The sequence below is a fragment of the Falco biarmicus genome, chromosome 3, assembly GCF_023638135.1.
Source record: "Falco biarmicus isolate bFalBia1 chromosome 3, bFalBia1.pri, whole genome shotgun sequence".
NCBI lineage: Eukaryota > Metazoa > Chordata > Aves > Falconiformes > Falconidae > Falco > Falco biarmicus.
Genome location: NC_079290.1, coordinates 106,358,401 through 106,884,058, shown reverse-complemented (window position 1 = coordinate 106,884,058; position 525,658 = coordinate 106,358,401). Strand labels below are relative to the sequence as shown.

Genomic DNA, 525,658 nt, shown 5'->3' with positions numbered 1-525,658 from the left:
GCTGCAGCCCCTCGCGTCGCGCTGGCGGGCCGCGCTGCGCTGGGCTGGCTTGGCGCTTCCCAGCTCGCGGTGGTCGTGAGGGAACGGCGCTGGCGGCGAGGGCGAGGGCCGGGGAAGAGACTGTTACCTCAGGAAAAGTCAGCCAGGTCCCTTGACCCCTTGGTGGGACTAAGGTAAAGCGAGTTAGTCAGCCAAAGCAACAACAAACTGTCTTTGGTGCAGCCTACTTGTTTAACCTTGTTTTTTTAATAATAAAACCTGGTTTTAGCTGTAAACAGTGATGTTTGTCGGAGTGTTCAGAGGGATGATGTTCCTTTAAGCCACGGTCACTTCTGAAGTCGGGCTTTTTCCTTATCCATATTCTTTGACATTCACAAGAGAAAAAAAACCCTGTGATGAATAGTGATTTTTTGACATTAAGAGTTTGCCCATTACTTTGATTTGATTACTTTCACTTTAATTACCCTAATTAGCCATCAAGATATAATTTAGCATTGCTGTCACATTAGGCCACAGGTGATATTACCAAGAAAGACTGGAGGGGATAAAAAGAAACAGTTCTGAAATAGAAATCACATTAAAAGGAGCCGGGTTGATCAAACGTGTGTACCTCTTTGCCCCTCCGCTGAGGTTCACGCGGCTTGTGGGAATAAAACCGAGACTGGTGCCTTCAACGGATTGTGGTCCAGGCTGCAAAAATCATTACCCATCATTTGACTTTGCTGCATGACTGAGTGGTGTGAAAGTTGCTTCCAGCTACATTTTGCCTTGTAGATACAAAGAACATGGAGGATGCCAGTATCCTCTATTCATCATTTCTAGCATAAAGAGTCCTGGTTTAGTTAAGAATCCGGTGTGCTCACTGCTGTAAATGGATGGTTTAGAAGATGTTGTTACAACCTGTATGGTTGGCCAGAAAGGCAGGAGCAATGTGAAGAAATTATTTTGTTGGTTTAGGGTTTTATAGCAGGTGGTATGAATATAGCCAATTTTAAGTTGTAAATCAAACTTAAGCTTATATTAATGTATATTTATGTACATTTTATATATACACACATGTATATATATAATATATATTATATATATTATACATATACATATACAAAGTAATAACTTTGGTCTTAAAGGAATAAGAGGAACAGTGTCTAATCAATGCTGATGGAAAATTAAAATATTTTTCTGATGGAAAAGACTGTGGCCTGGTATGATACTTGAGGTATATGACTACAGCCCAGTGCGAAACCCTATTGTTACAAGTGGCGGAGTCAGCAGTGTAACTTGGAGGCTCCTAATACTTTTCTCAAGCCACCAGCCTATTTGCTGTGTGTCCTGTGGGGTAGATACGGCAAGTCCTGTTTCTAGGATCATAAAAACTCAAGGGGTGTGTGTGGGAAGTGTGGAGGTGTGTAACATTTAATATTAAGTATGCTACACACTCATTAAATATTAAGTATACTACAATAGCTCCTCATGATGTCTCTGATTACTGATAAATTTTTAAAGGGAGGTGGGTGGGGAGGGAAGTAAACACATTGCAACAAGTAGAGGGCTTTGCAAAGCAGGAGATGCACTGACGTCTGTAATAACCCTTTTCAAAGAGGCATGGCTGGGAAATCTTGGACCTAATTCTTTTGAAAGCTCTCAGTGCCTGCAGTTCATGTAACAAGTGTCCAGCCCCCACCCCCTGCCCGCGGGGCTTTTAAATGCTAGGTGTAGCTACGACTGAGGGTGGAAAACCAGTCGTGTTCATTTAATACAGGAAAACTTTTTTTTTAAAAAAAAAAGACTTTTATGTGATAGAAAAGAGTGTAATGGGGTGGGGTGTTAATAACTTAAATATATTTTTGATTTATTTGACTAAAATTCTTTGCTCTGAGCTGTACCTGAGTTGGAGAGCAGACACCAAATTCTGCTCTCACTTAGGCTGGTGTCAGCATGGGGGCTAGGGAACGAAGATGGCTTGTACTAAATTATACAGGCTGGGTGACTGAATGCCCACAACACTGAAGTCGAGAAGCTCTGGTGATGTGCTAAGCCACATGATGAAATTTCATCCCTAGGCATATTTAGTTCCCCGCCCACAGTCTGCCAGGAGAGTTAGGCTGCTGGTAACTCTGTTGTCAAACTGAGTTAGGATATTCTTCTCCTGTGAAGGAAATTTACACCCCTGGCGCTGTATCCCCGTGACCACAGCTGCTGCTATTTCTTTGGGTTAGAACAGCAGATTTCAAATGGAGACCTCTAAGCTTTGTTATTGACAGATCTACTTCCTAACGTTGTCTGGTTACTTGTCTGGTTGGAAAGCACACAGGAAACATTTGTTTTCATAATGTTCAAATTCTCAGCCTTTTATGTGCTGTTCTTTATACAATATGATAGACTGCTGTTGGGTCAAACACATCCTAGGAAAAGTATAAGATGATTAAGTCAGTGTTTGTAAAGAGCTCTGAAATGTGTGGGTGAAAAGTGGCATAGGCCAGAGAAGAAGTTGTAGCCTTGTCATTTTATAGTCCAACCCAATTACTCTGGATCTGGTTGAGTATTACAAAATGTATCCCTTTGCTCAAGCTTCTCAGTAAAGCCTTGAGTGCCAATCTTAACTTTTTACTTGGCTTTGCCGGTCTTGAAAATAAATGTGTTAATACATTAAACATCCTAGTACTCTCTGAGTACATAAAGGTATAAAGGCACAGAAAGCCAAAGTGTTCTCTTTATGCACTGGACTATTTTCATCTATGTTCACCCCAGTGAGAATGATAATGCAAAGAATTGCAGGGATCCTTGATAAAGAGTGGGATTAATATGCACTTGAGCAAGATTACAAGAAAAACATTGTTGCTCCATTAGAGAAAGAAATAATTCCTTTGTTTATATTACAGAGATTAAAGCAGCAACAGCAGAAAACACCCAGAGGTCACCACACTCATACTTTGCTGTCTCAGTTACTGTCTATGATTTAACTTTGGGATTCAGCAGCGCAGTTGCATAATTTAATCAGTTGTCCTTGTGCTGGGAGTCCTGAAGCAGCTCTCTGAATGAGGTAGTAAAGTGGATCTGCTTACGCTGCAGACAGATGGGTGTGTTTGATTTTGAACAAAAGGTCTGTGGTGTGAATGAAGTGTTTCCAAGTAACTTTAAAGTAATGGCCTTTCCTAGCTGCTGAAACTGCATGTAGCTCTTGAATATCTATGAGGGGTTCAGCCTTCTGCGAGGTTTCTGTTTTCCTTGTTTACTCCCATAGGTATGATGTGTATGACCCTCAGCAGTAACTACCTTTTAATAAGCTTGTGTTCTGTTGAAAAACAGTTGTCTTAACTGAAGAGTACAAACCAAACATTGCATTGTTTGAGACCTAAGAAAGAAAAATTCCCTTAAAGCAGTTCAACTGTGCCCAGTGGTCTGCTTCCAAACTGCGTTTACCAAGTGTACACCTTAACAAAATACCATCCGTGTTTCTCTGACATTCATGAGTCAATACCTGTCTTCCCCTCTGATGCCACATCCTCTGATACAGAGGCTCAAAGGTAGAAATTTCAGGTAGAAATTTCTGCTTTGAGTTACTTCACTAGTATTTCGTAGCCTAGTTTTGCAAGTATAAGATTTTCTATGTGGAGACTGCTGAAATCAATAGCAGTTGTGCCACATATAATCGGGGAGCAAGACTAGCCTCTGAATAGCAAAACATTTCAACATTCTAGATTTCACATATCTTGCACCCTGATAGTTAGCGAGCCAGGATGATTTTTCAACTAGTTCAGCACCTTTGTGTCCAGTGAGGAAGTCAATGGAACAGGCTTGCTTGAACAAAATCCTCAATATGACAAGCAAGTGGCAGTCCAATGTGCTGCTTCCATTCTTCCCTGTGCAAGATGGCCATTATCAATTTTCTTCTTTCTGATATGTTATTTGCCATGTCTGTTTAGGATGTAAGGTTTTGAGGCCGAGGATAGTGCTGGGTATGGTGAACACAATGGGCTGAATCTCAGAAGGGATCTCCTAGCACTGCTGTAACATGAAGAACAACAAACCATGAGGTATAAAAAAGGAAAGTGTTACATCATCTCAGCAGATTCACTGCCAACTCAAATTAAACAGACAGTGTTAACCAGCCCACTTTATTCCTCTTGTTAATATTAAAACTTATTGCTTTTATTTCCTCTCATTCCTTCCTTACTTTACAAACAAACAAGGATAAGGTAATGTTGTTGATAACTTATTTGGTTACACTGATTCCAACTCATATTGGTTTGAACTAAGTTTAGCAACCAGCCATGGAAACATTAATCACCCAGAAAAATAGCACACAGTGAAATGACTTTTCAAAATGTTGTTGGTGTAATTATCATCTTGGCCATTACATTAAATGCCACCATTTATAACTGTTATGTTTAAGTATGCAAACAGTAATTAACTTGGTAATGAACTGAGGACCCCTGTGCCTCTCTTCCCTCAGCTAATTTGCATGTTAATTATCATTAGCAACCAGGGAAACAAGTTATAAACAGCTTAATTAGCAGCTTAATCATTTTTACAAGAAAACGTGCTGCACTTTGATACATGAGCAAGAGTTAGATTAATGAAGTCAGATGAGCGTGTTTTTTCAGCACTATTCCCTGCTGCAGCACTGTGCTTGTACTCGGGCAGTGCGGATACCAGAGGTGTGCACACACACACGCATACACCCATGCTTCAGGTGGTTGTGCTTCATTTTACAAGCAGGCATTGTTTCTGCAGAAGGCTCTGTCAGTGTTCTGAGAGGAACTGCCCTTCTTTTCTGTGTCTGGTACCGGATAGTTATGTTAAATTGACACTAGGAAAGCCAAAATTCCAGCATCATCAACCAAAACTCCATGAGGCTAGTTTTGATAACAACCCTCATTTAATCCTGGTGTTTCTAGGCCCTTTTTGCTGTGATTCGATTCCACTTGTCCCTGCCATGTCAGCCAGTCCCTGCTTCAAGCGAAGCTGTGTTGGCACTATTTCAAACACCAGGGTTACCCTGATTACAGTGCCCCCCTCGCCTGGGCTCTGTGGATGTCACCGCTGTGGCCTTAGTGGACAGTGCTGCTTCAACTACACGTGTGTGTGTTCAAGAACAAGCATTCAGGCTCACTGATGGTGCTGTTACTCCACTTAGGGCTTTTGCATTTTAGACTAGGCTCACAGTCGAGGGCTGAGCTTGTCTTTCAGAATAGCATTAATTGTAAATGTCTTGAACACTTCTGAAATTTATAAGAAAGAATAATTTGCTCCCCCCCCCCCCCTTTTTCTTTTTGTTTCCTTTTTGACAGAAACTTTCAGATGATTGAATGGAAAATTTTAGGTACAATTTGAGGCGGGGGTTTTTTCGTGGGGTTTTTTTGGCAGGGTATTCCATGGCGTGACATACATTACAGTAAATAATAGGTAGTGCACATGCATTTTGAAGGTGTTTGGCGGTGTTTTGTTTTTTTAAGACTTTTTTATTGCTTTCAGAAGTTAAATGGAGAGCTGGAATCTCATCTTATTACTACAAAGAACATAACAATTAAAGGAAGGAAAATCTTAATAAGGAGAAATGCAAACTGTGGTTTATAGCTGGTATTGCCCAGTATGTCTGATGGCAGGCATGCAGTGTGAACAGGCACTGATCTGTGTGGGGTTTGGATTTCTGTGCATGTACTGAGATCCTTGATGGGTAAGCTATCCAGATGAGGGTCACCCTGTTGCTTATACAATGGATAAAATATCAGTCTGGGAATTATTCCACATTAGTTTGCCAAGAGCACTTCTCATTTGATCAAGAATCAATCATTTGATGAAAGGCAATAGGAATTTTGTCATAACATGAGAACGCATTGTCGGAGGAGGTTGTGGAATGTCTGTCACCAGAGATTTTAGGAATGGGTTAGATAAACATCTGTAAGGGATGGTTTGGGTATTGTTGATCCTGCTCCAGGATAGCAGGGTAGACCTAAAGTCTGAAACCAGACAGTTTTCTGTGATGTGGCTGCAGAACATCCGTGGTGCTTGATTGGGAGATTTGGAATCTGACAAAACTCATTTCACTGCGGGTTTGATCCAAATTCAGGCTGGCTTCCTTATTCCACAGGAATCTAGGGATTATCTCCATCATAGTAAAGATGCTTTTTGTTATCATGTGTAAAGAAATATATGCTTGCACAAAATTAAACTTAAAAGGTGTCACAACCTTAGTGCAACTCTCATCATCGGTAATACAATTCCCATCCTTCTGCCATGACAAACAATTACCAGTAGAGGGTACCAGTGCACTGTTTGTAAGGATAGAAATTGTCATTGGAATTTTTAAAATTTTTTTTTAAATTTATTTTTATTTTGTATGATTAACTGGGGCTAACAAAAGCAGGAAGCTGCTACCTTGTGTATGCGAGTTCAGCATACAGAATTTGCCCCAAGTGGCTGCCTGCAAAGTCCTGATGGTTACAACTGTTCTATAACAGTTCTGACTGTTACAGAACAAAGGAGTTGATGGTGAGGGGCTCAAACGTCTTTTTTTCTTTTTCTCCCACCACCAGACAGAAAGATTGTGATTTTGGACTTTTGAATTTATCTGCTGACACATCACTGTCCCTTATTAATTCAAGATAGTTTATAAAGATGGGTGAAAATCTGAAAGTTCCCAGCACAGGCAGGCTTTGAGTTACCATGTTGGAAAGTTAGGAAGTTCGGTGAACTATGTGGAGCTAAGGAAAGTTGTGTTTCTGGCTCTGGATGATAGTTGAGGGAGATCTTACACTGCGGGAGCAGCTTCCTTTCAAACTAGGACTAGGAAGTCAGCCAAACATTTTTTCTTCTTCAGAGCCTGTGTAATTTATAATAATGGATAATGTCTCTGAGAAATGCCCTCCAGAATGCTTCAGGCTTTGTGTCTTCAACTGTCCTACCTCCTAAAAATGAAGCTGAGCCCTGAAACTGAGCTGAACACTGTATTCCAACCCTGTTCAAGTCAGTTTGACCACTAACTATGGTATAACCATCTTTTTGGTTCCGAAAGTTTGTTTGTCTAGCTTTGCACCCAGCCAAAGTGAGCTCTGCCTAGCAAGTGGTAGTCCCAGCACTAACCACAGTCTACTGTGGCCATGCCTTAATAAGTCACGGTGTTCAGTTCCTGGATGAATGGCAGTCCAAAGACACTGTTCACCTTGTGAAGTAGTTGCCTGATAAACTAAAAAGATAATCCAAGTCTCACTTTGTCAGTCCTGTTGCATCTTTCAGTCTGCAAAAGCCCAGAGCTGAGTGCATTTGGAGACTGAGCTAGCGGCTTACCACTAGAAGTAGTCCATACAGTTCAGTGTTCACCTGAAAAGGGGGGAAGCTTCCATTAAGTGTGTGTTGATTTATCTAATAGACAGATGAGATCAGATGCTGGCAATTTGTCCCTTTTCTTCAGATACCTTGAGAAGACTTGTCACATACTTTATGAATGCACACACAGGACATCTGTTCAGGTAGTTTACCAGCTGAGATGATGATGGTAGTAGAAAGGTACAGCTGAGAAACTACAGTCCTTGTAGGTTATTGTGTAATTTTACCAAAGAAAAGGCAGTAAATCCGAAAGAGGATTGAATTGTTGCATGAATCAAGAGTGGCAGACAAGTCTAGGGTGCTCCAGCCAGCTCCACAGCCCAGCATGGCTCAAGCAATGGCCCAGTCAGTGAAACATGGCTGATTTACACCAGCTGAGGATCCAGCCTAGTGTGTTTTATCTCCTCTGCCACTGGCCCCCATCATTTCCTTGCAAGGGGCACTGCCCTGCGGAATGGCAGCCAGTAAAGAGAAAGCTTCCTGTGCTACGTTCCATAAATTCTTTATCAGCTCCTGTAATCAGATAGCATGGCTGGATGTTGATTTTGTTACGGTACCTGGAGCGAATCTCTATATGTTAATTGAAAGCCATAAAACTACAGCTTAGGGTTTCGGCATCCTAATTGAAACTTCCTCTTCTCGGAGGCATTCATGCTACAGCAGAATAATAATCATCATAAAAAAGCAAGATGCAGATAAAATGAAAGTACATTGTTTCAAGTAACCCAAAAATGCCAGGAAAACTCTGACACCTAGTGCCAAGCATGTAGCTGTGCTGAAGGATCTCCACTGGACTTTCTCCTTGCTTTTGCTAGCAGTCCAGTAGCAGCTCCATAAGAAGATCTGTCATTGTCAGAAATGTGGTGTTTCGTCTCCTTTGCCAGAGAGTGTCCTCATTTGAACTGTCACTGTGCGAAGAGTACACAGTGCTTGGCACAATGAGGCGATCGTTTCTGGTCAATGCTATTTAATGGCCCCTTTTTCATTCTGCTCTTCTGCTATGGAGATACTGCTGATGTCAACATAAAAACTGAAGAGCAGGATAACTATTGTCAAACTGTTAAGTCTGGATCCTGAAAACACTCACTGTCAAGGCAGTCACAACTGCCGATCATGTCCTTAGCCTCCTGTATACTAGCCAAGAATAGGATAGGAGAGCATCACGTGGAGCTAAAGGAAGGAGACAGAGGGTGGGATGCTTAGGGCCAGAGGTGAAATGGATAGGAATTGGTAGAGTCTGTCAATGATTTCCCTGAGGTGAACTGGCCCTTCACTGGGACCTGTCTGAACACAGACATTAACCTGCTTGCACTGGCGGTGGTGTCTGAGACAAGTGGCTGGAGCCACATACGCTGAGCAGCCTTTGCTTCTGCAGGCAGGCCGGGCCTCAAGCTCGGCACTGACAGCCTTGACCTGGGGTCCGGGGTTGCTAGTTGGCTCCTTCTGTTGATCTGCTGCTTCCCATAGCTCAAAGCGTAAGCTCTGCTCTACTACACCCACCGGCCTCAGGGCCTCGTCTCCAAAAAGACCATTAATGCTTTAGGCAGGGATATAGGACCTTGTACTTAGAAGCGAATCAGAAAGGGTAAGACAGCACCAGCCTGCTGAGTAGACTGTGAACCAAATGCTGTAACAGATCAAAGGGAAAACTAAATTATGGATTGATAGATGCCTTTAGTTTATAAGTTATTAAGCACCAGGTAACAGGTTAGATTAATATTGTGCCTGGAGGTTTCTCTTTGCTTCTTTTTTTCTCTCTCTCCTTTTTTAAAAATTGGAGAAAACAAAATATTTTTCTAATTAAGTAAATCTACAGTGCTTGCTAATGGGGCCCGTCTGTGTGCTTGTCACAGGGCACAGGGAGAACTGGAATAATGATTTTATTTTTTCATTAAATAGAATTATAGGCAGTTACTCAAAGCAACTGTGAGTCTAATTGAAAGAAAACCATTTCTTCTTAATTTACTTTCACGGTTCTGGATGATAAAAGAGTGTGTTCGCTGGAAAATTAAATAAAAAACACAACATGAGGAAGCTTGAAATAATGTTGCTCAGGCACAGGTGGGCAGAAAGAGCACAGTAGTTTTCCTGCTAGTTATTAGTGAGTTCAGATACTAGTGCTTCCTTTTACTCCCCAAAAGGTGCATTTCTTCTCTCTTGGGGCCCTTCCCAAGCTTTCATTTCAGCTTCCTCCCTTCCACTTCAAGGGCATACCTTTGTTTTCCCGGTTTTGTCATCCACCACATTAACCATGTAAGCGTGACTTCCTGCAGGGTTAGACTTCCCCTCTCCCTCCATGGATGACAGCAGTCAGATATCAGTGCTCACCTGTATCCCAAATGATTCCTGGCTAGTTCAGGTATTTGGATTACCAGGATCAGCAGGAACAGGTGGGAGGCGAGCAGGTTGCATGGAGAACTGACTGGAGCACTAACCCTGCCTAGGACGATGCTAGAGTCTGTTGCCAAAGTCCAGAAGTCACTGTATGTGAGTTTGAGAGAAGCCAGATATAAAACTCAACTTGGAGGCGTACATGTAGAGCTACTCCAGGAATTATTCTTGATGCAGTGTGGGAGTTAAAGTATGTCTAAGGACATGTACCCAGACAGAGGGTGTGAAGTCACAGTCAGAGTAGGGGCCAGGGACTCTGGGCTCCAGCTGGTGCTTTGCAAATCTGTTGCTCTGGTGAAAAGTGCCGGCCAGGGCAGTGAGCTCTCCTTTTGCTGTCATTATGAAGCCCTTCAGTTCTACATGCAAGCCTTAAGTGCATGGCTGCACTTTTCTGGGCCCAGGCTCCAAGGGCACCTTACAGAGTTGCAAACATCTCATGGGCTGGTTGGATTTCTACTTCCTTACTAGGGATGCAGCACATAAGTAAGGTTTGCTGTGTCTCTCATCCCTGAATGGCTCCAGAAACCTTTAGGCCCTGCACAGTCCCCCTGTGCAGGCACACGAGGGGTTAAGAAAATGGGAACTGATTAATTCCATGGCGAGGGTGCTTATCTGGCCCTGGTGCTGGACACATCTGGTAGGGTCACAGCATCAAGGAATGGCTGCAGCACTGAGGCAAGGGTCTGTTTCCACTAACCATTTCTGCTACTTCTTACACTAAGTACTTCCTAAAAAAGGCACGGGATAATGTTTCACTGTGGCTGCCGTTAGATTTACGGGGATACCATTTGCTCCAACTCTTGGATTCACTCAGTCCGGGACAAGATTAAAACCAACCCTTCAATTTCCTTTTTTTCTTTAGGAAATTAACTGTGGCTTTTCTGCTAATGAAAGTCCAGAGACACTAGCTTATTCAGGCTCTCTGCTGGCTCTATGTTTGATATGTCTTCAATGTGCACCTGAAGGAAACAAGAAGTTAAGGCAGCAAGGCAGCTATTGGCAATTAACACTAAACATTATTTTCTGCCTTTTATAAGTGCCTGTGTATATAAGAAAGCCAGAGGAGGGCTTGGACTTGTCACTTCACGAAATGCTTAGTCTTTTCATTTGAAAACAGAGTAAAGAAAAAGGCAGTGAAAACTTTCCATGAAACAAAACCTATTCTGAGTCCATCTGTACATGTCTGTCTTTGGTGATCCTGTTAACTAAAAATCTGTTTCATTCCAGTTTCATCTTTATTTTTTCACACTGTGTAATAAAAAAACTAAAGAAGTAATTTCAAAAGAAAATTGGAATCTTCTCTTCTGCTTCTATTGAAATGTTTCTCAGAAATGTTTCTGTAACTAACTTTACTTGAAAAGAGCTGCTTCTTACAAATTGTTCTGCTGCTGATGCCATGAGGCATTCAAGGGAAAGAACTTCCCTGTAAGACTCCTTGATCAGCTGTGTCTTGGGTCAGGACAGGGCAGTCAGTCAAGATGATTCAGAGCAATGGGACAAGATATTTATATTTTTCCCATCAGTAGACTTAGTTGGGAGTTTTCTGACAAAAAGGGTTTTCACTGGAAAGTGCTGGTTCAGCCAAAATTATTTTTCTTCCATCTCATTCCCACAAAACACTAGCGTCTTTGTTTCCTTCTGCTGCTGGAGAATCTGGGCCTCTGGGATCAATAGTTCCAATGCTGTCCCAGCGCAACCATTTTCCTCCCTTTGGAAAATATGAAGCCTTCCAGGTAGTCTGGAGGAGAACTGGACACCATAAAAATCCCCATTGAGGCAAGTGAGCTGTAACTCTGGGATCCAGTTGAACCCTGGCTTGTGTTGGGTTTGAAAAGGGTTTCCCAAAAGAATGTTGCTGGGATATTTTTTTTTTTTTGGCTTGTTTGTTCATTTTTCTTCAGTATCTGAATCGATGGGTTTAGTTAAAGAGAATCCCTAGTCAACAGATTTGCTGTACTTTACTGATAGTTAATACACTGGGAGGACTGGATGACCGGGCCCTTTAAATTAGGTGCCTTTTTAGGTTTGGAAACATACTTCCAGTCCATATTGTTGAGGTGAACAAAAGTGAAGAGGGGATGTTGCCGAATCTCCTATTCCTGTTAATGGGGAGGCAACCTCTATCCTAAACATCCTGCTGAAGGGCTATGAAGAATAAACCGTGTCCTAGGAACTATTTGATAAATGCTTCTTTCAAAATAAAGATTTTTTTTCCCAAACTCTTTAATACCTTCCTAATCTGAAGTACAATTTTTCTCCTCTATAATCACTATATTAAAATTTAATACCAAGTATTAATATAACATACTTAATGGCAGCCTGCATATTATTCTGAACGTAGCTGCCCTGCAGAAGAGCTCTGTGAGCTTGAACAGGAGAGTATTTAACTCTTCCCAGACACTCAGTGGGTAGTAAAGGCATTTGGTGTTAATTGCTACCACATAGAGCAAACTTCATTTTTGTTGTGTTGGCAGGTTGCAAGCAAGGAATAGGCTGTCTTCCTTTGTCTGCTGGGATCACTTCTGTTTTAGAAAACGTTTCTTCTGAACCCATTCTAGTGGGGAAATTTAGACCAGCAAGGTGGAGCGGGTGAAACCATTATGAAGGGAAGCCTGTTACTTAGGTGTATGTGTTTAAATCAGGGCAGGGTGGAGGATGAACGAGTGAAGAAGGTTAGACCATTCCAAAAAAGAAATAAGTGGAGAAACAGGAAAGAAAGTTTGTTTTCTTGGCCCATGCAGGAGCATGGTTGTTAATGGTCTTTTTAGCCTGACTGCCACCTGGGTTGTGTCTCTGCATATGTGGGAGCGTGGATGCTCTATGCAGGACTCTGTGAAGTACAGAAAAGCACTTTGCCAGCTTTCTTGTGTGCTGCATCTCCCTGCCCTTCTCCAGAGAGTATATATTCATGGTCTTGTGCTTTGTTCTTCCTGGAGACTGTACAGCCCCTAGCACAGAAAGTGCCTGCCCTCAGCTGTGTTCAACACAAGGGCCAGAGCGTTTCCTTCACTGGGCTGGTTCCTGACTGACTTTTCCCCTTTCTGTCCTAAGCCTTTAAAGCAGGAACTGACCCATCGAGTTTCACTCACTGTGTCTAGGAAATATGGGTATCTGGCTTTTAAAGTTTAGTATTCTGTTCTATTGGAGTGTCAAACATTAGTATAATTACCCAGAAGGAGCCTTACAAATGATGAGGTTGGCCTAAAACCACAAGAATATTGTAGAAAGTAATTGTTTTAAATTTTGGATTTTGAAGCTTTATAATTCTGGTGTTCGAGCTGTGGTCCATAACATGAGAGGTAGAAACCTGCTGTAAAGGAAAACTCAATTAACATGTAAACACAGGCATGCAAAAGCTCCAGCTTACTGCAGAATGCTGAAACTCATGAAAAAATCTGTGTGGCTGACAAAGCCATAAAACCTCAGATCCACTTAGAGGAAAGAACACAGGAAACAAATATTTCCGTGCAGGTTTGATTCTGCGGGTGCCCCAGCCTTTTTGCTTGACTGGTTTACGTGAGTGTGTTCTCAGGAGCTAAAAGCACTGAAAGTTAGTTCTTTTATAATGTTTTTTAATCGAATCACTGAGTAAAATATTCTCACCTGGAAAGAAGTCTGTGCTGAGATGGAGGGAGGGGAAAGAAATTAGAAAAAGAAAATAAAGAAACAGGCAGTGGGTGGCAAAAGGGAGAGAGGTCCACAGTGGTGAGTGTGAAGGATGACTTGGAAAGTAGAGGGATGCTATTGAGGAACAGCAGTAGGAAGGAAAAGGGGGGCTGAGGGGAAAAGCAGGAGACATGGTAAGTTAAGTAAATTCACATTTATTTCTGCAAGAATTTGCTTCAAACGCTCTTCCTGCCCTCACTGAACATTTGCTGTTTGGACGCCCTCCACTACAGGGAGGAACAAAACCGCTCTGTTAAAGCACCAGTGGTGGAGGTGAATACCAGGTCACTGGCAGGCTGCTGTGTTCAGTGTCTGTGTGCTCCACCTGAGGCACACTGTGCGTGCCGAGGGGCGAGCCAGCAACCCATGGAACTCTTGCAAAGGCTCCCTTGGGTCCTGCCTGTGCCCATGGTCTGGTACAGGAAACCAAATTCCACTGCTAATTATTGGTCATCTCCAAAAACTCTGTGGCTTTCAGAGGAGCTAGTTCTGGTCCCTCGGGAGCAGTGGTCATGGTAAGGTTTGTTAGCATCGTCTTGACAGTGTTTAAATGCATAATGGACAAGCTAGACCATGCAGCTGAAATTCTATCCTGCACTGCCAGTCAGATGTGTTCAGAAAGAGATGGTCCCTGTTTAAATTAGGGCCTTGAATATCAGTACAAATGAAAGGGTTTTCAGCACCAAGGAGGACAGAATTATTTTTACCCTTAGCTAACCTCCCTGTAGCTAGCACACCAGATAGCAGATATGTTCCAGCTTATTGGGACTACAACCAACCTATTGTTTTGGTCCAGTGTGAGCTGCAGTGAACAATGGGAGACATTGTTGGGGATCTGTTGCTGAAGGCTTTTAAATGCATGTTATGCTGTGAAGGCATAGGGCATCTGCAGTGTAACTGTCTGGAGACATTACTGTACAGTCCTGCGGAGTCTCCTTTACACACAAATTGCTCTGTTTTAATGAGGACTTGCCATTTCCTATAAGTCCTACATGATTTTAGCTTTAGGGGCTTCACTAGATAAAAGCTGTAACACTTTAATGATCATAATCTGTTATACTTTACCTACTGTGTACTCCAACCATGGATATGTAGCATGGCAATTGCTGTTCACCTATCCCATAGGCAAGCAGTAACAGCACAGTAGGACAGCTATGCTTTTAGAAAACAGACTTCTTACTAAAACTGGCAAAGTTGTTCTGGGCTGGTCTAGTTAATCTTTTATAAGATCTTCCTTGTTTCCTAAGTACATTGCATAATGGTCTTTTAGAAAAGAGCTGATCCACTTTCTATGTCCATTAAAATATACATTTCACTGCTGTATACAATTTAGTCCTGTATGCATGAGATCTGTAATTTTAAAGAAATTTTAAAGATTTCATTTGAAATCCCCTGCAAAATCTCATTGGCTTCACCTGCAGGGAAAGGCTCCTACAGATACATACTGAATTGCTTTCTGAGATGGGAAATACCTTCCCCACCACGTGAGCTGGGAGAGAATGTTTTAGGTAGACCAGCATGACTAGCTAATCGTCTGACAACAGAGAAAACGTAATATTTCATCCACTGCAAATTTGGTTCCTGTAATGGGTATCTTACATACTCCTTCCAATAGGTAACTTCTCTCTTTTAAATGTAGGATCTGCTAGCTTTTTGAACCAGATGTTATTACCCTCTATCCCTCACATTTGCAGTAGTGCCAATGCCAGGAGTATGACAGTTTGCTTGTAGAGATCAGTCCCTCTATGAGAGCACTAGAAACAGGGAGAATATTTTAGAACGTGATGCAGGGGGGGGTTTGGGGGTTTGCTTTATTTTTGTTTAGAGGGTGGCTGATTTAGCCAAGTTCCCCACTGACAAACAGGCTCCTCTAGCCAATGTGCTCTAAATGACTACTAGGAAACCAGAACTTGATACTGCAGTTTCACTGATTAATTATCATTCACTAAAGGTGGAGGAGGTTGAAACAAGGGGTACTTCTTACGCTGTTCATCTGTAAAGTTGCTGGTGAGCCCTGAAGCCCTGATAAGTAATACATAGCCGATCAGGACAAAATGCAGCTTACAGCTGGATGACATTTTACACACGTTTAGAGTGTCTCGCAAGATGTTCTCCAATTAGTCATCATCACTCACAATATGTTTTACATATTACTACACAGTTTACAGTCAGTCAGACTAATACAATTGCAGTGCAGCTGCTCACAGCAAGACACAAAGGTTATGGCACTGTGTACATAAGCAAGCTGTGAAAGTTACAGCCATCCAGCTCCTTTACCCTCTTGTGCTTTTAAAAGCCAACAGAAGCAGAAACAAATAGTGAGTGCGCCTCTCATTTCAGCCCTGGAAAAACATTTGAAAGCATGGAGTGAAAGGAGGGATTTTGTTTTTATAATTTGATTCCCATTGCTGCAGCTGCAGCCAAAACGTTTGGATTCTGGAAAAAGTTCAGAAAGTACTGCTTTTTGGAAGAGGTCGTGTTTATTGGAAAATTACATCTTGCCCAGTAAAAGCTGACAGTATAAGTACTCTAGTCTATTAAAAGCTACAGAAGACACCGTTAAGAGTTTATTTAATGATTGCTACAGATGGGGTTTGGGAACTTGGAGCCTTGCATTGGTATATTTGGTTTGCGATTGTGTTCTGGGAACACAGAAACCATCATTGTTTTATTGGTGACCCCTGTCATCCACCTACATGCTTAAACTAGAACTAGCTGCCACAACTAGGCTCTGCCTAGTAAGTAGGCTTATTTTCCTAACAAAATAGGTATTGGAGGTCCATGCAGCAGCTTAGTGAGAACAGCTGAGACACTGTGACTAAGGAAGCCCAGAGCTGGCAGAGTTAGGATCCTAGCCTGAAAGTAGACTCTGGCTCAGACCAGGGCTTGACCCTGCGAAGCTTCCTGGATCTCTGTATTATGGAACAAAAATACATTGTGGAAAGAGAGGACCACTGCTTCGGAGATGTTAGACCTGATCTAAACTCCATCAGAATGTCATGAGCTATCAACAGTCTTTGAACTGAGCCCTTAAAGTATAAACTCCTTGCCTTTGCGTCAGCTCTCTATGGAGAGAGGAAGTAAACATCATAACTTGGAGCACTGGGAAAGACAAGGGTCTCTTTCTCATAGCTTTCCTGCCAGTGAGGAAGGGAGCAGCCTTCCCCTTTGGTTGAGGAAGCCTCCCATTCCTTTTCCACCAGCTGTCCAGTCTCTGCAGATCATCAGAAAACCCAGGTACAGCAGAATGTGTCAGGTGGCTTCTGCCACGGGTGCCATAGTACAGCAATCAGGCATCACTCTGTAGAATTTCAAGTAGGTAGGGCACTGCTCTGCTCTGCTCTGTGGGCTTATCTGCTTGTCTCCCTGGAATCTGGGGGCTTTCTTGTAGTCCATTTAGGAAGCAGCAATAACATCTTTCAGGTGTTTGTAATTTATTTTTTTTTCTAGGAAAGAAAATGTATGAAATAGTGTTATGATTTTGGAACTGTTTTGTTAGGTATATACACATATTGCTCTATATTTTAATTGAAGAAAACAGGATAAAACAGTGATATTGGTATGTATAGCAAAAAGTGGTGAGCATTATGAGGTCTTTACTTTTTGGAGGACAGGCATAGCCATGCACACATCTTTTCCTCTTCTGTGGCTATTTTGTTTGTCCTAATTATATAAATTACTATTTTTATATATATATATATATATAAAGTAACTATGTAAAAAGTCTTTTGTGTTGTTAGAAACACCTGAGCATCCATACAAGAGATGCCTCAGGAGGAAGTTCACTACCAGTCAGTAAATCCAGAATTGTCTGTATAATTTTGTCCCTGGTGCACTGCGGTGATACCATTGCAGAAGGGTGCAATGCAAACATTTCTGCATTGTCTTGCATCTTGCAAACATTTTGCACCTGCCTTTTGCCATTCTGCTCAGTAACACTTCATTAGGAAAATGTGTAAGCCTCTAGCAAGTGGATGCCTCTCCAGTGGTACCAATGTTTGAGTCTAGCCCAACCCTGCTGATTTCCTCTTTAAATTCCAACTACTGTATGTGCTTCAGTGGTGCCCACTGTCTTTGGGCTTTGCACCCTCAGACAGACTTATTGCCTAGAATTTGTCAGGTGCTCTAAGCCTGTGGGCCGTTGGCCGTTAGTACTAAGTTTTTGTGTCAGGGGAATGGAGGTGTTAGGAAACTCAATGTTATGTTTTGGTTCTGGGGCCTGGGGGTCTGTTGGCCAGAGTCTGAATGAGATTCCAGGGACCCATGTAGGTTCTACTCCCTGTCTCTGTGATTGACCTGGTATTGGATCATCTATGGCGATCTGGAAGCCAGACTCTCCTATGAATTCTCTCTTCTCGCTTACTTCACTGGCTCCTGGGGCCTGGATAGAGTGGATAGAGATTTCCTGTGCTTTTGAGGGGAGCTGCCTTTCCCCTGAGCATCAATTGCAGTTTTACTATAGCCAGCAGAGTAAGTGTGTGTGTGTGCCTGTGTGTGTAAAATCCTAACGTCACAGCTGTTTAGAACAAATTCAATGTAATTCGGTTTTACAAGCACTGTTAGGGTAAATTCAAATCAACATTGCTTTCAGCAAAATACAGTTATAATTCTTTTGGCCTGCTAACAAAGTGTGTGTTGCCATATTTGTCTTTTGGAAGCAAAATAAAATATGACATGTACTGACAGCCTGCTTCGAAAGTGGAACGGCCTGATCTCGCTTACATGCTGAGACTCTGGAGGCAATCCATTATTGCTCCTGATTCCGTGGGTAGTGTTGCCATCAGAATGTAACCCACTGCAAAGAGGAAAACTCATCTAACAGGAGGGGCTGTAGTCTCTTGTAGGTAGATGACTTGTTCTGCTGGACTGTGTTTCTTTCAGGAGTGATGTTTTCAGCAGTTAGCTCATATGATGGAGTGAATTTTGAAACTTCTCTGTGAGACTCTGGTAGCTGGCACTGAGGTCAGTGAGGGTGTTAGCACTTAGCTCAAAGCTAGCAAAGGGGCAGAAATGCTGTGGATTTTTATCTTCTGTGCTGAGCTCAAGCTACACTACCAACCTGCAAATTCTTGAAGGCAGCTGTAATTCTGATAGTTTTACAACTGAAAACTGGAGAATTCAAAGTCAGTGGTATGAAGACGGTTGCATGGCTCCTAGGACATCCTCAGACCCAGAGTACTCCCTATTCACTCAGCATCACTGTTTTTGTTTTCTGAAAGTTCTTACAGCTCTGGACAACCTCTCTAGGGTCTTGTTTACTCAGCCATTGGAGGGGTTCATTCTCCATTGGAAACAGCTTCGTTAGCCTACATACTTAGATATCATCTTGTAGATCTATTTACCTCCCCATCATTAAGCCTGGAAAAAAAAACCAGAGGGAAAAACAGATGTGTATGTGCACACAATTATATTCTCTGTCGCTCCTTCCCTTGGAGATATTCCCCTTGCATGCATACCTCTTTGAACTCTGGACTTTCTCCTACCCAGCCGCACACTACCCCATAATACTTCCCCTCTGAGCGTCTGCTCAGAAGCAGATACCCTCCTTTGCTAGTCCCACTTTAGCTATATGGTGTATGGGCAAGTTAACAGCCAAGACAATGTTGGCTGCTCTCCTAGCATTATTCTGTACCTCTTCAAATCTTGTTACGTTACTTTGGTGATAAATAGTCATAATAAATTCTTTAATAGTGTGAAGATAGGTCATTACTCATCACAGCCAGCCTGTGAGAAGATCATAAATCTGGAATAAAAGCCATTCATTTGGTTGGAGAATCCAAAGCTTCACTGTTTAGAAGGATTCATTTCCACCATCCCCTTCAGTTAATCATTCTCTAAGTCCTCATAAATATCACAGGCAAAGGAAAAGAATGACCTATTCTTGCTGTGCCATAAAATGTATGATGTTGTGCTATGAGTTTTTACTTCTCAGCTCACATGTGAAAAATTCAGCAGCAAACCAGAGGTTGCAATGTGAAGTTTCTTGCTGACTATGCTTTCTAGGCCAAAAAGGAGGTGGACATAAATGATATTCAAAGACCATATAATCTCCTAGGAGAAAGTAGAGAGACAGCAAGGATCACATGCATGCAGACATATGTAAGTGTGTATTGATATATTTTCTCTTTATAAAATCTCTATTAGTAGTAAAAACTTTAAAAATACCACACCAGACTTTTCTACCTCAGCACTTCTAGCAGCTAGACTGAAAACAAGCTCAATTATTTCATTATTTTATCAATTTATCATTCTAAACTTGGACAGGGGGAGGGATTTTCAAGCCTGACTCTGAACTGTAGAAGGAAGAAACATTTTTGTTAATGAAGGGTGAGATTTTTAGGCATTTATTGAAATGTCTTGTGAAAGACACTGAAGTAATGACAAATGAGTCATGAAGATTTCCATGAAAAAAACACTGGAGAAAAGCACATATTGTACTTTCATTACAAAGAAAGATTAGGAGCACTTAAAGCCAAAGTGTGAGCAGAATTCACGCAAGAGTAACTGAAATAGCTATAGTGTCTACTCTGTGGCTGATTCCTTGAGGATCGAACTATGAGTCTGCTACAGTTCTACAGGTGGAATTGCTGCTAACTAGACCACAGTGCATGAGTTAGTGTTGGCCAGGAATTCGTTATCCAGATGTGCTAGTTATTATTTCTTCCTAAAAATGCCAGTTTTCCTTGTGGGAAAAGTTTCCAACAAATTCTTGACTTGGATTGTTATGCAAAAAATGCTTTGAGTTTGTCAAAATATGTTATTTTGACATTTTAAAAAATGCAATTGTCATCTTTCTGATTTAAATGTCTTTTTGCTTTCAAACTTCAGTGAACTGAAGTAAAGATACTTTTAAAAATGTTCAAAATGTTCGAAAATGAAATGCCTTGAAATATAGAAAAGGCGTTTTGTTTGACAGAAGAGTAGGGATTTTTCAACTGTTTACTTCAGGAATTTCTAGATTTCTGGTTTTTAGCACAGTTAGTTGGATCAGTGTTTTCCGTGTTTTTATATTTTCTTGCCAGGGGATTGGGGAGCTAAAATCTAGAAAGCTTGCAGCATTCACCCTTTCCAGGACCATATAAAGTACTTTGTAATTTATGTGCCCTAACTCAGATGGCTGAGATCAAGGAAAAGGACTTTTTCTTTTCTGTGAGCTGTAGAAGAATCCCAGGGGGATGTATGGGCTAAAACAGGTGAGCTGCGTACCTAAAGCTGTGGTATAGCCTTCCCGTGAAGAGATGTCATTTGCATCTGCCACATGTGATTCTTCCCCTTGCTTTTTCTTCCTCTCTAAAGGGAAAGGAAACATTTTGAGAAAATACTAATTTATTTAGGCAACTGAATTATCTGAGATGCAGTGCTGCGTTCTTCCGCTACAGAAAGGTGAGACTTCAACTGCCATCCACATTGAATGAGAAATGGGCAGGTTTGTGGTTCCAGAGTTGAGCTATGTTTTGGTGATGTATCTTCTCCAGCTTCTGATTACTGGCAGCAGTTGGTTGTTTTGGTTGCTTATAGCCTAAATTGTAGAACCACTGATGATTATTAAGACCATAGCTACTGTTTAATGTGATCACACCTGTCTTCCCTTCATTTGCCAGTCATGAGCTAGCTCAGTACTGATGCCATCTGCACCGCCAGTGCAGTGGAGGAAGACTTTTGTGCTGCTGTGCTGCTTAAAAAGGAAAATGAAGTTGGGAGTGTCACTCTGGGATGCGTGTGCTAGTGCTCAAAGAAATCCAGAGCGAGCTTTGGGGATGGAAAGGAGGGAGGTCACTGTGGTGGTGCTGAGCAGCCATTCTCAGAGCTACAGCAGAGGAGTTCAAATGAATGTATTCAGGGGAGCAACCACCGTGATTGATTTATGCACCAAGCTTTGAACCAGAAACTGTATAAGCAAGCAATAAATCATGGCACTGGAAGAACACAGAAGCTATTGCCTGGGACTCAGCAAGTTATGAGAAGGAAGTATAAAAAAAATAAAAGAGGAAGAAAAAGAAAATTGTCTATTTTTAATAAATTGTTTGAGCTTCAGTATTAGTGGGCTAGGCTTTGACTTGGGATTAGGAGCCAGCTTGGGAACCAGCGAGTGCTATCTTTGCCTTCATATAACCTCATTAACTCTGTAATGTTAAACACATTCTTCAGCTGGGCTCCTTGGTTGTGTCTCTGTGGCCTGCTTTCCTCCCAGGGTAGCAGCCCATCTCATAAGCATCTCTGTGAAACCCTTGTAGTAAATGTTAGCGATCCTTTCTTAGCTGTTATTGTCTCTGCCTCCAGATAACTAAGCAGGTATACACTTAAGTCCAAGATAAACACTTCCTTGGCCTCTCATTTATTGCAGATATAAACTCCTATAAAGCTCGCCACTGTGCTAGCTATCATGCCCTCTATCGCCTTTTTGCAAAATGTAATCCATAAAATGCTTTCATGGTAACCTTATACATCGGCAACCAGTGATAACATCTCTAGGCCCCCGTGACAGACAGGAACTCGCAAGCATGGAGTTAATAATGCAAACTTTCAAAAAATGAAACTGGCAGAAGGAGACGAGGAGGGGAATAAAAGGGGCCGGTGTGGCTGTAATTGGGACCATGTGAGCTTCCTTAGAGAGGGATTAAGGGAAAGAGACAGGCCTCGCCCGCGAAGATTAGTTTCAATTAGACGGGCTGGAGGCGAAAGTCAGGACTTGGTGAAAGATTAAAACAAGAAGGGAGAAAGTTTCCATTGCTTTTGCTCCAGGCCTACACAAGAGGGTTCAGTGAGATCATGCTAATTGAAGGCAAAGCTTGCATGGAAGTTAGGAAGAACTCGCATTAATTGATTCGATGCTGCGATTTTTTTCTTTATCCGCAGTGTTCTTTTGGGTTGTTCTTTTTTTCAGTCTTCCCCTCACTCCCCCCCACTTTCGAAACTGAAGAGGGAGAAATCATCCACAATTTTTGCTGTGGTTAAAATGAAGCAGAAGGGAGAGCAGAAGATGGTCACCTGGTGCCATGTAGTCAGTGCTATGTTCCATCTCTGTGATCGCCTTCCAGTTTAGTATCAACTATTAGAAACAAATTGATGGTGTCATTGTTACTGCTGTACAGCTGAGCTCCTTGTTTCACAAATTAAAAGGTCTGTTCTCTTGACAGATTTGTTTTTCCCACAAGAAGATCCAATTTAGAGCATTATTTAAAAGTACTTTCTGAAATGTACAGTATGAGAATCAACCAGGCTTGCATTTTCCAGTTCTGAGGTTAAGTAGAGAAAACACATGGTTTCCTTATGGCTACCATAAAAAGGTGTTCTTCAGGAAACGGCAAATGGTATTTTAGTCCATCTCTGGCTGAATACAGCATTAGTATAATTGTGATCCTAGTGAGGAAATTCTGTTGCTTTTCTCCTCCCGCCTCTCTCTCCCCTGCTTCCAGTCCCAGTAAAAAAGGAAATAATGGAATCATAGAAATTAGAATTTGGGAAGGTGGGCTCATGTCGTAAGCCAGTGCAGAGTTCCTCTCTGTGGTATAGTCTTCAGTGCTTTGTCTGGTTTTCAGTGTAGTTAGTGCTGAAATTACAATTACACCATTTCCTTTAAGAGGAAACTATTCCAAATATGAACAGGCTTCCATGTTAAGAATTTTCTCCCCTGCCCCCTTGATAATACTGAAAGCTATAGGAAAATGTATATCCAATCTTTCTATATTAGATCAATATTTTTATTCCATTAAACCTGTCTCCAAGGGGCAAGATACATCATCTTTTGCCAGATTTCTGTATCAGATTGTCACTCTGTGGATTTTTGTTTCATAAAACTTTGGAATTACAATGCCTAGTCAATTATGGTTAAATGCATTTTCACAGCCGGCCAGAAAAACATTAGCACTAATCAAAAACATCGCACCAACAGGGATTCCCAAAGAGGGTTTTTTTGTTTTGTTTTGTTTTATGAAAATGTTCTCTCAGCTAGAAACATCAAAAGACAACCATGAACATGATCCGCTAAAATATGATAAAAAGAATTTCTGCTGTAGCTGCATTGAGATCTGTCTTTCTTGCAGATGGCAGTTGACGCAAAGTTTTTGCATTTAAGCTAATATCAATACTCAGCAGGGGAGGTCACTCATGACAGCTCTAATGCTCTAATAATGGCTTGCTACCATCCTCTGTCTTTGGCTTCACATATGCACGTTGTTTCATTTCGATTTCTTGGTTCCTGCTACATTTTTCAAATTCACAATGAAATTAGATACCGGGGGCTAATTGCTCAGTACCTTTCCATTTTTCATGCTAGAAAATGGAAACTCTCCACTGTAGGATCTCCTCCAGCCCCTAGATGACTATGCAATGTTTCAGGCACTAGCCAGAACAACCTAAAAAGCTTGAACTCAGACTGTGTAGAACACGGTGTTTGCAGTGGTGACTGTTTTCTTTCATAAACATCCCTTGTTTACTATGTGTCTCAACATGGCATGGCATACCTTTCTCAGAAGGGCACTGCTTAGCACAGAACCTGCAATGCTGCAGCTGTGGCTTGGAGGTGTCTCTGGGGGTCCTGGGCTGTGCTGTGCCCCAGCTGCCACAGGACCAGCCCTTGGTGTCTGCCAGGTTTTTCCAGCTATTGAAAGGATGCTGTGGACACTTTTTAAGTGAATACGAATGTATCTGGGGTGTGGGAGGCTGCAGTTGACTGAATGTAAAATCTTAAAAGTTCTGTCTAAGACTGGACTATTGTTCAGATATAAAACCGCTGAGCAGAACAAATTGACATCATCTGCTACCTCTGAATGGCACCTAGACACAAACATTACTTTGTAATTACGATGTTTCTTTTAAATGGAAACATTGACAACATTCCAGTTTTGCCCTGTTAAAACCTAGTATCCCTGATTTCCTCTCCCCACTTACCTCCCTTCGGCTTTTTTTTCTTTTTTTTTTTTTTTTTTTTTTGGCCTGGAGTTACTACATGGAAGCCTGATAAATGGATGCTATGAATGAATGTTTTCCAAACATTGTAGGAACTATTAAGAAAGTGGTTTTCCTTCTTCCCCTTTTTCCTTCCCACACTCCTCCTGCTCCCACCCCACAACTAATAGCACACAAATAGCACTTCATGTAATTTTGGCTGCTCTCCACTATTCCAGGCAGACTTCAGGAAATGTCTTGATTTATAGTTGGGGCATCCAAAGGCAGCATGCTGCCTGCTTCCTTAAGGGATGCCTATTGGTGACTTTTAGTAAGTTTGAGGTGCAGTATTTCAAATAGGCAATATCCATATTTTAGTCGGATAACTTTATGTTTATACTTACAAATTGATTTAGTAATGAAATAAGCTCCTTTCATGATGCCTGCTGGCTTTAGGGTCTTTGTTATGGTATACTCAGACTGTTCGTGAAGTTTAGTTTACCAAAGTAGAGCCAAAGTTTTCTGTCCATATTCCCATAAGCAGTCCAATTGAATTCAATAGGGCTATTCACTTTAATAGGTAAAGCAGCATTTGGGACTCTGTTCAGAAAAACCATCAAGTATGCACTAAGGTCTACTGTCCTTTTGGTTCCCCACTGCTGCTCTTGGCTACTTTAGGAATATCAATTCTTGAAATGCTTTATTAGGTTGTTAGTTAGTGGAGTCGCCTATCTGGTCTCCTGCAGATGGGATGCTTGGAAAGGGTCCTCAGGCCAAATTTAAGGCTGCAGCTGAGTGACTTGCCCTTGTATTTAGTTTTTGTCTTCCTCTATGGACTGGTGATACCTCATTTCTAACAGTCATCCCACGAATTCCCTGCTATTTGTAGGGTTTGCAGATGTTAGCAGTCTACTTGTGTTTTCCTGCTCTCTCTTCTAGTACTAGTCCTTCTAAAGGAAGTTTTTGGACACTGGGGACTGCTCTGTGGCTTGTGGCATAGAAAAAGACTTGGGATTGCTATTATTTGACTTGCATGAGCTTAATGTATGTTATGTAGGTTTTATTTCAGTGAGGGATATTATTGTCTTAGTTGGTTCTCTCACATCCTGGTTAGATTTTGTTTTCAATATTGAAATACAGTCCAGAAAAACTGTCTGAGACAGCATTGTGGTAGATGCTCAAAGGTCTGTAGTGGAGAAATATCTATGCCTCAACTAAGACAGAATGAAAGAAAAGCAATGTTACTATCCAGTAAGGCAGCTCTTCACCTCTTGCTCCTATTGCCATCCTTCAAGGTCCAGGATTCTGACCGGGTTTCCAAGTGGGATATTTGTATGAAAACACTTTGGCTATCTTACAGTATTAAATAGTCCTTGGATCATATCAAAATCATGCAGGTATTAAAATATCTTCTCTCTCTCTGGCTTTCTTGGATATTAGGAATCTGAGACCCTTAATGCACTGCTAACAGAAATACAATCTAACTATGTAAGACTTACAGAACATGCCTAATCCTTGAATAAATCTACTGATGTCTCTGACATGAAAGTTATTTGGAGAGGGAAAGAAATGTACAAGTTAATTGTTTGCTCTGCAGAAAGGATTCCTCTTTCACTGTGCACAATCATCACTTCAGATCACTCAGAATCATAGGAGGATGAGTAACTTATGTTTCATTGTAGTTATTTAGGCATCTGTCTTTAAAAGCTTTGCGTTCACCTTGTGATACATTCAGGAGAAGTAAGGAGTAACTTAAATATATTTAAAGGACCAATAGCCCATCTTGTGCCAGAATGGGAAATCTGTCAGACCTTGCTGTTTTCTTCAAATGAACTGGGAGAGAAAGCCTTTAATATTTTTAGGTGCTTCCTACTATTTTTTAAGAATGGTTTTTCTTTTGCATTTCAGTTATTAGGACAAAAATGATCAGAGGCCTTCAAAGAAGTCTTGAAAGCATCCTTCTTGAAACTTTCAAATTCCTTTTTTTTTTGGTTGGGTGTGGTTTTGTGTTGGGGTTTTTTTTTGGTAAAATCTTACATTTATTTTCTATGGGGAAAATGTTCTCATGTAAAAAAAAAAAGTGTTCCTGAAATTTTCTATTTTCTTCATTTTTTAATTGTGCTCTTAAGAAATTGAAAACATGTTTCAAGACGCTGGATTTTGAATTCTGTTTTTTAGTTCTGGGTTTGAAAATTAGAGTGAAGCTCAGTATTTGCAGTGTTCCCTTCTGACATGGTACATATGCTTTTAGTTCAGCTGATGTTTTACCTCCTTCTACCTCTTTTGCTTTAGCCAAACTACTTACCATATTCTGCCCAGGCCCCTGCATTTGGATACTGTTTCTCAGGATTCAAAAAGGTACCTTTCCACCTTGAAAGCTCTGATTTTGACCCTGATCCTTGCAAGTGTTTCTGTCCTAACAGCATTCATGGCCGCTAAGGCTGGCATTGAACCAAGACTGTCCTTCAAAACTTCCAGGTACTCAAAGTAGACACCAGTGCGTGGGCATTCTGTAAAGTTTAGGTGACTCACTCTGATCCTATGCAATTTCTGTCCCCTAGTCCTGAATTAAATTACAGGTGGCATCTACTGCTTTGTGGACCTAAGTGCTACCTAAGGAGCACCAGGTAAAATATGTTGACAGTTGCTGCTTTATAATTTCCAATGTTGTGTCGCTAGGTTCATATGTTAGAAGCATTTCAGAAAATGACCTTGCTGATATACCATGATGGAACATGGCAGAGATTTACCAGTTTAGCACTGTACTTAATTCAAGCTCACTTTCACTGGGGACCTGTAAAATCTTTCCATAGGAAATGCTAGAATAAGTAAAACGTCAGTTTGGACTTTCCTTCGTGTAAGACAGGACTGTCATTGTTGTGTTTGGAAGGAGTTTCTCATGACATCTACTTTTGAGCTGGCCTAGTTCTGGCTGTATGAGAAACGTGTTTGCAGAAGGCAGACAGATTGTTTATGGCAAGGAGAGGTGTCATTAAAAGCAAAAAGACCTGTTTCTTAGACTTTCCTATCCAGCTTCTCACAATGAATGAAATGTTAATTGAAAGGTGCAGCTGGATCTCACCTGGATTCCTGCAGTCCCAAGCTTGGGCAATGGCTTATGACCTGGGATCAGCATGAGCCAGTCTCGCTTGTAGTAAATTTATTTACTCTGTTTGGTGCTGTTGTTCCAGTTTTAGTCCATTTTACAGGTTGGAGAAATGACCTGTGATATTCACTTATTCCAGAGATGTTCTAGTTTTCTCTCAGAGGAAACACCTATCTCTGTGAAGTGCCTGATGACAAGTGCTGCACAGCCTTGGTTCTGCTGAGTGCTTTTTAGAAGGTTCTCAACTTGGATAAAATAAAGCTTTATGCTGTGAAAGGATTATTATGTATTAGGCCAAACTGTGGCATCCTTCGACAATTCTGGGACATCAGCTCCACTGGGAGCAGCAGGGATTTACCTGGTTCAAGAAGTATTTGGAATTCTGCCCAGAGTTAAGAACATTTTTATTAGTTTAGACTTGTTTTTGAAGGGGGAAAGTGTAACTGCACTCACAGGTATCTAAAAGCTCTTTTGGGGATGTAGCTTCAGTTTCCCCACCAATTTGAAAGGTATACTTATCAATAGGTAATATTTCTCTTTCTCCTATTGTATTATATTTCTCCTTATGTTCTTTCTTTTCTCCTTTATCATTCATTCTTTATCGTAAATGGAAAAAAAATCCCACATGAACTCTGAAAGAAATTATTTAATCTTTTTCCACAACATTGATATTTTGTATATCTGCTTTACTTCCTGGCTTATGACGACAGCTTCTCCCAAGAATAAAATAAACCATGCTTACAAAGTTACAGAAATCAGAAAGTTTTTAAATTAAATCCTGCAGTCCTGAAGTGGGCAAAAGTCCCTGACAATTGTGCTCCCAAAAATATGATGTTGAAGATATCACGTTAAAATTTTTAGAGAAGTTTGAAGAGGAAAATTCAATGAAAAACTAGAATGCAGGACAAGCTCCACAGTCTGTTTCTGCAGGCTCTTTGCAGAGCTGTGTGGGACCGGGGCCTTTGTCTATTGAAAAAATGGACCAAATAGCCCCTTCTCCTATCCCACTCCTCCCACGGCTTCAGTTAAATTCTCGGATCGTGAGGGCATGTACGGAACAGCTGCTTATGATCTCTTCGCAAGTGCTGGGTCATTGGTAAACAACCATCCCTCCACCCTCTCAGAGAAAAAAAATTATACAAAAAATGTATTCATTTTCGTGATGATGAAGAGTAATGAAGAGCACGTGCATGCCGCACTAAGAGAGAGAGAAAAAAATGACAAATTAAATCATGTCTCGTTTGACAACCCTTTAAGTGTAACAGATCTGCACTTGTGCTGTCTGACAGGCATGATTGATACCACGGAGCACTCGTCAATTTTTAAACACACAGACCGAACAAAGAGTCACTTCATCCTGGTTCTTGTAGTTTACAGGCAGCCCAGTGCTACACAGGGTAAGCACCCCTTCATGCAGTGGTGTTTTACTTGGCAATACACTGCATCTCACTGTTTGGACAACTATATTTATTTTTATGATCCTTAAAATATTGTAACCCAGTCAACTCAACAGTCATTTAAGGTAATTTCTGGTCTGAACAGCATCTATTTTCTAGACAACTTTACAATAATATATGTTTGCTATGGGCCAAATTCTTTGTGTAGGTACCTCTGTTTCTGTGCTGTATTCATAGCTGTTAACTGGTAGAGAGTCACAGTATCCAGTAATTTCTAATAACTTGAAATCTAAACCTCCTAGATGTTTTTGACCATGCTATTTATAGATGATATTTAGCATGGAAAAACAATATGCTTTTCTTTACATTTTATTTGCGTACAAACAAACCAACCCACAGATGAGCTATTTTAGATTATTTTGGGGGAGGGAAAACTGGGTCTGAGACAGACTTTGAAAATTTCAGTCTGAACAGCTCAAGGTGGTAAATGTAAAAAAGGGCACTACTGTAAAAAGAATCGGAGCCTTTAGTTATCAATGTTTTGCTATTATGGCACAATAACACAGTTACTATGGGTCTTTTAAATGTACCAGTAGGAGTTGGAGGATAATGCTCTTGAATTCTACATTTCCTTCCAAAAAGCTGTAAACATCTATACTTACATATCTGTCTTCCTGAAATGACTATGCAACATCATGAGAAAGTTTTATTATACAGGAGGACTTATCCATCACTGACATTCATACGCCTCCATGGCAGCGCTGCTCTGCTATACGATACCAAAACTGGATGAGAAGTTCACAGCAGCCAGTGAAGAATTCGTTATGGCACAGAAGTGGAAGGGAGAGCCTGCGCAAGAGCACTGTAAATACACTAGAATGTAGGTAATCCTGTGGAAGGAGATAGAGTAGTGTAATAGCTTTGATTTTTAAGGACTTAAATTAACTGATCCAAAAAGCACCGTTTGCGGAGCAACATCCCATCTTACCTTGGGCCAGGAGCTCTAAAATTACAGGAAGAGGTGATGGTCTTCCTGATCTCTAGATGGCCTTGACTCATGTTTTTATGTTTCTGTGAAATTATTTATTAGCAGGGAAAAAGAATCAGCACAGCTTTTAGTGAGTATTGTGAACTAAATCCACGGTCCGTGTAATCCAAGATCCTCTTTACACTGGAGTTTAGGAGATGCTTACATACATATCAGCTGTGTCTGTGCAGGGATGAATCCTGTCATCTAGGCTTTCATTTTGTGTATCTTTACTACTTGTCCTGGGCCCTTAACTCCATTAAGGGTAGATGCACAACTCTGTTTATTTAGGCCTTTTTAATCTGACAGTTCCAATCAAGCTAATTCGTCCGAGAGAGACCAACCATCCTTTTATTTATTTTAACCTATTTCACCAAGGTAACCCAATCCAGACCATCTCCATATCTTGTTTACAAAAGCGGCATTGGTGACAACATCTGTCCTGTGTAAAATGTCAAAAAAAAAAAAAAGAAAAAAAAAAGAAGAGAACCTAGCAAAAATCATAGAGGTATCAGAATTGTTATTCAGACATGTATGCCAAAATGAGCCTCCACCATCATTGTGCTATTCAGAGAAGAAAAAAGGTCAGAAGAAGGTATCAGAGCCGTGGTGTGAGAGCCCATGTCGCTGGGAGGCAGGCCACAGGGTGTTGGGTGGAATTTGTTAAATGCTGTGAGTAGCGGTTGTTTATACCCCGTAATCTGCGGCAGGAAGTGGTGACTGACGGTGAGATGTGGAGTTGCTGAGCATAGTGCAGCAGGCTGTCTCTTTGGTCTTTCTCTGATGTTTCTTTGTAGGTTTAGTGTACATTTTTAAAAGTAATAAAAGTATCATTGATCTGTCTTCTACACAATGTGGGCCTCTTTAACAGGTAACTCCAAAATCAATACTATGCACAGGTAGAAGGAACCTGTGGAAGAAACGGTTGTTTCCTGCTCATAAAAGGGAACTGTTTGTGAGGCCATAGGAGACAGTCTTTTCCTGATGTAACCGATCAGATACATCAGCAAGAGAAGGTTAAAAGGAAGTTAAAATGTTGCAAAAATCAGTCTTTGGGCCCTCTAATATATGAATGGTCAGAAAGGAGTTTGTGCCGTACTTGTGATTATTTGCATATTAAGCTATTCATAGATTCTGAGCTGCACTAAGGGGGTTTTATGCCTTGCTAGTGAAAACTACTTATTTTAATGAACCATATGAAGCAGCTTTTGCCATCTGATAAATGAGGGAAAGTCTGATATAGTTCCACAATAAGAAGTTAACTTATGCTAAAATGACAATTGCCGCAGGACATTTGAAAATACAGCAGCAGTTTAAATGAGAACTGGCTGTAAGGGTGACGACACTTTGTGGTCCACAGAAGTGGAGGAAAGCTGAGCAGCTCCCATTGCTGAGATGCCTTGGCAGCGCTCGATGGCTCGTCTTGATCCTTGCTGATCCCTGAAAGCTCTTGTATTTCAGGAAGAGGTGGAAGCCTGTGGAATTTATTTGTCACTTGAGCTAGTGATGACCATCAGGAATGAAACCTGCATAGTCCATTATTACTTGCCATTGTGTCATGGGTTCTTGTGTAAATTCACTGATGCACGGTGTGTGGTTTGAATTGAACTTTGTGCTGGTGGAATACTCATTATTATTATTGTCACGCTGCAGAATAACATTTTGTGCATGTGCGCAGAACAGGTAGTGCAGTGTGGATGGCAGTTGCACATGCTGCCCTGGTGCCTTCCTTGGCTCAGATCTGACCTGGCGGGGTCATCTCTGCTGTACCTGAGAAGAGGACAGACCCTGTGGGTAGAGCTGGCAGAAATGTTGTCTTCCTATATTTTGGGGAATTCAGCACATCCCCAAGCCAAGCAAAAATGAAATAATTGTTTTGAAAATCGAAATTAAAAAACCTGTTTTGGTCAAAAAGTCATTTCTTGCAGAAAAAATATGTTTTCACGTGGCTGTTGAATACCTGACAGATATCCCTTTGCTACTAAAACTGCAAAAAAGGATGTTAAATTAGAGAGGAAAAATTGCCCCACTGATCCTTCAAATTTCAGCCAAACCTGCCAGAAAAAAGTCTAATGAAAAACACTGTGTGCATGTTACAGAAGCCAAACAAACATACCTGAGAAAGCTCTTTTAAATGTATTATGACTGAGACTTGCTATACACATAAATAAGCCACATCTGCTCTTGGTATTGCACTTGCATCCATGTGAAAGAAAAGATTAAAACAAGATACCAACATAAAAGTAGATTGATACAGAAGAAGTGAGTGGGAGCTCCTGGAAGGAGATTGTTAGATAGTGACTGCTTGGAATTAGTCCAAACCCAATTGCAGCACAGAGAAATTTGCCTTCTGTTGTACCATGTTTTCGGTAATGCAAACCAGTGTGTGTGTGGGGGTGGGTGGTGGTATGTGATTGTCATTATGAAAAGCTTTTGCCAGCACAGTAGCTCAGACACCAGGGGATAATGCATTACACACTGATGCTTTCCAGGATGTTGCTTCTAATACAGTTGTGGTGGGTTGTTTCTATCAGAGGATGTGAGGTTTCTGAACCACAGCTTCCCAGAGCGTGTTATCTTGGCAGTACAAGGTTAAGATCCAGTCTTACTTCAGAGAAATGCCTCCACCTTCCTGTAGTCTTCAGGTTTCACCTAGCACTGCTGCACTTTGAGGTTAGAGGCAGGGGATTTGTATTTCAGACAACGGACAGAACAATTGGGAAAGCAACCCCCTCTTTCTGTTACAGCATAATCCCACCTGGGAGAAAGACTCCCTTGTTACTTCAAAGCCCTTGCATGTTAGAACACCCTGCTGAGAATAAAGCACCTCACAGAGGAGATGTGCCACCTGTCAATCTCTGCTGGGGTCCTACACTGCTTCACAGGGGTCTGGCCAGGGTTTGGCAAGGAAAACACTGCTCAGGTGCCAGATAAATGGGGCTGATGATCCCGAGATGAGAGAGCATACCCGGAGCTGCATTATAACCTGTGTCATTTTGGGGATCCAGTGTAAACATAAGGGTCTTGATCATTCGTGGCCATTAAGGAAATTCTGGAACATTGGCTTTGGGCGGGGTAGTGGTAAGATCAACAACTGAGCTGAAAATGAGTAGTTGTGTTGCTAAACCCTTACCTTCTTCAGTTTCAAAGAAATGCAATAAATTTTGCTTCCTGTCCTCAACTAGTTTGCTATATGCTGCTAGACACTGCCACATTCCCCTTCAGAGGTAGCAGGTGCTGATTGTTGGGAAACCTGATCCATATATCAATTGTAACGCATCTTAAAATATTTAACTTACAAAACTATAAAAGAGAGTCTGCAGAATGAGGTTTTCTTCCTTCAGACTTGGAAAACCTGGTGGTGTCTGTGGTTTTGTAAAACCTCTCCTACTTTATTTATTTTTATTCCTCTGCTAGCCCTTGGGTACAGATTACTTTCAAACAAGCTGGTTTACTGTTTGCATAACACAGGCTTAAATTCAGTTAGAAATAGATCATTTTTCAAGTAAAATTCCCCAGAAAATAATTACAAGTATTTGGGGTGTTGGGGAAAACATCAGAAAACTTTCTTGTTAAGGTCTGGTGACACCTGGCAATTAAAAATAAAAATCCATTTCTTGATCCAGACCTTCCTCCCTCTCCTTGGGGACAAATTAAACTGAACTGCAGAAGTTTCAAATATACTTCTAAATCCAGCATCATTTGCTTCTGGGTAGATTCTACGTTCTACAAATTATTTCTTCCTGGGAAAGTGTCTCAGATTCATATTAATGAGGATTCCATGTCTGTGGTTAGGAGAAATTTAGTCTTGTGGCTTGAGCAGCCTCAGGACTCTCATTAAGTGCAAGAGGTTAATAATCTAAACTAGCAGTTAACTAGCTATGGTCAGCAGAGCCTTATTGCTTTTGGCTCGTGCTAGCTAAGCTGGTCCCTTGTCCCTTTGCAGGGCTGGAGATGCGGGTGAAAACAAGGAGACCAAACAAGGCTGGCTGCAGATGAGCCATTTCTCATTTGAGCCCTGGGGGAGATGTTAGGAAATGCTACGAGTGGAAGTAAGATACTGATGGAAAAACTAGTCTGCACATGTACAGCTGCGAGAGGAGGCGGGTGGACTCTTTAAGAGTAGGTGAGCTCTTCATTCAGGTGTAGTTTGTGCTCCGGTAGTGTGAGATCCTTGTCCAGCCAAGAGCAGTGGACAGACAGCTCAGTCAAAACCCTCTTTCTTTGCGGGAACAAATTGTTGCTTCTCTGCAGCATGAGGAAAATATGGAGAGCTCCCAGCTGTAACTCGTAATGCTATGTGAGGAGTCATTTCTTGCAGCATGTGTCCAGCACATCAGACGTTCTCTTGTCTGGACAGCCACTGAAAGAAATTATAGAATCATAGAACACTGGTTGGAATGGATCTCCAGAGGTAGACATTCCAACTTGCTGTTCAAGGCAGGTCTAGTTAGGTGAGGTTGCTCAGGGCCGTAGGGAGTTAAGTCTTGAACACCTCCAAGGACAGAGATTCCAGAACCTCTCTGAGCAACCTGTTCTAGTATTTGACTAACCTCATGGTAAAGAAAGGTTTTCTTATATATATATTTGGAAATTTCCATTTTTCAACTTGTGTTTATTACCCCCATCTTATTTCCATGTAGCTCCAAGGAGAGCTTGGGCCTATTTTTATGGCCTCTGACTGTAGAGAAATTGTAGAGGAATGAAGGCAGGTTAAATAACATTGATAATATACAGCTGTGGGCTGGCTTCAGGGGCGGTGGGTTGGCTGATGTGGATAAGGTGCAGCTGTGGCTGGTTCCTGCTAAATAGTTAAATAGCTCTGAGGGGCATAGAAGAGGAGTTCTGGATGGAGAGAGGCCTAGAGGAAGCAGAGGGAGGGGAGAGAGAGAGAGTCCTGGATGTAGGAGAGACAAGGAGAAGGATGCAACAGAGGCAAGAAACAGGGTGGACTGGCCTGAAGAGGATGAAGAAACAGCACAAATGGTAGATGGACTGTTGAAACCTTGTGGGGGATCAGTGGCTGTGCCAGAGCAGGGTGTGCTAACTACTTATCGAAGTTAACTTGGGATATGATGGTAAAAGCCTTGTTGCAGCCTACTAGTTTGCCAGTGCTGTGACACTCTGACCAGGCAGTTGTAATCAGCAGTGAGGTCTCCCCTTTGCTTTTTCTTTATGCTGAACAGACTCTCCTCTCTCAGGTTCTCCCTGTAAGTCATGGGCTCCCACCCCTATGATTTTGGTGGCTTGTGGCTGGCCTTGCTCCAGGCTGTCAAGTGTGTTTCTTAAACTGGTGAGCCTTAAAACTGGTCACAGTGCTCCAGAGCAGTAGGAGTAGAGGGAAAGGATTGTTTTCCTGGACCTGCTGACTGCATTTTTACTAGTACAGCCTTGGGATATAGTGCACCTAACTACCAGCAGGATTAAGTTGCTTTGTGGGTCAAGAGCTTGAAAGAAACAGTGCAGGTATTCCTGACATTGAAGAATTGCTGCAGAAATTGGAGGGCAGTCACAAATTAGCTCTATCCTTCTATAGCAGGTGGAAACTTTAGTTTTAATTGCACAGACCCCAAGCAAATTAAAAAGAAGCAACCAAATCAGTTATCAGGCTGGCTTCCTATGGTGTCCTGACAGGTCCCAGGGGCCTCTGCAGAGACAAGATTTAGCTGGTTTCTGCCACGTCCTCTCTGCCTAAGTTTAAAAAGGTAAACCACATTCTAATCTGTAAGCAATCTTTGTGTGGTTATGCAGTAGACACTGTTCCCAGTGGAAAAAATAGAACATGATCAGATGTCTTCAAATTGTGTCCCCCTTTCTTTCCAATGTGCTTTATTTCAAAGATATGGTTTATTTTAGCAGATGTCTTCTGTTGGAGCATCCACTGGTTTATCTTCTGGCATTTTGAAAAAGAGATTCCAAAACATCCTGAAAAATAAATTTCATCTAGTTTCACTAAACTTTTGGCTGAGAATAAGTATCCAAGATGTTTTCTTGAAACCCAAAACATTATTCTGAAGAATCACAGAAGCATGGTCTGCCTGAATAGATGTATCTGAAAGAACAGATCTCTTTTTCATCAAAACAGCATCGTGTGCTGTCCGTCCTATGCCAACATCAGCTTAAACCACTCTGAAATGGTTTTGCAGCATGCTCTGAAGTTGCTTACAGGGTGGGTGCCTGGTGTGAAAGAGGCAAGAGGTTCATTACCTATTATTTTTGTAAGAGAGCAATGCTTTTGCTGTTTGCAGTTTGTCTGGGATGTGGTCACTAGGATGACAGGGCTCCTCCCTGCTTTATCAACAGGCAGCTAAAGTTTGGTTGGAGCGGGGGAAGCTTCAGCTGTTGGTCACAGAAAGTAGAAGTGCTCTAGATGGATGGCAGCCCCCAAGTTAATGCAGTTTGGGTCTGTTTCTGAAGCCTCTCATGTCAGGAAAGCAGTCTCTGCACTAGCAGTTCCCCTTGGGAAGAAGTGCCTGGGACTCTAGCCTAGCCATACATCTCTGTCAAAATCTCTATGAATAAATTAACCTTTCTAAAGATTAGTGCACCCTAATACCTCAGGGTTTTTTTCTTGTTTTTTAACAGAACAAATGCTAAAAATGCCTTGACAGACCTTGCTAGGTTTTGTGCTGTGGATCATCTACAAAGGATTATGCTGCTAGTGGTGTTAAAGGCATAGCCATGTGATTCTGGAGGGTACCGACTTGCCTCCTCCTTTGGAGAAGGGCTTTAGTGTATGGCAAAACATACGATTGAGTAGGAAATCCTCATAGGGCAAATATTTAAAAAGCTAATGAAAACTCTTGTGCTTTTCCTTTTAAGACACCTCCCAATGCTTCACAACTGTTAGTTCACCAGAGCAAAGACATTATCTGACTCAACAACTTTGAAGATTTTGGTTGCTGTGCTTAACGCTCAGATAGCTAAAACACTGGTTGTCAAATGTATCTGTGAAACAATGGACTCAGTGTCAGCAGCCCAATGGACCCTTGTCCCGAAGGCTTTTGCCTGTTTCGCTTCTTGACTCAAGCCCTTATTTTGGTAGGACAGACTGTGGGGAGGTCAGGTATCTGTCACTCTGTTCTCTTGCCATTCAATTGCTGGAATTGATCTGATTCTTTCCAGGCGGTTGGGGGCGGAGGGGGCCATTCCAAAGATGGTAGGGAGTGTTTTGATTTTTGATCCTTTTGAGATGAATTATGGGGAGGAAGCTGTCTGCTATCAGAGGACTTAGTCAAATTCCTTGTCAGATGTGCGATCCCATTAAAAATGCATTATCTGTTTTCAAAGCTTAAGTATGGGTGTTGGTTGAGAGTCTTTAAAATATTATTGTAAACTTTCACTGAGAAAAAGTATTCCTGAGTCTTTCATGAAGGCTAATCCCACTTCAACTACCGTAAACCATCAACTTCTGGGGTGGCCTTCTTGAGCAATACTAGGCAAGAGCATGCAATTATTCTGGGAAAATCCCCCTGGAAGATGCATAGATTTGTTTTACGATGTTGTTAGCAGTTCTCAGCATTCAACTGATTTGTTCTGATAATGATTCTGTGTCTGCATGCCTCCTCAAATTCTCCCTTTACTTTTCTGTCTGGCATCTAGAGTTCAAATAGCTGTCTGAATCCAGGTCTGAATTTGTCCTGAGGTACCTAACTCTGGTTCCTGCAAGGAGTAAATTCAGAACCCTTAAAAGTATATGCTCGTAACCTGAATACCTTCAAAGTGGATGGAAGGAGTCTCAATCAAAGCTTTGAAGTATGTATCTGTGGAGGGAAGATACAGTTTTTTCTGTGAAGGATTAACAGGGTATCTTGGAGCTTGCAGTATCACTCATTCTTTGAAACCCATTCCCTGGAATTTTTCTAGTATAGTGGTAGCGTGTAAACTTCTCTTTTTAAAGTAGCTGTTGCAGAATCACACACTTTTCCTAATTTCTCTTATTTTTGATATGTAAATAGGATTTCCAGGAAAATCTCATAGATTTCTGATGTCTTTCACTAGCATTCACAGCCATTAAATTACTCAAACTGGATTTGCAGTAGCCATGGCAGATCATAAATGGTGTTCGCTGGCCAGCTGAACACTCTTCCATAGGTTATTTGTGTAGATCTTTGGTCATTTGAATTGCTAGGTGGAATGGTATTTCCACCATTTCTACTTGCAGTCCAACCTCAAACTTTCTTACATTAAGCAGTTTAACTCAAAAGCTTAATGTCAGAGCAAGATGGGATCATTTATGATAGCCAATCTACTGTGCTTGGCGATGTATTACAAATGTCAGGAGAAAATGGTCTCATTCTGTATGGTCCTTTAATACCTTTGTCCCTGCATCATCTGAGCAGAACTGGAATAACTAATCTGCTAATCAGTCTATATAATAGAGCTATGTGTTTTAATGATAACAAATAAGGTGGTCACCTTTTTTAAAGGAAAGAGCCTTGGCTGGCAAGGGATTCATGCTAGGACTGTGCCAGCACGGAGGGACATGTTTCCTGCTACTTTGTTTTTCTGTTCGATGAGAGGATTTGGCAGAAAATAGGCAAATTCCTCAGGTCTGGCTGGATGCTCTGGCACCATGCGGTAACCATGTTTCCTGCCTGGTTCTCTGGCAAGTGTGTTAGTTTCTGTAACAGCTCCAGTGCTCTGCGTCACTGCAGGCAAATGAAATGCAGCTTGGTGCTTATCTCTCAAAATATCAATAAAGTTATGGGTTCAAATCGCTGTTTGACATCAATTGCCAATCCACCTGTTAAAATATTTTGCAGACAACAAAGTATGAAAGGAGTACATGCACATCATAAATATTTGGGATAATGTGTTATGTTTGAAGGCTTTTCGAGTGCTTTAATTTTATTTTGGTGGTGGCTGAACTCCCAAGAGATCATATTAGGACCTGCAAACAAATGCTGCAGAATGAAAGAAGTTGTGCGTGAAGGTGAAAACCAGCTTCGCTTTTTGTTCAACCAATCCATACTAAAAAAAAATCAGCCCAAAGTTTTGTGACTGAGGGTTTCCCTCTCTCTTCTGCTTAGTTATTGAAGGAGCACCAGCAAATATTCTCACGCACCCTTTAAGGTTTGGTAAGCAGTGAATTTTGAGAACCTACGAGGTCTTTACCTTGTAAAATTTTCACTCTTTGCAGTCTTGGATTGGCAGAGTTCACATTGCCACAGATGTCAGAGGCAGAACCCTGGCCTGACACTGTCTAGACAGCTTTGTAACCAGATAAAGGGAAGAGGGGGGAAAAAAAAAAGTTCTTGTATTTTAACTGAACTATGTACTCATAAAGCAAAGATAATCAAACTGGCAGTAGCACTTCAAATCTTTTCCTTACCATTTTCATCAAAGCAGCAAATGTGGTCCTCGGTCTTCAACAGCCCTGTGCATTTAACTATGTACTGTGCAAGGCAGCTGCAATGCAACTTTTTAATGCTATAAAGCAGAGGTGGTAGCACTTTAACATTTCCTTTGCTAGAATAGGTTTATCTCAAAATTTTATGTTATTTCAACAAAGTGGAGTGTTTACCATAAATAGCAGGGCCTGCAGAAAGTCTGTTGCAACGCCCTTCCTACTGTGAAGCAGCAGTACCTCAAGCCTGAACCAATTTAGGAAGGCATTGGCCATATGATTTTAATATTAACAAGTGGAGCAAATTTGTGAGTGGGTTGTTGGCCAGTTTCATAGTGAGGGGCACCTGCAATCGATCAACACTGCTCGTACAACAAGGTGTCAATGCACAGGCAGAATAATAACAAGAATTTGGTGTGTACAGGGATCACTCAGCTGGTGGGGAGGTGTTAACATGTGGGAGAAAAGAAAACATTATGGTGAAACATTGTTATTTGTTGGTTAGTTAGCAATTGCATAATTCTTAGATGTGAGAGAAGCAGAGCCAGAAATTAAACGTGGCAAGGTGGGTAAGTTATGGTACACCTACGGCTCCTGCTGCTACTTGGAGAGCTGAGAGGTGCATAGCATGGGTGCGGTGTAAAGTTGGTGGTGGCAGAAAGTGGCCGTGACCTCCTTTAGTGAAACAGGAGAGGGCTGCCATTGCACATAGGTTACCCAGGTTTAAATGCAAGTGCTCTTTAAAAGGGTGTTACAATTGCAAGACCCGACCCAAGGTGGGTGAGAGGACTGGAGTCCCAGGCTCCTTCTCCTTGAAAAGCTTGGGGGGACTGCTGCCCAGCCTGCAGGAACATCCCACGGCTGGCTAATAGCGTTCCATGGACTCTGCTTTGAACATGAGGGTGCTTTGCTGTGCCAGAGCAGAGCTAGGAAGCAGAAGCTTCCCTTCCAAGTGCATTCCCTTGCGGAGGCTTTCCCTGGGAACTAAGCCTGCCTCTCCCATACCGACCAGGGGTGGGCAATGCCTAATGCCCAGCTTTTCACCCCTATGCCCAAATTCCCCTGCCAGAGCCAACACGTGGCTGCCATGGGAGGTGTGCCAGGGACCCTGGCTCCTCTGGGACATGGTGTTTTGCTGAGTACAAATAATGTTGCAAGCAAATGCTGGAGAACAGATCCATTCTATGGACACTAGCTTGGCTTTCACAGGACATGACAGAGGAGGAGATGTGAATGGGCATAATGGGCATGTCTGCTTGCCAAAGGACAGAAGGACAAGGAATAGTCGCCTCTGGAAAAAGCTTTGAAAATGTGAGAGAAGTAGATACTCTTAGCACTGTGCAAAATGGAGTGGACTCTCTAGAAGTCACTCTAAACTTACGCTTCTTAGGAGGGATCCTTCCCAGCTGTGGCCTGAGCTATTACTTATATTTTTTTGCAGGGATGTAAATTCTTGCCCTGTTTCATATATTTCTCCCTTCTCGCAACATCCCAAGGGGTGATATCAGCATGTTGTTATGTTCTTTCTGTTGCACACCAGCTTCAAGTATGTATTTTCATTTATCTGATGAATAAGCATAGAACTACAGTGACACAATCCAGGATTAGAAAAATATGGACTGTCACAAAAAAAGTAGGCCTCTGTTTGAAGGAACACAGGTCACCTCCTGATCTCACCTTACCCTCTGACAAATGTCTGGAGCTGCTGTGTCCTGCTTCTGTTACTTTGTCTCTGTTTTCCTTTACCTCTGCTGCTTTATTTTCTGTATTGCTTAGGTAGTCTTGACTTAGCAGGATATGTATACCCTCATTCAGGTGGTTCATACATGCTGTTGGCAACCAGTGCTAGCTTTATTGTATTAATGGCACATGTTTCTGCACATCTGAAATAACATCAACCTTCTTTCTTCCTCCAAGTGAAAAAAAACCCTGAGCCCACGTTCTGTTTTGCCAGTCGCTGTTTCCTGTCACTTGCAGTGGCCTCTTCCCAGGAGGTAAGAAAATAACCTTGCGTACTTTTTACCAATGGTAATCTGTTGTTTTGGCATTCTGTGAATGACTGGTTTCAGGCGATTCTGTCAACGGACCTTGCCAGCAACCAGGTTTTGGATGTTTGCTTTGGGAACATTTTGTGGTTGAATGGCTGTGTTCCATTCCACATGTAAACATGGGCAAAAACTCATATTTAACAGTTCTAAACAGTTGGACACTGGTCAAAGAGGCTACTCCCCTTCTATTTAATACATTGAAATTTTGCATAAAGTACAGAACAATTTAGTAGCAGGAATGCCCAGGTTTTGCCAAACGTATGATTTTGTTTTATTTTATTTTTAAAAATGCCTAGCACAAAGACTGAGCCTTTATTTGGAAGGAGATGTCAGGAAAGCAAAATTTAATTGAATCTCAGACTGTACAATTGGAGTCATGTCTAAAAGGAAAGCTGTCTTTTCCCTCAGCATGCACTTGTACTGGAGGCCAGTTTCCACTCTCATTTGCATGAGTTTAAACCACAGCAACTCCAGATGTGACTCTGCCAGTATGGCTTGAGATTAGAATTGGGTCTTCAGCTATTTCAAGCTTTGTTTTTACTTTCTTAGTCATCTGATTGATTATAGTGATGCCAATCAGGTTACTTGCTGTAGCCACGCGGAAGAATCTGGCTGCAGTGCAACGGGATCTGGTGCGTGCTCAGCACTTCTCAAAATCCAGATCTGTGTTACTGAATGTTGCATACTGTGCTGTGGTGGGAATGGGAGATATATACATCCTTAAAAAAAACAGTAAGTGCCGCAGTGCAAGAAGCTTGTGACAACTCTTGGCTATGGGTAACTTGATGTGTCAGGGGTTTTCTAATCATCTAGTAGAGGTATCTGCCTCAGTTCCTCAGATAATGAAGCTGTATCTTCCATACAGAGGCAGTGGGGAATCGCTTCTCCCATGTCACAGGGCTGAAGCCTGCCTGCTGTACCAGGGAGCACTCTCGGCTGTCATCCCCTTTCTTCCTGGGACAGGTTCCCAATCTGTCCATCAAGCTTTCATTACTTACACTAAGCATCACTGCAGAGTGCTGTGTTAGTTCTTGGGGGAGATGTTGGCTGTACAGAAAGCATGAAAAGCATTTGGAAAGGGAGATCTCACTAGGTCTGACAACATAGTCCTGTGCATGCTCAGAGGAATAGTTGAATGGAGGTGGAGGATAAAAAGGCCTTTGTCCAGAATCAGACTCAGCCCCAGTCAAAATGGAGAAGCAAGCGGATCTGTTCCTGCTTCATTTGGATATGTGGCAGAAGATTAATGTGTTGGCTCCTGTGTGTTTGGGCTACTTAATTTTATACCTTAGACCGTTTGTACAGGACCAGCCCCTTAAGCATCTAACTCGCACTCCTTTTACACACTCACTAGTCGCCACAGGAATGCAAGCTGTACTACTTATGTCCTTACACGTATTTATGATAAGCTGACATCCACCGTGTAATAAAAAACACCATTTCCATACCTATTTTAGCTCTAAACATGTCCTTGAGGTCTGTGAAAGTAGGGCCCTTTTCTAGCAAGGGATCCAGGAATAGCATAGCTCAGCCTTCCAGGCATTTGCTGTTTAAGGGCACCTTCTGGCTTGTTGAATGTCCCTGGCGTATTCTATCGTGAGTTTTCATGCGTAGTCTATAGAGTACTGATGATCGCTGGTAGCACTTGTTGGTGCTCCACAGATTGTCTGATCACATGATGCTGGCATACTGCCTTATTTCCAGCTGCTAAATTGCATTCAAAGGCCATTTAAAATACTTTCCTAATAAAACTTGCCTATAAAAATAGTTACTATAGCTGCTGCAAGGATGTTCTAGGAGCTGGTCCAAAAGACAGTCCCTACTGAGATGAGATCCACCCTACTAAAAAAAGCTGAGAAATTTCAGCCTTAGTAGAAATTCAGACGAAATTAACAGCGGCAGAAAAGTGGCAGCTGAAGTGTTAATCAAATCGTGTGCTTTCTTAGTTAATGCACAGTCACTACTGCAGCTGATGAATAAGATAGGGAGCATGGCTTGTTAGGTAGAGTTTCTAAGCTGTTTAAATATGTTACAGCTTTGCTTTTAAAGTGGAAGAGCTTGGATTAATTGAGTAAGTGGCACTTAAGAGATTGCAGGTTAGGAGGATGCAGAGTGTAGCTAAATACAGCTTGGGTGTTCGAGGGCGGGTTTTTTTTCCTCTTTAAATCTGTGGTTACACTTTCCCTGTAGCTGTGGGGTTAGGACAAAGCTGATCAACTGTAGGTTTTATTGCCAGTGAGCTGAGACATGCAGCTGTTTCAATTCTTTGATCACAGAAGATAGCAGAACAAGCAAACCCAATGCTGATGCAAACTTCTTTTTTGCTCAAAAAAACCCCTCTGTATAAGCTCGGTACAGCTGCTTGGACTCCCAGAAGGTGGCAGGGATAGGGGGCAAGGGCCAGGGGAGGGCTGGAAAGCCACACATACAGTATCCCTGTGGCAGCTGGTACCCTCTGAGTTCTTTCTGGCCAGTTCCTCTGGCGTTTTGTGCCAGTGCCCAAGTGTGCTAGAAATGCAACTTTAAAAAAGGTTATTTTCTCCATGTGCAGAAGAAGCTCTTGGAAGTTAAAATGCTTCGCTCTGAGTTTCCATGCCTTGTTTCTTTTCTCATAGATGGGAAGCGTATGTCTACCTCAGCCTTATCTAAACAGCTAGCTTGATGCTTTAACTTACCCTTCTGTTATCATGCGTTCATCAAGAAAAATCCTTCCAGGGCTTTAACTCGCATCCTGGAAACTTTTTTTTTAATACTTTTGCCCGGGATAGGGAGTTTTTTTTCGCCTTCATATTTGGACATGCCTGGTGCATATGCCAGATACCACAAATAGCCCAGTCTCTCTTCTCCATTATGCAGCATCTGGCCTTTTTGCTTCTGTGTCATTACAGTGGTAGACTTTGACCGGGATTCTCTGCTGTGTAAGGGTTAAGAGCAAAGGAACAAACTGTCAGGGAGCTGGTCCTGCTTCATAGCTTGTTACAGAACGGGATACCTTCTGTGTTTTGCAGTGGGGATTTAAGGGCAAACATTACAGAAACTTTTTCAAGGCTTAAGCCCATAGCAAGGATGTCAGTGGTAGAGGAGGTGGTATTTTTCAGGAGAGCAGATTTTTCCCCCTAACAGCAGATTCCCATATTGGACCAGCACAGTTCCTCCCCAAGGGCTTACATTTCTGAATAGATTCACGTCAGACATGCCTCCACCTCCAGTTGCTTCTGTCGCCAGGACGTTTCTTCAGGGCATTGTCACTCCATTGTTGCAAATTGTATTGGTCTCTGCACAGATCTGTGCACATCTCCAAGGATGCCTGTAGCTCTTAAAAGCTTTCTGCTGTGCTGTGCTCAAAAAAAAAATGGAATAGTCCGATTAGTCCAGTGGCTGCTGGAGAGTCAGTGTGCTTTTCCTGAAGCTGTGGGGCCCTTTGGAAATGGGCTGAAAGTTTTTCTGTAGCACCCTCTTCTTGCTGTCTCCTCAGTCTTTGCCTGTGATTCCCGGAGAGAACATGTTGCAGCTCTTTGTTCTGCGGTCAGTTCAAACCTGGGACATTGAGGCTAATAAAATAGCAGTGATGGAGCAGTGCGAAGTGTAGGCTTTCTGTCTTCGGAATGGTCTCTGTTGTTCTGGCTGCAAGTGGAAAGTATCTCATTTGGGAATATTAAAGCATTGTTTTCCAGTGCTAGATAATTGCTTTCTGTGAATGTCGTCTTTTTTTTGAACTTACCTGACTTTGAAACATGTTCAAATTCAGATTTTTATATTGCTAATTGGATTATTTTAACAAGACCTAAGATTGCATAAATGGTCTCTGAGATGGGTTTCTTAATTTATTTTTTTTTTTTAATGGGAAAGCTGTAACCCAGGAAGTCATAGGGTGCTTTTTAGTGAATTCTGAGTGAAATACAAGAACTCTTCCTTTCAAAGTTGTCAAATTTGGGTGTGGGCATTTAGAATGATAGTCTTCCATCCTGTCTAATTTTAACTGTCTTAATTTTTCATCTGCCATAAGTGGCATGACATGAAGGATATCACTTATTTCATCATTGTGCCTTACTAGAATAAGATACTTCAAACTTTTGGGATCATTAACTAAAAAAGAGCTGCATAAGGCTGATTTGACCTGCATTTTCAAAATTAGGACCCAATATACACTTTATAAAAGCCGAAATTTCCTGAAGTACCATATGTGTTGGAAACCCAGGTTTGCTCTTAAGTGATATTTGTGCTTTTCCTTGTGCCTGTCAGTGCATCTGACATTTAGGATACTTAAGGATATGTTTTTATAAGTGCCAAGCACTGAGGTGCCCATATTGGCTTCGGTGATATTCAGCCTGTATGGAAATCAGAGTACATGTTTAGGAACTTCAGTGTAGGCATGTAGTTTCTAGTCAAGGAATGAACTGTGTGTGTTCTTGTGTTGACATTACTATAACAGTCTTTGCCAGTAGGTGGGGTTCCAATCCTGTTAAAAAAAAAACAACTGGGAAACCTTGTCTATAAATGCGCACTCCTCTTACACTTACATACACAAGCTGGCCACATCTGGAAATGTTTGATTTGATATAGTGTCGTTTTACATTGCAGAAATGAGCGTAAGCGGTTTTTTAACCCACCAAGTGAGAAATGTGATCTGGGTTTTACTACCGACCCTTTAAATAAAAAACAGATCGCTTATTAAACCATTATCTATCAAGGATATGGAGAGAGTTAGAAATATCCCAGGATCAGAATCAAAATTGAAATGGACACATTTCTGTCTACTGTCCGATCCTGACAGCGTGGTCCAGTCATGCAGAAGTGCAGAGCTGAAATGCCTCACGAGGGGAAAAACAAATGCAGAGAGACAGGATAAAGAAAGAAGCTGATATCCTAGCCCAATGTCTGTGTTTGCTTTGAGTATTTTTATTCAAGTACAGGGCATTGCTTGGAGGAAATCACTGAAATGTATTATCACATGTTGCTTGTTATCAAGATTTGGATAGAATCATCTCTTAGGAGCTTCTTGAACATCAATAGTTGAGCGAATGACAATGGGGTTCCTTGCAAAAGCCATTGTATTCACAACTGCCGCCTCAATGTAGGCAAAAGACAGTGACAGGAGCAAACTGTCGGCTCATGGAGTAGAATTCAGAAATACTGTACCCATTTGCGCTAGTTTTGAATGTGCCAGTTTCTAACCCTGTGTGAATTGCAGCTAATCTATAGCTCTTTGGGTTCCAGTTTAAAGGATGTGTACGAGCTAATGCAACTGATTTATTCACATGCTCTCAACCCCTGTTTGGTCGAATGCTGCTTCCTCGCTGATATGGGTACATCCCACTGGCTTTGATAGACCTGCTCACGTGAGCAAAACCAGAAGGATTTGACTCTCTGTGAATTATGACAGTTGGCATCTGAAATGAAACAAAGATCAGATCTGAGATGGATTTTTGCCATCATGTTGCATTTAAAAGCTCGTATTACTTTGGTTGTATTACATTGCATCACACTCGACCGAGTCAATGTGTCATAAAGCTGCCTAATGTAATTGTATGCTGCATAAATGCAACAGAATGCCTCCGAAAAGGGATATTTCATGCTTGCTAGCTAACGCCTCGGCAAAGATTAAATCCACGAAAAGTAGGTATGTCCAATTGTTTGTATGGATCAGCAAATAATTCATCACCCACATTATCTTTTTTAGAAATGTCACTCTGTGTTGTAAATCACTAAGGTCCTGCTTCAAATGCCAACACAGGGATTTTTTTAAAGAGCAAATTAAATTTTAGGGCCAATTCGCAGAGTAGTTTTCGCCTTGTAGCAGAGCTGCCCATCTCCAGAGGCAAAATGCCTAGTTAGAGCATTTCCCTCTCTTTGTAAGTAGTGATTCTCGATGGGCGCAGCTTATTCATCTTGGAGACTCCCTCTCAGGCATCATCTCTCCACGAGAGCTTTCAGAAGAGAAACCCTGAGCCAGCTGTTTTCCTGAGAGGAAGAAACGGGATGTTGGGAATGCGATCTCGGGAGCCCACTCTCTGCACTCTTTTTGAACTACCTTAGGGGAAAGGATCGTTCTCCTCTCTTTGTGCTTCAGTTTGCCTGTCTACAAAAGCTCAGGAGATCGAGTGCTGTCTTAGCAATGGGAAGTCTGGCGTTCCTAACTAATTCCTGTAAGCTGTGGTGGAGGTACAAAGCTGGGTTAAGGATGACAAGCTGGGGAGGAGGAGAGGTAACCTAAGTATCTGGAGTTCCAGTAGTTGCCTTCCTAAGAAGAAGGGGAGGTGACTTGAATTGCCCAGGTGGGAGCTGCACATAGCTGCTGCCATGCACTGGGAGGGAAAGGCAGGTCCTTTCCACTGAGGTGGAAACGGAGGCTCAAAAAAAGTGTGAAAGGGGAAGAGAAAATCTTTGATTTTGTGTGGCAGTTCAAATTCCTTCAAGGGCATGGGGAATGGGAGAGGCTGGGGGCAGCTGGGGCCAGGCAGCGCCCTTCTCTCTGGGTAGAGCTCACTGGAGGCAGTGGGGTGAGAACCAGTGTGCTGAGAAGACTTGATGTTCTGTCAGGTTCAAATCTGACAGACAGGTGAGCAAACAAGAGCATGACCCTTTGAGGCACAGTGGCTATTTTCACAGTGCACAGCAAGCCACTGGCATGGTATAAATCCCTGGCAATTGCAGTGGTGTTAGACGAGAGTGAAAGCACGTGTTTGTGCGTTACGGAGGATTGCTCTGTGCAGCACATGGCAAACCATTATCTTTCAGCAGTGGTCACTTCCAAGCTCAGGTTATGTCACGATTTTGACGGTGTACTAGGGGTTATCTCAAGGAATGAGTTTCTCGCACACTGCTGAAACCGGGGGGAAAAGCATAATCCAGGTTACACCTTATGCTTGAAAAGCTTTATCCAGCCCTGAGTGCCTCTTTCTCTCATGGGAACTTGACCTCAGCTGGCCTTGTTGCCAGCCTCGTGCCATAGCCACAGCTCGTCGGTGTGTGCCCCTGGGCAGGGTCCAGGTGTGCCCATGCCGAGCTGATGGGAGCCGCTGCAGCCAGGCTCGGGAGGCTGCCAGCTCACACACCCCAGGGCAGGGGGTGACGAGGGGGTCCAGTGTGCAGCTGCTCCTAAACCATCCAGCAGGACCACACGCAGGGGCCGCTGCACAAAGAACGATGCCCATTTTAAGATTTCCCAATAAATCCATAGGATTTCAGTACCTGTGAGGCTGGCAGGGAGGAAATCCATCCCGCAGCATGTGTTCGCTGTGATGCACGACCTTTCAAAGCGCAAATTGACCTTTCTCAGTAGTGATAACCAGAATAACCGTTCACCATATTGTAAAATTAGAGACACTTCAGCAACTACTACAAGTGTTGTGAGTTTCCCCCTTATCAAGTGGAAGGGCTGATCCCGACCTCCCCTGTGCCGAGCCCTCGATTGGCTGTCACCCTTCCTGACATGCCCTGATGCCTGCAGTGGATTGGCCAGGGGCAGATTTATATCCCCCTGTCACAGCCAATAGAAATAGAGTGTTTTCCGAGTCACTGTTTAGTTACAGTGACAGACCCCTGATTGGGTGAAGCCTGGTGATTTATGGGTTTTTGCTGAAGAGTAACTGAGTTTTATCAGGACATAATGATGTGGTACTAATGCCCATTGCGAGGCAGCATGGCTGACCAGCTTGGAAAGGTCAGCTTTTGACCTTGCCTGTGTTTTAAGTAGATCTTGTTGTATTGCACGCTGCCGGGGTTACCTCCTGGCAGCAAACAAACCCCCTGATCACATCTTTCTTTGCCGTGACCGACTTCACCCCTGCCCCCGTCCCATGGAATTAGGCTTAAAGGTTGGGGTGGGGGGGGAGCTGTTCAGGTCTGTGACTGCACTGCAGCTCTTGCTGCCTCCACGTGATCCATTTCTGAGACGAGGGTGCCTTCGCTTTCCAGGAAGAGTGGCAGCTTCCATTCCTGAGTTTAGAAAAGGTAGGAGCGAGAAAACAGGAGATGTTGAAGAAAACGGTGGAATCCGGGACATCCAGCAGAGGAAGCGCCACAATTTGAGCATCAGGCAAAGACCAGCTATTGGGCGTGTAATTAATCTCAGGATGTGCTTTTCAAAATGCCTCTAGGGATTAGGTTAATTCAGAAAGGAAGATGTAGACAGGTAGTTTTTACCATTTAATTGCTGCTTTTAATAATGAGCCTTCTGCCTGTAGAAAGTGACCATCTATGTGCTGGCCTTGTTGTTATGGCATCATTCAAACTTAGAGTTTGTTGTTGTCAGGAATGTCAAGGAGTTAACATTTGTTGCAAATAAAGCAGGATTTATTTTCTGCATTAGTTAATAGTACTTCCTTTCCTCAGTCAGCATTCAGACTTGAGGGTACAAATCTCAAATAGAGCAGCAAAACTCCTAGTAACACTTTAACAGGATTTATTAAGTTTGTTTGCCTGAATAAACATCAGGATCCTCAAGCACTTTCTTTTTTGAAGATTAACAAGCTACCTGATTGCTTGACTCTGCGATTTCAGCATGTGGTGGGTGTCCTACTCCTCAAGTTCCTTTACAGATCCCAACCTGTATCTTTTCTTAGGTAGCACAAGGGACATCGACCCTGAAGTGTACACCTGTATTAGTGAGTTACTAAGCTCAGGAGTTGCAATATTTCTACAGCTGGTTTGTAAGCCATTTGCGGTCAAGTAGGTTCAAAAGATTCTATATGCACATAAATCTCAGTGTCACCAATATACACTAGTACAAATTTGCAAGATAGTTACACAACACAAATACTGTTACATACTAATTTTAGGAGTCATTTTTACATCACAGAGAAAGGAAAACATCACACACCTTTACCATGAGCATCAGTTTGGGAGAAATAATATTGTAATTCATGTACATTCATAAAATTTTATAGCTATTATTTAATGCTTATTACACCTCAATTCCTATCTGTGCATGGAATTTCTTTGCCCTTTATGTTTCTCCTTGTACTTTACATTTGGTTTCTGACATCTCTCTCCTGCTATTTGCTTTACCCAGGTAATGAGCTGTTTCACATTTGGTGCCAATTAGGAGACATTCCAGGCTACTGATACAGTTACAAATGTTGATTCTCAGAAATGTGTGAAATGTGTGGACCAGATTCTGCTCCATTCATTCCAAAGGAGAGCAACGCCCGTAACTTCAGCTGAGTCGCTCCTGATTTATAGATTTGATTTATACACAATGAAAGAGCCTGGCCCTATTTCCCTGTTAGTTTTGTTTGCTTTGGAGGACTAATTATACTGTAGGCTGCTGCTTGCATAGGGTTGACTGTGAGCTCATGAAATGAGCATCATTGCATTTGATGATGAGCATCATCAAATGCAGAGTTGAATATGCTCTAGTAGTTATGAGGAAGCCCCTTTGGATTGGGTTTGGAGCTTGGGATTCATAGGTTACATTTGATCTTGGAGTGATCATAGGCAAGCTGCTAAACCTCTTCTGCTCTATGCCTGTCTATTCCATTTATACAGTAGATATGTGTTTTTACAAAACCCATAGGTACTGCTCAAGAATTCTGATTTTTTGTAACTTTCTCATTCTGAGCAATATTTTTATGCCTATATTGAAAATATTGACAGACTGTGGGGAAAAAAAAAGGAAGTTTCCATCTCCATATGGAAAATGACTGAAGGGTATGTATAAAATTAAGACCTGCCTGTTGAAACATTAACAGATTTGTCGCACTGTTAGCTAATCCATGCAAAGTTGAGAAGAAAGCAATTTGGTGTGGATTTGGGTGTGAAGGGCTGTTCAGAATGCTGAGCAGGGATGTTCCTGATGCCTTCTAACTGTTTGAGATGTTTACTTGCAGCTCAAAAGTCACCTGTTAGGGAAATTTGCTGCATCTACACAAGACAACTGTTGTAGAGCATGTACTCTAACTTCTACATGTAACCTCTGAGAGGTATCTGGCCTTTAAGTTTGTTTCTCTTCAACCCATCACAGATAAATGGAGTACCAGAACGTGCCACTGGTGCCAGGATCCCCAGGAAAAGATGTGCAAAGAACTCTTAATGGATCTGGAAACCTGAGAAAGTTTAAATAATACACATGCACTTGGGTATTTACTCCTGGTGCCCTGCCCTTCCTACCATCTGAATGGTCATATTCAAACAAGTTTTGATGACATAATTAGACTGAAACATTGTCCAAATTCCAGTGTGTCTTTGTCACAACTGAATATGAGGGAACCCCCAAAACAATGCAAGTTTGATCTGCTGTGGGCAAATATGCAAGAGACCCAGTGCTTTGTAGTATGTTGGTCCACAGTGTTCAACCTGAAAAATAGAGTGGTAATCATGAAAGAGTAGTTCTTCTGCCCTGACTTAGACTGGCTCCAATATTGTATCAAAACAAGCCTCTGTTTGAATCGGAGTAGGAGAAGATGCAAAGAAATATCATGCACAAATATATTCAATTTCCCTATTCATATGCTGGTGCTGGAATTGTGAAAACTGCCTCATGCTGTCTAGAATTGGCTGTATCCTTGTGCCATGGGCTCCACCTCTGCTTTGCAGTTCTCTTTAATTGCATTCAAGTAAGCAAAGAGAGCTACCAGGGTCAAATCTGCTCAATAGATACCCCTAGCTGTCTGCATCACCTGCAGAAGGTACAAGCTTTGCCGTGATAACTGTGGTAGGCAATCCAGCAAAATAAGTAGCACTGTATGATGAGATTAGTGTAACCTCAGAGAGAGAAGCCTCGGAAACTGGTGCGTTTTGCTGTATTTCCCACTGCATGTGCACAATTAAAGATAGCAACTGTACTCCATGCTGAAGCTGTACTTTGATCTCAGGGTATTCTGTTTTAATTTCTGTTTTGTTAGCTTTTATCCCCAAATCTTTCTGCCTGGAAACTGGGGGTTTACATACACACAGTAGTTTATATATGGAGCATGGGTCAAAAGAGACAAAGGCTGAAATGTACAGGCTGCAGGAGGCTATCATTTTCCTTTTGTTTTGTAGTTTTGGGGTTTGGTTTGGTTTTGTTGTTGTTGCATTCCAGTTCTGATCCTATCTGCTAATATCATAGCTTGGCTTCGCTCTGTCATAGTTTGATGTCCCAACTTTTCCTTGTTAGCACCAGGAAATCATAAGCTTATAGTGAGTGATAGCCAGTAGGTCTGGGATTGATTATAGACAAAAGTCCTAGATAAGATCATAAATTTAACCCATCCCTGTGATGTGATCGTATCAGGATTCAAGTACGTCTAAAAGTTGTTTCCGATTTTCAGCCGCTTCATCTGGTTTCCATACATCCCAGCTGGGAGTGAAGTACTCTTGTGGTGGACTCTAATCCATGCCAGCCTGGCTTGGAAGAAGCCCTCATTTCTGTTGTTATTGTATTATAAAAATGGATAGAAATGCTTTAGACAAGATGGATGTTTCAAGGAGGATCAGCTCAAACACTGCTGAGATAAAACTGACTTGATAATAATAAAGCAGGGCTGCTTCCTCACCCTGCTGCCATCCCTCCCATTCCTTTCCTGAAGCTTAGCTGCATTTAAACAAATTCAAAATAATGTTTTAACATCCTGGAAGTCAGTGGAGAAACACTAGACATAAACCCAGTACTTGATAATTTGGTTAAAAGCAGCAACGGAACCACGGTCAGACATGAACAGACATGGTCAGCCTGAGCAAAACCAAATGCTATGATGTTTAATGCCTGCTTCTCCATTTCAGGAAAAGATATTTGTGCTCAGCTTGCCATCCTTCTGGAACTACTGTTTATCTGGTTTTATATGCGTCTTACATCTGAGCTGCCTGTTTTCCCTGCTGTAAATGACCTCTGGGATCCAGTCCCTTTGCCTGAAAGCATATTGAGCTTTACACCTTCTGCAGTGCCGAAGCCGATGCGCTCCCATCCATCCCCTCACCCCGTGGTACCAGGTGATTTAATGTTACTGTTGCTTTAACAGCCTCATCGCTGCTCTGGCTACACAGTAGTTGTCTCCTGTGTGACTGTGCCTGGGAAAATCTATTACTGGAGTGCCATTAATCTGAGGCTGCCGCCTCTGGCACTTTCTGACTCTTCTATTTAATGGGCCTCTGCTTCCGGAGCTCTGGAGACATGCTGTTTTCCTCTCTTGATCAGCTTTGTTTAATTATCAAAATATTTGATGCAGAAAATTGACATTAGTTGTGAAGGTTTCTGCCTTCCTCCTCCTTGCAGCCTCCCTCCCTGCTTTGTAGTGACATTGAGATCTTCCGCATGTACCACCTTCACCTTAAAATAGAAAATAGCTTGAACAATCATTTGCTTGTCTGGGCACAAGCTGCATTAGTGAGCTACAGGTAGGGCCCCTGTGAGCTCTGCCGCTGCCCCTGGCCCAGGCATGGAAAGCCCACTGCACGGGCAGGACAGCCGGACCTTTGTCTCCTTCGTGCAGACGTAGCAGTGCAGCCAGCCAGCATTTCTGAAAAGCTCAGAAGAAGGGAGCCCCACCTGTACCTGTCCTCAGGGTGAGCTCTTCAGTAAGCAAACAAGATTCAAAACCATGGAAGTCCCTCAGGAGCTGAGATTTCCACTCTGGCTTCCTGCTCGGAAGCTTTAGGTGCTGCAGGCTCAGTTGCACTAGTGCATTTTGCTTGCTTAGTGACCTCATTCCTCATTCCAGGATTTGGGATGGGCTCATATAAACCCATCTTTATCACTAAAATGGAGATCCAGCAGCGGTACAGTTACCATGTATCTCTATCTTCACTGGTAGAGAAGACAAAGGCCTGAAGAGGCCTTCACATTAGCAGAAAACAAGATCACTGCTAAGATCGATTCAGGTAATGTAAATTGTTTTTATCACTGGAAGTCCTTAGCTGCTGGAACAGCAATCGAATGCAGAGTGGTAGGTTTTCTGTGCCTGAAACCTTCAAATGGAGACTGGATGCCACTGTAGAAAATACTTTTTTTTTTTTCCAAGTGTAACTTACTAGGTTTAGTGCAGGGTAAGAGGAGGAAAGTGTCTGGCCTCTGTTATTCTGGTCAAGCCAGAGGAGCTGGCATTTCTTTTTGGTATTTGAGTCTCTCTTCTGCCACACTTCTCAGCACTGCCTTGTTACAGAGGAAAGGGAACTTACAAGAGGGTTCGGAATTAGTGTCCCTCTTTTCCACAAGCCATGTTTCGTATTTCTGCTGCCTCTCTGTAAAATGCGATGAACAATGAAATGCGAATTACTGAGATTTGGGGCTACTGGGAGACAAAGCAGGGGAGCTATTTATATAACGCTGAAACACGAGTACTCTCATTATATTCTTTCTTCATACGTGTGCCTATCTGCTCCACTGGACTTCATTCCTTACTAGTAATATTACTGCTCTCTCTTTCTCCATTACACATGCTGTACTTTCTTCACAAGACACAGACAGGCTGTAAGGAAGGTGAGTAAAGTACAGATGGGGCCCATAAATATTATCCAGCTCACCATTACAGTGACTTTCAACAAGTAAATCACATTCCTGCAATAATTACTCTCTTTTACCAGCAAAACCTTACATGCTGTTGTCACCCTCAAACTGGGATTAATTGCTATTTGCTGTTTATACCTAGTTAGACCCAGATAAACTATATATAAATGTTTTCAATTCCCCTTATTAATTCATATTAAAGGAAATATATTTACTAATTAATTCATATTAGAAGGCTGTCAGAGAAGCTCGAGTGTTTGAACATTTTACAGTAAAAAAAAATTACAATAAATTGAAGCCAGAACATTTTTGCAGAGGGACATGGATTTTGAGGAGCAAGCTTCTCTGCATCAGTGTATTCAACAGGCAAAGACCAAGGGAGACACTGAAAGCTCCAGAACAGATGACCTGACACAACCGAATTTTGCAGCTATTCAGATAGTTTTGTTTTCACCCCATCCAAATAGAAACAAAGTCCAAGATCTCGAAACCTGCAATGCTGTGTCACAGTATTGGTTTCCAGATGTTCTTGTGCTCAGATGACCCCTGCCAAAAGAAGGAACGTGTCTGGGCTGCATTCTTACCTACCTTACAGTTTAATTAGCAAATACAATTGATTCTGCATAACTTATTTCCACTGTGGACAGTTGTCTTTCCTTTGTTATATAACAAACACATTCAGGAATGATGAGATGTGCAGACAAAGATGCTTTTCAGAAATGTCTCTCTGCTGTGTACATATACCTGCCAAATGAGCTGGTTGCCTGTCCAGCATTTGCTTTTGACTATGTCTTTCCTGCTTAGTCCCCATGGATGATAGGAAGTCAGGGCCAATGGAGCAAAGGTGCATGGGAAGCTGAGAGCAAAGCAGAGAGGGAATATCCAAAGAAATGCATGTCGGGGTTTTTTTCACCAGCAGATCTGCACCCAAAGCTTTGTGTCTCCTCCTTTTGGTTTGGGTTGCAAAGATGCAAGATGAGAGAGGAAGGATGCACCCAGACTCCCAGCCTGATATTGCATAGCAGACAACCAAAATGTTACACTTTGGGCTCAGGTTTGTTAGCAAACTTTTCATTAGAGCTCACATACTTCCTTAAATAAAAGGGCAAACTGATGATTCATAAAAAGCCTGACCAGTTAGCTAGCTAGCTAGTCCATGGCTGTATAATGAAAAAAAAAGGAAAAAAAAGCAACCAGGATTACGGTTTCTTTTTTTTGGTGTTGTTACCCCCCCCCACACCCCCCCGTACACCCTCATGTGCAAGGTTTAATCTTGTGTGGTTTACATCCTTCAACCTTTTACCTCTCTTTTGCACTGCTTTTGTACTAGGAATATTTCTGAAGTCAGAAAGTCAGAGGAGTCACCTGTGTGTAATTCTGGATTAATCCATTGAAGGCAGCTATGGACCACTTAGATAAATGAGTGTACTGCAAGAGATAATCAAATTCAGGCTTTCCTTGTGAATATCCACTGTTAAAAGATCAGTTATAAGCCTCCATGCTGTTTGGGACTCAGAAGTGCAAAGCTAGTCTAGTAATAGGTGTTCCTTGCATCACAAATTTGGGCATAAGGAAAAGGAATACCTTTAGCTTCATTTGTACTGCAAATGAAAATAATCATAAAGATACAAGCCACCAAGGTGCAAAATGAGTTTTCCAATTCATAAGCACAAGGCACCACGAGTTAAAACCTCTTGGTTTCTTCCCATAGTGCCCCAGGCAATAGTTTTCATATATATTTCTCCATGGTCAGAAGTCAGAGCAGACCACTGCTATCTAAGACCTTGACTTTTTTTCCCTGACAGTTACAATTATTACAGCCCGGGGGACTCATTTTCTCAGTCTGGCCACCCGCTGACCTAGCCTGCAACCAGAATATACTTTAAAACAAACAAACAACAGCTAGGCTCCCCTCTCCTCACTCCTCCTCCCCCAGCTCTGGAATATTTTTACACCGCGCCCCTTGCAAAAGGATATTAGCCACTATTGCTGAAGGCACAATCACATTATCAGCACCATTCTCTCTCCCTTTCTCCCTCTCCTCCCCCCAAAGATAAATTTTTTATGTTGCTATTTTCTTCTCTTTTGTATTTGGCATTCGATATTTACGTGATAAACTGCAGTGCTGCTGCTAAATGGGCCCTGATACAACTTAATAAATACATAACAACATCCAGACTGCACTGTATTACTTTGCTGTGTCCTGGGCTGCTAAGGAACCTCGGAGATAATGCCTGCTAAATAAAAGTTATGCCTTAGTATAGGGAAAATAGATAGTTATTTATTCTGGAATAATTACTTGTGCATTAAATGACTGCTGTTGCTGCTGCTGAAATGAGCTGGGTGATAATCCTGTCTCTCCCTGTTTGTCTTCCTGCAGTGCATACATGTTCTGCCTTTCTCTGTCATGCCCAGACCCTTGCTGTGTTGAAGCACCTATACTTCTCTGGATGAATGTGTAAGTAATACACATCTGATAATTTTTCTACTAGGAGGTTGTCTACTGTTCTAGCCGGGAAATGTCCACAAGCAAAACCTTGATATTTGTAAGCTAAACTTTTAGAAGGAAGTCTGTGTTTAGGTGCCCTGCTGATCTGAGGCGTGATTCAGTAAGTGAGCACAGCAAGATGCAAGTACAGGGGCTGGGCCTCGCTAAAGAAAGATGAAGGGCTATGTAGTGAAAAGTTACAGGCAGAACCTGCAGCAAAGGTAACTCGCTTTCGTCTAAAGTGCACTACATTTTCTCTGTTCTCATTGTCATAGTTCAACTCTTCTGAAGGGTTTTTTTGCCAATTTTTTAGCATCTTTAATTATTTTTTGTGTGTGTGTACAGAAGGCTATTTAAACCAGGTAATTGCTAATCACACAATGTACAAAATATCCCTGCCACATGCACCAAGCATTGACCAACTTTCAGTGAGATTTCCTAGCTGTGCTTGAGTGATAGGCACCAGCGTCCTGGAGACGTGCCTCAGAGATTCCATTTGGACCCAGATTTAGAAGCTGTTTTACAAAGCGCTGTTTCATTTCATTAGCTTTAGCCAATGCTGGGATGCCTATTTGTGGAAGTAACATTTCCTTGTTTATTCCTGATGATAAGAGTAGTCAGAGTCTGAAAAATTAAGGTGGAGATATAACCCATGGAAATTGTACATCAATGACTCACATGAGGTGACATTAAGTTCCTACATTACATACACCGGTGTTTTGTTATCTTCCCAGGAACAAAAGAGAAGTTATTCCAGAGTTTGTATCGACCACAGAACATTAAACAAAATACTTCAGCAGTCTCTAAATCTATGTTTTTGAGATGAGCTGTTTTGCCTGTGGTAACATAGATGCAGAGGATGTATGCATGCATAAACATACATGCACACATGGACACATACGAAGGTACATTCAGGAATCATTCCTCTAATCTTCGCTCTACTTTCCTTTTCCAAAATGGCTGTTTTTTCTTTACCAGAGTCTTTTCCAACTGTGTTCTAATTGGTGAAACCATCAGCATAAAGTACCATCAACCAAAATGAAGTGAGGCAGACTCGCACAAGCTGCAAAACTTTGCAACACAAAGCCACTTTACAAAAAGTTTAGCTCTATAGAAACCACAGTGAATGCTAGGAGGAATCCCAGAAAACTTTGCATGATGCTTCAAAACACCACAGGGATCCCGTGCTTGTTACCTCCTGACACCATCTTTCTGTAAAGGAAAAAGCATACAGCGCTCTGTGGAGCGATTACCCTGGGGTCCTCTGCATTCAGCACTAATATTGGAAAGTTTCAGATCTCACAAAGAAGACAACAAGGACCTTTGATTGCCCCTGTTGAAGCTCCTGGTAAGAAGCAGGTCACTTCCCTCCAACCCCTCTGAGCCTAGATGTGTGGATATTTTCTTGCCCACTTGACAGGTGACTATTTTACCAGACGGGGTTGTCAGTGCTGCTGGGGGTTATCTGGATTTAGCTGTAGGCAGGAACTGAACCACAATGAGCATTAAAAAAGCTCACTGTTCTTCGTTTGTTTAGAGACAAGCCATCTCAAACTTGTTTGAAGCCTTTTTTTATTGAATTCACACTCTTGTGCCAAGCACTGAAAGATTTACTTTGGCTATTGCTGTAAGATGGAAAGCATATGAATGCATGGCTGGCTGCCAGCTATGGGTGAGCAGTGAAAGGTCTGGTACAATGGACGGTTACATGGAACAAATGTGAATGCAGTGGGCAGACGTGACTGAAGAAAGGCTCTGGCATTCAAAGAGCTGCTTGAGGTTTAATCCAGTGACTGAAGTAGGGTCAAGAGATAACATGTCTAACCTGCAAAGCTTTTAACTGGGCAGCAGCTGAAAAGTAGTAAGCTACAGGTATACGCACATGTCGTCTGAAGTAACAGCTGTTTGCCTCCCCTTGCAGGCTCTAGCTCTTCTACGGGCTCCATCTGCAAAAGCGAAGACCCAGTTGGACTTACCCAGTTCAAGGTACCCCAACTGCTGTTGTATATTTCTTGCAGATGTTGCCATAATTTTGTTGTGGTACAATTTGACGTACGACTCCCTGCTGCATCCGAAAGGGGCACATTATCTCAATTAATGTTTCACAGCAAACATGGCACTGATAGTATTCATGGGACTAAAGACTATTACCATTTGCATGGTGACTAGCACAAGAATTATGACTATGTGTGTTTTCTGCAGCAAAATTTGCCCTCAGGCTCCCTTCTTTTTTTTTTTTTCTTTTTGGCTTGTGACAATGTTCCCTTTTTCTTCCTCCTTCTGTTTTGATTTCTACTTAAAGTTTTATGGCTCTGTCCCCTCCAGGGTGCTATTATCTTGTATGCTAATAGGGCTATGCATATTCTATTAGCGTTGTCAGTGTGAGATAAGAGGCACATTCTGTAAGGAGCACTCAGGGGGTAATAATCACAGCAAGGGGTCTCAATGTTAGTACATTATCAGTCATCTTCACATTTCAGTGGAGCCTGTTTATGCACCTCTTCAGCTACGCAACTCAGACACTGAAAATTGCTGAATGTTTACGGAAACTGTTGTAGAGGAACATAATGGGATTTGAGATTGACTTGATAAAGGAGCCTTCTCCCTTGTTGCTTCCAGATACAAGATGTTTGTAACTGTATGCAGTAAGTACGATAATATGTTATATGGCAGTTAGCAGCTAAAAGCAGACTCAGGTCTGTATTTCAAGCAATAGAGCAGCTATCTAGGAAAAGATTTCAGAAGGGTGCACACCATCAGTGTTTCTTCAGAGATTTCCTTTCTCACTTCTTACATGGTAACACACAAATGCATGCACCTGGTTAACATCAATAGGAAGGCTGACAATTTTTACACCCTTTAGTCTTGAACTTGAATGATTCTAAGTAGGCCTGTGGAAAGAAAATTGGTGACAGCATGCGAAGGGCAAATCAGTAACTATTTGCAATGCTCTTTGTTAGTTAAATAACGTTCCTTGGTTGCAGCAATGGGCAATGGCATGTGAAATAGGTGTCATGCGCATGTTTTCTTCAACTGTTGATGATGCCATGGGCTGTTGAGGCAGAGGGGTTTCTGTTGTTGGACATAAGTGTTGTTTCTCCCAGTTCACTTCTGTTCCCACTAAGATTTACAGGGGTGGTGACACTGCAGCCTACCTTCATAGCCATCCTGTGGCAGGATCAGTAGGGTATCAGTGGGAGGGCATCAGTACACCCAACCGGCAAGAGTTCATCTGCTAGGGTAAGGTTCTGTTCTGTTCCCACCCTTGACAGTGGCATTTCTTGAAATGGTAACCAGCAAGTTTGTAATTTACAAAAAAATTGGAGAAATTTGGTCTTTTTTTCTACTTTTCTGGCATCACAGTTTTGAGGGAACATTTCACAGTGTTAGATTTTTCAGTGGAACTTGTAGGAGAAAAGGTAAAGCACAGTGCTAGTTCTTTGTATGTTATGTTAGAAATATATGTCCACAAATGAGATCTTAACAGGGTTTCTGTATATTTCTCATTAGTTACTTCTGTTCCACAGTAGTAGCATATTTGTATGCTGTCTCACACCTGGACTAGAATGGGACTCAAAGTTATCTTTAATTGAGCTAAGGATAGAAAGAAAAGAGGATTTTGTGCATTTCTTAAGAAGGTGGAATCTGCAATTAAGTATAAAATCAGGGGCATTGTAATAAATTCAGTACCTGATTTTGCAGACCACAGTAAAATAAGTTATTGGGGAATGACAAAAAATACAGGAACTAATCTCATCTTTAGAATGAAAGGATAAACAATTTTTGGAGACAGGTAGGGAACTTTTAGTGTTCCTACAGTAAAACTTTTCCTTTCTGCAAATAGAAAACTAAACACTGCCATGGGAAAGCCTTTAGGAGAGCCTTAAAATGTCACTCAGTATAAATATGCAAATTTTTAAATGTGTAGATGCCTACTTAGATGGTCTAAACTTCATTCCTGGGAAGTAGCTGTGTGCTTGATACAGCCAAACAATTGTAACAAGGAGAAAAGGCCTATGTTTTGGATCACTTCTGTAGTACTTCAGATTACACATGGATATGAACAGTCCTTACTTTAAAAGTATTTGTCCTTGACATTTCCAGACACATGGCTCACACCAAATGTATGCAGCTCCATCTCCTGAGGGTCTTGAGATTAAAACCCTGCTTTCTCACCTTGTGATCTGGCATTAATAGCTGATAGAAAAATCACATACATGACTGACATCTTCCTAGAAATGTGAGACTGTGGAATTAATGAATGCCATGCAGGAAAGCAGGGGTCAGTTTGGAAATAGGATTTCTGTTGCCAGCCATCCAGTCATGAACTGGACAATCTGCCGTTCATTTTTTTGCCTGAGCATTGAGGGAAATTGGTCTGGAGAATAAAGCAGTCAGGAAATAAGCAGCTATGTTTTCTTGGCCGCTGGAGGTTGATGGACTTTTATAACTTGTGGAAATAGGGCTGACTTCTGTTTTACAGAAGAGCTGTTAGCGCATTCTTTGCAACTGCTAAGTTCTTTATCCTGCCGTTATCTGCAGGATAAATCTGCAAATCTGCTGATAGAGGCGTAGGTGGCTCAGACCAGATTGATGGTCAGACACTGCGTGACGGTTTGGTCAGTGATAGTGGGGCAGCGGTGTTAGAGAGCTGAGCTACCAGCCTCAGGATGCTTAGTGAAACATTGGGGGGAAGGGTCTCTCTGCCCTCTTTGTGGGAGGGGGGAAGCTCCAGCCCAAAAGTTCATCAGCTGGTTGAGACAGCTGGAGGGAATGGGCCATGGAAAACTGTTCTGTATGATTTAAAATTACTTTCAGCAGGGCAGGAGATGTACCTTATCTTGGCTTGATGTTTGGGGAACTCCTATCGTCAAGCAGCAGGGCTAATATTTTTGTTGCCTCTGTTCTACTACCTCTGCTGCATCTGTCTCCAGTTTTGTCAACACTGATCTTGTCAGTGTGGCCACGGTGAAATTATATTAACATGCTAAAATTTTATTCATAAATGAAACTGCTCAACCACTGTACAACCATTTTCACTAGCATGGATTTAAATTGCTAGCAGTTCTGTGAAACTAGTGGTGATCTCAATGAAAAGAATGCACTTTTCTGGAAACTACAATATTTCATCAAAGAAACAATGTCTTTCTGTGTATTTTTAGCATGAGATAAAAACTTGGAAGCATTTGCTTTGGGAAAGATGGATTTCCTTTTCCCTTTTATATCTTTCCATTTTTCTGTTCCCTGTCTCTTTTCAAGAGCAAATAAAAAAAGAGGGAAAAAAGGAGGATGACTACAAAGGGAGCTGGAAGAGAAAGAATTGGAGACGAAAACCTTTTACACTTTTTTCTTGGTAAAGAACAGGAATATTTGAACAAAAATACATAAATTCTGCAAACATTTCATTTGAGAGTGACACTCTGTTTCTCATTGTTCTGTCAAGGTAGTTCCTGCTACCTCTTGGTTCTGCTGCAATCATTATCGTTGCTTCTGGGTTCACACTGGTCATTTTGGCTTCCACAGTGAAATGCAGAATTCCTGAGTTTGTCAGGTAAGCCAGGAAACAAATGCAAAAAGGGGAAGAATGGTGTATCTTCTTTTGCTGCTCTTTCTAAATCTCATGAGAAAAAACCGTGCCCTGGTCCGTTTCTGCATCCACATTATACATATGCACTGAACGGCATGAATCTGGGCTCCCTCTAACTGAATTCCTCACTCTAGGTGTGTTTGAAGGAAGGTTTAATTTAATCAAAAGTAGGCTGTGTTTGGCTAAAGCTAAATCATTGTAAACAGATTTTCTTTTTAGAGAGTCATAATAACTGCATTTGAAAGAACTGAAGGGATAAAAACTAGTAAAAGACCTGAAGACACATCTATCTAACATTTTCTGCGAGTTCGTTATTGTTTCAAAGCAACTTCTGGAAAAATAAATCCCAAGGCATCCTGTTTACTGCAGGCTGTGGGATCTATAGGTGATCTAGGAGAAAAACACTGTGCTACCAGCATCCTGCAGACAGCCCTTGTCTGTCTGATCTGTCAGGCTCCTCACAGAAACTGGACAGGTAACAGCCAGGGGTCCAAATCCATCGGCCTCTGAGCTGTGTGGGAGTCACGATGCTGGAAGACAAGACGGGACCCATGTTCACTTACATGTCTGAGAGCCATCCCATTTTCATCAGCGAGCACATGAACATTGCACGGGGAGAAATGTGGAAGCAATTACTTTAAGAGCCGTCTTTTGGGCAATTCCCAAAGAGACATCAGACCCTGTATTTATGAAGCCTATTGCATCGGGCCCTAATGAAGCAATTAAGCAAAGGGTCCTCTGTGTTTGATCTAAATGTGGTAATTTTTACAAAAACATCGCCGAGTGATAGATACCCATAACTCAGAGTCCTTAATTGTACTTAATTTGTTTGGAATACGAATGTGCATTTAATTAAGCCAGGGCTTTGCCCACATGTTTAAAGAAGGGCTGTCAAGGAAAATTAAGACCCAGTTTGTTTTCAAAGTTACTGGTTTTTATCAGGCCAGGACAGCGATCTTCGAACAGAAGGTTACAGATAATTAGGCAGAGACCTCAAGCCAAAAAAAAAATAAAAAATCAGAGACACTGTACAGCTGAGAAAGCAGGAAGAAAAACTCCTTGATGAAGAAACATAAGAATCTGCTGTTCACATAGTAAAGTCATGCATGGCTAGGATTTGGTAAATGTGACCTGTTGGTTAAAATGTGTTTTGTGTTCTTAAACTCCAGCAATGAGGATGGAGACTGTCTGTGTTTAACAGCAGAAGCAGCTGGCTCCAGGAACAGAATTCATGCTGCACTCAAGGACCACTGAATACAGAGAACTGATGGCATCTCTGTCAAATGGCAATAAAATGGAAAGGGCAAAAAATATTTTTTTTGCTCACTCAGATATACTGAATCTAAAGCATTGGCTGTGAAAACCGGTTTTAAAAGTGTCTCTTTCCCAAGCACAGTAATACAGTAGATGCTTGTCGTCCTCTGAGGAAGAATATTAGTCTGATGTGTGGAAAGGGAGTTCATTCCTCCATGAGTAGGGCTTTTGACTTGCTGATACTGTTAGGGAAAGCAGAACACTGCGCTTTTTTTCATGCACAGAAATATTTCAATAGGAGTGATGTATAGGGAGGAAAGCCTGTGAACAAAAATGTTGAGACAACTGTGGATTTAATTCTGTATTTTGTTCTTCCTTGTTTAGTGAAAAATAGAGCATGCAGTTAAAAATTAATAATGCTTCAACACACATGAAGAAAAGGCAGGTTTTGATATGGAAAAATTAATTTCTCAGCACAATAGCAAACAAAGTCCATGTGTGGACACTGTAACCTCCGCTTTCTGTGACTCTTCAAGAATCACATGCTGGTTATCAGTTTCTCAACACTGTCATTTTTTATGTCATGGTGAGGCATTTATGTCAAGGGATTCTTATTGTGGAAAATAGCTGCCATGTTGTTACCTGGCAGTCTAACTAGGTTACGTGGCCGGCAAAGCAAGCTGTGCCCACCTTGCTGGCGAGTGGTGAGCTAAGGCACAGACAGAGTGACTGTCTACAGAAAGGTGGTGCATCTGTAACAGAGCTGAAAATTGAACCCATATACCCTACACTGAGGGAACGTAGGGTCTGAGTGGTGAGAATCATATTTTCTGGAGTGTTTTGATGGGCTACTGTGCTGATGACAGCAGCAGCTTTTAATTATGGATCGCAAAACGTGTGGAGAATCAGTAGATTATTTTTTTTTTAAACAAAAAAATACCTCTACATAGTATTATCTCCTGTTTCTGGATCTGCCTTTAACTGATTTGCAGCTAAATGAAGCTGGCATCTCACTGTGAGATGGTACCTGGCCTTCTCTTCTTGGGTGGCTCAATTTAAAAGTTGGCAAAATACCCAGAACAGCATCAGACCTAATTTAGTATAAAATTAGTCGACTTAAAATAAACAGAATAAAATAAAATAAATCCTATGGTATTAGAGTTCTCTTGGCTGGATTGCTGCATGCCTAGCAAAGATTTATGGCATGCTGTTGCTGGAACGTTGGAAGGAATGTACAGCACCGAAGTACCCTGCGAGCCCTTTACCTGGGTCCTCCCGGCTCACGACGTTATGGGCACGTGAAAGTTTGGAGACTGCAAACCAAGGTGCTGAAGGGGAAGAATGGGGTGGGAGAGCAAGAGGGTGCTAGGTGGTAAGGGTGAGGCAAACAAAGGCAGGTAGACGCTGAACTGCAGCTGATCCCAGGGTACCATCACACATTCCAAAACCCCGCTGAGGAGGTCTCTCTTTTTTTGGTGTATCTGCTAAGCACATTGAACCAGTTTGCAAAGGCAGGCCCAGAACACAATTCTTCTAGTGGTAAATGAGTATGTCAGCTGTTTCACCCTCTTACTGGTGTTTAAAATTTTTGCAGCAATAACGGAGAATTTGAAAGGACATCAGAGGTGGATTTACGGGACTCCTGGGAAATCAACTGTTTCCTGTTTCAACAGCTTCTTCATCATAACTTGCTTTCTCAGTCAGTGAATGATGTTCTATTAATCTTGGTGTGCAGTGATTACTGTTAAATGCAGAGCTGGGTTGAACCTCAATTTGTGAAATAACCTTTTTTGTCTCTTCAGCGAGTCCAACATAGTAAACTTTGGGCAGAGGTCTACTGACCAAGTAGATAATTGTGTTCCAATGCATCCTGTGAATAATGCAGATAAAAAAAAAACCTTGAGTGAATAATTCATTTTGCCTCCACTCATTTTGAATTAGCCTATTCATGTATGTATCCTTTCCAGTCTGCCTGTCTCTGTGCATGCATGTATTTACATAGCAATGTTGTAATTCGCAGGTACTTAAATATCAAAGCAATATAGCTACTACTCCCTGCGTATGTTCCTGACTGTTCTGTGTGACTGCATATGTATAAGTAAGCATTGTATACTGTACCATAAAATTCAGGATTTGATTTTAAGATGAAACATGACTCATTGTATTTGCTGCTGTGGTGGCTATTTAGGATTAATATTAAAAAAACTTGCAAATAAGGGCAAATCATTTTGGCCTGGCTATAAATTACAGAACAAGTGTTTTGGGTTATTTGTTGTTCAGATGTGAGTTTTCTGCGATGACCTATCTTGCCAGAGATCAGATTACTTACAATTTTACCTTACCTTTACCTTGGCAGTGACTTCTGGATCCTAGGTCAAGCAAAGCCTGCAAGCAGGAGGAGGCACTTGCCTTCAGAGATGGCATTCCATGAGGGTTATGGACAGCAATGAAGTTGCCTGAGCATCATTGATAAGATGCCTGCAGCTCAGGAACGCTTGAACAGGTTCATCTGAAAAGGATGGGAAGGAGCCTATTTCCCGATCGGATCAGATTTGTCAGGGAAGTTCTGAGCAGGATCTGAAATTTGTATGGACATTTAAACTGCACATAGGTCTGGACTGGCTCTGGAATATGGATCATTCACATCTAAAAACCTCTCATGTTGGTGGATTTGTTGGCCAGGCAGCTTGATGTATAGCTCTGGAGGACAAGGTACCGCAACAGCCCGTGGTATGGACTGAATGGCCAAGGGTTTATGGAAATTCCAGTGGGAATCAGTTTGCTGCGTGTTCTTCTGCCTCAAACAACCAACAAGTAGCGAGCATGCAGCTGCTAATCCATGCTGGCAGGGCAGGAGGGTTATCTTTGACTGCCTGAGAGCCCCCGCGTTGCAGGGAGAGGCAGATGCTCGTTTTGACTCCTTGTCGTGGGCTTTTCAGTTTCCAGCCCATTACAAGTGACACAGCCAATACAGAGCCTGTCTGTCAGCCTTGTCCCTGGAGGGGCGAATCTTCATCCCTCCTAGTACTTGTACCAGAACACTCTGCTCATGCTTTTTCAGATCATGCTTGGCAGCAGGTGAGGAGGAACTATGCTGGGCACTGGATCACAGCTTCCCAGCCCTGTCCCACATACCCTTCCTAGCACTTCACTGGCAACAGCAGCTCTAGAACAAACCTCTTCGCAAGCGGGGGTGTCGGTGCTTAAAATAAATCACTGCCTATCATTTTCTCAGTGGGTCAGAAGAAGACTTGTAAACCTTGGTTGTGAACAGCTCTAACCCACTGCTTGGGAAAGAAATGCCACAGCAGACAGCATTGCTCTGCATCCATCGCCCATGAAAGAAAAATGGAAGCAAAAATCTGACGGTTGTGGCCAGTCGTGAACTATTTTATGCAGATGCATATTGGACATAGATAGCTCTTTCCGTTTACAGAACGTGCACGTCTCTAAGCCGATCAAGGTCATCCAGCACTTCTCTGTGGGAATTGCTATTCCCGTATTGCAGCAGAGAAAGACAAGGATAGATCTGCACAGACTTTTTCTGCATTCAGCGAGGACCTTGAAGGCTAATCCAAGGGGATCTGGGTGGCTCAGTCTGTTCCACCAGTGACTTGTCTGTGGCCAGCAGGGATACCGCAGCAGAGCGGAGATAGAGTATGGGGGCTTGCATCCCGGAGTGCTGATCGGAACAACTATAGCTGAAATAACGTATCTAGATTTCATGGATCATGAATAAGTATGCTGTTCACTGGTCTGAGCCTCTCCTTTTCTCTTTCTAATTTGTGCTGACTTTCTATATCTTTGGCAGAGTTCAAGTGTTATTTTCCAATGTTTGTTCATGAGGAATAAAGACAAGACAAGCATATATATACACGTGTGTGTGTATATATATATTTGAGTATTGTCCCATCTCACACTGAAGTAAGCTTCATTTTCTCTGGCTCCGTAATACCCTCTTTTTTCCTTATTATATCAATTGTACCTCAGTTTATTACAGTTTTGTGTCTGATATTCCAAAAATTATTTTTCTAGGGTTAATCCCTAACCCCCAGCAATACCATTGGGAAAGCTGTGTGGCAGAGTTGAAATAGTTACTACTTAGAGCAAGCAGCCTTTTCAAGTCACAGAGATCTTTTATTTGTAATTCACGGATTGGAGAAACTAGAGCGACAATTTCTACAGTATAATGCATTGCTCTGCTATAGTTTTGTCTGACCGACCTGTGCTAATTACTCTGTGTGGTTTTGATATACAGCCAGGAATGGGTTGTAGAAAAATGTGTATCGCTAAAACTTAGGTCCCCAAAGTCAAAAGTAAAACAAACAGTGAGAGATCATTATCTGAAGCAGACCCTTACTAGCTGTGTACAGAGAAAAGTCATTCCCATGTTTTGTGTTTCTTTCTTTCCTTTAGATCCAAGTAATATTTCTGTCTGTATTTGGGAATATCTTGAGTTTGTACAGTTAGGGCAGACAGTGCATTTATTCTGCTCTATCCCCTTTTTCTTCTTCTGGAATGGCTGTAGCTGGCTCTGGCGTGGACTCTGTGTGGCCTTCAGCAAGTCACTTAACCTTCCTGTGCATCAGTTTACTCATTTGTAAAAGGAGTATTATAATAATAGACACCCCTCAGGGGCCCTTCCAGATTTAAATAATTAATGTTGGTAAAGCAGTTTGTGAGCCTCAGATTAAAGGTGCTAAATAAAGGCAATATATTAATATTTTTTAATCCAGCTCCTTACAGAATGAGCAAAGCAATAGCCTGATGAGTGCTGGATTTAAAGTTGGGTGTTGACATTACAGTACTCAGAGTATATTTTAATTTCTGTTGTCCCAATTCAGCAGAGCTCTTAAAGCCATGCTTAGAAAGACCCATTGTTTTCCACAGGTAAGGGTCCCAAAAGCTTTTTGAATCGGGCCCCTTAAGAGCATTGATAAGGATCAACTTGCCTGTATGTATCTATGTGTGTTTATCCTTTTGCATTTATGACTTTAGCAAGAAATATCGTTGTCACAAGAATATGATCAGGAAGTCTCGTAAGGTGTGCAAAAATCATCCGGGATGCAAATCAATAAATGTAACAGGAGAGAAACTACAAGCTGTGCATTTCCATGGAGGCTGAGATTTTGTGGGATGGATAGACGCTGCTGAGCATGACCTAATGCCGCAGGAAAAAAAAAGCAACTACAGAGCTCAGCATCTGAACAGTATGAATATTGAACCAGAGGTCCTTGAGTAATTGTCCTTTCTTCACTCTAGGGGTGAAAAGGGTACATTAGACATTCACTAGCAGCAAATGGCACCTGACATCTCTTTAAGTGAAAGTCAGCTTGGAATTTTTTTAATGGCCAAGCATAAATCTTTTAAATTATAAATCAATAAATAGTTAATTCAATAATAGGAATCTTTTAAATATTTAATGAGTCATATGCAGAATGGCTCTATAACTGGATGTTGATGGAACTGTGTCAAAGGAATTTGAATCAAACTTTTCTAAACTCCCCATATTAAAATAGTTATTGATTCAAACATAAACTATGAAGACTGTTGCGGAACTAAGGGGGGTTGGAGGGGTTTGGCATAGGTTTTCTCATCCAAGAAACTGTGAAACTAGCAGCTTATTTTTAATGATGTATTCTTGAGCTTTTCAGGTTGTATTAATGTTCCTACTACAAAAAATGAGTAAGAACCTATGCAGACAAGATTTTGTGCGTGCATATTCATTAAGATCCTGTTTAAATGGCAGCTGTGCTCTTAAATAAAATTCTGGCAGCCTGACTCTCATTAATGAATTCTGCTAACCAGCACTGACTTTGATATCCTGAACTATCTCCGTCTGAAACTGCCCAGAAGTTTAAATTTATTTAGCAGAGTTTTCAAGTGACAGACACCAAGAGTCATATCTATGTGCCCTAGAACTGAATTTGTTCCTTTATCATTTTCTCTGAGATCTGTAGTCAGTGTTCACTCTTACTAACTATGTGCTGCTGTAAGTCAACAGTCTTCTTAATTACCCTAAATTGGAGGCATTTTGTGCTTAATCCTCAGACCACATTCAGTACACTTATTCTGTAGCAGATGTGGCATCTTCAAATTTTGTACAGTCTAGCCTTTACTTTCAAAATAATAACCTAGCTCGGTGTTGATCACTTTTCAGACAAAATGGTGGAAAGGATGGTGCTGAGAAGAGGATGTAGGAGTTACTTCAGCAGGGGAAATACAGACAATCCAGCCAGAAAGGCACAAAGAAGTAGAAGAAAGGAAGAGACCATCTGGCAGATGATCCGAGATTGTATTTTGCAATTTTGCTGAACAACTGGTAAGTTTGCTCTGGTTATGTTTTATGTGCGTTCAGCGCCACATATTTCAGAAACAGGGCCTGGTATCTGAGGAACAAAAAAGACTTTAATGCAAGGCTGGTTCACTATTTCAAGAGCTTCCTGCCTTGAAGCCACTCAGCAAAAATTATTGGTGTCTCTACACTCCTTTACCAAAGGTAGCAATGAAGATACTTGGCGTTGCCTCCTGAAATAATGAAACATGGTGTCACAAATCCCTTATCGTAATGCCTTACTCTACACATTATACAGATTGTTAAACGTGTTTGTATTCTGAGGAGGCAAAGCATGACTGCACAGAATTCATCTTCCTGCCTTTGAGGGGTGGTCAAAACTAGCCCAAACCCAGCCTCAGCATTGCCTGAAGCAGGACCCATTGTTTGCTCTACACGTGCATCTGTAATCAATTGTAGTTGGTTCAATATTTGTAGCAGATTAGAGTTTCATTTGTATTCTGCACACCTCTGCTTTCCTCTCTCTCTGTATATATATATATCCGGAAAAACTGTCAGCATATCCTTGTGGGTTTTTTTTTTCCCCAGGATGACAGATACTGTAACAATGACAGTAGATTAATATCTCCTTAATCAGCCAAATGAACATGACATACAAGGGTGACAGTTCAATTTGCTGCTAACAGATTGTGCCTATCAGAGCCCTTCCATTCCCACTGATGTTTATTTCTGGAAGAGATCATACAGTTCTAGGAGGACCCCAGCTTCCCACCAGCTCATAGACACCCATTAAATACATCAAGTACCACATAGGTGTTACTCACCCGCCTGTCAGGACACTAGCTGCTTGGGAAATTAAATGAGCCTTGACACATGCAATGGAGAAAGACTGTCACTTAGCTGGGGGAAGCAGCAGCATGTATTATTGACTACATGCTGCTGCAGGTCCCTCTCTTGATTGCGTGTTATATTTTGTTTGCTCGCAGACTGTTCGCTGTTGAAACATGGATCAGACACCGAGTCCATCTCCTGGGGAGATGCATAAAGAAATGTAATGGGGAGGAAGCGCAGGAGGGACAGTGGGTTAGGTAGAAGCCGTACGTTAAATCTTAGTCCCTGAACTGGCTGTGCTTAGGGTTTGTTTGCAGGTGGGATTTCAGGAGGCTCTAGTTTCTAATTCTGAAATTCAATCTGCATGGTCTAATTCAAATCTTTCTTTTCCTGCTTCCTGCAGTATTTCAAATGAAGTAACCCCAGATAATGTACAAAGGGAAAGGCGAGTCCTTCTGAGGGGCAGTCCCCGCTCCTCTCTCGTGCAGGCTTGAACCACAATGCCCTAAGCCTAGGTGGGTACCACCACCAAGAAACTGAAACAAAGCTGGGAGTGTGGCCAGCTGCGTTGCTGCAAACAGGGGGTGGGTGTTTGAGCCCCAGCTCCAGCAGCCCGCCCGCAGTGCCGACAGCTAACGCTTGCACTGGGGGACCAAGATAGCATTGGCGGACCGAAGGCCTGACTTTGTTGCTGATGTGTAAATCTGTCTTCAGCACTTAAAGGTCTGATCCTGCAGCCCCTGCTGCTCCCCATGGGACTGTAATTGAACAGGAGAGTTTTCATTTGCTGGATGAACCCCCATTATTTATTTTCATAGTGACTTATATCAGCCATCTGCCTGCTTTTGTTTAGACACCCTTATAGTGTCCTTCCCGCATATATGAAACTGCTTCATTTTGCAGTCCCACCCAAACATATAAATCACATTTGTAGACCGCTGCAGACCCCACCCACAGGCAGGGATTGCTCCAAAACCCACTGGCAGACTCATTTCATCACTCTCTGGTTTTCTTATGGAACTTTTTTTGTGCAACTCCCAGAAGTTTGCTTCACAGAAGACAAAAGACATGTTTATTTTTGAAAGATAAAATGCAAGTAGTTTCAGTGGAAAAGCTTCCAAGACAAAATTGACGATACATTAGTGAAACAATGGCATTAAAAGATATCTGTATGATTGTACTTACGAAGCTAAATCCTTCCGAAGGAGGGTTCTGTCATTCCCTATACTTGTTACAATTGCTGTCATATAATTGTGTTCATTATTTTTATCATTTTTTTCCTTCTTATTACAGGTTTTGTCATAAGAATAACTCATCAAGGTTTTATGACTAATAAATTCTCTAAATTACAGTCCAAGGATGCATTACTTTAATTTTTTCCTCCATATTCTGTTTTTAATTGCCATGCTATTTCCCACTTGCCTTTTTTAATGACTTGTTAGGCTTAAGGGGAAAGAATAGAATTTAGTCCACCTAAGATCTTGCATCAAGTTTTGGACACCTCAGAAGGGAAGTGATACATTACAGGAAGGAAAAATGTGACTTGCATGTCTCAAGAGAAGACTTCAGATTTCAAGTATTAAGGATATTCAAAGCAAAACAAAATAAAAATTTGTAAGAAAGCCCCAGAGCAGGCATTGTGTATTAAAATTGTTTGAACAATTATTTCTAATAAGAAACACATTCAAGATGTACACAATTTTTGTAAGATACAGATATGCGCATAACCTTTACTGTGTAAATAGGTCTACTGGGATAATTTCAGAATTCTGAAGATTTAATTTAGACATGTCCCTAAAAACCTTGTGAAACGAAGACCAAAGAGAACAAGAGGTGACATTTTTGGTTGCAGATTTTTTTGTGAGCTTCAGGCATTGCTGTCTGGTGCCTGCAAAAGCGAGGTGTTGACTGAGTGCATGTGAGGGTAGGCAGGCAGCCACCTCACAGGGCACCTGCTGGGTCTGTGGTCTGGGATGAAAGGCAACACTTGCCATTTTGAGTGTGCTAAATCCACTGCCCATCCCAGCACTGCCACATGCTATCAGAAACGGGCTCCAAGATACCGGTGTAAGCAAACGAGGCCCATAAAAATGCCTTTTCAGATGTAACTGCAGGATTGGTTTTCCATTCTGAATGTGTAAATGCCTACGTCTGGCACACAGGGGTACATCCTTGCCTTTATTTTAGCTGCTGGAGAGATGCGAGCCCCGAGTAAAGTACTAGCCACACATTCAAGCTGTATAAAGCAGTTTCTTCTAGGTGCTCCTAGAAATCTTTTCTTCTACATGTATTGTGTCTGCCATGGTGCTTTTCCTGGCTTGCAGCGTGTGGCCAATTCACCCTCCTGCATGCACCCCCACAACACCCATATACCAAATCATTGCACAAGCTTCTGCTTAAATCTTGGCAGGGTGTTGACCTGGGAATTTTTTTCTCTGGCTTTAGTTTGACAGAGTTCTTAAATTGGTCACAGATTTCTATGGGCCATCATTGACATATTTTTGTTTTTTTTTTTTTTTTTTTTTAGGGCATTTCAGTTTTGGCACAAAGTTGTTGACAAGCCTGTGGCAGGCAGAGCGAAGCCCTCGTCCTGCGGGCTCAGCAAGCCTCTCCACCGTGTTTACTGAGTTGGCACGGCTGTGCTGTCAAAGCAAGAAGAGGGTTTAGGAAGTTGGGACGAGCCCCTTTCCAATTGCCTCATCGTCCTCCTCGGCTTGTTTATGGCCAGGGCTTTGCCAAGCCTCAGCCCAGCCTGCGGAATACTTCTTGTTATTGTTTGTCTTGGATGATTCCGAGGGGAGATGTCTGACTTTCACGTTTTCCCCGTGTAACAGTGCTGCCACAGGCTTTCCCATTGAAAACTTTTTCAGCGTTGCAGGAGGGCCTTGCAGGGAATTTGATTCTTCATTCCACTGTCCAACTTGGAAAGGATTTTTGCACTTATATTAATGTTCAAGCTATTCACGTGGTTCCTCAGCAGTGGGGAGGGACAGCTCATCCGTTGGTCCTGGTCATCCCACTGAGCACAAGGTGACGTGGGTGTGGGGTGATGGAGGAACAGCATGTTTCAGGTGGCAAAGCAATGAATAGCAAAACCTGAGAAAAACAAGAATATAGTGCTGAAGAGCAAAATATATTTAAGAGAGTGGGATGTCTCATAACAGGCAGCCCTGGAGTTAAAATCCTTAATATTAACCAGACAATCATTATTCGTTTCAGGTTTGCAACAGGGACTTGGCGGTGCTGGGCCCTCTGTGAGCACACAAAGTCTGTCCATGGTGCCGTGAGAAGAGGCTCTTCTCATGACCTGTGTGGGTAGGTGGCACTGAACGAGATGGCAGAGCTCCGCTGCCGCATTAGCAGCCCCGTTAGTGGTGGTGGCTCAGAAATATTTTAGGAAGACCTAAAAAGGAAGTTAAAAGCATTGACTACGTGCTAACAAAAGCAGAAAGCGAAGTTTTACACTCGTGAATACCGGGCAAATCTCTCTAGAGGGAGGCAGAGAGCTATTCCTGTAGGAAGATTCGATAGTTTATGTGTAGAGCACAATCAGCAGCAACAAAAAAGCACTCTTTGTCAAGTATGTTTCAGGTGGCAGCACAGGTTATGCTAGTGGCAAAGTCCTTAAATATTCACCTCCATCACTGGCTCAGCGGGATTTTGCTCTGGCAAAAGCCGCATAGCACTTTTCCTGCAATTGCAGATCTCCGATTGTAGCCCTTCTAGTGCAGAACCAGAGGGTGCTTTGAGGAAACCAGCTCTGAATTGGGTTCTGTCTCATCAAGTCATAACAAAGTAGTCCAGTACTCCCATCTGTGCTTCCAGGATGGTGGCTAATTATTTCACAAATGTGAGTATTATTTAAATGCACTTCCCAATATTTTCCCTTCCTCTGCTGACCACGAGCAGTTGGCTACGAATGTCTCCTCATGTGTATTCAGTGATTCCACCGGGTGCTTCCTTGGGCTTCATTCACAAAATCACAAATTTTGAAAATTGCACCGTGTACTCAATGTGAGAGAAAATCCTGCTTCGCTGAAGCTGATGAAGAACGGCTTGTTAGCTTCAGCCCAGGCGTTCAGAAAATCTCTTCTGCTGGAAGTTTTGGGGCTTTTGCTTTTCAAATCCTAGACTGGCACAACCACCTGGTCGCTAAATAGATTTTACTTAGCATCCAGATTTTTGACAGCACAATGTATTTGCGTACCTATTGAGGCCTGTGCTTTTTTGAAAATGGGACAATTTTCAAAAGTAAAGGACACTACTTGCTGCAACGCAGCCATTTCATGTATCTTATGCCTCGGAAACCCAGCCTCACTCGCTGGGCACTGGAGCGGGTGGAACTGGTCTGGCACTCGTGCTTCTCAAATTGATTAGAGCATCACGAAGTCCTGTGTGTGAAAGCAAGTCTGAAATGCAGCTCACTGCAATGCACACAGTGTAGGAGTCTGCAACTTGTTAGCTGGGAAAAATCCATCCTGGTAAATCGTGGGTCACAAAAAAAGTTTGCAGAAGCATTGCCACAAAGGGATCTGAATGCAGTCTCAATTAGAGGGCTGAAACATCGGCATGTATGTTTGCAGGCCATGTTTTCTCTTCGGTAACTCAAGTCCTGATGTGCATTAACTGTTTAAAACCAATTTTGTTGCAGTTAAAATTGAATATGACTGTTAGTCTAGAAAATATGGCCTATTTCCTTTTACTAGTTAGCTTTTAAAGGTGTTTTACAATTCAAATGAGCCATGCAATTAAAGGTGACATTGCCAAAACTGGACAGACTAAAATTAGACATTCCTGCTGTGTGTTAGAGCTTGGCCCACATTTAGATCATGCTGTCTTTGGGCTGTACCTGTCTGCTCCAATCTTACAAGTCAACAGGATACTGAAATGTTCCAGAATCCTGTTCTTTGTGTTTTTCTATTCTTTCTGTCTTCCACTATTACCCTAGCCTTCTTTCCCTTGGTAGTATTTAATGCTCAAAGCACACTCACGTGCACACACTCGTGCACACCCAGGCACGCACAGAACAGCATTTCAGCACTTTTTGCAGTGAGAACTAGGAAGCACTTAGTTATCCTTACACTTACTGACTTGACCACTGCAAATTCATGATTAGAAAACAACCCCTGCCTCCCAGTCCCTGACTTTATGGTCCAAATAGCAGGCAGCAGGGTGGCAGGCTTATCTGTGCTGCTTCACTGATAACCCTTGGGCTGAAGGGAAGCTTCTAGATGAGGGCCACAGTCACTTACACGTGCTTTGATCTGTGCAGCTTCAGTGTAATACTTCAGTTCCAAGGTTGCTGGAAGAAGCGTCATCTTTCCACCCGGAGCTGGGAGCGTGGAGGAGCAGGAATGGTGTCCGGCTCCCTGAAGGACACACCGGAGGTCGCTGGTGGCAGCGGCAACAGTGCCCAGAGCTCCTGACATCCCACCTTCCCAATAACCCTATGCATCAATTCAATGTATAATTATAGGTCGTCAGTGACATGGTTACCATTAACATTTAACAGTGTAAAGCATTCTGCCACTCTTTGGGAATAATGTGTTAGTGTGAAGGCTCCTGAAAATTTCTCTAGCCAATAGCTCAAGGTAAATTAGAAAGTCAGAAGTGAGGAATATCTCCCTGAAAATGCCTGCTGTTCTTTGAACACAGGACATGGTCGTAAGAAAAATTCTCCCTCATTTCAGGCTCAGCTCGATGGATTTAATAATGGCATTCCTCAAGTCAGTCAAGTCCTGATTTGGCCCACTGTAAGCTTAGGGAGGTTGAGTCAGATCGGTCCCATATCATTACAACTGACATGACAATATTCCCTTATTTCAGGAAGGTGAGTGAAAATAATTTGCTTCTTTCTGGGAGAGTAGGCAGGGTTTTAGTATTTTCAGTCGCCAGCTACATGTGCACACACCTCGAAGTCGGGCACAGAAAGGGTATTCAAATCCTGTGGATGGTGCAAAAACCCTGGAATAAAATGACATAAAGTCTAATTTAAGTTACCCAGTCCAGCTTCCTGGCAAGACAAGTTTGTATTCTACAAATACCTAATAATGTGGCTGCATAGCACGTATGAGGTACTAGGTGCTTTACAATGTGCTGTTTAACTTCTGTGCTATAAAATAGCATATAAATACTTGAAAAACTAGCTGGGTTGCCTATCTCTTTCCGAAATGCCTCTCACTATGTATCATTGGAGTACTAAAGCTTGTCACATGGAACATGCATGCAACCATCTGATGCCAGGAGCAATGAACTTTTTTTAAAAAAAAATCTAGTCCCTTTTTTATGGCTCCAGTTACAAGACCCAGCTCGTTTCATACTGGGCCAGTCGTTTGAATCCAGACCAGGTTGGTAGTTCTGTCTGTGGAGTGACCTGTACGAACAGAGCCCTTGGTTTCAGTCCAGTTCCTGCTGGAAAGGTGCCCCGGACCGCCTGGCCGTTAGCCACCGGGCAAGCTGTCAGCGTGCCATGAGCCCATGCCGCACTCCCACGGGTGGGCTTCTCAGGTCCAGGCTAGTGACGGTAGTGCCAGGTGGCCTGCGTGGCTTTGTCTGCCAGCCACATACGTGCCAAATGCCTTCGGCAGCGCTGCAGTGCCGCTGCTCCGGCTTGGAGTGCCGGGGGGTGGCGGGGTTGCTGCTGGAGAGCGGACACTGGAAAAGGTGAAGTCCACCGTTGGGTGCTGGGTTCTGCTCCAACCCCGCGGGGCTCTTCTGCCCAAGGAATTCCTGGAGTGAGGGTGGGATTTGTGGAGGGTTGCGGCAGTGCAAAACCAACAGTCTCGGGTGTGCCTGTCTGAGGGTGGAGGGAATTTAGCAGTGGGCTGCTGTCCTGAGGGACGTGCTGAGCTCTCCATCTCTTGCAGACTTTGCATCAAGATGGATGGCTCCTGCCACAACCCGAGCAGCTGTGAAGGGTTTGATGGAGAAATTACTGCGTGACGTCCCTTGGTTTGAGAGGTCGTCCTGAGTCATCTTTGTGAGCTGCCCTCGAAACCTATGGATCAGGTGACTCTTGTGGAAGGATTGACATGTGGCAATACTCGCTCCAGAGATTTTATTGTCAGCAGGAAAATGTCTCTTTATCCTTCCGTAGCTGTAGGCTTCGTGCCTGAACTTGGAGTTCTGTTGAAGTCTCGGGTTAGTATGTGTTCGTGCTCTTAGCTGGATTCTCGAGCACCTGGAGCAGCCAGGCTAGCATGTCTTGAGCTTCCTAGGGGCATGCCGGCCCCTCGCACGACAAGCCACAAGCTCCCACCTCACCCCCACCTCTGCCATCACATCGGCAGGTACAAACATATTCCCTGACAGAAAGACATATAAATCCCAACTGTCAAGAAACAAAGCAGTTTTTAAACTTTAACGAGCGGAGTAATGGAAGTAAAATACAAAGGAAATGGAAAAAAAAAATGACTAAAATGTTTTTTATTTTGGTATTCTGCAGGAAAGAGTGTTTACGCTAAATAATAAATAAGCCGTGCAATGTTTTTACAGCTTCTTTCGTATGCGTGAATATTTAAAACATGCAAAAATGTGGAATAGGCATTTATTGAGGACAAAAGAAGAGAACTGATTTTACGTACAGAAAGCAAGATGGGGAAAAGAGAGAGATGCATGTTTAATGGGTCGCCGTTCACAGAAGGGAGGTATTTCCAAGTGTGAACATATTTGTAGACAAACCAATCTGACAAGTTAGCTGGGGGATGATGTATTACAACAGAATTGGCCTGGGAAGCAGAATTGTGTTGTGAGGGTGTTCGCTGGTGTAAACAATGCCTGCTGCTCTTTGGCAGCCGGACTGCCCAGTCTGCCAGCTACTGTGGCACTGCTCAGACCGGGGGCTGGGTACCTGAGGGCGCCTCGTTGTGTGCAGCCAGAGAAAGAGGACGCGGCTGCTTTTCGTACCTTTATTCTAGTTGGAGCCAGAAGGGACCAGGAACTGTGAGTCCTTAAACTGGCTTTGAGAGGAGAGCGCCTTGGGCAGCAGGCATTCATGCCCGCAGCAGCCCGTAGAGGCAAAGCCCTTCCTCCAGCATCCCCCCAGCTGCCGTGCTGCAGCGCCCGCTTCACTGGGCTCCCAAACCTGGTGGCAGGACCAGAGGCGATGGGCAGCCCCAACGGACTCACCCAGGCTCCGTGGTGGATATCAGAGCTCTGCCTTCGCCTTCGGGCGGGTGGCAGCCGTGGTGCCCTGTCCCCACTCCCGGGAGCGGCTGGAGCCTCGGAACATGGTCCCGTTTGCCAAGAGCCGTTCCTTGGGTGGGTGTTCGCTGTGCCGGCTGCGGAGAAGCCTTGATGTGGGCTGGCGACCTTCCGATGGGCACGGGGGGGATGCCTGTGCTGACAGCTGCGGGAAGAAAAGAGTATTTTCACAGGCATAAGGAGGGTGACAGCCCAGGGAAGTGTGGCGTGTGAGTTTATCGGGACTTTCTCCGCGGCTAGCTTGGCTCCTACCTTTGTGTTTGGAAGTAGCTGAAACCAGAGAAAGAAAGGCCTGTTGCCATGACTGGCAGGGGCTCATTATTCACTATTCCATAGCTTATGGTTTAATGCTTGTTTAACTGGATTCTTTTTTTTCCTCCTGACTTTTGATTTCTTTTTGCCAACTTTATATTTTAATGCATGTTTTTATGGAAATATTTATAGTGCACATGTTGCATATAAAACACCATCATAAAGCTTTTTTGCTTCAGCCCTGTTGAAATAAATGATGTTATTATTATAATAATTTCATAGGGTTATATCTGTTCTGTAATGAAAAAGAACTGTGGCTGCTTGAACCATCAACCCAGGCAGTTTTTACAGCTTTCTGTAGCTACAGTGACCTCATGGAGCTGCTGAAACTTTTAAAATACTCCATTTCCCAGCAGAGGTGGGCACACAAAGCAGAATGAGCAGATAGAAGAAATAGGACATCTGCAGGCTGCTGTACAGCCTGTCTGATCCCTGACCAAGAAGCCAGTATTGGCTTCGTATCGCACACAATGGTCATGTTATATTTTATGGTACTTACTATTACACCGCCAGAAATGATGCTAGCCACTTTACTGATGAGGTGCCAGGGAAACCGGCCCGGCGAGATAAATGGGTGCACTGCGCTTGTGCCCATCAGCGTGGGCATTGCCAACTTTCCTCTTTCGGCACGCCACACACTCGTGTCTGTGTGGGATGACCCAGAGATGTGTAAGAGCGTTCATCCAGTGATGATGATGATGATAATGATGAAGGAGGGACCTCTGGACTTGTAAAGCACCACTTCTTCCATTGACCGTGAGCTCAGTGCTTAAATTATGGAGACTTCTTGTCCACCCTCAGCTTAGCAGACCTGCAGTTGTCTTTCTCAACAAGGGCAGATCTAAACATCTGTTGGAAGGCTGACACACTATGCCTGGGGACCAAGAATCAGAATACAAAGATAAGGACTAAATATGTAAGCATCTATTTGTGTAAGTTTTTGTGTGTGTGTGTGTGTATATATATATGCGTGTGCACGCACACTCGCAAGCTTTAATGATAAATTTGAAAGCGGCTAGGCAAACAACTTTGAAGTACTCTGGAGTTATAGGAGATTTTAAAAATTAATACTCAAACATGAAAATGCTTTATACAAGAAAGAAACCTTTTAGGAACTTCTCGAACCTAGGAAAAAAAAAAAAAAGTATAATGAATAATTCAACTATGCACCAAGGAAACTGATTTGCTGAACAAGTGTAAAATAAATCTGAGGGTGAACTACCCCAGATCACCTAAATTAAGAATTGGTTTGGGACTGATGAGAGTAAAGCTAGGTATAGCAGGAGAGTCTCTAATGCTGTGATTGGTAGTGTTCTGTGTTATCATTAATCTTACTCCACAGAGTAGTGCCAAAGAACCCTGAGTATGTTGCTATTGTGAGTGGTCCTGTAGAAACCCAGCGGAGGAAAGCACTAGCCGTGGGGTTGGTGAGGTTTAAACGCTAGGTTTAAATTGGCTTCCAGTGCAAGAAAAAGAAACATTGAGCAAAAGTCACTAGAACAGCACATGAATTCAGCAACATTTGTGACTCTGTGTAACTTGTCCATACTATTAGCCTGAAGAGTTTACCGTGGGATCGCTTAGTGCGTATAGACACCATAGAAAGGTGGTCTTCAAGAAGGTCGATGGCATCCTCTTATTTTTGTCACAGTTCACGGTTTTAAATACTGGGTGCCTACATGCAACCTTCCTCAGCAAAGTCAAGCATAAGCTGAAGTCCCATGAAAATGGTGAGATTAAATCACATGCTAGGCGAGCTTTGCTAGTTAGAGCTCGTTTGCCTCCAAAATAACACCAAAGTTTGTCCTCTTAAGAAATAAATGCCTCGGTTATCCCAGAATAACCCTGAGACGTAAGCAGTAATGGGTCTCTAATAGAGTGTACAAATAATACTATGGATTTTAAAAGAATCTCAGAGTCAATTGGTGGCATTTGAGAAGCAGCTGCATCTGCAGAAACACCTGCTGTGTCCTGTTCGTTCTGTCTTCAGAAGAGCGGGGTGGTTCAGTGCCCAGAGCAAAGCTGGTACCCAAACGGGACAGCAGGGAGGGCAGCCTGATCTCCCCAACTGATGAAGGTCATCCTCGGAAGGTGCTAGAAGGGGCCACGGCAGGTGGGTTTCAGGTAGCACAAGGAGGAGGTACAGACAGTACAGCAGAAGGTGAAACCCCAGATGAAGTGTGTAGGGGATGGATGGAGAGAGAATGTGGAAACTGTTTTGATTTGGTCTGAGCCTCCACATAAAATGTTTATATGTTCACAGTATTGAGCCTGATTTACATACTAATTTTCATAAATATCACACTCTGGACATTTATTATTGCTCTTTCTATGCTCAGGTGTGCAACTTGCCAGGAGCCTCATTCTGCCTTCGAGGAGGGGATCAGGCCCTTCACTCCTGGTGATGCTCGGGACCTTTCTTCTCAGCTGCGGGTGAATCAGATCAGAGCACAGTCGCTGCAGGTGAAGACCTTTGTCTTTGTCTCTGGCAAAGGCTGCTTGAGGCTGCCCATGATTTTCTGGAATCGCCATGCCCCGGTGGTGCTCACTGCACCAGCTCCAGGCTTTACCCAGCACCTTCTCTTTGACCTCTGTGGTGTAACTGCGCGTAGGTGGGGCAAGGAGGAATTTCTAGTAGAAAGGACCAGTGTTTTCTGACTTGTCAATTTACTGCAGACACAAATTCATTTGCTGCCCTTGAAGCAACCCGGTCAAGGCTGTGTGGTCCATTTGGAAGCCCGATCCCGTTTCTGATTCATACGAGGCGCTCCGCATAGACTGAGCCCTTTTTCTGCCATGCTATAAAAGAGCTGGGTTTTGCGTACTGTGCTTTGGAATGAGCCCCTCGGAGGAACAGGCTCCATAAAGTTTTTATAACCCATATTTTATAAGGTATAGTGAGTTGGACGAAAGGAGTTTTTTCATGTGTATGTGAGCGCAGATGAATCAGAGCTAATACACAAGTCATTCAGCCTGGCGGAGGAGGCTGCACCACAGTCCCAAATTCTGCCCAAGTTGACCCCTTGGATGTGGATGAAAGTCTATGGGGAATACTACAGCAATGGGTAGAGAGACATCATAAACCCCCTGTCGTTTTCAGGGAACTCTCCCTGTCACACCCACCGTGTCCCCGAGTGATGCAGTAGGGTTTTGCTGGCGAAGGACCAGCCTTCTCCAGGTCACATTCTGTGGGTTTGAAGAATTTCTTGTAAGAAATAACTCAGAAAGACTGTTCCTTATGTACCAGGCTTTTAAACCTTACTGTAATGATGAAGTATGGTGTAGGTATATCGATGTGCCCCTGCTGGGGAGGTATGAAAGAGAACAGCGGAGGGTTTGCTTCTCTTTTTTTCCTCCAAATGAACATTTTCTGCAGTACAAACTCAGAGCTTTTGCAACTTGGCGTGTCTCTGAATGTTGAAGTCCCTGTATTGAATGCTGAGTGCACAGAACATTTAAGCATCATTTTATCTCATGTGCTCCACAATGTGTAATTTGGATGGTTAACTTTTTTTTTTTTAATCAAATATGCAGATTAGAAATGCCTGCAAACTGCAAGTAGAGAAACGAACCTTGAATTTACTGTTCAGAGCAGCCCACCTGGTACTTGTGGTGCTGATTTAAAGCATGGGCAGGGATGCAATTCTCTTGTTTTAATTGCTTTTGGCCTCTGAGACCTGGGCATTAGTTCCAGCCGCAAGGCACACATGAGGGCAAAGCTCAGGAACTCCCGAGTGGGAGGCTGAGGGTGCACGTCACCCTGCCTGGTTCATGGCACCTAGCTCGGGAGTTGAATCCTCCTCTGTGGGCAGTAAGGGAGGGAAATTCCTCCAGAGCGCAGCAGGCTGTGCAGTTAGAAGTTATATCTGGGGACAAGAGACTGAACCACGTGATGCTGGTAGCACAATCTGAGCTTGAGCAAAGCTCTGCAGAAACTCATCAGTCTGTGCACACATTCTCAGCTCCCCACTCCATGGTTCAGGTTCTTGTATAAAATACACATTTTTTTTGTAGGACAAATGCGTGCTGGGAACCACTGGGAAGAACCACCATCTGATTCCCATTGATGCCCTCAGCTTAGTGTAGGTGAATGCAAGCATGAAGTAATCCTGAATCAGGCTCTGTAAAACCGTGACATTTCAAACATAGCCATTTAAAAGTTTTGGAATTTGAATTTTAAGGAGTCATACAGTCAGCCACAGAGGCTGGAAATGTCTCTGTCCTCCTCCATCCTTTCTGCTGCAAAGGTGACCACAAGCCTCTTGTGACCATGTGACTCCAGCAGCACCCGGCAGAGCATGAGCTGTTGACCCACCGCAATGCACTTTGTTCTTCGATGTGTACGAAAGGTGGGAAAAGCTCCTTCCAGCTCCGTGTGGAGCTCTGCTATAGAAGGACCTCAAAGTCATCTCCAGCCATACGAGCTGCAAGACAGGAGAGAACGTACTCCCAATATTTTGTAGTTAAAAAAACAAAAAGATCCCCCCACCCCCCCCAAAAAAATAATCATTGTGCAACAGTAATTCTGACATGGTCAAGATTTTAGTAGTTGTAAGGAATATTACCTGCCATAAAGTTTGAATGGTGTTGAATTTACAAAAAATTCCTGATGTAAAATCATACTGTCAGGAACAATTAGCCACGGTGCATAAAAAACCTCTTACAGAGATTACACTTCCCAGATTGTTTTACAGAAAAACTTTGTGTTAATGTTATGCTTTGAATGCCTTTTGCCATGAAACATTTAAGAAACAACAGTTTATAGTCTCTGATCTTTATGGTTTGGAAGAATGAACGCTCTCCTCATGTTGGGCCAAATTGATGTTTTAAATTCAGGAGAAACCCCATCATGTTATAAAAAGGAGAGAATGTCCTAAGACGAAAGTGGTCAAATCATTCCAAGATGTTATGGGTTTAAGGGTTTTTTTCAGCTTTTTTTCCTACGGAAAAATTTTCATGATCCTGGGCATATGGTCAAAAAACACAGGAGTGAGATATTTTTAGACAAGCACATTTGGTATAAAATTACCCACTCCAGCGTGCGCAGGGACAACCTGGCCTGTCGGCAGCGTGGTGGGACAGCGATGCAGAGGGGGTCCCCTGGCTGGGCTCAGGGCTGCCATGCTTTTTCTGCTAGAGCACAGCGGGCGGGCTGGCAGAGGTGGGGAACCTGCTGTCCCCTCGCACCCAGGGGTGCTGCCGCCTCAGGCCCCCTCAGCTCACCCCGGGGTGCCGGCATCGCCCACCCTGTGCCTCCCGGCCCACGGCGCTGGGCATAGCAGGGGCCCGGCCCTGCAGCTCACACTCGTTCGGCCGATTCAGGCTCCAACTTTCTAAGATCTGCTGGTAGGTTTTTTCCAGCCCTGTCAGCACTGCAGAGCCAAGGCATCCCTGGCAGCTCTTGCTGGATTCTGTTTGGCCTCACGCATCATCACCAGTCTTGCCAGTTCATTCAGGCAGCGGGTGATGATGTGTGAGGCAGAAAAAGCCCAGCCTGGCCTTCAGGTGCTGGGCACAGTCCCCACAAAGGCGGTCAGGAAAACGCTGTTTCCATCTGTAGACTTGAGCGAGTGTGACCTGGGAATCCTGGTGGCTGGAGCAGACCCCGGCCCCTGGCGGGCTTTGCTGCACGGCTGTAGGTGCCTTTGCACCACGGAGAAGCTGCCAGGGGAGGGGGTTCGTGTCCCCACAGGCTGTGCTGACCCCACGGTGGCACTTCAAGCCCAGGTGAGAATCCTGAGCAAAGAGAGGTGACGTTTTCCAGCCTGGTAAAACGGCGCTGGGTCTCTGACAGCACTTGGGAGGTTTGCCAGCATACCCAGGGTCACCCCCCAACCCCCAGCTCAGCAGAGGGGCTTCCTTGATGCCATTAAGCCGAGATATCGGCATTGACCAGGCTTCTGCTCTGTGGTCCACTGCCCCGGCACATGCTGCTTCCCTTGGTGGGGAGGGCGCCAGGGCCAGGACAGGTTTCCCGCAGCAGACCCCCGCTGGAGGATGGCTTTCCTCTGGCCATGCCTTTCCACAGCAAGGACAAGCAAAAGGGTTCTCAAAAGGGTCAGCAGCCGTCCCCTAAGCCTCTCCCATGCCCCCCACACCCCCGGGTACATGCAGCCCTGCAACAGCTCCTGGGCATGCAGGAGGCTTTGCTTCTGCTGCCCGTGGGACGCTGGCATCGCTGCAGGCAGGGACCCACATATTTTATTTGTGGGTGCCAGCAGGTGCGTGTATGTGTGCACATGCCTGTGGGAAGGTGCCTACGTGGAATGTTTTGCTTCGGGTTTTTTCTGTTTAAGGGGTGCCCTAGTTGCAATGGGCATATGGCCAGTTTTAGGAGTGGCCAGCAGCACCCTGGCATTAGATTAACAAATGCATAGCAAGATGAACTCCGTGTAGTATTTCCAGTTCTTACTACCCCATATTAGGAGACATGGAACCAAAGTAACTGCAAAAGCCTATGGCCATGCAAAGAACACAATATAAAACGCAGACCAGGAAACAGACCGAGGCATGATCATCAATAATGCTTAAAAGTCATAATTCACACAGTTTCTGGCAGGAATGGAAAAGCAAACCACACAAGATTCTGGAATATGTGTGCAGGTATGCACTGAGTTTGGTCTGGCGCAAACCAGACCGTGGCCCTAATAAAAAGTCCACGTCTGACATCACGTGCTGTTCTTTTGAACTGACATAGAAAAGGTTCTACCAGGACGGTGACCAAACCCCGTTAGGCTTTGGATCCGTAGCTGAGCCAGGCATTGGTCTGTATACGTCAGATTTGCAGCAGTTGATCACGTTGATCACGTTGCAATCGCAGCCCTGCAAACACTCAGGTGTATGTAACAAGACCAGTGTGAGTAAAACCAGTGAGCTGGCTACCTTGTGAGTCCAGTCATCCTCCTGGGTCTAGGCTCAGGTTTGCATCCAGCAGAAAGAAAAGGGTGAGGAGGAAGGCATAATATCCATGGGGAGGGGGAGAGTGTAGAGAGAACTCTTCTTCACGTGTGTGTTCAGAGTGGCTGATGCTGCTCAGGAAGACCAGGACTTGATCCAAGGCCGGCCGGTGCCACTAGCAGCCCTTCCACTCACCTTGGAGAGAAGCTGGGTCTCCCCCACTGGTACTGCCCCCCCCGTGATGCGCTGGGTGTTCAGGTGCCTCATCCCCACCGAAAATCAGCCCGGAGCTCTAGAAATGCTTGAATGGTGGAAAATGCTACTGTTTGCTCCCTTTCTTGTTCGTGTATTTATAGAACCTAAAGTCTCAAAAGGCTTTGCAAGACAGATGGTGGTGCTCTAAAACCCAACACGCCTCAGCTGCACTTGTTTGTTAAAACAGTTACAAAAGAAGAAGTGGGATGTAAAGGCACCATCCCTTTATGATGGGATTCCTCCTGAGTAAAGCTGGAGTGCCAGGAATACTTCTTTCAACTTCAGATTATGTGATATATTAGTTTGGTCTCAGAATCCACAGTGCTTCCTTATTTATGTAGCTTTGATCTAAAAAGCTGTTTATTTATGTTTTATTGAACTATAAAACATCCAGTAAACATGCCTTATGCTTTTTTTTTATGTTCTACATGAATTCTGTCATGAAAATGTCAAGGAAAAATAATGAAGATCTTTATTGTGTTGCTGCTGGTGTCTTCCTTTGGAAGTTCTTATGCTTTGTGTTTCTGTTCCTATGACTGTAAAATTCATAAGGCTTGCAGATGTCTTGCCTGCTCAGCATCTGGAGGAGAAGGAAGCTTTTCCTTATGAAATCCCAATGGATACCTGCCAAGGGCACTATGAGGAAACAATGATTCAACGTTTCTCTTTGGATGCCACTTGGTAGGGTCTCCATCATAATTCTCTGGAGGTATTAATTAGGGTGATGGGGATTAATTTCTGTGCTGGGCTACCTGTGAGATGTTCTGGCTCTATAGGGAACACCCTTATGTGCAGCATCTCACAGCAGCCAACAAACTACCGGGAAGAGCTAATTAAAACCCAGGGCACAGGCTCTCAGCCCTAATTGCACAGAAGCCCTGAAGTGTGCTTGGCTAAGAGGCCCCAGGTTTTTGGAGTATCAGTAATATCCCAAATTAAATAACGACGCTTCCTTCCCAGTTAGGGTATTACCAATGTTGTTTTAATAGAGCTGAGAAAGGGATCTGTTGGTTTAACATGAGCCTTGCTGTTCTGCACTATGCATTGTTATTTAAGCTAGCAGATGAAGAATTAAGCTTCTCTACTAATTAAGCAGGAGGAGGCCCAGGTGAGCTGCAGGTTGTTTGCTGGCTGGGGAGGCAGCTGTGGGGGAGCAGTGTGCTGTAAGACCTACGAAAGCTGCCCGTGCTTCCACTGCTGCTGCTGTTGCACTGGGATGGCTGGGCTCTGCCCCTGAGAACCCAGCGACCTTCTGGGACTTGGCTCCCTGTCGTCGTCCCCCGTAGCAAGAGGTATTGCCAGAGATTTGCTTCTGTGTCTGGTGGTTTGTGTGGGGAGGAACCTTTGTGAGCTGGAGCCGCGGGTTGGGCTGGGAAGCGGACACCTCGGCTTTGCGATGCAATGGGCTCTCGGCCCTTTGCACAGGGAGTCACGGGAAGGTGGGAGAAGCGGTGCCTGTGTGAAGTGTGAAGCAGCTGTAGGAAAGGAGAGGGAACCTTGGGCTGTGCCCTTCTAGACTGGGTGCAAGAGCCCTGTGAAACACAGCGTGTGAGGAGCTAGCACCCTGCCTGTCTCGCAGACCGACGCTGGTGTTGCTGCGCCGTCTCACCGCTATTTCAGTAGCATAGCTGCTGTTGCTCTTCCCAAGCCCTTAGCCCAGCTATTTCAAGAAGAAAGCTTGAAAATGAGATGGTTCTTATGCTGGGAAATGGGCGCTTCTGGGGCACAGGCTTCTCTCCAGAAGCGGGTGGCAACTAACCCTTCTGGCCAGGTACATGGGAGCAAATCCCCACAGTGTCAAGAGGGTATGGGTTAAGCAAAGAGTACCCTGGCTGCTGGGTAACAATAATGATAATTCTATTCTGTTGTGTTCTTCAAGCCCCCTTTTATGAAATCACAGGACCATCACAGGTCTGTATGAGCTGGTGGTGCTGGAATGCAGGCTCTGGGCGCGAGCTTGTTTTAGCAACTGCAATGGGTATGAGTAAAGATTTGTCTTCCTGGAGCGTGGGTGGGGAGAACGCGGGGCTAGAGAGTGCCCAAGGAAGGACAGAAAGTTGAATTCCCTTTCCAACACCCCTTCTCGCCACCTCTGTTTCCTATGGTAATTTTTTTTAATTTTTTAAATTTTTTTTCTAATTTAAAGGGGTCCCATCTGCCTGCCACACAGAAGACCAAAGTACTGTCAGAGGAGCTTGCACCCGCATTAGCCGAGCAGGTTAGTCATGTACCTGTGGGAGGAGAAGCGGGTTACTAAAGTTGGGGATCAGCAGTGAGAGGGTGGGGCAATCTGGACTCCTTCAAACCTAAATTGTCATGGCTTGGTATTTCAAAAGTGCAACTTCATGCCACTCAGGGTCTGGGTGTCACATTTAGCTTGTTCTCTGCAAAATGTGCTCTTTGAGCTTCCCGGAGACCAGTGTGCACAAGCCCCTTTTGGGGTTCTGAAGCAGGAGTGCTTCAGAAATGTGAAAGTTTGCTTCCTTTCCATTTGAACAGAGAGCAAAAGGCTAATTCCATTTTACAGTCATCTTTGTACCAATATAGTTTGTATGTTGCATTTGACCTCCTGTAACAAGGTTAAACCACAAGGATCCCCTGGAGAAGTTGCTATTCATCTTTTATATGTGAAGATTTTCAAGTATAGAAAGGGGATAAACCTAATACGGTGTTTAATGGAAAAAAATTATGACACCAATAACACATCTGTGTCTGTAATTTCACAGGTTTTCTTTCTGTATATATATATATGTATATATGTATAATTTAATATCAGCCTCAGGGTTGTGGTCTCACATGTCATCAGCTTGCAGGAAACTGGATCCTTGGACTAAGTATCAGATGAGTTGCTAATGTTTGGAAAAAAAGCAAAAAACCATGCTTTAGGTCTCTGTTTTATGGCTGTTATTGAAGTAAGAATTTGTGATTGTAACCTGACGCTTGCCTCACCAACATGTTTTCATTATTGTCTGGATAATTGAAAGTCCAGGCAAATTTGGACGTTAGGAGATATTACACATGAAGGTCTTGGTGCTCAGCATGGCTGAACGTTGAGGTGGTTCAGATTAAGGATGAATATGTTTCACCATTTTATGCAGGCTTAACGACTGTTGTACCCCCCCTCCCCCACCCAGGAGTGGGCTGATTAACACGTGCTCGCTTTATTTCCAGGTCTGGTTATCCGGCAAAGCCAGGCTGTCAGAGCCAGGCACCTGCCCTCCGCTGTCTCACCGACAGCAGGATGACTTCTCAGGCTTGGCTTAGCAATGCCTCAGAGCAAACTATTAACACAATCACTTATTATTCCCTTATTGTGGAAGGACACCTTGTGCCAAGGGAAGGGGGCTTCCCTTCGTGGCAGGGCTTGTCTTGGGATGGGCTGTGAGCAAGGACCTTCCTCTTCCATTGGAGGAAGAAGCTGCCAAGATCCTCACCGGCCTGCAAAGAGAAGCTTAAACATCTCTGCTTGTGTCCGCCAGGCTCTTGTAGAGTTCCTGCTTGGTTTTGTTTATGCAGAGTGGGTGGTCCTGGTCCACTTTGTGGGTGCCAGGACTCAAGGAAAAGCACCCCAGTGCCTTGGTTTGTTGGCAGGAATTGACATTTATTGAAAACCTTCAGAGTTGGGAGGAGATGATGGGGCGCTGACCCAAAACGTGGTCCTCGGTGTCAGGGCGAGACATGATGACAGGGGCACCTCTCTGCCACAGTCCAGGCCCGTTCCTGATCCATGGGTAACCACGTGATTTAAATCCACAGGATTTATGGATCTAGCAGTTTCCCCACTATGTTAACTCAAGAGCTGACATACATAGAAAAAGGTAAATGAAGTTTGTAAGTTAATCCCTATTAACTGGGCATAACTGGAAAATTAAACCAAACAAAAACTTTGGGCGGCTTTGAAAAACACCACGGGACTTTTCTGCCAGATTTCTGAATCCTTTAATTAGATGCACGTGTCCCTGCTGACAAAAAACCAGGACTTGATCATTCATTAATCTTCACACACAGGAGGCAACTAGTTCAGTGCGGTGCTGAGCCACGGAACAGGCAGGCACCGGGCGATGCGAGAGCAGACCTGCTTATTGCTAACCCACTATTTGGGGGGAAAGCCTTTGAACAATTGGAAAAATCTAAGTCTGTATTGGAGTTCTGCAAGGAACTAATTACTTGCCTGGACTCTACCCACATACCTACTTCTACCCCCATAAATCCAGGGAACAGCAGGCATCCATGAAAGTCCTCCACACTCCTTTTTCTGAATCAGGTTCTTTATGTGTATCTCGACTTGCTGGTGGAAGATTCATGGCCCAAGCTGCCTTAAGTATTTTTGTTATGAATAGGAACCCTTAAACATTTCCTTCTCATTTAATTTATCATTTTTTTTCAGGCTTTCAACACTGGGTACAAGTTAGAAATAATGGGAGGCAACGTTTGTCCCTGAGAAAAGAGCCTTAAAATAATAAAGTATACACTGGGAAGGAGAGGAACAAGCAAAATAAATTAGCCGTTTACAAGGCGGGAGGATTTTTATGTTGTGCGGCTGCTACGTGGCATCCTGGTGTCCCTAAGTCTTGCCGTCATTCCATGTTGAGGTATGCTGTTAGGCACGAGTAGGGAAAGCAGTGGAAGAACAGCAACAGTTGTAGCCGCTGTGCCCGCGCTCGCTGCCAGTGCTGGGATGCGGGGGTGTGCCGAGAGCTCCTTACTCACTACTGAAATGTCTCACAAGGATGACCGTAGCCAGATATATAGATATAGATACAGATATACATGCAGCTCAGGAGTTCCACTTCTCCAAAGTTGTTGTGCATAATTAATTATTAAATACTGGTGATTTACTTACACCAGTGGGTTTGGGGGGGTTTTGCCATGTGGGCTAGGGAGGTTAAAGCTGCGTTTTGAATTAGGGGTTCAAACCAACCTGCTCGGCTCAGAGGGAAACAGAGGTGAAAACACTGACTTCTGCCCAGTCAGGTACCGCAACAACAAACCTGTTGGGATTTCACTTGGAAATGGATTACGGATTTCCTAATACTTTTAGTAAGTCACATTGTACAGCTTGGTATGTCGTTTGAGTTCATAACAGAGCACAAAGCCTAATGCTAAGAATATTTTTAAGGCTTAAAGCAGAGCCTTGTTTGCAGTAAACGTTTTGTTTACGGCAGCTTGAATGGAATAAGAAATTGCAAAGTTTGAGAAAATGCAGATGATGTATAAAATAGGCTGTTCTGAGCTATACATAAATCCCTTGGATTATAGAGTGAGGAAGACCTGCATACTCATAATGATGTCTATCAAACAAGTGCAAAATGCAAGTCAAGAAAAAAAAAAAAAGGATACAATTGCTTCGTGTGCTGTTTGGCTCACAAGTGAAATAGCAGGCTGCTTTTCCCAGGTGCTGAAAGCACACTTTTTCAGGGGCAATTTGGTTCTTTGCCCTTTCAAAGGGAAACTTTATCCATCTTATTTTTTACTGTGCTCTGTATACATGTGACGTATGGACTTACAAATGTGCAAGTCATCACCAGAGCAAGAACGACCCTTACTATTAGCAAATGGTGTGTGCAGCGTCATTTTTCAAGAGTTTCTTGTTTAGGCACATCATGGGTCTTGTACAGTCAGTGACGAGTCTCCAGTTGTCTCCACGGGGAGCTGGTCTCCTCTCATGGGGGAGCTTGGTGCCTACTTGGCGTCCGCTGGTCCATGCCTCAGCTTCTTGGATGCTCCAGCATTTCTGTGGGGCTGGGTGTTGGAAATGAGGTGCCTGGCTGAAATGTGGTTGCCTTCCCAGAAGTCCAGGTTTATCACCTCCGGGGCTGCTCCGCTTTCCGCTGCCTCAGAAGGAGAACATTTTTCACTGACTGTTCCAAACCAGCCAGCGGGGTTGAAGACAGCCTCTGTAGTTTCATCTAATCTGATGCTGGAACTCAGAAAGCATTGCATGGGTTCGCTGTGATTCAGAATGTTAACCGCTAAATCAGTTAGAGGAATTTATAATTCATTTCAGCTATTGCAGGATTTAGTACAATAAGATCATTATTGCCTTGAGATATCCTGCAGGCCATTAATTTCAATTAGAAATGCCTTCAAACAGGATATCATGCACAGCTCCTTCCATAGGTTTATAAAGCTTAGATAAGCTCAAGAAATACTTCCTGCCAGATATTATTTCTGCAAATGTGAATCACTGCTTCCAAGCAGTGGGATACCTGACTGTTTACAGTCGTCAGAGGTAGCACTGCAGTAAGCGGCAGATGCATTCTTAATCATGCTAACGATTATTGCTGGTCTTACAGCATAACCGAGGTGGTCTTCAGTGTTCTTCAGTGGTTTTGCACTGCAGAGGGGCAGGGGGTTGCTTGTGTAATTCCATTCGGACTAACAACGATGGTGACGTCAATGAGGTGGATGATGTCTACTAGGGAAAGCAACACATACAGCAGCAGTGCAGGGCTGGGTGGGGGGCGGCTGGGAGGGGACCTTGGGCAGCAGGGGACAGCTGTGTGAGGTGGCAAGGGACTAAGGCTGAGGGAAGGGCTGGGGTGAACTAGACGTGCTGGGTGGGACTGTGGATGAAGATGACAAAGTGCCTGGAGCACCCAAGGCTGCAGCAGGTGTTCCAGTGCAGGTCGGGGCTGGTGGGAGGGCAGCCTGTGAGTCGGGGGTCTGGCTTGCGCTGGGGATGGAAACGTTAGCAGGAAGAGTGTCAGTAGAAATCACCTGGCAAAACGAGCTGATACGGCACCAGGCACCTTGAAAGGCCGTCGGCAATGTATGCGCTCTGAATGGAGAGGGCTTCAGAAACAGGAGGGTGGTTTTCCCCACATGGTGATCTAGAGATCTGTCACCTGCAGCTCAAACCGCTCTTCTCTAGTGTGGCACAACCCTCTCTCACTGGGCTTCAGGTGGACTTGGTGGAGATCAGCTGGTGTCACCCAGATGCAGACCTGTGCTGCCAGGCTCACGCCGCTCTGGGGGGGCGCAGAGCACTCGCTGCTGCTTTTCCAGTTTCTCTTCCCCTGCCGGCAGGCTGAGGGGACGAGTGACAAACTGTGGTGGGGACAGCAGGGCTGTGTCACGGGGTGTCACACGTGCTGCCGTGCCCGTGCCGGGCTCCTTCCTGAAGCCCCCGGTATGGGGAGGGCAGGGGGTGCTGCACAAAGGAAAGAACCAGCCTGGGTACTTACACACTTGTAATAAATGGAACCCGTAGCTTGTTATCCAGCCTCTCTGAGACCAAATTGTTTTAATTAAAAATGTGCTCTCCAAAGTGTTTTTTTTCTCCCCACAAGAATATCTCGGGGGGTGGCCGTGGACGCGCAGGGAACGGGGCTGGGTGCCCTTTGCAGCCCGCTCCTTCCACGCTGCTCGGCACCAAGTAATGCAATTTCAAAACGCTGCCCCAAACCTGGTACAAAACCACGCTGCAGGGTCAGCAGGGAAGGTTCCGCAGATTTCAATTAACAGTTTGTTGTTGGGTATAAATTTCAGTTTCTTAGTTGTTTCAGACAACTCTTTCAGACTTCGACTTTTATTTTGGTTTTGTTTGTTTTGGTTTTTTTTTTATTCCCTCCCCGCATTTCCCCACATAGAGTTAGGATGACCTCACGTTCATGCTTTTTTCGCTGGCTTTTGAGCAAAGGACCGCATCGAGCTGTCGGTCCTAGAGGCATGGGGAGAAATCCAGCGTTTGGGTCCGGACATCCCATCTGATGATTGCAAACGTACCTGCAGGAGTGTTTGCAGTGAGTGTTCGGTGATCACAGAGCAACCGCAGACTCGGGCAGCCCTCGCAGGGCTGGGCTGGGAGCCCTTCCTTCCAGGGAAGCAATTGCTCCTGCATTTGTGCTCTTGTTGGAGCGTTTGATATTTTTGAGGGGACAAGTTACTAAGAGGTGGAAGAGAGGTGTCGGCTGCCTGGCACGGTGCAGCTCCTTGCTTGGAAAGCAGCAAAGCTGGGGTGGGTGGCTGCAGATACACCCAGCTGGGTTTCACACACACCCCCCCCCCAGCTCTAACCACCTCTGCACACCCGAGCTGCCCCACTCCTCCCTGTTGTCTTCCCGTTGCTTGGTGAAATGGGGGAGAAGGAAAGCTCCTTGGCAGCTTGCCATGCCGAAACCCCCCACCCCTGATTTATTATCACCGAAACCAGCTGCAGATGTTGGCTGGGCCGGTGCTCTGCTGCCAATTAGGGAGTCTCATGCAGTGATTACGGTTCCGTTTGCCTGGCATTCGGGGAAGAACGTGGCTGAAGGGGGGCCAGGGGTGGGGTGTCTGTGCAATAAACGTGAATTTTAGAAAGATGAAAAATAGGTTTCACCTGGGCAGGTAGCGGCCAGAGCAGCGTTTGATGGTAAAGGGTTTGATGGGCCAGATTTCATGTGAGTTGCCATTTGTCAGGTCCTCCACCGTGCTAATGAACCCTAAAATTCCACGCTGAAACGCACCCAGCCCGTGTGTGCCTGTGTGGTTTGGGGGCTTGAAATTCATCTTGGGTTCACTGAAAGTCTGTCTGAACCCTCACTGTATTTAAAAGAAACTTCCAGTCCAGCTGGCCTGAGCTTTCAACAGCTAAGCAAACCTCACCTCCACCTGGCGGCGGGGGAGCGGCCCCGAGGGCTGGGGTCTTCGCTTCGAAAGCCGTTCTGCTGTGCTACCTGCTCTGCATGGTAATGGTGAGAGAACACGGGTCTCGGGGAGCCCTCCCATGCAAATAGCATCACTTACCACTATGAGAAACAGGAGAAAAGGAAGAGATGTGATACCGAAAATACTTGTCGTGTACCTTAAGTCTCAAGATAGATATTTTCTTCTGCTGTTAATCCGTTGTTTAAATCAGACTGGTCACAGTTCTAGATCATCTAATTCAAAATTAGTCTGATATAAACCATGATCCCTTTTAATCCCTTTATTCTACTTCTATTACATTTTTGGCCTGTGATCTATTGTGGCGATTTCAATTATAATTCCGTAATACTACATTCCCGGTGCCATAACGTATTGCTGCATGACCCGCTGTATCAAAAAGCTGTTTTATATATATATATGCACATGATGAATATTGCAGACTTGTATTTTCAATGCTGTGTGCAGCATTGCAATTGCAGTTTGACAAAGTTAAATACAGGTGAGAACCACGAGAAGCAAATTGGGAAAAAAAAATATCTGAATGTAGAGAGCAACAAATGCATGAAAAAATTGTGGAAGAGTAAAGCGTGGGACGGGTTTCTTCACCAATATCATTAGCACCTGAGGTGGTAGGATGCTCCTCTGGATAAAAGCAATTGTGTTCCATGCAGCCCAAGCAAGAAACCTAAATAATCTGTTTTTCCCTAATGCAGTCGTTTTTAATCTTGTCTAAAACTTGGCAATTCAGCAAAACAAAATCTGAAAGGTATTCTGCTACTGGCTTTCTCTCACAGACCTTCTTAACGTAGGGCTAATACTTACACTGTGTTCTGACACTTCCTAAAAACAAATCAATAAATACAAATTCCAGAAGAACTCAAGCATGCCTTTTTGCATGCATTTACCCCTTATACTGAGTCCTTGTCCATCTGTTTGTATGCTTGCTATCACTATTAAACTCACCAGGAAATAAACAGGAAAAATATTAGAGGATGCGTTTATAACTTGTATTTTCAGCTTTGGAGATTTGATTTTAAAAGTAGCTTGTACAGACCTACTCAGGTATCAAATGCTGAGTGCTCCAAATGAAATGCAAAGGCTAATCTCACCACTTGGCCCAATGGAATGAATTCCTTACGTATACAAGCAAGATCAGAGCCCATTAGCAACCAATATTAGATTAAATGAGACTAAACATTACACAGTGTGATTTCAGTTCTCGAAGTAGTTTATTATTGCTATAATGCAAAGCACTTCTTCGCTGCGGCGTGGCTCAAGTGTTTAGTCTCTCCCAGGGAGCTCCCTTCGTGCCGTGCACGGGGTGCATGCCGGGGATCCCGCAGCCCCAGTGACTTATCTGCAGAGCAATCTGATGCAGCGGCCCCAGAAGAACAGAGGGATGAAATCTGATAACCAGGCTTTACTCAGACTTAATAGCAACATAAAAGACTTTATTTTCTCTTTTAAGGTTTGACATGTATTTCACTATGAAAATGCGGTGTTACGTTACCATAATGCACAGAAGGATTTTGCAGGCAAAGCCTTCCATCAAGTTTCACAGCTACTGTATCCTATGGACAGTAGGGGCTGGCAAAGTGGGATGCTCACAAACAGCTAAAAACATACATCTACAGTTAAACCAGGAAAATAAATTGGAATTCTGCTAGAGGTTCCCTGACAATGACACTTGAGAGAGCTAGCTAGCTCTTTCCAGGCCAGCCCGGAGAAGCATCCTCACCATGGGTGTAACGCTGCTGTTTTCAGGGTGTGGGTGGTGCAGCAGAAAAACGGTTATCCCTTCTTTGTTTGTTTGTGAAGCTGCAGATGGATTCCTTCTGGTAGGAACAGCTCTTTGCCAGCAGGAGAGGTTCCGTGCGTTTGAAACGTGGCTGTTTGGCGGAGCAAACCGGTGTGCTTGCGGCAGAACTGATGGAATGCTGGGTGGCTTTTGTCATTTTCCCTTTCTCTCAAGTGAGGTGATGTAAAAATTGTCTGTTGGATCTCACGAGGGAATTAAGTGATGCTAGGCCAGGTGAGCGTTACCAATTTTTCAGGAAGCCATGAGGAAACATAACAAAAAAGATTGGCACAAACCATCTCCTGTTCTTTTTTGTCCATATTCCTGGGAGAAAAACCCAAAGCCACCCGAGCCACTCCTTTAGGCTCTGAAGGCTTCTTCAGCGTTGAACTTCCAGGGAACCAGTGGGAACTTCCAATCACTGGTGAAAGCTGAGCAAAGCAAACCCCAAGTTCTGCTGGGATTTTTGCAAACAAGATGTGATGCTTTGGTGCTAGACAGAAATGTTGCCAAAACCACATTACAGCCAAATGCTTCATAAAGCTGAGTCAAATTTTCCTGAATTTTTGTTTCAGAAGGAAAATGTAAGTAAAAAGCTGTAGCAGAAGAAAGCAGACCGTGTTCATACTGTTATCAAGTGTCACTGTGGATTTTCAGTGAGTTTTTCTAATTTTTTTTCTGTAGAACGAACATGTACTGCTAGAAATTTGAAACTGAAGTAATGTTTTGATGTAATAAAATATTTCAGTCAATTCAGGCTTTAAACTACTTAATTGATTTTGGTGTTTTGGAGTTTTGCTTTCAGCTAAAACCCCATGAATTTTAAAATCCCAGAATTCTTTATGAATCGGATCTCCCTCTCCTGCGCAGACCCGATCTCCCCTCCGGTGCTGTGGTGCAGCAGCTCTCCTCCTGGGGGGAATCTGTGGTTCATACAAATCCACCACAAGCTCATACTTGTGGGCTTCTTGTGGAACGGGGTCCTGAGCAGCCTGTGCCCGGAGTCATGGCTCCAAGGGTCTCTGTGCTCTAGAGCAAAAATAATGGCATTAATATGCACATAAGTAGACACGTACTGAGGGGCGATCAACCGTGAATTTTGAGTTTGCTTTGGTTTGTGTTTTTTTTAAGCTTCGGTGAATTGTCCTGTCTACTTTCCCATAGGCTGGGGAGTGATTTAAGTAGTTTAGACCAGCCACTCGGTTATCTGGAGTTAACGTGTGGTGGGGATGAATTCCCACGAAGTGGTTTGTGTAGGATCCAAAGGACATCATCTGCAAAGGAAGGAACAGTCTTGGATCTCTCAGATCCTATTAAAGTGCCTTAACCATAACATTGTTATTTCTTTTGGTAATTTTGTGGTATATGGAAGCATTTTATTAGTATGTGGGTTTGGAAAAAACATAAAATACTTGAGCAGACCCAACAGTAGTTGCACTTGTAGTGTTTGGTAAAGCTGAAGACAGTATTTTATTACTTAGTAAGCCTTCATGGGTGATTTTAACCTCTTGCTTTATATATATATAAATAAATATATAAATAATATGTATTTAACAGCAGCTTGAAGGGTAAACTTGACAGTAGGTTGGCTCTTGCATTGTGCATGGATGCATCAGCTTCCCGGTTGGAGGGATGGAATACCTGCTGGTGGAGACCTTCTTGGTGGGGGAGGGGTCTGTGCCTGGGGAGATGCTGCTCAGCCGTACACGGGCGGCAAGAGGCATCGCTGCATCTGCGGCCTGCATGTTAGAGGTGAATAAACCCAACCCTATAACTCACAGAAAGAGAGGCTGGGTAGTTCGTGGTGAGCCTCCTGCCTGCTCTGTATGGGAATCTTTCATTTAGTGGTGTGCTACGTAGTGTAAGTCCACTGTTTAATTACAGACCGTCAGAATTTGTGATCATATTTGCCAGGTTGGGATAATTGGCTTTGTAGTGTTTGTGCTTCTCGGTCAAAAGAGAAACTGCTTTCACAGCACGGAGCTTCTCAGCGGGGTAAGAGCTATGAGCAAAAGCGGCGCAGTGACCATAGGTTTGTTAACATAGGCGTCGTTTCACTACTAACAATTAATTGTGGGTAGACGTTGAGAGAGAGAGACTGAGCGGGGAAAAAACACATCATGAAGTAGCGTGCTCCGTAGTGTATGATCACCCTGACGAACAAACTGATCACCCTGGCAAAGCTCTGGGGTGGGATCCCTTCTAAAGAACAGAACTAGCGCAACTGTCCCTGCCAGAAGAGAAGCCAGGAGAAGCTGGTGGGCCAGGCGTGACTGGAACATCTCATCAGGGCGCTGGGTTTAATTGAGTTCTTTCACTGCTTATACAGTTTTAATAACATTTGGAGACGGAGAAGTGAGGGTAGTGGCTTCTGTTTCTGATAGATTCCTTTGCACTGAGATTTAATGGATTAGCCAAAATGATGTGAAAAAATGGATCTCTGATTTATTACCTGCAATTTTTCGCTTACTGCAGCATTTTTTTTTTCCTCAATCAGTGTTTTCCACCCTGTTAAAGTCTTGTGTGAATAAGTGCTATGTTGTGTTTCTGGATTTGCCCGGAGGGCTCATCAGACGACCCTTTGCCTACAGTCCCCACCAGGCCATTTAAACAGGAAGTTTAATTTTATAGTATTAAAAAAGAGAAAACGGTACTTAATTATCTGGCTGTGAAACAGCAGTTCTCTTTCTTAATTTTAGTAGCTAATAAAATGCTGTTCCTGCAGTTAACTACTTCTGGTCCAAATGCACTACAATTTTGGCTATTTGAATAGAATATTTTATGAACTGTTATATATTGCACTACAGTTTTTAAACTCCACTATGACATATTTCTCTCAAGATTTATTAGCAATTTTTATTTAAAACAATATATTAAAGAGAGGAGAAAGAGTAATCTTAGCTAAAATTCAAATATTAGAAAAACATAACATAGACCAAATCTTTTCATTTAACTTCCCCCCCCACCCCCCCTCCCCTTCTCCTCTCCCACTGTTGCTATAAAAAAGTTTTTTGGAACAACAACCCACACCTGCATCATTAATTCAATATGTCTTCCAACATGACTCAAATCATAGTATCAGTTTCAGGGGCCATTTGCTACTTAAATGACTTTATGAAAACAGAACAATGAACTACCCCTATGCAGTCCTTACTTTAACTCGGGGTAAAATAAACTTCAAGATCTTTTATATCCCCGTACACTTACTTCTTTACTAACAGTTGCTTTTCTGCTGCTTGCCCCCTAAGCAAACAGTCTCTCATTAAGTGCGATGTCTGTTGTGCTGCGACTGTCTTTATAAACTTGTTAATGCCTAAAGCAGGGGCAGCGTGTCTGCGCGGAGGCAGGAGCCCGTCTGGAGTGTTTCTAAATTGGAAATTACTGGGGGAAAGGCCTTTTGTCCCAGCCGGTGCTGCTGGGGGGGTGCCCATCCCTTGGCACGGGGGCAGCAGCACAGCCAGGGAACCCCGTCCCAGTTCGGCACAGCGGGCGAAGGACGGCACCCTCGGGTCCATCACCGCGGTTCACCGCGGGGCAGCGGCAACGAGAGCCCCCCGGGGAGGCATGGCTGCTGCCCCTGCCCGGCCAGTGCCACGTGGCTGCAGTGTGCTGGGGGAGCAGGGGGAGCAGCAGGGCAGACCGTGCGCTGGGAGCAACATGCATGTTCTGGAGCAGAGCCACTGCGCCAGCCGGGCTCCGAAGCGAGAAGCTCCCTGCCCATGCTGATAAGGCTGGGGTCTTAGTATTTTTTCCCCCAGCCCAAGGTGCCAATGAAGGAACCATGCATAGGCAAGGAAGGTGTCATAGCTGCGTTGGTGCCATCGTGGCCTCAGCGCGATGTTTTCCTCTGTGTGGCTGAGGGATGCTGAGGTGGTGGGTGACAGGCACCACTGGGAAAGCACCATTAACCTCCAGGATCAAGCTGCTCTTCCACTGGTGCTCTGCCACAGAGTGTAGGCTGGTTGTAGCCACTGATTCTAATGGAAACAGCTTTCGTTGCAAGGGTGCATCTCCTTCCCGCGGGGTGCTGAGCCAACAGGTAGGGGAGCCACCAGAAGCCGGTCATGCCAGCTTTTGGGGCACCCTGAACTCACTTTGCAGGGGGGGCTGGCCCAACCCTGGCAGGTCGTCCTCAAAACCAGGATTCAAATGGGCAGAGACAGAAATAATCTCACCTTCTGGAAATGCACTGCCTACGAGGAAGACTCTCTATAACTTCAAATCATTAAACCTAAATTTTCCTGGATTTAAGTTTATTCACACCCACGTGTTACACCTCAAAGATGAACTCATCTAAATACCACTTAGCCTGTAACTGCACTCTGTGATCTGGGTATTTTATTCAGCTTTAAATATTTGCTGCTCATTAGGAAAATGCTGTGGTGGTGGAGTGACTCGTATAAAACCCACGTAAACAGCGGCTTAATGGATGTGCTGTTCTCTGTCTCACCAAATGTTTCTGATATCAATTTTTAATGAGCCTAATTGTTCTGAGGGCTCCCACGTGGCCTGTGCTGGTCCTCCTGAAACTTTTCCGAAGTTATTTGTGTAGTTTTCGGGTGCCTTCTGGGACGCTGACATGCCAAAATTCTCAAAGATGCTGCTGCCATACTGGGGCCAGTCCTCTTCCCAGCTAAAATACACCACAACCTGATTTCAGAGGTGCATCAGCATGTGAAAATCCTGCAGGCCCTGACACCTGGCACAAGCTGTTGAACAGAGGAGCGCTCTTGGGCTCCGCTTTGCCAGCTACAGCTGAGGTCTGAACCCTCAGAAGGGTTTAGCTCAGTAAGAGCCATAGCAGTGGAAGCAAACAGAAGAGAAATCTGCCGCGAGCTGCGGCGTGCACGTGTGCCGTCAGCTCCAGCGCATGCGACAGTCAGGCTGAGGAATTTGCCGCACACTGCTGAAGAAGGCTGTGGTGTGGGAACAGGGCAGGACTGTGACCTTCACCAAGGCAAGTTTATGCTTGCGGTGGCGTCCTGTCATGTCCTTGTTATGTCCTTATTCCAGGCCAGCTTGCCTCCCCTTAGTGGACAAAGAATGGCGTATTCAGCATGCAAAAGCCATGTGGGCGCTGCCATCCTTTCACAAGATTGTGACTTTCCAGCAAGATATTCTAATTGCAAGTCTCCAGCTTTTCCCATGACAGCACTGCATCCCTTGTTCCCCTTATGGCCTCTAGCCGGGTACCATCTCCTTAACTTCAGCCAGGTCCTTCTTGAGTTGTATCAAGGTGAACGAGAGTCCCTGGGTGTCCTGTCCGGTGGGGAAGAAATTCAGAATAGATGGCACAGCCCACACAATTCCTTATGAGTCAGGTCGCTTATGAAGGAAATTATTATTTGTTTGCATAAGGGATAATACCCTAGTGAGCATCTGCTTAATCTTAGCCATCACTTAGCAATAGAGGATATGTAATTCGTGCTGCCTCCCACTATACGTAGCAGCAACCAGTTAAAAAGGAAACTATTGTCATCAATTACACGAATCAATGCTTTAGAGAAAGCATCCTTCACAACTGTGTTTCCATAATTTAGTTATGTGTAGTCAATTTATTTGCAGGCTTTAAGAGACTCAGACAGCTATCAATATTAGCCTTACAAGCATATTGTATACTGGCAAAAATAAATGAGGTTATCATTAACCTACAGTGGAGTCTGTTAGAAAGCACGCCGTACTGGAGATCCCTCCTTGCACGTGCTCTTTCATGTGTAGACACGGATAAAACGCATCTAACAGTCCCCAGCTCTGCAAAAGCCTTTCTTCTTGTCAGCGATGCAGCTTCCACACCGCTCATCGTGTGTCCCAAATCCAGCTATCAATAGCTTGGAGCGGGGAAAATGCTGCTTATTCAGTTGCAGAAAGCTGCTGCTTATTATATCCATTCCGGTTTGGTTACCCCTAATATAGACATATCTAAAAATCTTCCCAGATCTATTTTGAGGACTGTCTGAACACAAAAATATTTCTTTGACACAAAAAAAAGCATCTTGTTGGTTGGTATATTTAAGTAACTTCAAGAGCTAAATTGGGACTGGATGGGATCCAAGTTTCTGAAAATCAAAGGCATTGGGGGGAAGACAGTTTTATACAAGCTGTAGCAGGGAGGGCAACGAGGCTATTTGACAGGTTTTAAAAAGCAACAAAACAAAACAATTCTGGGAGAAACTGAGAAAACTGCTGAAGATGGTAAAGTAATTGAAATCAGAGTAATGGGATTCAAAAACAGGCTTAACATCTGAAATATAGAAAGATACTAAGGTTTACATCTAACAGCGAAGTTGCTTGTCATCTGTGTTATATATAGGTCTACAATTCAGAGTTGAGAGGAAACGTGTTGATCAAGAAGGGCTCCAAAAGATGTCTCTGTGGGACAAGGCAACAGCAGATAACTGTCTGCAGAAAATCGGGGGCAGCCCTAAACTGAGCTCTAGATTAATCAATGAATGAAACGAAGCCAGGGACTCTAACAAAAGAAATCGCTCCTTGAGTGCTCCAAGAGCCTCTTGGCCAAGGGCATTGAGAGGACCTGGTAGATCGAGGGGATGGAAGCAGAGATTGTGGCTTTGTCAGGTGGCATATGGGGACCATTAACAACCCTCCATAGAGTGGTCTTCTCTCTGCTGGCACACACTTAGCCCAGAAAGAAGTCTGAAGCTCTACAGCAAGCATTCGCTGTCTTTTTGATCCCAGCCGTAGGCTGGCAAAGGGGCTCAGCGCAGGCGACTGGAAGCCTTTAAGCGCTGGGGTAACATTAATCGATTTCAGAGGAGCGGAGCAAAGAGCATGATCTTAATTGGTAATGGCTGGACTTCATTAATTTTAGACAAAAAGCCTGAGACGCCATGTAAATTGTTAGTATTAACTGTTGCAGTGGTGGTTGCTTAACTTAAGGGCATAGGATAAGGAAGTCTGGCTAAGTCGTAACCTGATATTAGATGCTAGACGATAAAAATCATGCACATCCTGCATGGCGGGGGTCTGCTGTTGGGTCTTCCAGCTGGGCTGGGCTGTGTGAAGACCTTCGACACATCCTAGCACCTCTGGGGGTGGGGGAAGCTCCTGGCTGTTATCCGAATACTGCTGGAAAGCAAGCTGTTGGATGCGGTTGGAACGGAAGGTGCACGAGACGGGCTGTACAGGTAGTATTACCTTTACAAGTAGGTAGAGAGCCCCTTGTAGGACTGTGCTGGGAAAGAAAGCACAAACTCAAAAAGCTGGTCAAATATTCTTAAACATCAAACTTGATTGAAATTGTAACAAAAACAATTTCACTTCTGCGTCTGAAATCAGACCTTGACTTTCTGAGTGGTTTCTGGTGAGACGTGGTAGAGATGACTCTGGCTGAGAAGTCAAAACCTTCCTGGTTCCCAAAATTTTGGTTTTACTCATAACTGCTTAGAATGAACATAGCCTCTATATCTGAAGGCCTGGGGTGAGAGAATTAAACACATCTCCACAGCTCCAGCCTTGGTTCTCCCTCACTTCTATCTCTTGTTCTCCTTGCTCCTCCCCTCCTAGACCCAAAGCTGTGCTACCAATCAGGTGAAAGGCAAGAAAATACCACTTCTCTGCTTGTTCCATCCAACATTCTCAAATCTTCCCATCAGTTTTAAAGAGAAGGCCCTAAAGAACTTGGCATGGCCAGGCTGTGCCCGTTTAGCCCATGCGATAGCGGTGTTGAGGATAACCTAAGGGCTGCGGTGAGCCCATGGTCTATGACAGATCTTCCCATCCGTGTGGATGCAATGCTGAGGCTTACGCATTGCTTCATCCCAATGGAATGATGCATGCAGGAAGCATTAGAGGAGTTCAGAATGTGCATTTGGCAAAATATTAAACGGTACGATCCTAACGAGCCTTTCAGTGTTAATACCTGTGGCTATGTGAGAAAGAGGTCTCAGATCCTCCCGGATTTACTTTGCCTTCATACCACAGAAAGCAGCACACCTTTTAAGAGCAAGAGGCCTCTGTGTAAGGAAGAGCTTAACTCCAGTGGCTCCTTTGGGTTTTGACTCCTTGTAATTTTTATATTAAGGTCATGCACCATTAAGCGGCCAGTTGCACGCTGATTGCTTACTGTTATTTCAGACATCTATCAGTGCTAAGCACCCATTAGTGTTTACCCACCTGAACCTTATCACTATGTGCACTTAGTAACCTGGATTCATCTGCCATTATGTAGATTTCTTTTCTTTTTTTGGTTGACACATTCATTCTTTAAAGACAACAACCCAAACAAGCCTATTACAGCTGCAAGCTTGTCAGCGGTCCCTGCTAAGCAGGCTGGAGTCAGAATGTTTGCGCTTCGAATTTGCTCAATTGGTCCTTTTCCATTATTCAACCTGGATTGCTTCTGTTCACCGCCCTTGTCCGCTGCATTAACTGTCTATTACCTTGTTTACCATAGTCGTCTTAAATGCCAGCTTATGAATGTCAATTTGTTCTCCAATTACCTATGCTTTATTGACTGGCCTTAGACTTTCTGAAGTGCCTATCGCTCTAAACCTGATTTGTTTAATTTTTTAAAGGGATATAACTTTAATGTGTCCTTTTATTTTACTGTTATCTTGGCTACGCGTATTTAAAGCCTGTTTATGGAGTGGGGTTTGTTCTAATAGCTTCATATCTGTGTTAATATTTTCTGGCAGTTTATGTACTTAACTTGTGCCGGGGATGCATTAATTCTCTTCTCCTGCATGTGGCATGCTAGCAGGAACCCGTACAGATTTCCCAGAGGTCTGAAAGGTGAACGTGGGTATGCTTTGTGGAAGAAAAATGAAGAAAGCCATTTAGGTGAGCACCTCTCAGATATTCCCTTGGCCATGTGTAGGAGCGGAGGCGAGCAGTGTGGGCCTGAGAATGCTGCAGGGGACGAGGGCACAGGAAGCACGAGCCTGCGGCTCTGCAGAGCAGGTGGAGACGCACAGTCCTGCACCTTCTGCAGCCTTACACCAGCAGCATCGGTGCAGGACTGACTTGTTCCCCTGGGAAGCACTGAATTAAGAAAAGAGAAATTGCTTCACGAAGCAAACATGCTTCTTCGTCTGTCTGACAAGGTGCAGCCTGCGTTCTGGATGATGCAGAGCATGCTGTAGAGTAGTAGGGAGTTAAGTGCCTAGTATCGGGGCACATTCATGATCTGGCATGTCTTGGGCATCTTTGCTCTGTGTGCCACTGTCCTGGGCCCTCCACCATGCCAAAAGGTGGAGTGTCTTAGCTCAGCCACAAGCTGGCCTGAGTGTATAGCTCTAGGACCCATTTGCACCTACCCGTCTGGAAGGCGAAGCAGAATGAGCTTAGGTTTGTCTGTGGGGTACCACATCCACGGGGTACCACATCCACAGGTTACCATGTTCATGGGGTACCACGTACACAGGGTACCACATCCATGGGGTACTACATCCATGGGGTACCATGACCACGGGATACCACATCCATGGGTACCACATCTGCAGGTACCACCTCCACAGGCTTGCACACCCTCCTTCCTCATCATTGGCCAGCTGGCAGTGCCCAGAGATGCTTTTTCTTTTGTAGCTCTGCTGTGGCAAGGTGTTTTACTACTAACCTGAGGCCCTAAATTGTATCCCTTGCTTAGTCTTTTGCACTCTGTAAGTGACCTCCTGCATGGGCCACCAGCAAACACTAAACTGTCTTTGTTATCACAAAACAGCAACTTGTCCCTGAGCTGTAGGAGATACTGCTTCTATAGGAACCAGCAATATGATGGTGTTTCTCCCTCTGTGTTCATCGAGCCAGAGGGGCGTGCGGTGGTGTGAGAGCATGGCACGCATGTGTGCTGCTATCACGCTTGCAACAGGCTCAGGGAAAGCAGAGACCAGGCTGAATTAAGGGGTTAAAACCTGGACAAACTGGTTCCTGATTTTTTCTCCGGTTTCTCAAAACAGTCTGTTTGGAACATCTCTGGCAATCACCCCAGTGCTGAAGGTACCTAGAAGCAGTGCTTGGTTTGGGCTCGTGTTTTTTGAGTGTTTGCTGGGAGTTGTCTGTAATGAGAGAGACAGTAACACACTGGCATGAAGGGTTTATTTTTATTTCTCCACTCTTAGCTTCAAACATCCTTTCCTGCCTTAGCTCTCCTACTTCCAACTAGGAAAAGTTCCCTTTGATTTAGAAAATAACTTCAGAAGTTTAATGACATCGGTAACATTTTATACTGAGCTGTTGGGGCTGTCCAAAGATTGTTTAATTGTCAGTTTTAAAGTCGTTGACTGGAAATTCAGAAGCATTGAAAAAAAAAAAAAAGTGGGGGGGAAGACAATGAATTTTTTGCTCAGAGCTCTTGGGAGAGGGAGAAAATTTGGTTTCTCTGTCTGTTTTAGACTTAGTTCATGACACCCTAAAGGAACTAGTTGTCTTAGGTACCCACCTCCACACCTGTGCGATACTACAGATGCTCAAGCTGTTTGAATGACTGCACTGACCTTCTCTGCAGCCTCAGCAGTGCTGGGTGGTGCCTGGGGAAGCACAGTGTTTGAGGGATTCACAGCTGTGAAGCTGCTTCTTACAACATTTAGGCTGTTATTTGTGACCCCCGTGCTGTTAGATGCAGTGAGCTGCATTTAGCCATCGGATTTTAATTGCCATTAACTGCTGAGAGTCAAGCACGATGAAATACAGAAGTTGAGTTAGACTTTCAATTTTTCTAGTCTTTCATTTCCTCCTTTCTACAACAGCTTGTCCTCATATTTTGCCAACTATTTTCTTTAATACTACATCTCCAAAAATCCCTGTACAGCTTGGTTTATTGGCTCCCCAAGCACCCCAAATATTGCTTTCCCCTGTTAGCATGTACATTCCAGGTCCCTTCCGATGGGTCATGTCACTGCTACAACTGAGGAAAGAAGCACAAATCCAGCTTTGATTCAAGTCAATCAGGCCAAGATTTCCACGGTTATGGAAATGGAGTCCACCGTCTGAAAATAACACACCTCGGTAATCCTTAGAGCTTTTCTTTTGTTTTCTTTCTTAAGCAAACCACCCCAAAAGTCACTTAGACTTTTTTAAGAAATACGCCTGGGACAAAGCCACAGAGAACTCTTAGGTAGAAAATCAATGGCTGTGAGGGCTTTTTGCTGCTTTTTTTTATGAGTAGAACTGTATAAGACAAGTGGGGTTTGGCATCAGAGCAGTGTTAATAAATGGCTTTTGCAGTTATCTAAATGCTTTAGCTGTGCTTGGGCATTTAATCTCTTGTAAAAGCTGTTTATTGCCTTCTGTACCACTCTGCAAGGCGCATTATCCTTTAAGTATATGAATGACACAATTAGTTCTCTTAGAGACTTCCCAAAATACTGTTGATTAAAGGTCAAGCATAAAAATTCAGACGCTACTCTCCTTAATTAAGAAAAGCAGCCCTCTTGCATAAAGACCAGTATCAGTACGGAAGGGAATGGTAGTGGCGCGGGGAGTCGAACGGGTGCAGCTCTGCGGTGAAGATAAATGCTTTGTGGCCACGTTGGGTTTCTAGGTAACAAATTGAAATCACAAAAGGTGTTCATAAAAGTCCATTTGACTATTAGTGATCTTCTCAAAACAGATTGTTAACTTCAATATGCTGTAAAATCTAAGTGGCATTTATAGGTGGCATCACAAATAACAGGCAATCAAACCTCATTAACACTGTAGTTTATAATTGCAGATTACTGTAATTTGTGAGGTATTCAGGATTTCGCAAGGGTGTTATTTCTACCGTTGGGAGCTAATGAACAGTGATTGAAATTTACTGTAAGTTTAGTCTTGTATCCTTCTTTAGAAAACTGTTGTCACTAAATGAGGACTTCAGCCTTTGATTTGTGATCAGAAAAATAAAAAACCAAACTCCAAAAAACAACAAAAAACCCCACAACTCAACAAGTATCACACTAAATTTTGTTTGTGAGGGGAACCCATACGTTTCAAGTAAATGGATGCTTTCCTGCTTTTAATCCCTCCTTTTGCATGGAAAGAAATGGAAAGTAAGTGATGCACAGAGGAGGACAGCGGTTGGTGTCTGTCCTTTGGACAACTTTCTGATCGTCTCTATGAATTTAACAAAAGGAACCTGTTTTGGCTTGTTCCTTTATTTTCCATCTTTTTATAGTAGGCAGCAAGAGAAATAATTTCTTATAACTATACTTTGTGGTGTCTACAAACTTGGGTGGTTCAAATGGCTATCTCATAAGGATCCAACTTCTGGGTATACATCCAAACTCCAAAGTGTCGAGGTTAGCCCTGCATTCATTTGCTTTCAAGTAGCATTTGATTGATACAATAAAACACATGACACATCCTCACTATAAATTAGGAAGGTGTCCTAACCTTCCACAAGGGTTAGAGCTGAGTTACTCCAAGTTTTAAGGATGTTTGTAATTAGGGGCTTGTGTTTGCTTTGTATGATCTTTAAGGGAAGTGTGAATTTAGGTCTTCTGAACTGTTAAATACTCAGGGCGTGTGCACTTACACCTTGCTGCTGATGATGGAAAACCTTTCCTCCAAGTGGAAAAACAGCTTAGGGTTTTGTCCATTAAAGCAAGCAACGGTTGCTTCAATTTAGTCTGGTTATAATCGCTGAGGTAGATTAAACTTGTAATCACATCGACCCAATTATTACACAGAGCACCCTGTTTCCCTACCCTGACCTTTAGAGTACGTTAACAGACTTCCTAGCTGCCTTCATCCCAGGACCAGCAGTCACTTACTCATGCAATTTGATGTACAGGGCTGCCTTTCCCTATTTTTTGGGGAAGCCTCTCTCTTCCCTCATCTCTGGGAATGCCTGACCGACACACTTCATTCTTCCACAAACCTTCTCCTAAAGTTAAAACCAAAAGTGTTTTTTCCAGATGATGCTGACTGTCTGCAGGACTCCCAGGTGAAATCAAAGGGGAGCAGTTGTGGTGGGCAAATTGAAGAGATCTCTTCAAAGGAAGCCTGAGGCTCAGCAGAATAGCAGAGCAAAGGGACACTCTAGCAGTGGACACGTACCCAAGGATTCTGACAACCAGCCACATATTCAGGGCACACGCCAACCATTTCAAAGATAATGACGTGTTAGAAGAGTCAGACTGATTTGCAGGATTGTTGGCACTGTCAGAACTGCTGCAAGGACAAAGGTACTGAGCTGGTTTCAGGCTTGAAAGTCGTTGGACTGCACTGGGGCTTCCAAAATGTAAGAGATTCAGGCTTCGGTGCCTGCCACTGATAGTGGCTGCAGCAAGAGCAAGCAATCCTGCTAAAAAACCCCAAACCCAGCAGCATCTGTGTGCTTTCAGCCAGCACGCCTGAGGAGAGCCTGCAATTGCTTGAATTTATTTTTCTGTACAGCAATGACATTAAAAGATGTCCAAGTTTTATTTTTTGACTGTGTTCATGGTTCACAAGCAGAAATAAAAATGCAAACCCTCCAATTTAAGTCCTTCAGCCAAAAATACGTCAATTTGCAAAGGAAAAAAAATAGCAGCCACTGATATTCTTGACAGATGTAGTTTTGCTAATTTTAGGAGATATCCCTGAAGGTGAGCTTGGAAGGATGTCATATCTGACTCTTATCTTTGAATCCCATATACTTATGTTTATTAAAATCAATATAATCCATTAGCCTACATTGTTTCCATTTTTAATAATCTATTGATATATTGCCTGGGCTTTTACGGGACTAAACAAATTTCCTCTTTATGTGCCCTGTAATAGCCGGAGGTCAGGCTGGTTGAGAGCAGTTGCTGTATATAAATGTTTATTTACTGCCTGACTACTGATTGAGAACATATCTGGTCCACAGGCTTCAGATGGCTTTTAAACTAGAGATTTATGGCTTACTTCCTGTTTTCCAGACACAGTACACCATTTTTAAATAAAGTAATGAATGCAAGGTATTGTGAAAATAATAGCCAGGGATTGCCCCAAACTCCGCGTTTCAGAACGTGGGCTGTCGGGACCTCCGTTATTTCATCAGTCATTTGGTTTCTACTGGGGTGGCTTTATGGATGTTAAACGCCCTTCTCTCTCATTTGCCTTTGGGCCAGTATGTCTTTTTAGTCTGGGGTTGCCCTCCTGGAGCAGCTGAAGTGCCCGCCTCAGCCAGGCAGCGGCCAAGTCAAAGCAAGTTGGAAACCTGTAGCCAAGAGTGACCCTTGTCAGTGGCCATCGTGTTCTAGCAGCTTCTCTTCACTCCCGTTCAGCCTTTACACTTAGGCTGGGCTTTCAGTGCAGGTCCCTTCTTTGTGTGGTTTCTTGCCTTTTTGCTTCTAGCTGACAACAGTTTGCGGAATGTGCTTATTTTTAAGTCCCTAGAAGTAACTATTGAAATAGCCTTGTTTGGCTTGGAGCTCTGTTTATGTATTTTTTGGAAGCCACATTACATGACACATCAATTAACCAGGCTTGTTTGAGTCCTGCACCCACGTGGGATATGCATCTACTTCATCTGTTAAATGTTAAACATGCTCTAGTCTTTACCCCTGGCACTTAAAGCTGTATCCGACGTAATGAGTGCCAAGTTCCTTTTTAGGCTTTTGTTCTCCAAAAGTGTGAACATTCATCTACCCAGCGAAATGTGAATAGCTCCTTTGTCCCTACTGGTGCCAGACAAGGAAATCCCATTTTTCATTATATTACTGTGATAAAAGCACTTACTAATATCGCATCTTAAATTGATGACAGCAAACAAACAGCTCACGTTGTCCCACAGCCGTGACAGTGGGATGTTTGGAATCAGGAGTCTGCGTAAAGGTCTTGGTTTGTGACCAATACCTGCTGCACAGCCCAAGTCGGAGAATTTCAGTTACAAATCATAATTTCGTACAAGAAAATTGGCTTTCATTTAGGACATTCTTGCCTGATGGGGATTCTTCCATGTGTAAATCCTGATAGTCTGAATTTCTTGGCAGCAGATTGGATGCGAGTACAAGAGCAATTGACTGTAATTGTCCCCTGGGGATGGGATCATTTATTTATTTGTTTTTACAATTTCATTCACCCAGTGAATATCGCTTCCCTCTGGACATAATGTGGTTTTAGAATCATCATTGTTATAAAGATGTTTTACATCCTTACAGGAATCTGTTGATCTAAGAGTCAAACTACAGCTTGCAGGAGACAGCCATTTAAGTGGGAAAGCTTGTAGTAGCTGCACTGCTGCGAGGCCTGGTGGCCATGATGTGCTCTGCCTCGTGTGCTGAGCCAGATTTGACACTACAGACATCGGGGGGGGGGGGGGGGGGGGGGCAATTTTTCTACTGATTTCCATCTGTGTGTGTGGAGGGTGTGTGTTTATATTTACTACCATAAGTACCTTTCCTCCTAGGCTGTGCCTCGCTTGGCAGTTTAGATGGGCTGTGCGGGCAGGGCCTAAGCCAGCCTCTGTTTGGGTGTCTTGTAGTCATGTTAGCCAGATCTCTGGAGGCTTTTTAAGCCAGTTCTGTCACGATGTTATCGTGACTGTGCAACCTCTGAGCAAGGCTGTTGTGCATCCCTCCCGCTCAGGGGGCAAAGGCACCCTGGGCTGCTCTCCTTGGTCTGGGCTAATTGCACCCCGCTGGAAAATCACCGAAGGAAAGACGACTTGTGACAGCGAACTGGCTCAACTGCGTTTTGTTTTCTTGCTGTAAGACATTGCACAGCGTGTTGCTTCAAGTGTGAATAAAGCAGCGGGCCTCTCGTGTGACCGACTGTCATGCTCAAAGAGCAAATCTTTTTACAGATCCCCACGAGTTCCCTTGGCCATGCACGTGATGCCTAGCGCTGATCTCCAGCCCCTAGATGATGCTGTTCATCTGTCAGGGAAAGTTCTCACCCTGCAGAGACCTAAGTTTGCCTCTGACAGCAATTGGAGTGTTCTGGCCACACTGCAACGTGGCAGGAGCTGGAACAACTGTGCCAGCTCCTCTGTCTCATAAGGGAATGAGAGTGAAGAGAGGCAGCTGCGAAAGCGCCATGTTAGAGTAGCCCTGAGACGCAAATGCAGGCCCTTTATGTGAGTTTTACGTGCATTTTTAACCTGCTATTCCGTTAAAATGAGTCCTAGTTAAAGCAGCACACAGCGCAGTGTGGGCCGTATCTTGCCTGGCAGACACAGAGCTCCTTCGCCGAGAACATGCTCATTAAAACGTGTAATGATGGACATAATTCCCCAATACTTTGTATGATGATTAAAAGTCTAATATCAGCATTTTCTATAATGGACATACGGCATCCTTTATGGATGTGTTCAGCACCAGCAAAAAGGCAGCAGGGAGGGGCTCGGGTAGCCGCTGCGCTCCTCGCACTGCGTGCAAGGCTCCGGGTGCATTCCCACCGTGGCTCCGCATGGAAGCACCGCAACTGCTATGGCAAGGGTCTTTATTTTCTTTGGAGTGTGAAGCATGGATCCTGATACGTGTAGGTACCCACAAGATGGAAGAAGGGAGGGAGAAGTCAGAAAGCACCAAGGGCTTGATTCAACACCCATTAGACTCAAGTGGAGAGTGATAGATTTTAAAGGGAACCTACAGACGCGATAGCTACTTAACGGGATTTTCAAAAGCACTTGGGTGTCTAATTCCCATTGATTTCACATGAGGGAATTGGCCTTCGCTTATGGGGACATGATTTACAAACAGAGGTTCTTCCATGTGTAGATCCCACTGATGTGTAAATTGCTTGGCAGCAAATTGGATGTGAATATGAGCACAATTGGCTGTGATTGTCCCCAAGGCACGGAATAATTCCTCTGTTTTTACAACACCCGTAACATCCAGTAAATGCAGTTTTCCTGAAGGGATGCTACAAGGGGCTCCAAGGAGAGCTAGGCTTCTGGCTGGTTTTGAAAACCCTTGCATTTGTTTTTAGATATAGCTTTAAAAATTGGAGAATCTTCCCATTATTTTCTGAAGCAGTGCTCAAAGGTTTAAAGGCTTGCCTCAACTCCTCAGTCATTAAGAGGAGCTGGTAGCAATGTAGAAGAAGATTCGGTTTCGGAGAAATCTTTCCTTTGAGGAGTAGAAAACAGAGGATTTGTCTATTATCTCCCAGATTCTATCTGCTGCTAAAAATACCAATGCCACTTAAACTTGTAAATAAGTAAAATAGGTATTTTGTCATCGACTTTCAAATTTCTAGTTAAAAGTTAATTCTTTGCAAAAGACGAGTAGTGGTATTTCAGCGAGCGTCCTCACTGTGATTAAACTGACGCTTTGCATGCACAGCAATTGCAGATCCCAGCTCATCCAACAGCCCTGAAAAGCAGGACAGAAACCTTCCCGTGCTGATGCATGGTTTGCCCACTTACCTCTAGCCTCTGCTTTATTTTGAAGTGATCGATAGCTCGAGTTTGTGGGATAAGTGCACGAGTGTGACCATAACTTCTCAGGTATCTGCTAGAGGGTCTCTGACAAAGACATGGAGCACCAGACGCGGCAGACAGTGTTGAATGCTCTGCTCAGCATCTTCGTGTCCACCGAGCCCTGGCCTGTTCGGTGCTCCCCACGCCACTTAGGTGGCCAGGAGCTTAGCGCTTATGGTGTGTCTCTGAAATGCTGTATTAACTGAAAATAACCCACCTTCATGATTATTTCACCTTTTGTGAAAATGTCCCTTTTAAAGATTTTTATGGGGTAAGCTGCCTGCCAAGAGCAGCTTTGTGTGGTCATGGCAGCTAGGAATTCACCAACTGCTTTGTAAATTCCCCGGTTTGCATTCCAGCAGCTTGGATATCTTCACAGGGGAAAGCAAGAGAGGTGTCTGCTCGGGGGGCACAGCTGCCCTTGCCCCTCACTGCTAGCTAGAACGTGGTCTCTTTCCCCAAAGTAATAAATGCTGCACGTGCAAGAGCTAGCAATGAATCTGAAGAGTATCCAGCTCTCTCACCTAGGCTAATCTGATCAGAAACTTAAAACCATTACATCACAGAATAATTAACAGCTTAGTAACTGGAACAAAGCAGGTAAGACCTTAACTATTCACCCTGGATATGGGTAAAAAAAAAAAAATATCAACCCCAAATAACCTTTTCTTCTGTCTCCCAAATACAAATGATGGGATGATTCGCAGGGGAGTGCTGTGATGAAATAGGATGCGCCGGCGAACTGAAAGTCCTGAAGGGGACGTAGTAATTACAGCTTAAAAGAAATGGAGTGACTGGCCCAGAGATCGAGGAAAGCTGAGCACAAAAAAGCAAGTGAGCTAACTTGTTATTAGCTTTAAGAAGTTAAAGGTGGGCTGGAGTCGAATACTATAGCGATCCACCTGCAGGTCAGCCCCAATGCCCTTACATAGTAAGGATGTAATATGAATTCTATAGGATGTCAACAGGGGAGAAGATGAGTTCTTGCTACCCCAGCAGAAACGAATAATTACTTATTGACTCTGAATCCCTTCTTCTGAATACAAGAGAAGGACTCTTGCTTTGTGGCAAGCGGGTACAACTGAGCTCCGGGAGGTTCACAGTTTATCCTGCATGGGCCAAACTCCTCTGTGGTGGAACTGAATGAATTTTAAGGGGTTTACACCCCAGGTGCACTTGGCTTAGAGCATTTCTACCTTCATACTTTCTCCCCTTCCACCTTCAGCAAGCTGTCAGGCTTCTATCCTTTGTTTGGATGTTAATGATTTCCTTGATGACAAGATAAGTCAAATTAACTTTTTATCGCTCTGTAACATCCAAGTAGGTGAGGAGTGCACCCCGTGATTCTGGACCTCAGTAGCAGGGCTGCCCAAGAGCAATGACAGCAGGTTCGGGTGTGTTTCTTTCTCTTCTCTCTCTTTGTTTTTGAGAAAGGTCTGGGGCTATGGGTGCTGGAATGAACACTAGCCAGCAAGTGCAATGTGTAAATTTTGAAAAAATATTAAGCATGTGGTTTGTATTTCCCAAACCCAGAAAATATTATGAAAGCAATAAAATATCCCTACTGCAGGCAGCCCGAGAGGGCTCTCCCTTTGTGAGCACGTGCATTCAGATTTAGCTGTGTGTCATTCTCCAGCCAGCTTCGTGCCGGGAGAGCCAGACCTTGCTCTTATGTTGCCCTGAGCTAGATGATGCAAAGAAGCTGTAGAAAATATATAGGAGCAGCAGCTGTGCTGAGTCCCTAATGGAGCCTGTTCCAGACCAGGGTAAAAGGAGGTAATGAACATCTACTTCCATCCCCGGGGCTTGTGCTGTGCACCCCCAGCCTTTCCAACAGGGACTCTCGTAACCAGCTGGTGCACAAACTTCCAGCCAGGCTGGCAGAGCGCACCAGTGCCTTCTAAGGTCTGCAATGCTGATCATTAATAACGGTCAGGTGGCTCATGTTGTTCAATGCCTTGGTGTTCAGTGGGGTTAGTGCTGGCTGGCTGAAGTCCCACCTCATACAGCAGACCTGTAGGGGACCTTCTCTTAAAGTAATAAGGCAATCCTCAGTGCACTTAGGGCTTCACATGGCCTTAGCACATCAGGGGGATGATGTGTTTCATCCTGGTGACGAGATGTTTTGGCCCATACATACACACACAGAGCGGTTCAGTGGCCTGAGGGATGGCTAACAGCATCATGAAGTGTCACACAAAAACCTGGCAATTAACTGCTTCTAGCAGATAGAGTAACGGGGTGGGTACGTTACCAGCAGGATTCCCATGGTGTTGCGGCTGCCGGTTTAGTCAAAGCTATGGTTAAGCAAATCATTATTTAGGGAGCATGGATGCTTTATTTTTTTAATAGCCTGTGACCTGTAATAGAATTTAGGTTGGGTGTTAATGACTAAAGGTTTTGCAAGTAATTAAATTTGCGGAAAGCGCTATCCCTGAGAGGCTGAAGAGCGTATTTCAGAACAGGCATGTGTCTGTGTGTTGCAGGAGTCTTAAACTGTAGTAGGCTAGCTGCGCGCAAGGTGAACGGAGCTGATACTCATCAGTCTGGGCGGCTCTTTTAACCTAACTCTTGAGTTACTCATACTACTCCTGTTGTGTTTTATGAACTTAGTAACAAAATATTGTGAAACTATGGCATGCATGTTTAAATCGTAGAATATGGCCATCTGATTTTTTTTTTGTTGGGCAAAATGAATGGCGTGAGTATATGTGATGTGAGACATCATTTGTATACATCATAGAAAAAGGTTTAATATATTCCAGTTGAGAATCTTATGTGTATATTAGATATTAAGTATGCGTACATATATCACACACTCAGCAAAGAGAAGGTAGGGACCGTTGCATATGCTATAGTGCATTCCTAAAATGTAGCTTTGTAATTTTTTAGAAAATTTTAGGATTCATGCACAAGCCATAGTGAATATTCTTGTTAACTTTCAACCATTCCAGTTTTTATAAAGTCACTGTCATCTTCATCTAAGCCTTTGTGCCAGTAATCTGATAGGCTGTTGTATTTCAATTAAAATATTGTGCCTGTATGACCACATTTCACAAATGAATAGGTGATGTGTCATAGATAAAATAAGAAGCAACCTCCAGTTTTACCCAACATCTCAGATCACAGCTTTGTTAGGAGTATGAAACAAAGAAGTCAGTAGACTAAATATACATAAAATTTCATTTCCACCCTTGAGCGAGCATCCCGGTTGCAGTAAAGATATTTGTGACATTTGTGCCTGGTAAAAGGGTAAGACCGTGGAAATCTCACCAGAGAGCTAGTTCTTCCAATGGCTCAAACCCAGTTTTTCACACCCTGGAAGATCAGAGTTATTTACTTTATTTTATGTCGGGGGCTGCTTTTACTAAGGTTATGCATTATTCATCTGTTTCTGACTGATGCAGAACCACCTCTTCTATGTGTGATGAAATCTGTGGTGCCCACTCTGAAATGCTGCCTTACATGAGGTTAATTAGGCACGAATTAGAAAGAGGGGGCCAAAAAATCGACAGAGGTGCCACAAAGGGGGGGGTACTGAACAAGCCAAGCAGCAGCCCAGGTCTTATTGGTTAATTGTTTGGTTGGTAACATTTCTAATGAATCAGAGAGGCACTTAGGTGGGGTCTGATTAGTGCTGCTGAGCCCTTATGTTGCACAGGGTGTTCCATAGGAAGGGTCCTGGGAGGTGACTGTAGCAAAGGGGCTGGAGGTGACTGGGGAGGGGTGTAAAGAGTTGCCTGTGATGGGATGTTTGAGCATGTGACTGAAGACAGAGGAAACTCCAGTGATCCAGTTTAACCTGGCAAAAGTGCCTGACCCTAACTCCTGGGTAAAGCTGTTTGTGCTAACGGAATCTCAGTTATGTTCTTAATTTTTTACCGTTGCCCTGAACATTTCAATTCAACGTCTTCCCTCCGCGGCAGCGAAGTGTCCTACAGAGGATCTCTGCTGGTTGAGGCACTACTGAAGTAGCTGAGTGCTTCTTCAACCAGGAGTTACTCTTTGCTCAATCTTGCGTCTTATCGGGACTTCACCTGGTGCTGGTGGCCTGTGTTGGCCAAGTGTGGCTCATCCCCAGAGAGCTGTGAACCAGGTATCTCAGGGCAGAGGGGGAATGTGGCATCTCTTGGAAAGTCCATGGTGATATATTGGGAGAGAAAGTAGAGCCAGAGAGTGGCCCCAAGGCAGCTCGGAGGGCAGGGATGGTGCACACTGTGTTATCATTTGAGTCTACAAGAAGGTCTCCACTTTCCTGGTTGCAGGGGTGCTACGTGTCCCCTACGCCGGCTGTGAAGGTCTGTAGTACATCAAGCACGCAGCCTCACTGGAAATGTGTACAGGGATTCAGACAGCTTTGGCATGGGATCAGGCCTGGGAAGCTGCTCTGTGTTATGTGAATAATTCCCAAGTGGTGAAAGAGGTGACAGCTCTGTCTCCTGGATGGAAGAGAATTTGAGATCGATGTGATTTCTGTTGTCCACATCAGCAAAAGACAGTATGATCAGCTTGACTACTGTTTTCCTCCAATAATGAGCTGTCACCTTTAAAAATAAAAGAGTTTTAATGCACAGTACTGGACCTCATACAGAACAAGAGCAGCAGCGCTGCCTGCCTTTCCATTTTGCCCCTTTTTCTGAGTGTATCTTGCTGAATGTGTTTTGCATCACAGGGTTCATCATTCAGATTCCTCTTCTGACCCACCTTTAAACAAGCTGCTTGAAAGATACCTGTACCACAGCTACCAAGTAAAGATACAACACGTGCTGAAACCATTCCTCTTTTCCCCATACCTGCTGGGTGGGTCACAGCCCTCCAATATGTTCTGGTCCCATGAACTGGCAGGTTCTTCCCCTTCATCAAGCCCCCAGAGCTTGAGTCAACCGTTATCCATTCAAAATGCCGGGGTTTGCATGGTCAAAGGAGTAAAGCACATTATTAGGTTTTGGTAAAGGACATTATTAGGTATTCATGGAGCAATGCTTCTATTTTGCCTTAATAGTCAAAGGTTTGGGGGTTTTCCATGATGCCAAGGCAAAAGCCTTGGGGTTTGGACAAAAAGACATCTAGTGACTGGTCAAGCAACTCTCTTCCTTTGCCCAAACTCCTAATGCTGGCAGCTAAACGCTTAGCTGGCGGGTTTGCATTGGTCCTTGCACCTTGTCAGGTGGCTGCGCTGTGTTACCACTAGTGCTGAGCGTGAGAGCGGTGGGGGGTCAGGCTGAGCTGGGTGCCCCACGTCCATCTCCTGATGGCTGGGCTGCAGTCATCAGCCCTCAGCCAGAACAGAGACCCCGAGAAGCCAGGACTGCAAAGCAAGAGGAAAGCGTTTTCTTTTTTCCAGCAAGAAGGGATGAGGAAAGGCTGTGAACACATAAACTCGGTGCATTTACAATGTTTTGTTCTAAGGCTTTGCATGCCAGATTACCTACTGTGTACTGTGTCTTTAAGACGCCAATGGGCCCACTGGAAAAAAAAAAAAAAAGCAAACCAAAAAAAGCCCTAAAAAACCCAAACCCATGACAGTCCACTAGCAACTAGCACACTAACAGGTTCTCATCTGACACCAGTAGGGAACCGAAGATATTTTATTATTTGGAAACTCCATATAGGGAAAGCCAGCCCTGAATCTGTCATTACTCCAAGAACCGCACCTCCCCTGGGAGTTAATTATTTTCTTAAAATGCAACTTGTACTGTTAGTTTAAAACATTCCAACTGTGTTCGCACTCTTTAAATCTTCTGTAAACCTTAGAGTTTAAATCACTTGCAGATAAGAGTAATTCTATTAGAAAAAAAAAGTTTGGTGGAAGGGGAAAGAGAGGGAAATAAAAGGGCATTGATAGAAGCGTCCTTTGGGTGCCCATTGCCCTGTCACCTTTAGAACTTGGCAGGAGTTGCAACCCACAGTAACTTTATAGGTCCTGGCACAGAATGAAACAAAATAGGTGCATGCCACATTTTCCTTCCAAAAAAACACCAGAGAGAGACTTACCTCCTTTGTAAGAGGCTGAATATCTGAAAAGGTATGTTAAATTTAAAAAAAAAAAAAAAAAAAAAAAAAGGGTTAGTGGGACTGACAGGTCATTGCCTTTTCTGGGCTTCTATTTTGAAAGAAGGTATTGGGCAAAGGGCTGCCTCTGGCTGGAATCACATTTGGTAACTGAAGGGCTTGTAGAAGTGTTTAAATATAGGGCGCTACTGCAATGTTTGACCATCTTAGCTCCTCTGGCTTTGGCTCCTTTTGCTGCTTTCATGGGAATTCCAGGGCATTTAAGAAGAAAAAAAAAAAAAAAAAAAAAAAAAAAGAACTCATTGCTGTGGGTTTGCCACTGGTGAGCCAGGGAGAGAGCCTATGTGTCATTTTTGGAACTGTCTGTGCAATCATTCGTATGCTGTGTTGGCCAGGCTCCTAGAATTAAGGGTAATTCAGTGGTTCCACAGCTCGGCTTTTCTTCCCTCCCTCTTGCCCTCCCCAGCCCCTCTTTCTCTTTCTAATTCGTTTGGGCTGAAAATAAGCTTCCCAAATTCCTTGAGTACTATTTTTCTTTTTTAACCAGTTTTCTTTTGCAAGAGCGTGTTGGTTGAGCTGTTCTTTTCATCAGTAGCGCACAGAGCAGCCTGCACCTGCGGGAACTGCTCTGAAAGAGGAGAGATGGGTGAAAGCAAAGGGCGCATTGCTGATAGCGCCATGTGATGCTGAGCGTGGCTTTGGTGGCACAGCTGTAGAAAAAAGAGGTACCTCTAGCTGGTGATTTTCAGAGACACTGCCTCCTCTGCTGGGGGACAGGCACAGGTTGGGAAAATCCTGTCCTCCGGTGCCCATGAGCCAGCACTGATGGTGTCTGAGGGTTGCTATGGTCTACTCAGGCTCTCCGGTAGCTAAAATAATAGAACCCATTATTCTGTGAAGCAAATGCCACCCTTCCCTCCAAAAAACTGCTGGATTTGATGGGGCTTTTAAACTCAGACATACCCTAAAACTGGAACCATCCTCCTGCTTTCCCTGGGTCAAAGGGGCTCAACAGAAGAGACCCAGTTCCCACCAACTGGTGGTTTCTGCAAGCAGGAGCGCTGCACAGGGTTAGCTTCTCCTCTCAGTCCCTCAGATCCCCAGCTTCCCAGCAGTGCCCTGGTTATTGCACGCTTAGCGGTCCCTGAGAAAGGTACAGGCTGTTGCACACTGACCTGCCGATCCCAGGCACCGAGGCCCTGTACCAGCAGCCTGGTTCCAGCGACTCCAGTAGCAAACGAACCCTCAGAGCTTTGGGGTTTGTTACAGTGAGCCAACGAAATAACGGCCCGTGAATTTTAGCTTTTTAATAACTTGTTCTAAAAAGAAACCCCCGTGATGCAATACATAAATTTGTCAGACGCTTCCACTTTAGGTGAGTGTCTTTATGCATATTCCTAACTTAAAACAGATGAGTACGTGTAATGCTCGTGCTTGTGAGCAGCTCTGCGTGTAGTGAAGTCATCAAGCTACGGAAGGTGAGGATGAGTGTGACACCTTTACGTGCAAGAGACAGGCAGGGTGATGGATTCTTCTGCATGTGGCTGTGTAGGTCGATATTAGCCTCACCCGCTGCGCCCTGGCATCTCTCCTCTGACGTACCGCGTGGATGATTGATGTCTGAAGAGATGTACAGTTTGGTGTGGCGTTGCCTTGGCTCTGTGGGCATCATGGTCACCTTCAGGCCAGGAGGTTATTTGAATTCTGCACCAGGACTTTGGTCTGGGCTGGTGGAGCGTGCGAGGAGTGGAGCTGCCATGCTAGCTGTGCTGCCCTTGGGATGGCACACGGGAAAGGTGCCTCCCGGGGCTGTGCAGGTGGGACATCAATCTTCTGGCACCTAGAAGGAGAGCAGAGCGTCAGGCACACGGCACAAGTGAGGATCCTCTCTCACAGTTTTATTGACTGTGGGGTGGCTGAGGCGCTGTGTCAGCATAGGTTCACTGTGTGCTACATCGCCTGCATTTACCAAACCGGTGAGATCGCATCCCTTCATCTGAGTGCATTCCATGAGGCTGTGCCTTGAGTACAGCTGTCTTTGCAGCTTCCGTCACCGTTTTACAGAGAAACTGAGGCAGAGATGGATCACAGGACATACCCATGGACTGCACTGAGACTTAGATCTGAGGGGCTTTGTACCGTCGCACACTGCCTGTGGCTGGGCACAGAGATGATTCAGATATCTCATGCCACACGTAACCAAAGGGCACCTCTGATGTAAGTCCTTGGGAAGTGCAGGAACCAGCAGGAGATGAAGACGTTCTGAAAAACTGATCCCCCCAAACTTGCCTTCCTGAATCAAAAGGCCCTGGAGTCACTGAGAGCACCTTTGCAATGCCTGTCTCTAGTCTAGGCCAAAGAAAAAGGAGAAAGAACCCAAATAACGTATGTTCCTGCTGAATTTCGGGACAGACTGGATGCTGCAGTAATGAAGCTGCCACAAGAAAAGCCTGATTTCACAAGCATTTTTGCATCATTTTGCAAATGCCAGAAGATTTCTGCGGTGCCCATGTGCAGCTGAAATTTCAGATCTCTTCTGGCTGCGTGCTGTCCATCTGTACTAACCTGCTCTGCTTTTTATTCCATGGCCATTTCTCTCAGAGCCTCCTGAGACCTGGGAAGGTGATTAAATTTTGTGATGCAGATAGAGTTCTTCTGTTCTGTAGGAATAACACTAGCCACATAAGCGATGAAAGAATTTTTGTCCCCAAGCTAGTCTGATTGAATGAAAATTCTTGCATGTAGGTTAAATTAGAGCAGATCAAGAATATTTTCTGTAGATATTTGTTACTTTCTCTGGTTCGCTTCAAGGAAGTAAAACGTTTCCTATAAAAGGATTATAACACGAAGCACAGAATAGTCTTTATATAGACGGCTATCAGCAAAGTAGGAAATTCTTATGATTATGTTTTTAGGCAAAATAAACCTGTATAAAGGACAAATTTCCTCTTAAAACTGAAATGTGTGTAATGAGACACAGGAGCCCACTGAAAATAATGAGCTGTTAAAGAAATAAACAGTTAAAGTAATAACAAAAGGCTAAACAGCTTTGGAAAGACAAAAAAAGTCAAATGTGATCTGAAGACATACTTACTTGCTTACAGAGAGTAAGGTGATCCGCTTGAAGTGCATAAACATGAGAAGCCCTGGGTAATATTTTGCTGCTGTTTGCACAGTTTACCCAGATGGGCTAAAATATCCTATTAATAATAATAATTTGCACTCGGAACTTGGAAGCACTTTGCAAACTCAAAACGCCTCTTTCAAACCTCCCTGCAAATGAAAGCGATTCCATTTGGCAGGGCTAGCCGCGCCATAGAGCCCCGCCGGCGCTGTGGTGGCTGTGGTCAGCGGGCGCTGCATGGCCACCTGCCCGGCCGTGTGGCGGAGCTAACCCAGCTCTCTCTGGAATTCCACCTGAACCCCAGTCAGCGAGGAACAGACAGTCTTTGTCCAAGGGCCGCAGCCGAGGACGCTGCCAGAATGATTAACGCCGTGCTGGTTTCTCTTGTGGGAGCAGATAACACCAAAGCCAGCACCGCGCCTCTTCGAGGCTCTGCCCAAGCCATGGCCAACCCAAGGGCGCGCTGCTGGGAACTGAGACACTGACAGCTCCGGGTGCCCCGACAGCCCCCAAGTGCCAGGGACTGTCACCAGGGACCCTCGACGGGTTGGAGCTGGCTCTGCCCGCCCAGGGGCTGTGCTGCCCGGCGGCCAGCAGGGGGCACTGCTCCTGCAGCCCAGCTCAGCTCAGCCTGGTTCGGCTCGGCTCAGCTCAGCCCAGTTTGGTTTGGCTCAGCTCAGCTTAGCCTGGTTCAACCCAGCTTAGCTCAGCCCCGTTCAGCTTAGCTCAGCTTGACTTGGCCTAGCTCAACCCGTTTCAGCTTGGCCCGGCTCAGCCCAGTTTGGCTTGGCTGGGCTCAGCTCACCCTGACTCAGCCTGGCTTGGCTTGGCTTGCTCAGCTCAGCCCAGTTCAGCCTGGTTCAGTCCAGCATGGCTCAGCCTGGCTCCACTCAGCTCATCCTGATTCAGCCCAGCTGAGCTCAGCTCAGCCTGGCTCAGATTGGCTTGGCTTGGCTTGGCTTGCTCTGCTCAGCCCATATCAGCAGGGTTCAGCCTGGCTTGGAATGGCTCAGCTCAGCCCAGCTCAGCCTGGCTCAGCTCAGCTCAGCCTGATTCAGCCCGGCTCGGCTCAGCTCAGCCCAGTTCAGTCCAGCTCAGCTCAACTCAGCTCAGCGCAGCTGTTTGGCTCAGCTCAGCCCAGCTTGGCTCAGCTCAGCATGGCTCCCACCCCACGCGCCTGTGGGTTCACGATGACTCTCTCGGGTCCCACGTGGAGCTCAGGCTGACCCTGTGCTGCCTCTGTTTCCCCGCAGCCGGGCTGGCCACCCTGTGCGGGGAGGGGGGCGCAGGACGCACCCACAGCTCTTGGGTTTTCCAGGATATAAACCCACAGGGCTACACTGGGGACACAAATTGTGTCCGGGGTGAAGATGTACTTGCCGGAATTTCACCTGCTTCAGCATATTTATGGAATACTCCGTTTCTGTAACAAAGGCTGACACCGGTAGCTCCGCTCCTGTGGAGAAAGAATTGGGTGGATTATTACAAACCGCTTGGATTTGCATTTTTAGGTGTGGTGCTGGTCCAGCCGGGTGATGCGCAAAATGGTCTGGAGACGCTGTCATCCACCGTGGCCTCCCAAGCGTGGGCTGGGGGGCAGCCAGCAAGCTGCCCGCGCCCCTGGCTCGCTCTCAGGAGCCTGGCAGGTGCTGCGGTGGCAGCGAGGACACGTCCCTCACGTTGGCAGTGAGGACATGTTCCCTGTGGTGGGACAGGACCCCTGGCCGCACGCGATGACGTGTTGAAGCAACGCTGAAGTTGGAGTGAGGGGCTCGCTCCCGGGAGCTCTGCCCCCAGTGCTGCCTGCTTTGTTCTTTTCACACAGTAAAAGAAGTGGTGCGCTGGCGTTAATTCCTACCCGGACTTAAACAGAATTTCTCATCCTATTGGAGCATAAAACGAGGAGTAATTAGTTTTAATGTATCTACAGCCTCTTCAACAGAAAAGAAAAATCTCATACCCTTGGCTCTCCTTGGTGCGACTAAGCCTCATTAAGGTTCTTGAATTTCAAAAACACATATAAAAAGAAATGTGCTTTGTACGAAAGAGAGCTGTCCCTTTCCGTTTTACCTGCTTGTCCCTTTAGGGGGGGCGTTTGTCCCCCCACGTGCCCTCCCCTCAGAACACCGGTGAAGTGCATCAAAGCCGGGCTGATTTATGGGGTGATGCGTTACACCCGGTGCATTTCAGCATTTATGGGGAGAGGAGCACCCCGTACTCGCCGGGCTAAGCCAGGCAGCTTGGCACGCTCTGGCCCTTGGAGCAAGCGGCTTTGGTGCCAGGTTGAAGACAGGAGCACAGCAAGGGATGCTTCAACGCCGCCTGTGTGAGACGCCTTCATCTGCCCTATAGGGTGTGAATCACATTTCTGACCGCGGGAAGATCTTACTCCTCCACCACCACAGAACAGCGAACGAGCGAAATGGGACAACTCAAGCCAAGAAAGGTCGAGGAAGAAGATTTTTCAGATGGGTTGGCTCAAAATAGAGTATTTTCAGAAAGGACCAGAAAAACTTCTATTTTATTCTTCCTAGAGGCTGCTTGATTACTTTCTTCATCAGTCTTTTTTACATTTTTGATGTAAAACAAGGCACTTTTTCATGCTCGGTGACCTGAATATTGGGCACGCATGTTCTAGCGCCCGAGTGAAGAGATACCAAAGCTGGCTGAGGGCAGGGTTAGGAGTTGGCCAGCCTTTCCAGTGCTAGCACATTACTCTTGCTGAAGAGGTGAGGCATCCAGGGAAGTTCATCCTCGTGCCAGCTTTCGTTGGCCATGTCTACAGAAACATTAAGCACTATTTTTCACATTGCATTTGCTTGTTTTTGTTTCTTTCCCCCCCCCTTGGTTCCATTCCAGGACTGCTGAGTGTATGAGGATGCAAGTAAAGTGGCATTCTCTGTTGCCTTAATTTTGTCAGTTGGAAAGCTTTAGAAGTTAATATTTACCTGAAATGATCTAAAATTCATCTAGCTTGATGCATGTTTATTTAACATACTTAGGTGATGGCTGTATTTATTTTTGTAAACTACTCTCATGTTAAGGTACTGCAATGATGTGTGCGATTGTAACAAGACCTATCTTTCTCTAAATGCTTATCACGGATGCTAAAGATGTTTATATTAAATCTCTAATTACACCTTTTAAAAACATTTATAGGTATTTCTCACTTCAGGACAAAAAAAGCATTTTAATATAGCAGTCCTTTAGAGTGAATAGAAAAGTCAGGGGGGTTTCCTGGATTTTGGGCATTCTAATGCATTTCGGAATAAAAGACGTCTCAGATGTTCCTGAAAGTCTTAGGAAATGAAATTCCATAGACCAATTCTTCAACCTGTAGAAATCGTTGCGGCATCACTGGTTTGTACCAAGTGCAGAGCCCGACCCAAATACGTCCTCCCGGGCTGGTGGGCTGGCTGGGTTCCCAGAGGGATCTGCAGGTCTGGGCTGGAGTTGGCTCCGGGGGCTTCCTCTGAAAGGGAGGTGAGCAGTTTTCAGCATTTGCTGGGAGAGAAGAGCAGTACTGCATGAAATAACATTCTAATCGGAATTCCCTCCTCACTGAAACTCTGTTTAGATAGACAGTTAATTTATCTCTGTTTAACTGCTGAATCAATCCATCCATCAAAGCTACAAAAGCTAATTAGCTGGAGTCAAAGCGGCAACAGCTCTGATACACAGTAGGGTATGTAATACCTTATAAAATTGCAGCAGGGGATACAAGGTACATTTCCCTGCATATGCCTTAAAGCTACCCAGGAGGCCCAGGCGTCCAGTCCCCGCCGCGCTCGCCAGCACTGCCTTGGGCTAGAGGCCTGACTCACACAGTCACTCAAGGACCTTCTCCCAGTAGCCTCCTCCCCGGGCACTGGTCCCGCCTGGAGTCCAGCCAGCAGAGAGCTGCAATCCCAGGCAGCCACTCCACGGAGCCCACAGGGACCCCACACAGGTCCCACTCCCCGCTGGCAGAGCGCAAACACATTGGGTGGAGGCCAGGGTGGATGAAGACTTTTGATGGAAGGATAGCTTGAGGGCTTGGGGATTGAGCCCCCAAAATGTTGTGGGCAGTCCCTGGAGCATTACCCCTACCTGGCTTGGGCTGCTGCCTGGCACTGGGGTAAGAAGGAATATCAGGAGTGCTGCGTTGTTTGAAGTATGGCTCGTTTTGTGGGATTGGGGCTTCTTTTATGCAAAGCCTGTGGTGTGATTTCTGCCCTTGGTGCCCACCATGCTGCTACTGTAGTAACCCGTCTTTAACCAGCTCTAGATGATAGGCAACTACAAAAAAAAAATACCTCTGGAGGCACAGAGGCACAAGGCTGAGTAGCACGGAAGAACAGTCTGTGCGCGAGTAGAACTGTTCCCCTTGGGTGTTCCACAGTAGTGACTGTATGCGAGCTTTCTGGGTTTATTATCCAGCAGCGGACAGCAAGGCAAAAACATAGGATAGCTGACTCAGCAGAAACTGCCAGATATGCAAAACTGATGGATTTGTAGAGGTGACGTGGATGAAGTGAATGAGGCACTTTTGTGACGATCCAAAAGCAGGGAACAAAGAAACCTGTATGTGTCTTCTCCTGGTGCCAGGATGGGCCAGATATGTCAATTTTTTCCCCTGATAAAAATGAGAAACTACCACATTAGCAGTGTCTCAGGTGTTGGAAACATGTTCCAAAAACAGGGCAGCTCTTAAGACACACAAACCTTGTTCTCATGCTGCCCATCAGTAAATATCACGCTCTCAACAGTTATTTCTTAGCAGAATGTCTTACAAATCTCACTCTTGCAGCCTTTTTCTATCCCTAGTCACTTAAATGAGGTTAAATATGTACTGCTTATTAATCTCCACTCTCACAATATGGTCCGTTTGACACCGCGTCATCTCTGCTGAGGGTTGTTGCACACCCACATCAGCCTTCAAGCTGCCTGCAATATATATCCTTATATATAAGCACAGAACACCCTGGAAAAGCCCCACCACATACCATGGTCCTCAGCCCGAGGTCTAAAGCTACCCAACGCAACACCCAAACAAAGGTCAATGTGGTCCTTGTCTGCTTTAAGACTTTGAGGATTGCTGCCAAGCTTCAAACAATTATTTTCGTCACATGGAAGTAGCGTGGTTCACCATCCCCGTGCATTGTTTTACACGTAGTCGTTATAATAATTAAATTTGGTGTCCATTAAGCCCTGATAAATTGCTTGATGCGCCGGTTGCCGTGCTCTGAGACAGCACGCAGTCTGTGTTTTCCTAACACATGTTCCACGTTAACTGTTTTCATTGACTATGAATCCATAAAAATACATGTGGAACAGAGGGTACACAGTACAGTCATGTCTGCCTGACTCTTTCCCATTCTAATTGGGCAGCAAAGCTGTTTAATAGAGTCTGTGGAGTCTGTTTAACTACATTCTGCCAGAACAATGCTCTATTCATGTTTTCAACAGAACACTAGTGATTGGACTAATATCTTTAAACTAGAAAACAAGTCTTAATTGGAACAGATGCTGCAAATACCGATGCAAATGGGCAGCCCTTGTGTGATCAAAACCAGGTACAGACCATTGATTTGTTTTTAATAGCAGCTTTCATTTTTTATTAGTGTACACAAACCTCACTAACACTATGCAAAAAGTCAGTAACAATATTCTGAAAAATCATCTTGTTTAAAACAGACTCTGCCATGCATTGTTTCTGGCAAGGTGCTGTTAAAGAGTTTCCGTCCTATTTTGGCAGATCACGTTACCGAAACACTCTTCTCCACTTTCTTCTCTTCCAGAATTCAAATTATCCCAGTGATTTTCATATTGTATTGCTGTTGCTGTTACATTTAATAATCTCTTGAGATATTCACTTACATTACAAGCTGGCTCTTTAGGTATTCACTTACATTACAAGCTGGCATTCAGGTTAGATTGGGCTAAATAAATCCACAAGCCTGATAAGTACGTGTCTGTTAGATCGTGATCCACTTGCTTTTGGTATGGGCTTTAGTGGGACCAGCATGCCTTCCTGGTGCCTGGACTTTTTCTCATGGCAGCGTTTGGTCTGGGGAAGCTCTGAACTGAATATGATTATTTAAATATTTAAATATTTAAATATTAAATATTTAAATTTTAAAATGTTCTGTGACCCTCTGAAACAAATTGGCTTTGTCTGTAGGATGTGTCAGCTATTTGATAGTAGCAAGGATATCAAAAGCCACTCAGAGTAGGGAGAAATTTATTATGGTACACCTGGCACTTATGAGTGGTTTATTGTCTGTTTGTTATTGCAAACATTTTTGGTTACCTCAGTAGGTGCTGCTTAGAATTGGTATATATTTATATTTATAGGTGTGTGTATACACATAGGTATTTGAAACTGGCTGCAAGGGTAAGATGCTGTTTCAGTCAAAATGGAAAAAGGCTGCAAGCAAGAAAAGAATAGAAGATGGTTCTGGCCCGTCATTTCAAATTAGTATTTTTGTATTGCTTTTTTTTATTTTGAGAACTTTGCATCATGTAGCTTTGCAAGTGAATGTGTCACTTTTTAGACACAGGTGCCCGTTCTCTGATGCCTTAGTGAGGTACAGCTGAGGGCACGGGTATGATAGGAGAGAACAAGCTTGGAAAGGGGACTAGGATGCTCTGGGACATCCACAGTCGCAGCCAATTCAGAGCACAACTAGCAAAGCAGCTGATGTAACTAAACGCTTCCAATCTTACCATTCTCCCCTCACCACCACCACCAACACCCCTTAGGCCAGCGCATGTGCTCGGCACAGCCATGCTCCCGTGCGTGTCGCAAGCAGTGGCACCGGTGCGCAGCCAGCTTGGTGCAGGCAGGGGGGGACCACTGGCAAGGCTGGGCTGGGGGAGCCGCCGGTGGGCTGGGACACTAGGGTTTCAGGCGCTGGGACCGAGGGCCGCGCTGGCTGACCTGCGAGGAGGCTGCTCCATTCATCTGCCAGAATCACATCGATGATGCACAGACCCCCAGTGAGCCCGAGCTGCCGATGTGACGAGCAGAGGGAAAGCCACCCATCCAGGCATGGCTTGAGGTCCCCCAGAGAACACACCTGCAGCCTCGCTCGGCTATTGTGGAGCTTCCAGCAAAGCCATTTCATCGCTCAGCCTCGGCACAGATGGAGCCAAGGCATGTTTTGCCCCGTCGGGCATGCTGAAAAGATATGACATTTGAGGAGGGCTGGGGATTGACTTGATGAAAAAAAGGCTTTGCTCACTACCTACCGCAGCAGGACAGGTCAGAGCAGGGCTGGAGGGACAAGATTTGGCTGGGTTTCAAGAGGGACGTCCCAAAAGGGAGCTGGACTGGGAAAAGGAGGACCTGTCAGTCATCCCCAGCTTTGTAAAGGAATGAAGGGCATTGTGCTGGGCCAGCCAAAGGTGCAGGGACACCGCGCCTCGTACTGCAGCAGCGTTTCCAATCTAAACAGCCGTCACTGTGGGCTGGACAGTTCTCTCCCTCTCTACTCAGACTGGTGGGTTTTATTCCCCCAAACCCATGGATGGCACGGTTTGTATTAGCTGTTGTTACTCAACAGCCAGAGGACTGTAGGTTTTGTGGGAGGGCTTTTTCTAATATTATCTTTTAAAGTTTACCCAAAGAAAATTCGGCCCTGGGGCTTGATACATTAAAAAAGAAACTTCACTAAAGGAGCTGGTACAAAAACATTAATTGCAGCAAATAACTAAGGGGCAGTGGGTAGCTGTTTGATAGTCGGTCTCTTTTTTGCCACACTTCTTTTGGATTACAAGCAGCTCAATACAAAAGCAGTGAATTTCTCCTTTTATTCCGAAGCACGTGTGAAAAACTACAAGCTTGTAGCCAAAGAACTGGCTTGGGTTTAGGTCACTGGTTTAGATAAATTAAGGTATACGTATGAAAATCGATTAAGCCTACCTAAAATTATTCAGAGGCTCTGAAGTAAATGATGCTTTGAATAGATTTGGTGAGCTCTGTTATTTTTATTTAATGCTAATATTGTTGGAGGTGTGCACAGGAAAGGCTGCAGGTTCAGTGCTCGTATGAATCTGATTATAAGCAGCTTGCTGACGGTGGCACTGTCACCGCCTTAGCTTTCCATTTACTGATCTTTATGCTGAGAAGTCATACGGAAAGTTGTGTCCTACCCCGTTCATGAGTTCTTCATACCATGGCCAGCGACAGGAGGGTTTCCCTACCGCCTGCAATCCGTTCCCCTTTCCCGAAGGCATGCTGCCCTCGGGGTGAGCCCAGGACAGACCAACCATCTCTCCCTACCTGCAAACGTGCTGCTGGAGGGGCTGGTGAGACCAGGGGGCAGCAGGCTTTGCTCCAGGCTGTAGGTAACAAGCAAAGTGGTGCTCTTTTGGTTTAATTACTTCTTAATGTTCGGACATGCATGCATTTGATCGGTGTGGAATTTGGCTGAGGTTGTTCCCAGAAAGTCATGCAAAGATTTCCTGTAGGCAGCATCCTATGGCTTGAGATTCACTTTGAGGTTTCGGCTCGGAATTCTGTCCGTGGGGCAAAACTGGCAGCTGGCGTGTTTTACAGGCTTCGATGCAAATGTGTGGATATTCTGCAAGGGAGACGCACAGTCTTGTGCCACCCCTGAGTTTTCGGTTGGGCTTACATTCATGCAGCAGGGATATTTGTGTGAGATACAGCCCATGGCAGGTCCAGCAAAGCTCCAAGGGAAAGAATTTTAACCCTTTTTTGCTGGTGTCTGTAGTATGTGAGAGGCTGGGATAGAGGAGGTGTATCTGCTGGCTCCACACCAGCCCGTGCAAAGCTCTGCCAACACGAGGGCAGGGAGAGGACAGAGCAGGTGCCTCAGAAGAGCACCAAGATGCTTGCAGCTTCCTCCACACACATATAGAACGATGGAATGGTTTGGGTTGGAAGGGACCTTCAAGATCATCCAGTTCCAACTCCCCTGCCATGGGCAGGGACACCATCCACTAGACCAGGTTGCTCCAAGTCCCGTCCAACCTGGCCTTGAGCACTTCCAGGGATGGGGCACCCACAACTTCTCTGGGCAAATGGTGCCAGCACCTCAACACCCTCACAGTGAAGAGGCTGGAGGGACCTTTGACTCTTATTGGGTTTTTTTTCCTACTCCAATTCTGAGCTAGCAAAGTCAGAAGGGCTTCAGAAGGCTTTTCACCAAAGTTAAGCTGGGAACAAAGTCTGATACTAACTTGGAAAACATGGCCTTTTTTTCTCCATAACCACTTCCCCCTTTCCCTAGGAACCAGCCTGCCACCAGCCAGCCACACTTGAGCAATAATCATTTCAAAATCCAAGTGAAAGTATCAACAATCCTGGAGAAGAAAAATACCAGAGCCATGGGAAAAGCTAGGAAGGTAGCCAATGGAAAGTACAGTCCCTCCTGTAGGGAGCGTGATCTAGTTGTTGAATTGCTGAATTAATGAAATCTTACCAACGAGGTTCATTTCGTAGAGCGCTGAAAGCAGCCCAGATTTCTTGCGTTGTCTTAGTGGTTGCACTCTGATCCCAGATGGGCGGATAATAATGTTATAAATTATTTACTGCTGTACAGTATATGTTATGGGAGGTTTATAGAGATCAAATCGCACAGTGAGCTGGAAAATCCTCTCTATTGTTGAGGCTGTTCCCTGGCTGCTGTTGGCAGTGGTACAGTAATGGCATATGAGGTAGTTTGCCTTATTCAAACAATAGTGTAGGCATTATAATTTAATTACTCCCATCATTAAGCCAGTTTTGTTAGAGAGAAAAAAACACCCACAAGTGGGGAAAAAAACCAAATAACCAACTGAGTTTTTTCTTAGCTGCATTTAATGAAGGATTCCTAGTCCTTTCTGTAAGAAGTCTCCTTTGCAACACTGTATTTTACTGACAGTGTAACAGCAGATTTTTATTTTCCACCCCCAGAGCAGGTTTCCTCCCCAGTTGTCTTTATTCGGGAAATTAAGTGCCTCCAGACAAGGATTTCCTGGGTCAAATTTAGTAGCCACCTATCTGAAGCCTTAGGATAAAGGTTAGAATGTATTCCTTGGGAAGGACAATCTCTGGACTGGGAAAAGGCAACTCATATGAATTTTAAATATTGCAAATATAGTATAACAAACAGCAAGTATATAGCAAGCAGGACAGGCAGGAGCAAAGTGTTTCTTCCCCTGCAGCCTTGGAGAGGCAGGAACATGAAGTTCATCTCTGCTTCAGAGCTAGGATCCAGCGGTACAACTTGTGATGATGGTCCCGCAGATAGTAGCACACTTTCCCTTTGATGTATTTAAAGGCTCCTTTCATTTGTTTGTTTTTGCTGTCAAATTACTCCACTTAGTCCCTTGTGCAAGCCAGATACTGCAGATATTATTACATTCATAAACAAGGAAGTGGAACCTGACACCTGAATGACAGTCAATTGAGTTACTCCCCAGCCGCCAGGTTACACATGCGCCGGACTTTACTCCGAGGCACGTCCTAATGTCGTCCTTCAGGGCAGAGCCACACCAGCCACTGCTCGCCCTCATGCTTGCACTTCCCTGAAGGCGCTGAGCGCTCCACCTGCCATGGGTGGTGCAGGATTTCTCTCTGCAAACTGCTTCTAGAAATCAGGTGTTTCCAGGGATCTTAGCCTAGTTTGAAATTAAACAGGTAAACCGTGCCAAATTGGATGTGTTCTTGTTCACCGTTGCGCACAGCATTTTATTTAAGTGTATGATGTGCTAGTGCCGTGGGGACACCAGTGACTTGTGTAGAAAATTATTATCGGTAAAGTATTTGTATTATTCATTGCCTTCCACTGTAATTAAGCAGCTGACAATCCTCTCAGAAGAGGACTGAGAGGCGGAGGTAGTTGTTTGGAAAGTGTTTTGAGGATCTAGGTTGTAACATGCTGCATGCAAGGTCGGGGTTATCATTATTGCTTTCTGCGGCTGCCATCGACATTTCATGATCCATGTATCTGTTTCAATAATAAACCTCCAGAATAATTTAGGGCACAAGTGAGGCCATCTCTAGCCGTGAAACTACAAAAGTCAGTAGTGGGCTTAATTTTAACATCAGCATGGACCTGCTGTGCCCGCTATGGTGGGGGAGCATCCTCCACTGAGCTGAACACAGGAGAGCTCCCCATCATGGGAAGAACACGACCCTTTGGGGTGCCCAGCACGAGCCCTCGGAGTGTGGTGGTGGTTTTCCAAGGTGGGAACCTTTCCTCTGCCTGGAACAATGGGCGAGCATTGGGTGTGGGGCTGCGTGCTGAGCAGCCTGGCACACCCAGCAGGCTGCCCACAGCCCCGCTGCGGGGGGGCACTCCAGTCCCCCAGCCTCGCCAAGCGATACCCGCTGCGCTGGCGCAGGGGGCTGGGGGACTACGCTGCCAGCTGTAATCACTGCTCTGTGCCATTGTGCAGCCTGAGGCTCTTATTTGCTTTGTTTATTCAATCTCTCGTCACCCTGTAGGCATTTATTTCTTGCCCCAGAGTCACGATTACTGCTTTAATTATTAGCATTTCCTTTGCCAGCGGTTCCATAGCTTTCATTCCCTGAGTCAGCAGGGCCTGCTGCAATTGAAAGCCTTGAGTGCTTTACCCTACCGAGACACAACTGTAACTCGAAGAGCCATTTGCAATGGCAAACCCATTTTTAAACTCCCAAACCTGAACAGCCTCACTTCAGTAAGTGCTGCTGCCAGGAGGCTTTGCAAATAATGACTTTTCACGTCAAAGACCTGGATAATTTGGTAGGACAATGAGGAGGAGTTTGAGGTCTAAAGTTTTGAAATAACTCAAAATTATTGTAATTGGATGTGTGGCAGGAGGGGGGAACCTGCATATTTTTAAATACCATTCTAAGAAACCAATTCATCAGCCAGATTCTGGGAACGAAGAAAGCAAATACCGTGCTTATTTAGGACCCGGGCAGAAGGAACAACGAGTGGGTTCTCTCCGTTGGCTCTGCAACAGGGATTAACGCACAAACACTGGCCTGGGTTTTGAAGTCCTTGCTTAGTTTGTACTTGGACAAAACTCCAGCTGAGCTACCTCTCCATGTCTGGTTGAGCAGCTGGCAGGTGAAGTCTGCTCCAAGAGCAGAGCGTGGCAGCGTTTGGTGAGGCTAAAATTAAAACAGCAGTCTCCTGGTGGAGGAAAAACCGCCACAGTTGCATTCAGCAGTTGCTTGGTGCTTTCTCTTTAAGTGGATTTTAGTTTTAAAATTAAACTTCTTACTCCGTATGTCTTCAGGCTTCTGGGCTGATTTTTGCAATCACTGTTCTGGTTTTAATGATCTCTGTTTGGTAGGACAAGAATTTTAGTTGCTACCTCAACATCCCAAGCCATTGGAGAAAAACAAATCTAAACAAACACGTTAAACACAAGAGTTTGAAAATATGCAAGGGAAAACCTTCGGTGCCTATCCAGGGGCAAACCTAATAAGCAGTACTTTCCATTAAAGGAAGCTTTGAGTGGCTCCCATGATCCTTCTGATTACAACATGATGAGTTTTACCTAACGAAGTTCCCAATTGCTCATGATTTTTCAGTCAGGTGGACCTGTTTCTAAACTCATCCATCTGCATTAGGTGCTTTCCCAGTTTCCATAGTAACTAGGCAATTCATCATTTTTAACGCATCTAGCCTTACAGTATCTTACAGAGAGAAATACCGTGTCTGTTTTATAAATGTGCAGCCAGAGGTGTAGGGAACCAAGCGATTTGCCCGGGGTTACAGGATTCATCTGCAGCTGAATAGGGTAAGAACATGGCTTGCCTGAGTTCCAGGAAAATGCCTTAATGCCAGGCTGTCCTTTCCCAGGGAGGTTGTTGCTGTATCGGATCAGCACCAGCCGAAGGTTGTTTCCCAAGTGTTCTTTTTCTCAGACTCGGGAAAGAGACTTTCAGAAACTAAGAGGTTGGAGTTTCTGAGTGGTACAGCACCGAGTGAGTAATGAAACAAGAAATCAAAACTTGCAAGTAATGTATTCAGCATAAATGCCAGCCACATTCTTTGGATAAATAACTTGCAATGAATAATTCAACCAGCATCATCACCACAGGGCATAGGAACAGGATTGGGTTTTAATCATTTGGCCTTTTTCTTCACAAAAAGTTCAACCCAGATTCAAAGCCTGATGCGTTCCAACTCTGGAGCTGGGTTTTGCTTGTGACTTGGCTGGAGATGGCCTGGGGTCAGGCTGGGGCCCATGCTGAGCACCCTCTCTTCTCTTGGAAATCTAAAGAAACTCCAGGAATTTGGTATCTCATGGGATACAATGCAAAGCCACCCTTCAAAAAAATGCATCTGTAGCCTCAAAACCTTGTGAATATCACAAAACATTGAAAGATGTTGAGGAATCCTGGATTAACACAGCACACGGAGTAGGGAAAGCGCTGGTGGCCTTTGGAACAGCTTCTCACATTAATTTTCTTCCAATGCTGACAACTTTGATTAATCGCCGTAAGGCTGGTTAGAAAACACCCAGACATGAGCGAGGCCAGGAGTTATGGAAAGAAAAGGAAAATATGGTAAACCTAGTGATGAATAGCACTGGTAGATGGACAAACATCACTCTGCACTCCTACTGCACCCAAACGCTGTCTTTGAGAGAAGATGGGAACATAGGTTTTGCTTGCACTTCCAGCATTTCTTCTTTCACTTCTAGTGTGTTGAATACTCTGCTAGGAATCCTCTGGGAACCATGGGTTTATTTTTTTTTCTGTCTGTTGAATGCCAGCTGGAGCACCAGCCAAAGGAGGACTGTGAAAACGAAAGAGAGAAACACAGCAGCTGAGAAAGTTCTTTAAATTGTTTTGTTGTGAGAATCCAGTGCAATGATTCCTTGCTGTCCCTTTTCTCTGACACTGAACAACACTTACATGGGCTCTGCACCTATAGTTGATACCAGAATCCTGAGAGGCACCTTCTCCATCCCATCCCATCCCATCCCATCCCATCCCATCCCATCCCATCCCATCCCATCCCATCCCATCCCATCCCATCCCATCCCATCTGTCTTCTGCATCTCGTATGTCTGTTTTTTCTTCCATTTGAGTTGCTGATATCCACTTCTAATATGGGACTTTTTGTTTTCCCCAAGCCTGGATTCCAGGAGAAACACATTTGCAGTATTTTGCCTTTATAGGTACTATATAGGTACTACCAGATCAGCTGCTGAAAATCCATCTCCCGCATGTCAGAGCACCTGAGCATCTGCAGCCATAAAAAACGGACTAAGCAAGCAACGTCTGTGGGCATACAGCACGCTGCTCAAGCGTGTGCACTTCTGGCAGCGCTAGCTGGAATTGCTCTCATCCGAACCACAAGGAGAGGAAGCTTGTCTTGGGATTTGCCGCTTTATCTTCTGTCAAATAAGATTTGGTGGTGGGCTTCTGCATCAAAGTGGATGCTTGGAGTTGAACTAATCACTAGAAAGCCTGATTGCCCATCTGTGCCAGTGACAAAAACATGTTGCTTGCAACTGCTTCCTCCTTAGAAATCCAAACAATGTATTATTTCCCAGCAGAAATCTGGTAAGATCACTTGAAGAGGGTTTTCTTGGTCATCAAAATTGTTTGCTGAGAATCCCTGGCTGCCCAGTGCTCTCACGCCCCTTTTGCTATATCAAATTCCTGTTTACAAAATAAGAACTGGCCCTGCAAACCAAAATGAACAAAACAACTGAGGACCACAACAACATGAAAGTTGTCTTTAATTTCATCAATGGTTTTAAATATTTAGAAAGCACAATGTAAACATCTTAAGAGCAAGCAGACAGATTTCTCTTGAAGTACAGAATTGTTGGGATTTATAAACAAAGAGGCAGTTCTCAGGGTGTGGAACCGATGTTTCAGACTTTCCACCAAAGTTATATATGCTCATGTCATTACAGCTCTTCCTTCAGCCTAAATTGTTGGCACAGTGTCCTGGAATGTTTCTCATTAGTAAACTTTTCATAACCTCCAAAACTGCACCAACTGTAGAATAAAATGTACTGGGATGCCAGCTGGAGCTGGCACTTGGCACAGGGCTCCCCGAGCTGTTTGCTTAGCTGGATTTGAAGGATGTTCCGGACCAGCTAGCAGGACATGTGACTGCATTTTGACCTAAACCGCTGGCCCGCTTCCAGTGATCCTGCATACTTCATGGGAATGCTTTCCACTTGTCGCTTTCATACCTCAGACACAGCTTTTAACAATTTGTTCATAAACCCAAGTCCAACAGCCATTGGAATAGTTGGAGGTAATGGTACTTGGCTATATAAAGTAACAATGAGAATCCAGAGCAGCTCACTATGTATTTAATGCTGAATTAACAGTTTTCCGTGGGTAAGAGAGCCCTGCTTTCCTTTTTTTTTTTCCATTGTACAGCCTCAGAACCCCCCACAACTCTGATTTCTGTTACGAAGGCTCTTACCTGAGCAGGCGTGGAGCCGAGAGCTGCAGATGCCAGGGGCCAGCGGTGGTGGGGCTTCATATCGTACCCTCCCCCTGAAGTGCCCTGAGCAGGGAATGCTCTTGCGGGATTATAAAAAGTGTCACTTTACTTTTGTTTTCATGTCAGGTGTTAGTCTTTGTGCTGCTCTTACGCTGGAAGGCGCCAGGCGCAGGGTGGAATTGCCTGTCTCTTGGGATGCGGGAGGATGCTCAGCCGGTGGCTGCAGCACGGACCTGGGGAGCCATGCCTGCCGCCAGGCAGGAGCTGGGAGGCTCTGGTGTCTTCAGCCCCCAACTGGCCTTCTTCCTATTAGTATTCTGGGGCAACTGGTGGGAGATGGAGTTATTGGAGAGTGTGGAGCCGTGAGGCCTCGGTTCTGCCGTTTCCCCAGGAAAGTTTAGTTTGTGGATGAGTGATCGGAGCTCAGCTTGGTAAAATTGTTTTCCCCAATTCAGAGTGTTCAGACAATAAATAAGTCTTCCTGGACTTGTCTTCGTTTTCAAATATCAAGACTGTTATGTTAAATATATGAATTTTCAACCAAGTTGTTTCTTTATGCACAATTTATATTATCTCCTAGGTATAGACGTTATTTTCTTTCCTCCAACACAGAAAATAACATGAACTCTCAGTAGTTCTCAGATGCTGAATTTCAAATCATCTGAATTAAATCTGAATCCCAGTGGGTTCTGCACCTTCCTGGTTTTCATCACTTGCAGGGTTTATTACATTTCAGATGATACTATTAAATCCAGCCACCCCTGGAGAAACTGGTTAGACTTTGTGAGTCTAAAGAGTAGAAGACCATGAACGAGTCCCCAGAGCTGTTCCAATTTAGCAATGCAGTAATTTAAGTTTCCTTTAAAAGGACAATGCATTGTAAGGGTTTTTTTATATTTTCTAATTTGTTTACAATTTCAGTTCCCCTCACTCCAATACCTTTTAGGAATTACAACATAAATGTATTTCCATCCAGTCTTGATCCTTTTTTTCTATTTAGCAAACATTGATTTTACTCCCTTCCCCAGTGCTTTTGTTAGCTGCCAAAGTGAACATGTCTTTTTGGCTTTGCTTCCCTGAGGGTCCGTCTGGGGACGTTAACAGGAGCGGGTCCTGCTCCTCCCTCCCTGGCAGTGGTGGCCGCCGCTGCCCATGACACCACCGAGGAGGTTTGGTGTCGAAAGGGTCTTGGAGACTAGGTGAGAACTCCAGACACGTCTCGTGCTTTATAGGGGCTTTTATAAGTCTGTTCACTTGCAACGGTAGACGCTAAAACATAGAGGTTTACAATGTTTTTGTTTCACGCCGCGTGGTGGAGGGCCCAACCTTCCTGGCTCCCAGTTGCTCACTGAAACTGGCCCAGAGCCGCAGATGTTGACGGGACACACGGTCCTTGACAGCATCCACCTCCACGTACCTGCTAGCCTGCTGCATTCGGTAGCCAGACAGGTGGCCCATTTGGCCCTGCTTGACTAAGCGTGACCCCTGAGGGTGGCAAAGCCCTGTTGCAGCCCTGAACTTGAACCACCAGGCAGCTCCACGTTCCTCAGGACCACACGGCCAAGGTGTCCTCATAGCGTGGGACAGGCCTCCCAAGCTCAGCAGTCTGGCCCTGGCCAAGGGAAGGAAGGGCTATCCCAATCGTTGCTAACGGACAACGGTGCTGCCTCTGGACATCTTCCCTAGCCCAGCTCTAGCACGTGGAGATGCGAGGGAAACCTCCTGGGGCCAAGCAGCTGCATCAGGCTGAGCTCCTTGAGCCACCCATCGCCGGGCTGGGTGGTGGCACCAGTACTAACACCAAGGCCAGCCACGTGTGTCGGGTTAACTGTGGGGCTCGAGCGTGGGAAGCCCGTGTGGCCAGGCAGACGGCAAGGAACGCTGGAAAGGAGGATTCGGGCCATGTGGTGCCCATAAAAAATGAATGCAAAACGTTTCAAAAGTATATGAAATCTGCAAAATGTTTCAAAAGTGTTGAATATTTTAAAAAAACCCTCAACAGGAGTTTAAATAAACACAGGCAAGTGAGTCAGCAAGAAGATATAAAATCATCAGGAAAGGCTGAGTTTGTTTTAATATGGGGATTACTGTAAACACCAGGAGTGCATGGTAACAATTTGTAGCCCATGTGTTTTGAAATATCATAACTGGTGTCAATAAACACATTAAAATTCAACTTCAAAGAGCTTTGTGGATGTTTGGAGTGTCACAAAGATGTTGCAAAACGGGGAGTTTAGATGGAAACAAGTATGGGAGCAATCAAGGAGAGCTCCTATGTGAAGAAAGGGACCTTGTCGAGTTGTTTGAGCTAAGCATCTGTGATGGTGATTATTGCTTCTTACTGGCTAAGAGCTGCTCTCAGCCCCCAGTTCCTTTCACACCATCTCCCTTGCCTTCCACCCTGCCCGGCTTGTTGATCTCACCCACCTGTTAGGTCCCACTTCCTGGGCTAAATTTTTTTGCGCTAGTCCTGCCCTTTGCTGTTTGTTTCTGCGGTCCTGAGGAAAGCCCAACTGATTTCCAGGCACTGTCTCTATATAAACAGCAAATCTGGTTTGTATCTGTACCAAAATGACCCATGGCACAGAACAAGTGTTGTCCTCAAGTGCTATTGGGCTGACTTGGTAAAGGCAACTATCGTTGGCCGCGGCATGTGATGCCCTTGATTCTTCCATGCACTGTGAGCTGCCGCTCCAGGTTTTTGGGACATGGAGAAGGCTGAGCAGCCTCCGTTCTGTCTTCACCACATAGGGTTGCAGTGGTGGTGTTCTGAACAGAAGATTTTTGTCCCTCCTCATTCACACTTCCACAGGGTTGATATACCCTCTTTTCCTCGCTTTTTCTTTTGTAGTATTTATTCCTGATGCACTTGGATTCACTCCATGAATGCGCTCCTATTTGTTACACAAATCATATGCATGCTCCAGGGAGATGGTTCCATAACTGCGATCTTTCAGCTGTAAAAGCACAGACTTCTAACACTTAAGCTTTAACACTTTAATAAATCCTTTGGTTTGTTTTGGGGATATCCCAGAAAGTGCTAAATTACTACTGTACGTAAAAAGGCAGTACACACAACTCACTGCCTTCAGACTTGTGTTCACCATGTGCCAGCCTCTTGTATTTTCCTTATTTTCCTCTTCTTGATGTATTTAACAGCAATCAAAGGTTCCTAATTAAAATCCACATGGAAAGCTGCATTGGCCATCCTGCTGGCAGAGCCACTGTCATGGAGCTTTCTCCTGGGACATCTGCCCAACCCATCCAAAGGCAGTGGTGAGGAAACTAAGCCAAGAAGGTGACCAGCATTTTGGGGTGGGGTGTGTGGTGAACTAGGGTAGACCAGAGGAGATGTGCCCCAATGCTAAGTTCTTTTATGGAGAAATTAATGCCAATTCATCAAGGGCCTGACAGGTTTATGAAGGATAAGGCAGGTCTTCCTTGGAGCCATATGCCTGAGACCTCTGAATGACTGTGTTAGCCAGCAGCATCAGTTGCCTGTAGGAAACTGAGACAGACTCGCAGTGGAATGAGTTTGGGAAATGAACAAATTCTTTGTGATCCTCCCCTTTCTCTGTGAAACAGGAAAAAATCATGATTCCATGGATTGCCTTAAGGGATTCTCAGATGAAGCATTATTATCTCTGGGGTATCACCTGTACGTGGTGTATCACATCGCCTCAGCTGCTGCCCTGCACTGTGCCTGCTGGGAATGAGGGTACATCTGGAAAAGAGTCTGCTGAGGACAGCAAGACCCACAGAAATGCAAAGGAAAAGCAGGGAAGGTATCAAAATGTTCTGTTGTAGAAAGGCACAGAGAGAAGCATCTCTCCTTCAGTCTCTGGTCCCACTTGCCTCTCTCTTCAGTAACACTTTCTAGATGTGGAGAGACATTTATCCCTGCTGCTGCAGATCTTGCGTGTTAGTCAGGACCTTGTGGTTTACGTGGGCATACAGACTGAGTTAGCCAACCATTTTCCCTCTGGCTTTACCCCAGGTGAACTCAGACCTTCCACAGCTCATCACCCTTGTCTAGGTGCTTTCCAGCCTGGCCCGACCCGCTCAGAATCTGCCCTGAGTGGCGTCTTTGTCCCCAGTAGTACCTGGACAGAGGATGGCGATGGAGAAAGGACCAGCCCTGGCTTGCCTGGAGGGATCGCTGTGCAGGCGACACGGTCAGTAAAGCAAAAAACCATGTATAAGCCAGTAAGTAAAAATGTGTGTGCAGCACTGACGTTATATAAAGCAAGTGAGACCGGCCTATAAACAATGTGCTTAATTATCTGTGAATTTTTACAATGCAGTGTCTGTGGGGCAGAGCTCATTTATGTTTGGTACGTTGTGGCAATTACGTTATTACTCTGTTTCCAATGTGCCTCTCAGCTTCCAGTTCACGTTCCATCCCACTCAGAGGTGACAAACAGCGGGTACCGTCTAGTCAAGAAGTTAGCAGCTCGGCTGGAATGGATTTGCTGGTCTCAGTCCAGGTCCTGATGTGTCTCTCCGCAGCTGGCAGCCCCTGGAAAACATCAAAGGCCAAAGAGGGACCGGCTCTCAGGTCATGAGCTGTCTCTTCGTTCCTGAACGAGGTCTGGTGATATCGGTGCAAGCTTACCTCCAGGTGAGCACAAGAAATTTCCAATGTCTCATATGATCCTTCCGTGAGTTCAATTTACCGTACTTCAGCCCAACACAAACAGCAGTTTCGCCTATTACAAGTAACAAAGCTAATTCACACATGCCCTTTTTAAGGTGATTTATGACAGAACTGATGTGAGGGAACAGATGAGCATTCCTGCGTCTAGGTTCAACTGCCATTTAATAATCACAGTCAATATTCCCTTGTTTTAATACTCAACATCACGTTCAAAACAGAGCGCCTCGCTGTCAGCTGCATGCAGACCACGCGGGATTAAATGGGGCTTCTAGTGTGATGCATATAACAACCCCTTAAACGATCCAGACACCTGTTGACATTAATATAGAAGCATGCATGAAAACAAGTGTGCCACACACTGAAATATATGTACACAAATATTAAGAGGATTAGAGAAATTGCTAAAATGGATAGAGTGGCATTTAACACAAACATGTCTGGAATCTGAGCAGAATGGAAATAACATACACGGAGCTGATCCCTTGTTAGGTGGCTTTATTTATTTATTTATTTATTTTAGTAGTTCATCTGGGGTATAAATGTGTCTGTACAAGGAGGTCATTTGCTTACACTTAGAATTTCTGTTTAATATATATCTTTGTTTGGAACCTGCCTCTTAATTCATAACCACCTTCATTTAGCAGCTAGCACCTTTGCCATGCGAGCTGCAGGAAAAAGTAATTAAATTTAATAGAAGCCACCCTTGCTTTGAAGCTGGCCTAGATTTAGAGCCACAAGGAGAAGCAATTAAACTTTGGCAGCCAAGGATTCAAACTGAAGTTGTATAGTGATTTTTTTATTATTATTATTTTTTAAGGGAATTTTCTCTGTAAACAGATTTGGATTGTCAGAGCTGATCAGATCCAAAGCTACAGAAATTTCCTTCTCTGGGAAATCTTCTATTGAAGCTAAAGGTTTTTTAAAAAAAAACAATTAGATATGAAATGGGGGTCAGTTGTGAAGATCTAGGGTATTTTTAATGCTTCTGAACAAACTTCCAAAGACTACTTTGTTGTTCTCAGCAAAGTGCTGAATGGAAAAGGGAAGTGTGGAAGGAAGACATCTGCATGTCTGTTTATTTGCAGGCAGGTCAGCTTGTCAGCAGCCGAGGATATAGATTCATTAGGGGATGGAGTTTCTTTGCACTTGAAGGTATTACAAACATTGTTTAAAGTTGTCAGGGTTTTTTAAAGCAGCAAGAGGCAGAAATTATTATTTCACTTTTGTGATTTTACCAAAAAAAATAAACTTTAAGTAATGACAGGAAAAAAAAGACTCCAGAATGGCATAATCAAACATAGTTCTACCTGTTTTAAAATGTTTTTAGGAGTTTGTTCTAAAGAATCAGAAAGGATTCAGTTGAAAAAAATTCTGCTCCCAACGCAGATGGTATTCAGAAAAGCAAACTGGTAATTCAGTTAGAACTTAGGCATAATTTCAGTTTTGCCACTTAGGCATAGTTACATGCTGGGATGATACGGGAAGGAGCTGGAGGCATGTCTATGAGTATGAGCCAAGAATCAAAGCCAGTGAAAGGCCAGTGCTGCTGACTGAAGCCCCCCCAGTCCTCTGCAGAACTGGGACACAATGTCAGTGATCACGTTCGAAGGCTTCACGGTGCCGGCTACGTACGTTGCAGGTCAGACAGCCCTGGCACCCTGTGCATTGGCCCGTGCCACTGGGAGAGTGATGGGCAGTGGGGATGGTGCTACCCACACTGTCCCCACATCTGAAGGATCTGCTTACCCCAGGCCATCTGCAGGCTGGGTATTGCTGGCCAGGATCTCATCAAATATTTTATGAATATGTCTCCTTTTATGAATATTTATCTTTTTATGATTGTATCTCCTTCTTTAGGAGAGTGGGCACACATATTTTAGCACTGCTGAAAGGGAAATCGTGAGAGCTATCAAAGAGAAGTTGTGCTACGTAGACTTTAGATCCCATCCAAGAACCTAAAGCAAAGCCAGAAGAAATCATGAAAGAATACAGACTGCCTGACAACAATATCACCCGGACAGGCAACCAGCTCTTTTGTGCACCAGAGACCTTTGTGTGCCTGCAAACACTGGAGCTCCTGGTGTGCACAAAATGATCTTCAACAACATCATGAAGTGACATCAATGTGCACAGGAATCTTTATGGCAACATCCTGCTCCCAGGTGGGTCCACACTCTTCCCTGGCCTGGAGGAGCAGATGCTGAAGGAGATGAAGCTGCAAGTGCTGCTGACATGTTTGTGAGGAACATTGCACCTCCAGAGAGAAAATACTGTGTGTGGACTGGAGCCTCCATCCTCAGCTGCCTGACATCTTTCAAACAAACGTGGATCACCGCCAGCAGTGACAAGGGTTTGGGGGCAGCTGTCATTCATCAGAAATGCTTTTAAGGAGAACATCAGACCAAGTGAGTGGCTTGCTGTAACGCATGAGCGAGAAACCCTGCTGGGAGCTGGCTGACCTAAAAGGTGCTACAGCTGTTTGTGCATTTATTGGCTGGCAGAACCTGGATGAAACTAAAACATTAAAAATGTTGGTAATGAGGATCTTACTGTTGATCATCTCCCTGCCCCTGCAGAGTTTACAGGTGTGCGCATATCACAGGGATGCAGTAACTCCTTAACTGACTCGCAGTCTGCCTTGGAGTCATACAGGGAGTAGCATACCTCCTCTGCTGGGAGATTCTTCCCTCTAAGGTCTCTGAGATATCTGGGGTTTGTATTCTAAAATGAGCTCTCACATTATTTTTGACCTCATTAAAAACATTTCCTTTAGAAACCCAGCAAAACCCCAAACAGAATCCAAATATAAATCAATGCAAATGCAATTACTGTAACTGACCCTCCTCTGTGCCTGAGGGTCTGAAAAAATCCATTGATTCTCTGCTGTAATTTATCTGGGAAGTAAGAACACCCAGTTTCACTTCCAAGTACTAACCCTGAATCAAAATGCTCCAGACCAGCGGCTCCCCAGAGGGAGCGGTGCTGCCGGCACAGCTGCAGAGGATGGAGAGCTTGGCGGAGCGGTGCCTCTTTGTGACCGGGGGATCCAGGACATTTCACCGATGATCTGTGCCAGCAGCCACTGCCGGGGCAGCACCATCCTGCACAGGGTGTCTGATGGCACGGTGACGGCAGGGACCTGCGCATGGATTTTTGACATCGGCTCTGGACAGCGTAAGGCTGGTCTGTCAGGGCTACAGGCACCCTGTTCGGTTGTTCCTACTGCTCTGGGGTACCCCAAATTAAAACTTGTCATGTTTGGGACGAGTCATAAGGACTGCCACATCAGGAAGGAAGCCCAGTCCAAAAAGGGCATTTTATCTTTTACTTACCCAATGGAAAATGGGGTAGTTACATCCTGGGGCAACGTGGAGAAGATCTGGAGATACCTTTATGAACAAGAACTCAAAATGAAACCGAGGGAGAGGCCAGCACTGCTGACCAAAACCCTTCTCAATCCTTTGTCCTATCGAGAAAAACTGGCTGAGATGATGCTCAAAAACTTCCAGGTGCCGGCCCTGTGTGCCTGTGCCCACACAACTGGACCAGTGCTGGACAGTGGCCATGGTGTCACCACCATGATCCCTGTCTACAAAGGCCACTATGTGGCATTGCCAGGCTGAATTTTGCAGGCAGAGGTGGAACCAAACACCTTGCTAGGCTCCTCTGGAAAACCAGGCGCTCCTTTGTAAGCACAGCAGAAAGGGAACTTATCAGGGATATGAAGGAGAAGCTGTGCTGTGTTGCCTTAGATCCTAGCCAAAATATGCAGGAAAAGCCTGAAGAACTTACATGTGAGCCCATTCTCCCTGATGGAAGGGCTGCTGAGGCAGGAGCCCAGCTATTCTGAGCTCCTGAAACCCTTTTTGTGCCCACAGAGTCAGAAATCCCAGGGCCAGGGGTTGGAAGGGTGGTCCTCCAGAGCATCGCCAAGCGTCATGAGCATATCCAGTCCAACATCCTAAGGAACATGCTGTTATCAGGCAGATCGACTCTTTTCTGAGGTTTCAAGGAGAGGCTTCTGAAGGAGCTCCAGGCAGGAATTCCTGACACAACTTATGGCAAGACCTTTTCGCCACAAGATCGGATGTACTCTGCAGGGGTTGGTTCTTCCAGCCCTGCCAGCTTAAGGACGTTTAGAAATCTGTGGGTTACCAGGGCAGACTGTACCGAGGTTGGGCCAACAGTAGCCCAGAGAAAGTACTTTTGAAAGTTTCAGTAGGACCATCCAGGAATTCGTTTTAAGTGCCAGTCTGAACAGCTGGAGAGCAGTTAATAAATCAGTACAAAAATAATTGATTTATAGTAAGTGATTTTATAGCTTACTAAAGAAAGGTCCCTTGTGCATTGGGTTGAAGAAAGAGTCCTTGTTCAGAGCATTTTTCCTCTCCAAGATGTTGGTTTTAATTCTTGAAATGTGTTGATCCCTGCTAGAACTGCAAACAGTTTGTCAGACTTTTAAACACTTGAGAACAAGCCACCTCCATCCCATGCCCGTGGGGGCTGGCTCCTTGCCATTCCCCGTAAACTTCCAAAGAGTGGAAAGAGACCTCTGATGGAGAAATAGAGGGCTCAGGGGTATTGCTGACCCTTCGCCATAGCGCTGGAAATCTCCTGTAGCAGCTGTGGAGGAGCTGAGATCTCGGGGACGGAGCTTCTACATTTGGTTTTGCTTCCAAAATGAAAACGCATTGGGCTGGCCGTTAGCGCAGAGCTCTTGGACCTAGAACATTGCTGCGCTACTCGCGGCTTTGCCATGGGGTTTGCTATGTCACATCACGTGAAACATTGCCTCCATTTGCCCAGCTGCGGGAGTTCACTAACATTCTAGCATTAGGACTATGTGGGGCTACATGTCCGTTAATTAAAATTAGTAAATTAAGCAGAAAGCAGAGGGTGGAAGGTATCTAGTTTTGGTTCATTCTTAGCTGGCTCCTGAACAAATGTTTTGATGTCAGGCATCTAAGAGAAGGTGCACGCGTTGCTCCCTAGCTGACACTGATTCTCTTTTGGGAAAAGCTGAATATGTTAGGAAAAGTCTTATTCATCCATCTCACACCAAGAGCCAGGGAAAACGGCAAAATAATCCTGCAAATATTTGCTTGAATTACTAAGCAAATCTGCTTTGCCAAGCTCAACTTTTATAAATAATTCCACCACATAAGCTTAACTAGCATAAATATAACAGCCAACTGATTGGATTTCCAGAGTGAACTACAAAATTCATAACAAAGGTGTGAATTTTCAGCAGTGAAATTCGTGTTCAAATAAGCAACTTGAAAATTAGGTGTTTATAGAGATCATCTTTATCCACACCTGCATATATATGCGTGGCATCCAGCCAGGTAATAGAAATCTCATTGTAATTTGTGTAACTGATTCGCACTATGATTTATACATTGTTCAAAAATTATTTGGAAAAAAAACCCTCAAGATATACCTGAGAACTTCTTGAATTCATTCAAGACTAACACGAAAATAGGAAAAGAGCTGAAATCTGTCTTGTGAATTATTCAGTACAGTGTCTGGCTATTTTCATTCAGCTCCGGAGATGAATCTTCAAACTCATTGATGCCCTCTGCTGCCTTGGGACTGATCAGCCATCTATCACCTCCTCTCGCTGCCCTTTGAAGAAGCACAAGGCTCTTTTCCTTTTCTACAAGACGTTTGTAGAAAGACCCAGCATCGAAGGGCATGAGCAGGGGAGGGGAGGACGATTTGGGGGTGACTACAGCAAAAGCCCCCTAACCTCGTTTTCCTCAACGATCAGAGTGAAAGCATGAAGCAAAGGGTCTGGAGGAAAGCGGGTAGCTCTCCTGCTCCACTTGGTCCCAAAGGCTTCAGAAAGTGGAGCTATCTATTACTCCATCAAGTTAATGCAAGTACTCAGAGCACTTTTAGAGCTGTTAAGAAATCAGAATCAGCAATCTTGGATCTTTCTTCTATTACGGTATGTTACCTTTTAGCAGCCCACTGGAAGTGTGTACACAAACGAGGTACAACTGCAGACAGTTTAAATGTTTTACAGCTCACTGACTTCCATATGAGGAGGGATTTGCAGTAACTTAAGTGTTTAGGCTCCTGCTCCGATAATCTAATGCAAATAAAAATGCAAAAAAAGAGTGTGGTGGAAAGCAGAGGGAACCTAAGCGAACAGTGCAACCCAAGGTTATTGTCAGGACGGAGAAAAGAAAAGCAGAGAGCCTGGTCACTCTGCAAAGCCAGGTGCAGACACAAAGCGTATTTGGAGGGTGACACCTAGCAGAGCTCTGTGTGTGCTTTTAATGAGGTTTCACCCTTGCAGAGCAAGATACTGCCTGATGTAATCCCGGATGGATTCATTGACGCCAAACTTGTTTTACATCAAGGGACCTGGTTCAGCTCCGCCCAGCTGAAGATCATTCAACAAACCATTATTACAGATATGTGACACCCACGGTACTGGTTTGGCCTGGCTGTTTCCATTTACCTCGTAGGCATGACTTTACTCAAGGGCACACAACAGGACAGCAGAAGCTGACACATGTTCCGTGACACTAGACCTCATTTCAGCCTCTTCAGGCTCTTGGTCACTTTGTTTTTTCATCACTGCTCAGGGCACTGGGAATTCCTTCCTTCATTTATATTTCGTTTTTTCTTTGAAGAAGTCTGAGGTCTTAATCATTTGGGACCTTATTCCCCTGGCCCTCGTGCCATAGCAAATGGATCACGGGAATCCTGCCTCTGCTGTATTTCCACCTATGCTCTACCTGTCCTGCGGATACATAGAGGATTGGAATTGTAAAATCCTGGGACCTTTCTGGCCTCAGGAAAGCAATGCTAGTGTGGTGAATACAGGACTGGCTGCAGGGATTAAAGAGGAGGATTAAATTCCTAGATTTACCAGCAATTAGTTGTGGAATGAACTGTTTCATCTTGGGCACATCAGGCATCAGTTCCCACTTACTTACAAACACACTTCTTTTGCTCCATCCTGTAGTTGTCCTGCAAGCTGTTTGGGGTAAGTGCTGTCTCTTGCTTTAAGAGCAAAATGCAAAGAGCTGGTACTTCGGGGTCACAAGATCACAAACACCAAAATTATTTGTGCAGGCTGCACTGGCATTACATAAAAATCCCTACCTGCTCCTGTGTCGGGGTTTAACCCCGGCTGGCAGCTCAGCCTCGCACAGCCGCTTGCTCACTCCCCCCCAGTGGGATGGGGGAAAGAATGGGAAGAGTAAAAGAGAGAAAACTGGTAGGTTGAGATAAAGACAGTTTAACAGGTAAAGCAAAAGCTACGTGTGCCAGCAAAGCCAAACAAGGAATTCCTTCACCGCTTCCCACGGGCAGTGGGTGCTCAGCCATCCCCAGGCCAGCCGGGCTCCAGCACATGTGACGGGGACTTGGGGAGACAAACACCATCGCTCCCAACATCTCCCCCTTCCTTCTTCTTCCCCCAGCTTTACATGCTGAGCGTGCCATCCCATGGTCTGGGATATCGCTTGGGTCGGTGGGGGTCAGCTGTCCACTCCCAGTTCCCTGTGCCCCCAGCCTGCTCACCATGGGGTGGTCCATGAGGCAGAAGAGGCTTTGGCTCTGTGCAAACACCTCTCAGCAGTGACAAAACCATCCCTGCACTATCAGCACAAATCCAAACCATAGCCCCATACCAGCTACCGTGAAGAAAATTAACTCTATCCCAGCCAAAACCAGCACAGCTTGGTATTTTCTGCGCTCCCTCCCTGAGTCTCATTTAAGTTTCAATTCAGCAGATCTTTATTTTCTTTTAAATGTCAAACAAGTCATCATTTTGCACTTTCCCCATTCCCTGTGAATGTAAAGGTTTTATTGGTAGGCAGTAATGTCAGCCTGGGACAATGCACACTGATTACCCCAAACAATGTGGTTCTTGTCACCCTGCCCACTTTTGGCTGTGAGCTCTCAGAAAGCTGTACAAGAGCTCTTGCTTTCTCCCTCACCTCCCTCTTATCACATGCACAATAAAAAAGGCTAGCTTTGAATATACGCTAGCCAAATAATTATTATCTTTATTCTTCCAGGCTCCTGTCCCCTGCCCTGCTCCATGCTGTGCTGGGTAAGCACGCTGCTGGAGAAGGTGCCCTCGCCCCTGCCTTGCAGCTTGCAGGTCTCGAGGAGGATGGGCATGGGCATGGGCATGGGCATGGGGATGGGGATGGGGATGGGGATGGGGATGGGTGTGGGGGTTGTTCTGAGAGCGGCTGGGTAGCAGGTGCCGAGCACGCCTCTGCAGCGGGGCATGGAGGACAGCAGGGAAGCGAGTCCCTTCGTTACCCCAGACAGGGCGATGCTGAGGGCACAGTGCAGAGGGACCTGACCTTACCAGAGCCCAGGAACGCTGTGCTCACAGCCTTGCCACACCAGGATTGGCAGCCAGGCTTAGCAAGCAAGGTCACATCCAAATCATCCGGGTCAATCAGGTGTTTCTTGCCCATCCGTGGTCAGAATGAAGCAACGCCAGCAGGCCAGCGCATGCAGCCTGCCGCTGACAGGCATGACAGCTGCTTGCAGGAGCATGGCAGTCATCAAAGATGCTGGGCAACGTGGCTGTGCTGAGCAGTAGCCATCTCTGAGGGCAGCGGAGATCTGGTGCAGGCAGGAAAGCTGCGAGGTGCAGCGGGCAGGCTCTGCAGCGGGCAGGCTCTGCAGGGCTATCCTGCAGAGGCGGGCGTTCAAACGAGCTCTGCGGGCATTCACAAGAGGCCAGAGAGGGTAACGGCATTGCCAACAGCAGGTAAATACCCATCCAGCGTGGGCAGCTCCGTCAGTTCACTTACCGAGCAACTGGTAGGCCCACCTCCATTTCTCCAATTTGGAAACATCCAGGTGAGTACCCGAATATGAGGGATTTGATGTGAAGGAGGTAAGAACATTCCAGAGCTTTTCCCAGTGGAGGTGTCGCTACATGGAGTCAGGTGAAGGCCTGGGGGAGGGAGGCTCTGTAGTCATTACACACGGACCCCCAGGAGCACATGCACAAACACGTGCAGCCACAACTACACGCACGCGCGCACACACACACACACTGATTTTATTAAGCCATTCCATGCAAGTATTTTATGTATGTATATATATATATATATTTATTTGGAAAACTTCAGAGTGCTTTTTTTCACACACAGTAAAGTTAGCTTTGCTGAGATTCATTAGTCCCCTTTCCCCCTGTGTGTAAATGGATCTCTCTCAGTTATGCAATGCAAGGGTACACAACCATGAAAAGTGCAGAGGCAGCCAAAAAAAGCATTGTTCTGAACTCGGACGTGTAAAATATTCATATTCAATAATAAAAAATAAAAAAACCAGCCCTTAATAAAAAATTCACGAGGTAAAATATGCATTGTTGTTCCATCCCCAGGGCTGCAGCAGTTTCCAGACCAACATGTTACATGGGTTTCCACTGCCATGTTTTACTCAATTAATTCAAAACCAATTCACTCACAGACATCCCAGTATTAGGTGCCTAAATTGATTCTGATTTCTCTAAGGGCAGCGTATCTAGGGCTACAGTAATAGCTGGTAGAAGCTGTGGCTGTTCAAAGCATCCAACACGTAGACCCCACAGCCTGCATGGCAAGGCTGTCCCGCTCCCGACGGCGCACCCGTACACCGAAATGCCGCGCTGGGCACGAACACACAAGCCAGCTCTGAACAAGCAGGACAGCTCTTTTAGCACGGTGCTTGGACCACCTCGGTACTCCTATTTCTTAAATGAGCAAATCAGCCAATGGTTAAGGTGGCCGAGCAGCTCTCCGTGGAAGAGGGAGCAAGTTCTGAACAAGCCGAGGCATCCCTGTCCCCATACCACACTGCTCTGCACCCTGCAGAGCCGCCTGCGAAGATCTGCATGCACGGCAGAAGAAAAGAAATCATCTGGTCACTGGTTCACCAAAGGGAAGCAGAGACAGGTGGAAATAACCTGGCTCAGCCCCTGACTGAGGCATGTAGCGGAGCCAGGAATTAAATGTAGATTTTTCAGCATCCCCATCTAGTGTTATAGCTGCCAGGCCCAACTGCCCCAGCGTGTGCATGTGCAGCAGATGGCGGGGAAGGTGCAAGGACCGCACAAAGGAGCCTGCGATGCTGCGCCGACAGGATGCACGACTGCACGGGTGTCATCCTGACATCACCCTGGGGTTAGATCTTCCCCACGCCGTGCTGTGCCACCTGGCGAAGGGTGATGCTGAAGCACCAGTGTGCCGAGGGTCTCACACCGGGCTCTGCCACTGCGCCGCCCCGGACACTGGGGCCAGCAGAAGCTGCTATTTCAGGCATTCCTTTTGCACGAATGGCATCTGGCACATGTTGTCTCGTGTCCTTAGTGGCAAAACTGGGACTGAAACACCAATCCCCTGCTTTGGTAGGTACAGTAACTAGGGGCTATGTGGGTCCTGAGAGCCCAGCAGTGGGGAGAATGTGAAAGTGATGTTATACATGTTGCTAAAGAAAAGAAAACTCAGGAGCAAGAGGAAAGGTTCTGGATTTACAATATTGTGCCTGGCACTTATGTTTTATGAAGATATATGGAAGAAAAGAATGAGAAACTCTGAAACAGCTAATGCTTCAGATGTTTCCTTTATCTAAAGTACAGCTAGTTAAATGTTTTACATAGAACAAGTCCCAAGGAGTGTAAATCAGGGGATGTAAGCTATGTGTTATAAAGACCTCAAAATGTAAGTTCTTTACCTCCCACATTCTCAGGCCAAATATTTTAAATGGAAAAGCATGTGGGACAACAAGCATGTATATTACCCGTCTCTTTAATGACTGTTCCCACCAAGGTGATTTGTTCTGTGTCCACAGTCTGATATTTATATATGAGGAAATGGAAGAACAGGGGGGAAAAAACCAAACCAAACCAAAACAAAACAAAAAAAACCACCTCAAAAAATCTGATGTTGGAAAAATTGTGACCACGACTGACAGTATGGAAGTAATGAAATGTGCTGTGATGTGACAGCTGTCAGTCATGTTTGAGATTTTTCTGCTTGGTGGAAAAAAAGTGATATAAACAGTTCTTTCTCACTGCACACTCCAGATATACTTTTAATGGGTGTCAAATCTGAGCCACAGCACCGGGGTTCCCTAAAAGGGAACGGGCAGAATTAAGTATCTTTGCTGACTTTGAGCATCACTCTCATTTGCCTTTGCCTGTTAGTTTTCCAAAGGCTTTGGATAAAAGTCATTCTTCCTCTAGAATTGTGCTTCTATGTTGTTCACATAAAGAAAATAAAACTAACTCACCGTGGATGTAAGAGATATATCATGCAATTTGAAAAAAAGCCCAGACCCCAGTCCTGACTCCTGCCGCTGGGACATGCTGGCAGGAAGGCAGAAGTGCTGTGGGCTGTGCTACGCAGGAAGGTGATCTTCTCCTCCTCCTCCTCTTCCTCCTCCGTTCTACACCTCAGACCCCCTAGTCCTCAGCTTTGCAAGGTGCCTCAGTGGTCAGCATGGGGTGAGGATGGGTGGGCTACAGGGAGAGGCTTCCCAGGCAGCTCCGGAGGGCAGGGGATGGCCGGGAGGTGTCTCTGGCACGAAGGGCTATGGGAGCGCACGGAGCTGGGAAGGAGAGGCCACTGCTGAACGGCTGCATGGAGACTGAACCTTTGCAAGGGTGGCTGAGAGCTTCTGCAAGCCATCCCCAGCAGCCAGGCAAGCAGGCTTCAGCGCGAGGAGCAACAGGGTTGCCTGAGGATGCTGACTGCTGGGCTGGCCTGGCACAGCTCACTGGGCATTCTGGGGAGCTCGGCTTCCCTCCAGAGAGCTCCTCCCTTTGTTCCTTCTGTATTCTTTGTGGCTGTGCAGGGACAAAGAGTAACATGATAAGACATCTCCCTCTTTTGCAAGACTTCCTGACAAATCGTCTTTCTGTCTCTCAAACACTTGCCTGTACTTTCCGCCTTTCTATTTTTCCAGGTGGCGCAATGGGAATGTGCTGAGCAGCATGAATCTAGCTGGGAAAGTCAGCCGAGCAGTGGACTCTCTTTGCAAGCCCCAGGAACGGCTGCAGGTTTGCAACCCCACCCACCACAGTCATCTGGGATTCGATTTATTATGTCTCATGGTGCTATCTGCTTCATTCTTCTCTCTGAGAAGGGAGGATGCTCTGAGAGCCTTCACACAGCCAGCCGCACAAAACCACAGCCTGGCCATCTCATTCACAGCATCTGTCTTAATTTGTCTGGCCCTCAGCGCCGCGTGCTCTTGCAGCCTTGGAGAATTGACTGCTTGGTTTTGCAATGAATCTCTCTCCCTGAGAAGAGAGAGGGGAATTTGGGGATGGTAGAAGACTACTCTCCGTGCAGGTCTCAGGATATCTTGGATCAAATGTAACCCTGCTCACATCAGAGCCGGGACCAGCCGAGGGACCACGGGTGAGCCACTTGGTCCCTGTAATGCAGATGAGCTGAGAAGATTTGGACAGACTCAGCTCTTCAGATCCTTTTTGCTGCCCTGACACAGCCAAAGGGAAACACACGCGCTGCCAAAGTTGTTACTATGGGTCATTCCCAAATTCCTACGGAAAGCAGCGTTTCTCAGAACAGCCCAACAGAACTATTAGACGGTGCTGGTGGTCTGATGACATTCTCTGAAGACATTCATACTGCCTTTCAGCCAAAATAATATGTATTTCCCAGAAGCACATGCCCCTAGAGGAAGAAATCATGGATTTTTAAGGTATCCAAGACGAAAGTCCAGATGCTGATTTCAGCTACACAGCTTTAAACCCACAGTATTTAGTGGACTTACTTTGAAACTGTGGGGTTTTTAACTGATGTGAGATCATTATTCTGTAACGAGGGAAGGAATGGATCCCGGCATACCCAGTGTTCCTGGATAACTTGCAGCTTGCCCTCTTGGAGGTTTTCTTTCCAGATCCGTCACAGATTTTCTAGGGCAAGTCACCAAGATCTTTGTCCCATCTAACTTTTTACAACTAAAGCAAATATAAACTCCAGTTAAGATAAACAGATGAGAGAGAGAGAGAGAGGGAGAGACTTCAACTACCTACAAGCTGCTGGGCTTTTATCACTCTCCATTTACTGAAGAGAAAATCTTTTGGGACTGGGTTCCTCATGTAATTGTCTTCTTTATGCATATCAATGAAACTGGATCTGGGCCGCTGTCTTCCTGAGCATCAGTTGGAGTTGTGTGGTACTTAAATACTGTGGGGAAGATTAAAGACATTTAGAGCACATGTGGTCAGAGAGAGATTATTTTTGTTATTAGAAAGTTGTACCTGAAGGCTGGAAGAAACGAATGAACAAAATTATTACCTAGGCTATTTAAAAGCAAAAATAGATGAAGCCAGAGTAGTTCTGTTTGAGGTGCTGCTGTCAGGACTGGGCTGTGTCCTGCCTCAGGCAGCTTCTCCTGCTGTGCAATATCTGCTAACGCCCAGGCACTCCGCTTCATCTGGTCAAACACTCAGGGGCGGTGTCACCATCAGAGACGGTGGGAAAGACTGAAAAATCACGGATGTGCCCAGGTGCATTCAAAGGAAAAAATCCTGGCCAGAGTGCCGGCTTATATTGTTCTCCTCTGTTTTGGCTTGAATCCCACACAGTCCCTAGGGAAGGGATGCTGTGAGCTGCCGCAGCATGGGATGTGGCTTTCCAGCCTGCATGGGGGGTTCCTGCGGCTGAGGGAGACTGTCCCTGCAGAGCAAATGGAGGGTGGGGGGTGTTCAGAGCAAAAGGTCCATTAGAACCACCTGCCATTTTATCCTAAAGCACGGAACAGTGGATCACACCCATGAACAGAATTAGCTCAGCCCCAAATTACCAGTGTTATATGCTGACATAACTGGTCTCACATGTCAGGCTGCCTGAGTCATTTAATAGTAGTTCCACTAGTCTGACTGATGTCCAACTGCTTTTATTTCCAGTTTATGTTTAGCGGGAAGCGTCTGTGTCAGGAGCAGCTAGATGGGTGAGGCTTTTCTTTCAGAAGCCACAGAAGAGATTAAAAACAACAATAACCCATGAAATTACTCCAGAATTTTTTTCTCCTTGAGTGTCCTAAGGAATTCCCTAACTCCTAACCTGTTCCAATTGGCACCATCATGCATTGAGCTTTAATATCAGTGGAGTTTGTAATGTTCCAGTTTTTCTGGTGAGGGATTACATATGAAACCAAAATAATTCCTTCCATGGGGGATTACATAGCCACTTTTGTTTCTAATATTCCAGTCCACGAGCGAGGAACTTTTTCTTGGGTACCTGTTTCTTCTTTGGCTATGAGAGCTAGTGTCATTTAGAAAATCTAGGCATAAATCCATTTCATTTATTTCATTCCTAATCATTTAATTCCTAAAGGAACCTGATTAAATAGCCTATCATAAGGCCAGCCTTTATATTTTGGCTGAATGCTCTTGGACTACTAATTTCACATAAATTATATGACACAGCATTCCCCATTTTAGTGATTGAAATGCGTCTGCATAGTTAATTAGATAAAAACTCACCTTGAGGAACTGTTAGCTACTGATGAAAATGACTCTCATTTGAGGGGAAAATTGCTACTGATTTACAAGAGTCTGGATCAAACGTCTGTTCTCAAATGCTGGGGGGTTTCTGTTCAAGTACCCAAGTGTGCTGCGGGGGCGGGGGGGGGGGGGTGTGTGGCAAGGGTTTTAGAGTGGGAAAATAGGAAATTAACTGGAAAATTTGAAGACTACAGCAAACAAGAAAATGCTGGAAGGAACACATGCTATAGATCCACCCTAGCCATTTAATAATATGGAAAGATTTCATAGAAAGAGAGGGAAGAGAAAAAGAAAGAATGTACAAGGGGCAGTGTTAGCATCAGCATGCACGGGATGCCCTCACTGCTCACACTTACGGACAGGGCTTTTGCAGTGCACTTCTGCCATTATGGGCAACAGCCACTGCATTCCAAACTACACCTCTGAGTAAGCTAATAAAGCCCAAGAGCCGCGACATACGGCACGTGGCTTTTGGAACGGCTCTGCGGAGGCCAGGCTGCCGGGGGCTACGCAGGGATGAAGGCGCGCAGGTGAGACGCTTTAAATACAAACCATCACACGAGCAGCTCCTCTTTGTGTCGACACATGGGGAATAAAGCAAAGAAAGTTACATTGCTGTACAGGGGCCGTCCGAGAAAGTCATTTGTTCTGATGGAGAAACACCTTCTGCCCCAGCCTGGGAGCAGGTGGAGCCGCCCCCCAGAAGACACTGCTTTATTTACAGGGATGGCAAGAGGGCATCGTCTTCACACTGGCCCCTTCCCAGCCCACAGCCTGCACGTGGCCATTCAGCTGCTGTCAGAGGAGCAAACCCTTCCAAAACACCATCTGTGAGGGCAGGGTGCTGGGACCTGAGCTCAGCACCTCACAGAGCCGCGGACAGGTGGACTGACGTGCTCGTGTTGCAGCGTGCCGTTATCTGCCCCATTCTGCCAACACCCCATGAAACACAGGGGGCTCAGCAAATTATTTTGTAAAAAGCGAAACACAGTTCTGTCCCCTTTCACCCCCCCATAGCATGTACCTGCCACCCCATCACCGCCACCCCCCTCCTGCATGCGGGCCCTCAAAAGGTTCCCGTGTAGCCAGAAAGCATCCATTAAATCAAACGCTTCTGTTTGCTGTAACCTATAACTAGTGTGCTGAACTCAATATATTTTTGTCTGCAAAATGGTTTCGGGTTCTTCCCCATTACGCACTCGAGGTGACTGTCTGCTCTCTTGTGTCAGCGCTAGGCAAAAAAAAAAAAAAAATGCAAAAAAAAAAAAACCTCCCACCACAGCACAACAGAGCAAAGCAATTTAAAATCCCTGGGTTTGCCAGAAGTTTTTGCACCATTATGTCACCTCCTATACATCAGAATTTGTTGGGGAAGACTTGGGTTTTTTCTTTCAGTGTTCCTGCTCTCCTCTGGAAATAGAAATATCAGTGGGTCAAATGACACTGAGTTGTGTTTTACATGTTTCCACGGCATGTATGAGGAAGTTCGGTCTTTATACTTATGAAACATACAGTCAGTATAAATAAAAGAGTCTAAGCATTGGAAATGTGATGGCTATTAAATGCAGACCCTTTGGGATGCCCAACAGCTGACTCATCTGTGAGATAAAATCTGCCCCACATTTGTCGGTGCTGCAGCTATAAGCATGTGAGGGGCAGGGCAGGGCGGGAGGGGGGGGCTGTTACTTGAGCAACACAAGATAAGCTTTACATACCACTGGGACTTATTGACAGCCCACCTAAAACTCGTTAAGTGCCCATCTTCAGACTTGATGAGCTGCTTCAGCATGTGTGTTTTCTCTCTCTTTGTAACATAATAAATCTCCATCTCTTAGAATGCGCTATGGGAACCTAGCCGGGTGGTCAGGATGCTTGGAGAACGCATCCACAGCAACAATTTTAGCTCATGCTGAACCACTGACACATCCATGCAGAAATGCACTGCATGTGCAAAGGTGCCATCTCGGGTGTAACAGACACCGTGATCGTTGCTGCCCTGGGAGCAGCTAGGAGCAATAGGGTTGCGCCAGCACTTGCAGCTCTGCACCCCGCTCTCCATCACCAGCTGTGCTCCGGACCCTAACAAGACCCAGCCCACGGCCTGATGAGCTGAACTGAATTCACCTGGCTCCACCACCTTAACCAGGCTCCTTCAGCAAGGTGATTAACTCTATATAAGCATCTCTGAGGCCAGAAGGGTCAGTATTCTGTTGGAGGGAGGCTTGCTGTGTTGGAGCCCTCTCTGTCCTAACTTGTGAGACAAGAGGCTCTGCAACCTTTTCCAGGTATGTTCTTCAGCTGGTTTGGGGTAGTGAATCGAAGGCTGGTTTGCAGCTGTAGGAAAGAGGATCAGAAAAGATTCAGGAAAGACCTGTAACAGCAAAATGCAAGCTGCTTTATATTCTTTGGTGCATCTGTATGGTGTATGTATCTGTAAACTCTAGGCTGGAAAAGTTGCCTATGGGTGATGTGCATCAGCAAGGGGTTGGGCAACCTGTGGTTCTAGCAGGAGCCTTTGCAATGTTTGTAGCCTCCTTGTGGTGTAAAGAGCAAACTCTGCTGCCTTGTGGGTTTTAGGGTCCCTACCCTGCTATGGCCCAGGTTGGGCTGCAGTGGGACCTGGGGGAAGCAGCTCTGCTGAAGGAAATAAGCTGTTTGCTTCAACATAACAGTGTGACGTTAACTACAGATTTGGTGGGTTCTGATGTTACTGGTATGGATGTCCAGTTCCTATGTATCAAGAGCAATCTCCTCACTGCAGAGGAAGAAGAAAACAGCAGATGCAGACCTTGTAAGTAGGAGAAAAAATTTCCTTTCTAGAAAACCTGAAGCATAGGAAGCATCAAGGCTGAAGCAAATAAAAGGAAAAGTGGAAATTAAGAGCTAAGAGAAAGTGATGTGGGGATCCTGCATTACTGCAGGGGCCTCTGCTCTGACTGAAGTGTTTCTGGGGTGGAATGTGGTGCACATCCAGCAATTCTGAGTAACAGCTTTGGTCAGGAAGTGAAGGTGATGGTGTCTATTTGAAACATCAAATGAAAATAATTAGTGGCTGTTGCTAGGCTAGCAAGCAAACACTGTTGCTCTTGAAAAGTATAGCAGGGTCTCCTACGGTGCCAGCATGGCTCCTGTGCTCGCATTGGTTGTGGTGTTTCATCTATGTTCAGGTAAATTGCTGGAGACTGCTCTGGTGTCTCTCTGAATCGGTTATTTTGAAACTTCTGGCTCCTAGTAGGATACTGTGAGGGTTTTTTTGTGAATAGAAGAGGAAGACCTTGGTGACTTCTGGGCCGAGGAATTACAGGAGACCTTGGAGTTTATCTCCAAAGGGAAGAAATAGTAAAGATGAGCAGTTAGGCTCTGATTGCTACAGGGTGGTAATAGACCTGACCTGACTCTATCAAGGAGACCCAAGTATCTTTTCTCCCCCTTCCCCTGCCTAGCCTGTGGATAACATACAGGAGAGCTGAATGATTTGGTACTGTGTATGCAATGGAGCTTGGGATTTCTGCTTGATGGTCACCAGAGCTAACCTTGGAGGTTTTCATGATGCTAGAGGGCAAATGGCACCTGAGCCAAGGTCTGGAGTATGTGGTGAAGGAAAACTGTTGTTGCAATCTGGATGAGAACTGTCGGGAGTTGTCGTCTTCCCTCTGAGAGCACAGCCATGTCTGAACTGTGTGTTCATCTGCTTCTAGTAAAGAAAAATGCAGCTGCTTTCTTACTGCATTTATTGTTTAGTTCATTCATGCTGCTTGTTGGAAACCCCATCATTTAAAGTCCTTCTGGGGCATATGTGTTTTAAAGAAAACTCTCCATGGAAAAGGCTTTCCTTTAAATTTAGTACAAAAGAAAAGCCCAGCTAGTTTTATTTATAGATCAGGGCATGAGAGATTTTCAGTTTTCAAGCTAGCTCTGTATCTCTGTTTCTCCCATAAAAAAATGTTTAACATTTTTTCCTCATCCTTCCAGAATAAAATCTGTTTGTTGTGATGAGTTTTTTGCGAAGATGCAGCCACTTGAGTGACAAAAATGTTGCATTTACCCACCAACTAGGCAGTCCTGAAAATTGTGGTTCTGTTCTTGGATGATGTATTCTGGGGGTTGATTATTCGTTAACAGTGTCTTACTCCTGTGAGTTTGTGACAGCTTATATGCCTAAAGGTGTCGGAGTATCTTCCAGGTCTGTACCATGTGTATGATAAATTTTGAGGTGTTGTTAATATAGAAGCATCCAAAATTTCATTGTGAAATATATGCTTTTATGAGCATATATTGTGAGAAAATGGCTAAATGGTGAAACACTCAGAAATTACTTTCCAGCAATGTGCATGACTAAACAATCTTAGTGTTAGTTCATGGTGTTTAAGGGGGGGGGGTGTAATACTAAATGTGGTTTGCTCAGAAAACCAGCAGTGTCTAGGTGAATGACAACATTGGGGACATAAATCTTTTTTCTGTGATTTATTTATAGTAAGATGCTGCGTTTTGAATGGCTTTGTTCAAAGTGACTGTTTTTTCTCTTCTAGTGAAAGTTAGGCTGTAATAAACAGGTCCAGCTGTAAAAATTAAAGGCTGATGTGACTGCAATGCAGAAATGCTGACCTGCTCTGCTGGCAGAGCTTTTGCAAAGCTGAGTGTTAGTCTCAAAAAAGCAGCAGCTTTTAATTCTTTTGAAAAGAAGTTGGGAGACACTGGTCACTACTTCTCCTGCTGCAGCTTCACTGGGTTTTACTATGTCACAGTCATTCTTTACCCCCTTGCTATGCTCTTCCAGCCCAGGCTTAGCAGCCGGTATACTTGGGAATAAAGCATTTCACTGCCTAGCTGGCTCATCCAGCTGAGCTGTGTGACAAAATGTATTAAGACTCAAATTCCCTTGGAAACGTCAAGTCTTTTTGTGATCACGTGCAGGGGTGCTTAAGAGTGGGGTTAGAAAGCTGTTAGTAATAATTTTATAGAAAATGTTCCCATTATGAAAGAGAACTGTCCCCCTTGTAATGCACCCAAGTGGCTGAAACTGAGAAAGCCTCCTGCTCCTCAGGATGTACTTGCTAAATGCAAGGACTGCTCTTATTTGAGCCATTTAAAATCACTGTATGGGTGATCTCACTCCATTATTTTTGAAGAACCTTCTCAGTTCACTCTATTTAACTTTATACTTCAGAGAAATAAAACTATTTCCCCAACTCATTTATACTGAAGGAACAAAACTGCAGCTGAATGGTAGTCAGACAACTTGTGATGGATCTGTTTCCAGGGTACTGAAAGAATCTGGAGTGAAAATGAGAAGTCTTCAGGTGTATGTCAGGAAAGGGCACTGCTGGTGCTGTTGTGAGGTTGTAGCTAAGAAATAAGCTTGGTTTTTTCAAGCCAAAAAGCAGTGTACAATGGTGTTGTGCAAAGCTTCTCTGCAGGAACTCCAGTCTTTGAGAATACCCTGTGTAACATCAGACAGTGCAGCCTGACCGCAGGACTCTGAGCCAGAATATTTGCTGCTGAATTTTTTTGGTGCAGTGTGCTTGCCTGCTGCTTTGGCTCTTTGCTGTTGTTTACACGGCAACTTCAAAAACTGTTTGTTTTGGGAGCTCTTTGAGTGTCCTGCATGGCTTTGTTATTGCCTAGAGGACTTAAGTATCTTACCATAACACAGTTTTGCTCCTATATTCTTTCACTGGTGAGTCTGGAAGCAACTCTTACAGCAGTAGAGTGGACAACTTCAGTAGAGTAAATGAATAAAACAAGATTCTAACAAAAAAAGGTCTGCAAAAATGAGATGGGGCTTTCTATCAAACAGGTTACTTCATCCCTTTTGGGGAACTTTTTGTGACACTTTTTTCTTTACTGGTAGCAATTTCATGAGACCTCTGCCTTCACTCAAAAGCTTCATCTGCCAACTTGCTAGGGAAAAGTAGGAAATGAGACTCCCTTATCAGGCAGATCAAGGCAATGGGCCTTAATTCCACAAGAAAATGAGAATGGACAGCATCTTTTCTGTCTTGGGAACCTTTAAATGCCATGTTCAGGTCTTTGGTTTGGTTTTGCAGCACTTGTCCTGTGGAGCATCCCACCAACAGGTGGTCTCAGGAGCAACTTACCTTTCTGGCAGCAGCGGAGTTTTGGGTTTGTCCCCTGTGAAATGCCTGATAGGGCAGGTGACATGACAAAGCAGAGAAGGACAGCAGTCAGGATGGATGATGCCTTACGAGGCAGTTGCTCTGGTCAATTGTTTAGAAATACATGCTCTGGCTGGAAGGTATCTTGCTCACCTTTAATGGGAGGTGTCACAATTTGTTGTATAGAAATCATGAGTTGGAGCTAGCCCTGTGAACTTTTGGATCCTGGAGTTGCAACTTGTCAGACCGGCTAATACCCAAGAAACCTCCTTCTCCTTGTTTTTTCTGCTTAATATTAAGAGCAACTAAATTCTAACCTTAATTTCTGACTGTCTTTACAATTTGGGTGGAGTTGTACTTGCAGGACTCTGCCAATACAGGCATTTTGTGGCTGTTAAATGATATGTGCCATCAGACAGATGGAATCAGCAAAGCAAGAGGCTTGACTGTGCCTCCCTTGCACATCCCAAATTGCACAGCTGGTGTGGGGAGCTGTGGCAGATTGAGCTCTTGGGCAGCTGTTGCTTTTTAATTGTGAAGGTCAGAAAGAAATTCCCCTGCAGAACTTGGGGACTGGTAGCAGCCAGCCTAGGTATACAGATTGGCTTGCAGTTTGTTACTTGGGAGCTAAGACTGGGAGATAGTCTTGGGTACTTATTTCCTTCTTGAATTCAGCAAATGCTACCAGAAAGCAGTGGTGGTAAGCATTTTTGGGGGAAGTTTGATTGGAGGGGCTTCAATAGATTAATAATATGAAAGTAAGGTTTCTTCATTTGCTGTGCCTTGGCTGGATAATTTGAGTTTTTCCTCCCTGGGTGTATTCCTCCAGGAAGACTATTTTTAAGGTGTTGAGTAAATGCTATTATTCAGCAAGACTTTTGCTTGAAACGGGTATCAAATTAATGTTTTACTTTTAATGCTACACCAATTGTAAGCCTTTCTCCTATGCAAGATATAAATCAGCACTTTCGTTTTTTGACAGGGAATAGTGAGTACATCTTGTGCTTTCCAAAATGCAATGTTCCTTCCCAAAGCTTCTGCTCTTTCCTCTGTTTTAACGCAATTCTTCACAGGAATAAACCCAATGGAATATGAGTCACTCTGGGAACAAGCATATGGGAAAGGTGGGCTCCTGGCTTATAAATGGTACAATTGTAGATACTGAAGTGCAAAGGCTGCACTGGTTGGAAAGCTGGCTGGAAAACACCAGTCACAAGGTAGACAGACACTTATATTCATAGAAACCATTGGATATTTTGTATATATTTGCATTTCATTTTCTAACTTTTAAAAAAGAGCTTGGCTTTTTGCTATTTATCAATTAGCTTATCACTAGCTGTGCCTTGTTTTTCTAACAGCAAAACTGCTGAACCTCCTGAGAGATTGCCACAGGTTGTCCTGTAGCCGGTGTTTGAGCTAAAAACCTGACAGTAAGGTTGAAAAGCCTAATGACTTTGCTTCTAGATGTTTGATATGCTCTTCGTGTGTTAATAGAGGTGTGGAAGGGTCTGTGTGCATTCAGAAACCCAGAGTTTCAAAGACCCAGACTCTGACAGTACGTTACCATGAATGTCACTGTTGCTCCCCTCACTGTATTCTGAGATTTCAACCCAAATCTAAGTCATTTATTCTTCCACCTGTGAATAAGACTGTTGCAGCAGTGGATGTGCATGTGATTGGAGAAAGATTTCTCTATCAATTACTTAGACATGGTGCTTTTTCTTCTGAAGTGAAAAGCATCCCTCTGTAGCATGAGAATAGAGCTGGTTAGGAAACATTTTGGTGGCTTCAAGAGTTTTCATCTCCTCCATGGAAATAAAACCAAAACCTTGCAAAGTTTAAGGCTAAATGTGGGTGAAGGAGAAACAAGAATTAGCAGCAGGACACCCAGCCAGGAATGCAGGTGTTTTGGTGATACATAGAAGACCTAATTTCTCCCTCTCTGTGCCCTAACAGCAAAGCTGTTCTTTCCTGCACTGGATCGTGCTGTCTTGTGTGTGTGACTGTTTGGCTGAGTAATTACTTGCAACTGATGTGATATGGGGCGGGGCGAATTTGTCAAATCATTGTTTTCTGGTGATGAAAAGCATTTTCTACAAATTCCCACCTAGCTGTAACCTGTAACAACACTGAAGAGATAATGTGCTGGAGAGCAATACCTGGGGGGGAGCCACACACAATGAGATGATCCAGATTCACGCCTGGAATTCACTGAGTTCAGCTCAGTGAGTTTTACTCAAGGAATGAAGTTGACTCATTCTTCCTGGATACAATCCACCTCTCATGGAAATCGATGACATTCTTTCTGTTGCTTTTGAACACATCTATTACAGTTACTTTCTACAGTAAGTCTTCATTAATTTGTAAATCTAAATGAACTCTTGGTTTCCCTATGGCTCAAAAATTTGTAGTACTGATGGCTCTCCCTTGGGCTGGGATGTACGGAGGCAGCACCGGTCACTTAAAGGGTGCTGTTAAATACTTTCCCATCCCTGGGTATGATCTCCAGCCCCGAGGACAGGAGCTCTTTGTGCTCCGTGCACGCTTCCATTATTCCATGGGAGCGTTCCTACCGCTGTCCCGGTTAGCGGGGAAAAGGCTCGCCGTGCTGGTGTCCCCCCGAGGGGCTGGGGGGGGCGCTGACCGCAGCGGGCAGGTGGGCCGGGGGCGCCCCCCCTGCGGAGGGTGCGCCCCCCTCCCGCTCTCCGCGGTGCATTGCGCACCCTTGCTGGAGAGCGAGGCATCACGGCGAAATCACATCACACCCCATAAGTTGTTGTGGATTTTTTTTTCTCTCCCCCCGGCCCTTGAGTTATGCTCTGAACTGCGTTTTTTTTAAAGGCTTTTTTTAAAGCTGCTTTGTATTAAATGAATAAAATATGTTCCTGTCCCGTCGGATCCCTGTTTGCTTCCATTATGCACCTTTATAAAAAGGAGTTAATCATAAATGAGTTGCCACTGGGTTTTTGCAGTTTATCACATTCCCAAAAGTGGTTCTATATCCTCAGCTCATTGGATCATCTTCTTTTAATCTTCAAAAGAAAAATGCGGGGCGGGGGGGCTGGGGTTTGGAAGCAGGGATCCTGGCATCTCCTAACCAGCTTTTGAAACCCCAGTAAGAATTGTAGCTTGTGTTTATCCCTTGTAGGGATGCTGCTGGCTCTGCCCGGTGTGAAAGTCTCACGGCTTTAATTTGGTGTGCTGCAGATGAACGCCGTCTATTTAGCACCCAGAATATTTTCAGGTGTATTGTAACGGATAAATATGTTCAAAGTGTGGAACTCTGCCCGTCTTTAAAGAAAAAGGGGCATTTGGGAAAAGGTTCGATTCTTCACTTTTCCTGCTTGCTAGGAGGAAAAAAGTGTTCTTAATTATGACTTGGGGAGTGAGGAGGATGCTTAGAAAGCTCTTCCAGAAAAGTAATTCTAAACAGCGGAAAAAAAGAGCTTCCCCCCCCCCTTCTATGATGTTTTATTTTAATAATCCTTTGCAGGCATGTGAGCCGTTCTCTGAAAAAAAAACTTTCAGGAAAAAGGCACGAACAATACAGCTTTTAAAACCAAATCTGCAAACTTCTGAGAATATGCCCTCTTATTGAATACACCGGATTTCTCTCCCTAGCGAAGGGGAAGGTTTTGTTCGTTTGGACAGTCTTTGAATACTGTTCTAAAACTTCTTTCAAGTGGGAACTGAAGAGAGAAATGTTAAGTTCTGCGAGGAGACAATAAGTTAGCATCTTTGAACAGAGTTCCTTGCATGCAAATAAGGCTTTTGGCAATTTGGGGAAGTTTAATTGGAAGGTGGAAGCGTGTAAAGATAAGGCTATATGGGAAGCGAATCGGTGAGAGGAGCCCCGCTGCTCGCCGGGCTCGGGGGGGGGGGGGGGGGGGCGGGCTGCAGAGTCGGCCAGGGGGGACCCCGGAGCAGCCCCCACCCCGCTCCTCACCTTTGCTGGTACGGGCGGAGCCAGCGGAGAGAAGCCCCGGGGGCAGCCCCCGAGCCGGGCATCGCCGCGGGCCCCTCGCACCTCTGCCCCCTTCTTCCCCCCGCTGCCGAGTGGCAGCCCCCGAAGGGCTCTCGTAAATAAATCCATCGGTTTAAAGTTTCTATAATTTTCACCTAATGAATTTTTTTCGTTACTGCTTTCCCCGCCCCCGGGGGCATTGTGTCAGGCCGGGCCCAGCCAGCCCTGGATGGCTTTCATAGCTCTTGGCTGTGCGCAGACCCTCCTTGGGATTAGTGGTCGGACTCCTCATTTCCCATAGCCATAAAAGGTCTTGAACTCAATTAATAGCTAATAATTATACAGCCAGCTCCGCTGCAGCCGTCGTTAGCGGGGGAAGCGCAAGCGAAGTGGGCGCGGAGCGTGCGGGGCCCCGCAGCGCGGCCGTGCGGGGGGAGCAGTGGGGCCGCCCTGTGTCGTCGTCCCGGCGGCATCGCGCTGCGCTTGGGGGCCTGCCCCCTCCCCCCCAGCAGCCCCGGCAGCGGCGGGACGGGGAGCAGGGGGGCACGTCGGGGCTCGCAGGGTCGCCCCCGGCGCTGGTGACTGCTGCGGGGCAGGGAAGGGCCGGCAAATGAAATGCGGGCGGTTTTCTGTTCGTTCGCCTTTTTTTTTCCCCCTGTAAAACTTAAGTACGTTAACTCTCTCCTCGGGCCGTGCCCCAGGGCCGGCGGAGAAAGAGCACGCTCCTTCCTCCCGGGTGCGGGGCGATGCTGAGGGGCCGCCGCCAGCCCGCAGCACCCGCCGCACCTCCGCGTCCTTAAGCAGGGGCAGGTCTGCGGAATCCCAGCAGAAAGGCGATAGAGATCGTTTTAGTGTCTTCAAAACACCGTGTTTCCGTGGAAAAAAACGTTGGATCGAAAATGACTTGCCCGATAGCTATTTGCCGATGCCATCTCCGCAGGAGAGGACCCTTCCAAAAATCCCGGGGGCAGGAGAGCCCTCTGCCCTGAGCGACTGGGGACTTGGGCTCCTTCCATTACAGAACTGCTTGCCGAATTACAGCGCCCATCATTTCCATTTTGCTTTCATTTGGCAAGCATTCTCCGGGCAAAAATATTTTGATCCAACGTCTAAAAAAATTGCTATAACTCTTTAATTTCCCTTCATTCCAAGAGACCGTCATGATTAAAACTGCTGTGTTTACATCCTCCGAAAACTGTTTGTTCATAGGCTGGCGTTTTAAAGGCAGCAGTGCACGATCTTTTACGATTGTAATTATAATACTGTTCAAGTTAGATATTCAAATGTAAATGTTGCTTTTCTTTTTACGACTTCTTATTTTAGGACATGCATTTTTACCTTACCCTGGACCAGCAAGGCGTAGCCTTGCGTAGTAGAGTGTAACGAATTCGAAGGAATTCTTATAGCTGAACATGTTTTTTGAAAAATCTTAAATGGCAATTTACACGGTATTTTTTCATGGCCAGAGAAGCCAGTGTTTTCTTCTAGAAATAAGGAGGAGGGGGGGGAAGTCTGATAAATGCATTTTGATGCAAAGACTGATTTCAGTGCAGCTTAAGTATCGGGAAAGTGAGCTGCAGGACAGTACCGTGCATACACAGGTTTTGCGGTGACATTAACATCCCCCCCGTGTATTTCACTGCTAAGAGGACCAGCAAGAGTGACTAATTTCTTAATTTTTTTTTCTGTACAGAATGCAGGTATTTCTGTCGTTCTCACTGATGCTTGTTCTAGAGCTTCTCGAAGGTTTTCGGGTAAAAAATGGTTTTAAATCAATGAGCATGCAAATGATTTCCTTCGGGACCGGAGCGGCTGGGGTCTGCGGGCGGCCGATGCCCTCGCCCGACCCGCGCTCACCTGCTAGGGGACACCGCGAGCCCCGGCCCGGCGGGGGGTGAGCCCGGCTCGGGTCGCTCTCGGGGGCTGCCTGGCCTCGGAACCGCGGGGAGGCTGCAGCCAGCCTTGGAGCTGTATTTTTATTATTATTATTTTGGATCCCCCCTCGCCGGGGAAGGCGGCGGAGCTACCGCCGGGAGAGCAGAGCAAGGCCGGCCCGGCGCGGGGCCGAGGGCTCGGCGGCAGGGGTGCAGCCCACCCGCCCCGGCGGGGGTCCCGGCGCCGCTGACCCTGCCGCCACCGGGGCCGCGTCCCGGGCTCCCGGCTGTCCTTAACTGCCCCCTTGCGCCCGCAGCACGCAGGGAAGCGGGGCTTGAAACCGCGTCCGAAAGGTGTTGAAATTCCTTGGCACCGGCGGGGATGAAAGGCAAGCTGCTCTTTGATTGCGTGGATTTAAGGCAGAGCCTAATTACAATGTGGCGGTTGTGTGTGTGCTTCCTCCGCTTATTAATGGCAGATTAGAAAGGAAAAATCTCTAGGGAAGCGTGTGACATTTTTACTGCCTAATCTGTCCGGGGCTCGCTGACCCCGACGGAGAGCAGCCCCGCCGTATGCCACGGGGATCTTGCGTAGTTTAGAATATTAATTCTTGGTCTAATCTCCCCGCGACGTTGCGCAGAAACAATAAGTAATTTATGCGAAAATCCTTGGGAAGGGAAAGGGGTTACTCCTATGTGCGGCAGCTCCCGGACAAGCCAGACTATCTCAACCATTTTAATCTTCTTTACCGCTTAAAAATACTTGTGCATAACAACTCGCCGAGCGTCTTTGCCCTCCTCCGACCCTCGAACGGGTGCCAGCACCGAGCGTTCAGCCCGGGACGATGTCGGGGGGAGACGGGGTGCCATCTGGTTTGGAACAAAATCGCTCGGGGAGGCTCGCACACAGAGTTTCACCTGGAGCGTAGTTTCAAAGCTGGCTTCATCAAATACCTGGGGAAGCAAGGGCTTTGTAGTGAAAATGCCGGGCAACCCACCCGTAAATTACAGCCGCTCCCGCGCCCCCCTCCAGGAGCTGCCGTGCATCTCCATTGCAGCGCATGTGGCACGCCGCGGAGCCGGTGTGTTGAAATGTATATTAGCTGGGCGAGGAAGCAGAGATGAAGGTGCAAACAGGAGCAAGGGCGGATGATATAAACTCCGAAACAGGCGCATTTCGCTCTCCCCGGCTTGCCCGTGCTCCCTGGCTCGGCCGGTCCCCCTCGGCTGGCACGGCTGTGCTGGGAAGGGGACAGGCGCCTCCTTGCCCTGGAGGTGACGGTCATTAAGCCTCTGGTGGAAAAGCGGCCGCCTTCCCGGGGGTCGTGTCCCCCTTCAGCCCCCTCCGAGGGCCCCCGAGCCGGCCCTGGGGCCGAGGTCCCTGCAGGCTCGTGTCTCGGGGTGCGTGGGTACCGCGGCCGCCCGCTCCCCCTGCCAGGTCCTTGGCCGCCACCTGGGCTGACCCGGGGGGGAGCCGAGAAGCTTCTTGGCCCCTCTCCTTTCAGCCACGCTAATTAATTTGCCGCTCTCCGTGGAAGCGACACGCACTCAGACAGGTGCAAGCCGGAGGAGCAGCCGGCGGCCGCAGGATGCTCGCCCGGCCGGCGGAGCCCGGGGGCGGCTGCGGGTCTGTTCCCGGCCCCGAACCGCGCACTTTGCTCTGAAGCTTTGCCTGCCCTCAGCCCCCAGGCGCCCCGCTCTTTCCCCCGGGGGTCCGGCTGCGATGTAGATCTCAGCCGGAGGGACGAGCGTGCCCCGGGGGGACACGCTGTGCCCCCGCAGCCCCTCCTGCCCGCGATGCCAGCCGCCTGTCGCCTCTACAACATTTGGGGGGCTTAAAGCGGGGCCCGTTCCCGGGGGCGGGGGGCTGCCGAACCGTAGCCGCCTGCCCGTGCCCGCTGCTGGAAGCGGCCCCGCTCGTGGCGGGGATGGCAGCGGGTCGCCGCCAGCACAGCCCGGCACTCTCGGTTAAAAACTCGTTCTTAAATTTGTTTCCTTTTTGATTCTCTTTTTCTTCTTCTTCTTTCTCCCCCGCTTCCCCGCGCTGCTCCCGGCCCGACGAAGGCGCAGCGCAGCCCGGGTGCCGCCGTCCCGCGGCCGCGAAGAGAGCCCGGCTCCAGCCCGCTCGCCCTTCGCCTCGGCCCGGGAGCGGAGCGGCCGGAGCGAGCGAGAAAAAGCAGGAAAACAAAACTGATCGCCGAGGCGAACGGAGGGCACCCACAGCCCTCGGCTCGCACGGCGACTTTTCGATCGCTTCTCCGTGGCTTCGTTTGCAGAAGCATCAGCTGAAGCGTGGAGGAAACTTCCCCCCTTTTCCCCGTATGCCCCCCGAAAGCGTTTTGCGTCTCCCACATGTCTGCGAGCGGGTCCGCTAGTACGTGCTTGTTTACCGTAGGAGCTATTCTGAATGCTGGGGAAGCAGGAGATTTTGGCAAGAAAACAACAGGCGGGCTTGTGCCGGAGCGGGGCGGCGGGGGAAGCGCCGGGTAGCCGTGCCCACCGCCCCGGCCCCCCGTGCCCTTTGTGCTCCCGGGCAGGGCGGCCGCGGCCGCCGGGGCACCCCCCGCCGGTTCCAGGGCTCCGCTCCGGGTCGGGGGCTGAGCGCGTCCCGGGCGCTGCCAGCGCCTTGTGCCCCAGGACGGCTGGAATAACAGGGAGAAACAACCCTGGACGGCGTTTTGAAACCGAAATCTGTCTGTCCCGGGAGCACCCGGTGGGGGGGGATGCGGGAGACAGCTAGCGTCCGAGGCCGTTGGAAGGAATATTTCAATGGATTGGAAACATTGGAGCTCCTGTTTCACCGGTGAAGCTCAGGCGAGCTTGTTTTTCCACCCTCGGGGTGCCGGCCGTGCCGTGAAGCGGTACCTGTGCGCTGCCGCGTCCTCGAGGAAGGAATTCACAGGCACCATTTCAACATTTTAGGCGACACGTGGCTTCAAGTTCCCTTCAAACGTATTTATTTTATTTGGACTCCTGCTCCACCACCTTTCCCTTTAACGCTGGCTCCTAGGTAGCGTCTGAAAGGGCCCTGCTCCCATTTGCAATTAAAGAGTTTATTGAGGAGGGGAAAACCGGTAATTAGCAAGAATATTCCCCCCCTCCTCCCCAGTTCCACCTGCAGGGCAAAAGTGCAGCTGGCAGAATGGCTTCCAGCAGAGACCTGACGCACCCACAGAAGTTTTGCTTTGTTTTTGCAGTGCCCTTCGGTGAGCGGGGCTCCTGCTTGTGCTGCTGGCGGAGCCCCGCTCTGGGTTAGCACCTCGGGCGCAAAGCAGCGCGCTCTCCCTAACCCGATTATTTTATTGAATGTTTATGAAGGCGCGCGCTTTCGCTCTCCCTCCCCCCACCGCCACCCCCCCATATTAATCTCATTAAATCCTACCTTTCAACCTTCTTCCGTGACCATCTGACCTGGCCACTTGAATTAAAATAGTGCTTTCTCCGCAGTCAAAGACAGCACATCAATCATCGGGCTATTTACACTTCGCTCCTTTCTTCAAAGCGGCTCTGCCTGGGCTCTCTCTACCTTCGCTCCCGGGGGTGACGGGCAGGTCCTGGGGGCTCGCCGGCACCGCTCCGTGGGGTGGGGTTGGGGCTGCCTGGGCTGGGTTGGTGGTGGGTCGTTCGGGGTTGGTTTTTTTTTTTTTCCTTCCTCTCCCCCCTTTTCTCGGGTGTCCGCGCCTCTCCCGGCTTCCCCCGTCCCTCGGGAGCGCTCCCCCAGCGCTCTGCCTTCCACCTGAAACGCAGCAGAAAGCGGCGCCGCACCCGTCCGCGCCCGCGGTAGTTCCGCGCCGCCCGACGGGGAACCGGGGGCCCGGTGGCGGGGGCGACTCTGCGGGCGCGGGGCTGCCCCGGTGCGGGGGCCCGGTGCGGGTCCAACCGTGGCCGGTGGCGGCAGGCGGGGGCGGCCGGGCTCCCGAGCGCCGGTCTGCTGGAAACGCGAGACGTGACGGCGGAACACACAGCGCAAATTACGTTATTTTTAAAAGTTACGCAAGCCCCTGAGCCGAAGGGGGCAAAAAAGGGGGAAAGGGGGAGGGGGAGGGAAGGGAGCGAATAAAGACAGACACTGACGGAAAAGTTACTGTAAATAAATATTTTTCAAATGAAAAATAAAAGCATGACTAAAATAGGCACAATTACCAGATGACACCCGTTAATAAACTCCTTCTACAGCATTGCTATTCAGTAGCGGTAATAATCGTAAAAATAGTAATATAATGATAATCACCTCTTTATAGGATGGCACCTTGATCCTTAAGTATTGTCCAGTGTGTAAGGTCAGTGTGCGGAGGGTTAGGAGCGGAGAGGGCTGATTTTTCTTAAAGGGGCAGATCGGGGGAAGGCGGTGATGGTGCTGGGAGAGAGGAGGGGGGAGAGATAAGTGGTCTGAAGAAGAGGATAGGACAAAAAAAAAAAAAAAACCAAACCACCCTGATGATGATGAATACATTGGAAAGTTTTTTTGGCCCTGGTGAGGGTGTCAGATTGAATGCTCTGTGCGCATGTGCGAAGGTGTCCAAACTGACAATGCTTGGGAGATGAAGATAGTGTGTAGCTGCTTCTGGGCTCAAGGAGGAGGAGAGGAATCCACAAGCCGACACGATGAGATCCAAGGCGAGGGCGAGAAAACTGCCCAAAAGTAGGTCCTTTCTCTCCTTTCTTCCGCGTACCGCCTCCCCGGCGGCCGGGGCAGGAGGGCGCGGAGCCGGGCCGGGGGCTGCGGGGCTGCAGCCCCTCTCCCTCCCCGCGGCGGCGGCCAGCCGCGCCGCCCGCCCCGTGTGTGCGGAGACCGGGCGTCCCGCGCTGCTCCGCGCCGCTCCGCGTTGCTCCGCGCCCGGGCGCGCTATAGCGGGGCGCCGCGGGCGGACGGCGAGCTGCGCGGGGCCGGGGGAGAAAAGCGAAAGTTAGCTGGAAGTTGACGAAAGGGGATAGCAACTTTTTTTTTTTTTTTATTGAGTCGTTCCAAGTCTTGTGAAATAATATTCCTGGCTTTTGAAATAGTGGGCGCTAGAGGTCTGCGTTTGGCATCTGCCTGCGAGAGCCGGAGAGACTTAACGCTGGGGGGGGGGGGGGGGGGGGGAAGAGGGAGAGAGACAGGCAGAGACGGGGGGGTGAAAGGAACCCTTCTAGCCTCGGGAACAATTATCGAGGAGAGGGAAGGAAGAGAATTTGTAGCAAAAATGGATCCGCTCTCAGTGAGGGGCTTTGGATTCGCAGGTCCAGAGGGAAGATCCTGAACGCAGCTCGGGTGTCCCAGCTGGGGGTTAAGAAGGTCTGGGGGAGGGGAGCGTGGGGGAGTGTCTTTAATTTTTAATTTTTTAAAATTTACTCGGGGGTGGAATTGCAGCTCGTAAGTCTCGCGCAGCTCTTTTTTTCCTCCCTCTTCCAGCGGACCCTTTCCCGTTCTTTCCTTTCGAGCCGCTTTGGGGCTGGATTTTCGGAGGCGGCGAGCGCGGCTGTGTCGGGCGGAGCGGGGGTCGCTCGCCCCCGCAGGGCCGGGCTGTGGCTGCTCCGCCCGTCGCCTCGCCGGCGTTAGCTCTGAGGCTCGGTGCAGCGCAGGATCCCGGTGCCCGGGCAGCCCGTCTGTACTTCTCCAGCAATAGTTAGTTTCTGTTTCGCTCTGGGCGAAATATCCGGAGGCTGCAGGAGTCCCAGCGCAGCGTGCGCCCCGCAGGAGCCCGGCAGCGCTCGGAGCAGGACCCGGCGCGGCGCTGCCCGGCTGGGGCAAACCCCGTGCGCTCCCCGGGGGAGTCCTGCGGGCGGGCTCGGGTGCGTTAAGAGCTGGATGATGGGGCTGAGAGTGGGGCTCCCTGGCAGCCCCCTCGCATGGAAATGGCCGGGGGGGGAGCGCTCCCCAGGTGCGACGACGGGGTTTGGGTTCAACGCCGGGGGGTGCAGAGCCCGGCGGCGAAGGGTCGCGGGCGGCGGACCCCCGCCGCGCTCTCACACGCGGGTGCAAAGCTTTTATTTTGTAATTCAAGTTCGTTATTCGGGAGCCTCTTCGACTCTTCAAGGTCAACGGGCATTTCTTGCCGCAGGTCTGGTCCCGGCTCCCTGGTACAGGCTGCAGTTCCGCCCCCCCCCCCCCGCCTCCCTTCCCGGAGAGGACATGGCTCTCGTAAATGCTGCCCGACAGAGCAGCGCGGCTTCTCGCTCCGGCTTGCTTAAAAAAAAAAAAGAAAAGAAAAGAAAAAAAAACCAACAAAAAATCGCTTTGTTGCTGAGTTTGCTGGCGGTCGCGGTCGCAGCGAGTCCCGCGGTGGCCCGGCACCGCCCGCCGCTCCCCGCTTTTATTTTCCAAACGACGCAAGACGCAGGCAACCCCAAGGCCCAACAATTTACCTTTATGTGGCTACATTTTACAATGCGCTCCATTAAGATTCCCCTGCTCCCGAAACAGCCCCGTGCCTGTGTTTGTGTGACATCCGAACACCTTCCCCGGTCCAACAAGCGCAGCTCTGTACGCAGAAATGCTGCTCGGAGGCGGGGATGCGGTACCGTCAGCATGGCCAGCACACCGCTGCCACGATAGCTGGGAGCTTGTCTTTTAATTAATCCTGCCATTTTTATTTCTTTTTCCCCCCAATAAACACACGCTTTAAACGCCCCCGTTCAAAGAATAACTTTTTTCCAAAAAAGTCATCAGTTAGTGTTATAGGTTGTTAAGGGGGAGAGTAATTTTCAGAGGTGTCTCAGCTGTGAAAGCGAGGTTGAATAGAATGGAATTATTTCTCCCTGTAAAAAAAAAAAAACAACTATTTCCCCCCTTTCCCCCCCCTCCCTTTTTTCTCCTTTTTGCTTCTGCGAAAGGCACACGGGGGTTTTCCAGCCGTGCGCCCGGGCGCGCAGCGCAGGGGCCAGCCGCGCAAGCTGCCCCGGCCTCTCCCCGTGAGCTCGCCCGGCTCGGGAGCGGTAGCCATGAGGCTTCTGCAGCTGGAGGGCTACGAGGTTGCCGGTGGCTGGGGAGATGCGCGGGGGCTGCCGTGCCGGGGAGCGAGCGGGTCCCTCCGGCAGCAGCCTCGGGCCGGAGAGCCCCGGTTCTCGGGCGAGCGCCGCTGGGGCTGGAAGTGTCTGTTCGGAAGGCTGAACTCTGATTAAAATCAGGTGTTTAATACAATACAAGGCCCAACGGTTTATGGGGTTTCAGCTGAGGATTTTTTAGGGATCACAGTTCAAAACAGTAGTCCAAAGCTAAGGTTTCAATATCCCAGGAGTATTTATTTGCAAAACAGATTAAACACGGACACGAGTGTGTGGATCTCGCTGCATTTACCGCGGTGAGAAGTTCGGCTGCTGGCCGGGATGCCGGCCGGCCCTGCCCGCACACCTCCCCGCCCGCACCCCGAGGTGCCGCAGCCCCCGTTAGCCCCCGGTTGTATTTATTAACGCCTGCACGTATCCCGGGGTAAAGCCATCCGCACGCGCTCGGCCGACGAGGTATGCGAGGCAGCAGTATACAGTATATTAAAAACACAATATGTTGTAGAATTTCATTTCATTGGACAATATTTTAAGCAGATGTGAAGCTCCTCTGGGAATTCGACTCTATTACCTGACTTGGAAAGGGGATGAACGTGTGTGTGCGCGCTGGGGAGGGGGCGAGAACGAAATTCTCTACAATTTTAATGCGGGTCTGGAGGAGCAGGGCAGGTATCGGAGGAGCTGAACCGGACGGGGGTGCCTTCGCTCGCTGCCCCGCTCGCCTCGGAGGGTGGGAGCCCCCGGCGATGGGTGCACATCGGCGGGGGCGGGGGGGGCCGCAGGTGAGCGGGCACCGACCGGCCCCACAGCCCCCCCGACGGACGGGGCCGGTGCCCGGCGCTTCGGAGGAGCGGGGCGAGCCGGCAGCCCCGGGGGGGCTGTCTGCTGGAGCAGGCAGGGAAGGCCGGGCCCCCGCAGTCGGCAGGCCCCGTCCTTCAGCCGGAAAATAAAGTGCTGGCGGCCGGGGAGCCGCTCCTGCGGGAGCTGCCCGGCTCTTCCCCGCCGAGGGGGAGGTGGGGGACGGCGGAGGGACGGGGCAGCGCTGCTCGGGCAAAGCTGGTTCGTTTCCTTCCGAACCCCCCGAGCGGCGTGTGCGGGGCACGGCTGTAACCCCGATCCCCGGGCGGGCATTTGTTGGGTCTTGGGCTCGAAATAAAAAAGTTCGTGCTGGATAAACGGCGGTCGGGATTTCTACGGTCCCGTTTGTTTTTCGCTCTTGGGAGTATGACAAAGTCAAAGTTCCGAGCCGGAGTTTCCAGGCAGAGCTGCCGCATCCCGCGGGCAGCTGGAGCGACGGGAAAATGGTCGCTGTGCTGGTACCTGCTCCCCGGGTCCCGACCTCGCTCCCCTGGAGGACAGGCTGTTCATTTGTGTTTTATTTTATTTTTTAACTAAGGCTGACGAGATGGTGGAGGGAAGAGGGAGCGGGAGAGAAGGGAGCGCAGAGGCTGGAGTCCAAGTACCACTTCTCGGCGTGCGACTATGTTTGCGCTTGAACAGACGGTTCCAATATTGGAACACACGGAGGATGAGACTTTACGGCGGTTTTCGGCCGTGTAGGTTTTTTACCTCTCCGAGCCCGCCAGCTCTTCTGCCCGGAGCCCCGGTCCCCGCTGGCAGCGGGCCCCTGCCCGGGCAGCAGCTCCCCTGCCAACGAGCGAGCGAGGCACGGGCAGCCGCCGAACGGCAGCGCGAAGCCGCGGCTCGGCCCGGGGGCTGGGGGGGGTGTCCCGGGCCCCCCCTCCTTGCTCACCCCGCCACGGCCGGGCGCTCCCCCTGCCCGCCGGTGCGCTCCGCGGCTGGGTGCGCGATGCGCTGCGGGGACAGGCGCAGGTGTGGTGGGCGCTGGGTCCCCCCCCGCAGCTGCTTCGCCCTCCCCCGGATCCTTTCAATTAGGCAATTAGGGGTGCTGGGTAGGGAAAGGGGGGAGGTTGATCCGCTAATTAAGGTGATGTGTAATTAGCGCTTCAACAAAAATTACCGAGGATTTAAGATGGGTTTAGGCTTGGAAAAAAACCCCAATCAAATTCTACAAATATAATTTATCAATTCACCCGCCCTCCCCGCTTGATTTATTTAAGAAAGTGCGGAGGGAACAACTGCAGAGCGCTTGCCCCAGGAGGGGACGTGGCGAGCGGGAGCCGCGGGCCGGGTCGCAGTGCCAGGCTGTCCGAACTTGCCCGCAGGCTACCAGGTTCAAGGTGCCCAAGCCTGCGGAAGACCCCCAAAACCGGGGGCTGAGTTTTGACCCGCAATAAAGCGGTTGCTGGGGGTGCCCGTGCGGTCTGTGTGTGCCCGAGGCTCCTCTAGGTGCGCTGGCATCGCGGGGCGCTCGCCGGTGCACGGAGGAGCGGGAGGTAAAGCGCACCCAAGGGTGGTACATCATTCCAATCCCACTAAATTCCTGTCTCCTATAAAAACACCGTGCCGATGCAAACGGTGCCCGTGCAGATGCGTTTCCCTGTGGAACTGGCGGTGGCCTCGGAACACAGGGTGAAATCGTAGGTACCGTGTGGTCAGGGGCAGCGCGCTGTATGCAGCAATTGCGGCTTGTGTTTTAAAAACTTCGTTTAATAACAACTAAATGCCTGATGTTTAGACTTTGTATCGGAACTGCGGTGTAAGTTCAAGTTCAGCGACAGCAAATTAGGGCTTTAATGAGCTAAGGGCGGGGGGGAATGAAAACAAGCATTTTTCTAAAGGTTGCTGTTAAAAATACCAAAAAAACCCGAATTGCTCTCCTGCTCCCCACACAAACGCACCCCGTCCAACGCTCAGCCGGGCTTTAGCGGTGTCATACGGCTTTGAAATGGGCCGGATTCTGAGTTATCCAAGGGGAGAAAGCCCAGCGTACCTGTAACACGCCAAACCTCCACCGCCTTGTAGGCAAAAGGCAGCGCAGGAGCTAGGGTTTCACACCGCGGGAGCGGTGTAACTCACCGCTGCTGCTCACTGTAATAATACCCCAGCTCCGCATGGGATGTAACCGCTCCGTGACCGCTGCTACAGGAATGCTCCAGCCCGCTGCTGCGCAGGGGTTACACCTGCCCGCACGGGCTGCGCTGCTGCTGCGCAAACAGGCTCCGTTGGCAAGGAAATACCTGAAGGGAATGACAAGGGAATCTTCTGTCGAGGAGGGAAAAATCCGTCTGCGGCGTGGCTGCGCTCATCCGTGTTTGTAAAGCACCCTGAGATTCTCAGAGGGAAAGGCCCTACTGAGTGAAAAGTATTATTATTGTTATTATGGCTGCGATTATTATGGCTTATATATTTTATAAAAGCTCTGTGCTATTTAATGCAGTGCTTCAAAGACAAAGGCCTGCAGAAGTTTGCAAACATGCCCGAGGTAAAGCTCAGTAGCCACCTTGACGGTGGGGCATGTCCCGCTGGCTCTGCGGGAAGGGCAGGCACGGTGGGATGGAGGATCCTGGCCCGCTGCAGGTGACAGGGTCAGGAAAAGCACTCACATTTTTCAGACTTGCAAATGTTACAGTTAGAAAAGCATTCTCTCTGTTTATCGTGTGTGTGTGCTATTGCAGTGTACTTCTGCTGTGTAAAATTCAGTAGAAAAAATATCTGTGTTTTCAGTCTAGGCCTTTTCTGGTGCCAGGCTGATGGCACAGCAGACTGCTTGTGCTCTCTGTGGGCTGGGGCATGCTCATGCTTCCTTTCTCCAACTTGATGGCTCTCCCACTATTATGGGATATGTTTATTTTTTCCCCAGTTAGAGATTATTTAAATGATAAACTCGCACAATTCTGAATGCTAACAGAAAGGATCAAAAATCTTAGCTGAATAATGATTTTCTCGTGCCTTTTTCTCCAAAAGATATTTTTAATCCTGTAGGGGTAAGTGACCAGCATATCAATAAACACCGATGTACAATGTCCATCTGTAGTTAAGAATGAAGACACCTGAAGGATATGTGCCAACACATTTGTTCCCACTCTCTGGGTAACAGCCTGTTGATACGTCAGTACTTCACAGCGTTCCACACCAAAATCACTGCTGTGTTTTCTGATCTTAAATGTGCACAGCCCCCCCCTTTTTTTTTTTTTCTGGTGGAATTTCAGGTCAGGGATGTGGTAGTGGAAGAGATCTATGACCTTATTATTTCTTTTATTTTCTTTATGGATTTTCATGCATCGCTGCTACCTACTCATGGGCTGTTTATTTTTATTTTTATTACAGTAGGTGGTGCGTTATGTAGCATCCAAATCTGTAGCAGAGTACCCCTGTCCTGAAGAGTTTGTTTCCCTCTCTTCTTTCAGTGAATGATGTGATCCTCTTTGCTAATAAACATGAAATATGACTTTCATCCCTGTAATAAGTGTACTTCTTTGTGCTCATGAATGCTCATACCTGGTATAAGTGGCTTTTTTTTTTTTCCTCCCGATTGGGAAGAAATTGCCCTGTGGTAAGGGTCACAATGTGTGCTTAGCATCAGTAGGTAGGGCTAGAATCTGAACTTTTTTTTGTGGAGTAAAGTGTTTCTCTGTGCAGAGGTACCAACTCATGGGCACTCCGTTCAGCAGCGCTTGCCGTGCAGGACAGTGGGAGAAATGAAAGTTTCTCTTCAGAGGGTGGAAGCTCTCATCACGTCCCCCCAAAGATGTGCTTTGCCCAAATTTATGACCGACAGTTAGCAAGGCATTTTTTGTGCCACTGAACACACTTTTGTACTGCAAATGAGGCCACTGGCCCTCTTGGGGAGACGTTTTCCAGGTGAAAATGGACCGAGACAGCCAAATTATTTCCAGTAGGCCACAGAATAATGCTTCTATCACAGTAAATCTTGGTCTCTGTTGAGCTGGTGGGGAAAGACTTCATCTTCTCTTACCCGTTTGCTTTTTGCAATACGGTGGACTAAACTGGGGGAGGCTGGCCCACAGCTCTCCAAAAAGAAGTGACTTCACAAGCGTTTGGGGTGAAATGTCAGACCAAAATAAACTGGCTGGTGATTTATTTTTGTCTCGATAGTTTTACATCTTTCAGGTGTTTTGCTTTAAGGTAATATTTTGATGTGGCAGGGTTTTGCTGGTCTGTTTTTTTTGGCTTGCGAACTCTCCCACCAAGGTACGAGACACAATGCCCCGGCGTCAGTTGTTGGGATCAATTTAGCCATCATTACTAGATAATGCTGTCAGCCCGTTTGAGATACATATTTGTTTAATAGTTAATGTTCTGTACAAAATATAGAGGGTGGGGAGAAGTCGAACTGTAGTGAATGCTCTGCTTATTTTATAACCACTATAACTATTTTTGTCCATGAAAATTGGCTTAATTATATCAATGGAATGTTTCTTTTTCAATTCTGTATGCAATTAGTCCATCTTGCTGGCTGCAATTTATTTTAATAAAAAAATAAACCAGTGGCGTGTTCAGTTCCTCATCCCCTGGGGACAAATGCGATTGGTGTGTTTAATTTCATTAACTACAATGCGGCCTACTGGAAAAATGTATAAAATCAGCTTTATACAGCTTAAACACTGGCATTTGAAACAAATCATTACTGCATTAGCTGTCACACTGGTAATTCTAGAATCCAAGACAAAAATATTATAGCTGTTTTTATAACCCTCTGCAAATACACTGTTAAAATAATTTGTAATCATTTTTTAAACATGCCCTGATGCTTTCAGTTAAAATATCTTATCACCACCAAAGAAGGCTGGCTATTCATTATCGCATGTATGTTTTATTGAATGACTCATAGGTTGCTTCCCCCCTAGAAAATCCACCCTTGTCTGCCCAGAGCTCCCCAGTTTGAAGATGGGCTGTTAGCATGGAGTGAAACATGCTTCCCTCTGTATTTTTTTAACCGAATTTGCTCAGCTTTTGCTAAGGCAAGTGCAAGGATCGATTTTTCCCAGCAGTGTAGGCTCAGGACATCATGCAATGCAGCATCACCTCAAACACCGCCGTCCCCTTCCACTGGCTTTTTTCTTTACGTGCTACCCGGTGTGCAACACCTTTTAAAGTAGTTCTGAATATTTATTTGGTCTTCTGAGGTGGGAGGGAAAGAGGGGAGTGTGCACACATCCATCCCTCTTCTGGTATGTTCCTCAAAACAGATTTCTGCTGCCATTCCCTGCGGTTGTGGCAAGGGCCAAATGCAGCCCACCAGTGCAGAGCTGCCCAGGGCTCAGCGGGGCTGTAACCGGGGGGGTGGGGGGGCACAGCCTGGCACTTCGGTTCACAGGTATCTTGCCTGCACTTCAATAGACGAGGTCTTTTCCAGCTACCACAATTTAGCCACAAGACTGTTCTTTACCATTTTTGCTAATACGTTTTATCTTTTGTATGTAAGCGCGTGCAGCCGGTTTAAGACACACGTGTAATCCATCGCGAGTAACGCTGAGCAGCACGCGTGTGCCTGACTCTTTTCAGTGAAAACAGGTTAAACTAGTAAAACTCAGGATATTTTTGTTTTTAAATGAAAGGCCAGATCCTCAACTCATGTAAATAAGCATCAACATCAATGAAACTAATTTTCACCAGCTGAGGATGTGACCCAAGAGGTTTTGTGCATATGTGCATAAAATATACAAATATTGGGATATGGCTGGTTTAAGGGGATTCACTTTTAGCATCTGCAGATCAATATCTGATGGAGAACCGTAGCTTGGTTTTTTTGCTTTTGTTTTTGTTTTTTTTTACCCTTAACTTACGGAATGATCAATTCTATAACCTCAGCATATTTTAGACAGATTGCTAATTTCTGAAGTGGCACAGACTTCCTTTCCAAAGCAGTAATATACAGAGGATGGGCCATACTGGACATAAGCCATCTGTTCCCTTGCACTCACTGTGCTTCCCCCCCCCCTTCCACTGCTATCATAAACAGTAGTTTATTTTATTTTCCATATCTTTACTTTATAGCAGCAGTGTTTTGGTAGACATGCTATTGAGTTATTGTTTTATTGGTATTAGGGGGTGTGTGTGGGGGAAAATCAGCTTTATTTCCTACTTGGTACAGAATAATTTCGGGGGGACTAAAGGAGCTCAATGCGGTTTCCCTGGTCAGGCTGAGGGAGCGAGTGGGTCTGGAGGAAGGTGGAGGTAAGCGCCGCAAACCACGTAGGGTGGGGATGGGACCACATTTGTGTTTTGGTTCCCCTGCCTTGCTCCCAGGCTCCGTGAGATGTAAAGGGAAGCTGCAGGATGAGGGAAAAGACTTTTCCTTGGGTGCCACATAAGCCTTCCTGGCTGAGCGGCTCCACCTGAGCCCTCGGCACGGGGCAAGGCTTGGGCCAGCTCTGCACCATGGCGTGGCTGCCGCCGTATGGGCTATATTTAGCGTGTGTATTTATTCTCTCAGCCCAGCATTATTGTGCTTTGAGCGTAGGATTCGTTGGCTGTAAGGAAACGTGGAAAGTTGGATGTGGAGTTTTGCTCAGGACATGGAAAAGTAGAACTGCGCAGCAGTGGAGCCGGGGGTGGGGTCCTGTGCTATTATTAAAATGAAAAACCGCCGCCTTTGAGCGTGCTGAGACAATATTACCTGGTCAGAGACTGGTCTGAGAGGCAGGGGAAAAAAAAGGGTGGAATTATGGTTTTTGCTAAGCTGATGAACTAACTTGACCAGCTTAAGCCAATAATTTACCCTCAGCTACTTTATCTGCCAAACAGGAGGGGTACACATACCTGTCTTTGTCGTTTCGGGATAAATGTCTCGTTACTGATCTCTGTTTGTTCCAGCTCCCACCAAGGTCATTGGGATGTTTTTTGCTGAATTTACTGGATTGGAATTTTTTTCTTTTTTTTTGCGAGTTTCAGATTTGGCTAAAAATCTTTTATTCAGTCTCAGATGCTTATAAAAAAAAAGCTTTTGTTTACAGCAGTCTGGCATTTTCTTTCAGGATAGTATTTAGTGCTTTTTATTTCACAATGAATGGACCTTTTGGGCTCAATCATGTAAATTAATTTTTAAATGGCTGCGCTTGAAGTTGATGTAGTATAAAATTGCTTTACCATTTTTTGTTCTGTTTATAGAAAAGGACTGGTTTCGGTTTATATTTTATTACATAAATGTGAAATAAAGAACATGCACAACTTGCAAGTGATCATATATTTTATTTTAGAATTATCACATAGGAATAAAATAAATTTAAATCCCTACATGGCACAACAGTCATATTTAAAAAGCAGTTGATACCTCATGGAGAACTTTGAAAAGCCCTCTGCTCAGAAACAGTTCTGCTCGTATATCCCATACATAATGAATAAAAACCAGATCTTTGCTACTTTGGGAGTTCTTAAATTCTTCCTGCTAGAAAACTCTTCGAGTATTTATCCAGATAAAGTTTAGAACAGAATTTTGTTCTTTGTCTTCTGTTCATGGAGGTATCTATTAAGGAGTGGTTTTAAGAGCTGCCTGGTACTAGCGACTGCAGGGGATCCTTCGGGAAACCCCAGTGATCTCCATGGATGTGTCCTTTCCTTATGGAAATGCCTGCAGAGCCGCTGGTGCTCCCCAGGCTCTCAGCGATGCGTACTCTTCCAGACAAGTACAATATCTCTGCGGTTCAGGCCCTTTACGTAAATTCTAGCGCTTCCTTTATGATTTTTTTTTTTTTTTTTTTTTTTTTAAAGCATGCACCTGTGAAGCACATTGGATATCAACCTGTTAAATGCGCCTCAAAGCTGGCTTCTAGATCGTCTGGAGCTGTTCAGAGAAGCAGGTGGATGAGGCAGGTGTTGAAGATCTGCACGTTTCAAAGCCTGAGTTTCATTTTCGTTTCCTTTTAAAACTTGCGCCTTACTTTTTAACTCTTGTTTTGGGTAAACCAGCATCGTTGTGTAGTTCTTCAGGTGATGTGCAGATCTCCAAGCATTGAAGGAGAGCAGAGGTTCAGTGCAGCTCGCCACCCGCATAGCCTCTAGCTATAACCGGAAAGTTTCTTGTATGATCCGGCAGTCAATACCTGAGCTAAACATTGATTTTTCGTAATAGCACTGTCTGTTCCAGTAGATCAGGAAAAGGAGCCTGCCTTTACAGCCTACCTATAAATCTATCTTTACCCAATGGACAGTAACTGTTTTTTTAAAATTTTTTTTTCCCCAAAGTATGGTTGTTTAGCAGTTTGTGAAATAAGTCTTGGGCATTAACCGGAGAAATGCCCTGCTGCAGAATTAACTCTATGAAGCATCTCTCCAGTGTGTCCATGGCCGTGTTGTTGGGGTGACTTGCATTATATTGGTGAATTTTGCTGCTTAGCATGACAGTCATGGAAGAAGTAGCTGCTTGGCCTGTCTGGGGAAGCTGAGGCTTGCATGGGTCAGTGACAGCCCCCACCCCACGCCTGCAGACACAGCTGGGCGCCGTGCTCTGCCCACCCTCTGTGCCCAGGGACCTCCCCTGTCCTGCCCCGAGATGCCAGCACTTCAATAAATGGGGCAGGGGGGAGAGAAGGGAGAAGGGACCTCTGGAAGGCTTCTGGAGTGTTGCTTTGGTCTGGAACTTTCCTTTCTCTCCAAATGAGAACACTTGAGGGCATGACAGGGCAAACTGAGGCTCCTGTTGAGCTCCCAGGACGAGGAAACGTGAATTCCCGATGGAAGGCTGCCCTTAGCTTTGTGCAGCTGATCCCTCTTGCAGGGGATCCCTCAAGGGGATCCATCTGCTTGCAAAAAGCAGCGTTGCGACCATGCTGCTCAGGACCTGCATCCCGCTGAAGTCCATGGTAGCCCTTCCCTTGCCTTGGCTGGACTTTGGAGCAGGCCCTCAAGGCACTGAACTCGTAGGGACATCCATGCCATTGGCATGCAAAGATATATTTTTCTTATATCTGAGTTTGTATGTAAAGCTCGTTAATGATTAGCTACCAAGAGTCTGGTATAAGATAGACCTATTCCCATGGGTGAAATCAGCTGTGCCTTTGTCTCTGCTTCTAAAGTCCTTTTTCTCATGTGACCTGACTTTTAAAATATTGATAAACAAAGGTGGGTTTTTAAACCTGCAATTTGAAGGGCTGTGTGCCTGATTCTTCTCAAACCGCCTAGAGGAATGTGTATTTGCTGCCCCTCCAGAATTCCAGCATAAATGGAATGATCCCATCCTGTAGTCACATTTCAGCTACTGAAAACTGAAGAGACAGCTTTGAGGACTTCCCTGTGTGTATATATATATTTATATATATATACATATCACCTAATTCCCAGTTGCAAGCTGCAGCTATGTAAGGGGTATTCTTCTTGCGGGTAATAGCAGAATCTTAATCTTCCTTTTTAGTTCTTTTGGTGAAATTACATCATACCTGTTTGAAAAGAGAAGAATCTCTGCAAACACAGACAAATCTCTACCTGCTGATCTATCTATCTAGGGACTAAATATTGGAAGGGTGCTCATTTAGATCGCTCTTGTGCCTCTGCTCACGTTAGAACACACACACACAAAAAAAAAAGCACTCTTGAAAAATTACTGAATTCTCCTTGCAGTGTCAGGTTCCGAGATAATGATGTGTCTGTGTGTGAAAATATTAAATTGCAATAACATGCAGAGTGAGTGGCTTTCTGAATGGGGTATTCAGTTCACAGCTTGGACTATACATAAAGCTAGTGAGTGACAGAATACAAATGGTGTCATAAAACATCAGGGGAATTTACAGCCAGTCTCAATCTTTTTGATCTATATTCTATCTATGGAGCGCTCTCAATCTATCTATCTTTAGTTAAGGAAACAATTAAACGTATTTAATTATTTATCGCTCTTTAATGTCAAGAGTTATCAAAACAGATTACATACGCCCCCCGCCCCACGCACACACTTAAAGGTATTAGAAGAACTCTAAATTGTATGTACTAAGGTCTGGGATGTTGCCTGTCCAAAGATAATGCTTTAAAAAGCATATGTACATGTTTTTAAATGGCAATTTTTTGGCGAAGGCAGACCTTTTTATTTCTTTGCCTGACAGCATGCTTTATTTCTAAAATGTTGTTTCTTTCTGACACAAACTGCTTTTATCCTTCACAGAAAAAAGTAGGGAAATGAGAATTCAGGTTCATTGGAGATGTGAAATAGAGCGGGACAGTTCTCGGAGGGTGTAAGGTGACCCACCTCTCTGATACGGCCCAACAACAAAGAGCCCAAGTGAAATATCATTCACAAAGCAAGTGTGCTGTGCCCACCGCCTGGTTTGTAGAGCTCCAAAGACTAAGCGCGCTGCGTGTTCCTGCGGCTTCCCACCGCCTGGGTCTTCTTGCACACATATGTAGGAAAGTAAAATGTTATATGTCAGTTCCCTAAGCCACCCCTTGAAGCTGGCAGCCCTTCGGAAGCGCCGGGTGCGGGTCGCAGGGTGAACCTGCCCATCTCTTGTGTTGTGGAAAGACATTTCAGCGCTGCAAACCTTCCAGGAGGTGAGGTTCTTACTTTCCTCCCCTCATGCGTCTCCCCCCAGCAGAGGTGTTAATCGCCACCCTCCGAAGGCTGTGCTGAGCTGCTAAAAGCCGCTGTTTGTTACTGAATCTCATCTGCTAATTCCGGGCTGGTGGTAGGTGTTTGGGATCCCCCTCTGCCGTGCCACCTGGGTCTTCTCTATTGGCAGCCCTGATAAGAAATCATTCTTTCTTCTCTACCTAAGCTCTCTCTTTACCAGTGGTTTTGAATTGCTTTCCACTCCTGACAGACTACCCTCGTTCAAAGAGAAATGTGGAGGAGGCTGGTGGTTCTAGTAAGTATTAGGAGTCCATTACCAGAGGACTGAATCCTGTTGGGATCTCTTGGGAGACACCCCTCCTTGGCCCACCAAACAGAGTATGGCATTGTGAGCGGGAAGGGCAGGCGGACAAAGGAATCCGGCCTCGCTTTTCTCTGACAAAGAAACCTCAATACTTTTATTCAGTGGAAAATGGAATAATACTTCTGGGTTTGCTTTGAAAGCTACAGCCACTGGCTACTTTACGCCCTGTGGATGGTTTCTGTACGAGGAAGAGCTTTTTTTTTTTTTTTCCGAGGGGAGAGGACTTTACACGTGAAAAGAGATTAAAGGCATCTCTGTGCCAACACGGTAAACATTTTGGGGTTTACAAGGAGTATCAATGTTTCATTGCAGTCACGTGCCAGCTGGGAATAAAACCCCTGCCGCGCTGCTGTGCAGCACCACTCGCCGCACAGATGTGTGGGAAGCAACCTTGCCTGCTGGAAATAAAAGTGGTATTGTATGTCATATTCCCTTCAAAATGCACCACGTAAGGGATGCTCTTTTGGTAAAGGAAGGTGGGGGACTGCTCCAGATATTGCAGCACTTAGAAGAGAGTCACTTTTGTGTAGCTAAGTGGCATCCTGGTATCGTTAAGGTAGCCTGCCATAAACCCCTGCCATAAAACTGCTGCCAGCTGCAGAAACCCACTTGGGTGATGTCACCCCCCTTGCTTTTGCATGTAAGAAAAGGCTTCGTATTGTAGATATCCATAAGAACACGTGAGCCACGTTTGAAAGTATCAAGGTTTTTCATGTCTCTGTTTCTGACGTCTTGAAGTCTATTTTCAAATTTCAAAGTGAGACCAAAATTTACATGAAAAGTAGAAACACACCGTTATGGCAAGGTGCAAGACTCTCTGTTCATACAAGAATGATATTGGAGTTGGCATATTGACATCTGACTTGAAATCCTGCACTCCCTGGTGTTTCGGTTCCCATTTGGAAAGGTGCTAGTGCAACGGCCGTTCTCTACCGAGAGCTGAGGAAAGAGGACAGTGGGCCAGGCTGAGAGCCACTGTCAGCAGCAGACGCTGCCTCGCTGAGCCACATCCTCCCGTCAGGGCTCCCATGGACCATGGTGGGGGCAGAAGAGGGGAGAGGCAGCACGGTCCGCTCCTCCTAGGGCTTTATGTGTCTGGGAACTGCCTCGGGTTTAACTTTTGTCTTGTTTCTGTTTTGTCAAGAGAAAAAGGTAAAAATTCCCAGTGCATCTGCTGGTTCGTTGTATCATCTTTGGCTATCTGCAATGCTGTCGGCCAAGAATTGACTATGCTGTTAGGTTAATTAGTGCACTAGGCTATACGATTACAGCTGATGAGCAAAATTTTTAATACAAGGTGTCAGAGCCAAAGGGAAAGATTTTAGCATCAGGAATAGATAGTGTGGCGCTGCAGATAAGGTTTTCTGCCTTCAGTGTCTTGCGAGTAGTTTTGTGGTGGTAAATATGGAGTGTTGTAGGTAAGCGGACTTGAGGTGAAAAAGAGGAATCCCCATTTTCCCATGGGATGGGAGTTGCTGGGACAATGTCTGTAATCCACATTGGAGGAAGTAGAAGGGATGTTTTGGTGACTGCAGTCTTGACTCTGGTCCTGAGCTCTTCAGCAAATGTATGTTTCAAAGCAAGTGCCGTTATTTACAGGGGTGAAGTTCTGCTTGTAGTGAAACATTTCTGTAACGGAGCTTGAGTTTATGGTCCTCTGTGTTCCAACCTGCCTACTTCTGGCTCTCAAGAGGGTAGGTAGAATAAAGATAAGGGGGGGAATGGGGGAAAAGGCACCGCTTTCAAATAGCTATTTTATGTAGACATTTTTCTCTGTGTTACATAGGCTATTTTTTACCAAATCTTTCTCACTCCCCTTTCTTATGTGACTTACAAAATCTATTGCTAGTTTATGTTTTAAACAGTGTAAAGTAGTGTTGGGTGGCACTGGCCACTTTTAAATGCAACTGAAATTTGTTGTGGCCTTAGACCCTTCGAAACAGGGCCCAGGAGATTCAGGATTGTTTGCTCTCCCTGCTAGCTGCAGTCTTAAAACTAAATAAATATACATCTAAAAACCAAACTTGATTTTTGAAAGGCATGAGCTAGGTCATTGGGATCAAAGTCAAACCACTTTTTCTGTCCTCTAGAATTAATATTTTCATTTCTAATCCTTTAAAAATTGCAATAATTTTTGGTTGTCATGCTCAAGTTTGCACATGGAAACACATGGTAAAAGCAAGCACTGAGCTCGGAGTTCGTGCCGTGCTGGGCCGGGGGAGGAGCTGCTCCGCTTGCATTCAGAAAAGGGAAAAATCAGCAGAATTTTGCATATCTGTAGAAGAAAGATATTAGAAGAGAGATGTTAGGCTTGGGATCCCCTCCAGACTACAGCTGTTACTTCAGTGGGTCAAATTTCCTTTTAGTTTTGTCTCTTGGAACAAAGAGCTGGTACTTGGGAAGACAAACGCTTCAAGAATCTCACGGTTCCTCTTCACCCTTCTCTCCTGAGGTGGAACAGAAATGCTTAGAACCTTTGCTACAAGCTTTGCAGCACCTGAAATATTAAAAGATTGGAACGACCGCTGTTTGAGGCACCCACCTGTAGGACCCAGTCCTTCCTGATGCTGTCGTAGTTAGACCAGGGTGTGTTTTTGCTGCCGAGCCAAGGTGCCTGGAGGGGGCAGGCAGCAGCTGAAGCCATCGCTGGGTGGGTGGCCCGCACGAGGGGAATTGCAGAGCTGTTGCGAAGTATCTTGATACATGCATGCTTCAAGAAGTTCTTGTTGTCAAAGGAAGGTCAAAAATACGCTCTTGGGTTTTTGTTTTTTCTGTGCTGTGTTGCCTCATTCCTGAAAATGCCCAGTGAAAGTATCTTCCCTGGTCCAGCCCTTGCCCTCCGTGTCTCTCTGATGTGCTGCAGAGATGCAGTGAGCTGTGGTGGCCAGACCAGACCTGAACAGACATTTTTACAGAGGTCAGTCCTGTGGACAGATCTTTCTGCGGTGTAGCAGGGAGGTTATTTATAGTCTTACAGATGTCTCAGTGGAAGAAAAATCAGAGTCCATAATGTCATATTAAAAATATTGATAAATTATTGATTATTATTTAGTCCAGGCTTCAAGTGTGAGTAACTGGTTTCCATAAATCTCCTGATTCCTCCAGGACTCCAGCAAAGCGGAATGTCGCTGGGCGGGCAGGTTTCATTTAGGAAGTAAAAGCCTGGCGGTGTTTCAGAAAGTGATGAGTGAGGCTGACGCTCGATGCCAACTACCGAGGCTGCCACAAATGCAGAATCCAGATGCTCGTATTGTTCAGCTGCTGCTTCTCTGCCAAGACAGGTGATAACTTCTAAACCGTTTTGATGTTTGAGTAAAAGCTTGCTCAAAATCGGAGCTTTCAGTAAACGTATTTGTAAGTCTCACACACCGGGCACTGACTGCCGAGGCGTAATTCCGCTGCGGACAGGGCAGTCGTGGGGGTGATGCCATCACCCAAGGGACAGCATCTTAGTTTTAAAGTTCATTTCTGAATGAGTTCTGTCTACACAATTATTGTGGGAGTGGTTTCTGGCAAAGGGAGGAGTCCTGGTGAATGAGGGGCTGGAATTTTAGAAATGGTCTCTTGGGCTGCTGCGGAGCTGGTCTGCCCTGTGCGAGAAATAGGCGACGTCTAAGCAGCGTTGTGGGAGGGGGACAGCTGGAATGAGAAGGGATACCAGCTTCCCAAGGCAAAACTCTTTGTAAGGGAAATGAATTCCGAGAGTTATTTTGCAGTTGCAGAAAAAGCCCAAATTCTATTCCTATACCTTGACCTACACCTTGTAAAGATGTGTAAGACAAGAAGTTAGAATTAAAATGAATTTATAGCTAGAATGAGATGAGATCTTTCTCACTTGGGTGGCAACAAATGTCTCTCTCTCTTTTTTTTTTTTTTTTATTGGGTGTGTATTGCTCTTCCTTAGCTCGTGTCATCCAAAATAGCTGTGAAAATTGAGTACTTCCGTAATTATTAATTTTAAGGTATTATTTTATTCCTCATTAAACTTCAAACATATTTCGTTGTGAAAGCTTCTATACAGAACAGGAAGCAGATTTGTTAAAAGGAAAAATAATCCCACCGTTAACATAAGTCAGACATTTATTCCTGTTATTTCTCGGTTTCATTTCTTGCTTCTCTCCTTCATCTCAAGAATGTCTGTCTTCTGGTTGCGGTTTCCACACTAGCAGAGGGAAAGTGCTGTGATATTGTCCCCATGTGCTATTGATTAAAACCCCGTCACCCAGAGCCACTTGGCTATATACTGATTTGCCATGTACAGGGAAAACAACCCAAACAACCACCAACCCGCACCCCAAACCCCCACTGCTGCAGCCAACCAAGTGGATCTTCTACCCTTTATCTAGAGACAAGCCTTAAGAAAGCAAACGCGATCTGATACAGAGCAGATTTCCTGGAGACAGGAGGTGGGTCAGTGAGGAGCTGCAGGCATTTTCCATGTTAAGATAGCTCGATGTGATGGAATATGCCAATGGAATTGCCTGTGGCACGGGGCAGAGGGATGGGGCATGCACAGCTCCCTGTGCTGCCTGCCCCCATGTGTGCTCTGGGCGTCACACCCATGCATGCATGCTCTCCCTCGTTCTAGACCGGCCAGATTATTTTGCAGGGACTTGGTTCACAGCTTTGCATGCTTCTACTGGGAGAACACTGTGTGAGTGATTCCCAGTGCAGGTTTTTTGCTGGCCAAGAGGTTTGGATAGCTGGAGGAATCCCTAGTCTCTGGCAGTGCCTGGAAGCAAATGCCGAAGCTTTTGAAGTCTCCCTATTTACATGCGGCGTGAGTTTCCCGTTTGATTAAACAAATGATGCTTTGCTTAATTTGTCTAAGTTGGCTATTTTTATGAAATATGCACTTAATTAAGCAAGAGAAATACAGAAACATGTTTATTCTCAAGATTTATGCGAAAAAAAGAACCCCACTGAAATTTCCAGTAGTGAAGCAATTAAGTAATGGAATTCCACAGTATAAACATAGTATAATTCAACTATAAAACCGATGTCTAAGTAATGTTAATGAGCTGACTTGAAGCTACAAAAACTAGAAAAGTTCACAGTTACAGATGAAAATTGAATTTGTTCTGAATTATAACTGAAATAAAGTTAGTTTGCATGAGGAACAGCCTGCAGTCCAAGCTTGGTCCACGTGTACGGTGGATCAAGCTAAATGTCAGCTAAACATCGTCGTAACAAACCTGCTCAGGATGGTCTCTAGGCTTTGTGTGTGTGGCTGTGGTCCATAACAGTATTATTATACAAATTATAATTTGCTCAACTGGTAAACAGGGTTTGCCGAGAGAGTGAAGGGAACAGGAGTGCTGTGAAGAAAATAATTTCACAGTTTTACAAGGCTTCCTATAAATCACCAGTTCCAATGAGCGAGTCAGGTTCTTACCGATCTCTTGTTGAAAGTTTGCATGCGCAACCATCCCACCCCCCTCAAAAAAAGAAACGGAGATAAAAAAAGTGTTCCCTCCAGAAAACAAAGGAAAGAAACCCTATTTCTCTGCAGGCGGAGCCCCCACATAACTCCTCCATGGTTGGGACTGACAGTTTGCAAAATTTGCAGTTGTTTGTTTAAATATTTTTCACAGTCACTGCTTAAATATTCTATTTGCTGCATGGTAACGCAGAGCCTGCGCTATAAATCAGTTATTGTGTGTGTAGAAAGAAGCTCAAACCAATCTGATACTTTAGCAAGGTTCCAACTTGAACACTGACAAAATGTTTTTTTTGGATTTAAACCCAAACTCTGAATTTATATTGAAATTTGGCAAACGTGGGAGCTGATCTTGTAGCTGGCAATTTTAATCTCTGTTTTCTGTGTAGCCTCCCCCTCACATCCCCTGGTTTGGGATGGAGTGCTTCAGTAGCATGAAGGGAGCAGGGCCTCTGCAGTGGCACATTTTGAGAACTTTTATTTGTGTGAGACCCCTTTGCCACTAATTCTGACCTGATTTATTTTTTTCCCCCCTTTCTATATTCTTATCTCTTTTGGTAAGTTTCTTTCAAACCTTTTTGCAGAGCATTAACTAAGTTGTTTGCTGGGAAGGTGCGCGTTTACGGTGCTGAGGCAAATTCTCCCAGCTGCGGCTGTGCAAACCTTGGGTGAACGTTTCGTGTCGAGCCGCGTTTTCAGCCACGTCCCGGGGGATTTTCCCGTGCTCCAGCCTCCACGCTACGTTTTCTTTTCTCATTCCACTTCAGAATGTTGTTTCTGTCACCTTCTCAGCCTAGTAAATAGCACGCTGAAGATTTATGATGTTTAAACTTTTAATGCCATAACATATTTTATATATTTTTCGCAGTATTATTCAGACGTGTTATGTTATGGTTAGTTGAAGTTCTAGCGCTGCCGCCCCAAGGAACCCTTTCCTCGTGGGCAGTCCCTCTTTGCCAAATGGTATTTGCACTTGCTTCGGAGGAGGAGGGAAGGAATGTTCCATAAATGTTGCACAGGATTAAAACTGTAGATGGCCAAACCGTTATGGATGGAGACTAAGCCCTGCAGCCTGGAGGAAGCACGCGGCACAGTTTCTCTTCACGGGGCGACCTGTGCTCGCCGCCTCTCGGCTTTCCCAGCACCAGTTTAGTGCAGAATGATGCTGGCGGAGTGGAGGGAGGAGGGTAAAGACAAAGATCGTGCAGGGGTGCCAAGGTGAGAAGCAGATGAAGAGGCAATGGGTGGGTTTGGGTGGACATGGGGGTTTTCAGCTCGGTTGCTTTCATGTTGGGCTTCTCCCTGTACCCCTCGGGGCAGACCTCTGCTGCCCACCCCCCACCCCCAATGCGGTTCTGAGCATCCCTCATGCTGGGGATGTGCTGCGGTAAACAGTCACCTTCACTGGGATTGTCTGCTTCCCATGTTGGGAAGGGTTTTTGTCAGGAAAATTATATATAGAGTTGAATAAGCAATATGCAACACTGAGAAGGGCTGAATTCACCTTTTGGTTTTGGGAAAAGTCCTGGTCTTCCCTCTTGCACCATCCCTGTTGAATATATGACCAACAAAAAGAAAAAAAAACCCAACGAAAACCCCACCTAGAATTAATTAGTTGTGGGGCACATCTGCTTTCCCTGAGTTACTTTCACAGTGATACTAATTCTTCTGTGAAGTTTCATGAGTTTATAAAACATTCACTACTTCTAAAGAACAACAAACGCTGCTCTTTCCTCCTGCAGCTCCTAAACCCCAGCTACCAGATGGACCAGGGCTGGTACCCAGCAAGGGAATATTAATTTTGATGGAGACAAACTTAGTGTTCTGGGTATTAAATTATACGCCTTGGGAAATGCAGCACAATAGATGTGTGTTTGTACTGAGTAGCGTCTTTGTCTTTCATATATAAAAACACTAATTAAAATATAATGTAAAAAACTGAAGTATGCTGGTTACATTTTAGTATGCTGCTAAGGTAAATAAAAATGAAACAAAAGATATATATATATAGGGTCATTAAAAGTGCATTGTTAAATCGCTTTATGCCACAAAATTTCCGAATTAAAAGCTGAACAGAAATACATCTGGAATTGGACACAAAAGCAGATTACTGTTACTTTATCCGGAGTTCTGCGTTTGGTCTATGGTTCATTTGCGCTGCCGGTAACCACTGTGCAGAGAAACACAAGCAAGTACAGCTTCTGGAACTGTACCTTGCAAAATTTCCTTTTTACAACATCTCCAGTGGTCCAGCGTAACCCCTAGCAGTTTTACCCCAAGGCTTGGGGAGCTGAACTCCATATGCTGTCTGGTGCTTGGGATATAAGGTCCCTTTTAATGTCTTCAAAACAGAAACAGCTTGGAATATTAACTTAGCTATACCTTACAGCTTACAGTGTGTAACGAGAAAAGTAGACGAGCTGTCAAACTTAGCAATTAAGACTGATCTTTTACAATTTAAAATGTGGAGTATCGCATATAAAACTGAACTATTTGATGTTGTTTAATCAAAGCACGTTACTGATGGCAAACCACCGTGGGCTTACAACAGCAAATCGAGCAGCTAGCTTAGTTTGATATTATCTTCTGTGTAAGCCAGTATGTGACCTCCTGATGCTTTTTGGAACTGGTGCAGTGCATGCATTTATGTCATCACTTCAGCCTTTCGTTGTCTAATGGCCAAAGCAGGTGGCTGGGGTGGAAGGGGAGCAGTCCCTCAGTGGGGAAGGTACCTCTAGCAGATGGCGGTGGTACCCTCTCCGGGATGGCTCATCCCGTGTGCCTGGTGCGGTTCCCTGAACTCTGGTCCCTTGGTGAGAACAAGTACCCTGCACTGGGGACAGACTGGTGTCTAGGGGACACTATGCACTTCTGGAACGGGGCACCTTTCATTTGGATGCTCAGAAGGAAGGCTGCTGGTGGGGCTGGGGGGACCACTGGAGCCTGGAGCAAAGCAAAGCACCCTTCCTTGGGCAGCAACTGGCAAGCTCGCGATGTCTTAAGGTGACAGTGGGGTTCTATGTATTTCTCTTGGTGCATTAAGGGTACCGCAGAGCAGTTGTCCAGCACAGGATGGTCATCTGGGCAGCTTCGCAAGGCTTAATCCAAAACCCACCAGAAACTGTAATATTCTTTCCATTAGAGTCATCCAGTTTGGGATTTGTTCTTCAGTGTGTGAATGTAATAACTCCTCCTCGGTACTAGGGGTATCGATCTCCTTACTAATAGATGTCTTTCTGGGCAGAAATCCAAGGTCGAAGGCCTAGGGTGCAATAAAGGTTACAAAAGGTCACTTTATCACCACTCTGTTGCTATGATGGTATTTATCTAAGTCCCCTCCAGAACATTCTCCTGGTCTTCCTGGCATAGAATATGGCCACCTTGGTAAGAAGAGAGGAGGAAAAAAATGAAAAAGGAAAAACCCTTTCTTTGTGCCACTATCCCTCTGAAGAAAAAGCTTAACATCTGATTTAAGTTTACTGAAATAACAACAGATGTTTATCTTGTATTGTATGGCACATGGCACTACATCTCATAAACCCCCTCCTGGAGCTTAAAGCAGAGTTTCTGGTCCCTCATTTGGACACTTGCAGGCTTTGTGCTCTTTTTTAAATGTTTTCATTTCTCTGGAGCTTAATCTGCTACCAAAGTATTTATAAGTATCACATTATAAACCGTGAAACGAGGAATAGCAAAGGAGATTTTCAATACTTCCTTCCACTAAGCACAGGACTGCGCAGCTACTTACCTGCAGCCTCAATAATGAAAAAATTGTGCAAACTTTCTACAGGTTTTCATTAAGAAGAATCCACTTGGGGTATGGAACAGGGGACAGATCAATAGGGGGAAAAAAATAAAAATTGTGCCTTGGGAAAGCAAAAACTGGGGAGGAAAAATGTAACCACCACCACCCCCCCCTCTGTTTTTCTGGGACTTGTAAAAAGTGGAACATTTTCACTTCTAAAATCTATGTATGTTTTACTGTGAAAGCAGTGAGTGCCTGTAGCTGGTGTACTTTTTTTTATATTTATACACACAGATACTTAATTCCTGTCATTGCAACTGTTGAAAAATCTGCATGACAAACGGCAATTTTCCTCCAGCACTAATCTGCCCGTGTTTGAAAATGTCAATATTCTCATGGAAACAGCAGTGAAATTCAGACTAGTAATTTCACACAACTCTTCTTGATGCGCGAGAGGATTAATTCTGGGTTAGATAGACATCTCATACGTGTCAGAAGGTAGGCTGCTGGTACTCCAGGTGACAAACTGTAGAGGCTGACGAGATGTATGTAAAGAAGCCGGTGTCTTGGGAAGAGGAACAGTGGGTAACGGTGCTGATGCTGCACGGCAGGTGTGGGTCTGGTAAGCCCAGCGCGGCGTTATCAAGGACCTGTAATAACGCAGGGGAGGGAGGGAGCACAGAGCAGGCAGCCAAAGGGTCATTTGGTTGTGGAAGGGAAAGGGGAAGCGTGTTGCTTATATGCACCCAGCCACGTTGCTTTAGGTTTAATTGCTCTTTCCCAGCAAACTGGGAGGCTTTGACGACAATTCCTCGTCGGCTGCGTCAGGACATCTTTCCCTCGAGGTCTAGACAGACAGTACGTACGCAGCAGATGCCTTCCTCTCTGCAGAATGTTGCATAGGTGCCATGTTACTGTCTTCAACTGAGACAGATATTTTTTTTTTAATATTTTCTAGATATTTCTGAGCTCCACTGATCCATGAATGTTGCGGCTTCTTTTTTAACATACTCTCCGAAGGCATGGTTTATTTTATGTTTGAATAAATGCAGTCTTCCTTTGTTTCCTCCACTGAATTCTTTATTTATTATTTCCTAAAATGATTTGATTTTCCCCCTCCTTCAAAACACATATGATTGCAATAAGCAGATACAAAATAGAACCAAGAAACAAAAGGCTGAACATGCTGATAATGTACATTTGGTTTGTATTTATCGTTTTAAGATGTGTTTTAATTGGTTCACTACCAACATCCTGTAACTTTCAGTCAGTCAGAAGAGAAACCTGTTTCATTTTAAAGTCAGCTCATTTCTTCCCTCTTTCAGCTGAGAGCAGCGGGTAAGGCCCTACTGTAGTATCGTCACATTTAATTTCATTAAAACTTTTAAATGAAGAGGATTATAATACATCTTGTTTTGCTATTCTCTGTAGGATTTCGTTGTGAAATGGGTTTTTAAAAGAACAACAACGCAAAACACATTTTGTTGCTTTGTAACATAAACCTTCATGCGCAATTCCTAACAAAAATGTGCAGCTGTAAACCCAGCAATGAACAGTTTGCCTGTTATTCCAGAAGCTTAATCGGTTTAGTTTAATGAAGAGAAAGTGAAAAGGTGACAGGAATGCCATCTTAAAGCACTTACCTTCCAACAAAATTTGATTCAATAGGCTAAAGGTGTGAAAACACCCGATTTAATACAAGTCTTTATTTAAAAAAAAAAAAAAAAAAAGTAGGAATCAAAGAAAATGGGATGGGAAGAGTGATCCCAAAGACCAGCTCGTGCATCCCGCTAGACCCCAGCGAGATAAACGTCACCTATCTGCTTCTGCCAGATGTTTGTTGAGCAGGTTCTTAAAAACTCCCCGGGATGGGGTTTCCATGCTTGGACAATTTGCCAGTGACTTGTAGTATATTGGTGACAATTTAAGTGCTGAGGTTTGCTGCCTCCTAAAAGGTCTGCGTGTACCAAAGAGGAATTAATCTGCGGAAGCCTCATTGTGCAGGAGGTCAGCCCGGAAAACCACAACACAGTCCCTTTTGACCTTGCCTTTATGAGGTTACTGTCACTATCACTTCGGACTGCCAGCTTCTATCTTCAAGCTATAATTTTGGATTGTCAGTTTTTATAAACATCATCAGTTTTCATAAATATTTTGTATTTTAAAGGGTAAAAGTGTCTTTTTGCTCTGACTAAAATCAGAGATAACTAAAAGCAAGCCAGGCTTGAAAGGGGACAGTTGCACATATGTCTGTCCTCCACCTCGTTGCAACATGCTTCACCAAAATTCTCGACTTTGTTTCGCAAACAGCTGTTCCAAAAGCTGTATTTTAATCATGAAACTTCTTGGGTGCCTGTCAGCCTGCATCTTGGGGGAGTTTGCAGGGTGCTTGTAAATGGGGGTTGATTACCACACTGAGGTCAAAGCGAGAGCAGTGTGGATGGCAAGGGTCTTACCTGTGCCTGCTGGGTCCTTTGTCCCCAGCAGCTTTCAGAAGATCCCCAAACCATTGCTGTCCCCTCTCGGGTGATTCTGAACCAGAGATGACCAGAGTTTCACGCAGACAAACTCGCCCCTCCATGGGAAAAAAGCTGCCCCTGCAGAGCTGCCCTCCTGTGTGATAATGAAAGTTTCTGCTCCTGCGGTAAAACTGTTTAATGTGGTTAGTCCAAATCAAGAAGTTTATGAACAGAAGTGGTGAGGAGGCGGAATTACCTGGAAGTTTATCTTGGGTAGTGTCACACAGCGTTGAGGAGACCTGCAGGAGCTGCTGGAGCCCCAAGCAGGGCACTAGCAGCCCCTTGGTGGGCTGGGTGGTGGAGCCCAGGGGAGATGGGGGGCTTGGCATGAAAGATTTTTTCCCTGAAAACTGAACAACTTCGAAGGTTTCAAAACTAAGGTCTTGAAAAGAAGTTTTTGTGTCTTTGGGGAGGATGAGTAGTTGGACACTATTCAGGAAAACATACGGAAACTTTTGTTTTAATAAAAGTTATGGAGATTCTCTTTTCCATTGGCTGCTTGGAAATGTGCGTGGGGGGAAAGATGGAAAAAGATTCATTTTGTTTGTGGGCCAATGTGGTCAAAAAGAGAAAAACTGGGAAGCATCTTTTTCCATAAAAGTTCTTGCTTAAAGCCTCTGTCCAGCTCTGCCATGCCTGAGACCCAGCTCTGCAGGGAGCAGGGCATCCCCGTCTCACCAGAGGTTTCTGTGGTGTTTCTGTGATTGTTTGAAAAGAAAGAGAGATGCAAAAAGGAGTGGAATGAGTGGGATTCAAGCCACTGCTTGGAAGGCCTGAGTCAGAAAATGAAGGGCCGATATTGCACTACCGTGGGATGTAGTTACTGCAGGCAAGAGTTATCCCTCAGGTGCTGTGGTGACAATACAAATAGTTCCCTGTGCCACAAAACAACTACAGAATCATTTCTTTAGTTCAGCATGCTGGAAGTGTGCCAAGTTCGCACTAATTATATGGTATCTCGTTTTTATCGTATATGTTATAAATGATTTGTTATGCCAAAATGTCTGGATGCTTTTTTCCCCTGGTATCCTATTGCTAGTTTAGGTTACCGAGCATCTTCTCGCTTGTGTTGATTTTTTCCCCGTAGTTTTCTGGAAAACAGTTGTTACCTGCTGCCATAGCAATGCTGCTTAGCCAAGTTCTCTAGAAGTGTGTAAGAAAGGCAGAAAACAAAGTTGAAGTGCATCAGGAGAGAAACACGCCCTGCAGTGTATCAGCCTGTGCCATACGTGCTGTCTGTATGACCCCCTACTATGTATTTTCCCTTTTGGCAATAACACAAGCTTTACTATCCGTGAAAATTTTGCAGAGTAGCATTAAAGCTAGAGCAGCCATACAGCGAATGAAATGGCTTTTCTTCTGTGATATTCAGTGGGGAGGTAGATAAGTGTCTTTGAAAGTGGAAGGCAAAGGGGCGGTGGTGGTGTGGGCCAGAGCATTGCAGAACTTGGAGAGAGAAGAGCTGAAGCGATGGAAGATAAGAATAAAGAGGATGCACAATGAGGAAATGGGATCAGATGCTGAAGGGGAATAAAGGTAAAAAAAGGTGGCTGGGACAAATGGTGTCAAAAGGCCACAGAAAATAAGTAGAGTGGAGGGGGAGCATTTCTGTGGTAGTTTTTTGTGAGATTTTCTTTTTTAAATAGACACTAGCTGCAAGAACCTCAAAAGTGATTAAATTTTATAATTTCAAGGACAATCAGATTTAGATTGGATTTCCTTTTTGTTTTAGTGAAACTCTTCACCTTGAAAGCTTTAATAGAAACAAAGGTGACTCTCACTGCAGAGGCAGATGATGCACGGTCACAGGAGTCCCCAGACAGCTGAAGTGCCCAGAGCGCCGTGTTTAGGTCGGGGGTCTCTCCTGGGCTGCACGACTTCTGTGCACGGGGCTCTTGGTCGACAGCAGTGAGCAGTGTGGGTGCAGAGGTTTTTGCAAGGGATAGCGGATCTTCAGTGTAGCTCAGCAAGAATAATTTTGCTGTAACTACCCATCCGATGCTCTGTGCGTATCCAGTTCATGGGAGAAGCCAGTCACCCAAGGATGACAAAGAGGTCCTTACTCTTGAGGACTGAGATGCTGATGAAACACCCTTTGAACTGTCTGAGGTTTCTTTGGTTTCTTTCTTTTTCTCCTTTTTTTTTTCTTCCTTGTGGGTTTTTGCTTTCTTCTGAAGAACAAAAAAGTAACTTCCCATGCAGATCTGGTCTGTGCAGGACAAGGGCTCTTTTGAACTATTTTACATACAGTCCCAATTCAAAAGAATTTTCTTGCAGCTTCCGAAGGAGCCCTGACAATATTACATTTGGGTAAAGGCAGGGCGAGCTTCTCTTTCATGACGGCAGCGATTACAATGGGCCAAAGGACACTGAAGGGATGCCCGAAGGAAAGCAGCAAGCTTGCTTTGCCCTGGTTCATGGAATCTTATTCACTGTTGTGCAGTGGTGAAACAGACCTGAACATCCAAATTCTCACGAATTTTAGTTTATTCATCTGATGAACACACACAATAGAATTCTTCCTCGCCACTCTGTATCGCTCTGCTCCCTGTTACATCAGCACGTGCAGCTGCCTGCAGGGTCCGAGGGCTCTGATGCCAAGAGTCATGTCCAGGGTGGAAGAGACTCCAACCTAAAGCTGAGCAAAAAACTTCTGGCACATTTTCCACACAAACATCTCAAATTTATACTTTCTTTAGCAAAGATTCAATCCACTTCTATTTTTAAAAAAGCCTATTTTTAATTCTGTAGATAAAAATAAAGAAAAATAAAACATACTGGTATTTCCTTCCCATAGGATCTGAACATCTGGGGGGTTGTTCTTTGCCAATTTTCCCCAAAAAACGTTTGTATCCAGAAGGAAATGGCCTTTGCGCAAACTTATTTTGCTCAGATGACTTTGGAGCGTGAAGTTCTGTTGAAAGCTAAATAAAAGGTGACAGGAAAGTGATACTGAACATAGTGAAAATAAAATGTGAGTGAATCCAGGGATGTGAGTCTTGTAAGTGAACGTGCTGTTCAGTTTTGGGGTTTGTTGTTGTTGTTGTTTTGTTTGTGTGTAGGGGTTTTTTTGTGTGTGGTTTTTGGTTTTGGTTTTGGTTTTTTTTTTTACTTGGGGAAGCAGTACCTTCTGTGGAAAAAAACCTGCAGTACTTCTGCTTGGCAGGGTTACTTGAGATGTAGGTTAGCGGAGACACAGCTCACCCCCTGATGGTTTTGGGTGGTGAGGTGGTTGCTGTCCTTCAGGAGGTTTGCCTGCTGGTTTACACACGCAGTGAGCGCGTACGCTAAAAGGGCTGAGAAATCCAATCCTCACAATGTGGCAGGTGCCCGTGCCAGCTGGTCACCAAGGATGCATTTCACCCTTTGCAGCACTTAAGCCATGTTTAGCAGGTCAGTAGATGGTTAGCAAAAGCTCGGTTTGATAAGAAGTTGCCTGAATTAGGCTAATGATGGGTCCTCCTGGGTAATGCAGGGGAGAAAAAGTTCAAAGCCTGGTATTTATGTGCACAAAGTCCAAATACCTGCCAAGTCTCTTTGATGAAGTGTCTTTGTCAGAACGATTAAATGAAGGTTAAAAAGGCCAGACCTTTTCTCAACATATTTGACTTGCTCTTTCTTTCCTCTCTTCAAGGTGTCTTCATGTTACATTTATTTGCTTCATGAATTCTTTATTACACTAATCAGTCCTGATGTACAAACTCATTAGAAAATGAGCTGGAAATGTAAGATCTGTCAAATTTCAGAGACTTCTGACATTGTTAGACTCAAGGGCCTTTTTGCAAAGAAAAGAGAGAAAGGAAAGAAGCTAATGAGGAAATGTCAGATAATGTAGAAGTCAATCCATTTGGGGATGAAGTTTTACAAAGTTCAGAAAGAAAAGTTGTAGTGTTGCCAGGGTAAGCACCTAATTTTTTTTAATGTACACTTTGGCACAGAGGAGGGTTGGTTGTTTGGTTTTTTTCTTACTGGTGTTACTGAACACTTCTGGTTTGGTTTTGTAAACAACATCATACATCGGTTTATCATCTTACTTTTTTAATGATGCCACAGAAATGAAGGGAAATAACTATTTGAATGGAGTTTCCTAATTGTGTGGATTACCAATTTGCATTTTGGGTCTCATGCCAGTCTCAGCTGAAACCACTGTCTCGAGATGTGAGGTGCTATACAGACGCAGCAAAATAAATGCTGCCGTAAAGCAGGTTTCGGTGCGCTTTGTAAAGAGCTTGGATGTGTAAGAGCTGTCAAATCAGGCCGTCAAAGATCCCATCGCCCCCCCTAACCTAAGCAGAAAAAGGTGAAAAAAGCAGCAGTGGTGAAGGGAGAAGTGACTTGGCTGCCGTCACGGCTTGGGCTGTGGCGCGTGCCCAGCTGGTGCCCTGCTCGCTGCCCTGCACCTCCTGCTCTCCACACCGCCAGGGTCAGGGCACTTGCTCCAAGCAGCTCCAGCTACACTGGTAGGTCAAAACCGAAGTGGCTTATTTAACTTTATGGAAAAGGAAATTTTTAACATGGAAAAACGGTCAGATGTGCCCCATGCGCTTGGGGAGTGGTGGTTACTCTGTCTGTACAAGCAGCGCAGCAAACAGAAACCTGTTAGATATAGCTGTCAAATCACTCGGGATATGGAAATGCCTACTGTTTCCATCGTTTGCCTTAGGAATATCAGACTCCCAACTGGCAAGGAGTGTGTCTGTGCCGGTCTGTGACACTGTTATGCACCTGTGAAACTTCATCCTAGATGAGAGTTGCTAAGGCAGAAAATTAAGGCTATCACATCGGACGAGGTGGACTGGGGTGCAGGACATCTGGGTTCGGTTCTGGGTCTCGTTATGAACTCATGCGTGACCTTGGGCAACTCTCTTCATCTTTCTTCCTTGACACAGACTACGTGATGCAGCGCCTGCCGCGCATGCACAGCACTGTCTTAACTACAGCTGGGTCTCACACACAGCAATTATAAAACAAGCATCAAAAATAGATCGTTCTTGCTTTGAGATGACTTCCCCCCCCAAGGCTCCTATAAAAGCATTCCCCTTGGATTCCACCTGGGAGATACACTGGGACCTTGAAAGGTGCAGGAGACACACAGCAAGCGCCGGCTCTGTGAATGCCGAGTGACTCGCAGTGCTGGGGCACGGGGGGAGCCAAGGTGGCAGCTCATGCGCTCACTTTCACTGCTGCTCCAGCTGGATCAGCTGGTGACGGACATGTGGACAGCTGCTCATCCACCAAAAAGGCGGATATTTCTTACTGTGATTGCAAACACAGGGAAACAGAGGCATTGGGCATCTTCTGCTTGACAGCGTCGTGCTGGCAGAGGAAGAAAGAGTCTGAGTCCACTGAGCACAACCGCTGGCATTGCCGCTGGAGAATGTCTTTAGCCCTTGGATCAAGCTGTATTACCGCACAGAGTTTAGAGCAGGCAACTCGTCTGTTCATATAAACTAGGGGAGAGCTGCGCGCCAAGAGAAACCTTTCTCCAAAGCTTGTTCCTTCCCTCTTTCGCTGGTAAAGAGCCAGGTGGCAACTCGGATGCCCAGGTCCAGAGGACGACCTGCTCCTCAGGCTGCGGGTCCCAGCTACAGGTCCCCAGCTGCTCACCCAGCCTGTGTATTCCTTAAGGACGTGCACGGCAACCCTCCTTGGGGTCTGCTTGGCGGAGATGCTGAGCTGAGCATCCCTGCCCTCCCACCTCCAACCGCAGCGTAAGTGAACAGGAGCTGTGGTTGCTCAGCACCTCATAAAATTCAAGCCCCTGTGGGTTTTGGGGGGGATAAATGAGAGAGAAACTGGGCTCAACGAGTGAGATAAGTTTGCTGGCGAATTGTTAGTAGCAGTGCAAGCAAAACCCAAGGCATTTACATACCCATTAGAGGGGGATTTCGAACCTGGACTCTGGCCTGCCTTGCAGTCATTGGTCTCCTGGGGCCACCTCACCGTATCCTGCCAACGCTGCACTGAAGGACAGCTGCCATTGGTGTCCACCCTTTTGATGGCACTTTAAGCACCTCCATCCCAGAACTTGGCTGGGGTTTACGGCCACAACTGCTCCCGCTAAACCCTGCGCCGTGCTGGGCAGGTATGTCTAGAGTAGGGTGCAAAGGTGAACACACAGAACCTTTTGAAGGCAAAACTACTGCAGCACGTGTGGCAGAGAGTGATGATTCCTTGTGATTCCCTTCAAGGAATTATTTTCAAGTCAGATTAGACAGGGTAGGCTGGTGAAAGGGAAGGGGGTATGTTCTGCTTTGCAAATCTAACCCCATCCAAAAGGTGTCAAAGAGCTGGTGCTTCCTTCTTTGTTCTTCCCCCTCTTTCCTTCCTCTTTCTATCTCTAGCTGTTGTCTTGACTTTTTTGCAGACAAAACCCACATCTCAAATTCCTCTTCTTTGAAACCTATGGTTGGTCAGGTAAAGCAATTTCATTAGTCCCTTAGGAAAGACCCTTGGGTATTTTCTTTACCCAAGGGATGTGGATCTGACTTCTGAGGAGCAGTCTGAGTTTCTCTACTGCATCAGATCCATCCACAGAAGATTTCCAGGGAAATAAAATCTGAAGAGCATTGGATCGTTTTGGCTGCTACCAGACTCCTGGTATGTGTTTCTATTTGCTTTATTGAAGACTTTGTTTTAAAAGTCCCCTTATTAGAAGTCTGTAGGTGTTTTTGCATGAGTCTGCTTAAACTTTTCCCTGAATGTGTCATGCCGCTGTGGTGTTACCAGCTTACCAGCCACATCTTTGAGATTTCTTATGGTTTGCTTTCATCTCTAGCGTTCTGAGCAGTACTGGTCTTTTTGTCTTCAAGCGTATCTGCTTGATAGCCTTTAATATCCTAGTGCTCCAGATGTTTCTCTTGCCAAATAAAAACTACTCACTAGGTATGAAATCAAAATGCACACCTAATTTGTTGTTCTTGGCTTTGGTGTTTACAGCTGTTGGCAAACCTTCATTTTGCCTTTGGTCTCAGTTAGGATTTCAGCCTGTGACAACCCATTTTGGCTTTTGGATCTGATTTTGGCTATTTTGGCTGTTGTGCTTTCCAGATGGAACACCAGCCTTGGAAGTTTCACTTCGGTCATCCTTTTCCAAGGATGACCTTCATCCTTCCACTGAATAGTTTCCAGATCCTTCAGCAGTTGTTCTGCTCCACTACAGTGGTCAGGTTCTGCTCTAGGGCGAGGATGGCTGCAGAAGTAGGGAAGAAAGGAATACGCAAAGCGCATCATGAAAGAATTGACACGTTTTCTTTCACCAGACCCCAGGATTTTATGTATGTTGTAAGGAAACTTCAAAATCATACTTTTGGAACAATTCTCCTTTAGAAAACAGCTCGTAAAGAGCTGCAGAAACTGCAGGAGTTTTCCCCTCCAGAGTCTGCTTAGTTCTTAGTGATCTCCCCTTAGAAATGCCTGCCGCCGCTGGGTGTCTGTCTTGCTGTTAATCATTCCTTCTGATTGCAATTCGTTTGCGTTCATTTCTTGCCTGTCTTACCTGCTTTTCCCTCATCTACCTTCTGCAACTGGGAGAGCCAGTGATGGGAGGTCGATTAGATGCTGCATAACCTTTTGATTTGGATTTGCACTAGTGGATTATTTCTGTAAATAAATAAGCAGTTCACTATCAAACCGATTACTTTTATATATATAAAAAAACTTTTTATGCTTTCTTTTACTTTTTCCTCTCTGTTGTTACCAAAATATATCCGCTATGTTAATCTTAATGCAGTTGTTCCCCCTTGAAAACTTAAAAACAGTAGATGAAGAAAAAAAATTTTCCTTCCACAGTATAATATACCTGGGTTGCCTTTCTCATTCGGAATCTGAGGCTGAAAGGGCTGGTTGAGTTTTTACTCCTTGAGATGCCTTTAGCTGTTTTTTCAGCAAGTTCAAACAAATGTATGAAGCTGTATATGGGGAAGTTTACACCTCTGCCAAGTGCGTGTTGATAAAGGGGAGACTTTGATCCCTTGGCCTGTCAGTTGTCCCTTGTATGTGCCAGGTCAGGACAAAAGTCTGTTTTCCTTAACAAATGGATTATGCTGCCTCCGAAGTACGGCATCTCTGTAACAATCGGTAGTCGGTTGGCACGATTATGTTTTGAGAGATTTTGACTGGGGAAAATATTTGTGTAAGAACTGATTTGTAGCATCTACCGCTAACTAGGTGAATGCGAATCATCAAACAGCTGGCGATGGGAGACAATCTCCCTATTTATAGAGACTGTAGATATTTAGAAGCAAACACACATGCCTGCACATTTAACTGAAAGGCCCTATAAATAGAACACCTGACGCTACCTCGATTAGGAGTTGTGTTATTGCAGTGACTGCAACTCATACAGACAGGATTCTTCTAGAATATGTAAGTGGATTATTTGAGGAAAAGGTGTAATTTTGTGAAGAGTTAGTGCTGCTGCCAAAATGCGGTGATTTTAAAGCAAAGAAGCTTCCCGAATACTTGTACTTTTATGTTCGCCTGACCTGGGGCTTGGGAAGTTAAGGATGTTTGAAACAAAAACCTATTAGAAAAACAAGGTGAGTTTCTATGTATAATAGCTATCGCGTCACTTAGTGGCTTTGGGCAAAGACTGGTGAAGGGCAAAGGGGTTTATACTTGGTGTTGAAGAGCTTTGTGCTGCTAAACTCCAAGGCAGCAAATGAACCGCTAAACCAGTTTAATGTTAAATGTAACCTGTAACGCAAGCAGCGGATGCTGAGTTTGTATTTAATTTTATTTAACACTTATTTTGTTGGTGCTCAGGGCTGACGTGCGTGGTTTGGACAAATCTGTTCTTTGCTAGGCTGGCTTTGTGGGTCCAGGGCTCAGGGGCAGGCAGGCGAGCTGCCTGGCTCTGCCGCTAGCCTGCAGGACCACCTCTGCCAGCTCATTCCTTCTCCTCGCTCTGCACCCTTAACAAGCAACGCAAAGATCCATTGGTTCTTCAGGGAAAGGACTCGCTTTTACTAACAAGTTGTACCATGTCCAGCATCAGTTCGAGGCCCCTGGGGATTACTGCAGCACAGTAATAACCTTAGATGGGTTAAGGCAATGTCAGCTGGGTTGAAGAATAGGTGTTAACTTGCTTGTGGGCAGTGCTCCACTTGCTCAGAAATCCAACCCCAAAATACCTGCAAACAGTGCAAGGTGGGTTTTGTTTTTGTTTTTGTTTTTTTCCCCCTTTGAGTCTTGTATCCCATCGGGGTCACCTGGCTTGCTTTTGGCTTTGTAGCTCTGGAAGGGCTCTGTGTAAGTGTGCTAATAATAAACTGCAGACCAAATAGAAATGTGGTGTCACACAGTGTCGAGTGAGTCCCACAGATTCATCTTGGGCACTGCAGAGGGTGTGCAGAGCCTGGAGAGAGGGGACCTCTGTGAAGTGTGAGCAAGTGCTGGAGAAGTGGGTCTGATGTGTTCCTGATCTCCTCTCTCGGCAGCTTCTCACAAAGCAGCCGGTCTGAATGACCTGAAAGCAGTCATTAGAAATACTTTTTTTTTTTTTTTTTCCTTTCCTTGAGTGAAGAGGGTGAAGGAACACTGGTTATTGCAGCTGAGTGTTTCTTTCTTAGAGGAGCACCTTAGCTCCAGAGGGCTCCTCTGAAGCAGCCGTGAGCTGCTATTTGCATGTACCACTATCCTGGGATATTTTGACACACACAAGCAGAAGACCTGAGTTGCTTGCAAACCTTGCCAGACATTGCCAGCTCAGCTCAGTACTTGTATAATGGCACTTGTTACTGTTCAGCATCCTCGGCCTCCCAGGGTTCAGCTGGAGTTCGACCCTGGAAAATGGCATTCACCGCTCAGGGTCCCTGGGGAATAGATGCAGCTAAGGGAGCACCAGGGTATGGCTGATGTGATACTGCACAGGCGATCAGAAGACATAGTCAGCAGGCTCTCTGCAACCTGCGGCGTTGTTCAGTGTCTGACTCCTATCTGGGGGCTGAAGGCCCTGCGATGTCTGACCCCTGAGGTTTGCATCACGGATTTGGCCCTTTGGGTCTGAAATTGCCCATCTTGAAGCAGGGATGCCAGCGCCCTGTGTAAGAGCCTGGTACAGCTGCTCCAGGGATTCACGTTTGGAAGGGTGTCAGCCTGTCTCCCTGCATGCTGCCCACCCGCTCCTATCGCTGCTCCGGTGGCTGTTCTTCCTGCTTGCTTCTCTGAAAGGAGGTCCTGGCACAGCCCGTGGGGCCACGGAGGATGTCTTCGGTCATGGCCACGTTGCCCAGGGACCTCACCGCTTGCTTTGGTGCATGTACTGTAAACACGAAGGAGAGGAGGGGAAGCGTAGCTTCAACTTGAGGGTGCAAAAGCCCTTGCTTTTGGCTCCAGGACCTGCTGCAAAGAGATCTCTGAAAGGCAAAGGGGGAAGGAGCTCCTATGGGCTGTGTCAGCCACCGATGTGTCCCCTCCCCGCAGCGGAAGAGTGCAGTGATGGGTACGGCTGGCGCTGGCCTGGTGGGGGGACCAGTGTGGTCAGGGTACTTGCTAAATGAATTTGATTTTTATGCTGTATTTCTTCTAAACGCAGATCTCTTCTACCCTCCTGCTGCTACCACAAAAGTCCCTCGTAGTTTTCAGGAAGCCTGTACAGAATAATTTTCCTTCTACTTTCCCCACTTCCTCTAAATGCTGGGCCAGACAAAGGTGCTGTAAAAATTATAAGCCACAGTTTGATCTCTCTGGGTGAAATGGAGTGACTCTGGGTTCACAGTGGTTGAGACAACATGGGAATTGGGCCTCAACATTTGTTTTTCTGTGGGCTCCCTATATGGTCTTTTATTTTAATCTTATTTTTGTTCCTCTTGTGTTCTCTCCTCCCTCCCCTCCCTCCCTCCTCCCTGCATTCACCATTTAAAATAGAACAGAAAAACACTGCTTGAAGTCGCTTGGAAGGCAAAATAGAAAAAAATATTTCCAGGATGCCCATGTAGCCCCAATTGCCAATGTGCAGCGGGTCCAGAGTTGCTGGTGGGCTCTGGTGCTTTTTAGGGAAGAGAAAGGGCCGCGGCTGGCCCAGCTGAAGGCAGCGTCACTCACTTGCTAGAAGCCACCGGTCTCGTACATGCCTGATTTACGTAAAGTGATGTGGAAGACGGGGCTTTTATCTTTTAAGACAGAGGTGTAGTAAAAGCAAACCACAAGCCCATCCGCAAGTAGATTGTGCCGGGGGATGTACAGACGGGCTGCTCGGCTCGGCGTGTTAAAGGCGCATTGTAGCTCAGTATGAAGGTGTCGAAAAGGTTCCCAGGAACTCTAGTGAGCCCTCAAAGGAGCCTTGAGTGAGTTCACAAGAGTCAAAGACAAAAGCAAGAAGGCAAAGGGTGCAGACAGGGAGTCCCTGCTACGAGATAGCAGAATATATTAGTGGTTTAAACATCCCTTGGTGGCATTTGCTTTATAGACCTTTTATTCCACAAATTAGTGATTTCTGTCCTGAAGGTTCCCGGAGATGTGTTCACAGAAACGCTGGCAGGTGAGCAGTGGTGGGCTGGCAGTCCCCAGCGTGTCCCACAAAACAATCTGATTGCGGTCAAATTAAAAAAAAAAAACAACAAAAAAAACCCAAACCCAAACAAACCAAAAATAAAAACAAAACCTTAAAATATTCTATAAACCCTTTTCTTTTCAACACATTTACATTTAAAGGCCACTCAAAAAAAAACCCCATTCACTCAGCTGATCTCATTAAAGAGACTGAAGAACTTAAGTGACTCCTCAGGGACTTGAGCTTGTGGTTAAAGGAACTGAGAAGTCCCAAATGTTAAAGAAACCTTAAACTAGACCCTCTGATGGCCCCATATTAATGTGAGTTGAGGCTTAAGGGCTCTGATCATCTTCCATGTTAATTTTCTTAGTGCAGAAATAAAAACATAGTAGTGAGAAAAAAAATCTACTATGAAGGTACATTTAATAGCAACGTAAGGTGTCATCACGTGTAATTAACATGCAAGCTTCAGTCACTGGTGTTGCTCTTGGACCTCTCAGACTGTTCATATGCTGCCTGAATAATCTCATAGGCTTCTTTGGGTTTTGGTTTTTTTTGTTGATAACGGAAACCTGGAAATTCAGAAATTTGGGGATTCAAAAGATGGAAAAAAGGAGGCCCATTAATTGTGATAGTTGAGGCAACTCTAGGTAGTAGTTCATGAGAACCCTGCGGATGAGGCTGAGCATCTCTGCTTCCTTGGGCTGGGAGCAGGCAGGCACCCCTGCCCTTTTGTGAACAGCAGCCCACGTGTCATTTGGTTTCCACAGTTTTGTGGCAAAAATTATTCCAACTGGAGAGAATGTGGTACGGAATATTCTTCCTTGCTGTTTGCAACAGCCCCCCAAAGCGACTGCCACTGCAAACCCAGCAATGGGGAGGGGAGTGCCCACAGGGAATAGCATCACCCCCCTGCTTCTGCTCTCCTCTTCCTAAAGCAATAAACACCCGGTCACGTGTTACTCCCAGGTTAATCGAAGGAGTAGCCACTGTTCTTAGTGGACCGAGAGCATATTCTCTCAGGGGAAGGATTCGTGCCACCCTGCGGGCACCCCACATCCTAAACGTGTGCCTGAGTCTCCGTGGGCACGTCAGTCTGTTGGTGGCCTTGACTCAGCTGTGTCTATTGGATTACACACTCCAGTCTCAGTGCAGGGAGAAACATATGCTTTTGCTTTTTGGCTCAGCTGCTCCCAAACATTCACATCAACAAAGAGAACACTGCAACATTTCCCCCCCACCCCCCCAACTGATTGAGTCATCCACATATGCAGTTGTAGGATCTGAGAACGGAGGATGTGATAGCTAACGCAGAGCATCTCTGAGCCAGCCCATGGGCCATAGGAAAGGAGCGATCAGTGCTTGCTGATCCTGCTAATGCTTTAGAGCTCAGACTGGTCTGGCCGTGTAAGCCAGCACAGCACCTGATGGTGTTGTGCTGCAGCTGATGCCCACAGGTACTAAGACGTAAGTGATGCAGTCTGACCTGATGGGTCCATGCCCTTCACTAGCTGGGGGTAGGAAACCCATAGAAGAGCCCTCTACACTTGTATAACTTATTTTCCTCAATTGTTGCAAGAAATCCCCAGTGGGCAGGTCTCAAGAATGATGAAAATTATTTCTCTTTCAAAAGTAAACTTTTTTTTTTTTTAATCTTACGACCATTTGCATGCACTGGTTCTGTTCTACTTGCTGCTTTTAGCGATCCAGATATTAGATGCTAGATTAGGGTTGCTGAAGTCTTTTATCGACTGCAGCTGCCTGAGCTGCAGAAGCCCCATGGCTCCGATCCAGTGCCCTTTGGGAAAGGTGACAGACGGCATGTTTGCCTCCCTTGCAGCCCCTGGAGCGGATCTTTTCAGTCCCATCTCCCCACTCGATGTCAAACAGGCTACTGTCGTCTTCCGTGGGAGTTAAGAAACTCTATGATGGAAGGCGCATGTAGCGATCTAATTTTTATAATAAACAGAACTCTTAAACTGACAATGAATTTCCAACAAAATGAAAAATTACATTAGTTTGGCAGGAACTTTTCCCATGAAAAAAGGGTCTTGACATTGCAATGCCTCAATACCGACCATTATGACTGAATTGCCAGAGTTACTGTAATAAACATCCACTCAGAATAGCGTGATGCTATTTTTGAGGCTAAATCTGTATTTCTGCTTATTACCAAAACTGAAGCATTGATGTCCACAATATTTTCTTTCTGTAAGAAGAACATAAACCATTATTTTTTTTGCTACAAAGACTGATTTACAAATTAGCATCACAGCAATGGTTGCCCCTCACTAGGGATGAGAAGACTTCTACTGGTGGTGAACTTTCCAACGATGGAACCGTCTTCACCAGGAAAGCGGAAGAATCTGTAGCACTTTGGGCAGTGCAGGGATGGTGGAAAATGCCTCTGTTGCAAGGTGTTTAGAGCGCCTGCTGTATTTGCAGGTGTTTCTGAAGTACCAGCTCCCCATGGCTGTTCTCGCTATGGTAGCTGAGTATCTTCACTAGGCAAGTACAGAACTTCAGCGCCTTACTCTAAAGCACGAGCACAGCGGCTGGTTTAAGAGCAGGTTTCAGGGCGTGCTGGGATTCCTTCCTTTTTGGAAAAGTACTTATGCTTAAATTTAGGCGGCACGTATCTAAGGACCAGTGGATTCCAGCCTGTGACAAGTGCTTTCCTAAATAATGACCATAACGAAATAAACGAGGAGCTTCTGTTTGTTGAAGTAAATCGACAGGGCCCTGCCCAGTGCTCTCCCAGAGGTGACAATGCCAGTATCCATCTGCTTTGTCACCCAGCCCTGCCTACTGCAGATAGCGCTGGCATCTGTCCGGGCCCAGTCTACAGCCTCGCAGCATTTCTCCTAGATGAGTTAAACTTTTCCCCCCTCCCCTTCCTTTCTCTTCTTCCCACCTCCCTCCCTCCCTCCCTGGTCCTTGACAGAGGCGCAAACACTCTTAAATGAGAGATAGTGGCTTCCATCCAATGGAGCCCCGGTTAATCACCGAACATCGTGGGAAAAGCACAAGATGAGGGCCGAGAAACAGCCCATTGTCTGGGCAAGATTAAAGCCCCAAAAGCCGTATTGTCTACTGAGGGGATAAATCTTCCTGCTGTCACTCAAGCACTGAATTAAATTCCCCTTCATTTCTAAAGGGGCTTATCTGTACTGAATAGGCTGTTGCGCCACAAGCGTAAGGGAACGTATTAAGTGAGCTCCTGTCTTGGGCACCTTCACAAATAGACGAAAAACAGGAGCAAATCTGGAAGGGGCGGGTGGGAGGGGGAAGAGCAAAAGTGCTTTGGACTGGGGGAAAGAGGAGGGATGTTAATTGTTGTTGCAGGTCGTTATTACTGAGTGAGGTAAATGAAATGGCCATTTTGTTTGACTATCCAGCTTCCTCACTGCTGAAATAAACGCGATGGGGAGTGTCGGGGGTGAGCATCCTCCTGCGCAAGGGTGGCTTGGGCAAAGGGATGTCCTTGCGTGGTCCAGGCAGTCCGAGAATGACAGCGTGATCCTCTTGCAGGGTCCCGAAGGGAGGAACCGGCCTTTTGGTGATGCCAGGGCTTGGGCTAGGTGTGCTGCCAGAGAGTATCTGCCACCCAGGTTGTCTCAGGAGGGATGGCTGCAGCGGGCTCCAGGCAAATATTTCCGCATCGATTTTGTAACGCATTTGCTCTGCTGCTGGCGCTGGCTTGCCCTTAGCAGCCGAGGGGCTGGGCTCTGGTGGTGGCTGCGGAGAAGAGGAATATTTTGAGCAGATGTAATGTCTCAACGAGCTCACAGGCAACACCACCACTGCTTCTTCTCTGAATGCTTCCTCTGGCCTTTGGCAAGGGCCCAGCACTGCAAGGACACGGGACACGTGCAGCCATGGTTTGGCTCACTGCGATCCTCTCCTCCTCCCCTTACGCTCACTCCTGCAGTGTTCCTCACCGAGCACCACCGTGCTCTGCCATCCCACTTGTAGCTGCCTCAACGGGAATGAATGTTGTTCCGTTATTTTTGGTGGTTCAGAGAAGCACTTTTGAAAGGCAGAAAAGACAGGCACTCCTGGTCGGGGGATGGAGTGTTAGATAATGAGTGTGACGTGTTCAAAACCAAGGGCTGGCCTGGGGCTCTGTTGTTATGGGATGCTAAAGGCTGAGGGTGCGCTGTGGCTTCCTCTACGCTCCAGGTGCTGAACTGTCATTCTTCTCCAGTAGGTTTATAACCCAGAGGAAGGTCAAACAAACTTTGAAACAGAGATCAAGCGTTTTTCACGTCAGCTGGTATTCCTTAGTGCCAAATTATAGTAATCACGCCAAAGCAATTTTTAATATTTGCAAATCAAGGGCAATGCGTTATAACTCTATGTAGGTGAGACTGAATTCTGCCCATTTGTTGATATTATTATTTTTTTGCCCTTTGATTGGAATATTAAATATTACTTTGCCTTTGGTGATGATTAGGGTGCTTGATGTTGTGCTTGTCTGCAATCTTTATTGATAGCCTGGTCAGTTTATGTTTCTGCAAACTAAAGCACATAAGGAAAAAGTTTTCCATCACAATTCAGGGTTGGACAGTAACTGTTCTTGAACCACAACTGAGCATACCACCGATTGCAAATGTCAAAGGACAGCAACGTTTATATGTTTCTATTCACCACGTAAAATATTAACATGCTCAACATAGCAGTCAGACTTTTCAGTTTAAGAAAACAGGTGATTATGCTTCACCTTGGTGTTAGAGTATTGGATTAGAAGCAGGCTGTGTTTCGCGTTTGGTGTGATTTGGTAAGCACTAAACAGGATTTTCTGCATCCTGAGTGCAGTTTCCTCTTGTTGATAGGGTTTAATGCTCCCATGTACAAATCTCTTACTGTGCAAATACCTCCAATCTTTCCTTTTAGCAACCCAAACCATTGCTTAAACAAGTGGGTTTACACCTGCTTACCAGATTAATTTAATTAGCCAAAAATAGAGCGAAAGAACTGGCTTGAGAACAATAGTTCGCATAGAACACTTTTTTCTATTTCTTGTTGAGTCTGGTAATCTACTGGAAGCTGGATTGAAATATTATTCCTCTTAGTTTCTTGGCTTCTTGTTTTTATAAACTAACTTGAGAAAATAAATGAACAAAATAATGTTTTGATGCTTTTATATTTGAAATAATGCAAAGAAGCCTTTTTCTACTTTTTCCAACCTTCCTATGAAAGACCCGATCTAGTTGCTCGCTATTTCAGGAAATCCAAGCTATTTGCTGTCTGAAATTGTCTCAGGTCTCAAGTTTTGCTCAAGGAAAATCCAGAGCCAATCTCTCACAAACCCCACATTATTTCAAGAAGCCTGCATGAGTGCAGAAAGGATTGCAATTCATTTGCTAGAGCTGCGATCTGCGTCGTGGTGTTTTGCACCCACTGCAGACTTATGCGACATTGACTAGTGTTGACGGAGGGAAATGGAGCACTGGGGCACAACTGCCCCATCCGCCCCTAGCCCAGCGGCCAGCGCCTGGTGCCCTGCCTTGCCACAGCCAAGAGCCCTTTGCTTTCTGACAACTGCCCCCGTTCCAGGCAGGCTGAGCTGGGTTTGAGCATTCTTTTAAAACCACCAATTGTTAATTATTTGAAGGGAAAAAAAAAAAAAAAGGATTTTGTCAATAGAAATGTGTTATTTCCGTGACCTTAAATATTTATTTCATTTTCACCCTTACTTTTAAGACTCTTTCTTTACAAGCCAGACCTCTCATTTTAAGCAGACGGCACTTTGCAGCAAAAAAGGAGCTGTATAGTAAATGCCAAATTGTCTTTTCACACTGATCCTCCTTTATCTTTTAAAATTTTCTTAAAAAGACACCAGACAAATCCCCATTTCAGTAAATCCACGTTTTTCTAATAAATACAGTTATTTAGAGGTACACTGGATTGGACAATTGTAAACCCACTGAATTATATACATTAATTTGGTTAGAAATCAGCTGGTATTTTCTTACTGAATTGAGATCACGGACTGTTCCACGCATTTTTCTTCATATTCAACAATCTTTTGGAAGAGGCACAAGATTTAAGTAAAGCACCTTCAGAGTCCTACATAATGCTACTTTTAAAGTAATTTGTATTTAAAAAATAATAATAACAAGCAAACAAACTTGTTAGCCCATAGGATGCTTCTGCCCTGTGGCTTAATGGCACAGGTCTTTATACATCCAAATCCAGCAGCTTTCAATAACAAAGGATGAAATTCATGAAACAAATTGCTTCTCTCCTCATAAGTCACACACTCATATGCCAGGGTAAAGATGTGTTGATAACATTAAAATAGTTTGGTCGCCGATGAATTGTAAATTCCCACCGAGCCTTGGGCCTCGCAAGTGAGCTGCGAACAGCATGATGCTGGACACAGAATGCATTCAGATTGTGGTATTCACTGCTTCACTTTTTATAATATTTTTGGGTAAGAGCTAAGGAACACCACTGGGAGACTTTGGTAGGCAGCTTTGAGGGGGGAAAAAAGAGCAAAATATGCAGAGGCGATTTAATGAACATCCACGGTTCTTTAAAGCTGTACTGGTGTAAATGTGATCTCTGCTGACTGTGACTTTGGGGGGCAGGGGAACAAAGGATAAATTTACATGAATTTCCTTTCTGACAAAAGGTAGCACGTTTGCACTCTACCCAGAGAGCTGCTCTTCACCCACAGAAGAATTATATTAAGCAGGTACTGCTTTACGGATGCTTCACTCCGCGGTGCTCCTCCACCAAAGCATCAGCTCTGGGGGGAGCAATTCTGAAGGCAAGAGCCAAGTATGGGGTTTGGGCATCTTGGGTCTCTTCTGCCCATGTGATCGAAGAAACATGGAGGTGCATGAGACCTGGACTGCAGAGCTCCCGTTCCTCCAGGCACCAGAGAGCATCCTTTGGTGGTGGTCCTGTCTGCACAGGCTTGCTGGGGGGACCGCAGCCCTGTGGCGTGGCACGCAGAGCACGCCAGTGTTCCCCAAGATGCTGTAATGGGGGCTGGTGGTTAGCTTCTTGTTTGAAGACCAAACTGACCTCCCATGGAAGTGCTGTAGGGTGGAGCTGTCACAGCGCTAGGCTGGACTTGTGCCCGGGGCGTTTGTTTTGCAGGATTCCACACTGAATGCTTGAGGGACCACGTATATCAAATAAATAAAAGAATAATGCCGTAGTTCTGCTCTTTAGTTTTTCCCAGTTACTGTTTTAATCAGATCTTTGAATTATCCAGTGCAATTTGAACCCGACCGATCTACAAGTGAAAAAAAGCAGTAATGGATGGCTCGCCATGCCAGTTTTGGTGAATACCTCACTAATTTCAGCACGTTTGGAGGACAGCATTCAGCCTGCCCTCTGCAATTAGAGCCCCAAGCTCTGCAGCAGGATGCTGTGACTTCAAACCCAGGGCAGGGGAGGGGGACCAAACGGCAGGGAGTTCTTCGTGCAGGTCAGGACACTTTGGCAGGACCCAAAAGGGTTAACAAACAAACTGCCTGAATTGCTTTGTTCACTGGAAATCTAATCAGATGTTAACCTACAGTCTATATCCAAGCAATCCTTTCCTTATGATAGTGATTAGTATTACACTCAGAATGAATAGACCAAGGAAAGATTCCTATGGTAACCTTCAAAATGCATTCCATCGGCAGGCTCTGCCTACTCACAATAATTACGTTCTTAACTCGTCTAACAAACGGCATGCTAATTAGCTGCTTAACCAGCCTCAGCTCATTATTACCAAGGTTGGGCAGGCTCGAGTAAAGTGACCCAGAGAGAACAAGCCCACTTAAAAAAAATAATAGTAATAATAAGACATTTGTCAGATTTGCCGTGAAGATGGACCTCCTCCATAACGCCGGGGCTGCCTTTGTGCGCGGATTGGCCTTTTGGCAACGCCGCATTGCAGCTTCCAAGGAGCTGCCCTCCCTGGCTGCGCGCGCTTTGGGTTGGCGTTGGTGGGTCTTAATAATTAGCAACAAGAGCATCGTCAGGGCCTGTCCCCGCTTCGCTGGGTGCTCTGGGGAGCGGGCAGCTGCCTCGCTGCAGGACGGGTGCGGGGCTCGCCCCCCCGGCCGTGGCTGCCCTTGCTGCCTCAGTGACACGCTCCACCTCCACACCTAGGAGAGCTACTGAACGCAGCTGGCCGGTTCCTCGATATTTACTCCTCCTAGCTTTCTCCAGGGCTTGGACCCGGCTCCCTGCATGGTTCAGCAAAGATCTCTCAGGCAGGACTGAAGCAAGTGCCACCCGGATCCATCGTGCAGACCAAGGCTGTACTTGCTGAATCATGGAAGCCTTGGTTGGAAGGGATCTCTGGAGGTCACCTTGCTGCCTGAAAGACATTATAATCTGATCAAGTGCATTTTGAGTACTAACATGTAAAGAAAGCATTTTCTCAGGGTTTGCCTCATACTGGGATTTGCGCTAATCTGGTCTAATCAAAGTGGTTTTTTCTGAGGATCTCTTTAAACTGAGTTAACGTATTTCATGGACATCGCTATTTCACATTAAACCAGACCTGGCTTGATTGAGTTCACTCTAGCATAGGTCAGCTCAATCACAGTTAGGCTAGTGAATAAATCATGCTTTAGCACAAAGGGCATGAACTGAAGGAAACGGGGCTACCTACGTTCCTGAAACATGGTGAAAGCATGAGGACGCTTGTCTCGTTGGGCACTGGGCTTTGCCTGTCCTGTGGTTTGAGAAAGCCAGTTGGGGTTTGTTTTGAGGGATAATCTGCTTGGGGTCTTTCCCTGGATGCCGCCTTTTGGTCCTGACAGCCATACTCCATCCTGCACCTCTGTTCTGTAGTTGCGGTGCTGCTTCTTTGAGGATGAAGGAATTTCCTATGGTTTGGGAGTTCATCCACTGGCTCCAGATTAAAGCAGGGTAGAATGGGCTCAGCTACTGAAATATCCACGCCATCGTGCACCTTTCCTATTGGCTTTAAGATATTACCTCTAATCAGAAAGAAGATAATCTGCACCCCACCTTGTGTTTCATCAGCTGTTTTCTTTGTTTGCTTTCATTGTTTTCTCACAAAATGTTTAATTTCCCACTTTAGCACTTTAAATTTCTTAATTCGAAATACATTTTCTTTAACATTCGGCATATGGAGAATAAGGAGAACAGTACTTTCATCGCTTCTTTTGGAAAGGTGTGTGGTAGGTTTTTTGGTGTTTGGGGTTTCTTGGGTTTTTTTCATTTTATTTTTTTTTAAGGTTAACACCTGAGATGGGGGAAAGTCCCAATCGATTCCATTTCAGTAGCCCTTGCAAAGGCAGCTTGCAAATAGGAGTATGTTTGGGAGGCTTCTGCTTAAAAAAGCACTCAAGATCCAGTTGTCTTTGCTGCTGGGCAGGTTAGCATACAGTAGCTGATGTGGTTAAGAAAAGATCACAAAAGTGAAGGGGTTTAAAACTCTTTTTACAGTTCTTCAGTGTCAATCCACAAAGTTAATCCTAACGTAAACAAAGAATAACACAATTTATATGCCACTAAATGCAAGCTTGTGATGTCGCAGAACACTGCAATGGTAAGGTTTGGTCTAAATACAATCTGTTCAGTTTTTATGTCCTTACACCAGCTGGAAATGCAAGCTCTCTTACCACGATTTCAAATATTGATTTGGTTAGCATACATCAAAACATTACCTTACTACATTAAGCAGAATGTTTGTTTTGGGGTTTCACACTTCCAACCCTTTTAACACCTTAACGTGCTCTTGCATTTTGTTGTGCTCCTAATTATTTTTTCCCCTCTTCACCTCTGCAGTTTATTCTTATGTTGTTGAAATCTAACCGTATGAATAATGAAACAAAGCTAGGCACACCGTCCCCAACAGAATGCAGTTTCTTCCTTGTATATGCTTACAGAGAACCGCAGGCCACAGAGCACAAAATCCCAGTAAAAAAAAGTAGCCGCCTTTACAATTTGTGCCAGTCAAATGCATTACGCAAGGTGGTCTATGCTGAACGAGAGGCAGTTCTGTACTCAAGTATAGGCACACACAGTTTTAATAAAATACTTATTTCTCTTATTAACAGCAGTGACTTTCTTCATCTTTATCTAATCCTGTTTATCAGTGGAATAGAAATGCATATGTCTGAGAGCAAAATATGTTGCTATCTCTCCTCCTCTTCATAAAATGTTGGCAAACTTTATGTCAGTAAAACCTGGAAATGGTTTTTGTCCCCATGCGTATACATGTTGATTTTTTTGATTGTTAATTCACGCCCTTCTTTGTAGAGATGGGGTTGGTGAAGAGGTACGTACAGCTCTGTAGGCAGATGTTAAAAGGTTTAGGATTTGCAGTTTCAAGAAGTCAGACACCTTTTAATAACCCTGTATGTGCTCAGCAATTTTACGGTTCCCATCAGCAATGGCTATTCATGGACCAGAAGACACCTGTACTGGGATGGTGCCAGGCAGACTAAGAATGATTAAGGGATGGACACATATTTTGGTTATCAACTTATTTTTCTCCAGTGTAATAATTATATGTATCGTGCTGCATACAACTTTATCTTGGCTGGATGAGAAATATATACTGGTGGTAATTTTCACAAGTATCTTCTTGGGTTCTGACTGTGTTTACCCTTTGGGTTTCCTTGTTAATGACTCTCCTACTAGCTGGTCTTCCCTGCAGGTGGAGCAGTGTTTGGGAACAGCGTGTGTCTGTTGTAACAGAACTTAAATTTCTACTTGAATGTAAAAAAAAATCCCAAAGAATTTGCGTATGAGTTCCTTTATGTTCACCAATTGCAGAATAGAAATGATACCATGTGAACGACGCACCCAACCAAAAAAGAATAACGGAGCTCGTATTTCAGCTCTTGTTCGGAAGCTGCCTATTGCTTCAAGTTGAGAGCTGGGCTAGTGAAACGATTCAAGAAAATTATACATTGCTTTCAGGCCAACTCACATGCAGAATTATTATTGCATGTGACTCTGCTATGAGTGATTGGGTCAGCTCTAGCAGCTGCAGCTATGCACTGTGGCACAAAGGGGAGAAAAGCCTGTTTTTTTTATTTTGTATTTTTCCTATAAGGCATAATATTTTAACCCAAGTTCTGCATTGAATGCTGAATGTGAGTTTAACCATCGCAAATGGAATGAGAAATCACCAGAGGCTTCCACTTTGCAAAGAGTCCCTGTCCGTCAGTCACATGTGACAGTTGTGGGGGCTTGTCAGAGGAATGCAGTTTGCTGAATTCCCGTCTTTCCGCTGGAACGTAATAAAAGCTCAAGTAATGTGGCCAGTGGAGAAAAGTATTTTAAAATCATGTGGAGAAATAGAAGCTTTCTTATATGTTTGGGAGGGGGCTGCTTGTATTTTGCATTGGTAATGAGTAGGGCAGATGACAGTGTTTGCTATTTTTGAAGGCTGAGCAGGTTTGCGTGGAAGCAATGCCGAGTATTGCATTCATGCTAAATTTGCAATGAACCTTTCCAAACATCATTGGTCTCTTCAAAGAAGCATCACCCTTCCCCGCAAACCAAAAAAGCTTACCAAAAGAAACGTGCATCTTTCCTCAGAGCCAGGAAAGCACCAAAAGGTAGCATATAGTGTGAAAACAAATTCTACCTGGTTAAAGGAGAGGAGCAAACAAAGTGCCTGGCTTAACCAGATAATCGGGATGCCCTCATACCATGTCCTCACCTCATCTTTGTGTGGTCCAGTCATAAAAGTCTCTTCTAGGGATGGGATCCATCTGCCAGTGGTGATCAGAAACACAGTTATTTCTGTTTCCCGCCCCCTGGAGACATATAATTAGAGGAACTGCTTCCCTAGGTGATCAGTGGCTTTCTGGTGGCTATGGTTGCTCATCCATCCCTTAGACCTGACACTGCTGTTCACACGCATGGCACGCAGGCTGGTCGGGGTCACACTACCAGAACCACTGACAGCGTGGCACCACGGGTTGTCACCCTGTGGGGACAGTCCCCAGCATGGGCAGGTCTGGTACCGGCTGTCCTTGGCACTGCAGGACCGCTGGGGCTGGCTCCCTGTGGAGAGGATGGATGGGAGCGGAGGTACCAACTGGAACATTTTGTTTCTTTTATTTCTCCCAAGTGTTAGAACGGTGTAGCGGTACCATCTAGAGTAACTCGGTGAACAGGAAAATAAACAGCTACGTGGGTGCAGAAGACTTCAAGTTGTCTGGCCCCAGGTTTTTCAACGGTGTCAAGTGATTTTTGTATCTAAGAAATTTCCTTTCACCGCTGACTCAAGCCATGATATGTGTTAAGAACCAGCTGAAACTTTTGCACTAAACCCCGCAGAATCCTCTAGCATGTCAGAGAAATTCTCTCCCTCTTCCTCAGACGAGCCGTAACTTCCAAATTTCCCAACCCTGTTGGCAGGGAAAGTAGAAGCATCAGCAAGGAGATGCCTAGCTTTCTAGAAGTAAAGCAGAAAGCACTGGAAATCTTCCTTGCTGTTTGAAAACTGCTGGGGTTTCGGGTTGTTTAGCTGTTGGCAGCCAGGACCCTAAGCCAGCAGATTTAGGGGGCTTGTTTGAACGGCACCTCCAAAGCTAACGGAGGTCTCCCCTCCTAGTACAGCTGCGGCTTGCGGTTCTGGATGAGCTGCTAACTCGAAACTGGAGCATATTCATAACCCACCCCCGTTTGTCTAATGCAATGAAGGAACAAGGAATATGAAAACACAGCTTCTGAGATCTCTGTGAAAGATTCTTATTATCCTGCCCCAGATGGCACCAGCTGTACTCCTGGACCAACACTAAATGACTGTGGGTTGTGCCAAATATGTACTTGAGTGGGTTGTACATGCCCTTTACAAATAGAAGTTGAATGTTAATAGATACTGAATGAAACCCATTGCCAAACCAAACAGAGCCCCTGGATATATACAGGGCATGCAGGGAAATTATACATTTCAGCAACGCTTGCTGCAGAATGCGTGCAAAGGATTTCAAAGTGTTGGTGGATTTAATGGGGTTGTTGCTAATTCTCTGTATGCTAATAGCTGTGCAAAGATGCACGAAGAAGAATGGGGAAAGGTTAAAAGACCACTGCACTGATATCATGTAAATTCAGGATAGGGTCAGCGTCTGATGTTGTAAACAACATCACATCTCGGAGTACATGGAGTTCTGATCCTTTCAGGTATTCGAGCCTTTGTCTGCTGATATAACGCTTGCCTGTCAGCCCCACGGTCAGAGGCCCAATCTTTTTTTCTTCAGTTGCTGAAAAGGTCCCAGCGCCACATCGGGGCAACATACTGGCTGCCTATTCTCCTTCCCTATGGAACGCAATCACTGGACAACTCTGCTATAATTCACTCCCTGGCCAGCCCTTTGAAAAGGTGGGCTGCCTCAGTGCTGTTAGCCCAGCAAGATAAATCATGTACTCGAAATTAACTTCCATTGAAAGGAAGGGGTGGAAGAAAAGCCGACTGGTCAGGCGGAGCATGCTAAAGAAAAGATGACTAGAGTTGATAAATGTCATTGCGGATAATTTGGGGGCTGTGATTAAGATCTTATCTAGGTAGGAAGTAAATAGAAAAGACTTAATAAAAGTCCTACCCAGGGATCCGTCCTTATGAACTTGTGCGGTTTTAATTTTTTTAAAGTGAATATTGAAGAGAGCACCAGAAAGGTCTTCATTAAAGGGAAAGTTGTTTTCAGGGTGCTGCCTGAAGAGATTTGAAAAGCGCATGGGCAAAACTGTACGTCTTCCCCCCACTCCTTTTTCTTTTCCAGAGGAGAAAGAAAGCATCTTTGTCTAGAAATTCCTCTAAAAAGTTAAAGGATAAACAACTGGGGGAGAGCCGATGAGGATTTCTGGGTAACAATCATCTGTTTTTTCTCTTCTCTTTTTCTTTCTTTAATGAATGGGCTTTACTGCCATAAAATTCCCTACAAATAAAATGTAACCTTATCCCCAATATGTGTAAGGGAGAGAACGCAGAGGCCTGTTTGTCCATAAATTCACATGCTGTTTGCTCAGAAAGCATAAACTGCCTCCTTTTTTTATTGTACTGCCTAGAATTTGCTTTTATTATATTATTAGAAGTAGTTTGCCTTTTTTTTTTTTTTTTTTTTTTTTTTTGGTTCAACCAATTACTCCAGCAACCTGCAAGCAATGAGCAGAAAGCGGTAGTAAACTCGGTTAACATCTGTGAGGCTGAGTGACAGGGATCCAGAGCCCAGTGCGAATTCCCTGTCACTGGAGAGGCGGGAGCCCTCCCCTCCTCCCTCCCAGCACTTGGCTGGTAGTACTGCCTGCGCTGCCTTTACAACGCGGAGTGAGCACAGACAATCCTTAACAGCTGTACAGCTGTTTTCTGTGTATAGACTTCTGTTAGCTAATGAGAATGTTTAAAGTTTTATTGAAGAGTGTATCCTGTGATCTATAACCTACCTAATCCAAATCTCTAAGGGATATTGAACTGCTAGAGGTTTCCAGAACCCTCAAAATGCCACCTCCTAAATTACCCAGGCTTCTTATTTACTTCCTCCGTGTCTTTTTACTACTTTCCCCAGCATATAGAACATATTTTGATAGGGAAACCGGGTAATGTACTTTAAAAAAAAATAAAATTTGCTCAAAAGAATAGTTAAGGGCACATAGAAAGAGATGTGAGGAGCCAGGGGCGCTGCATTATTACCTAGACTCAAGCAAATCAAGTTTGGAGAATTTGGGAGATAGGAAAAGATCTTGGTGTGTCTCTAATCTCTTTGTGTCTCAAAGTGCGCTTCATGCTGTTGCAAAAACAAATGGGAAAAGGCAAGAAGAGCGAGCGGTTACAAGCTGTATGTCTTTCAGAAAGACTCTGATATTGAGTAAATTATTATATGGTAGTGAAGGACAAAAGCAGAACCTGCAGTTGCAAAGTGCTGTTATTGTGCTCTCAGACGAGCAGTGAGGGAGGCTCTGGTGTGATGGGGACATTTCTACAGAAAAAAAGACATTTTTGGAGCTGGGTGGAGGCTGGTCTTCAACGCGGATAAATTTGTGTATGCAGAGGTCAGTGTCATACTCACTGTGCTTCAGTTGACTAAATATAATGTTAAACCTCCCCAGTTGCAGGTGTGGGATGGGGAGGGCCCGATCCTGTTCCACAAAAGGTGGTGGAAAGCATTCTGCTGAACCTTGGGAAAGGAAAAGGATAATCAGTCGTGTGAGGCTTTTACGAGGGCTGCACTGGCTTTACTAGGTAGGCTGGATAGAAGGTGCATTCGCTGCAGCTTCAACTTCTAGATGCCTGCAGCTTTCTTTGTAATTAAACACTTACTTAAGTGTGTGACTGCATTGTTGCTTTCTTAGCCTGGAGACTGTTGTCTTGCTTGTATTTATTTTAAGATCCTGCAATAACAAAACTTATACAGTTCCAATGCAAACAGCAAATTTAAAAAGTGCATATCCCAATCAACAAAAACATTGATTTGTAGGAGCAAGAGCTGAAAACTTAAGTCTTTTCTTTCCATTTGTAAATTCCCCGTGTGCTGATGCAGGTTTCTATGCGTATACTCACTATTTACAGGCATGAGCCAAAGTTTAGAGCTTTATTAAAAGAAATGTCTGTCTTGGGGAACTGGTTAGGCACTACTTGCCATACGTGTGTCACTGGGTGCTTGAGTCACAAGAGACTCCGCTGCTCCAATATAGGTTATCTGCATTTAAAAAAAAATAAATAAAATGGCTATAAATGCTGGCTAACAGACGATAAACAGATGCTGTTCTAGTGGTGCTTTTCATGCCCGCAAGTGTGGAAATACCAATGGTCGTGGTAACAAAACGTCTGTGCAAGCTAACTACCGTTTATATGGCTAGTAGTGGATGAGGAGGTAGAGGAAAATGATTAAATGGAACTTTCATCAGACTTTGGAGGGATGGTTGTGAACTCTGTTATGAGATGCAAACATCTCTTAAATATAAACTGTAAAAAAGAAAACTGCGTGTTTGTAATAGAGCAAGCATGCAGCATGCTTCTGTTTTATCTACGTGAATGCTTTCTGCGAGCTGTCTGCTCTGCTTTTGATAACTGATGATAGTGCTGGTGCTTCCATTCTGAATTCTACAAATTCTGAAGGTAGTTACTGAGCCAACTTTTCTTCCCAAGTATCCTTATTGATTTGATCACCTGCAGTCTTCTGCTGGCCTGTCTTTTCTGTATGTTCGCTATAGGAAAACTAAATGTTCTTTAGAAATTTCTCCACTGAAATCTAGCTTTGAACACTAAAAACATCCTTGTTCAAAATACATTTTGTGTCTAATCCATGAATGCTTCCCAAGCTATTGACATCATCGTTTTCCAGTGATCTCATCAGCATGTCAAAATCTCTGTTGTTAATGACTCTGAGAAAACTGTGGACCCAATAAACTCCATGTCAGGTAAAGAATACAGTGAGGATTGGAAAGTGACAGATAAAGCAAATATCCTGCTCCTAAACAAACACAGCAGGACAGGAGAAGATGACAAATGATGGGATTGTGTCAGCTTGAAAACAGATTGGACTAATGGCATGCTGGACTTTGCACTCCAGGGGATCAATACTCTATCAGGCAAGAGAGCTCGAGACCTTGTGAACAGCATTTGTATGGACAGAAGAAAGATATTTGCTGATAGCATGTGCGTTCGCTGCTCGCACAGCACTGTCTCAAGCACCCGGTAAAACTCGAACGTGAGCCTGAAAGGGCTCTGTGGTACGGTTCCTGCAGGCTGAGGGGAACCTTTTCTTCTGGGAGCCCTTCCTTCAGTGCTGGAAACGGAGATGTGGGGGAAAGTCTGCGTCTCTGCAAAGTTCTGGCACTGCGCTGGGGGCTGCCAGGCTTGGGCTCGCTTGCTGCTTGCTTTCAAGCCTTCTCGTGTTTTTTGGTTTGTTGTTGATTTTTTTCCCCCTTGATGTCAGGGATGTGTAATTGAGTAGTTATGAAGAGAGGAAAAAAAAAAAAAAAGGTTTACTTCTTGGACTTTAAGGGAGGCTGTGCACATAAAAGGAATACATTTTTTCCTGTCTTTGTCCACTTCTGTTACAAAAACCTCCAGTTGGTATAAACTGGGTTCGCTCTAGGTGGAGCTCAGACAAACTGATGGGATGTGATTTTTCTGTTGTATTTAGCTGCATGAGGCAGAAGCATGGCCCTTCTTCCATACAAATACAATATGTGGGGAAAAAAATAGCTGGCAGTCATTTAGGCTAGGCAGATCTTGTGTGTGCGTGATCCCGACAGTGGGTGTAATGCCAAGCTGCAGGCAAGGGGTGTCCCTGTGCCAGCTGTCAGGAGCCCTGCTGCTGTTCCCCAAGGATCACCTCCTTGTCTGGCAGAACCCCTCTGTTACCTGGGCCCGCTTTAATTTTCACCTAATGAAACCTTTCCACTAGTGGGGGCCACTGGAGGTGTAAGGCTAAAGATTTGTTTTCAATAGCCACATTCTTTTCAGTTGCACTGAGGGCTTAAAATTTGTGCTAACCACCGTGCTGATTTTCTCGTTGGAGGCAGGGGACGTGGTCTACAGGCTCTTTGAAAGGGAACGATCCTCCCAAATGAAGGGAGGAATTCCCAGGGGATGAGATGGAAAGCAGTTTAGGGCTTTCTGTTTTGGCAGCGGGGGAAGAGAAGTAAGGATGTGTGCATGTTTATGTGCAACACTGAGATGTCACTCTAATAAAAGGAAGGGAAGAGTGTGAAAGGTGCTTCGAAGTGAGGAACATGCAAGCCACTGAGCAGGCAGGGAAGCCCCGCGTGTCTCTCACAGGAGCATGTGGTGTCAGTCACTGGTGCTCAGAACCCTTTGGTGTAACTTTGCCGAGCTTTTCAGTTTTCTGCCCACCGCTGCCCCCAGCGCGCACAGTTTTTTTAGGGGCCGGTTTGGTTTTTCTTGTTTTGTTCTGAAGTGAAGCTCTGGAGGTTCCTCGCCAATTTAGCAAGTCCAGATCCCTGCCGCGATTGCCACCCCAGGCTGCACCCTTCCTTTCCTTCCTTTTCCAGGGACTGCGACACAGCCCCTTCCCCTGCACCCCATACAGCCATGGCACGGGGCCCCTGGGCTGCCAGCCAGCGCTGGGGGGCCGCCCCTGGCAGAGGGGCACTGAAGCCTTACGGCGGCAATTTTATATATTACACCAGCAGCGAGGAGATTTAATCCAAAGGGCTTCCCGAAGCTGCAAGTTTCCCGATGGGCCTCTTTTACATTTGAGTGTTCGGACTCAGTCCTGTCCCTCCTCTTTTCACGACTCAAAAGCCTCCAACAGTTTCAGGAAGAGCAATGGGGGCAACTGCCCGGGGCTCTGGGCTAGTGGGCAACCCCCGGGCTGGGTTGGGTAACCCCGTAAGTCACCCTGGCTCTGAGCTGCACCCTGCCTGGGGGGGTGAGGGTTGACCCCAGCCATGGACCGAGAAGAGGCCCCAGGCATCTTCCTGCAAAAGGCACCAAATCTGCTGTGTTCCTGGTCTTAAAAACAGACATTCCTGCTGCTCTGAGAGTTTTCCCCTTTCATCTGGCATGCTCAAAAGGGATAACTATTTCCTGATAAATTGCACTCTCTTTAATAGCTATTAGTTGTTTACCTGAGCTAATAAGATTAATGTCGTTTTGAATATGGGGGGGAAAAAAAATCCCTTGGACAGACCAACACATGCTTTTAGATTTATATGCTAATCATCACGAGCATGAAATTAATGCTAAGGAGACATTGCAGGAATGCTTTTGCTTGATCAAGAAAACAGAAAGAACGAACAAACTTCAGGATGACCTTATACCTCCCATCCTATAGACCACATTGGAGTGCTCACAGGAATGAAATCAGTAGGACCGCTCGTGTGAGCAAGGGTTCGGAGGATCAGCCTTGAAAATGTGTATTTTTAACTTTGAAAGGTCAGGTTCAGAACCCAGGAGATCCGTACATTGCTTGTGCTTTTCCAAGGTGTTTATTCAGCTTTAAAGTCTCTTCAGAAAGAGAAGGAAAGAAAGCCTCTTGTGTGCCTATCAGTTTCTCTGTTGATATTTCTCTCTACCCATTTGATATTTTAGATAAATAGGCATTATCTCATCTGAAGGAACTCTTTGGAAGGCAGCAAGTATTTTTTTATTAGAGTCTAACAAGCTGCTATTTTAGAAATTATATATATAACTATGCTATGGAAAGGCGGGGTTTATATGAAGGCCATTTAATAAAAAAAAAGCAAATTAAATTCCAAGCAAAATATATAGAAATAAATTGGAGAAATTTAGCTATGAACAGCGTAAATATTTTCAATGGTGTAGTATTTAATTAAAATCAAGAATTCTCAGATTGCGCAGAGGTCCTAGAATGCACGTGAGTTGCAATAACCTATATGGACACTTAGCAAAAGAAAACAATTTAAAAATAAATGCATTTTGGCCTCTGCAAGGCTATACGTATTCCCCCTACCTTCCTTGTCTCATAAACACTGATGCAATGGAAATTAACAGTCAATGGAATTGATGAAGTTTAAATGGAAACACGGTACTGCTGGACTTGTGCAGAAAAAAACCCCTCTGCAGGTATGTGCCATGTGCAACCCCCCTTCATAAACGGGGAAGATTTGATGAAAATCTTCAGGACGGGCTAAATACCAACTTCCACTGCCATGTGCTATGATTGCTGCCCCCCGGTCACGCCGCCGCAGCCTCACGGTGGGTCTCGCTGCGCGTGCAATTTGCATCTTGCGCCATGCGTGAGGGCAGCCAGGGAATTCGGAAGGCCGGGATTTTATTCCTACCTGTCTCCCTCGGTAAACGAGGAGCCTGCAGAAACCAGCCTCCACGCCCCAGCTGCAGCCGCACTTCCTAACCCTGCCTGCTCACCTTGCCAGGCTGGGGGGCGTTTGTTCTCATACCAATAACACATTCCGAGGGCAATAAAGCAGCCAAAAGGGAACTGCTAAGGCACAAGAGCCATTACAAAGCTGGAATTTGCTTCTTAAATACTTTTTTGACTGACACCTTCTCTTTCGAAGACTGCTGGAGGAGAGGGAATGCTCGTATACCTTGCTTTTATTGCAAGAAGAGAGAGTTGCCAGTTAAGGATCTCTGCTCCGCGGGAGCTGACCTGCCTTAAAATCAGATTTAGGGGTGTGTACTGGGGGCGGGGGGGCAGGCAGGGAGAAGTTTAGTCTCAGTATTGTCTGGCTGGCTTGGTTACTGACATGATCTCACTGCTTCTGGTTGTCAGACAGTACTAAAATAATAGAAATGATATACTGAGAATGGGAAAGTGAAGCCATTTTACATATATTTCCAGTGTTGCCTCTCTTTTTCCAAATTTTCTTGGACACCAACAATTTAAACCAACTAACAAGCAGAAACCCTCTCTCTTATTATCTTTCCTTTTTTCTGTAATTTACACATAACGTGTGCTCAAAGAAGCTAGAGGAAAAAGGAGTGGTTTGCATTTATTTTGGCTTGTCTTCCCTTGTAACACGGTTGCTTGGGCCAGAGAAATTGCACGTCATATGGGTGGTGGGGTGAGGGCAAGCTCTGAGAATCCCAAGAAATGTTTACATCTCTTTTTTGCTCAGCTTTAATAATAAATGCATTGCTTCACCGAGGCATTAATTGGAATCAGTTGCTGTATATAATAAATTAAAGCTAATTCCCCACTCAAGTGTCTCAAAGGAATCTACTAATTTTGTTTTCTTTAAGAAAATCAGAAAGCTTGGATGTGTCTGTGACCAAAGCTACTGGCCAGCAGATTCCTCACCTGTGCAGCACAAGGGATTTGTGTGCCTGCATGTGTATTGCATGAAATAAGGACACTTTGCATTTTCAGAAGCATTTTGCCAAAAAAAGGAGCTCTGCAAAGAGCCTGGATGCACACTATGAGCTACCCGTGGCATAGCAGGCTACTGCAGCCAGTTACCTTAACAGCCAGCTGCACATGAAGGAAAGTATGTGCGTTGTATTTGACAAGTAAAAATGCATTGAATCTGCCACAGTCATTTGTCTTTATTGTAGCCCTAATTTGAATGAAAGCAAGTGCTAATAGAGGACACGGTTTGAGAAAACTCTGTGCATTGGCATAAATACCTTGCAGAGGGAGAAACTTGTAGTATGATTTAATAGCCTGGTTTATCTTTGCTCCTGGCAAAGTTTGCTAGTGTGGTGATGCTGGTTACTGATGCAGTTTTTATCAATGCATAATGCTTCCTATTCCCCTGCCCCCCTCCAAACTTCCCCAGTGAATTCATCTAGAAACATATCGATTCCATGCTGCGACAGTGGGACAGTGCCCTGCTCTGCAGAGAGCTCTTGCTGTTTCCCTTTTATGAACAGTCACAGACTGTGTCTGTCAGCACTGCTTGTCCTGCAGTACGTCTTCCTTGTGATTCACAATACGAGCTGCTCATCAAGGCAAGATAGACATGTTAAATAAAGTGCCATCAGGCCTGCTCGCTTGCACAGTGGTAGCCCATTGTGCTGCCATACGGGTGAGCCGGGGATGGGCTTGTCCCTTTGGAATCCTTTTTAATTATCTTCAACATGATTCCAGCTTGAAATGATATTTCAATTGAAAAGAACTCAGGGGACAATTACCTTCTTCCGCGTCTTTGTAAATATTCATGTGCTGATTTGTTCGGATGGGGAGTGGGGGTAGGATGCGGGGACAGGAAGAAGTGGAAAGAATCTGACAATTTTAAGCGTAAACATTAAGACCCTAGAACGGAAAGCCACCTACTTTCAAAGATGTGTTTTAGGGTTTGGGTTTTTTTCCCTTCCTTTTATTTATTTTTAATGCAACATGAAGTGACGTACAACCGTTCTTTGACCAAATTCAACAAGTGCAAAGGCTGTGAAGATCTGTCGTGCTGTTTGGGGAAAGCAGACAAACGATAAAAACTTTCTTGTGAACAAAAATCAGCTACTCCATTTTTCCCTTTTTTACTTTCCCCCTGCCCCTTCTTCCTATCTTCTAATATAGATCCTAATATTTTATGCTGTATTGAAGAACCTGATATATGACTCCTTAAGATCTTTGAAACTGGTTTGGGAATTATTCCAGTTTTTGTGACCAAATGGAGATACTTGAACAAGGCTGCAGGTTTTGCCTCTCAGATTCTGCTTAACCCTTTTTCTTCTCTCTCAGTTTCCCCATCTCCTGCATGAAACTGGGTGGTCCTCTCCAAGTACAGACCAACAGTGGCCCTGTGGGCACTCTGACTTGTGGGCTTCCCTCCAACAGATGCTGCTGACTAGATGCTAAATTCCCTTGTGATGGTAACTTGGCAAGTTTGTGCTAGGTACTATCTGAAGACCAAGGCATTAATTCAGCTCTCTAGAGAAAGAGGCTTTGTGCAATCAAACCCCTCCCAACTCTCTAAGAACGATGTTAAGGCTTTTAATATCGTGCTTTCTGGGTCCCATAGGAGGCTGGGGAAAATAGAAATACTTTCACCAGTCAGGTTCTAGTTTAAAAAAACCCAACACACCAAACCCTAAATAATTAAAAAGATGGATACAGTCTGGTTTAGACCTCTTGTTTATTCAGCATTATTTAATTTCACAAATATTAAGTTTCCCTTTTCCATCATCAACACCCCTCCCATGGGATGCAAGTTACCACCAATTTCATTCTTCTGAAGCCTCATTAATGTCACCAGTTGTTCACTTTGACTTATGGGCTTAAATTACCAGAGACTGGAACAAGTGTAAATATAGTTGTGCTGCCCTTGAAAAGCCCATCACACATAAAACTTCTGCAGTAAACAAGAGCTGAGAAAGTCAGGAAGCTACAAACGTGGTTGGGATATTACGATAACTCACCGAAAACCTCCTTGACAGTAGACAGAACCTAAACCAAACAGCGTAACCCAGTTGCAGTAACATAGTAAGACCAGAAGATGTGCAGGTACTGGACCCAGAAGGAATAGCATGTTAAATACCTATGCAAAAGTAAGGTAGATGGGTAATTGATGACTGCTTATTCTTCTTTTGTGCTTGCAGCACAAGGAACACAGGTGTCTGCTCTTAATTACACAAAACATTTGAGGCAAAAGTTAGCAGGGTATCTGGGATGTAAAGTTCATATTCATGACAGGAAAAAATCATGGATTAAATGGGAATGGTGAGGGATGTGAGACACCCCTCATCCCATATTTCTGAAGTTGTTTCCCCTAGAAGAGAAAAGCAGAGCTGGAGCCCACCCAAGGCTGAGAGTGTAGCATCGCTGCTTTCTCACAGGGTTTTTTTCTATTAGCCCAAAGCTGGGGAGAAGCATGAAACCAACACACACATACAGCTCGCTGTCATTCTTTACTGTCTCCTTAGATGCAGTAGTTATAAAAGTACACGTTGTTGACTTCTCTTTCTATGCCTTTTAAAGCTTTGAGGTGTAAACCAGAATGTAATTACTAATGAAACATATGCAAGTAACAGGGGTACTCCAGACTGTAGCCTCAGATGAGCTTCCTACGGGAGGGGGCTGAGTGCTTTTAGAGAAATACAGCCAGGGGAGAAAATGGGTTGCACATACAGACTGTCAATAATTTTGGGCCAAGCAACACACACTTAGAAATATTTCCTGAACCTCATAGTTTTACTACAGAGTGTATAATACTGGCACCGTAGCGGGATGATGATTTAGCAAGAAAAAAACCCTATATTTGAGTCACACGCTTACAGCATAATGAACATAGCCACAAGAGTTAAATAATTTCACATGCAGATGTTAAGCTGTTAGTACAATAATTAAGCATTAGAAGTTTCACCCTCACCATTTCTCCTCCAAAGAAGAGCTCTTTGGTATTTAGATTAGCAACAGGGTATAATAAACTTGTTAACATGTCAAAAATCTTGTGTTGGGAAAACCTGCGTGGCCAGTCGCTTCTCTTTAGGTTTGTTGTGCAGTAAAACAGAGCAATTAGTGCTGTGACTGGAGGAGCAACCCAGGCGCAGCCAGGGATGGCTTGGCAAGGCTCTACCAGGAAGCCTCGCCCGGTTTCCAATATAACGTATATTAAGCCAGTGAGACATGAAAATATATGTTAACAGAGTGCTTACACGACTGTAGACGTACAAGGAAACCAGGACCTCAGAAGTACAAATGCACTGTGTTTGCAGATACAGCCAAGTATTGTGGATGTAGAAGAGTGAAGGACACACGGGTTTTCTAGTGCAAAGTTTTTCTGGGAACAGGTAATACAGATTTTTGTTGCACCTATTTTTTATTTCTTTTAAAGCTTTCGACTTGTAAGCTGTTTGGGCAATTACAAACTACAAATGTTCATTAAAACCAAAACAAACCAACAACAGGCAATAGGAAAAAGTTCCTTGATAGGGAACAAAAACATTTTTGTTGAGGCCTAACAGAAGTTTGAGCTTTGTCCTAAAGCTCTCTCTAGTCTGCAGTGCCTCTCGCTTATTGAATAAGTGAAATGAAGCCCTTGGCGAGAGCTAGTAAGTGTGGGACAAAGGGCAGCAGTGAAAAATGAACACAGTTTCAAAATGCAGAGAAACAGATGTGAATCTGCACCAGAGAAAAGGAGGAAGGGAAGCCCATTACAGAGACCATATCAAGGGCAGAATTTAAAGCTGCAAAACATTTTGCTTACTGTGTTGCCAGCACCACACAGTATTTTACAGACTCATCCTCTTCATTATCTCTGAGAGTAGGGTATAGAGTGGCCACTTTTCAAACAGTGTTGGACATCTGAAGATTCTGGAGGAATATGCATCAAAAGACCTCAGGCAGGGCGGGGGGAAGGAGAAGGTGGGCCCTTATTAAGTCCTGCTAATGTTAGTGATGTATTGAGTGAAACATCATGCAAAATGAAAGCAAATCCTACTATAATCTTGACAGAACAAAAGGCTTTCAGTTAAAATAGAAAAATGCTAAGGCGGTATATATCAAACATAACTTTTATATTAAATGTGCATGTGGTAGAATATGGATCACATTATAAGAAATGTTGTTTGGCTTTTTGTCTTCAACAAGCACCTAAAGCTCTTGCTTGGGAAACATTTGGACAGTGCGCTGCTTTCTGTTGGTAAAATTAGATTTTCTTGTGTTTTGTAATTAGGAGGGATTTGCCCATCTGCAGTTGGAAGAGAAAAAATTTTGCTCATCAGTCATTAAGTACAAGGTTTACATGTCTAGCCTGAGTGAAAGTAGCTGTACTTCTCATTCATCTTTCCTTGACAGGATAAAACGAATATATTGAAGCAGTTATTCTTCTTTTTAAAGATCCCACCTTTTCTAACCACTTAATGGTATCAAATTTATCTGATGACTTAGTTTCTTTGAGCACAACTTCCCCAATTCTAATTACTGCAACCTTTTGTTCTAAGAATAATAAAATATAAGCCAGAGTTGGCACAGAGGCAAAGTGCCCCCTAGCAAAAGTCAAGTGCTTGCAAAGAAAATAAAACTCTCCCAGTTCCTCCTTGAAGTCCAGTAGCTCTCGCAACAGCAGTTGCTTCCTTTAATGCATTTAATTTGTCACAACTGGAAAAAAGTCTTTTAAAATACCTCTATCCTTAAAAGTGAATGTAGTCCTCTTTGGCTCATCTAGCCTGGTGCCGAAGTCGTCATCTTGGCAGTGAAGAGAATTCATGTATTAGTTTAGGGCTCAAGCAACATAAACAAAACTCAAGTGGCTGGAGGGAAAAAAGGATCATTATGTGAGTGAAAAAAATTAAACATCTTGACTCAACAAATGCTACAGTCCTGTCTTATACCAGACTGTCTGTATGCCAAGTTACAAAAAAGTCATCTGACTTAAGGGGGTGGGGGGAGAAAGGGAAACAGGGTTTATGTTTCGATGTGCAGAAACGTAATACAGTAAAAAAAGTGGAAAGGGTTTTTCTAAATATAATTTTTGTCAGCTCTTTTTTTTCTTTTTCCTTTTGCGTCCTTACAACAGTTTCACTTTAAATATATGTTGTGCCAAAAGCAAATAAGGGTTGAAAAGGAAGTTTATATGCCTTGCGATAGTGGGGAAAACCAGAACACAACTCAGGCTTATTTCTTTATGGCTGTCCAAGGAGGACATCGTCACATGTTGGGCCGTCTTCTGGAAAGAAACCATGACGGATTGGAGGAAAAAGATTTCTCTATCCATCTTGTTATGTCACCTCTTATAAATCAACATATCTTAATTAATTACATTCTTTTCATACCAAGACTTAAAAATTGATGAGGGTGTGCCAGTGTGTATTTATTGCTCATTAGCTGCATGACTCTACAGACTTTCTGTACTTTATTCCCACAGGTTTAAAAACTCCGCAGCATACTGTGGACATCTCATTTTACTTACTGTATGGATAATTGTCTCGGTCATGGTGACTTAATTGTGTTGCTATCCTGCAGCAGACATAGGAGATGCATAAAATTATTCTCTGTGTGTGTATGCATTTTTACCTGTTACACATGCATGGACATAAATATCTGTACCTAAATGGCTATACGCAGGGGCGTCAGGTTAATTCCACTTAAGAACAGCAGCATATTTGGGGGATCACAGATGCATGTCTTTTGATTGCTTTTCTCATTTGTAAATTAAGGTCAGCAGCCAAAGGGTTAATTGTGTGTGACAGCAGTAATAGCCGTTCCTTAGACAACCCCGCAACGCAGAAGGTCACATACTAAATATTTCTGTCTCTCATTCTGATGTGCCAAAATTTCCTTGAAAAAGAAATCGAAATGAAGCTGAAATAGGTCTTTTAACTTAGCTAATAACCAGGCACATTTGATATAAGCTACAGTCTGAACTGCAGAGATTGATGTCAGCAAATAAAACAAGGCAAAGTTTAAAGGGAAGCAGTCTAAAAATGAGTTCTGCTGGTGACACCGGAGCAGAAATACTGAAGGCTGTGGGTACAGATCAGTGTAGCTATCTGGGCAGACCATGCTCGTCCTGTCTCATTATTTCGCCGGTTGTTTGAAGAGCACTAGCCATTCCTGCCAGAGCCGCAGAGGAAATGGTGAGGGGAAGAGGACAACATGGAGAGTTTCCCAGACTACAGCTAGCATAGGGAGATAGCAACCAGATGGAAACTGTCAGTAATAGTGAGGCTATTGCTACTGCTGTTTGAAAATGGACAGAGTAAGGAAAAGAGAGGGGGAAGAGGCCGAGTGAAAGATGGATTGCACTGAAGAGCAGAAGAGGAGGTAATGACAAAGAAATGGGGAAAGGGTGCGTGAGTAGATCTGGGTAAGAGAAGCCTGGCTCCACAGAGTGCTAATGAACAAGAACTTTGTTACAGAAAAATAACCGAGCTTACCAAATTTCTCTTAAATTTACCCAGGGAAAAAATGGAGATCTTTCAGCATTTGCATTTCAATCCAGACAGATTCGGTCTCCAAAATACTTAGTAAATAGGGCAGCTGCTTGGGATGAAGGTGCAGGTTCAGGTTCCTGTCTGTTTAATCTGGAGCTGGAATTAAAACCCGGGTTTCTCTCAGCCTGTCACCTGCCTGAAAACAACCCCATGCAGGCAGATGTAATGCCTCTGGTGCAATAAACACTAGTTCCCTGGTGGAGGGAGGGCACTGGGGAGAGCAACTTATTTTCCAGCTGGACAGTAGAGCATTTACCTGCAATGAGAGGGATGTAGGTTAAAACTCCCATTCTCTACCAGGCAAAGTTCCCTAACTAGCACATTTTTAGCTATTTTGAGGTGGAGCTGTGGTTTGGATGAGAAACAGAGAAAACTTAGACAAAAGTTCCTGCCAGGTGTACCCAAGACTTTCTCTTCATTCTTGGTGCTCAGAAATTAAGAGTGGCCCCAGGCAGGCACCTACTAAGTCAAGTCGGTTTGTCAAAACCAGCAATGCTTTCTCTGTTAAGTGATCCTCACTGAGGCAGGAGCAGGGTAGCAGCTGATGGGAGTCGGGTCACTTCCTAGTCAATACTGAATTCAGATCTCAAAGTCCGATTCACTTGCCTACTCATTACCTGTGAGAGTTCCCCAAGTGCCAGGTTTTTTTTTTTTGTGCTGAAAGATGGCATCACTTCGCTCTCAGCTCTGGGATCCTAATAACAGCACGGATGCTGCAACGTCCCGTGTGCCCTCCTGACCCATCTGTGCTGTTGTTTTGACAGTGCTGGGCATGCCTCCCTAATTTCTGGACTTTGAGTCGGGGTGAAGCTCAGTGTTTCTACCAAAGATGCATCTCTTGGATGCTATCAAGCATTATTTACGATACAAGAAAGCTTGGGAGACCAATTGCTTCAAAACACAACTGAAAGGAGTGTGAATCTGTGCTAAAAGCACTAAGGGAGAAGTAGGGCTGCTGATGTTTTTTGATGGGAACTGAAGCGCTGGGTTTCGTTATCAGCCCAGACCTAGAATTTGTTTTGTCCAAACACCAAATTTCTGCGTCAAGAGCCAGTAAACGGCCTGATAGTGGAAAACAAACATCTGGTCCTCAAGAGAAAAGAGGAGTCATCCCTAATATAGCTTTTAATAATTATTATTTCTTGTTCTATTAATTGATGTTCAGCATTTTGTAATATCTGCTACCTACTCCATCTCATGATTTAAGATGCCTGACAAATGAATATTTTGAAAACTGCTAAAGCACCTTGGCATTTTTTATTTCTGCTGCAAAACACAAAAGTATGCTTTAGTAATTCATTTAAAAGACCTTTATTTCTTATTGTATTCTTCAATCTTTGCACTTTAAGAATGAGTTGCTGTACTTGTGGTTTAAGAAAGTGCTTAGCTTTGTCTGTATGAGGACTTCTCCTTAAATCATATGTATGGGGCTAAAAACTGGTGAAAAATTAGGAATGTGCATAAGCATCTTCCAGACTGGGACCTCAGTTTTCGTAAGAAACAGATGCTGGTAAGAAATGGTTTGTACCTATACCCGTTCTTTTTAGGGTATGAGTTATTTTTATTGTGCTACTGGATTTTTTCACACATCTTTGTATGAAGAATTCTTCATTCAGTTTACCAGCAATTTCTTTAAGTGATGTCAAAATAAAAACAGCAATAAGAACGGCTGAGTTTGGGCATGTCCAGTAGAACTTGCACTTTGGTTTAGTTAGTTTGTTTGGACTCTGCTTCAGTGGAGATCTCAGTCTGGTCTTGCAACTCATTCATGGTTTTTTACTTTATCCAAAGTTGTCCTGTCCAGCAACGTAATACAATTTATGTATTCTTAGTATAACTGAAAATATTTTCCACGCGTTATAACAGTGACTCTTCAACGACAGTACAGGTCACTCAGATACATGTTCAGGATGCCAAGATGTCTGTGCTGAGGGGCAGAGAAATCAAGGCTATTTTCTAGCTTCCTTTCTTGTTGACATGATGGATGGCTGTTCAGTAACAGGGAAGATCTATGCATTTTTAGGTATCTCACGTTAAGAGAGATATACCTAACTGCAGTTCTCAGGCTCTGGAAGATCTTGTAAAGCAGAATTTTAACTTGCCCTCTCATTACTAGTGATCATGTGTTGCTCTCGGGGCTAAAGAGACCAGCCGCTTTGCAGAGTGATGCCTCTAGCTGGTACCTGCAGCTAGAGCTGCACAGCTCTGTCCTTCTGTGGCAGAGAGAGGGGGGTAGCACTGGGAGGGGATGCATTCATTTGGAGAAGTCTGTTTACTCTGAGAATAATGATAGGAGCAGCTTGTGAGAAGATGTGAGCTGAGGCAGAGGTGCATAGCTCAAGTCCCTTACAGTCAGGCCTTGCAGTACTGATGGCTGAGGCTGGGAGTAAGAAAACTTCAAGGTTTTTTTCAGATGTGCCTTTCCGTGGTGTAAAGCTCAGCACAGGTCAAAGCCCTGGTGTGCGTGCTGTGCCGAGGGTGCTGTGCCTGCTGCCGGGAGTGCTCGCTCGCCGCGGCCCAGGCCTCCCTCTGCCTTTGGCCCTTCATCCCGCGTGGGCAGGAGCCACCCACAGCCGTGTGCCTCGTGCCTGAGCCAGGGCCTGGGCTGCTGGGGTGCCCCGGGGACCCCCAGGCGCTGCAGACCCTCAGCCGGGCTCACCGCCACCGGTGGCACCCCAGGCACAGCTCCTCACGCCGCCGCCTCCCCCGGCCCCCGCTGGGAAGGGGCCCTGTGCGTTTCACGCTGCTGCATGCAGCTTTTCCTCCCCGGGAGCCTTGAAAAATCATGCGGCTTCATCTCTGTGTGTGCATGCACGCCTGTCGAAATAAAAGTCACGGTGAAACCCTCTGGGGGGCAAGCAGCACTCGCCCCCTGCCACTGCCCTCCCGGAGCCTAATCTGTGACAGGCAGACAAGGCCCCTCACTCAGCGGCTCACCGGTGGAATTTCTCCCGGACTAATGGAGTGCGGAAACCGGAGTCCCTCAGCTGGAGCCACATGTTATGCTTAGCCCCCGGCCGGGGGATGGGGCCCTGCCCGCAGCCGAGCCCCGGCGGGCCCCCCCGCGGGCCGGCCCCGCTGACCCCGCGCACAGCGCCGGGGAGCGGCCGGGGCCGGGCGGCCCCGCAGGTGAGCAGTCGGCGAGGGGCTGAGCGCGGCCAGCGAGGGCTGCGGGCCTTTCTCCTCAGGTTCAGCACTTTTTGCTGCCCGCTCTGGTAAGTGTTGAACATTTGTAACTTGCTTTTTTTTTTTTTTTTTTTTTTTTTTTTGCTGTGAGGGATGATGAAATGATAATGAAATGCCGCCCGCTGGAGGCGACGTGCCAGTGCCCGGCTCCAATGCCGGCATTAGCCTAATTCAGTAAGTGCTAGATGCCCGCTTTGTTTGTGTGGAGCTTGCAGCCCTATTGATGTCAAGCAGGCTGTTAAAAAGCATAATGACATGGCATTAGAGACCCCGAGAGCAATTAACAGGCTGCTTAATTAGCAAAAGGAATTAGAATTTGAGTGGCTGATCTTTGCTTAAAGACTTGTAAAAAAGCTGGAGCAGTTATCTGATTATGCATTGATCAAACAGGCTAACCCTGTCCTTAGGTAATTCTCTTCCCTCCATTGTGGTCTTTGAATATACAACTGTTTAAATATTCTGACCTGCCCCGAGAAACCAGAGGGGAGCTGGGCCCGCGGGGCTGGGCGGCAGCAGGCCCCATGCCTCAGCCCAGGGCCGGGCGCTGCAGGGCTGAGGCCTGGGAGGGCCATGGGCCAAGGCCTGGCCTAAGGGCCACAGCCCAGCCGGGGGGTGGGGGGGCTGTGGGGCCAGCGAGGACCAGGCACCGTGGGGCCGAGGCCTGGCCTGAGGGCCACAGACCAGCCTGGGGCTGAGGCCTGGGGGGGTGCCATGTGCTATGGGGCTGAGACCTGGCCTGAGGGCCACAGACCAGGCTGGGGCTGAGGCCTGGGGGGTGCTGTGGGGCCAGTGAGGGCCAGGCACCATGGGGCCGAGGCCTGGCCTGTGGGCCACAGCCCAGCCTGGGGCCACGTCCCATGGGGCTGAGGCCTGGCCTGAGGGCAGTGGCCCAGCCCAGGGCCAAGACCTAGCGTGGGCTACGTGCCCATGTGGTAGCCAGGCCACATACATAGCCACGCAGGCAGCACCTGCTGGGTACTTACACTGGGTGTGGGGTCCAGGGCCTACCTTTGCCCTGTCATGGCTGCCCACACTGCCAGCGGCCGAGTCAGCTGCCCGGGGGCACACAGGGCCCCTTTGGCAGGGAAAGGGGGCTGTCACGGGGCAAGGCCGAGAGGGAAAGCTGTGCCCGCTCTCTGGCCGCAGCTGGGGAAGGCGTGCAGGCCACACAGGGAATGGGTTGGCAAAAATGAGTTTCTTTGCAGCAGCCTGCGCAGGGCTGAGCTCAGAGAAGCTGTGGGTGGGGATGGCAGGCCCAAACAGTGCTGGCCGACCCCCCCATGCAGACACACGCACGCTCTCAGCGTCTCCACTCAGCTGTTGGCAGCCGAAAGCCAGAGAAACCCAGAGTGATTGATTTTTACACAAACACGCACACACACACTGTATTGTTTGTTCTGCCTGCCTTTGGGTTTGATTCACTCCAAGTGTGTTATGACACTCTCCCTCATCAAATAATTGTGGAATCGCAGTTGGGGTGGGAGCAGAGAGTGCTGCTGGGGAAGGGGAGAACTGTGGGCATCACAAAATGCTTGTGTTTATTTTGGGTGGTATGTGCAACAAAATAAACATGTTGAAGTTGAGGAAAAGAAAATAGACCAGACAAAAAAGCAAGCTAGAAACCTACCATGCTACTATATGAGACTGTTTCAGTGGTGGTTGCTGTGGAAGGTCAGAGTAGATGATCACAGAATTTCTTTGGCTGTAACATGTATGTGACACTTACTTGACCTTGCTGTGCTTTTGGCAGGTGGTTCCCTATTACTGTGTGGCACAGAGTTATTAAAAAATCCATTAACGGTTGTGTTTGTGCTTGCCAGAAGCCCACCTTCCCCAAATATATTTTTTTTTTTACACAGGTTTTCTTGAATATTGTTCTTCTTTTTGCTACACATAATTTTGGCTTATTGGGAAGATGTTATTTAACATTTCTTGAGGCAGCAAGTACCCTTTTTTTTTTTTTCTGGATTTGTGAGAGTGAGGGAAGAGAATTAACCTTTACAAGGCAGGGGAATTCTGCTGTACCCAGTATAGTTTTCATTGTTTTACTTGCAAAAGTTTTGTTTGACCAAGCATGATTGTGTTTAGTTCCTGACAATTTTATTTTGGAAATGTTAGTTCCAAACATAACCACCCAGTCTCTAAAAGGCCACCATTGTTTATTGTTTTCCTTTTAATAATCTTATTTTTTCCTGTCTTCTAGATGGCTAGAAAGAGAACAAAAGTCACCCCTACCCCCCCAACTTAGGGAGTGAAAAACATCTATAAAAACTTTCTTAGTGTGGATGCTGTTTGCGAGTGTAATTGTACTGTGAATCTTCCTCCAGTGATCTAAGTTCTAGTGAGAGTCTGATTAGTTTTTAATGCTCTGAAATGAGTAGATTGTGATTTGGGCTACATTAAATCTCTGCTTACGGGAAAGTTATTCTGTAGGGAAATATTTATTACTTCACTATGAGTTTGTGTGAGGGAGATCAAATTTGTATTTTATTTCATGCTGTAGAATTCACTGAAATATTGTAGAATATTATCAGACTGAACTTAATCAGCTAACCCTTAGCTCATTGACAGTACATCTCAAATTCATTCCTTTCACACTTTCCTATACCGAATGCAGCATTTAAGGTTTTTTAAAGTTGGGGTTTTTATTTTGTTTGGTTTTTTCCCCTTGGAGGCACAAGTCACTAAAATAGAAAGAGGAGGGAAATGCCTGCTTGTACTATTGCTTTTTCATATCAGTAGGCTGTGTGATGCAATTGCCAAGGAAATTTCGAAGCTGACATTCCAAGGTCTTGATCTAGACATCGGCTCTATGTAGGCAGAGCTCAATGCTCATGATTTAATTGGGATTGCTTGTGTCTTCAGGGATCTGTCCAGACGGGCACCAGTCTGCTATCAGAGAAAAGCCTATGTTGCATACAAGCATTTCCCTCATCTTTCTACTTTAATGACATATTTCTCCAAGAAAAATGCTGAATCTTTTCCAATAACTGCAAAAGTATATTTGAAATAAAAAACTGATTCCTCTAGAGACTTTCCTCGCTGATAAATGGACTATTATACTGTTCAGCCAAAGAAGATACTCGTATCTTCCAGAAATTGAAAGAGCATATTAATAACTGATCCTGTCTTAAATAAATTGCATATTAAGTTGGATAAAACATATTTCTAAGAAAAGGAAATGACAACAGACCCACATGTGATACGCATCACTGGGTAAATAAGTGTGTGAAGTTATACTTGTGTTTCAATGTTTGTAGGATGAAAAATTAATTGCTTTAGGCCTACTCTGCTAAATTTCTGTGGAACTTCTGACTTTCTCAAAACCTTTACCCTGAAGCTAACCAGAAATTTTGATAAAGCCTTTCCTAAAGGAGGTTCCTAGTCATCAGGATCAAATTGTTTGTGAGAGGGAGAAGTAAACACCCAGCCTGACTCAAACCAGAGACTCGCACCTTTTTCTGCCATGACGGTTTATCATGGAGTTATGCTGGGTTGTCTCAGCCATTTTAATAGAATGTAAAAAGATCCAAAATATTAAAATTTGTATCTGGAGAAACAAAAACTTGGAAATATCAGCAAGATGGGTAAATCAATTTTGTCCTAATTCTGCTTAATTTTGCACTGCTTATTTAGTGAGCGGATGCTTTTGTCTTAGTATAAACTTAGACATACGTAATGTAATTGGTGTTGCATTGCCTCTCTGAGGTAGCACTGTTCTACCATCCCCCTTTTACAGAGGGGAAAGCAAATTCTGTTATGAAACTTTTAAAGCAAGCCATTGTAGCTTCTGATTGTCTTTAAAACTACACTGTGAACTGCAGCAGTTCAGGAGCTGATGCACAACATCTTAGACATCTGTGCTGCAGGGGCAGGGCTGACGACTGTGGGGCAGTAACCTTGTCAGCCCTCTGTGCTCATCCGTCAAAACTTTAAGGGCACCCAGTCAGCAGAACTGTCCCAGCTGCTGCTGGTCTGGCTGTGGCTCCCAGCCTGGCCTCACCTGCTGTCCTTGCTCCCTGCCAGATGTGGCTGACCCTTTGAATCTGACAGTTTAACTGTTCATCTTATCTCTTTGCCTTCTGAGTCTGTAACACGACAAGTGAGTCCTTTTAACTCAATTGGTTATTTTTATGCAGGTAATTTCATAGAAACCAGTACAAGCAGCAGCTAGATAGAGAGGTAATGGAGAGCAGTTGGTGTTAACACTTGATCAGGTTCAGCAGCACTTGGGTCAGTTGATCTTACTGGTGAATTAACAAAGGTCACAAGAGAAGTCTGTGGCAGAGCTGGGAACTCATGTGTGATAAGGTAGTATCTTAACTGTTTCGTGATCTGTCACTATGTCCCTGTTCTTACAGTCTTGAATATTCCTTCCCCATATTTTAATATCTATTAAATTAATCTGTGCTATAGTACATTTAAAAAACCCAAAACACCCACCCCCCAAACTTCCCCCAAACCAGCAGTTTGAAAATGGGACAGTTTTTCAACTATTTGAACCCTGAATCAGTAAAAATAGATGTAACTTAGATGTAGATTAAACTCTTAGCGTGAAAAGTAGGTAAAATAAATACTTAAAAAAATACAGCCAAGCTTCTTCAGACATGTAAACAAAAACATGGTAGCACTTAATTTATAGGAAACCAGGATGTCTGCTGACCCTAAGCTGTATGTGAAGTTCACCAGATTTTTTTTCTTTATCCAAGCCAGGCAAAATGCAAGTAGGCAAAAGCAGCCAAGTATGAAATAAGAATCGGGGTGTGTGTGAAGTTTCTCTGATCTTAACGTTCATTTGTATTTTGTAATCCAAGGTGCTTAAAATAATAGGAGAGTATTGTTTTCTAGGAACTGATTTTAGTGTCTTTTAGTAGTGAGAACTGCCTGTCGCATCTTGATGACAGTGGCATATCTTTGTAAACAATTTAATTTGCAACAAAGTCTTTCAGTCACTTGTGTGCATTAAGTACATTTCTTGTTATGCTTCGTTCTGTGGTGAGTGATGATGATGTAATTATTCATGTAAATAAATTTTACCATGTTTTTAAGTAATACCAGTTCACTCATTTAAGCTTAGCAACTAATGTCACTTAGTCCATGCAACAGCAAATGCCATTTTTATTCTCTTTGGTTTCTTGGACCACTTCATAATTCCATTTTTATTAATATAATGTGATGCCACTTCTTTCCAAAATACTAGAATTTATTAAGTATGATTATGTTTGTAGTTTGGCTATTTCAGAGACTGAGATTACTGTATGGAGAAGTTCAGAAGCTGAGATATTACTGAAGCTAGAATTATCTGCTGTGCTTCTGATCCTTTGTTTTGATAGGCATGATTCACTAAAATTTCACCTCCTTGTTGAAGGATGATTTGCTAGCAAAAGGCGTGGCTAGAAGACGGGCTTCTCTGAAAGCGTGCCCTGTCTGCAGAGCTTTTAAATTTCACTAGCATAGTAGAAAAGGTTTATATAGTTCAGTTATGACAGTGCAGGATGGTCATCTGCAGTATAGTTCCTAGGGCCTTTTCTGTTTTAAACATGTAATAGTAACAACAACAGTATTTTATTTTTTTTAAAGATTTGAGTTGGAAAACATCCTGGTGCTTCTACAGCTGATACACCTATAACCTGCAGAATCTGAGACATCTGCCACGTTCCTTTGTGAATGGTAGTTCTGTTTGGTGTTCAGGACACACTGTTGTGTGCGACCAGTGGTCAGGCTGCTAGTGCAGCTGAACATCAACAGTGGCAAAGCTGAGTTTCAGAGGCACACAGACAGGCCTTCCTAGGCGAGTGCAACTTGCCTCTTCACTGGTAGAGTCATGAAGAGCAGCACTAAGAATGGTTTTGGGGCTGGCTGTTGATGTGATGTGGCTCAGCAGCACTTTGCAGACTGTTCAGACAGTCTTAAAATAGCTGAGTGCTAAAGTAATGGTTTTTAACTGCTCTAAATTTAATTGCTTTTGAAGCTAATGTGAAATGTTAAAAGCATCAGGTGAACTGAGGTAATATACCTGCTGAGAGTTTGCTGGGTGAACCTCCCCCTTTTCCCTAACACTTTTCCTACCTAGATGACAGCTTTTTGCTTTCTTGGAGGAAGGGATGGGATGAGAAGAAACAGCACATCAGTGTACATCAGCGTTACTGCTTATGATGCCTAGATTACTCTGATATAGTCTAGCTCAGTGATGAAACTATCCACATCCTCATTTTGAGGACATAAAAGATGAAGACAGGAAGGTGGTATCTCACGAAAACCTGTTTGATGATCAGAAGAAAAAATGATGAGAGAGAGAAAATATATATGCGTGCATACACGCAAACTCTCTTCCTCAAGGGGAAACCCTGCTTAGATACCACTATGAAATCATGTTTCTGTACTGTTGCTGGTTTAATCTATTACAGTACATTTGACGTAATGCCAGTTAAATGTATTTGCAGCTTCAAATGCTAGTAAACTACAAATACTTTTACTCAGAACCTTTAGCAAAACTCTTGTATTTCCACTGAGCTACTTTTAAATAGCTTCTTTAATGTTGCATATATTGAAGTGCACAACAGACTCCTAACTTCTGTAACTTAGAAAGCTCTAGCCTAGCGGTCTGGTTTCCTCTGAGGATCTGCACCCTGATTCTTTTCCATTCTGTCAGGTTACCCCAGAGTCTGTGTATCCTTCCAGAGTTTTATACAATAAGCCTCTCATGCATTTAAACCCATTCCTGAAGTGCAGCACCTCTTCTAGATCTGAATTGACAAGGTGTTTATATGAGTATGGAATGAGGGCAGAGCAATTTAGGAGCTGAGATGAAAGCAGCATGCTGATGTGAAGCTGTGCTCAGGATCCAGTTTTTCTGTTGTCTTCTCTATGGCAGCAGCAGGCAATATTCCTGTCCCACAGACTGTAGAGATGGTGAGCTGAAAGACTTCTGCAGATGAAAGACAATGCTGACTAAATTCTTTGTGTTCTTTGTAAGGATGAAATTGAGATGTTATAGTATCTAAACTCCCTAGATAATACTGTAACTGAATGGGTTTAGAGTTATCTCAGTGATATTCAAGGGTAGAAATGGAAGACAAAATGTATTTAGGTACTTTGAAAATTATGACTGTATATATATACTTTTAATATACTATGATAAGCCAATCTCAGTTCCAAACTCCTAATTCAGAAGAACTGTCTAGATGAAAAGTGAGAAAGCTTAGAAGAGGAAGGGGAAGAAGGTCCTCTCATGAATGACAGTGGAAGGAATGGGAAGCTGCCATAAAGAACAGGGATGAAAACTAAATCCTTTGGAAAAAAGGACCCTTGAGACTTGTACTGTACCCGCATTGCTTTCTTCCTGATCTAAAATGAAAAAACCCTGCATGCTTTATTGAAGGGTGGACTAAGGGGAGATATGCAAAGTTTGAAGCACTTTTGCAGAGATTAAAGGTGGGTCATTACCTTCTTTTTCGTTTTGTCCTTCTTTCATATCAGCAGTATTGATTTTTCTGCCTGGACCTAAATCTTGAACGCTCAAGCAGTATCACAGGAGTGCATTGTCCTGGGATTTCCAGCCTGCTTTATGCAACTTTGTGATGCTGGGATTACTAGAGACAGGCACTAGACTGGTCTCATGCTTTCATGAAGTGCAGACCAATTCAAACACCTTGAGGTTCAAGTAGCACTCGTTAACACTCACTGGAAAATTCTACAGCTTAGGCAAGAGCTCTCAGCGTATTTTTTTGCATAGGGGACGGACTTTTCACACAACTCTTCCTGCAACTAGAGCACTGGCTTGTTCTGCTCTCTTGTGAGGTTGTATGTGCTAAGCAAATTATCTACCTTCTTCCAGGAACTGTACGCATTTTAAAAGCTTGCAAGTTGTACATTCATTCATATTCTGAAAGGTCCCAAATAAAAATAAGTAACTTTGGTTTGATTGTTTTGAGTAATTAGTCACAAGGCTTGGATAACATGAAATATGCGGGACTGTTCCCATAGTTATTTAATGATGCCTTTCAGAAGGTGCTTGATTTCAGTGGGATTTAGATTCTGAGGTGAGTTGGGGCTCCCTTTGTTGGGGGGGTGGGGGTGTAATGTATCCTTTTTCTTAGGTATTTGTGTTAATGTTGAACCCATGAACCAAACAGCCCACTGTTGTGCTGGCTGTGAAGAATATGAGAAATCTTTACTGGAAAAATACAGAAACTGAAACCCATCCATGGAGGTTGGTCCAAGGGGCAGGTGGATGATCGAATGTACCAAATAGCAATGGGTGTTCTGATTGATAAGCAGTGCAAGCAAATCTCTTAAAAGTTTGGTTTTAAATCCACAAACTATTTTATATTTTGCGATGCTTTAATTAGTTATTATTTGCTTTAATGGGTATAAAATATTTAAAACTTTGTGAAAACCTCAAAAACTGAGAAAAGCAATAAAAATACCATCTGTCTTTTTTCATTAACAGGAAACTGTTGACTTGTAGAAGTGCTAAGTTGTATCCATGTTGTAAAGAAAGCAAAATATAAGAATATAAGCAGACTTTTTTTTTTTTTTTTTTGAGTGCTATTGAGCACGGCTGTCCTGAAGTCAGGAAATATTAGTAAAGTTTTGTCCAGTTTGGACTGATACTGAAGACTGAGAGAAGAATCCCTTGGATTTCACTTTAGCAGTCATTCAAATTTTGTTTTGTTTGTTTGTTGTTTTTTTTAAATAATATTTGCTCATGTACTTTGTGCTCTCTGGGGGAGTACAGAGAAAAAGGGGATAAAATTCCAAACAGTGCAAGTTTAGGGACAGGAGGGAGGGATTGTAAATTGAGTTGGTGGAGTCATACCGTTTTAGGTAATCTTGACCTAATTAGTCTAATGGAACATAGTCCAGCACTAAGCATCTGTGCTCAGATTTTTCAAAAAGTAAAGATTAAATTTAAAGAGATTAGACAACTTTTTTTTTTCCCTCTGCAAGATATTAGCTGTTCAAAAATGACAAAAATGTTCTTAAGCCTCTCTGAGGGAAGGGTGACCAAACAGACTGCCTTTTGTTTAGCGATGGAGCTTGCTTGCAAGCCACTGAGAGGTGGTGTCCAGTCACTGTGTGCGGGACCCAGAAACATGACTTATCTATCGCCAGTAAAGCGAATCAGGCTGGGGTATTAGCAGGGGGATTAAAAGTCGAAGTTGCTAGTGCAGCAGTGAAAACACTGGCCACCCACAAGGTCTGTTGGAGAGACAAAGTTGTAAAAGCTTTCTCTAAATGAGAGGAAAAACTGGGGCAATGATCTTCCCAGTGCTAATGTAAATGAGCCTTGGATTCATTATATTAATACTGACCTGGTGTTAAGGTATGGATAACAGATGCTGCTGACTTTAAATAGCACTTAGGCTTCTGCATGTTCATGTGACTTCTGAAAATGAATACAGGTTCCTGAATCTCACCCTTAGGTAGTTTTGAGACCTTCATGATATGCACATGCAGATGGTAAATGCTTTAAGTAGCTATATCAGGAAGGAAGTTACAACGCTGATTTTGCATGAGGTATGAGCTATCTGCTGCCTTGTGTGTAATCAGGTCTTAGTCAGATGATCTGTTGTTAATTTTTAATGTTTCATGTAAGGGGATAAAAGCTACTCATGAATATGCAATACTGTGGAGATTTCAAATGGTGGTCATAGTTCTTTAGTCCACGTAGGTCATATACAGGGCATTGTCCAAAAACTTTTCCTCCTGTCCTTGGCTGGTGGTCTATGTGAAATGAGTTTGTGACTTTAAACTAGTTCTTGATAAACATAACTGTATATTACAGACCCATCAACTTGATGTGCAGTAATCGGCTTCCACATTTTAGTGATTGCACTGGCCATGAAGGATAAATTGTATTGTCATTTTATCTTGCCTTTCATTTTCTGCCTTTCTTTTGGTAAGGATATTGCAAGACCTTGGGTTCATAGTCTAATGGACTTCCAGATAAATGCAGTACTTAATCAGGGTTGGTCTAGCCTGTTTATATATGCACATGTACATCGTATGTCCAGTGGTAAATTCAGGATTTCTGGGAAACTACAATGCCTATAGTTAAAAAGGACTTCTTAAAAATGATGATGCAAGATTGGGCGTGGTAGTATTTTGGTCATAAATTGACCAAGGGCAAGCTGAGTCCTGTGGACCAAGAATGAAGCAGGATATGTCAAGCCTGATTTAAAGCACTTGAATGGATTTTACCATTTAAACTGGTAGCAACAATCAGACTTTCTAATACCATTCCTGAAAAAAATCTTATATTGTGTGTCTGTGGTAAGATATCAGAGCCTCAAATCATCTCAGTCAGTGCCAATATGGATTATTTTTTTTAAGTATGGCGTTTTTCATAGATTTATCTTGGTTTGTTTTATTGTTGTTGTTGTTTAAATGGTTGGCATTAAACAGCATCACTGTCTGAGGATCACTGGTAATTATAGGGGTCATATTGCCTGATGAGAAACAGGTATTTCCATACTATCTACAAACCCCTCAGAGGTGAGCCACACAACTGCAGCACAGCTATTTTGCCGTCAAACTTCAGCAGAAATGTTAAGATGGAAAACAGCTTCCTAAATCTTCCTTTTACCTGTTGGTTAAAAATAAGCTTGATTTTCTTTTCCCTAAGATCAGAACCTTAGAGAGATATTTCTAAGCATTTTACCTTTATGTGGTGCCATTCATTGTTCTGCCTCTGTTGATGAAGTTCAAACCTATGTAATGATAGTCAGATTTAAATTAATTTCATGCCTAGCTGTATTGTAACATAAGATTTTGGGATGTATAAAGATTTTCTAAAAGCTGTTGTACCTCCGCTGTTTTCTCATGAGCTTGGTTATTTGTTTGAAGCATGCTTACTTTCTGGATAATAGATTGTTGTGGGCACCCAAATTTGCTACATCTTGAATCTAGAAAACAATCTCTGGAGCAAACAGATAATGAAAGTATGGATGGGGTTATTTCTCAACCAGTTCTGTAACACACTAGGGAAGTACAGCACTTTTCACCAGTTTCTGACAAGTGTTGTGAAGGGTTCCTGACCTGCAGAAACCTGGTATTGCAGTGTGCAGCTCCACAGTCTCCTACCCAGGAGCTCTGTCATGGTCTCTGCTAGTCTCGGGGGTGTACAACAGCACTGTCTGTACTGCTGGAGGAGCTCCTCTTTCTTGGCTTAGGTATGGGACATTCTAGTCTCAATTTGCACTCATCTCTTCCTCATTATTTTTGGTGATTTAAAATGGACAGATTGCTGGTGGAAGTTTTGTACGCCTCTGGAGCAGAATTGTCCCAGACAATTCTACATGAAATAGCATTGGCAGTAAAGATGGGCTCCAGCTGTAAATGCTATGGAAATTTCTTTCTGTAAAATCTGTAAGTCAAAATATCAGTGTTCCAGATAGCTGTAAGCCTTAGAATTGTAGAACCCAAACACAGAGGGACCAACTTTGCTTTCCATGAGAGACAGGTGAAATAGTAAGACACTGGTATTGCTGCTTTCAGACAAAGCAGTTAGTGTTAGTTGTGTGTAGATACTTTAATCTCAATTTTTCTAAAGCATATGGAAGAGTACAGCAAAACGAAACAGTTTTATCTGCCTTTTTGGTAGTTTATTAGTGATCTGATTATCTACCTCCAACCTATTCCAGATGTGGCTGGCTGTGGTCTGGTTGAGCTTGATTTGTAATGAGAATTTGTAAAGTGCTTGGGAGTTGCCATGGAGTTCTGTGAGGCTTTTTGTAAAGTAACTAAGTACAAGTTTGATACGGTTTTTCAAACTGACTTGTACTTCAGCTTTGCCAGGAGAATGCTGATACTTGCAAGCTGCATGACTATATGAATAAGATCTTGTGACAGTCTGTGTTGGATAGTTAATGAGAGAGGGGTATGTTACGTGGCGTATATTTCAAAGTAACTGTGGACACTGGCAGCCTCTGTGGAGTTATTGATGCACTGTAAATTTTTATACTCACTTGATGACCTGGGAGAGTTGTATGCACAGAGCCATACCCTGAGCATAAATGCAGCCTCTTAGGAACTGGAAAGTATAGCAGACCTAGTTACAAATATAGTTGTCTCTGTTCATTCCTTTCAAGTTTCCGCTTTGACTTTCATTATTTGAAATTTCAAATATTTAGATTAAAATTCTAAAAATCATTGTATATGATAAAAAACGTCAGGTGTACTTTGTACCCATCCTCCAAATTCTCTCCTTAGAAAAACACTGTCTGCTTTTTGCTGTACTGGTTCTCACAGTCTGGGACGTGGTGCCTGTCACTGTCTCCTGAAAACACATACGGGAGTGGCGTCGAACTACTTGGGATGCTGTAAGGATGTGCTCCCTAGAGAAAGGAGAACTGCTTTGCCTGAGAGAAACTCACTGCAAACGTTTGCTTGTTTTGGAGTGTTGATTTGAACAGAGTGCCTCCATCTTATGACATGGCGAGAGCTATTTGGTTAACAAAATTGGGATCAGTGTTGGCCCCATTCACTTCCACTGGTTTGCAGTAGCTCATTATTGAGACCGATGATCTGGGAGGCTTTTGGATATGGTTTTGAACTTGTTTAATCTTTACATTTTGTAGTTTTTGGAGAGGTTTGAATAGCTTTTCTGCAGAGCTTTGCACTTTCAGGTTCTGACAGGCCAGAAGCAAAACAGAAGTGTCTCAATTAGTTAAAAAAATACTGCTATTTGTTAAAAATGTGGTGAGAAACCCTGTCCTCTTGACCTAGATTTTGTTGGACCTGGAAGGATTTTAGTTATCCTAGGGTGTGTTAAGGCTCAGTCATCTAAGGTGGAAAGGTTGTGAGACCCCTAACACTGCACCCACAGTCTCACCCTTGCACCTGTGCTTCTTGCAGTCCTTAAATACATCTACACAAAAGAATAAGGAATGCTCACAGTATCTTTATGAAGTCCTGATTCTATCAGTGGGATTTTTTTTTTTATTAACAAACCCTTTGACTTCGAAGCCTCAGCTGAAATACTTCTTGACCTTTACAAGTGAATCGGCGAGACACTAACCATGTGAGGTGGGTCATATGGAACAGATTTAGATACAAACTCGTATCATCCTACCAGAGGAATGCAAAGTCTCTCCCGATCCCTTCCACAAAGCTGCATCATGTGTGTGAGATAAATCCAAGGGACATGAGAGGTTGCCAGACAGCGCAAAGGACAATAACTTTGCTATCTCAAACAAAACAAGACAGCACTGCTTTGAAATGTCACTCTTAAAGGTGTAGTAACCTTCTCTCTTGAGCATTGTGAATTACTAAGTGAAGTGTTGGGGAGTGGAATGAAGAGGGATTTATAGCTGTTTTGAATCTGTGGTGGTCTGGCAAAAGGTATAAGGGACTGCATGAGCATGAAGGTGACTTTGGCAAGCTGCATCGGATTTTAAGAAGTTGGAAGCAGTAAGTTCAACTTTTTTCTGAACCCCAGAGCATCTTGAGAGAAGGTTCCATCAGTTCTTGTTTTACGCTCACCAAATCATTTCTTCCTGCAACAAATCTACAAGGGTAGCAAGGGCTTTCCTGAGAGCTTGGAGGTGAATTTTCTTCTGCCCCTATGTCATCACTTGTCAAAATGCTAAAATGCGTGCTGTTTGAATGCTTTTATAGGAGAGGTTATGTGAAATGTGTACTGTGCTGAGAAATGCTGCTTACAATCCCAAGTGAAGTATGCTGAGCAGATGAAACAAGCAACAGTGGGAGTTGTGGAGGTTATGAAGTATCACCCACTTCAGTGTTTCAGGTGTGCAGTTAGTGATGTGGATCCTCAGAACCTCCACTGTGATAAGTGTTACCCTATTTTGAGATGTGCTGCTTGCCTAACTCTTCTATACAGTAACCCTGTTAGGTACTCACCTAAGACGTGGAGCATCTCACTTGTTTGTTTTGATGATACTGGATAAAGGTTCTGTGGAATTTAGAAAATTTTTGAAGAAGATGCAGTTGTTACTTTCCTTGCACAGTCTATGAATGAGAACAGTGTAATTTAAACCCTTAGGCATTAGCTGACTGGGACATTTTCTTTGTTGTCTCGCTTTCTGCAGGAGGACCTGCTTCGGCAGGAAAGGTTGACAGCATGCAGGCCCCTGTGATTAAGACATTTTTCTCCAGCAACAAAAGGAAATTACATCTTCCCTTGTGTAACTGCTCCCGTTCCCAATAGAAGACCATTATTATCATCTTCTGCCACTCATTTTGATGAACCCACAAGTCCAGCTTGTAGAGATCACACTTAAGCTTTTGACCAAGCCAGACCTTAAGGCAGACCCGTTGTTTAGCATTTTATTTGACAAACCATAAGTGGCTAACTGTATAAGCGCTTCCCTATTCAGTATCATGGTCCTTTATGAATCTTTGTCTTGCTTTCCCATCAATTTCTAAAAGGAGAGTAGATGCCTAATGGCAGTAGTGTGTCCAAGAGCTGGGCATTGTGATGTGATGCCCAAATTCTATTTAGGCACTGCATAATAGCATAATTTTTCTGAAGGTTTGGGTATGCAGCGAGCGTGGAGTTCTGTCGGAAATGTAGCCATCGGTGTGTTATAATGGGAGCTAGTGAGGCGCAGAGCTTTAGTGGTTGGGCCCCTGTTGGGACTTCTGAACCCTGGTGCCTTGCCTTTTTGCTGGGGAAGGGAAAAATGTGGGCATCAGGCCTGCTGAGACAAACCTTAGCAAGTTTAGTTAGAGAGGTGTCAGGCTTCTGACCAACATCATTCTTCATTCCCTTATTTCAGAGCTTTTCCTTTCAAAGTGTTTTTGCCTTAGGACTCTACAACTCTGACCTCTAGCACCAATATTATACCTTTAATTATGTCTGCCAGACAAATATGTCACTTTCAACTTGCTTTAGTCCTGGTGTGCTATGAATCTCCCTTGGCCAGTGTACTGTAAGGTTCTGGGTCTTGATAATGCTATTAGCAGGGAAGTATTTTAAGCTGTTCGTTGTATAATCATCCCTGTAAGGTGGTGTTTTTCTCCAAATTAATCAGCAGGGCTTGTATTTAATCAACAATGATACATGTATATTTTTTCTTAAGATTACAGACTTCTGTCTCAGTATTTCATGGTAAGCTGGATTCTGCAGTTTATCTGATTTGTGAGATTTTAATAAGTTTGGCCTGCACATAAATAAACATATGTTTGACCTTGAGCATAAGAGCAGAAGAGGAGCTATAGCCCCTGTTGGTGTTGCTGACAAAGCAAACAGTTTAAACGTGGAAATGAAAATTTTATTTTCTTTTAGTATGTATCCTTTTTTAGTTAATGGCAGAAGAAAAATGCAGCTGCACCAGTCCTCAGATTATTAATATTCCTATTAAAGAGCAATGAGGATAAAGAGCAAATGGGAAAGAATAGGAATTTCGTTTGCTTGCTGGCACTACAGCGTAAAACATTATTAAGATGATTTGTTAAATAATAGAAAGGGTTTTTCATTTCCTAATTTTCCAGCTGCAGCTAAAGCTATCTCCTGGCAACCTGCTTCTCATTCCTTAATATTTAGACTTATGGACCAATTTGAGAGTATTTTCTTTCCTGCTATGATTAATGCTTCTATGAAACAATGTCATCGCAAGCCATCTACCTACCTTGTCAGCTTGGCATCAGTCTGGCTGTGCTGTGCTGTAATTTATAGCTTCAGCCAGTAATTTGCAAATCTAATGTTGGGGAGGCTATGAGGATCTGAAATTTGAATGCTTTTTACTGATTTGGTAAATATCTCCCCCATTAGTAAAACAAATGGCACAGGGATCAGACATCATCTCTAAGGCTCAATAAATATTTTATCAGCCATAATGGAAATTGTCAAATTGATCTAATTGTACAATACGTTATCAACAAGATATCAAAGTTGGACATGGCCTCTGCCCTTGTCTATCATTTGCAGGCTTTTGTCTTCGATTGCGACTTCCTGGGAGAAAAGTAGGAAAGTGCAGAGTTCGTTGCAAAGTAGTGTGAATAACATATCAAGTGAATATCCATTCAGAAGATAAATTCTGGAGAAATAATTAACTCTCCCCTGCTTGACTATAAAGCAGGACTGCAGAAGGTTCATGTAAATCTCCCAAATGGTTACTGATATATTTATGTTGAACCTATACACATCGATCTAATACATAAAGGCAAATTATCCATCACTGATTCTGCTTTTGAGGTAACATTCATGGCTTCATTCCTTTCAGAAGAGACTGAGGGATTGAATGCAAAAGCAAATTTTAGCACTCTGACAGCAACTGGGGGGATTATTTAAATAATATATTTTACAAAGTTTAGGAGAAAAATGACCTAACTTTGGCTAAAATTGAATTTAATTATTACTCTGCTTGAATTCATGGAAAATGGTCAGTTACAGGAAATCTAAATTTGTAAATAATTAAAGACTTATTTGGATGCCTGATTAAAAGACTTTGCCATGCTAAAATTCATGCTTGTATAGTTGCCTTGTTAAACCTCATCCTATAGAGATGTTTAATTAAATGTAGCTCTTTTCAAATCTTGTGTGTGTGGAGGTGTGGGGAGTGGATGTAATCCCATTCACTGATAGAGAAAAATCCATTTGCATAGAAGTGATGAGAACAATTTCATTTAAGAATTTCCTGAAAAGTGAAGAGTGGGGAGGGTTAATCTGCCTGTTGGAGTGAGAGAAACAGTATTGGGATGTTCTCCAGTTGCCTGTTCATTGCAGTAGATCTAACTGGGCAGCTGGTGTCCTGAGGGGCTTTAAACTAGTGGCTGATGGGAGTAAACTTCTGATATTTCTCAAGGTGTCATCTTTTCTTTCAAAGCATTCAGCTTTCAGCCAGCCATTTAATATTTAATGGGTAGGGACGTAGGAAGATACCAGGGCTGTGCACAGAACCATTCACAAAAAAGCATGTGGCCACCTTAAACTGGACAACCAATATCCAGCTTTTTTGTTCATACTCATTTTTTCCCCCCAAGTACCCATCGTCTAGGGGTGATAGGATGCTATCTTGAATCTGTTTTTTCTGTGCCTCAGGTTGCTTATTGCTAAAAGTGAGCATGTTGGTACTTTACTGCTTTAGTGGGGTTGTAGGCATTGCCTAAGTGCTTCAGTTCTTTGAACAAAAGGTGAAGAAGGAATGGAATTCTTCCTTTCTTTTTCTTGAAATTATTGTTTGGGTCTCAAAATACCCAAACTTGCCAGTGTCTCACTCTGGGTAACTAGCTGAAGAATGTCAGTAGCCTTTTCATAATTAGAGAATCTTAAATGTGTTCTTGGATGCAGCCCCTAGTTATGTTTTTCATTAGATCTCTTGGAGACTTAAATAAAAAGTCTTCGCTTGATGTTTTTGGTTTCCTGTCATTTTGAATAAAAATAAGGATGGAGCATGTAGTATCTTAATAGGAACCTTGAGTAAAAGTAGCTTTAGGTAGCGCTGTCTATGAGAAAGTGCTTAAAATTTAAGCTAACAAACGGCAAACATCCTGTAATGCATTTTTACTGTTAGTTTGTCAGGTACGGCTACTTTCTGCATTGTAAATAGGGAACAGAAGTAAATGGAAGTGTGTGTGGAATTAGAATCAATTTCAGGATGTTAATAACTGAGCACAAGTAAGATCATAATATTCATTAACTCAATGAAGGGTAAAGGGGCTACTTTAACAAAATACAGCAGGCAACTAAGACCAAGTTAAGCTTGGACTTCAATGCAGCCTGTAGCCTCGGGGTTGTTGAGTCAAGAGAGGTTTCTAAACATAAGCCATATGCTTGTTCTTTCTTTCAAATGTTCTTTAAATGTATATGTTCAGTTTTCCACCCCTGCACTTGGTCATTCTGTGCTATGCACAGTAAGCATGCGAGTTATTTAATAGAGTTTTCTCCAAAGGAGCTCTGGGTATGGTTTTTTTATTTTTAAACAGGATCTGAGCATGATGGAGCGGTAGCTCAGTAGATAATACCAAGATCTTGACATTGTTAAAAAATGTTTTAAAACACTGAATTCCGGTATCTGTGGACTCTGTTCTGTAGCAACGTACTAAGAAGTGGATGTAATTCACTTTTTGCTTAACAGGTGATGTATCTGAATAGCTGGTTGACTTAGTTGCAACATAGACTAATTTTTAGAGGAATGTTTTCCTAGGTCTTTTTTCAGACCAGCACCATAGAAGGAAAATAAGTGGCTCCCTTGCCTGGCAATGCAGACAAATGTGAAGCGTTTTTTATTAATAATTCTTTCCTGTTAAAATCTATTAGTTGGTGAAAGTGAACAGTCTTTGTGCTATTGGGGAGCTAGGGGGGGATTGCAGCGTAGACCACGCGTAGCTACCTTGGAAAAGAGGCACGTGTTCCTCACTGTGCAGGTGTCTGGGAGAGGCCCATCAGTGATGTCAAATGTTGGTGCTTCCAGGCCCCTGTGTGTGCCCGTCCGTGTTAGATGACTGACTGTCGGCCTGAGAACATGCAGGGTCTTGGAGGTTTAGGAATCCTTAAACTGCACAGCACTTATGCTTAGTGATGCAAATCTGAACAAGAAGTAAGTTACTAAGTGCCAAGCCAGTGTGGTGCATGGTCCTATAAGGAGGGAAGAGAAGAGCTTTTATTTGGTATTACAGCTTTTGATAGCGTTTTAGCAGCACAGGTCAACCAGGGACCCAAGTAGTTCTGCATACTAAAGGGCAGACAGTGAGTGAGAAGGGCTAGGGCAAGCATATTAAACTGTCTGATACCGGCCATACATCAGGAGTCTTTAGACATCCTCTGTATCAGAATATACGGAACTGCCAGCAGGAGAGACATGAGCTGTGCTCAGCACAGATTGTTTTAGATCCCATGGTCTTGAATCTGCTAATTTATTTCATATCCACCACTCTTCGTAGAGGGGTACAGATGCTTTATAGATTGGGGAACTAAGAATTTTTCTTCCCTCTTTCCTGTTCTCCTCTCTCCCAGTGCCAACTTCCATGAAGATGCACACTTACGACTTTGTGGAACAGTGAAGGTTTGAGCCATAAAATCCCAGTTATGGGTTCTTTTCTGGCCTGACTGGGGGGTGACTAATTCCCAGTCTCTTGCCTTCTGACCACTGTGTTCTCTGTAGCATCTTGGAAGCGCTGCGGTATTTTGTTTCTCTCTAGCACACACTCGCACAGAGCACAGAACCCCCTTGTGTGAACAATTCAAGTGATGACAAACTTGTGGGTGTGAACAAACCCAGAGTTTAGCACCAATGATCTGCTGCACGTCAGTTAACTTTGGTGAGAGCGCTATTAATTTTTAATGCCAGGTTCATGCAGTCCTTCTTTTCTTTACATCCCATGCACACTCCCACCTCCAAATCAGCAGACCTAGATTTTTATCTGTAATGGCTTCTGGTGAGAGAAAAAAAAAAAAAAAAGTTGTTCTTAAGCATTCATTTTCTAGGCCAACAATAACCGTAGCCTAGACGAATAACTCCCTCCTAGTTCCTACAGAGAGAAGTGTTAGACTACACAGACAGTGAGGTCATTCATAGTCACTATTGTTTCTTGATAACCCAATTAAGAAAGTGCAATTTATCTAGCCTGTTTCCATTTAATTATCTAATTTGTCTGACTGAGCCGGACTAGCTATCTTCTCTGCACTCTAGGGTTGCTATCACACTAAGGACTTGTTCTGCAGCATGCTCCCCAGGTGCTTTTCATTCATTTGACCTATAGTCATAGACAGTTATAAATCAGGAAGGTAGAAAGAGCCATCACATTGCTTTCCCTTACTTTATCATTAGGCGGGAAATGTGTGCACTAGATTGAGAGCCACAGTGCTAATCTAAGACCAAACTTTAATAAAGATATTTTATAGTCTTCCATTTAGAACTAAATATGGCTTGAAAAAAAGGTTTGTGTGTGGGCAGAAAGATTTGTCAGTGTGGATGTTCCACAGCAAAGGGTCAAACCCACAATATTGATATCCAATAGAGAAATTATTGATACCTGTATATCACTGTTACTAATGTGCTCTAATGAACGTTGTGTTTGTAAATACTGTCTTTACCAGGATTTTCACTGCTGCCAAATGCACTTCTGGAGATACCTATCTGAAGCAGAGGAATAATTTCAAATGAACAGCCCATTACCTTCAGCCTGTACAAACTGGCAGCTAAACTGCAGGAAGACTGTTTCTTGAAGTTTACTTCTTTTGTCTTCCTTATTGCTCTATCATTTTACTCAGGGCTTTCTCATTTGCAGTGTTCAATTCACAGATTTAGGGATCTTGTTCCTAGAAATGTGTTTAGTAAAATTAATATGGTTGGCAAAGGATGCTGAGGTCTTCACTCATGGATTTGTTTTGTTTTGTTTTTACTGGGTTGTGATTTTACTGGTTGTCTGGCGTTGGACATCAGCTTCCCCTTCTAGACACTTATTCAAGTGATATAGTGTTTTAGAGGTGCTTGTGTTCTGGCTCCCTGTAAGAGTGGTAACGATGTCCTCAGTTTATCCGCCTGGCATGTTGGTGTTGATGCTTGGGAAGGAATTGATGTTACAGATCAGACCAATGGTTCAGCTAATCTGTGTCCTCTGTCTAATGGGAACAGGTGTTTTGGAGGAGATGGAGGGAGAGCACCTGTGGGGGAAAGTTACCTTACAAAATAGGGATTTCACCTTAGTTCAGATAGCATTTTTGTGACAGTTCAAGTGTGAAAGACGTAACAACAGTAGGAGTAACAAAATCTACTTCTCTGATATAGTGCAGTTGCTATTGTGCCTGCTGTTACTTGTGGTTCTGTCCTCTTTGAAAGGCCCACCCATAAATGTTATGCTACACACACTGCAAACATTTATCAGAGATAATAACCACCTCAGAGATTTGTAGTCTGGTTGGAGTGAAGATCTACAGGCCCAAAAGACATCTTTTGAGGCTTAATGTGGTGGAAATGAGCCACCTGAAAAATTCTGTTTTGTGGGGATCAGAGGATTTTCCAGGGTTTCCCTGCTGTTGACTTGTAAGGACAGCAGCGATGATCTCGTTTACATTGGAGTTTGATTTTTGAAAGCCAGGGCCATCCACCCTTCCTAAGGTTGTGGGTGTGTGGGGTTTTTTTTCTGAAGTTGTTTGAGCTGCTGCTGTTTCTGAAGAGGTGTGTTCTGTGCTACTTGAAGTTAACCATGAACTGTGCTATCTGCTGATAGCATGGAGATTTTGTTTGCTTTGCTACAGTCCTGTGCAGCCCAAGCAGGTGGACAAATACCTAAGAAGGGTTTGGTTTGTTTGTGTTGTGTTGTATGTGGGTTTCTTCCTCTCGCCTCTCCACCCCTTTAACCCTGTAGCAGAAGCACTCTTGCCCTTCCAGAGGTGCATGTTGCGTCTTGCTGAATCATGTTTAGAGAAGATTTTCACAGTGTAATCAGAAACTTGGTGCCTGCATGTGTTTCCAGCAAATCACTGAACTCTTTGACTAACAAGTTAGCCAAAGGATCGCGGAGGAGGTATTTGAATTTATCTGATACATTGACAAATGAATATCCCACGCCATGTTTGTAGCCTGTTACAATTCAACTTAATTGTATGGTATGATTTCATGTAATCTGCTCTCTCTGTTTAACAGGGATTATCAGATCACATGGCTTATACAAGGTATTGGGAAATGGCTTCTGAGAAGTTTCTGAATGTGCTAATCTGGCGTTATATATTCTCAAATACTTAGGTGTTTGGCATATTATTAAAATAAAATTTGTAATGCACTGATACGCAATTTAAGCCATAAAGGTCGAATCACCTAGGTGCTTCCTTTATGCAGGCATGCAGACTGGTGCGTGGAGAGCAATGTCTGTACTGGGTTTATGCAAATGTTAAGATGATTCTATTTAAAGCCCTGTACTGTTGCCATCTCATGATGTGTTGCCTCTCCAGTTCCTGACAGTGTGACAATAATGGAGCTTTTTTGAAGCTGTGATCCCTGAAGTTGATTCTGTTCCTGAATACATATCAAAATCTGTCCCTCCAATTTCTGCATCTCCTAGGCTTCTAGACAGCTTAGAGACTGAAGTGTAGGTCCATAGCTGATTGTCCCTTTGCCGGTGTTAACAGAAACTCTGTATATACACCATATGATCTCCTTTGCTGCTTTTCAAGGTTCATTCATGTATTTCTTGATTAAAATGGCGATGTTGCATTGTTTCACCTTCACAAGGGCAATGCTGATGTGATACCTAACAGTTCTTCTCAAAGGTGTAGTCAGAAGTTTCAGGCTCCAAAAAACCCAATCCCATCCATTGGCCCTGACAAAATATGTTGTATAGTAATAGTTCATCTTTCATATTCTTGTGCATAAAGGATCACAGTAGCAAATTTCAGCTTCTGTGTGCTGCTAATATTTGGGGCTCAGCAGAACCTGTGCTTCAGATTTCCTGGAAGCTATTAATAAAGCTAAAGCCAGTTGCTAAGTGTGCAAAAAACTATTGCACACTATATGCTTATGGCTTTATTTTCTTCTGTGTAAAGGCTAGGTTGTAAGAATGAAAGTACTGTTTTATATTGAATTAATATTTTGAGCTTTCTTTAAATAGTCATTCATGGCTAAAAATATATTTGCATCACGTTTACTTGATATTTCTCAAAAGTCTGTTGTCAAGGTGGTCAGTAAATGAGGTTTCGGTGACAATGTAAAGTGGTTTTAAAATTAAGATGTACTTTGTTATTATCTTTAAAAAAATTTGCATATTCTCTCTTGAAACATGGCCTTTTTTAAAATTGCCAATCAAGAGTATGTTGCTTTCTGTGGAACAAGTGGTATGTGTGTCTGTAGTTTTGCAAATATATCTCAGTTCTTAGGACATCTTTGGCTTTTTCTTAGACCTTGGGGTGTGTGTGTGTGCTTTTCTGATTAGGATGTGTCTCCAAGGATTGACTAAGAGGGCAGAACTTCCTCTTCTGCTTCTGACCTCATACCTGAAACAGGTTTCCACCTGGAAAGTTTTGTAATACAGAGAATGCTAATTTCTTTTACACCCAATATGCACAGTGAAGGAGTGAATGTTCCTGTGATTGCCGATTGAATGTAGCATCCCCAGTATCCTCTCGTCATTGTAGGAACATTCCAGAGTGCCAAGGTGATGAAGTGTCTGTCTGGTCTTCTCTGAACATTGTTGCTACTAATGGGTGCTATTAACAATTCAGTTGCATCCCTTCAATGAGCTGGGAAGGATGTTGTGTGTCTTAAAGTACCTGTACCTATTCATCTTTTCCAAGAGAAGTACCAGTTAGTTTACTGTAAAATGTAGAGAAATAAAGGCAGGACAAAGCACTGCAGTGGAAATCACTCCAGTAGTACTGACTAAGGGTTTTTTATTTGATATGGAGAAATAGTGTGAAATGGGGACAATGGACACCGACTGTGATTGTATATGTCTACTCAGGAATGTGGGTATGGTGACTAGTCATGGGTGCGGTGTCTGGTCACATAGGCACACAGCTCTGAGGAGACAATTACAGTTTTGAGGAGACGCCTGCCCCTCTTCCTCTAACAAAGGGGAGACGGGGAGACGCCAGCCCTTCTTCCTCTAACAAAGGGGCTATTTAAAAGAGAATGAGAAAAGGATGAGAGACATTCAAATGCTATCTAGAGGGAGGGAGTGCTAAGTCTCCTTGCTGGAGAAGATCGGATGGTCACAAGAACATGAATCACCTACAAACCTGCAAGACCACCACATTCCAGGAAACGGACTGATAAGCTAATTAACATACGAAGCGGGGTTTAGGTAACGAATATGTATAGGCGTTAATTGAATATTCATTTGTTTTATTGTATAAATGTGAGATGGTTCGTCACTTCGGGTATGCACGCTTGTGGAGGAGCGATCCCCCGTGCATCTGCGCGCAGTAAACATACCTACTTTATAACTTTCGAGTTATAGAGTCTAATTCCGTACGTCATATTCACATATGAAGAATGGAGTTGGGTGATTTGATCCTGACACAGATTTTGTCCAGTAGGATAAAACCTGCCTGTTGGGTTCATAATTCTGTGCAGCTGGTGCCAGAAATCATGCGTTTGCTTAATGTGTGTGAGAGTAGAAGCAGGCTGGCTAGTCAGAAGTAGTCGTCCATCTTCTGCTTCTCAGTGTTCCCTTCATCCTTTCATCCCTTCAGTGTGATATTTCATGGAACTTTTCATCTGGCTAAACAGGAGGATGGCTAGTTTTCTTCCATGAATTTGATGAAGTCCAAGTCTCTTCTCACAGGTAGAAGTACCTTGGCCAGCTAAATCAGGTGCCCTACGGTCTAATGTACCATTTTACACAGATTTGTGACCTCCATCTGTCCTGGGAACTGTGCTGTCCGAAAACTTGTTAGGAGTGTTAGTATTGGAGCATACTTGCAATGAAAAAAATGAAATGATCGACTTTTTTGCACCTGTAGTTACATTTGTGCTTCGTAGCATAATATTCTGTTAAGTGCTTGGCTGAATGCCAGGAATTTGGAAAAATGTTTGTAAATCCTGAAAGCTTCGCATATTTCTCCTGCATGATTATTAGTTTAAATATTTATACTGCACAAAGACAACAGGCAGTATTTGTTATCCACTTGTTTAAAAAGGTAGGTTGCCCAGCTGGGGCACTGTTTGGCACTGGCGTCTGCGGTGACCAGCCCCCCGGTTTGTGCAGGTAATTTCAGAAGGTCAGCTCCCGGAGCCCCGTGTTTGATAGCCCTTGTGCCACTGCCTTGCAGGAGGAAACCCTAGCAGCAAAAGTGAACGATTTGAGAAACCAGTGAACTGAGTGTGATTACTCCAACCATTTAGCAGATACTTAAAAACGTCAAACACATTCAGAGAAAAAACGATCTGTTAGCAGAGTTAGGGACTAAGTTTATAATCTCTACCCACTTGAATCCACAGTGGATTTCAGATCCAAAAGCAGAGGACCTACTCATTGGGTCACTGGTTGGCACACTCTTCTCCGCGAAGTGTAGCAAGGGCTCTTGTAGCTTATCAGGGGCTGACATCTGGCAGATTATGTGTAATACTTAGGCAAATGTTAATTCATAGAGTCCAAGAGTAGAGTTTTGGGTCTTGCTAGCTATGCAGGAGTTGCTGTATTACCCTCAGTTAGCATCTTATTTAATCCTTCTCCCACTGCTCACCCTCCCCCATCCTTCTGAGGAACCACAAGAGTAAATTCTGCATCCTTTCATATGGCAGAAAGCCTGAGAAGGATCCTGTGCTCGTTTCCATTATGATAAAAGACAAAACAACTAAATTAAATTGGAAGCAATCTCTGCATTACACAAGTCTGCATACTCCAAAATTCTCAAAACAAAAGAGGTGCAGGGGAAGCCAATCACTGTCAGAAAGGAGGAAAAAAGTGTCTCTGTACTAGAACTTTTACTGTTCCTTAACTCAGACCTGAAATATTTTAACTCCGCCACAACCACAGCCATTTAAGTGGCAGAATGCAAACAGCAAAGCCAAGGAAGTTGCGCTGAATCTGTATGTTACCTGAATGTTGTGCTATTGAGAAGTCACATAATTTCACAGCAAATACGCCTGTAGTGAGTGCCAGTGACTTTGCTACAGTGGGATTGTCTGAGGCTGCAGTTTGCACATTTTCACCAGGGAGATGCGTTAGCCAGCTAGAGGAAAGTGTGCTAGTGACTTGGCAGTGTAAAAAGGCAGAGGAAATCCAAACTGTCTTCTAGCACTCGGGTTCTTTTTTCACCTACAGAAAAAAAAATCATTGAAACTTTGAAAGACTAGACTATTATTTATTATGGTTAAATTGGCCACTGACCCACTGGCGTAGAACGCAATCTTTTGCAAAAACTTGTTGCTAGATTTTATTTAATTGGAAATGGAGGAATGGAAAAGTTAACTGATCAGGTATCTTGCCTCATCCAATTTAATTATATTAAGCAAAAAAAAAAAAAAAAAAAAAGTGGTTGTGAGGGTGAGGGGAATTCCTTGGAGCTCAAGTCACAATGTTATTATCAATTCAAATTCAGCTTGCTTTTCTATCCCTTCACTCTGAATGGAACCTGATCTTAAGAAACAAAGATGCTTTGCCTGATTCTGTGTGTGTGCGCATATGTGCACTGAAAATTGCTGCTAATATTTTTAGCCGTCTTTAACCTTTGTTAGAAATAAATGGAATAGTTTACATTAATTTTTTTATTATTACACAATATTATGGTACATTACAATAATGAAAATTATTTGCATACATATAGGTTTGGAGTTAACGTTCAGCTTTTTCAAAGATCAGAGGTGTTCTTTGTTGTCTACTTGTGAATTAAATTTTCCAAAGGAACACAGGAATATCAAGTCACACTATGCCACATACTGAAACACATTGTCAGTGAAAACCTTTGTCAAGATGATACCTGTAATCTTTAAGGAATTTTATTGCTCAGTGCTTGGAGAAGGGGAATGTCTCTGGAACTCACCGACTGGATGGGATGTTTCTAGGAATGCACTCAGCACTTTGCAGGATTGTTCCTCTCCTGTTGCAAAGTGCTGCGTGAATCGGGACCAGGACTGGTTTCTGCTCATGTTAGAGATGACCCAAAGTGCCTACCACAGACAGCCCTGGCAGTAGGGTTCAACTATTTATGTAGCCCTGTGTGAGTGCCAGCAGTGAAAAGGAATGATGGTTTTGCAGCAAAGGCTCTAACATAGGATTTAGTAAAAGCAGAGATAGTTTCCTAGCCCTCACTCTTATCACCTTGGCGAAATCATATCTCTAAGGTTTAGTTTCTCAACTGTGCCTTTGGCATAAAAATTCTGTAGTTTTCTGTTTGTTGAGGTATAAAGTGTTTCAGGCACATATCTTGTGTGGATTTTGCTTCTATGGCATCTAGCACAAGATCACCTTAATCTTAGTTGTAGCCTGTATAAACGACAGTACTGCACACAGAAGCTATAGTTTCAACTGGGGCTAGGTGCAGGCATTTAAGGACAAAACTTGGCCCCTAAAATGTATATGTAAATATGTGCAGGAGACCTGGAAAATCTCATAAGCCTGCAGTTTGTGGCTCTGAATTTTCCTCCTTGGTTACAATTGACGATGTCAACAAAAACTAGCACAGTGTGAGGACCATGGGTTCCTTTTCTCCTTCAGCTGTAAGCAGTATCAGGACCTGTTTGTATAAAAATACAGAATTTAGAATTTGAAGGTTGGCAGGTAATAATTCAGCTTTATAGGTTTCTCAAGAAGAATTTTTTTGCAGTGAATTGTTCAGCAATGAGACCAGCATGGCATTGTGTTTAATAGAACTTGAATTATCCAGGATGGGATCAGAAGTAAATGGTGCAGGGATTACAAACCAAATCGAGCAAAAACTTTGTTATTTCTGCAGACTTTCCCATTTGAGATGACTACAATAAAAAAATATTTCTGCAGAAGTGATGTAATCCCATAATAAGTTTGTGATGAAAGTACAACTTGCCTTTTCAAAAAAAGGGGGGAAGGTATGTGCCTTTGGAAAAATACGTCTGGTTTTTTAAAAGCTTTTCAAACAAACCGTGAGAATTCCAGGTTCTGTTGATAGACCCTGCAGTTACCTGGCTGTGTCTCCCTCGTGACTGATAAGTTACAGCTTTATTTTGATAATGTACCCGTGGTGAGATAACGGAGACAAAGGAGGGGCTTTCTCCAGTTACATAAGTGGCTACCCTCAGGTAAAGCAACTCAGTTGTTCATAAGTTGACCCATTGACCTTCTAATCACTGACAAATTATCCACTGCTTTATTCTACAGTCTTCATTATGCACTGTTATTAAACAGACTAATTTCTTTTTTATTAGGACAGGATCACTGAGGTGCAATAATGACCCTTTTCATCAACTTCAGTGAGGGGTTATGGAAGTATTTCTGTAATTTTTACATAAATGTTAGTACATTGCGACAGTTCCCTTGGCAGTTTTCAGACATTTGTGATGCGGAGAGTGACACTGGGGGCTTTCAGGTGTTGTATTTTATAAAATGTTAATGTTTTAAAAGCCGAAGTCTCTGTAGAGGAAGAGTCTTTGTACAAGGTATCCCCAGACCCAGAAATAAGAAAGTCACACAAGTTACTCCCATGGCCCTTCTTCCTCCTGCATTTCCTGGAGCGCAAACGTGGTCCGACCCTCTTTGCAGCGCTGTGGCCTTGTCAGCAGCGGTGGAATTTGCAGCTGGGTTTGTGTGTGTTGCTGAACTGGGTAAAACTCTTCCCACGCAGACCTGCTGCACCACTGTAGGCTGGAGCTTGTGCTGGAGCTGCTCGCTGTGGTTCCTGTGCCCACAGCAGGGCTTTGTACAGGTGAAGGTACTTCTACAGAAGGAGGTTTGTACACTAGTAAAACCCCAGTATGAGTGACCTCTCTAACCGTTGATTGACAGAACAGTCTGAAGCCTGAGCTCTACAGCAGACTGTTAGTAAGTCTGAAGGGAGAAAAGCAGGAAATAAGTTTTGCCTAAAATAACAGAGATAACTTGATGTTCCTTGCATGATATTTTTTAACTTTTCCCATCAGTCTTTCAGGAAAGCATTTCCAGTTTTTCAAAGGATTTATTGTGAAGGTGTAGGGAGCATGGGGCAGGGCAAACAAATTAGGGGTTTAAAATTACTATTAAGTCTCTTATTTTCAACCCCCTTGACTGAGATCCTCAGTTCAGAAGGAAAGAAATCAATGAACCATAGTCTACATTTTGAAAGAGAACTAGTGAGCTTAGGTTTCCGATATTAAACATCCTAAAGAAACACAATTTTTCAGAAAGCTGTAAGTACCTGCGTTTTTTCTGAATGCAGGACATTTCCTTTTTGACGTTTCCAGTGGGGGTAGCGAATGCTGGGACAGTTTTGAAATCAGTCTTGAAAGCTTAAAACGGTACGTCTGGTAAGTGTTTTATTTCCCAATGTCCTTTCAGCTATGAAGGAATGGAATCTATTGTACTGCATAATGTAGGAACTAAAAAATGCCAAAGTAACTATTTCCCCAAATTTTATTTTAGGAGTTAATGATTGGGAGAAGTTACCAACACCACTGAGGGAACAAGTAGATCAAGTTAGAATTTAGCCCTCACCAGGCTTTTGAGAAGCTTAGTATTTGATCTTTTTCCTCCCCCTCTGTGTTTATTTGGATTCTTTTGACTCTGAGCTGTGTCATCAGGAGCAGAAGCAGAACTGTTGTGTACTCCGATAAGGTATATTCAGTATGTCCTGTGCATAAAATCAAGGAATTTCACAAATTACCATGCAAACCTTATCTGGCCTTTCAGAACGAAATTTCTGCTGTTCTGGGGTCTGCTTTTTGCCACCTGTGTTGGTCCTTCTTTAGCTCCATTTATTATTGGCATTAGAAAGCCTGAATTTATGATACAGAACCTCGCGGAGCACCCTGGCGCGCTGTAAGAAATACCAGGTAGAGAAGTAGAAATGAGAGTCAGGTGACAACATGTTGTACAAATACTGCGATAACATGTTCCTCTTTTGAAGGACAGAGGCCTAAAGTGCAAGAACCTTTCAGTTTATGAGTTTGTTGCTAATCCCTTTAAAACTGGGAGATTAACTTTTTTGTCAATGGGAGCAAGAGTAGGTGCTTAATCTATATTGTTGTTATGCTTAAATGGTTGTATGTTTAAACCTTCCATTTTCAAACAGAGTCTCAAGTGCCTAAACCCATAGTGGTGCAGAAAATAGAACAGAAAGCTCTCATTTTTGGACATTCCAGTTGTGCATCCTTACTCTCTGTTGAAGGGCTTTTGCTTTCCCTTAAGCACATAGAGAGAGAATCCCAGCAAAATCTTTGTGATTCTGTATTTCATCCGTGAGTGTTTGTAGGATTGAGTTTAATCAGAGCAACATATAATCTCTTAGAAGATTGTCAGTGAAAAAGCCCGAGACCACATTTGTTGAGTAGATGAACTGCAAATAATTCAGTCAGTTGCTGCGCTGCAGAATGGGTGATAAATTCTTGCAAATGGGTGGGTATTTTTTAAATCACTGGTAGGTATAAACTCTGGGTATTTTAGTCCTAAGTCTTTTGTTGCAAGATTTAAAAAAAAAAAATAAAAAAAAATCAAGTGAAATCAAAGGCTTGGGTTTGCATGATGGGAGCTATATGAAGATTGTGTCTGGTGATTAGCAGCTCTCACAAAAAGTACTCTCAGTTCAGGTTCACAGAATTATTTCCCTGTTATCTTTGTTGTCGATGGCATGATTGTATATAGATTTCCACAGAAATGTTCTGTTATTTTGGAGTGAAAGGGACCTGTTGTATTGTTTAAAACGCACTTGTTCCAATTCTGAGTACTTTCCATCTGTTTTCCTATTTCCTTCCTCTTGATAGGAGCAGCATTTCCTCCCCTTCTTACTCTGCTGGAGCGGCAGAGAGGGAGACACTGTGCAAAGCCTCACTTAGCTCTGTGCTACAGGATATTGCCCAAGGTTTAAGCTCTGTCTTCAAGAAAAGAAAAGAGAGGAGAAGGAATAATTTTTATTCACTTGTTTCAAAGGCTTTTGGAGAAAGCCAGTATGGAAGGCTTTACACAAAGGGAGCCCAGATAGGGTAGGATCGCCAGTTTTGCTACCTAACAGCTTGACCCAGGCGATACAAGTTTGGGCCCCAGTCCAGGTCACGGTGAATTAAGGGTCCACAGCAGAAAAAACCTTCTTCAGTAAGCGCTAATTTCTCCCTCCTTCCTCTCCCTTTACCACACACGCTTCTCTTCACAACTGCAGCGAACAGCCGAACGTGCTGAGTTGGCAAAGGAGCGTTTATTCTTCTCTCGCCCTTGATACGTGGTTCCTTCCATGCCCCTCTGTGGGACTTGGGGAATAACCCGTCTGAGGCACACCGGTGGTCTTTCTGCCCGTGCTGTGTCCAGTCTGAGACAGGCAGAACTGGTCTAGGCTGTCAGCCACCTCGTGCCTGTGTTAAATAAAAGTGCAGAAAGAAATGAAGAAGAGGAGAATATTAAAGAAAAGGAGATTTTCCAGAAAGACGCCTGGGAGAACTGAGCATGGCAGGGTGATGGCAGCGGGGCTCTGTCTCCAGCTGACCCCCAGCTGCCTATAACAGTTCTTATGTAACCTTGTCTTCCCCTCAGAGCTGTATGGTATAATGGATTTCTTTAAATTAATAATGCGTAAAAGGAGATTTACACCGCAGTGCTAAAATATTGTCTTTGCCTTTTATTCATGCATTTGTCACTGTAATCTCTAATAGAGGTGTTCAGTGGGGGGGATAAATAATGAAGGGTAAAAAACACTGTCATAATCCAGAACCATTTGCAAATTCATCACCAATATTCTTTTGGAAGCAGAGACAGAGGGAAATGAAAAATATATACTGGTGCTAATATATCTCACTGATTTCCATCTCCCATTTATTCAGAGAACCTACTTTGAGCTATGATAGAATGTGAATCCTAGAAATTGCCATTCCTTTTTAAAGACGAGACTAAGGCTGCTACTGAGCCTCTCAAGCTACAGATTAAATATCGTCAATGCATACTAAGTAAATGTGCTTTATAGTCAGACATAATACACTTACCTTGCATTTTTTGATTAATTAGGGTTTAAGTTATCATGTACAAAACAGTAAGGAAGTTGTAGCGATTCTTTAGCATTTAAGCTGTTGTGGAAGCTTTTTATGACATGTTTAAAAAGTCAAGAAAATGAAAGCAAGTATTTTAAAGCAGAAATCTTGTAAAGAATTTTTTATTCATTATTAAAAGTAAGAATGACTGAAATAAGTTGGAAGAGCTGTCCTGAAGCAGATGCAGTTTCTCATGAAGTTCAGAATCCTTTAACCTTCATAAAAAATGTTGCAACTCCAGAATTTTGAAATTGTGTTCTTGGGACAAAAAAAAAAAAATGTTATTGCACAAGAGCTTCCCTTGTCATATTCCCTGACCATCTAAGCCTGTGAATTATTACAAAATTTAGAGGGTGAAGACTTTTTTTTCTTTGTTGTTTGATGTTAGACAGGGGTTATTTGGGTAATGTTGGGATATAGCATAGTGTGCTTATACATTAAGTTAAAAGTAAACATGGGATATTTTATACCTTTTACTGGAGCCTTTATGATTGCCCTGGTACCAAACGGGATAGCTTGATCAAACGCAAATTGGGTTCAACAGTGTTCCTAGCATCCAGACTGCAAAGGGAAGTGACTGAGGGCGAAGGAACTGAAAGAACAGGCTCAGCTGGTCGGAGGGGGTTCCCTTATCAGTAGATAACGGGCAGTATTGTTGCCGCTCTGATCTCTCAGCAAAGCCAAGTCTGTGTTTTTATTGACTTTATGGATGCTTACATGGCAGCAATGCTGCAACTGGTGTAGAGTGGTAGAAGATGTTCTGGGGTGTGAAAAGTTTGGACCTAATATATATACTAAGGGAGTAAGAGTGTGTTTTGTAGCCTGTGAGCTTAAAAGTTCTGGACTTAATGGAATCTGCTGTTGTATGTGTGACTGCTCCCTGCTGCCAAGCTGGGGCTCCGTTTGAACCAGCAAGCAGAGTGAAAACAGAATGTAGTAGCACTCTGAAAAGGGGGAGAAGATGAAATATATCACAAGATAATAAGAAAATAAACCATTAAAAGGTTCTGTTTGCTATTATCATGTGGTTTTATGTTAATGAAGTTGTTCCAGGCCTGTTTGAGTTTAACTCAAGCAGGGGAATATGAGTAATATGAAAAATATGTGGGGATGAAGACCCTAAGTTAAAAAGTCTGTGAAACATTTAATGTTTTCATTCACCATGCGTTTCAGAAGAAGATATAAAGCAGCCAGAAAGTGGTACGGAAAAAACATTAAGCACCAGATTTTCGTTTTTGTGATCTCTAGATCTCTGAATCTGTGTTTACAAAAGGAGGGCAAACTTGACATGGATGCTGGCATGGACAACTGTGGAGATGATCGAATTCAGATTAATGTGCTCAGTTTACACATATTTACGTAAATGCCTTGATGAATCTTAGAATCCAGAAAAGATGACATGAGTGGTAAATTGCCCTCTCTGTAGAGGGTGTCTGTCTAGATTTAAGTAGTGTTGGGTTTTTTTAAACAGGTAATTGATTTATAAAAGAAGAAAAAGGTGTTGGAGGCAGAATTTGGAAAGCAGCTTTGGTCAGAAAAGTGGAAAATCACAAAAATGTCCAAACAAGAGACTTGAATATTTTTTTAATAGTGTTTTATTTCAGAAAAGCTAAAAAATTTGAGCTCTGACCTGAAATGACCTAAATTTAAAAAAGGAAAAGAGAGAGCATGCAGGGGCTAAGATGTCCCAGATTTAGAAAAACAGATTCCATTGTGAATTAAGTTGATCTAAATTTTTATTATTATTATTTTTTCAGTTAGTTGAGAACCTTGAAAAAAAACTGCGGTCATTTCATATGCATTGAGCTTTAATTTGTTTTGCTTTGAGAATGAACTAAAAGAATCATGATCCAGGATAGCAAGAATCATATCCACAAATTGATTGGAAAAGGTTTCTTATCTTGTCGGGTGGCAGCAGCAGGCTTTTGCAGCTGTTATCATTTACTGTACGTGAACATCCTAATTCTTGCTCCTCAGTTTTGTAGATCAGTAGGGTCCAGGGCACAGATCTAAGAAACATGGAGGTGCTGTGTTTCAAATAGTGAGCTGAGTTCAGTTGGAAGAGCTCTCAGGAACGGCTAAGACCTGACAAAAATAAAGACGGAGATGCTCATTTCATTGTTCACTGTCTTAGAGCTGTACTGGCTGGTAGTCATGCATCACACCTAGCATTTGGTCAGCCAGAAGAGGTAAGGGGTTTTTGGTGTTTTCTTTTTTTGTGTGCGTGTGTTCTGATTTGGTTTGGGTTTTGTTTGTTTTTTTAAAGTGCCTTTGCTTTCTGTCTTTGTGCTGGATATAACAAGAGCAGTAAAGCTAGGAACTCTGAATCTACACCTTGCCCCAGGCAAGTGAAAGATGGTCTTTCTCTCTTTCAAAGCCAGACATCTGGTTTCTCAAAGAAAAAATCTCTTAAAAAATCAAAAAGAGACAAAGAACCTACCACTGATTTAAGAAATTAATTTTTTAAAAAATTGTTTCAAAAAGAAAACTTTCTGTAGTAACTTCCATGCATGCAGTATTCTAAATCGACTGCAGAAATAAACAATATGTAACGTAGGAAGAAAGACATGAATGCAAAGGCAGGTGATAAGACAGATTTTCAGGTGAGATATAAAATCACCTATTGAAAGAGGGATAGAATGGGAATTGCCATGAAAAAGGAAAGCAAAAGGAGAGGCTTAGCAGCAAACTAGGTGCAGAGATGGAGTCTGATGAAGTTTGGTGCTGCGCACACTAAGTTTAAACACCAGAAAATACAGAAGATACAAAAAGTGAAATCAATTTATTTATTTAATTAATTTTAAAACGCGATCTTTACAGGGTATAGAGCTTTCTTGAGCATCTGGGAAGAGTTTGTTTTGTTTTGTTGTTCTGGGTGGATGATGTTAACATGCAATATTAGAAGACAGTAGCTGTATTTAGTTCTGAATAAAAATAAGATGCTAATTTTGATTGGTGTATTTTCAGTGCATCTGCATGTTTTCCGGAAGGATAAACAGTGAAAAATAACAGTCATTTAGACACCTGGTTGAGAGCATAAGGATTTTTCCTCTTAAGGAGAAAGCTTTAAGTTCCCTTTGGTAGCAGTTAATATTTCAAACAATGTGGGACTATTGCTAGCCAGTCAAAAGCAAAATGTAAAAATATTTTTATCTTAAATATTTTTCTTAATAATAGCTTCAAAGGCAGAAAAATTGCCTGTTCAATTGCAGTTGACTGTTGTACGCTGTGGCCTGGCAAAGTCCAAGCTGTAGAGAAGAGAAGACCTTGCATTTCGGTGGTGTTACTGGGCAGCCTGGAACATGAATCATTTTGCTGTGGTATGTGGCCCAACAAAAGTATTTCTAGCACGAGAAATACAGGAGGAAGAAATGTTGTGTTGTGTAGATCTACTAAAAGATACTAAAAGAGTGGTATCAAGTTTTATAGTAAATCCTTCCGGATTTAGCTATCAAGTCTCAATGAAAATCTTCATAACCAATAGTGGAGGGAGTAACTAGCCTGGGTGCCGATGGGATGAAAATGTGGTGGAATGGAGAGGCAAGCACCAGTTGTGAAGTGGGACAATTAACAGTTTCATCACTCAAACCAGTCATCTCTTGCCTGTGAGTGAGGAGATAGGGATGCTGAATGTAATATTACTGAGGAAGTTGAAGAGACTCATGGTGTGGACCTGTAGGGGAGGGTGTAGTATGGCTGACTGTTTCATTCCCCATCTGTTTCTGTCATGTCCTCTAGCAGTTGTGCTCTCTACGTAACTCAAGGAATCGGACAGGGAGGGAGGAAGGGCTCCTGCCTGAGGGAGGTGGGTGCTGGAGGCTGCCCTAGAGAGCCCTGGTTTTGCCGTCATCTTTAAAACCTGGCTGGATTGGCTGGCGCTGGTGAGCTAGTCCTGGAACAGATCACTCCAGACAGGTGTTCAATGCAGCACAAATTTTAGGTAGAATTCTGTTTATTAGCATTAATGCTATTTTTGCCTCCAAACTGAGTCCTTAAAAAATGAAAGGTAGTTGATTGTGTTGTGTATAAGGCCATAGGAACCTTTGCTAATCCAAATGGGTGAAGTCACCTGTAGAACCAGGGTTAGTGGTTTACACCTAGACCAGTTCATGTTCCTGCTTTGATTTTAAATTCGTAGAAGTTGTACATGGGGCAAAATGGCTTCAGGGTGGAAGAGTATAAATCTGCACAAGGTGGGTACTTGGTGCTGTCAGTAGTGCAGTGAAAATGGCAGCAGATGGGATCCCTTATAGCCCCTGGTTATTACTGTATCAGTGTTGCAGCATTACACAGGAATATCACCTTGCCTTCTGTTTTGCTGAAATGAATTAACTGACAGGAAATCATGGATTTCCGAACCCAGCTTTCCTTACGACATTCCTCGCTGCAAAAGGAGAATTAAACTGGTGAAAGGGGAGTAACAAGAAACAGGTTCTAAAATTATTTTATATGGTAAGAGTGAAACATCAACCTGTTTAGTAGCAGTTCCACTGCCTTTAAAAAAGGGTTTAAGAGAAAGATAAACGGTGACTGAGGGAATCAAGAGTGCAGAGAATTGATTAGTAGATGGTGGGTTGCAGTGGAGGCATAATGTCTGTTAGAGGTGGTGATACACTGCAAACACCCCAAGAACTGCTTTATGGCACCGGTCCTCACCGTCTGTGTTACGGCAGCCCTAGTTACAGTGTTTTGCTGTATGTGCTTTTGTAATTGAGGGGGAAGAATCCACTGGGCACTTCTGAAAATTCTCCGTTAAATCCCTTATTAGGTCATGAATGGAAAAAAAGCAGTAAAAACTTTCGAAAGAGATTTTTGGAATTCTCACCATGGTTTTATTATCTTCATAACTTTCAATGGTCTCACTGTTGAAACTGCTTTAGTGGGAGTTATGAACTGATGGTACAGGGCAAGACCGAAAGAATGCAGTTTCTTTGCCACTGCTTGTACAATACAGCAGGAACATTCAAAACTATTGCAAAGAATCATTCTTTTCCCTGTTCTTCCACTACCGCAGAGCATGCGTAAGTCTCCTTCCTCATGCATTCGTACGGGAACTGCATTTCTTCAGATTTCCCTTCTTGGCTGTTTCTGCTGACGCTGTTTTTCAATTTAAAAATTGCAGTCAAATACATGTATTGTTTTGGATTAGTGCAGCACTGTCATAAAGAGCACAAAGACTGTGCCATTTAAAAAACATTACATTTTCAAAAAATTGCAGTGGTTGGGTTTGGTGTGTCTCTCTTCTGAATATTTTGCACAATGTTAAGAAACTTGAAATTAGAAGCCATGTTAAAGCAAAAAAAAAATAAAAATGGGGCTATATGCCAGAAAGCACCGTGGTTTATGCTGACAGTTTCAAAGTGTTTCTAGGCACAAGTGGTGTGTGATCTGGAAGCCAACAGTTTTCAGAGACTGTTATTTTGGAAGTAGGATAGGAGGATTCATTCAATTCCTTATGAAACATGGTTACTTGAAATCTCCGGAGAGAGAGAGGAGAGGCCTTTGGGAATAAGCTTTGATCAAACCAGCTGTATTTCCAAGAATTTCCAAAATTGGCCCCTGTTGCTGTTTTAAGAGGTTACAGTTCCTGCCTTCTCTCTCTCTCTCTCTCGGAAGTTACAGAAGGGATGGCAGAATCTGAGATAGGAAATTTTCTCGTCTAAAGCATTACCTTATATACCGCCACTGCTTTTAGTTTCTGTTAATGTACAAAGCTGCAGACTGCGAGAGAAGGAAATGCTGGTGTGGAAGGTGGGGAGGGGAGGGCAGCTTGGGACAGAAACTTGACATTAGACCGCAGCAAGTCACCGCAGCTGGTTTGGAGGCTTGCTGTGTACCTAGTGAAAGTCAATGGAATAAGCTGTCTGAACCACCTAGGCAATTAAAAAGAAATTAATATGTGATGCTTAAAGTACTTTTGAGTTACATACAGTAGGTGACTTGATGTTTCTCCTTCTTTCCGCCTCTTCTTAGCACCTTTGTGCCTTCCTCAGTTTCCATGTGTAGCTTGCTCCTGCTCCACCGTTACTCTCTGATTTCTTTCTCTATCCCTTTTTTCCCTGCCTCAGCGGCTTAAAAAAAAAAAAAGGGAAAAAAATCCTTTCTTTCCTAGCCCTGTGGCTGTGCTCTCCTTTCCTCTGCTCGTGTCCCAGAGCCGTGCTCGGGTCAGCAGCAAGCTAACGCTTTTGTCAGCGTGATTAATAGCGCTGTGGATTGTCGTTAATTCACTGGCTAATGACTGCAACTCTGGCCGCTCCTGGAGTAATCGGGTGATGTATGTGGGGAGCGCGCACCTCATGGCAGAGGTGAAAATCATTTCGACAAGTCAAATATTGTCACAGGGAACAAATGGCTCTCCCTGTTAATAAAAATTAATGAATTTTTTTTACCACTGGCCTGCTAAATGAAGCTGTGGAGTGACTGAGTGGAGGGGACAAGCTCGGTGGAATTAAGCACTTTATTTGATGGTTAAAACTATAAACATCTTTATTACAGTTGTGATAGGATGTGGCAAGCGTTGGGGATTTTGTTTGTGTTGCAGAGAGGTTTGTTCAGATGCATAGAGGCTTTTTGAAAGTTTGTGTCTGTGTTTGCATTGGGAGGGGGAAGAGAGAGAAAACAAAAGAGGTTTGATCTGGTATAGTGGGGATGAATGGTTAATATTAGTATGTCGTGGCTCCCTCCTTCCCTTTATTCTTTCAAGGTTGTATCCAGAGTGCCCTGGCCGCTCTGGGGCACAGAACTTTGGCAAAGCCACCTCTCTGTGCTTGCCGAGCGCTGCTGGCTAGTGCCTTCCTTTCAGTTCCTTGCCCAATCAAGCCTCCAATTAACACTAGTAATCAAATAACTGTTGACACTTGCTACCAAACCTGGGCATGGAGGGGTCCTCTGGGAGAGGTGGTTCTTGTTCCTGGTGGTTTTTGAGGTTAGGCTGGAGAATGGGGTGAGAGAGGAAGAAATGATATGGCAAAGGCAGTATCCATGAAGAAGTCAGCAGAATTTTTTGATGCTGCAGCAGGAACTGGTACTTGATTACCTGTTAACTAGTGAGCTGCGCCTCGTAGATAATTACAGAAGAGTTTGGCTTGATTTCATGAGGACTTTTGATTCTGTCTGTGCTGGTGAGAAATGCTGGGTCTTCCTGGTGAGGTAATTGCTTCTGTAGAGCATATGACTAATGCAGGGTGCAGCCCAGTGGTACCTCAGAGTCCAGAGAGATGGTGGGAGCGCTGCTTGGCATCCTCGTGGTGTTGGCTTTTGGAACCACACTCTGCAGATGCGCTCTGATGGAAGTGATCAGGGAGCTTTGACCAACTTGTTTTTGCTTGCATTACCTGCAGTTTTTATACTCTTGCCAAGCTGACCAATGAAGGACAATTTTGAAAATCCTGGTATTAAGTAGAAAACAAATGTCAAATAACCCTACTATAAGGCCTTATTTGTTTTATGCAGTACGTACGGGAAATCTTTAAGCAATTTCACCATTCTAAAGTCACGTATATGAAGAAAAATACCATTTGACCTGTCAGAGATCTCGCAAGTTATCATATATTTGACTATCAAGGGAGCAGAAAAATGGAGGCATTAGAAAAGGAAAACACTGGGAAGCTTGAAAATAAAAACCAGAAGATCTCAGCGCTGTGCAGGAATGAACATCAAGTGGCCAGGTTCACTTTGCAGACAGGGGCACAGCAACAATCCTGTAGTATTTGTGTGTGTGTGCACATGTGCACGCCGTAGGAAAGGCTGTCTTGCATGCTGCTGCATTTCTTCTGTTTTCTGCACAGATGCTCTGACAGAGGCTGTGTCAGTGAACACAAGAAGAAATATTTATACTACTTAAAGATACATTGCTTTTCACAACAATGTGTGGGTACTGTCTTGAGAGAAGTAAAGGCTTTGTATACTTTTGGGTTGTGCTTCCCTTAATGAACTCTCTTTCCTGTCTGAATTTAATTTTGATGTAAACATGTTTGCTGCATCTAGGAAAATGATCTCAAAAGAAGAACCACAAGAAAGCAGAATGCCATTTCTGCAATTTTAATCCACTTTATGTGAATACAATTTTATGGGTAGCAAAGTTTAGAAATGTGTTTAAATTGCTGAACAGTACTGAAAACTTGCTGCATCAGGGACTTGTGACTTGTCCTGTAATTCAGGATGGAGATGCTCTCGTTCAGACCAAACACAAAGCGAAGTCTTGATCGATTGTCACTGTTAAAGGTCTGGTTGGGATGTTTACTCCCATTTCCTATGTGAAGATGCAGTAGTATATTGCATAAGGAAGCATGGTCCAGCTTTAAGGTTTTTCTTTGAGGTGAAGTGTTTTTCCCTTACGCTGTCAACTATGTGCAGTGCTTCCAAGTGCTGTTAAATGAGGAATTTGATTCCAAACACGATGAGTTTAGAGATTTCTAAAAAAATCCTGCAACGCCTAGTTTATAATTTATACATTGTATTAGAGACCGTGGGGATTGTATAAATGCAGGAGAGCAGCAAACAAGATTTTGCAGCAGCTTCTGCTTTCAAAGTATATTTTATTAGTGTGCTTGAATGCTGGGTTTGGCATATATTTCATAGGAAAATCTACCCTATTTGTCAATGTGAGAGGCAGAATAAATTAAAACTTGATTAACCAATCCCAAATCTGGGTTAAGCATTACTGTGTTGAAAAATTCTTTGTGGTACATAAGGACTGAAGAGCCTGCCTTTTGAAAAGACTTTGAAAATTACAAATTTAAACTTAGTAACTTAGGTAGAAGTCCACTGGTACTTAAATAAACCAATTCTGTATTAAATAAAATACACATTATTTTGGTCTTGTCTGGGACACTGTAGATCCATTAATATTTTTAATAACATATTTGTGAGCTTACACGCAGATATCTGGTTCTAGGAAATTAGACCAAGAACTGTGTGCATTCAGTTGTAAAAAGTTTCTGATGGGGCCTGGTCAATATTTGTTGAATAAATCTTAATTGCTGTGTGGGAGTTTATCAGTATCATTTAATTTCCAACAAGAAAGGGAATTTTTTTAACAAGGCTAAGATATTGGTTGTTCCTTAAAGTTATGCTGAAATATCTTGAAGTGATTTGGCAGCGTTGAACTGAAATATTTTGGAGTGTGTTGTTAAAAAAAAATAATCTTAATTTATGCTTTTCTTCTAATGAAATAAAATTTCAAAGTTGTGTATCATTTTTTATGGGATTGCCATGAGGAGTTTTGAAAGAATGATGTTTCTCCAAGCACTTCTGTATCAGTTCCTTGTGCCACGGATGCTGATGCAGGGGGAGAAGCCCTAGCTGCCCATCAAAGTGTCACTGGTTCATCTACATACGAACGTGTAACCCGTGTAAGTTAGGCTTTGGATCCCATTCCCAAACTGTTTCACGGAGGTTGACTGCCTCACCTGGTATCAAGGCTCATTGCTTTAGTCATCTTGTACTGCTATAGCTCAGTATTCCATATTGCTACAGTTTGTTGCTTCTGTTGGACTCCTTGGAGGTCCAGGCAGGTCCCTGATGGGGGCTCATGGCAGGATTTGGTTTATGTCTTATTTCCAGAAGAGGGGCCTGGAAGTATAATGTCACTTGGGAAAAGGTTTAAGCTTTCCTACAGCAAATGCTGTTATGGTGGGTCTCCTTAAAAGAACCAGTCTAGCGAAAGAACGGTAAAGCTGTCGAGACTTGGGTTTCTTTTCTCTGTTGTCTTGTGGTTTTTATGGTTTTAATTGTAACTTTAATCGTGCCTTTTACTTGAGGAAGCCCTGTTCTTTTTACTTAGGATCATGGGCCTCTGATAGCCAAAGTCTGCTTATCCAATGTGTTTGAGCCCATTAGCTATCTGTACCACACTTTTTTTTTCTTCTACTTTTTTCTTTTTTTTTTCTTTCGAATATTTTTGTTAGCCTGGACTTTTTATTTGAAGAGAACAGGATTTTCTATTTATTTTTTTAAAAAAGCATCCATACTATTTTTTAACTTAAATCAAGCTGTTGCAATACATATCTCTGAGAGAATTGTTTTCAGTGGGGAATTGGAGCTTCCACAATGCCACGTCTAAATTCTCGTGTGTTTCATTATATGTTTTTTCCATTTATATTATATTCTAATATATTCTTCTGCAGTTATTCTTCCAAAGTGTTTTTTAAACTCCTTGAATGAGATTGAAAGTTGTCAGCTGAGCAGAAGATATTTATTTTCAATTTTATGGTAAATGACTACATGGCTGAATATACCACTTTCAGAGATGGCTGAATTTGCCTCAAATAGTAAATAACATTAGCCAGAGCTTCTCCTTCCTGCCTTGCTCTTAATCACTGCAGTCTCTCCTTTGCCAGAGCAGATTGACCAGTCCTGACATGCATCTCTTTAACGTGGCCATGTGACTGCTAAAATCCAGGAGTTGAAGAGTTAAGGCACAAATAAAATCTCAAGTTCAGACTGTCAGCTTAGATAGTGCTTAGCAAGGGTCGAGGAAAAAAAGCCAGTTGTGATTTAGAAGAAAAACAGTGAGATTTGACCAATTCCATGGAATACCTTTCTTAGCCCCAGGGCAAGTGGAAGTGGTATATTAACCAAGGAATAGAGCAGAGGAGGAAAAAGGCCAAATCACATTTCTTTGAAACAAAGAGGCTTTTTACCAGGAACAAGCCTTGATAAAAATTACAGTGGCATCGCAAGTCATTTCACCCGCTCTGCCTCGGGCTATATTAAAGCAGTGAGGAAATAGGGGATGCAGCAGCCCTGAAATACAAATACAGTAGTCCCGGGAGTGTTTTTACTATAAATAATCCTTTTTAGAATAATGTAGTAGCTTTAAATAGGGCCAGGTGGTGGGTGCAACACCCAAGATTGCTTTGGAAAAGAGCAGAGGGAAGCAGGTTAGCGTACCTCTGCCCAGATGTGGCTACGTGCCCTGCAAAACACCCCATCTGCCTCATGCTTCCACATCTTCCCAGCTTAAAAATAATGTTAATGGATCTGTCAAGCTAAGCCATAAGAATACTGCAGCGTGATTGTGAACGGAGTGGGTATAAAACTACTGCAGAGTTACCTGGTATCGGGAGATTTTCCATTGGAGATCGTGAGATTCCTACAAACATTATCCACTGTTGCCTGACACTCACTCTCAGCTCCTTGGGAAAGTCCTGTAACCCATCTGCCAAATGCTCAGGAAACCTACCTGCTGAGCAGTACCTCTTCACAAAGTGTTCGAGAAGGGTTATATGTACTGTTACATCCCACTGTCATTTGTTGAACTTGCTGTCATTCCTGTCCTATATTTTGCAGAAAAAGTCTAGGAGCACTTTCACAGTCCAAATGACTTGTAAATAGGCTTCAGTGGCAAAAAGCACGAGGATTAAACATATGCTTAGTCCTTTGTCAGGACTTTTTTTTTTTTCTTATCGAGAGGAAAGCCTGACTTTAAAGACCACTTGAGTGAGCAGGAAAAAATGCCCCAAACAGTAGTCTCTGCACTGGTGCTCACAGTGCAAACATTTGTTGAAATGAGGATGTGAAATATTTAGAGGTGAAATAGAGCTCTCTGCAGAGAATGGGATTAGAAAAAGTTGTGTTTCTTACTGTCATTGCTTGCTCCATTAAAATTCCCTTTTTTCATAGTAGTTAAATATTTCTGTAATCCATCGAACATGGTAGCTGGAGGAAAGGTGCTTGGTCCAGGAAAGGAGTTCGGGTTTGTTCCCATAGTATCAGTAACCTGACTCCTCAGCCTAACGGTGGGAAATCTTCGGTAGACCTCTAAGTCAGTCTTTGCTGAGTTTTCCTTGTTTGCATGTTTGAAATCTGACAGGTTGAGTCTCAGCTGGAAGTTGACAGAATGGATTTAGTTAGAGCTGCACCTCGGCCACGAAGGTCAGATGCAAATTTGAGGTTCAGTTGCTGTTGGTTGTGCTTGATTGTTACGATGTTTTTCTCTCCATGAAGCTGCATCATCAGTTTATGGGCAGTTACTGTTAAGAAAAATCAGTGGGTGATTTCTAATTTTAACAGTTGTGAAAAAAGGCCTGACAATATGGTGACAAGGCTGTCTAGATGCCCAGGACACAGAGAAAACACAATTATTTGTGACTTTTGTTGCAGGCCACCATTAGGCTTGGTGGGCTCTAGAGGCAGGTGAAGGATGTGTGGGAGCACTGAAATAAAGCTCAAAGCCGGGCAGGGGCCGGCTGTGAACCCCTCCAGCATTCCATGTGCTTCGAAAGCGAATCCGCAGGGAGTGGGAAAGCCATTTCCAGTTGAGTTTTTGAACACCATCCTCTGCTCCCAGGCACTGTCAAATCTCAGAAAGTTGGCTCCGTGGTTCTAGGAGGGAACCTTCATGGTCTAACCAGAGGTCCCTCTCTGCAGCGCCCTGTCTGTGCTTGGGACAGTGACGTGGGACCGCGGCCAAACCATGCTTTCTGTTGAGGAAAAGTTGGGGGTCGTGAGTAGGAACTGGGGAGCAGCAGCCAAAGCCAGGGTGCTTTCTGTAACAGGTAAAGTGAGCCTGTGCCCCCCCAATGTGGGCAGAATGCTCAGCTCTGGATGCAGAAGCAGGCAGACCTGCTGCTAAGCCCAGGCAGGGCAGCGCTTTGGGGGGTGATGTGCCAGCCCAGCTCCCGACCACCGCACGGCGTGGGGCACCCAGCTCGGAGCCTCTCGGCAAGGTGCAGCCCTCCCAGAGGGGCTCGGCAGCGGTGGAGGTGCAGTGCCGTGTCCTCATCCATCCTCCGTTCTGGCGATCATAAGGTTTGCTGTGATCTGCGCACAGAGACAGTGTGTGTTCTTTCAGCGTGCCCGTTAATGTGGTTGTATAAAAAATCTCCAAAGATAAAAGCGTCAGCTTAACGTTTGACAACCCTTTGTGTGTCCTGTTTGGGGCAGAGCTCGGGCAGCCTCTTCTGTACAAAGAGGAGTTTTCGCACAGATCTTCACTTGACTTTCAGGTCTGGAAAAAACATTCTTGGGTCAAAGTGAATTTTGAGGTGGCTGCAGATACGTGTCTGTGAATGTTGTGAATCAAACCTCCACTGGTCGTACACAGTTCTAGGGGGACTCAGCTCAGTGACTGGGTGGGATTTATGTTCTGCTAAGAGGTCTTGAGTTTGATTTGGCTTAAGCAACACAGACATTGGGGGGTGGGTCCTTTGGGAACCTCTTTAGCAATAGAACTGTGCATTTGACTTCTGCTGTTCTTAACTAAAAAGTATGTGAGATGATGACTTTCAAAGACTGAATTTTAAAAAACTTGACTAGGCTAATCCATTCAAAAAAATGCAACAAGTTTTACAAAGTTTTTTGCTTTAAAATAGAAAGGGTAGGTGGTAGAAAATAGCTTGAAATAGAAATCTAGAAATGTGGTAAATTTGTGCATATCTGAGTTTAAAAAATACCTATATAGTGTTGTGAGTGTTGAGGAAAATCAGGTTTGTGGAGTGCAGTGTTACTCAGGATGGTAAAAATAGTATGAAGCAATTTGTCACTGTTTTTGCAGAGCTCTGCCGTTTATTGTATGATATAAAATTGGTGAGCTTCACTGGATTTTTTTTTTCGGCCAGGGATGGAAAATCCAACTTATATTGTGGCATTAAATGTGTGCCTCTGTGCCTCTGAAAATAGAGCTCTGCTTTTGACACCCACCTCACGGCTCAGTCCTCTGTCCTGCATTGATTCACTGATTCCCTTTTATTCTGTATAGTCTGTTGACACTGTCCCTTTCCTTGCTCTGCCCTCCCTCCTCTCCTCCATGCCTGGGGTATGTTTGTCTGGCTCATGTTAGGAAATATAAATTGTTATCGATTAATATTAATATTTAGCGTGTTTGTGAAAATGTCTTTTCCCACTGCTATTAATCTGCTATGTTAATAATGCCAGGACTCCTGTTCTGGACCCTGGGGAACCCACAGTGAGTTGAATGACAATGAGACGGTGACAACAGCCGAAAAGCACTTGGCAAAGATGTGAATTCCAATTGCAAGGTCTCCTTTTGGAGACTTACAAATGCTTTATTCTTGTTCTATGGTTTGACATCCAGGACTGAGAGAAATATCCAGCATCATTTGATAGTTTTTGGAGAGCTAGTCTAACTGCATTTATTTATTTATTCTAAATAGGTAACATTTCTCTTAGCAGAAAATTTATCTTGCAGTCATTTTTAAAGTTCCACTTTACTACATTTCCAGGAAAGAAATTTCTGTAGAATTGGACCATTTCTATAGTTTTATAGATTTTTAAAGGGGAGGTATTTTGTAGCAAAAATAAGCAAGCCACTGAAAAGCAATTATGATTTTTCTTTACGAAGTGGAGCATTTTCTTTAGGCTTTCATCTCTTCCTTTCTGCATTTTTCTGTTACATTATTTCTATAGATTCTTCACAAATGTTTGTTATGACTGTATGTGTAATGCATTGTACATTTCTTGTGACGCTTCATTGGAGCTATTATTTTGTAAATAGTTTAGAGACAGAAATCCCAAAGGCTAATATTTTTTCCAGTGGCTTTAATAATAAGATAGTAGAGCTTTTTTTGCTTAAAAGAACCTACTTTATCTACTGCAGCCAAATATGCATTGAATTAATTTTTTAACATAGCACAATTTGTAGAAATATTGTCTTAAATTCCAATAGAAAACAAAATGCTGAATACAGAGAGATCAGGTGAAGTGTAGTTACTGACAACAACATTCTCTTAAGTTTGATTCTGAAAGGATCTTGTATGGAAATATTTTTGATGCCTGGTTGAACTAGACTTTTACTGGAAATATAATACTGGCATTTAGTGGAGAGTAATTTGGACACTTTCCCTGCTGGTTTTACTAGAGGAAAATGCATATTAAGGAACACATTGAAATACTGTTTCGAGCTTTATTCTTCATTTCTGCCAGCAGAAATCCCTTAATAAAAAAAAACACTTATATTTTTTTACTTTAAACCGAAGGCACTTTAAATTCTTAATACCTGTTCTTCTTACAGCCAAGTTCTGAAGCAACTGATTTTTTAGGATGTTTATCTAAAAAGACGTCTGATTAACTCTCCTGCTCTGTAGTGAGTCATCATCTGTTCTTACAGCTCACTTCTGATGTAAGGTGTTTCTGTTTCCTTTTGATAAAAGGACTTGAATCTGCTTTGAGAGGTACAGTTACAATCAAGCAGAACAGACCATAAATGGGAAACTTGAAAAATGAATATACAAAGTAAACATGGGAAAGGTGTTATATTTGCAAATAGTTAATTTTTATCATAGTCCTTTTCCTTTTCATTCGTCCTGTCTCCTTCTGCCTCATCCCTCACTGTCTCCATCTCTGAATAACTCTGCAGTTCTTAGTATTCTCCAGGACTAAATTGTTTTTTAATGTATTCCACAGCAGTTCTACATTTGACAGAGGTTCAGGGAAGTTTCAAGTATTACACCCTTAAACATCGATTGCAAAGATGGAGTGATTTGTATGCTAGACTAGGACACCGAAATACAGCAGTAACAGTGAAAGTTTCCTGTTGTGAGAGAAGTGCAAATAGTTTGCTCTTTTCTGAAATGTTACACAGGAGATGTGTTAAAACTTGTGTCTCCTTTGGACTTAATTTCAATGACTTGCATAAATAAAAATTTCTATGAATAGTCCTGGAAATGTGTTTTGCGATGGCATGATTTTTATGGGTTTGTCAGAACAGGTGTTAATTGCTGCAAAGTGACGTGACTGAGGTACAGTGGGATTGGCAAATGGATTTTTGGACAGCTGGATCTGTCAGGACTGTGTTACCTGAGCACTCATTGCCAGGATCCTTTTTACAAAATCAGCATCTTCCGGCTTCTTGAGCATTCCTGAAATACTGTGCTTTGTAGTGTGTAAGTAAAATATAATTGCAGTGCTTTAAGGGAAAATACAGACCAACAGGCTAAAAGAGGTGCATTTGAATGTCTGCTAGAGCTGGGTAAGGAGGGTGTGTGCTGGTGTCACCTCTGATTTAAGGTTAGCAGAATCTGAATCTGAATTTTATATGCACACCTATTTAGTGGAATTTAGCTGGTTGGCTTGGCCATTGGAACAAAGCCAGTAACTTGTGACTTGGCCTATTGCAACTGTGCAACCGTTCTGTCCTGAGCAGGGGATATGAAATACCAGACCTTTACCTGGAACCATTTTGATTGTCCCTAGTTCCTTTGTATTGTAACATTTTGGGTGCTTTCAGATAGTAAAGTTAGAGAGCCTGTGAAAGCCTATGGATGTGCTCTAAAGGAGAAAGAGGCTTACTCCACTGAGAAATATGTCTACAATGTTTTATGTATTAGTGTCATCAGTTATTCAAGGCGCAAGACTTGGGGGGGGGGGGGGGGGGGGGCACGCAGAAATTAGAGCTAACCAAAGGGAAGAAAAATATTATTTCAAGCTGGATATTTCCAGGTACGTTCAGCATCCATGGAGGAAAAAATAGGCATAATCACAGCAATTTATATAGCAGCAGTGCCCCATTAAACTAAAAATTAAGTAGAGGATTGTGTTAGCAGTGTAATTTCTCAAAGGTCACATTGGATCGTGTGGCACTCCTTTGGCACAGGGGCATGTTGGCAAAACCACTTCCCATTTGTGACCACTTCCCTCCCTGTACGTTTATTGCGCGTCTTTTTTCAAGTATGAAACTTGTGAAGATGAAGGGTTTTCATGAATGAATGAAAGAAAAAAAAAAAAGACATACTAAACGTTCATTTGAAGCAGAATCTACTTTTCCCTCTTGTGGGAGTTAGAGCTGTATGGAACCCTCCGGAGCATGGCTCTGCAGCTGTGTGCAGGAGGGTGCTCTTCGGCACTTCGGCTGGGTTGCTGAATGTGTTGCTCTCTGACCTGCATCCACCAGCAGATGCTGTAGATACCGGTACAGCTTAGTTAGAGGAGAAAGGTTCTTGCAATGAATGGATAGAAGAAATTGTGTGACGGACTTGAGAATCTTAAGTAACTTAGTCTTTACTGTTGTTTCTTTACAGCCATTACAATTAAGTGAATATTGTCTGTGGATGGAGTAGAAGCCATTTTTGTATAGCTGTGAAACATCTCGTGCTTCAGTCCCATCCTTAATGAAACAGCAATAATTCTTGTCACCAGTTTTGGCACTAATTTGCATCCTTTCTGGGGGAAGGAGACCCAAATAATTTAGACTAGCTTCCAGAGATGGTCTTGCACTGAATTTTAGGTCTTTGGCTTACATATGCAAACTCTGTGAGGTGTTACTAACACCAGCTACTCTTTCCTTTACTCTGAAGACTCCCTGTGTGTTGAGGGAAATGTGCCTTTGGAGGTGAACTCTCTTCCCAACAGTCGGTTGCTTTCACCAGTGGAGTGACTGGGAAACCATGCCTAGATGAACTGAATAGTGGAGTCTCGTTGAGGCATGTGTTGGACACCTTGACTTTTTTATTTTGATGCTGGCGTTTGCAAAGCACTCTGCAGAAGACCTGCGTCCTAAAGAACGTGAGCCCATGTGAAATGAGATGCCAGTTCCTGGCGCTGCAAAGTGCTTGAAGTTTGTGGAAACTGGGCTTCATAACCAAGTCCAGACAGATTCAGTCCAAGTAGGGACGAGGTTTCTGATTTTCTATTGTATTTCAGCTGTGGCCATCAGGTGGCAATCTGATCACTAAGATCATTCACTGTTCTGAAGTCACTGTTTGGGTGGGTGCCGTTTGGTGCTTTCGAGTGTCCTGTGTGATTTATAGATGTGTCTTCTAAGTTTTGGTCTGCACCTGGCTGTCAGCTTTCCACCCTGTCCAGGACAGAGAGAGCAGGCAGCAAAGCTCATGCAGAATTCCGAATGGAGTAAGGCAGTGTATAGTACAGGTACTTGTTATAATTTATCTGAAGTAAGTTATAGATGGGCAGCACAATATTCAGAGGTAATGAGCCCTGCCAGTTGTTGGCAGTGGCTAAGCACATACTTGCTTAATGTAAGTATTTGCACTCTTGGCTGGATTAGGCTGTAACATTGATGATTTGTTCCAGCTCTGCTGGTCTACAAATCGGTCATAAACATGACTTTCATTTTGCTGATGAAACATACTGAGTGTACAGCAAATAGAGACAGAATCCTGTCGCCCCAGAGTTAAAAATGTAGGCGGTCTTGTTTTCTGGCAGTGTGAAATATTCTGTGTCTTCTTTCTAATGTAGCACTGTATCTGGTGATTTTTTGTTTGATCGCTTTGTTTTCTTCCCTAGGGAGTGTTTCTAAAGGAAAAGTCATGCAGCGTAGGAACCTCGATACGTTCCATGGAGTTGTAAGGGTGGTGGTGACATTCCTGTTTGGGGTCACCCACTGCTCTTCCTCTAGAGTCAGAAAAATGGAAATGAATCCCAGGGAAGTCCTGGCCTAGTGGGTATTTTCTGATGATACCTTTTCTATTATAATAGCCCAAGAACAGACAGTTCTAGACAACGCTACAGTTTTAATACCTGTATGCGCTTCTAAACTTACAGCTCAGAATGAGTTGCAACGTTTGACTAACTGACTAAAAAAACCTTTCAACAACCTAAGGAAAAAGAGTCTGTCAATCTATCACTGCGTTGTTTCAGTCTTAGGTATGAAGTCACAATGCTGGGTGCATGTTTATATTTTCTACTGTCTTGCTCACATTCTTTTCTGGGGCCAGAGATTCCAGGTTAGCTTCAAAGGCAAAGTGTGAGTTCAGTGGGTGCCTGTAATTCTTCTCCTTGTTGTGTAGAAAATGAAAATACTTGTTTTTTTACACATATTTTGCATTAATATGGACCAATTCAACAAGAGCATCCTCTGACCTGGCAGCATTGTGGACTTCAGCCTGTTGTTACCTTACGCACAAGTAGAAGTGAGGTGTTTCTGTGAACATCCCATTCTGGAGCTGTCTGCCAGATTTGAGCCTGGAAAGTCACCACGTGTCAGCAAACAGCACAGTGCCATGGAATATAACAACAGTGTTAGGGGCTCAGTCCCGTCGTCTCTTTGCTCTGAATATTCCCATTGCTCTCGATGGGAGTTCCAAGTACAGAAGGAATGTGGGATCGGGCCCAGTTTTATATTTATTTCAAGGTCAGTGCTGTTCAAGGCAGATTGTGCTTACTGATCAGACATGAGCAGTCCAATATTAATTCATTCTCGGTGTGTTTGTAAGTGTCCCTAGCGAAGGGGTTGGAGATGCTCTTTGCAATGCCTGTGAGTGTAGAAGGTGCTTAGTCATTTCAGATAAGCAGACATTTCCTTAGCAGAATATAATAATACTCTTAAGAAATGTATTAAAAAACAAATACAAAACCTACACCACCCCCCCCCCCCCGAAATCTAAGGCATTGTTTCTTCTAGCACCATTTCCTTTAACATCAGACTTTCTTTTTCTTTCATTACAGCTGCTAAATAGATTATTCATGAGATCTCTCATCAATACTAAAGCATCACTTTCATTGTTGCAAGAAACTCATTGGTGTCACACAGATTTTAAGCCTGTACCCATATCTGATTATCTGTGGAAATATCCTTTCAATGGGTCTTTTTATTGAGTAATTTTGCTAGTGAGCTTTGAAGGACTAATTTTAGTTTCATGACAATAACAATAAGGTCAAGTTGTATTTCTGTACTGCTTTTCACACAACCAGACATTCCAGAGTATTGAAATACTTGCCATTAGAAGAGGGACAGATGTAGGACAGCATGGTTGTCATCAGTGAATGGCCACATCCCACATGCAGCTCTCGAATAGCAGCCAGCTGATTTGTGTTGAAACTCAGCAGAAAGGAAGATTATTCCTAAACAAGATGTTTCTCTGCTCTTTTTTTTTTTCTTTTTTTTAAAAAAAACCAAACCAACCAGTTGTGTTGCATCTAGAGTAATCCTGAGAAGAGCAGTAAGGTCAGCAACTGGTGCAATAAGCAGCAATGGCAATCTAGAAGATTCCGCCGTGCCATGATTCTAGGCCTATTAGCAATGTGATAACCAGAAATTAGCGAGGTTTAATCAATATTGAAGAAGTAGTGTGAGTAGATGGACTTGTCACAGATGCTTCAGCTCCAATCAAAACTAAACCCCAGCTGCTGAGTTTGCCTAAAATCCCTGGAATAAGCATGAGCTGTGGAGAATATCAGCTAGTGCATCTGTGTGGTTTAGGGGGATCTCTGGAAGCTCTTTCCTAGCAGGGCTTACCGCTTCCGAGGCGGACTCAGAAGGCACGCTGCCCAGAGTTTTGCCCAGTGATGTTCTGGAGAAGGCAGGTAGCAATGATAGGAAGGGTGGATGAGGAGCTGTGCTGTCCGTGCACCCACAACCTCCAGTGGGTCCTGGCCAGATGCAGGCTGGCTGCCCCTTCTGCTGGGCAGCGCACGGAAGGAGCGACAGGTACAGGAGCAGCTCTGATTTTCTTTGAGAGCCCTGGCTGTTAATAAATACTATGTCAGAGCTATTGATCTAAATATTTGATTGTGGTGACGAACCCAGCGTGCATCCACATACCTGTTTGGTGATTCTGCTCACACGGATGCCGTATGGTATCTCTTGTATCAGAACTATCATGACCTGAAAACATTCTGTTTCATTGTCACCACATGCCCGTTGCCAGTCCTTGATAACTGATTTTAGCAACTAAAAAGGCAGGAGGAAAAGATGACCTGTGTTTCATGATTTCTCTTAAAATATGAGGTCAGTCACATACGGGTTCAACTTTGGAGTAAATTAAGTTTAATCAGAACCAGCCTGATTGTCCCATAGAAGAAATAAAATTACCAGTGTTCAGTAGCGAGGTGTCTTTATGCTCTACTTGTATCATTTGAAAATTTTCACAGGTTGTGCTCCAATAAACCTAGTTTTGCTTTTCAACTCAGTTGGAATTCCTATTTCTTAAGTGCAAAAGAGGCTAATCATAGAGTCGAATATAATTTGACTTGCTAATACTAGGAGAGAAAACATTTACAGCAATCACAAGTATTTTCAGGATTATGGAGTATATCATACTTATGAAAGCTTGTTTCTGGCTACATATTTGAGTAAGGAGGGTTGCACTTTTTAGCAGAGGAAACATTTGTAAGCTGTAGCAGGCAGTTCTCTGTATTTCTTAAAAGCTGGAGCAAAAAAATGTTGGCAAAGGAATGAAAATCCTCGTCTTTAGTGAAGTCTGCCACCAGGTTTCTTAGGCATGAACTCAGGAAAATCTTTATTAGGCATAAAAAAAAAAATAGAGAAGGAGATGTGTCTTTCACACAGAAGGTATATTCTGAGGGTATAGAAGACGTGTAGTATGTATACCTTAAGTTGAGCCTTGCTTTTTCAGCTATTCTTCCCTGATGGTTTCTATTTGGCAGCAAGAACTGTCTTCCATGCTGCAGTGAAAACTGTAATTTTTGTTGGGTGCTGTTTCCCCCCCGATTACATCAGAGGTCGGTCATTAATATGCACTGTGGGAGTCCCTCTCATTTCTGCATGGTCCACAATGAGGCGGTTGTTGGACTTGTTATCATAGTGGAAACTACTGTGCAATGAAAGCACAGTCATGCTGCCTCATGTTTAATTGAGAGATGGCAAATCTGTTCCCAAAATACTTCAACTACTTGTATTGTATGACAAATGTGTTTTTCTTTTCCCCTTCATCTGTTTCCCTCCCCCACTTTTTTCCTTTTTGGATGAAAAAAAAGCTCCGTTTTCGTTACATCTGAATGTTGTAGCTTAGCAATTGACTCCTCTTGGAAAAATCCCCAAACATTATTGCTCTCCAAGTCTACCGTTTTCACCCTTTAAGCTTCCTATCTGTTACGTATTTCAGGCTCCCTGGGACTTGTGGTTACACCACCCCCCCACCCCCTTTTTTCTTTTTTTCCCTTTAGCATGTTGAGAACTGGTTGTGTAACTTGCTTCTCCAGCTTATTTCATGTTCATGCTGCTGTTTGGCATCACCACAGGTGTGTTCTGGTGGGACCTGGTTAGCAGGGATGATGCCCTTATGCCTCTAGCGGGTGAGACTGGCCACATGCGGAAGGCGGCCCTGGGGTACCACCTCTTGTCTGATGGTGTGGGACAGTCAAAAAAGGCCTGGTTCTCCGCTTGTTTACCCTGAATCTTCTTCACCTACCATAGCTCCGATGACTCTTTGTACTAAGAGTTGATGTTACGAAATGCCGGGGCCTACTGAAAGGTGCTTCCAGATCATGCATCACCACTTGTCTGATGGGTGTGCAAGAGAATTACTTTGGGTATCACTCATTTTTTGATCCAGAGCAGTTGTTCAGTCTATTCGTAATTCTCCAATTGCTGAAAATTATTTAACATTAAATTAATGAATTAGACCATCCCTATACCAGCTTTATTCCTGTCAGGTAGAATTTCCAGAATCAGAACTGCAGAGCTCAGCTGATTTTTTGGTCAGTACCCTGCTCAAAGCTCACCTTTTTCCAAGTCAGTTTGTTCATCCATCTCGGTTGCTTGCCACTTCTTTTGCACTGTTCCCTCTCCTAAATCTGCTTTTACATTTCAGTACACCTCTTTTACAAGTTCTGCTCTGAGACTTCCCCACTAGAATAATATTTTCGTGTGTAAGTAAGCAGTGTTTGCAATTCCTTGAGATGCTCTCCCTTTCAACAGATAGGATATCTTTTGTTTAGTGTTGAAAAAGTTGGGTACTAACAAACATCCCATTTTGCTCTGTGAGCTATGGGATTAGAAGGAAATAATAATCCACGCTGAGTTTCAATTAATGGCTGGAATTGTACACTACAAAGTTAATGCACTAGCTGATGGGAATATTTGTCTTTTTGTTAATTCAGGATTAATTTGTGATTTATAACTATGGATTTATTATGGGGTAGCTACAACTAACTTAAATGTAATGTCATGCGAACCATTTTAGCTTTACACAACGAACCATAATTTTCTTACTGACCGGTATTTTGGAATATTACTTAAACATTTTACCCAACTTTCTGTTAAAACTACAGTTTTCTTGCCAGCTGATCCCCCCCCCGCTCCGTATGTGCATGTATTATCGATTGTGCTTCAGATTGATACAAGGCATGTGAACGTGCATCACTCAGTTCAAACAGGGTATTCTAATGTGCTGATGTGGCAAAAAATTTGAAGATGCGTAGTATTTACTTTTTTTGTTTCCTAGTAGCTTTCAGGGAAGATGTCTGAAATTTACTTCTTAATCTCAAACCATTAGAGTAAAAATGCTCTTTGTTAGTTAGAGGGAAATCTCATTAGTGGTCTTTGTGCACTGGAAAGTTGGACCTAAATATGTATGTATATCATGTTTCAGATATAGGAAATAGAAGATACAAGAGCCCAATTCTGATAACTCTATGTTGAAATGATTGATGATGCCTGAAAAACTGTTCACTTAAATACAGCCTATGATGTTAAAATATTATACTTTCTTTGTATGATAAAGATTGTAAAATCTGTAAAAGGTCACGTTTAGCACTAGGAATCCAGAGAGGTAAATGTATCCCAGAGATTAAGCCTGTTGTCTTTAGTAGAGCTCCTTTGATAAATTTATTTGATTTTATATATATAAACTAATTTATATTATTTTATGTATTATATATTACAATATATATTATCTATTATGTATATAAAATATGTATTATATTATTTATAAGCTCACTGGGTTTAGCACTTGCTTGGATGATCCTGGCATCCTCTAGCCAGTTCTAATATAGAGAGTTCAAAAAAGTTGTTAAAAACCCACAGATGGTCCAGTCAGGAGTCTTTAAGGGGTTGGAAACACACATTTCAGTGAAAGATATTCTATCCTATGTAGCTCATTCAAGAGGTTAAGAGGTGACATCCTCAGAAATTGAAAAGGGAGAGATGCTGAATGCGGAAGGTAAAAAGGAGGCAGACGGCTTGGCAGGGAGAGAGGAGACAAAGGGGCTTCTAATTCTCCATTAGCACTTGCTGTTGAACTGTGTGCTTCGTGGGGGGGGGGGGGTGTTGTACAAGCCCTTTCCCCTTAACGGTTATTGCTACTGGGCAGGAGCCTCACAGTGCGGTGTGACGGTGGGGCGGCGTACCAAGGCTTGCTGGCCATTGCTGGGAGATCTTAAAGCAGGGCATTTTTTCAGCCTCAAACATAAGCAACGTACCACCTTTTGATCTTGAAGATGGAAATAATTCAGAGGAGTCCCGTGGTCTAAGTAATGTAGGAGGTTGTGTGGACTTAGCACAAATCCTCTTTTCTGTCCTTAAAATCTATCAGTGCTGTACCTATTTGCAGATCTGTTGGTTGTTTATGGTACATCTCTGCCTCGCTGCATAGGGGCTCTCTAGTGTGGCAGGCCAGCTTGGCTCAGGAAATCACACCACCAGGGTTTTATAGTCAGAACACAGATGCTACAGTGGATAAGAGAGAAACTAGTGACGTGGGGTTTGGTTTTTGTTTGATACAGCAGCTTGTGTTTTTATTTTTTTTTATGCTCACCCCCAAATTGCTTCTTTTGTTTGCCCAAAGAATGTTTCAGAATGATCGCTACAATTATAAACCTGTAACATCAAACCTTAAACCCCCTGAAAATGTCAAGATTTTTAAAGTGGAAATAATGTACTATTGTGCAGCATATTTTTGGAGTCCTAAAAAGAACTCAAGTTCTTGATTTTCCAGCAAGCTAGGAGAGACTGATGGGAAACACTTGCGTTACAGCTGAGGCCTGGTTAGCTGTGACCGTGGGCCTGTGTTTGGATTGCAAACTGTGGCAATACTTTTACAAATTACTCTGCTCTATTTTTTTCCCCAGTGAGTGGACAAACCCAGTCTCATGTATTCCTATGCAGTATAGGTGTTTGTGAGGTTAGAAGGCATTTTTTCAGACAGGAACTGTAATGGCAGTCTTGCCAACTGAAGTATCTCTCCTTTCTGTTGTATCTTTGGAGTAAGGAGGTTGCTTTCCTCATGAAGGTGCTTGGCTAAGACCTCTGAGGTTCATTTTCCAGCTGTGTAGCAACCTGTTTATTCTCATACGGCTATGTGTCTCACCTGTAAGACTCTGTAAACTATTTCCCCTTCTGTCTCTTTGTAAATTCTTTGAAGAACGAGCTCTCTTCTAAGCAGGGCTGGTTCATCAGACTGAATAGGAGCTTTCAGCAGTGGTGTCACGATAATAGCTGCATTTCATAGGAATAAGTGTATGCCAAACACAAGCACGTCAGAATGTGGTTTGAGTGTGGGAATTTCACTGTGTACAAGTCCAAGGAAAAGTTGGTCAAAACCCAGAGTTTTCTGTCTTTGGGGAATTTTGTAAAAAAAGTAATAAGTTTTTTTTAAAAAAATCATCTTACTTCTGTAATCACAACACTTAAATTTCAGAATTTGGTGTGGTCAGGAAAGCAAAGGAGGAAAGGGGATAATTAACTTTGAAATGATTGGAGTGTTTGGTTCCGAAAACAGAAAAATGAAATGTATTTTTGCGTTCTGAGATCTGATGTCCACTCAGCTACGATTCCCTGCAGCCCTGTGACAGGGAGGGAAGAGTCCAAGCAGAGCTCCAGCTGTGTTCTCCAGGCTCCTGATGTGGAAATGCGGCTGAGTCTCTGTTAGAACAGCAGGTCCAGGGACTTGTAGGAGCCCATCTGCACAGCATGGAATAGCTGGAGGAAGCCCTAAGAGTCCATATGGCGAGGCTACCTTGGAAGATTGGCCTCTTTGGTTGACACATACCTGAACTTGGAGGAAATGTGGCAGTTTCTTAGCAGAACTGCACCCAGCAAGCAGAATTCTGCCGTGAAATCACTGAAATGCATGTCTGAATGAAGCATTTTGGATTTGACAGACTATCATTTTCCGGTTAAAAGTATTTTTCTGAAAACTTCTTAGTCAACTATTTTTCTGAAAACTTCTTAGTCAACTGCTGTGCTCACAGACTTTTTTCTTTATTTAGTTTTCTTTCGGTGCATTCTGGTAAACATATCTCAGATTATTTGTTTTTGGCAAGTAATGGAAGAGCAAGGGATGTTTGAAGAATACTTTTAGCTTGTACAAGCCAGTATCAAACCAGAAAATGGATACATGTTCTTACAGTTTAATAATGTAATTGACTTGTAATCTGTGAAGTGTAATAATTTGTTGCTGGAAAATGAAGCTTAAAAATCCTTGCAGGATTAAGGGCATTTACTTTGTGTGTGTGTGTGTGTGTGTGTGGTGTGTTTGTTTTCCCCAAACACACACGCGCACACACACACGCTCCCATCCTATCCTCTGAACCAATTTGATTCCCACTCTTTTGTAGTCACTGAGCTGAACAGTGCTGTGATCATACTGAAGATGCTAAGCATGAAAGATTTGATATGGTATTTCTAACTGGATGGCAGTTACCTATTCTGGCTACTAATATTAAGTCCTTATACTTAAAATTTTGCCTTTATTCTATATACATCCCATTCAAATTTTCTTAAGTGTTTGTGTGGGTTTTTTCTACTACCTTATACCACTGAAGAAGTTGAGGCATAGGAAAAACAGCTGCAGTTTTGCAGATGTTTTGTGGAAAGACCACACAAATCATTATTTTAAAAAAGGAAAAAAGAAATAGTGACTCGCCTCCGAAATTCTTACATCCTAATAGTATGAAATTAAATAAGCATTTTAGGCCTGTGTTTTTAAGTGCTTGGGTTTCTTTTTAAAGAATAATCTTATCGTACTGCTTGGGTTCATCTGTTCCTGTCTAGTTTCTGAGATGTTGTGTGGCATAGAAGAGGGTACAGCCTTTCCCTAGCCCTTTGACCGTTGTTGCACTGCTGCAAACCAGATCCTTGTCCTGTGGAGTTCAGTGAAACAATATCTGTACTGTGGCTGGGAGTGTAGCTTAAAATGCTCACTGTTCGAGCACTTAGGACACATTAGCTCAAAGTAGTGTTAAAAACTAGCGATGCTTTTGTTACACTTGAAAAGGTACATTGCTGAGACGTAGCTGGAAGGTCAGATCAGGCACCGCTTCTGTTGTGTGACACATTGAACCCAAGAAACCCAAATACTAGGCAAGCAGTTCTTGCCAAACGTAACTCAGATTTTACCTTAATTTCTCTTTTATTTCCTCTACAAAATATACTGAGCCAGTTAAAACAATAAATGGTTACAGGGAACCTCGAACACTTCTTCTGTGTTTTCTTCCCTCTTTTTGTTATTGAAAGACAGCCCCCCCCCCAGTAGCCCTGATCCAGTATGCCGGGGCAGGCCGGCAGTTAGCTTCCATCTCATCCTTCAGGAGCACTGAATATTGTGCAACCAGCAGGATTATTCTTACCTCAGTTCCACCTGAGTTCTGTAGGTGAGGATTATCTTTTTTTCTGCCACTACTTTTATCCTTAAAGCATGTGAACTAGGCTTTATGAAACTTTGTCCCAAGAAGAGATTAACTGATGTTCACGTGAGTATTTCAGTGTGTTTTTGTTCTGCTGTTTCCCCTTTTAGGTGACAGCGAGATTGTAAATAATATGTACGAGACCGACCCTGATCTCCTTGCTGGCGAAAGTGCAGAGGAGGAAACAGAGGACAGTATTATGTCCCCCATTCCTGTCGGACCTCCATCACCCTTTCCCACCAGTGAGGACTTCACTCCCAAGGAGGGCTCACCTTATGAAGCTCCCGTCTACATTCCTGATGACATTCCAATCCCACCAGATTTTGAACTCAGAGAATCTTCGATTCCAGGGGCAGGGCTAGGGATTTGGGCCAAAAAGAAGATTGAAGTTGGGGAAAGATTTGGACCCTATATGACAGTACAAAGGAGCACATTAAAGGAAACAAACTTTGGATGGGAGGTAAGCGTGCTGAATGTGCTAATCACATTCATTTGTCTTCTGTGCAAACTGTTCATAAAGCTAGACTGAGTCCCGACTGGCCTGGGGACACCAGTAGTGGCTTTGCTAATGCCGTATTTCCCTGCGTTATTTTGCATCCCCGAATACCTGCAGTATTTAAAAAGCAGCAGAAATCCTTTTTAAGATAGCTTCTTGGGCTACAAATACTGCCCTAGCACCATTTTGGAAGGTTGGTTTTAAGTGATGTTGGGTCACTTCTTAAAGTGCTTGTCATTTTCAAATTGTGTTCAGAACTTGTCACAATGGAAGAAATATGATTAGTCGCATCATGTTTTGTAGTTGGGTGTGTTACCTTTGACTTCCAGTCCATGTTAGCTGTGCAGGCGTTATTAACTGGTCATAGAAAAATAGCATGTACCCATTAACACTCTAGATGTTCTTGAGTTCTTGTTCTGCAGCAAAGATAAAGAAATGTGAAAGTCATTTTCCCCTAAGAGCTAAACAAAAAACAATCTTCAATGGGAAAACCAGCACTATCCCAGAACTCCTGTCTTTCTCCCTGCTTTTCTGGGATTGTTCCAGAAATCATCTTACTCTCTTCTGCTCCTATATTCTTCATTTGAAAATATCTCTACCCCTACTAATTACCATCAATTATAGTAGATTCTGTGAACAGTGAAACATAGCCTAGGATTTGTGCTCTGTGTCCACAGCCCTATCCCAGTGCCTCCAGTGTCCGTTATAGAATACATAATTGCTTCTCTGTTGTAGCCCCATGTCCACACCAACACTGCAACACCCGTGATGGGCATCAGATCTGCTGTCTTGTCTTGAGAAAGGGCTGCATCTGGGGAAGCTGGTTCAGGCTCACGTGCTATTTGAGGGCTAGCCCTGTCCATCCAAACACGCCGAAGGTGAATTTTACCTCCCTTTTGCCCGGGTGAAGCAGTAACTTGGCCTGTTTCCTCCACCAGCCACTAACTGACATGAAGCCACGGTTTAAAAGCTATTTGAGTACAGAGGTGAGAAGCAACTAAGGGATAAAACTGTAGGACTTATCATGTGGGCAAGCCAACAGTGCAATCACAGCAGCTCTGTTTTCTTAGAAAACAAGGTCAAAAAGGCCAAACTTAAGCATTAACATTTTAAATTGTGTCTGATTATATTTATACTCTTGATTGTGAAGCCTGAAAAATCAGTGAACAGTTTGATCCTGTGAAGCCCAAAGAAGTATGTCCAGATGTTTTAGTTTACTTTTTTAATTGTCCAAAGTGCAGAAAAAAAGCAAACCCCACTTGCTAGAAAACCAAAACTCGGTCATGTTTTGTTGTTCAGCAGTAGGAAGTGTCTGAATGAAGAGCTAAAACCAGAGTTTGGTTAAATGGCTGAGTTCAGAAGTTTGCTTTTCTCTCTCTCCTAATGCAGGGGAAGAAGGGAAATTCAACAGAGTTTTGATTCCCTGTCCCCCCTGCCGACGACATTGCTTAGAAGTTCATCTTTGTGTTAGCTTCTCTTCTTGTGAATATCATGACAGAACATTTGATTAGTATTACTGTATTGGCTTCAAAACACGGGGATTTTTTGGAAAAAAACCCATCCCTGTAAATACACTGGAAACACTTGCCTGTTTCAGGGAGGCTGTAGTTGTAGGGCAGCTTGAGGTTAGCTGATGCACTGATCACTTTAAGGTCTCTCTGAGACAAAGCACAATTTTCCTCTAGGAATATGAAATATTTATTATTTATAGGCTGCAATGTGGAAGTGGCTCCTACAGAAAGGTGAAGTCTCTTTTTCTGAACCTAGATTTTATAGGTGGCATTTGTTGTTTGGTGTTTTGTTTTAAGGTTGATTTTTTGGGAACAAAAGTTCTATCCTCCTTGGCTACTAGAAGTAAGATCAAATTTGAAAGGCAAATCTTTTTTTCTATGACCTTGGCAAAACTTTGTCCTTGTATTTCTGATAAAAGTTTGTATTTACATTCATGTTTTTAAGAAATGTTCCCTATATCCATTCTGCACTGAGTGCCAGGCCTGATACAAGCCGTATCTATTCACTTCGGTCTACGTTGACTTTGTGATACTGTTTATTTTTGTAGCGTAATTGAACAAACTTTCTTTCTCTGCGGTCCTTCTCGCATTCCAGCGGCATTCTTTTGTTCTCTGATTCGGCCCGTATGTTTCATGCCTGAAAGGAAGGACTATGTGTCCTCCATCAGATGTCCTCAAACACTGCCTTCGACCCGCCCTGACACTCTCTCTTTTGACCTTGCCTGCACTTGCAGACACCTCTTGAAGTTTTCCACTTTAAAGGCAGTTCAGAAACCCATTTTTAGTCACTCGGTACCTTGTCATTTCACCGGGGAACAACGTACATGGATACCTTCGTGTGCTAAATGGGAATTAATGTAATCAATACTGTCTGCTTGTGGGTTGGTTTCTGAGCAGTTTCCTTTGTGTGTAAGGTTGAAAAGGCCTTAAAGAGATGTTCAAGGCAACTTGACATGATGTCACTAGGAATGATGCTAGGAAATTGTAACTTGGGCTATGTTTCCGTCCTCTGTTAAGAAAACTTTAGTTGGCAGACAACCGGCAGCAAGAGAAAAAAAGAAAAGGGAGGGTTTTTTTGTCAGCCTGTAACTTGTTGACTAGACTTTTGCCTCTACGTGTTGTTTCTTACAGTAGTGATAAATCTAACAGATCTAGTTTCTGTAGCATTCCTTGAGAAGTGTTCCTCATGCTGTTTGATGTTATTCTTTGACAATACTTCTCTGTAACCTGTCGTTTTGACTTGCAGTGACTTGAGAGGTGAATGTGGTTGTAAGACTTCTTACACGTGACTCCTTATTGCTGGTTAACGAGATATTACCATTATACCTGAAGTGCCTGTCCTAGTAGTTGTATTAGTATTTGTGCTTCAGGAAAGATGTCTGTGCTTCACACCCAACCTTCTTATCTATTCATGCTTCTCAGTTCATTTTCTATAGTTTATACTCTTGATAATGCCACTTCTCTGGACACCCCAGCTCACGCCCTCAAATCCTAAAAACCTCATGTTTTTTGTTTGTTTGTTTTTAATAGTCGTCAGTTCTTTAATTTTAATAGTGTTTCTGCCTTTCGCACAGAAAGTTCATGCCCTTCATCACAGGAAATTTGTTGTCAGGCTTTGACTAAACAAAGAGTGCCACTAGAAGTGGAAATATCTAAGAATGCTTTACATCACATTTTAAAGTGGCCTTTCATTAGCAACATCTCAGTTTTGCTAGAAAACTGTTGTTTATGGTGTTGTATAGGATGCATCTTTGTGCTGAAAAATGCCTATCTGGCTTCTGAACATGGTCAGTGTGCAAATTTCTTAATGGGTTTGGACTTGTGCCCATCTGTAATGGGCCCCCATCTGCTGTGGGTAGCCTCAGGCGTGAAACAGTGTGGGGGGACGCTGAAGTAGGCTCTTTATGTGTAGGTGTGTAGGAAGGCATGGCTTTATTGCTGTTCTGTGGATTTTTGTAGTTAAAGCTTAGGCATGCTAATTCAGCGTATTAAAATACAACACAAATTTAAAAATGCTTCAGTTTGTACTTCACAATTAAGATTGGTTTCTTCTAATTTCTGTAATTAAAAACATCCATTGGGAGGGGGGCTGGAAAATGGGCTGCTGAGGGCTTTGATTTGAAAATGGGTCTCTCTCTTCTGTCCAAGGCATTAATGCTGCAGAAATAGCTTTCTCCTTTCAAACTTCAATAAGACTAGATCTGTGAAAATTAAAATGAAACAAAACAGTTAACTGTGTTTCTTTGCAGTCTGCAAGAAACATGGGCTCCTGTTTGGAGGCAGCGGCCAGCTCTTTTTTTTTTTTTTTTCACCTGAACTGTTTGATCCAGACCTGGCTCTGGTGTAAAACATCTAGCTCCAGGAGGTAAAAGAAGAATGTTCTTTGCTGAAACTTTCAGCTTTACTCATTATTTCTCCTAATAGCCTAAAACGTCATAGAGAATACAGAATGCTGTGTCTTACTTGCCGTATCTTGAAAAAAAGATACGTATTTTTTTTATTATAGATGTTTTTCCTTTTAGTCAGACAGGAGGGACTGGGTTAAGACTGGGTGAATACATGTCCTACTTTATCTGCAGCAGGTCTTTACTATCTTGTTTCTTTGAATGTTTTTCCTCCAACATTTGCTTTGTGGAATATGTTGTAAAAAATATTCTTTAAATTAAACCACACCTATTATTCAAGGGCTTTTTTAACATGGGATGACAGTGAGTGATTCATGCTCATTTCATAAAAATAAATGAGATGTGTCGGTCTTCCGGCCCCCACCCCCTCACAGGGATGATTCAGTAAGTGCTTGTATAGGATGGTGTGCCGTGTGTTTTCCCTCTGTGCCTCATTCCCTGACACTACTGTGCTGGTCATGTTTATCTACCTTTTTTTCCTTAAAAGACACCACCCAAACTAAAAGCCTTGTGATTATTTAGTGTGACGTGATTGCATTTCTGCTCTGCTCTCCTGATCCTATTACTTCCTTGCCTGCTGACACAGAACATACCATTCAGAGTACCCCAAATAAATCACAGCATGTTTTCACTTTATTGCCTCTGGGACCTAAAAAAAAAAAAAAAAAAAAAAAAAGGCGTAATGATTTTGATCACTTTGTTGAGCAAATAGTGATATTTATCATAGCACTGTTTATTTTGCTAATTGAGAGAAGAATGGGAATCACATCCTGGAGAGAAATATAGCAACTGAATTCCAGGGAATTTGGAAACAATCAGATACGCTTTTAGCTCAGTTTGCTTCACAGGGTAAATACCATTAATAAAATTTAGTTATTAGTTTCCTTGTTTTGATTTGTATTTTAAGAGAGGTTATTTCCTGAAACACAAGAGACTTCTCTTACGCTAAAGTGTAAGAGGCAGGCTTCTTCTTTACATATGGAAAATAAGTGCTTTCATTTGATACTTTAGGGTGAAGATATAAGCTGTCCCATGGAAGACAAATAACTGTGGAAAAAATAAGAGCCGGCAGCTAAGGATGCAGCAGACATTCTTGGCTTCACATCTGTGCCAGTGGAAAACTCTGCTGTTTTTTGAACATGCTTTATAGTGTCAGTGATTCATAGTAGTTCAACCTCCCTGTTCCCACAAAATAGAATATTGAAATTTTGGTGGGGGGGTGTCTTTTGTGTTTATTTTATTTATTTTTTTTTTAAATACTTGTGAGTGCCAAGGGAAATTTATTTCACACGACTGGCTTTGAGTGCTGAGAGGAGAATTATATTGTATTTCCTGGAGTCTTAAAAATATTAAAAAAGGAAGGAGACTCTAAGCATTCTTCTAGCAGTGATGGTTTTGCCGTGCTTTCCAGTTAAAAGAACATGAGGCTAAATTCCTTCAGTTCACTTTAAAGGCTGATACGTTTTGTTAAAGAAGCATGTTCTTGTCTGTCCTGTTTCTTAACAAAAGATGCTAAAAGAAGTATGAATCCTTTAAATGAGCAAAGAAATCCCAAAACCTGTTTGCACTCATCTCTTGCTAATGTTCTTTTAGCTCTTAGACTGAAAGGATGTGATGACATTTCCTTGTAGTTTTTCTTCATGTGTCTTCTGATTCATTCATTTTCTCTGGCCTCTGCCTTTCCCTTTGGCTTGAGAATAATGTTACTGTAACAGCTTCTATCGCTCAGGGTAAGAGCTTATGAATTGCTGTTTTCAAAACCACATCTAATGCTCTTGCAGGGAATGAGCAGTCTTGGAAATTGCTGAAGAGTGGTGTGCATGGCCATTCCCTAGATGGAGCGTGTTACCTACGCAGAAAACATTTCCCATGCAAGATTACTTCACAATTTCTCAAAGTTTTGTTTGGCTAGAATAATTCTGAAAAAGAAAGAATCTATGGCTTCATAAGGTAAACAGAACGTGAGAGCACTCTGGGACCTCCCAGATATGCTCTTAGCCACTAGTAGTTGCTAGTGGGCATCTGTAGTTAGAATTTATATATATGTGCATTATAAAACTGCAGGTAAACTTTTGCTTTAGACTGAAAATGGGCACGTAAGTGAAAAAACTAACCTCAAGGAGGACAAAAAGCTCACTGAACTCTAAATATTGTAAATACTCTGTGATTTTGGGCCAGCAAAGTTGCTCAATGTTATATGTGCTAGATACTGTCCCCTTTCCAGAGGACAACTGTGGTGAGAACAGCAACACTTTAATTTGCTCCACAATACATGGCCTTTGTTGTGGTGAGGAAGGGGAAGGAGTTAGCTTCCAGGTCCTGTCAACTATTGGGCTGTTTCCTATGCCTGGTATTAAAAACATGCCAGTAGGCACATGCTACGGGCTTTTGATTCAGAAAAAGAAGCAACAAAGAAAAAGCAGGGAAGTGTGCAGGGGAGCTGCTTCTTGTATCAAAGGCAAACCCCCATTCTCTACAACTAAATCTGTTGGGGGGTGGAGTGTAATTTATTAATTTCAACCCTGGATACAAATGAAAAATGCTCTCCGTGACATCCAAGTGAAATGACTGAAATTTGTACCATTTTTTGATGTTTCACCAAATGCTTCAATGTCAGGGTTAAAAGAGTAAGCCTTTTTTAGGCCCAAGAATGCCAAGATATCTTGCTCTATCTTAGGCCCTTCTCTAAAACATGGGTATATAAGGAATTAAGAAAAAAAAAAAAGAAGAGACAGGGGAAGGGAATGACTAAGAATACCTCCTGATATTTCTCCTTTATTTCCATAAGGGGTAATAACTCATGAGCAATCCGGCAGAGGGCACTTTCTTTAAATAGAACATTCTGATTCACAAGCAGAAAAAGGAAATAAATATTTTCTTTTCGTCTTTGAGAGACATCCATGAATATCAACTTCTGAAACAGTATTTTATCATCCACACTTAAAAAAAAAAAAACCCCAAAAAAAAAGGAGAGAGAGAAAGAAGAAAACGAGGAAAAGAAAATCCCACAAAAAGCTCAGCGGTGACCACAGGGTTTGAAAAATAGCTCTTCTTCTTGTTGAAAGCCTTGCAGAACACAGGGCACTACTTTCTCTGGAATGTTAACCTATGTAGAAATCCAGCCTTTATTTTGTCTGTTCCCAGAAAAGCCTGGCTGATGGAGCATTGGAACACAGTAGGCTTTTGTAAAGGAAGTGATCAATAAGTTAAGAGTTAAAACATAAATATACATGGGGCTTTAAAGGACACATCACTGTGGAGTCTTCCAGTTGCAATTTCAGAAGGTGGAAGCAATGCAAAATAACTTGCTTTGCTGTTCATAGGCTGCTTCTGCATGGTAATCACAGATGTGTTTGCTGTTTGAGAAGACAGCACTTGTGCTACTTAGTAGTAGGTGTGATAGTATGGCACCGAGGACTCCAGCATGAGCTAGCCATACCAGAATGTACCTGAGTTCTCCAGTGACCTTGGGAGGTGTCTTCGAAGGTCGGAGCTGCTGCCGCTTTCCTACTTAAAGGTAGGCTATCCACACCTCTCTAGTACGGTCCTTGCTGCGTGAGGGACCCTGCCAGCCAGGTTCAATGTTTTATGTGTTCACCCAGTTATTTTCTGGGGTCCTTTTTCTGCGTAGCTTATCCCTAGCCCCTGAGTCCCAGTGACCTTGTGCTAAGACATTAGAGACAGTCGTTACTCAGCTTTGAGTTAAGGCTTAATTACTTGGAGCTGTGTTTAGACTCCTAAGGTTTGTGACATGAGCAAACCTTTCAGTGAACCTCATTTGAGTTGCTGGTTAAACATGAAGTCTGAAGGTTTTAAATTAAATTTCTTTGCTTCAATCTGTATGATACAAGAAGTAGCAACAGTGAATTTTCCAGAATAAAATGTTCTGTTAATTACTTTCAGAGAAAGGAGAAATCACATTCTCTGCATAATTTGGCACTGCCCTCCTCTCCCCATAGCAAATATGGAGCAGCACCGCAGGTTTGGAGAACTGCTAAATGTAGCAACTCTTACTTTGTGGTATTTAGCACTTGACACATTTTGGCACTTTGATTGCTCCTTACTTGGCTCTGGAAATGCAAGTGGGTTACCTTTTTGTATACAGTGATGAAAACGACCCCTTTGGTCTGTGGTTCTTTCTGAAGTAGTGGGATGTAGGTGGGTCTTTGGTTTTCACTGTTGACGTATTAGTTATTCATCCTTTCCTTTTTTTTTTTGGTGTATTTCATCACAGCAAAATACTGGGACCTGTACAAAATGAGACAGTCTTTGTACTGAAAGTTTACAACTTTGGAATGCAGGACCTGTTTATCCAAGGAAGGTGCGAGGCTAAGTTTGAGTCACATTTAGAAACATTAATGGAAGAAGCATGTCTGCAGGAGGAGGGCTAGTGGTCAGACAAGGTGGCCATTGGTCAGTCAGAGTGGAAGGAGTGTGTCCATGCATAGGGATGTCTTTGAAAATTTTATTACTAATCGTGGGCTTTGTTTCTCGAGTTGTGGCTAAGGCCAGCTGCTTTGCAAATTGTCCTTGTAAAATACCCACCTCGACTGGTTTGTGCATCTCTCATTTCCTAGTTCTCTCTGTTCTCTCTGAAAGCAAACAGATAAGAAGATCATCAGAGGCACAGGCCTAAGTGGAAGCTGGTTAGCTAATTGGGTTCCAGACTGGTAACAGTATGCTGTGACCATTTAATGTGTTTGCATTGATCAGAGACATGCACATTCAAGTGGGATGAGTAAATAAAGGAGAGGCATCTCTCTTGCAAGGGAAGTCAATCTGTGTACACATCAGGAAGCACAGACGAGAGAGCGGTTCGTCAGAACTTGCCATCACTCACTCTCTTTGCCCTAGAAATACACAAAATGTGCTTAAAAAAGGTAAAGTGCTTTGCACTGAAGAGTATTCTCACCCAGACACCCTGCCTGTGCGCGCTCTTTAGTGGGGCTTATTTAGGCTGCTCTTGGCAACATGTTGCGAGCGAAGTAAATCTCCAGCGTGTCCTGGAAGCAATGTAATGTACAGTAAATGATGCAGTAGTTCAGAAGTCCTGATCTTTAACAATCAGCTTTGTGTTTAATGCATTTCATAACCTTTCTGGTATAGAAACGGCAACGTTCGGCCCACTCATGCCTGCATTTGTACTGAGGCAGTTTGTTCCACACGCAGAAGTGGGTATTTTCTTCCTTTTGATCTGATTAGCAAGCAGTATGTTTCTTCACTTTCAGATAATGCCTGGGCAAGTCATTGCTTTAATTGTACATCTTATTGTGTCATCCCTCTTCAATCATGTTCAAAAATACCTACATTTCACCCTTGTCCCCCACCTCCCTTTTCCCATTTAGATCTCACTGAAGTCCATTCTACCTTATCAGCACAGTAATTTCATGAGCAGAGCTAGGATTTCTGCCGTTTAGGCCCCGGCCATTGTCTGTCGCAGCTGCAGTCAAGATAAACCCTCACCCAGAACAAAGTTGGAATGACCTTTTACAAGCAGAATCTGCCTTGTTTCCCTCCAGACTAATTTATCAGCCTTCATTTCAGCCTAGTCTCTCAGCAGAGGCCTGAAAGAACATTACAGAGAGCATGAATGAACAGGGGGATTAAGATGCTTGGCTAGTCCCTCTTTTTCCTCAGACACCTTCTGGATTTACTGAGATGTAAGCTGTAAATGACCGTAAGTGGTGAACTGCCTTAAACTTGGAGTAAGGGAAAGGGAAGGAGCCGGGGGGTGGGGTGGGGGGTGAATCACCAAAGCCAAATGTTTGGAAAAGGAGAGTGATGTTGGGAACTGGATAAACCTCCTGTCTTGAAGTCAGAAAGTGGTAGGTCTGAGCAGTAACGGAGTCCCCCGGCTCCGCTGACCGTTGCAGGGAGGGCTCCTGCTTGGTAGGCCAGTCTGTCCCCACGAGGGGCAGGGAGGGGGGACAGCCTGGGCAGAAAACTGCCCCGCAGGGAGAGGGGCTCCAGCTTTTTCAGAACTGCTAACAAGGGGGTCTTGCAAATTTAAATCCAGTTGCTTGATTTAAAGCAAATTTTAAAAACTGGATTACATATGTGTGTGCTACCAGTATTTTTGTGCAGCAGACCAGCAAAAATGTTATTGGGAGCATGATTTTAATGCTGCAAGAGCTGTAGTTTTTTTAAAGTGAACTTGACAAGTGTCAAAGAGCCTAGTGTGAAAGAAAAGATCCACTTTTACACTTTTAGCTGGCAACAGCCATAGTCCGAAGGACGTGCTGTAAGCAGGGAAATAAATATTTGTCTCTTGCAGGAGGGGAGGGTTTTCAGCTATAGTCTGGGTGAACAACCTGCCTCTACAACATGGGTGGTTGTTGTTAGCTTTAGCGGAATTGGGTAATTCCACCCCTGATACCATAAGACATCAGGTATCTTTTTAGTGCTTACACCTTTTAGCTTTCTTCATCTTTTATATAATGCACGAAAGGGTTGTTTAACAACTTTGAAACATTACTGTTAAATCACAAGCTGCTCAGTTGAGGGGGGCGGAATCCTTGTCTGTAAAACTTGAATCATTGTGGTGGATTACTTTAATTGAGTTGACTTGAAAGCTTTTGCAAGGGAAGAATTAAACACAGCTCCAGTGATTTAGCCTTTGATATTGGTAGCGGTGGTTATTACCGGTGCTGTATTACTGCATGTGTGTCTTCTCCCGTCAGTCGAGGAACACAGCCGAGGCACAAAGGCAGGCTGGGAACCTGCCGGCGATGCTCCCTTTGGAGCCAGGTGTGCAGTCCTGCTGCTGTGGGGTGGGTCGGGGGGGGCTGGCCAAGTGGTGGAAATGTCTACATAGAAAAATGTAATGCAAGCAGATTTTGCACCCTCGGTAGATTATTTGAGCTTCTGGTATATTTGAATGTTTTGGAATGTTTCAGCTTACAGTGAAAAAGAAGTAAGAGGCGAAGGATGGAATGAATGGCGGGTGTGGGGGGAGTGTGGAAGCAGTCAAGTGAGCAGCAGGGCAAAAACATACTGAAGAACCAACTTGTGAAATTCATGTGGCAGTGTCAAGCAATGGTGAACATCAACCGCAAGATGTTTAGAAGCTGGATGCAGATAAAAGACCAATGTTTTGAAATTATTTTAAGGTTATGAGGAGTTTAGCGTATTCACTGGACAAGCCTGGCATTTTGGCTATGAGAATTTCAGATCTTCCTGTGACTGTACATACCAAAAAACCCTACTGCAATTAATTGGTATTTTCCTTTCTGAGCAGTAAAAGCCCTCAAAATGCAGTGACTTGTGATTATAACAGAAACGTCTAGGTTTTTCTAAAGCTTTGGAAGACTTCTGATTTAATTTAGATATTTGGGTGAAAGTTCAGGCTGTGATTGCTTTGTATCTTCTGTGTGGCTAACCCCTATTTGTGCCTTGCCAGTCTTTTAGCTAGTAATGTGGAAGTCATAGGATTTCTAGAGTTGATGCAATCTTTTTTGCTCTCAGTAGCGGGTATGTTTAATCTCTTATTGAGAGAGCTTAATAATGCAAAAGTACTATACTGTTATGAAGCTTGCACCATGTTATATGTTTACTTGCATTCAAACAAGAGGTGTGTGTATCTGCTCTCGTAAATACTAACCAAACTGTTGTTCAAAGTACTGATTTACGGACACTTCCACTCTCAGAAGTTAACTGTCTTTTGCTATTCATAAGTGCTTAATATCATCTCCAAAATGAATTTCAGCAGTGTGGAAGGGAGATAAAAAGGCTGTCTTTCTGGAGAGTTGTTGAGGCAAAATGCAGATAGTTACTTATAATGGGAGAGATTATTTTTGGCTCTTGTCCAGTTTCCTGGGAAATGGACAGAAAGAAGCTTAATTTCTTGTAGTCCACTGCAGCTGTGCTTAGGTTTTAATAAGCACACAAGCTTGATTTAAAAAAAAAAAAAAAAAAAAAGAATCCAGGAAGTTCAGATTCTTGTCAAGTTGTCTATGTTTTTTGGAGGAGAAATTGGGTTTTACTGCTAAGTGGACTAGCAGTACATCACAGACATAAGTTAAGCGTCAGGGATGGTGCTGACCGAAATGTCAGTAACCCTGCAAAACTTAGTAAGTGAGCGAAAACAGTCACAGGTTAACTTCCATTTACATACGTGTAAGGTCATGTAATTTAGTGGAGAATAATCTAAGCTGTGTCTGTGCAATGCTGAACTTCAAACTGGCAGAATGGAGGGAGGAGAGCTTGCAGTCTCTGCTGACAGAGCTGTGAAATCATTGCCTCAGTGTGCAGTGGCAGCCAAAAAATAGTCAACAGTACACGGGGCTTACCAGGAAGGATGTTGAGTAGAAGGCAGAGGACATCATTGTGCTGCTGTATAGATCGTGGTGGGCCTCCATCTTGCAGCTGTGGTGTGAGGAGAGGTAGAGCAGAGCTGGGGAAAAAACAGGGGAGGGACACTGAAATTTCCCAAGGACTGAACAACTTTTCTAGAAGGAAGAACTAGAAAATCTGGTTTTGCTGACTTTGGAGAGGAGAAGGTGTAGAGTAGATAACTGTTGAAGTTTACAAAGTCCTGAAAGCAGTGGATAAAGGGAAATTGTAATTTCTATCTAAGAAATAATGTAATACCTGTAGTAGGAGCATTTGATGAAACTAGTAGAAAAAATGTTTAAATTAAATACAAGCAAGTACTACTTCATGTAGTGAAAAGTGAATTCCAGAACATGGTATCTGCTGAGACAGGTAGATCAGAAGGTTCTGAGAGGACTGGGGTGGTGTGAATCCAGCCCATGGATGGATGTATCAGCAGGAGTAGGCAGGGATATTGTCTCTAATATCTCTTACGTAGTGGCTCTGGATACTGGAGGACTACGAGGCAAATGTAGTGGTAATGGGCTCCCTAAATACTGTCTCCAGCTTTCATTGTCGTCACTGCTCTTGTCCTAAGGTCAGGCAAAGACCAACCCTGAAAACGTCCTTGAGGCTGTCCTTTGGCAGAAAGGGGCATCAAGGGCCAAAAAACAACCAAGGAAGAAGTTAAATGTTTCTGGGTGGTAACAAATGACGTAAAGGGAGAAGTTGTGGGGTCAAGGGACTAAAACAGGGAACACACCAAACAGTGCCCCAAGTTAGAGGGGGACATGCAGCCCTCCTAAGGCTTCTGGGCTGGGCAGACCATTGGTCTACTCAGGGCATTTCTTAGGACCTGATGAAGGTGTAAGTGTTCCATTCTGTTCCCTGCTCTCTGGCAGTGCTGCACTCGTGTTAGTGGTGCACCAGTGTTTCTATTGCAAATCTCATTTTCAACTCTTTATTTAGATCCAAGCCAACAATCACACTGTAAATTCACGTCTTGCCTGCAATTTATTAGGAGATTTTGTAGTGATTGGCTGGAAATTTCAGATTTAGAAATTTGAGCCAAAGTGACTTTTTTTCCTGTCTTTTCTTGGTTTTCAAAGTTCCTTCATTTTGTAAAGGACGTGTGTGTGTGATATATGTATTGATAAATGCATGTGTAAATTTACTGCTTACTATAAACTGTAATTGGCAAGAGTAGTAATATAGCAAATTCAGAATGTGAATGATAAAATACAGATACTGTATCCTTTAATTTATTACCTGTATTATCCACACTCTACGTTTTCCACTCTGTTCCCTCTCCTTCATGAGTTGTGTTTTCACTAGACTGGCATTTTCCTACTCTGATGAATTAACTGTCAATTGAAGTTAGTGAGATAAATCAAAACAAATGGACACACTGCTCCATATTGACTTTCTCGCTGCCTGGTTCTGAGAACCACTTTCTGAGCACTGTGCTGCTATTATGCTCGCTTGGTTCTAAGCAAATGTACAAGAAAGAAGGAACTGGGGGAGGTAGGTGTTTAATAGCCATCAATTACATTTTCACTATCTTTGTTTTATTTAGGATCTTGTCAACAATGAGATCTGTCCCATTTACCTAGAAAGAAGACACTTGGCGTTGTGTCAGAAAATGAAATGTTAGATGGCTCTCAGGAAGCATACGCTGAAGTTTAGATCTTTTAAAATGTGGTCTTAATCTACACTAGAAAAAAGTTTTTGAAATAACCACAACAGTTTTAAGTAAAAAGGAAGGCACATTTTTATCAGCAGGGGCTATGTGCAGGCACTGGCCGGAACAGAGAAGTCTGTAGTCTGAATCAAGTGAGATTTACTAACATTTGCTGTGGGAATTTGCTGCGTGTAATCACATAGTCGTTGGGCAGGGGACTTCAAGATGTTGAAGTCTTGGCTTTTATCCCAAGATAGCAGAGCTGTTTCTAGCCTGGTTTATTCTGTTTGTGCAAGAAGATGAGTGATGATCAGGCGCCCCATAACTAGGATCATCTATGTTGCTGATCAGACAAAACAGTGTATACTAAAGTAATCTAATACTAAAATAGTATTAGAAATTAGATCTGAAATACGGACATGTTTAAGACTGTTACCCTTGCAGACATGGTAGAACTTTCACAGTAAAGAAGACATGATTGCATAGGTACAGGCATTCATTTTATTGTCATCAGAGTTATAATTGTATGATAGAAAAGTGATTGATGGTTTTTAAATAATGAGAATAGAAAATCCATCCTCATGTCTTAAGCAGTGCTACTGCAGGGCTGCGTAGATGAAATACCAGCCATACCTCTGGCTGACCTTAGTTACTCTGCACAGTTTCAGTAATAAGAACAGGCATATGCCTGTCATACAGCAAGTGTTGAAATTCTTTTGTTATTTGTTTACTTGCATCTTAAAAATCTGCGCCTTAACACTTGGCTTTGAAATGCATTCCAGATCAACCAGATTATTTTTCCATAGCTATGGCCCGATTGTGTGTGTTGTATCTTCCTGTGTAACCAGTACCACGTTTAGCAAATAAATTTAACACCTTCTCACCTGGAAGAGATCTTATAAACTTTAATTCAAGAAGTAAGAGGTTAAAAAGATGTATGTGCAGAGGAATGGATGGTGGAAAAGGGGTAAAGCCTCTCAGCAGTAGGTTAATTGGAGAGTGGAATACCAGTGTAGATAGGAGCACATAGTTTCCTTGGACAATGTGCTAAAGAACTGGGAGCTGGGAAGGACCAGCTGGGATTGTTAGTGAATTAGCTGAAGTCAGAAACTGCTGAATGGAGCAAAGAAGTAAAGGGGAAATGAAGGTTAGGGTATAATTCAGTCTAAATTAGGTGGGCCATTCACAATGCATAAAAGGGCTCTGAGCTTCCTTTCTTGGGGAAAATGGGTAGGAAAGCTCACTTTTATTTGGATGCGTGTTGAGTGGTTGATTTTAAGAATGTGCATACCTAGAGCCTACTTTTTGGAAGTGCATTATCCCACATGAGTTTGGAGGAAGCATTGAAAATGCCATGAGCCTGAAAGACAACAGATTTAGTAAGAAAGACTCACAACTGTTATGCTGCAAAAGCATGTAATTTTAATTTCTTATGAACTGAAACAAGTTCTCTTCATTTATTCTGTCTTTGCTTGCTTGTTATTAATGATGAAAACTCTGTATGTGATCACCTCGAAATCCTGAGTGCTTGAAATCTGATTTAGTTTTGGCTCATCGCTACTTGTAATTTTTGAAGACTTTATTTTTGTATGTTTTCATCTATATGAATAAGAATTTATTACAGCACCTGTGTATACTTTCATTAATTTCTAAGTTTTGTTTCTAAATCGTTATACCCATTGAAAGCAATGTGGCAAACAGCAAATGTTCTTGGAGACTGTATTTTTTCTACCTTAAATTGTGAAACAACAGGGGAGCCTCTCTCTTGCATGAATTTAATATACTGAGAGTTAATTTCAAACAGTACCTCAGTGAAGCATAAGGCATTGAACATGCAAGGGGAGCTCTTGGGTGGTTTGGTAAGGTTCTGTCAAATCCCATGTACTTAAGCAAAATTAGGAAGAAAAGCAATAAAACTTTATTTGTTTGTTATTAGGAAATGGCAAGTCTAAAAGCCTCCGTGATACTTACTGATATGAACCTGCAGAGGTTAACGTGGCCTCACCACGACCAGAGCAGTCTGTGATGACTGGGAGCAGCCAGACCCGAAGAGGTGGCTGGCATTGCTACATGCACAGCCATTCACAATCCACACACACGTGGCAGCATCCATTTTCTTCACTGAAATCTGGAAGGAAGGAAGGAAGGGATTTGCAGCATCTTTGGAGATCAACAAATGTTGACTGTTTCATAGAAAGTGGATAAAAACATTTCAAAGCTGAGGGTTTCTCAGAGCAGCCTGCTAGAAGAACCTTCTTCTTGTCAGAGCTGACCCATGCCTCTGTCTAATAATCAGGTGCACAGTCACTTGAGTCACCTCCGATGGCTTCAGTTAATCCATCTGTTGAATAGTATCTTTAGAGTAGGGTAGATACAAACAGCCCGCTAAAAAGTTTATGCAGGGTGAACACTTAGGACAGTATCATAGAGGTAAATGCAAAGAAAGTTTGTGTTACAGATGGTTTTTCTTTTTCGTGTTAAAACAGATATCTTGCAGCGATACTTGTCTGTGGTGCATTGCTTTCTAATTTCATGGAGGAGTTTTGCTGCATCCCTTCTGGTGTGGCATTAGGTTTCTATGTAGACCTTCAAGCTTGTTTTCCCTCAGTTTGCTTTGTATCCCCCAGAAGTACAGGATCTATTTGATGACAAAAAATTGCCATTTTTCAACTTTGCAGATATTACAGAACTCCTTAGAGATCAGCGTTACTCTGTTGTGTATGTTGTCTGCGAGTGCAAAGTGGTTGTACCTTCTGTTTAAGTAATGTGGTCTTTGTGGCTGCGCAGAGCGTGCCGAAGTCACGGAGCCGTCAGGTCCACAGAGAGATAATACTGAGTTTCTGGTTTAGAAACGTGGGTGATGCTAGATGCTCTGTGTCTTACGAACCTACCTGCTGAGACATTGTGCTGGATCATTAATAAACTAAAAGCCTGTCTGACTGTTGGTATTCTGGTTTTATCAGACATAAAATGCTTAATAAGGAATATATTACATGGCTGATTTTATCAGCGTGCAATTCCAAGAAGTGCTGGGGCTGGAGGTGGAACTTTTTTCCCCTGACACAGCCCGGACTCATTTCTGTGTTCACTCTAAAGGCTTATGTCAAGCCCAGTCAATTTAAATGAGATTCAGAACTGGAACAGCAATAAGTGTTCAATCAAAGTATTTGATAAATCACTTAAACAATCTTGCAGATTGCAAATTCTGTAAATGCAAGTTCTGCACTTATTCAAAACTAGTGAATGTGACAAGACTAAGAGACAGCAAAGTCAAAACAGCAGGAAGAAAAACTCAGATTCTTTGATGAGATTAAAATACCAGCAATTTAAGTGGCAAACAGGTAGGACTGCTGCTCATGTAGCTTTCTAGCCAATACTTAAGCATTTACAAGGAGAATATACAGATGGGATAAAGAAGGGAAGGCTGATTTGATGATTGCAGCATAATTTTACCTTTACTTTGGGGTATGTGTGTTTTCTGTAATATGGCATAATTTAGATGGTCAGGAAAGTTTTCTCTCTTATTAAAGGGAATGACAAGTGACTGTAAAAGTAGAAGGGAAATCTCAACAAATGCCAGATTGCTTTGAATGCTAAACAATTTTTCTTTGCTTAGTCAGATTGGAGCATGAGCTTCCTCAGGGGGAATTTGTTCTGATAAGTGTCTGCACGTAGAAGGTGAAAACAAAGTGTTGAAACAAACTCTTTGACTTGACTTTAAACTGGTTTGTTATCCACTGCAGCTATGAGCATGCCCAACTGTGTTTAATGATTTTATATTTTGCTACAATCTTGATTATCTTGAAGAAATATGGCAGAAATTAAAGCAAATTTTCTTTAGGTTTCAGAATGAAACCTTGCATTTTCCCTTTTAACCTTTTCCCTTCTTATTAATGAAAGAAGTTTAGCAGATAATGATGGGAGAGGAATACACTTGTTGTCAGTACCAACACAAAGGCAAGAAGCAAGATCTGAAATAACAGTTTTCATGAGATGAAAAATCACATCGTTTGAGGCTGTAGCTAGTGTTGATGTTCAGCATTTTAGTCTAAAAAAAGAGTTGTTGATTCTGTGTGTGACTAGTTCAATGTTCTCTTAGCATCTTTGTCCTTGTTGTAGTAGGAGTGTTTTTATTAGGATCCTCATGCCAATCTTTTGTTTACAGTGTATTTTGCTCAATTCCACCATTAATATGGAAGAATCCTCAGAAGTCAGGAGTTGGATCACTTTTTGTTAAGATTACAGTAGGAGCCAGTTGACCTGAAATTTGTGCTGGTTTCCTCCCAGGCATTTATTTCCAAGGACATTAGCAAGTGGCTGATCTCTTTGTCTTCTTTTCCACACCTGTTTTACCGCAGGTGTGAAATGTCTTAATTGGTGCTTAAAACATGCATTCTGAAAACATATACATCTATTTTCAGGCAGCATGAGGCCTGATTCATGAAAATTTTGAGGGACTTTGAGATTGTTGAATGAAAACTACTGTACTAATCACAGTATACTACAAATTTAATGTTTTGCCCAACTGTGAAGTTGGACAGATTTGCATTATGCTGGTTGTAAATACATATGTACGTGTCTGTGTATATTTAGATACATATGTATGTATGTATATGCATGCACACATAAAAAATGCTAAATGCTTCCTAGAGGTCTTTTGCGTCACTTCTGTGATAGGCTTGCTGTGACCTCCTGTCCTCTGAGAATGTTTCAGGCAAGTCACTCTTAGTTAAGCTAGTTTTCCAAAAGCTACCTGAATACAAGTGATTTTAGTAACTTAGTTAAGATCTGCATTCTAGATCAGTAGCTAATGAAACGCCTTATTCTATTAAAAAAAAATAGAAACAATGCTAAAACTACTTCACGAATGTGGATATAATTGTTAAAAATATTTCCCCATTAATTGAAACCAATTCTTTGCTCTTAAAAAAATGTAATTTTTCAGACTTGCTAGCAGTCGTTATTCTTTCTCCCATAACATATGCACGTTTGGCACATTGCACACATATTAGTTAATGGAAATCAGCAGATTTAAGGATTCATGTAAAACTGTATGATATGTACGAGTTAAAATTGCTTTTAAATCTTGATTTGCTTGCATGATGCCGGTGCCTTTATTTTCTGGTATGTCTGTGGCTCTGTCTAGCAGATTCAGAGAGGTTAAGCTGTGTGTGTGCGTGCAAGCGTGTGTGTGCATGCGTCTGTTGTTTCTTTCTTCTTGAAATGCTTCACCACAGTAGGCAAAATGGATGAAACATAGAAAAAGAGAGACAATAAATAGTTTCCTAACCTGGCTTGGATAATAGAGAAAGTTCGTTAGATTTATTAATCCTCATTTTCCTTTGGACTGTCAGGCTTAGAGTGACAGTAAAAAAGCTTGTGACGACTTTGGCTAATTTGCACTCCATTCACTTTCTCATGAAAACCCATCAGGATGACTGAAGAACTGCTCTGCAATTGACCTTATTCAATGGCAGAGTGATATACTGGGAAACAGGCCAGTTTTTACAATGCCGAAAAGAGCAAATTGGACGGAATCTTTGTTCCTCTCTTTTTTTCTCTTTCCTTTTTATGCCAGTCTTGCTCTAGTTAAGCTCTCTCATTTGTTCCAGCAGTAGCTCTAGGGCTCAGGTCACCCTCTGTGGCTGCCATTGCAGGTGATCACTGGACTGCTTGTCTTGGATGCAGAGAGGAGAGAGAGAAAGGGAAACGCTGGAAGATTCTGCTGCAGTGAAAAAGTCTTAAGGCATCGTGCTCAGCCAGATGTTCAGGGACAGGAGGCTGGTTTTGTCTTTGCAGGCAGAAATCGCCGGTGCTCAAACAGATTGTGTGCATCTAACAGCCAGGAGGCAACTGATAGCCACCTGTAGTATTTTCCTGCTGCTCTTCGGGGGAGGCGTTAAAGCTGGTGGCTGGCTGGTGGTGGTCACGGCAGATGAGAGATGGGGGAGACTCTGAACTCATCTGTGAAACTTTTCTGCGTTCCTTTTATATGCACAGCAGCAAACCCAGGATCTTTTGCTCTTCCCCCACATGAAGGGAAAATGGGACACACTTAGAGTGGCCTGCAGGCAGACAGGGACAGCTTTCGCCTAGGGTGTAGGGACAACTGTTCCCTTAAATGAACATTTAATGTTTTATGCAAAAGAGAACAGCCATGAATGAGAGGCTGAGTCAGATTAGCACATGAACAGTCAGTAGTCTGGCAGATAGCGGATTTATCTGGGGCAATGGAGGAAGGCAAAACAATTTGAATTTGAGTCTGAGAACTGGGCTGTTGCTGTTTTGGGGTGGATTCGCTCTCTCTGACTAAAATTACTGAAACTGCTGCTTTGTTTCAAGGTTGCATCGAGAGTGGGTTGTGTAAAGATTTCTGACTAGTGAGATGTTCTGTAGGTCCTGTCTTTACTGCTGCACAAAGCGTGCTGCATTTCACTCCTGAAGCAGCAGGCTTTCACTGGGTGGCTGCCGTGTTCTTGGTGCGGTGCCTTGTTTGATGAGGCCCTTTTGAGGAAGCCAACTGAACATGACACAGATCAGTGTAAAGCTTTCAGATGGCTTTTGAGCACTTTGGTGACCATTTCAGATTGTCTGAGCCAGCAGCCTTGATCTCTCTTTGCAGAGGTCAGGATCCAGCAAGACAAGCCTAAGAGTTACCAGTTCAAAGAAGTGCTATTCAGTTGCACCTTGAAACAGCAGAATGAGCAAACACTTAATCTGTCTTCCACCTGTTAGAAAGAGATGTGTGACAGCTGTCTGCTTGTCTCTTATGCTGTGTAGATGCGCTTATCTTGTTTATCCGAATCACCCAGCGCCTCCCCACGTGCAGTTCCCGGGTCAGCGGTGCACAGCTTGGGGCGCTGGCAGACTGGGAGCAGGAAAGACCTGCGGTCAGTCCTGGAGTGGAGTGGGAAAGAGACGTGTCTGTCAACCCTTCTGCCTCAGGCCCCTTGGCCAGCCTCTGGGGACAGTGACTGTGAGCCCCAGCAAAGTTCTTTGGCAGAACAATGACTGTGGGCCAACTGGAATGCCACCTCTGCGTTTATGTGGCTTCACCACCTAGCTGTAATCCTAGGCCAGCTGCCACGCCAGGCATCTATTATTTGCCGCTTTATAATCTGTATTGGGTCATTTAACCCTGTAAAGAATTCCTTGATTTTACTTACGATATTTTAAATTAATTTGCAATTGCAAATGCAATTGCAAACAAAAGTTTCCTCCAGGCAACACTGTGCCTCATGGGGAGCCGCCCCCCCAGTCTGAAGTGCTAAGTAGAGGTGTAAAATTTGTTCTCCAACTAGTACACTCATTTCTCACACCAGAGAAAAACAGTTACTTTGCATACTTGTATTTTGAGACCAAATGAGAATGTTTCCGTGTGGTCCAGCTGCTCTTTTACTATATCCTTCTTTCTAGAAATGTTACACATAACTTGCTGAACTATTAAATCCGATACATGTTAGATGTAAGATTTTTGCTACTTAGACTTAAGCTTTTTGTTAGTGGTGTTGAACACAGACAGTAAGAACAAGTATAGCGGCACCTCAGTGAAGCAGCAGGTGAGAGTGATACAAAGTTTGAAGCCACAAATATCAAATTCTGTTCAATCATATTTAAGTGCTTTTGTCTGCTACATTATCAAAAAGTCTGAAGATTTCTGGATGCAAAAAAGATTTTACTGGATCTTAAAAGATTGCAGTCATTTTTCATTGCTTGTTTTAAACTTTTCTATTATACACTTAATTTTTTTTCCAATTTAATGCAACTAAAGAAAATGTGGTGACTGTATGCTTCAGGCTTCATTAAGCCCGAACCACTCGACAAGACTCAAGAAATGTATTGTTCTTCTCCTACAACTTGACCAACTGATTAAACACATTGTAGGCCTAGACTTCTGAAAGGACAGGTGGGTTTCTTAAATAAAAAAAAAATAATAAAAAAAAGCCATATCACATCCCCCAAACTTTCAGCCAGCCAAAAACATCTCTGGCTTTTCAGTGTATGAATGACCAGCATAAGTACTTTTGATTTATTCGCGTGAGAAAATAAAAGACATCCTACTGAAATAATAGGATTTGGAAAACTCTTCTCTTTACAAAGCGATACCAACCTAACGCTCCCCAAACATCCTGAAAGCCTTGATCTGAGTGTTCTTTTTAAGCACAGTCGTTATGTGTGTTTTAGACTCCTGCAGGAAAGGTTACAGGCCGCGGTGTGTTTAGGCTCTGAAAGCAAACCAACAGGCTGGAGACTGAGGTATGTCTGGAAGAATAGGGGAAGCAACAAGGCTTTTTCTACCAATAATTTTGGGGGCAAATGTTGACATGAAGGAAAGGGTTATGTTGACACAGCAGGTCTTGACATGCAGGATAAACCTAGAGAGAGGTGCGACAGTCTCTGAAGTGCCCTGCTGTCACTGTTAGGTCTTTCCCAGGATAGAAGAAGTCTCTCCAGCTATTTCGGGTCTTTCACAGTAGATGGCCCCCAGTGGTGTCACTTCTGCTGCTCGCTGTTTCCACATAACTGCGCGGAGTCACTGGCATCGTTCTAGTCTTCTCTCTGTCATCTCCTTGCCCTCCTCCTTCTGGTGCCCTCAGGTCCTCCAATTTCCCCTTCTCTCTCTATCAAATTCTGCCCATGTCCGCACCCTCATTAATCAATGTCAAGTCACAGAGTGTACAACAAGGGCTGTATTCTTCAACTGCCCCCTCAGCCCTCATACATCCCATTGTTCCAAAAAACTGATTCAGATGGCAAGAAAACAGCCGATGCAGCACATAAAAGAGATGAGACAGAAATGAAAAGAATCAAGGAGGGGAAAAAAAAAAAAAAGAGGAGGCATTTTTTTCCCCTGAAACACTCGAATAAATACTCGGCAATGATAATTTAAATTATTCATACATTTATGAAAACATCCATTGAAAAGTGAAGTGTATGATGCTCTTTGTCTACTTTACTTGTCTCTTGTTTGTGATTAACCTTTACTGTAACTTGGGCTGGCAGTGCCACAATCACAAAGACCAGACTTTTCTTTCCATGGGAAAAAATGTTTCATCGTATCCAAATGAAAAATTAAGTGGAGGTATTTAGTGCTGATGTGGCAATTTGTTGCAAAGCATTAAAGATGCAGTATTATCTGTGCCTGTAGTCCAAACACTGCCTATTAAAGAAAAAATAATAATAATAAAAAAATAGACAAAGCCAGCTTTTAACAGTATGTTCCCTTACATTGTAGTTTGACATATATTCTACTTCCAGTACCATGATGTCCTTCAGGAGCCAGAGAGCTTGACACCACGCAGTGTACGGGGGTTGCTGCACTCAAATAATGGGAATCTGTATGTGTATGAACCACAGACAGAGTCTCAATGGAAATTAAAAAATCAACTCCGTTATTTTAATTACAACTCCTGAGATGTGCAGACTACGTAAGACTTACTTGTAGAATGGCAATAATTTAATCAGAAAATGTGAGACGTTTGAGACCTGACAGTCTATGGAAGTCCAGACAACATTTCTTTTGCCTTTTAAATAGACTTTTTTCTCAGTCTTTGTGGTCATTGCCTGACTTCAGAAAACCTTAATTTGCAGTGAGATGAGTAGTAGAATATTAAATGCCAATACTGATAAACAGTCGAATATTGGGAATAGCAATAATAATTTGTGAGGTTTTGGAGAACTCGGATCTGTGGGGATTGTGTTCTTTTGGTCTATCTATGCAATTCTTATTTTTTTGCTGAGACCAAGAGGAATAGTCAAAGCGAAGCTTCTCTTACGTTTGTGTCTTGCTTGTAATTCATCAAATTTCTATCCAACTTCCAAACCAGAGAGGTCTGGATAGTGTCATATAATTTATAGATAATCATCCAAACGTTTATTCTCAAGTGAACATACTTAGTCCTGCAGATATGCATTTATGCCTTTCCATAACTGGTTGATTACGTGGGAGGGGGAGCCATTGTCTAGCAGTCAAAGCCAAGGGATTTTAAGCAAAGATCTAGTTACTCTTCTGTTGACTCTGCAGTTGACTCTGTGTGTGACCTTGGACATGTCACTTATACTCTGAATGCTTCACTTCCTTCTGTAAATGGATATAACAGTTTTGAGCACATGCAGAAAAGTGTGTCTGGAACTTGGTAAAGCATTTTGAGATTTCCCTTATAATAGGTGCTATTGGGTCTTGGCAATTAAAACTAATAGCACTCTTCACTAGCTGGGTTTTGTTAAGCATTATTATTGTGGCACTCGTCTCAGGAATTTTGCAGATTTTCTTTCATGCCCTTTTCAGTCACGTTCCACTTTTGCATTTTGTCTTCTGGTTTTTCTACCAGCAATTTCTGTACAGAATGACTCCAGAAGTTTTTCTTTACATCTATCTTGTCTAGGATTTACTGGTATTGTATTTTAATACTGTCTCTTGATTTGTCTTTTGCCGAGGTGAAGCATGTGCCCTTGTTTCAACAGAAAACATTTTTAGTAAATCCACTAATGGATAAATCTACTAAAAGAGGCTGTCAGCCATAGGATACAGTATTTATATAGAAAGTGTGGTGGAAAACTGTATATTAAAAGAGGAAAGGAGCTGGAGCAAAACTCCTAAATCAAACTCCTGGCAATATACTGTCTTGGTGTGTATTTCTTGCTAGGCTGCGATTCCTTTTTCTTGGAAATGATCCAGAACTTCCTGGCTCAGTGATCTGGGATACTTTTCAATATACTGGATATATGGAGCAGTGGGCAGACTTCAAACAGCTCTGAGATTTTTTGGGGTATGGAGAGACATCCAAAATATCGGTTCCTTTTCTCAGCTGATTTGCATAAATCTTCCTTCACTGCTTCCAAGCCTTTCTGTAGTTTCTGAGCAAGAAGCAGGCATCACATCCCTCCCTGCCGTTCACACACTGAACCAAATTGTCTTTGGGGTCAGACAGCCAGATGCAGGTCCCACCAGTCCTACAGCTCTTTTCTAGCTTTGCACCTCAGCTCCTCTCACACCTTTATTAATGAATGGGCAATGATACAGCCATGCAGAAATAGCCTGAGTGCTGCTGGCTGGTAGTAGGAGCTGCGGGAAGGATGGATCTCCTGCGTGTTCACACCCGCAAAGACACCCCCAAACTTCTCAGTTTGGATGAAGATGGCTTAACTGGGTCTGGTTCTTCCCAGCGCAAAGTCATCCTGTTAGCTGGTTGTCAGTGCCTGCGTTTATAGTAACCATCGCACCCTTTTTTTTTTTTTTTTCTGCTAGGTCTTTCTAGGCTGAGGAATTAAAAATGCCTTTTTTGCGGGCTTCATATTCAGGTGGTGTAGAAATAATAACTGTGCCGTCCGTTCCCTGCGTGGCTGTTCCAGGGCAAGGCTGAGTCCTGCCGTGCCGCTGTGCCCCGGCTGCGCTGGCGGCCGCCCCCCCGCAGCCCCCCGCACGCTTTGCCCGTAGAAGGGATGGAGATGCCTTGTTGTGCAGCACTCCCTCCTCCCACCCAGCCACCAATACTGGGGTCTGGGAAGGTAGCCAAATGCCACTGAGGACACTGGAGCAATAAATCATCCTCCTTCCAACATCTGCAGGCCCCAAAGGCTAGCCCCTTGCCGATGATGATCTCGCCTCCCACCCCCTGCTTTTTATCCTGTCCCTCTCTGACAAAACACCTATTGTCACAGCCTGAGTGAAGAAGAGTCCTTTTTCCTTTACAAAGGCCCTCTGAAGCCAAGTTGTGAGCTGCCAGAGAAGATGCCTATGTCTCGGCAGGGAGTCTATATCTCACTCTTTTTCTCTGTAGTTCATACTTTTTCTCTCTCACGGGGGTCACCCAAAGCCTTTCACTCTGGCTTCATATTCACATAAAGACATCAAGAAAAAGAAAAACCACACCAGAAAGAATTATTAGGCATGGCTGTCAAATGCTTTATGGGGGGGGTGGTGTGGGGGGGGGTGTAGGGGGAAAGAACAGTAACTCTTTATGTGCTGGCATTGTTATAAGAGCTAATGTACTACTGCTGGAGCGCAGTTTGCAGGAAGACATTACACGCTGTAAGAACTGGAGAGAGACACGCTAAACTAAAATACTGTATTTCAGCAAAAGGGCATTTTGTTTTAATTTCTAGTTTCTTAGCAGGTTTTCCTAGATTATAGGAGGCTCTTTCCTGATCCCACTTTCTTGAAGAACTTTTTTTATTTGAGGAAGTCATTATCGACTGCCATTTGCATGCCGTTTCTTCACTGCAGTGATTTTTAGGATCAAATAGATCAAACTGTCCCCAGTCCACTTTTGCATGTGAAAGGAGTTTCAAATTCCAGACACCGTCACCACCAAACCCTGCCCAAAGTATTAATATTTCCTCATTAAATGGGCAAAGCTGCATTAATGCAAATGAGCTGCAAAAATGGAAGAGAAGAGCCTCCTTGCCCCTCTTCCCTAGCAGCAGGGATGGAGGGGCCAGTCGTTACACTTCGGGTCTGTTTGGGGTGCAACTGCTGCGCTAAGATGCGGATTCAGGGTTATGAAATTGCCCGTTTGTGGCAGGTTAATGCTGAAAAGCATTCCTGAATCTGCTACCCATCTCTCTCCACCATGCTCGTGGGGAACTTTGGAGAGCTGTGAACTGAAGGCTTCGCAAACAAATCGCCTGCCCAAGGTTCATCCAGATGCCACGTAGCCGTGTATGTTTTTAACCCTTTGAAGTTGTGTTCCCTTTCTTTGCTTGCTGAGAAGTGGGCAAGCTGTGCTAGGCACTACTTTAAGAAGACCCTGCTGCCTTGGAGAGGAAGATAAATTAAAAACTTCATTTAATCCTTTGGAAGGCTGAGACTGTAAAGTTAACAGTCAAGTAACCTATTAAAATTTACAGTGCAAGGCATCAAAACAGAAGAAAAGTGCACATGTATAAAGTTTAAAGCATCCTTATAAAAAGCCGGAAACCTAACACTGCATTCCTACAAATTATTCCCTTAGCAAACATTTTTATTTCCAATTAGTAAAAGAAAAATTGCTAATTTGCTGCAGTTGGACAGGCCTGACGTCTCAATCTGCAAAGTGTCAGTGCTGTGAAAGGAAATGTTTCACACTGTGCTGGAGAGAGAGAGCAGCTCTAAAGAGGGTCAGGGCATTGGGCCCAGAAACCAGATTGACTGGCCATAGTGCTAAATTACTCACACAAGACATACATTGTCTGCAGTGCCAGCTACAGAGTACTCACTTTCTCATTCTTTCCCTTTTTTAGTTGGTGCTTGTGGGGGAGGTGAGGGGATGGTAGGGTACAGCAGAAGGGGGGCACGGAAGAGAAAAGGGAGGAGGGCTCTGCTCAGCAGCAGCAAAGTGTATGGTCTCATCCTCTGCTTCTGTCTGAAGGCAGAGACCCCAGACAGCTGCAGCGAGAGGTGGGACGCCACTCCGAGCCAGCTACAACCCCTTTGGGAACCGGTCGATAAAACCAGGCACCCTTTGTTATGGCACAGATAGTAGGTGGACCAAGGTGAATGTTGTGCTGGGGAGAAAGGCTCAGGCTGTTGATGAACAGCCCCTCTACATCCTTAACAAAACAACGTGTCACCCAACAGCAGCAGTGGTTGTTTTTTAACGATAGTAGTGGTATTCCTGGGTATTGCTTGTGTAAGAGGAACAGATTTGTATGACATGTCTTACCACGTGAAGAGTGTAATCCTTGAGAACTGCTGGAGGATTCCAGCAATGTGACAAAGGGGTAGAAAGAGAAAGGAGTAGGGAGAGAACAGTGCGAGTCTGCAAGGATATGGAAGGCAAATAATAATAAAAAAAAAAACGGTCTGTGTATTTCAGCACTGTTGTGGTTCTCTCCTTAAAATACCCATGTTGTATTTATTTCATGGGGTCATCAAGAGCCCTTGAATCAAAACGCTGTTTTTGAGTGTACTGTAATACCTTCATCAGCATGTAAAGCTGGATTTTATGAAACTTTAGCGATCTGGATCATCCCCACTGACTAATGAGTGATTGCTGAACCTTTCTGAGAGCTTCAGAAGGTTTCATTTTTATGGCTTTGCCTTGGTGTTTTCCTGTTACGCAGCTGCGTTGAGCAGAGCTGAGACTAACAGATTGACATGGTTCAATTTTATATTATACAGGCTGGTATTTGAATTTAAAGAATTGTTATAATTGTTTTATTAATCATTTATAGAAAAAAAAGAACAAGGCAAGGATCAAGTTAAAAAATAATTACTACTTTCTAAATGGCAATCTTATTATCTGCCTGTAAAAAAGTTATTTTATTGTTTTGGTTCCTGTTTCCCCCTTGCTGCTCCCACCCCTCCATTTGTCTCATTCTGTGTATTGCGAGGACTAATTAGCTGAAGATGGAGCAGTGATATTGAAGGTGTGAAGTGCTTGTAAGCTTTAGACGACGTTTGATTCATCATAATGGGCAGTGCGGTGCAGCACTTGGATGTATAACAGGGATGAACTTTGTACACTTCTTAATGAGCTGCTTGAAAGTAACATTTTATTTCGCTAAGATACTGGTACCTCTTGTAGAGCAACTTCAGTATGCTAGGCAGACATCTTAATTTCTCTTTCCTTTCTACAAGGAATCAGCACGAGGCAAGCACTGATTTATTTCTGCTAAAAATCTTCCATGTGGACACAGAATTCCAGTTAATTTGGTGGAGGAGACTAATTAGTAGCTTTTAGTTTTGCCTGAAGGAAGCTATTGCACCTTGACATAACAATCTCCGCAGCCCTTTTCCCAACTAGACAGGTTCTGGGTTTCTTTCTACTGATAATCCCATCAGGACCTTTGTTTTCTGATAAAACTGGATTCCGCTGGAGAAACCTAAACACATTAGAGGCTCCATTACATCCTCTGCGCACTTCTTGAAACCTGCCCTGCGCTTCCTGTGTGTTAAACAGAGCAGATGCTGCTCGGTGCCTCTGTGGCATAGTCCAGTCCAGCCAGCACGGTTATTACTGATAGCTGCGTACAGCTGCCCTGATAAGACGGTAACATTTTCAATGCGTCCCTATTAAAAAAAAAAAAAGAAGAAAAAAAAAAAGGACGAAAAAGACCTCGCCTTTAGTAGATAACTGAAGCACAAATGTGATGGTTTCTTTCTGTCGAGAATGAAGATGCTATTTCTAAGAGTCGGTTTACAGTTTTCATTCCTGTGGATCTCAGCAGGCAGTTATTTATGATCTGATATGAAAACAGTACTACTTAGTTGATATGAAGAAAGGGAGAGAGAAAAAGCAGTTTATTTTGGGTTCCAGGTTTGAATGTTACAGAATGGAACGCGAAATATGTGTTTCCTTTTTGAGACGGGCCTTTCACAACGCTTACTGCCAGAACAGGGAGCTCCAGCACTTTGTGCATGAAACCAAGCCCATCGGTGAATCCAAGAATTAACTTCCTTTGAAGAGGCACATTCTAGCATCTGGTACAGGAAGGAAAGGAAAGGAGAGAGTGATTCAAACTTCTGGGAGGATTTAGGAAGTTTTTGTTGGGGCTGGGTGGAGAGATCTGTGAGCCATGGACTGTACTAGAATGAGTAAGTAACCACAGTTGCTTCCATTTCAGTTTTCATTTTCTTTGCCTTTTTGGGGCAGAACTTTGCCCTATGCAATTTGAAAAATAATTTTAAGAAGAAACTTTTATGGGAAGCGGCTCAGAAAGTTACTCCTTTTTTTTTTTTTTTTTTTTTTTTTAAAATCATTATCCTGGTATCCAAAGAATGCAGAGAGTGAACAGTGGTGGACTGAGTTCCCCATGCTAGCTTGCCATGACCTCCTGTGTGCATTGCTTCAGTGAGGAAGGCATTTGTGGACAGTCAGTGCTGAAGGGAGCGGTACTCATGGTTCATAAATTTTTCAGGGTGAAGGAATTCAGTTATTTCTCAAGTCAAACGAAATAAAAAGCCCTGAGTTGCCTTGAGCCACTTGGTCATTTTTTGTTTCTTTGTCAGCCAGTGAAAAGAGAGTGCTCCAAGCACGAGCCAAGAGTGATACGGGGTGTGCTTTCTCACTGTGCGCGCAGCCATGGACATACACCCCATGCCAGAAGCCAGACACGGCGGCAGAATTAGCCTGAACACCGTGTTCCTCCTGCGTCTTAGTGCCTCTGCATTTTTCTCAGTTCTGTAGGGCTGGAAGCAGTCCAGGCACTTTACATATGCAAACACCTTCACCTCCGAGCTGCTGCTCCCATCACAACGGGCACATTCTGTCAATCAGTCCATGGACACAGAGCAATGTAGTAACCCTCACCACAGAGGGTTACTTTGAATTTGTTTCCGTGCATCTGGGAGCTCGTGATGTGTGCGAAGGAGGGAAGTCGGTGCCTTCCATCATATGGGGTTTCCTTCTTTTTTTTTTTTGTTGTCTTTTTTTTCCTTCCAGGCCTTTAGTGTCATCCTTAAAGCCCAAAAAATACATTCATGTTCTCTACAAATTGTTGCTATAATTACAACTGTGTGTGGCCACACAGAGATCCTTTGGAAACCAGATGTCACATTTTCTAACCTCTGCTGCAGGGGTAGTGGCTGGCCACATAAACTTTACAGTACAGATATTTATCTTTTTGTGGAAATGACCTTGATGTTCAGAAATGGTTAAGGAAACTGGCCTTGATCTGTAGTTTTAAAAAGGATTTGTCCTAATTACCTGTTGCTTGTTGTCTTCCTCATACTCTTTTTTTCTTTTTTTTTTTTTTTCTTTTTTTTTCCCCTCAGTGTTTCACAGTTCAGTGAACCAGCACTGACTACCCCTGGTGTGTGGTTGGTGGTGGTGGGGACCTGCGTGTCCCGTGCTGGAAAACATCTTCCAGCAGCAGGAATCTCCAAGTGGCCTTTCTGAAGCCTCATCTTTGGCAACCAGTGCAGGTGCTGCTGCCATACCAGTGTGCAATACTTTTCTTACCTGCTCTTACAGGTCCATCAGGGGTGGGTCTAGTCCTCTGAAGGGGGACATTTAATAAAAACCTTTGGGTTGCAGGGATTGTGTCACTTGTTCTTCTGAGCTGATGCCCCAGAATGATGTTCTGATGAACCTGAGCTATTAAAGAGTTGACTTTTCAAATAGGGGTACATCAGAAACTCCTAACTGGTATCCGCCAGGGTTTGATGACCGGATTTGAACCTGGATTATGACATTCCGCATTCTCAGGTGCAGCCAGCAGTAGCCAATGGAAATGCTACATCAGTATTTGTCCTTACCTCTTCTGCAGGTTTGCATGGGGTTGTTAGATACTTGCTGTGGTTCCTCTCTGAAGCTGGTCATGCTTCAGTTAGGTTTTAATAGATTCCTAACACATACAGAAACTACAAAGCACTTTGGCTTTGGCAGGTCAGAGTAGAACGTAACAAATGCAAAACACTTGCTTCTGACCTGAGCTGTAGATTTTGTTTTTCTTTTTTCTTCCTTGACTGTTTGTTTTTTACTCAGCTATCTCTGTTAGTTACAGTGGAGGGGACAGTTACACTACAGAGAGATAAGCCAGGCTTCAAAGTCTGAAATGATGTGTGTATAATTCTGAGCTTACTGGGGTCAAAGGTGTTTGCATCTGAGGAGGAATGACAGCCTTATTGTTAAGATTAGGTCTAAGGAGCTTGAAACTCAATTTCTAAAAGCCAGAGACTGTGTGATTTGGGCACGTCACCTAATTTCTTGTCTCAAGTCTTGTCTGTAAAATTGGGATAGTAATCCTTCTCTTCTTCTGTTCTCAATGTTTATCTGTTATGTTTACTTGTTTCGCAAGGTCTTTTAGGCAGACTCATCTTTGTATTTTATGTATCAGCTAGCACAGATGGGCTTTGGTCTTTTGTCCTGGATGCTCCTGATAATAATGGTGGGAAACTTCGGCGGGTAGTGTTGCACCAGGAAGTTCAGTCACAAGGTTATCTGACATGGTGCTTCCTCATTACTTAGAAATATCAGATGTGGGGAATAATGGAGAAAAATGTGTCCCTGAAAACGGTGGAGTTTGTTGCTGAGATTCTTTTAAGTCTACCTGCTTAAAGATAAATTTTGCATATTTTTCTTCACAGCTAGGCAGAACACATTAAGGGAATTAAGATTTTCTTATGCTAATTTCCTGCATTTCACAAAGCATGCATAGCTTGGTGAAGCCTATACGTGGGTTTGAGCCAAATTTGCCTTTTGAAACAAACTACTGTGCTTTGGAGAAACAACAACAGTGGAAGCTGGTGCTAGGTTGTCCAGCCACATAAGGCATTTCTTCAAGTAAATTATCAGATAAAGGTCAACTTGTATCACCTTAACCGTGATGCAGCTAACAAAAGTGTTGTTTGTGAAGCAGCTGCTGATTATCATTGGTGAGCAAATGTCTTTGAATTTTATAGCTCCGGTTATCTGAAACTAATAAAAACACAATGCCAGTGACGAGTCGAAGGTCATCTCATCTCTCTGTTGAGGTGGGTAGTACTCAACAAAGCTCAAGATTACACACCCCTTTTTGTCTAAATATAGTCTGTAAACAAAAGTTTGTAAACGAGGGATGTAAATCAAGGATGTATTCTGTCCTTCCATTAACACTTAAAAGTTTTCCTTTTCCATTTTCACACACTGCTTCCTAACCTCCATGCTCCAGAAGATAACAGGGAAGAGGTAGCGTATTTCAGACTCGATCAGGTGCCATTTCAGTTAACCAAGCACTGGGAGGGTTGTGAGCCACTTCTGAAAAATCAGATTTAATAGAAAATCTATTGAAACAGTCAAAATGCTCACCTTTCAGAGAAGCCATTGTGCCAAGTGCAACGTAAAGAGACAGCAATAAATCACCATGCTATACACCTCAAATAGATAATCAATTTAATTGAAAGCATCAATAATCATAGTTTGACATTTATTACCCTGTGGATGTTTTATCTTTTAGGCTAGGGGACAGCAGGGCAATGATGAATACCAGTTCTACCACGGAACACAATTACGTGGTGCAAGGGATAGGATTTTATATTCTGCAAAAAAAGCAGTCAAATTCATAATTGAACCAGATTGCGCGAAATCTGTGAGAAATAAAAGCTTATAACTCAAATGCACATAACTTGAATTCTGGTGTTATGGCCCGTGAGATAATGTCACAAATGCTGCTTTGTGTATTCTTTTAGAGTGACTTAGGACAGCAATTGTACAGGGCCAAATCTCCCTCTACAAAATACCATTGTTTTTTATACGTGCACAAGAGAAAACCAAAAGTAAGCCTGGATTGTTCCTTCCTTGGCTATCTTCCATTGTTTGTGCTCACCTGGTCCCTTCGTTGTGCATCCTCAAAGGTGAAAAACAGTGTACAAGTTACACCGGTTGTGTAGACAGAAGGCCCTGAGAGCAAAAGAGGGGTGGAAATGTTCTTTCATGCTTACTTTCCAGTAAAGGAGGAATGTTCCTTTTCACCTGAATAATTATTTCCATGTAGAATGCCTGCGTCACACCATCCAGCGTGCTGTCCGAATAAAATAATGGAGTAGATGTATCTGCTGAGCTTGTCAGGAAAGCCCCCAGGACTGCCAGGGTTGCCTTGCGTACAGCTGCTTCTGATGCACCCTGGAAGGCTTTCAAGAATGTAAAACCCCCAATCTTTATAACTTGGAGTTGTGGAATAAGTGATTCCAAAAACCTAGATTGTCTGTATTAGTTTGAGTCATAATTGTCTGTATTAGTTTGAGTCATGCATTTATTATGCATCAGTTAAAGCAGGTATTTTACCTTTTTTTTTTTTTTTTTTTTTTTTTTAGGGCTCTCTTAAATAGCTTTTGCTTTCAGAACAGTGAATTAAACACTTAGTACTTTTGCCGCCTAGTACAGCCTGGATACGTTGTTGTAAAGTTCTCTTTTCACTTTTTCTTATTTGAACTAAAACACAATTTAGACGCCATATAGACTGGCAGATAATGCCACTGTCATTACACTGCTGGCAAAAGTGAGAGCGTAAAAGTAAGTCTTTTAAAGGTGAGTGATTTAATCAAGTCAAGCTCTTGTCCCAGAAAAATGTCAGACAGATTATTGCTTTGGAAATAATTTTAATGTTCTTCTAACCAAAAGGCTGAATTGCCTGCATTAGGGAAGGAGTATATACAGTTGTGTATTATAAATTTACAGTCAAGTTGACAGTCTTGGCTATAGCAAAATAGCTAATTATTCAATATAGTATGGGGTTTTTTTGTTGCTTCTCTGCTTTATTCCATTGCTTATCCTAATACAAGAAATCATTATTTTATTGTTTTAAACAAATACAATTAAAATGCACATTGCTTCTGCGTTATAAAAAGGCACATCTTAAATACAGTGGTGGTATTTAGGAAGCCTGGTATGGAAGAGTGTGATGACGTGGTGTCTTTTGAGAAACTGAAGACACCACAAACTCATCCTGAGCCTCAGAGTCCCTTATGGAACTGTCTGAATGTTAGCACGATCTACAGTATGATGCCAAATGTTCATAGCAGTAGATAAGCCTTCAACAAGAAACATAGGAACGTTCCATTGAAGATGACCATATTTTTCTCTGTAAAAGCTACAATATTCATTTTACAGCTGTTCATCTGTTTGTGGTCCTGGAACAGCCAGGACCATCCAGCTTGGCAGGTTTTGGTCCATTTCCCACTTGGTCCCAACAGGTGCCATGGGCAAACAGGGGGAAATTATCACAGCCTTTCGCTAATGAGTTCATCCTTCCCTTCCTTAAGTCAAAGCAGGACCAATTGACCCTGGTGACCCAGCAGTAGGGACTGACAAGCGCTAGGGAGTTTGTTGCTTTTGCAGTGCTTGCTTTACGCTTTCTCAGTCCCAAGAGGTTTAGGGTGTTGAGGAAGACAAGAACCAAGTTTAGGAGAATGTGAAACTGCTGTGTTGTTCTTCCTACAAAGCAAGAGTTTCCTTGATGGCACATTCAGATTATTTGGTGAGTAAGACAGGATCTCTTAACTGTACTCAAATCAGTGATTATTTACTTTGGGCTGGCAGTTAAAAAAATGCTTTACTTCATTAAACCCTCTTCAATGGCTTAAATACATTTTGTTTCCCGCATCTGGATACATTATGGACATTTGTCTGTGATCTATAGGTGGTAGTTTTTAAGACATAAACAGAAATGCTATTTGGCAAGATCATGTATGGAGCCATCTTTTAACCTCAATGTTCTTTTTGGCATAAGATGAAAAAACTCCTTTTAATCAATACTCAGAGCTGGATCTCCCAAGTTTTTCATCAGAACTCGGAGTGTTTAATAACAAGAAGAGCTGTGTGTGCTTTTCAGAACTTCTAATGAAAAAAAAGTCCTTTTTTTTTTTTTTTCCTGCTACTGTTCTGAATGAAGCTCCAACTGTAGAATCCATTTTAATTCTGATAGCAAACAACTGGAGTTACTAAGGATAACATATGAAATAAAAAAAAAAAATCTGGTAGCATTTTGGCTTACTTCAGGAAAGTCTTTTGCAAAGATTTCAGAATTTTCTGAGCCACCGCTCTGACAGCTAGGACCGTTGCTTGAGAATCATGGTCAAAGCTGAGGGAAGCGTTTTGTCAGGTGTCTGTTTGAAGTGCTGGCTGTGAGGTCTTTTTACAGAGAAGATGTGTAATCAAGAAAACGTGAGCAGACAGATAATGGTCATGTTCTCCGACCTCAAGAAATGAAGTGCTCACTGTATTTGTAAGCTCATTTCCCTAGTTATTCACTGGCTCTTTTAATCAGTGTTCTGCCTAGATTAGGACTGGCCTCTCTGTTGGGGAATAAAAGCCCATTTCTGTCCTGGAGGCCAGAATCAGTCCTGGTGGAGAGGGTGGTGTTACTGTCTACCTCAGTTTTCACATATCCTATCGCTGATTTATTGTATGTACTTTTAAAGTAAAACAGCCCCCTCCCCAATGCCCGAAAAGTCTCTGCTGTGAGTTCAACAGCTGTCTGGAAAGGCAGATATAATGTGAGAATGTGTAAAGAACACATTCTTTCAAGTCCCATTGAAAAGGGAATTGTTATATAAACAGATGGGAGGATGCCATTGCCCTGGAAAACCGTCTGAGTGCTGCCCCAAATTACACTTTGGCAGAAGGAGGCTGAAGGGCAGAGCAGAAGAATGAATTATGCTGTGGAAAGACCTGCTGGAAAGGACTATGTGTAGAACTGTTCAGTTTGGAGAAAAGAAAAATATATGTTGAGGAGCATAGACAATAAGGATACGTGACTGCCAGTTCCTGTAAGGCTGGAGTGCAGAGGATGCAGGACAGGTTGATGCTGCACCTCTTCTCATGCACCGTGGCACTGGTGCCGACAGTCTGTTGCCCGTTCTAGTCTTCAGGCCTCCTTTCTTCACTGTGTTCACTGGGAAAGGCGAGGGTAGGTGCCAAACGATACCTGGGATGCTATCTGAAACAAAGGGAAGGGAAAGAAACAGATCTTCAGTGCTTTTGCTATGGGATTTAGTGTGGGGACAGAAGCTTAAGCAAAAGCTTCTAAATCTTACTCATAATCCACGGCTCAGGATGGTTTGTCCATTTCTCTGCAGTGCAGTGTGTGGTACAGAGGGTATTGAGCTACATCTGGCACCAGTTGCGGGAGAGTTTCAGCTGTGGTTAGTCTTTCTCTGGTGCTGCATGGGAAGAGGAAAGCAGCAGGTTTGAGCTTCTGAGAGGGATGCCTCCCGCTTGTGTAGAGAGTGCAGAAGCTCATCTGGCCAGAATATGCTGCCTGGAACTTGGTGGAAGAGGTGCTCATGGGATCCATAGTGTAAGGGATCATAATGAGCTAAAACCTCCACATTCCTTCATCTTTGAAGTTCCTGAGAGGCTCAGTGCATCCTTCCACTTCTCACCAGCAGGTTTTAGTCTCTCCCAGGAATTACTTTAAAAGCCTTTGAGGGGCTTTTGAGGGATTTACTGTTAGGGTTCCATCCTTTCTAGAAGCTTACTTGGGACAAATGCCAGATATCTACATAGATAAAAGTTCTCTCTCCTCACTCTGGATGTCTTTTTACTACCTGTTTTAGAAAGTTTTGGAAATGGGACCAAACCAACTAACAGTCTGTGTCTCAGTGACTGTGTTGTATACTTGAGAAAGTGAAAACTTCCTTCTAAGCTCATGACACGATGTGCAGTCATAGATTTATTTTGAGGAGTGATTCATATTTGTAGTTTATACAGATGCTCTAAAGATTAAAGATTACCTTAGGTTTAATGTTTTTTAGCTTGCAGTTGTAATTCTCTTATTTGTCAATGCCTGACACATAGCTGGTTTACAAACTAGATGCAAAGTGAAGCTACAGATCCTCAGGATGGCATTCCCCCCGAAGCAGCACTGGAGCTACACCCAGCCCTGATGTATGAGTGTCCAACCCTTGGACACTCTAAACACAGATTCCTACCTGTGGAAGACATCAGCAGCCTGAGAAAAAACCAGAAACTTATTTCCATTTGGACTCCCTGAATTCCTCTCTCAAGAAAATGCATTGACATTGCCACCCACTCTCTGTCTGGCTGATTAAATAAAATATTGACCTTTTCCAAACACAATATTATCACTCCAAGCATAATATTATCCAGTTCTGTCTGAGATTGTTTCTACAGCTCTTAAAAGGGAGCTCACCTGGCACCCCCTATCAATACAGATAAAACACCCTACGCTTTTTGAATAAGAAACTGATTGTGCTGATGTCTGAAGTTAGTCCACACAATAATTCCATATTTACTTTATAGAGAGTATCATTTGCTTAATATGACTTCTGAATAAAGGAAGACAAAGTGCCCTTTTCTGTCCCTCTATCATTCTCTTTCCTTGCACAGAACATTACTTACGGGGAACTCCTCTCCAAGTTAACTTACTAACTCAGAGTAAGTACTTTTTCTGTATTTGAGCGGCAGTGCATCTTGAGGATGAGTGGCATATACAACAGCAGAAGCTGTTCCTTCTTAACCTGTGTGGTTAACACAACTCATACCATGGAAGAAACACACCAGTACAGAATATTCCCCTCCTGTTTAGAGCCCGTGCAAGGCTCTTCATAGCTGCAGTTTATCAAAGCCCTGTTTTGCTAAATTAACTGAGAGTTAAGTGATGTAAACTTCCTTCAAGCTGTCTGTGGCAGGCACCCGCGGTGGCTATGCTAGTGAACGTTGTCGTCTTATTCTTTCAGAAAAGGTCATCCCTGCAAAGAAGCACGAAGTATCTGCATCTTCCGCTAAAATAAACAGGATTCGAACATCTCAAAATCAGCCTTATGTTTCTCTTCCAGTTCTTCTCGAGCTTTAATGGGCCATTTTTCTTGCTGCAGCACACTGGCTGTCTGTGACCTTGTCATGTTAAAGTGACAGTTAGGTTATCCTGCTGATGGGTATCAAATTGACATATCCCATCCTTTCTGTCTGAGTGCCAGGCGGGGATACATTCCCAGACAGCCTATGCTCCCCCTGGACGGTACCAGCCATTAGGAAGGCTGCTGTTTTCATTCGGTCCTTTCACAGTGTGAGCAGCAAAACTAAGCTGCTAAATGAGACAGTGCATTTCCCACTTTAGACTTTTGAAATTGGTGGGAACGTTGCATATTGGCTTTATTTTCCTTCAAGTGTGATTAACGATCAAAAACCTACATGTCACAGCTTAGCTATTTAGCTTTGGTGCACTATAGTGGTTACATCGAAGGCCATTATTTTGATGGAACCGAGGATAAGCTCTAGATACAGCTGCGGTTTATGGAGCTGGATTTTGGGCAAATTCTGTACGCGGTGGTTCGCCGGTTGGCTTTTATGTTTTATGTTTGTGCTTGTGATTTGACATACTGGCATGTAGAGAACTTAGAACACTTTCAGTGAGCTCACAAAGGTGTGTGTTACTTGAGCAGAGGGAAGACTTGCCTTTTGAACCAAGACAGGCAAGCATGCCTGTGAAAAAAAATTATCCATTATATACTCTTGAAAAGCGGTAAACCAGTTTGTAATTCTTATCAGTGTCTTTTTAAGCTGTGAGGAAGAGAATGAAATTATGTCATTTTTCTCTGTTCTTTCTCAAAGTCCTAACTGTAATTATTACATTTTAATAAGGATGGAGGCTGTGTCGTTCAGCATGGGTGACAGAAGAAGGCAAAGCCAGCTGGCCCTGCTCTGTATCTTGAGACCCGAGGAAGAAAACCTTTTACCTGGGTGCATTTAATCCTAGTCCTTCTCTTTGGCAACTGTGTGTACAGGGAGATGGAAGTGCTGAGGCTTCCCTGTTTCCTACAGTATTGGTGCTCGTCAGTTTCAGCATCAATAGGCTACAATGAAGGGGATTTTGTAAGAAAAAAGAAATAGTGTTGATGTCACCATATAGGTTGGAAGGGACTTAACCTCTGCTGCTGCAGGGAGAAGGGCAGGAGTCTTTGAAGTCTTGCCAATGGAACTGGAAATGAATGCCACCTCAGTGATACCAAGAATGAGGCAAACCAGTTGATGAGCTGTCTGTGAACCTCACCCAAAGGGAGGCATACATGACTGGAGTTCGAGTAATGAGTTGTTCTAGGGACTAGGTGGTATATTTGTTGAATCCATTTCAATACACTTCTTCCCTTTGAGGGTATTTTCCAAGATACCCTAGTCATAACAGGTAGGATTAGATATTAAGGTTTGAGTGCATTGCCTTTATAGATTCATATGTCAATGTGTGTCCTGGATAGAAAGGCTGCAATTTAATATGAACTATGAGCTCTTCAGCTGAAGCCCAGAGGTCCCCATACGTCAGATCAAGTGCACGTCAGCATTGCCATTACAAGAAGATGTATGATCTCTCTTTATTTACTTATGATTATTACTGATCATCTTAACAAACAGGTTATCAATATATGAAGTACAGAGTAAGTTCATTTATATTATTCTGTCAATATCAAGGTCATTTTTATAACTAAAAAGGGTCGAGAATAAAGGCTAGATGGATCATATATGACTAAAGCTAACCGTCCAATCCATTTACATTGCTGCAAACAGCAGAGCTTTATCTGTTAACCAAAACATTACACTTCACTCTTCAAGATGATTTTTTGCTCAGATAATAAATAGCTCTAGCTACATTAAGTGATTGTGTTATGTAGTTCTGTGGCAGACAGAATTTAGAGTTGATGACCCTAAGCTTCTGTTCTACTACTATTTTCTCTGTGGTTAGAGTGGAGATGTAACGGGTTTGCAGTTCAGAAGCACGTTGTCTCAGTGAATCTCATATTTTATTTAGTATAGAAGTCTGCTCAGCATGTTCCCAGGTTTGAAGGTGAGCAAACTGAGCAAATATAGATACAATTCAATAGATACAATTCAATACTTACAACTTCTGGTTTAATCCACAGACTGTACACACTGCTCAGTGCTAGACACGAAGAGAAGTGTCCCTTTCATCTTTTCAGAATTCAGTTTTATAATGGAATGTCCCTTCAGGAAAAAGGGAGTTCAATTTAATATTGGTAAGCGTATTTAAAATAGAAAATCATGATTAATTTAATGTTTTTTTTCTTCATTGTGTGTACAGTTACATATTTCTTTGCTGGGAGGTGTTTCAAGAAATGAGCAAAATACTAGACAATAGACTTGCAGGCTTCTGTTATTAATTGGGACTTACTCTGCCTTCAGGAATCACTATACACTGGAAAAGGGGGATGCAGTGGGTGTGCACTTCCTACGTAAATGTTTCATCTCCACTCCAGGGTCCTTAAAGATCTCATTCTCTGTAGTTGGTAAGACTAAGGTATTTCCTTTGAATTGTAATAGTAAATAGACGGTTGCTAAAGGTGATGTTGGATTGCTGAAGTGGAGAGGAAGAGTAGGGACAGGTTAGCCGTGGTGTCCTATGGAAGGAAAATGCATCTCTAACTTGGATCCAAGGAACACATGTAATGAATGAAATATATTTTCTTTTAGCAAAACTGCCAAACTATCAAGCAGATTTCTCATGCTCATTAACACTGGACTTTAAGGACTCGATAAGAATGCAATATAAAATCAAAGAGCCCCTAAAGACTGTGAGATTATATTTAATACTCTCCTATCACCAGTCCCTGAGTGCTTGGCAAGAGAAACGGTGACATTTACTAATCAGTACCCTCTCTTATTTGTCTTGGCTGAAAGTCTCAAGTCCTCAGCTTATTGAAGTTATTACAAATGCTCTCCATTAGATTCTGTTTAACTTCCTGGTATTTGCAGCTGAACTTGATCGCAATGCCACGGAGGAGTTCTGTCTTTAAAAAGTGATACAGACGTTGTGATACCATGTATGTAAATTGCGTGTTTATTTTCTGTCTTGTTGTCTTTGTCTTTAAGCACGTTCTTAATGTTTGATGTTCATTCTTCTTAATATTAACTACCCCTGGCATTTTCCTGCACCTCTGTGGATGCGTAGAAGGATGTTTCATGTTATAAGAAGGTTCTGTTTCTTACTAGAAGATGACTTAGGATGTTCTTTTCTCTTGAAAGCCCCTTGGAATAACCTGTAATGATTTACCTCTGTAAACTGCAGTTTGTTCTCCTGAGAGCTGGCAAGCAGGAAGAATTCCTCTGCAAAGCCGTGCAGGACATAAGGTGTGAGCAAGTGCAGAGGTGTTCCCTGTGGCAGGTTACCAGAAATTTGGGCCATGAACCCCTCCTAATTTTGCATGTTTTTCGTGCAGTGCTGTACCACCTTTTTGTTCAGACTTTCAGCTGAAAAATAAATGGTTATAAAACGGGCTGTGGAGTGCATACCACAGCTTTGCAGACTGTTACTGGTCCGCAAACCACAGTTTGGCTGCTCTACAGTGTTCCCAATTGTGCTGGGGTTGCCCTTAGCAGTGAATGGTTGGTTTATTCTTTATATTCTTTTCAGCCCTTGGCTTGTTTCTTGCCAGTCAGAGTAGTGCTGTTCATCCTCCTTCACTCACCAGCCAGGAAAGGAAATTCTTCCTCTCAGACAAGAGCTTTCCTCCCTTTCCTCTTAATTCCAGGCCCATTTGTTTCAAATTCCCAAGGCAGGATATTGAAAATTTCCTCAAGTTAATAGGGCTTCACAAATTTACGTACTATAGAAAAAGTAAAATTTCGGTAAATTTGTGGCCAGAAAGTGCTCTGAAATCCCTGTATTTTAAAAATATGGCTAATAGAAAAAATACTTAAGTACTGAAATGGTTTTCCACGGGTCCCTTCTCCCTCTGGCTTTACTATGAAAGAACATCATCTTTGTGACTTAGCTATTGTGGCGTTGTTAGCCGGTGCGGTTTAAAGGACCGTTCCAGCTCCTGAATGCAGAGTTTAACAACACGCTTACAGTTATCACCAGGGTGAGCCCATGCCATGCTATTTGCTGTTTTCAAAAGCTTGTCTTGCTCATCCTTCTTGCTCCAAACTGCAAAGGAGGTTGACAGGTTTCAATAGGCTTATTCTTCAGCAGTTTGTGCAGTGATGGGACAGCTTCCCAGCGGAAAAACCAAATGACAGTAAAGAAACACAATGTAAACCTGGCAATCCCAGATTAGGTTCATGTGTATTTTATATCTGTTTTCTTTAATACCACTCTTATATGGTTCTTATGTCCTCGTGCACCAGCGTTCCTTTGAAGTCGGTTACCATCAGAATTAATCTTGTCTGCATAAATAGCATTACAGTGCTTTTTCATCAACTCATTTGGCCTACGTCAGCGTATATAATTTCTGACCTTTTCCATAGCTCCACCTTGGGGGGTCTTGCGATGATCATCTGAAGGCATTCCTGGGCAAGGCTTTCCTAACTGGGTGACGTTATATTTATAAAGACAAAAGCATCAAGTATCAAAAATGGGCATTAATCATGAGAGTGTTTAAGGACATTAAGGAAGCTCAGATGAGGAGTGTCTCTTTGTGCTGGGAGGTAAAAACAGATACAACACTGAAGGTGAAAATGTTTACACGGAAAGCATCTGGATCAAAATTAATATTAAGCCAGCTCATTCCCTGCCAATACTCAAACAGCATCATGAACTGGATTAACACCCTTAACGGTTTTTGCGCAGGCTGTTGTCGCTCATGAAGCACTGTTTGGCCACCCATATAACATTAATGCAGAGAAGATAACCAATAGTCCCGTTTGTATTTCAGGACTTGATAGCTTTGGTGACAATAGATCGGATTATTAATTATTCCAGTTTATTCATTTGGCAGGCTCCATAGTCTGTTAGTGAAGGCGAAAGAATTTTGCCACTGATTTACCATATAACTTCAGGCAACTCAGTCTTTGGACCTCAATTATAGGCTTTTCAAGTAGATATTTTCCTTTCACAGAGAGCTCAGAACTCACCCAATTTTCTGTTTAATTTTTTCATATTTATATAATGATTGATTGACAGATCTTGGGTTGGTTCTGTGTGCTGTTTGGAAGGTCTGTGGTGCCCAGGGTAGTGTCTGTATTTGGTCGGTGATGCTCCTAGCCTGTGCGATGGAAGGGTGTGCTGCAAAGCAGCAGTGAGGCTTTGATAACCCAGCTAGATGCTGCAGGAGACCTTCACGTAGAACGCCAGACTTCACGGAAGAACTAGAAAAGCAACAGCTGTTCCGTCAGTGTTATGCTTTGCACAAATCAGTTTTTTGGTTTCACTTCAAAATTGGCAAAGTGTTAATAAATAAACAAACGCTTTCCTGTGCGTGCATTCACTATTTGCAATCTACAGAGCTGTTAATGGCAGAGTTGATTAGGTCTTTATTGCTACAGCAAGAGCATTTGTCAATATAACGAATGATGGCTTTTCATGTCTCAGGCAAATAGTAACAATGAAAAATACTTCATGTGATTTGTTTGGTTTTTTGTTTGGGTTTTTTGGTAAAATTGTCCTTGGGCGCCAGGGAGTGAGAATGCTGTTGTGATTTTTGCGAAAGCTAGATACAGACAGATGTAATGAAGAGTCTCTGTATGTGTTAGAGCCAAGTGAGCCAACGTGTACTAGCAGCCAGTTGAAAAGAAGATTCATTTTTTTGTACCAAAACCCCTATATCCCAACTCCAGCCTGTGCATCCTGAACATTGCCGGTTCTCCATGGAGGCTGAGGTGCTGCAGCACAGCGCAGGGCACCTGGAGGTGGGAATGTCTGCCCAGTACCCGAGATGAGTTTTGGTACTAATTTTTGATTCTTTGATACTCATTTTGATCCTCATTTTTGATACCCTCTGTGCTTGGAGGGCTGTATCCCATAAGGTGCATCCCGTAAGGTGCTTTGTGCTGCAGGCCTCTGGAAAAGCCCTTATGTATGTGAATGTTTCTATCGATATCACCGATACTACTTGCTGAAACACCTGACTGGGTCAGGGCTAGCACTCTCTGGAGTTTGCAGGAGGCAACTTTTAAAGGAATAATTAATGGAAATGATGAAGAACAAGATTTGTAGCTTAGTAACAGTGTCGGAGCTGAACTGGAGCAGAGGTACAGCAAGCAGGTGAGCTGCTGCCTGCATGCTGGGCAGGAGTGGCCGTTCCCTGGGGATGCTATGTGCTGTAGGGATGCAGGGATGCGTACCGCAGCTGGGCAGGTGGGTTTTTATACTTAGGGACCATGTCCTGGAGGTGGAGGGTACCAACCAGGATTAGGACGCCCAGTGTCGGGTTGGTATGATCGCTGTGCTGGTGTGACTGCTTCTCAGCAGCACGGCTGAGGCGGATTTTAAAGCCTGTAACAAGGTGGCTGGAAGAAGATGTTTGCTCTGCAGGTCCTGCTGTTCCCATGTGCACCGGGTGACGGTGCAGACAGTATAGTCATTGCATCTCAGTCAAGCGGAGTAAGTTACCTATTAACAACAGCAAATTAGACAGAGTAGACACATAATCTGTGCTTTCGTCTGAAGTATTAACGTGAACTTGGGCACAAGTAAGAATCACAGCGCCTCAGCTAATTTAAGGCTAAAGAAGTGTCTTCAAGGTAAGTTTTTTTATGATCCGGCTGCATGCTGCCCCCTGAAGAAGGGGCAGGTTTAAGACAGCGTGGGTGGCACAGCCTGGGTTATGGAGTTGGAAGCGATGCCCCCGTAATGCTGACCTAGGCTGAGCAGGGATGGGGGTGCAAGGGGCTCTACAGTGTGGGTGTAGGGCAGGATAGCTTGGAGAGCGTGGGCTTCAAGGGCAGGTACCTGGGCACTGATGTAAACATTGACATGCTGGCTTAACTTTACATCTCACTGACTTCAGCCGTGATGTATTGGGTTTTACTAAAGAGTCAGATGATAATGAAGAACAAGTTATTGAAAAAAGTGCTAGTATCTGCACACTGACTTTTGTGGAATTATTGGGCATTCTTTTCTGTTTCCAACTCAGAGCAGATGTGGAAATACTTCTTAAAAATAAGTGATACAGCAGGGGCAGGTTCTAGTCTGCCATCTTCACCGTTAGTTTGCTGAATGCATCAAGCCATGCTTATTCAAGTTTTCTTTCTTTTTTTTTTCTTTTTTTTTTTTTTGAATGACAGTTTATCTGAGCTCACAGAATGAATGGATAACGTTACTATTTACATAAGCTCATTGTGATCTGTCTCGGTAATGTAATCAAATTAGGGCTAACTGCAGCTGGAGAATGCCAGCTTGTAAACTGTTTTTCAAAAAGAATCACATGGTGTTACTTGACATGTTTAGTATACATTCAGGAGGCTTTGCAAAAATTATAGCACATCCCTAACTAATGTAACTAAGTCAGGATTCTGTTGCCACCAGTTTGCTGAATCCAGGAAATGAAATGCAGTGAAATTCATCAACAGTCAGAGGAGATACACCTCCAACCAGATTCCTGAAACACAAGTTTTCCTGACGTGGCTGCTGCTGACATGTTGTCTTTTTTTGGCTAAAATCAACATATCAGTTGATAGAAAAAGCATATGGTGTAAATTTTGAGTACATTTAAGAACATCTGTGTTAACTGCAAAAGTGCAGCCCACTGTACACGTCAAGCACTATATTTAGTCTTATGGCATTCGCATAAGATGAAGTCCAGCCTGAGCTAAAATTACCCCATGAGTAGATTTTCAAAGTATCTTTTGTTATTCTTATTAATAAACATCGCATCTGGTACTTAACTTTCCCTCTTTCTTCCTTTCTCATTTAATTAAGAGGTACTATTTACATCGCGATGTTGCAGTCATCGGGTTCTCCTCGTGCTGCGGGGTGAGCTCACAGGACTTTGCCCCTCAGAGCTTGCAGTGTGCCAGCGTGCCCAAGCCAGCTGCTGAACTTGTGTCCATCTAGAAAGGTGGTGGCAGCAGTTTTCATTCCCAACTGGGAATGCAGAAGAAGGATTTTGACATTTCCTCCGTAGCCCGGGAAGGTTTCTGAAGGCTCTGTCGGAGCCGTGGCAATGGCTTTGGCAGCAGGAGGTTTTGGGTTCTGGCCTCTGCCCCCACAAGCACACAATACTCACCACACCCCGCCAAATACCCAAACTATCTCAGTGTCAGACTGCCAACCTGTCCTACTGACAGGGGCAAATAGGAAATGTGGGACGTTCAGGCTATGGGTCATGTCCAGCCTAAGGCAGAGTGGCTGTGGCAGAACTTACTCCCGTGCTGTTGCATTTTGGACGTAACCATCTTTCCTTTTTACAGTCCGGTGTGAAGGAAGGATGGATGATACCATCTAAAAAGAGTTCCTAATCCCCTATTACTGCTAAAATACCTTTTTCCACACGTAAATGTTCTGATAATTTGAGGGTGGAGATGGTTTCATTGAAACAAAACCTCATCATGAAATCGGGGCTTGTTTCCCCAGAAGTTCTGTAATAGAAGGAAACTGAAAAAATATTTCACCTTGTCAAAAATCAGCCATTTTGCAATATTCTGAATGAACAGTTAGATAAACAGCCACCAATGCTTTCCTATGGAAGTGCCATTTTTTAATATGTATGAAATACTTTTTACAGAAATTCTCTTCTCTTAAGAATTTTGAAATTTGGGATTGGCTATGAATTGAAAGGAAAAAAAACCCCAACAAATACAGTTTGAAAAACAGAACTTGCCCCTTGAGTGTGGATCTGTCCAAACCAACAAAAGGAAGCTTGTGTTGGCATTTAGATTCAGACTCAGGAATTCCTGACTCTTAAGCCTGTTTATATAGGACTATACCACAGCCCAATTTGCACTTCATTTTAGTTTTTTTTCCCCTTCTACGTTTATGGTCATGTTGAACGGGTGGATTATGTACTCTGAATGCACATACTTAACCAATTGTATTTAAGGGGTTTTTTGCATATAATAATTATAGTTAAGTGTCTTCATTTGGAAGCAGCAGTGTTTCATGAAGGTTTTTAAGGCATTTAGCACCATCATATTTATATTACAGCTCTGAAGGTTTCGTGGCCTAATTCTCAAAAGGCTTTTGAGGGTCACTAGTTCCCAGTGAAAGTAATGGGAGCTGCGAGTGCTCTGCGCTGGGGAGTGGTCAGCACCCGCCAGCAACCCCGTGACGTGTGCTTCTCGCTGTGCGTGACAGATATTTAACTTTCCATAATTCAGCGTGAGATTTCAGCTTGCGTATGTGCAACACACAAGTGCAGGAACACACAGATTTTTATTGCTCTGGTATTCACCTCTTGGTCCTGTTTGCTTTCAGCTACTTTCTAAACCACAATTTCAGTATCTATTAGAGCTGTTGTAAAACACAGAATGGTTTAGGATTCTTATGATTTAAAACCTGACAAGTTGTTATTACAGCTGAGCTTGGGGATAGTTGCCAACATTTTTGAAATTGGTACATTGGTCAGTCTCACCTGGGCATGGTCAAAGGGGTGCACGAACTCCGTGCCAAATCCTCGGCTGCTGAAATGCAACAGAGTCTCCTTGGCCCTTTCTTTTTGTTTCTTTTTATTTTTATTTAAGCAAGGGTCCTTCACAATGTACAGCCACTCTCATTTCATTTTGGGTTTCCTCGCGTTTTGGTCTCGGTTCCTTGGAGCTTTTTTCCGCTCTTCTTTGATAGCCAAAATACATCGGGTGGGCCTGGAAGCCCCGAGGACCTCAAGCCCACCCTAGCACTTGAGTATGTGTTTAACCTTAGACACCTGAGATCCCCACTGAGGTCAGTGAAACTGCTCAAATACTCGGGAGTCCAGCTGCTCCATCGGGTCCTGGTAGAGAGTGTTTATCCTGGTGGGGCTAGCCAGTGTGATGGGAAGTGCAGGTACTTGACCTCCCCGAATGCCTGCTGACCTAGATTTAATCGGAGGTAGAGCACAGCAGCGTTTTAATGACTTGTATCACCACACCTCTGCTGGAGGAGGAATTAAAGAGCTTCCTGCGCAGCTGCTGGGAGCGCCGAGGTGCCAAAGTGGTCCCCCAGCCCGAGCCCCAGCCCCACAGGCGGTCCCCGCTGTTGGTGTGGGCCCTGGTGTGCTCTGAAGCTCAGCACCTGGCTGCAGGAGGGGAGAGCACGCATGTTTGTCAGGGGAGAGGCGCCTCCAGCATCGTGTGGGGAACGCGGCTGTCACCAGGGCTGCCCCTGTCACCAGGACTGCCCCTGTCACCCGTCGTTTCGGCCAGCTGGCACAGCGAGCTGTGGCACTGGCAGCTGGCTTTGGTCACCTGCACCAGGGGACTCACTTTAGGAGAGCCCGCAGGTCCCCATCCTCTTAGTGACCACCTTCTATATCACCTGCCATTTGGGAAACATGTTCTTGTCAGCTAAACCTAAAGAAATTATTTCTAGAAGCTGCAGAAAACCTTAAAATATGTGGGAGAATACAATAGTAGTTCTGGTATAAGCCTTCCATCTAACTTCCAAAATGTCCGTGGTGCTCTGTTGCAGTTGAGAGTTTGCATTTTAAAAAAATAAAACCAGCAAAAACCAAAACGTAATCATCATCATCATCATCATGTTCTTTTATTATTTTGTAACGTTCTTAGCTGCAACTCAGTTTTTTTCCTGTTTTGTTTTTTTTCTTAGCAAATACTGACTGATCCTGAGGTGACCTCCCAAGAGGGCAATATAAAAAAGGTAGGACGTGGATCAAACTTACGCAAGTTGTTTTACTGTCTGGCTTTGAAATACACGTAGACACTTTTTTCCTCTTTTGAACAAAGGTGTGTATCACAATAGCATCGTAAAAGTTTTCCAATATTTGCTGTTGCTCTTTTGGATTAAGTATTGTGGTTCTTTTGGCGTATTTTTCTGTCTTTTTGTGATTCCAGTATTTATGAAAAGGAAAATAATAGTTTGAAGTGTTTCTTGATTCAGCTACAGAATAAACAGCTACTAGTCCAAATCGAAAAACCTCATTTACCTCTTTTCCAGTAAAAGAAAATGTTGGTCCTTTGTTAAAAGTGCTAAATTTTTAGAGGTCACTTCACCATGTAAATGTGGCTTATGTGAAGTCCAAGGGAAGAGGAACAGATATATGAAAGGATAAAATGTAACTCATATGATGTATTACTGGTGCTTTTCATTGCGTTGTGATGCTTAAACTATAATACTGACCAGAGAAAAATGTGTTCCAAATACAGCCCAGCTGTATAAATTTCTTCGTAGTAGCTGTGAGGCAGCCTCAGTACTACATATTTCAGTAGCCAGTCCACTCTTTTTGTTGGGGTTACTCTCAGTAACACTAAAATGACATTCTTTCCGTGACTATCTGTTGGTTAACAGCTTTACCAAAGTGAAGTGTTACAAGTCATATTGGATTATACCCTCTCTAGACGTCTAGAGGTAGTGCGTCCTTGTTGAAATAATGAGCGAGCTGTAATTCTTTTCATATGCAATTGTCTTAGAATGGCTATGCACAGTCCTATTCATCAAATATGATTTTTCGCAAGTGGAAAATATTTTAAATCGGAACTCGCAACTACTGCCATTTTTATTCATCCATTTAGGCGAGCTTCAGTACTGTTTCTTAACTCTGAAAGCTAAAAGGAAACACTTGTTTCACCCTGCCAAACAAAGTGAAATATAATACTTGTCGGGCTCCGAAGTTTGGGGAAAGATATTTAGACACATGTCCAGTATGGCCCGTTCTATTCTTACCATGTCGAAAAAAATGGGCTTTTATTTTAGAAAGCCAGGCTACCGATACGAAACATCCTTTGACCATCCGATGACCTTGCGAAGGACCTATCGCAATACCGCTGAACTTTTTACCTTGTTCATCTCCATAACTCATTTGGTGTTCGTCTCTGCCTCTGTGGGATCCTTTTGTCTGAACAGACATGGTGACAAGGTGGCAGGTTCTTATTATCGCAATGCACTTATCACAAGGATGGAGTGAATTCTCCATGGCCTAGGACTGCTCAGCTATTTCTTTCTCAGCCTTTAATTACAATATCACAAATAAATTCTGCATCCCTGCCTCGCAGAATCCACGTTGCCCTAAAGAGAGCAAGCTTTGTATGAAACCAGGGCAGAAGGAAACGTTAGACTGGCAGCTTTATATGTTCAATACATGGTTTTGGATTTAAAGTTCCTTACTGTTATTTCAAAGGGAAATGCTGCAAAACTACAGGTCTTTGAAAAATCCCGTGCCCTTAAATATTTTTTTGTACAGCAGGTATAAAACTGGACAATTATGATATTTGACAAGGGGGGAAGAACTGGCCTTCCACTTCTGTCTTTTAAATGCATTGTAGAGAAGCACTAGTGGGAGTTTATGAGGTGATAAATTTATTGAAGGATGGGCAGTAGGGTTTTACAGCTAGGGTAAAAAAGGTCAAAGCAGTAAGGTAAAGAGTTCAAGTCTAAACTTTATGGCTTGTGAAAAGACTACTGCTAGACAGCTTTTCAGTCAGAAGAAAATGAAAAATAAAGAATGAAAAATCATTCTGTACAATTTTTGTAGTATCTTAAAATTGTTTGTAAGTAGTACTCTAGCATTTTGCTCCGGTGGTACAGAACCCTCTTGGGAGAAGATTTCCTTTTCCAGCCTCTCTAAATCATTCAGTTGTCATATCCCTGAAGATACAATAGTTGAGATTTGACTTCAATTTATTCCTGTTCCTTCAGAGATGGGTTGGTGGTGAGAAGGTGACTGAAGACAAATGTAACTGTAGTGGGTGGGCTGATTTAAACTAGTCGGAGCCAAACTGAGGGACTGTAATTTTCAGTGGCTCATTTGACTGACTGCTGTATCACAGGTTTAAAATTGGGTAGTAACAAGGGCTAGAAAGAGGAAAAAAAAATCTCTAGAATGCAGAGAAAATCTGTAGAAACAGGAAAAAAACAACAGAGCAGCGAAGGGGAAGCATGATAGCAGTGAGAGGTAGAGGAAGATGCACAGGAAGCAATCTCTGCTTAAAAATTGACCCCAGTATTATTTCTGCTGTTAAGCTGCCAAAAAAAAATTATAAAAATTAAATGCTCTCTTGCCTAACTTTTCATACACTGAAAGGCAGTGAAAAGTCTGAAGATGTAGCACAGCAGACACTATTATATCGTATAATAAAGCAAGGCCTTTTATGGCTTGGAGCAAAATAAGAAGTGTTTTTCCACTATGCCCAGTATTTTTCAGTTCGTATTACTGTTAGTTCTGCTGGGACCACTAACACCAGAAAGCTGATTTGTTTGGTGCTGGTTGTCTCACAAGAATTCAGATTTCTAGCAATACTATTAAAGGACCTGTACCCAGGATCATTTTTCCTTATCTGGAAACGTGCTGTGCCATAGACTAAAACGTGGTGTACTCATGGCAAGATTTCCTTGTATCTGCTTAGCTTGCTGATACTTAGTTTAACTTGCACGCAAATGTACATGCCTGTTTGGTTAATTTTAGATAATCGATTGTGAAAGTAATGCTAAAAAGGGAGATTAACTTCTTTCAGTGCACTGAAGGCATATATTCAGAGATGTGCACAAATGCATGTCATACCTGTGGGTGTTTTGTCCTATACTGTCTCACAATCCCAAACTTCTTTTTTTCCCAGCCATCTTCCCGCAGTCTGTTTATTTTGCTTAAAGAGCAGCTCACATGCTCTTGCCCTGAATTTTCTAAGCTTCTCCACTGCATTTAATACATGGAAAAAAATGGCTTGTTATCATTATCTCCATTGTCATTTTGATTTAACTTTGAGAGGGAGATGAAAGATGTAGACTTCCTCCAGCAGGAAACAAGGCCAGCATCCATTACGAGACACCTTTTTTTCCCAAGGAGCAGTGCTAGGTGTATTTATCTCTCCTCAAAAAGTCACTTTGGATGATGGTTTGAGAATCATATTGAAGGAGGCTCTGTGTGTAGAGCTCCTAGCCAGCCTCCCCTGGATGGGCTGTTTTTCTGACTGTGGTGACAAGAGACCTCAGGGACTTCTCTCTTCAGTAGACTCTCTATTTAGTTTCTGTTTACTTAGAGGGAATAGCCTGAGGGGCTACTGGAGAGAAAACATCTGTGGGAGATAATCTATAGAGTTATCTATCTATCACTCTTGTCGACCCTGTCTCCCTTGAGAGCAAGCTGAGAGACTTGTAATAAAAAGGCATCGCTGAAGAGGCTTTAGGGACAAATAAAGAGACATGTTAAGGGCCAGCTGAAAAAGGATAGAAGACATTATTAAAGCTCAATAGCCGTCTTATCAAAATCCAATAGGATAGGCATTTGGCAAAAGGCTTTAAATTTATTCTTTGACTTTCTCGAGAGCTTGAATTTATCCATTAACAAGAATGTACTACACAGGGAGCGGGAGATGCTATCGGCTTCAAAAGAGTTGGATTCAATCTGGTATTGTACAAAACACAACAACAAAAACTGAAGACAGAACCAATTTTTTTGCCTGCTTTGGCTGACTTTGTACGTACATTGCAAAATACTAGAAGCTGATAATGTAATGCTGATGATGCTATAAACTGAAAGAAATTTATCCAGCATAGTAACTAATTCTCTACTCCCAAATCATGTAGATTTTTTTTTTTAAATAAAGTTGCTGTTAGAAAACGGGGTGAGATTAGAAATCTTGACCTCTTAAAAAGCATCAAGTAGTAAAGAAGAAAGCTAGGTAGATGGAAAGGCTTTATTCCTAAAACAAAAGTAAAAGCCAACTACTGTTGTGTTACTGCAGATGCCAAGTGGGATAGGGCCATAAATCTCTCCAGATTTATTATTATATACAAAACGCTACAGGTCACAGGAACCATCTGATACTTCAGAAACACATTGTTCACACAAGATGATTGATTGATAATTATGATAATTTGCAAAATGATTATTTAGGTATTATAACCATAGTTTGTCCCACTGGATTGCTGTGAAGACATTTTCTATATCATGGGCCGTCAGAAATGGCCTCTGGCAACAAGGGATATGGAAAGGTCTGGTCGGTCTCTCCCGGTGGGATCTGTAGGACTGATGAATGATGACCCAGAGGAGTAAGAAATCAGACTTCAATAAGCAGTCAGGAAGGTAGTTAGAGAAGAGCAAGGGAACTGTTAACTGTCTTTTGTGGAGCAATTACTAGCTGGGCCATACACCCTCAGGCCGGAGCACAGACTGTCGTAATATTATACATGCAGGGAGAGATCGAGATTTTAACCTGAGCCGTTTAAAGTTCCAGGATTTGCAGCACTTTGCACAAAGTACATTTGCATGCCTGTATTTAATATATACTATGAATATATTTATTATCTATATCTAATAAAAGGTGTTTTGAAACTGTTAGTAAGGATTTAAAAATCCCAATTTTGGTGATATTTCTTCATCTTTCAGTTCTGTATATTGGAGAATCAACCCCCCAGTTTTAGTGGTTTTAAAACAGTCTTCGTACTCACTGAGAATTTACACTATGAACCAAACTGAATTATTTTTCATAGAGCGCCTGCTTCTGTGTGCTTAAGTTTAGGTGAAGAAAGGAGAGCGTGTTCTTATAAAAGGGACCAGGCTATCGAGAGCTGGAAGGCAGCGCTGCACAGTGACCAAAACTGGAGGTTAATGATGCTTCACAAACCCCTCTGAGATTGTGTAACAATACCAGTTATCATAGTTAAAGTCCAGTTTCAACATCCTCACTGCCTTACAGTTACTATTTCAGAAAGAGCTTTAATTTGCTTGTTTTATAGGTTGTATCTTTATGAAATAAAGGTATGTTTAGCTGCCACAAACAGAGGCAGCTTTGAGTTGATTTTTATAATCTTTTCTTGAATAGACTTGCGTCATTCCAATAAGCCCTGGACAAAAGAGTGGACAGTTGTCTGAGAGTCTTTTTTATAACATTTCTCTCTTTCTATTGTTGGAGAGCTGCTAATAAAAGAACCAGGAGTCCATTAATTCAGTGAATGAACATATAGTAAAGTCAGTTCCCTCTTGAGAACAATAATGTTGCGGTCAGCTTAGGTTTCCATGGAAACTAAGTACTTCTAAGAAGTTTGCATCCTTGATTTTGCTGAAATGAAGCATGTAAAGTAAAAAAAAGGTGTAAGGCTGGCACAGAAAAGTCGGGGGAGAAAAGCGATGGTTTAAATTATTTTGCAAGAATAACAGCGCACGTTTAATTTCTGTGATACAGATGTTTGGGCTTGATTGTATAGAATGTGTGTGTGTGTATGACAAATGATTCCACGAAGAGGTCTCGAGGGGTTTTGAACCCATAAATCAGGCCATGTTAAGACGACTAGCAGTGGTTAACTTTGCTCCCTCCATATCTCCAGCATGTTCCAGTCAACTATGGCCACATGCATCACAGCGAGATGTGGGCAGCGTGCCTCAGCACGGGTCTGTGTCCAGGAGTTTCAGTACTATAGATGATTTGGGTGGTGAACGGCAGTTCACCATGTTCCCTGTTGGCAAGATGATGCAAAGGATGGATACAGTGTGAACACCTCATACATACAGTTTGAAATCCGACCTTTTCATAGATGAAGTTGGTTCTTTTCCTCCCTTCCACTCTAGGCAAGTTTGTGTTTAAATCACTGCAGCCACCAGTGTAAACCGAAGAGCAGTGATGCTGATTTGTTCTTTTAGCACTAAGTTTTAACCTGCTGTCTTATTTTCTTGGATAAGTGAATTGCTGTGGCTGAGAGGGCGGTGGACAAATTTTGGACAAATGTATTGCTGAGCTATTTATACACCTTGTCCCAAATGACGTGCATCTCTGTTGAACAGTGTCTCTTAAGATAAAAGTGTCCATTTAACTTCAGGCATAGACAGTTACGAGAGGTCACCTTGTCTTCTTACAATGCATCTCAAACATAAACACACAGCCTTTATGGTGGCCTCAAGTTATTAACAAAACCAGCTACGCTTTTTTGGAAGCGAGAAGGCAGGAGGCTGTTCCCTTGACAAAACAAACCAACCCGCTCATGTCGATTTGAATCACAGAGCTGCTGCGTCTCCGAGTACAAAGTATGAGTAGTAAGAGTCAAGTCCAAATTGCTGTCTTGTTTAACCCCTGTGCCCGACTAGTGGTCTGCTTGAGGGGGAAAAAAGCCAAAACCACTCCACTAGTGATTTATAATAAGTGTCAGAGTCATATTTCAGCATCAGTGCAGCCTCATCTCGTTAGGGCAGAAACGGTAATTCATTAGCTAGCTGGCCAAGTCATTCATTCTATCCCTTTTTTTTTTTTGTAAGTGGTTCAAAATATCTTGCGTTCTGCTGGTGAGCATTCCTAGAATCCCGCGGTCAGCTGTCCCGCAGCCTGACGCCGTGTCCCCTGTCCCTCTGCGGGCCGTGCGGGGGGCTGGGTACCTCCCCTAGAGCGGCAGGCGGTCCCACAGGACAGTGATGGTAAAGGAGACTTGTTAAGGAATTTTGGCTGAGTAATCGGTTATGCTAAAGATGTATGCAAATTTAAAATTTATAAACTTCTTTTACAGCTTAGAGCTTCCTAAAGGGTGCGAAACCCCCGTGCCCCAGCGAGTGGGCTCTCTGCTTGGCGTTTGTGAAAACATGCACGAGCACACACTGACAGTTTTAACACTTTTCTCACAATCCTGCTTCTCTGTCTGTATAATTGGTTTCAGTGATTCCCTGTTGAAAAAACACGTGTAATTTCACATGTGAAATTAAAAATACTCTACGCACGTGTCTATTAATTTCATTCAAGAGATGTTTTTAATGGTTTGCATCCCTTTGAGCACATACGCTTTTTTTTTTTCTCCTGCTAACAAAATGAATTGCAAACTGAAAAGCTGGCATTTATGTACCGCCTGTAAGACGATTACTAGGGAAATAATATTCTGGATGATTAGGAGGTATTACAGCCTCTACTCAGTTTAAAAATGCCAGAATGCCCCAGAGATCCCCATGAATCTGCTGCCAGCCGGCCCCTGTCAGAGCTGAAGGCAGCACTGTCTGGAGCCCAAAATCAACTTCAGGAAGGTCATGTGAAAGAAAATCCTCCGTCATCAGGAAGCCCTTGGCCTCGTGGCCTTTCTGACATTTTCTGACAAACCTTAAATCACCAGAGTAGACAAAACATCACAAATTTTGGAATGATAGCCTCTGGGATTTCAAAACTGTATGTTAACTTGGAAGGTAACCCCCACCTCGGTCGGCCCCGCAGTCCCTCCTTGGCTGCAGAGGGTGAGCCTGCCCGGAGGTGTTCCTGGAGCTGGGAACCTGTTCCTGGAGCTGGGAACCTGTTCCTGGAGCTGGGAACCGCTGCAGGATGGGCTGGCAGTGCCAGGAGCCTGCGACTGGTACCCCCGCCAACGTGGGGCTGCGTGCAGCCCTGCCCTGGTGTGGTGCCACCAGTTACACAGTACTGGGAATACATCAGTGTTGTAAGGACAGACTGTGCCGTGTAGGACAGTTTCTGTTCCGGAGTGAAAGTTAGGATCAGGATCTGTCGTATATGTTACATACATTATAGAAGCCAGATGGTTCTATTAATATAATCTGTGGTCTTGAGGTGTGTGCAGGATTTGGTTAATCACACTGTGCAGCTATTAAAGGGAGCATCTATCGGGAGGGCGGGGGGAGCTTAGAGCTTGCTAGCTAAAACGAACAACTTGGCTGGTAACTGGTGGGGGGGAAGGAAATGTGGGGTTTGGGTGGAGGGGGTGGATAGCAGAGAGTGACCCGGAGTCAGCTCCTAGCACCTATGGTGCTGCTTTCAAAAGAGAAAAGAAAAGCCAAAAAGCAGGGAGCTGGATGCCAGTGACCTATAATTAAATATATATATCATAGCAAAACAAAAAATGATTTTGTTCTCCCCCCCCCCCCCTTTTGCTCTAGAAATATATCAAGGGTTTACAAAGCAGTAAAGATATGACTGTTGTCCCACACACGTTCCAGGAGTGCAGTATATTTTGATGATGCCAGTTAGATGGGGTTTTAGATTAGATGAGGTTTTTATGAGATTATAAAATATGTGTTCTGAAAAAAAGCCCCGATTTATTTTTCATAGGGCACTTTGGGGAGAAAAATAATTACTAGAAGTCAACTGTTCAGTGATATTCACTAGTCTGGTCTGTCTTTATCCGTGGAAGTTTCAGCATGCAATAGCAGCACTTCGTAAGCTAATTAAGTTAATTTCCTTTGCTCCTTGTAGTAGATACAGTAGTTGCATGAATGAGTGCTGTATGCTCAGACCCGCCATATGAAACTGGACTTATTTGATGGTAATAAGAAAATTTTGGCTCCACATTTTAATCATTGTCCTCAAATTATTTTTACTCAATATGGATGTTTCTTTTCACAACATTGTGAGTTTTCAAAACTGTTTCGTTTTGAGTTGGGCCAAAAATATTTCACTTAAACTTAATTGAGTTATACTTTCAGATTATTTCCTTTAACTTCTGATAAATCTAAATTTCTGTAAATACTTTGATTTAATCAAATTGTAACTTTTCAACAGTTTGGGGTTGAGAAATGTACAACCAATTCTAGCCTTAGTGTTAATTTATATCAACAATAGCAGTGAGTATTTATGTAGTACTTAAACTGACGGGGACTTGCCAAGTTCACAGTCCCAAATCCCCTGCATGCTAATTCGGAGGCACAAGAGCTTGCAGGGTTGATTTCGTCCTTCCTAAGGAGGAGATAAAGCAGCAGGTGAGGAAATGGCAACATGTCCAAGATTCTATACTGGCATCATTCATTTTCAGCCCTGCCTGTTGGGTCGGTGTTAGCCCGTGCTTGCTGGGCTGGTGGTCTCTTCTGCCCTGGTGGTCTCTTCTGCCCTGGGCTGTGCGCCGTGGCTGGCAGCTGGGGTTGCTCAGCATCCAGAAGAACAGAATGTAGCCTCTGCTTGCGCGGGTGGACTTTGGGTTTGATCTACAGTAGGTTCAGGGTACACCTCAAGGGCCCTGTGGCGCTGGTCCTGTTAAAATTGGCAGATCTGAGTATTCTTTCACACGGGTGGGTGTTTCACAGAGTAGTAGGGAGAAGAGGTGCAAAGTCGGGGCGGGGGGGGGAAGCGCTATTTGCAATTATCTCGAAGTTGTTCAAGGTGACCTATGAGTTACTAAGATTGCAACCTGGAAGTCAAGATACGTAGTTCACTTTTCTTCTCCCTGCTAGCTGGTCAGCAGTTTCTAAATTTATCAGCTGATCACAGAGTTTGCAACTGGTGAGCAAGGAGCGTGCCTGATGGGGGACACACGGCTTGCAAAGCCCACGGGCTGCCCTTTGACTGTCAGCGGTGCTCCACAGCTCGGGGTTCTCTCCCTTGTTGCCTTTGGTACCTTCATTGAGTTGGCAGCAACTTCTTTCTGATAGACCCTACAGAGAAGATAATGGGGGCGGGGGGGAGCATGAAATGTGAACGTTATCCTTCCATCTTCAGTTACTGAGTAATTTTCACTGAATTTGTAGCCTTAGCTTGATGTTAAGTTTTGAAGATCTCCTGATTCATTTCCTGAGCTGAGCAAAATGAATATTCTCTCTCTCTTGACACTGCAGAGGGTTTTTTTATACCAGTTTCTGTCCAGTTGGGCAGCTGTAAGGCTTTGAAGTCTGGTTACTTTTCTTTGAAATGTACAGTTCTACATGTACTACAGTAACTTTCTGTTACTGCACAGAGAAAGGTTGCAAATAAAAAAAAATATTAATAATAGTAGTAGTAATAGCAGAAGTAGAGGAACCTAAATTAAGTGCTTAAATCCTTACTTGGCTACCCACATGATTTGGGTTTTTTTTTTTCCTTCTTTTTTTCCTCCCTCCTTATTTTATAATAAAATACAGAGGTGTAGAAAAGAAGTATAGAAAGCTGTGGAATAGATTACAAACCAGTTTATAAACTCCTTCTATTTACTTAATGTGTCCTGTAAGTAACTGTCCTATAAGTAACTGAAATTAAGAAATCTTCTTTTGTATCCAGGCATCCTATCTCCTAATCTTCATGAGTTAGCTGATTATTTTAGGGGTTCGTTGAAGTGAACGCTGGCCTCAGAGAAGAGTGAGTTCAGCTTGCTACTGAGCATTTTTCCAGATCATTAATAATTACTGTAGAGATAGTTACGCATATCTGCTGTCAGAACATTTTAGACCCTGGTTGGTGCAATAATTCCTTCTGTTCCAGAAGAATAAATCCCAAGTCCTAAAGAAATTGTTTCTCTTAATTTCCACTGGAATTTCAGTCTTCAGCTTTAGCTTGCGTCACCCAGAAGGCGACTAGTTCTTCCTTCTGTGCAGTCTGGTGGAAACTCTGGAAGTCTGCATAAATGCTGTCACATCCAGGTAGTTTTTATGGTAGTGCTAAAATGTTATAATTCTTCTTTCCTTAGGAATTAAGTTTTGAAATTAATCAAGAGGAATTTTCATTTTTCCTCTTTCCCCCTGCAATTGCATATAATTTATATATAAACCCAGAAAAGTATTGACTTTCTTGTTCATTCACTTCCCTTAATATCTGGTTAACTTTTTTTCTCTTTCCATTTTCTCTTTCCATAGTTATGCCCAGAAATAGTTTGGGGCTACTTGCTGAGTTGTATTGGCAAATTCAAGCAGTTTTTTACTCACTACCACTACCTTGAAATAGAGATTACTAATTTTCTTCGTCGTGAGAATCTTAAAAAAGGTGAATCCTGAAAACTATGTGGAAAGAGCTCATATATGATGAGGCCCGGGTTGCCCTGTAAAATCTACACACTAAGAACAACACTGTCAATCTTCTGAGACTGCTCAGCTCTACTTTGGTCTGTCTCGAGTTGCAGTGGTCATTATTCTGACATAATTCCTTTTCTGTTAATTCATATGCTTAATACAGGTAGTTGTTTCTTTTTCACCTTAATTCCTGTTAGGAACAGAGATCTACAGCAATCCTGTTGGGTCATTTTGTCCAATTTCCTACAGTCGCATGCGGTAAGGATGTACGATCTCTCACAGAAGGATTGTGCCCCCGCCTAAGTAAGATAATTTCTTTCAGGCTTTCTGTCTTCTGATGACTAGAACATGTCTGCTAAGTTCCAATGTAAATTTATTCCTGGCAGTTTATATTTGCTGGTCCTTTTGCCAATAAAAACTTTTAATTTGAATGGTATCCCATCTTCCATTCCAGTTCTGATGTTCACCATATGCTCATTTGTTCTTTGCTTTGATAGGCTTACGGCAGAGAGCATCTATCTCCTGCTTGAGCAAACTTCAGTGTATCTGTGCTGCCCTTGGTAAAAATGGGGCAATCCTGGTGTACAGAGATGTCAGGCTTTAAGGTCACACTCGTTTTCCCAAGGCATTGCTGTATTGGTAGATAATGTCTGCAGCAGTGGCATTCAGCAAATCCCGTCCTCATCCCGAAGCTGGAATGACTTCAGGCAGAGCAAGTCACTGCTTTGTGCCCAGATTGCTGTTCACACAGCTGTAGGATCAGTTTTGCTTTTTAAAGTTAAATTTAAGTCCAAGAAAAGAAGGCATAATATTAAGAAATAGACATTTTAATTATTATTATCCAGATGACAAGATTTTCTCAGAGTAAGGAAGTCAGAAAAGCAAGGATTATTATTTAATCCTGGTATATGCCTATGTTATTTCTGAACGTGGACCAAGGCTTTAGCCATTTGCTATATGGATGTTTGTGTTCTTGTGACTTAAAAGTGTTACACAGACGGAGGTGAGTAAAATGACCATGACCATGAAAGCAGATTATTCTGAGATGATTTGAAATGGCCCTTTTTGCTGTGTGATAGGAAGGTTGGCAAACAAGTCGCTGATGAATGTCAGAGTTTGCAGTCTTGTTTGGTTTGGAAACTTGCTCAGAAGTTTGGATGCATCTCTGAAATTCATCAGAACCCCTTTGGTCTGAAAAACCTTGATGAAAACTTTGCAGATGACATTTTTTTTACATTAATTTCTTCTAATTCCTCACACTAACTGGGCTGGAAATACCCAAGAAATAGGTTTCCTTGTTGTATTTTCTCTGTTCTGTTTGTAATGCCAGCCAAAGTCTTAAAGTGTTAGAAGCTTATGTACATAAATAGTGAGAAAAGAAGCTAATGGATTTTTTCTTTTTCTCTGAAAGTTCAGAAATGCTTTGGAGCTGGACAAGGTTTTGAGATTGTGTTTTCCTTCTTGCGCTGGTTTAGTAGAATTAAAGAGCAAGGACTTTTTCTTTTAGTATGTCTGAATGGATAGTTCTATAACAAAGCAGAACCACAAACGAGGATATGGTTGGCATAATGAGCAAATTTTAGAAGCTCACTAGCTATTAAGTAAATGGTAAATATTATGAATAACAAACTTATATGCCACTGATTTATTAAAAAAAGGGATGGATAACTGGAAAAAATGCCTGACTGCAACACTGGTAGATTTGGCCCCTGCCTTCAACTGCCTTCAGACGGGTGCAATCCTGTGCACATCTATTTGAATGACTGAAAACAGTTGCTTTTAGTATTATGTTGTTTTTAGTATTTAGTTGCTATAGTATTATGCCAGAGGAAAACCCTTCACATTTTTAGGCTTTGAAGAGGGAGAATATATTTTTCAGATATGTGGTTAAATTAATATTTAGTGTCAGTCAGAAAATATACTGGATTCTCTTTGGGTAGGAAAAAAAATATCTGTTGATCTCATTCACTGTATCATCCTGTATCCCTGCTTGTTCTGTTAGCCTCGTGCTTTTTCTGCTCTTTTTCTGTGATGCTGAAATACGTCAAACGCTGGGTTATAATAGCCATGTGTTTGGTAAGCATCCTTCCCATTTGTGAATAACCATACCTCTCTCTTTGTGTTTACGTGGCCATGATTTACCTTTGTTAGTAGCCCTTCTTCCCTCAGTTTGTTTTCACTCACATAAAACAGTTCACCTGCATTTACTGTGCTTACACAGTGCTCCCCCTTTTCATGCTAACACAGCACATCAAATATTTGTTCAATTTTTCTTTAAATATCTACTTAAATGAATAACTATTTCCTTTTCAAAAAGAAAAGGAAAAAAACCCTCCTGAGCATCTTAATTCATGGGTCACAACCGCAAAGCCAGTGTGGTGTCAGAGGGAAATCCTCTTTAAAAGAAGCAGAAATACTTTAAATAAATAAATTCAGTTTAATTGTGCTTCTACTGGAAAAATTCTTTAAGATAAGCAGATGTCATTCTGTAAAACAAACAGCTGAAGCTAAAATTCATATTCTGCATTAACCTGGAGGGCGATCATCTGTATCACACATCCATCAGAATAAGATGAGAAGAAGCCAGCCTTGTAGCAAGAAAGATCTGGGTTAGATGTGAAGAAAAATGAAATACTAGACTAGTTTAGTACCTGAGTAGACTCTCTAGGGAGGAGATAAAATATCTGCCACTGAAGGCTCTTAAGAGGTTTAGACAAATACCTGCCAGGCTGGACTAGATATACACAATCCTGCATTAGAATAAGGGAAAGCCTAGGTGACTTCCTGAGTTCCTTTCTAGCCTTACGGGTTTTTATGGTGCTTATAAGTTTATCTTGTTAATCAGTGGGAAAGCAAGCCGTGGAGGGAACGAGGCCGGGAGGCTCAGCCTGTCCTTTCATTCTCCAGGTCGGCTGCACGTGCAGGCTGAGGCATACTGAAAAATGGGAGATGGGGCATGGAATGCTTTTCTTCCTATTTTAGACTTTTTTTGCTTTTCTTTTAATGGCACCTGGTAAGTTTTATGCTCTTTGTTTTCAGTGTTCCTTATCAGCCAAACATTTTTGTCCATTTTCAAGTGGATTTTGTGCTCAGGAGAGCTGGCAGGTTAAGAGAAAGTCGATGTGGAGGGCTGAAAGTTACCTCCTAAACTCTGATGTAGTTGAGTTTCCTAGTATGGAAACTAGTTGATCCAGGTTCTAAACTATGTATTTATACACACCTGAATAATAGAAAACAAGAAAAAACGAAAAGAAAGAGGAAAGAAGAAAAAGAAAAATAAAAGCAACTGTAAGCCAGAGTTCTGAATTAATATAATAAGGAAAAACAAGGATGGTGGAATATGGAGTAACAAATGCAGTAAAGGATAGCAAGTTAATGCTGAAACGTGTTCTGCTTTTATAAAGAAGAGTTAAGGTGTCAAAATATTTTCCTGTTTCAACATGGAAGTTATTTGTCCTTGTGGCTGACATTGCTTAGTTTCTATGTATCGTTGCAATGGGTGGAAACATCCTTTAACTGCCAGACAGCACTTACCGATAAGCCAGCCAATTAATAATGTTGATTTGAAAAGCCCAAGAATAGGTGAGAAAGCAAAGTCCTTTGGTAAGTCATATTTGCACAGTATTAAGAGTCCCCTTTTACCTGATCTCGTAAACATGGTATTAGGAACTCTGTGCTATTGAAAAGTTGAGAGACTATAATGATATGTGTAACTGATAATTGCCACTCCTAACTATTCAGCACCCACTTATCATGCCTTTTGTACATACATACCTTTGAAATAGACAGCTTATGGCATATGTATTTCTCTTGCCCTAAGTACTGATGGGGTGGTGGGTTTTTTTTCTGATACATTTGACCTGTTTTATCAAAGAAATAAGTGTAGAAGAGGAATCAGTGTTGCCTTGAAAGTTGGTGGCCCTCAAATTGTAGACTTTACGTTAGGTCTGGATATGCAAACAGCAAGCCTCTGTTTGCTCAGCTGATGCCATAGTCTTCTCTTACTGCGTTGCTGTGTGCACCCAAAAGACAAGATGAATACCGTTTCTGATGAAAACAAAAAGTCATCTGAATCTATAAACGAATGCAAAAGCAATTCAGTGTGGTAATCGTAGCTAATTCCCCACAGCCTTGGCTTGTTACTTTCGGTCTTTGGCGTGCATCTGCTCAGTCTTGAGCAGGAGCGATACTAAAGATGTAAGACGGTGACGCACAGAACTAGGCTCAATCATGAGGGAGACTTGAGCAGAGCAGAACTTGTCAACTGGCAACAGAATGTACTCTATCATCTGTGTCTTTGTATGTTCCTGTACTCTTAAAAAGGCATAGAAATGGAATTAATTAGAAGTAGATGAAGCTCTTTGATTAAAGGGCTTATTTGTTGCGTAGATGTATGTATAGGTATAGAAATGCAATTAGTTTGAGAGTGCCATTAGCAGTGTCAGAGACCAGAAGTAATAGAGCTTAACCCTCACAAGAGCGGCCCTGTAAAGCAGTGTGCAGTTTTGATCCTGTCGTGAAGGACTTGTGTTATACTAGAAGAACCGATTTTACCTCTTAACTCTTTCTGCGGAGTAATTTCCAGCAAATCATCCTGTTCTGGGAAAGTACACACAGTGCCAGCTCTTTCCTTCCTGCAATAGAGAGGGTTGAAAACAAGAAGTACGTCAAAGGCTTTCTTTAAAATATGCAGAATGCATAAATTCTGCAGCTTTGTATGCGCTGAGGATCGGGCGGGGAAAGGCCCTGCTTCAGTGGCTGCTCACGTGCCACCGTGCAGCTGCTGGGGTGCGGGAGCCTGGTTAGATGCGTACGGGATTAAAAAGAAATCTTTCAGAAGTGACAGTACTGGGGTGCTGCACGGTGCTGCTGCCTTCAGCAGTTTATCAGTGGCTGCCTAAGTTCACGTAGGTGGTATTTGAACTTACCTGCGTTTCTGGTCGGAGAGTGGACTTTGGATGCTGCTGTGATCTGTTTTAGTGAGTGTCGTGCAGTCTGTGAGTGCTATTTGTTGTCTTCCTAGATCTGCAGAGTATGGGGAGGGGAACACCGAACGTAGCGAGTGCCAATGGTTTACTTGTCCTGGTTGAGTGACTTTTGAGGTTCAGTATTTCTGCCCGGTGCATGTTGTGTTGCTGCTCTTTAATGAAAACACTGTTGACTTAAGTGCTGTAGTGCAAGTATTCGACCACGGGGTTCACCACTGCCAACTTACTAATACGTTGTGACGGTCCGCAGTCATGGAATACTTGAACTCCTTCTGCGGGAGAAATATCAGCATATGTGGTACCCATCGTGTGAGAAAATGTTCACCAACATCAGTCAGGGTTGGAACAAACCCACCCTTAATCATCATAAATGTATATTATATATCTGTTCTTTCCCTTGAGAAAGCACCTTACTTTAGATGAAAAGAAATGCACTTCATATTTCAGCTGATAATGAGAAGTTAATAAAATTGGGATTTTGTGCAATGCAGGACCTCTGACATCTTAATCTTTATTAAAGAGACTTAAACTACCAGGAACTGCTGGTGCTGACTGGCACAGCCAGACTCAAGAAACACCAGGAGAGACTGGTCAAATGAACTGTTAAACAACTCTTCCTAATCCATCAGGAAGAAACAATAAGTGCTGGAAACATCTATTTACCATGCATCAATCACGCTTACCTAAGCAATTTCTAAGTAATTATACTTCTGTTATATAGTTCCCGAGATGACTAGTCTGAATGAGACATTTGCTTTATTAAAACAAAAAACTTTACTTTAGTTGACATATCAAATGTTGTTTCACATTCTGACAAAGTAGTAATTTTTCTGGACATAACCTCTACTAATTGTTGTGTTAAAATCCTATCTGGAATTCAAATAGCTACTTTTCCCTTTTAAAAGCTTGAAAAAAAGGAGAGGTTTAAAATTTTTAAGTGGTAGAGATTTTGTCTTTTGAATTTTGCTAAGTCAGTAAAAAAAGTATTAGGACCACCTTGCCAAGATGTGACCTACGGGAGGGTAATATTTTAGAGGTGGGGGAGTAAGAATTGATCTTTGCTGCAGTAAAAGCTTATTGCTTCTATCTTTCCTTCCTTCTTTTCTCCTCTTTTCTTTTCTTTACTCCTCTTTTCTTTTCTTTCCTCCTCTTTTCCTTTCTTTCCTCCTCTTTCCTCCTCTTTCCTCTCTCCTCTCTCCTCTCCTCCTCTTCTTCTTCTTCTTCTTCTTCTTCTTCTTCTTCTTCTTCTCTTTCTTCTTCTCTTTCTTCTTTCTTTTTGTTCTTGCTTTTATTCAAAGATGTCCATGCAGGTGCACTTCTGTAAGAGACTGCGATGGTCTGCAGAACAGAGCAAGCTGTATACATCTAGCTGTTCTTGTTCTTAGTTCTGAAGGTTTAAAAGTGTCACTTACATTTTTCCTGACCAATATATAGCATTCTAGACTGATAGATAAATTAATGAAGGGCCATTTGTATCTACATTTTATATAGCTGTAGAAATGTAATATCGTGTGTCTTGTTGACCTCTGGTGTTTGAACATTGTGGAGTTATAAAACCATATATTTGTGTGTGTGTGTGTATATATATATATGCGCGTGTGTGTTTTACAAACCCATCGTTGTGTGGGGCTTTGAAATGTCGTTTTCTAATCCACTCAGAGAAAGGGGAGGGATGGAGTCTTTGTCAGTATCCAAGCAATTAAGATAATTAAAAAAGAAAGCTTATTGGGTAAACATGCTCTTAGATTGTGACCTCTTAATTAATGGACTACAGGGAGAAATTACAGCAGTGGCAAGATAATTAACACATGCATTTAAAAAGAACTGTTAGACAAGGGTATTATAGGATAGTAAGACACAGATTTGAATCACCGAAGGACTATGGAGGTGAACAAACACAGTTGAACAAGACAAGATTTGCATGTATGAGTGCCCCAGCACACAAGGGGGAACAGATTAAGTTAACTTTGTTATCACATGTAGGCGGCTCTTTTAGTAGCACATTCCCCTCAGCAAAGTATTTTAAGAGTCCATGCTGATTTTTGTAGCCTCCACGGAGAAGAATTCTGCCACAGAATGTGTTGCCATTTCTAATAATTGTGAATATTTCTAGTAGAGGGTTGGAAATATCCTTGCTCTCTTGAAGTGCATGTTGCCAGGCGCCCATCAGCATCGGGGATGCAGGATGGAACCCCTGCGGGAGGCGGGAGGGTGTGGCGATAAGGACCTGAACGAGGCTCTTCTGTGGCACCTTGCACATGTCTTCCTGGTTTTGTTGCTCTTACTAACTCTAACCATTCCAGTAAATAATTTGGAAATTGTATCACTCATTTAAAAAACCAAAACCAGTTTAAGAACCAGATTGTTACATTTAGAAGTGTTCTGTATTTCCAGGAGACAAAGAGGAGATCTTATGTCATGTCAAATTTTCTACGCTTTAAGAGATCTTCAACTTTGTTACATCGCAGACACATGTAATTTTTCTCTCCCTTCATCTCCATGCTGAGACATTTATTTAAATTGAAACTTCCAATACATTTCCAAAGAATATAGAGTGGACTTAAAAAAATCCTTCTGTGCTTTTCCCCGTGCCTCTGTAGAGGTGTGCACCATTTGTGCATGGCCGGAGAAGGCTCCCACAGAGCTCCTCGATGCCACCCCTGGCGGAGAGGGGAGGAGGGTCTCACTCACTGCGAGCCTGTGGGAATTTCACAGGTTTTTGGTACACACAAATAACATATAGCTGGTCACAGAAAGGAAGCCGATTATGATAGTCTTGGCTGTAGTAAATGCTTAGGAAAGTGTGGAAGATGGTGAGGATAAAAATTAGCATATTGCTAACGAACCCGATGAGAGTGTTGTGAAGAAGCAGTCTGCTAGGAAAAGGGATCTGGGGGGATCTTCCTTAGGATTACAGCCGTGTACTGAAGGGAAGTTTGAGATCATTTCCTGGCCCTGAGTAAAATCAGTTCGTTACTGGGTTTTGCTCAGACATCACTGCTAAAAGTAACCTGAAGCCATCTTCTTCAAATGCCCCCACCTGCTCGTAGCCCCACGTTACCAGTACAGTCAGGGGACCTGGCTGCACCACCTCTGGCATGGCCACCCAAAGCAGGGCCCTCCGCGGGGTCTGTCCAAGCCTGGGGGGGGGGAATTTGCATTCCCCCAGAGAAGCCACCAGCGTACACAGGGCACGAGCTGCTCTGCGGTGTCATCTCATGTGATCTCTGGGGCACCGCAGTCCTCGGCAGTTAAAGCTCGGGAAGGCAGGTGGGCGATGGACCGTCTGTGCCCCCCTGCAGCTGCGGAAGCAGTGCGGCACGCGATCGCAGCCGGAGCTCAGGCGTTTGCACACTTCTTGTGAGAAAGCAAAGGGTGAATTGTAGGGTTCGGCTCATGTGCGTGCTGGTGGGGCCCAGCAGCTGATTGCAAAACCAGTCATCTCCCCAGTGTGGAACCAGCTCAGCCCAAACGAGCTGGAATGCCCAAACCAGACACGGTCGGATTGATTTGCCTCTGCACTAAACCGCTCTGCTCCTTCGCAATTGTGAAGCGGCGCTGTGCCGGTCATCGAGTGGGATCTCTCAGGCCCCTGTCTTTATACATGAGCAAGTAACTTGCACCAAGATAGACGTGCGGTGGTTACCACTCATGGCTATCGATAATTCAGGAACCGTAGCTTTTAGGAGACACTATGCCACTGAATGTGCCTGGCAAGCGGGGAGCTGAGTGGGGGAAGCAGGCATCTTGCTCGTCTGTGCTTATTTTCTGCCCCCTTTGGATGTACATCCAGTTTTTTGAAAAAGAAGGGCACAATGACGTGTGAAGGTCAGGCTGTCTGTGAGCATCAGAACTACCTCTGGCACGTGCTTTTTCCTGTGCAGAGTGTTTCTGGGCTCACTGTCAGGATGTTCGCGTCTAAACAATATAGGGAAAAAAGGTCACGCCGTTAGAGCTAAGGTCTCTCTGATGGAGCATCATGGGCTTCGCAGTGACCAGCAGCCAGTGTCTCGAGAGGAGTATAAATACCTAACAAATATGTGATGACAGCACGTAGAATTGTCCATGAATTAAGCTCAAGCTCGCCCAAAGCGCAACCAGCCTGCAGGCAAGGTCTGAACTTTGGGTGAGATACGGGGGTGCTTTGTCTGTGTAGAAGCGCTCTCGTACACATGGTACATGTAACAAAGCAGTTTTCTGTGCTCTCTATTCATTACATTTCCTAAACTATGATTTGTAAAAAGAACAAACTGGAGAAGAGTCTAAAACTGAAATGATTTTTGTTAGGCGATCAAGCCTCATGTTATAAAGGTACACACAAGCCAAAGCCGAGCCATTACGTACAGTTTAAGAACATGTGATTTGCATAAGTTCCCACTCCCTCACAGTATCATGGGGAACAAAGAGATGCTCTGCCAAGCCAACATTTCACATATCCAACCGTGCACTTATCCCAAATCCCACCCACTTCTTGGTAAGTCTTAGCATTGCTTCTTTTGTCTGTATATAAATGTCCCTGTTCAGTACAGTGTTCATCCTACCTGGAACATTAAAGATGCATGTAGACAAAAAAAAATAATAAAAAAAAATAATGCTTTATGAATGTTTGATTAGTGACTTGGGCCCCAAATTTTTAACTAATTGAGTACATTAAATAGTATGTCTCTGAAAGACTAATACAAGACACTTTTCAAAGCTTCTTTAATAAAAATTCTATTTGGGATTTGACCATAATGGCTATCCTTGCTTGCCAAAACATGACTTCTTAGCAGGTGACTTTCATCAAGTACATCTGAAATAGTACCTAAATGAATTAGCAATAAAATGGACTTAGGCCTAGCAGTAGGAGCCTCCATTAATCTTGGGTTAATCACTAAAGAGATGCCATTCACTTTTCTTAAGAAGTCACATTTTTCTCCCCTTGCTGGCGACCAGATTTCATAAAGTAACATATTTCTAATGAAAGGGCTCTGCTTGAATTAAAACCCTGAAGGTTTATGCAGATTTTAGTTTTGATTACTGCTGGCATGGGCTCTTAGCAGACTCCGGAAGGTAGGTCCGCAGTGAAAGAGTCCCAGCATGCAGTTCATAATATTCTTTGAAATAAAATAGTGCACTTGTACTTAGTGGCTTTAATCAGCTCTGACTTTTGATAGTCAAACAATAGCTAATTACAGTAACACCTGCCTTCTAAGTCATGTCATGTAGGTTATTGCCAACAAGAGACCTTGTATCTTAGCTGCATGATTATTATAGAGTCTAAAACCTATCTGTTAAAAAAAGAAGGGGGAGAGAAGAACTGAGTTTGGTAGCCATTATACGTATTTTTATTGTCTGATGCTTTTCTGGCTTTTCTGTTTGCAGCTTTCTGTGTTTGAAAGGCAAAGAGTTGGTGTTTATGACCAGATCAGAGAGGGGAGCTTCAAGGAAAAGGATATGTTTTTGCAGCTCTCTGTGAAGTAACGATAGATAATGCCGAATGTATGAATTTCTAAACATATTTGAATGTGTCTCAATTTTCAACGTACCACAAAATTTAAAATATGTAGCGAGCTGTTCCCATCATCTAATCTCTGGCGTATAGCCACAGAGCAGAATTTTATTTCACTGCCATTAAATGCAATGGTACAGTGAGGGGGACAAAGGCCCATTTATTTCAACCTTCATCAAATTTGGAAGGGCTTCATAAAATAAAATACCCAGCTAAGAACCTGATTTTGAAATAACAGACAACGTTTCTGAAAATCAGTCCACTCCTTTTTTCCCTAATATTTGCCTTTGCTGTGAAGACTACAGTCAGATGAATTTCACTGTACATGCTAGCTGCTGCGGAAGCCATAAATTATTGTCTCATTGAAGACTCTTCTCATTAATTTTGCTAGCAAATAAGGCTTCGTTTTCACAAACTCAGTCAAGTGAATAATATCAGATGTTCGCCGGAGGCTCAACAGCCACTGTAACAACTCTCCAAGAGTCAGAACTACAGAGGGGTGTGCTGACATTGCAAGAGACGCTCCCTTTTCCAGACCCAAAAAGATAACGGGTCAAATTATGCACCTGGTTCTGCCAGACTTGATCTCAGTACTGTGTGACCAGTAAAGCTAAAAGGGCATTTAGTAATCTGAGCATTTAGAGAAAGCTTGCTAATGAAAAAGGGACAAAACTGAGCCATCGTTAGATCTTGGTTTACAAAGTGAATTTCTAGGAGCATGTTTTAGAAGAGCCTTTACATTACAGTTAGGTGATGCACAACGCAGAGAATTTCACCACTTTCTCTCCATGGTTTTGGAGGCAAATAGATGAAGTTCTGGGAAGAGTATTGATCTCAGACAGCTCTGTTCTGACTGCCAATAGACTTCTCTTCAAAATATTTTGGGATTTTGACACAATGTGATGTAGCTCTGCCCTAGGCTTTTCATCTGACATCTTTTCATTGCTGTCAGCAGTGGCGAAGCAGCTCATTTAGACAAGGCACTTGCATATTGGCCTTTATTATTGAAGCTGCAGCGGAACACTTACCCAGGACCAAGGCCTCATCGGGTTAGGCAGTCTGTGTATTCTTAATAAGTGACAGTCTGAACCTCTTACAGTGTAAGTACATGAGTTTGAGGGAGGTGGTCTGGTCTGCCTAAGGTGGCATACAGGTTGCATCTGAGCTGTGGGCTGAGTGTGTTTGGTAGCATGCCCTGCAGCCCTGGTACCAGGCAGGGGCAGTGGAAGGGACTGGATCTGCTGTATGAAGTGAGGTCCTGCAGCTCCGCTTGGCCAGTGGAGACACCAAAGTGCAAGGTGTGAAAAGGCTGTTTGAGACTGAACCGATCAGGCTGAGCAGGGAGTCACATGTAGGGTTTCTTTGATCCGAGTTCCAATCCAAGGCTGTGTCATGCTGCTCCCACCCTGCCCCGCCCCCCCCCCCCCCCCAAAAAAAAATACCCAAACCAACTCGAAAACAGAAACAAAAATTTAAGAAAAGACAAATTTGAAGTTGTGTAGAGTACTCTGCTGGCTATAGGCATGTTAAGACTCCAAACCTCAATGCATGATACAACTCAGTCCCCTAGGACAGAACAGTTTTCTGTCTTTCCTGGCACCCGAGCACCTCTCTTAATACAGATTTTGCCATTTTATTTATTGCTTTATACAGAACTTTGACTCAGAGTTGTACATTGGCTACTCTTCACATTTTAGACAACTGAATTGCTGCTCAGCTGTCATACGCGACAGAAAATGAGCCATGAAACAATGTATTACCTGCATCATATCTGAGTACTGAAGACCTGCATATGTGGTTAGAATTTCTCTTTACAATCTGACTGTACATTTAAAAACCATTCCTTCTGGGTTATACAAGGAGTATGCAAGGGAATGCATTCAGGGTTGCCTTAATGAACAGGGAATATGAGTGCATGTTAAAAGGAATTGTTGTTAACTCTGCTTCCCAAAGCTACTTTTAAGTTCAGCATTTAATGGGCTATTTTCTTCCCCTGTAAGTTATTCTTTCTCACTCTACCATTTGTCATGTTAACCTCAAACTGTGTAGTAAGAAATCTTCTTTATATCAGTTACCATGTTTGCCATATCTGATCAGTTTGATTGATCATTGCCCCAGCCACAGGTTGGTAATAAGCTGTTTTGAGAGAGACACACATTTCCCATAGGACAAAATTGGCATGACAGCATTATAAACTGGCCATTTATCAACCTTCTCCCTCGTGGTCACTGTCTGAACACTGTTAGGCAGGCAGGCAAGCTCGACTCCTGCAGCACTTGGGGGGTGGGGGGGGATAGAATCGGAGCCAGTGGGCACTGTGGTGCAGCTAATACAAGAGGCAGTAATAAATGACACTGTATTTGAATCAAAATTGTTAGTGCAAATGTCACGCCTAAAGTCTACCAACTTCCTTTTCTAAAAGCGTCTCCTTCAGATGCGTGTCAGGTCGTGCTGTTTCCTCAGCTGGATGGTCCTGCTCCGAATGGGAGCAGGTCAAAACTATCAGCACAGGGAAAGAACTGCTTCACAAGAAATGATGGGATGCCTTTCCTGTACCACAGGGTGACGATGCTCTCTGTGCTGTCCAGAATACTGACTTAGCAAACGCACCTTAGTCAAAGCTTTGCATGCCGTGGGGTTTTATAGACCGTGTTTCTGTAGATATGTGTGCAGGAAAAAAACCACCAACCAACCACACACACCACCTGAAAACTGTTATGCAGATATTCTTCACTTACATTTTTACTAAAATCCAGGGAGGCAATAAGGTGGTGCAGGGCCTCCAACACGCTGTAGTACGGTCACGTAACTCTTCCTTGCACTGTTGCTTAAGCAGTGGCAGCAGATCCCAGCCCTGGGAGGAGCAGCAGGCCTCCTGGTCAGAGCTGGGTTTTGGGAGGGCTGGGAGTTTTGCAGTCCTGTATCTTACACCTTTACACTGCTGCTGTGCCAGCTGTGGGTTCCAAGGGTCTGGAGGGTTGTAGTAACTCTTGGAACTGTTACTGCAGGTACCTCAAAGACTCAGCAACCAATCTTGTGTTAGCTTCAGGCAGTCAAAATGATGACTTCTGCCTTTCTGTCTTTAGCAAGATTAAAGGTATCTTTTTACCAATCCACAATCTGGGCAGCTCCTTCATAAGTGAAGAATTATTAGGGATATCATCCATCCTACTCTCAGCAACAAGCTTAGAAAGGGAGTGGGGAAAAGAACAAGAATTCAACTCCATGACTCTTAAGACATGGGTCCTGAGCTGCAAGCCTGTATTTCCTATATTTTAATTAGACCTTTATTAAATTTGATGCTGGAGTTGAAGAATCCCTTTAGTTAGAGCTTCAGAGTGAAACATGACTGGAGAAACCCACAGTTCCCTTTAGTGGATGCTCCTACACCTGTCCTGGTAAGTCTACAAAACCCATCCTGTGCCTCAGCTCCATCCCTTATCTGGAGAGATTATTACATTGTGTATGTCCTGCGGACGCCATGTTACCCAGATGAGCCACGGGACCGTGACGTACTAGTGCGTCCTTTATTACTTTTGTGCACAAAGGACAAAGGATAAGCAGAAGCTCTTCCCCATGGTGCAGCTGTGGAAGTCCAGTGGATGGGTCCCACAAATCCTGCCCAGGTCTGATTTGTTCCTTGTTACATGGAAATGAAGCTAGAATAAGCTAGCAAGGAAATGTATCAACGTAGCACCCTCAGTATAAATCTTTGGAGAAAAGTTTTTCTAATACCTGCTCGGTACAGTCTGTTAAGCACACTTGGCTTAATCTCCTGGCAGCAGGCCTTGCTGCAATCTTGAATAATATATATTTTTTTATTGCAAAAAATTTAAATCTATTAAAATATTTCAGATTCCTCATGTATTGCCTTACTGTGCAATACAAGGACCAAATGATGTTCCTAATTAGATAGAAATTCTTGTATTTTGCAAGAGAATATCTGTGTTGCAGAAATAAAAACAGTGGGAAGCTGACTTTGCACTAAAATACGTATTTTATAAGATCTCGCTTGATGTAGAAAGGTGTTTAATCACATGCTTAATTTGACTGTAGTGGAACTGTTTACATGCTTAGAGGTAACGGATACCTAAGCTCTCTGCTGGTTCAGGACCTGAGTTATTGTCGTGTTGTACACTGTGCTTGCTTTAGTGATGCTTGGTTCCCGGAACCCCCTGTACGCAGAGTTTCCAAGTGCTTTAAGGAAGTCTTCCCCTGTATCTTGCCTGACTGAACATCTTTAGCTTTAGCAGTATGTGATGCACATTAGGGGAAGGAATTAATCTTCTGAACAGAACTGAATGAGGTGTTAGAAAACTTTTCTTCTTTTAACCTGCTCGGTGTGCTGTGTTTTTTTCCCCGCAGAATTTTGGTAAAGTGACTTTTATTTTACAGCTTGAGTGTGAAGTTATTCCCAGACTGCACAAACTGCGATTTTTAATCTTAACGATAGATTTAGTGACCACTGAAGTGTAAAATAAACTACTGTGGCCTAATCAATCAAATCTGCATAGTTCAGAGAAAGCACCTGTATGAGGCTTTTATATCAGAATGTCTGTAATGGTAATAGATGTTTATTAGCAACCATAAAGCTGTTTGAATTTAATATCTCTCTAAATAACACCAACAGCATTAAAACAAATCTCTAAAGCAAATGCAACTGCACCATAAACAGCCCACAATGTAAGGTTTAAAAGCCATTACAAGAATCCTGCGAGATTCATGGTTTGTTCTGTGGCTTTGGACACTCAACTGTGAGTGAAAAAACACTGTGGTTATTGTAAAGAGCCCCTAGAATTGAAGCATTGCCCAGATATTAATGAATTGATAGATTTTGTATTTTAGCACAAAATGTGTAAAGCTATCTTGTTAAATGGAACAGACAGCGGAGGCTTCCAACAAGGCCATGTTCACAATGCAGCTACATCTGAAATGTCTTTAGAAAATGAGATTGTAAACCATCAGCTTTTAACCCAGGAACCTGCACCTGTGAAGCACTGAAGACTCTGAGGTTGTTTTGAAGCACCAAAGTGGTTGCAAGCACTCCAGACTTGTTAGGTTACTTACTAATCCCTCACAGTTAGAAGTGAACAGGAATTACCTCATGACCAGTTTTTTAGGCCTTCTTGGCACTTTTCTATCTGTAGTAAACATACATATGGTTCTAAGAAAACAGCATACAAGCAAAACCGCTAATAAACCATTAAGCCCATGTTGAATGCACTTTTGAGGATTTTAAAGATACTCAGAATTTAAAAATAGGTCAGGTTTTCTTCTGTTTAATCAAGAGTCTTTCTTTGCTCCCTTGTTTTGTAAAACATCCTTGGAGATGGATATAAGCTGGAAAATCCTCAGACGAGCTGCTTTTAAGTCCTGGTCTCCTGCTTGCTTTTCAGGTTTGGCCCTGTATAGTGAAATCTACAGCAGGGTGCTAGGTCTCGGTTTCATTACCTGGGCTCCTGAGGCAGGAGGTGATGGAGTGTACATCCTTGTTTATGTCCTTGCCTTCTCAGCAGATCAATATTCTAAATTTCATCTGGGCCCCTTTTTAAAAACTTACCAAAATGCAACTTTTTTTCCCCGCCTTAAAAATACAGTTTTGACTGAGTGAAGCTACTTGTGGACTAGGCTCTGAAGTGTTTCAAAAACAAATAAGCCACGACAGGAGTTTTGTGCATGGCTCCTTTCTTGAAGGATCAAGGGTAAGGGAAGCTTTCTGCACAGATAATGTGGGCAGTGGCTGGCTAAAGCGGATCAATGGTGATCTTAGCTGCGTAAAGCTCTTCCTGAACGGTGAAGACAGCTGCTGATCTCCCATACGTTTATAGGATATGGAAGCGAATAAATCGTTGTTTTGTGATACTGACGCAGTCTGAGGTCGGGGCCCCCAAGAAGCAGTTGTTTTTTTGGGTAAATGTGGTCAGATCAAAGCGTTTGAAAAGAACAAGACATTCAGATGACAGGAGGTCATGGACGCGTTGGAGAATAAGGGGCGACAGTGTTCGGCCGCAGCTGCGGTTAGCTGCCGGCAGCTCTGAAGGTAGTTCGCCCCGGCGGGGAGCGAGTCGTGCCTGCGAGCGAGGGGAGCCGAGCGGCCCTTGCAGCCAGGGAAACATTGCTGCACTCTGTGCTTTCAGCGCCAGCCGCACAGAGCCGGCACACACGCTGCCCCGTCCAGCCTCCGCGGGAGGATGCCTGCTCCCAGGATGGCATCCAGGGGGGTGAATTGTCCCAGAGAAGGGAGGCCCAAACGGGGTTTTATTCCAGCACAGAGGAGGAGAAAAGAAAAGAAACCCAGCAGCCTTTTACTGGGAGTGAGCAGTGCCCGGGCACCTGATGCTTAAGGAGCAGGGATGAGATCTCAGTCGTTTCTGGGAGGAACTGGAGTCGGAAAGAGACTCTTTTGCTGTTTGCAAAAATGAGATTTTAGGACAAATCTCTTTGGTATTAAAAAATCTAGTTGGCCTCTGTGGTGCTTTCAGCTGGCACACAGGACGCACTGATGGCCTGCCTGTTGTAGCTGTCGTGTCCAAACACTGAACCTGGTCTATAAGGAGTCTGGCAGACAACTGTATGTAATACCCCATCGTGGTCACCGTTGTGGTGAGCGCTCGGAACACGCCAGCTTTACATTTGTGCTCTGCGGTGTGTAGAGGCATCATCTGCACCGAACAGAAAACAGCCTGGTCCTGCTCCCAGGGATGCTACAGACCAGCTGCAGACAGTTTGGGGGAAGAGGTGAGAGACTGAGAGAGAAACCTATCACTTACGAACTCCCAAAACAACTGGGATTAATCAAAAGGAGTGTTACTTATCGTTTATAGGAAGTTAAAGATTGATATGTGGCATATGGAGGGTGTTAAGAAAAAAAAGCTGTACAGTCAGGTCTGCTGTCTGTCTCCTGTACATGAGCAAGTGAACAGCTTTTCCTCCACTCTTTAAATGCAGCTAAATAAGGACTCTGTGTAGTAACAGAATGGTTTCTGTTATAAGAAATCATTCTTATTTTGCTATAAATTGCAGAACACCATCGTCACCCTCCCCCCCCCCCCCCCCCCCAAAAAAAAATAATATCTGACTTGAGCAAAAACAATTCCAGGAGACAGCTAACAGTGCTGCCTTAGTGTGATAACAAACCATGATCTCAGCGAGGGAAGCTGAGGGGGAGACAGTGCACCAGTACTAGAGATTTTTTTTCCATCAGAGAGAAAAATTTGAACAGAAGGCAAGGAGGGTGAGATTGGATACTAGAAGCCATAAACCAGAGAGAGAGACAGTCATTGTCTCAGGGAATTAAAGTAATGTAATTGGTGCTCGGACAAATATGTTCTGTGTTTTGTTGGGAAACCCACCAATAATAGGAGCAAGTATTTTGAGCGTGTTTCGTGTATCTATCTATCAAACTGTGCACTGGAGACAGGTTTAAGTTTTGCCCATTGTTGCAAACTGCTGTTGGTTTTGAGCCATATTTTCCTAGCACCCATTGGCATTTTTTCTGATTCACTGTTAAGTAAGTCTGTGAGTTTGCCTTGATCCCAGAAATCTACCGAGTGTGATCACCTGTCGTGAAACTGTACACGACGAGCTCAGGAACAAAACAGCAAACCCACAGTGACCCGGAATGGCTGGTTCCTCCTTCCTTCCTGTTTCTTTGTTGCATCTAACTTCGATGTCTTGCTTCACTCTTGACTTACTAATTCCTTGAAATAGGACCTATTTTATGTGTCACTTGACTACTTGGCATTTCCTGCAAGGTGCCAATCCCTGACTGAGTTTCCTCGGTGCTATGACAGTGTACTGAGGAATGCTGAAGGAGCTTCTCACTGGAAATACAGTTATTTTTTGTGAGGCAGGCATGAAGTGCAGAAGACAGAAACAAGATGTTCTGGGTCTGTTAAGTGGTTACACTGCTTATTGTATAAGCATTTACAGTTGTGTGAATAGCTGGGTGCAAAGCTGGCATTGTGTCTGCTAGTTTTCATACTCTGCAGGGTGATGAATGAGTGAACTGAGCTCAGCAGGTAGCAGACCTATCTTGCAGTGAGTGCATCAGGACAAGGGAAATGAAGTAAGGAAGAAATGGAGAAACTGGTGCCCAGCCTTCCCTTAGGTGTAGAAAGATAATTCAGTCCTATTTCGTTCATTCCTGCCTTTTGAACTTACCTTTTAAAACAATTTACCAGTTTGTACAGCTTGTCCAGAAACATAATCCTTACTATATCAAAACACGCCCCATTTATGAAGTTCCAGTATTAAATTAAAGTGTGGACTAACAGTAGTAGACTAAAGCTAGTATTGAATCTTAAGCAAGGTACCTTAATGTGCTACTTGATGACAAGAATAATCCTTTTACCTTATAAAAAAGTTAGTACCGATGCTTCAGAAAGAGGAGTACTTCTTAAGTTTGGGTAGTTAGCGCACGAGAGGAAGGTGGCCTGTGTTCTGAGGGCTTTGGGTCTTTCTTACCCTAGCGCAGACCTGCTATGACTGCTTGAGCAACGTACGGCGGTGTCTCAGTTCATGGATTCCCATTCCCAAAACCCGGGGAACTAGGCTTTGCCTTTAGGAGGTGGAGGACTGGAAGCTTCCTCAGCAACGTGGTGGTTACAGCACCTTGTATAAAGAGCCTGGTGCTCTGAGACTTCTGTTGCAACACCAAAAGCAGTAATTATCCCCCGAAGTTCCCCAGTTAGGCATTTGTGAACAAGGTTACGGTAAAGAAGCTGGAGCCTGCTGCAGAATGCCAGCTTTAGTACAGAGATTACACAGCACGAGGTGCCATGGATTTGCAGTGAAGGTGTAGTGTCCCTACAATGCAATGCCGTTAAAGCCATGGAACTGCAATCTAAAGGAGTTTATATGAGTTTTGTTAAAAAATAAATGTACTGTCCAACCACAGCACTCGTTTTTCCAAATGAAATAATTTGTCTTTAAAATGCATCTTTTCTACTTCTTCAGGCAGAGCCAAAGGCCTTAAGTCTGCCTTCAGGATTAGCAGCCAGTACAATTTCAATTTATAAATGAAGCCCTTTTTGATTTGCAAATAAAAAGCATCTGAAACCACTAACCAACTTGGCTTTTATTTTTATGTCTATAAAAATGTCTGAACCATTTGTTTTTTAAATTTTCTAACTAAAATGTGCTCCTACGAGCAAGTATGTCCAAGTTTCAATTGGAAGAGAACTCTTTTTTGATGAGAGGAGTTAAAACATCCTCATGTTTGCAAGGAAACTCAGAGCAATTGGTCCTCTAGAAGTAGGCTAGCAAAGAATTTCATTTTAAAATAACCATCGGTACCTTGTTGCTGCACCTGCACAAGTGACACGAGGGGCTAAAGGGCTAGTTGTACTTGGAGCCAAAAATTCAGGTGCAAAATTGTGGTCCAAAGAACACAAGGAGGAGTTTTCACGTGGATTTCGGTGGGACAGGGGCTGACCCAGCATGACTGGGAGGCCCGTGTGTCGTCTCAAGGGGAAGCATTCTCCCAAGAGCCATTGTATGTGGTGTGATGCTGACAAAAATGCCATGGGACTGGGTTTTCTTACCATGTTTCTCTGGCTGTGTTTGCCCATGGAGCCACTGAAAAATACTAGAAATAGTAATTTACAGCAAAGTAATTACAGTTTGGTTGCAACTTTATCAGCAAAGCATTGTCCTAGTGTAAGAAGGCTGACCGTTGGTAGCTCCAACACGCCGTGCAGGTAAGCGCCTGTTGCTAAAAGGCTGTGTCTGTGAGGAAGGGATCTCTGCTGGCGCACCTCTGCCAGTCCCGCTTCGTACCTTTTCTCTGCCCTGATCTGCGCAAGAATGTTAGGAATATTTTTGTGGCCTTGGTTTCACATCAGAACAGGAAAATAAAAAGTGCAAAAAATGAAAACACAAGACGGTCACTTCTTTTTAAATGTTAACAAGTTGATCTGGGCTAGGGCTGTGGTAGAAATTCAGGATGACTCCTTTTCTGGTTTTTGTTTCTCTTTTGTTTGCGTTGGAAAGATTTAAGTAGTCACCCCTTTTCCCAGGTCCAGTTGCATAATTTCTTAAAACCCAGTTTAAAAGTGGTTTCTGCTGATGAAAGGTGAACATTGCTTTGCCAGGCAAAACACTTGAGACAGCGAGGCAACCATTCTCTGCTCCTGCAGACCTGAGGCAGAAGAAATGACAGGTTGCAGGAGGGTATGCTCTGCATTTGGTTTTACTTGTTACTTTAGAAACAAATTTAAGAGGAAAACAAAACGTATGAACAAACAAAAAGCCTTTGCTTCCAGGGAGTTTGTATTTTTCTGGGTTCAGGCAGTGATTTTCACTTTTCCTGCAGCTGGTGCATCAGTTTTGGCTGTTGTTTGTGTGTGTGGTGGGAAGTGTTGCTGTAAACCCACAGGGAAGGAGCTGGAGGGCTCAGTGGATGTGATCCCTGCAGGCCATTTCACCTCATCTCTGCCTCCTAAACGGTTCCGATCTCATTGTCTCTCAGCACTGTTTTAAAACGTTTGTGTTGGGTCTGCGTTGCCCTTGTGAACGATCCCTTAAAAAAGATGTCTTTTTTTTTTTTCTTTAAACCGTTTAAAAATGGTTCTAGGAAATGGGTGGAAGAGTGGCACGGATGAGGCCGGCCTGGATGAGGCCAATGTGGATGAGGCTGGTGCAGCTGAGGCCGGCCTGGATGAGGCCACTGTAGGTGAGGCTGGCCTGGATAAGGCCAGTGTAGGTAAGGTTGGCGTGGGTGAGGCTGGCACAGCTGAGGCCGGCCTGGATGAGGCCAGCATGCCTGACAGGGTGGTGGCCACAGTTCCCCACCTGTGTGAGGGAGGGAGAGCCCCGGACCCGCTGTCCTTCGCCGGGCCCTTGGCCGGGACACTGCCCCACTGAGGGGCTGCGGCCAGCCCGGGCTCTGGCTGTCACGGGCAGCCGCGTCAAGACACAGTAGCTTCAGCCCAGGATTAAGCGAAACTATTCTTAAAAGAAATCAATGCGAACCTCATTAAAGTTATATGCTATTAAAATATAAATGGGATTTCAGCGCGGTGTGCGAGATGGAGGGTGGGGGCGGCCGCCGGCAGCGCCGCGGTGCTGTGCCGGGGTGCCCGGCGAGGGGGGCTGCGGGGGCGCCGCGGCTGCCCCGTCCCCTTCCCCTGCCGCCGCCTCCCGGGGGGCGCCGGGAGCCGCGCTCGCTCGCCCGGGGGCGGCCGGCGACGGGGGGAGAGCCCGCCGCCTGCCGCCCGCCCTGCCCGCCGCCGCCCCCCGCCGCGCCCCGCCGCACGGCCTGTGCGACGGCGCCCCCTGTGGGCGGGAGGCGGGCCCTGCCGCGGCCGGGGCGAGCCTTCAGGCGCGGGGCGCTCCGCCGTGCGGCTGGACCCGGCCTTCCTCCCCCGCGTTGCGGGGCCGGCGGGGCGCCGGGCCGCGAGCAGGGCCGTGCTCGGGCAGGTGGCGGGGCACCTCGGGCCTCCTCACGGGCCGCTGTCCCCGGGGCGGCAGCCGCGGAGCCGCTCCGGGCGCCGCTGGGTCCCGCCGCCCGCGCTCCTGCCCGCGGGCGCCCACCGGGCTGCGGGTTCGAGCCCCGCCGCGCCCGGCCTTGGCGCGGGGTCGCCCGCCGGGGCTCCGCTGAGGCCGGGCAGGCCCGGGGGCAACGCGGGGCCTTGCTGGTGGGACGCGGGGAGGCGGTGGGAGGGCAGCGAGCCTCCTGCCACAGCCGGTCTGCTATCGAGCAAAGTGCACTTTGTTCCAGATGTGAACTTTGAGGTAACGTGGTTTTTTCAAACGGCCTTTGGCTGGAAGCAGAACCGCAGTGAGAGGTGGCCGCTGCCTCCTGGCAGCAAATGCCAAAGTTCCCAAGGTTACGGGCAGTGTAACTGTATTTCAAAGTTGTCCTTTGGAAGAGGGAAAACCCCCTATTTTCCACTTGTTTTTGCAGGTCTGATCAGAGATAATGTTATTAAACAACGATGAGGCTAAATTCTGGTCCTGATTATGCAGGTATTTCTTTTCGTGGAAGAGCCGTTCCCTTCCACATCGCTCCAAGTGGGAGAAGAATTTGCTTCGACAAATGCGCTCTTTTGTTTCGAAGTGTCAGCTTGGAGGAGGGTTTGGTTTCAAAGGAACCATGTAGTAGTTTATGTCTCTATCAAGTCCTTAAGGATTGTGGTTCTGTTCCTAATAGTAGATCTGTGAACAGTATATCAAAAATGACAGCGCTTTTCTGGATATTATTATTCCAATAAAATAAACTGTTCCTGGATACATGACTTCCAGGGCATGGAGAGTAGAGCTCTGTGGGAAGATTTGTTAGAAATAAGATACAGCTTAGAAGTTCATTTATCCACGTTTAAAAACAAACGCTGAAACAAACACGCAAACAAACCCCGAAAAAGCCCTACAATACTTTTAGTCCTAAAATACTTTAGTTTTGCGCCAGAATGGTGATTTTCAATTTTGCCAAAACAGCAAAAGATTTAACTGGAAGATTTCTCTGGAAGTAGCTAAATGTTGCCTTGTAAGTCAGTTTATTAAATTATTCCAAACACTGTTGAAAAAATACCACTTTTTGCATACCAACGCAAAGAATTTGGCAGCCTCGCTAACGTGGAATTTTTTTGCTTTGTTGTATGATTATATGTTCCTTATTGTATTTGGGGGTGTCTCCCAAGATGAGAGATGGTACCGTGCCGTTAGCCTGCCCTGCTGTGGGAGCAAGCCCGGGGGATGCCAGCTCCCTGCTCCGTCTGCCCTGCATAGAGTGGGAACGTGGAGGGAAAAGGCTATAATACAGATATCAAGTGGCTTTGGTGGTAACAAAACTTTTCTGAAATTCTAGATTGATTTCTCGAGATATTAGAGCCTGCAGTACTTTGGGAAAAGTTCCAGGTTTTGAGAATGTTGAAATGCTGTTAGACATGTTCTGAATTTGTGGTTAACTTGGAGCTGCCTGAACCTTGTTTTAATACTATATGCTTCCCTTTAACCCCTGAACCATGGCAGAATAAGGCCCTAAGCTAACAAAATAACTGTGAGTGCCCTGTTCCAAATTGTTCACATTTATAATGGCACTGGAAATATTTCTATGGCATGTGTGTGTGACATTTGCTAAAATTTTATTAGACCTACAGTTGGAAATTAATTCACAGAGGGCAGAAGCAGAGAAATCTTGATGAACCGTTAATCAGCCCCTTTTTAACAGCAAAAGCAGCCACATGTTTATATAACAAGTTGAATGCATTCAATGATAATTTTCTTTATCGGGAAGTACTCTCTCTGTTTCAGAGTAACAGTGAATGCAATTTGCTTATTATTGCTACTTACAAAAATACGTTTGTTTAGTCTTTTATTTTTATATAGCTCTTACTGTCTGGAAATACTCGGAAGGCTTTTTCTTTTGTCATAAACGATAATACTTTTTTGTACACGCGTGCACGTATATAGGCAAACATGGGTACATATGGGTATTTATACTTGTGAGTCACGGGTTAGGGAGTTCAGTCTCTCTCCTAACGCTCATCATCTCCTGTGTTTGTGAACCAAAACTGTTCTCGTTTAACGTGAGGGACGTTTCAGCTTTTACAATTTGTGGGAGCAAGGGAAAGCCGCACGTCTGTGGATCTGTTCGAACCCCACTGCAAGCTTCTGGGCAGAAATCTGGGCACTGTCCACCTCCTGCGGCAGAAGTCTGGGCACCATCAACCTCCTGCACTTTGCTCTTCTGGCCCTGCTTCACCAAGCTGGAAGAGTAAATGGCACATTGGCACGACAGGCTGGCTCAGCGGGGCAGGGGCCATGGGAGAATCAGACCCCCTGTTTCTGCTGAAGTGGAAGATGGCAGAGCACAACGTGGCAATCTTCTACTGTGGATTACTGCTAAGCCTTTAGTCTTCACCTTGCTGCGGCTGATGTAAAAGTTCTTAATGGCTAGTGTATATGACCAGTATGTATTCCTGAACCAGTGACTGGTGACTCGGTAACATCATAAACCCTGGGGCAGTTCAGCCGGGGGGGTGTGCATCACTACTGACCACTTGTGTGAGTGAAGGGATTCTGAGCATGCCCAGGAGACCTTGGTTATAAACCCCCTTAGCTACTGTACATTGTGTGCAAAAGAGCCACTTGTGTTTTAATCTAAATAGCTTGAATGGTTCATTATGGGCCAACACGGACTGAGGAACTGCAAAATGTTGGGCGTTATCCAAGTTTGTTCCCAACTAAAAGACCCTCTTCAAATGTTACATATATGTTTGCTCTGGACTGGGTTTATTTGATTGTTCTAAACACCAGTTGTATATACCACGCTTTACAGACACTTACAGATAACAAGCTACCAGTATGAACGACTGCCTTGCGGTCAATGCCAGTACAATACAGCGTACTGCAATATAGCACAACACAAGGAAGGTATTCGCATTTTCTTGCATTTTCAGCTTGCTTTCCATTAATTTATGGGACATTCTTAGTCTATTTTTATTTGACTATACCTGTAACAGTTGGTTTGAGAGGTGAAAAGCCTCTGGTTCCAGATACCTGAAAATATATATCTGTGTCTATTCAGCCTAGAACTGTGCCCGAAATCTGCTGAGTCGGGACAGGCCCCTGGAGATTTCTGCTGCCTCCATTTACCCACGCGTGAATAGCGGAATCCAAAAATCTCTTTTGGTGTGACTTTCCAGCCTCAGTTAGGCCTGAAAAACAGGCGCAGAAATTAATTTGAATCTAAGCAATGTCTTATTTTCTGATCCTCTTACATTTCTTCTGAACCGTTTTTAAAAAGATCTTGAAAAAAAATCACGCTTTATGGAAGTGAATTTAACTGGAAATAAGCAGGGAAAATGGGAGGTAAAGGATCTCATCTGTCTCATGGCAGATATCAAGCAGTTTTTCTTAGTGAAATTAGCAGAGTTTGTAAAGACAATTTCAGGTCACTTAATCATCAAAGGGTTAATTCTAATTTTGAACTTCCCAAATGTCAGTGCTCTTCTATCCAAAAATACAGCAACTGGCTTTATCAACATACGCTTTTCATTACCTACAAGACTTACAATATTTTTGGTGTCTGTATCAACTTGATTCAATTACTGGTACCACTGCAAGGGAACATTACCTCCAGGGAAAAGGGGGTGAATGCATCAGTGCCCATGGATACAGTGTACAGAGCAGATTAATATAACAGATTTACATCAAGACTGCTGACTCCATTACTTTAAAACTCCTGTAATTGACTTTTTTAAAAATGACATTAGCATTTAAATGGTACTATCGTTACAAGGGTGAAGGTTCAGCAGAATATGATCAATTTATTGAGCTCTTCAAATGTTCTTTTGATATTTATTTTTTGTTGTCATGCTGGAGGGTTTTTTAGTGTTTGTCAGACACAAGAAAAAGTCTATACCATTGAGATCTTGGTCTATGCAGCTACTGAGTAGAAATGCATGAAAAGCTTACCTAAAGCAGGGTGTGACCTACTCAGAGTTGTCTTTCTCACCTTCATCCCCCACACCTCGCAGCTTTTTCTGATGTGTAAAATTCCTGTATGACAGAAAGAAATAATTTACAGAAGCAGTCTTTGGTCTGTGAGAAGAGACTGGTGTTCGTGCTTCTTACGCAGAAAATGGCCAGGGAGATTATCCACCTTTTTCAGCATTACACATCAGAATTATTTCCATTGCATTCGAAACATAGATAGCCACCAGTTCAGCCAGTACGGCTACTACGTCGAGGCACTTTGCCAGAAATTTCAGATTGGCTTGGGAGAATGATATGCTCTGTACGCCATCGCCTTTTGGGAAGAGTTGGATGCCTAATGCACTCCGTACCTGTTCAACATCTCAGCACAGTGCAGGTTTTCTGCTGGGGCGTTTGTTCTGCAGAAGGTCTGTCACAATCTCATCTGCAGGCTCTCAGGCACAGGCAGTGCTTTCCCACAGGTGAGGAGCTCCACGTTCCACGCAGACAAAACTGGCTTTTACTGCACTAATGGAAATTTGGAATGGTTTCGTTAGAGCAGATGACTTAACCATGGTAGTAAGTGCTCAAAAGGGTCATCTTGCAACACCCGGCACTTTGCAGTTATAACTCATTAAAGACTGAATTATTGTAAAGAAATGTTGTTTGGGATGTCTAACAATTGGAGCGCACGGCTGCAAAGCATGTTGTGAAAAATCCCTCTTAGACAAACTTAACAGGACACAGCCTGTTCTCATGGAAATTCTGACCCAGAAGACTGGGATGGCCCACAGCTGATGCCTGCCTGCAAGATTAGTCCCCAGCAGTCAGCACCAATCTACATATCTTTCTAGATGTATATGTATCTATACCTGAGTGCAAGAGTGTACGCATCTGTATCTATCAAATCGGTTAATTCTAGTCTAATATTCCGATGTCATCTATGAAGTAAAGTTTTGGAAATCTCTGAAGACAGATCAAGGACTACCCGTGGCACTGAAATGGCCTAAGAAGGGCATCTTTTTCAAGCCTACAGGCAATGCAAATAGCGGACGTTTGAGAGTAGATCTGTGGTAACTTAATCGAACGTCCCCATTTGTGTGTAAACAGGCTTTAAGTCTTTTCCTCTTGAGCCATCTAATGTCACAAAACCACACACAAAAATCTAACAGTCCCTGGGGCTTTGCTGAGTCTCCTTTGTTTTCTCCAATTTTAAAAAGCAAAATCTAAAAGAAGAAGGGTAGAACAACTGCATTGATTATTTTTTTTACAGTTTTAATCGGCGGCTCTTTGGCTGCTGCTGCTGCAAACGATGGATCCCAGTCCCATTCTGTGTGGGAAGGCAGGGCTGGGATGCAGCGGCAGACTTCAGACTACAGCGGCAGTAGGTAACTCAGTATCCCTCCTGCTTGCCTCGCTATAAAAATGCTTCGTAATGACCCAGTTCGACCCTGCCAGTTCTCTCTGACCTCCTCCTTTTCAGGATGCTGCTTAATTTGCACTAATTACATTCCATTCTGACAGGAACTTGGACATTGTCTCAAGCTTTCAGGTATTTTCACTGCTGTATTCCAATACAGAGTGCTTTTGAGGCTGAGTACGAAAATGGCAAGAAGTAATTTATGAAAATACACTTGGTTTAAACGTGGTTTAATATAATATGTAAATAGCTTGCATGTAGTGGAATCTATATGTATAAATACCCCTTCAAGTTTGACTTTGCTTTAATCATGAATTCTTACTAGGATTCAGGAGGTCTTGTTAAACCCAGCAGTAGCAGATTTGAATAATTAATACATTTGTTGGCTTTGGGGTTTTGTGTTTGTTTTTTGGCGGGGTTTTTTTGGTGGTTTGTTTTGGGGTTTTTTTGGTTTGCCTCCAGAATCCCAGGTTAAATTCCTAATAATACTTCTGGGGTTGTTGACCACTACAGAAAATTCTGCTTCAAAGAGGTCACTAGTGTAGGAAAGATTTTTGGCAAAAAGGAAAAGTTAAGGGACAGGTTTGGCTTTGCTGCTTCTAAAATCAAAGTTGAGTGGGGGCGTCTGTGTGTATGTATGTGATAGATAGATGGAGAAATATTCATTCAAGTGTGGGAGTTTTTTGTTTTATAACAGAATGAATGAGAAACATGTCCAATAAGTGATTTGCAAAATTGAACGGTGTCAAAATGTCTGCTTTGGCCTAAATATAGCCTATTTACTGAGGAAGGATCGGGGGCTCTGGCACAAGTGTGTGTGAAAGAACACGGGACTTCTCTCCCTTGCTTTGCATTAATAGGCTTTCTGTTCCCTGCTTTGCTGATTTGCATGGAGTTTGTCATCCCAGAACCCTCTGCATGGTAGAGAAAAATTCCGTGAACAAAACGTTCCGGATGCTTTCCTCCTCATTTGTCACATGTGGATCGCAGGTGTGCAATACTGAGGATGGCTCAAAACCTGTGCCTGCCTGTTTCAGAATCACCGGGTCGCAATGTCCTTTTGCAAAGAGCAGGTAGAAACCGCTTGGTGTTTCCAGCAGTGTGGCAGCAGCGCAGCCCTACCGTGGCACAGCTCCTGGGGCTGGGAGGAAGGGACCGCTCTCCTTCTGGAAGCAGATCTCCCTATGAAGTCTCAAAGCGACGGATAAAAAAGTATCAAGCACATGCCAAGGCTTTGTATTACTTTCAAAAGAATAAGATACGAGCCATTGTTGGAGCTGCACTAAGGCTTTTAGGCACAGACAGTATCAGTAAAGTAGTTGCATGTTTCAAAATATTGTATCATTTTAAAGTGCAGCACGCATTAGATCAGTGAAACGGGATATGCCAATTTGAACTGTGTCATATAATGCAGCTCTGTGTTTGGAGAGACAGAGGCACCCCGGACCCAAAATCCCTGGAGCTGTCTTTCAAAGAATGATAGTTACGGAAATTAGCAGTGCAGAAATCCATACTAATCATTCATCGGGAGTCTTATTAACTGTCTTACCAGTGTTATTAGGAGAGGGCCCGGCCCCCGAGCGGTGCAGCGGGGCAGAAGGCAGCTGCTCCCGAACCAGCACCGCCGGCTTCCCTCCTGCATCTCAGCCTCTTGCTCACCGTGGGAATCAGTTTGTAAACTGTCGCGGCACAAGGGAAAAAAATGACCCAGTCTTTGCGTAAACTTAAGCGACGCCTTGTGCCAGAGAATCTGACGCGGAGCGAAGGAGGTGAGGCTCAGCCCTGAGGACGAGCTCCTCCTGCTCCTCCGTGAGCACCTGGGGCTGGGCAAGAGCGTGGAGAGGGCTCTGGTTCGCGGCAGGGGCGGCTCGAGCGTATTGGTGCCAGAGGCTGGTGCCTGCTTTGAGTAGTCACGGCTGTACATGCTGAGCGCCCTGAACTCGCAGGCTGTCTCTCCAAATTTTGTACTTAATACGCTGGGAGTTACCATAATGTCTCTTTACTTACTGACAAACTTTTACCTACCTAGGAAAAAAACAGTAATATTCATCCTGGCTGAGCTTCCCGTAGGGAATTTTGCAATATGCTTTGCCCTTAGTTGTATCAAGTGATTTTGGAGTATCAACTTGAGACCTATTTCTTAGGAAAAAGAAAGCCTTAGTGTTTCAGAAGGGTGAGTTTCAAGTGTGACCCTTGGTATTCCCATCTGATGTGAGTTTAAAATGAAAGAAAATTAAATTACACACTTGGGTTCAAGGATTTAAGTCTGTGAATCTTACTCTAGCTAGTATCTCCACCATAAGGGAAACAAAGAACATAGAGGAGATAAATAATACTTGAAAAAGACAGAATCTTTTTTGTCTGCTTCTTTATCTGTAGTTTGACTGTGTTCCTTAAGTGTTGAAAGGGGCACTTTCTTGGCAAGTATGACACAAATAACCTTCACCCTTGACTGCACTGTCTGAGACTGTTATAAATTTGAGGATAAAGGACGTGAACAAGAGTTACTTTATATGACATTTTCTCATAATAACAGGGGATGGAGAAATGAATGAGTAGTCCCATCGCACTTGTCCTGAGATTGTTTTGTCAAACCACCGGATTTATAGCCCGGCACTTTTGCCGTGTCGCAATGAGTTGCCCGTGTCGGTTCTGGTTTCTGTGGTGCGGCGTGGCACCTGTGCAGGCTGGGTGCTGGGTGGTCCCGGTCAGGCAGCCTGTTCCTCACGCTTGTTCTGTTACGTGCTTACGTACCCGTAGCTGGTTTTCCTCCTGAGAGGGCTGCACTGTGGCGGTGGGCAGCCCCGGCCCTTCACGAAGCAGAAGCAAAGCATCCGAGGAATTGGCGATCTGGTGGCACAGTGGTGTTGAGTAGTGAAACCTCCTAAGTGTTTGCACAAATGAAGTATTTCTGGCTAAGAACGCAGGTTTCGTTGTAGTAGTTCCACGAAGATAGTTTGCGCAGTCCTCTGTATGGAACTCGGGGGGAGATTTCGGATTGCCCATGAAGGAATTGTGTGCCCAGCCAAGGGGCGAGCCGCCTGATTCCTTGGGAGCCATTTGGAAATCTCAGCCTCAGTATTTAAATTATCTGATCTAGTAATCTTGTGCCCTCCGCTGGGGGCAGGGGGAGAGTCATCTTGTCATGAGACAGCTGAAAAGAATCATTTTTTCAAAGAAAGTGTTCATAATTTTTAAAATTAAGCCTTTTCTGTTGAGGGTAAACACATAATCTAGAATTTCACCATCCCGCTTAAGAGATACTACACATTAGTATATTGGCATAGTTTTAAATGAACGTGAACAGTTGAAAGATAGTAATTAAATTTATCAGCGATATATTCTTAGAAAGAATTTTGTAATCCTTTTAGATAGATTCAAAAGCATTTCTCAAGATTTTTCACTGTTCTAAACATTTTTGTTTAAATTACAGCAATCCGCAGCATATGGTTGTATTTATGCTGTGAATAAGCTTCGGGTATTTTCTTTCTATGTATTCCTATTGCAGAGCCTTTTAGGGAATTTTTCAGACTTCTATAAACACATTTTTAAAATTTTTAAAAATGTCTTCTTGAAGGATGGTATTTAGCGAATTGCAAAAGTCTGCCTTAAAAAACCGCCAATAACATGACATGTTTGACAGAATCTTTAATCAAGAAGCACTGACGTGATCGGGGCGCTCCTGTGTACGATTTGTGGATTTATTTCTCCTTCTTCCTCAACCCTGGTTTGTGCAGTGGGTGCCCGCTGCCGGGGCTCAGCTGGGGGGTGGGGACAGCCCGGCACCTGGCAGGACCCAGAGATTCTCTGCAAATAATTCATCATCCGTACTACAGCAGTTACAGCTGAAAACACTCAGGGACCTTAGAGATGACAATCAGCATAAAGATTTGCATCTCAGCCCCACACCTACATACGGTATTATAATGAAACCTTCTAGACTCGCCATGGACACTGGTTTTGATAATAGTATCTGGCTAAAACTGTACTGATGTCTGTATAGTGATTCATCCATCTATGAACCAGGACAAGGCATTAATAAGAGGTGTAGTATTGCCAGGGGCAAAGTTAGAGTGCAAACTTATCAAAGGCGCTGAACTTTGCTTCTGCGCTTTAAATATAATTCCATTATTACTTCATAAATAAAGAGATTAAGGTATGTAAGCCATGAGCTGGTGATTATATGGGAACGTGGTTTAGGTAAATTCATGGATGCTGTTTGGTTTGGGGAGCTGTTTTTATCAAGTGACATTATGGGCTTGTTTTCGAAGAGTTTGTTGAATAGGTTTTTGAGCAATTCTGTGTGTATGGAGCTTGGTAACACAAAGTAACAATTGCTTTAGATTCTCCATCCATCTTTCTCATCTATTTCCTTTCCTTTAAGAATTGGGATTAATTCTCATGGGCCTTTTTTTGCTGTGAAATTTCAACTATTAACCCAAACCAAACCCCAGCCAAAGGCAATCCCATCTTCAGCTGTGGTTTCTAACTTGTGGTTTCTTGAATAATAAAATCTATTCCCACAACAAAGAGAACTCCTCAAACATTTACTTCTTAGCTGTTTGCTGTACTCAAACATGTATGCTGCTCATCCATAATACGCAGAAGTACGTGTGAAAACATACACGGATGTATTTTCTATCAAGGTAGCTTTCCTGGCTAGCCACTCAGTAAGCAGAGAACTTTTCCAGACATGCAAACGTACCAGTGCCATATCAACTTTGCTCAGATATATTTTCTTCAAGGAATATTAGGTCAGTATCACTGTGCCACGAGGTGGAAAGGAGTGACTTGATCTCCTCTGCTCCATTTGTTATGTTCCTGGGTGATTGGTTTTTAGTATTTTGTCCTCTCTGGTTTCGTAAGACAAAAAAATATGGTCCTCTCCCATTTCCGTCTAGGGCTCTATTGTCTGAGAGTTTCACCTGACACTACATTTAGTTACCCACTTGCTCTTAACATCTTTTGGATATTTGTAAACTAACATTGCTGGACGTGCAAAAAAGTGTGAGAAAATAAGAAGTGTGGCTGTGGAGCTAGCAATTTTGTATTGAGAAAGAGGAAAGGGAGAAAATAGAATAAAAAGATGTTAGGCATCTTTATAGGAAAACTACTCATTTTGAAACGGGATCTTTTGTAGCGGGAAAAAAATGGAAAATAATTGAACCGAAAGTGAAATAAATCATCCTGATTTACACCATTTATAGAGGGGCTGCTGGGCTGCCCAGAATGCCGGTGAGAGGCAGCGAGGCACTGGGTGTCCTGAGACTGATGAGGCAGAGTTGCATGGGGTCTGGCTGGGTGCCCTTCACAGCCCCATCCCTCAGGGCAGCGGGGGGAACCTCGGGATGAATCCCTGCCTCTCATCTGGGAATGACTCCTGGAGTTGCCTTCCCATCAGCTGGCTGAAATGGTGTCTTGTGGCTTTTGGCACATGACTGTTCAGTAGTGCAGCGTGTTGACGGGGGAGCTTGGCCATCCTTTCGTGTCTTGTGCCTTTTGCTTTAGCAAAATGCTGCTGCTGGGGTCAAAGAGCCTCCCCCTGCGCTGCCTGGCAAACAGGCATTCCTGCAAGTATTCCCGCTGCTGGAAGGGACGCGCAGCGAGCCCAGGGTTGCTGTTGAGCAGGTTTTCTGTGTACTGTATTCCTGTGGGATTCTGGTACAAGGTGTGCAGCTAATAGTTTCTTTAATATATCTGGGAAAATTATATACAAACATGCATTAGAGCAAAACACAGCGTATACTCAGTACTTCTTTTCTGGAGTGTTTGGATCTTTGATTTCACAGGGAAAGGGTTTCCCTGGAATGGGAGGAACTGTATAGCCTTTCCTTGCAGAGAATACAATTGTCCTGCTTCCTAGAGGAATGCAGCAGGTCTTTCCCCCTCATCCTTTTGTTTAGTCTGGACTGTGTTTGGTTTTTAGGCTTTCTTTTTCCTCTAGAGCTTTGTAGGCAGAAGACAGTGTGTGAGGAGCCAACAGTGACTCAATAAATTCTGACGTGGCAAAGTTCCTGTTTCTGCCTAGGGCAGGTCGGCCCTGGCTGCACCAGGCAGCCTGCTGCATCATGTGAAGGGCTGTCCCATCCTTGGAGCAGAATCTCTGTGTCCACTAGGAATCAACTTGCAAGCAGGTGTTACTATATCTTGTAAATCATTTCTCGTATGGTAATCTAACCTTAAACTCCCCCTACACGTTACATTTTTCAGCTAGCCCGAAGAAGTGTGGCTCTTTTCCCAAAACACAGCAAGACAAGGTCTTTCCCAAAACAAGCAAGAAACAGACAACGTTTCTGTCTGTTGCAAGGACTGTGCAAACCAAGTCTCATTTTGTGTATAGGCTTTTATATAAATATTTAAAATATATATTCATTTTCATACCATACCACTTCAGTGTCTGCATTGCAAATGATAGTTCCATTTTAAGCAAGTCTGTGTCCTTAAGTCTTTGCAGAATGGGGAGCAATGCAGAACTCTGCTCCAGAGTACTCAGCAAGCTTTTTCCTAACTGTGCTTCGTAACTCTCCATTGCAGGGTGTTTAGGATAGGAACCAACCTAGGATGCTTAAACAACTTAGGCTGTTTTGTTAGGTATTTGGTAAAATAAATTCCTGGGGGAGATGATATGAATGACTTTCTCACTTAACAAGTGTTTTTAAGGTTGCAGGATCGATGTATTTACACTTACCCTGTTCATAATGAAAAAGTAAATTCTGCTTTAAAACATATTTTTGTTCCAAAATGTAAGCCAACATTTTAATACAAAGATTACTCTAACTTTATACCATCTCAGCTCATGTCAGTGGAAATGTATAAAGCATGCTTCAACTCTTCAATATAAGTAGGAATTTCTTACTGTGCATAACAGAGCACTGCTTTTGAGGGCTTTGAGCCCTACAACAGAATGAAGAAGGGAGGAAATATTAGAGAGCTTCATAGGTGGAGCAGAGATGTTGTCCAAGTTTAGTTCTAACTTTGGGGTCTCGGAGCAGCTGCTTGAACTTGACTGCCCACATTCAGGCCTTCCCCATTAGATTTCTTCCCTACTGTGGGATTATTTTAATAAATTGCAATTTTAATTATATTACAGCTGCTGCTTAAGTTTGCTCTGTTGCTGGCCAAAATGTAGCAAACTTTAGAAATAACTGTGGTAATGTAAAGTGAGCAATGTATTAAAACATTGAATAGGAAAGGAATGCCTTATTATGTGGTCTAATACATATTGCAGTCTGCTTAACCTTCCAAGCTGGGCGATGAAGGAGGTCTTCTGTTTGTTCCTGATGAACTTCATTTTTTGTAGGATTATCCATAATTAGAGAGGCCCAAAATTTCTGAAGACTCAAATTAGGCAGTTAGAGCAAAGTATTGTAGGTCAAGACTCTTCGGTTTCCTGACACTGGTCGGCTGCGGTCCTCCTCTGCACCCCGGTTCACTATCTGCAGAATGGGTATGGTAGCTTTCTGTCTGTCTTTCAGCAACATAATCGTATTTAATTCATACCTCTAAGCATTTGATTCCATTCAGCATCAAGCATTCACATTTCTTTCCTAGGATTTCTTCTGGTCTTTATTAGCCGCTGTTGGGAACATGACTTCCCATTGATGGGACAGTGTGGGCCGGAGCAGCGTGATGTCCTCTCTGTGTAGGTGCCTTGGTGTCAGGGGAGCTCTGTCACAGGTCCTGTATCCTGTTCTTTCCTGGGCAGAATTGGTCGGCCCTTGTTCCTCCTTTTCAACTGGAAAAGGTACTTGGCACGCCTGCTTCGGGGGAACTGTGGCCTTAATATGCATGAGGATGCTTATCATCCTCCCTAAGTGTGGAAAAAAAAAAGCCTACTTCATCTTTGGTGAATGTAATGTGTTGTTTTGTTGGTTTTTTTTTTTTTAACTCCACACTACCACACACTTCTAAGTTAGAGCAATATACCATTGTTTTGTTTTTTAAGAAAATCCCTCTTTATTTTTCCTGTGATTAGGTAAAGCTGTATTTTGATCTGTATATAGTTTTGTATATATGGCTGTATATGGAACCGTATTTTGCTATAAAAGAGATACTGCAGTTGAAATTGAAGTAAGAAAACAGAGAAACAACAGGCATTGCTGAGATTGCAGCACTGATTAGGAGTGCAAATTAGATTTAGATTTCCTGAATATCTAACAGCAGCTAAGCATTTTTTTGCCCTTTGTGTATGAACATTTCCATTAAAATTTACAAAGGGTTTGAACTGGATTAGACTCCCACAGTCACTTTGAAATAACAAAATACAACTTGGCTGACAGGGGCTGTTTAGAAACCTTTTGCAAAAATTATCTTCAGAAACGTTAGCACTTAGCAGTTACAAAATGTCTACTTTTGTCTTGCCCCCTCTGCCAAGTTCCCTTTTTGTCTTGCCATGAGGAGGATAAATTATCCGACTTGCAGAGATAAACCACAGAGAGGTGAGATTACTGAAGCTGAATACTGGAAACTCCCAGCGCTCTGTCCTCCTCAACAGTTTGAATTTAAAACCCTGCTTCTGGCTGTGTCAATCAGTCACTTAATGAATACATTACTAAATGTAGTTGTTTTTTTCCTTTCCAGGAGATGCAATTAATGTTTTGGCTTAAGACACCTAGTTTATAATAAACGTATGGAGTGCAGCAAAAGGTCTTTGAAGTAATTCAAGGAATTATCAGAACAGAAAAAAGGCATACAGTACATTGCTTTGGAGAGTCTGAAATGCATTGGCATAGGGCAACCAGGGGCAAACACTACCTTATCCATGCTACCATAAATACTTTACAACCTGACGTACCGTGCTTATACTAAACATCACCCAGGGATTGGGCTACGGGCAAGGACACAAATAAAAGCCTCTTCTGCTGTTACAGTTTTGTGCTCTTCTGTGGCATATAGCTACGAGAGTGTGTTCAATATAGTGGGTGGGTGTCTAAGAGGTTTCCCTCCAATAAAAGGAAGAGCAGGGTTTTCCTTCCAAGATAACTTTTTCCAAAGAACCGGTGAAATGCAGGCTGGCTGAAACAGGAGGGTGGAAAATAATTTTAGCAGTAGGTGGTGACAGTTTCTTTTAACCTTCTTTATGTTCTGCATGTATTAGTTTAGTGGCTGACTAACAGTATCTTTGGATTTATCTAACCAAGGAGCCTTTTGACAGAGTAATTTTTTCCACTTATTTATTTCTCAAGATTTGCACTCTGAGGATGTGATGGTGGTGACATTGGAGGGGTCAGAGGCTTCTGGTGGCTTCCTCTCTTTTTCATGGACAGGTATAGAGCTAAGGGTGATGCAACAGGGCAGATCTGTTTGGAGCAGGTTGAAGAGCAGCGGTGGTGGTTGTTGAACCGGGTGAGATTGTCATTTTCTATCTAACATCTACTCTGGGAGCAGTTTTGTGAATGATGTTTTCCTGGTCCAGGGTGTTGGGATTGGTAGGGGAGGTGGCTTGTTGAGAAAAGAGGAGAGGCCAGGAAATCTCATGTCAAGCAAACGTTTTATCCTAACATGTTCTGCTTAGTGTTTCCATCCTGTGTAACCTGGAGGTAAATCAAACCCAGTAAATAAAGCTTGGATGTTGTATACATGTTGTGTCTAATTCTGGTAGTTAGGGCCAGGCACTGACTGCAGTTTTCTTTTGGGTCTCGTACTCTGTAGATAAGGTCTGTAGTATCAGATCTGTCTGTCATTGTTAATCTTACCCTCTTTCCTTGTTTGCTCTGCGTATCTCACCCACACTTCTTCTCGTCTTGGAAATACCTCAGTGTTGCAGTGGGATGCTGTGTGGGTGTGCAGTGAATTTACTGTAGAATAAGGGGCTTGACTCTGAGTTCCTCTTGGCAGAGGCTGTGCTTGCTTGTGTCCGTGAGGAGCACCCAGAAGAACGATCTGGCTGTGGCTCGGGGCTCAGGCAGTGTGATGGGACAGGTGACAAGCCACAGGAATTAACTCTGTGATCATTGCCGCAGCTTTTGTTAGTGCTGGAGCTTGCAAACCCTTCAGCCGATTTGCACTGGATTCAAGGTCCATAAAGGAAATGAAACCCTGAGTTTCATGTTTCAAAACACAAATTTTGCAGTGGCCTGTGCGGGAGGATATGGTGTGAACAGTGCTATATAAAGGTAGGATATTATTTATAAAACTAACATGAGGAAAGTTTTAGGGCTTTGTAACCAGCTGCAGGTGATCTGATTTGCTTACCTTACCCTGAAATCTGAAAAGCATACGCAAACGTTTCCACATACAGCCGCCTTCGTTTGGGCTGGTTACTGCAAAATGGATGCAGTTTGAAAAATCCTTAGGTTGAAAGTGTGCTAGTACCCAATTACCATTTTTTAATGAGATTGTGGACCTCCCTTCGGGGCCTGATGTGTACTGCACCTCTTTGGCCTACACAGTATGAATGTTGCGGCCTTGCGGTGCACAGTCGCTGGGCTGACTTGCTGTAACGTGTTACAAGCGGCAGCAGAAGGAACACTTCAGACGTCTTGCCCAGCGGCCCTGAGCACCCTGAAAAAATCTTCCGACCTTTGAAATCCAAGACCCTTGTGTGTCGTTGGGGCAGTGCTGGCCACCGAGGGGGCAGGTGAGCCTGGCTGGGCTGGGGGGCGACGGACGGCCATGCGTGGTCCAGCAGGAGCCCTGAGCGCTGCCCTCACCGGGAGCCGGCTGCCCATGCCGCTGCTGCTGCCACTGCTGCCACTGCCACCGCTGCTGCCACTGCCACCACCACTGCCACCCAGGAGGCTTTTAGGCTTCCATAGTGCCAGCTCTCCCATTTCCCACCAGAGAAGAAATATGTGGAAATTTAGGAATATGAAGGTTTGCAAATATTGGGCCTAATTCTCTTCACTGATATATATATATCTACACACACAGAGACATGAAATAACTTTAAAAGTGGAATTATACTTCTAAAAGTCTTTCGCTGACTGCTTTTATACCCGTTAATTTATCCCACCTTAATTAATACATAATGTAAATGGTGGCATTGATACTGATGAATTAACTCATAAATAGAAAACATTTCAAGACTTGAATTGTTGTCCTGTGGAAATTTAACAGAGACGCTAATTTTTAGCTAGTCAGATATGGGAGTTTTTATCAACATAAGGAATAAGGACTGAATTTGAGGTGACCTGCTTGCAAAGCATCTGTAAATCAAGAAGTATTCACAGACGTGCACAAAGCCAGTGAGTCTGAGTAGTGAATACATTGCAGAGTTTGACAGCTAATTCACAGAAACTTGGGAATAAAAAAAGAAGCTAAATTAATTCAGTAATTCATTACCATTGTGTAACTGTGGGATTTTGTCGTATCTGGAGAATGTGAAACTTGGACTGAACACAGAACAGTTTACTGGTGACATTAGTGTATGCTAATATCCTAATATGCTAGAATGAAATATATATGCATAATTTATATATAATTTCAATTAGTGTCTTAAAAAAGAAGTTAGCAATTCCAAAGTGTTTACTGCTGGCTTTGCCTTGGTATCTCCCCAGTAATTTGTTCATTACCATGTAATGTTTCTTGGGGCATGAAGGCAGCGCAGAGAAGGACATCCCAAGGACATCCCGAGGACATCCCTTTCCTGCGCTCCTGGCGGGAGTGGTGGGCTGCAGAGGTGGTGGCTGGGATGGTTCTGAACCCGCCTGGTGAATCGCCCCATGGCATCTTCCACAAGCGCTAAATTTGCCTGGAGGGCCACCTGGTCATGCAACAGTCAACCTGGTCTTAATTTGCATGCATGGAACTTCAGCCAATTTATAGCTGTCAGTGCATATATATATGTAAGTATAGATACTTTTCCCCTCTTTTTGTGTAAAACAGTCTCTCCAGCCCATGATCTATTTCTAAATTCCTTCCAACTTGAGATCAAAGACAAAAGCTTGCCTATCCACTAAGCTTGGCTACAAACACCACCTGGAGTAATTTTACACTGCTCTGTGTAGACCTGAGGGGCCGAGTTCAGCCCGTTATCCCCGCGTGTGCCGTGCCAGGAGTGGGGAGGACCTGGGGGGCAGGCTCCGCCACTCATCAATTAAAGGGTTAACTGCCAACGCAGAACACAAACAAGAGATGCAAGCAAACAGTCCCCAGCAGAAATTGGACCCATCACTTCCCTCTAATGAAAACCAGATTCACTCCTGCAACAATCATTCCACTGTTCCTAGATACCCTTCTTAGCTTGAGAGAAGCATTATTGTTGTTCCTATTAAGAAAAAAAAAACATCCCACAACTGAGCCCATACACTAAATTTGTAGAGTTGATCTATTTTATCATCTGATTTTCTTTCTGGGAAAAGAAAAACTGAAGTAAAAAGGTTTGCAAGGTCTGAGTGTTGAGTCTTGGAGCAAAAGAAAAAAGGGAGGGAGTTTGCAGTGCCGTTGGTCCAGATCCTAATGTGAATTATCAAACAAAATAACTGAATGTATGCTAGTTGGAGGTTTAAATATGTGTCTTGCATCCCCACCTCCCCCCTTTTTTTTTTGGAGGGGGGTGGTGCAGGCAGATCCATGCATAAGGGCTGTTTACAGAAGGAGTGTATTTCACTTCATTAAGCAAACGTTATTCTCCTGCTATCTGCCCCGTTCCTTCCTGCCTCTGAGCTTCACTTACATACCAGACTATGCACCAAAAGAGAGACTTGACCTAAGAAATATTTACTTTATAGTGCACAGTTTGCCTGTCAGATTTAGGATGAAGGATTAGAGTTTCTCTGGACTGGATCTCATTGGCCCTCGCATGGACCAAAACACTTGCTTCTGATCTCATTAGGCAGATGTAAAGTGACTACAACTGTGACAGGTTATTTTTTTTCCTTAGGAAAGAAAAAAAAACCACAACCAAAACAACCAAGTTTAAACCCAGTCTAGTTTTCATGAAACCTTGAAAACACGGTTTTCTCACACACTTTTGCTTGAATTGCGAATATTTTTGCACATCCTTCTTGAGATCTCGCGTCTCTTTTGCCTGTTTCTTGGATGACACATGAAGGCTTTTGTGTGCTTTCAGCTAGCTGACCTTGTGAGCAACATAAACTTGGTCTTTAGCAACCTGATCAAAATATGCAGTGCTGAGGCTTTTTTTTTAGCTGTTGGTTTAAATTTCATGCTTTGTAGCTGATTTGGTAGAGGGTAGAACGAGATTCTGATTTGGCTGCAAAGAAATCAGAATTCAGACTTGTCTTACTGAGCATTTCTTTTAAATAGACAAATCAACTATGAGGTCTTTATAGATTTATCCTGCTCCTTGGTATCTCTCAACAGTCAAGCTGTTCTTCTGTGAAGGCTAGTATTTCAAACTTACACAAATATTCCAATGCTTTTTAAACATGTTCCAAATAGATATTTATTTTGGCTACAACAATATTTTCCTTTTATTGCTGTTATGAGATTCAACATTTCCAGAAATAACTTCTGAAAGGTGCTTGGGGGTCTTGGATATAGGTGTTGTCAGATACAGTGGAGAAGTATTTTACAATGCACAATGTATACTAACATGTATTTTGAAAAGCAAGGAGTGCATTTGGGAAACTGAAATATTTTTTTCAAGAAATTTCTTGTGAGTCATTATGAAACAATACCCTTTCCCACACCCCACAGACTTGTTATTCCATAAATTCACTGTGTTGGAGTTGACTTGGTGCATCTGGTGATCACTGACTGATGCTTAGAGTTTTGAGTTTCTTCTGAGTATATTTTTGGTGGTGTGTGTGACGATTAGGATGCCATCTGTAAAGCTTTCTTTTGCGGTTAGATTTAAGGTATTGTGTGATATTTAATTGACTAGCAATCTAGTAATCAACAAATTCCTTTCTGTCCTCAACCTAATGGCAAATTCGTCTCTTTCCATTTTGAAGGGACTGTGTAACCGTCAGTCAGTTCCCACATGACCCCTATCGAAACCCCAAGTATTAGCATCACTTCTTCCAGGTAGTAAACTGAAACTCCGGGAGATTCAGTGACTGGCTAAAGGCCAGAGCAGGAATTCAGTGGTAAAACCCCGAGTTGTGTCGTTCTGAGGTGCTGCCGCGTTGCAGTCTCCTGTGCTGTCTGTTGGGTGATCCTCCTGTCTTCTGAGTAAAGCTCACGTACAAAGGTAACTGAGGGAGGAACATCAGCGGTTGCATGGGAACACACAGCAAGTTACAGAAGCGTTCAGACATCTCTTTACGGTATCTTGTGTTCTCCTGGATCCTTCTTGGGTGATCTGGGTTCTGCTAGACATCAGTAAAACTACCACAGACTTCACCCAGGGCCAGACTCTAGCTCTGTTCCCCAAGAACAGAAGTCGTGCTTCTTATTTCGACTTTGGTTACCGGGGGTTCCCTTCCCCTTGCCTTCCTGCCCAGTCACCCAGCGGCTGGGGGCTTCTCTGACTGGGCTTGCCTGGAACCAGATAGTTTGGCCACAGGAAAAATGGAATTCCAGTCTATGCCCAGTTCAAATTCATACTTGTGTCTGCTGCAAACATTTCTTGAATGCTGTGCAGTTGTGATTTTTGTGAATGGTCTGGTTAGTTTTGAATTATATGACTTATACCTAGAGTCATATAGTGGGGCTTCTATAGGACTGAAAGAAAATCTGTAATGTTGCATTTCTGTACATTAATTTTAGGGGGTTTTTTTGCAGGGCATTACACAGACATGCAGATGTGTACACCTATATATCTGAGCGTATAACGTAATGAACATACATTTCTGAAGAACTCTCACTGTTAGAGCCTGATGTTTAAAGAGGACTGCATCACTTCCCATTCATTTCTGCAACACTCCGAAATCTGCTGACCCAAGCCAAAACCTCTCCACTCTCTTCTGCTCTTTGGGAGGAGTTAGGGATTTGTGAATGTGTGAAAGTATTAGCTGCCAGTTATAACTGGAATCAAGCCTAGAGGAACCCAAATCCTTCAGCGGGAAAGTTTGTAATACATTATCTCTGGAATCGGCCCAGCTTTCAAAACCAGGAAGTATTAATAGGAATAAATTTGAGCACCATTAGCACTTCCAAAGGATGATTTATTATCCATTTTGGTTGCAAAATATTGTTTAGTTGCATAACCTTGTTCGTTGAAATAGGAAATGTCATTAATGGATTAGTTTATTAAATACACGGACGTGAAGGCGAGGGAGTTCCTGTTAACACAGAGCCTGAGCAGGCAGGCGCTTTGCACTGTCTTTGCCGTGTTAGCATTTACAGCCATGCTGGACCTGATTTGGGAGAGGGGGAGCGTTACTTTTTCTGCTTAGAAGAAATATCTGAGCTTTTGAAAAGGAATGACAGTAGAAGAGAGTGTGGACAGGAGGCGCAGAGTCCTCTGGCCGTGCCAGGTGGGGATGCTGTATGCATGCATCCTTGGAGGGACTGGGAGCTGCGGGTCTGGACGGGAGGCAGGGGAGGACTGAAAGCAGCGTGCCATGCTCAGCGTGGTCTTTTCTGTTCAGATTCTGGGTTACGTATCTGTGCACATGGGGGGATGAAACTGGGTATCTCATTCTTTCCCTGGCTCTGAATAACACACAGCAGAGAACAAGGCTGCTTGGGCGTAAGTGACTGATAAGGCTGGCTTCAGGCAGCGCTGCTTTGGGGTCGATGCTGTGACAGTTGCCCAGGATGTCCGAGCAACTTGCTGGCCTCTCAAGTCTTTTGTGCACTAAATATTCTGAGGGTTGTGAAGATTCTGATCTTGCTGTGGTTCTGTTTTTTTCCCAGTAAATGAAAAGTGAGTTTTCCAGCACTTGTATGTGACTGGCTATTACCACTTACAGAGAAAATTTACTTAAAACATCATGTTCTACTTCAATAGGAATAAAGGGCTGGCCAGTGGTCATTATATTTAGTTATCTGCTAAGTTTTACTTGGTATCTGACTGATTCATGGAGGCAACGCTAATTATACTGGCTTTTTTCTATTACAAGATATTTTTTTTCCTCTAATGTTTTGCCCCTGTAGTCAGTCTGCTCCCTGTAAAATCCTCTCCTTTCCTCTCCTCCTTTGATCTGCTGGGTAGGGTTCACCTCCTTCATTTTTTGCAATTACCAGTCGGGAGTGAGGATGCCCCTGACCTTTTTCCAGCAGTCTGGCAGACACATGGGACAGGAAGCTTGGGTTTTATTTCAGGCTTTTCTACTATTCATCTTGGATGGATTACAACAGTAGCAGCTCCAACTGTCTCAGAGCCCTTTTCGTGATAAAGCGAAGGTAACCTCCCAGACACAGAAATGTGCAGGCTAGTGCTGTCTGATTTGGGATGGACGGAATAAGCGCACATCTTGGGTGGGTGATCCCATGCAATAGCCCCTCATGTTCTATATGTTGCTATAGTGGGAAGAATTTCTTTTCTGTCAAGTTCAGCAGCAGTTACCCGAGAGCACAGTCTGTTCTGGAGAAGAATCTATGTGGATGTCAATGCAGCAAATGAGTCACTTGCTCAAAAAAAAAAAAATAAAAATAAAAGGACTTGCTTCTGTTCTGCTGCTGCTTTGCTGCATTCTTTTGCTTTCAAAGTTTTGAATCTACAGCAGCAGTGGAACAGGCAAAATAAATCAAACTGCCATAAATACTTTGCAAAAGATTAGGATAGAGCTTCGGATTTATGTTTAAATTTCAAGGAGATGGGTAAGTTTCTTATAAAGGAATGCTGTTTCTGCCTGCCTTAAGTCTTGACTGAATTATGTTTTCCCACCTTGCAGAAGTAATCAGGAAAGCTGACACTGTCCCTGACATTGGTACAACTCCACAATAAGAAGTGGCGGTAATTCTTACTTTCCCTTCTTTGTTTAGATAGCTTAAAAATACAGAGAAATCAATTTTTCATAGCTAGTTTTAGTAGACAGGTGATTAAGAAGCTCTGTGTGTGTGAGCTTGCCTTTCTGTTTTATCGTTTCACAGCAAAACATACAAAACCAGACAGACATCTCCAAAGAAAGAAAATGTGATAATTCCTTTAGAAGTGCTGTGATTTGTAACAGCAAGAAAAAGTGAAGACAAGCTCATATGCAAGAGGAAGGGGGTGGGGAGCTGGAGAGATGAGCCTGTGGAATGACATTATAACTTTACCTGCTTGCTGAATGTATCTGTGGATTTAAATGACATCTCAGGGGACAGTATCAAACTTCTAAATTCCATTCATCAATCAGATGGGAGAACAAGACCTGGCTTTCAGTCGGGCAGGAGCTGGAGATTTCTCCTGGAGTAAATGAGCTCCGACCACACAGATAAAGAACGTCTTCTGTTCCGTTTTAAAACATTTCAGGGGAGAATCATCTGTCACCCGGCTCCGGGCTGGAGGCCTTTCAGCTCCGACTGAGGTGCCGAGTCCGGTGCAACAGCGACGCTTTTCAAACTCTTCCCAGTCCTTCATTCCATTTTAACTTCCAGAATTTGCTTCACAGCTTTTCATAGTTTAAAACAAACTGCCCAGCACGGTCGCTGCAGGTAATTTCATGCGGGCAGGGGGAGGCTGGATCGTGCCAAGCAGGCATTTGCTCCCCAACGTCTTGCAGAGCTGCTGCTTTATGAATTCTCTGTGTGTCTGTTCACTCTTTCCTAGCCAAAACCAAAAAGGAAATAAACAAAACAACAAAGGAAGTAGATTTTTGCATGGGGAATCACTTTTCCTGGGTGGATCCTGGACTCGTCTTGTCTCGAGTTTTATCGAGATTCAAATGTAATTTGTACTATTAATCTGTTAGTACAAATCCAGAGTAGACAGTGACTTGTTCTCTTAATGTGGAATGATGCCTAGGGAAGAACTGAGGCTTCATCTGTTAGCTGAACTGAGTGTCTGTGATCTTTTTTTGGAAAGTTTTACACGTTTTATTGTACCACTTGTGCTCATCTAGTCCAGACAGCCCTGCTGGTACTCCAGACTATGATAGCTCTTTTGAATGTTAAAAGCTGTTGGTTCACCAGAAAGTTCTGTTTCAGGAGGCTGAAACTAATCACAGACTTGGTCAAGTTTAATGGATGTTTTTAACTGAAAGAAAGATGAATTTTAAAATGCCAGAAATCCATAGATGGTTTCAGAGAAGGGCCTTCACACGATTATCCCAGTATACTTTTCCTTCCCAGTGGCTTTAAGACACTCCCACTTGAGGCTTGCCCAAACTCCCTGGTTTAATATCTCGGTCTGTCTAAATAATGACGTTTTTATTTGGCTGAAAGGGGATAACAGCTTTTACATAGTAGAATGGAGATGCCTGCCTGTGTATGGAGGAGAGGGGGGTATGGGCAGCATACAACAGAAGGAGGAGAAGCCGGTGGCGTGTTACACCCACCCCCCCACCCCGCATCTTATAACTTGCCCCTTGAGGGGTAGGGACGGTGGAGACTGGTGTTCAGCTCGCCCTTTTCCTCAAGAAAAATCCTTTGAGCCTGCACCCTAATAGATGGCATCTCTCAAGGCTGGGTTAGGTGGACACCTCGGCTTCATGGTCCTGCAGGGTGAGTGCTCCTGGTCAACGAACTGACCCGCTGCTGCATCCGCTGCGTGGGATGATGGGCTGGGAAAGCCTGTCCTGCCGATGCATGGAGCTGGGGGCGCAGAAGGGGGAAAAGGCACAAGGAGTGGTGTGAGCTTTGTAACTTAATTGCCCAGAAAAGAAAAAGTGAGCATAGAGGTGGAAGAGAAGAACTTCTTCCAAGACAAACAAAAGTACCTAAAGATCAAACCTGGTCTCTCTGGCTTCATCTTTAAAGGGAAGCAAAACCACCAAGGTGTAATGAGATGCCCTCATAGTCCCAACCTGTCAAAACCAAGAATTGCTGGAAAATTCTATGTCTGTTTTTTTTTGTTAAATATTTCATCTTGATTTCCAGAACAAATGAGTTTGGGTAAACTGGAGATAAGGATCTGAAATGTGAATCACTGGCTCATTTCATTGAAAGCTGCCATGGAAACATATCCCTGGTTAACTTTACTATCTACAAAGGCTCGATCAGTACATATGATCCTAATGATTTCCACCCAATTCACAGCTATCTGGGTCAGACACAACTTACGTAGTATCACAAAAGAATGTGTGCCTCATGTATTTATAGTATGTTTTTCCATGCAGAATGAGAAAAATACACTGCGGGGGAAAAAGGGGGGGAGCATTTAAAGCAAAATTTCATTTTAATTAAAATAAAAAGCAACTTTTCAAATATGAAATGTCAGGCTGGTTAACCTTTCATCCTGAGTCTGGAAAGATACATTTTCATCTTTGCAATCCCTTAGTTAGTGGTTCCTGGCACATTACATTAACTAATTTGAGATCGAATTATCAAATTTGCTCATTGCTGCTAGCACTAATTTGAAACCTTACAATAAAGAACAGTTTGAGAGGCAGATGAAAGGTTGCCACCCACAGAGGCTCCAAGACCTGTCCCTGGTGTATCACAGCAAGGTTCGGAAAGATTTGGGGTAATTGCAGTCATGAGCTGGAGTTGATTGAAGAAAATTATACCCCAGTTTTTTACTACGAGCTTTTTTTTCCCCTTTTTCTTCCTTTCATTGTGTGTGTGGCTTTTCTTAAATTATTCTGTGAAATACTACTGCAAGAAAGACAAAGTATTACATTTTTAATAACTTTATTAAAACTTCACCTACAACTCTTTCAGCTGTAATACTACTGAAGTTTCTGAAGAATTATTTCTATAAATGTTACCTGTATTTTCCAAGTTTTAAAATTTTATTGTATCTGAGGTTTTTGTCTTTGCTAAACTTGTAAACAAAAATACATTAATGGCTTTCAAAATGATGTAAAATCTTTTACATTCCTATTAGCAAAGATCCCCTGGCCCTTCTGAGTCTTACATTTTTATAAGAAAAATTTCTCATCTGCCAGGTTTAAGAATGGCAATCGTGAGCTGCAAGCAATTTTCTAAACATCAGAGTTTCGTAATTGTTATAAAAGTGATGCCTCAGTTTCTTCGACGGCTTGGTTGAATTACCATCCTCAAAGAACTTGCATTTTAACAAGTTATCCAGGCTGAAGCAGCAGGGGTCCTGAGAGAGGCATTTTCTTTCTGACCTTCCTGAGATAAATAATTAAGATGGAGTCTAGATAAAGATCACTGTCAAAGGTGAGGGGTCAACCTGGCTGGCTGACCCAAGAAGTAAAATTGCCCTGCTTGCTGTAGCAGCAACTTGAAGGCAGCTGTGTGTCAGCAGGAAACAAAAGTTTTTTTCTCTGTTGAATAGGCAGAGCACTGGAAAAGAAGAGATGGGGGAGTAAAGGTCTCCTATTTACAGTGTATATCCATCAAATGGTGTTTATAAAAAAAAAAATTCCTTCTCTGGTCAAGGTTAAGGGAGCAGATTAGGGGATGGTAACAAGGCTTGAAATTTGAAGAGTGCAAAGGTTAAAATGTTCTTCTAATTTGGAGCCTGTAGGCATTATCTGGGTTTGGAGCAGGCTTTTCAGCCATTTGGATTTTGTTCTGTGAAATAAGTCATTATCAAACATGTGCTTCTATATTACACCCTCCCCCAGGGTTTTTGTTGTAGTGAGGATGCTTCGACACCTAGGAACCGAGCTAAGCAAGCTTTAGCTGAGCAGTGCCCGTGGGAACTGTGGGTACCCGCCTCACGCCCATGCTTCTCGCTTTCCAAGACCGTGGAAGTCATCTTTTCATCTGAGGAGCATCCTAAGGGAGTCACAGCAGGCCCTGGGATGGGAATCACCTCTTTTAGTCACACCATCGCTTCTTGGAAGGGACCGTGTCCTGGAGGGAAGGGTGCACGTCTGCAGCCAGGTACAGGGGAGACAGGCATCAGCTAACTGCCGGTGACGGGTGGAGGCGATGGCACTTGTTGCCTGTGCTGAGCTGGTCCCTGTGGTTGAAGGTCACTCACCGACTCCCTAGACGCAAGGAAATTTTATGCAAATTAAGGTGCCTTGGAAGGAAAACCATCCCTCTTTGCCCTGCTTCCAAAGTTGTGTGGCTGTTCTGCAGACATCACTTCATGAGTCGGTGGTCACTGAACAGCAATTAAAATAAGCCAAAGGTTTAGGAGCAGTTTGGAAATTGTTTGTAATGAACTAATCCATTATCATTAGAGAACCAGAATGTGAGAGGGAAAAATGGGGGGGAAAAAATCCCTCCTCTCTCCAGACCCACCTCCCCCCAGCCCCTCTGTTCCTGAGCTCACTCCTGTTTGCAGCACCCTGCTTTGGGAAACATTCTCATGAGACAGCTCAAAATGTTGGGCTTTACCCCCCTAGCAGTTGCAACCGTCCGTGCCTTTGTCCCCAGGATGGAGCAGAGCTGCACGTGCTGGCTCCGCGGGCAGATGCCGAGCGTGTGGGTGCAACGCGGAGCAGCAGGTCCGTGCTTCAGCGGGGAGCAGAGCCGGCCTGGGCTGCTCTCGCACAGCGGGTGCCCCTGCAGAGCTGTGGGGCCAGGGCTGGCCCCCACCTTCAGCCCCTGCAACAAAGGAAAAAGGAGCTGTGCCTTTAACTGTCCCTGCAAGATGCCTGCAGTTGGGGCTGCCTCTTGTTTGGAAGAGGGAATGCTTGGGGGCTAGTTCCAGAGCTCAGTGACAGAGAGGAAACAGGGCCAGGAATAAATGGCCTGTTGATTTACTCAAGTTACATCATTTTCTTCCCCTCAAGAGCCTATAAATCTCACGCTCCTTGTAAAAACAGAATTTAAAAACAATTGAGAGCTTCTGAGACGACCCCATAGCTTCCAGCCGCTGTGGCCTCTGAATATAGAGCTGCCTTTCACAGGCTGGACCACTTGTTTCATATTAGATACTAGGGGAGCCCTGCTTCCAGCTAAGCAGCAGAAGCTGTTAAGATATTTTATAGTCGTCCAAGCGGTTTAGATAACACTCTCCCCATACATATCACCGGGCTTTAGCTAAATAGCAGGCTTCCTGACTTGGCCGTGAAGCTCGGAGAGTCATTAATTCACACGTTTGGGTTTCTCCTCTCTTCGGTCATATTTCTGATCAAAGACACCCAGGCTGGCAGAGGTGCCTCAGTTAAAAAGTGGATTCTTCTGATTATTTTACAATTTATAGCCTCTTTGCTCTGAGGGTTTGCATTTTCAGAAAAATGCTCAATTGTTGAGCTTGCTACACTGCTCATTAGTTTTGCATTCAGCCTCACGTCTGAAGAGGGTTTTAAATTCAACAGGGATTTGTGTTTTATTATTTTTTCGTTGCCGATGTGATAACGGTGGGCTGCAGCTCTTTCCATAGCTGGGTTAATCTTTTGGGTGGTTATCGGTGTTGTGGAGGGTGAAAAGGGGGCTTGTGTGGAGCAGGGCATCTTCACTGTCACTGCCCCTGGCGAGTGGCAATGTGCCACTTCTCACCCGTGAGCGAGGTGCTAACCCAGGAGAGCTGGTGTGTCGCTTGTCTTGATGTTAGAAGCCACGTCTTGATGATTTTTTTTTTGTTTTTTTTGTAATTGTTGTATGGGGATGTGGGGGTTCTGGAGAAAGGACTGGAGTTGCTAAAGCTGAGTGGGTCCTCGTTCCTTAATCCGTGGCAGTAAAAACTCTGGTTCAGAAGTCTCTAGGAACCTTGAAGAAACAGAAGGGGCTTTTCTCAGTCTATTTGCAGCCTTTTGCCACCCTGTGTAACAGTGTGGGATCTTGCCTAATGATGTCTAAGAAGCATTGCTCAGCCTGATCCAAGCTTTCTAATGGCTAACATCCAAGTTTTAACACCAAAGCCCTGAAGTTCTGTGCTCTTTATTGTAGCTGATAAGCTCTAAAGTGGCTTCCATACTATTAGGTATGTAAACATACAAAAATCTGTAATTTAAACTGCTTTCTTAGACATACACCATGAGCAAAGATTGTTCTTTTCATTCAGTAAAGGGGAGAATAATAGTTACTACACTTGGCCGGGCTGTTACTGGCTAAACTTACAGATGGGAGAGTTTGTATTTTACTTATCAAGGGATGCTTTGGTAAAGATATTGTGGTTAAGTGCAGGAAAAGCAGATCTAAATAATGAAACCAGTAATTCCTTCTAGACTGATTTTTTTTTTCCCCAAGAAAAGAAATAAACATACAACTTGACATAATTCAAAAATGCTAGTATTTGCTCGTTTCTGGCTTGCTGCCATCCCAGAGTTAGCACAGGGGTGAAGAAGAAGGAATCCCTGCAGGCACAATTCATATAAACTAAGTAGATTTACTTATCATTTATGAAAACAAAAAGAAGGTATCTGATTAATCACTTTGTGGATTGAGGTCTACATCGCGATGGTTTAAGCGGCAGTTTTTAGTGTGCTGTGTCCCCACTATATTCTGATCTCAATTTGTGCTTTCTTTTTAGAAGTTTCCAAATGACTCAATGGCTGGGTTAAAACATCTGGTGGATGCTTCCCTCCCCAAACCTTTTAGCCTGATGAAACTCAGGTAACCAAAAAGGGTGCCTGTACACATTAAGGCATACATGCTTCTATAGACACATGTTTAAGTAAAATTTATGGTCTATATTTTTGTATGTCTTTACAGGGATATGTATGTATGGGTTGTGGAAGTCACTGCCACTGGAAAACATGATACAGGGCCCCTAGTAGTAGGAAATGTGCCAAACCAGGTCAGATCTGCAGCTGAATTTGGAAGTCAGGTGTGTGCCAAAGGAGCATGTGTGCGGGGTGCTGTACCCAGCTGCCGTCTGTGCTGTGCCAGCGCTGTGCCGGGAGCCGTGTCCGTGGCCACCGTGGAACTGCCACCCGCCGCCACTGCCGCTTGGCTCCAGCCTGGTGCTGGTCTGTCAGCTTCTCACTGGTCCGTGCAGGAGGTAGAAAACTGTCCATCATAATGCAATCTTAAGACTTCATGTGGTGTTAATTGCTTCCCAAATCGTCAAAATCTATTTTACTATCACATCACAGAAATCTTTCATTTTATGTAGTGAAGACTACATTGTGCTTATGACTGTAACTGCGCTTGAAATGCCTGGCGCCTAAATATTGAACTCGTGTTTTGTCAAAGCTTTCACTCAGAAAATATCCAGGAGGATGCATTGGGCTGACTGTGGATAGCCAAGTCGTTTTGTAATACATGGAGCTTAAGCCCTAAGAGAGTGCTAGGATCTACTGCCAATATTACTCTTGATTTGTGTGTCTTTCTTCCATATTATACCTGCACATCATCCATTTTACATAAATTATAATCAATTAATATGCAGATGCAATAGAGCCACAGTTTACCCCAGTTCATAATATAAACCTGATTTTTCTGTAAACCTTCTTTAAGGAAATACTTGCCTGCTACAATTTGGTGCCCTGGGATTTGGCAGAGTATTGCCATATTCATAGCACGTACCTTTCTCGTTCGGTCAGCGGTGTGGTACCCAGAGGTGACGTGGCAGGCAGCGCTGCCCAGCCTGGGGGACATGCTGGGGCAGTGGTGATCACACAGTGAGCTTCACGAGAAGCTGAGGGCAAAGTATTCCCATTGGAGAATAAAAAGTTACGGAGTAAAATTCCAAGGGTAAATTGAGAAAGTCTGTGCAAATTCCCCCGTTCTGAAAAAAAAAAAAAGACTGTCTTGCGTAAGTAAGAGAAGTACTTGTACCGCTGGTGAGCTCCCTGTCAGAAGCTGCATAAGAAAGCCTGCCAAAAGCTTTTGGGAGCAAAAAAGCCTTTTGGGAGCAGAAACTCTCTGCCAGCTAATAATTTTGAACTTGTCTTTGCATTACCCTAATGGCATTGATTTTGCGTAGAAATTTGTAGGAGGGTAACATAATCAGATCTGGACTAATCCACCTGACTCTTCAGTTCAGTAGCTGAAGGGACTGGATGTTACAGACCTTTTCTTACGCTCACGGAATTTTCTTTCTCTTCATTCTCAAATACTACCTAAAAATGAAGAACATTTTATGTAGCTTAATCAACTTCATACTTTCAGTATTGTGAAAGGGAGTTTAACTGTTTTTTAAATTGGCATAGGCTTTTTTGTTTGTTTGTTTTCTATTGCCTACTGTTCCTAACATGCTTGTTTACACAGTGTATTGGTTTATGTCTTCCAAATTAATTGAAATCTGTAGGGTTGGTTAGATGTGGTATTGAATAACCACCTGGATTAACCAGCTGCAGTCTCTGAAGCAGAGCAATATGGGTCATTTAAGAGTGCTAAGCTCCTGGCAGCACCTGAAGGTACTTTTGGAGCCCACCCTAACAGACCACTGCCCCAGAAGGTGCTGTTCGGTGGAATAACATGGGGATTGGTCCTGAGTGTCGTGGCCTTCAGGTAATGCCAGGGAGGAAGACATTGGTTGACCTGTTTCTGATGTATAATTACAAATAGTAGTATACTGTCTTCTTGTGTCCATCCATGCCGTATTTGACCTTTTCAAAAGCGTTTCTGCAATTTTTTAAGTGCTTCACTTACACTTTCTATTCTCATGTCACTGCAAACTGCATATGGTTTTGTGTGAAACGGCAGTGGCAAAAGCCTTCGGTAGCAAATGCAACTTCTCAGCAGTGCAGGGTGGTGTCCTCATGCCTCTGGTACACTTGGTACTTCTCTTTGGGTCTGTTTCCCTGTCCCCATGAGCCCAGCGCCGTAAACCAGATTGGAAACCTAGTTCACATTCACGCCATACGCTGCAGAATCTGCCTGTTTTCCTCCCCTTTCAGGAAGAACAATGCCCGTTTCCACATCTCCAGGAACCACCCGGCTGACCAGCTCCCGGCACGTTTGGCGAGCCGAAGCAGGTTCTGAATCCCACTGGTGCATACAGTATTTTCTTTCACCGGGGTATTAAAAAGCAACTAAGAAAGAGACCTCACAGATGCCAAGAACTGTTGAGCATTGAGTTGTAGCCTCCATGGTGCTTCAGTTCCTCCGCTCTGTAGATAGGCAGCGTTTTTCATGCTGTTTGACAGTTATCTCCTCAGCAGCATTACTGGGCTTATACATCTCCTTTCAGCAGCTCCAGATAGAGCTGACAGCAGGGGGATTCTGTTTTGTCTCAGCGCAGGAAAAAAAAAAAAAAAAAAGGTGGTCTTTTGGCAGTAGCCAAGGCCACACTCAAGCACCAAGGGGCACAATGTCTCCTCTGTCTTGGAGAGAAAATAGCTTCTGACAGGAATCAGCTTTCAGTCAACTGCCAGGCATCTCTCATTATGGGAGGCCCGACCTGCAGGCTGCTATGTAGATAACCTGTTATCGTAGAAGATTGAATGCGGAGTTAAATTGCCTCGCGCTGCTGTTTCTGCAAGTTCCGGGGAAAAAAACCCCCGTAAAATATTATCCTTGGGAAAATTTGTCAGAAGTGGAAAAAAATGGAAGTTGAAGGAAGGCAGTGCCCCTCGGTGGGTGGACGGGCCAGCAGAGCCCGCGTGTGCCTCGACTTCTTTTAATATGCCACACGATGTGTTCAAGACAGGAACGCTGAGCACACGTATGTACATACTCGGTTCATTGTAACAGGCAGCGCTGCGCTGGAATGAGCTTGTGCAAAATGTGAGGCTGATAGTTGGGCTTTGATTTTTTTCTGATTATAATGTGAGAAGTCTCAGTGACTCGGTGTTCTCTACAAATCGGTAAGCTGGCCCTTGCAGCACCCTTCTGGAATGAGTATAGAGCTACCTGGGTAGGCAGAGACAGGGAGACGGGGAGGACAGGCTTTCAGACACATCTTACTTCTGTGTGTTCCAGTTACCCCACTGGGCACCGTGTTCCTGGGGCACTGCGCAGGGGCATGTCCTCCCTGTTTCTCAGATGTGGGGCACGCAGCCCTGCTGATAACTGTAGCCTTTCATGTTTCATCTCAGCCATCCAAAATAGCCTGACAAAATACTCTGACAAAAACCAAACCCAAAAGAAAACATGGAAAGCAAAACTTCTGGTGGCTTCAGCAAGACCGATGGCGAGCGCAGCAGTACCTTGTGATTGCCAGCTCTTGGGCAGCTTTCCGTAAATCTGCACTAGGCTCAGTCCAAGCATTTTCTTTAATCTGTGTGTCTTTGCATGTGGTGTGAAAGGAATCAGCTGCTGCACCCATTTCACTGAGCCCTTCCCCACGCACCCTTTTGTGCACTGGGAATCATTTTTCATTGAGGCCATATACAATTAAGGCCAACACAGTTAGATGGGCCTATTATAGTAATTCTGTTTATGCTGACAATAAGTTATTTGACCTTCAGGCTGATCATGTTTCTGATACGGAATATATCAGCTCACTGACTTACCTGCTGATAATGTGAAATCCATTGCATTGGCGTCTGGGATGCTGCAGTTGGACCTGTGTTCACAGGCAGAGGAGGAGCATTGGGGAAGAATATGTCACCTTAAAAAAGCTTTTAGATCCTCTAGCAAAAATGCCTTGAAATTACCATATTTTTCTTTTTTGTGACTGGGGAGAAGGGTCTTCTGAATAATTCATTCCAGATTAACCGTAGTAGCTGTTTGTTCAGGCTGCCTGGAAAGGTGATAAACCAATTAAGAGGGGATGGAGGTGAAGCTGAAGGCTTCTGCTAATCGCCTGTAGATGCAGTTAAACATTCCTAAGTTGAACTGGGATGCTTTAATTACAGCAACATTTTGAAAAATGGATGCTGTATTAAGCTCTCTGGAAACATCCTTCCAAACTCTTTTTCAAAGGCTCTGATTCTTCCCAAATGCTTAATGTAAAAGGGATGTCCGGGCACAACTTGTGTGCATGTAATTCAGTGCGCCTTCGAAAGGGGACCTGGTGCTGGCAGGGAGGCTTTGTCAGTACAAAGTGGGATGTTTCTGGAATGGGAACTCCGTTTCCCACTGAGGAGATGGCCTCAGTCAGGACTTCAGCGTTGTGTTCCTCGCTGTCTGTTGTTCTGAGATTTTAAGCGAGTCACTTCTCTCTGTTCTCTGTGGATGTGTGCAAATTGCTACAAGATTCTGGGGGGAAGGGTGGTATTTTTGAGGTAGTATTTATGTCTCTCTGTCTTCATATCAAAGCAAAGGAAATAGCTGTGCAGGCAAAGAAGTTACTTTCTTCTGCCATGCATCCCAAAGGAGCTGCCTGAAATCCTTGTGTAGTGGGATCATGCTTGTATCAGTTATGGTAGCAAACGTCTGCTCGTCTCTCATGCCCCTCAGACCAGGCGTCTGTGCTCCTTGCAACCCTGTCTCGATCTTTTTGCACCACCTGCCTCGGGGTCTGGAGCAGTTACAAAAATAAAGAGGAGAAAACACACAAAGCTCATCACGAGTTCAAAGGACCACAGACACTTTGTTAAATGCAGGCTCTTTGTGCTATCTTGTACATGACATAGTTTGCTGAACAATTTGGTGACTACTGTACACTGTCAGCTATCGCTGTCCCGCCACGGGACACGGCAGGGCTCTGAATGCAGCAAAGAGAAATGCTTTCATGTCACTTTTATCTGACACTGGACGCCTGAGACAAGTTTACCGAGGTAGCATTGAATTCTTTTTAGTAAATAGTTGTGGGATCCTGCACGGCTTTCCCTGGGTGCGCGTGTACTGTCCTGTTTCACCCGGTCACTCATCTGAGTAAGGACCACAGCGTCCTGTAAGATCATCCAGCCTGTGGGATGATTCCCCCGGGGATCTGTTCCCTCCCGTTACCCAGGCAAGGGCGGGTAAGGCAGGGTGGGAGCAGGCTGCAGCTGACCCTCTCTGCTTTGCTGTGGCTGCACAGGTATCAGGGCTCAGCGCTCCACTCCTGGAATTGCTGGAGGCACAGTCCTCTCTCCAGGGTGTTCCTTCTGTTCCTGCTGCGTGCACCAGCTGCAGGACCAGAGAGGCTGCAGCCATCGCAAAAGCCAAAGAGCGATGGCAGGCGGTGGCACCGCTCTGCTGCTGCATCCGTCGCAGGTGGCCAGGCCACAGCTCCGTGCCCTCCGGTGGGCAACCGCTGCCCTGGGAAGCATCAGCAGCCACAGGCAGGGTGACAGAGGTGCAGAGCCAGGGACTGACGGCTGGCATGGGGAGGGCCATCCCAGTAGGTCCTCATTGCCAGGCTGGCTGCCTGCCCATGGCCCAGACATGGGAGTGCTCGGTTCTGATGAGTGTTCAGGCGTCTCCTGCGTGCCGTGCCCTCTGTCACCTGCGCTGTGTTTGCTGCTTGCCCTCAGCCAGCTGCCTCTTACCTGGCCTCTTCCACCAGTGCCAACTTTGGTCAGCGTTTGGCTTTAGCAGTAAGATGTATTTAGTAAGATGTATTTTAGAAGAAATTGTAACAGGAGTTTTAGGAGCCGCAAATAGGAAACCCAATTTTACTATGAGGTTCGGAGTTTTTGTGTGGTTTTGATTTGCAAAATACCAAGTAGAGCTTCAGGCTGAATTATGGAAGTCCATTCACATGTGAGGACAACGCGCTGTCACTAAGCAGGGGTTGAGGGCAGAGCATAAGCCCACGGGGCTAATGCCTTCTTGAAATACAGGTTCTTAAAACAAAAATAGTTACGCTTCTGAAGGCCAGTAGTTAATTTTGAAGGGTGGAAGCGTGAAAGTTGTCTCACAAGTAGATGATGTTTTTTCTCCCAGATCATGAATACTACACATCTATTTCTGCCACTTTAAATTTTCATGGGCGCTCACGTTGTAGTTGCCTTAATTGTCTCGTGTCCTTTCCCCACTGAAGCTTCTCAGCTCAAGCGGTGGGGCTGTGAGGCTCGATAAACCTCTTTCGAAGCCAGGCTGGCTATGAAAGTAAGCTATGATAAGGGCTGTTATGTTGTGCGTCTTCGCTAAAGCAGCCAGTTGTCTGGCAGTCACTTTGAATCTTGGGCTTTAGTGACAGAGAAAATTCACTGACCATTTTCCTTGCTGAAAATTCTCATACTTCAAGGTGATTCTGATTTTAATGCAAGTGTCCTGCTAATTTCTAAGGTGCGTTTACAAACGGTAGATTGTTTTAAAGGGCGTTTGCCGATGGACATTTACCGTATTCAACACAACAAAAATATATCGGAAGGTGGTGTTTCTTCTGTTCTTTAACGACACACAGAGCCAAAGGACTTTGTCACCTGTTAGCTGCCCGGCAGAAATAAAATCCTGTATTTTCAGCCCTGATTCAGGGTCAAGAGGTAAGGAGATAAGGCCCGTCTTTTGTGAATGGGAGCTTGACTTTCAGAGAGCAGGAAGTGGGAATGAATGCGGGAGAATGGCAGGAGTCAGGATGGTGAAACCCCAGCCCGCACTCATCTGATAAGAAAGAGACACTAAACTTAACGCTGACGGGGCGACTCCACTCCGAGGCCAAGGAGAAAGGCAGCCGCTGGCCCGCCGGAGTTTGTTTTGTGTATTTACAATCAAAGCAGTAATATCATTTAGCATTCATCAACGGGAATAACGCTGACCCCTGCTCCTCTCGCCCCCCGCCCCTGGCTCTCCCTGTCTGCTGGCCGCTGGCCTTGCTGCGGGTGGCCGGCGTGATGCTCCGGGTGCTGGAAGCTCCGAGTCTCCCTCTCTCTGCCTTTTCCCCCTTTCTACAAACATTTTTGAGTCTGAAGGAAAGCAAAGCTTCGACGGGCAGAATTTTGAGAGGGAGGTTTCAGAAATGGTTCCGTAAGTTATCCCTGTGCAGTCCCAAGCTAGGAATGTCACCGTGCCGCAGGAGCAGCCATATACGTTGCTCTGAGTATCCAGACCGGGGGGGGGGGAGGGCAGCAGCAGGCAGAGCAGAAGCTCCAGGCCCTGGAGGAACCCAGGGCAGCACAGTGCAGTGCTGGGTGGGTGCCCTGGAGCCACCCAGCTGCCCAAACCCATCCCTGGGTGCCTGCCCCGCTGGGACGGATCCCCAGGGAGAGCCCACCGGGCTGGGGGTCCATCCACGCGGCAGCGCTTGGCAGGTACGGAGAAACAGGGCTGGGACAGCCACCCGTCCCCTCCCCCGGTGGCGGGCTTGCACGTGAACAGAAATTGGTCTAATGAAGCGGAGCAATGTTACTTCAAAATCTATACTGTGATTTCAGTTTTTTCCTAGACTCTGTAAATGTAATTAGAATTTGCCTGCATCAAGTAGCAGTTCCCCAGAAAATCATCAATTAATTGATTCCAATTACTCGTAATTGTTTCTCATACATTTTAATTAGTCTGCTGTGTTGTTACCAGCAGTACGAGTCAATTATACAAGTAATCAACATGCCTTTAATAACTGTCATGAAAAGAAGTTGTGAAAAAGAGTTTAGGGAGGAAGGACAACATTCTGGATGTCAAAAAAATGCCTGTTAGGCTGATTGATGGTTCAGCTGCCATGATTTCTGGAGACAGAGAAAGTAACCAAACTGTACAAGGCAGATGTTACGAGTAGGCAAAGGACTCGGAACCTGAGCTACACCCCTGTTACTCCACAAATAATGGAAGCGGTTAAGGATGAAAACCAAACCAGCTTAGGAGTAATTAACATAAAATACATTAACTCATCATCCGTGAAGGGCAATTATATTTCTTTTATAAAACAGGAATGCAAGTTTGCAAGAGGAGCGTAGGGGCCAGGGTTTTGAAGTCTGGAAGTGTTGTGTTTCCTCCTGTACTGTGACTGCTCGTACAAGTCACAGTGATCTATTGGAGATGTGAAAATAAGGGAACGCCAGGTTTGCCGACCTCCCAGTAAGTCAGAAAGTTAAAACACAATCCTATTGAATGGAAAACATTTGCATCCAACAGCTTTACGCGTGGTCCATCCATTCCAGTTTTCTGTTGTAGAGGGGTTTGTTGCCTTCACGCAGGAATTCACCTACGCACCACAGCCCAGCTCATTGCACACCTGCTTCACGTCCAGTGCCAGGGCAGCCTGCGGACGGAGCAGCCACCGCCGTCTGCAGCTGGACAAAAGTTTTAGTATTTTGTGCTGCCGTCCCAGGCTCTGTGTCTCTGAAGGATGATGCTGCCTGATGTGCGTGTGAGACTCCATAAGCTGCAAGGTTTCATTTTACAGGCATTTTAATGCTAGCCTGCCTAGCGATGCTGGCAATGAGCAAAAGGGGATTTATTGTGCAGCTTCTCTCACGAAACAGTCAGTGGCCACCGCAGGACTCGCGGTGGGAGGACGCGTTCCCTGCTGCTGAGCACGCCGAGTCCGAGTGCTCGTGTCGCCTGTCGATGTAACCGGAGAGGGTAGGAAATATTTTTGCTAAACTCTCCTAATGACAAGGCAGTAACACTTGTTACCAGTGCTTTTTCCATCTGTGCTGGGACCCTTTGGAAACAGGGAGAACACCTCTCCGAATAGCATTGTGCCATTCTAAAATGGGTTTCTCCTTCAAGCGGCACCAGCTTGCCATACAATTCTGTAATCTTTCTGTTGGGAATCTTTGCCTTGGTGGCACTGTAGGCATGATAGCCCACAGACCGGGACTTTGGAGGGGTGGTCTAGACTCCAGCATCCCTCGGGCACTGGAGGCCATTGCCTGCGCTGCAGTGGGGTGCCAGCCCCCGGGACACCTGGGCAGGCAGTAGGAAGCTGGGCCTCAAAATGCTCAGTGTCCTCTTGAGGATCGGCTTTGGCCCTGCATGGTCCCCTCAGCATGGGAGAACATAACTTTCTTACCTTAAATTATTCTCGTGTTTTTGCCAGTTTGCCTTTGAGTATGTAAAAAAGATCCTTTAGACTGGGAACCGGTCTTACAGAAAGGTGGTGACAGTCACACCACCATTCGTGAGCAAGTTACTTTAAAATGATTCAACAACAAACCCAAATAAATAGTTTTCCAGGAGCCCAGCAGCTCTGCAGACCTGTGGCATTTAACCTTTACGCTTGGGCATTAAGAATCTGTGGACGCATTAATCTAAAAGGACATTCCAGTGGAAAACTGTGCACGTTGCTCTGTGTGTCACCTTGGGTTATTTCACTGCTTATTTACAGTAGGTGCTTCGTAGAAAAGGGGAATGCAGGTCACTTTTAAAGATTTAAAGAAATGTTAATGTTCTTAAATGTCTGCCTGAGCAACCTTCAGAATTAGGCTGTAGACTTACTCCACGTCTTTTGTGATATAACTCAATTTAATGGACTCGAGTTCTTCGTTGTACCTAAGCACAAGGCATCCTGCCTAGACAGTCCCTTGCCCCCAGCTGGCAAACATCTCAGCTCTGCCCCCACCTCTGATCCGTACAGAAATCCGAAGGACTGAAACGTCAGAGGTTTATCAAGCCAATAAAGCTAGTGAAATAATTAACAGGAGAAGTATTGGAATGATTATAGTAGATCTTTTCATATTGATTACAGATGTGATTTTAGTACAAATATTTAAAATCAGTAGCAACTTCTACTTCCAAATGTTCACTAAGAGCTCTTGGAGCGTGGGTCTCTGTGCAGAGCATTCCTCTTACAGCATTCCTGCCTCAGAAGAAAACAGTGGGAGAAGCTGTTTCTAGAGGGGGATGTTCCGGCTTATTCAACCAGCAACGCTCTCATGGCTGCGGAGGGGAAATGGTTTGTTTCTTCAAAGTCAGGCTGTTTTCCATGTTTGGGATGTGTTCAAGAAATGGCAAACTGGAGTCCCTCGCAAGTTGGTTAGACCTTAGAAATTCTGCAATTCTAAGAACTGAAAAGTTCTTTTTCCCTGTTTTTTTCTTTTAGATTTGAGGTAGGAAAGGAATGTCTTTATTATTGTTGTTACTGTTGCTGTTATTATTTACCCGTTTGCAGTTGTTTTCTATCTCCAAGTCTCTATCCTTGTCGGGAAGAAGTAGATGGAGTTGGCTGGCGCTGGCCAGCCCTCCTATGCATAATGACATAATTTCCCATTGCAGTCATCAGTGGAAAGAAAGCCAGATCACTCTCGCTGTTGTGACAGCTAGGCTTGGCTGTGAAGTTTTAGAAGAAAATGTCGACATTCTGAATGTACTCTCTACATTTGGACAGTACTGAAAATAAAAAAAGGAGGTATTCATACATCGTGCTTTAAAAAATCCCCTCGTAAAGGTATTCTCCCTTAGTCTAATAGCTTACGTGTGCCACAAATGGCTCTTGCAGGTGCCCGCCCGATTCTGATCTAATGCTTTAAAAAGTCACTCAGGAATAGGAGGGGATTCCCAGATTCTCTTCTGGATTCTGTAGTGCCTTGCAGCACCTGTACGGGTTGGTCACCTCAAGGAACGATACCCTCTTTTGTCATCTGGGCCAGAGTTGTAATGATGTCAGGATTGAATATTTATGGTATGCTGAGGTATCCCTAAAAAAAAAATAATATTATACTGATCCCAGGTAATACTGTTTATTCCCATCATACGCACGTACAGACTCCACATTCTGTTACTTTGAGCCTGTTGTGCCAGGCATCGCCAGAATAGCCACGTTGCCAGAACATCCATTTTGCAGGCAGACTGCTGATAGTTACGTGTTTAATAATGAGGTTAACTATTTTTCCATCAGGAAGAGAATTGTGTAGACTCTAAGTACATGTCTGTAGAGTACTGCGCTGTGTATAGATAGGTTTTGAACAGGTTTCTGACTGTAATGATGTAATAACCACTAGTTCAAAGATGAAAGAAAGTATAGGAAATCTAATATTTTGAATGTTGCCAGTAGAAAAGCGTTGCTGAGGCTACTCAGCGTGGCTTGAAAAAGCCCATTATTCAGTCAAGTGATAACAGTATCTGTGATTTAATTAATATTGGTGATTTTTTGATGCGTATGGACTCCATTCTCAACAGAGTAAAGATGTAGCACTAAACAAAGCCTTAGGGGTCCTTAGGTCAGGGACTGTCACTATGGAGCTGATATCAGTTACAGAACAGACAGGAACAGATTTCGTTTATCTGACACTGAGCATTGTGTTGGAAAAGTTGGCAGTGCTAATAATTAGAGATGTGAGTGCTCACTAAAGAAACCCTGCTTAGCATGTAATCAATCTTTACGGGGGGGAAAAAAAAAAGAAAAAGGAAAAAAATGAATCAACGCACACCTGCAAGGTTACAGGGAACTTAAAAGGAACAGAGAAAGTAAGGTCCCATCTTAGGCAAACACTAGATGCTTTCTGAGCATCGGACCGCAGCTTTGAATATAGAGAGAAAACAATCCAATTCCCGTTTTCAGATCAATTTCCTCTGCTGCTTTTTGCTGTCATTACTGGAGGGCGCTTTTTGGTTATTCTTACTCAAATAACGCTATACGGGGCAAGGTTGTTCAGGTCAGTATTAAGGCAATTACAGGATTCACAAACAACATGATAGTGAGATCTAAATTTTTTTGCGTTTTAGTGCTTAGGAAAGTAAGGGGGAAAGTTGTCTGATCTTCAGGCAAGACATTTGGCTTGCCAGAATTTATTATCATCTCTTTGTGGGGCGGATTAGCCATGCCCCTGCCGTGCTTTGCAGTCAGGTTACTGCAGTGCTGAATTTACCTGTGTGCTGAAGGGTCGTTTTCACCTTCATTTTTGTCTGAATGCCTTCTCCTGCTGTGGGCATTGAATAGATCCACGTTCCTTGCGTGGTACTGAACGATAATCGGTGCAAAAGGAGCATCTTCTTGTTGCAAAGTTCAGTGCTTGCAAGCAGCTACAGCAGACAGAGTAAATACTTTGAATTTGTTTGAAAGAGGGGAGGAGAGGTTCTGGAGCTATCTGCCTCCACCAGCAGGATGTTTGCGAACTTATTTTTTTCACATTCTACCTTCCAGACAGTCCTTTTCATACAGATAATACAAAAATTAAAAGTAGGCTACTGAAGCATAGATACATATTTAAAAAATCTCTTTAAGTTGGTAACAAAACACCAACACAGGCAAAAGCCTTTGAACTTCCCAAGCTTCAGCTTTAAGGGGTTGGTGTATGAGAGAGTGTCTTGGACATCCCCTGAGAGAATAATTATTTTTGGCAAACTTGCATCGATCCAGTCTTAACTTTTCAGCAGTGTGCTCTGCACAGCAGGTATCCTTTGCACTCTCTTCTGTGTCTTCAGGAAATAAAACTGACAGAAAACTCAATAAACCAACTGTTTTCCCATTGATCATATTTTGATTCAGAAAATTCAGCAGGCAGCACGGTGCTAAATTATTAACTGAACGTCATCATTCACAGGGGACATTTTTTTTGGATGGTCTTTAGGGAAACAAAATGGTCCTTTACATTTAATAGGCAAAGGAATATCATCGGCTCATGAAAAGAACTCCTGCCATGCAAACAAGTTGGAATGCATGTTTGAGTTCATGATAATTGTATGGAAAAGGAAAAGATTGTACAGACAAAAGCATATAGCATATAGTGAGTGCTTGTTGCGCCAGTCCTGTTTGCCTTCCTGGGACACAGAGCTTCCCACAGGCTCAGGGCTGGTGCCCGGTGATGTACGGTCACGTACGCACGTGCACACATGCACGGGGGTGGAAAGGGCACGTGTGTGCGTGGTCAGGCGTGTTCCGATGGGCCGGGAGCAAAGTGGCTGGCGGCATCCCTGCGTTGGAAATTCTGGATGAGGGCAAAGACTCGGGGTGCAGCCAGCTGGGGAACTGCTGAACTGTCCTGTTGCTCTGACTCCTAACAGTGTGCTTGGCTCTCAGGTAATTCTGTATTTTGACTTCTAATAAAGGCCATATTAGGCCCCGGAGACATGTGACATCATTTGAAAAATATGACATAAAAAAATTCCCCAACTGTTCTAATGCCAGAAAGCCCACATACCTTCAGTAGTCATGTAGGTGACAAGAAAAAGAACAAATACTTCCACATTGAGGTAATACTGCCATAATACTTTAACATAACAAATATATTTGCAAAACAGAACAATTGGATACTCTGTCTTGGTCTTTTTGTTTTTCTTTCTGGGTAGAAAAGAAAAGTTGAAAGAAGAAGGAATTGGAACAAAAATGTGTATTTGTTATGAAGTGAAATGTCGTTTGGGGATCGGGTTTTCATGATGGAGAAGTGGCCAAAAAAAAAGCGTGGCGTTTCGTGCCGATCTCTGCTCAGAAGAGTCTCTGCCAGGGTGGGCCGGGTCTGCTGTGACTCGGGCTGACGACAGATAAGTTCACAAAGCTGCCACGGCTCCGTGGGACAGACGTCTAATGCCACAGCGCCCTGGAGCATGGCGTGTCAGGGGCGCGCTGGAGAGCTCTCTGAGACCTTCAGGTGCACCGGTGTCATCCCTTTGCAGAGCACTTCCTAAACACGAGCCATTAGCGACGATGCCATGGGAAGGGGCTGGCCGGTGCTGAGCGGTCACTTCCGAAGCCCAGTGGTGCTGTGTGAGCCCGGCGGTGCTGGGCAGGATGGTGCTGGTGCTGGTGCTGGCCGCCGCGCGCCATCCATTAGACAATGCTGCCTCTAGAGTGCACAAAGGTGCATTGACTGCGTGCAGAGGTTAAACAATACGGGCTTTGTGATACGCTCAGCTACTTCTGCTGAAGTGGAACCTTCTTCCAGCACCAGGATTCTCTTTTATTTTTCAAAAAATGACTTTTCCTGGCATGTTGGGTATGGAAAGTGTTTATCGGGTTTTGCTTTTGTTTATATCAGTTGAGAAAAGTCACGATGATGTTCCTGGTCAGTTTAATCCGTGCAAAAATATGTCAGCCCGATGTGTTTATGTTTTCTGTTCTGTGCATTTAGTCAGCCTCTTTTACAGCTTTCAGCAGGACACTGAGTTTTTCTGGCAGCTTATGTTCTGACATGGTGTTACCCAGCAGGGGAGAAATAAAGGGAGGATGTTTAGGTTAATGTGGTTTAATAAAAGATCTGGTTTTAAGTCTGGAAAAGGCATAGAGAAGAGCCTTTATCCCAGTGTTGATTGTAAGGGATCTTTTAGTCTCCAGGCTCAGTAACAGTTTTTGGATATGAGAAAATACTATGGAAGATCTAGTGATTTTTCATAGTTTAGCTGCTGGGAACCAAATTGTCAGACCTGTGAATTTTACAGCAGTTAGATCCACAAGTTGTTCTTTCCTAGTCATGCTGTTAGATCATTTACAAAAGAAAAGAAAAAAAAAGTGAGAACAAGATGCTCTCTTAAAAAGCAGAGAATAAAGGACAATTAGAAAAAAGAGAACACTTGAGCTGGTATGCAAAACTACATTTTAGTACTCCACAGATCTTGAAGTGGCAAGAAAAGCAGCCCTAAGCATGGGAGATAAATGGTATTTCACCAGGAGAGCCACAGACAGAATAGGCTCAAACAAAAACAGCAACACTTTTGACAAACCTACCTTTAGCTCACCAGATCTCAAGAGGGTGGTTTTGCTTGTTTGTTTGTTTGTTTTTAATTCAAAGGTGGTAAATTCGCTTTAGTGAGATTTGGCGTTTGTCTGGTGCAAAGCGATTACATGGTCTGGGGCTTGCGCTGGCTGTAGTCGCCCTGGGTGTGTGATGAGCAGTTGTGCCGCTGTTAGGCACAGTGAATGCATTTGCAATTTTGGATCTGTAGAATGGGAATTTCGGGTTTTACCTAAAAAATCAAGTTAGAGAAAAGATTATTACATCGATTTTATAGATGAGGCATTAAAAAAAAATAAAAAATCACAGAACTTTCTTGAAGTTGCACGGAGCGTCAGTGACACATCGGGGCACGTGCCCTAGCGTTTTGTCATCGTAGCCGGATGCCGTGAGCGGCAGATCATCTTACCTATTCATTGCTCTCGACAGAGCGGGCTCGCCAGCTGCAAGGCCAGAGAGCAAAGAAGGCAGGGGATTGTTCCCAGCTAGGTTTGACGGGATGTGCGGTCTTTCCTTTGGCCATTGCCTGTTTTGGTCTCTTAACGCCTCCTGATGCGGGCAGTAGTGACCAGCACGCTCACACTGTGTGTTTACTTCGATCTAAGCCCAAGGAATTTTTCCATGCCGTCTGGGTTTGTTGCTTTTTTCTTTGACATACGGTCTAACGGGCCCATTTGAGTTACTTTAAAATATCCACGCCTACTGGATTTCATTTTAACAACGGCAGCAACGTGTGTAGAGGGCTCCTTATAACTCTCTGAAAGTATGTATGCTGGTGACTCGAAACCACCCCATCCCTGCGCTCCACTCCCTGCTGTGCCGAGCACTCCCTGTGCACCGAGAGGGATACACAGCTTCTGCCATGTAAATGTGCCATTTTCCTAGCAAAGCACACCTTTTAAAAACTGTCTTTAGAAGAATAATACTGGGTAAACCAGCGTAAGACATTCTGGCATGATTTTGATGTCTACTCCAGCTCGCTGGGAGCGCTGTGTTTTGGGTGGGCTGCTTTTTCTCCCATTATCCAATTTGTGAGATGCAAAGAAGGATTTTTATGTGAAATTAGGAGAAAATACTCTTGTGATTTTCAGATACGGGAAGAGATTTCCACCTTCCAACCACTAGGAATAAGCCTGTGTTTTTGTAAGTGAAAGATACTGGACCTTGCTCATGTAGTGGTGATGAGAGGAGAGGAAAGCAGCTGCATTCTGGATGCAGAGTGATGGAAGTGTCCCAGTAGCTTTGCTCTGAAATTACAGTAATAATTCTTAAATTATAGCAGTCAGAAGTTAATGTATTTCTGCTCAGTATTGTCAGTGGCGAACCAAAGCCCATTAATTTCCCACTCAGTGTTTGTTTGAGAAATCATCCCCTGTCAGCTGCTGCTGGTGAACTTGTCTCCTAGCTGCATTCCTAGACATGCTCTCTGTCTCCCAGCGAGGGTCCTATCCCTGCAGGAGATAAGATACAACTGGTATTCACTATGAGGTGTCAACGGGCGGCTTTATGACACATGATGAGTGATAAAGGCTGTGGAGAGGTGCTGATGTGGCCACATTAGTTAATGAGGTCATAGCTGAAGTTGCTGCCCCACTGATAACCTGCAAATCCAAATAATGTGAAGATATCAGTAGGGTGTTCAGAAGTCCTGTCCCCGTATTCTCTTGCTGTCCATCACGTTCAAACACCCAATAAAAAAAAAAAAAAAAAATTAAAAAAAAGACTATACTTCCAGAAGGGTAACGCTCATTATTTTGGCAGCTCCCAGAGCTGGTCCAACTCTGGGAAAGCAGTGGGATACAAGAAATTTCTGCACAGGCTCAGTAGAGTGCTGTTGTAGAGAGCCCTGCATTCTTTCCGTGTCTAAGAAGAGAATTGTTATGTTGGATTAATAATTCTGAATATGACTGGCAAAGCGGGGCCTCAGTTAGCTTGTGAGCCGGCTGCGGAGAGCGGTACATTTGGTTTAAATGTACTAAGGCTTAGCAAAAGCCTCTTTGCCCCTAAACGCATCTCAAAAGAGTTCCTGTCCTCAGACAATGATCTTTTTCATTGATGGTTCTAAATATGTGAAGGGAACATTCCTCGTGTCTCACAAAAAAAAGCGTTGGGATTTCAGGAACGGTATTTTTAGAGAGGAGCGGAGGGAGCCTCCCCGCAGTGGCACGTGGAGGCTGGCAGGGACAAGCCCCAGGGCCACCGCGCTGACCATGGGGTGACGTGGGAGCATCCTCATCCGAGGTGTCCCGGCAGCATCCCAGTGGTGGGGGAGCCTTCAGCGGGCTGGAGCGATGCCTGCAGTGCTGGATCGGGGATGGAGCAAAGCAGCTTCCTTGGAGCCACGGGAGGAGCGCTGGGACGCAGTGGCAGTGGTTGGGCTGCGCGCGGAGCATCCTTGGCTGGGTCCTTCTCCCTCGGCTGCAGCAGTTGTTGCTTGGCAGCTGTCAGAGCCGTGCGAGGGGCATTGTATTTGCTTTATTCACAAATCACATGCGATCGGGTAGGTTTGAAAATCACGTTGTCACTTAATAAGCAAAAAATGCCTGGAATTTGGAAACCTGTTAAAATGTGCTGGTTTTCCCCCTTTTTCTCGTCGTAAACAAGTCAAGGCCTGGCAACGTCTTGTGCTGGTGGTGAACTTTCTGTCCTTCCCTTCTTAGCAGCTCAGGTCTAATTTATTTAATCATTGGAGCAAACTTTCAAAGTGCTCCGTGCCTCCTCTTTTGTTTCTAAGGTTCAGATGTATTTTTAGTGCTTGTTACTGAACTGGGTCTGTGCATTGGAGAAGAATTAATTATTGTTTTGGGTTTGTTGTTATTCAGACATTCAAAAAAAGGGGATTTACAGACTTTGAACACCTCAGGGGCTTTGTTATATGCCGTTTGTGTGTTGTTGGGGTTTTAATGATGATTTGGTTTTTAATATAAATTCAGCGCTGGTGAAAGGTGACAGCCCTACCAAGTCAAGTCCTCGGTCACCCACAGGACAATTTTAACCTCAGGAGCAGCGCAGCCTTCCCTGGGGGCCCTGGTGACCTGCCCGAGGGCTGGGGCATGGGGACCGGCTCAGAACGTGGGAGGGAAGAAGCTCCCTTTAAGAACCAAATGCTGAGAAAGTCACTGAAGTTCCCCCCTTTTTTAATAAACAAAGATAGTGAGTCCATCAAGCTGTTTTTACATGCCTCCAGCATTCCTAAATAGAATATTTACCATTGATTTAGCACATCTTCTGATAATACTTGTGGTTCTAAACCATACGGATCCAGGAAGGCAATTGATAAGCTGTGTATGTGATCTCAGCTGTGTTCCTTCGATAGAACAAATTGAATTTTTTTGTTCCACAATGAGTTGATTGTAGAAAAAATGCTCCGGTTGGCCATCACGCATGTGAATGCAGCGTGCTTTTTCCAGCATTTGAATGCAGCTTTGTACAAAGTTCTTGCAAACAAATACTGACTTTGTAAAAATTTGTGGAAATTGGAGATGGATGGGGTACAAATATGCATTGGGAGTATTCATTAAAAATGACCGAAAATTCAAAGAAAAGATATCTACAGTATTCAGTAAGTTGTGATTTTTATGTTGTTCCATTTGTGTACCCGAATGCTGAACGGTGACTGCGTCTTTATCCACCTTCAAATCCAGAAGGAAGAATCCAGATGTTAGGTGAATCTGGAGAGGTTTCAGGAAAGAAGTTGAACTTTTAAATGCTTATTCTTAGCCAGGCTCTGGAAGTTGACAAGAAGTTCACAAGAATCGGTGCAGTGTCTGGGCTTTTTGCTAGATGTGCCATGGAAAGTGCCAATTTAGTAGTTGTCACTGCTTTTCAGCAGAGGAGGTGACAGTTACCTTTGAGGTCAACATAGAAACTGTAAAAGTAATAATAAGGTCCTAATTCCATGCTCACCTCAATCAATGTAATATTTATTCTGGAAGATACAGAACTCTCCTTGCTCCAGTTCTTTCTTTCCAATTCTTTAGAAGATCGGTTCTGTAGTGAGCATGTTGTTAAGCCTTGGGTTTTTTTAGGGTTTTTTTTGTTGTTTGTTTGTGGATTTTTTTGTTATTGGTTACTTTCTTGCAATCCATGTCTCTCACTAGCAGCAGGAATACTTGGAAGGGATGAAGTCTTGATCTTACTACTTTTATTTAAATTTTGCATGTGTGGAAGAAAATAAATAGGTGTAATTTGAAACTTCTCTGTCAAATTATAAAATGGGAGATAGAAGAGCAGTCGCAGTATCTTGCTGGTACTTTGTTTCAAAATAGAGGCGATGTGCTGGAGGTGAGGGGGGTAGAGAATGCTCCGCTGGCTGTTCATGCCCAGTGTGCTCCTGTCTGCCATGGGCTCCTGCAGCTGCTGCTGCTCCCAGTAGGGATATTTTGGCTCTGCAGGTTTAGGAGAGCATAAAAGTTTCCTGCCTGTGAGAGCAGCTCAAAAACTTGCATCCTGGACGTTTAGCGTGTGGCCCTGAGTCTACACAACCCGTGAAAAGCCATGTTTTTAAAAGGCTTCGTTTTTGAAAGTGCTAAGTACAGACTGTCTGCCTTTGCCTTCGGTGGGAGCTGCTAAGCGCTCAGCACTGCTGAAAACAAGCCAATTTACTGCAGAGTCTGAATAGTTTTAGGAACAGGACTTCATCTGCCTGTGTTTGTGGCTTTTAGCCATTTTCTTCAAAGAAGGAATCCCTACTCCACTTGGTATCGAGCAGCGTTTTGCCGGTATTGCCTCCTCCTTGCCAGCACGCTTTGTACTTTATAGCAGACCAGGTGAGTAACATGTAACGTTTTAGTGGCCCAACCAGTCCTATAAAAGGTGTCACAATCCATTAATCTATTTCCCTGGTATAGTCAGTCCCCAGGAGTGACAGCATCAAACCTTTCTATTTAGCATGTAGATATTTTACAGCTTTTCTTCACGGTGCCCAAGCTAGGTTCCCCACAGCCCTCTTGTGATTGCAAAGCTGGGAAAGCACACCCGGGCTGGGGGCTGCCTCCTGCCCATCCCCGGCTACTGCCCAGCCCGTCCGTCCGACTGGTCGTCGTCAGGAGGGCGAGAGGCAGGTGCCGGGGGCTGGCACACCGGGGGCTGGCACGCCAAAGGCCGGCACACCGGGGCTGGCACACCGGGGCTGGCACACCAGGGACTGTCTACGCTGGGGGCTGGCACACCGGGGACTGTCAGGCCGGGGGCTGTCATGCCGGGGCTGACACACCGGGGCTGGCCCACCGGGGGCTGTCACACCAAGGGCTGTCACGCTGGGGGCTGTCACACCAAGGGCTGTCACGCCGGGGGCTGTCACGCCAAGGGCTGTCACGCCGGGGGCTGGCACACCAAGGGCTGGCACACTGGGGCTGGCACACCGGGGGCTGGCACACTGGGGCTGGCACACCGGGGGCTGGCACACCAAGGGCTGGCACACTGGGGCTGGCACACCGGGGCTGGCACACCGGGGACTGTCACGCCAAGGGCTGGCACACTGGGGACTGGCACGCCAAGGGCTGGCACGCCAGGGGCTGGCACACCAGGGCTGCCCCACAAGGGCAGCCTTTGCTGCAGGGCAAGATGTTCTGAGGGCTGGGGTCGCTGTCGGGATTCGGCTATATGGAACATCCTGGGAGTTTTATTGGTGCTGATGGCTTTGTCGTGTTGGAAACGTTGTGTTTCTCACGAGGCAGGCACATAACCTGCCAGTTAATGCTCGATAAGACTATTTTCTGGATAATGGACTAAATACCCAGTCCTGGCTGAAGGTCCAGACTCTCCGGTAAGATGAACTGAGCATCTCCACGTTGTTGGTTTGTTTTTTCTCCTGTGCTGGAGAGTAAGTTCTTTGGTAGTTTGCAGCCCTGCACAGAACCATAGGGAGAACTGGGAAAATGGTGCCTAGGGTAGTGTTTTAAGGATCGTTAATATTTGAAACCTCTGAACACCAAAGAAAGGGATAAGAGGGAAACAATTAGCAAGTGGAACACCGGGATCCAGATAGGCTCCGGCACTATGTGAAGTATCTACTGACTGGCCTTCAGTGCTTCCGCACCTTCTGGAGAAGCCGTTTGAACATCACCAGGTCCTAGCTCTGTCCCCTGCAGCCAGGCAGCGCAGCTGCTGTGGCAGTTTTCTCCTGCTCTTCGCCTGCTGCATGGAGCACTCACCTTCACCTTCCGAGCCACTGTGCTCACCCCTGTGGCTCTGGTTTCCTCTGTGCTCTTGTTCTAAGACAGAAATGGCAGAACATCCCCACCATTTTTGCTGAGTACATTGTCCCGAGTTCTTCAGACACCAACGTGTCCCTGCACTAGGGACTTCCACGCTCAGCGTCCTTCTGTACCCTGCCCAGGTTATTTCAAAGGGAGGATGCTGAATATTTAATTACACAGATTACGATACGAGCCTCGCCTGAGAGATCATCTATGGTTCTTTACTGTGAGTCATTGACTGTACACAGAAGAAAGATGCTGTCCCACTGTGCCAGGGGTCAGGAGGCTGCTGGGGATTCAGCCTGGCTACACTTGGAGCTCTCAACGTTCCTGCTGAGTTCCTGGAGACCTCAGTTGGGTCTGTGTTTTGTAATGAGGTTTCCAGCCATCCAGAGATGACTCTGACTCTATGAACTAATAGCAAGGCACCAAACAACAGTAATGACTTACAGTGCCTTTCTCTGGGTGGCTTATTTTCTCAGATTTCTCACCTAAAACTGTTTTGATGCATTTTTCTAGGGCCTACTGCCATATGAAGCATTAGTGTTACCTCTTCTGCTTTTGGTCTTATTTTGTCTTTCTAAAATTTTTGCTATTAGACCATAAGTAATTCTCACCTTCAGCTCTTTGTTACTGTCTCCTGCAGTCTCCTAACCCTACCTGCTTCAGCTTTGAAAAAAGATGTTACGTTTGAATCATTTTTTGGACACAGATTTTTTTTTTTTAAAAAAAACCTCACCTGGTTTCATAGCTGGCTTGAGCACGAGTTAAGCCCCGCTGTCGTGCACCTCTGGTCGGTCATTCTATTCATTCTCTCCTTTTTTTGTATCTCACTCTTCCTCCCTCCATGGGCCCAGCCTCTGTGATTAAGTCTGCAGCTCTCCTGCTGTTTTTAATAGGCCTGTAGACCTGACCATCTGATGAGAACCAAACTGCACAGCGTGCTCCTGAATACTTTCACTGGAATCTCCTAATGCAGGGTATTAATCATTACTGTCAAACCATTCAGGCCCTAAATGTGTCCACCCAGTATAAAATTATACTAAACAGGAGGGGAAAAAGGACTTGGCCCATATTAAAAACAGACATCAGGCAGTGCCCAGAGCTCTCGGGCATGATGGCCGAGGGCACTGTCCGGTTTAACCCACAATAGCTTATTCAGCACAGGCTGTTTGTGATTGACGTTCATACAAGTTTCGGAAAATTAGCATAATGAGTTAAAGGAAATATAGAAAGGCGTGGCTTCCTCTTGCCTTTACTAACACAAATTCCTGGGAAATAGTTTGCTTGTGTGTGTAGTTCGGTCACATCTACCTTAGCGATCTTAATAAATATTTTGTGCGGTTGGGTCGTCTTTGGCTGCAATTAGAAAACAGTAATTGCTAAATCAGTTGCTGTCATACTGAGTTATTGTATATACAGAGCTCGGGGATTGCTTGCTTCACAGTATCACTTGAATTTGATCCTGGGAAGTGCCGAGCACAGCGTGTTAGTAAGGCATGGGGTTACTTGACAAGTCTCAAGAAAGGTAAGGCTGTTTCTCTGTTAGCTGTGATTTAGACATGCATGTTTTGAACTGTATTTGTTCTTGATGTTTCTAAGCTGTCAGGGAATGCAGCCCCTAATATTAGAATGCGTCTTTCTTCTCCCTCCCCCCCCCCCCCCCCCCCCCCCCCAAAGGCTGTTTCTAATTCTCTACAGTAAGAATGCCTTTATTCTTTGGAGTTGGTTATAAAAGTTAATCGAGTGTAAAATAAAAGTTACATAAGGTGAGTGGTAAAATTTTATTATTACTGATGTTGGATTTATTGATGACTCCATTCGGTGTTATGAGCTATGGCATACCACCAACCCCAATGTGCTTTCCTGCCAGTCCGTTACAAAGGCTGTGTTCGCAGACGCCCTTCAGCGATGCTGTGCGTGGAGGATGCGATGTGCGGTACCACACAAACCCTCAGATGTGCCTGGCATGGCCATAGGAATTTACAGGGAAAGCTCTCCAGCTACCAGTTACTATATTCTTAGGTAAACGCAGGAAATTGTACTGGCAATTGAGAGGAACTACTGTTTATTCCAGTAAGGCCACTGCTCCGTGCTGACAGCATTGGTGAGAGAAGGCTGCTAAGGATGAGCCTGCCAGCTCTTACCCGTACAGGCTAGTGTCAGTAGTCAGCTACCACTGTCATCCCTCACCACAGACTTTTTCCAAGCCCACTTAGATAAATAACTAGCCCTTAGCATACTGATCAGGGATCCTTTTACGCAAGCTAGGAGGGAGGGGTGAGCTGGTAAGGGTACCAGTCCTGCGTCACTACTACAGCAACAGGCAGAAGGTTCCCACTGCTCAATATAGTTGTGTTGTTTTTTTTTTTACTTGCTTTTCACACAATAAATTTAGATTATCTTCACTAATCTTTCCCTTGTTTTACTCTATGCCTATCAGAAGGCTATATAAAACCAGCAAAAATAAAATAAAACATCTGTATATGTTTCTGTGTACAAACTGAGAAAGTTAGCTTCTTTTTGCACCCATCATTAGCTGTATTAATTGCTCTGAGTGGCTAATGGGGTAATGTGATCATTAGTGGTTTATACATCTAGTTCAGTGTACTACTGATTTAATGTTCTTTTTTTCCATTCGGTTATCTCTTTGATAAATATGGCTTGGAAAGTCAGGGTGTTTGGCACTTCTGAAAATCTTGCTAGGTTTTTCTTTCTTTAGCAGCTTTTGCATTTGTCCCTCTAAAAGCTGATTGAAGCAACAGCGACAAATAAATAAGCCAACTGATACTGGAAAGAACAGTAACAATGCAGCGTTTCCTACCCTGACTTGCATTTCATATTTACCATGCTGTGCAAAAAACCCCAGATCCTCCCAGAATTGTGGTGCAGTCGGTTAGTTGTCACTGATCTCGGCAAGAATGCTTAAACCTGCCAACTGTGTTAGATGCTTGAGGTCTAGACGAAGATGTAGCAACCAGGCGGGTTTCAGCCGGGTTTTGCTTTTGAAATTATGTAGAGATTCCAGAAATCGGGGTGGAGGTCAGTGCTCAGAAACAAGAACGTCACAACTCTCCCTAAGAAGATCCGGTTTGTTTGCTTATCTGAGAGGGTTCAGCTGCCAAAATAATGAATTTATGGTGGAAATGAGAGAAGAGTCTTCTCTCCCTTACTCTGTCCTCTCCAAGCGATACCACTGAATGCTGGAGGAAGGAAGGAGCTATTCCTACTCTCATAGCAGCATCGGTGGAGATCTCGGGGCTCGGGAGGTGCCGGGGCAGGTTGTGCAGTCCCTGCTCTCTGACAACGAGATCTTGGGTGAGCTGCGCTTTGCAGAAAAGTTTCTCCAGGTTTCGGCTTCGTTACTGTGGGATGGACGTGACCGTTGTCACGACTCAAACCGAACGGCTGGCAGTGACAGCCGCCTTTCTGTTCCCCCCAGGTGCTGGGTGCTGGGATGCAACAGGGTACAACAAAGTGGGAACTGGGGTAAAGAGCAGTGCGAGCCAGCTTTCTGCATGGGACCGTGCTTAGTAGCACCAGAGGTGCAGGTCGATGTGCGGGTGCACACAGACGTTTTGGAGCAGCTCAGGAAGGATTCCCAAAATTCCTGGGAATTCCCAAATTCACTGGCTGTAAAGCACTGGGAGCCAGAAATGCTGGATGTCAGCATATCAGTGTATCTTTCCCTGGCTTGTTCTTGGATGCTTTTTTGCTAAAATTACTGGAGAAAAAACAGTATGAAGAAGGGACCACTGTTTCAAGTAAGTTCCAGTGGCTGCGGTTTCGTTAAGTGAGGGGGAATTAAAAATTCACGTAGGAAGAAAGTCACTAGGGTAAAGTCCTTGCACCCCACGCCCGCAGTCAGTGTGCGTGTTTTATGTCCCCGGCATCACTGTTTTTATAGGCAGTACTGTCCTCTGCGTGCGCTGCCACCGTGGCTGTTGTCTTTGGGGCTGCTCTCCCCATTACCTTTTCCCAATCTGTACGTTGTTGCCACCCTTCGGTCCTGGGGCTCATGGGGCTGATGTTGGTGCTGTCCCCTCTGCAGTGTCCTCGGCTGGTGGTCCTGGTCCACGGTCCTGGCACGCGGGCACCTGGGCTGCGAGTCCGACCCCCCCGAGCAGAGCCTTCCTGCTCCCCCAGCCGTGCTGCTCGCTCTGCCACGCATCTCTCCGACGCTCCAGATACATTTCTTGCCCTCCAACGCAACATCTGTGCTCTGCTTTTATCCCTTTCCAAACCTGTCTGCTGGGCCGCGTTGCTCCCCGGCGGAAGCACGGCTGTTGGGCTGCTCTCAGCAGCACTTGGCAAAGGCTTCGCACGGGTCCGGGCTCAGCAGAGCTGCCCGGCTGCTTGCTCTTGCTCTTCTTCAGTAGCTGTGCTGCAGGCGATTGGGAAGGTCTGCGTGTGATCAGGACCACGCTTTCACCTCCGTGGCTCCCACTAGCCCTTACCCATCAAGGACAGGCTGTGTCTGCCCCAGCCCTCGTACCGGCTCGCCACCGGCACCCAGCACGCTGCCCAGCCAGGGCAGGGGCAGCTCCCTGGTGCCCCCAGCCCTCTGAACTGGGCAGGGGGCTGCTCCCTCCCTGCCCAACGGTGCCATTTCAAACCATCTCCAGCATCATAAGAAGAGCAAATGGTGCTCTTAATGAGGGGAGCCAGGCTGGGCTCATGGGACGCATGCCTTGCCATACTTAACTCTTACAAGTAGTTACTGGTGTTAATTTGACATGACAAAGGGGATTTATATATGATTTCTATCTTATATCTTTCCTCTACAAATGGTATGCCCAGTGACTCATGCCAAGAGAGAGGCAAGGATATCACACAATTCAAATTGTTTTGAAGAAAAGGGACCCTCAGTGCCCTGAATAAAATAGAAAATTGTTAATAGATGAAAATGGCAAAGCGTTCTCTTCTGAAAAGTCATTGTGAGACAATTACAGCCACCAGCGCTAATACTGTCAGCTTACGCTTTCTTTTAGCAAAGGTGAAGGGGAAAATAACCCCATTTGCCAAATGCAGTCTTTAGAAAATAGAGAATTATTATTCTCCAAGATCAAAAGATCAGTGTCTCAAATTAAACATGTGCCACAGACCCACGTGCACACACGTGTCCATGCACGTGTGTTAAGTGAGATACATTTATAATGTATTATATATTTCTGTGTATGAAGGACTTACTTCACTTTACCTATTTAAAATACACGTGGTTACTGGTTCCAGCTATGCGTCTCTTTATCAAAATTTTATTGATCTTATCTTGCTCTCTTAAGAGGATAACTTAGGTGTATTAAAGGCCATTTATTCCTTAGGTGTCTGTACTAGTGTAGCATGTTTCCATAACTGTATTATTAGTTTTGTCCAGCCTACAGGAAAAAGTGATACTGTAGCTGGCATCCCAGTGTTAGGTCATATTAAAACCATCTGTAACAAATCTTTATTTGCAGTTACTTTGGAGTTCAAATTTCAGCTTCTACTCCACCTGTCATCAGTGTTTATCCTCATAAACTTTCACAGCTTCTTTTATTCTGTTTCTTTTATTTTTTTTCTTCTGAGAGACCTTTTCAGAATTTTTGGCAGTCTTGCACTTACTTTGCCTAGCAAAATGTCACACTCTTTCATTTAGAAAAGACACAGGTTTTAATGACTCTACAGTATTTTTAGAAGAATAGAATATTTTTTTAATGTGATTTCCAAGAAAAACTAGCACTGTTGCTAGCTGCGATTTCTGTGGCAGAGGAAAATAAAATCTTCAGGGGAGTCGTCTGCAAACTGTTGCAGCAGAGGCATGCTTTTGTTTTGATGTGAGTAAATCTGCTCAGACTGAATAGCTGTGTAAAGAGGATACTAACGAATTTTAAAGGTGGGTTCATTCAGATCTATTCAGTTTGCTGATGAAGATTATAGCCAGTTGTTTTTAATATTGTCCAACGAAAGGTAACAGCATTATCAAGTTGATAATTATCTAATTAAGAGCATTATCAAATGTGCAGTGTGCATTTCAGAGTGCTATTAAAAAAAGCCCTTTACTTGGCATCATCTAGGATATGTTGTTATCAGAATAGCCTTATTAAAGATGGTGTTTGCATCTTGAACCTCTGAGAAAGCACCGTGTTTGCCAAGACCACTTTGGTTTGTGTCTTATGTCAGGGCAGACAACATACATACTGCTGATGCTGGAGGCAGCCAGCAAATCTGTACCATAGATGCCTAACTTTGTTCATGCAAAAAGACTCATGTTCTTAAAAAAAAAAAAAAGTCCTTAGTCTTCCATGTCATTTGATTTTGAAAACTAAAAATATTCTCGTGTGTTTCCTTAAAACAGCTCTTACCATCTCTGATTGCTTCTTGTATCAAGTGGGCAGTCTCACATCCCACTGCAATTAGAGGAAGGCTGAGCTTGGAACCCCAGTTCACAGAAAATGCAGATTTGAGGAAAATTTTGTTCACATGATTATGTTGTGATGGCTGTCTTTTAACAATCGGGATGAGAAACCTGGATTTCAAATTCTTCTTTGACCTCCGTAGTGGGTACTGACCGGTGTCCAGGGAGGACACAGCCACCTGGAACAGGCAGGGATGCGTGCCTCCCAGGAACCACATCCATCCCTGCGGGCCGCCCATCCCTACGGGTGTCCTGGGGGGGTGGCACTGGCCAGCCACCAGCTTGGGCAGGCTGCGCGGGGAGCAGGCAGCTGCAGTGAGTGCAGTGCTGGGGGCAGAGGCAGCTCTGCAGCGCCCGTCGGCACATGCCGTCCAAGCTGGTACCACCGTGGGGCACGGCAAGGTGATGGAGCACTAGCCAGGACGTGAATGAGAGCTGGCTGCTCCGGTACGGTTGTGTATCCTGTCTGAAATTCCATTAAGCTTTCTTTTTTTCCAGCAAACCCATTTATGTTGTATTTAGTAAAGATGCTTATTAGACAATCAGCGTCGTGTCTGCTAGACAGCACTGCGCCGAGCCCCAGCAGCCTCTCCGCAGAGAGATGGGGCTGCAGGCACAGTGCTACCCCACACCTACGGTTTATGGGCTGTCCTTTGAAATGGGGCTGTTCTTAACACATTTAAACTTTTATTTGTTGCTGTGTCGGCATCCATATTGATGGGGAACTCCTGCCTTTTTATCGATGCTGTTGCCTGGGTCGATTTGCAATGAGACCATCTGTCAGAAGGTTGTATCTAGCTGTGGTTCCTATAAGGTGCAGTGAGCTCATGGGTGCTGACTTCCTGGAAAATACTGAAGACACGTCATTTTAAAAGTAAGCAGTGGCTCAGGTACTTTGATTTTAGTGTCTTGCTTGAGAAAGGGGAGGCTGCTCATCGCTACCTTTGATGTCTCTTCTGTACGGCTACGCACTCGCCTGCACCTCGCAGCTGACGCGTGCTTTGTCAGGTGTGCCACATCAAACGGCTCAGAGCCCTGAAAGAGCAAACACAGAAACCAAGTGGCATTAGCAACTTTAAAATTTTGTTAATTAGAAGGTCTGATTTGGTAACCGCTTGGTATGCATAAACCTGTGTGGACTGGGCTCGTACAGTATAAGTTTTAAAAGCTTTTTTTCCCCAAATTTATGGGTTTTAATCAACCTCCTTGGTCTTCCGAGCAGAACTGTTTTTAAATGTCAATCATTTCCGACTGTAGTTTATGCCGTCAGATTGTTGTGGTGAGCAAAGACGGGCATGCCAAAGAAAACAGACGTTCTACTGTATTGGAAGAGTTGTAGTTTCAATAATTTTCTATAAAGTGTGTTTTCCACTGTGATATCTGCTGTTGTTGTTTCAAGTGGGGTCTGGGGAACAGTTAATACGCACATGTTTTCTCTCAGAGTTTCCAGAGCTGCCCAGTGAAGTAAAGCCAGTAACTCACATTCCTGTATCAAAGCATGGTGCAATCTTGAAGGAAATAGGACACTCTTACAGCTGCTGGGGGTTTTACCGTGTTCTCAATAGTGTTGTAAACACACCGTGAATCAAGTGATTGATTTGAGGATCATATAAGATCTTATTAAATGAATGAACCCTTGGAAAGGAGGCAAAACAAAAGTCACTTATTCTACAGAAAATGGCTCTTGAAATAGCTGATGATCACAGCCATTGAGGTTATTGTGATAGGCGCTTGTGTAAATAATTTGTCATGTTGACAACTTGCAGCCAAAGGAAGAGGACCATGTGCTCCGGCTCCTCATAAACGGCGCCTGCCTGGGGCTCTGGAGCCAGTGTCCTCTTTCTGGTCCTTTCCTCTTCACCTCTTACTGCTGCAGTGCAAAGAACACGTGAGTCTCCAGGTGATACAGGTGTTACAGGATTTGATCCAAACTGTCAGTGTGTTTTCCACCTTGAGACATATTTTATTTTCTCATGCATTGTTGCGTTTGATTTTTTTTGTGAGGCTTTCTGCCTCTTATCCCACAAATCATGTTTCTAGGCCCTCAGAATGTCAGAATTCAGCTGATCCAGCATCTTCTCATCTTTTTAAATGATTGGCATAGCAGTACCTCATCCTCAGGCCAAACAGAAACGTGGTTTTGTTGGACTTGCTATTTACTACAAGCAGAATGAAGCAGAAGACCACGTTATGAAAGAAATCGGTGGGTAAATAGCACATAGCTGAGCTCAAGTGTGTGCAGAGTTATTTGTAGAGGTAAGAGCCTTCCAGAAATTTGACGTGAGGGCAGTGGGGTTCAAAACACAGAGCAGACAGGTTGCTCACACGATGTTCTGTGGTTTTATAGCAGAGGCACCATCAGGTATCCTTCATCACAAACTGCGCTATTATGTACTGGGCACAAACAGAAGACTAAACACTGCACGGAAAGTGAGAGTAGTTAATGCCTGCGTGCATATTTTGAAAACTACAAACGTGAGCGGTTCTGGAGGATGGTTAACTTGCCTGCCTTTGGTGATGCAGATTTTGATCATTTCATTAGCTTCAGCCTAGGGTCTTTTGTCTCCGGTGGGAGACTCTTGCATCCAACTGACCAAAGAAATGACACAAAACGCTGTTTAAAATGTAAAGGAAAAAATCTGTATTTAAATGGACTTTTGTGAAGTATTTTTGAAGTCTGTCAAGTTTCTTGGTACTTTTGTTGGTCTGTGCCTTCCTTTCCCGATACCAAGCAGAACGGCAGGGGAAAGCGGGGTGCAGTTCTCTAAAGCACCACGGAATCGTGCAGCTGGCCAGGAGAGGGATCCGCTCACAAGCCTGACATTTCCAGCTTTGTCTTCCATCAAGCGAAGTATGAACGGCTGTATTTTGGGTGTCTAAGCAGGGTTCTAGGGCTTCTTCTGTCACCACGCCGTCTAGGTTGGCTTTCTTTTGATGTGTAAGTAAATGCATACGTAGATGTATATAAAAAATAATAATTGCTCTTGTCTGTCTTTTGCGATCTGTTTTCCTGTTTAATGATTCTGTTGGGGGTGAGGGTAGAGAGGCGGGGGAGCTGGCTGCAGCCATAAAGCGGACAGAAAACAAGCTTCATCTTTGTAACTCAGAAGAGTGCATTATGGATGTTTTTAATCTCTTTGACCTCGTGGCAGAGAAAGAGGGAAGTGAAGAAATTGTGACAAACACCAGCTCTTTAATGCCAGGTTTGTTACTGCTTGGAGTGCCCTAAGGGTTAATGTAACAGTTTTAAGTCCTTCAATCACACCCACCCCCAACTACAGAACACTTCCAAATAATCCCTTTATAATAGACCTTTTCCACAGATTGTATCTAACCCATGCATTAATGGGGCCCATTGGTGTCAAGCATTTCAACAAATATGGGCCAGCCGACTGCTCTGGGAGCCCCTCTTTCGAGCTGCAGACGTTAATGATCTTTTGCCCCTCTGACTTAGCTCCCCTGCTGCAGGGACAAAATTAAACTACTGCGGATGGCAAAATAGTTATTTGCTGCCCAGGCAATTACATACTTCCAAAACTCTCCATCGCGGAAGGCCAGATGGACTTTATAGAAACCAGACCCAGGCCACAGTTTTAATTATCATAGTCCTGTCAGAAATGAGTGAAATTCTGAATGACCGCATGAAACGAACCAAAAGCCTTACACATGGATTTTTTCCTCAATAAAATTTTATGGGTTCTTAAAGAAACAGCATTCATATATTTTACGAGGCCTAATCATTCACTAATGCCTATATTAGTGCACCTGTGGCACTCGGCCCCATGGAAATTACAGCGCTGGTCTCAGCTATGTTCTTGTGCGTGTTATTACAAACCCCTTGTCAAAAATACGCAGCACATGTTCCAGGGATAAGCTGGGTTCGTTTTCATTAGCTGGCAGTCATTGTAATAAGGTAAAGAGATTTATGAACCTTTATCAGCCGACATTTTTGTTTCGTGGTGTGGGTAAGACTTGTATAAAGAAAATGACCCTTCATCATGCAAGTATTTGCAAAATTTGTCACAGGGCATGATTGGAAGGGGTTGGATGTGTTGTCTTCCTGTGCTGATTCAATGTGAGAAAGAATTTCCACGGAATGCTTTCCTCCTCAGAGCGTAGTGCTTGCTGAGTAAGTGCTCGGGAGCAGTTTGCAACTATTTGCAGAGGGAACCAGGTAACACCTTTGTGTTACTCGCCTGCTCAACCCTGCAGAAATCTCCGTTTCCAGTTCATGTCACTCTGATGGGCAGCGCTGTGCTTTTCTGCCACTTCTCTGCAAACTTGTCCTCGCTGCTGGGGTGGCCCTGGGGTGCAGAGGGGTGCTGGGGCGGTGCTGGGGTGGCCTTGGAGTGCAGAGGGGTGCTGGGGTGGCCCTGGGGTGCAGAGGGGTGCTGGGGTGTCCTTGGGGTGCTGGGGCGGTGCTGGGGTGGCCTTGGAGTGCAGAGGGGTGCTGGGGTGGCCCTGGGGTGCAGGGGGTTGTGCAGTGGCCTTGGGATGCTGGGGCTGGTGGCCAAGCCTCCAGAGTGGAGATTCAGTGTGGGGCAGACGAGCTCACACCCGTCTCCTCTCTGGCTGGGGCTGGAGGTCCGAGCTGACACCTCTCTCCTGGTATCCCCTTCTGTTTGGTTCTGGTCCCAAAGGGACTAATAGATGTGCAACAAATTTAATTGCTTAAGATTTTTCCCCCATGGATAACGATTCTAGATCCTGCGAGAGCCCTACTTTAATCGGTTCATGTTTATTTGTGCAGGTGGCCCAAGTGTTTTATTGTACCACAGCATGTTTAATCACACAGAGGCTGCAGAAGCTCCTCATCCCCCTCTGACCAGCGCGGCATCTCCAGGGCATCTGGGGCAGGTATTTGTCTGCCCTGTTGGTTTCAGGCAGAGGCTCTGCAATCCCTGTAGGTGATTGCCCTTGTGTTCATTGCTCTCCTGACTGTTAGACAGCGCCCTAACGTCTGAACTGAAGGCTGTTGTTACATCCCATCACTCAGTCTCACCAAGGCTGAACACCGCCGGTTCGGCCCGCTTTCCTCACAGCGGTGCTTTGAGACTGCAGCTCATTGCCCTGCTCTGCCCTCGACTGTCTCTGCTTGCTTTGCCTCTTCCCTGGGGAGTGCTGCCCTGCCGTGGCCGTACCAGCGCTGCGTGGGGTGAAAGTCCCTGTCACCTCTCCTGAGGGCTCTGGTCCCTTTGTATACCCCAACACGTTGTTATTGCACAGAGGAATTTTAAGGCTAACCAACAGAGAGAGCGTTTTGCTTATATCAGAGGGGCTGGACGGTGACAGAGCCAGCCCGGCACAGCATTGTGTGCAGCAGGTCACCCGTGTCCGGAGCTGCATCCCCCGGCTGCCCAGCAGACCTCATGTCCCCCAGCTGAGCCCTTTGTGTCCTGCCTGGCCGCTCTCCGGCTGCGTCCCTGCAGGCTCGGGGCTGCTGTGATCGGCATCACCGGCCACAGGTCCCGTTTGGGGCGGCAGGGGAGTGGTGTTTAGCCCGGGACTCTGGTGTCAGCCAAGGGGAGGATGAGCAGGTCAGCTCGCAGCAGAGGGAAGGTGGCACCAAGGAATGCATCTCCTCGGGTTGTTAAAGTCAAATTTGCTAACGAGGTCCACTTCAGCGACGTGCTGACAGCCACAGAACATACTGGGTGTGTTAGCTCCAGTGCTGCTGGAATGAAGTCAGCTTTCTCTCCCTATGCTTTCTCATTACTTCATGCATTTGGCAGCTGCTAACAGACTGGACAAGCTTAGCCAAAATAAGAACTGATGTAGAAACATGGAAAAGGCTATTTAGCATTTCCAAACATTCTTCCCGAGGAGATGGCCGGAGGGGGAGGAGAAACTGCTTGATGTATGTATTTTCTTTCTGTGGAGCTATCAGACCTGAGCAGCTCTTTGTCGGGGAGCGGGATGGGGAGGGCCGGCGTCTCCAATGGGCACGTGCTCGATTCCTTGCACCGGGCGGCTTCATCCCCAGCCCCAGCGAGCCGCCCCATGGCATGGTGCTGGGGTACAAAGTGCACTTGTACTGCATCTATCGGTTCCGAAAGGGGCTAGTAGTAAACTGAGAATATTTGGATAAACTTGCCAGCCCCCAGGACTAGAAAAGGACTTTTGTTCCTGTAAAGAAAAAGACTGTTACATTACCATAGGATGACTGGATCCAGTCCAGTAAAAACTGAACTGCAAGTATAAAAAATGATTAGGAGTGTCAAACGAAGGATCTTTTACTTGAGGTCAGATATTTATTTTCATTTATTAGAATGTGAGATCTACATCTACGGCCTAGCTTTGGTCTGAAGCGATGTCTCTCTTAGGAATACTGGCCGTCCACAAAGAGAGCGTTGTGCCGAGGGAGGGGGCTGCAGGCTGGGGCTGCTCCTGGTGCCATCCTCTGCGCCGGCCCTGCCATGCACCTCTGCGTTCTCCAGCTTGCTTATTTCTGGCTTCCTGATTTTGAGTGGCAGGGGCAGTGCCCTGGTGTGAGATGCTTCAGCTTAGCCCAGTTCCTGTGTCAGCGGTGGAAAGGCCGGGGGTAGCGCCTGCCGGCCTCAGGTGCATGGCAGGGATGCGGCAGAGTATTTTGTACACACCCCACCATCAGTGCAGACTTGTTTTCCAAACATTCTTTCCATCCCCAAAGCGGTTTACAAACATGTACGTGGTTCTTTGCAGACAGACTCTTCCTTTTTGCTCTTGGAAACAGAGAGAACAGAGCTGGCAGAGCCCCCGCTGCCGGTTAACTCTTTCCCCAGTCCACCAGCAAGTGTGTACTGGTGCTTGCTGGCCATCACGAGGCAGAGTGGGACGGGCCGTAGCTTCGTCCTCTCATGGCTTATTTTCTGAACTTCAGGATGCTACAAAAGGGAGCAGGAGGCGGGAGGTAGCAGTTTTGGATGGAAGAGGTAGGTTTGTTAATCAAAGCAGAGGAAAAAAGAGAGCGCGCTAGCTGAAGTCATATGAAATCACCCGCAGAGGTGCAGCCAACAGATTATTGAGTCCATGCGCCTGCTTACGTCTTTTTTTCATGATATGCTTCAGTGTAAAACGTAGAAGACATATTTGGTGCAAATGTTTTCCTAAGATTTATTTTTATCTAATCACTTATGAAAGTTTTACTGACTTTAAAGAACAGATTTGCTAACCACCCATAAACCACGTTTTTCTGCTTTAATTAAACCATTTTTGTCCATGAGGTTTTGTTCACACACTGACAACATCAATATAAATATATCTCTGCCAGAGTAATTAATAAAAGCAGACAGCTCAAGGGAGAAAGCATATGTGTCGTATCATCTTCGTAGACTCTACTATTGTATAGTTCTTCCAAAAAAAGTTAAGAGTTGCCCCAATTAAATTGTTATGTGGCTTATGTATGTTCAGATTTAATTTGGTATAATTGAATTTATGTTCATCCTTAGAGAACTCATGGGGCTGCCAGATACAGACAGAAACCATTTATACCATGGAAATACTATGCTGTTAGATTTTTTTAAAGGCTGTAGGATTAGGTCTCAATAAACTGTTTCAACAGCATTTCAAGGCTTGTACGGTTGCTTCAACTTACCGTGGGTATTTGCAAAGGGAATGAAGACAATATTGTTGTGTTCGCCGCATGTTTCACTTACTTTGCATGCTAAAGCACTGCTAAAAATGGGATATGGTGCTTCCTACTTAGCATTAAATTAATGCTTGCTATCATGGTTGAAAGGAATTTGTGAAGTCCTGTGTTCTATAATGTATGATTTTTAACTTCAAAATATGTTACAGAAGAAGTATCTCCATCTGATAATGAAGAAGACTTTCAGATTACTATCAGGTGGACCTTCAAAATACCTGAAGTCTTTGTATTTTTTTCCAAGCATATTTCAGTGGTGGGAAAGTGTTCGGTTTGAGGACACAACCATCCTCATGTCTAGTGTGATGGGGAGCTGACTTGGGAAAATAATACCATTTTCTGTGCTGCTGATAGATTTAAACAACCCCCCAGCCTTTTTCCAGGCGTTTGGCTTCATGTCCCATCTTGTGTTTGGCCGACATCAGCAGGGGTTTGGGGCAGTTGTCCTGGGGGGAAGGTGCACATGTTGCAGTAGATGCTCGCTTGCTGCAGTGACAGTGGTGATGCTGAAATCCCAGTCACAAGCAAACTCTGTACAAGGAGCAGATGTCTGCCCTGTTTAACACGCAGGGAATGAGTGGCCCAGACAGGATGGAAGTTCTCTTTTCCTGACCTGAGAATCCTGATGTGCTGTCTTCATTTTAACAGAGGAACCATGTTCTCATTCTGTAGTGGGGACCTTTTAGAAAGCAATTATCTGTCATCCTCAGCTCCATCTTCTGGCTTTCTGATAGCTGAGAAAACTGCTGTAAAAGGCACATGCTATTCTTTTTTGTTTTTCCTTTCCATTTGGCTTCAAAACAGGTCATCTTAAAAAGAACAGAAGTCTTCTCCTGCTGGATTAGAAAGTGGATCAAAATGCAAAACTTTGGCTTTAGTTGTCCGGTGGCGTCTCTAAGGCTTCAGACAGGTGCCCACAGAAGATAAGAAATGCTGCATGGAGGTTATCAGAATCTCCTTAACTCAAACCTGACTTGCTCAGGCACAGCAAGGTATATGGTATGTCAGATTATGTATTGTTTTGAGACCTGCTGTCAGAGAACCAGATGTGTTGGAATTGCCTCGGTAAAGTAACCCGAGCAGAGGCATCTGGGTACCTTTCATTTGACACTTTGCTGTGGCTTTCCATTGGAGCAGTTACCTTAACAACATCGTTCTGCTGAACTGTCTTCTGACCCAGAGATGGTCTAAGATCTGAGCTGGAGATTTTGAAATGTTGTTTCTCAGCATATTCAAAGGGCAGATTTATCATTAGAATCAATTCCCTGGAATATAGCATTTCATAAGTAGGTGAATTGGCTTGGGGTAAAGTTCATCCAGGCGGCACTTGGGACTGTGTAGTTTACCCTTGTACTTCCTTATAACTAAGATTTCAGTTTGTGATGTCAGACAAGATACTTGTTTAATTTCAGCTGCAGAGAGGTCAGATCACTGAGCTTTAGAAGGAAATAATTGAACCAGTCCTTCATTGGTCATAGTTTTGAAAAGAGAAGCAAGTTATGGCTTGAAGAATCGTAACACTTGCTTTAAAAAAAAAAAAATTCCACATGTTTGAGTGAGAAAGGGTAATAGTCATATTTCTTTGGGGGATGCAAATGCCTGAAAAGGGAGGTAATTGTTCTGGGATGGCGTATGGAAGTGCCTGTAGGTAAGAGGCTCCCTGAGCCAAGACCCATGGCTGTCACTTCTCCTGGCAAAGAGTGGAACAAGCCACTGTCCCATACCAGGGTTGCTGGTGACAAGAAGGAACAAGCAGTAGTAACGGGACAGAACTGGGCAGTGGAACTGGGCTGTGGTTCCTTTGCCTCCTTGGAGCGGTGGAGCTGCCTGGGCTGGAGCCATTTAAAAGGCGATTGGAAAACGGGCTGGCGAAGGCATCGCAGGGAGGACTCCTGTGGGCAGGGGTGGGCCAGGTGACCCAGCGCAGCTCCACGTTACGGACCTGCAGCGACACTTGGAGCAGCGCTTCAGATACAGAGACACCATCGGCTCAGGGACATCACGGTGTCTCAAATGTTCTAGAGCTGCCAGGGTCCGTGGCTAGCACTAGCCCAGCCTCCCGGCTTGCACACCATCGTGTTACGGCACTTGTCCTGCGGGACACATCGCAGGCAGCGTGCTGCTGCCACTGGGCTGGCAGATCGCTTGTGGATCACTGGGTGGTGGCCCGGACCCCGCTCACCGTCAGGTGTGATGTACATGAAGTATATTCAAACAGGCATAGGAACGTCTTCTAGACAGCGGATTGTTCAGCTGGCAGGAATATTATTGCTTCTGAGATTGTGGTGAAAAATGAGCGTGCCAGAATTCCTTTGCAGTTTGAGTAAATCTGTTAGAGGGCAAAATGACTATACTCACTGCATAAATTTGAAGGGAAATTACTTTGCTCATTCTGTTTATGTGTATCTGGTGGGTGAGAATGATGCTAACTTGCGGGTGGCTGTCAGGTGTTTACTCTCCTTCTGTAAAAACACTTTTCTATCTTCAGCTGAGAAGCGGCTCCAAACCCCTTTTTTCTGGTGCAGAACCAAACCACGTGAGGCAAAGATGTAAAGATGTCCACCCTGGTGTCCCCAGTTCTCATTGTAGTGATGCTTGGAGTGAAGACAAACCGTGCATAAGAATTGCAAATTGAAGTTCTCCTTCAGGATGCAGCACATATGAAAAATCTTCATTTCCCTTGGGGGGCAGATGAGCCCAGGAGCAGATTCTCTAGCAGCTGGAAGTGCTCTGAGGATCTGCTTTCCTGGCCTTGCTCTCGTTATTCAGCAAATATCCCAGTGCTGTGAGGCAAAGGGATGGAATAAGCCTGGATGCTTCCCTGCTGGCTTCTCTAAGCCCAGGACAGAGAGGAGGCTTTAACTGAGGAACTGCCTCCCCAAGCCCTGCTCTCCCAAACCGGACAGCTGTCCTCCTTGGCCCTCTAGCAGCCCAAGGCAAGGTGAGCAACTGGTTATGGATTTTCCTTCCTTCCCAGCCCATCTCTGAGCCTCTCCAAGCCCCCGCGGGTCTGTGCCAATGGGTGGCATCGTGCTGTGGCCGGCTGGTGCTGCCCTGGGACCTGCCCCTGCTGTCCTGGCCACACTGCCTGAGCACCCCGGGGAGCCCACCAAGTACCCCCCGCACAGAAGGGATCGGTTCTGCCTTTGTGGCAGGTCCTCTGGGAAGGTCTCTTGTGATCTTGTTTGTCTATAGTATTGTAAGGACTCAATAGGCAGCTGTTACGCAGGAGGTCACTCAGTGGGTCCGGAGCCTCGGGTGCTGCTGTGGAACGGGTGCACAGGCTTCGGCGCCTTGTTTTTGCACCTTCTCTTGGTAATGTTTTCAGTAAATATCAACTATAAAGAAATCACACATTTCAGCTTTGTTCACACATTTCAGCTTTGTGCGAGGTGAGCAGCGCATTGTTACTGCATCAAGAGAAAATTTCTCCCGGCTCCGTGTGAGATGGCTGCTTTGTTTTCAAGTCTCTTTAAACAGGGGTCTGCTGTTCCTGTTTTTGATCAGCTGCCTTGTTCAGGAGGGAAACCTATAATATCCTTTCATTCTTTTTCTCAGTGCCAACCCGGTTCACAAACTCATCTATTTCACACCTTCTAAAGAGCATGAGAATAGTCTGCAAAGCAGCTGCCTTACTCATTTCTGATAAGAAAGGTTACAAGGACTGTGCTTCCTTGTACGATTGTGGCACCTTTGGGGGGTTTCCTGTGTAAATGAAACCCTGGTGCAGCTGTGCTCACACTGGTATCAGCTCTGGGGGAGGGGAATGCCTTGATTTGCTGTAGGGTTTCTTTTTTTTCTTTCTTTTTTAAAATCTCTGTTCTGACAGTGTAGGGTCATGGCTAAAGCTATGGTAACGTGCACCCTTTGGGCCTGTAAATTCGAGGCATTTGAAGCTAATATGTGGAAATGTATACACTTTCAGGTGGATATTCCTAGGCTGCTTGATGGCCATTACATGTGCTGACGTAGAAAGGAAAGAGGGGCAGCAATCCTCTGTATTAGACATACTGTTGCTGGTACATGTTGTTCTGGAAGAGCGTGATACCTGCCTTGCTCAGGGCTCTCCTCCTCCTGCCTGTTTTGCTGCTCTAAACCACCCCTTTGGCATCTTGGGTGCTGGTGGTGCCTTTCTTTCCGCCGTTGTGTGTAGCTGTGGCGTGGCCGTGCACAGCAGTACTGAGCAGCCTGACCCTGGTGTAAGCAGTGCTACAGGGTGCTGCTACTCAGGTGCTCGTGAGCCAGCAGCCCTGGGTGAAGGGAGACCTGAGACCAACACTCATTGCATGGATGTAACTGGCACCAGTGACGTACAGAACAAAACCTCATGGCCTTTCCTACCTCTCGAGACGTGTCACAGCTCAGTCTTGTTGCATTGTCGTAGCCTATACTGCCAGCAGTTTTGATGCCCTGTACTTTTGATTCCCAGTAATTTTTGACAGAAAGCTTGATTTGCGGTATGCTGAGGTGTTCAAAACGTGGCCCAACCACCAAAGCCAGGTGTGCAGATAACTCCAGGTATTGAGCTTTAGGAATAGTTCTCTTTGCAGTTTTAGGGACTGAGACCCAGCAGTTGTACCCCTCAAATACGCAGCAGGACGTGGGCTTAATTATCTGGACATCACTTAACTGTACCTTCCTGTTACTGGAAGCTGGGCCATATATCCCCAAATCTGTCAGTTAAATGGAAAATTTGTGCCATTTCAAGAACCTCAGCACTCCAAACTCATTCACCTTTCCCTGGGGTACCTGGATAATTGATGTTATAATTTGTTTCATTTATTATTAATGATCGAGTATAATCTGAGAGGTAGGGGAAGGGAGTGGAGCTGCCAGGACTGTCGGATGACAGTCCGAATTCTTCCCGAGGAAGAGGCTCGTAGGAGGCTGTAAGATCTCCTGCAGGTCATCTTGTTCTAGATTCGTCAGTGGACTTTGCTAGTGCTGTGAAGAGGCCGGCATTTTGTAATTGATATTAGTATGAGTGGGCAGTTGAGGTCTCTGCTACTTTTTTGGCCAGAGTGTAAAATGCGGCAAATGGTTTTGGCACTCAGTGCTTTCAATAAATCACTCTGAAGAGGCCTACATGTTAGTGGTGTTCCACAACTCCATTCCCAAGACGTTATTAAAATAAAGTTGCAGTAATAAGAAATGATTTAAAACAAGCAGCAGCTACCTCCACACATACAGATCTAGCAGAACACCCAACACACACCTACCGAAGCTGATCAGAATTTATTTTTAAGGTTGGCTGTGTTTTCGTTAGAGCAGTAGCACGTTTTGAGTATGAGTGAGGGGAAGGAGCCAATTTCTTTGGTTTTATCATAACAGATGATGCCTGTCTTGCCACTCTTAATGTTCAGTGTAAAGCCCCAGTTCCTGGAAACAAGCGATTAGTAAGGACCTAGTAAGGACCTCAGGGTTCTTAATTGCCAGGCGCAGGGGAACCCCAAGGTCAATCAATTACAGACAACAGACCCAGAAACCAAAAAGAAAGCAAAAAGAATCCGTCAGCCTTTTTTGTCATCTCATTAATTTTAAGACAACCACGTGATTTTGGACCCTAATTTGCAGAAATTGCAAGAAATAACTGTTTTGTACTGGGTATGTTGCCCCTATACCTGAGGATGTTGTAATGTTTGCTTTAGCTGAGTCAAAAATGACTCGTTAAGTTCTGCAGAGAATCATTCCATTTCAGACCCTGGCAGCACGTATGTGACTATTTTAACAAAAGGACCTGCATGGAACTGGCATCTCCACCGTGCCGCACAGCTCAGCCTGCTAGCCTGCTGAGGGACCACAGGTACTGAGCAGGCAATGAGGAAAAGCCACCAGCAAGAGAGCAGACGGACTTCCTTTGGCACCTTCCTATTTCCTTGGCACTTCTGCTTCAGGAATCAGGTGTTTATAGGACGTCTGCCATTTCCAGAAGTCATGCATGGCTGCTAAAAGCGGTGAAACCAAGGCTGAGCATCATTGGGATGCATGTAGCAAGCTTGTGGAACAGCGAGGCTCAGGCTTGAAGTCTTACAGATCTGCTGGGACTAAGGGTGAGCCAGATGCTTGGCTTAGTGAGCACTCTGGAGTTCTCTACCTCCACACGGCACCAGCGCTGTGAGCTGCTGGGGTTTTTGTCCTGTACAACAGGACTGCACTAGTTAGGGAAATTTAGGAAGAAGTCTTACATGTCCGGCTTTGCAGTGCCTTCAGCTGGACTGTGGAAATGGTTCATGTTTGAAAAACAGCAAAACTCATTAGCTGGAGCACTGGGGAAAAAAGGCTGGGGAGAGCTGTTAGGGGAGCTGCGTCTCAAGTGGTAAGAGGACTCTTGGAGAAATTACCATCAGAAAATGTTATCATCTTAACACAGCAGTGTTCTGTTCGGCTTCTGCGCCTGTGTTTGCTCCCTTTTGCCAGGAGTGCTGCCTGCATCTTCCTTCCACTTGGCTAATTGTCACTTTCCTTAAGGAGAGCTGTTTTAACACCACATCTTACTGTTGAAATAGCACCAGGCTAATCACCCTAAAGCATTTTCTATCTCCACAGAAGCTCTAAGAAGCTCCAGCGAATCGTGCCTGGTTTAATCCCTTGGAACGGCACTGGGAGTTCAGTGCTGCTGGGCTGAAGTGCTCCTGCTCCCTCTTCCTAATTAAGTGAAATGAAATGTCCTGAACTTGAAATCCTCATCTGCCTGCAAGTAGACTCTGCCTTTTGTTTATCAGATGAGGACTTCTTGCAAGCTCCCATTTGTTTTTTATCTCTTAAGCTTTTAGAACTTTGCTAATTACTGTTTTTCTAAAATGAAGCTCGATGAAGTAGAATGCAAAAGTGCGACGTATTGAACTCTTCCAGGGGGGAGGAAGACTTCAAAGTTTTTGTGTGTGTATTTTACAAAGAACTGGAAATCCCTTTCTTGACTTGTGTGTACAATATCCGAGGCAAGCCTGTGATTTGATTCAAGCATAATTTTTTACGGTTTACTGTTTAATTTAAATCAGTGTGGTATGAATTATGTTACTAGTGAAAAATGAGCTTTTGTGGAGATAAATGCTTGCCATCATCTTGAAAGTTGTCTTCTGTTTTGACATTTTTACTTTATGTTTTTCTGCATGGTGATTAGATGTTGCTGTGCAAGCGTAGCTGATTGCCCTCAAAGAGAATGAGGGTGGGAGAGAAATACAAAGAGGTGGAATTGGTTTCATGCATCAACAGGAGTTGGCACTGGTAGCACCTTCTCTGACATCCTGTTGTATTCGGGGTTGTCTTCTGGGTAGCAAAACTACACCTCCAAAGCAAGAATATAAGGGGTGATATGTGCAGGGGGGGGAAGCGGAGCTGGTGTTGATTTTTCTCAGGAGTTCTCGGCTTCTCCTCCTTGTACAGAACTTGCTCTGCCCTGTAATCAATACTGCGTCTGAAATACTGTGGTGCCTGTTGCATCAAGCTGCTTTGGAGAGCAGGAGATGCTTTCATGGAGATCATATTTAACGAGCTCTGTAAATGGTGTACTATATAATTATTGCTGCTGTTGGTTCCTCCTGCGAGGCTTTGTATTTACGGTCAGGTCTGATGTACGTTCAGCTGGAACGAATCTGCTGTGCTTGAAAGACACATCGATGACACTGCGATTTTGCAGGCTTTTTGCCCTGATGCAATGCTAACTGACACATAGGAATTACTCGCTGGCTGTTTTGTGCAGGTACGTAAGAAAATAGCAGTTAATAATGGGCAGACCTTCAAAAGGCTCAGCTGGATTCAAGTATGCTCAAGAAATTCAGCCTTGCTTGCAGAGCTTGTGAGCTATCCAGACTCCTCTGCTTTGGAAATTGAACAGGGCGTTTTGGTAGGAACCAGCCTTGTTTCATGTGATTTCTCGTGTTCTTTAGATGTGGTGGAAAAAAGAATGAGAAGGTTCTTTTTTCGTGGCAGAAGTATGTCTCAGAAGCAGCCTTCCCTGTAGCTTGCTGATGTTTTTCCTCCAGATCCTTCATGAAACCAGATAGTACGGTAGCACCACAGCAGACTCAGAAAAACATCCACCAGTGGAAAATTTCCACTCCTGACGTGTGGCTTGAGTGGGAGTGAAAGTTCAAAAACATTTGTTCTTTTAAAAACCTGAATCAGCCTCTCTTGCGTTGGCTGCTGCAGTACGGTGCCTCCCATGAGCTACCAGTGGTACTGGGCTCGGAGGTGGCATTGGGGTTGGCAGTGGCACTGGACTCGGTGGTGGCACGTGGCTCAGGGGTGGCACTGGCCTCAGCAGTGGCACCAGGCTTGGTGGCAGCACTGGGCTTGGCGGCAGCACTGGGCTCGGCGTAGCACCAGGCTCAGCAACGGCACTGGGCTCAGAGGTGGCACTGGGCTCAGAGGTGGCACCGGGCTCGGTGTGGGCACTGGGCTCAGCAGTGGCACTGGGCCTGGCAGTGGCACTGGGCCTGGCAGTGGCACCAGGCTCGGCGGCAGCACTGCGCTTGGAGGTGGCACTGGGCTCAGAGGTGGCACAGGGCTTAGCAGCACCACTGGGCTCGGAGGCAGCACTGGGCTCGGAGGTGGCACCGGGCTCAGCGGTGGCACTGAACTCAGCAGTGGCAGCGGGCTCGTCAGCGACCGCTCCTGCCCCTGCCTGGCACTGCCAAGCCCGTTGGCCCCGGAGCAGTCCAGCTGGGTTGCCTCACACCCGTGATTCTCCCAGCTCAGTTCCAGGCAGGAACCCCTTGTTTGAGAGCAGGAGACCCATAAAGATCGCTCTGCCTCTCTGCTGGGCTTTTGTCACGGAGCCGGTGGTTTCTGTGCACCCGCCGTTCCGCTGAAAGTTGGTGTCTGCTGGCAAACTGGGCTGCGTGTGGATGGGGAGGACTCTCCTGAGGATGGTCACACGGCCAGCTCATGGAGCTGGACAGTCTGTCGCAGATGAATTAAGTTCTCTGATCCTGCAGGCTTTTCATAGCCCTTTGAACTTGACCCTGGAGTCCCCTGCACTACACATGTACTTGCTTCCCATGGGTGCACACGCGTGGTTTGGAGATGAGGACCTGAGCGATGGCAAGGGGTCTGCTGCCCGCTCATACCTTAAAGCACAGGTGGGGGCTTTCAGGGAATAGCATTTTCTCTCTTTATCTGGCGTTTTTGGGGATGGGGAGCTGGCTCCGGGCTGTGCTGAAGGACCTTTCGTTTGGACAAGAAATTAACTATATGCAAGGAAAATCAGTTCTCGCTGAATACGCTTAAGAGCTTTTCCTGTGGCCCTAAGCTCGGGGCAGCAAACCAGTTGGGTTTGGCTCAGCTGCTCTTCCCATCGGTTTTCAGTGCTATGACCTGTTTTTGTCTGACACGTTTCTCATTAATTCTTTGTCAAATCACCAGGAAGCCTGCTTAATTGCAGGCAGAGCGCTGAATTTACGAGTTCATCTAGGCTTCGTGTCTACACATTGACAGAGGTGTTTCTCTGGATGAAGTCTTTTTCTCTTCATTTTGTGGCAAGAATGGTCTTTCTGTTTCAGTTACTTCTGAAAGTCATAAATTGTAGCAGTCCCTCCCTCCCCTTTATTTAAAAGAAACACAACAAAACTTCATGGCAACAGTTTATTGCTCTAAATCAGCTTGTGGGTCATTAAAGCAAAAAGGGGGGGAAAAAAAAGGAAAAAATCTCCCTCTAACTGCTGCCAAATAAAATGTGTACATCAGCCAAACTGTCAAAGGCAGATCCTGCAACTATGGGATGAGAAGGTTTATTACACTTTCAGCTTCTGGGGAGGGATGTTATAGCAACAGGACGCTGGGTCACTGATGGCAAACTCATGGTTGCTTCGTTTCTTCAGGCACACTAGGAATCCATTAAGCTAACTGACGACAGATCCCTAGGCATTCCAGTCCTACAGCACACCTCCGCGGAGGCCAAATGTTGGACGCTGCCCATTAAAACGTGAAAGAAACAACCCAACAGAGAGCCCACAAATTAGAGAAGCAGGAAACCTCAAATGATGTGCAAAAAAAATTGTAAACGTTCAAGAGAATTTTTCCATAACTTTTGCTTCATAACTCAGCATTTCTGATGTTAATAAATTATGAAACAGAGCCTTTGCAGGATCAATGAGCCTTTTGGATTCAGATCCTGAATGCTGTTCAGCAGACAGCAGATGAAGCTGCAGAGCGAGTCCTGGAACATGACAACAATTTCCTTTTGGCTGGGTCGAGATGAGCCTGAACCACAGTCACCGCCAGCATCCTGGCTCAGCACCCAAAATCCGCGGCTCTGTGATGGGCCGGTTTAAACCCCCGTAATCCCGGTGAACACGAAGGTGCCGCTGTGTTAACCAGGCAGAGTGAAGAGGAGAAGGATGGGGACTGCAGCGTGGGGAGAAGGGAGCACGCTGTGCAAAGACAGCAAACGGCTCAGCAAGACAAAACCGTGATGCTGTTCCTGGCAGGGAAGGGAGTGGAGTTGGGAAGACTTGGATGAACTGTTGGATTTGAAGGCAAAAGTGATGGGAGGTGCCTTGGGTTAATAAATAAAAGTATATACTGAACTCGCCATCTGCAGCAGAGGGAAAAAAGAGGAACTTAGTTTTCAGTGTGTTCAGTGAAAAAAACCGCAATGAGAAATCCATGATTGGGTGGGTGGGATAAAATGGAAGATGGATCAGAGGGAGATGAGGCAGAAGAAGTGCTCCCACAATAATTAACTTTATGAGAATGCTCACAGGCTGCAATCCAGGTGAAAGCTTGCTTTTCCAGCAGATCCACAAGTGCATGTGGCTGTCCCAGACCGCCTGTAGTTTAACTTGGGGAAAAGGTAAGACAGACCAAGTGTGTTCTTGCACTGAACGCAGCTCGGTGAGGAGGTGAGCCTCGGGTTCGGATCTTCGGTAATCAAGAAGGTAAAGCGCATTGCCCCAAAACTGCCTGGAACATCAGCACGCAATGGTTTTAGACTTGCAAAAATGTTACCAGTTACCAATTATAAATTTCTCTTTTCCTCCCCTCCCTTATCTTCCCCCCTTTTTTCCCCTCTCCTTTTCCTCTGATAACTTCTTTTAATGTCTAAACCAAATTATCCACCAGAGGACCTCTCTACAACCCCCCTGATCTCAGAGCTAGCCTGAGTGCAAAGAGCAAGCAGAAGGACAACTATTAAATTTCAGCTCCACCAAGTCAGATTCCTGCTAATTACACGTGATCTTCTGTTGGGTTTTTTTCTTCCTGTGGTGTCTTTTTCTTGCTGTTGGTGCTAAATACCTGATGTCAGCCTTCACCTGCCCAGGAAAACAGGGATATCTATGGATGAATGGTCTTATGATTAAAGCTAATGATTAGTCCTTGACAGAGATGAACTTGGTTCTGGTGCTAACTCTGAATGACCAGTTGCTTTAATATATGACCGTTAATAAATATGACCGTTTTAATGAGTAGGTCCCGGATCAGGTGGCTGTGGTGAATTGAGCCTTCCAGCAGGCTGCTGCGGGCTGGATCCCTCTGTGCTTGCATTTGCTGTTGGTATTTTACCCATAGATAACACTATTCGCCTCCTTTTGCTTTCCCCATTTGATCTTCTTCAGAGCATCAGTCATCTCTTAGTGCTGGTCATGCTTCTTCTAAAAAGCATTTACAAATGAATGATTGATGTGCATTCCAAAAGTGTGCCTTCAAACAGAAAATCTTTTTTTGTTACTGAAAACGACTTCTCAACAGTTGGTTTGGGCAATTTCGGCAGAGGAAATTTCTGATTTCCTTCTGGTCTGAACTGGAAGAAGATGTGGTAAAAGGTTTCAGTTTGTTTTTCCGGAGTTTTTTCAGGTGGCAAGAAGAGGGACTTAGAATATTTTTCTCTCTGTCTACGTTTGACAGAGGAAAAAATATGTACTGTAGATGGTAATTTGCGACTACTATTGGATTTTTTTTCAGTATTTTTGAAGTTGTGATATAACTTTCATATAGAACAGCAGAAAAAAGCATGAGTGTGTGAACTTGGTCTTTAATTAGAGGTGTCAACCACAAAGAGCTGGGCTCAGTCAAGAATGCCCCTGCTCTGTAGCAGGTCCTGCAGCACTTTGTGCTATAGGCTGATTACACTTACTGTATCTGGGTCTGAGAAAAATCATCCTTTCCAGGCAGTTTGACACTTTGTTAGACAAATACTGAAGCATCCTAGTAAACTAAATTTAAGGTATTTGCCAACCTTGGAGTTACCACCTGTATTTCTTACTTCAGCTGTAGAGGAAAGGCATATACTACAGGTTTGCAAATACTGATATTTTAATGAAACAATAGTTACTTAAAGGCAGGATTTATAAGACTGGCCTGCGTTCTTGTAGGTAGTCTCTTGCTTCTATTTTTGTACCTGCGATAAACTGCAAGTATCTAATGAATACCTAACTAGCAGGGACCGAATAACTAGTAGTTTAACCTATACTTACCTTCGCTTACTCCTGGATCATGGGCACACAGAACAAATCACTATTATTAATCAGGCAGATAATGTTCCTTGAAAATTAGAAAGCTAGATAAATCTAGACTTACAGAGGTTTACACCAAGACAGGCTGTAGACCAGCCATTCTAAACAACTTTGCTAATAATCTGTTCCACATCATTACATCCCATTGTGATTGATTTTTACTCATTCCTGATGAATGTTTCATCTTTGGAACTAGTGAGCAAGTGGAACTGCAGCACGTGGAGGAAGCGCAAGTGGCGTCAGGTCTCTCTGGTCCACATAAAAGGTCGCACACCTAATGTGTAGAGTTCTGAACAATTTTCTGCTTCACTGTCTACACTATGGGTGGCAGTGGAAGCCCAGCTCTTTGCCCCGTGGTGACAGGTGCTGTCTGGATGCAAAGGAGGGGACATCATTCCAGGAAGACGCTTACAGAGGTTCAGAACTTAATCCTGCCTGTCTTGATTCCCTCTTCAGGGGCATGATCACAGGCTCAGCATCTCCTGTGCTGCCGGCGGGTGATGCTTCCGTGGTTCGGGGATGCGACGACGGGGTGGTATTCCTCCTTTTCTGGTGTGGTTCAGGTGCTCATACATTTTGCAGTTCTTCCCAGAACTGGCCAGCTCCACGTGCAGACATTCCACTGCACATTGCGCTGCCGCTAGTGCTATCTTAGGGGCATCCATCGCTCAAACACGATTGTATTGTTTTGTCTTGAACTGTAGCCCCTCTGTGGACTGCCCGCATGCTGCCATTGCGATTGCAAAGGAAAAATGTGTTAGCAAAAATCCTAGGAAATGCCCTAGTCAAAAGTAATGCCTTTACTAATATATGTAATGGGACAGGAGAACTCGCATAATTGCTTCACTGTGGTTCAGCTGGAAAGCGCTGACTTACAGCTGTATGGCTGGTAATACTTTGTCCACTTTCTCCTACCTCCATAACGCTTTATTTGTTTCCAGCAGTTTCAAAGACTCCTTCTTGATAACAACAGAAGCGTACCATTTGATAAGGGATAGTAATATGCAAAATGCCGTTCAGTGATGCTTCTGGACCTTGGTTTGTGATGCCTTGTTCTATTTATGGTGTGGAGTGAGTGTGTGTGAAAAACAGGGGCTAAAGTTCTCAGGGTTTCATACAACCTCTTTTTTTCTCGTTTTGATCTGTGAGATTTCACACCCCCTGTTTGGGTTTTAAAGCTCCTCTCAGATAAAACCACAGAGTTTCAGGTGATTTCTAGCTAAGGCAGAAAGACATTCTGAAGCTGTCGAGCCTTGTGCAGGGGCCCTGCAAAACAGCTGGTGAATTTGAGCTGAGCGTCTTCAACCCAACAATTCTAGAATATGAAAGAAGGCATCTGTAAGATACAGCTGTGGAATAAAATAGACTATTAGTGTAGTCCTGGAGTGTGCCGTATTGTATTCCCAGGGTGACTTAATTTCAGTGGTTGCTGCTGTATAAATGAATGGTACTGGGAGGTTAGTGGGCTGCTGCTTATTCAAACCATTAAAAACTAGATGCTGTGTACCCAAACTGTTCAGTGGCTTCAAATCAACAGCGGAACATTGACGATTCATCTTGGTTTTGTTTTCCAAATGATTCCTGTGGGACCTGTTGCCGCTGTCAGTGTCAGTGTGTCCCCTCCTGCCCCTCAAGGTGCTGCACTGGCTATTCCACGTCGTTACCTAATTGAGATAACTGCTTCAGTCTCAACAGCCACCAGCTTCAGTCAACCCCGACATTCCTAGAGGTTCCCTGAGATAAAGCAGAAGTTACTGCTCTTTTAGCTTGAGTAAACTCAGTAGAGTTGTTCAACCCACATCAAGAATACTTTTGTTTTTTTCTTGCAAAGTCCAAACTACCTTAATTCAGCTTCCTGTGACATGACTGCTGTGTGTCAGGCCTTTGCTGTGAGGAGCAGAGCTCAAGGGGAGGTAAATAAGGGCATTAAAAAGTACCAGTTGTTGAGAAAGAGTCTAGTTAGGGAAGAGCAGGGACTTTTGTGGGGTCTCACTTTCCCTACAAATCGCTGAAGGGAAAATTCAGCACCTCCAAGGTAGATCTTTTAATCAGGTTGCTGCATAAATGCAACAGATTTTAAGGGGAGTATCTACAGTAAAAAAAAAGCAACCAAGCACACTCCCAATATCCCTTTGCATGCGATATGTCCTCAATTTGATTCACATATGTGTTTAACATTTGATGTAAATTGATGGCTCCTGACGGGGTTTTCACATCGCCCTTTCCCTTGGCACGAGCGCCTGCCCTGGTGCGCTCTGGCAGGTGATGAGTTAATTCCAAGTGCACAGTTGTACCTGTTGGCTGTGGGAGTGGTGCTTACGGTTGGACGAAGGGCTGTAGGTGTTGCTCCCCGGTGTAGCCCTCAGCCCCTGGTGAAGACCAGCAGCTCGTCCTTCGAACGCAGCAAGCTGGAAGCCCTGGTGCTCCTTGCCGTGGGGCGGCTCACCCACTCAGTGGGGTTCAGCTCTTGGCTGTGTTCAGTAACACGTTTTAATGGTCTGAGACTCATTTGCCTAAGGAAATTCTTCTATTCCCTTTCTTTCTCCCCACCTAGAAAAGGGAACCGTATTTATTGTGGGACAAGAAACCGGGAGATGCTGTGTTTGTGGTAGAGAATGCAACTGGGAGCTGAAGAGAAAAGGCAGGCAGGGCTGGGGTGGGGGAGTGACCGATGAGTGATGAGAAGTGATGGGATCAGGCATGACTGACTGTGGGGACTGAATTCTTCCAGAGTCATTTAGGTTGGAAAAGAGCTCGAAGATCATCAAATCCAGCCATTAACCCAGCACTGCCAAGCCCATCGCTGACCCATGTCCCTGAGCGCCGCATCTGCACGTTTTTTAAGTGCTTCCAGGGATGGCGACCCCACCACCTCCCTGGGCAGCCTGTTCCGATGCTTTGACCACCCTTTCAGTGAAGAAATTTTCCCTAATATCCCATCTGAACCTCCTCTGGTGCAGCTTGAGGCTGTTTCCTCTTGTCCTGTGGCTTGTTACAGCGATGCAGGTGGTGGGGAGCGAGCCAGGGCTTTGCTAGTGAGGACACCCGGTGCCAGGTACCGTGGGTGTGGGATGCTGGGAGGAAGGAGCTGGCACGCGAGGAGTGAGGACCGAGGCTTATCCTGGCCAGGGGACAGGCATGGAGGATGTAAGAGGAGAGGTTTGCAAGCTCGGCAACAGGCACTGGGACAAGGCACGGAGAAGATGCTGGGGTTGATGGGCAAGGAACCTGGGCTTTGAGTCCTGAAAGTCAGAGCAGTCTGGCAGAATGCTTGGGAATGGGGTTCGGAGACAAGCCTGGATAACCTGGGGTGAACTAGGTGGCATGGGCTGAAATTTGTGGAAATGGGCAAAAGATTTGTGTTTACTGCCCTACAGTCCTCTTGAGTGCCTGAATACATGTCATTTACCTTCTCCTCTCCCACAAAGTCTCGAGACTCGAGGGCAGGGAGCTCGGGAGCTGCCGGGGGGCCAGGGATGTGCCGCGGTGCCGCCGGGGTTGCTGTGTGGTGCAGCGGCAAGCCACGCACCTGACCTAGAACACCACACAGGAGCGAGTGCTGCAGTTAGAGTCTGGTTTGAAACCAAAACAAACTAGAAGAAAATGAAACAAATGACTGAGAATTAGCTCACATAAACCAGAATTTGCTACTATAATTTTAACAAATTCGCCAGCAGGAAAGGTCTTGCCATGTAGTTTTTGACTTGTGAAATGTGTGTTTGTTTGGACGGGGGAGTTCTCCTTCATTTACTGAACCTGAACGGATAGATCTGCTCCAGAAATTAACGGGGGCAGTGTGGCAAAGGACGTTGCCAGTGCAACTCCTGTTTTATTTACTCAGGAAGCTGGAATGTGAGGCGTGAACAAGGCAGGGTTTTTCTCCAAGAGGAAGGATGATGTTTTGTGGCCAAGTCAGTTGAATTGAAAACTATAAACTCCATCACTGCTTCTGCTGCTGTGTTCTGAGGAAGTCGCTGAAGCCAGACTTGTCTGAAGTGGCCACTAATTGCATGTTCCTCATTATCTTTGTCTGAATGCCCAACTTGACACCTGGGATGCTAATCCACCGAGGTGCCGGCAGCATCAGGCAGGGCTCTGCTCCGGGCGCTGGACGTGAGCAGTAACCTGAAAACACGGGAACAGCAAGAATGCTCCAGGTGTTTCGTGTCCCTCTCTTCGTCTTGTTTCTTGGGCTATAAAGTGAGTTTATTAGGAATCCCTCACAGATGTGTTATAAAACTGAATGGCAGTTTGGGTGCATGATGTTGCCACGCGTGTAGTGTTTGTTTAAAATAACTTTTGTGCGTTGTTTGTGCACCTTCTGTGCTTCAGCCTGGTTAGAGTCAGAGCCTGTCCGTGTAGCTGAACCCGCCCAGGTCTCATAGGTAAGCAACCGGGAGAGTATTCCCAAGCAGGGGATTAATGACACTGAACACAGGGAGTGTTGTTTCTCACCAGTCCTGTCCCAAACACACATATTCTGGGAGAAAATGCGGTATTTCCATGCAGCTTCAGTGCCATCGTTTGGTTAGGAAGGAAGAAGCCAAATCCTGACACCGTGATTTTCCCTTCCTCCGTTGTAATACACGTAGCTTGAGAAAAAAAAGGGTTAGTGCCGGAGGTGGGAGACCAAGGTACGTCTGCTGGGAGCGGTGCAGGGAGTGTGAGCTTGCCTGGTGCCGCTGGGGCTGCCTGGCTGGGCGGCGCTGGGCTGGTGCTGGGGGCACACAGCCAAGACTGGCACGGTCCTGATTCTCCGCGGGGGTCCCGAGCTGCGCAGCCAGGGTCCCAGCCGACAGCAGCGCTCCAAGATTTCGCAGCCTGACCTTACACTTGATCTGTTGCTGTCATCGCTGCATTTTCGTTTCTCCTTTCCTTTGTTCCTATCTTTTCTTTTTTTCTCGGTCGTGAAGTGGATGGGAAAGTATTATCGTATCCCATGAGATTTTGAGAGAATTAATTGCTAGTAAAAGCATGTTAAGAGCTTTTGATGACTGAAGTAATTTGCAATGACACAGGGTCTGGTAAGGGTAGAGGGAAATCTAAGTCTAGGGGAAAAAAGAGTTTCTGTAATAAGGAGGCCCACTTATGAGCAGAATACACCCTCGCCGTACTTAGGACTCAAAGGGCTTTTCCTCATTTTGGTGGTGTCCTGTGTTGTTTTTAAAATGTGCTTTTTTCAGTGAGTTGCAGAATGGGTCATCACAAATGTCGAATGGAATGCCGAACATGTTTTCTGTTTCAATGTCATCGAACTTACTTTACTGTCTTAAGAAAGAAAAAGTGCTAAGTCTCTTCCTGGTAAAACAGCGATTTTCCTTAGACCAGGACCCTTTATTTAACCCTTGTTTTTCACACTTGGACTTTTAAGCATTTGAGGGTTTTTATTTGGAAAGATCCCTCTTTTGCTCACTGGCCAAATTTTATCTCACCTTCAACCACACAGATCCTCTGCTGTCAGTGAACTTCTAGTGGTGTACTTAGATAAATGAAAGCGTCACTTGTTACAGCATTTTCTAAAATATAATTTCACAGCACTGGGGTAAGTGACCTGTTTTGAAAGTTTACTAAAAAACAGAATGTCATTATTTATAATAAAACCTGATCCTGTGTGGAAGGATGAAACAGTGTGAAGATGGAGCAGTTTAAGGGCCTTGTCATTAAAATGAATACGGTTTGGAGGAGTTATCTGCTTTGATTACTGAAGTGGTGTGGATACTAGAAGTGTTTGTCTCCTAATAATTGTATTCCTGAGCCTATTATCATGGACAACTGATATCATGTTATCATTGTAATCATGGATGACTCTGATACATGTCCTTGGAGGTTCTGCTAACCAGGAACATCAGATTATGACTAAGAGCTGCTTTTAGTCTTCCGTATGTCTCTTTTTTTAATTATATATGCCAGCCAGCTTTCTCCTCTCTGTTTCTTCTTTGGAATCCTGCATTGCAAGTAATTCTCCTTTCTTTCTTCTTCCTGTAGCTATCATTTTACAGCAGATGACCCATGTATTTCTTCTTCTCCTGTTCTACAGATTGCTGATGACCTGGGAAATGACAAGTTCTGTATTGATGCTGGCCAGAGTGGAGCTGGGAACTGGCTGAAGTACATCCGCGTGGCCTGTTCCTGTGATGGGCAGAATCTAGCCGTGTGTCACGTTAACGACCAGGTAACGACTTCGGCAGCTCCAAGGTTGCTGTGCCCACCTCGCTGCTTCCACAGCTGCTGGGGTGGGTTGGCAGAGGGTAGTGTAGAGTGGCAGCACTGAATGGAAGCAACCAGCGGGGTCATCTGTTCAGCAGCTCTGCTGCAGCATCCCTGAAATGATCTAAAACCCCTGGACTCATGTGATCTTCCAGTCCCTGACTCCTTTTGTGGTGGGGAAGATAATTTGAAATGTTAACACCTGGTGTGAAGTGTAAGTTGTGTTAACAAAACACAATGAGACAAATGGAAACCAGTGTTGGTATTTCGTTGCCATCAAAACCATAGGAAGTTCATGTTACCGGTTGACAGTGGTGGGTAGGGAGTGTGATTCCAAGCTCTGAAGTCAGCTGTTCTCTGATCTAAGAGGGGAGTGAGGGTTTGGGAGTCTGTGGAGGAGGAAAAGTAAAAGCCTAACAGGCATATTTACAGAAATGCTGGTAGAGCAGCCTCTAGGTGGGGGTGCGGGCGAGGGATATTACACAGAATTAATAGGATTTTGATAATGTTAGCTAACGTTTATAAAGTTCTTTGAAGATTAAACCCAAAAATGGATTCAAGATGAGCAAGCCAAGCTGGGAGTTTCACAAACCTCGGAGTGCAATCCAAGTACAAGTTACTGTTTCAGACCTAACTTAAATGAGAAATGCACTCTTAATGTTATTACCAGTCCGCAAACAGAAGGCATGTTTGGATGCACGCAAAAAATGAGCTGAGGATGGGAAAATACACTTCTAACAGAAACATTTTAAAACCTGTATCTGACAGGGAAGCTAGAGTGAATCTGAAGCCAGCTCACATAAAATGAGAATAGCTCAGGGCGCACCAAAATATCAGCTCACTTTGTGAACTTAGTTCCTGTTTTAAAATGCTTTTAAATAACTTAATTTTGGATGCCAAAAAAAAATTACAGAAATACCGCAAATGTTCATGATTCAAGCAATCCAGAAGAGATTGAGGCACAAAGCTCTAAATTTCAGCCTGCTTAGTTAAAATGAGCTGCTGATTGCTGCAGTGCCCACTCACCACTACTCACAAGTGCTCTTACAACAAGGAGCCGTCTGAGCAAGAGCCAACATTTATCATCAGCTCCTTGTCTTACACCGTGAGCTGCTCAGTGCCTTCTGTGGCACACACAGGGCTGCTCCTGTGTCTCAGTTTCACAGACCGACAGGATAAATACCTTCGGGGCCGTTGCATTTTCCCTCACCTGTTACTTAGGTCTTTCACCATCCTTCATTCTGCACAGAAAATACGGGTTTGCAGGAGCCTGCGACTGACCCGGCTTCCTTGCTGTGCATCCTGCAGCTTGCCTGAGCACAAACTGCTAGCCTGAGGGATACCTTTTTAGACTTTCCAGAAGATTCAGCAGGACCAGTGCAACTGCCTGTGCTAATACTTCCCAGCACTGCAGCACTGTGCATGAAATACAGCTTTAGCCAGCCGCGTGTGTTCACTTCTTAACAGCAGTTTTGCTCAGTGGTCTCTGCAGGTGACTTTGAGTGCTCATCCTCGCAGCTGCTACCGAGAATGTTTACCAGCAGCAGTAGAAAAGCACAAATATTAAAAGAAGAGAAAACCAAATATTTAGAGGTTGGGTTTCATAAAAAAGATCTTAGACTGGGGAACAAAACTGAATTAATACAGGGGTTTTTTATATGAATACACATCTCTTCTTTTTAAAATGTTAACTTGTACACTGCTGGCTTTTCCCAGGTTCTCACAAATGCTTAGACTAAGGACTAGACATATATACAAAATCTGCCAAAAACCTGAAGGCTGTATCACGTTTTATTCTAAGCCCGGTCACTGCATGTCCTTCTGTTCTTGTCCCTCATCTGGAGATTTTTGGTTGTGCATATTTTTAGTGCATGCAGCAATCTGATTGGAAAGAACAGCTGTTTATCATACCCACTCATCTTCTTTTCTTTATTTTTTCTCTGTTATGACCACTCTCTTACAACTCTGTAGTAAATAAATTTACTACAAGTCACATAAAAGGGGGTAGGTAGCAAGCAAGTGCTTCTTCAGGAGGAAGAAAATAAGAAGCTGCAGAACACAATGAAACAGTAGCAAAGGAAAATGCTTTCTTCCCCTCAGCCTTCTTTCCGGAAAGATTGAGAAGTCTTAGGTCAGGCCAGCTGGCTGGAATGAAAAAATCCAGTGTAAAAAGCAGCAGATGATGGTGATTGATAACTAGAGGCACTGGGTGCTTTGGGGGGGGAGGAGTAAAGTCAGAGTAAGGATATACTGTTTCCTCAGATATTGATTAAGACAGCCTATGGACTCATTTCAATGGCACAGTACTTAGAGCAGTCAGCAGCACATTAAAATCTTTGTGGACTTGTATTATTATTTATAGAGGAGACAACTTAACCATGTTTGTTCTGGAATTTCCTGTTCGTTCCAAGTTTTCTCTCACACCACTGCTACACAGAACCAAGCCTCACTACTTTGTCTCCTGGAAAGATTCTGGTGTTAGTTGGTGGTTACTTGTTTTACTGAAACGGATCGTTGTTCCAGATTATGAAGCTTCAAAGGGTAAAGGTGGCTGTGAGTGTCTTTGGTTGGCATGAAAACTAAGAGCGTAAGATGCAAATATAAATAGAAAAATGTCCAACAGTCCATAAATGTATATGTCTGCAAGCTGACACGTGCTTTCATCAAACTCAGTGAATTCATAATTCACAGGTAGCCAAGGTGCCTCTTGGACATAAACCCCTTGTATTTGAACTCTTTAGACACTCAAAATAAAATTACTAGCATGCAAAATCAGGTTCTTCGTCCTGGTCCTAAGAAACCCTGGCCTGCTGAATACCAAAGCAAAAGTGGCATGCATTTTCAAAGATACTGTAGTTAGACAGTTGAAGGGTACAAAATGTTTTTACACTTCCTTGTTTTTTCTTTAGCTGATGTCAGTGTGAGGTCCATACTCATAAAAAAGGGGGTGTGGGGGGGTGTTACAGGTCGTCTTCCTGCAGATACCTCCGAGGGTGAGCAGTTCTGCTCGTGTGATTGCTTCACTGAAGTCAAGGGCACTGAGCTGGATTCCTCACGGGAGTGTGTGCTTCTGGCCAGGGCCGTTGCATGCTTTTAAAACGAATCCACTCCTTTTCCCTGCAGGATATATTTAGAAAACCGAATTTGTGTTGAGTTCAAACTTTCTTTCTTGCGCACAACACCCCGCGCAGTCCGTGCAAGGGGAGACTCTGCTGGGTGCCGGTGCTGCGCGCATCCTGCGAGCGAGAAAGGAGACATCTCAGGCCCTTACGAGAGTGACTCCTAAAGCCGGAAACATGTTATAAATTTTCAGAGTGACTAAGCATTGCTAATTTCTACCTAGTGCTATATCCTAATGCTGCTGGTTTTAACTTCATTTGATTTCACTTGCTAGCCAGGTACATTTTTTTCCATAACAGGCACTCAAAAAAACAGGGAGAAAGGCTTTGTGCAGTAGGCGTGCAAAGATTTGGGGGTTGTTTGTTACGTACATAAAGAAAAGCTTTTGCAATAAAAGATTATCCACAAAATAACTAAGCAGCACTGTGATGATAAGAGCCAGGATAAGCTTTTAATCAAAACCACTTCCTTTTCAGGAAAAAATAAACATTTTTACATGGGGAGATGGTTTTTTGACACACACTGTGCTACCACCACATTCTGTTCTGCTCTGCACTCCTGTAACTTGGGAATATTCCCAGGGATGTACAGAGAATTTTCCTTTATTTTTAGTGAAGAAATTGACAGCAGAATCTGGACCTCTGAGTATTTTGGGGTGGTTGGTTTTTTTCCCAATTTAAAGATTAAAATGTTGCTATTTAGAAAGAGATTAGTTGAGGCATTTCATTAACTGTTTTTCAATTGTGAAACCAATTTTCAAATGTAAAATAATGTTATCCAGTTTTCTTTATGTTTATTCTTACTTGACAGGTATTTGAAAAGAATAGAAGATCCTTGATTGACTGAAATAATTGTGTGCCTAAAAGAGGGCTAGAAAAGAATGGTAGAAAAATTATATGATTTGCTAAATGTATCTGGAAAATGAGACATGACTTCTGTTTTATTTTTTCATGTTGCTACTACTGCCTTCATGGGGCAAATACTTCAGCAGTTTAGCTGTTCTCGTTCAGGAGACTGTAATATTAAACAGAATACATGTAATAAAGGTAATAGCCATGAGCTTGCTTTCAGGATGAGAGCTACTGCTTTTCTTTGTGTTACATATATTGGAAAAAAGAAGGAGCTGCAGTGATGGAAAAAATCGGCCCTCTGTTTAATAAGCCAGTCTTCTGGGTGTGTGTATAATAGAGGTATTTTATATGTATTTTACATACATATTCAGTGACTGTCTTCAGGATTCCTAGTTGTGTAACACAGTGCCTTAAAAAGAGGAAATAAAAAGCAGTGTGGCTTAGTTGAAACAAAGGGAAGGCGATTCCAAAGGAGGAAGACATCTGAACAAAAGCAAAATGTGCAGCCCCGTTCTGGCCAGAAATGCACGAGGCCAAACTTTTACGTGTTCGCTCCTCCTTGAGCCAGCCAGACACACACAGGTTTGATAGTTGTCTTAGACGAGCAGTAGGTAGGAATATTTGCCTTGTTACTCCAGCGGATTGCTAGTATAGTTAACTATTTGCAAGACAAGAACGTAAAGCAGCAGCTTTTTAGCTCGTTTTGAATTGTCCCTCGGCCACTGCCGCACACTGATGCAATTAGTGGGTGTGTGTTTCGATCTTTAGGTAAACACTGCAGCTGTTTTCTCCATTCTCTAATGCCGTTTTTTTCCTAAAGCACAAACGTGTTGCCGCAGTGAAGCTAAGAGAAATAGTAGGCATAACTCATACAGCAGGTAAACAGTGCTGTTTTTTATGAAAGATGCCTAACTAATGAGGTAATATACGGACGTGGTTTTCTCACTTGACGTGTTTCATCTCCATCTATTGCCTTGATACTGGAAACAGTTAAACAATTACTGCATTGTTTCTGAGCTGTGTCTGTCTCAAGAACACTTTTTCTCAGAGAAAAGATGTACAGCTTTGATTACTTTGTGCTCCGCTCGGGGTGAGATCAGCCTCAGAATGCGATTGTGTGCTGTGGTTCTGCATTATCGATACTTTCAGTAATTGTACCAAATTGCTTGGTTATAGGCTGCAAAATGTTATAGCCAGAGCCAGCTTTCTATTACATCGCGTTTACATCCACAGAAGCAGTTATAGAGCAGATCTGTGTATCAAGCCTAGACTGGAAAAGGATTCCTCTGGGTTGTTTTTTTTGTTTTGTTTTGTTTTTTTCTTTCTTATTTTTCATCTTTTTCTAGTGCCCTGTGCCTGAAATAATTTTGATACAAACTAAGCAGCATGGTATTTTCAACTGTCTGTGAGAGCACTACCCAAACCCTAGTTATATTGGTAACAATTTTGTGTTAAATAAAACTGACTGGTAATTAGGAGAGGTGCCTCTTTTGTTGTGAGAAATAAGAAAGGATAATGTGTGCGTTTTTTATATAAATGCTGAACATAAATGATTTATGAATGTAAATGTTCTGATGGATTAGTAAATCCGATCTTGGTCGGCGCACAACAAATAAGAAAGGAAAGGAAACACAGCAGTGGTTTTAATTAATTCAGACCATCAGTAGCATGATTGCAAGATGAAGTTAATTATTATAATGAAATGTTTGATGAAATTAATGTGACTCCAGCAGAATCCAGCTTTTCCCTGATCATTAATGAAGCTTGTACTATGTGTCTTGAAAGACCGTGACAGGCGTGTTTTCACCTACAGCTACTTTGTTCTGAGCACAAGCAGGAGAGGTGGAGGAGCTCGGGATGCTGATGCCGTGGCACTGTTTGCCTTTGTCCTAGTAGAATCCTGACGGACTTTTCGCAGTGTCAGATCTGTGGATGTGTCTGTGCGCTAGGCACACCTTTTAGGATGTGGTTTGTACATGAGTGCTGGTTTAGGTTGGGTTACTAGCCGAAGGAGAAGTGTGTGTTAATAGCTGTCTTGACTTCTTTTTCGCCTCAGCTGGCTGCAAGCGGCGGCGCAAGGATGATCCTGTTCCTCCGAGTCGAGCCCCAAGTGCTGTGCTTATTCCAAGTCTTTTCTTTTTGTTTTTCAGGCAGGTTTGCCACGGGGGGTTTAGTCCTGGGGAAAGCTCTCCTCGCTGAGCGAGCGGGCAGGGGATTGCTGAAGCGTAAATCAGAGAGATGGTGAGGGGAAAGAAGGCGGATTTTATACCACTCGCACTTTGCAGCGGGGTCGTGGAAACCGGTTACAACCCGGTGGGAGACTGGCGGCGGGTGGGGGCCGGGCCGCCTGGCGGGGGTCAGGGCGCCCCTCGCGGCGGGGCCTGCGGGGCCGGGGCGCACCGGGCTGCCCAGCGCCTTGCCCGGGGAACCGCGGGACAGCCGGGCTGGGCTGACGCGGGGGTGCCGGGCCTGGCCCGCCCCGTCGGGGGCACCGCGGTACCCACCCACCCCCCCGGTAACCCCCGGGCCGGGCCCCGGGCGCCACGGCCCCGACTTCCCCTTCCTCCGTGCGGCGCGGCGGCTGCCGGCGGCCTGCCCCGACGGGGAGAGCCCGGGGTGGCCCCCCCGCCCCGCCGCCGGGCCGCGCCTCGCCCGGAGCCCGCAGGTCAGGCGCCCCGCGCTGCCCGGCCCCGCGGCCGGTCACGGCGCTGCCGGGCGGCCCCGCGCTGCCAGGCCGGGCCGCGGGTGGAGTCTGCCCCCTGCTGGGGCGGGCCGGGCCCCGCGCCCACGGCCCCGCGCCCGCCGCCCGGCCCGCCGCCGGCTGCGCAACCCCCGCTGCCCGGCCCGCGGCTGCCCCACAGGCGGCGGTGGGAGGGGGGGGGTCGCGCCGGGGGCAAGCTCGCTGCGTCGGTGCCGGGGAAGGTGTGTGGCAGCCCCGGTGCGGGGGCAGCCGCCGCCGGGAAATCCCGCACCCCCGGGGCCGGCGCGATCGCGCCGCAGCGCCCGGACGGGGCCCTGCCGGCCTGCGTGTGCCGTTGTACCGCGGTGATCGCTCCGTGAGGGTTTTCCTCAGCTCCATCAGGAGGGAACGCCGGCAGCAGTACCGGGGTTTTCCCGAGGTGCCCGCGGCACCGTGGGCAGGGGGAGGCACCTGCTGCCCCCCGGGCTCCAGCCACCCGCTTCCACGGTGGAAGGGAGGGGGGCTCGGGGGGGGACACGTCCCGGTGAGACCCTTCACGCAGCCCAGGGTCGGAGAGGTTTGTGTCTTTGTGCCCTGCAGACGGAAGGGTGGCAGCTCGTGCAGGGACCCGTGCTGGGTGAATTGTAGTTGATGTCCCAAAGAATAATTTCATGCCTCACTGTTAAAGGCAGAGCTAGCAAAACCTGGCGGTTAATAACTGTTACCTGTTGAAGTCTTACGGTGTTATTGTTAAAGAAGACAGGGTCCAGCATACTCTAAAAATTTGGAAAACATACAGAAGACAACAAGTTTCTTGGATTTCACATAGTTCTGATCCTCTTTGTCAGTCATGCAAACTCCCATCCTGCTGCTGGTCTCCTGCTGCTGTTTCTGGCCTTCCCTGCAGTGGTCTGCACCAGCGTCCTCCCAGCCGCAGGGACCGACTGGCTCCCCATGCCCCGAATGCCCCAGTAACCGCGCTGGGTGCCCACCAGCAGCGTGCCACCACCAGCGCCTCAATGGTTACAGGGGACCAGCCCTGCTCTGCCTGCCGATGCGAGTGAGCCCCCACCAGCACGCTCTCCCCCCCCGCAATCTGCCATTGTGTCAGGGGTGATGGGGTCCGCTTGCCCCCCCAGTTGTTGCTGGAGATGCTGCCGTGGGTTCGATTCAGTTCAGGGGTAAAACGGTAAGGATGGGTGCGTGGTACCTATGGAAACACACTGATACGTTGCTGCCTTGCGACATTCGGCTTTGTTGCACCTCAGATGCAGGGGATTTCTTTCTCATTGCCCTGTTTTCTAAGGAATGCATCCTTGGCGTGTGAGAATTCATTTTGGTTCGGGAAGGCTGTACTAGGTGTCCTTTAGACCACATTCTGCACACCGCAGACAGCAATGTGAGCAGGGCGTACAGCGGGTAGGCGGCCTCTGCCCTTGGCTGAGGGCTCTGTCTGTGCTGGGGTTTGTCCTCCAGCATGACAGCAAGGGCGCGATAGGCGAACAGAACCATGGTAGGTGAACAGAACCATGGTAGGTGAACAGAACCACAGAAGGTCCAAGTTCTGTGGCTAGGCAGGCACTCTGCGTGGGATAAACTGCTCACCGGGAGCGATTCACATCTTGTCTTTAGGGGTCAGCTCCTCAGGCTTCAGGTGAGAGTAATCTACAAAATAATTCTGTGAAGATACGCTAATTCAGCTCTCTAATCATCAGGCCAGTTTCACCTTAGAGCAGCAGAGGCTCAAATGTGTCAATTCCATCCCTTTAATCTTCCCTTCGCTATAACAAATATACTAAGCTTATAGGAGGTAGGGAAAACAATGGGAAGATTTTGCGTAATTTGAATGAGAGAGGCTGTTACTGTAAATACTATTTTATTGTCCAAGCCACATGAAACACTTACACACATAGAGTAAAATAAAGGCAGAAAAAAAGAGCTCTCAGTAGCAATTATCACACAAATCAAGTGACAGCCTCCCCTATTAGCTGGAATAATTTGAGTTATTGGTAAAATGTAAAATGCAAGTCTTTGCACATTTAACATGTCTCTCAATTTTTGTTTCTGATTCCCAGATCTATTATAAAGTTATTAAAGAAATTGAGCCAGGAGAAGAGCTCTTGGTGTATTTGAAGGAAGGTGGTTATTCACTTGGGAACATGGCGCCCAGCATGGAAGGTAAGGCCTCGCTTTGCTAGACAGGACCTTTTTGCACCTCTCACCAGCAAACCTAGGAACGCTGAGAACCTCAGTGAGTGCTGGACTGGGACAAAAACCTGGTCCGGTACCTGCCCCTTCTGTATCTGTTCATATTTTATGCTTATTTTCACTCTTTCTCTGGTGAGAGTAGCTGTCCTAGTCAACGATAGCAAGCAGCGTTTGTGAACCTCAAGGCAACGCAACAGATTAACTTGCTGCTTCTCTTTGAGGAATGTTGTGGGTTTTAATGTACTTGGAGGTGCCTTTTTAATCCTCAGGGTCACTGTGTTTCTTTGGGTGCAACAAAAATGGGCCAAACATTCCAAGGCTTGCAAAGCACTGGTCTTTAGAGCTTTAGATGACACGGAAAAGGGGTGGCCAGGCAGAGGGTGGAGGAGCCATCGCTAGAATTGTTATTGCTAGAATATAGACACCTCTGAAACCCTGAAATGATGCAGTGAAGGCCAAAGGAATGATTGTTTTTAAAAGAAAGGTCACATTTTTGTTACTGCAATGTCTCTCCTGCCTTCCTCCGCGGTGTTTTGCCGGACTGGCTGCATGGCTCAAACAGGCTCGCAGCTGGGGGAGTTCCCTTAACCCTGTACTGTGTGTGGTGTGGAGCAGCCTGAAACACTAACCCGTAGTCACTTCCATATCAGCATAACCATTTTCCTCTAAATATCCTGCTGTTAACTACAGAAGTTCAATAATTGCACAGACTGTCTAAAGGACTGGTATGCTCTCCAGGTTAAGCGAGTGTTTTCTAGTAAGCTAGAGGAGTGACGAGCTGAGATTTTGGGATTCTCTTCCTATGCCAGAATGGCGCTCTGTGAAATTCAATAGGACAGGTAGAGAAGGATGGGAGAAGAGAGAGAAGACTTTGAGTCCTTGTTTCTTCTTCATGGTGCACAAAGATGGCTATAAAACACCGGTTTGATACACAGCAGCGTGGAACTGTGCTGGTCATTTGGTTAGATGGTTGAAAGCTTTGGGTTCAATTTTAGTTTCACAAGGAGGAGAAGCATTTGGTACTGAGAAGCAGGAATAGCCAGAATTCCTACAGTAAAATGACAAATCTAATTCAGGGGTTTGGGAAGGAAGCGCAGGCGGAGCTGATTCCCTGAAGAGGCAGTTGGGAGGCAGCGTTCCCTGCGGACGGGTCGCTGCTCACCTGCTCTTCGCAGGGTCCTTGCACACTTCCCTGTAGTAGCTGTTGCTGGCTCTTGTCAGCAGTGGGAGAGCAGGTTAGCAGGACACGTGGCCTCAAATAGTCTGGCAATCCCAGAGTGCTGCCAGGATTTCCCCCCCCCCCCCTTTGTTAGAATGCTTTTCTCAGCATTCATCTGAGACGCTGACTGATGTTTGTATCCCAGCTCTTTCCCTGCCAGTGACAGAGCCTGTCAATGCGCACTGCGCAACAGAAGTGATCTCTTGGGAAAACTAGGAAAGATGGGCTACACCATTCCCAAAATTATTATAAAAACAAAGCAACACCACATGCATGTCTAAAGTAATCAAAAAATGCAGATTCTTATTTTAAAATGGTTGTTTGCAAGCCCTGAGATGAGCACAGGACCCTGCTGTGGCAGAGCATTGCAGAACCCTGACCTCCTGGTAGGTTTCCCGATCCTGAAATGAAATGAAATGAAATTAAATTAAATTAAATGAAAATCAGTCTGGACTCGAAAAGTTCTGCTCTGTTTTCTAGGGCTCTTAGTTTCCTTGGCATTTGGTGACAGTGAAAGTTAGAGAACAATGTAAAAGGTACATGATTTTTTTCAAGATTATTAGGGCATATTACTCAGCGCCTTTTTCTGTTCATTCATTGAATGTAGAGGCTGTTGCAGGCTTCTCATTATTATTTGGTGACTGAGTTCTAGAAATATATTATTAATCTACCAGTTGGTTTTAAGCTATTAGTTGGAAATACTGTTTGACATAATTAATTGCTGAAACTTGAGTTGTCTCACCTGGGCATCCTACAATACATTTATTTTCTGTATGTGCCTGTAAATTTCAGTTTCAGATTTGCAGTGAAACTCTTTCAGAGTGCACATACTTACGATATGCATAAATAGTGTGAAATATTTCTGAAAAAAAATGGGTGGTTTGAGGATTAGTGCTGCTGAAAGCTCTTTTGGTGAAGGTCAGTGGGTGAAGTAGATGGGCAGGCAGTGCCGTAGCTACTGTCTCACTGAGATATCAGCTTTGGGATGATTTTTTCAGTGTTCTCCTCCAAAAAGTTAATAATTTTCTTGAGACCAGCACAGAGAGATTAATAGTTTCTGGTTTTCACAGTGAAGGAGTAACGCACAGGGGGGGTTTTTTGATGTCAGGAAGAAATCAGAAAGGAAACTCACCACTGTTTTGCATTTTTGTTTCTAATAGGCTTCTGTTCGAACAAGCAGAAAGTGCTCCTTGTTTTCCATCTTTGTCATTATGTAACATTTATCTGTATCTTCCCGGTAACGTCTAGTGCTTTTGCCACATAATTGCTTTCAAATGATCGTAGGCCAACATTAAACATTTGACTTCTTAATACTTTTTACTTTCAGCAGTGCTATCTTCCTGCTGCCTCGCACCCCCATTTTGATTCTGAATTAACAAGAAAGAAAATGCAAAATTGTTCCACACAAAGATAATTATCATAAAAATCTTTTATCCAAACCCCAGCCAAACACAGCAGACCCCTTATCACTGCAGGAATTTTGAGTAGGGCACTTGAACTCCTTTGAGATTCAAGTCTGGTAGATTAGCATGTAGATGCCACATAATTGTGTTCCCCTTGGTTTCTCTGAAAGCTATTAGGCGCTGATTTATTTTTCTGTTACATTCCTGCTTTGTCCTGAGTGTTACTGATGGAACTTAAGATAGGCACATATAACCATAGATTTGACAAACAAGACATAGAGAACAGGCAGCAATTTTTTTGTAACTGGGTTTTCCTTTTCTTTTTATCCCCTTCTCCCTGTCAGATACTGAACTAGCAACCTTTTTTGAACGGCAGTATTTTCATTTGTGGTGCTGAAAGGAAGAAGAAAACTTTAATGAGAACTTGTTTTGAAGGGCCTTTTTTTTTTTTTTTTTTTTGGTGCTTAAAGAAAGGAAAAAAAACAAACTTCAATGAATCTGAAGTCTGCAAACTGGATGTCTGATATAAAGACACAAAATAGATACCGGGTCTTCTTAGTTTAGTCCTGAGCCTCCTTTGTTGCTGAGGTTTCGTTTCTGCAGGGTGATGGTCTGGCTCTCAGGCTACAGGTCAGTTCCTTTCCCAGCACAGCAGCGGTACTTCCTGAGAAGTGTGATGTCTGACCTTCCCAAGTGCAGAAACGGGGATGCCCAAGGGATGGCCGTTGGATATTGATATGATATAATCAGCTACTCAACCAGCCAGTCAGTGCTGCCTCTGTTTAATCTGTCTGAACATCAAAACAGTGTTTGCAACCAGTGGCAACATGAATAACATGGGACTACAAGGCTTTTAATCATACTTTTGTCAGTTCTGTAGTTTTTCTTTTCGATAAAAATTTCTTTTTCTACACCCAAATATTCAGAAGCACATGCATTTCTTTTCTTGCTGTCCATCTTTTCCACCTATAGAAAAAGTGGTTGTGTTTGGTGATGGAAGAGGAGGGGTGTTGTTACTGAAGCATGAGCCTGTACAAAATAGACGGGGTTGTTTTTTTTCAATTTAGTGACATGCGAGGGCTCGAGCTGTAAAATCTGAGCCGCTCTGAAAGTATGCAAATGCGGAAGCAAAAAATGCACATGCCTCAGCTGAGCTGTCTTCTTTCTTACATCTCTTAATAGAAGGCTGATAGGGGCAGCTCCTCAGCTTGTATAAATGTAGCTACACCAGCTTTTACTGGCTGAGGATCATGTTATATTGTGTGTGATCTGTGTGAGATCTGTAATTCTGCTGACAAAGGCCAAGGAGAATTAGAAGCAGAATCTCTTTAAAAGTTATTATTGAGGCTATTAATGTATTTCATCTGTCTGTCTGTCTGTCTGCCTGCCTCCTCTGTAATCTCATAGAAAGGAAAAAATGATGTTACTGCCATTGATAGCAAGAGGCAGTGCAGGATCAGGATGTGTGCTGTGGGAGGGGGTGCTTGCAATTGTCCATCTCTAGCCAGGTATGCAGCAAATTATTCTCCGTGGGTAGTTTTCCAAACTCAAGGTGAGTTTCTGGTTCCTAGAGGATAGTTTGGGTGAAATAAGATGCAATTAATTGTGTAAATCTCAAACTGAAGTAGAAAGAATTTAGTATGAGTTTGCAGAAGGTACCTAGATGCATTGACTCTGAAGTCCAAAAAAAAAGAAAAAAATTAAATCTGTTTCCTCCATTCCAAGTTTTCTGGTCTGGGGAATTGCCAGTTTGAGCTTGAGACATGCTGGGAGTTTTGCAGGAGCTTCTTAAGAGATGAAGGTACCTGGGAGTTCCCAGTCTGGAGGGCTTTCAGTCACCTCCGCAAAAAAGCCTTCTTGCCTTGAGCCATTATTTATGAAAGAGTGAAGAAGAGAAACATTTGATTCATGGGGTGAATTCTGAGGCAGATGAACACTTCACCAGAGCAGTTCCACATTATCTGGAGCTGGTGAGGGATTTATCCTGTTACTCTACAGTTCAGTGGGCTGCATGAGTCAAAGGAACTTCCATCCCACGTACGTCTCTAGGAGTCAGAAAGAGAACAAAAGTAAGGTCATGTTTATTAGTGCCAGTGACACTTCTGAGTATGCCTTGACGTCTGAGACTATGAAAACTGAATGTTGCAGCAGATAAAACACTTGTTCCAGGGCTAACGTGAATTCATTAATAATGAGGAGTGATGGCACGATGAGATTATTGCCTCAGCCCATGCAGTGCGTGCGCTGGGGACACTTGATGCTGTCAGGCTTGTCTCTTCTCACCCGAGTTAGGGACGTGTGGAGGGAGAGAAGGTACCTAAACCCACCTAATCACAGCCCTTGCCCCCCTCGCTTGCTGCTGTCACACTGAGAATGTTTTCGGTCCATAAACATCTGCCTATGAAACTTTAAATTTTGCTGGGTAATGTTGTATGCTTCGTGCTGTTGTTACAAGTAAAATGCAATAACAAGACGTACCATAATGCTACAGTTCTTTATTTTTTTTCTCTTCCTAAAAAGTAATTTGGTTTATTTTAATGGTAGTTTATACACAGTCTCTCAATACTGCTAGGTAGTTTTTATGTCCTGATTTCCAGTTTTCCCCTCCTGGGGACACAAAACACATGAGATATGTATCAGTACTGTTCTACAAAATGCAAGTAAACAGAATTTCTCTAAGGAGTAGAGCAGGGCCTGATCCACCTCCTTGTGAGGCTGCTGATAGCAATTTCAGAGTATGCGATCTGTCAAAACTGGGTGAAATGGGAAAGATATGTGTGTTCTCTTCCTGTAGGTCTCCTTTAGTAGTCAGAATCCCTTCCCACCCCCCCACCCCCAGCAAAGGAAAATGATGACCTACTGGATTGTATTTCTTTTTACATCCCTCTCTTCTGCAGTTCAGGAAATCCTGTAGCATCTCTGTATTTTATTAATTCCTTGTGTAAATGGGGTATAGTACCAGGAGACGTGCCGCTTGGATAAATAGCAAGGCTGCGCTGATTTTGTCTTGGTGATATTTTCTTTTTTAGCTGTGTTTGACTTTTTCCAGTTTGTGGGCATGTCGATACTTTCCGTGTAGGTGTGGGCCACTTTGGGTTTCATCTGCCTACATAGCTTGCTGTAGCAGCTTATGGGATCTTGTCTGTCTTAGTCACCGCAGAAGCAAGTCGCGGACTCCCCGGTGTGCAGGGGCACGGGTTGAAAACCACAGCCTGAGTTTAAATAGGCTGTATTGAGAGAAACGGAGAAAGGAGATTATTGCCCGAGCGCAGGCGGGGGAGCGGCGGTCTCGGGGTGTGACACTGCCTGTGCTTGTACTCGTGCCACACTTCTAACAAAATTAACCCTGATTTATATAAAACACGATTTCAGGCCTTAAAGCACAGCCTAAGTTGTTGTTACTGTGCAGAACTTCGGGCAAACAAGTGCACGGGGGATTTTAAACCAAGGGTTTGCCAAAAGGCTGCCAGTTTTGAAAGCAGCTGCAGGCGGAGAAGCAGCCACAGAGACGCAGCAGCAACCGCGGAGACGCGAGTGCCACCCGCATCACGCCCGTCATCCCCTTCCCACAGCATGGCCACGCTCGCGGATGGATCAGCTCCGTGGCAGCATCGGCTTTTGGCTGCATCTCTTAGAATATTTCCACTCTTCCCTCTGAGCTAGTGCGTTTTGCCACAGGCTTTCCTGTTGACAGTAAAGTGATCAGAAGAAGAGAATAGAGCTTAACACGGAACAGAGCCCCCGAGTGCGGAGGGTGGGGGTAGGGGAGGACAGGGAAGCACGGCACCGGTGACGGAGTGGTGGCTGGAGAGCTGCTGTTTGAAGCTGGCTGCTGGGTGGAGAAACCCAGAGCTTTCCCAACTCCCTCGCAGAGGTTGTTCTCCTGGAAAATTTACAGCTCTGAGCTGATTGTTTGGCTTGGCACTGTGGTCAGGATGCTGCCTTGTAAACTTAATAATAGCTGCCCTCTTTTTAATTTGTTTGACCTTGACTACAGTAATTTATTATGTGCATTAGATCTTTTTTTTTTTTTTTTTTTTTTTAATACAAACAGCACAACAACAAAGAATTTGGCTCCCTTTCCTTTCTTCCATGGTACTCTGGTTTTGAACTCCTCAGGTCTGATGGCGCACTGTGCTTCTGCAGTTGTGTGGGACGAGTTAAGAGGGTAGCATTAGAAAGACATTTTCTCAGAAAGGAGCTTCCCCAGGTTTGTGCTGTGGCAATTTGCTTTTCCCAGTGTCTGCCCTTATATGAGCGTGGTTTGTTCCTTTTCTCCCTGGCAGCCCCTTTTGAGGAAACGCTCATTCGTATTTTCAAAAAAACCCATTGCAAACAAGCGCAATGCTCCAGAATAGCCCCAGTATTTCATGTGTCTGCTAATTGTTGTAGGTCTCTGTATCTTGGCAGAAGCCACGACACACAGAAAACTGGTTGTGTGATTTATTTTTTTTTTCTTAATGCTTAAAGTGAAAGCAATCTGCTGGCACAGCCTATCTTGGTTTCTCTCTCCTGTCACTTGCAAATTTCCTCTTTGATTGTTTGATAGATCCTCACAGAATACTATGTTTTCTTTACAAGCCCAGCATTGGGTACAATAATTAGACTTGCTTGAACTGCCTGATCCACAAGTCAAAATCCTTTTCTCTGTCTGTTGTAGAAGAGCACACGTTTCGCTGCGAGGACTGTGATGAACTTTTTCAGTCAAAGCTCGACCTGCGGCGACACAAGAAGTACGCCTGTAACGCTGTCAGCTCCCTGTACGAGACCCTGAATGACGAGATCAAGCAAGAAGGTCTTGGGGATGGACAGGTCTATGAGTGCAAAGACTGTGAGAGGATGTTCCCCAATAAATACAGGTACCAGAAAATGGCCAGAGCCTCCTCTGACCTGCCCCTCTCCATTCCTCCTGCGCAGTCATGTCTGATGATGGAAAATGTGGGACCGAGGTGGGAGCTGGGCGGCTCAGGACAGCTTGAGGGATATGCCTTTCCTTTCTCCTTGGGGTTAAGGAATGTTGTTTTTAGTATCCTTCAATGTCATTAGCTGTTGGACAGCATTGGGTTTCACCTCTGTTGCATAGACTGTGATGCTTTGCATTACTCCTTGGTAGAAGCATCCACAGATTATTGGCAATATAAAGTTTTAAGTGGTTGCTTTCTGAATTCCCTCTGACTTTTCCAGGGCTGTGACAGAGAGGTTGATAGACCTGGTTAGTATCTTCACAGGAACTGCTCCCATGTGATATGGTTCTGAGGGAAAAAAGTGGCATTACGTTCTGCCAGTATTTGTGTGAGGGCTTTTTTTATTTGTAATTCTTGGTCATTTGAGATCAGCGGGTATAAAGAGGTGTTGTTACACTAAGAACTCTTAATGTGGTCATGAGCTCCTATTTGCTTCTGCAGAAGCAATTAAAAAAATTCTATGCCAATCAAATTTTCAGTTTTCATTTTTTTTAAAGAAAGAAAATGTTCATGAAAAAATTTTGTGTTCACCAAGCATTTTTGTAATGGAAATGTGAACAGGAAAAAAGAAGATAGCATATTCTCCTGCTGATATTTTTATTTGCAGTAATTATTCAATTGTTATTATAAGGCAACTCTAAACAAGAGTTAAACTGTTTTTACAAAGGAAAAATTATTTGGCCCAGTAAGTTTTAACTTAAAAATTGCATCTTTCAAGCATAACATGATAGTACTCCACTGCAGCTTTAAAGCAGAGATCTTTGAGATTTCTGGTTCATTTGCAATGTGAGACTCAAAGAGTTAAATCGTAGGGGTCAGCTTTAAAAAGTTGAAGGGGTTTTTTTTCATCATTTTGGGATTGTGTTTATATGCATCCTAAGCCTTCAACTCCTGGGCCATAAGTTCAAGGTTTTCTCCGCAGCATAAGGACTCGACTTTTACCTGCTTACCGGAGGCTGAAGCTCTCACATACTCATTTCAGTTGACTTCTTAGATGAACAAACACCACAGGCAGCAAGTTACAACCTTGTGAGAACTGGCAGTCCTCTGCCATGTGCTATATAAGTAGAGCAAAACCAGTGAGTTTAAAGCCAGTATAAGGTCTGTTTCATTTCAGGTAAAAAATTAAAAAGATGATGTTCACCAGCATTAGTCATTTTGAACCTAATTATGTTGTTGCTTTCAGTTCTTTTATCTACGTAAGTGAAGAAAAAAACCTGATTTAAAAAAAACAGAGAAAGGTGAAACAGAAGGAACATTCCACTAGTTTATCTGTATTGAAAAGCTTGGCTCTGGCTGTGTTGTGGGTGTTGTAGGGGTTGGTAATAGATACTGTCTGCCCGTGACAGCTGTGTAGCCGTTCTGGTAGCACAGTTTGCTATCTTTATTCCTCACCCTGTGTTTCTACGTTGTTGATTAGCTACTAGGAGGCTGCAATTCTCTTAATTTCTTTACCTGACAAGAAAAGGAGAACATCCTTTAAATGTTTTAAATGTCTATGATTTCAGTGGAAGTTCCAATTCTTTTATCTCTCTGGCTGTGTTAGAAACTTTTTCCTCTTTAGCTTCCAGCACTCTGTAGTTCGTATGTTAATTCAGGAAATACCCCTATGAAATGTATGGGTCCTCTCCTCTTTGTAACATCTGTGCGTTCCTTGGCTGCCCCCGGGGGCTGGACTTCCATGGTCTCTGTTTTGCAGGGGTTAAGAGAAGCAGGAAAATTTTAAGGGGAAAAAGTCCCTTTAGTGATTACACATCCCTGTGAATAAGATGTTCAGAGTCGTCTGGCGGAGCTAATTCTGGCTGTTCAAATGATGCGGCTGAGTTAAGGTCCCAGTTTCCCTCGGGTTTTGGGGGGGAGAGGGTAGGTCAGACCGGGACTCCATCCAAGCCTTGGCTCAGCACGGGGCACATTCCCCTTGCGAGCATCGCTGGCGGTGGAGCGGAGGGCTCCGGAGCAGGCACTGCTTCTCAGTGTCGGTAGGCAGGAGGGACAAACAAATGACTTGTTCAAAGTCAGGTCAAAAACCCTGGGGAGGGCCAAGGACAGAACACCCATTTTAGAAGCCCTGTCCCGATTTGTTTTCAGGACCTTCTTCCCATTTTGATTCTTCTGAATCATCACTCTGAACAGTTACTTCACAGACCTAGTGATTAAGAAGGAGATGTGGCAGAGCATCCACCGGTCATCGGTGGGCTCAGCACAAGCATCTCGAGCCTGAGGCAGAAGCCCATGTGTGTGCTAGCATGGATTCCCAACTTTTGAGCACCCCTAGGTGATGGAGGGGCCTCTTTAAGGTATCTCCAACTGAAGGAAGATGGAAATACTCTGGAGTCATGAGCCACAGACCTGTATGCTTGGAAAATGTCTGGAGTGGTTAGAGGCTCCTGGGCTCATTGGGTGCCTTGCCTTGTAGACGATGGATTCCAAACTTTTGCGTTGGGGTTTTCTTGAGCAAATAATATAAAGTTCAGGTTTTTGACAGGGGAAAGATGTAAGTCAGCAACATGCTGATGGACTTGATGGAGCTGGGAGAGAATGTTCACCCCTATCCCTCCCCCATCGATCTGCTGCATTTTATGTTCTCAGAAAGACACTGAAACACAGACTATATCCAGTCAGTACCTTGATGGTCTTATAATTTTTCGGAAGTTAATACAGATCAAATCAAGAGGGCCACTGGGGAACTAAAATTGAGCATTTAGCAGCTGACTAAATAAATAAATGTTTTGCTAATCCCAGTAGGCACTTGCCTCTAAACAGCCTATTAGTTTGTCCATATTTGCTCTAAATAAGCTCATAAATCACAGTTAACAGGAACATACTTTTGTATATGTATATGAAAGATATATATTTCTTTGTACGTGTAAAAAATTCTGTAGTGTTAAGAACACCATTTCTTTAGCAAAATGAATATTGCTTCTTTAAAATTAGTGAATTGGCAGTTTGTAAGGGGCATGTTCAGGAATATGAACTATCTGACTTGAAGGAAGGAAGGGGCAGGCTGGTGGCTGCTTGGATTCGTATGTAGCATTTCGCACCAAGCCCACCTGTGATGGAGCCACCTTCCACGAGGTTGCCCTTGTTCCTGGGCCAGCAAATGCCTTCAGGGCACAAAGATTTCAGTGCTAGTCAGCTGCCCGTGCCATTAGCCTTTACACTGGGAATTGCAGAGGATGCCAGCGTCAGGTCCATCCTGCTCCGCCTCGGCGCGGGCTGGTGCTGGGGTGCCTGTCGGCGTATGGTCCCGCTGGGGACCGGCTCCCCGTAGGCAGCTGCGGACAACCAGAGCAGTGCAGTCCTGTGGATGTGTCAAGGCTGGATCAGTTTCGAGGTTTCTAAATCCCTCAGGCTCTGTGGAAATGCCCAGGGGTTATCTGCTGGGAAGCTGTCCTGTACCATTTAATGAAGACTGGCAGGATTTTCCAGTAGTGTTTAGTTTTAATGCTCCTATAAAAAATACAGCCATGCTTTAAAGTTCCATAGGAATGTTTAATATCGATCTGTAGGGGATTTCAGGCAGTAGTAGATTTCACGTGTTTGTCCATCAGAATTCACAGTAAGTAGGAGTATTTGTAACTCTCCTTCAGCTACGCTGACGGCAGCAAAGGACACAGTTTTTTTCCTTTGTTTCTCGGGGCTGGCCTGAGACGAGCGGGATTTCCAGCCCACTCGGTACATTTTACAGCACTCCATCCCCAGCAGAACAGTTTCCCCGGCTCCGTCCCTGCCCCCCTGCCACTGACGGTGACCTCCGCGGAGCATCGCGCCGGGGCCGGTGGCTCAGCTGCCTGCTGCTGTGTGGGGGATAACGCAGCTCCCCACGCCTGGCTCTCAAGCCATCCCCGCCGTGGCCTTGTTTCAGCAGCCGCTTCGGTTTGCCATCATCCTCCCGGTTTGGGAGAGGCTGCCAGTTGGCAGAAGTCGCAATTGCCGAGTTAAGTAATCAAAGATGTCTGACATTTAGAAGTGAAATGTGTTTGCACCTTATCATGTTTCTTTCCAATGTTAAGTTGCTGTGTTCTGGGAAGCTGTGGGCTTTGTGCCCATGAAAACGGCAATGTGATAGTCTCAGCAGCAACAGCTAATATCTTGTCTTTCCCTGTGGGGATGCCATGGAAGTCTTGGTCACAAAGTGCTCATTTTTCCCTTCAGGAACCTGCGGGGTCAGGTCTGGCTTTACCTTCCTTTTCCCCCTTGTAAATGGACTCGGGTATTTAATAAGAAATACCATAAAACACAGTGACGTTTTGAGGCGGAATAGGGCAGCTTCCATCTGTGAAATAAATGGCAAAAAAAAGAAATCGTATTCACCTGTCGACATGCTGCTCACCCCCTGTTCACGAAGCCCTTTGCATTCACCCCCTGCAGCAGCAGCCGGTCCTGGCCAACCCCCCCACCCCCCCGGACCCCCCAGGCTCGCAGCCTGTTTCTCTATCACCATCTCTAGTTGCTTCTCTGGGTTTCAAACCTCCCCGATATGGGGCAGGAGTTCTGTAACGGTATGTGCCTTGGCAGCGAGTGCCCGCCAGGTTGAGGTGGGCGCGGGGAGCTGGGCTCCGCTCGCCGCCGGCTGGGGGGCTGGGGGCTGCTGTGCGAGGTCAGCCTGTCTCTCTTCCCCAGCCTGGAGCAGCACATGGTAATCCACACCGAGGAGAGGGAGTACAAGTGTGACCAGTGTCCCAAGGCTTTCAACTGGAAATCCAACCTGATTCGTCACCAAATGTCTCACGACAGTGGGAAACGGTTTGAATGTGAAAACTGTGTGAAGGTACGGTGCAGGACACGGTTACCATGAGCAGCTTGGCCTGGGGGGCTGTGTGCTGGGACCTGGGGGAAGGGGTTCAGAGGATGGGTTACCCGTGCTGGTGTGGTTTGGTGCTCTGGCTTGGTGACACAGGGAGAGAGGTGTCTCAGCTGGCCCCGGCATCATGGTTTGGATGTGGAGCTCAGCCTTGCCCCGAGCCACTGGCCGTTGGGCTTTTCCCGGGTGCTGGAGAGGCTGCCGGGGCGGCGGTGACCTTGCGTGGGGCAGATGTGGGCAAGCAAACAGCTCTTAAACTGGGAGCACTGCACGGTGCCGGCAGCCTGGCAGGACACAGCTCAGCCCTGCTCGGTTCATTAGGTGTTTGCAGCGGGAGGTGAATACCCCGCTCTCCCAAAGCCAGGAGTGGTGGAGACATACCAAAAAAAGTAAATGCAAAAAGTCACGCTTTTGACATACGGGCTCTTCTCCCTACTGCTGTGCTTCCCCTTCCTCAAGGTGTTTTCTCTTTCAGGTGTTTACGGACCCCAGCAACCTCCAGCGGCACATCCGATCCCAGCACGTGGGCGCACGGGCACATGCCTGCCCCGACTGCGGCAAAACCTTTGCCACCTCTTCTGGCCTCAAACAACACAAGCACATTCACAGCACTGTCAAACCTTTCATATGTAAGTTGTCACGGCCATCACCGAGCTCCGGCTTTTGCTATAATTGCACGTATCCTGCAGGGCCCCCCAGTACTAGCTGTCCCTCTGCGAGCAGCCGCTGTAATTTTATAGGTCAGAGCACAAGATGAAATTCCGCAGCAATTCCGCGCCCCCCCCCCCCTTTTTTTTTTTTTTTTATGCTCCCTGTTTTTTCAGTAAACATCCATGGCAGTTTTTGACTTTCTTGACAAGTTAAAAGCTGAGTCTCTCAGCAGTCCTAGCGATGCCATTTTCTCATATCTTTTCTTTCTCTCGTCTTTTTTTCCTTAATAATTTTGGAATGTTCATGTTGGTGACATAAATAAATAGCTGACATGGCCTGATCTAAATGTTTTTCAGGGGTGCCTCAAATCCTGTAGCTGTTGTAAAGAATTTGGAATAGTCACAGAGACAAGAAGAAGGTGTTTTTTAAAGAGTTTTTGCCTTCTTTATTTACTGCATGTTTCATCTAGATAATGCTTGGAAGCCAAATAAATAGCAGATTAACTGTGTCCTTAGTGCTCTCTTTAGTGGAATATTTCTCATTTCCCTTGAGAGCCATTCATCTCATTTCTTGTCGTTCTTGGGGTAGTATATTTTTTTAATTGACACAGCACCTATTGGATTTTGATAACTGTGCAGAAAAGTGGATTGTGTCACAACAAAGCTATAGAAACTTTCGGGACTGCTTCCTGGCACTCTTCAGACAGCGTAGCTCAAGCACAGGACAGGATCTGTGTTTGATTCCAGGCTTTGATGTTACGGTAGGGAAGCCACTGAACCCACTCCTGCCTTTTTTTCCCTGTTGGTATAATGGGAACAGTATGCAAGAGTATCCTGGGAGACTCGTTTCATTAACGTGTTCTGAGATAATCAGATGGGTGTCAGTGGAGGAAGAAAAAATACTCTTATTGCTCATTTTGATGCAATCTTTCATTTGATGACGGGCACATGAAAGAGATAATTGGAATCTCATAGTATCGCTGCAGTGAGATGAATGATTTCTTCTCATAATCTCCTCACTCTCACCTCATAAGAATTAGGGAGTTGTCAGTCTAAATCAGTGTGTGAAACAACTGGAGGCTGATCCTGCCTAGCTCAGATGTGCCAGGTGGAGTCACATGCCTGAGTATGGAATCCATTAGCCACTTCAGGGAAGCCGTGAGGCAGGATTCGCTGGAGTTTTTCTTTCCTATTCCGTGGAAGAGAAGGATTTGGGGTGGGGGGAGGGTGTGTGTGTGTTTGTTTTTCACAATATTATACTTGTCATTAAAAAAAACCCTGAACCCATAACTATTGCTGCAGAATACAGGATGGCAAGAGGGGACATCACATGCAGGGTTACTGAATCATTCTCTAACTGGAGATTTCACCAAATGTTTTCCAGTTTTCCCTGTTTTAGAATGATGATGTCTGCTGTCGTATCCGTAGCACTTTCCTTTAGGGAATTTTATGCAGCATCATCTATATCTAGCAACTCATTCTGGCGTGGAAAAGGGAAAACCAGAAACTGATTCCCTTGGCAGACTTGGCTTTCGTTATCCTTAGTCTTCTCATAAAGTTTTGCTACATGGGAACAGTATAACTTCTTTTTTGTAATATTGCGAATGCATACAATAAAAATAGTGCATCCACCACAAGCAGAGTGTTGAGCCAGTGAAAACTCAGAAAAGAGCACTCAGTTGTGGTAGAATCTGCTTAAGCAGACGAGCCATTTGTTATAAACTTGTGCGTATCTTCTAAACCACAATATAGCATCCCTTGGCACATGGCAGGGGAGATGATTAAAATTAGAAAGAGGTAGTTTTGTTCTGGGAAGAAAAATAGACAAGCATCTTTTAAAGAAATCCACCCAAATGTGACATGTATTCAGATATTACTAGTAATTGGAGAGGGAGCTTACTCGCGGTATCTTTACACGTGGAAGTATTTGCACCTGCCTGTTTGTTTGGACACACACGGTCGCTCCCGCAACCCTAAAGGTTTTAAATATTAAAAAATATTTAAAATGTATTTTAAAAAAATATATTAAAATATTTAAAATTTATAAAAATATATATTAAAAATATTTTCTTAAAAAAATAGACGAGCAGGACAAGAAAAATACTCACCCATCCTGGGACCGAGGGTATCAAACCTGAGAGGCAGCCGTGACCCGGCTGTGCTGGGTTCAGCTGGCCATGCCTGCGGGGATGCGGCACTTGGCATCCCGCTGAGGGTCCCGTGGCCAGCGCATCCCTGGTGATGGCAAAGCACAGGAGCAGCCTGCAGGGACAGAAGGAGTTTGTGGGACTTGTGCGTTACATGGCTGCTGGCGTATCCTTCTGCTTAAATTTCTATAGGAACGGGGATTGTTGCATCTAATGGACTGTTAGCTTTATAGAAAATAAATCGAGTAGTGTTCCCATGAAGAGTTCTGTTTAGATGCTTTTCTAAGAAAACATTTTAAAATGAAGTAAATAACCTAAAGAAACCCTTTCTTTGAAGGTCTGAATAGCTGAATTAGTACACCTAACAGCCATAATGCTGTATGGCTGCAATAACAGTAGTTCAGAAGACCTGGAACAAGGTTTTAAGGTGTGATGGCCAAAAACTAGGGGCGGCTTTAGCATGCTCATTTGAACACGCTGTTAGTCAAACCCTGAAACTCTTGTGGTGACTTTCTAGTTCTCCTCCTTCTGTGCTTCCTTTGCAGCTCCTGTATCTGGGTCCAGAGCAGAAAGGCTGAAATACTGTGAGGAAAGATGGCTCATGCTAAATTCCTAGTGCAGTCAGAAACCAGACCCAGCAGGCCCTTCAGTGACAACCCACTGAATTTTGGGATGTTAATTCGAACACAAATGTCAAATTTATTAAATTTTAATAATCTTTGCTCTGGATTTTGACAGAAGGGGCTTCCCCTTATATTTTCAGAGCTGAAATAACTCAGCTGACAAACATTTGATATTCAAACGCTGCTGTAAATCCTAAAGATTTAGGGTGAAATACAGGGAAAGTCGGGCTTGCAGGTACCTGTCAGTAAAAGCTGGGAGGAAGGAGGGAAGGACCGCTCCGTCATGGAGCTGGAGGACTGGGTATCGGGGGGGCGGGCCCTTGCCTGCCCATCTCCGAGCGATCCCCTTTCCCTCTGTTTGTCCCAGTTTCCATGTTTACAAAAAGGTGGTAACAGCAGTTCTCCAGTGAAAGCAGCGTGTTAATTCACTAAGTAGAATTTATTCCCATGTTGAAAGAGGCATCAGATAATAAAAAGTTATGGTGTTTTCATACACAGAAGAGTTTGGGTGGGATTTTTTTCTTCCTTTGCCCTGTTCCTTCCACACCAGCAAAGGCTGCAGGTGAAAGGGGTCATAAAAATTCACATTTTGAAAGCTTAGTATTTACAGGTCGTTAAAGAAAACACCGGTGTAGCGTTAACTTAGCATTGCTAGGGTGTCTTACTAATTTAACGACTACAAGATCTCACCCCGCTTCTAGCTGAACCGAGGCCTGGCTGGCAAAGTATTTATAGAACATCCCTATGGAGTGGTTACTTACTATTAATGGCATTAAAGAAAGGGTACGTTTGATTAAATGAGGCAAAATTCTTCTCCCTTCAGCCTTCAGCGCTTCCTGCCATGCCAGGACTACAGGGAAAGCAGGCTAGCTAATATGAATCGATATTATCATTAAAACACATAATTATCTTTATGGGAAATTCCAAAAAATACTTGGAACAGGAGTAGTGCATCCCCTCACACATAGAAGGTGGCTTGTTGAGAGGGTTGTGGAGGGGAAGGGTGGTGTCACCTTGCCGTGGTGGCAGCTGGACGGGCGATACCTGGGCTCCCAGCGGTGCTTTGCTCTGTCCGCTCTCCCTCAGCCTGCTCCCCATCCTGGCTCTCCCAGCGCCGCGGCTCCCAGGCTGCCCCTTCCTTTCCTGAGCGTAGCCGGGATCGCGGCTCGGGGGGGCTGACCCCGTACGAATGCTGGGAGAGGGAGACAGCTTTTCCCGTGGACCGAGGGGACCTGCTGGGCTCAGGAGCCTGGTTTTATATGGGGGGAGCTGAACCCCAAAGAGACTAAGCGGTGTGCTGAAGGCTACGGAGGGAAGCGCCAGCAGGAGGGATGCGGAGGCGAGTTTCCAGGGGTCCAGGCTCTGGCTGCCATTTACCTCCTCGCCTTTGGGGGAAGGGACATTTCAGGGGTACGGGTGGGGGACGCTGCTGAAGCGCCCGCTGAGCTCCCTGCCATTTGCTGTTAATTTCATATCGCTTTTGTTGTTGGTTTCTGTTGATGCTTTAGGTGAGGTCTGTCACAAATCCTACACGCAGTTCTCCAACCTCTGCCGTCACAAGCGGATGCATGCGGACTGTCGCACCCAGATCAAGTGCAAGGACTGCGGCCAGATGTTCAGCACTACCTCCTCCCTCAACAAGCACCGGCGCTTCTGCGAGGGCAAGAACCATTACAACCCGGGGGGGATTTTTGCCCCTGGCCTCCCCCTAACGCCCACTTCCATGATGGACAAATCCAAGCCCTCTCCCAACCTCAATCACACCAGCCTGGGATTTAATGATTATTTTCCATCCCGCCCGCACCCGGGGGGGCTTCCGTTCTCACCTGCCCCCCCAGCGTTTCCTGCCCTCACTCCAGGATTCCCAGGGATTTTCCCACCATCTCTATACCCCAGGCCCCCCTTGTTACCACCCACGCAACTGCTCAAAAGCCCCCTCAACCACACTCCCGACGCAAAGCTCCCAAGCCCCCTTGGGAACCCAGCGCTTCCTCTGATCTCTGCAGTGAGCAACAGCAACCAGCCCACCTCAGGGGAGGAGAAATGTGAGAGCAGCCTGGAAAACTCCTACCTGGAGAAGCTAAAAGCCAGGAACAGTGACATGTCCGACGGCAGTGACTTTGAGGACGTCAATACAACCACAGGCACAGATCTGGACACCACTACCGGCACCGGCTCTGACCTGGACAGTGACGCAGAGAGTGACAGGGACAAAACGAAAGAAAAGAGCAAACAAATGGAGAGCAAGCCAGATTTTGTCAGCAGCTCTGTGTCTGCAAGCTCCACCAACAACACAAGTGAGATCCCTCTCTTCTATTCTCAGCATTCCTTCTTTCCCCCCCCTGAAGAGCACCTGCTGCCTACCACGGGAGCAGCCAATGACTCCATTAAAGCTATTGCCTCCATTGCAGAGAAGTATTTTGGGCCTGGCTTTATGGGGATGCAGGAGAAAAAGATGGGTTCGCTCCCCTATCATTCCATGTTCCCTTTTCAGTTCCTCCCCAATTTCCCCCATTCACTCTACCCTTTCACGGAGCGGACCCTCAATCACAACTTGCTGGTCAAGGCAGAACCAAAGTCACCCAGGGACCTCCACAAAGTAGGCAGCACCAGCTCGGAGTCACCCTTCGATCTCACCACAAAGCCAAAAGAGATGAAGCCAATCTTGCCGCCACCTAAGGTCCTGCCAGCCCCGTCTTCAGGGGAAGAACAGCCGCTGGACCTGAGCATCGGCAACCGCATCCGAGCCAGTCAGAACGGAGGGAGAGAGCCACGGAAAAACCACATTTATGGGGAGAGGAAGCTAATGGCAAGTGAAGTCTTACCCAAGATTTCCCAGTCTCAACTGCCTCAGCAGCCATCCCTGCACTATGCTAAGCCATCACCCTTTTTCATGGACCCCATATACAGGTATTAACATACCCTGCCTTAAGCATTTCCTCTAACGAGCTAATTTTCTAGCTGACGTGGCAACTGGAGGCAGATTGGGATGTAGGTTGTTTAAAGAGGGCAGCGACACTCTGCTGCAGTTGGTTGTACTTCTCTGTCCTTTGTCACAGCACGTTGAATTTTCTGGATTGAAAGGGCTGAATAATTGAAAGGGGCACTCATAATCAATATGTATAAAGTACACATCCTTATTTTGATAAAGAAGAAACTTGACCTATTTAAGGACTCTCCCACGAGCCAACGCTAAGATGGCACTTCTGCTGGGGAAATTCCAGAGGTTTGATTCGATAAGAATGCAGAGTTCAGATGCCTCGGAGCCCAGGCTCTCATGGCTTGGGAATGAGTCAGGAGCCCTGGGAGCCTGGAAATGCAGCTCTCCCACTGACTTACTTGATGGCCTTTTGTGAGCCACTTCACCTTTCTACCCATCCCCCCTTTCCACTTTTTCTTTCCAATTCCTTTTCTTAGAGATTTTCAGTTCATAGGAGCTGCTGCGGTGGACCCAGACCTTTGAAACATTTGTAGGTCTGGAGTAACAAGTCGTGTGTCAGTACACGGTGGCGTGTGGTTATCTGGATCTCTCCCAGACATGTTTCTTGCAGGCTTAATATCTCTTAGAAGATAACAAGGGTTTTGTAGTTTCACTTGAAACGGCGGGGTTTTGGGGAAGGCCCAGTGTGTTATGTCATGCCTAGAATAAGCCGGACACGAAAGGCATGTGTAAAGCAGACGGGATGGAGTTAGCTAAACACCAGTTAAACTTCCAGAAGGCATGAGTTCCAAAGAAGATGCAAAGGGAAGACTTAAGTCTTTTGTCATTTTAGAGCTTTGTATAACACCTGCTTGTAAAGGAAGGTTATTTTAAGCTTTATGGTGAGGGCATCAGTAAGTTTGTCTATTCCCCATCCAGGCACTGGCACTACCCTTGTTATTGTCCTGCTGGGGGTGAGAGCTGTTTGTTGCATAGCGAATACCGTTTGCTTGTTTTTAGCAAAGTGTGCGCTTGTTTTTAGCAAATACCGTTTGCTTGTTTTTTAGCAAAGTCTGTGCTTGTTTTTAGCAAAGTCTGTGCTTGTTTTTAGCAAAGTCCATGCTTATTTTTTAGCAAAGTCCGTGCTTGTTTTTAGCAAAGTCTGTGCTTGTTTTCAGCAATGTCCGTGTTTGTTTTTAGCAAAATCCAGTGGAAAGAGGTGTCCTGAACCAGTCTGATGTAGTCGTTAACATGGCAGTTTGTTCTCCCATAGGACAGGATGCTTCATAACACCCATTTCGGTACATGGGTTCGGCCCCAAGGGCTCCTGGGCCCCGTTGCTAATTAAACAGCCGGTTCCTGGCAGCGGGTGGCCTGTGCTTGTGTGAGTGGCGTGAGATGCGAGCGGTGAGATGTGCCGCAGGGTTGTGTGGGGAGCCTAGTGCTAACCCAGCCTGCTGGAAGTTAATGGATGTGCTGCAGAAGCTGGTGTTTCCTTAGCGCTGGAAGGACTCCTAGTCACCACAGAGCGATTATGTCAGCGCCGGGATGGTTCCTTGAGCGTTCAAAGGGCTGCGAACAACAACGGGGTGGCGTGGCCTTCGCCGCCGGCTGGCAAAGCGGGCCAGGAGAACAGCACCTATGTCACTGCCTTGCCGCTATTGTACAGTTGATAACTGTGGGAAAAAATGATGTCAATGTCTAGCCAGGCCAAAGAACTGTCAGCTGAGATGAGGATTAGTGAGCCCTCGTTGCTCGCTATTAAGAAAGCGTCTCTCGCTTTGCCAGCACTCTCGGGGTTGATGCTGTGTTGCTTGCTTGCATGCTTACCATCTGTGATGGAAACGGCTGCATCACAACCCGGGATATGTAATGTATTCTGTCTGCAACCCACCATGGTCATCTCCTCCTGGAAAAATAAGTAATGATGTAAATAGTCCGGCATTTATTTTTGTAAAAAGTACTTCTGGAAAAAAAATAAATAAATGGGAGAGAAAGGCAAAAGCTTCGAGTTAGCTTAGGATCCTGCCACCTCTGGGCATTCTCAGTAGGAATGTTAAAATAACATGGGTTGAAAAAGCCGTTGCCAATTAAAATAGCAGCCTCGGGAAAACCGTAAAGGTCCCGAAGGCAGATGGAAGTGAAGGATGGGGGCATCGTTTGTTGCATTCCATGGGATGCATATAGTTTTAGTAATATATTAAAATAGAAAGTCAGCGGTGGAGTTGCTTGCGAATCAGACTTCTGATGTAATGAGCTAAACAGCAGAGCTTCCAAGTCCCAGCTTAAAAAATATGGAAATATTTTGTTTCTAAACTTCTCTTTATCAGACTCTCTCACATCATTTGGCTCCTTCATTTTTCTCCCAAAGGCCACTTAAATCCTTGACATTTTCTCCTGGTGATATAATTTAATGCAGCCAGACAGCCTGAAATCAATGCAGTTTTTAGCTCAGCCTTGTTAAGGTAACATTCTCAGGCACTGGGCTGAAAAGATCAGCTTAATCCTCTGCTCGCCGCAGAATTCAGCTCTGACGAGGAAGTTTGTACGTTGGTTGTGTTCTCGTTACCCGGCACCGGGAGATGGGAAAGCTGCTTGAAACTCCGTCACTTTGCTGAGGTCTTACGTTTCTGATGCCGGTGGGGCTGCCTGTGGGGCCACCAGGGCCAGGGGACATTCCCTGGGGCACCGGGGCCGGCCACGCCGCGTCACCGAGAGCGATGCTTCGCGGGTCGGGCTGGCGCTAGTGGTGCTGGGCTCTTTCACCGTCTGCCAGCGACTTTTGACGTGTTGTTTTACAGATTGTCGCTTTTCTAAAAACTCGTGCCCGTAAAAACACGCACCTTCCAAGGCGCAGCGATTCTGACTGCATTTCAAACCCAGCTCTACTCTTTTCTTCTACCCAAGAAAAATGAAATGCAGATTAAGTACAGTTCGCTAAATAGCACGCTGCATGACTCTTCTTTTAAACTCTTCGGTAATTTGATCCACACACCAATCAGCTGAAATGCAGCAAAATAATTTGCTCTCATTTATGCTGGACTAATGTAGTTAAAATTACTTACTATTGGATTTCTGCTAGTTTAGCTGAGATGGACTCTATTCCAGTAATTTAAAGATGCAGCTGCATTTATTTGAGTTTTTTCGTAACACTTTTTTTTTCCCACAGAGGACATTTAGGTTTCTCCTTTTGGTGGTTCCATACCACGTTTTCCCTGCAAGTAGAATATTTGGTGAAAATGAAGCCAATTGTTTTCAAACCCAGGAGCCTAACTATAGATCGTTCCTCCATAGCAAGGTGCTTAAGCATGGGATGTTCGAATGGACCAGAGCGACATCAGAGGAACTCGGGTTCCTAAGTCACTTCAGAAATCTCCCACCAGTTCCTAACTTTTTAAATTGTTGTCCGTATATGCTTGCCAAAGAAACTCAATGCAAATTATATCTCAGCTGCAAGGGAGGAAATAAATATGAAACACCTAGTGATTTCAGCACACTTGGGGCTGCAAAGTCTGGCCCCGTGTTAACTCTTAAGGTAAACTCTTGAAGACAATTTTTTTCCATGCAGTGGCTGCCTGCTGTGGACTCTAGAGCTTCTCCCACTTAAATGCTGCTTTTTCTGTAAATGTAGGTTTTTTCATGATGTTTCACAACAGCAGAGGCTTATAAACCACTACAGCAGAGGCATTAGCTCTCACATAGAAAGATCAAAACAATTTCTTAGTCGTCAGTCTGCTGACGGCTAAAAAAATAGCACCCAAAGGAGGGGATCCAGTGCCTTTAGTGGGGTAACTTGCGGGTCATAATTTGTAGTATCCAGTAGAAGGGGAAGAAGGATGTTTGTGTCAGGAGGAGAACAGCAAGAACTGAAACACCTCGGCAAATGTTTTGGCTCTGTCTTTGCTGCCTGTAGCCCTGTAAGGTATGTAACCCTCTGTGTTGTTGTCCAGCAGGGTGGAGAAGCGGAAGGTGACAGACCCTGTGGGTGCCCTAAAGGAGAAGTACCTGCGACCCTCCCCGCTGCTTTTTCACCCCCAGGTAAAAGCAGTGACGTTCGTATGCGGTGTTGGTTGAATGACAAGAAGTTTGAGGTGGGGCTGGTACGGACAGGTCGCTTGGATCAGACTCTTTCTCACCCAAGAGCCCAACTGGAAGCTCCACTACTTTCTGCCAGTTACTTTCAGATACTTTTAATGTCATACCTGGTTTGAGGATGCTGGTAGTTGTGCCTTGCTGTTTCTTTTGCATTAGCAAAACAGGGGTGAGGTCTGGACAGTGCATATGGTCACCAAATTCCCCTTGCCCGTGCCAGAGTGCCTACGGAATTTTTCCATTGGGAACACCTGGTGCAGTTACCCGCAGCAGTGCAAAGTGGGGGACCGTCTGGCATCCGAGCAGTAGCATTTTATACCTGTCTGAGGGTCCCTTATGTCATCTAGAAGGTGTGAAATTGCAGGGCAGGGGAGAATGGGGGTTCAGTTCTGCCTGCTCCAAAAGGTGACGGGACACCTGACGGAGAACTTGTATTCTCCTTCCTGCCCAGCTGCTTTAGGCTCTGTTCCTCTGACAACTCACGGATATTTGCTCCCTCTGCATCTCCTTCAGGTCTGAGTCACTGCAGAGCGATGGGAAATGCTGCAGGACAGCTTTCCCATTTTGCTGGGCTGGGAATGCCAGCCCATCAGCCCACAGAGCAGCCGGACCAGGCTTTTACCCCAGGGCATTTGAAAGGCGCAACTAAGTCCAGTGCAACCAAGACTGTTCATGGGAACCAACCCCAGTTTCCAAAACCCCTTATGAGCAACAGACGAACTCTCCGAGCAGCGATATTACTCTTTGCCCTTAGGATTCCCTGCTCCAGAAGGATCATGCAGCGAGTCCTGCCACACGCTGCCCGACATCCTCTCCCGTGCGATGGTCGCCAGCTATCCTCCATCTCCTGCTGCGAGCGCATGCTGGGAGTGAGCAATGTGGTCCTTATTGTACTCTCCTTTATATTCACATGCATTGTTCTCCTCTGATAATGTTTCCCACCTTAGATAAATAACTTGCAGGTTTGTGAAAGCTGGGTCCTGGTTGCTTTCACAGCTAAACTTAGTTCCCTCATTGTTTCGCATCAGCCTCAGAGTTTGGTTAATAACTTCCCCTGATTTTTCCTTCATACAGGCTGGATAATGTGACAGGCTGGCCAGGAACATCCTGTGTTTGTGTGAGTTAGAATAGTAGGGATATCTGCCTGTAAAGAATCTGATAGCAGGGAGGAGCTAGTGTGGCAAAGCAACCCAACAAGATGATGAGAAACGTACAGACCCCGAGTAGGAGCAAGCATTGGGTGGAAGCTTATTAACATTGTTCCTGAAATCCTGACCACGTCCTCTTCCCATGGCAATGAAAAGATGTGGAAGGTCTGGTTATCTCTAATAGCTTATCACACAGAATAGCCTAAAATTTACAATCACTCAAGCCCGAAACTTCCTGGTAACTGTTTTTTAATAAAGCGGGTCGCTGTGTAAAGATCACTTGGTCTAGCGAGTTGCTGTTCCCGTGCTATGAAATCGGTCAGGTATTTCAAATACGGTGAACGAAGACGGGTCATTTGTTCAGGAGCATGTGAGACTTGTACTACCAGATGCCCAGCTGTTATTGTGGATCTTTTCCTAAGAAATCGTATTTTCAGGGCCTCCTGCTTCTGCCGTCCTCATTTGGACCAGCGTTCACATGCCGGCTCAGCCAGAGGCATGCTCCACGTGTGTTTCTTTCACACTAAACACAAGTCTGGTCTCAGCCTTTTCTTCTGTGAACAGTTCTGCGGCTCTCCTGAGGGCCCTGGGTGGGATGTGATGAAGCCAAAAGATGTGATATGACTGAGCATTCGGAAGATGCTTTCTCTCACAAACTTAATTGCGGGCAACTTTTATTTCTGAGCCAGTCGTCAACAGTAGTTTCTCTGCTCTGATGGGAGTTATTCCTATATCATCTATTTTAAATGAAACTCTGGACAACATTAACAAATGGTGTAACTTTTTGATAACTCAATGGAAAACCTTTTCTCACCTGTTAAGTTTCTTTTCTTCTCCCCTTCTTTTTTATTATAACCAGGCAGTTGTTCCCTAAATAGCAAAGTGCCTTTACCACTATGGCCGGTGTTTAGAATTTTAAAATAAGCCTACGGCTATCAAGCCAGCAAACATCTCTGACTAAGTGCCTAAAGAACAGGGCACAACAAAAGATATCTCCAGGTACTCCAGCAAAGGGCTGAGTGGCATAGCTCTGAAAGATCCGGATAGCATTTTAACATGATGGTTTTGTTACATGACTGGCAGCTGGGGCAGAGCTTTTGCTGTAAATGATCAAGTAACCTTTTCAAGTGGCTGGCGCTAAGTATTACTTACTATTTATCATGGGCTGGGAGCCTCCAACTAAGGGGCTGTGGATCTATTATTGGGAAATGGGTTTTACTACTCCTCTTTTTTACAGCTTATGAATGGTTGTCAGCCTTCCACAATGTATTCTTTGGTGATTAAGACAACTTTTTTTTATAGTCATACATTTTAAACAATATCTTGGCTCTCTTCCCCCCCGCCCCCGAGCCCAGTTTAATAAAGTGTAAACGTGCAAAAGGTCAGCCCTTCCTGTACAATAGAGCATCTAGTTTTGATATATGGCTTCCTACCGCCTTCCGCTCGCTCGCTGTCGCCCCAGCGCTCGGGCTGCCTCTCCATTCAGGCTCCCACTCCCCCCAATGCTCCCTTCGTTCCCGATGATGTCATCTGCAGCGAGGAGGCAGCTTTATTGCTGCCTTGTTTGTTTTATCCGTGTTTTCTGCTTGGTATCTTAAAAGTGCTCTCAAGAGTGCATAAAATTGAATGTTGGAGATGTCAGCGTAGTCCTCGAAGTTGCATTTCTCTCTTGGATTTGGATTTCCTGCTTTGCTCTAATGAAAGTAAAAGTGGTTTTCTTTAGGTAGGATTTTTATGCTTTTTTTTTTTTTTTTCTTTCCCCTTCCCCTGTATCTCCAGGTTTTTCCCTTTGTCCCTCTTTCTGGTGTGGCATTTAATCCAGTGTTTATGTGAGAACATGGCCATTGCAGTCTCGTGCAAACCAAAGCCGATAAAGGCACCCAGAAAGGTTTTGTTCAGTGCCTGCCGCCCCCCGCCCGCTCAGCGTGGAGCTTGTGGTCCTCCTGACGGTAACTCATCCAGCCACAGCTGACACAGAGCATTTTGGCTGGAATTCCCTTTCGCTCCAGGAAGCCCAGCCATCTCCCACCCATCCTTCCATCACCTTTACTGGCTTCTGAACCTTTCTTCCATATAATTAAAATGTTGGCCTCTTCACCCAGCAAACTCTCTGTGCACCCCTTCCATCCTGCATCTGAGCTTAACTCCTCCTCTTCCCCAGCTGCTCCCTCCTTACCCCTCCAGCCTCTCCTCTGTCCCAGCTCCCTGATCCACGGTCACGCATCCCCCTGGGCTCCCTCCCACTCCAGCCAGGATTCTTCTGCCCCAAACTTCCCTGCCTTCTCCAAGCAGGACTGGGCTGCCTGCCCTGCCCGCAGCTTCATGTCCCGTCCCTCCGTGCCTGTGCCAAGGTAGTGGGTGCCGGAGGAGAGCCCAAACCTCCTCGTGATCCAGGACTTTTGTTCTTTGTTTGAGAGGGGGGGTTTGGGCGGTGAGTTTTACATCCAGCAGTTGACCACGGTGCCTGATTTCAGTGTCATCCCTGGGAAAAGGGAAGCCAGTATTCTGAGATAATTTTTAATCTGGAATGCTGAAAGTAAGCCCGTGCACATTGCAGGAGGTGAACAAGTGCCCCGTTTCTGAGCTATGATGCTTCCTGCACGGCTTTGCCAGTTGTATCTTTTATGGTTTCTCTGAGCCTGACACGCTATTTCTGTCTTTCCCGGCTGGATTTGGTGGCTCCATTTCACACGGAGCAGCTAGCTTCTGACAGTAAGTGCAAACATCAGCAACGGGCTTTGACCAACACACCAGGGGTAAAAGACATGTTTTTATGCATCAGATACTGTTCTTCCTGTGGATTTTTATGACGTGAGATCTTGCCTTGTACTTGTAGATGTCAGCCATAGAAACAATGACAGAGAAACTGGAGAGTTTTGCAGCCATGAAGGCAGACAGCGGCGCTTCCCTGCAGCCCCTTCCACATCACCCCTTCAACTTCCGATCTCCGCCGCCCACGCTGTCCGACCCCATCCTGCGCAAGGGCAAGGAGCGTTACACCTGCAGGTAAGGGCCTGTGCACCCCCGGCTGTACCCCCGGCTCTCCCCTTGTTGCAGCAGCCCTGGGAGGATGCCACCACAGCCGGGATGCTGCACCAGGCACCGGCATGCAACATCTCTATGTCTCGGCAAGGGTGGGAGTTAAAACAAGAAGCGGCAGAATTAGAACAGAGCTTTCTGATGACTAATTCGCTCTGAAATAGCTTGTTTTGTCTGGTAGAAAAATCAGCATCTTCTATTTTCTTTGTAATTTTGAATAACCTTGAGAGCAGATCTGGAGATTCTCAAGCAAACAGAATTTGCCAAGCCAAGTCTCCTGTGCGTGGTAGCAAACGCCCCGGTTCTCAGTGCGAGTGCAACCTCAGCTGTGTCCAGTCCCAGCTATGCAAAATAATGGAATTTAAAAACCAGCATACAGTAAACAGCTTTTTCAAACACAACTGTATCCACATCAATACTTACATATCCACTGCAGCTCTAAGAGCTCGTGTTGGAGCAGATCACTGGGGAATAAAAACCTTTATCTGCTTGCACAGTTACCTGCAGCTGCTAGAGGTGGCTCCCACTGCATTTTTCTTGGGTGCAGTAAGGGGGTACGTATTTTGTTTGATGGATCTCTTATGTTCAATTTGCCACAAAAGCTGTGGATTCAAATTCATTGGATAGTTAGAAATTTGAGGTTTCTACCTGCAATAGGAACTAAGCACGTTTAGATATGCACTCACAAGGTAACATTTGGATTTTTATTATTGATGAACGCCCACCTTAACCGTTCATCTTCAGGACATCTGAAGGTGCTGAATGTCTCTGAAATTAAGAAAGTCTGCTCATGCATTCCTTCTGTAACAGTAAGCATCAGCTTTTAGAGTCACAGACTGTAACCCTTCATCCTTAATATTTTATTTCCCGATTATTATTATTATTTATAGCTCCCTTCCTTTTGAGTTTACTGTGAATCAGATTTATTGTGGAATGCAGTTCATTCTCTTTATTTCATTTCATATTGCTGCATTTCCTTATTCTAAGCAGGCAGTCAGACTCGCAGCAGCATACCCCAGTAACAGAAACACAGTGCTGCAGCGTTTAACTAGAAGAAAATTCTGTGAATTCCGGGAAGGACGATCAGGATTATGTATGCTAAGCAACTAAACAGGGCTGTGAAGGAGATCCATAAAAATCTCAAGCGACAAACAATATGAAATGGCAGTGACTAAAGAATCTTGGTCATGGTGGTACGGAGTGCAGTGCCTGGGTGGCAGGTGCAGACAAGCAGGAGGTTCTGTCGCACGACACACAGTTCAGTGGAGGAACTCATGGCCATAGGAGGCTGTGGATGTCCAACACGTATGTGCGTTCAAAAAGCTTTTAGGAAAATAGATGGAAGAAACTCAGCAAAAGGGTATCATTGAGAACGGGTCTCTTCAACCATAGGCTCAGGAGGATCTTCAACTTCAGATGGAAGCTGGGAGAGTATCCTGGGGATGGGTTGCTACATCCTTGCTGTGCTCCGATGCACTGGCCCAGGCCTCCAAGACGAGCTGCTCTGTCAGCCAGCATTTGGCTCTGGCTGTTCCAATGGGATTTTTTCTTTTTTCCTGCCCTTCCCAGTGATGCAGCATGGTCAACTGTTGTGCTGTGTCTGGGATGGGGATGGGTTGCACCAGTTCTCTCACCACTGAGAATCCTGTTGTTCTGGGGTGGGTGTTGCTCTGTTAGTTGTCACCTCCCCATCTTCCTCCCCCAGTACATCGGTGCTGAGAGTCTCTAGGGAATAAAGGGATTTTCAGGGATTTCCCAGTGTTGGGAGCGGTATGACATGCGCGAGGTCGATGGTAGCTGCTGATAGAGTGTTTGTAAGTGACCTGGTGTGGCAGGCCTTTCATGCACTGATGGTGACTTTGCCTTTCACTCTCTAGGTACTGTGGTAAGATCTTCCCGCGCTCAGCAAACCTGACAAGGCATCTGCGGACACACACTGGAGAACAGCCCTACAGGTGATGTTGCCCCCCAGACAAAACCCCTTTCCCAACACACTCCTCATTCACCACTCTGTTATTTTTTCTGCTTTCTATAAACCTGTGCCAACATAATACCGTGGCCCCATAGCATTACATATAGTGATTCATAGGATTGTATATTATGTGTACCAGCCAAAAATAATCAGGCTTGGCAGCTTGAAGATAGACACTTAACTTATATTTAGATGTATGCTGGCAAATGAGTGGTCTGATTTGCAGTGTTGTTTAACACTCACATTAACCATTCATCTCAAGGACAGCTGGAGGTGCTGAATGTCTCTGAAAATCGGGCTGTTTTGAAGGGCTTGCCAGTAAGTTAACTGCCGGCTCTAGGTAGATTTTAATTCTGTTTTTTTTTTCCTAATGCATATCAGAGGTGCCTGGAGTGGTGGATCAAAATGTGAAAGAGAAGCCCTGTAGTGTTGTCTGCTTTTAAAATCCCAGTTTGGAGTTTCCACCTATAACTGGTAAAGTTTAAAAAGAGTGCTGAGAGCGGGGAGAGCCGCGTGCTGTTTCACACGTTCAATGGGTGTTTAAGGGAGAAGGCTGAACGACTGTTTTCTGCCAGTTTGTGGGGCAAGGTGATGTGATTTTTATGCTTGAGTTTGCGTGGTGTCTATGCAAAAGGGTGCTTTGCAAAACTGCAAAAAAACCCCTCCATCCCGGGCCAGCACCCTGCGGGCGGGCATGATGCTCCAGCCTGGGCACACGCAGGTTCTGCTTCTCATAAAGGGGCTCCTGTTTAAGTGAGTGTTTTAAATTTGACTCAAACTCACAAGAAGGTACATGCAAGCGTGTATGTGTGTGTAGGTATATAAAGGAATATTTCTCATGGAAGACAGAGTTGGATTTTTTTCCCCCAGTGTTTTCTCCTGGTGTTTTGCAGTCCGTTTCAAAAAACTTTGGCAAAAAAAGCATGCTTCGATTGTTTTCTTGTTAGAATAGGTACCTATATGAGCAAAACGGAATGAGTGATGACTTGAGAGCTCGCTGAAAATCAAGCACTGTGTTTTCCATAACGTGAGTAAGTGTTTTGCGCATTGTCAAACAATAGTAACAATTCAGTTAGTTTCATTTTTGGTAGCTGATACTATGGTATTTCCATACACAGTCATAAGTTCACAACAAAGCTAATGTAATAGTTATTATATAAAGAGAAACACAAACAAATTTATGAGCAGCAAAAGGCCATGTGGTCAAATACATCAAATTTTTATGCTTAGTTTAACTTAAGAAGCTACTCTCTCGCACATTGTAATCGCTGGTGCATACAGAGTCAAATTTTTTTTCCATACAGAGGCATGCAGAATTTTGAGTGTAGACATTAGGTATATTAAAAATAAAAAAAACCCCAACTCTCCAAAGCAGACATATATTTTGGAACCATTCCCCGTTCTGATTTTTTCAGTTGCATTACTTGATACGCCTTGAATGAATAGTGTGTACTCACTATACACCCCTGTCTGACTAAAATGCTTGCTCCCGATTATTCAGAGATTGTTAGTTCAATTTTCTTCCAAAAAAGGAGACTTGCAACTTAACAAAGGTTAGGAAAATAAAGATTTATTTGATCTGGTCTTCTCCCATAAAATGGCCTGTGTGGGTTTTTTTGTAACAGGGTTTTGACTTCTGGACAATGTTGCATTATAATAGCACTCCTGAGAGTTAGTGCTGCGTTTACAGAAGAGCTTAATTATCGTTTACAGAAGAGCTTAATTATCATTGCTTTTCTTTTGCTCTCAGAGAACTGAGATTTCCAACTTTTGCAGCAGTAATTGTTTGGAAAGCTTGGGTCTTTTTTAAGTGCCGACTTTTTGCAGGTAAAAGGAGGTGGCTGACTTCTCAGTGTTTAACTGATGCCTTTCTCATAACTTTTCATTGGTTAACTGTTTTTTCTTTTGACTCTGTCAGTGTTATATAGTAATCCAAATATGACTTAACGTGTTCTTAAAGCTAAAATAAACTGACCAAATGTCCAAGTGTAGACCAGGGAATGGGCAGGCCAGAAAATCAGGTGTTTTGGTTGTGATTCCTGCTTGTCATTGATATGTGGTGTGTTTTTTACCAAGTCACTTAAACTTCCTAGGTGCCTATTTACTGCTGTATAAAGGAGGAATTAATAGCACATGAGCAATAAGGAGGCAAAATAATTCTTTTTGTAAAGGGAAAGTGCTACGTGAAGAGTAAGAAATACCTGTGATGCCCTTCACTTCCTAAAAATCAACCGATTCCTGAAAAGACTCAGACAATATGCCCTAGGGTGAAATTCGGCATGCTTCTTTTCATTCCTTTTTCCCACACTACATCCAAAATTCCGTAGTATGTATTTCAAAACCCAGTGGTACAAAGGACTATCGACCTTAACTGTTTCTTTCAGAGAAATGCAAAAGAAACATTGGGCTTGTAAAACCACATCAGGCTTACCTGGAAACTCAGGTCATAAACCCCAGGGCTTTGCTGTCGGTCTGAGCTTACCGGGCAAAGGCCAGAAGGGGCAGATTTTGGGGAAGCTCCTTGTGACCCAAAGGGTGCATCGTTGTGGTGGGTTTGCTTCTTAGTTTTGATTTCACTCCCTGGAATCACAGAATCACATAAGCTGCATCAAACCTGGACTGAGGACAACTAAAAGCTGCTTGATTCAGCAAGACTTTATTTTCTTCTCTTAAATGTCTGTTCCCTCCAGGATGCCTTCTAATTGATTCTTGAATTACACCCAGTCCTGAAGCACTGCCTGTAAGGCTGTGATTCCTCCTATAAAGATGTGCTTCCTGACGTCTGTTTTGAATTTGTTTTTCTTTAATTTCCTTGTAGGCCCCCATGTCCTGTTACCTGCATTAAGTTGAAACTAACAACTAAAGCTGATGTCTACCAGGTCATTTAAGATTGCATATAGCTCACTAAGTACCTCTTCTCTCTCGTTTTCTCTTTTTAAAAATGTAGCCTGAATTCATCCCTGGCATAAATGTGCTTGAGGTTAAGGAGTTACTCAGAAGGAGATTAGCTGTCCATGTGGTTTGTGCTTTGTTCCTGCAATTTGGTCTTTACAGCTCACATTGATCATCAAATAAGGGTAAAATTTTGCAAGTGCTGTTATGCTGTTGGAACTCTACAAAGCCTGTTATCAAATGCCTGACTGTCGCACGTGGAGTGTTCCCAAACCGTGTAGTCACACAGTGATTAGCTACGTGACTCGTTCTTACGTTACTGGGTCTTGCCGCCTGTTTTTCCCCGCTGGTGGTGTTATCCCAGGTACCCGCGCTCCTCGGGGCCCGAGGGATGCTGGCCCTTCCTCAGCTTTGGCTCCTTCTTCCCTTTTGTTCACTCCTACTTTCTGTTTTTTTAGCCCATTGGTGTGTTACTTTAAACTGATAAGGAAAAAAACTTTACTAGCATTTTGTCAGCCTGTTTACAAAGCAAATACCGCTGCTTTTGAATTTTATTCTTCTCCTGCCTCTGCGTTCACCCCTTCCCTGAATTGAAGCTGGTTCCTCTGTCTGGGTCATTTATTTAGATTAAAACCAGCAGAGATCCAAATACCGACCCCTCTGGGACCACAAATAATACAGTACGTCTCCCTCATCCCTTTGCTTTCAGACATTAGCTATTGCTCCTTTCCAATGCCCCTCTGTTTTCTATTTTTTTAACAAGCTCTTTATCCTTTCTCCGTACCCTACCCTGCATCCACATAGCTCATCGTTAGAGCAAGGACCTGTCAGGGGAAACTTTTCAAAGACTTCCTGAACATCTAAATAAATGGACATACCGGAGGCCCAATCGTTCTTGCCTTGCGCAGGCGAGCGCTGCCTTTGAAGTCCCTGGGGCTGCTGGTGTGAGTAATGCAGGAGCCCCGGCGCGGGGCACCACAGGCACGGCGGCATGGCATGGCACAGCATGGCACAGCAGAGCCTGGTGCTGCCAGGCATTAGGCAAACACCAGCAACGCAGCAGTGCCCAGCTGGGAAGGGCACGGAGCATGGGGACAGGCAGGGAGCAAAGCCCTTGGGCATCAGCAGGGGCGAGGAGGGGGCGGCTGATCCAGCACCGGCAGAACTGGGCTGGGCAAAACTGCGTGTGGAAATCCCGTGGGGTAACAGGGGTTCTGGCTGGTTTGGACACTGCAGTTTTCTGAAGCGCTGAACAGTAGGAGCTGCCGAAGCCTGGCAGCTCCTGAGAGCAAATCCTGCAGTGGCTAACGGAGAGGAGGAGAGCAAGAGCTGGAAATCTGTGCGTGATCAACCCTCTGTGTATAAACCGTGCTTGTTCTTGCTGGTGTTCAAATAATGCCTTGCTTTCCTTAGTTAAACAAGTTTTTTTTGAGAAACCTTGGGTTTTGGTTTCAAGGTTTTTGAGAAAATGAAAAACTTTTGAAGTCTGAGAAAACTGTGGCTTAAAAAGAGATTTTACTTTCTTCCTAGGTTAATGATAATAAAGGTTCATTATTTGAAAGCTCTTTATCCTTTTTGGTGATTTAACGGTAGGAAATTTGGAGGTGGACATGGAATCCATAAACATTCAGCGAGAGAGAGTGTTTCATAAATGTATCTCTGCTATTTCCAAAAATAATATCAATTTCTTTTTAGAGACCAAATAAAAATCACAGCTGTGGCACATCTGGAAATTATGTGTGTGTTTCACAGCATAGATTTTTTTACACTCGCACCTCCTTCCCGCATTTGAACCTGTTGTGTTTGTAGGGTGTCCGTAGGGTCAAGGCAAATCCCGTCTCATACTGGAGGGATGGAGCAGAAGGTGGGGAAGGGCTGGGTGCCCTCCTCGTGTAGGGAACTAACGCCGTTCCCAAAATGTGCCCATGTGCATCGCCAGCTTCTTGCCTGATCAAATAGTGGCTCAGCCCAGCGGGGAAAATTTTGCTCTCGGTTCGAGGAGCGCAGAGCAGTTCTGCTAAAGCAAGCGGGTTTGTTCTGGAATTACGAGGGCTTTAAGGACAGGTTTTATTTGGTGCCGTAAGTGTCCAGGATTTGCAGAGGTCTGTAGCGGGGAAGGGATTCTACTTCTCATGGGGTTTGGAAGTAGAGCCATGAGGAGAGCAGCTTTGTTGAGCTACAAATGACGTATTTCAAGGGAGAGCTAATGAGGGGTTCAGGCGGATTCCAAGAGGAATTAGGTTTTCTGTAGCGTTAGCGCTGGAACTCTCCACCGCGGCTCAAAGCTGCCCTCTTCAGTACATGGCCTGCCTTCCTGCTCTGCTGGGGGGGGCACTTCACCAAGCACCACGGTTTAGCAAAGCCTTGTTGTTATTTGGAGGGAGTCTGGATCCAGAGAGGGGGGTGGCAACTCGGAACAAGCTTCCAACGCGTCTACCACGGGTCCTGCAGAGGTTCGTTTCAAAGAGGAAACATTTCTTTACTCAGCCAGTTTCCCTAAACATTCTGGCTTGGCTTCTTAGATTCCGCATTTTTTTCATCGTAAACCAGATATTTACTCCATAGGAGTAAATCTTACCCTGTTTGGAAACTCCAGTGTATTTCTTGGGAGCTATTGTACTATCATAATAATCATAATTACCTTTAAAGTCATGCTGTACTGCCTGCATCCTGAGTACAACAAGGAATTTCACAAAGTCTGGAATCTTCTGTATGTCCAGATTACTGGGTCGTGTAGAGATACACTAGCTAAGAGCTATTTTGTACATTTACCCTCCCGTCTTTCTTCTCTTTCTGTCTCCTTTTTCCTCCCTCCACAGCCATATTTCACCTGCTTCCCCTACAAAATGAGAAGGGTGGAAGAAATAAATTCACCTTTCTTATTTTCACATTCACGTGTGGAAAAGTAATTACTTTGTTTGAAATTCTTATTTGTTTGGATGACTCACTTCTTAATTAATCCTAATCCTTTTTTTTGTGCTCCTTGAGTAACAATAATATCAGATTTGTCTGGAATGATTAATGCCTCGTGCTTCCCAGGTCCTCAGCTGAGTAAAGATTTATAGACCAACGTTTTCTGGTTTTCTGATAGTCAGATTTTTCTTTTGCATTTTTTTTTCCCCTCACGTTGCACTCTTTGGCATTTGCTTCTATTTTTCAGGTGTAAATACTGTGACAGGTCATTCAGCATTTCCTCCAACCTCCAGCGGCACGTTCGAAACATCCATAACAAGGAGAAGCCATTCAAATGTCACCTGTGTAACCGATGCTTTGGGCAGCAGACCAACTTGGACCGACATCTTAAGAAACACGAACACGAGAATGTTCCAGGTAGGAAAGGACATGGCTGGGTGGTTCTCTTGCAGCACTGGAGAGAGAAGACACCGTGGTCTGGTCTCTCTGGTCCTTGGGAAACCTTTCTGGAAAGCAGTTTCTTAAGGCTGAATGTCATTAGGTAGAAAAAAGCCAAACACCAGCTCCTTGTGCGTCCTGAGACACGTTTATCTGCGATGCCTGATTGTAATGTGCACACAGTCATGCACGGTGCTCCGCGCTGCCAAGCTCTTGTCAGGTATTACTTACACGTGCCCTTTTGCAATCCATAAAATAGCAGTCGTGATGCTTGCTTCCTGGGGACTCTGTCCAGGGAGCATAACCTCACCTTGTGAGACCTCCTGGTACAATGCTGATGTGGACATGTCAAGCTCTACCAATCTACCAAGAGTTTTCATCCCGAAATGCCTTTGTAGGTACGTGTGAAGCTCAGGAAGATAAATTAGCTTTGCCTTAAAATAAAAACTGAAGGAAGACATTCCTGTGCTGAATCCTACTAAGTGATTTCCCAGCCTAGGAAAAAAAAAAAGTATATACGGAAGAGTTACAGGCAAACACTTTTGCAATGGACAGTGGTTCTTAAATTGTATATAGCATCTGTAAGTGCTGCATCACCATATTTCTCTCTGTAGTTCAAGTCTGGAAAACACAAGCTTTATTTGGCTGCTTTGGCCCATGAGATTTCTCTTAAATGTTAAATCATTAATATATAGTGAGGGGATTGTTGCGTAACATTCGTCTTTGATTTTTCCTCTAAACAATAGCTTCGACAGTATCTGATAGTTTCTCCTGTTCTCTTTTCTTGTTTCCCTCACTCAGTGAGCCAGCACTCCGGAGTCATTACGAACCACCTTGGGACCAGTGCCTCTTCCCCCAACTCGGAATCAGACAACCATGCACTTTTAGATGAAAAAGAGGATTCGTATTTCTCTGAAATCAGAAATTTTATTGCAAATAGTGAGATGAACCAAGCATCAACTTTAGCAGATAAAAGGTAGACAAGCAAATAAAATTACCTGGTGACATGTGTTGTTAACGTGGTTGAGAGACCAGTCAGCCTCTGCCCTGCAGCACTTGGTTTAAAATGCACAAAAGAGAGAAGTGTAACAGTTTGGAAGGAAAACGCGTTCAGCTTCAAGCTCTAAGCCCAGTGTTGTCTTTTCAGCCAGCGACTGAAGGTAGGAGGGCTGACACCAGGGAGCCGCTGACGGTCGGACCATGGCTGCAGCTGGTGGGGCACATTTCAGGAGCAGCTGCACTAGAAGGCAGGGCGGCCCACGGCTGCTGTTGGCTCCTGTTGGCTCCAGCGCAATAGTTGTGCGAAAATACAATTTGTTCTCTAGATAAAAATGTCATTATTGAACCGTTTCCTTCTGCCATGAAGCCACATGGCCTGTTCCCTCACTGCTCAGAGTGCCGACTAAGGGAACCAGAGGCACCTGCCTTACTAGTCTGTTAGTTCATTTCAAATTATCCTTATTTTGACAGAGTGATATTTCACCTGCTGCTATCCTGATTTCCCAAATAGCTATTTAATCCCAACGCTAAGATTTAAGTCCAAAATGCAAGTATGAGAAATCCACATGGCGGTGTGACCCACCTAAAGAACAGCAAGTCGTGTGAAACATGCTGACCTAAAGTTTCTGGTGCAGATGTTAATCATAACTTTAGGTCACTTGGTGGCATCCTCTTGGTTCCAAGTCCGTGGCGCTGGCGATCCCACTCTTGTTCTCTTGGTCAAACTGCCGGTGTTGTGTGCTCCGCTGGGTCCACGTGGGCATGAATAACAAAAATAATAGGAGAGAGGATTTAGGCTGGCTGTTGGATTGCACCATGAGAAAGCTTCCTCCTCATGGTTGCTCGAAGGCAGATTGTTAGAATACAATAGGACAGAGAAGGAGGAAAGTCACTTGTCCCACAGATGTCATATTTCAAGAGATGGAAAGCTATCATTTAAATCCAGATCAGACAAAATTCTAGTTTGAAAAGCCTTGGAGTTGGTATGTACTTGACAAGCGTATTAGCCCTCAAGACATGGTGGAAGGCTGACTTTTAAATGCCTGAAACATGTCTGTTTTCCTTTTCCTTGCTGTTTAAATAATATGCATATGTACATAAATATGTCTCTATATTCATACACGTGCATAAAATTCTCAAAGTCTTAACATCACAGTGAAAATGCCTGACTTATGCACTTGGCATCTTTTTTTTTTTCTTCTTTTCTTTCTTCTGCCCCCACCCTCGACGAAATATTTCAGGCCAGAAATCCAGGATATTGATGGCAATTCCCAGTGTCATGGATTAGCAAATGAGAAAACAGAAGATGTGGATGATGAAGATGAAGAACTGGAAGAGGAAGATGATGACAGCCTGACAGGGAAGTCACAGGATGAAACGGTATCACCCACCGCAGAGCCCCGAGGAGCATTTGAGGATGAAGAAGATGAAGAGCCCACATCTCTCACCATGAGCTTTGACCACACCCGAAGGTGAGGTGGGCTATTCCCTTCGAGAAGTCACACGGGGCTCAGACTTCTGGCCCTGTGTCAGTGGTAGATTGTGAGTGCTTTTGTTTTATTTTTCAAGCCATGTATCATACCTCCAGTTTGATTTAAGCATTCACTTGAGAGATTCCATTTTCACCATGGTGGGGGACATGAAACAAGTGGACTGCAAGGAGGATCTGTGCTGAGGTGTCTATCCAAGACTTAAGAAGTTAGTTCCACACAGAAAACAGCATTTTCATGGTACCACAGTTCAGCAAATAATGTCTTTCTCGCTAAAACACTGGTCAGGGCAAAGGAAGAGGCATACGTGTTGTGCTGCTCTGGCCATTTTAGTTGTAGCAAAATGTGGTTGACTTCAAGTGGAGTTCTCAGAGCTCGGGGAAAAAGTGAAGCCTTTTTTTCCCAAGGTCAAGCCATGCCTAGATGCCTTTAAAATTGAAGTTTGTTGCACATAGTGTAGGCTTAGCTTGCTTTCTGCCTCGGTCTGCCTCCAGTTTCCCCGCTGGTATTCGTAACAAACGTCCCGTGATGCAAAGTAGTATCTATCTTGATTTCAGCGCATCACTATTTTAAGAAAATTCAGCAGTGTTCTTCAGGCACTGGTCCAGTGTCAAACATTTCAAGGAGTGGGCAGCAATTGGACATCTCCACACAGAAGACCAAAGTGAATCGTAGCCACGCTGAACGACAGATCTCTATAGCACTAGTGCTTGTCTGTGCATAGTCATGCTCTCCACTTTTTCTTTGCTCCTTGCATTTCGTGTCATTTTGGTGTTTGTCCGTGTCAGTTCACGCATGTGGCTTGTGAGACCCCCATGTATGTGCATGCAGGCACTGGGTTAGCAGCACTCACATTGGCTAGATGTGAACGGTGAGATGAGCTAACAACAGGTCAACCCCTTCCCCTGGTCATTGGTACAGGTGTATTGAGGAGGACGAAGCCGGCTTGTTAGATTTGGAGCAGATGCCGAATTTTGGGAAGGGGCTGGATCTTCGCAAAGCAGCCGAGGAAGCATTTGAAGTTAAAGATGTGTTTAATTCCACCTTAGACTCTGAGACAATAAAACAGACTCTGTACAGGCAGGCTAAAAACCAGGTAGGTATATGACAGACCATTTTATCTAGCTTGCCGCCGGCACGTACGGTAGGGTTAGCAGGCAGCTGGCCTCCTTTAGCTAAGGTTTATTTTCCTCTTCCAGTGAGCAGGAATTCTAACTGTAATGTGTGAATTGTGTGTGAGCTGTGTCTTGTTGCAATTACACTGAAATAGAGGAGAAACGGAGTGGGCATCGGTTTTAGGTCACCAGATGAATTTATCATTTAGCCTGTGCTGTGGGAACATGCTTATCTAGAAAGATAGAGGCATCTGTCTGTTTTTCTCTGTCTGTATAAATGTTTTTATAACTTATCATTTATTTACACTTTGGGATGGGTCTTTAGTTGGTATATACTAAGAAAGCATCCTTGGGTTTGATTATCAAAGGTGCAATAGGCAACAAGATTTCCAGGACGTGCAATCCAGCAAGTCTAGAGGACTTCCTCACTTACCTCCCTGATTTCTAAAAGCAAACCTTAAAATAGAAATCTGCCCTGTGAGCTAGGCCAGTTCAGACCCACCAAGAAACCTCAGAATGACGTCTTGGCACGTGTTGGAGTTCTGAGAAAAATCTGGGGATATGGGGCAGATCCGTTTGTGCTTTCTGCTTTGTCATTAAACCAAAATACTCAGTCAAGTTTTATGAAGTTCACGTCTTGATCCCTACAAAAGGATTCTCACAAAAGAACCAGTCAGTGAAGTTCCACCACCGGACTGGACTGGAGAGAGCATACCCACCCCTTTGGGGGGGTGAGTGTAGCTGTTGCCTTGGAATCCCTTTCTAACCTTCCAGCAACAGAATTTGTCATGAAATCTATTCTCAATGTCCAGCAAAGCAGTAGCTTAGTGCAGTTGCCAAGCAGAACATGATTTTTGATTTATGGTCACCCAAAATTATGAAATTCTTGTCCTTCTTCACAGTAGGCGCTAGTGCTGAAGCTGGGGAAGGGCTGCTTGAGGCTAGGACACAGCTTGCCTCTGGGTGAAATGAATTTAAACACAAGCTGCTTGCCTGACTCTTCCATGTGTCCTGTTACTAATATGCCAAACGTGCTAACGACTCAGGAACAGCTCACTCTTTTAAAATTTACACTGCACTACATCCAGCCTGTGCTTGGATGGGGGGATATTTTGTTTTTTTGAATGGATTTTGTAGTGTATGATACGCAGGACTGGTTACACTGGAATCGCAAGAAGTGAATCACTCGAACCATCTCTCATGCAGAAAATGTAACGGTAAAACCCAAGATGTGCGTGAGCAGCACGGTCCTTTGTTGCTCTTTCTTTTAAGCAATTTTAGAAGCGTGCATGTCCGTAACACTACCAAGCTGTACTCTCCCAGCACTCACCTACAGCACCTGAATGTGTTGCCTTGACAAGTAGAACTGACTCTCAGCTTTTACGAGGGGAGGCTGAAGTCGGGTAACTGGTTCGTATGGTCACTGTTACAGTTGCATTACTCAGGGTCCTGCTGTACTGAGCGTCGTACTGATGTCCCAGATAACGTATGGTCTTTGTCTTCTGTCCTGCAAAGGGTTGTGTGCGGCTGGGGGCAACCTCAGTAACCTCAGTGTGAAGGAGAGGGCTACACAGCCACCAGTTCAGTGCCAAGTAGGAGTGTGCGTTGCACCAGCTGATGTAGGCAAGGGAGGCTGGGGACAAGGTCCTCCTGTGTTCCAGGTTGTGGGTGGCGGTGACATTGCCTTACACCTCCAGTATGTGAGATTGTCGTCTCCCTAAGCCTTCACATCACTTGTGTGGGCTCTGAAAGGATGCGCAGCTGTATGAGACAAGTAGTCCTGGGAGAGGGAGAGCATCCAGATTACAAAGAAACAAGCAGATTGTTATAGAGAAAGCAGAAGCCTCAATGCATTTTTCTAAGCAGACACTTTTAACCGTTTCACCGCAGCAGTAAATCTACCCTGACAAGGACATACGGACACAGCGGTAATGCCAGTGAGCATTTCATGCCTGTATTCCTGAACATACGTGCAGGTTTCTGCAGGCAGCGGTGGGCACCTCCAAGCAGTGAGTCACAACAAGTAGCCCGCTGCCCATCGGGTTCCAGCTGATGAGGGTATGGCTGCGCCACTGCTGGGGCCCCTGCCTCGCTTAGCCACTTGCTTGTCTGTAGGTGTACTTTTTTGTGAACAAAACAAAATAATTGGCATTCTGCTGGTAGCTGCTTTCCCCTGAGAGCAGAGCCTAGACTCAGGTGTGGGGTTTGTGGCCGAGTGCAGAGCCGGCACAGAATGGATTTGGTCCTTTAAAAGCTGGTGGGAATGATGGCCTCTCCTGACTAACCCTACAGCTGCCTATACACTGGCAGATCTGCATAGCTGGAGTGATGGGTATCATCCTGGTGTATGGATATAAATTGAGACCTACTGGCAAGGTTCTTTGCCGGGGCCCAGGGGTGCTGGCTGGCCTACATGTCCTGTGTGGTTAGATGGTGCTGTGCTTTGGAGGGTTTGTTATAGCCTGTCCTGTGTGTGTATTCACACGTGTCCTCTGCATTGCTCTTCTCTCCTCCAGGCTTATGCAATGATGCTGTCCCTGTCTGAGAACGCTCCCCTCCACGCGTCCTCCCAGAACTCTCTGGGTGCTTGGTTGGACATGGCAGGAGCAGCTTCAGAGTCGGGGACCTTTAACCCCATCAACCACCTCTGAGAGGTCAACAAGGCACTGGCCAGAGTCCAAGCGAGGAGGCGGTGGTGCTGCAATTATCCTAGCAAAAAATCCTAGCAAGCAGAAGATGGATGAGAGGGCCTCAGGGAGTCGTCTGGACTTTTGGCTGAGAAGGAAACCTGTCGCATCTGACCTACAAGTCCTGCATTTTTATCTATCCGGAGTTTTCATTTCTAATTTATCAGAACGGACGTCTCCAAAACTGGATAACCCTGATGCAGCCCTAGGATTTCACAGTCTATAGGAATAGCATGAGCAAGACACGAATTGCAACAGTGCAATCAAATATTGGCCCCTCTAATGTTACAAACCAGTTTCACTGAGCCAGTAAAGCCTGCGTATCAATGAAAGCTTGAAACCATTCGGTAGCATTTCCTTTCAATTCAGCTGAACAGCGAAGCAAGAAGGAAAGGGAGCCAGGTGACCTATCCCTGGTGCAATTCTGACACAGCCACTGAAGAGTTATACCAGGGAAGGGTAAATTCAACCCATTTAATTGACGCCCAAAAGCCTTTGAAATTCTGTGCTCTCACAGAAATTCCGTCCTATCCTTTGTTCCCCACAAAACATACCAGCACAGTGCAAAGCTGCTGGAATGCGAGCCCACGATCCACCACGTGCAGTGTCCTGGTTGAGGAATCTTCAGCCCAGAGCATTGCTGAGGTTGGGGTTATCAAGGTGTCATGCAAATACGTGGCTCACGCGCATCGGCTGTGCCCTGAACACCCTTCTGTCTCCACCAACACTGCAAGGTTGCGAGAGCTTTCGATCTCTGCTGCTGCCCGTGAGTCCAAGCTGCTGCTTGGACTTGAAGCATCGGGAGTGTTTCAGAAAATGCCATGCTCAGCGAGTCTGTGGGGTGGGAGGACGGGGGGCTGTGGCACTGCCCTGTGCTGGCCTGGCTGCCCCCAACTGAGCTGCTGAAAACACTCAGAATTTCCCAGGCAGAGAGGTCCCGGGCTGAACCCCCACCTGGAGCGGGGAGCTGTGCAAGAAAGCGTGGGAGGTGGCGAGTCTCGCTTTATGAAGGGCAATTGGGACACATCTTCTAGTTTATCTCCCAGGGTTTTGTTTAGAGTGACATCCTTTCAGTGTTGATAGTATCCGGGAATTGTGGCAGAAATTTTTGACTCGTGCAGTTGTTTTAGTATGCTGGATGGTTGCTTATGCATCACACACTGCTACTTGGCCTATAATTTAAGTAGAAAGGTTAAAATTTCCTTGCTTGAGCAACCTCAGGGTTACAGCCCTCTATTCAAGCACATCACTAAGAATAGAATTGTCTCTCTGACTCTAAATTGCTCACAGGTGTTTTATGAGTGATTTTAAATCACTTCAAAGTCTCATCTTCGTTACTGATACAAAGCAGCCTCCAGAAATACTGTGATGTTGATGCTAGTCTACGTTGCGATTACAATCTGCTGTGGGAGCAGTGATTTGCAGGTAAAGCTGAATTATGGAATAATCAGGAAAGCAATTAGACCTTGCAAAGGGTACCGTCAGCTACGCAGATCAAGTTTAGAATGCGTGTCCTAAGAATTGTTGCATTACAGCATCTAAAAATTGGAAATGCTGAGGACTGGACTACTGCTACCACTGAGGGCAAGCACGTGCCTCTGCATCTCGCCCATTGCAGTTCTGCGTTGGCAGCTGCGGGGAGTCTGGGTGCTCTGGCAGGCTGGCTCTGTAAGGATTGCATCCAAAGCCAGTGAAGCCGAGAGGAGCTTTTCCCATTTACTTCAGCATATTTTAGTGCTGGGTCTGCTTCTGCGAAGTGCTTTGATCAGGTAATAACGCCTGCAGAACTGGGTTAATGGCTGATTTCAGAGAAGCAGCACGCAGCCGTCAGTGATCGCCTGTAAGTACTCGAGACGCGCAGCCGCTCTGCCTGCACGGGGTGGGAAAGGACGGATGGTGGCTCCTGTGTCATCCAGTGGGGAGAGACGCAATGGGGAAGCCTCACTCCAGCAAGCTAAAAGAAAGGAAACAGCTACCAGAATAAAGCGGAGGGTGTGTTAGGAACGATGCCGTGGCAATTCGCTCTGCGCCCCAGAGCGCACGTGAGGCTGTTTTCAGAGAGCCGGGAGCCTCCGGCTGTCCGCAGAGGAAAGCATCTAGGGTGGCTTTGGTACAGAAGGAACAAAAGGTATATTAGCAGCATCAGTGTATTTTCCAAGAAAATTTACCCTTCCTTTTTGGTTTTTGACAACATCCTGTGAAAGTGCCCAAGGCTCTGAGACCAACAGTCAGTGTAACCCGAACTGCTTCATATATTTGCACAAAGCTCTTGGGTAGGTCGGCCCGAGAGCTGCCAATGTCGAGAGAAGCCAGGCTCTGCGAGGGGCTGGGACGGCCCCGTCCCCGCACATCTGCCTCTGCTGCTGCCGCAGCACAGCCCTGCCCAGGCGCTTGGCCTTTAAATTATTCCCACGGGGGCCAACTGAAAATAATAAAAGAATTGTTTCTTTTCCTGATGGAATTTATTTTAATCTGTATATAACTTGTAATTTTTTGCTAATTCTTTTCTTATTTTATTTCTTCCTTAACAGTATTTTTTGCATTAGGTATCATTATTGTGAAGAAATAATGTTAATATAAGTACGTAGTGAAGGACCAAAATTGTGTAATTAAGGTTGTATGTTGTATGATTGATAACCAGGGAGTAGGAAGATGTTGTCCATGTGCCAAATGACCCTGACCAGCCCTGCTCTAGTCGCGCTGCCGATTCTCCAGACAATCATAGGGTTTGTTAGTTCGCCTTGACGTGACCGGTGCGTTAGACGAAGGTTTCTCTGTAGTTCCTCGGCCGCTTGGAAAGCAAACGCAGCCCCCACCCGAAAGCCAGCAGCCCCTCCCCGCGCGCCCGGCCACCGAGCACCGGCAGCCCGGCTCCGCAGGGCAAGCAGTGTGCCGGGACAGACCCGGGAGCCGGCGGGTGCAGCTGGGGGGCCGGCAAGTGATGCCACCGTGCCAGCAAGCCACACCACCATGCCAGCAAGCCATGCCACCATGCCAGCAAGTGATGCCACTGTGCCAGTAAGCCATGCCACCATGCCATGTCTCACCCAGCAGCCCTTGCTGCCCACCGGCACTGAGGTGCAGAGCCGGGAGCTGGGTGACGTGGTGGCGCTCGCGGGTGCTGCCACCCCAGGAGGGAGCAGCCGACAGAGCCAGGGTGACCCCGCTGATGGGATGCAGCGTGTCGGAGTTGGCGGCAGCGCTGGGTCCATGGCAGACGTGCACTCCGCTGCAGCACCCCCATGCCCTGCCCTGGGAAGGCCACCGGCTTGCAAGCCCTGAGCTGCGCCAGCTGCTCTCCCCGTGCATGCCAAGGGACTCATCCAGTGAGCGCTGGTGGCACTGGGGCCCATTGCCACGGCCCACAGAAGCACTCGGCCCCGATGGGACTGTCTGGCCCTGCAGGATCCTGGACCCCACTCCAGGAGAGCACAGAAATGTAGCCCGGCCTTAAACACGGGGATAGATGGGTCCTGTCCCGTTACAGCACGAAAGCCTGAGCTGCAGCTCTGTGGCTCCTGGTACCTGCCTGGAGTAAACCGTACATCTGAGCATCTTTCTGAAGGGACCGCAGCAGTGTCTGTCTTGATGGAGCAAGATCTGTGGGTAACAGTAAGTGTTTGCGTGCTCTGACCCGATGTTTTCTTCATCACTGAAGCAATCTTTGAAGAGGCTGGCATCACGCTGCTCAGCGTGAGGAGGGAACAGAGCAGCTGAAGGAGCAGCGATGAGCTGGGTTCCAAAATGTGGGCCAAGTACTAAGAAATGCAAATGTTACTGCGGGGATTTATTTGGGGTGTCTATGGTCTTCCCTTCGGTATCCCAGCCCTCCTGTCTGTCTCGTTGTTCCTTCAGAGGCTGAGTTTGCCAGCAGCTCCTCACGCTGCCTCAGCTTGCGCCGTTACTGCCCCGGGGCTCCCCAGGAGCAAGGGCATCTCCTGCTGCGTGCTGCTGCCCGGGGACAGGGAGGTCCAATCCAGACAGGGACTGAGGACATTAAAAATTAGTTCCTAAAATCATGAAATGATTTTTTTTTCATATTTCCTGATTAAGTTTTCTTCCTGTTTTCTTTAGCTAGTGTCTGTTTGTTGTAGGATCTCCCGACTCCTCTAATTTAGCACTGATTACAAGTTTTAATTTTTCCGCAGTTAAGATAAATAAACAGAAAGCCTCACTGAATCTCTGTTTATCTCGTAGCTTTCATTCAATTGCACTTGAAACGTGTTGCAGCTCATAGCAGATGTTTAGGTTTTGATTTGCTCTTGGAGCAATAGCAATCCCTTGTTTTGCAGGATGTTTCCCGAGAGGTTCGCGTGTTGCGGAAGGTTCTGTGCTTCCCAGTGGGGGTGGGGTGCAGGGGGCAGGCCCCTGGGCTTCGGTGGGATGTGGAGCTGCCGTGCTGGAGGCCATCCCACGCCGCTAAAGCGTTGTGCCAGGGAGGCGTGACACAGCAAGGTGCGAGCCGCAGGGATGGCGATAAGATCTGCTGTTAGTTGGAAAGCCAGGGCACCGCTCGAGGTGTGATTTAACCCAAGAATATTTGCGTAGGATCTATTTATTAAAAGTGTTTTCACATCTCATAGCCATATTGCCACAACAGCGAGAAGGGGAGAAGCCCTGTGAATTTTTTGTGTCACCGGGTGAGGTGGATGCCACTGTCACTGGCTGGTCAGTGCTGCCGCAGGGACAGTGCTTCGAGCAGCATCCTTGCTTCTGAATGCGACTTCGACCCCAGATAAACCTTTCAGCTAGTTAGGGAGGAGAAAATCAGTCTGCTGTATGTGCTTTCCCTTTCTCTTGCCTTCTGGGATGCCGGCGGTCGGTACTGGTGTGAGTCACTGCCTGATGCAGGCAGCCGAAGGCGCAGCACGCGGTGCCGAGCGCGCGGGCGCACCGGGGTCTCCCACGGGATGTGCCAAGCAGCCGCGGGTCAGAAGCACCTGGTTTGCTCGTGGATGCACAGGGGTGTTCCTGCGGGGCATCTGGCTGCCTGGGCGCGTGCCTTTGTAACGCACCCCGTGCCGGCTGGGTGTGCGCGCCGCAGGTTGCAGCAGAAACGAGTAGGTGCGCACAGGGCTCCAGGGCGGCAGCCGAGCGCCGGCAACAAAGCCAAACCAAATGGGGTGAAACAGCAAAACACGAGCCAAGTTGGCTTGAATGCGTTCCAGGATGAAACACAAAGCTTGGTTTGTGTCTTGCTTAAAACAAACTAGTGGAAGCTTTCGATTTCTCCCTAACCAGCACTTAGACTTTCAACAGACGTTCTTGAAAACGGCTTCTTTTTCACTTCATCTGAAGCGTTTTGAAAAGCACTTGCACAATGACATGAACACGTTTGACTCTAAGCATCAAAGCACTGGATTGTGAGCCCACTCCCCTCGGCCGATTTCAATCTGCTGACTTACATTCGACTTTTACATGCTGTATTTTGTGTGTGTGTGTGTGGCGGGGGAAGGGGGAAAGCATCACGGTGTAGGAACCTGCCCGTTTCTGCCTGTTGGAAGATGGGCGGGGAGCGATGCGGTCCGCTCGATCAGTGCTGGTAACGTAAGGGCAAAACCCTCTGCTCCCAGACGATGGTCAGTAGTGCTTTCACAAAGCCATGACACTTTTTCTCTGTAGTGTTGAGTGATACTGTGACTAAAATGCTATTGAATGATTCCAAGATTATTTTTCTCTTTTCTTCTGTCATTACTTCTTGTTACCACTTTGGAAAAAGAATGAAAACGGAAAAAAAAGGCAGCTTTGATTTCCAAATGTGCAATTCACATGTGAACAAAGTAATTCTGAAAGTAATTCTCAATGTATTTTACATTCTCGTTGCTCTCTTCAGAGCAAGAGATGTTTTGCCCTGATGTCATTTCCAGCCTGCAGAAGATGTAATTTAAAACATATATATATTGTGCTTGCAAGAATCATGAATCTGTGCATCCTATGTCATTCCTTTTCCCATTGTTACAATACAGATATGATTTAGGGTTTGGGTTTGGTTTTGTTTTGTTTTTTTCTTGCTTTAGAACTGTATAGTGTTTTTTAAAATCAATTGTAAATGTCTGGTTTTCATATGTTTAAAAAACATTGAGAAAGAGGATGGTGCTTGTTCCATATCATTCTTGATTGTATATTGCTTCTGTTATGTTTATAAGTAAACTGTGCATGACTTGTGTTTAGCAGTCATTATTGTGTCTGTTTGTGAAATTTTTATTAAAAAGAAAAAAATTCCGTAGATGCACTTATTGTATATGTGATTAGATTTTGCGTCCGAGGCTAGAAGCCTTGAACTGCCAAGGAAGGAAAAAAAAAAAAGTGTTGGCAGTTATTAATTAATATGAAATCGCTTTGTTGGGAGCATAATGAAATAAAAGATATGAAGTGTAGAAAATAATTAAAAAAAGCGATTTTACAAATTTCATTTTGATGCTTGTGATAAAAGACAAATGTACTTGTGTAGAGAAATTCCTTTAAAATAATGAATAGAAAAAGCTGATTTTGAGGTTAATGCTGTAGAATAGGAATGTATACCAAATGTAATCTTTCCAATGCTACAATGAATTTATACATGAGATTGATATGCAATAAACCTGTGTGCTTTTATAAGCCATGGTCCTGTGAGCTTTTTTTCTTGGAGGAGTGGTGGAGACGCAGCGGCATGCGCAGTGGGGGGGTGGGAGTGACTTGCTGGCTGTGCTAACGGGAGGCTGTGAAGGTGCAGCAGGGCCAAGCGAGCCCGGGAGCTGAAGGGGAACGTCACAGAAGGAGAACAGTATACAGGAGCAGCATGAGGGTGTTCGGGGAATTGAAGGGGAACATCACTGAGAACCCTGTACAGGAGCAGCGAGCTGGGTGTTTGACGGGAAGAAACAGTCTGATGAAGAATTGGATTTCCAAATCTTTATAGGCTGCAAAAATAACAGCTTTTACCCCTCTTCTTCCCAGGTGGCTTGTTCAGGTGGAGAAGGAAGCTGGTCCACCACCGCCTCGGCTGCTTGCCGTGCCGCGCATCCTCCCGGCGAGCCCGTGAGGCTCCATGGCACTTCCCACCCTCGCCCGTGGGTTTCGCTTGCCTGTTCTTTGGTCTTGCTCTGATGGGGGGGCTGGTTTCCAGGGAGGTGGGGGGGTGAGCAGGGAGCCCTGGTGGGGCTGGCAGCACCTTCCTGTCCTCGTCCAAGGGCTACACGGGATGGCTGCCGGCGCTCGTGCCATCCAGAGCTGGCAGGAGGGTTCCACGGTGAAGAATATGGCATAACGCTGAGGAGCCCTCTCGCTTTGCTGTCGGGTACTTTATGTACTTGGCTTGTAAGACTTCAAAAGACCTTCAAGAAATGAAACAACAGACCCTGAAATGAAATGACGGACACCCCTCCTTGCTGCCGGGGCCCGGGAGGACCAGGCGGTGCTGCTGAGCCATGCCAGCATCCCGCTGGAGGGATGCGTTCTTCTCGCTGGGGAGCTTGTGTGGGGCAGAGTGAGGATGTTCTGGGGTGGGGGGACGGGCTGGGATGAAGCATTATCTGAAAATGTCAAGGATATTTCCTTTCACAACGATGAGCTGAGAGTTGGTGAACTATCTAGTGATAGCGGTCAGATGGTTCAGCAGGGGCCCTGGGAGCAGAAATGACTTGAAAGCAGGGTCTTTGCGCTAACACCGTGCATTACCGCACTGCTGAATGGTCTCTGCTCAAAAAGTCATTCATCGGGAGCAAATGATGGCATCCCACATCCAGCATAATAGCCCTTCCCTGGAGTTTGCCGGGGAAGGTTTCAGTCTCAGCGGCTGAACTCTGGAGCAGAAACCCTCAGCCCCGCCGTGACGGCTGGCAGCCTTGCTCCTTATTAGCCCCGGAGCGAAGGGGGGAAAAAAATCTGTGGGATAAGAAAGCCCTGATAATAGAGGGATTGTCAGGCAGGCCGCGGCAAGAGGAGAACGGAGCCTTTTAAAAGGCTTTTGCTGACAAGTGGACTTTGTCATCCAGAAAGCACTTGAGCTTCACCACAGATCAGCGAGAAAAAGGCCCGTTTGTGGGGATGGGGAGAACCGGGGCGGGGGGCGGCAGAAGGTCAGGGAAGGGGCTGTTCCCAGGGAGCGCGCGGGAGCCGCTCGGGGCAGCGGGAACTGGGGCTGCCGGCGGCCCGGCCCGGCACGGCGACCTCCGGGCACGGCGACCTCCGAGCGCAGCCCCGAGCGCGGTCCCGAAGTGCATCCCCGGGCGCGCCCCCGCAGCAGCCCGCTCCCAGTCCGCTCCCGGTCCGCTCCCAGCCCGGGCCCGGCCCGCTCCCGGCCCGCTCCAGTCCCTTCCCAGCCCGGGCCCGGCCCGGCGGGCTGAGGGCGCTGGGCCAGCGGCGGTGCCGTCCGGGCGAGCGAGCAGCCGCCCCTGCGGGAGCAGCGGGGTGCGGGTGGCCCGACCGACCGGGGCCGGAGCGGGGGGTCTGTCACCCCCTGACACGGGGGAGGGGGATGCCCAAGAACGCTGTGACCTCAGTGACCTTGGGGACAGCCCGGGGCGCAGGGCGGCGCTGCGCAAGCCCCGACTCGGGGGACCGGCGACAAGCCCCGGCAGGTGGCCCGGGGGGGAGGGGGCTGCTCGCTCCCGCCGGCCCGGCAGGCCCCGGCACGGCGCGCAGGTCGAGCGCATCCTCCCGCCGAGCGGCACCGCCCCGCCCCGGGACCCTCCGCCCCCGCCCGGCCGAGGGGGCCGGGCCGCTGCCGGTCCCTCCCCGGGGCGGCCCCAGCCCGCCCCCGCCGCGGCCCGGCCGCCGCCGCGCTGGGCTCCGCGGGGCGCGGGTAGGTGCGGGGCGGGCGGCCGCCTCCCGCCGGGGGGTGCGGGCAGGGCCCGGCTGCCGCGCTGGGCCCCGGGGGGAGGCGGGTCCCGGCGCTGGGAGCAGCCGGGGGGGCTTCGGCCGCCCGCTGGGCCCGCCCGTCCCGGGGATCTCTGTGGCCGCAGCGGGCCGGGGCTGCCCCCCCGGCTGTGCCCCGCTGCCTGCGCGGGGCTGGGGGGGCGCGGGAGTTACCGGGCCGAGGGGACCCCCTGCGCCCTGCACCCGTGATGCGGCAGGGGTGGGGGGGGCGAGGGGGAGCTCCCGTGGGTGGGGGAGTCCCGTGGCGGAGGGAGGGGTCTCACGGGGGAGGGGAGGTCCTCATGGGAGGTCCCATGGTGGGGGATTCCTGTGGGTAGGGGAGTCCCATGGGGGAGAGGGAGTCCCATGGCAGGGGGTCCCGTGGGGGGGGGGGGGGTCCCTTGGAGAGGGATCCCTATGGAGGGGGGGGTCCCATGGGAGAAGAGAGGGTCCCATGATGGTGGACTCCCATGGCAGGGGGGCCCTATGGGAGGGGCTGTGTCCCTTGGAAGGGGATTCCCATGACGGGGGGGTCTCCCATGGGGGAAGAGGGGGGGTCCATGGTGGGGGATTCCCATGGCAGGGGGTCCCATGTCGCT

At 44.4% G+C, this 525,658-nt stretch overlaps 1 protein-coding gene and 2 pseudogenes across 1 annotated transcript; all 3 read left to right on the top strand.

The window, feature by feature from the left end:
* The first annotated feature begins 145,242 nt into the window (after positions 1-145,242).
* LOC130146916 (actin-1-like) lies at positions 145,243-146,087 on the top strand (annotated as a pseudogene).
* Positions 146,088-146,953: 866 nt separating this feature from the next.
* On the top strand, positions 146,954-147,549 carry LOC130145967 (uncharacterized; annotated as a pseudogene).
* A 27,174-nt stretch (positions 147,550-174,723) lies between these two features.
* PRDM16 (PR/SET domain 16) lies at positions 174,724-520,403 on the top strand. Its single transcript, XM_056332565.1, has 17 exons — positions 174,724-174,801; positions 301,467-301,816; positions 350,593-350,643; positions 465,681-465,815; positions 474,577-474,679; positions 481,992-482,190; positions 486,919-487,066; positions 487,575-487,728; positions 492,028-493,429; positions 497,393-497,477; positions 501,516-501,685; positions 503,596-503,673; positions 509,743-509,912; positions 510,735-510,909; positions 512,174-512,404; positions 513,344-513,518; positions 516,054-520,403. The coding sequence occupies exons 1-17, from the start codon at positions 174,765-174,767 to the stop codon at positions 516,186-516,188; spliced, it is 3,798 nt and encodes a 1,265-aa protein (XP_056188540.1). The 5' UTR covers positions 174,724-174,764; the 3' UTR covers positions 516,189-520,403.
* The last annotated feature ends 5,255 nt before the right edge of the window (positions 520,404-525,658 follow it).

What these genes read in the sequence shown, in the direction of transcription:
- PRDM16 (XM_056332565.1), top strand. Translation starts at nt 174,765, where the DNA reads ATGAGATCCAAGGCGAGGGCGAGAAAACTGCCCAAAA. An exon ending in ATGTTCCCCAATAAATACAG is followed by an intron (nt 482,191 to 486,918) that starts GTACCAGAAAAT and finishes TCTCTTCCCCAG; the next exon opens with CCTGGAGCAGCACATGGTAA. An exon ending in CGAACACGAGAATGTTCCAG is followed by an intron (nt 509,913 to 510,734) that starts GTAGGAAAGGAC and finishes TCCCTCACTCAG; the next exon opens with TGAGCCAGCACTCCGGAGTC.